This window comes from Anopheles maculipalpis, chromosome 2RL (genome assembly GCF_943734695.1).
Source record: "Anopheles maculipalpis chromosome 2RL, idAnoMacuDA_375_x, whole genome shotgun sequence".
NCBI lineage: Eukaryota > Metazoa > Arthropoda > Insecta > Diptera > Culicidae > Anopheles > Anopheles maculipalpis.
Genome location: NC_064871.1, coordinates 16,268,021 through 16,742,500, shown reverse-complemented (window position 1 = coordinate 16,742,500; position 474,480 = coordinate 16,268,021). Strand labels below are relative to the sequence as shown.

The 474,480-nt window shown below is 45.3% G+C and overlaps 20 protein-coding genes across 21 annotated transcripts; 11 read left to right on the top strand and 9 right to left on the bottom strand.

The window, feature by feature from the left end:
* Window positions 1-6,118: 6,118 nt before the first annotated feature.
* On the top strand, window positions 6,119-8,092 carry LOC126557409 (uncharacterized). Its single transcript, XM_050213179.1, has 2 exons — window positions 6,119-6,465; window positions 6,547-8,092. The coding sequence occupies exons 1-2, from the start codon at window positions 6,119-6,121 to the stop codon at window positions 8,090-8,092; spliced, it is 1,893 nt and encodes a 630-aa protein (XP_050069136.1).
* Window positions 8,093-16,714: 8,622 nt separating this feature from the next.
* LOC126564835 (uncharacterized) lies at window positions 16,715-18,203 on the top strand. Its single transcript, XM_050221956.1, has 2 exons — window positions 16,715-16,765; window positions 16,887-18,203. The coding sequence occupies exons 1-2, from the start codon at window positions 16,715-16,717 to the stop codon at window positions 18,201-18,203; spliced, it is 1,368 nt and encodes a 455-aa protein (XP_050077913.1).
* Window positions 18,204-18,546: 343 nt separating this feature from the next.
* LOC126559357 (protein BUD31 homolog) lies at window positions 18,547-19,081 on the bottom strand. Its single transcript, XM_050215504.1, has 2 exons — window positions 18,983-19,081; window positions 18,547-18,891 (listed from the first exon to the last, which is right to left on the bottom strand). The coding sequence occupies exons 1-2, from the start codon at window positions 19,074-19,076 to the stop codon at window positions 18,551-18,553; spliced, it is 435 nt and encodes a 144-aa protein (XP_050071461.1). The 5' UTR covers window positions 19,077-19,081; the 3' UTR covers window positions 18,547-18,550.
* A 433-nt stretch (window positions 19,082-19,514) lies between these two features.
* Window positions 19,515-22,845, top strand: LOC126559742 (exosome component 10). The gene is made up of 5 exons (XM_050215915.1): window positions 19,515-19,698; window positions 19,811-19,992; window positions 20,061-21,669; window positions 21,738-21,833; window positions 21,929-22,845. Exons 1-5 carry the CDS (start codon window positions 19,540-19,542, stop codon window positions 22,838-22,840), a joined length of 2,958 nt encoding a protein of 985 aa, XP_050071872.1. The 5' UTR covers window positions 19,515-19,539; the 3' UTR covers window positions 22,841-22,845.
* A 65-nt stretch (window positions 22,846-22,910) lies between these two features.
* LOC126558608 (crossover junction endonuclease EME1) lies at window positions 22,911-23,860 on the bottom strand. The gene has a single exon (XM_050214652.1). The coding sequence runs from the start codon at window positions 23,844-23,846 to the stop codon at window positions 22,911-22,913; it is 936 nt and encodes a 311-aa protein (XP_050070609.1). The 5' UTR covers window positions 23,847-23,860.
* Window positions 23,861-25,779: 1,919 nt separating this feature from the next.
* LOC126559730 (longitudinals lacking protein, isoforms A/B/D/L-like) lies at window positions 25,780-31,064 on the top strand. The gene is made up of 6 exons (XM_050215903.1): window positions 25,780-25,872; window positions 27,749-28,208; window positions 28,287-28,463; window positions 28,534-28,608; window positions 29,154-30,729; window positions 30,799-31,064. The coding sequence occupies exons 1-6, from the start codon at window positions 25,789-25,791 to the stop codon at window positions 30,947-30,949; spliced, it is 2,523 nt and encodes an 840-aa protein (XP_050071860.1). The 5' UTR covers window positions 25,780-25,788; the 3' UTR covers window positions 30,950-31,064.
* Window positions 31,065-34,333: 3,269 nt separating this feature from the next.
* LOC126559032 (pre-mRNA-splicing factor SPF27) lies at window positions 34,334-35,074 on the bottom strand. The gene is made up of 2 exons (XM_050215134.1): window positions 34,989-35,074; window positions 34,334-34,912 (listed from the first exon to the last, which is right to left on the bottom strand). The coding sequence occupies exons 1-2, from the start codon at window positions 35,061-35,063 to the stop codon at window positions 34,334-34,336; spliced, it is 654 nt and encodes a 217-aa protein (XP_050071091.1). The 5' UTR covers window positions 35,064-35,074.
* A 347-nt stretch (window positions 35,075-35,421) lies between these two features.
* Window positions 35,422-37,527, top strand: LOC126557970 (60S ribosomal protein L4). Its single transcript, XM_050213897.1, has 3 exons — window positions 35,422-35,564; window positions 36,091-36,517; window positions 36,589-37,527. The coding sequence occupies exons 1-3, from the start codon at window positions 35,562-35,564 to the stop codon at window positions 37,521-37,523; spliced, it is 1,365 nt and encodes a 454-aa protein (XP_050069854.1). The 5' UTR covers window positions 35,422-35,561; the 3' UTR covers window positions 37,524-37,527.
* Window positions 37,528-39,527: 2,000 nt separating this feature from the next.
* On the top strand, window positions 39,528-40,683 carry LOC126558446 (pre-mRNA-splicing factor 18). The gene is made up of 2 exons (XM_050214467.1): window positions 39,528-39,618; window positions 39,694-40,683. The coding sequence occupies exons 1-2, from the start codon at window positions 39,556-39,558 to the stop codon at window positions 40,681-40,683; spliced, it is 1,053 nt and encodes a 350-aa protein (XP_050070424.1). The 5' UTR covers window positions 39,528-39,555.
* A 276-nt stretch (window positions 40,684-40,959) lies between these two features.
* On the bottom strand, window positions 40,960-41,893 carry LOC126558744 (uncharacterized). Its single transcript, XM_050214803.1, has 2 exons — window positions 41,800-41,893; window positions 40,960-41,711 (listed from the first exon to the last, which is right to left on the bottom strand). Exons 1-2 carry the CDS (start codon window positions 41,891-41,893, stop codon window positions 40,960-40,962), a joined length of 846 nt encoding a protein of 281 aa, XP_050070760.1.
* Window positions 41,894-42,450: 557 nt separating this feature from the next.
* LOC126564825 (WD repeat-containing protein on Y chromosome) lies at window positions 42,451-45,864 on the top strand. Its single transcript, XM_050221945.1, has 3 exons — window positions 42,451-42,834; window positions 43,003-45,020; window positions 45,123-45,864. Exons 1-3 carry the CDS (start codon window positions 42,451-42,453, stop codon window positions 45,862-45,864), a joined length of 3,144 nt encoding a protein of 1,047 aa, XP_050077902.1.
* Window positions 45,865-47,027: 1,163 nt separating this feature from the next.
* On the bottom strand, window positions 47,028-103,058 carry LOC126556643 (cadherin-99C). Its single transcript, XM_050212031.1, has 11 exons — window positions 102,706-103,058; window positions 101,686-101,864; window positions 101,457-101,579; window positions 84,562-84,747; window positions 81,871-81,936; window positions 49,545-52,840; window positions 49,175-49,471; window positions 48,812-49,065; window positions 48,460-48,706; window positions 48,099-48,374; window positions 47,028-47,181 (listed from the first exon to the last, which is right to left on the bottom strand). Exons 1-11 carry the CDS (start codon window positions 103,016-103,018, stop codon window positions 47,028-47,030), a joined length of 5,391 nt encoding a protein of 1,796 aa, XP_050067988.1. The 5' UTR covers window positions 103,019-103,058.
* Window positions 103,059-183,437: 80,379 nt separating this feature from the next.
* LOC126564816 (uncharacterized) lies at window positions 183,438-185,504 on the bottom strand. Its single transcript, XM_050221933.1, has 4 exons — window positions 184,704-185,504; window positions 184,252-184,628; window positions 183,953-184,159; window positions 183,438-183,462 (listed from the first exon to the last, which is right to left on the bottom strand). Exons 1-4 carry the CDS (start codon window positions 185,502-185,504, stop codon window positions 183,438-183,440), a joined length of 1,410 nt encoding a protein of 469 aa, XP_050077890.1.
* A 514-nt stretch (window positions 185,505-186,018) lies between these two features.
* On the top strand, window positions 186,019-187,563 carry LOC126564805 (uncharacterized). Its single transcript, XM_050221921.1, has 3 exons — window positions 186,019-186,891; window positions 186,953-187,323; window positions 187,383-187,563. Exons 1-3 carry the CDS (start codon window positions 186,019-186,021, stop codon window positions 187,561-187,563), a joined length of 1,425 nt encoding a protein of 474 aa, XP_050077878.1.
* A 60-nt stretch (window positions 187,564-187,623) lies between these two features.
* On the bottom strand, window positions 187,624-188,376 carry LOC126564796 (uncharacterized). Its single transcript, XM_050221910.1, has one exon. It carries the CDS (start codon window positions 188,374-188,376, stop codon window positions 187,624-187,626), a length of 753 nt encoding a protein of 250 aa, XP_050077867.1.
* Window positions 188,377-189,393: 1,017 nt separating this feature from the next.
* LOC126557622 (autophagy-related protein 16-1) lies at window positions 189,394-428,379 on the top strand. Of its 2 annotated transcripts, none has more exons than XM_050213466.1 (7): window positions 189,394-189,493; window positions 189,765-190,532; window positions 190,606-190,748; window positions 427,312-427,429; window positions 427,517-427,778; window positions 427,846-427,989; window positions 428,270-428,379. In XM_050213466.1, the coding sequence occupies exons 1-7, from the start codon at window positions 189,394-189,396 to the stop codon at window positions 428,370-428,372; spliced, it is 1,638 nt and encodes a 545-aa protein (XP_050069423.1). In that variant the 3' UTR covers window positions 428,373-428,379. The 2 variants fall into 2 exon arrangements, with proteins under 2 accessions (XP_050069423.1, XP_050069422.1); XM_050213465.1 differs by having other exon boundaries at window positions 428,240-428,372.
* LOC126557175 (uncharacterized) lies at window positions 193,255-223,434 on the bottom strand. Its single transcript, XM_050212857.1, has 5 exons — window positions 223,039-223,434; window positions 222,710-222,870; window positions 214,710-214,911; window positions 193,612-194,999; window positions 193,255-193,527 (listed from the first exon to the last, which is right to left on the bottom strand). The coding sequence occupies exons 1-5, from the start codon at window positions 223,392-223,394 to the stop codon at window positions 193,319-193,321; spliced, it is 2,316 nt and encodes a 771-aa protein (XP_050068814.1). The 5' UTR covers window positions 223,395-223,434; the 3' UTR covers window positions 193,255-193,318.
* LOC126557845 (alpha-amylase 1-like) lies at window positions 394,274-395,767 on the top strand. The gene has a single exon (XM_050213749.1). The coding sequence runs from the start codon at window positions 394,277-394,279 to the stop codon at window positions 395,765-395,767; it is 1,491 nt and encodes a 496-aa protein (XP_050069706.1). The 5' UTR covers window positions 394,274-394,276.
* A 548-nt stretch (window positions 428,380-428,927) lies between the features above and the next one.
* On the bottom strand, window positions 428,928-429,639 carry LOC126559112 (isochorismatase domain-containing protein 1). The gene is made up of 2 exons (XM_050215223.1): window positions 429,465-429,639; window positions 428,928-429,401 (listed from the first exon to the last, which is right to left on the bottom strand). The coding sequence occupies exons 1-2, from the start codon at window positions 429,594-429,596 to the stop codon at window positions 428,928-428,930; spliced, it is 606 nt and encodes a 201-aa protein (XP_050071180.1). The 5' UTR covers window positions 429,597-429,639.
* A 1,181-nt stretch (window positions 429,640-430,820) lies between these two features.
* On the top strand, window positions 430,821-472,548 carry LOC126556547 (uncharacterized). Its single transcript, XM_050211830.1, has 7 exons — window positions 430,821-430,985; window positions 459,178-459,338; window positions 459,425-459,655; window positions 459,754-460,152; window positions 460,232-468,261; window positions 468,430-468,667; window positions 468,815-472,548. The coding sequence occupies exons 1-7, from the start codon at window positions 430,943-430,945 to the stop codon at window positions 472,520-472,522; spliced, it is 12,810 nt and encodes a 4,269-aa protein (XP_050067787.1). The 5' UTR covers window positions 430,821-430,942; the 3' UTR covers window positions 472,523-472,548.
* The last annotated feature ends 1,932 nt before the right edge of the window (window positions 472,549-474,480 follow it).

Below are 474,480 nucleotides of genomic sequence, written 5' to 3'. Positions count from 1 at the left end.
TCAATAACACGAGCCACGAACACACACACACACACAGCCAAAGCCGAATCCCAAAAAATGTGTAGAAAATTATTTTCCTTCTCCACCAAATCTCTCTCCTATTCATTACGCCCTGCGGCGGGTTGGTCGCACAATATTTGTCCGGAAATGGTCACTTTTGTGGGGGAGGGAAAGGCCTTAAATCGAACACCAGCTTCGTTTTTCGGCTGTTCGAAACGCTTAAACTGAAACCCAACCATCCGCGCGAGCCTGGAATCTGGTCATTGCCCGAGGGATGGCGGACCGACGTAAGTGGGATTTAAACATCGTTAGCGTTTTGCCGGGGCTGGCTTATTGGGGATTTTTTATTTCCTCTCAGCATCGATAGGAAGCTGGTGGTGGTGAAACAGGGAGATGCCCCAGTTTGATGGGTGCCGAAGGTTGATGGGCTTTACAGTTAGTTGGGTTTGAAGATTTGGGGCAAAAAGTGCTGAATAAACAGCAAAATTCGATTATGACCGCTGGTGATTTGATGAGACGGCTACGGCTAAAGACCAGATCGGGCTACGGTTTGCTGCTTCCCTGTTCCCGAATGCGGCATACCGTCAACATGGTACCACACGGCCATGCAGCCACCATGGCTGTATTATCCAACCACTATATTTTGGCCTTATCCATCCATCCATCCATCCATCCACGACCTGGCGGGAGCTTCGGAGCAGCCGAAGAACGTCAGTATTAAACTCCCCACTATACGGCCGTAATCCCGGACACACATACACAAAAACACACACGCATACACTAACAGCAGCTAAAATACGCATAAAAATGCCACTTTCGCCACAACGCCAAACCGGAGATCGAGAACTCATGAACCAGAAGCCCATCAATTCGAGTGCGATTTATTGAACCCATGTTCTGGTTTATGGCCTGTAAACACTATTAAACATCTTTCCATTTTGGTGGCCTTTTTTTTCGGCCACCCACTCCACTTGGCTGCAGTTTAGCCGGGAAAAGAAAAAGAGGAAATACAATAAAAACAACGAAAACACAAGCATATAGTGTTTTATTCTGTTATCCCCGGAAGTGGGTGACTTTCGTGCCGTCTTTTCTTGCAGTGCTCGATCGATCGTGCTGAGGCTGTGGCTAGGAAAAATAGTAAAACCACTCGACACTTAATACTATGGACACAATAATCCGGCGATGCTGATAAATGGGCAGAAGAGTACGGCAATTGAAGCACAATTACTGATCTATTTCGCAAGAAAACAACCATCACGACGCAGAAAGGTTTGCTCACGTATATCGATGGTCCCACCCCGTATGTGCAAGCATCATTCAAATTATTCAATTTCTATGCAACCGCCAACCACCCTCGGGCTAGAGCAAACAATCATCCCCGCCGCAGGTCCTTGCCCGGAACTACGATATAATCGGTGCCATCACTTGTCCATAAAAATGTTAATCAATGTTCGCCGCGTGGACCTTTCGCGGCAGGTTCGCGTTGCAGTTCCATTGTGTGTAACTTTCGACTTTGTCTTTGGCTAACGACAACACATAAAATAAATCCATCCAGCAGTAGTGGCACGAAACCGAGCCGGCGAACCGGGACGGACGGACGTTTGCAGTGACATCCGGCAGGAAATAAGATTTTTTATTAGTTTATCCATCGGTGATGGGAAAACACATTAGCCCGTGTTCGGCTGCATTGTGCTGGATCCCCGTCCAAACGTAATAACTACCCTCCGTGATGGGCATGCTTCTTCTACTTCTTCTTCTGCTTCGGTTCCGAGTTTCATCGATAATCTCCCCTGCCCAGAATCATCGCAACAATACGGTTGCGGGACAGTTTTCGCTTTCGAAAAACCCTGTTGCCCTTGCCAGCAGAGGACGCTTTGTGTGGCTGGACATCGAAGTGAAGAGGCTTACCGGGATTGTAGCTTCCGAAGGCGGCGTAGCACCGTTATTGGCAAACAGTGGACAGGAGGAGGGAAAGAAAAACACCGAACACCTCGCTCAGAAAAATGTTTCCCCCCCATATTGCCTGCGAAGCAATACAAAACGCATGACACGAAAGTGGCTTATAAATTTAATGGCCAAAGCGATTCGCCAAAATCCCGCATTCACTGTCAAATTTATGTGATCCTTGGAAGCGATTTACGAGTATGGCTTGGCAGTGCCACTCGGAATAAAATGCGAACCACCATCTGGGTGGCCAACGTTCGAGTTCGAGTTGGGCTGCTGGAATGCAGCAGTACAAATCGCCGTGAGAAGCACGAATTGCGAATGCCGTAATTCCTGAGCGTATTGTGGATGGCAAAAGGCGGATGAAATCACACGACACAATCCTGTCCGATTTTGACTGAGCACATCAGTAACAAACTCTACCCAGTTTGCCACCCCTGCCCCCCCCCCCCCCTTTCGAAACCGGATGGTCAGCGATTTGAATCCCAGAATCGAAGGTGTGTGGGTGCCAATTTGCGTAACCGAATTTGCAGAACCAATCTGGAGCGTGATACGGGGGCATTTACAAGAGCAGCATGGAAAAGCAGACAACAGGGAAACGTCATTTTTGCCAACCCGAGTGTACTCACACGTGTGTGTGAGCACACAACTGTTGCTGCCACTTTTGGCGCAAATCCCAGAAACGGGTCTGCGGCTGTAAGTCCTGGGAGTACACAATTCAGCCTGCCCTGTCTCTTTTTTTGTCGTACAGGCATTGCGAGAACTCGAGTAGGTTTTGTCATATATGGCAGCAGCGAACGGCTAATGCCAAATGTCGAATTTCCCCGTACCACGTACCACGAGGGACGAGAATCGAGCATCCCAATCGACGAGTAATTAAATGAAAATGGAAACTGCCATTCGAAGCCGAAGTACGACCGAACGCCTAACCCTAGAGCGGTGAGGGACAAAAACAACTCCGGCCTGCCGTACTGGGGAGTCGTGTACCGGGTTTGGGCATGCGAAGCCCAACTAAATTAAATTCCATTTGATTGTGCTTTATGTTGATTGCCGGAAGCTATTCAACAGCTGCATCGTTTGTTGCATTGCTGCAAATGGTCGGTGGCCGACGGGGGTTGTAGTAAAGCCCGAGCGTATAGGGGATTAAAATGTACATTGATTGGGTATTGATTTAAATAGCTTATGAAACAGTGTAAAATGAAAATCGCCCCAAACCGGTCAAGACTTGCGAACCAGGTCAGATGAACACACGGGTACAGTGAAGCAATGTCCGGTAAAAGTTGATGGTGAAAAGTTATTACGATTATGACTTTCCACAAGACTGCGTGGATCGATTTTTTATTCGATCGTTTTCATTGTTATTGCACGTTTTCAAAGTAGTGAGAGGAAATTGAAACGTTTGCTTTATAATCTTTTTATTGTTTGGCAAGGTTTGGATGATCAGTTTGGTGCGGACGATTAATTTCGAAACATGGTAAAGGGGCCAACAGTTCGATAAAATATTTCGATTCGTCATGGTTCAAGCAATTTACTTAGCGCTTAAACCAAGATTTTTGAATATATTGCCCTTTCATAATTCATTCCTTATGTGTTCAGTCATAGTCAAGCCTGCAGCAGAGTCCGAAACCGCTCACGGTCCCGCGCCGTCGTCCTCCAATCCGTTATCACGGCCTTGATGGCGGATGATTCCACGCCATCCTCCCACCTCAATCTGGGCCTACCACGCCTCCTCTGTCCGTGAGGACGGCCTCAAAGGATTTTCCGAGCTGGGTCGTCCACTCAGAACAGTCCAGCTCGTCCTTGTAGCGGCTCCTCCATTGTCCACACATCTTCCTCTCAACGCGGCCAACGATCCTTCTGAGCATCTTCCTCTCGAGCACGGCTAAGAGGGCTTCGTCTGTTTTGGACAGGTTCCATGTCTCAGAGGCGTATGTCAGTATTGGGACTATAAAGGTACGATATAGTCCAAGCTTCGACCGTCGTGACAAGTTTTTTTAGGTGAGATTTTTCCTCAGGCTGTAGAATGACCGGTTGGCCGTCAGAATCCTAGCGCGCAACTCCGTCTCTATGCTGTTTTCGGTGCTGATTTTTGACCCGAGATAGGTGAAGTTTTGGACGACTTCAAATTTGCGATCACCTATCCGTACATCACCCCCACTTAGTTCCGGATTTCTTAGTAGGGCCGCTGATGTTGCCACCATCAATTTGGTGGTCTTTGACACATTAAGCTGCAACTCGAGGTTTTCTGCCACCTGCTTGATCCTTTGGTAGGCCTCTACTGCCTGGGAGAGCCGCAGACCAACGATATCTATATCATCAGCGTATTCCAGGATCTTGGTTGACTTATAGATGATGGATTCCCGATATCTCCACCTCCGAGTCATGGATGGCCCTCTCTAGCGCTAAGTTGAATAGGAGACAGGCGAGCCCATCTCCCTGACGCAGGCCTTTGGTGGTAGCAAAGGACCCTAAGAGTTTTCCATCCACCTTCACCTGGCATGTTACGTTGGTCATGGTCATTATAACAAGCCTGATCAGTTTGGCCAGGATTCCAAAAGAGCTCATGGCCTCGTAGAGTTTTACCCTGGCTATGCTATCATATGCGGGATTGAAATCTGTAAAGGGATGGTACGTGTTCAACTGCTGTTCAGCCATCTTCTCCAATATTTGCCGCATGGTGAAGTGTCCTAGTCTACTTTTTCTTAAATCTAAAAGGCCAAATTCCCATTTTATTATATGCTTAAATGCTTATATTACGATTCTACATCACATTGTCACCGCAGTTACGAGTCATTTAGGAGAGGTAGCGCCCGTTGCCGCCAGGTAGACTCTTTCTGCGTTCCAATCGCGCTGAAGGACGACCAATATCCGCTCAGTAAGTTAATTGAAATCGCTCCAAGTGGCCTGGTCCCGGAGGAGGAGCGACGCAAGGTTATCCGGAGTAAACTAACCAGGCCCACCGAGCAACTTCCGTCGAATACTCGCAAATCGGGATCTGTGTCGTCGTCAACTGTTTGTTGTCGTTTTCAAAATTAGCTTAGATGATGCCTTCTCCGTTTGTTGTGGTTCAAATAGATTGTCAAAAATCTCCACTGACATCCATAGAAGTGCAATTGTCTTTAATCGTGCTAGCAATAAGATCCTTTGTAGATAAATCAATATTTAGTATCGACATTAATTGGGTATTTTCCATGTATCATTGATCGGGTTTCTATCTGGAATGTTTGGCGTGTGTGTTCTCCGATCATTTAGATGTTTTTCCCAGAAAAGCTAACTCGTATGTTGGATCTCCTTTCTCGTCTAATTTACGTGAACCTTTACATTGCAATGTTTTGATGGATACGATCGATCCTCGAATATGCTCGAATAATTTGGTCACCGGCTGGAGCGACGGCAATAGCTAGGCTAGAGCAGGGGTCAGCTGAGGGGTCAATATAATAAGGACCCCAAACTTCCATTCCCTTTACGGTATCCGAGGGTCTAAATGCGCAATCACACGATTTTTTTCGGGATAATTGATGATCCTTTCCTGCCTTGTCTCGTTTTCACTATGTCGTGCCCGTCTACGAGCTTTCACCTTCTTATTTTTCTCTTCATATTAGCTTTAAGATGCATTGTTTTTATATTTTAAAATAAACGTTTGTAAGTAATATTAAATGAAGTAATAAAATACAGTGCATTTTGAATTTTTCGTTTAAAATTATTTTCTGTAGCTTCACAATTTTTACTTCTTTGTTTTATGTCTAATCAATTCAACCTCATGGTGAAATGTTGCCTCATTGAATTATTTGAGTAATATTGTGTATCAAAGATTTAATTAATATAATTTCAAATACAATACAAAACATGGCGTAAGTCGCTCATTCCCAGTGCCACTCATGTACGATTTTAATACAAGCAACACATCAATACATCTGCATCGAACCTGTTTCCGTGCAATGTATCGTAAACGTTATCGCGACGCGATGTTCTGCTCTGTATCTCCACCCAAAACCAAGCTTATCGCTCACCTGAGTTGCAGGAAACTACCCACAGGCCAACAACGAGTTGAGTCAGCCAACGAGGTGCGAAAACATTTTTAACGATAACGCAACACACAGTGATAACGTTAGTTGGCTCTTGCCTGCGTTCGTTGACAGACGGCACCGAAACAAGGGCCATCCACACGTACACGATGGACGTTCTAGACGGTGTTCCACGATCGGTGCTCGGCTATCCGGTGAAAACGCGTACCCAAATCGTGATGACGTTCCTGGTGCCGGTGATCTTTGAGCTGCTGGTATACATCGTGCTGACAACGGCGGATATTCTGGTGACCATCGAGCACTTCCGCAACGGTAACCCGTCGTGGGGATGGTTCACACTCACCCTTATCTGGCTGCCCTCGTTGGTGTGTTTTTGCTCCATTATATCTACCCCGGACCGGTGGCCCGTACAGATTGGGTGTGACAAACGGACGGGCGTGTTTTTATTTAACAACATTGCCATCCTGGTGTTTTTCCCACTGGCTGCTCTCTATCGGTAGGCTGCACGGCTGTTGCAAACGGTGTGCGCAAGAATATTTGAGCACTTCCACTCATTTCCTTTACCGGCTCATTGCAGATTTAATAGACGAATTTTCTGGAGCGTGGAGGCACTCTTTCACGACAAAAACACCTACGGACGGGCACAGTCGGTGGCAAAAATAATGGAAACGTCACCGTGCGAGTTGTACCATTTTCTTCAAGCTTTTCTGCAAGCGGCACCCCAGATGATGTTGCAGCTCTACATTCTGCTGCGCGATGGCACATTTCGCAACTATGACACGGTTACGGCGCAGGTTATCAGTGTCGTTTTTTCCTTCCTTACCATGGCCACAATCATCACCAGCTTTCAACGATTCGAAAGCCAAAAGATCGTTGGTCGATGCTATCCGTGGAGCACTCCGGAGCAAGCCACGACGCGCCGTAAAGAGCTTGTCCGGTCAACAAGCACAGCCGACAGTACGCTGGCCACCCAGACGCCTTCCATCGCGCCGGAAGCGGATCCAATCGTGCCGAGCATTATGCGCAATTTTTACTCCCGCTACGGTAGCGATGAGGAGCGAGAATCGGCACGCCACGCATACTCCGCCATCCCGAGCAGTCCACGCAAAACATTAAACGTCGCTGCGGTCAACTTCGATCGACAGGTATCGAAAGCGCATCACGATCCATTCGTCAACTTCACCGATGACGATAAGCTGCACGAGATCAACGTATTCGACACCGTGGACAGAACCGATGCGAAACCGAAACAAAGTGGACGCAGTGTTAGCTTCAAGCTACGGGACACCGTCGAGGAATTGCAAGAAATCGACCATTATCTACGCAGCACGGAAGATGTGCGGAACATTACCGATGACAGTGACGATGAGTACCTGAAGCCGGACGAGTTCGATGCGGTTCCAAAGAAGCTGGCCCCACCAACGCCGGAAGCATCGCCCGGTGTCTTCCATCGGGTGTCCGTGTTCCGGAACATGTTGCTTTTCAATGCGGAAGCGTTCATTAAGGAAAAGGTGCCTAGATTACCGGAAGGAATGTTTGATCATGCGGACGCTAGCGAACCTGTGCCTCGTAAGGTGGCAACGTCCGATCAGACCGACGGTGATGCGATATCGTTACCATCGCGCCGACAGACGATAGTGGGCCTGGAGCAGGACGATATGGTGGGCAAAACGGTGCTGTTCATCGGATGGGTTATGTTTTTGCTGATGCGTATGTTATCGCTGTCGACGTTCTACGTGTTCTTTCCGCTCTACTTCTGGATGCTGGTCGCTAACCACTACATGCTTATGATCGCTTGCATCATTTACGAGGTTCGATTGCATGAAAAGTTGGAACGCTACTTCTTCTATCTCTTCCTTGCCTATATGTACATATTTTCATTGCTGGAGTTTAAAATTCGCTTCATTCATGTGCGCTGGTGGTACGTGGGGTACATCGGTATTGTGCTGCTGGAAAACGTGGCGATGTTGGTGGTGTGGTTCAATCTGGGCGTGTTTGAGTCGTGGTGGTTTTACTTTCTGCACCACACGATCATTGCCAGTGGTGCGTTAAGCATGATGTGTTTCCTGTTCTATTACGCATTTCTTCGTCCGAAGGATAAGGTTTTGTTTGTGAATGAGTGACTTTAGTTTACCCCGGAAGATATCATATGATGGATGCTCTCTAAGCATGAAGCATGAAGCTTTCCATAGGCGGCTAGGCAATGCATGGATGAAACGAATATGAGAAATTTATTTAATTAATTATTTTACTAAACAGAACTGACCACATGGTGCGATTACGTCCAAATCAGAGAATACAGTTAAAGCAGCTAACCATAGCTAACATTAAGGCAATTAAGATACCGCACACAGTATGTATGACACTCTTTATATAATTTTAAGTACAGTTATTAAATAAAATTTAATTCAAATAGAACAGCCTGGCCGTATTGCTTAACACTAATTTACAAACTAGTTACAATTCACATGGGTTTGGAGATATTCCCTGACCGTATTTATAAGAACTATTTTCCGAGTGTGTTCGGACGTTTTGCTGATAGTTGTTCCGTCATCCTAGTATTCAGTCCTGTTTTTAGCGGAGGTCTGAATCATTTCACCAGAAATGATTTGTTTTTCCTGAGTCATTCTTCCCCCGTCGATCTAACAGATCAGAGAACAGTTGTAACAGATTCTCAGACCCGCAGGATAGAAGGAGATAAGGATGTCTTGGTATCCGAGGTCGCAGCCACGTGCTTTGGAGTCCTTTACGATGGTTTTCCAATGCGGAGTAATTAGACCTAAGCCTCATTCGTCTGTCCGGAGCTCATCGTTGTTGCACAAACGACCCTTTGTCTCTTTGTGACTTTGAGGCAGGATAAGCCGTTCGACAAGGGTCCCTTCAGAACCACAGCTTTTGGTCAATCGATTTGCCTTTTCATTGTCGGCAACACTGCAATCGGCCGACAAACATACAAGAGAAATTCGGAAGGATTTCTCAAATAATGAGCTTTAATTTACCTTTAATATTTCTGTCACGAAGTAGTTGGGGCTCTTAATAACCTTCAAAGATTTTAATGCCTCGATCGCACTTAAAACTGTTAAACAATATAAAATATTCACCTGGAAGACAGGCACTTGAAAGAACAGGAAGTAAAAAAAAATGCCTCAGATACAATGTTATAAACGCTAAAATCAATGTCGTGCTCTGCTGAGGATCAGTCAGAATAGTATAAACTTCTAATTAAGTGATCATACAATTCTACAAAAATTCTAGAAGCGGTCATCCTGCGAAGACTATAGGAGATAGACTTAGTTTTCTTTCTCAACTGTAAATTTAAAAAATATTGTAACATTAATAAAATAGTTTTATGTAGCAGAACGCCCAGGCCTTTTCTTTTCAATGGCAATAAAAATAGTTTTACATCTAACGCATTGTTTTCCTTTTTTTTATTCATTAAGGACGGCCAGGCCGTATTGCTGAATGCATTTTTTCATTAAATTCTATCAGTTGGTAATATGACAATACCATTCAGTAAGAATAAATTTGAGACTCCCTGCAAAACTATTTACCAATCTCTTAAACCACGGAACGATGCCAATCAAAAGATTAACTGAAAATCAATTACACCTTGCAGCAAAAGTAAGACATTACCGTTTTCAATGACGAAGACAACCCAAAAATCGAATCCTCAACAAACAGCCACTATTTAAACCGGTCGGGCAAGATTTGCTCCTCTACAAAAAAAAAAAAAAACCCACACTCGTGGCGCATAATCTCGAAAGCCATAATCCCTCGCCCTCGTGACTGGAATTTGATGCGTTTTGTTTCCTTTTCCGGGCCGGGAATATCGCGCAATATACCCACTAAAAATTAACAACTTTCAAGATAATGGCACCGAGAACCGATGGAACTCCTTTCGTTTCTTCTCTGGTCGACATTCTACCGTTGTTTCTTACCACTACACCAGTAACGGCAACGATCCGAGCCAACCGTTTGACGAAAAAACGACAGACTATTAATGTGATTTACTGTTACGGCGGATCGTGCCCGACAGTGTGCTTGCTTATTGGGGCAAGAGGGACTTATATTAGCTGAACTCGTAATGTTTTAATCTATTAAATTGATTAGAGATAAATATTTTATGAACGTCTTGAATCAACTTCACCAATCATCTTCAACGCTCGCTGTTTAGCCTGTGTGCTTCACAAATCTGCACCCACCTCCTAAATGGTGCCTAATAGCAGCAGTTCACACATTCTCCATTACCGGGGTAAACGGAATTTAGGAACGAGTTTTGCACGGAACAGGACTCAGGAAGCGGCTCCCGGAACATGATGAATAAGACGTGAAGAAGTGCCGATATGAATGTATCCTTTTATTACAATCAGCAGCGGCTTTGGTGCAAGAGAGCTTTAATGAAGAGCTTGAACATCCAATAAAGATCTGAAGAAACTGATCGGCTAAGAACGTGTTTAAAAAAGAAAACGATAAAGATGCAGAATTTGGACAAGAATTACGCCATCTACAGGATAAAGTCAACAAGGACTTTGGTCAAGGAAAAATTTTCCACTAATGAACGGCAATTAAATTGCTGAAAAATGTAAAGTTTAATGTATATTGTTAGTCGAAAGGCTGGCTTAACTTGAATATCACATTTCAGTAGTTTCAACTGTGTCAATTTGCTAAACTTTCTTTTCAGAAGATCATCGCTGTAGGGTGGAAATACATATTTTTTAATCGTTACTTTTGTCCTTCCGTTTCTCATTTCGAAAAAACGATTTTGGTATTCTGTGTTAATGTAAGTAACAAAATATACCAAACTATACGTAAAAGCATTAATGCTGGTCCGCCAATGGTGCGAAATATACTTCTAATCCCTTTCCTTTCCTTTCTGCAACCCTGAAATCCCTCTCCAAATGTCCATTATTAATGAGGTTATGAAATCAATAAGAATTCCAAACAAAATAATCAATTCCATAATCACACTTCCCCAGCTATAACTGCGATTCTCCTTCATGTTTCAACGCGCGCTGCAAACATCAGCATTTCTTCCGCAATAATACGATTGCCAACTTTTCTCCCCCTATGTGAACGAACGGACGTCTGATAGGGTGGCACAATCCTTGGGCATTCATTCACGCACACACAATCACTGTACCGTAATCGAAAGGACGTTCGATTCCTCTACCCGCAACGGGGCCGAACAGGAGGAAGCAAAGGAAAACAGCAGAAGAAAGAACAACATTACAGTTAAACATTCGATAATCCTTTTGCCCATTGACAATAGCTAATATCATTGCGGTAGCGTCACCATTGCCTTGCAACGGCCAAAACCACCCCAAACGTCCCCTTCTTCTCACATGTATTGCGCAATGTATTAAGCTATCACCCCCTTCGAAAGCCTTTCCGATGCCGAATCCTCCTGGTAAACACCATGTAAAGATGGCCACTTCTAGCAAAACCTTCCCATCGGCGATAGGTAATCCAGCTGGCCAAACAACAACAACAACAACAAATGGCAAAAAGGAAGCCGATCTCCCGTTGACTCTGGTCACTCACGCCACATTCGGCTAGAGATTTGCAAAGAAAAATGCTATTCAACGCTGGTCGAACAACCAGGCGCCTCCATCAGAAGCGCGGGAAGAAAAATTCGATACCCAGCATGGAATCTTTTTACTCGCTCATATTGCAACCGTTCCATATGATCGTTCCGAAGGGAAGGAAGCCTGCATACCGTACTGTACATATTTACAATAAATCCACGGATACCGAGCAACGGATAGATGTGACACTCGAAATGGTGCTCGAGAAAAAATCAAAGCCTTAACTGGCGTGGACAGATGCCGTCAGTGGCATCCGCATCGCCTCCCCCTCCTGGTTAAAGATTTCAGCAATAACACATTGATCCAACTTTTTCAATAACTAATGGATTATGACTTTCTTCGCTCTACTATCACCGCTACAAACACCCACCGGTGTCGGTAAATCACACCAACTAAAGGTACTTATCAGTGCTACGGAGGAAATTCAAGTAGAAAAACAATAATGTTCTAACTTGTTTCCTTTTCCTTTTTGCTTTGTCTTTGTCATACAGATATACGGCATAAAAGTATGTGTTTGGGTAGTTTTTGTTTTGTGCAAAATGACCATGAAAAATGTAAACAAATAAAATGGGAAATATGTTAACTACTGTGCTATAAATCATTACAAGCTCAAGGTTAATGATGGAAAAACTAAGAATATACTTTTGTGCTGCTTGTGCTTGCAATGCTAGTAAAGTCCCACATCTCTCATTTAGTGTGAAGGCTTAGGTTTAAGCAAAAAACTAACACTCCAAAAATAAATAGAATCAAAAATAGTTAGTGGCACGTAACAAATTACTCATTTACAAAGCATTCATAAGGCCAGCACTACTGTATCCTTCGCCAATCTGGGTGTGATAGTGCTGTACCGCAGATCTAAAGATACTGTTGTTCCAAAACAAACTACTAAATTGAATAATAAACCTTCCTCAATCAAGTTTTAAGCAAAGTTTGAATGTTTCCAAGATGCAAAATGTCTTACTTTTCTATAAAAATATATTATATTTTTATATTTTTTTCGCGTGATGCACCCGAACCAACCCTGAATCGAATTTCGTCATCGTCATTGTCGTAGCTTAGCAACAGCAAGCATACGAGCGAAGAAAAGAAGGAGAGAAAGTCGAGAGTACCTCCCTCCAACGAGTACTAGATTGTTAGACTACAAGATTTTCAAAATTATATCCAAATACTCTTACCGGAAGAATGCGCTACTCTATCGCTACAAGTTTTATGAATTGTTTTACGTTAATTATAAATGTGTTGTAATGAAAAAATAGAAAAAATCTGGACTGTAGCATTATTAGAACAAATTACAAAAAATAAATTGGACCAGGGAAATGGGTCAGTGAGAGGAGCCAGAAAGAGAGGACGTGCACGAAGACGAGCTCGGAAGGAAGATATAGAAATGGAGAAATCAAACGGAACGATATAAGAACTAAATCATCTTGTTGCTTGCAAAATCGGATCATTCGCAAAAACAGAAGATATCCTTGATGCAATCACAAGGACGAGAACGAAGACGGTGCATGGGTACATATGAGATGGATGAGAGTGAGGAAAGAGCATCAATGGCTTTAAGGGGAAGGGAGGCAATTCGGTACGCTTGACCAAGTGTGCGACGAGATTCGAAGGGCTCCAGACACAGCAAGTGACAGCGACAGCAAGAGTACGATGGCAACGCTGAGCCAGTAGTGTCACATACATTGCGCATGACAAAGCGTTTGAAAGTCCTCTGAATCCGCTCCACCATTGCTGTAGCTCCCACGCTAGAGGAGTCCAAATTACTGAGGCATGCTGACTAGGGAAATGAACAGAGACTTCAAGCACTTGATGTCCTCCGAACAGGCAGATCGCCCCTTATAGGAAGATCCGGCTCTGAGATAGATGAGGGAAAAGGACCATTAGGACCAAGCGAAAAAGAGAGCTTGAGATTGAGCAGCGCCGTGTGAACAATCGGTATGCTCAGAGGGATGCAATGACTGTCAAATGTATTGAACTACGTGAGAGCAGGACCACTTGCTTGAAATTCAGAAGTAAATGCAGGAGCCGCAAACAAACTGGCTTAATGTTCAGCAAAAAAGTGACATATTATTCAGCGAATCAATAACCACTTCAAGGAACCTGTAGGAGGGAATGTTATGTGAATTTCTGCAATTTGATTACGAAATTTGATTACAAAACGCTACAAAGAGGAGGGATTGGAGCGCAAACGTGATTGCTTCAAGGATACATAAGTATTGAATTGACGATGAACAAATAAAAAATTATAAAAATTTAGCACAAGCACATAAAGAACAAATTGCACAACAATTTATTACCACGAACTGGGAATCCTTTTTTGAAAATCTACAGGGCAGATACTACCGGGTCTTCACTACGTATTGGCACGTTCCAGACCATTCACTAATTTCTGTTAAGATTAGTGCAATTATGATTGCATCATCGGGACGATTTACATATTTTCATTTCTTTTCATTCGAAACACTGTAACAAATGTCTTCTTCGTTTTCGTGGCTTACAAATCTTCTAGGTCACGCCGGGTTTACTAAACTTGCTTGCATGTGGAATAAAAATTCTGGTCCTGCCGTGTGAAGATCGGAACCGCTGTGAACTAGTGCTGGTTAATGCTGACAAAAAGCCTCCGACGTTCGAACTATAATTCTGAATCTGAATCCGTTCAGAATTAATCGACCTTCTCGCTATCGATTCCCGAACGACTGTTGCCTTAAAAAACCAATTTCTCTTCCTTTTTTTGAGCTTTCCTAAAAAACTTAAATTGTCTGCCAAGGTTTCCATTCTCAGTGACCAAAGTCTCAGCATTGCTCCATAAACTAATCCGTTTCGTATAATAGCTTGCTTGTCAGATTTCGTTAAAACCATCAATTGAACGCATCATATTACTAGTCCCCCTATCATCCTACACACCGGAAACTTCGAATTTATGGGCAAACGATCCTTTAAATCGACAGCAGAACCGAAGCCAACGTTGTTCGCCTGCACGCGGACGCCTAGGACGACACGATAAAAAGCTAACATTTTCCATTGCGAAGCGCATTCACAGCAACAAAACTAGAAAAACAATACACTCTGGCCAACAACAAAACACAACACCAACACACCGAGCTAGCAACGGCAAAACAACTACACGGGAAACGGCATCTTTGTGGCGACCAAAGTCACCAAGCAGTGTGCATCGGTTGTGCGGGATGTGCTGCTGATGGTCCACAACCCGGGGCAGCTGGGAAGAATGGCCGAGAACAGAGCGAAAGCGCACGGGCAACACATTGTACCGTGGTATGACCTAAATTTTACTGCCGTTTCATATTGTTTGAGGAACTAGTTAGCTTTATGGATCATGATAAAATGTTTGGTTTCGGATACGTTTCGTCCCCAGGGCTCAGGATTACCCTCCGCTCGGATCATTGGAAGAATGCATCTGAAGGCACAATTACACGATAGCTCGGTACGGTCCGGCCAATGCGGTATGGAACCATGTCCGCTACTACTCGGTAATCGTTACCCATCATCGTTGATATCCTGAGAATTCCTACCAATACACACGCATACATATATATCGATTGCGCATGTTGTATCTTTCCCGCCTTTCACCACCATTAGGACATATCATGTTTTCGTTAATGATAAGCTTCGTTGTGCGGCTTCTGGGTCTTTTTGTTCCTTCCTCCCTTTCGCGCACCAGACAAACGAGAATGCCGGAAAAAATCACTTCCATTACAATCTGCCGGTCCTACCGGTGTGTACATGCGCTGGTACGCAAACCCAACGGCACCATTTTAGCATCCATGCTGTGATCGTGTGATAGGATCCGAAACCGGTACCCGAGCTGCGTTGCAACCTTTCCAGGGCGCTTAATTTATCTCACTCGTGTGGCACACACTTTCCGCCCGCAAAACTTGTCGCTCATTACCTTCTGCTTTTGTCGTCAGAAAATGGCTCACTAGTAGCTAGAAAATCCGCCAGTAATGGGTAGGATTTCTTTTAATACCGACTTTTCCCCCAATCCCTCTACTCTTCCCGTCTACAACGCTAATAGCTCGGGCATTGGTACACACGCCCGTCTTAATGAAGTTTGTCCAAATATTGACCATCGCTCCCTTTATCGCCTTCTCCTCCTACGCAGTGTCTCCGTGCAGCTTTAAGACTAATGTTACTTATGTGTCGGCCAAACCAAACAAGCCACAATTGTCCACACACTCGTTATGATGTCACCAATCGCAAGATTTGCGCTGTCGTTCAATATTACCTCGACACCATCCACCATCCAAGCAGCCTGTAGGGAGCAAATGGGGCACCTCCGGCCATTCACACTACGAGTGACCCCCACAGTGAGAAGATCGCGCCCACGTGCGATAAGAAGCACAACCGTGCGGAAATAAGTAGTAATGGTAGTAGCCCTTTTAGGGCGAAATTATTGGCATCGGTCGGCGAGGGAGAGAGGACAATAAGTCGTTAAATTGTCCAATTGAGTGACAATAATGATGAGCCTATCATGAAAACACAAACTGTTTTACCATCGTCAGCAGCGTTTCTTCAACGTTTGCTAAGAAGAGCGTAAAATTTTGTTAATTTACTTTTTAACGAAGAAAACGATTTTTTTTCCGGACGGTCAGGAATCGGATGCGATAGCCGTTCCAGTTTTTCACACGGCAAAACCTGGTATCGGATCCCATTTGAATTCTCGCCTGTAAAACGAAGTCAAGTCAAGGAAGCCAGAAAAAGCGCAAGAATTGTCTAACCTTACTCACCAGGATAGCACTACGGACAGTTGCTAGGGACACGTACGCACAAAATTGAAGTCTACGGCTGCTTAGATCCATTACATCTGGGGTCGTATTTCGTCACCGAACAATGTGTCGGTTTCTAGTTTCTAGTTCTGTACATCGAAACATCTTGCATTGGCTGTAATTACATATTTTTATGATCGGTACATAACAAATTACTTATACATACTCCATTCAGGTGTCCACTTGGGTCTGTTTATTCATTGTACGGAGTAAAATTAAATGCGTCAACAGTAGGCTATGGTTTTCAACGTCAGGCATACGTCACCTCTCATGGACACGTCATGAAACTGAGCCATTCGGCACTAAACCGCGTTAGTCTGTACATCGCAAATCGTCAAACATCTCGGTCGTGCAAAACTACGGTACAAGCAACGCCATGGAGAAGGCCGAAGAGAATCATTGTCCGATTCAGCAACTTCCGTACGAGGCAAGTCTTTAAAAAAAAGCATCCATACTTCAACTCAGTGCGGGATTAATTGCCCGCCATCTTGGCAACAGCAACAGTGAACCAGCAAAAGGTACATCATACGTTATTCTTGCCATTTTAGATGCTCTGTGAAATATTTAACTATCTCGACATAGGAAGCGTGAAGCAGTGTTCTCTTACATGCCGGCGTTGGCAGGAAATCATTTTTTCCGATAGCTACATCAAACGGTTCAAGTTATGTGTAAAGCTTCCTCTACCGTTACCCGAACAGAACGCGTTGAAAATATCGGACCGCCTGTATAGGAACGTAAATCTGCAGCTCCAACGTTCGACAACTCAAACTGACAAAAGAGAACTTTTTAACGGGATATATGCAATCTTTTGCTATCCAAAGTTGGAACAGCTCGTTACGTTGAAATTGAGCATCCCAAAAGAAGAGACTAATTCTATCCTTATGCTAATGAATTCCATCAAGAAGATGAATGTACTTCGGGAGCTGCACATAGTGGGTTCATACGGCTGGATCTTCACAAGCAATCAGACGATTTCATTCAAAATTTCGAACCAGTCGATCCGGTCGCTTTTTGCCGAAAATATAATGCCGATCATTATAAAAGCACCGAATTTATCGTCATTGCGCATAGTGCTAAACAGTTATGAAACCGTGCACGTTCTGAACGAAAAATTTCTACATTCAAACCAGCTGCCAAACCTGAAACATCTGGAGCTTGTTGCAGGTAGAAATTTAAAAGGTTCGAAGATTGCTAGCAGGAGCAACGTGAAACATTTACTACAATTCTTCAGCAAACTCAAAACGCTGGAAACGCTGAAACTGCAAAATGTACTCACGTTTGGCTACTTGCTGAAAGCAATCTGCGAGCACTGCACCAATCTAACGGTATTAGTCATCGAATCACTCCACCTCCTGGAAACGTCCACATTGCATCATCTTTCGAAACTCACCAAACTACGGCACCTTACTTTCGGGAACATCAGATGCCTTGACCCGGTGTCATTCCGAGGCGTCCATCTACCTAACCTAGAATCGGTTGCACTAGGCTCCTTCCCGATACTTGACGAAACGCTGCGGGCATTCAAAGTTGCCACGAAAATTACTCTTCTGGGGCATGATAGTACGATAAATTTGATTCCTGCTATAGCTACCACAATGCCTAATCTAAAACATGTTGAACTCGAACACTTTTCTGCAACTAATTTGCAGTCGTTGAATCTTCTCGCTAGTGTAGAAGAGCTTACTATAAGATTTCCTATTGACGTTATAGTAGTGGCCTTTCGGTGCATTGTAGATAACATCAAAGCCATCCATAGCTTAGTTTCAACAATCCCAAGCGATTCAACTATTGAACAGTTGCTTATAATATTTCCAAAATTAGTATTGCTCAAGGTAGGAGAACATTTTAATCAGACCTTTATCTGATTCAATGTTTTGAAAAAAAAGATTATGCATTAGTACGCATGAAACAAACTCTTCCAATTGTCGAACGAATTTCAGAAAGAATTGTAATTTTCCTTAATTGTTTAAATAAAAACTACTTACCTGTTTGCATCTCTTCTTTCTTTATACAACCGTGAAGCCGGTCTAATTTAGCTAATTCTAAATATTTCGCTTATACAAATGTTATGCTGAAATGCGACAATTATCCCGCTTAGGTGAAAACCACGGCGTCAGATGCTTATACACGATCATTTTAATAGAAAAAAATATAAAAAGTTTCAGCTACAGTCGGACAATTACTTGCTGCTTCTAAAAAAGCAAGTACCGATTCATCCCGAGCATCCTCGGCACCCACAGTGCACGCATTCGACGACACGTCCTTCCTCTAGCTTCGATTTCGGCACGCGACAAATACAGTTCGTACCGAAGTTTGTGTCTCTGGTTTGGATGCAGCGTAGACAGCAAAGATTTTCATAGCCCGACTTTTTCCATTTCGCAATCAAATTTGAGTCGGCAATTTTTTCCTTCAGACAGTAGTCATAAAGCTCTCTGCTGATTGCTTTCCGGCGGTAAAACAGATCGTAGATGTAGCGTGACTTCTGGTGATGTATTTTGAAGATCGGCCACAATGACTCCGTAATTCGTTTGCCTTCATGGGGCTCCGTTTCGGCTACATTAGGACGATGTGAGATGAGAAACGTGAGTTTGTTTGGTGGTGTTCGGCAAAATGTGTTACCTTAGTTTTGCCCGCATACACTTACCTTCTCGCATCTTTTGCTCTAACTCTTCGAGGGTAGGTTCAATCAACTCCCATCCTTCGGGAGGCTGTTTCCGGCTTCTACGCACCTTCGGCATCGTATTACGGGTACAAGATCTCACAGATTTTCAACTTACAATTACGATAGCACGGGGACGCTTTGCATTTCTTTTCAACAACACAGCATTGTTTTGACGATAGATAAAATAAAACAGACTCGAACAAAAAAGATATTTTGACAGTTGGGTGTGCTTTGACAGCAGCATGCAGGAGTATCCTTTCTTTTCTTTTATAACTAAGCGGTAATATTTTTTTATTTTGCTAAAGGAACGTTTTTTTTTATGTATTATGTACAAGAATTTAAAGATGGCTTTGAAATTTAAAAATACAATTTGTTTCTGAATTTAGAATGTGCTATAATTTTATTTTATAGGAAACCTTTTCCGCTGTCATTGATGTCAAACACAAAAACACGTTTATTTTGTTATGAGAAAACCTCTTTCTTGCCATTTCTGGGCCAACGGATCAAACACCAGTGCTTTGTACGATAAATTCAATGTCATGGCGCCTACAATGACCGATAATAAAAAACAAAAGAAGCTTAACAAAAGCAACACACTTGCGACGGACGGCAGTAACAGCATGGAATTGGGGTCACCATCGATGAAGAACAACGGAGGCGAAACCACCGCTGGAGATAACGTACGGAACCTTTGCGAGGTATGTAAACGTTTTTACTCATTTACCCACTCCCTTTTGTGTCCAATATGTAGCCGTTTACAAAAAGACAACACTGCGAAAGTCTGCTGATTGGTTGCTTAATTTTTTGCAGCAAGGACAAAACGCTATCGTTGCTGGTATGAAAGCGGCAAACGCGATGCCATCGGGACGGTCGCGCGATCTTTATGCAGCTCATCCAGAGTTCATAAAAATCATGGACACGCGGGCAAACCAGGTGCTGAATATAATATCGAACATTTTGCAGATGCAGGGAGTACAGGGCAACATTCTACAGTGAGTACAACGCGCACACTTTCCGTAAATGTGGTGCAACGTTTCTATTCTCTTTTCCCATGCCGCAGACGCGATCCGGATGAGCGGTTAGAGATGGTTCACGATTTTAACGACAACATTCTCGAGCGGATACACTCCAACTTGGACGAAATGGCAGGCATCCGGAAGACGGCACCGACGGTGCTGGTACAATCGGAGGTGCAGGTTCCAGTGGTGCCTCGCTATCGACTGAGTGGCGCGTGGAACGAAAAGCAGACAAGGGAACCAGTGAAGGCCACACTGATCACCGGTATCAACATTGCTCGGCCGCAGGCAAAATTTAAAGTGCCGATCGATAATTCACGCATCAACCCGTTCGTGCCGATAATACGCGATAAACCAAACTCGCTGAAACCGTTGGCCGTGTTGCCGGAGTATGACAGCGAAGGAAACATTGTTAGCTATCTGCATCCGTACGAATTCGAGCTGGACCGATTTCAGCCTTCAAGGAATGTATTCCAGCGGGTGACACCACAGGAACCGCCGCTGCTGGAGAAAACCCCACTAACGTTTATCGACAAAGTGTCGCAGCTGGCGGAGCTGATGCGAGATTTAAAATCAGCTAACGAAATTGCGATCGATTTGGAGCACCATTCGTACCGTAGCTATCAGGGTTTCACCTGTCTGATGCAGCTATCGACACGCAGCAAGGATTACATCGTGGACGCGTTGGCTCTGCGCGATGAGCTACACGTACTGAACGAAGTGTTTACCGATCCGAAGAAGCTGAAAGTGTTGCACGGTTCGATCAATGATATCGAATGGTTGCAACGAGATTTGGGCCTGTATCTCGTAAACATGTTCGATACCGGGGAAGCGGCTCGTGTTTTACAATTGTCTCGCATTGGGCTGCAATTTCTGCTCAAGCACTACTGCAACATCGACACGGATAAAGCGTTCCAGCTGGCCGATTGGCGTATCCGCCCAATCCCTGACAACTTCATCGAGTACGCCCGGAAGGATACACACTATCTGCTGTATATTTACGATCGAATGAAGAACGAGTTGCTGGATAAGGGTGAAGGTATGCTGCAGACGGTCTTCGATAAGTCGACCTTTATCTGCAAGCAACGCTATCAGAAACCCGTCCTAAACGAGGACACCGTGATGAACATCTATCGCCGCTCGAGATACGTTTTCGACCACCGTCAGATGTACGCGTTCCGGGAAATATTGTATTGGCGTGATCAAATGGCCCGTTTGGAAGACGAATCTGCGGGATATGTTTTGCCGCAGCATATGGCATTCGATATTGCTTCGAAGTTGCCGCGCGAAATGCAGGGTATTATAGCGTGCTGTACACCGGTCCCGTCGCTTGTGCGGCAACATTTACACACACTGCACCAGATCATCCTGAAGGCACGAGATCTGCCCTCGATAGTGGCCGAACAATCAACGCACACGAAAGAGCAGCATGCAGACACGAGGTACAAAATGCAGACAGCGTTCGATTTCGACAATCCATTGGTGTGTCCGCATGACAGTGCGGGACATACGGAAGCAGCCGGTGGCACCAATCATCCGACACTGTTGGGCGATTTGACAAACACGCTGAATGCGGTAACACTAATGCCACAGTTTGATTCCAATCTGCTCAAGGATGCACCTGATTTGGGCATTTTTGCACTATCGAAAATTGTAAGTACCGCAAACCCACCTCGGGGCCACAAAATACGATTAGTTAATATTGATCCTTTTTGTTACAGCAAACGATTGATAGCCGCGGACGTGTTGGGTTGAATGAAAATGAAGTGAGTAAGGAGAAATATGCGAAGCTATTAGCATTGCATACCAACGATCCGGTACGTTTTGGATAAAACTTCATTCAAAAAGTGAAATTAGTTTGATGATGTGTATTAATAGAATTATTTGCTTTATCTATCCTTCTCTTCAACAGCAAACCCAAACAGGAATCGTAAGCAAATACGAACGGAATAAATTCAACACTCCCTTTGAACGGTATCAGGAGACGTGCCGTTTACGTCAGCTAAAGGAACGTAAAGATGAAAATCTCCAGAAAGGGCAACAACAATCTGCTGTTAAGCAAAACCCAGATGAATCAAATCAATCGGAACTGCAAAGTAGTTTCTCCAGCTCTGGAGCTATTCAACCATCCCCGGCCACTGTTGTGGTGGTAAAGGAGGAGAGTGCAACGCCACAGCAAATCCAACCCCATTTAATGACTCAAAATCAGCTCAAACGTCTCGAAGAGAAGAACACACGTAAAGCGATAGCCACAGGTGAAAAGCTACGTTTTGATGGAACGACCGTTATGGAGCGGCCTTCAACTGTCACCAATCAATCACCACACGGTAAGCGGAAATCTTTCCCAATGGAAATTAATGTCAGCGGCAGCGGGGAAACCATCGAGCAGAACCTTGTGGCGGAAGCAACGAAGAAAGAGAAACCTAACATGGCGCCGTATAAGGACGAATCAAAATCGGACGCTCACAATGAAAGCGCCAATTGGAACGAAAAGCGAGCGAAAACGAGGAAAGCTAAACAACGTCATCGGAATCTTATGAAATCGTCCATCGGGCAGGGATCGCATCAATCGTCCAACAAACCGATCGTACCGTTCGATTACAACAGCGTAGACTTTAGCCGATTCCAGGGAGGCTCTAAACCGCTCGCTGCTCCACGCAAAGGAAAGCGTGGCGGTGCTGTTGGCCATCTTACGCTGGCAAGCGATGCCGGCGAAAGTTCTGGCATTATGAAGAAACTACATCCGAACAGTCGGATAGCGAAAAACATCAAGCAAACGCAGAAACTGTTCAACCTCAGCAGTAGCAGTATGAAGCGAAAATAACATGTCGTTGTGTAAAAGAATTTAAATTTAAAGCAAAAGAAATTAAATAAAGAATAAAAAATACGTTTTATCATAGCTCTTGTTTGGGATTCATCGAAACATACATCAAGTAAATTTTGCGGCTCAACTCGGGACCGATACGTCGGTTGGATGTTGTAATCGGTCCACCGGCTCTGCGGATCGAAATGTTTGACAGCAGGGTGGGTGCTTCCTGGTCGGCTTTTCGGAACGCTTGCAGCAGTGAGTTAAGCGTTGGGTAAACGCTCATGATAGCTTCCGCTATTTCCAGCGTAACCGAAGGAATTTTGATGAGTTGCGCTTGGTAGAGTTGCTGGAGTCCAGCCGTACCTTCTACGCGTACGCATCCTTTCTTCTCATTGCCAAGGTACACCTGTTCGGAGCTGTATTTGTCCATCTGTTGCTGCTTGTAAGGTCGTTCCGCGATACTGCGTGACAGTTGGGCCACGAAGTTTGCCACCTGTTCGTCCGTTTCCAGCAGCTGGTGGGATGTGTCCTCGAACAGTTGCACCTCCGTGAGCGCTTGTTCCGTCTCTCGTCGTCCAACGCAACCACGATGTACCCGGCAGTAGCTGACCAGTCCGAAAACTACCAAACTCAGTCGACGGTTCGGAAGCTGTTCCTTCACACTTCGTACCGTGGCCAGTAGCTGACGGTTGCGCACGGATGTAACGAATGTGCCGCCGTCGAGCAGATGAACGGCAAACGGTTCATCAAACTTCGTGTCCGACAGGGCACCATCGGCGGTCAGTTTAGCCGCCATGGTACGGTAAAAGGTTATCGTGCAGGGTACAGGTTGAGGCGTCAGTTCGTACCGGCATCCGAGTTCGGTAAGCTTCGAAAGTACCTGAGCCCCGTGTGGCGCCTCCAGAAAGTCCGGATCGATTACAACGTGCAGGAATTTGTTACATTGTCCCGGTTTTAGATTACGCTGTTCCTCGGTGTGATGCAGCAGCTTAAGCCGGTCGGGATTGTTTACGGTGAACATGGTGGACGATATTTGCTTGGTGATTTACATGACACGATTGGAACTTTTTTTTTTATTCCTACAGGAACACACTTTTTATCAATCTGCTACTCCAACCGGACACGTACGTCCCACACGCATGACAAGGTCGTATAGAATGAAGGTAATCAAAACAAACTCACGCATCGCACGCCGTTTGGCATGGTGTGCGTACCTTCATGGGGGAAGCGCACACGCACACATCTTCACTAGCGGAGCAAAACAATCGCGCTGACGGCGAATCCTTTTTTCCCAAATGCGCGCGTGAGCGAACGGAACGGAAGCGACCGGAACTGTGTCCGCGCGCGTGTGTGTGTGTGCTCCGGGGGAGGATTAGCTGGCAGAAGCGAGAAGGCCAAATCAATGCACTTTTCTAATGCTAAAATGGCGTCTCCGGTACGGTGAGTCGGTGGTGCGTGTGTGCGGCACAAAGCATGTTTTCATTGCGCGCTGAGGCGGTGTTCAGTGCGGACGGAACGGTACGGTGTTGTGCAATAGAGCAAACGCGGAGACACGGAACACACAAAACGTCATTTGCATACAAACGCGGACACAAGTGTGTGATGCATCGTTTCGTGCTGCTGGTCGTGCTGGCGAAGATGTCATGGTGATAGGTGAACAAGAAGTGTTTTCTTTAATTTACAGTGTCTGTGGCTACTTTTGTAATTTTATTTACTAAGCAAAATTGAGAATTGTCTGGTGGCCTGCATGATGTAGAACGGAAGCATTCGTGTTCGGGATAATAGTAGTAGTAGTAGTAGCCAGTGTATCGGACAGGGACAATTTTCCTCCCCAAAACGGGGTCTGCTCGCCACAGGAAAGCCGAAGCAGGCTGTGAAAGTTACTGTGTGTGTGTGTATATATACAAGGCCTTGTCCTCTCTCCTGGGGAGCACCTTAAATTGGGGTCGAAAAGTTTCATGATCGATAAAACGAAATTGTGTGCGAGCAGCAGCAGGCAGGCAGGCGAGTGTGACATTTCGTAATCGTAGTGTAGAGTCTGTGAGCCCGATATAGAGGGTCGTGCCTGTGATGTGTGCTGTTGAGTTTAGATGTCTGAGGAGTAGCGAAAGGGGCGTAGGGCACTACGCCGCACCCCACCCAGCGTGCGGCGGCGGCGGCGGCGACGACCATAGGTTCCTATGATTCTTCGCAACCATAGAGTCTATAATAGCACCCCCGTGTGAGCGTGTGTTGCCAGAGCGAGATAGCTGTAGCAGATTAAAAGATTCACCCCGAACGAATACACCCCACCAGAAGACACAGGAGCCTGTGTGTTTGTTGGGAGCGCCGCTAGTGTGCGTACGATGTGAAGAGGATGAGTTGGGTTTCATTCTAAGGGATCTTTGAACCTTTGACCTCAGGGAGACTACATCCCTGCGTCGGAGTGATATCAGTGTGTGGGTTTCGGAAGGTGTAAGTGTGTATGTGGTGCTGTTTTTATCATCATCAAGCTTAGAATGGGGTTGCACGCTTTGTGCAAAATACACACAGCTCTTCCTTGGGCGAGGGTTCGCCTTTGTGACTCCTAGTGTCCCCCAGTTAGTTTACATCTCGCGCGCCCTTCGTGAACACCGCACGATGGTGACTCCTCGCGGATGAGTGCTGTTTACCTGTGTAAGAACACCCATCCGTATCTATGAACACGGTTATTGATTTTCCGAGAAGGCCTCGGTAGATTGCAGAGGTCCACCTTCAACCGTAGATCGTGCGTGTTAATTTGCTTGAAGACGCGTCGCGGACGCTCTCGTAGTAGTGTGTGGTCTCAAAAGTGTGCCTCTCGTCATCTTTGTTTGCTTTTGCGGGTTTTTTTCCCATACAGCTACTACGACGGAGTGTAGTATCTAAGTGTCGCCATACTGATGTCTGCCGTTCCTCAAATATCTAGTCACATGAACTAAGAAGCAGTGGTACACGCAAACATCATGAGTGCCACCGCCGGATTATCGCAGCAATTCTGCGTTCGTTGGAACAGCCATCTGGGCAGCCTGGGAGCAGCCTTTCCACAGGTATGTACTATCGATAACAAGTGTCTTGTGAAATGAAGTTTTTTTTTCCTATACATTTCTACAAATTTTGCTTACTTGAAGCTTATTGGCAGTGTGAACGACAAACCTACGCTCGATTTCAAACCGAGGGTCTTGAATCCCTGTCCCTGTGTGTAACCCTCGTGCCAAGTTAATCCTCCTACTACGTGCGATATCTTTCTTGTCCATCTCGTTTCGTTATCCTACACTACTACTAATACTACTGCAACTACACCCCTCCTGTACATACGACACTACGCCGAGAAAAGCAGACGATATAGAGGGTTGTCATTGGTAACCAACAGCCTACACGCGCTGTAGTGTGCGTCGTCGTCATCAGAGCGCGCGTGGGGTTGTGTTTTTGAAAGATGCGAAGATGAAACCATCGAAACGAAAGGGCATCACACACACACACACACACAATCCGTGCTACCTATTCCATTTTTGTGAGACAATACTGCTGATGCTGCCTCCAGAGCAAGGTTTGGCAGTCCTTCCTGGCTTGCGACAAGGGTAGCGGTTACGACGGCCCAATTTGCGCTGGTGTAATAATAAGTACGTCAAACAAATGATGCAAAGGAGAGAGGGAGGCGGATTGCGGATAACGGTGGCCTGCCCTCAAGCATCGAGCATGGACCGCAAGCTTCATCTTGAACAGTTCCTAGGGGTAGCATTTAGCGCAAAGTGCATTTCCAATATGAAGGGTTCCCACTTTTTAAAGGGCTTTGTACTCTGCTCAAGCAAATACGTCTCTTTTCAGTTTTCAGAGTGTGTCTCTTTTTGGCGCACTCGTCGCTAGCGCAAGGTCTGCTGCGTCCGACAGCATCATCGTACGGAAGAAGCACCCCTTGGTTTGTCTTAGCCCAGGGTTTCCAGTGTGGTCCATTTGTGCGACACGCGTTTTGATAATACGCCCTGGGGTTCCGTGAAACGTGATCATGCGCCTCGCTTCTCTTCGTAATGCCCCCTTCTAGTTACGTCTATTCCCGTTTTTTTTTTTTTTTTGTTGCTGTTTCGCACTCGCTCTATCTTGTTGGGCCTTGCTGCGATGTGCTATGTAATCTGGACCTGAGTTTTAGGGTCGTCCAGTGAACGGTTTATCATAAAAGTTGTGCAAACCATAGTGGGCTTTACGGATGAAAAATATGCCGACATTGAACCAAACTCTGTCCCCTGTAACTACTGAGTACGGAATATTGGAAAGGTTTAAATTCTTTGTCCGAGGGTCAGACATTCACAAGAACAAGTTTTCTAGACTAGAATAAAAAAAAACTAACACGACCACGGAATCCTCCCCGGGTCTTCCAGTTTAAGTTGTTGGTTCGTATGTCCTTTTAATTTCGTTTCAAAAAACGGACCACGATTACTGTTGAGGAACCCCGTCAGCACCATGCAATTGGACAGAGTGCTATCGGGATGTAGGGGTAATCGGAAATTTGAACATTTTTTGTCGTTGTCTTGTTACTGCTACTGCTGCTGCTGCTTCCCGTGATGATACTTCACTCTAGTGTAAAGGGCATTCATTCTTTGAGTCTGCGCTCAGTAAACGGTCTTTCTATCGGAACTATTCCCCTGTAACGTTGCCCTATCTATGGGGTCATCGTACGTTCTAGGAATGATAATTATCATCCATTTAAGAGGGTCCCTTAACGATGAAAAGAAGCCATAAAAGAGTCCGTGGAGATTGTGTTTGGCTATTTTTTGAAAGTTTTTAATGAAATATTCCATTTTTTGAATGCTTTTCACTTTTTGCCTTTAATATATTACTAATAAATTTTATTATTTATGTTGCATATCCGCTTTATGTTTAGGAAAATAAAATAATTTATTAAATCTCCTTACTGTCATTGTTTTGAAGCTATTAGCCGGCCAAAGGTTCGTCGATGTTACGCTCGCGTGCGAAGGTCACCAGGTGCATTGTCACCGGCTGGTGCTGGCCGCCTGCTCTACGTACTTTGAAAATTTGCTCGGCGAAAATCCATGCAAGCATCCAATCATCATCCTACCGCGCGACATTAAGCTATGGGCAATACAAGCGCTGGTGGACTTTATGTACAAAGGAGAAGTGAATGTATCTCAGGCCGGACTACCAGATCTGATGAAATGTGCCGAAATTTTAAAAATACGCGGTCTGTGTGGTTCGGATGCAGCGTTAAATCTGAACCAACTGCATAGCCCAACGGGTGGCGGCAACTACGCACAGCAGCGACATCACAGTGCCAGTAGTGATGCAGGTGATCACCCGGCGGACAATACAAATCGTACAGCGGATGGGTCTTCGTTTCCGACAAGACATGGCGGCGGTAACCAATTCCAAAGTATGTATTAAACCGTCCACACATTGTTGTTGTCGGTATGTGAGTGAAATTTACTGACCTTCGTGTTAATTTATCTAGATTCAAGATCACAGAATAGCAGCGCACCTAGTGGACCAAAGAGACAGCTTTTGAACAGCCTGAACCTGCAGCCTATTGATGCGGGAAGTCACCAACATCAGACTGATGATGGAAGTCATAGTGATAATGGGGAAAGTGGCAATGAAATGTGTATCAAAACGGAAGATCTAATCATTGGTAAGTCATATTTTGCGTAAGAGGTCCTTTACGTACATTAAATTAAATTTAATTTCATTTCTACTTACAGACGACGATGACACAAGCAGTAGACAGTGTGGAGATGATGACTTGGGAATGGATAGTACTGACAAAGCTGCCTCGGGTAAGTTTGATCTTAAAGATGTGGAAAATTAAAAAGCTTTTGTAAAAAAAATTTCGATAGAACATTTAATAAAAATAAATCCCTGGCAAACCTATGCTCTTAGCGCCATGTGCTTTACAAGCTAAAGACAATTTAATTGCTGTATGGAAAAACACCCCTTCTTATGAAACTCTTTGCGGCTGAGATAGATAAAGAGCCACAATAATATTTTTTGAACCGTTCAAAATCAAATTTCTTAAATCATGACATAAAATGGAGGTGCCTGGTTGTTGTACCGGTTGTACCGCAGGTACCTAGTGCGAGTGATGTATCTTTAAGAAATTTATATAAAAAAAACTAGTTTCTAACGTTCACTTTCCCTTTCTGGTCATTGTTTCTTTCTCGTACTCTTCTTCCATTTTAACATTGTATGGCATCATCGTCTTCATCTAATATAATCCCTCTCTTTCTCTTTTTCTCTATCACTATGCTCAATGTTATATCCCAACATGCATTCTTATTTTAATGTTTATCATTATTACCTTTGTGTGTGTGTCTACTTGCAGACGCGATTCGCTGCGAGCGATTCCTCGGCGTTCATGCAATGGATGCAGAGGATCGAGTGAACGATCATCGGGTTGCCAGTGATTCGAGGCGGGACCGAATGGAGGAAGAGATGGAGGAGGGAGAAACAATGATCGGTGATCGAAAAATGACAATGATGATGATGATGATGGAAAAGTCAGACCAATCCGGAAATCATACCGATCGCCAAGGTTTCGTTCAGGACGATTGTGACAATTTCGCCCACGAAAACGAAGGCCAAGACAATGATGATGATGATGAGGATGATGATGTTGACAATGAGCTGATGGAGTTGGGAGAAGAGACAGAAGACATGCTGGTCAAAGAGAAAGATGCGAAGGGACAGGAAATGCGAAGAAAGGCAAAGAAAGTTAGATCCACCGTGCATCATTCCACTAAAAGCAACGATCTAGTAGCAACCCACGAGAAAAGTTCCTCCATTCGCACCCTTTCTGCAACCTCCGTTACTGCATTGTCCTGCAGCAATAGTGCCAATAAAACTGCAGAATCGAATACAGTGACCGTTGAAATGGGCGAAGAAGGTACACTGCGAGCGAATGGAACGACACGCTCGGTCGGTACCGTACCCTCACTTTCTTCCATAAGCACCATGCGGCCCACCGGTGGTGGTTCTTCACGAGGTTCAATACGCGTAAAATCGATTGAGAATCTGTTTGAAAATTATCAAACGAAACACCAAACATCACCAAAGTCTTCCCGTGACGCGAAGCGCAAAAACGTACCGCAGTCGTCGGTGCTTGTGCTTGGCTGTAGCGGCGGTGCCAGTGTCAGTGAGAACGATAGTGCCAGTGATCATGCTTCCTCGCTGCTGTACAATCGCAACGAGATGGATATTTACGTGAAACAGCAGCAACAGCAAAAGATTTCAAAAGCGACTGAACGCCATTCGTCTAATGTAGAATGCGGTGGTGCCGGTGATGAAACGACGAATGCTTCCGCAACGAGCGACGGTGACGGGTATGAAAATATAATCTGTTCTCCCAACTTTCCTCAGCTGAGCGAAGTTGTCGGAGGGTATAAGGCGGAAGAGGACGATGAAGAGGAAGAGTATGGAGACGAGTACGCCATACAGCTGCTGGCAGAAGAGATCGACAGTAGTATGCTGGCGAATGGAGGCGAAAGTGAAGGTGACGAATTTCTGTACAAACCACCGCCCCTAATGGCGATCGCCGGTGGTGCCAAAGGATCCCACTCCGGTAACAGTTGTGCCAATAGTAAATCTTCCACCCTGCGTACGTACGGTAGAATGGGAACGATGGGCGGTGCGGCTGGAACTACCTCGACATTAACGATCCGCAAACTAGAGCGGGACTCTCGGACGAATCTGAACGTGTCGCAGGCCCGCAACGTGAATCGCCGTTCCAAGCTGACGGGCCGTTCGAAGGAAGCTTTGCATCAGCTGCTAAACACGAACGGTGCTCCACCACCAATCGCTTTTACGTTGCGTAATCCGCGAGGGAATCAACCGCGCACCTACAATACCGAAGCACTGTGGGCAGCACTTATGGACGTGAAGGCAGGAGAAAGTATCTACCGGTAAGTAGTGACCGAAAAATGAGTTTTTTTTTTCGGGATTAAAGTGCAAGTTTTCATATGTCCACGTAGCGCATCACAAATGCACAAAGTTCCTCGAAAGACGCTACGGAATTGGATGAAGCGCTGGGACATAAAGTCCGCCTACCCGATGCCCAGACAGCTTAAAGAAGCGGCCGAAAAGAAGCGCATCATCAAAGAACTGACCAGCCAAATACAATAGCAGGAGCAGCAACGGATGCAGCAGCTGCAACTAGGGATTCCACCCCAGCTGCAACCAATGCAACGACCACTGTTATGCCAAACGGACGTTAACGGGTTGACACAGTCCGGCTTCCACTATGGGAGACCTACCACTACTACCACTACTACTACTACTGCTGCAGTTGCCTTTCCACAGCAGGCTGCATCAGTTGATACAGCCGTTGCCAACAGTACTTTACCAAAAGTTTGGGAGTGAAACCACCCTAAGAAGGGGTAATAGAAAGGGATTTTTTTAATCTGCCAAAAACGACAACAACCATACAAAAAAAAAAAAAGTAATCGGCGTGTAGTGGAACAAAAAGAAAAGAAAACATTAAGAATATATAAATATTAAGAAGATACACATGTACGTACGAATTAAAGTAGAAAAGGAACAAAAAAAAGCCAAATTGTTGCACTGCGATGCACTGAAAAGACATTGCGCAGCGAGAAGGAAATAGATGCCAAGATAAAGATAGACACCCAGGGAATCGAATAGCAAGAGTATAGGTATATATAATATATACATATATATACATACAATATATATTATTTTAATTTTACAGTTATATATTACCGTCGGTGGACAGTGTATAGAATTGTCCATCTTTTACTGTTTCAGTAAACAAAAAAGAAAAGAAAACAGGAATGTAGGAAAATTAACTTTCGTGAGTTTCCAATCCAACACTCCAATGTACCAAAATTTGGTGAAGACAGGATAGAACAGAATCGTAGTCTATTGATATGCCCACCAGCACACACACACTACTCTTACCGATTATACCCTTCCCTTTACGGATTTTTGTTTTACATCCTGATTTGTTCCCATACAAGGTATGTGGAAGAGGAAAACTACCAAATACAAGAAAAGAAACCGTCGCAGCGAGTGCAAAAAGATAAGGTTTTGTATTTTGTGAAAGTTAAAGAACTAGTGGCCAAAGCAGTGTTGAAGCACGTTGAAGGTGTGAAGAAATTCGTTTACGCTAATTTCGAAAGTCGTGCACCGGGCATCCTTGCAAAATCCACGTTTTGATTCGAAAGCCAAATTGGGATGCGCAGGTGTTACGGTTTTTCTAGTCATCGCCTGTTTTTTTTTTTCAAAAGCAGATAATTTTAAATTTGTTTTGTTTTATATTTTTACCCGACGAGGGATTAGTTTAACAACCCTTTTTTGGGTGTGCTTAAAGTTTTAGTATTTTGTGCGTTTTTTTTTTTTAGTTTCTATTGGATGCAATCAGTGGCAATATTTAAATTATAGTGCGGGTAGAAAAGTATGCGGCGCATGCTAACGCATACATATAAGTATTTTAGTTTTTGATGTGATGGTCGACTTTATGGAAATGTGGAGAGGGGCAGCTCGGCGAATCAATTCAGTTAGTTTATTTTTACTTTTAAACACACCGCAACTGTTTTGTATTCCTTAACAATCTCTCAATTGTTCCTTTTTGGAATTGGATTTCTATATTTATCAGACAACCGAACCGAGAATAATCCAACCCAAATCATGCCAAATCTCAATGCAATTTGAAACCGAAATTAAATCGAATGTGCTAGTAAAATAGGGCGTGTGATTGCCGTCGTACTTACATTAGAATTAATATATAGTTGTGCCGATAAATTAGTTCTATGCTCTAGTGTGTGCGTGTATACCACCAATGCGATTTTTCTTAGTCATCAAAAACGAGTAGAGTCGATTGTTGCTCTCAGTTTTTCCTTTATAACCGGGTGATTATTTCTTGTCCATGTCGCAGTGTACGGATGCGTGTAGCGAATGCAGGAAAACAGGGGGCGATAACGAAATGAAACTCTACCGGGTGAATAATGTTGAGTCAATCCTCTGATATATTTTTTTACAAGAGGATCTTTAAGAAATCGTCTGGCGATAAACCAGATGGAACTTATGACAAGATATACCGAAAATATATTGTGCATAAACACACGCAATCCAGACAAAGAAAATGCCAGTAAACAATATTTATAAGAATCATAAAGTACAACGTGTTTTAGTTCGAATACAGATGACATTCAAGCCCTGTATCCTACGTGATTCTAACATATTTTTTTTAAATTTACCATCAGAATTTGCACTGGCCAATGTAACCTGCGAGTATGAGATGAACACGCAGCAGATTCCACAGGACAGCAGTACCGTGGGCCGTCGTGTTCGTCGCTCGGAAGAACTACTGCAACAGGCGGCCGAATACGTGTCGCGTGGAGAAACATTCCAAAACGTTAGCCTCAAGTTTGATATACCGATTTCTACGATACGGTACGTATGTTCTGTTGGTAAAACTTCCTTTCCCGTTATTACATTTATTGCTTTTGATTCATTTAAATTTGTTTTACGTTTAGCTTCTACATGGCTCGTAAAGGAATACTCCCACGAAGAAAGCGAGGCCGAACAGCCATGTTTCCCTACGGTGTAACGAATCGCTCGCAAGCAGTGGACGTTACGGCTGCACCTACAACCATCCAACAGACAAATCAAATCGATTTACACCACCACCACCATGCACAATTGAGCAAAAATTTGATCATGGCTGATAGGCAACCACCACCACCACCACCGACACAATCTCTTCAACCTGGCAGTAGTAGATCGGTGGGTGTGGAAAAACCACCACGAAACGATGGAAGTCGTTCACCTTCACCGTCTGGTCCACCGTTTCACTTTGCGAACTATAAGCTTCCCAATCTACGGCCCGATCTGCTGTAGAATGGTGCCTCACAACCGCAGACCTCTCTGTATAAATTGACGATCTCAAATCACTCAGTATGAATAATATTTCGAAATATGTTTCTAATGTATAGTAAACGGATGTATATTTACTGTTTGTCGCATGTCTATTAAATTAGTGTACGCTGAAGTAAAGTGCGCAGTAAAGTTTTGTCCAAAGAGCGATGCTACTTAACTGCTAGATGAACTATTTTCAAATATAAATATTCATTGTTGCTGTAGAACGAAACGCAACCATCACAGCTAATTTGGATTTCGAAAAAAGTAATAAATGAACTTGCTCAGTGATCCTACTGCGTAATAACGAATTATTTCTGGCATTGCATTTACAGCAGTGACGGGAACTCCGGAATAAATTCATGAATCCATTGCGACTCCGACGTATAAAAACAAGAAAACGGACGGATTCGACTCCGAGGAAAAATCAGAAGTTAACTCTGAAGTAATCCGATATTCTCCGATATTATTAAAGGTGGAGGTTACTCCGGATTTACTGAGGATTTACCTCTCTCCCCACGATTGTTAAAAGGTTCGGAGTTACTTCGGAATGTCTCGGAATAATCGCATCACAAATTTACAGTACAGTATTTTATTACGTTTAAAGCAAATCACTCAGTCCCATACAGCCTATTGTTCCTTTGCGGTCGTCTCAAATGCGCTTAACTGCATCTTTTTGTGGTATATTTGCTCCTCCAGTTTCGCGCAAGCCTGCTCAATTTCATAGTTTTTCGACACCAACATTACCCACTGTGCTTCGAACGAGCGCAGCTTCTCACCGCCCTGCGTTTGCTTCGTTTTACGAGCCCAATTTACATCCTGAATTGCTTTCTTCACCTCCGCTAACCGGGCCTGACACTTGGCCTGCATCGTCACCAACGTTTCCAGGTACGATTTCCACATTTCGCACCCATACTCAGCCATCAGCTCAAGGTTCATGGCGCGCACCGCCTGATGCTCTAGCTGTGCCATCGAGTTGTCCACACTTTCACCCCAAGCCGACACCTCGTTCATCTTGCCGGCTGGCGGCGGTGGTAGCTCGTACCGTTTCATGCTGAGCGGTTCCATCGGGAGCCGGTTTTGGATGCGTTCGAACTCGGCTGCCATCAGTTCTGTCTCGAACGCAGTTGTGTTGAGGGTCGGCAAGTGTTCGAGATAATTTTTCGTTGGTCGATAGCGGCGACATTCTTCCTCCACCATTGCGATAGCCTGTGAAATACGGGAAGAACATAGCAAGATGGTAGTGGGAGAGTTTTCCAGATGCGATATTATTTGCGTATCGTACCGCTTCTCGTACGCCGGGATCATCGTAGCCAAGATCGATGTATGGTAATGCATCTACTAGCACCTCACCGGCCATTCTGTTGCGCTTGTTTGCTTTATATATGGAACGCTAACCCAGCAGAAACTGTACAATGTTTTGGTTGGGTTTAATTTTATTGTTTAACAACAAATCGTTTGGCAGTTGGTGTGACATTTGACGAAAAGGCTTTCTTCTGCGGGAAACAAGAAAAAGGCTTTTTATGAAATTACAACACACGATAGAAAAGCTACCATTGAGCGTGAGCGCTAATATGAACAAGCATATTCGTCTACAGAACCATATTCCTGGAAATACTTAGCAAAGAAACAACTTTGCCTTCCCGTGCATAACCAAATGACCAAAATAGGCGATTTTGTGACAATGCAGCTCGCCACTGAACTGGAAGAACGTAATGTTGACAGCTGTCATGGAAAAGCCGGATAGGAGTGCTTCCGCTTTGAATAGTTCTTTTTCTGTCCCCCGTGGCATGGTGGACGTGCTTTATTTAAGCAGCCAACAAAAATCGTGAATAATCGGGAGTAAACCTGTGCGAAAATGGTAAGTTCACGCGTTCAAAGACGCCCGTCAGTTGTGGCTGACAAAGAATGCATGTATTGTTTCGAAACGATGCATAGAAAAGATCGATAAATTGTTGTGTGTTTGTGTGTGATGAGCCGAATGGTTCCCCGGAATGGAAGCGGTGTGGTGGTTTTTAGCATCGTATCGGAAATATCTATGGGCCGTAGCGCATGCTGCATTCGTCCTATTGGTTTCGATTTCTGTGTGATGGAAAGCAAGTTTCGTAAATTGTGCAATGGCGAAATTGGTCCTGTGGTTAATGTGGTTGGAGCTACTCGGAACGTGCCTGTCATCGCGCCGCAGGCAAAGATGCCGGAAACGTGTGTAGCTGCTCATGCTGTTGTTTACCGGAAAGACTGAAACACACCGTATAGTTGTGAAATCGTTTTCCAAAACCGTAGTGTTTTCATTCGATGCTTTTAATTTGTTTGTGTGTGCGTGTATGTGCTTCATGCTGAATTGCGTTCTAACGTTTTGGGTGGTATGTGTATGTTTATCTTTGCAGAGTTTGACGGCAGCGCGCCCCTTGGTCAGTGTGTACACTGACAAAAATGAGGCGGCAAAGGATAAGGGAATCGCTTTGCCAGCCATCTTCAAGGCACCGATCCGCCCGGATGTCGTGAGCGAGGTGTCGCAACTGATGCGCCGCAACCGTCGCCAGCCGTACGCCGTTAGCGAGGCTGCCGGTCACCAGACGTCGGCCGAATCGTGGGGTACCGGTCGTGCCGTGGCCCGTATTCCGCGTGTTCGCGGTGGTGGTACTCACCGTTCCGGTCAGGGTGCCTACGGTAACATGTGCCGTGGTGGACGTATGTTCGCCCCAACCAAGACCTGGCGCCGTTGGCATCGTAAGATCAATGTCAACCTGAAGCGCTACGCTTTGGTGTCGGCACTGGCCGCTAGCGGTGTACCTGCGCTGGTACAGTCGCGAGGTATGTGTCTTAAGCGTGCTCCGTCCAATAATGTTGTGTCCTTTGTAATTACACCAATCCATCTATTGTAGGTCACATCATCGATGGGCTGTCTGAGCTGCCGCTGGTTGTTTCGGATGAAATCCAGAAGTACCAGAAGACCAAGCAGGCCGTAACCTTCCTGCGCCGTTCCAAGGTTTGGGCCGACGTGCAGAAGGTTTACAAGTCGCAGCGCCTGCGTGCCGGTCGCGGTAAGATGCGCAACCGTCGCCGCATTCAGCGTCGTGGACCGTTGGTCATTTACGATAAGGATGAAGGTCTACGCAAGGCTTTCCGTAACATTCCTGGCGTAGATACCATGAAGGTGAACAAGCTGAATCTGCTGAAGCTGGCCCCCGGTGGTCATGTTGGTCGGCTGTGCATCTGGACGGAGTCCGCGTTCGCCAAGCTGGATGCCCTGTACGGCACCTGGGAGAGGCGGTCCCGCATGAAGAAGGGCTACAATCTGCCAACCCCGATCATGGCCAACACCGATCTGGCCCGTCTGCTGAAGTCGGAGGAAATTCGTCGCGTGCTGAAGGCACCGAAGAAGATCGTCCACCGTCACATCCGCCGTCTGAACCCGCTGACCAACAAGGCTCAAATGTTGAAGCTGAACCCGTACTCCGCAGTGACGACGCGCCGAGCCCAGCTGATGACGAAGCTGCGCCGATGCGAGCGTATTGTGGCTAAGGCTCAGGCCAAGAAGAAGCCACTGGATGCCAAGCACGAGGCCGTCGCGTTCATCGAGAAGGAACAGCGACGAGTGCAGCGGCTGCAGAAGCGAGTGGACGCACGGGTGGCGCGACTCGTGAAGAAGAAGGCTGACTGTGACGCCAAGAAGAAGGATGGAGCGCCGGCGAAGAAGCTCCAGAAGCGTGCAAAGAACGAGAAGAAGGTGGTGGCGAAGGATGCTGCGAAGCCAGTGGAAAAGAAGGCCGTGAAGAAGGTTGTAAAGAAGGCCGTGAAGAAGGTTGAAAAGAAGTAAATGTGTGTGTGTGTAATGCTAGGGTGCTACTTCCCGGTATCACATGCTTACTTCATTGGTAATATGTTCTAATTTCCATCGGCATAAATAAAAACGCTAAAGCCCATCAGTCCTAACAGCTGTGGTGGAAAGAATATTGCTTTATTTTATTTCCGTGGAGCGAAAATGCTGTAATCCGCAACTTTGGAGGGTGAAAGAAAAATCATCATAGATGATTGTAAAAGGAATAATTGAAATGTATTCTCGTACTCATTGCCCTCACTATAAAATTTTTATATTACCAAGCATCCGGTGCCGTTAAATAGGTGGACGTTAAAAAAATATTCATTCGGTAGATGGTATAAGGTCATTTTAAGAATTTTTAAGTTTTCTATGGTCCTTTCGGCTGGCACACCATTCGGCTGACCAAACTTCAGGTGCTTGGATTCCCGGAGCTGCAATCGAAAGTATTGCGTGAAAATGGGACCCCACACTTCGCGCAGCATTGACAAAACATCAGGAGTGCCACAAGGTAGTAATCTCGGTGCTCTCCGTGGTTTACTTAAACGGCATCACACGGGTACTTCCGACCAAAAGTCACGCTGATGACGCGAAAATTTATTTCTCGATCCGTAATCGAGCTGATCAATTATTGCTTCAGACCGTTTTAGACAAAATTCCAGTCCAGGTGCGTTTCGAATGGGCTAAAGTTATGCGTCGAAGTGTATTGCATTATGCCTGCCTGCAATCTGAACCCTTCAAGCATTGTGTCCGGGACCTTCGAGTGCTCCTTGATGATAAGTTGAGCTTCTATAACCAACTGGAGAGCATAGTCACCAGGGGCAATCAGCTTATTGGCCTGCTGAAGCGTCCAACGAAAATTCCCAAAATTCGCTCTAAGTGCCTAGTCGTCAGGCTAGACAACTTGGGGCATCGTGCCTGTAACATGCAGATATCCTTTCTAGCCTTTTGGCCTTTTGGACAATCGGATCGACTCGTCGGCTCTATTCTCTGCGATTAGCCTCTACGTCCCAATGATAACTCTCAGAGCTGGTAGAAAACTAGACGATGAGGAATGCCGTCCTCGTTTTGGTTTCTCAGACCCTTTCCTGGTAATGTATCGTGTATTTAATTTTGTGTCTGACCGCTATGAGTCCAATTTGACACGTGCTGCATTTATCAATAATATCCGTTTCATGAGTCCTTGTACTCTTTGGCGTTCTAGTCTTGGTTTGTCTGTTGGGTTTCTAAAATAAGATAGCATTAAGTATCTTTAACAGGGTCTCAAGGTCCTTTGAATTAATGAATAAATTATCAAATTTCTGCAAAAATGTGGGCTAGACTTCGATAGAGATGAGGGCTAGACTTTGATAGACTTGGCTAGAGATGTACGTGTGTCCCGCTCCACAATCGGGCCAATGTTTCTAGATCCTGACTATTGTCGAGATCACCATCCATTTATTAGTTGAGAGTTTGATGAGCCTGGATGAAAGTAGCTTGTGAGCGGAGCCATTGTTGAGACCATGTTATGTGGATAGTCTTTTGCTGAAGGCTATGAAATCGTATTTGGAAATTAGTGTGTAAGGGATTAGGGATAACAGGTTCATCTAGTGCAGTTTTAGTTAGTTTGTCGGCTATTTCATTTCACTGAATTCCAAACAAAAAGAGACTTTGGAAAATGTTGATAAATCTTCCAACCTTTGTATATGCGTATGGTTCAACTTTACAGCTTGCATGTCCTTTACCACACTTTATCTCCGTGCACTTATATCTCCGTGTCAATAATAGTTGGTTTATTATAATTAACTTCTTCATCGACGGTACCATTCTTCCAGCATGGTTCTAAAACCGCTTGTTTAATTTTTTTTCCGGTTTGTCATGCGCCGCCGTTTTGGCGTTTTTAGTACCTATCCTGACATGTAGAGGTCGTGTTGTTATGCCGCTTTTGTTGTCAAACGTTGTTTGTTTACAAATGCTGCAGTTTCGAAAAAGAAAGAAAAATTTTGTGGTATCGTATTGTGAGTTTTGATAAAAAAGACCATTTTTACAAACGATGGATATACTAAAGGCAGAAATAGCTCGGAAAAGAAAGTTACTAGAAGAGAAAAAGTTGGTGGTAAGTTGCACCATTGAAGGGCTTTCCTGAACAGTCGTCAAGATGCACTATTTATGTGTGTTGTGCTCTTTCCAGGACGAAAAAAAGAAATACTTCAAGCGAGGTGAACTGTTGGCACAGGAGGAGATTGAGTATCTGGAGAAAAGTGGTTTAAACAAATTCGATGGTGTTGCCAGCAATGGTTCCACCGAAACGGATGGTACATCTACACTGGGGGCTGATCCAAAGTATGACTTCAAGAAGCTACCACGGTCGGAAGTGATCCGGAAGCTGCGTGAACGTGGTGAACCGATCCTACTGTTTGGCGAAACGGAGAAGGAATCGTGCCACCGGTTGCACCAGTTGGAAATATCTACGCCGGAAATAAATCGCGGCTTCCGCAACGACTTCCAGGAAGCGATGGAACAGGTAGACGAAGAGTATCTGAACGAAATCCTTACTTCTAACGGACAGGCACCCGGCATGGGCAAGGCGAAAAATTCCAACGAAGATTATGCGATCGAGGACAGCGTTACGTACGAATCGATACAGGAAATGGCGGTACGGTTAGGGCGCAGCGGAAAGGATCACGATTGTCACGTGATAATGACGCTGATACAGTTTCTGCTCAAAATGTGGAACGATCAGCTAAGTTCGGCAACGGCCGCCGAACGGATGGCTACGAAAGGCAAAATTGCACGTGCCACATTCGAGCAGACGCGGCTGTATCTGAAACCGCTGCTGCGCAAGCTAAAGAACAAAACGATCCCGGAAGACATTCTCGACAGTCTTACGGACATTACGAAAAGTTTGCTAAAGCGCGACTATATCCATGCGAGCGATGCGTACCTGACCATGGCTATCGGCAATGCACCGTGGCCGATCGGTGTCACGATGGTTGGCATCCATGCGCGTACCGGGCGTGAAAAGATTTTCTCAAAAAACGTAGCACATGTGATGAACGATGAAACGCAGCGAAAGTACATTCAAGGCTTGAAGCGGCTGATGACGAAAATGCAGGAATACTTTCCAACCGATCCTTCGCGGTGCGTGGAGTATGTTAGCAAGAAAGATAGGCAAGATTAAATGTTGGTTCCCCAAGCACAGCATTCGATCCGACTGGTTTAAGTTGTAAAATAACATTAATGATTTGTTTTAAGCGTTCATCCATAAATTATGTCGCTACAAAATTGGGTCTTATAACCCCTTATTTTCTTTACAGCTGAATGAAACGAACTGGGACAAGCAATTATATGGAGGGTACATGTTTTATTTAAATTTTACCGAATTATAAATTGGACACGTACACATACATTAATTCAATACACAAACAAACACACACAAAACGAAAGAAAGCTGCTACTAAGAAAGCTGATCGGCCCGCATTGTAGCTCGCTCCACCGCATTCATAACGGTGCCACGCATCGATCCTTGCTCCAACGCGTGCACACCATGGATCGTTGCTCCACCGGGCGAACATACTTCGTCCTTCAGCACCGCTGGATGCTTGCCCGTATCGAGCACGGTTTTGGCCGCACCCATCACCGTCTGTGCGGCAAACCGTAATGCTATGTCACGGGGGATACCCTGCTTCACTCCTCCATCTGCCAGTGCTTCAATGAACTCGTACACGTACGCCGGCCCGCAACCGGCCAACCCCGTGACGGCATTCATTTGACTTTCCTTCACTTCGTAAGCCAGTCCAAGGGCTCCAAACATGAGCTTCAACGATTCGTACAGTGCTTCGGTTAATGGGAAGCGGCCCAAACGACAAAACACCGTACAGCCGGCGCAAACCTGCATCGCTGTGTTGGGCATGGCGCGGACCAAATTTATCGTTGGCAGAGCTTTCCCCAAGCTGTCGAGCGTTACACCAGCCATTATAGAGACGATCAGTTTGCGATCAGCATTCTCACACTCCTCAATAACCCTTTGAAGTTGGTCAACTATTTGGGGGAAAATTTGTGGTTTTACACAGATAAAAATAATGTCCGCTTTCGAAACAATCTCGTTGTTGTTGATGGTAACGTTCGTTACTCCCAGTGGACACCAACGTTTCTGCAGATTCGCAAGGTTTGTGGCCGACACACAGATTTGTTCCGCTTTGAGGACACCTAGAGTAAGCGGAATTAGGTTACAATTAGCAAAACGGCGAAGAACACACGCACGCACGCACAACAGTGCCACGTGGAGAAAACATACCTTTATTCAGTAGTCCGGATGCAATAGCATAGGCCATATTACCACCACCAATAAAACCGACCGTTTCGAGCAGTGGATTATATTTTTCCGACATTATTGAAACGTGTGCAGGATCCGATGAGAAAGGATATTTCTGCTTCCGGTACAATACACACCGTGCTGCACCCGCTGCTGAAGTAAGTTTTCGATCAACCCACACAGTAACGCACCCCACAGATACGATTTCAAGGGCAACTTTGTTGAGAATAAACAATCAACGATAGCGTTTGTATCTTGCGATGTTATCTAATCAACGCGTATTGGTTGCAAGCTCTTCTTTTGGCTTTTGTTGTTGTTGGTCTGGATCATGACAGTTCGCGCGATTTGTTAACATACATGGCTTTTTGTTTTTTTTTGTGCTGTCAACACTGCATAGTGGGTTATCCTATTGGTCATTATGAAAACAAATGAAAACGGGGCATGTTTTTGAGGATGAACCCGCATCCGCAATTCGCTACGGAAAGCGATTTCCTTTTTTTTAAATCAACAAAACAACAAAAAGTTAGTAGTATAGTAAGTGTTGCAACCCATAAGGTTTGCAAACAAACGATCCGTGTACATTATAATCAAAGTACACACAGGGGGAATGTTGCGTTGAATTTGATTACGAATATGGCCGGTCGATTATCCTCCGCCAAATCCGAGCAAGAAATACATCGGTTTGTGACGCGCGAACAGATCGATTATCTACACGGCTACTTCCGGTTGCACAGTGACCGTCTCACTCGACTGGAGTTGCGTGAACTGTTGAGCGGCATCGGGCTACAGTATACTGGCGAGGAGTATCGAACACTATGGCTCCAGATAAACACCGATCACGATGACTTCTGCCAGTGGGATGAATTTCTGAGCTATCTTATCCTTGGCTTTCAGGACGATGATCCGTTGGCGGTAAAGCAATCGCTTGACCCACCCATTTCGGGCGATCTATGTCTGAAGCTGCGCCGTCAGGTTTATAACATCATCAAGATCGATTTCTGTCCAATGGTGTACTACGTAAGTTTATTGCTGCGCTGTCGTGTAGACCGTTCCGGTTCGAAAATAGCAAAATAATTCGGTTCCTTAATTTTTTCGTTCCGTTCCGATGCTGTTTTCAAAATCGTTCCGTTCCGTTTTTCTAACTTACGTTCCATTCTTTTTTTTATATTCATCCCGTTTTGGAAGGATGGAAGCATCAGCTGGTCGCAAGGACACTGGATCACAACGTCTCGCGAGGGTGCGATACAGTTTTGGACGGAAGACTGGAAACCGGCGATGACGGCAAGATCCGCACCATCGAACTTGAAACGTTCGAAAACGTGGTTGCTCGCAACGGTCCCTCTACCAGATATGAGCATGTTCTGCGTGGCCGGATTGGAAACGGAGCTTCGATTTTATGACGTTGTTGCGTCTTCCTTCACGCTGAAGCTGGTAATCGAAAGACTTCCGCATCCGATCAGCGCGATGGCGTACCGTTTTAACCAATGCGAACCGGCCAAACTAATAACCGGTGACTACGATGGCCATATTCGTCTGTTTGTATTTTATCCCGAACGAAAGGCAACGTCAGCGAGTGAAACATACTCGACAGTTACGCGCGTTACACTGCTGGATGTACTACACGGAAAGTATCCACCACTGGAATGTACGGATTATGGGATGCTTCTATCGGACATGGTGCGATCCGCACAGTTCGTCGACAGTTTGGGAAGTTTTATCGTGTGTGCGGAAGAGAATCCGCTAGCTTCCAGCCGGGGACGCGCTTCGCGATCGGAACAATCGCCCAGTATGGTAATTCATCCTCTAGAACTTCCCTCTACATCGGTGACGAAGTTTTACGTTCCGCGGGGTGTGACTTGTTTCGCGTTTGAACCTACCAACGAGCTGCTCGTTTCCGGTGGACCAGACTGTGATCTCCGTTTGTGGGACATCCATCGTCCGGATAAGCCATCCGTTGTGCTGGTAGGGCACACGTCGAGCATTACGTTTGTTTTCCTGCAAGATGGCGCCAACAAGATTTACAGTCTCGATCAGAAGAAGATCATTAAGGTGTGGGACGTTCGGAATCGTGTCCTGCTGCAGACGTTTAGTCAGTTTTCGACCGTTCTTGTGAAAGGTGTACCGGCCTGTGCATACTACAATGCGCGCGAGCGGGAACTAGTAGTTGCCAGCAACAAGCTGTTTGTAACGGCCTGCTGCCCAGAGATCGCACTCGATCGTACCGATGGGGATAGCCATACGAAGCCCGTATCGGTGCTGTTGTACAACGAGCTATACCAGCTGGTAGTAAGCTGCGGATTCGACAGTTTTATCATCGTGTGGGACCACCGGGTGAATCGGAAGATGACCATCATCACGGAAGCGCACACGCAGGTTCGTAATGGGGTGCTTGAACCGGTAGAAATTACGGCTGGGTGCTTCGATGGCAAGCAGCAGCTCTTGCTAACCGGTGCCCGTAACGGGTCGTTGAAAATCTGGAACCTTAGTGGCCGAACGTGCATGCGCGCAATACAGATGGACGAGGATTGTGAGGTGACGGCCGTCTTTTGGCAGGAAAATCGAATACTGGCAATGGGCTGGAACCATCGGGTCGTAGAGTATGCCGCATTCTCCGAAAACGACGAATATCCAAGGGGTTTGCAATGGCGCAAGCTGCACTCGCACGACATTCTTTGTGCGGCAGTTAGCGGTACAACGCCCGGCGTAATGGCTACCTCCAGCTATGCGGGAGAGCTTGTTCTTTGGATGTTGGAGACGGGACAACCGTACCGCCGGTACGATGCAACCAATCCCCGATCGCGCATACCGATCCTGTTCCGCGAAGGTCCCGAATCAAAACCACGCAAATTGACACCGAGACGATCGATGTTTCTGGCGACGTCTGGTAACGTGCGGCAGCGACGTCTATCACGGATTGTGATGCCCTCCGGGTTGGAGCAGATGAGACGACTTTCGATACAGTCGTTGCTATTTCTTGCTAGTCGTCCAATGGTGGCCGAGTACGGCACGTTGCTCGGCTCGCTCGATGATGGAACCGTTCAGGTGTGGTCACATCACGTGAACGGAGGATTTAAGGGACAGTTCAACGGTATCCATATGGCAGGAGATAGGGTAATTACGATGGCAACCGATAAAGCGAACCGGTTCCTATTTACCGGGACAGCACTAGGATATGTGAAAACGTGGTACATCGAAAATTGTTGGTGAGAGTACACATTGGTTTTGCAAAACTTGCAAACTTGTCCCAATTTCCGCTAAGAACAAAAATAAATATATTTTTGGTGTTTCTTTCTGATTGGCCCTAGGATACCTGACGAAGACAAATTTCACGTGAACAAACCGGCCCTAAGAATTATGTTTCCATTCCTGTTAAATGATGTAGTGCCGGGTCGTGCAAAACGATCAGCCCGTGCTCAGCCCAAACCATGGCTGCTTAACTCATACCAAGCACATCGGACCTGCGTCACCGGGCTGGTATATCTCGATGCTACTGGTTTGCTGTTGAGCTGCAGCAGTGATCGCACTGTACGGCTTTGGAGTCTCGGAGGATGCTACATCGGGCTGCTGGGTAGTCCGGTCAGCTGGGAACCGTTAGAAACAGATCTACCACTTCCAGAGGGATATCGTTTCCGGATACCTCCGGACCTACAGCGCGAGGTAAGTTTTACTACAGCGAAAGTGTTGCGAGGTGGCAAGGATTTCCCACGAATACGAACAAAGAGCGGCGGTGGTGGTGGTAGTGGTGGTCTAGCAGGAAGTGTAATTGTTTCCGCTGATCATCAGAAGCAAACGCCGCTGATAGATACGTATGGAAGCGCTCTAGTCGAACCAATACTGAACACAACCGTGTTGAAGTTACCATCCAAAGAACCTCAACTGCGGACGATAAAATTGGAACAAACTTATCCCTCGTTGCCGTTGTACGGACACATGGTACAGTTTCCGATAAAATCGCTTCCAAACACGACGGATGTTGAAATGTTGCTGGAGCGAACAAAAGCGTTGCAATTTAAGGAAGAACCTTATGATCACGATGCTATGGATTAGCCCAGAACGCATAAACGAAATGGAGGAAGCACGCGCTTTTAAATTTGAAAGTAATCTCAAATTGAGTAGGTTTTTATTGATATATTTGGACGCCTCATCGATGTTGCGTTGCCTCATCGCAACGGTACGATTAAAACTTGCTGCGCTAATAGAACCCTATCTATAGCAATACGGCCTGGCCGTCCTTCATGAATAAAAAAAAAAGAACCCTATCTATGCTCGTTGCATGCATTGTATGATTACAGTCTAACAGAGTACTATTATGAACGTCCTGTTCTCCTAGAACGTAATAGTATTTGCCTAATGTGTAACTTTCGGTGCTGGTGTAAGACAGAGGAGACTGTACGATTCCACTAGCTTGGGGCAGTTGTCTTCGATCAGTTCTGCTGCTTTCGCATGCCTTCCCTATCTGCCACGTTTTGAGCCTGTTCCACTGTACGCTGAATACACTGCTCCATCCCTTCATGCCTTGTTGGGTACCATGGAGTTGTTTCAATTCAAAACGTTCCTAAGTACGATGATGATGTCTTATTAATTAAATGACTGTAAATATTTACACACCTATACCAGCCCTTATTTGTGTTGCAGTTTAAGTTTTCGTCCGGCTTTACGCAACTTACTTGCGCAGTTGGTTACACGTTGTCACGAGTAACACCTACTTGCATATACTGGAGAGTGAGTGTTTGCAATGCGGTGGTATACTCTCCAGCGACAGCTTTCCGCACTATTAACTCAGTGAATAAATATAACATTGCTTAATCGTTCCCTATCATCTATGCATCTAGGCAATGTTTCGCTAATATCGCTTTTTCGTTCGATTTCTAACTACTGCTACTATACTGTACACGCTTTTATTGATATTGTCTAATTAAATGTAAAAATTGCATCATTATTTTACTCGCAATGGAATCTAATTGGTCGATAAAAGGGATGGTGGTTTGGATTAGACTATCTATTGACATAAAACATAGAGTCGGGGGGAAATTAAAACAATAGTAGATAAAATGCCACATATGTCACAATATTTTACAGCGGGTAGCTAGCGTTACTCGAAGATAAGATAACACTACACATGGTTCATACGGAACTACCGGGTCTCGTATGTATCTTGCATCGTAGGACATCCTTTGCGATAACTAATCTCCCAGAGACCGTGTCCATATTTACAGTTCCGTGGTAGTTTCCGCATCGGATCGATCCAGATCGTTTAGGTAGGAGAAGGAAAGCTGATTGTAGTCCCGCTTGCCAAAGCTAACGTTTTCGTTCGTTGCGCTGATATGGTTCAGCTGTGGTTGTGATTGTAAATCTCCGTTTTGTCTGTAATGTAAGAGAATTAGGATTCAATCAGTTTGTTTCGGTGTAGGAATTTCATTTCATTTTTTGTTCCTGTTTATTTTACTTCTAATCTGATTTGAATTAAAAGGTCTAATCTGGATTAAAGGGTTTGGGAAAGCATGGGAGCCAAATCGAACGCGACATGCAGCAAGGGAGGAATTGAAGTCAAACAGATTGGTCACATCGTTGAAGAGGTTAAAGCATTGGTGGAGTGGATCAATGTTGCCAAACTGGGTACGACGTTTAGCAATAGATATGGGAGAATTGTAGCGTAGAGACAGGATATACAGGATAATAGATGAAAGAAGTCGATGGACGTCAACTTTATTTAACAGGACCGGGGTAATGAATGCAGCATGAGCCAGAATTCGGCAAGACTTCAGTGGGACAAGCACAAACATAGTTATCCATAGTACATAGTTATCCCAGAGCTGTAGGCAGTTGGGATAACTATGTAGACGTCCGAAATAAGTAGAACCTACGGCTACAGAAATAAGTAGAACCGGTCCGCATCCGAACTAGGGTTGGCAGATTCGATGCTTCAATTCATAGAAAAAATCGCATTCGATGTGGATTCGGATTCAATTGTATCGGATTCGATTGGGATTCGGATTCGATTGAGACTCGATCCGATTGGTATGCTATCCGATTCGAACCAATCGCGATTCTTTCTGATCCGGATGATAAAGTCGTGGGCTCGGAGCCGTGCGTTGCCAACCGGCTCCGGGTTCAAATCAGCGCCAACTCCGGTACCGTTGGTCGGAGCCGGCTCTGGAGCTATGGATGCACTTCGATGCAGCGCACATCAGATATACGGTTACAAACATGGGATAGGCGCTGGGAATTGATTACAGATTCGAAAATTTTGGAGGCAGGTTAGCCTTCCTACCCTGACTTACCGAATGTGAAACAGAGGATTCGTTATTGGCACATCATTGTAGCGATTGTTGCGACCGAGCGTGTTGGTCACGATTTCCGTCCCCACGTAACCGCCACCGTTGTGCATCGGATGATGATGATGATGGCCCTGGTTCAGGTTAATGTTGTTCGACGCATGGTTAGAGTTGTTATGTTGCTGTGGCGCGTGGTTGATGTTTCTCTGGTTGCGACCGAGGGTGTTGAACGTGTTGTTTTGAGCCATAGTTAAATTATTCCGGTTCAGCGTATCACCGTACCTGTTGGGGATAAATCAGGATATATAAAATGAATACAGTGTTCTTGCACTGACACATCTTGTCTTAGTAATTCAATCGATCGTACCCATTGATGTAATTGTTCCGTTCGGATTTTATGCGTCCAAGCGTTAGCGTTCCGGGTACCGCACCATTTCCACCGGAACCTAGCGGATTGAGATAGTTGTTGCGGTTCATTTCAAGCGTTCGGTTGAGCGTGTTTTGGCGATTATTGATATTGAGATTGTTGTTGTTCTTAGTGTTATTATTGTTGTTACGCTGCAGTGTGCCAACAACAGCGGTCGTTGCGTCGGAGTTGGTAGGACTGTGCTGACCTGTTGAGTGAAAGGTAAAAAAGGTAATCAGGCGTTTAGCGCAAATAAGTCGTGTAATTTTGGTTTCGGATAACGATAATATTTTAAGAACTACTTAAAACTAACCATTTTCTTTGTGCGTAATGTAGCTAACGTTGTCAAGACTGAAGGCATGATTTTTGGCACTAAAGTCGAGCTGCAAATCGTCACCCTCGTCGGCAAGCGGCACAGCCATGGCAAGGACCTGTGTTTCGTACTCTTTCAAGCTGGTCGGATTTTCGGACGGTGCTTGCTGTTGGGAATTGATCATGACCGGATCATAGCGTACGGGGCTAGCAGGAGCAGTGTACTGGCGCATTCTTTGCTTAAAGTTTTTGTATCTACCGAAACGAAAAAGGGTTGGACAAAAGGGACATCAAAGTGTTAACACGTTAGGGTCAAGCTAGCAGGCAGGATGGGGTTGGAACAGCTGGGAATGGCGTTACTTACTTCGACCACGATATACAAATGTATACGATTCCGATAGAACCCAAAATAAGAATTACAATCGCCACGGCAATGAGCGCAAACGGAAACACGTCATCATTTCCCACGATGGTAGCTTTAATTTTCTGTATCGGAAGCTTCGGTTCGATCGGTCCAAAAATGCCTTGCGCGGTAGCACGTGCAATGCTGGACGCTTCGAAGTTGATCTGCGATAAGATGGCTGGTGCAAAGACGCGCTTTGCGATCGTGCTTGAGTTGCGCTCCAGTATGCGCTCCGTTTGCGGATCGACGGCGTAGAACCTAGCGGGAGAAGAAAATGTTATCAATACGTGTGGAATTGGAAAATAATATTTCCTCAATCTCCGATACGTACCACACATCGGTTGCACCGTTCACCTCCTCCGCAGTACCGTTCTCGTTCAGTATCTTACGTACGCTGACCCGCTCGATGCCCGTTATCAAACCATCCGTCTTTTCGTGCAACAGTTCCTCGAGATTGCGCGCATGGCGACGCATATCCTTTGGATTCGAGTCCAGAAACACGAGCGTCATTCGATTAATGTCCGCAATCAGATTAACCACAATTCGTGCCCGTGCCTTATGTACCGTACCGCTGGAAGTGTTACCATTATTGTCGCGTGCCTCCACCAAAAATACGAGCGGCATTTGACGAACGCTCTGGAAGGATTTGGCCGTTTTTAGCATTCCGGTGTCTTCGCTGATCGTAAAGTACGAGCTGGGTGCATCGTCGTGCGGGATTTCGTTCAACTGTTCATCAACATCCAGCAACGTGTACTTGATCTGTCCGAACGGGCCGATGTCACGATCGGTTGCCTTCACCTGCATCAATGGTGTTTCGATGTCCGCATCGGCATTAATCACGGCGTAGTATGTATCGTTACGTGTGCTTTGTTGGTACGTCTTGGGGAACACAAACTGTGGCACATTGTCATTCTCGTCCTGCACAATCACCTTAACCGTGGCAGTGTTTTTGTGCTGGTTAACAAAATACTTGTTAGATGCTAGCCGAACCTCAAGCGTGTGGCTGGCGGCTGTCTCGTAGTCTAATGGTGCGATCAGTATCAGTGCACAGGCATGGTCCTCAATGGTGACACGGAACAATTTTTGTCCCTCATCATTACCGAACAGTTCGCAGCTGAAGCCACCGTTGTGTTTGGTTGCTTTCTTTGAGTTGATAATTTGGATAAGCTTTACGGTCGCGTTAACTCCCGTTGACTCCGGTACGCTTGTAGTGTAACTATCGTCACTAAATGCAAGTCCCTGAACCTCCAGATTTACGATGCCACCGTTCTCGAGCCTTGATTCAGCCGAATCGCCATTCGGATTGGCAGGGATGTGGCCAACATAAACGGGCAGTGTCGAAACACTGCTCAGCTGCGGTTCGCCCATATCAAACGCACGTACATCGATCAGATACTCGCTGTCCTCCTTCTTGCCCAGATCGTCGCGTATCCGTACGACACCCGAGTCAGCATCGACCTGGAAGTATTTCAGTGCTTTACCGCGACCGACCAACTCGTACCGCACGACGTTGCCCGGCGAGGATCCATCACCGTCGACCGCCGGCATCGAGCCAACGATTGCACCGATCGGAAGATTGTCGTTGATGGTGACGGGTTCGGGAATCGAAACAAACACCGGTGGAATATCGTTCCGGTCCTCCACCTCTACCATGATCCGTATGTAGTCGCCCGGATTCGTACCATTGTTTTCCAGCGTACCAACGATCAGCTCGTGCATTTTGTCCTTCTCGTAGTCCAGCCCGCGTATCGTCTTTATCTGACCCGTGCGAGCGTCCACCTTGAACAGATCGCCCGGACCGCGCTTCAAGGCGTACGTAATCTCGGGTTTCGTGTCCGGATCGAAGGCCCGCACCGTGGTAACCGTCATGTCAGGCACGTTTTCCGGTATTTTCACCTCCAAAGTGGATTCCATAAAGCGGGGCACTTCGTCCGGTATGTCCCGCACCTTCACCGTCACGCTGGCCGTACCGAGACGCGGTTCCGGTGCACCGTCCTTTGCCGTCACGACAAACCGGTACTCCTTTTGCTTCTCGTAGTCAAGCGCTAGCTTTGTGCGCACCTCGCCGGACTTTGAATCAATCTTGAACGGAATGTCCGACGGGATCGTGTATGTAATTTCTGCGTTCATACCTTCATCGGCATCGGTCGCGTGCACTGTTCCGATCACAACGTTCTCTTTACCCTCGTCCACCGCAAACACGTACGGCAGCTTACGTTCATCAAACTCGGGATTTTTGTCATTAATATCCGTAACCTTAATGTTAACGGTGGCACTGCTGGCTAGCCCTCCGTTGTCTTCCGCTCTTACAATCAGCTGATAGCGGGTAAGATCCTCACGATCAAGCTTCCGGATCACGCTGATTACGCCACTATCCTTGCCGATCGAAAACTGTCTCAGATCGTTACCGGTCGTAATGGCATAGCTTACCGGATCATTTTCAGGATCTTCCGCCTTGAGCACGATTACGGTAGAGTTGATTTCGGCTCCCTCGCTCACTTGAACTTCATAAACTGGTTTGGCGAATCGTGGTGGCTTCGTGTTTGGTCCCGGTGTGATCGTAACCTCTACGATGGCTTGCGACGACAGTCCACCAATGTCCGACGCCTGTACCGTGATGCTATACTGCTCACCAGCATTTAAACGTGTCCTGGTTTCAATCTCACCCGTGGCTGGATCGATGGCAAACTTGCTTGCACCGTTATTCGACACGTGGAAGATCGAGTACGTAATGACGGCATTATCAGCGGCATCATTATCGGTAGCTTGTACCTTTGTCACCAACCGTCGTCCATCTCCAGCCATCAGGGTAACCGGTGCAACCATTGCCAGCTTCGGTGCATTGTCGTTAATGTCGCGCAAGTTCACGATAAGGCTCATGGGCGCACTGGCCGCATTGCCACTCGCTTCTCGTGCCACCACCTGGAAAAGGTATTTGCCCGGACTGGGAGGATCACGGTCCAATCCTTCCTCGTTAACGCGCAATATTCCCTCCTTCGATACGGTAAACGAAGGCGTTGTTACCTCGTAGATATACTCCATACCTTCCCCTTCCGTGCCGAGATCCTGATCGGTGGTGGACAGCTTAATCGGGCTACCGTGCGCATCCATCACCACCGTACCGATGGGAGAATTTTCATCCACAAAACCCTCCGTGGCGGTAATACTTATCATCGGTGGATACGCATCGACAGGCTTAACATTGATCGACAGTTTGGCGGTGGTGTATCGCTTCATATCGGACACTTCCTCCGCTTTCACGATGATGTCAAACTTTTTGGCCGTCACCGAAGCATCCACCAGCTTGGTCTGCTTCAGCACACCCGTCTGCGGATCGATCTCGAAATAATCGCCATAGTTGCCGGGTATACCGCTCAGGAACGAATACCGGATGGGTGCACTGATCGTGTCGAGATCAACGGCTTGAATACGTTCCGGTGTAACGGTCAGCACACCCTGTAACGTACCGGCCGGTACAGAGGCACTATACTCCGGGTTAAGGCATGCTCCGTCCAGCAAAACACACCCGCGATAAATAAAGGACGGGTCCTGATCGTCCGAGTCAGCAATGTCGATGGTTAAAGTTGTTGTAGCGGATAGGCGCTCGGTAGCATTTCGAGCACGGTCCTAAAAGTGGAAAGATACAAGGTAGAATATTATTAGTGAAACTGTTCAATAATGATGTTAAGAAGAAACTTGTGAGGCAGCTCGCCAATCTAAATGCACGCGTCGCAATGGGTCTTGGGACGCTTAAGGCTTCCCAACATTGGGCTTACATTCGCTCTGCTTCGTTGAAGGTGTGTCATCTTCTGTAGAGCAATCCTGGCACACTTTTGTACAGTAGTTAAGGGCTGTTTTGGGATGCTCATTACTATTCCATTGAAAGTAAACTCGTAACACACCAACAACAGCGGCACCCCCCAGGGAGTCAATATTCGGAGCTGGTTCGGTTCCTTTCACCCGTTCGGCAAATGGATCGGGTAATTGGAGTCGTTTTTAATTGGTAGCTTTTATTTAAAGCGGTCGATGTGGTCCCAGGAGCGATCGGCAAAAAAATGGATAAAAGCCGTAAATAAAGTAGAGCAATAAAGTTAGTGTTAATTTAAACTTTATTGATACCATGCCGTGCTGCAATTGGCGACAACTCTCGAAGATAGGAGCGTCGACAGATAAAATTGCTCTTACGATTTTAAGTCTATTTCGTATGTGTCACTGTTAGTGTATTCGGAGACAAGCCTATAGTATACAGCAAATAGATCTGCTTAGTGTTAGCCTTGGTGCATTTTGTTGAGACTCTCTTAGTTTGGCGACTAAATCAGCAGTTCCTGACGGTGCCGTAGAAATTGCATTATCACTCTGTCTGGTGTAGTGATGTGCAGACTATCTCGAGGTACTATAAAATTAGCTACAAAAACATGCCACAACGAACGAGATACACAATCCATTAACTCAAGATCAAACATTGAACTTTACACAGCTCACTTCTCGCCATTCCACAGATATGATGCGCGCCATGTCGGCTCGCGGTCCACTCCGCGGATCGTGTTGCCATTGTGCCAATCATCTTGTTGCGTGGATCACTTGGATCAATAACAACAGCCTTCCAACGAGGGACCGGACCGCGGCTATAACAATCAATGGCATCTTTTGTGCCAAAGGATTTTAACTTCTTCCACTACAAGCTCAAATTCTTCTCTCGAGTGGAAATGCTGCAAACGGTAATCCCTCCAGACATTTCCCGTTTAATATGTGGCGGCAAGAAGCATTACTTGATTTTCCTTTGCCCTTTGGGAATCTGGCGCATCAGCATGCTCGTCGTGCGCCATCATTCTGACGCATGGTGCAGATTTTCTGTCCGATCTGACATGTTCTTTTTTGCGGTGAATCTAGTCCAATCATCATCATCGTCGTGAGCATCGTTATTGGTGTCTAGTTGGTTCGCTAGCTTTTGTTCGCATTCCTGATGGAATGGAATCGGCGGAGAGTGAAGATTCTTTACCGATCTGACTAGAAGTTGATCGTGTTGCAGCTGAAACGTTCGCCTCCAGCATTGGAGGAAGGGAGAAAATCATTTAAAATTCTCATTACACATACACCCATACGCCTCCCGTGCCACTCATCTGCTTCGTTGCATTTCCTCTTTGCTGCTGTTGTAACAAACGAATATCCCTTGGAAGAGATGCAAATTGCTGTGTGACGCGATACATCATTGCCCTTAGCCCTTTCTTGCTATCTGTTTGCCGGTCAATCGGTTCGTTGGCACCCTGTTAGTGGTAACACATCAGCGATCGGCAATCCCGCGGCCCAATCCTACCTCGTGGTCATTTGTCAAGCATCGGTAAATTGAATGTAATTGCCATCTGATGGAGCTGACGGGTGTTGGGCTCATTAATCATCTGCCCTTTCGGGACGAGTGCCGCAGGACGCTCAGCCAAGGCTCTTGAAGGGTGCCCCATTCTAACACCGTTCTGCCATTCTTCAGCGTTCGCGTGACGTTTGTGTAGGACAGATTGTTTTTAATTAAAAAACCTTTTAAAAACGAAACATAATGCAACGCCATTGATTCAATACGGCCGATTTTGGGTTGCTTTTTTGTGAAATTATAAACAATGGCCGGTGGCGCGCGGTTTCGATGACGATTACAAGACACGTGAGCAGTGATTTCAATGCACTCGAAAGAAAGACAAGCGAAACCCTTCCCATAACGCAAACGATTTTCTGTCAACGCTATTTCAACCGGCTTCGGGCCATGCCACCCAACAGGACGAACTGGGGACAGCCTCAAGACCAGCGGTGTTTCTCTGCTCTCTCTTGTCTCTCACGTTGGTCAGAGTTGAAGGTTTAACCTTGTTTTTTCGAATCGAATTAGCGCAGCCCGACTATTATTAATTATCACTATCGGTGTGTTCTCGTTTGCTCCGGTTGTCGCTGGTTGTCCACCGCAAAACAAAAGTGGTCAAACAAGCAGCAACAGCATGTTTGGTTGTTTTGTTTTTTGGTTGATGAAAATGGGAACACGGTGGGAATTGGGTGTTAAATTAACCGCCCATGGACACAGAGGTGGTTTGGAAGCTTGCCGGTCGGTTCCTGCTGTGAGTGACTACGGGTATAGTGCTAGTTTGCCATTAACTGCTGCTGATCGTAACATGTGATCGATTCAAACAATTGTTTCTCTCGTTTGTGACAAATATTTACAGCAATTTCGCTAGTGGAAAATTCGTCGCTGTTGCGAAGCGTTGAAGTAATCTAATCGATCGATTACCTTTGGCATCGATTTATTAACTTCATCCCCTAGCGCTGAAACGTGCTGCACCAAATTGGTCCAACCGCACGGAAGGTATGCATTTTCCAATTAAATCTCGCTCCCCGCAAGGAATGCGTGTGCCTTACCCGGTTAGGTAAGCTGTATCGAAACGAGAACAACCGACAGTAAGCCAGGAAGCCCTAGCATTAGCAGGGTAGTCCAACCCGCGATGCCTCTACCGAAGTACAATGCAGAGAAATAACTATCTTTAGTGCAGCGCCAACGGGCGCGTTCCAAGAGAGAGTACTTCCATCGAGGGGCAGAACACTTGAGGGACGCAATCGACGCCATCGGGGCGGACCCACACTCGGTACATAGCATGGCGCCTTCAGCAGCAAAGATAAAGTTGTTGTGTGTGGAGCGGGTTTGAAAATTATAATAAATTGATCACGACTTTGGGGCCAAAGGAAATGGATGTACTTTGGTTTGCCGGACCAGTGCACTCTGTCGTATGATTTCGGTGCGAGTCGTCTATTCTTCGTGCCCTTAGTGCCCTGTTCGATTCCCCCCCTGTAACGACGACTAATATTGCGAGGATCCATCCACCTGAATGGCCGATCGAAAGGGAAACGTCGTCAATCGAAACCAACCGGGTTTATCACTCTCGCTGGCACGACCTCACACTGACCGCTGTGGGGAGTGAGATCGCATAATTGCACACGCCGCGCCTGCGTCTGTCGATTGTGCACGTCATCACAAGTCCCGTCCATCACAAACACTGCTCCCGGAACCCGGAAACTTATGGTTCCGTGTGTGATTGCAACAAAAACAAAACGGGCAGCCATGTGTCCTCCAACTCCACTATTGCACTGATCATGGGGCCGTCGATAATGGGTTTGTTACCGTAAATGGCATCCATCCAGTGGACGCGTCCTCCTTGGATGCCTGCGAAACGCAATCCTAACCCGAGAACCAAAAGGACAAAACACTCCCGACCAGCGCCGTAATGACGCAACGCGGCACTGATCGTTGGCTGAAGTTGGTGAATTGTTGGCAACAACATAGTGTGCGCGAGGAAACAAAAAACTTGCACCACGAATTAAGATCACAATCTTTATTATCTCTCGCCGTAATTTAGGTCTCCACATTTGGCACCTTTGGTGGTGGCACCCGCAGTGGCCTGGTGCTGGTCTATTAACGTGACTTGTTAATTCTTTTCACCTGCTTCTTCCTGATGCTGAGGGTTTTTTGGTTTCCGTTGGTACCGCGAGCCGCGAGCCATGTTTGTCCAGTTAGTTTTGAAAAGTGTGTAGTACACCAGCTACAAAAAAAAAAAAATGGCTCCCGATAATGGCGTCTGCGAGTCGTTCAATGTTACGCAAGTAGAACTTTCAATGCCAAATCTAAGCTGGGATGGAATCTTTCTAGCAGAATGGGTTTGGGCTTCGCTTACAACACACCTTCGCTGACAGCAATTAATAACGCTATTAGGCGTGCAGAACCGAGCTGGAACAGAGTTAATGGAGTATTCGTTTTTATTCGGCTTTTTTGTGGTGAAGATAATGGTTTACCACGTTTTTGATCGTTTTATTAATACGTGGTTTATTATCGTTTGCCATTTCGTCCAAGTTCTGTTATTTACGATTCTGTTAGGTTCGGTTGGAAGAGCCAAACCATCTATGCATGTGCACCAAATCAGGCACGGTATGCAGGTTGAGATGGATGTTTGTTTTTGCGTTAGCAAACGTTCAGGTTGGGCCCAAGCCTTCTGATGCAAACTGTGTCGTATGCTCTGATTTTTGTTACAGAACCGGTGCAGACGAAGGATCCATGCATCGCGCGTATCAAGTGGATCCAGGGTGTGCGGGTCCCGTCCGTTGCAGTTCGAACAATCGAGGTCGTGGAATGCAGGTCGAACATATCACCGTCCCCTCAAACACGTACACGTGCACTCGTGCAGGCGCATTAGGCAAAAAAAAACAAACTTCCCAACAAACAAGCCCAAACGGAGGTTCATTATGCACCGCACTGCAGCTTTCTTCTCGCCTCGAAGATGCCACCATTTACATAGGCTCTCCGGCAAGATGCGAATGGAGAGGCAAATGTTCACCACCACTGGCGAGACGCCGGGTTGGGACGAGTGTATCAAAAAAAGGGCAAAAACAATTTACCCATTTCGTAGGCTAATTCCCAGGCACAGTTAATCTGTTTCACCTTATACGCCAGTTGCGGTGGAGACCAAGTTTTGCACAATCGTCTACGAGTCGACTGGTCCTGGACAAGATAGGTTTTGATAGGGTGTAGGGTTTCGGTTTGTGTGGCCTGTTGCTCGACACTTGTGGTCATACGGCTACTGTATCTGTGTGTGTGTGTGTTTTGGGTTTGCTTCTGGTGTGCGCATTCCAACGACTGGTGGCTGCAGTTGTTCGATATATTTATGCAAATATGCGACGGCTAGGCTGAGGCTGAAACAAATATCGCCCCAAACCAAGTACCGTGGTGTGCCAAACCGGGTGTTGGATAAGGCACACCGCAGCTCAGCGAGTTGCCATCGATTCGTCCACCAATGGGGGAGAATCGGTTCCAATTACTGTCCGCAGCACACGCTACACCTGGTGCGAATCAGGGAGCAAGAGCGTAAGTTTGTGAATGGTCCATCCTTGTCTCGGGACACGTGGGTTACCGAGACCATACACGTAAAGCGTAGACCCTTTTCTGGACTGTTTTGCCAATGGTTGTGGTATTTAGGTTAGAGGCTCTTTTTACTTCCATCGCTGGTTCGCAGATGCATATGGAAATAGCAATTATTACATGAATGCTGCTGCTGCTGCCGCTGCCGCGAAAACGCATCATGCTTTGAGGGTCTGGCACGCGTATCAAACAAGAGTGTGAGGGGTGGAACGCGAGGTGAAAGTATTCACTCACCCGAGTACACAAACACAGGATGATAATTAAATTGTCAAGCAGCTCAGCCTCCTTTTGCTGGATCTATTTGCGACCAGTATCCAACGGCCAGGGGTTGAACCACGGCCACGGGACAGTGATCGGTTGCTGTCGGTTGCGATTAAGAAGCTTAATATCAGTGACCCACCGCCGTCTGTTGTGCCTTTGCGCGCCACACGACACATCGTCAGTTCATAAATCACGGACGTCGCTGCGGGCGGAGAGAATGGCAGGATTCCGTTCCGGTAGTGATTAGATGTCGTTAGACTTTCACGCCTATATGCTTACCTGAACTACTGGATTGCCACCCAGCGGCGGGAACCTAGCGCACCAACTATCGGAGCGTGCAAGGGAAGCGAATTTATTGGCCATGTTTCGGGCACACTTTTTCACACGGGCAAATTTTTGCGATCCTGATCGACGTTGCTGTCGGTGATCACGTTGCAGGTTTTGGGCGTTGGAAATTCACACTTGCCAGAATGTATATAATTATGGTGGCGCTGTGTCGCCTCAAAACCTCCACAATAAGGGTTGATTTTTTCCTTCAATTTCTTCCTCGTTTTATATTTCTTTTGCTGTTGCCTTCTGCAATGCTGTAGTTTGGGCGTGTTTTGCACCGCAGGGTATGCTTTTTGCAGTGGTGCAAAATGTGTGCAAATGTATGCGGTTGATAGTGCGCTTTATAAAATGTGTGTTTGTGTGTTGCTATTAACCGGGCCCAAAGCTTTTACCGGCTGATGGCATGCAGTATGCATGTTACCGGATCGAATTTAATAACTTATAATTATTCTTTTCGTGTGTTGAATGTTACTACAACAGTGCCCTGGGCAATTGGTGGATTAAGAATCCAAGTTCCAGGAAGCTGGCGTTGGTGAAATTATTGGTGGAAGTGTTAATCGACCGGTAAAAAGTAACCGTGTCAAATGAAAGGTGTGTTTACTGCAAGGCCATACCGTATCCTTGCTAAGAAAGGCATTAGAGACGTAAAGAGATTTATCAACATGCAACGGTGATTACAGCCACCGGCTATGACTAGAAAATGAAGATATCGGGCTAGTTTAAAGCAAGCCCACTGTGAGTGCACTTGACAAATCGGTGAAAGTGTTCAGCATTTAGCTTAATTCGCAATCTAGCTACTTGATGCTTTGCCGCGCTAGATAAAACGAAAATGCTACTGAAGGATTTATTAGTATTGTCATACCGAACACGCTAATAACGAGCAATAGCTATTGCCTGGGAGCTAAGGGACGGAAATTGGCTTCAGAAGCTTGATTAAATAGAGTGCAATTGCTCCAGGATCCAATGAATGTGGCGGTTAAGATCCCACGCAGATAAGAAAGCGACAATTACAATATCATAGACCATCTGGCTAAATTGTGCACACAAGTGGCTGAATTGTGCACACATTTCAAACAGATTTTTAACTATAGAACATGAGAAATCATTGCAGTTGACTTATGTGAATGTACCGAATCGCCTACTCACGGGAGCATACTGTGGCACTGTAATGATGACGCAGCTCTTACAGCAACATCTTTAATAGCAGTCAGAATTCATATAGATGAGATCAATAAGTAGAATGGTTGCCACAAGTAACACCTTGCTGCAGAGGAGATCAACAGAAGCAGATACTAATTGGAAGACGCATTAATCCACCTACTGGCCAGGTTGCGTTCGCGCGTACATCAGATGGAAATCAATGGCACTGATTTATGATGCAAGTAATTGGCCTTTAGCCGCAGGGCCATACACACAGGTGTCGGTAATTATTGTCACGACGATCGTTAATCATTAGTTAGTCTTGTCTTTATTCTTCCTGAAGTGTAAAGTTTCTTTAGAATATTATATTTTTGCTGATTCTATTTCTCCAAAAGTCCTTAAATTTACATTCACCTCGAAGCAAACACTGCACACCAACTCCCAATGTTCCAGAGCTGCAAAGAATGTAGCCAGATTCCAGGGGATCTATCGTTCCAATGTACCAAGCCCAACATGGCCAATCCCTTCCCTTGATTGGCGAGTCGCCATGCTCTACATTTGAAGGGGCCTTAAACTGCGGTGTACTTTAATTGCTTTGGCAATGGCAGGGCCCAACTCGGACGAAGGGCGAGCGCGGGTGTGCATGACCTAGCGGTTGATTCCCCGTTGCCGAGTCAGGAAAACATCTCGACCCCAAAACTAGGGAGCGTCCATGCGTTCGGTTTTGTTCTTGATACAGTTTCGTTGCACGGTACACATAAAAATGGCACGAGCCGAGGCCTATTTTGTTGTTGTTGGCTTAAGAAGTTGTGCAACACAGATCGATTGATCGTTTATCGGTGTGGCTCTGCGGGAGAACTTGCATCTGCGGGAGGTACTTGCACGTTGGTTTGATGATTGAACCGACCTAAAAACCGATGCGGTCAGCAACAATCAGGGGTTGCTGACTAAACCCCCGCGGGAAGTGAACTAGATTAAGCACTTGAGGTGAGCTGGATGGAAGGCAGCGGCATGAAGGAGATGGAAGCTGCACGCTGGTAGATTCTAATCTCCGATAAGCACCAATGGCAATGGCGCGCAGGCCGGGAAGATTGAACAAATGCGGATGCGATGTGGATAAAGGAAAGCAAAAAGGTTTTGAACCCTATTTGACGGGGTAACGTTACATGCTGAAGAGTTCAAACGTGTTCCTATCTTACGGTTAGGCCGGTTTTTTTGTTTTTCCCCATTTTCTCTGCTAAGTACCCATGCGCACATTCAGTGCAGAGAAGAATATCGATAGAACCGGCTGGAAATGAAGTAAATTAGATCACTTCCGATTGGAGCGTAGGGTTAATTGGAGTACATCGACTACGTTAGAGGTTTCTGGCGAGTTGTTTAGACGCACCGTGCGTCGGTTTGGGTTTGGTAGATGAAAAGATAAAATGCACCATAAGCGCCTTTATTAAGATTCCCTCCCGGAAAGAATAGTGTGAACACCAAATCCGGGCGCACTGGCTTACATCGAGCTGGAATCGCGTGCTCATCGGGCAAAAGAATTCAGATTAGCGGTGTGTGTGTGCATTAGCGGATTACGGTTTTGTATGGTCAGTTTCGCACTTTCTTCGGGGTCGGTCGGGATCAAAGGAGAAGCGCGAATGACGAGACGATGATCGGCGATCAGTGCCGTTTCCGGGCAATGAATCAAATCCCGCTGGCCCGGATCATGCGCCGACATGCACGCATAAGAAAAAATGATGAATTACCTATTATTAGGTGATTAAATAATGCGATCGAATAGCGGTCTTAGCGGTGTTTGATGCTGACCGCTCGGTGCAGGTGATTGCGATTCGCTTTCATCCTTTTTCGCACTCGCAGTCTAAGGGTCCTTTGGGAGAAGGGGGTTCGTCGCTTGCTAGTGTGTGGACGTGCGAAAAAAGAAAAACTTTCACTAATCTCGCCAAGTCACGTCGCGTGAGTGCAAATTATTTACGCGCCGTTTCGACACGAGATGACATCGAGAGTGTTTGCCCTTTTGTCAGACATACGGTTTATACCGCATCCACTACGCCTTGTGCACTCCCTGCCCCAAGGTACTCTTCTGAGCGGATAGCGCTCGGGTGCGTTTTATGTTTCATTTGAAGTTTAGCACCATTTGGGTGTTGGTTACAAAAAAAAAAAAAAAAATGACCGCAGAAGGACACCACCACGCGGTGTAGAGTCTATTGTGCCTGCAGCGGGAATCATCCAGCTGCCACCACATGCAAGGCCTGCCAGTCGGTTTGCTAGCGTTGCAAGCTCAAGAATTAAGCTGATGTCGTAAATCTTTCCCATAAATCAGTTCCGTGTGCTTTTATCGCATGTCATGCTGGTCCAAACCTTGCGGACGGTTGCGAATCATCACCGTGCCCGTGATTTTATCTGTTGCGCTTGAGTGTAAGTGCAGGCTATGGATTCCGTCCGTTCTCAAGCGTTGATAAGTTTAGTCCGATAAGGATATCTTCATTGTGCAATCGACGATGCACGGTGGTGACCATGGGCAATAGCGTTCATATCGTGTATGTGTCGCCGATCTCTGACGGAGGGCAACTTGCGTGCCACTGCAGATATGCGAAAGTGATGGCATGTATGAGGATCACTTCTTAGTCTTCACCCGGGTGCCGCGCGGCTGGTGATGATGACTACGTGCAAATATGAGCAGCTAATGGAAAACGCTCCTTGAATTAAGAGATGAAATGTTCTCTCGCCTTGCGAGAGGTGGTGGTGGTGGTAGAGAACATAAAGAATAACTTCGCTCGGAGGTCCTCAGCGGACGACAGCTGAACTGAATGCTAATGTGGTGATTGAAATGATGGCAGCTTGAAGCGGTGCAAAGTTTGTTACGAGGACGTTCAACTTTTTCCTACGTCTTCGCCAGTGTCAACAGCCGGCGAAGGAGTCAAGGGAAGGTGATTTAAATGACGTTCTTGGTGGCGATAAAGCAAAAAAAAAAAAACATTGTTCCATCGCTAATGAGAACCTTTGCGTGTGGTGATGTAATAGTTAAGACGGTTAGACACGATTGCAATTCGGGGACATAAAACGAGATAACATTTCAGTGGCTTGTAGAATCACAACACACACACACACACACACACACACACACACACACACACACACACACACACACACAAAAGCAGCAAGTTCACACCAATTAGAAGTTTTTATCCGTTGGATCATTTTATCATCGGTTGGCGGCAAACGACCATCTTAAACATTTCCTTGTCGTTTCCCTCGGTACAGCGAACGATCGGCGAATGTATCATCTTCAGCAATGGCAATCTAATGTTACCAAATCCCATGCTAAATGTGATCGTGAAATGTTAAAATTGTTGTACTGCGATTGTGTTTCCCCATCCGTTTCGTCGCTTCTGTGCTTGTACTGCGGTTGTCGTTCGCTGCTGCTGCCGTCGCCAACAGCCAGTCGGCGGATTGTCGCAACTGCAGAAGGGGTTCGGTATAATGGTCATGTGAATTTATGCTGTTATTGATTTGCTCGGGGAATCGTCTCCGGGTGGCTTAGCAGGTTGTGTAGCTCTAGCAAGGGTAGGGATGCTATCGTATGGCGTTGGTGATGATGTGGCTGTGGTGCTTATTGCTGTGTTTGAGCGCGAGCGATGCAATGATGTGCATCGAATGCACATCGTCTGCAAAGCCGTGCAAGTTGGTGCTCAGAAATCATTGGCAACGCTGGTGTCCCGCTTTGCCGTTGTCACGGGACTTTTTCATGAAGCCAAATAAAGGAGGTTTCCAACGTTTTTAGGTTCTCTCGCTTGCGCGCGGTATAGTAATGATTTCATAAAAAATCGTGTAAAATCCCACCAAACCAAGAGTGCTGCCAACAGTGCCATGGGAATGTATTCCCATTGCATGATGCTGACAGTGCCGCAGGTTGCTAGTGGCAGGTACATTCGAGCTGTATCAATCCTCGAATTGATACGCATCATTAAAGCACCAATCCTCACCTATCAGTTCTCATGAAGCTTGCCTTGAACAGGATTCGTAATATTTGATAAACCCACCGTAAGAAGCTTTTGTTGGCAAACAAAATTAGGCCAGTACAACAGCGCGCTACGGTTTAATGACAATTAAGCACATCGTAGGCACAACAGTAATCGCATTTGGAAGGGGAACCACAGTCGCGAATGCAGTTGAGAAGCGATTGTACCTTTGGTGGTGCGGTGGCACAAAGCTGGTGACACCTACGAGACACGCGATTGCAATGCAGCCCTTGTGGCATGTGTGTCGTGCAAATAGATTCATTCCGTTTGTTATGGGTAGGGTATTTAAATTTGCTTTACCAGTTCCTCATGACCGCACAGGGAACAACGAGCAGACAAAATACACTGATTCCATGGCCGAAAGGCAGCACCATGGTCTTTTGCGTAAGGCGGGGTGACTTAAATGGAGCAAAACAAATCATGTTGCTGTACACGGCTGGACAGTGTGGGATAAAGGAGCAACGGTGCCATAAAGATACAGGACTGATCCGTATCAGGTGCCGAGCGCTCATGAGCGGAAAGTTAACATCCTGTCAGGAAGGTATTTACACTACCACAGTGGCTGTGACATTTAGAGCCTTCCACTTTTCCCCATTGCTCTGGCACTTTGCGCGTGTGACTTGGTTGGTAGGTGCTGCAGTGAAACTATTTAACGCCTCGAAGAATTACGAACGCGTACTTGTTGGTAGGCTCTCGGTTCAACGATATCAAAGCTTTAGACCGCTCGATTTTTTTTATTTCCATCACAAGCTCCGAGCTGCAGGTTGCCGATGCCAATGGTGTGGGACTTGGCTCGGGGTTTTTTTTTTGTAGGATGTTGTACGAAGCATTGCCATCATGGACGCAGTAAAAACTTAAATGTCTCATTGCCCGAAGCGGAATAAAAAAAAAACATATCTTACCCCAGGACCGCACACAACTGAGCCGCAGCCATTTAAATTATACCCTAATCTGAGCCTCCGTGTAATCGTACGTACTGCCTAGTGCACTGGGTGGAAATATAATTATGAAAGGCAAAGGCAAATGGTTGCGGCACGTGCTCGACCGCGTTTCCTATGTGCGTTTGGAACCATTTAATGCCCATAAAGCTTACCACTATGCAGTATTTGGTACGTTTGGTGGTACCGTAAAGTGCACATCATATACACCAGCATTAGGCCGTAAAGCCCACGGTCTGTTTGGTTGTAATCTGGCAAAACTCGGCCTCATTCATTCACGTGGTTCGATAGAATCGGAGATCCGCACGATCGATTAGGAGGCTCTCGATCGAACTCGCGTAAACTCGCGGGCGTTAGGAAGGTTTAACGTGTGGTGCAGGTGACGGCGACAATGACGACGAACGTTGTCGAATATTGCCACCAGCGCTGGCAGACAAGGTGTCGAGTGGCTTCATTGATCTGGCAGCGCGATCGAATCGAAAAAGAATAACTGCTATTAGTGTGCTTGTGTGCGTGTTGAAGCAGACGTTGGGGGAGGGACTGAACGATCGCAGCGCAACCCCGCATCACAGTGGAAGCAATAGAAGTGCAAGAAACCAATCAGAAAACGATAAAATCATGCTCCATTTTTTTAAAGTGAAGCCTCATTTGCATATAAATTTCCTCCCTGACTGCGTTCAAAGCTGCCACACATTGAGTTCTCGAAGCGGTTTTCTTTGCGACCTGCCTCTAAGACGCAGTAGTAGTGGTAGTAGGTTCCAGGCCTCAACGGTTTCAACCAAACCAACCGGCCAAGCGTCGTCGTTGTTGAAGGTTAACTACCCCTACACACCGGACGCCCAAAATTGGAAGTGGTACAAGTCTGGTCGTTTCGAACCGCTGGTTGAGAACGCCTATGCCCTTTCGTGCTGGGTAGTAGCGACAAGAACTTGTCGCGACACGTTGTCAGAACATAGCACCTTTGAATCGGGTGGTGTATTTTTTTTGCTATGCTCTCGTTTGATAGAAGGTCCGCCGAGACATTGGCGTTTGGAGAAGGGATGAGGAGCACTGTCGGTGCTAGAGATAGGCGATTTTACGCACGAGGATAACTATGGAGAACCTGAAGCTTTTGGTCCTGTAGGCACGCAATCACGGACAGCATGAGCCAAGTTATTTGTTCTTGCTAAACTACTTCCCATGGTTGGGAACGCTAGCGGTTATAATAATGTCTTTCGGTACCTTGACATGGTTGTGGAGTGTTACTAAGCTTAAAGTGACCCTACTGATTGGCTACGTGGCTGCTTCTAGACAGAGCACAAACCTATCAATCCGCACTGCAATAGTTATGGCTACCTTAGTACATAAGAAGAACATAGTTCTATTTATTTATCCTCCTTACTGAAACTGAAAACTGACAAACGAACAGCAATGTTTACAACAATGGATCATTTTATGATGCTGCTATAATTTTATTATAAAAGTCACTCGCTCAAAAAACCTGTTTAACTGCGAAAGATTGTTGCTTGAGAGTGCTTGTATATTTCTTGTAATACTTCTGACATTCCGCCACTAGAAAGGTCTTGGTTTGCCATTTCTGGCTTCTTTGATTTGTTGATATCCATAGCTTAGGAGTCCTGCGTACGGAAATAAGGTCCGGTGCGGTTAGCGTCGGGGTCGGAATGGGTATTGCTTCAACCACTGGACCACCTTTGATGTTAAGTACTGCTAAGTTAAAAAACCTCTAATTAAGCTGAGTCCTTGTTATGATGCTTCGTATCTGAACCCTTGCCAATTATGAAACTCTTCATCAAATAGTCCATAATTATTCACAGCGTTGTCAAGCTGCATTGGAAGTCGTCAACCTGTAGTCGGATGTGTTCCTGATGGATGTACACAACACATGGTTGACAGACAAAAGCGATGCCATTTGGAAGAATTTTCCGCTCCGAACTACGATCAATCACATCCATAAGGTTCAGGCTTCGCAAAAACTTGCGATCGTGCTTTGATGGATGACTGGTGGCAGCAGACGGTATCAGCAGCACCCTATAGAAGGGGGATAGTGACCGTGTGCCAAACGTCACTAACTGTGAATTACCGTCAATGTGCATCGATGCCAGTTGTTGCGCAAGCGCGTAAGGTGCATTTGATTGATGCCGGGAATTAACCCGACCGGTCGTCCGTCCGTCCTGCCTGTGTATCGATCTGTCTCTCAGGCACAGGCTGTTGGCCGCTATGCACGAGGGAAGCATGTGGCTTTTCTTGTGACGCGTCGCGGGTTTTGTAATATGTCAGCCCACCTCGGGCGCAGAGTGCCCACCTAGAGAGGTCGAGCGTGATGATGAGCCACTCATCGATGAAGATGTCCGCCTGGTAGTGGTTCGCAGCGTTGCACGGTTATGAAGAACGACTAGCTTCGGCTCGTGTGTGCGCACCCTACAGGGTTGACTTTTGGCGCCGTTTATATTTGATTGCAGATGATGATCCTCGAGGGATGATGATGACCGTTCACACGTGCACGGTACGGGTTGAACGGGGCGAACCAGCATTAAGTGTTATGAAAATCTCATCAGCTTACGCAAGATTCGCTGGTCAAGTGTGGAAAACGGGTGTTTTATTATTTTTTTGAAACTAATCAAGTACTAATATTTGAACAGATTGTCTTTTTTTCTCCGATACAGTGTTTCTTGAAATGTGTAGTGAGAACACATATACGCGGAAGTGGCACGTATGCAAATGACCTGCGAGCCGAATCCTTTACCAAGCGACTCCTGTCGGTTTGATTTTGAAATCCACCCAACCCATTGGAGGAATCCGAACGTGACTACCTGCTCGGTGCGGGTTCGCAGGTGCGTTAAGGAGAAATGTAAACAAGTGAACCAATATAAACAACCGTAAAACAAGCCCCGGTGGCTAGCTACGTGGCTGATAGCGACGCCACAGACGCACAGACGGCGGAGGTTAAACAAGCAAACCCATCGGCGTCTCACAGTTTGTGCAGGGGGTGTACCCGAGGGAAGGAAGCACGCGACAGGAGGCAAAATCGAACTGTGCAAATAGTGTCATTTACACTCCACTCACGCACGTTTCCCCGCCGCGTGGGGTCACTTGAATTGAAAGCTTTTCTAACGGTTTGTCGCGAAACGATTTATCGATGCTTGTGGCTTTTGAACAGCACCTGCCACTGGTGCTCTGATGGGCTAGGGTGCACGGTGTGTGCCACCGCTTCTTCCACTGGACGTCTAAACGTGTTGGCGAGCGAGAGAGATTATGTCAGTTTTTTTTTTATTATTATTTTATTTTGCTCAATGACCTGCCGGTGCTGATTGAGGGAGCGAGCGTGCATCGGCGGTGGGGGCGCACAAACACCGTTGGCGTTAGTGCGTAAAAGTATGAATGAAGCTTGACTTTGCCGTCCAGCGAGCCCACCGAATGAGCGTGGTTGCGCAATCCGATAGCGTCCGATTGCTTTCGATTGGGATCTGTGTTTCTCCGACGTGTGTTGTGAGCTCGCGCGTGAGCACTTTGCAACTTCGCAATGCGTAGAAACTGGAGCCGAAAAAAAGTGTACAGTAACAATACTACCCCATGACCAGGCACAGGTTGTTGCGACCCAATTTAGGATAGAGGTTGCCGTGTGTCTGTGTGACGCGCGGACGATGCAGTGTGCTTCCAACGTGCGATCAATCCGCCGCGTCTGATGCAATGTAAAGCGACGCATAATTCGCGTGATATAGAAGGGAGAGGGTTCGAACACCGGTTTGCCCTTATTGAACGCTTTCGGTCGAAGTCGGTCGTTTCGATTTTGAACTATCCATTTTAATTGCCACCGGGGCAGAATTGTTTGCGATGCTTTTAATTACTACCCGGTCCCACCCGACCAGTGGTTGGTGGTGGGTTTCGATTGATCGGGACCAATATTAGGCAACCGAGAAAAAAAATGCGCCCAACCGAAAATTGATGGTTTATCATCGGCCAGAAGGTGGATTGATGATTGGTGCTATTGTTACTTTTTTTCCCCTTTCAATCGATGGACTCTCTTTTTCAACCTGTCACCTGGGATGAGGCGTCCACCGTCGAACGTTTCATGCGGGTGATGATCATACAGCCGACGATATTGATAACGGAACACTGGCGGGTGCGCTTTCTCTTCGGTGCGCGAGTGAGAGCAACCCGTCCCCGCACAGCAACGCCTTCCGATATCCGGAAACGATCAATGAAAAGTTAAATAACGGGTGGGTATAATTATGTGGAGGATGGCTGTGCCTTTTTGAACTGGCGGAACATTAAGCAGGGAAGGTTAAAGTTTTTTTTTTCCTCTACCCATCCTGCATCTTCCCTGCAATGTTTGCGGTCAGTCACAGGTTGCGCAACATAGTGCTGTGTAAAGTGGCCTCACATAATTACGCGCGCCCGCGGAGCGCCCATAAGTGTGTGGTTCCGGTTTTTCGCCCAGGTTTTTGCAACGGCTTGTAGCCGAAAAAAAAATCACCATTAATTAGCAGCGCGAATCTTCGACATTTAGCCGGACATTGGTTTGGAAAGTTGTTGCGTGTGGATGCTGCAAGGGTCTTATTTTGGATAGATGAGTGTTTTCGGGACAGTTTGCTTGGAGGAGTGCTAGCAGCCAAGATAAGCTATGTAAAAGAGGTTCGCAAATAGCCAATGCATTAATGTTTCCAAGCAAAAGCAGTAGCAATTTATCGCATTCATATAAGTTGTGAAATTTATGTTCGACATAGCAAAAATATGTCCAATAAAATCTGATGTACTAGAATGATTCGAAAAACAGTAGGAAGCACTGTATTGCACCGGTTGTACTGCTTTTAACGCTCCCCTCCCAAGTACACTCCATCGTGGGCTTAGCATAGACGAGAAACAGAAATGGGAGAAAGGATCGTTGCAAGAAATATGACGCCTGTCTGAGAGCTTTGTCGAGCATTAAGCCCAATCCCGTTCGTTTGGAAACGTTACGAAAATTGAAACAAATTGGCACTTTTTGCTGAAGGTACGAGCAAACCGTAACTGACCGTTGAAGCTGTTGAAGTACAACAGTAAAACAATTTTCATCCAACACAGTGTGCATGCAAATCCTAGAAATGGAGTAAAGCTACCTGCTTGTCCAAAAGCCATTTCCATGCGACAGTTTTATCCCTCATCTTGTGACAGGCGTCCAATATCTTGTTGCCAGTTCGACGATAGCGAAAGGAGCACTTGGTGCGGATATACGGTATGGCAAGTAAGAAAAAAAACGATACAAAGCAATTATTGGTGAAATGGGAAATGTAAACATAAGAGCTTTGCGGGAAAGATTTTTCCCCTTTCGGGTTTGAATTCGTACTTTAATTGCAGTCTAGCGTGCGCTCGCGCGCACAACATTGTGATCGGACGGAGGCTAAGGATGAAGAGAAAGTGGTGTGTGCGGCTGTACGGCCACTTGTACTCGCTCAACTCACCGTTTGGTGACAAGAAGGAAGGATAGTGTTACCCTCACAGTTGTGCATTTCCGCGTTACTGCAGCGTCCATCCGGTACAAGGAGATGCACGACGCGATCTGGGCGACCAATCAGGTCCATCGCCAGTTTCAATCTATGTTCCGGTTGTTGCGGTTTTGCGCTGGCCTGTGCAGGTGAGGATAGCGCAAAAGCTAATTAAGTTGTTGGCCCCCACGACCAACCCGACCATGATTCACCGTGACCACCGTGAGTAGATGGGCCGAGTTTGTCGAAGCGATCGTGCGCTCCGTTGCACTAGGGACGGGTTAGGTGACGATGATGATGCCGATGCTCTTTCCCATGCACCAATGGAGGGGTGCCGCATGAGCGGGTGAATCTTAATTGCGAAAAGCGTTTATGCTTGGTACGGCTTTCTTCAACCTTCCCTAACCCGATCAACAGCAACACCCGTTGGCGATGCGAGCATGATCATGCATGCCCGATTCCCTGGCGAAGAATGGCGAAGGCGAAACGGTTATGCAACCGGCAGTGGATCACGCCGATGCCGACGACGGCGATGGCAAGCAAGGAAGATGATTTGAATGTGCAGCCTCGCGCAGTACATACACCGCTCGTTATCGGAGCACCTAGATCGTTTCGACCTCGATTCTAGCGATATTCTTTCACCGCCAACACACATTTCGCCCCATAATTACTCTACGCCCCGAGCGCGCTCTTTGGTGTTTTATTTGCAGCATTTTTTGTTCACACCAAATAGCCGTGCGCGTTCCGGTTGCATGTGAACTTCCACCTTTGGTAGCATTCTCCGGTGGCGAGGATAATAGTGTCGAATCGAACGGATGTTCCGTTATGCACGACGCCCGAACTTCGGTGCAAACTAGACAAACACGAAACGGAGCATCAATCGGCCATGCGATTTTTCGAACCAGTTCGATCACATCGTGCCCACAGAAGATGCCGCGGCGGGCGTGATACGGCACCCCACTCTAATGGTCGAATTTTAAATGCTTTCCAATTGAATGAAGCAAGGTACCGGGTGGGGCAAGATCCCATCGGAAAGATTGCGGTTCGGTTGGTTCCACCGTGTGTACCGTTCTCGAGTGTCACAAATCTCATCCCGAGGGGAACCATTCTTTCCTATGGGCAGATGCAAGAACTAACAATCAAGCCACGATTTCCAACACTCGAAAGGTGTTAACCGGAGCGGCAACTGGACGGGTAAGATACAATGGGACGAATGAAGATGACCTAATGCTGAAGGTGGCAAGGTGAGGGGGCTGTGGGGTGTAAAAAATTGAATAGATCATGTCTGCTAACACGACTCGGGGTGTACGAAATCACGAAAGATGATGTACGTTCGATGCTGAATCGAATCAGAATTCGTTGCCACTTTCCCACCTTCCAGGTTAGTTTGTTCTAGCAATCTTCTGCACAAAACAATTTGCCGGGTTGTGCTACATTCGCCGTATGTGTGTTGTGTGTGTTTGATGGAAAAAGGATGACCGGGAGAAATTTAACGGTACCGTAAAAGCTCACCCACTACATCCCTTGTGGGCTTTCTTTTATTACCTAAACTGTTTCAAACTTTCCGCTTTTGGTGGTTTGTGTGTCCCAGTAGCCTAGTTCTTTTCAACCGATAAACGATAATTTACTGGCCGGGTCTACCTTTATTCAAGCGTGCACATGAGATGGCCCAATTTTGTTCGGAACGAATTCTTTCCGGAGCGAGAAGAGAACAAAAGCCCCACGATGACAGCCATCAGTGCCGAAAGGCACCTTAGATGGACAGATCGATCGAGCTCCCAAAAAAAAAAAAAAAAAATGATGTGATAAAGTGTAACATTACGAAGCCGCTTTAGGCATTGGATGTAGGACGTTAAAGTAGTTATTTTAAAATGCGTGTTTGTGATAAGGAAGGAAGGTCTCGTAGAAGCAAGAGTAAAACACCATTTAAGGAGCGCAAATTATTTGCAACCAACACTTCCAACACACGCCCATAGAACGCGCGAATAGTGCGGCGCAAACGCGCCTCGATCATTATGCTAATGCGGTGGGCAATTCAGGTTCGTACCTTCGCGCATGGGTTTGGGTGTTTATCTTTTTAGCACCCCCTTTTTTTCTGCCCGTGCGGCCGTACGAATGGTACGAATCCTTGGGGCCAATCAGCGCGGCTCATTGCGATTACACCCGGGGCCCCAAACGGTGACCATCTTCAGCCCCAACGCTCATGAATAATTCATGGCGCATCACTGTACCGATTGAATTACGGAAAGAAAACAACACGAAAGAGCAGCAACACGAAAAGAGGGGGGGAAATACGAAACTAAAGATATAACACAATCAATAGAAACAGAATCCAGCCAGGAAAGAGAAACTGTTCGTCTCGTGCTGTGTTATTTGTTTGCTGGTGAGGTTTGGAAAGTTTGCTAGCGGTTGATCGTCCTCAACGCGGTGCACCGAGCTGCAGGAGGACGATACTATAAAAAACTAAAACTGAGCAAACTTTGCCTAACCATGGCTAACGGGGACGGGGCGGTTTAGAGAGGAGGATACGGCGTTGGTGAACAAAACAACTAAATATAGCAGTATTTACATTTATAGTCCTTCGGCTAGCGAACGAGATGCTGTGACTGCGATACAGGGAAAAGCAGATGCATACCGTAATGAATGAGGCTGCCGTGGGGTCAACCAGAAACCTTTCGGGACCTTCGAAGCAGAAAAACAAATTTAAATTTTTGATCATTCTATTGTTTTCGATTTTGTTCGCTCGTCGGTGTGCGGCGGTGGTTAGAAATTCCAATTCCGCTTTCACTGTTATTTGGTTAACGAGTCGTGAGGATAAGGTTCAGGTCTTTTTTTAGATAAAATACAGCATTTTCCATTGACACTGTTAAAGCTGTTGGTTGAAAGTGAAAAAACAAAATCGGGAACAAAAATGTAAACCATGGCAGCCGAAGTAATCGTTGCTCATTAATAAACACAAATCAAATAAATCTCTTCGGTCGCGCACGGGGTGACATGTTAGGTCATGGAAGTACAAGAATCGAAATTAATTAATCATTGCAAAATCGTATACATTCCAATTGTTGCACCAGAAGGGATGCAAGCCGGCAGCCGTAATGTGAGAAGCAGCTGGAATGCCGCCGAATGTGATCCTGCACGGACGCGGACAGGTTGCTGGCGTAGTTTGCTTTCGAAGCAAATGATTAAATAACCCATTAATTGAGAGCGTACCTGAAGTCGTTGTATTGAATTTAGGGCCCTAATCTTCGATCTGCGATCGCAATGGAGCGGTCGTCAGGGCAAACTGTCGTTTTCGCGATCCACAGCACCCGTGGATCCTGGTGCTCAGCCATGGCTAGTCACTTGTCGTGTATGAGTTGTGTGGGGCTTTTTTTTAAGTTCAGTTTCTTTCCATCTCGGACACACACACACACACACACACACACACACACACACACACACACACACACTGATGGATGTGACGTTGGGCATACATTTGCCAAAGACTCAGACAACCAATGAAGTGCAACTCCCGACTAGACAGAACTAGCTCACAGGTTCGAAAAAAACGAAGACAACCTACATCGACGCCCCGGTAGCGACGAATGGGTTTTCACAGCATACCGGCCAGGCAGAGAGAAAAAGAAGCAAATGATGAACGACACTGATCGCTGCCAGTATGATAAGTAAAGCGATCCAAAACTATAAATTGCATCGATTTAACGTGGAACTGTACGTGGACTTCGTCGGTACTGGTGAGTGAGGAGTGGGTTTGGGATCGTTGCGGGAAAGGGTGTTGAGTTGCAACCGAGTGTCTGCAGGCGTATTTTTTTGTGGTATCGCAATACCGGCGATACACTTTTCCGAATGGGCACCTTTTGCGACAGGTTTGACAGTATCAATTACATTAATTGGATTCCGGTTTCTCTTTCATTAGATTTTGACTCTACTGATCGTACCCCCTCTTGAGCTACCCGTCCGGGCAGTAAATTGCGAAAACTACAACCTGTTCCCCTAACAGACAGGCCAACAAAAGAAGCTTCCAAAATTTATGTTGATTTTTGTTCCGCGGAAGCTGTGCGGATCGCGCATCTCTGTCAAGGTATGTGAAATATTGTCCAGTCTCATCTCCGGACCTTGAACTTCTCGCTAACGTGGGGGGAAGCTGTATCGCGATCCACACTGCACACCGATTGCCCTTTTGCGGCACGGGTTTCGTGCACGGAGTTTTCTCACATCGGACGACGGTAGAGACAACAATACTACCGATGTTCACATGCTGAAGCAGTTCGGTTGGGAAATACGAACTAACGATCGGAGCTAGCAAAAAAGTACGTCCCCACACTAACACACACACACACACACATGCATGCAGTGTTCTTCAGTATTATGCAACTAGGTTATCGAGCGGTGCACGGTCTATGTGACACAGTACATCTTCTCTACGCTGCACACGTCATCATCACCGTCTGCACATCGCACCCGATGAGCGCTAGAGAACCTTACCTTTCTTCGATTCTCCTTCCATAGGCAGCGAAGAAGAAGGATGCCTTTTATTTGGGCTGGTTCTCGTTTTTCGCCCCGTATCGTTAAGGGCACAGGGCACGGTCGCGTTCGGTCGTTTTAAATCGAAATTAATTAGTTGTTTAACATTAGCAAACTACACGTCGTTGCCTTTTGGCCTCCGTGTTAGAGCATCGTGCACCGCGATCTTCAAGGGGGGTGCTGGCTGGTTTCAAGGCGTATGCACACACACAAACACCGCAAGACAGATGAACATTTTCGCTTTTTAGTTGGGGGTCTGGCTGTTTTTTTTTGTTAACTATTTCCACCGGGTAAAGTCACCCGCAGCGGCACGTCGGGATAGAAGCCGCTTGGTAGAGAGCAGAGAGGGGAGAAAAAAGAACCCGTTGGTGAAGACGGTACAACGATGAACTTTAACTTTTGTATGCATTGTGGCCATTTCGGTGAGGGGTTAGTTTTGTTGTGTGGTTGCTGCGGGTCGATGGATACCACACCGCATTCTACTGGTGTGGTGTGGAATTGCAACATTTGGTCGGTTTGTTTAGTTTCATTGCATTTCCATCTTTCGTTGCCTGCGCGACTACAGGCCAATGGTGATGATGTTGTGGAACCGTGGGGAAGAAACCATAAGAAGGTCGCCCTAATCTGGCGAATGAATCGAGTGTCTGGGGACTTTGATTATCACATTTTCTCATACTGCTTTTGTGGTACAAAAAGCGATGGAATACGTTGCTTGGCATTAATGGGAGTTTCTGCGATATTCCCCACGGTACACGCACATTGTTACCCGGTATCTTTGAACACCGGTTACCGTATGTGTGTCTCGCGCGGTTCCATGCTAGAGGTACGGATGTAAATGGCGCCAACGTGCCACACTAGAGACACACTTTCCGGTGTTCCTATCACGTGCGGAAAAAACAATTTTTTCTATCGTCAAAGGTGGGTGGGTGGGTGAGAAAATTTTAATGGCCACAACAACATGACTTCTGGCAAAGCATCGATAGGGGAATGGAGGTGCTAGCATTCGTGCACCGTCTCACGGGATTCAGCTGTTGCTTGCATAATTAACTTGTACTTCCGCGACACCGACAAACCTACCCGAATGGTTGGCCGATAAAGGCGAATGTTTTTCCTTCTAACCACCTCGATTGACCCACAAACTTTCTTCTACCGTACTTCTTCGTACCCTCTCTTAGCTTGCTTAGCTGCCTTCTCACGTGATTTGGCACGCTAAGCGTGGTGTTAACAGCTCATACATATTCCAAAAACATGATAACAAAATTTTGTGCCGACCGATATTTTGTCTGTGGTAGCACCCGTTCCCGTGCCTTGGTCCGTGGTCGTGCGATGAGTAAAATATGCTAATCACATCCATAACGACGACATCTGAACGCGCTATAAATTCGTCATTGATTTATAGTTTCTCTTACGGTGGAGAATGATTGTGGTAAAAGCGAAAAAAGACATGCAAAAGAGAAAAAAAAACTTGTGGAACTTTTTATCGACACACGGACCTACTACCGTTCGGCCTGTAACAAGTTTTGCTTCGTGATAACATAAAAAGCAACGCCACTTTGGCTACAATCTCGGTGACCTGTCGATGATACATCCTGAAACCTGTCTCCGGTTAGAGGTGCGGCAAACGGCCGCGATCGAGTGACGCACAGACGTCGGGAGGAAATGAATATAAAATGCTAATTAATATCTCATTTGTGACTGGAGCCCGAAATAAAAGCGGCGGCTAGAAGCTGTTGATGAAGTTTTAAAACAATAGCCGAAACGCAGTGCTGCGAAACGCAAAGTGTTCACGATCCGTTCGATGATTAATTCGTAAATATTCGGCCACGGTATCAATCATTTGCGGCTGGACACGGGCGCAAATGAGGAATTTGGATGCTAATGATTTTTAAATTTGGTTTTGCTACCGATAAGGCAACGAATTTTGTCCTTGCAGCAAATGGCAATCCATTTTGGCGATTGATATTAAGCGATGACTGGAATAGGAATTGTTTTATGCAGCTGCAGCTAATGGATTATTCAGTAGGTTTTGGGATATGCAAGAGCTTATCCGGTGATCAGGATGCATTTTTTTTATTTTGATGCTTCTTTTTATTTCGAACACTAGTGCATTTTGTGTTGTCAAAGAATACAAAAAAAAAAACTAAGAAATCAAAACACAACTCACTCCTGTAAGCTCGCTTTAATTTGCATTTGTAAACGAAAGACTTCAACACACTAAAAAAGCGACGAACCCTTCGATTGTTCGATTTGATTTTTCGCTTTAATTTGTACATGCAAACAAAAGACTTCAACACTCTAAAAAAGTGACGAACCCTTCGATTCTTCATCCGGGGAAGAAAACAAATTTTCAAATACCAACCAGCGGCCAATCGGCAACGGATGATTCATCTGCCCGCATCAGAGAAAGATTAACTGCATCGGCGTATGCCACCCTGCGTGTCTGCCGTGACACCGAGCGAGTCAGAAACCTGCGGTGTCCGATTTGGTGTAGGGGCCACCAAATTGACCCACCACCACCAATCGATTAGCAATCGTGTCAACAGCAACACAGAAAGGAAGGAAAGGAACGTCAAACGAACACCCACACGGGTTGATCGTGGTCGACGGGTCGGGGTTGTGCTGGTCGGTGCAATGTAGTGCAAACATCAACCTACCATTTTTGGTACCTTCCGATCCGGACAGCGGTTGCAGCAGTTCCTTCTGGGCACCCCCCCTCCCCCCCCTCCTCGACCTCACCGTAAACCGGCGTCGATTTTGCGATCTCTCGCAGCAAGGCGCACCCCTGCGGCGATCGATACCGATACCCGGGTTTGGACGCTCACGGTCACGCTAAGCAAATCTGTACCGTCCATCGAATGTGACCATCATCAGCAAGCGCATGTTTGCTTTAATTTTAAACCCTCCGCCTTCCCGAAATGTAGCTGTTTCGGTTGGCATTTGCCTTTCTCTTTCGGATGTCGGATCGCGGTACCTTCGGAAAGGGAAGCCTCATCGGCAGGTTTCGAGCGATGCAATAAATCCCGCAAACCGTAGGACTTGGCACATTTCCTGCTTCGCGTCTACTCGCTCCCCTGCCTAAAGCATTTCAGCAGGCAGCGTTTCCGCTCTCGATTTATCCACAGGAAAAAAAAGGAAAACAAACAGGCAAACGGAGAAGGAATGAGAATTGTAGGGGTAAAAAAAAATCCCCCAAAACGGATTGCTGCAGCTAATGGCGATTTAAAAACGAAGCTTCGGAACAGAATTATTTCGATCCGGTATCAATTAATAATTTTTAATCGGTCATCAATTTGATCGGTTTTTCCCCGGGGCTCGGAAGAAAGGATGATGCGATCGAGATTTTAATGCAAACGAAGCGTGAAGGGATTTAAGAACGAAGAAAAGAAGAAAAAACTATCAAACCAACGTAACCGAAAACTTCATTGCCGGTTCTGGACCGTCCATCTCGCAGCACGAAACAACCGTCGTCTGTCAGGTGGATGGAAAGTTCTCCCCCAAAACTGAAGGATTTACGGTGTACGGAAGGAACGTTGCTTTGGAAGTTGTTGGCGAATGTTGTTCAGCGCGGTGCGTTGTTGGTTGCCAGCAGCGCGAGGAGGGAAAGAATTCAGAAGAATGTTTAAATACAATTCTGCAACCTGAAACGATTCCCCCGGGAGGAATCTTCCCGTGGATAAGTGAGTTATCTTTGCCGGGTGTTAAATGCCAGCATTTATTTCTTGCCGGGATAAATTTATGGCTACGATCACTGTTTCGGATCCGGTAAGGTTGTACCGAATGTTTGAGTGCAAATGAGGGAACGCAACATGATCGTTACGTTTTACGTGTTTCTTTTTTTTTTGTTTCGCTCTTGTTGATGTTAAGTTGCACATAAAATTGAAGTGAGCGTAGCATTGGCATCATACGTATGCACCTTCCAACGTGCGCTTCGTTAGTAAAGGTGGAATATTGAAACGAAGTATTTTTAATTGGCATCTAATGCTCGTTCTCGCTAGGATATTGCAGGCGGGACAGACTGTCCTACACGTGAAACAGTTGCACACCAGCCACAAGTAACAGGCTGGCACAGTGGCAAACCTGTAGCGAGAATGTTTGGCAAACTCATGAGTTTGTATATGATTTTTTGTTCAAATACTTCTGCTGCTCATGCTGAATGCCAAATTAAATTTATTAATCAAGGAACTAATTCCATTCTAAACGTGTCGTGTGTGTGTAGGTTTTTTTTTCCTTCTTCGACAAGTGTACGCAATCTATCGAACGGACGAACTCCCCGATACAGGAGGAAATCTGGGCATTAATTTATGGATACCATTTAGCGTAAACAACACCATTAATCTCCTCCCTGCAACCAACATCTCGTCCGTCCCCGTCCCAGAACATCAAGAGGTTCGTTCGTACGCGGCTTGAAATGAATTCCAATTTTCTATGATTTTTTTTTCCTGCTCTTAATTTTTAATTCACACCCTCACCACATAAAACTACTGCTTGTGAAATCATTTCGCGCATATGTTACAAGCTGGCAAATGCTCCAATTCTTGTGGCCGATTGCCTGAGTGTTTATGTGTGTGAGCATATGACATTTATTAAACATCCTTTCGGGCCACCACGCTGCGACAGGATGGTAAAACGCCCCAATGCCCCGTAAATTATGTTGCGAACAAATTGTATACGAATTTTCCATGCTTCAAATCTACAGAGCGAATGTCGTTTGTCTTGTGGACGGGTTAATACAGCAGGCAGGGGGAGTTCTTTTGGTTTGTCTATGTCACTTCCTTCTCTAGCGATGTGTTACAGCTGGTATGCGGGAATGTTCGCTAGCCCGGTTGTGGTCGTTAGCAGTGACGCGAAGGAACATACGCCGATAAGAAACATTCCTGCTAGTTTGAGGTTAAATGTCAACGAGATGGAGCACATTCTCGGAGCGCGCGTGTGTATGCCCCCGACGAGAGGGAAGTATGCAAACAACGTTAATGTTGTACCGGGTTTTGTTGGGGTTTGGACGACGTTTGTGGATAAGGTAGAACAGTATCTCGCTGTAGCATGTAGGATCCATTAATAAATCAAAACCTACGGACGCCAATAAGAAACAAAGCGAAATGGAACGAAACCGAGGTTCTTTCGTGTTTAGGAATGTGCTGAAGTTTTAGAGAATTACTCTTCCTTCCCCGTCTAGAGCGAATAGGTCTGAATGTTGAGTTATTTCATCAACAATTTCAAGAAGATCTATACTAGACACAACACGGAGACTCACTTAAACTATAATGCGAAACAGACACACACCATACACGTACTCGTTTTCGGTTGTGATTTTCATACATGAGTCCGAATCGGATAACACTCCCAAGCCTTGAAACCCGTTTTGCTGTGGCGTAGGGCGTCAAAAATCCCTTCACTCCACTACTGTACGCCACAGTAACACGGGTATAGATTTTTCTCCCTAAAAGGCCATTTGAATGGCCTACCAGTGCCAGGTATTTGGTAGCGCGGCATTTATTCTCTCGTTCGACGCCCGCTGATTGAGCCACAGCCAACCCTCCAGCAACAGCCACCGCACGGAGGAAAACATTTTCGATTTGATTTATTAAGGAGCAACATTTGCCGACATTTTGCGAACGTGAAGTGCGGTTTCGGCAGTGCGATGATGTATGAACTGAGATCAAGAATTTAAAAGGGGGTTTGAGAAAGAACCGCAAATTTGTTATACATTCCTGTGGAAAAATTGTTGGCGAGTAGGATCAATTGTATAAAAAGAGTTCAGTAATATTGAATACACTTTGATTATCGCTTTGATGGTTCTTTGAAACTAGGCTTAGAGGTTTTTACCGTTTCCAAAACACCAGCATCCAAGAATTAGCTTTTGTGTATTTTCATCAATCCAAAACAAAGTGGAGGATTATCATAAACTAACCATGGAAGTGAAGCGAAAGCAATAAATTGAATGTTTTTGCTACACTTCGTTTGTTAGCTTCGTTTCGGCACCATCAAAAATCGAAATCGAAAATTCACCCAAAAGCAAAAACTGTGCGGCAAAAACCGTGCTTAAAATGTTAGCCAAAAAAAAAAAAAAAAAAAACGAGGGGAGGAAAAAAAAAACACACCTAATTGCTGGTACACCGGAGGAGAGCAAAGGTAAAGCCGAGTGAGAAATGTAATCGAGAAAGAAGCGAAATTCCTTTGCCAACTCATCTTCACTGCTTCCTAGCCATAGTGTGGCAACGGAATGGAATCGCATGGGAAAGATTGTTGCGTATGCTAAAAGGTGAGATGTAAGGTAAGGAAAAAAAATGTTACGAGGGTGGCCAATGTGCGCGCTAGAAAGCGAAAGTTCAAATCCGGCTTCAAAAAGATTACCGAACTTGTAAAATGAATCGGTGGGGTAATGAATGAATTTTAGCTTAACAAAGAAAGATGCCTCTTAGTATCCCGAAAACAATTACTTCTCAACATTAAGGTGCAGGAAGTTTAGTTGTTAGCGTTTGCATTTTAATGCCTGATGCAAATTAAGAGTAGAAATCATCTTACTAATTGCAACAAAACACTGACTTACTGGAACCCACGTTGGTAAAACAGCGCACGCAGACTGTTTTTAAGCAAGAGCCACACACAAACCCTGAAAGTGATCAACTTAAGGTGCTCCCAAACAGTGAACCCACACGATGAACGTCGTGAAGGTTCACCACCATCAAGCTGCTGCAATAAAAGTCTTCATCACAGACGGATGGCATTGAGCCTGATTGCCTGTGGCGTAGAATTCGTCGTAGCTCATCACACAAACGGGTGCAGTGCGGTGTAAAAAGACATACAGAAATATCAACATTTATGTAATTTGGCTCACCTCCCCCACCCGCCTTTATATTCCTTTTCCCACAATGGCTCACACCTTATATTATCTGCTTATATACGTCGAATCCCTTTCTTCCACTGCGGTTCAGTTCCGTTCATTCTTGGACAGACGACGTTTTGAAGCACAAAAAAAATGGTACCGTTGGAAGCTGTGCTGTATGTCTTGCACGTGATGCAAGATTAAGCACATAAATTTCGTACTTACCGATGCAACGACGGTCAGGTAGTACCGCTGCGTTCGTTCGTAATCCAGCGTCTTGACCACGGTGACCTAAATGGGACAGTGTGTAGCCGAATGGGCGGGAAAAAACGGTTAAAAATGAGGAGAAATATAAGTAAAAGGAAAACAATAAGAATATGAAAATTGTTGAACGCGTAAAACAAAGTGCAAGATACGATCTCGCTGATGGGATTTGTTCCTTGATCCACACTGACGTCGGGAAAGGGCAGGATGAGATGCATACAACACATAAGTTTCTCTTTGTTGCAGTGTGTGAGAACAGTATGCTTGTGGGGGTGATTAACGCGAATGTCCTGGATTTTTCGTTTACTTGCTTTTCAGTTTTTCTCTGCTTTTTGTTACCTCATGCAACTGTAACTATTAAACTATTTTAATTTGAATTTATAACTTGTAAACTGTTTTAAGCAGATGATTAACCGTTGATGATCGATAATTTTTCCACGAATAATTTATCATCAAGTGATCAAGCTCTCATACAACATATCCATTTTCTTCGCAGAAGCTTTAGTTTTTCTAGTAGCAGCAAAAGACTAGCTAAGTCCCGACACACCTAACGTCATCCTTCCGACATCGCAAGTATCCTTAGCGCTCTCGACAAAAAATTCTGCAAAAATCCACATCCAACATTTCAAAGGCCTGATCTTATTTTTACTGCAGGGTTCCAATACACGTATAAATTCAAGGAAACGAAGCTAAAGGTCTTCTTGCCTATCAAGACAGAAGAAAACCGACTATCGAGAGCATCACACTCCACAAACACCAGTATAACAAGGACCAGTTAAAATGCCGAAATTCTACGGCTCTTAAAACTCTCCTCTGAACTCAGGACAGATACTGATTCTACCCGAGATTAAAGAGAGTCCTATCATGCCTTCGGAAAGGACGCAAAAACCTAACCTCCAAAAGTCCAAAAGGATTCAGGATTCAACGTCTAAGTATCTTCTATTATTACGTAGTTGGATAGACAGTCTTCTCTACGGTGGAACAGTTCGTATAGGATTGGAACCTCTGCCTTGCTGTAGGGCGACCTGTGTCGTTGTCGTCTCTACCCCAAGGCTACTCCTGAATCATAATCGCTTTAAAAGAAATAACCAACTAGCCATACTTTCTAGCACTTTCTTCAACAAAGTGTACGTAGGCAGTTTCGATCCTGCCAAGAGCCACCTTCTAGTTACAATCTATCATCTAGTCTCCTTCGTAGCTGCAATCTATCGATTGAAATTGAAACTGGAGCTCTTTCCGCATTTTTGTACCCGTTCCCAAACTCCCTGTACACTGGCGTCCCAGCTGCATCACGAGGAACAATGTAAGGTGCGAGGGCAGGCAAGAGTTTATCTTAATCTTTCCTCCGGATGGAAATTAGCGATAAAATATGGCAAAGTAATGGAGCACCATGAGCGTCGTGTGTGCAACGGTGTTGAGGACTAGTGCAGCGTGGTTTCGAATTGTTCTTTTTGATATTATTGTTATGCAAACAGTCGTGGTCCTGAACCCCGTTAGTGGCTGTAGACTGCTGGTCGCGACCGCGATTCGCACTCTTCGTGCGGGAACAACGCAACAGGCCAGCTCGAATGGTTGCGGGCTCATACTCCTACACATCAGGGTTGGCTGGTGGGGGAGGAGGTTTGTTCCAAAACGAGATTAGTTCCTCCTTCCTTCCTACCAGAATACCAATGCCAACGCTCACCTGTCGCTATTTGGTTCGTCCTATCGGGTTTGTGTGTTTCGTTGGAGCCGTTCTCTCCCGTGACCCGGTTTTCTTTCGAATCAGTGGACGCGATCCAAAGCGGGCGACCTGAGCATGAAACACGGCATCACAGAAACAGTGTCGATAGTGCGGGAGGTAGTACCACCGCTCGCACTGGCATTGGTGGCACCCTATAAATTTGTTGGTGTGTATGTGTGTATGAGCACCGAGCACCATGATGTTGTGCAACGAACATTCCTGGCTGACTGGTAAATGCTCACATCCCGCGCGACACCCGCTTACTGTACGGTTTGTCCCGTTTTGTACGCTGAAAGCCTCTCACGTTTCGTTGGCAAGTTAAATTGAACATTTGGAGGGAGGATTTTTATATTTTTTCATCATTTCCATTTCATGGGTGCTTCACAGCAAACATTGCGCATTTTTCGTTCGCCTGTGTGTTTGTGTGTGTTTGCAGTGGAACACTGCACTTTGCAAGGCCTTTGCGAACGCTTTCGGTGGTATTTTAACACCTTTACTGGTGCGCAAGGGGAATTCTTTCCCCTTTATATAAAGCCGTCGTAAAAACGAAATATGAAGAAAATGAATGTGATTGTAGTGTGACAGGAATTCACGAGCAGCATGCAGCAGCATGCACGGTGCGACAGTGGTGGCCACCGTCTAGATTGGCCATCCACCCCGAACGCCCCGATGCTGGAGCGCATGTCCTCATATCATAAACAACGACGCTGTCGTCATTGTCATCGGTCGGCGTCAGTTGGCCAGTCATGCAGTCGGAACATGATCAAGACATACTGACTTGATCAAGTGACAGTCAGTTATCTTGTTTTCTTCCATTAATTTTGCCTTTAATACGCGAACACCTATCGTTGGCCTTCCCGGTGCTGTCCGTATCTTGCATTTGCAGTGCGTCACTCTACCCCTCCCCAAATTTACCCCTGCGAACTCACCTGTCCCTGGTGGGGATAGGCAATAGCGAACACCCCAAAACCATCCGCTGCCGTTAGGGTGTTTGGCGAAATGTCCGAAATATTCGGCGATCCCTCGACGATGAAGTACTCGACCAGCCCGTTCACGCCGGCATCCTTATCCGTGGCCTGTATACCGCGGAAAATCGTCGTCCCGACGGGTGTTGACTAGAAGAAGGAAAATAGTGAAAAGAAATTAAAATCATAAATCATGGTCGAGTTTGGCTAATGCTTGTGACTTATGTGCTATGTTGAAGGAATGGCACAGAACGCACGACAGCGCACTAAACGCCGCCCAACATGACGGAGCATTCGTGTATGGTGCGGTAGGATGAAGGATCGGGATATAGAACTCGAACTTTTGATGCTCCAATGTGACGGGGTTGAAAGGTGGCAGAAATAAATTGCATGTCGCCGGGCCACGTACTGCAAGTTCGTGCGGTTCGCAACAAGACTTCAGTTGCGGGAGTGTTTGTAGGCACTCGTCATCTGCTCATCATCATCTACGTACGTTGTTATTGAGGCATTGCGGAGCAGTGGGAAGTCCTGTCTGCACGATCGACCTCCGAATGTGGTATGTGTTCTTTCACTTGTACAATTAATCATGTACCATAATTTCTTCGCGCGGACATTATGCAAACATTTTGCCCCGTACATTCGTTCGGTTGGAATATTTTGTAGCGAAACAAGAACCACTCGTTCGATGGGAGTTCTAAAGCGAAAAGCACCGTTTAATTCTTTGTGCAGAAAAGTCTTGCTCTCGTGTCGATGGATCCCGTAAAATGATCAGTCATTATAGAAGGGTTTTTTCCTTCCAGCAGGCAAGAAAAATGATTGTGTAACGAACCACTGGATGTGCATGAAAGCGATTGCGATAAACAATTTTCTCCGTGTGGCTTGTAACCCTCTACGGAAAGGATGCGACACTACTCGACTTGGCGGGAGGGAATAATCTCTTGCTGGCTGCAGGATCGACCTCTTATTGAGCTGACAGCGATGGAAAAGATTCCGGATGAGTTCCGAACCGTACGGTCCTCGAAGTCAGGTAACGAAAAAATACAGGATGCAAAATTCTATCGCGCTTTAATTGCGTAGAAAGCGAATCGTCACGCTTTCCTATTTGACACACTGCAAAGCCGCTCTAGAATTCATCGTCACTTCTCGGCAAGAGTATGCAGAAGGGATACAGTTTCTGATCGTGCCGTGAGAATGCGCTTTGAGACACGGCACGCGAAATGGAAAACTGACACTTTGCAATCACCGTTTCAGGGCAAAAGTGCTCCACGAGCGTTCGCTCCGTGTCGTGAACGTTTAGAACCACGCTGACAGTCAACCGTGTTGAAGCTGGTGGTTTTGCACATCTCCGACAAAGATTAATGGGGAAGAGGCTGATGTGAACCTTTCTTTTTCCCTTGTGTGTCTTATATACAAGCTCAAAGGGTAGCGTTGGGAGTAACTGAATCAGCCCGGATAGGTTAATTGCTCTTGAAAGCGCTTTTTGCGGTTGACACTCTAACGAATTGCAAGGCAACAGTGACGAAGTTCGCCTACTGTTTGTTGGATGTTGGTGCGAACAAACGGGGTGTGTCTGTGGTCGGGATGGGAGGGATGTGTGTGTTGATGAGACCACCGACAGCGATGACCGTGCGCAAAGTGTTGTTTTGCGGTCGCGTGTGCTCTTATCGAATTTAGACAACATCAGATCTGTTCTGTGAGGATGCTTTTAACCCCAACACTACAATGTACTGACCGCTCGTACGTATATGACTTTGAAGATGATAGCATCAAAGAAGAGAAACGACTTATCCTTACTTTATCACTGCTTCCATTATCGTAAATTGTCATAAATGGGATTAAAGGTAAGTTGATAAGCGATTCCCGCCCAGCACATTCAATCGCGATCGGTCGATCGTGATACGCGCGTTACTTTCTCTTGCATAACGGCACCACAAAGCTTGGGCACTTAGCCATGGGTGCATATTCCACTGCATGCAGAGCTTGCAAACTTTCGCAGCGAGCGCCCTGCTAACACAAGCGATACGATGTTCCATTTTGATGCTCGGTTTTAGGTTCCATATACGCGCACCGGTTCCGGCGTGACAGGATATGTGGCCTGTGTTAATGTAATTTATGCTCCCTGCCATCGGGCTAAAAGGTCAGGTCAGTGAGTGGTACCGACCCCCGAACCGGACCGCGCAGTAATTGAAAAATCGCATTTTACCGGCATGTAATTCTCGCGCATTTGTATCGATGCACACACTTGCGGAAGTGTAAGGCGAAAGAGAGGAGACTGCAGCAGACTTGGGCCGTTTTGGGCAGCTGGAGTACGGAGTACCGTGAGGAGTGTACGAACGCAAAACACAAACCTTGTCTCCTCGTACGCTTTGCTCCGAATGTTGGCAACTTTTTGTTCCGGAAAGCGTTAAAGTACACACCGTCCTAAAGAGTGTGAGTGCGTGAATTGTGCCACCCCCCCTGGGAAGACGGGTTTGTAGGGTAGAGATTGTTAGCAGGGGGTGGTGGTACGGTTTATCTTAAGCAGTCAGTTTGCAACAGATCCTGGAATGACGGCGGCGGCACGCACATATGTCCCGGGGTCGGCACGCAACCGTTGTTGCAGTGTGGGACGGTGGGACGGTGTTCGAATTGTTCGTTGGATCTCGTGGCACTTAAGTGCGGGTAATAAATAAACTTGAAATTAGCACTATCGCTCTTCGTGTCTGCCGTGCTGCCTCGCATTGTTCGCTTCCTGCAGGTGGATAAAGAGCAGAACGGTTCTACGGGGGTTCCGGAGCGAACACAGTAACTTGCCGGCGGCATTCTTTGGCTGTCGTCACCTTTACTGTGCTTTTGCTCGAGGGCAATACAGGCGGATAACTAGGGATAATGTTGTTTATTGCTTTATTAATACCCACCAAAACCAAAGACTTCATGCGGCAGCCCAAGGTGAATGGAAGGTTATTGAGCGGGTGCTTATCACGCTCGAAACAGAACACAAGCACAAATGAATGAATCGAACCTGTGGCTCCGTTGGCAGGCCATTTCTAATGAAAGCGTTTTTTCTCTAAACTGTGCCCCTTCTGCGGCCAGCCCCAGGTCATTGAGTGATGAACGGCTGAGGTTGGAAAATCTTGCAGAATGGGAGGAATTGCCATGCCTGCCTCAACCACAGCGCATCGTCTTGAAGGAGGGAAACTACACGATACGGTAAGTTCACTTGTTACCGAAAGGTATTTGCCTAAAAATAAGAACATCCTCTGCACGAACGGGACCATAGTCGTGGCTTGTCGGCGTTACTTCAGCAACCAGCACCACAGCCTCAACACGGCGCGTGTTGCCTCTTGAACTGCAAGCGGAACGGATGTCGTGTCTGCATGCACTTTGCCGTTGCCGAACAGCGCGGGACAGCTTGTAGCCATTAGAGAGGCCAACATAAGATGTGTATGACAACGGGCAAATGGGAACGACACCGACAGAATCTTTCAGCGAGCGAGTAGAAAATTTATCTCCCTCCGTAAGAAAAAAAAAAAAAAAGCGAAGCCCTACACCTATCGCGCTTCACCGTTTTACACGAACTGAACTGGTGATAGTTAGCTGGATCGGTGGTTTCATAAGTCACCGCCTGCCGCTGTGGGCCGCTATGGGCCGCGGTGTCGATGAACGAGATGCCAACTGGGATGGGAACTCTCTGCAAGGAGTGGCTCCCTCATCAGGACATTGCGGTACACTCGGCGGCGCACGGATTTACGCGGGCACACGGTCACAAAACGGGGTTGGTTGTAAAAGTGATGATGGGGAGAAAAACTCGAAGATATACACACACACGAGAGTAGATAGAATTTAGGTAAGAGAGTAATAGCTAAGAAGAATTGACTGTTGCGACCCTCTTCCAGCCGTTGGAAACAATTTTGAGTTGGTTTGTTTTATTGCAAACGCCACCACGCCACAGAAGGGGTGGTGGGCGTGGCGAGAGGCGACGAGTGGAGGAAAATGAATTATTTATGATCGCTCAACCTTCTGATCGATTCCGTGCAGGTTTAAAGTTTTCGTTTGGTGGGCGCAAATTGCAAAACTAACGGACACGGAGCGTACCCGGTGTGACCTATAAACGTTGCCATGCTAAACCAGGAAGATGGAACCAACGATGAATCGGCAAGTGTATGCGTCCTGACGATGACGACCGCAAGGTGTTGTCTGGCTTTCTTGATCGCACGATTCGTGCGGTGGATAAGTGGCGACTCAGATATACTCTCTATCCGGTAGTTGTGTCAGCTGTGTGAGCGGGAGTTTTTTTTTGGACGGAGTAATGCGACAGGTTAGCAGCCAGAGCAGCTAATGAGAAGAGCATGCCTTTGGGAATTGGCAGTGAGCTGGCAAGCAGGACTAGACGATCAATCAAATGTTCACACCCAACGTGTCCCGCTAATGGCGAACGAAAAGTAAACTGGAACACGGCACTGGACGGCTTGATTAACATTCTTCACGAACATCTTCGCGTGGAGAACGCGCGTGGCAGTGTTTCTTCACGTTGCTCCAGCTGGTGCATACGTTTTCCCTTTTGGTTATTCATTGTTTCTCAAGGAAACCGAGCATATCAGTCGATCGCCAATCGGATACATTTGGATCAGCGGAATGGAGAAACCCAGCATGTGTCCAATTATGGTCAACATCGGATCGGTTGGAGGGCTACGGCGCAATAGCTCTCTGTTCGGTTCTTTGCTTATCGTTCGATCTGCTTTTTGGAGCACCATTCGCCGGGTCTCTCTAGAACCGTGGAGGAGATGCGGAGAAGGTTTATGAAGTCAGCATCAGCATCTGTTGCAATGTTGATCCCGTTCGGTAATTTGTCAGCACACCAGTGTGACAAAAGCGCCCAACGCTTGTGTGGATCAATTATAACTTTCTAATAAGGCTATACTACAGCATTGTTTGGACAAACCCTACGGATCGTTAGAAAACGGGTCAACAAATTCATCCCATTTACGTTACCTTGGCCTGAAGTATCTCAGCGAGCAGTAGAGTGCGATTATGGAGCAATGAGTGTTATAGAGGTAGAAAAAGAAGTTACTCAGCGGTTCATTGCATGCTGCGAAATGTCGGTGCACTCAGCTCGCACTTGGCTATCTTTAAGTTTATTTCCCCACCCAGTGTAGATCATGACCGGACAGCGACGTCGAGCGCTCGATCGCCCTCGACGTTGGAAATTAGTCACTATCAAACGGGTCATTAAATATATCGCATCGGTTGGGGATACTAATTTTGCCTCTGTAAATCGTTCGATCATAATGCGCAGCTTGCGCTGCGGCTGGTGGACCCGCATTGATATTTGTGCAAAGTGTTAAATTACACGGGCTTAAACGAGCTTAAGTTTGCGCGCCAATCTAAATCCACTCGCCCAACCAGCAAGTCATCAAATGTGCGCGCTCGTTTGCAAAGTGTGTCGATTTCCGACTGTTAATCCGACATTTTATCTACTGCGATCGATGAGTGCCAAAGGATCCCAACACACTCGTCAGGGCTGAGCTTCTAGTGGTTTGTTTGTGTAGGTGGGGTAAGAAATATCTTAATGCTCGAGTTTACGGCACGAACTGTGGCGAGGCCTGGTGTGCTTCAATGCCATATAATTGCAACAATGTTGATAATGTTTTACACCCTCCCTTGATGCGGCTCGATGTGGGAATGGGTGCAACAAGGAAGAGAATTTTTCCTGACCTCATTCTCTACTCCACCATAGCTTTCTTTGTCGGGTGCTGATGCATGTGGAGTGTGCATTTTTTGAGCAGTGGTTTTTATGCAAAGATTGATCACCTTCCAAGATGGTGGACCGCTGGCATGAAGACGGATTGATCTCTGGTCGAGCAATGATACCGAGCACGACACGGTGTAATTTGTTTGACATGACTTTGACTTTTACTTTTAATTCTTCCTCGTTACAAGACGGTTGTAAAAGTGGGCTCCAGCCCAGGCTTCTCTCCTACCAGATGTTGAAATAATGTTGCCAAGGCTCGCTAAGATTAGCATCATGCCTCATCGATTCTCTAAAACGCACGACCTTCAGCGAGGTTTGCTTAGCTAAATTGCGGTTTTATGGCTTAGTGGAAAAAATCTGCAAGATAAGCGTATGCATGTAGCAAGACTTCAGATGGTATTTGTTTTTCCGCAAGGAATGATTTAAAGCTCAGTACACCGTATGTAACGCATAAATCACTGTAGTTTATGAAGCATACAATCCACCACAGATGTTCAGGATAGTATTTATAATAAAAAAAACACAGATCACTATGGTTAGGGGCTTAGCCATTCTTGTCTTTAACGAAGTTGAGCAGTTTAATGTTGCACGGTTTGTACGTTTTAATTGATTTAGACTTCAACCTCCGACGCTCGCCAGCATGGGTCATCTAATGTGGAAACGGTTCGGTTTAAGTATCACCTGCTATTTAACTTCAAAACTTCCCAGCCCACCGCTCTTTCCAACGATTGCCACAAAGCTACCAGTTAATCTGTTGTGACATTTCATGGACGTTTTCGCTTTTTGCGCTAGCTTTTTTCTAACACCCAACCAGCGGCAAACGAAAAGAAAAAGAACAACTTTGCACACACGATTTGCATTGTTCGCCGTGTGGGGTTACTGCCTCCAAAATACTGCGGCTCGAACTAGCAAGCAAAACCCAGTGTGATGAATTGGCCAAGAATAGTTAGATGGATAATGGTTGAGGTTGCAGATTTGCTGAACCGCAGGAACTCATATGTCAAGCTACAACCGCGGAATCGTTTTGCGTAATTGCTAATCTTTCGCATTGGAAGCGGCATGTTATTTTTTTTTTGCCGGCCCTCTCCGGTTGACCGCAACGGACGGGCGAGCGTTTGTCGCAGTTAATTTAAGCTTTAACTGTCGGCAAAAGGTAAGCCGAAAAGAATTGTGTGTCGTAGATGAATGGACGGTTGGATGGAAGCGTCTTGTAGATTGATCATGCTCTTGCTGACCGTTGCTGTCGCTTTCGAGGCTATGGTTAGTTAGTCGTCATTATTATTGACCGTGGAATAGTAAAGATTTTGGCAAATCACGTCGAGCCCGTTCGTTTGTTCACCTGATCTTGGTCACGCATGTGAGATACTGGTTGGTGTTTGCAAGCACTGCTCAAGATTTATTGTGCTCCGAATGTTGAGTGGGCAAAAGGGAAGCATGGCAAAGCAGTACAAGAACATGGGCCAATCCATACCCTTGATGGGTGTGGCAGCGGGGTTGAGCGGCTAGATTTGACAATGACTTGGAGGACTGTGCGCTAGTTTCGTGGTTCTCAGCTCAGAAGGTGTGTTTTCTTAGATTTTGTGGTAGCAAACACGGAAGTTTCGATTCCACTAGGCCATTCTACAGCACCGTACGATGGTACAAACACATCCGCTGCAAATCTGGCCCAAACTTTTAAGGGCAACATTTTGCAAGGTGCGGTCTACAAGCGGGAATAAGAAAATTATTAAGCTCACCCTAGAACGTAACCACAAGCGTGGAAGCGTGCGCTAACGAATCACAAAACGCGACATCACAATTGGCGGTCAGATGAAATTGTTATGTTGTCGGTGTCAGTGTAACTTCCGCGTGTACCGGCACCGGGATTTGATAGTGTTTTTACCCCGTCTTCACTGGTTGTGCTTTCCGTGGCTTAAGAGTTCGCGTTGCAAAAACCAGCCGATGGAGGAAATGTTTTCGACTTTACCGGTATCTTCTTTCAACCCACGTCCCCCGACACCCGGATCCCGACAAACCGGTCATGATGCAGTGTGGAAGGTTCGTGGTCACGCGGATCGGGATTAGCGATTCTCGAGCATACAGCGATTTTCCAACCGATCGTTCGCAATCGGTGATGGCCGGTTTGGTCGTGTTAAGCCACGCGAGGATTATGTCGGACAGGATGAGGGTAGGGAAAAGCGTGGTGGATCCGGTGCTTCTTGGTGGATCCCCCTTATCGGGTGAGTGTTTGCGCGAATCCACACTGCGCGTCCTTCTTGCTCTGGTTTTGCGATGCCGCTAGGGCAAACGATGTGTGTTTCGTGAGCGCTGTATTTTCGAGTGCTCGATCGGGATCGTTGGATGGATATGCGCGATTGGGAGGTTTGAGGTTCTGTGTTTTTTTTGTTATTCGAATCCTTGTAAATTTTTTTTGTAAGGAACCTAACGGCGATTTTGAAACACACGTCCATCTTGGGGACTGACCGAGCGAATTGAATCGGTACCACCTTTCCGTTGGTCGGGCCTATGCTACTGGTATTAGCAGCATCGTACAACGCCTACAAACAAGCAAAAGCAACAAACAAAAAAAAAACATCGATCCAGACAACAACAATCCATTAGAGCCAAACCCAAAAGGGGGACGAGAATCGTGATTTAGAACCTGAGTCCGCTCGGTCCTGTGCGATTGTGCTATGCTGTTTCTTCTCGCATTTCATGTAACGGGATCGATGTCCGTGTTTTCCGACATGCACTTTCGGATGTACAGACATGGTTGCGAATGGTGTATTTTTTTTTCCTTCTTCCTACTATTCTTAGCTAAATGTCTCACCCAAAACGTGCCAGCTGTCAGTCAGTTCAGTTTGCAGGGCTTCAAAAAACCTGATTCACGCCGACCGATGTGACTCAATTTCGGATCGGCTTCTGGCCTGGCCTTTTGCAAAATTCGTTTTCACTGGCCGCAGAATGCGGCTGAAACATATACCCAATTTGGCGTTGATCAGGTTAATTGCGGTGGTCCACCTTACTGCGATTCCCTTTAGTGGATTTCATTAACCTTTTTTTCATGTGAGTGGGTTATTTTTTTACTTCTGTTTAATTTTTTCTTTCGCTTCACTTACTATCCCAGTTTGATGAGATTTTGTTTTAATTTTAATGTCCGCCGTGTTATGCGTTGCTGCTCTACCATCGACCTCGTTTATGAGGGAACCAAGTCGCGAAGCTAAATGTCACGTTGCGTGTAATGCGTTTTGTCTGCTGCCTGGTTGAAGGAGTGCACTGTTCGTTACAGCAATGGTCACAGCCAATTTTGTATCCTTTGAGAGTGAAAATTGTTCCATGCGGAAGGTTTGTCGCTGTTCTGGCGCACAAGTCTATCGTTTTTTTTTGTGAGCCATGATGCGGAGGTTGACTGGACGGGTTTTATGGCTTCATTATGGTTGTGGGGTCTGGCTGAAAATTGTCGTTGTGAGCTGTGTTTATATACCACGGTGATGCCGTTGATAGTATTCAAGGTGTGCTATTACCGTCGCTTTAGATCATATGTATACAGTCAATTAGGCGAAGGCGGGCTGATCAAAAAGCAAATCCTCACCCTGTTAATGCGTGGCAGATTGTGTGTCGAGGACAGTGCTGATTGCATGACAGATTAGAATGCATTTTTGTAGAGCTTTGTGAACACTTATCATTTTCGTACGAGTCTGATATAAAATTGGGAATCAGACGATAGGCGTGCAAAAAACAATCGATGCGATTGTGACTCCAACGCCAAGAAAGGGAGAAGATATTTTCTGTCAAAACAAAATGATGCATGATGCATCAAAGCCAATGCAGTTAATTCATGGAATTGAAATTTGATTTGCGGACTCCTTCTCTCCAGAAACTGATTTCACGCACGACTGATATTCAAATTTGATTCCGAGCTTCGTAAACCTGTTGCTCTGAACCCGAATAATATCACGGAGATCAAGAATCTCATTAAATGTGACGCTTGCGGCATGGAAACAATTCCCTAAAAACCGCACTTTAGAGCAATTCGCTTTGAATACGATCTACCTGTTCGACTGTTTCACTGTGTCCTGCTTCTTCTGCTGCCTATGCTTCTTTTGAAGTCTTTTAGCAAAAAAGCAAACTGCGACACACATCAACGTCGATTTCTTCATCGGTGGCAAGTACGAATTAAGATGGCAAAAAATGATTACGATTCATAATTGCGGTTTTGCACCCGGGAACCGATGAGAACTGTTCAATATGCGCGCTAATTTACACACAGTCCCAACCGGCCAGCTCACTTTTGCAACACAGTCCAAACCATTTTGGTGTATAGAGCTTCCAAGACCTTGAATTGAGGCCCGCGTGTTGAACGTTTCGCGCTCCTTCATCGAGACGCTGCGCTTATGGTGCGCTGCCTCAAGTACTGCGGTTACCGTTTGTCAACAGCGTTTGCCATTTTCGATAGTAGCTTGCATAAGAGCATCAGCGCCGTCTTCATCCGTACGATCAATTAGGAGCAGATAATTTGAATTAATAATATTAGCTTACACGAGGCTCGGACGATTCCTGTACCAAAACCCGATCGAGAGGCAAACGAATCGATTCCCAGCGGCAGACCTGCGACCGGCAGACCGTTTAATGGCAAAGTCGTGAGAAAATCACCGCTTCGCGGTACGAAAAGCATCATCGACTTGGTACACACTGTGTGCCGGGACTCTTTTCAACAGATCCAACGATACATCGCCGGTATGACAAAATTTCTTGATTGAACCTTGCGCCGAATTTGCGCTCACTGAAGGCGACGGTGAACGCTGAAGGTTAAACTGTCAATCGTACTGCAGATCGGCTGATCGATTGGTAAACGATCATCGACATTCCATCGGAATGCATGCATGATCGGGGATCGGGCTCTTGTGTTTCGCTTCGCTTCAACGGTCAGTTGAAGTGGTTCGGTACGTATTTTGGGCTGCTGGGTGGGCTTACTCTCTTCAGCGAAGTAATAATCGAAATCTGACGTACACACACCAAAAAAAAAAGCTCAGTCGATCAGTTAAGTAGTCGTCACTAATTTGTTTGTACAAAACGATCGGGGAAGCCAAAAAATGAGAACCAACGCACACATTACCTGTTGGAGTGGAAATTAAACTACACTGCTTTACCGATCGTGCCGTGATCAGTGTTTCGATTGTTTGTGTTGCGTTGGAGTTGGAAGCGTTCCGTCGCTTGTACGCGCCGGCACATACAGTCCTCCCCGTTTGACGCGTGAACCGTGTGAGCCCGCGGGACGGGGTTGTTTCGATGTGTCACGAAACCGTTTATGATTTTGACAGGTTTGTTTGTGAGGTTTTTGCTGCGGCTGCTTAAGTGCACCGACGGCTTCATTTTCGAATGGGCGTAAAGTGACCGTAATGGTATGCGCATTCCGATCTTGGTGGCTGCCGGGTCGGGAAATACGAATCGAATTGCAGTTGTTACAATTCTAGCTGTTTGTTGCCTCCCCCAAGGGAAAGATTTCGTTCTGCTCAAGAACGAACTATTTTGACCCTGAGCCCCACGACATGACAAATGATCGTTGCCTCTGACAGTATCGATCGGATGTTTTGCGTGGTGGTGAGTTTGTTCTTCTTTTCCAACGCTTCAAGATGACCTTGGTGGCATGCTAAATGGAAATAGGAAATTAATATCACACGTCGTTAAACGGCCGTTTTTAATTTTCCCACCCCATACGAATTACGATCAACATCGGCGCTATTTGGATGATGGAAGTGATTTTTATATTGAACTACAGCTTCACGGTGTGTATGTGCAGCTGCGATACAAAATGGATTATGTTTCTCATATCTTTGCGCTGTCCGGGAACGCAAGATACCCATCTGGATGTCGTATGATACCGACGAGCAAGGGCAGAAATTAATACAGCCACAGTGATTTTCGATTTCAACAATATAATTAACGAGTATTCTCATCAAATTTTATGAACATGATTATCATCATCAACATTCGCTCAACGATCGACGTAATAATCTTTTGCACATTTTGTGTTATTTTCCTCGACATCTTAGTGCGGACAATTTACAGTCTTGCGTGTTTTCATGCACACATACGCGCGTGGCCTTAGTGATGGAGTAAGACAACTGGCTTGAAGAAAAAAAAGGAGCTTCCTCTTGCCTTTTGCCATGCCAACCGGACAAAATAAACACCGTCGTTAAATGACGCTATGATAAACGAAGGTTCTGCTCAGGTTTACTCACGTTCCGATCATACTGGACGGGATGGTTAAACGACAAACTTTCAATCAGCAGCCGAAAGATGAGGAAGTAAAGAGCGGCGAGTATTTGGAACAAAAGCAAGGCACAAAAATTGGAATCTAATCAGTGGTGATCCTCGCCCACAGTTAACCGAACTGTTGCGGTGGTCCTGTTTCCTGTTTTTTGGTGGAAATAATTGGGTTGTAAGAAAAAATAAATACAATCTTCGACACCACTTTTCGAATGGTTTCGTTCGATCCCCGGAACACACAATGCGGCGTTAGATAGCCATGCCTCGCGGTGATGGGATGTGTTTTGCCGAAGGGAGCGAAATAATAAACACCCTTTTAATAGAACTTTTGGCCATGTTTCGAACGAGCGAAACGATCGCTATGCTAATTTTCGTACCACTTTTCAGCTGCAGCTACGGAGGCGAACCCGGTGAGTCGTGTGAGGTTTTTTCGTCCGGTCACGTCTTAAGTAAGGGAGAAAATTGTTGTTTCGCATCTGTGCTGCATGTTTAACCGTTAGAAAAGGTATGTGCTGCAGCAGAACACAAGCGGCGGGATTCCTGCGCCAACATGGTTTGGGCGGTATTACATTAGCTCGCACGGGGATGCACTGTTTTATCACATTCCGTCGATCGAAGAATGCTTGAACGATAGGTTTTCAAGCAACAAAAAAAAATCGATCTTGTTACGTTGCGATCAAGCGATCCGTCGACGTGCCCATGGCTGGTAAAATGAGCATGTAGGGCATCACATTTGCACAAATATGGTTATCGGTTAATCCAGTTCTAGGTTGACGACCAACGTCAGACGACCATACAGCGGGACGCACTGCTAAAGTGCGGTGTACGGCAGGGTTACAGTGAAGGCAAAAAACACAAAAGTAATGAAATTCACAAGAAAATTTCTCCCTCATTAGAAGCTAATTCCTGTAGACGTGTTTTTTCTTTCTTTCTCTAGTTTGTTTGACGTTTCCCCGTAGCCCAAAGGGTTTACTAACCAGTTCGAACATGTGTATGTGTGCTGATGTGTGGTATATCGCGTGCAACAGTTCGTCCTTCCCGGTTGCTTCCTCATTCCTTATGCTGGACTTTGCCTGCACTCGTGAGGAGCTTATTTCACGTTAATTATATCATTCCGATCACCAACGAGAGTGTAGAACAGGTTCGTCTCTTACCCGCAACGCAAGTCACTCGCCAAAGCTGCACGCCGGTATCTTCGGGGTGGCTTTTGCTACGTTCGCTTCTCCCATTTTAACGGCTGTGGCAAAAGGGTTGAAGTGAACTCTTTCCGGTACGCGACCCACTATGATTCGCGTAATATTATTGAATTTTAATCGGAGTTCGTTTGACAGTTTGCTGCAATTAATTAACCACCCATAAATCAGTGAGTTTGGTAGACAGTAATCGATACGCTGGTTCAATCGGGGCGTTGGTCCAAGCGGGAGGTAAAAAAGTGGCTTTGACGTGGTTCGGTCGCGTGCAGTGAGCTCGGTAGACGGATCCCGTTTCCTGTGATATGACCCATTTGATGTGTTTTGTAAAAACAGCAAAACGAGACGGTGCACAGGGCCGTACCGCCGATGCATTCGTCGCACAACAAATGCGTCTGCAGTTCGATCTAGCGGAAAAAGGCACTGCTGCAGTCGAGTTCAATCAAACATACGTTCTGTTGATTCAAATCGCCCGGTTAAAACGGTCCTTCAAACGACTCCGGTTTGATCAAATTGAAACCACCAGGTGTATGATAAACTGGTATGATAATCTAAACAATCATTTAATAAGGAACACTAATTGCGTAATTACCAGCATCGTACCAACAACATGCCCGTAAATATGTGAACAGACCGAAGCGCGTTCATTTAAATGCTGGCACATTATTCATCGGCAAGATCGAAGGCTTTATTAAAATGTCGCCGATTTCCGCCGTCAGTGCAAGGGCTTGTAGGGTTTGGATTTTGATGATTCATTCGTTTCTCACAACCGTCTTGGGAACGATGAAAGCTTTCCGGCCGTTTGATTCCCTTGCGCCCTGGAGGCATCTTTAACCTTAATATCACCAAGCATCACCCTACGGTGCGGAATGGGACTTTCTAATTATCCTCTGCACAGATCCCACACCAGCACCGATCGGCACCGGGGGCTTTAGTCTTTCGAATTAAATTGTGCCGGCAGGCGGCAGACGTAGTACGTGCACGCATGTGCAGGCGTACAAGTGGACTCGGAGAAAATATGACCATGATGGTGGTAGGAGGACAGCAGAGCCGGCAAACGAGGCTGAGGTCAAATTGAGTTGACCCGCGCGAATGGTGCGCGTGAGAGTGTCAGTTCCTGGATCTCACTTTCTTCGGTGCGTTTATGGAGCGCGATTAGACGATTTGAAAATAAGACGCGGCCTGGGACGGGTAAGGTTGTGATCTAAGTCACATAAATTAATCGCCGAACATGGTGAACATTACCTACAAGGTGATAAATTGTATCCTTTGCTACATACCTTTTTACTAGCTAAATTATTAATGGCATGAGTGTATTTTCTTCATTGAACAGCTTTCTTCCAAAGAAGAGGAAGGCAATTAATTCGCACCCAATAGTGCGCCGCATTCTAGTACTTTTCGCCTCCCGCTCCAAGGGCAAGAATGTTTGGGAAGTGTTAAATGTATCGCCCACATTCTCTCTGAATCCGACTCCCCAAATGGGGTCATCTAAACGACAGGGTGAAAAGAAATAAATCAAGCACAAGAAAAGCAGTCCAGCGAACGTTTCGAGACACGTCCGAAACGAGACAGTGCTAATAATTTCGCTAAAAGCTTTCGAGCTTAAGTTATTTGCTTTATACCGGACGGTTAGGTGTGAGCTGATCCGTCGCACGATGACCTCTCGGATGGGACCGGTTTAAGGCTTAGATCGCGCAAAACGGGCAAAGCAAAACATGACTGCCGTAATACTGCTGCCTTCGTTCTTTCTGCATGTAAAGCAACACGGGGTTTGCTTAAGCGGTTGGATAGTTGGAAAAAGAATCACGGAGAAAGTCGTTCGCGTTTTGTGGGTGCTGGTGCCTTAAGTTGCTGTATTTCGAAAAACAAAGTTGTTAGTACGCCCACGAAAGAGTGCAGTTTTGCAACGGGCAAATCCTCGCGAGTAGGAAATCTACAACGGGCAAACGCATAATTTTCGAATGGAATTAATTAAAAATCTAATTATAGTCTCTTTAACTCGCTCGGTCAAACTAAATCGATCGCGGGAGGTTTATCTTTCAAAGCAAAACAAAAAGCAAATCAAGGATCGAAAACAAAACGTCACGCGCTTTAATTACAGCATTGCATCCGACCGATCATAACTACAGAAGGCGCTACCGAACTGGCAGCCTGTAGAGGATGTAGCTAGTTATGTTTCCACCGTGCATCAATTTTCAATCATGACGCTCAATCAATGGATTCATCCTACAGAACGCAGAAGCGAAAATAGACCAGGGCATGTGGAAACGGAGGTAATAAATAAGTCACGAACTGTGTTCAGCTCCATTTCTGTTGCACAAACAAAGAATTAAGTATCGATAAGATCAATAAAATACCACCTTCCGATTCCGGCCAGTGGAGGAGAAAGCATGGCCGATCCAGCAGGATCGGTGGGAGCCTCACAAGCCGCGTAGGAACTAGTTAGTAGGTGCAAGATTATTCCGGATAGAAAGGAAAAAAACAGGCGAAATGGGAACGGAAAGATAGTAAGGAAAACTGAGCCAGCCGCGCGCACGATTACAGCAGAACCGTGCACCGAAAGAGACATTTTGTAGAATTAATAAACCCGGTTACAGAGCGAAGATCATGCAATGCGCGCACACTTGGCACTGACGAGAACGATGATAATGATGATATGGATGATCTAACACCGTACAATTACACTGCACTGATTGCTCGCAAGGATTGTGTTATGCAATTGCAGAAGTGGGTTAACCCGATAGACGATAGTTCTCATAAGGAAGGCTCATCTAGTTGCGGTAGATGATTTTTTTTTCTTCTTTGTAACGCATTCCAGGTGAGTTCCCGGGGTTTCATAAATCTAGTTAGCCTTACTGGAGCGCAAAACAAAACCATCGGGGTAGGGATCACGCTTTTAATTTTCCCTTTATTCCCAGGGCTTTAAAGCACCGATCTAGTGACAAGTTCTCTTGCCTTATTCCTGCGAAAGGAGGTGCATTGAATACCGACATTTCCAACATTTGTATGGATAGGATAATGACACACCGCACGCTACGAAACCTTCCCTTACCGATTGCAGGGTGAGAGGACTTTTGTAAAAATGGAATGATATCATCGCTACATCGCCCTTGCGTTTGACTGTAATATAATGGAAAAGTCGAGTAGCTCCAGCGTCCAGGGCGTGTGGGCAAACGAAGCCAAACCACTTCAGCACCGCACAATGCAATGTGCAATTATTATGCGTAACGAATTACGGGATGAATACGGGCGGGTCTCGTGTTTGGAATCCGTGCCGAGGGTTACCTCTGCTGTACCTTTGCTGCAAACAAAAAAATATAGCTCAGCGCACTGTCCGTTGATCGGATCGGACACATCATGGTTTCATCGATAGCGTGGTGCTGCTGCTGCAATGCACCGTGCGACCCTGCAAAAGGACCGAGGTCGAACGGTACGTTCCAAAGAAGGCCACGTACGGTGCCACCCTCTCGCGGTTGATGCACCATAAATAATGCAGCAGTTGCTGTGCCGAGTGATGCCGTTTAAGCGCCCTCTTTCACAGCTCCAGGGTGGGTGCGATGGTTTTTCCCCCCGTTTTCTTATGATTCATCGAACCGGTGCCACCGCCAAACTCGAGCAAATGCTGCCAAGGTGCGAGCTTAATGTTTAATCGTGGCGTCTGCCCGGACAAATCTAGTGTGCTACCTTACCTCTGGGACAGTTGTTTCGTACGGTGTGTTGATAAACATCGGTGGATTATCGTTGACATCCGACACTCGGACGATTATTGGTATGTTGCGCTTGCGGCGCGTTGACCGCACCATACAGGTTATCTAGATTATGTGAAGAAAAACATGCAAACCGAAAGAACGAATCAGTGATGAGACAGTTTTCGGAGTAATTGTGGCACAGGCAGATGAAGCAACCTGGCAACCTTACCTGGAACACGATGTGGCTCAGATTTTCCTCGTCGCGATCTAGTGGATGGATCAGTCGCAATGATTTGCCATCCAGCAGGAAGGTTGGTTTGCCCTTTGGGAAGACTAGCTCGAGGGTGATGTCATCGTTCGGGTCACCAGAGATCGGTAGCTCCGGTGGGTTTGTGTGTTGCGCCACGGCTGCAATTTGGAATTGTGAAACAGGAAAACCGGAGATGATATTGGATCAGAACAGCAAAATGAGAAGGGGATTCAAGACTTAAGTTTCCACTGAATAACATCAAGTGATAAGCTATTGTGGCACACTTCTTGAAGGTCTGATTTGTTAAAAATTGTTGTTTTTTGTACATTACATGGAGGACAACATAAACAAGTCTAAAATATAAAATTTCTAACTTCATAATGGGCCATGAGCAAAATCTTGATTGGTTCTACAGACGCTCCAAAGGGCTGACTTTAATCTCTCGAATACTTTATAAGCCCTACCCAATCGTTTTAAGTTCAGCTATGCGTTTCCTACACCCGTAGGATGCTTTAATTCTGATTAGTGCCTGCGGGGACCAATAAGCCTCCAAAGGGTTGCCGAACTGTCACGAAGCACTGCTGCAAACAACAAGTGTACCATTACATTACCCGCCTACAGGGCAAATTTTAATTGATTGTTTTTCACATTTTTTGTCTTGCTTTCGCCACTAAAAGCACCACGGAGGAAGGCAAATGGAAACGGGTTTTTTTTTTCATTGCAGGAATGTTTGACTTCATGTTTGACCGGAAAGGGATAATACATGTGTGCCAATGCCCCTCAACCACCTGCAGCTTTTAACGGCGTGTGCCTGTAGGGGTAGATACTAAAGTTGTAACGCCGCCGACGACTTTGCCGTCTGTTAGGACGATATTAAGCGTCCTTCAGCAACCGGGTACCGCGCCCGAGGATGCGTTTGCCAAGACGTAAATATGTTTATTTGTGGTTGAAAAATAAGCCCCGAACGGGTTAGCTTTTTTTTTTTGTCTCTATACTTACAACTACCGCGGCTTTCCTCGATGTCCAGAATGATGCTGGACTGGCCCGTTTCCACCTCGCACAGCTGCAGCTTCCCTTGGACGGTGGGCATGGCGCAGGAGGTCACGAGCAGTATCGCTAGTAGCAGTGCGCTGTGCGCCATTGCGCCCGGTAGGATGGGTTTGGACAGAAAGCTAGTCACCATCATTGCTGGATGCTGCGTTCTCGGCCGTCGCAACCGATCGTGTCCACTGTTGAGCTGTGGTGGTTGCTGCTGGTCCCGTTTCGTGACGATCGACTCCGCCGATCGAGTGGTCGTGGTGCTGATAGTCATTTCCGCTGGTGTCGCCGCGTCCGGTCGCAATGTCGCGCCGGCTGGTACTGTCGATGCTGCCGTTCGAGCGCTGCTGCCAGCGTGTCTAGAAGGGTACGGAGAACGTAACAACGAATTAATTAAAGACGCATGCAATGCCGAGATCAGTGCAGGATTAAAATGGTAGGCTTAGGAGCTACCGGTGAGTAGCGAATGTTTGGCCGCTTTTAAATTATATATTCATATGCTATGGTGAACCGATAATAGCAGCTAGAAATCTAGCAGCGCGGACCACACCACGCCTACGTCAGACATCGGGGCCCATGTACTTCGTGGGAAACGGGCCAACGTTCCACCTGCATGACAATGCGACGTACGGGTACAGGTACGCGTACCACCAACAATTAGTGATACTTTTAATCAATTAACATACTAACTAGAACTAACAAAGCATTGGTTTGGTTCTGCTTGTTGCGTTTGTCTTCGTTCCGTTGGGCCGAAGGGATCAAGTCGTGAGGTTTGCTTACGATTAGCATAAAACCTCACAACAAGGGATAAGGAAAGAAAGCCACGAGAGCACGAGCCACCGGGAAGTGGTTTTGTCCGTATCGGAACGATTAGAAGATTAATAGCGTGGAGCGAAAATGGTAATTTCCATTTCCGCTAGCGACAAACACTACGCAGAGATTAGTCATTCGTGGGGAACCTGTTTATTTGTAACGCTTGTAAAAACGTCATCTAATCTTTCTTAGATTGTAACCGTTATGGTTCGTTTTGCGTGGATCGGATGACTGTTTTGTTGATGTAGGGTAGGCAAACACAGGTTTAAGAAATGAATAATTTCGATTAAATAAATTTAAAAAAATGTTGCAAAATCTCAGACTCTATAAATGGCAGCATCACGCTACAGTTTCCTTGACATATTTGCACTTTGCAATCGTCCTCGAATTTGTTATGTTAAGCATTTTCAAATCCGCTTGCAGTCACCCATTCAATTCGAAAGGGAGCCATGAAAAATGGGATTACATTTTTTAACACGATCGCACACATCGCTCACCATTTTAAAATCATTCAATATCGATCGTTAGAAGCAATGTGTCGCTGAGGTTATCGATCACCCTCAGGTCGAACGATGTTGAGCGCGTTGATCAATTGGGTAGTTCGGGTTTTTGTTTTGTTTTTGGTTCCCTATGCCATCCATTCACCAGTGGTTACCTTGCACATTCACGAGTGCACGATTTTTCCTAAATGAAGCAGAGCAGATAGGACTCCAAGATTAATGATCCTGTTCCTTGGCTCGCCTTCAAAGCACGGTTCTCTTTGGTTAAAATTGAAAATTTATACGTATACACACACACACACAAAACGATTCGACAAAAACCGCAACCGATCGTACCTCGATCGAAGTAATTAAATATTCAAATGTAAAGTGCGGTGCACCTTGCAATGGTTAGATAAAATTACACCTGTCCGTAGACGTGGGCACGAAAGCGTTCGGCCACGGGTTCTACGTGAAGCATTTCGTGGTGTGATTTGGAGCAATTTTGAAAAATAGGCTCGTCCGTTTGTATCGCACCCCCTTTGGGCCGTTCGATCGGTCCAATCGGGGAGAGTACGCTAAAACGCACCGCTGCACTAACCAACGGACCCATGATTGCAGTACGACTTTCAGTCAAAGATGCTTGGTGATAGATTGCGGGCGCTACGTGTTTGCTTCCATACTGGGCACAAAGATAAAGCACACTCCCGACGTTCGTCCCGACGCGTTCGGCGGTTATATGTTCCTCTGGTCAGAGAAAATCGAACATAAATTTTGCATTTGCGGCTAAACGGGAGACCCCCCCCCTAAAACCTTACGCAACTTGCGAACGAACTCTCGATCTCTCGGACCCGATTCGAGGTACTGTTCGGGGGGAAATGTTCGTTAGCGTGCGGTGCGGGTTGCCACGAAAGATTTTCCCTGATACTGTACACTTCCCTGGCACTGGGCTGGTGCAACAACAAGTGCAGTAGGGTTTTCCATGTTCGGTTCTGTTTTTAGCAGCGGCAGCAGCAACCACCATTCCCCCAGGAATGTGGCATGCATCGCAATAATAAAAAAGAGAGTAACGACGAAAACTGATTTGCCCGAAGCGTTTGTGGTGTTTGGAGGCGGCAGCAATGTTGGGCGATGTGACTTGGGCGAAAGTGTACCCACATCGCGTATCCGTAATCTATCCGGACACATTTAACGAGCGTCCCCATTTGGACGCCATTTTACCATCCGCCAACGATCGAGCTTGGCTTCTCGTGGAACGTTTTTTATTTTTTCGCTGGTAAGTTTGGGGCTCATTATGCCGGGTCCGGTGGGATGTGGTGGAAATCAACCGTTCTTCACGCACGCAAAAAAAAAAAAAAAACGGCGGTCTAACGGCGGCTGACAAAACCCGGTGTAGAAGTGCTTAACCTTTTCTCCGATAGCTTTTTGGCCCGAAGGGTCCCTTTTTCGTGGCATTATTTATGGCCCAATTTACCCAATCGTCGTTAATAATAATACCTCGTAAATTATTTCCCTCCGTGAATGTTGCACCAGTTTCATTTTGCTGCCAGGATCTTGTTGTTATTTGCGGCATAGCGGCGTTCCGAAAGTTGGTTCTGGTTTGCAGCACCATTCTGAACGTTCGCACTCCAGGCGATCCAGGCTGAGAATTAGCAAGCTTTTTTTTGACGACTTCATTAGGATCCTTCGTGGTTGAGAGGATGTCTTTAAAATTGTTGTTTTGTCATTTCTGTTTCTTTGCCTTCGCTTGCATAGAGTATCGCAGTATGTCCGTGGAAGGTTACTTTGGAGCACACTTTAGCTGCTGTTAGTGATCAGATTTGTAGCAAATAAGGCCACACAACTTGTAACGACATACAGAAAGGATGCAAGAGCGAGAGCGATTCATCTTCCGAAATTATCTTCACTTCAACCAAAACACTTGCTGTGAGCACGTGTATCTTCCCAAATTCGGTAGAAAAATGTTATAATGCGTGTAATAATGATTACGATGTTGATTAATGGTGCAAATATTCTTCATCCTCAACTACATCCGTCGTGCTATCGGAGAATGTATTATCATGGCGGGAAAGCGACATGAAGACATGAAGCAAGAAATAATCGGAAGATGAAAGACAGATAGCCAAAACCTCCGAAAACAACGGTTCGCCGACATGCGATGAAGATGCAGCGGGCCTGCATTGTTAATGCAACATGAGCGCGCGGTATTCGTTTGCCAAGATCGATCATCCATTTATCATGCGGCTAGTGGACACGAGGTGTGCAAGCGCGCGAGAAGATGCGCGTACATTTTCACCTTCCGGGTGTACCGGCATGCACCGGCAAGCAACGGTTGATAGGTGTTTGTGAACCGGTTATGAGTGCATTTGGCGATTTTTTCTGATTCTACCTGTTGCGGATGGGAATTCCGCAGTCTACTCCGCAGCAGGGGAAAGGTATGTCTCGATCCATTGCTCACCCATACCAACGGGTATAGGCAGAGTGCAATGTGTCATTCGGTGCGAATGGACATAAGCTGTGACATTTATTTATTGGTCCTGTCCGGGTGGGATTGTAGCGTTGTAGTACAGTTTTTTGATTTAGTGGACAAAGTTTTGCGGTGTGTGTGTGTTGATAAGCGAACCGTGCCGGGACGAAGGGTAAGAAGTCGTTTGAGCAAAAAATGTTGTACGAAGTTTGTTAGATGAAAAGCTGATTGTGATTTTTGTTGATGCATTGCAGCTGATGCTGTGAGAAATACATAATCCTGCAGGTATGATTGCAACGGTCGATCATCAGCAATTGCTAGTCATGAAGAATTATACACGACAGCACCAAGCACTAATAGCACATGTTTCGAAAGGCATGTCATTAATTATTTGAGAGCTTTTCAAAGTTGTGGTCACGCATAGAAAATCATGTAAAGTTAAAAGTTCGGATTCGATTGCTCAAATTAGGCTGTTTTAAGCGATTGTCTATGATTATTCAACATAAAATAGATGGTCCTCATATCAATAAAACACATGATTTGCCAATAATTTATTGATACACCTGTTTTTGATTATGAAATGTGAATGTAAATTTAAACACTAAATTCGAAAGCTGCCAGAAAACTTGTTTTGGCACAGAAAAAGTTGCCACAATAATCCCAGCATCTCATCAACTCGACCATTAAAACTTAAAACCCGAAATTTTTGCCTGCTATAATTTGCATGCAATTTTTTTATTATACTATTTTATTTTCCGTCTCATATAATCTTTATCAATCGTGCATTAACGTACAGATTGGGCTGACTAGCACTTTGATGTGTGTGTGTGTGTTAAGCTAGGCATGCATGCTTGCCATGTGCCTTATTCACCTGCCACGATGAACTGTGATGATCATGGCACACAGTGGTGAGGGTGTTATAAAATAGATTCGTGCCAGCGATTCGTGCGCATTTCCTTATATCCTCAACCATTACGACCCATAAATTATGCATAGAAAACCCCCGAATGACAACAACTTGTTAAATCAATTAAAACTCGTTTTCACTTCGTTCATTCAGCGTAAAACACCCCCCACCTCGAAGGTTATTTCTCGATGGGGGGGAAACGGATTGATACAGTCCTGCCATGAGGGCTTTGCAAAGATACTGTTGAGAGCAGACAGAGCCCGGACAGCCAAAATCCTGTGGGTTGACGGTCGTCCGGGTTTGCGTGTACTGATCACCTTGTTTCCCATCGATTGCAAAATGGACGTGTGCGTTTTCTGCTGCGTTCAGGCATCTTCGCTACGGGTAGGCGAGTGCGATGCAGCCAATGGCCAAGGAAACGCGTACACAGATAAGATCCAAGATCTTTCACTTTGGTTCGCATGTGCGTGTTGGATCTATTCGCTTTGGGGCATTTTTTGCTGTTGTTGCAACCTCGCCAACCTCAGCCAGCAGTGTCTGGCAGTACGAGTTTAGTTGGTGGCAGTTGGATAGATAAAATGTTGACTTGTTTGGCAGTTCCAGCCGAACATAAGCCGGGCGTAGTACGTAGCGGGTTGTCCGAGTGCGGGGAGCCAGCGAGGGGCGGGTGGAACTTGTCAATTTCGGGATACGGTGCCACCGGTTGTGGTACCGAGAAGTGCCCGCAGTGAAGACCTCCAGGAGGTACACAAATTAAACAATCCACCACAATCCTCGGATCCCGGCAGTCTCGGCAGCAGTCAAATGTGTCTCCTCCCGCGGTGTGCACTTTTCATTTCATTTTATGACCCGGCCCGGGCTTCTTTCCGGGACCATTCCGGGGACGCAAAGCAGTGCTTCTTGCTGTGTGATTCCCGATCACGGTTAGACCCATAGCTACAGGGACGTCCTAGTCGTTTGGGCACACTTGTTTTCTCCTTGTATGGCAGCAGCGGCAACAACATTTAGAGCGGCAGCACTTCCTGACCTGATGGTTTGCTATTTGTGTTCGCTTGTCCAGCGTACGAGCTACGGCCCAAAGCCGTGCGGTCGTGTGGTGTGCTTGTCGAATGGATTATTTATTTTATTTTTCCATTTAATTAGATGCACTTGGACATTGTTTGAATATGCGTTTTTTTGTTGTTGCTTTGCTGCCCCCATGCAGTAATGGGTTGAGCGACAGATTTCAACCCGTGTGCAGCATGAGTGGCACACTGAAGAAAGTGTAGAGTATTTGGGAAAATAGCGAATCAACACACCAATTTCTTACTCTCTGCTTTTGATCTCGTTTTAATTGATTTTGCTTGTACACGGTTAACGGTTTGGCGATGGCTGATGCCAGCCCATGGGCCAGCAAACTTTTCCGCCTACTGCACACCGGGTGGTAAATGTTTTGACATGCTGGCAAATGCAACTTTCAGGACTGGTTTCAATTACAAGGGAGCGTGCCTGCTAATTATTGATCACAAACGATCCAAACGGGCATCGGGATCGGCTGTTTCGCAAGGGTTTTTTGGTTTTGCTCTCTGCACACTCTAGCGCGCAAACTTGGGGCTGTTGGATGATGTTACCTTATGCAAGAAAATTAGTTAAAACAGGAACTTCGCAAAAGAGAGTGGTGCTGATCCGAACCCTGGATCGAAACGCCGCTGGATATCGCCGATAATGAACCACAAGCTGCTTAAGACTCGTCAGTCTATCATCAATCCTTCGATCCCTTTCACCGTTACGGTCGCAAATTATTAGTTCCTGGAGCAAGGGTTTACCTTTAACACCCGTTTCTCTGATGGTGGTGACAGGAAATTTATTTTCACATCGTTTCCCGTACGGGTAGAACCAGCAAACATTCGCCACTCGTTTCACACGAAGCTACCGAAGACGATCATCTGTCGTTCGATATCCATTTCTCTGCCATCGGATCTTCACCGACGGGGGTTCACCAGGTTTAAATGTGTTAATTTGTCTTCACTCATTTAGCAACCGCTCACTCGTTGTGCTTTGTGCGGAATTGATTGCATACGTTAAAAAAGAATAAAAAAATTTAAAAGACGCGAACGTTTACTAATTTACGCCGCATCGCCGAGCGTTCAGGTTTCCTGTCGCTGGTTGCGTTGAAGTCACTTGTTTTAGTTGTGCAACGTGCGGGAGATTTTTCGCTAGTTTGAACACTGAACATCATCAGCCTCTTTTGGGGTTGCGAGATAAAGAGCATCGAAAAGTGCAACAACAACCATTTTACTCCCCCCCCTCCCCCCCCGGGTGATCGATGACGACTACTTGTCCATCGGCAGCTGACACACATTGCGCTCAGGTGAAACTTTCCAGACTACAAGCCGGCGTCGTCGCTGTCGTCACTATCCTCCGTTCGTTATGTAAATCGCTTCGCCATCGTCAATGAACAGTCATCAATTCTAGACTTTCCCCCAAGGTTTAAGGGTTTGAACCATCCGGAGCGATACCGGTAAATAAATCACTCTCACTTCGTGGACTGTAGCAAGGAGTCCTTCCGCGTGCTATCACTGTCAATCACCTTGCCTGTAGAGTCCCACGTTGGTGTAGTGTCTTTGATAAATTCTGTTTTCTTCCCTGTCTAGTTCGTCGTTAGACAGCTTGACATTTATTTCCCTTCCGAGACATCGGTTGGCACGAACGAGGAAGGCACTCTCTCACAGTTAGGTGGTAACTTTAAGGCACAAAACCTCCTGCAATTGCATTGATCGTGCTGCACGCTGACTCATTGTTGCAGGCGGAGACCCTCATTAAAGTAGCTTCTAAACCTCGACGATCGTAGACTGTGGGTGACGCGAGAAAACGCGAGAAGTGGAGACTGTACTGTCGGTAGCGGAGGTGTTGGAAAGCAACGAAAGAAGGAAACAATGGACAATTCTTTTTCGCTCGATAATAGCACCACGACTGACTCATCATTTCGCAGCATCATCGGGCGCATCATCGCACCGGAACACCATTCAAGTTCAATCGCTCGCATTTTCATTCAACCATCAGCGACGATTTGCTTCCCTCGTGTCCTTCGTCTTTTGGCTCTTCCATGGTCAACGATGCGTTCGATATCACGACGATCGCATTAAATAAAATTAGCCTTTGCTACACATAAACCAACCCAACCAATGCTCGCTGGCAATGTAAGAGCGAAGTCGCTTGATTTGCAGGGCCGACGTTTTATGCTCGGTAGCCTGTGTTTAGCTTCTTACTCTTTTTTTCTCTCAACCGGGCCACCAAGGGCCACGCCAGACGTTAAAAAAGGGGCGCGTTCGAAGAATAGTGAGCTTTCGGCGCCAGCTTCGCCCCGGCACAATCGATCGCTAAAGGAACAACAAACCAGTCGCGTTCGTTGAAGTCCAAATAATAATACTTACGCCGAAATTGAAAGTGATTTATGATGACGTAGCGAGTGTCTTGGTACAGCAACCAACCAAATCCCCAAACTGCCCTTCAATCGGTTTCATACTTAACCCGCTTAAATAATACTTGCTTATTTTTCCCTGTGTGAGTATTACTTTTTCGTTGTGGTTGTCTACCTTACAAACTTACCTTCGAGATACTCTTGTCGATTTATTCTAATTGTTGAACACAACAAAGGTTAACCCTTGCATCGCTTGACTCGCCTTATGGTGCTCGCCGGGGTGAAAGGGCAGCGCGAAACGGGCGAAAATGGTGTCCAATTTTCGAGTCGGCGTTAGTTCGATTTCAGACCCTTGCATGCGCCTTATGGAACCCTTGTGCTTTACCAGGGTAGGAGCGCCGAAATGTCAGAACTTTAACGATAACGATCGTTAGCTGTGCAGCACCACATTACCGTGTGTACGATGGAGAAATAAAAATTATATCTCAGTTCTGTTGTCTGTCTCGCCTCATCGCAGAGTTCAAAGATTAACGGTCTGCGAACTGTTGCGCAAAACTGCTGACGCAAAGGTGTATGTGAAGAAGCACAACACCAAACTCCAACGGTGATATTTTCATTTCCATCAAAACACTTCTCCCGACAGCTGATTGTCGTCGTCGGCGGTCTCTTGGAGGAGCTCTTCGGGTTTGAAGATTGGCACTGTTGATTTAAAAGCTCAAGCATTCCGGTAGCATCAGACGGGCAGCAACCAGTGCCAACGATCGGAATTCGTTCCTAGGGGCAAACGTCTTCTCCTTGGTATCTCGGTAGAAGGACCACTTTCGATGGCCACGAATGCCACGAAAACCATGATCGCATGCAGAAACCGATAAACTTTCACTCAACCCCGATACTTCGATAGGCACAGACGAACAAACATAAAACCATCATCTGACCCAGCTGTAACGATCGCCGGTGTTTGCCTTGTAGAGGAAGCATTTCGCTTTCTGCAGTAGCCCATAAAACAAACAGCGAACGAACCTCAAGCCACCAAGCACGCTGGACAATCATCTTAGGAATGTTTTCTCCTATCTACCACAATCTCTTCCTGCTACGAGCATTACCACCGGGTCGTACGGTGATCGTCCGAAGCAAAAAGTAAGCGAAATTTCAAAAGCCTAGCGACAGCCAGACGACAGTGATAATAGATTAAACATTTTTCAATAAATACACAAAAAGATGTCCGCTGTCACGCTCGCCCATTTGCTTCGAGGGTGCATCGAATGGCGCTTTCGGGCCACGTTTTTTTGTTGTTGCTTTTTTTGGTTGATGATGTCGGGATTGCTTTAATGACACGCATCATTGGGGTGAGTTTTTACTTTTACGCATAAAAGAGAAGAAAAAATCGTCTTACGGGAATATGGAAGAGAGAAAAAAAGCTCCACTCCCGGAGGTTCATTTTAACCATCGAAAATGCCACCAAAACATGACCCCAATTCGAAACTGGTTGGGGCGTTCTTATTATTGGCTTTCTCGAAGCAATTTAGCTTGCGAATGAAAAGAAGAACTGAAAGTATTATAAGAAACATAATGTGTGTGGGGAAAAGCATACACCAAAAAAATCACTTGGTAGGATGCAGGAAAAAGAAATGAAGTGTCCAACCCACCTCCCGAGGGATGAAAATCGGACATCTTCCATGGAATGGGGCTGTGTTGGGATATGTTTTTTTTTCGCTCCATCTCAACGTAGGGAGAACACTTGGCAATGTGTGTGTTGGCCTACTTTCGCTTTCCGTGTGGATATGTGTTGTTAATGTGTCGTACAGGGAATGGATTAACAGAGAAGCTGACCTATCGTCCGCAGATGATAACATTTTCATACACACGATTAATCCGTTGTGTACTTTTGTGTACGTGTGGAAGGATATTTTTTCGAAGGTAATTTGTTATCTGCTTTTCCTTCAATCACGCGATCGTAACAACAAATTCTGTTGATTGTCTCACAGCTACCGAGATATGTGCAGCAAAATCCGGTTTCAATGCTTATTTTTGTCACAACAAAGAAGGGGTGAAGAATGTTTTCACCCCTTTCCGAGAAGAAAGTTGATGGAAGCGCAAAATAACGCTCGAAAAGGTCCATAAACCCCAAAATCAATCCGATGATTTACAGCCCGTTCGAAACCGGGCGCATACAATCAATGCACAACTGTTGCCGTTGACCACACCGGGCTTTTAAGTGGTACGTGACCCACGGTCACCTTACCCTGATGGTTTGGTTGAACTTTGAACGGCAGCAGCGCGCACGCCTCCCCCCAAAATGTGGTGCTGATTTATGATTGTTTACATGTGTTCGTACATAGCGGGCAGATTTATCTTAAACGAAGCAAAGAAAGAAAAAAAACCGCATTTTATAACACACGCGAACCGCGCGAGGTGAGAAACTCGAATTTATGGGACGCGTTTGACGGGCGCACAATAATTTGCCAAAAATGAAACGCCGATCGTTTTGATTTGCCATCTGTGTGAAGTGAAGCTACCTGGCTACGTGACACCCATCCATCCCAGTGTGCAAAATGTAAATATTTGAGCCGGATTGGGTGATTGTGTCAACCCGAAGGTAGGTGTGGAACAATTTAAATTTTCCCTCTCATCGCAGTCACGTGGTTATCCCATGCGGTCCGATGAGTGTGTAAAATCGAAGCGTGATTTATCGCATCATAAATCATCCCATCTACCATGGCATGGACAGGATTTCTCAAGTCCGAATTTTTATGCATTAATGTTTGGGAGGGTGATTCTTTTTATTTTCGCTTCTTTCTTTTCTGCCTGACAGTCCTTCACACTCACCACAGGTCTTCGCATCGGGAATGGGTTAGGTTGCAATTATAGGCGACGATAGGTTTTCACTGTTTTTTTTTTGCCTTTGTACAAGATTGTCAACCAACATTTTTGGCAGCTTTTATTGCTTGCTCTCTAGGCGAGAGCCCGCTTATATGGTACATCATCATCCTCACCGCACCGTGCACAATCCCAGTAGTGGAACCGTGACACAGTATGCAATAAAACTTATCAAGATATTGCTTGATGCTGGCCACCAAACATGCACAGATGAATAAACAACATTCACACCCGTTCGCGGGACAGCGCGAGCGTAAAGATATTTGGACGGATGGTCCGGCAGGTCCGTGTTAATCGTGACATGCTTACTGATCGTGATTACAGTGGGTGATTTCATCGGGCTCGTTCGTTTTACGCTATTTTTCCCGAGCAGTACAGCATTCTGGTCTTAACCTTCCTTTCACAACATCTCTTCACGCAGCGGCAGGCATGTGGCAGTTAAATACTTTAAACTACATCTGTTCTCTCACCTTCGAATGCATTCGGTTCCGATGGAAATCAAAGCCCCTTTTCGTAGCGAAACATCTACGGATACGCAAAAGTAGGTGCCAGTCGGGGTTTTGTTGTGTGAATTTGCATGCAAGTATTCCGGGCGGATTCCGTTAGCCGCCGATAGGGTCGGTAATCCGGTGGGAAAAGGGCAGGACAGTACGAACAATTTAAGCTCAACGCCGGGTGCAGTCATGGAAATGGGTTCACCTGCATTTCCCGTACGAAAAGTGTGGCGGTCGCTAGCTCAAGAATGCTCGCGCTCCCCACTCACACAATGGACGGTGGCATGGGTGGCACACGCTGGGTGGCATTTTCTCTTTACCCCATAGTGAAGCATTTAGGACAGTTGCAGGGCTACAGACAAACGCAGGGATAGCCTAATGATCCCCTTTTCGATTCTGTTTCTTTTTCTTTTCCTTGCGTTCCGCGCTGCTAACGGTGGATTGGTACCATTCATCCACGACCACTACGGGGTTACAAGTGGCCATTTTCCCACTATTGTGCTGACATTAAGTCACCGGGTTATATGTGCACGCCTTACACCTGAACACATTTTTTCCCTTGCCGAAAGGGGTTTGAATAGCATTCGTAGAATGTTTTCTTATGTACCACCTCACTGTACTCATTGTAGGGGTGGTATATCGGATTGCAGAACATTCAAGACACACACAGGCAAACGTGCATGTGTCATTTACACTGTTCTGTGCACGTAAATATCGCAGTGCAACATTTAACACTTTGAACGTGTTTCCGCTCTTTTCGCTACGCTCTTACGCAAGACGTTTGCCACCCAGTTTGTTGATGCATCCCACGTGTTGTATTGATCGTTTGCTGGATCGTACAAGGTAGAAACACCTGTTAGCTGTCAAAGTGCAGCAGTGTTTGCTTTCTCTTTCAGTCGCGAACGAAATCGTTAAGCGATAGAAGAGCGAAACAGCGCACTACGGTTTCGTGAAAATGTCACTCATCGATTGAAGGTGGGCGCACGCTTGCGCCCATCAATTCAGCCCATTCGGTGCATCATCATGCTGCGTGTTGCGTCTGCTCAGGTGCATCGCTCGCAGCGACAATGTCTTGCAAACCATTTATGGGCGAAGTAATCAATCAGTGTGCATCATGTACGGATCATCTCGTGCTGTCGATAGATGCGATCGAGCGATATGCCATTACGGTCGGTGGCACGATGCCGTATGAATAAGTACGTTACAAAATTGTAAACTTTGGCCTCCCCGAAGCCTCAAGTCCAAATGCACCCGTGGCGCACTAGGTAACTGTGAATGAATTTCTGCTCGACGTCTAGAGCTCGACGCAGTTGTGGAGAGCGTGCTAATCAGTGTGATGATCGCGTTTGGAAGTCCCGCGAAGGCACACCACGATTGCATTGCATGTTGCGATAGCCATCGAAGCTGGTGCCGATGAATGTCACCGGTGTTGCACTCGGTGCATCATTTAGAAAGTCTAGTGACACGATCTGGTCTGGTTGGGGGATGCAACATTGTATCACACTGAGCGCTCGGGTTGTCATGTTCTTCACGATAATCATGATCCGAGTACAAAGAAGAGTACAGCCGGGTTGACTATTCAAATTTTCCCATGACCGCTGCCTTCAGACGCTTCCTAATTGATGTTAGTCAATACAATGTAACGTGTTACAGTGGACTTTTACTGTTCTTATTTTGAAGTTTATGAAGAAATTATTTGCTTCACATCATTTAATATTTTAACAAAGTTGAAGAGACATCGCCCAAGCATTTAGACCATCAAACATACTTCAGGATGCTTTTTTTTTTCTTCCTTCACACATGTGTTACCTTATCGAGCGATCGTACCATACTGGAATGTTTCGAACGGACAGGATCAAATTTCCTCCCATCCGCACACACCAAAGGGAAAGAGAGGAGGTGTGCAAATGTAATTAGAAATCCATTTATCACTGTCACGAGCCGGTTGTACCTACATCGGCAAGAGACAAAATACTAAACAAGTTCCCTTCCGTATCCCATCCTTCACCGGAGGCAAAGGATCAGTACGAAACTGACCACAGCAAACGATGACGCCATTTAACAGACCTGCCTCAAAGTAAGCAGACTGGGAAGAAGGAAACAAGAAGAGGGAGAAGTAAAAGAAAAGCACAGAAACTGCTTCACTTTCCACCAAAAAAAAAAAAAAACGGCACACTCGTAGATCTTGCTCATGCTCGATCATGTCTGCAGTTTGAACCACGATGCCGCTGTTCGGTGTAAGCACGAAGGGGTAGTTTTATTAATATTAATTTCTTCGTCCGATAATTGCTGTCTTTTTCCGCCTCGTTGCTTCGATCGTGGTGGTAGCTTTGTTTTTTTTTTGTTGTTTTAGCTGGTTTCTTGTCAGTTTTTGTTTTGATCGTTATGGGTACGATGCGTTGCTTTTTTTGCGGCCACCGTACATGCTAGACGAACGCTGGAACCAAGAGCTGGAACAGATATGATCAAAGAGCTGAAAAACTATCCTCTGTCCGGTGATCATAAATAATATTCCTGCGAATGCTGTGTGTGTGATCACCACCATCGTACTGTGCCAGAAATCGAAAGGAACTCACGCTCATTCGGTGCGGAGACACATGGAAACATGGCATTCCGGAGAAATTGAAAAGCAAAATGACAGACAAAAAAATGGACGAATTAAGAAGCATTTAAAATAGATAAACATCCCAATAAACAGATGCATATTTACTAAAACTATAATAATAAAACTGTAGTTCACAGTTTTCGCTACAGGAAGTTGCTGCAGTTAGCACCATAATGTGTGTTGGTTCACGCTAATTACACGGACCGCATGAAAGGCAGGTTATGGGAATCAGTGACCAGAAAAAGATTACTCTTTCTAGCTAAAAACACACGCACACACATGCCAATCAGTTCGATCCACCTGCAGTGGGATGGCGCGGTGTAGCGAGCTTTCCATAGATAATAAAATCGAGCAGGAAATGACAAATCTTTTCCTACTCGCTGATGTTTTCGGTTGACTGTTGTCCACTTCGTATCAACCACACTTTCGTAAGCCCCAAAATGCATCTTAACCACTCTAGTAAGTCAAGCAAACAGGGACGTGGAAAAAAAACCCCCACCGAAATACAATACAGAAGGAAACAACAAACGTATTCGATTCCTCCGCACGGTGATTGCTTGTCCCAAGGAGGGTTTTCGGTGGACCGATTTCCGGACCCGTTCCGTTCGGATTGGGTACGAATTAATTCGTATCCCTTCGAGCGGTTTCACGTCGCTATAAAGCCGACGCATTTAGGTATGAAATATCGGGAGAGCTTAGCGTTTCGCTTCGAAAGCGGGTTATGGTTGCGTTTGCGGGTTCGAACAGCCGGCCGTATCCGGTCGAATGCGATGAGAATCGGGCCAGTTGCACGAACCGAACATTGCTTGCTGGTGGCGCTGATGATGTCGCGATGGGGCGAAGATGGTAGTTCGATGATAAAGGGAACCAACCCAAGCAATGCTGGAAGAATACCGCCATAAACTGGTGCACCGCGTGTTCATATTTTCCATTCGTGTGTTTTCATCAGCCATCGTTTATTTTCCATTTTGTGTTTTACTACTACCCGCCAGCCACCATCCCGGTTTAGCGGATGCAACTGACAGCGTAGAACGATGGCTGGATGATTCTGCTGCTGGTGCCATTTTATGCTACGTGTGGGAAAATTCCTTTCCCACCCTTGAGGTGCACAACCCATGATGGTGCGCTGCTGGTTGCCGGTTGCTGATGGCTAGTAGTGGCAAGAAAATATGTTATCCTGCCCCGAACGTGTGATAAATTCAAGCATAAGCAGATGAAAAGTCGAGCGCAAACACCTTCCCTACCGACGCCGATAGTCTGGCCGAAGATGAAGGTCGCATGAATATTGCCATAATAGAACGTAAAAGCCCTTCCGTTGCCGTATCTGTACCCTACGGCCTAGGGATCAAGTGCGTCGATTTCTGCACCGTGGCAACATTGTGCAATTGTAGTCAATGTCCCTTGGTACCTCGCGTCAATGGCACAAGCGATCAAAATCGGGAAGGACAGAACCGCTCCAGGGTGTTTTGTATGCCGACTCCCGCGTCTAGAAGCGATAAATAATCAACCGATGGTTTTTGCTTTCAACGAGAGCTACCTCAACTCGGCATCTTGTGTTGGGCAAGTGAGTATTTTCTTTCCCTTTTTCCAAGCACATTGTGATTGTATACAAATAAAGAGAGCAAAAAGGGCTCGCAATGATTAAATTTACCTCGCAGTCTCTCGTGGGACACACTTCGTCTGAGGTAGATTGAATAATGTGAGACCTGTAAAAGACTGCGTCTGCCAGACGTGAGACATGTTAAAAGCCAGATCCCCGCGAAAAAAAATAATCGGGTGTGGATTTTGAATTCCTTCTGTCGGTCACTTTGGCAGTTGTTTTTCTTCTGAAGCGTGTCCTTCTGGAAGCGAGTGCCACCGTACTTGACACTACACTCATAAATTGATCAGAAATTGCATACGATCACTCGTGGCCGCGTTGAAGCCAAAACTGTCCTTCGTTAATGTAAACCCCCATCAACAATGGTGCATAAGCAATTGCACCAATTCGGGCTGCTCTTGTACCGATCAACCACCGATCCGTCTGCCAATGGGACAAAACGAGCACTCATCAAACTGTACTGCTGCGGCGTAGGACGCTGGTTTGGTTAATGTTTTGATTTATGTTGGATGTCTGACCTCCGTGCGTAAGTTTACTCGGATTCCCGATCGAAGGGACGATCGAAGGGACGGCATAAAGAAGGAGAAAGTTAATCAATTCGGTTGCACACGTTTTCGGTTGTCGTTTATTTGTCTTTTCTTCATTGCCCTCTGTGTGCTGCCCGTGTTATGTCGATGCCTGATGCGACTGCGACCCGCTGAAAAGGTCAATCGTTCGGGAGTCAGGAGTCAATGTTACGACGCTATGCTTGCGCGCGCTGGTCGATCAATTACGATTTAAATTACTTTTATCACCGAATTTAATGATGAATTTGTGCCGGCATAGTAAAACTTCAAGGTAACAGATGCAAAATGTGTGCTCTGCTCGTTGCGATGCTTGATTTGCAACCGGATTGACTGGAGATGGATCGGTTGGTTACGGGCGTTACCGGGTATGTTGCGTAACCTTTATTAATCGACCATTGAGCTTGATGAAACAGTAAAAGTCTTTTTTTTGCTTGGTTTGAGCTTGAATTTTTTTTTTTGGGGAGGTAAATTTCACATATTATATGAAAAATATTGCTAATTTATGTAGATGAGATGAGTGAAAAATTTGACGTACACAAGGTGTTGGACGTACATGATTGTTTTGTTGTTATTTAATTTTTTTGTCTTTTCATATCAGGTTCTTGGACAACAGGTTTTTTGTAGGTTTACTCAATTCACGGGTTGGTGTATGTGAATAACCTTGTTTAGTTCATCTTTGTACCTTGAGTCCCCTTTAATCCATTCAGTTTAAATTATAGAAATTAGAAACTCGATTCCGAAATCGACTATGAAAAGCTTACCAGTGGAAGCAAGTAAAGAAACTATTTTGTGCAGAAAAACACGGGAAATTATTATAATTTTAAAAATCCATTTTTTTATTTTAAATTTATTGTTTATGATCTGTGATTGTTTGAAACACTTGTTAAAGTAATTTTTGTCGTATTAACCCTCTCTCTAGTAGGCCCGTAAAAAGATCTTTTCTTCATTATATCATACAAAAAGGTTCTCTACATCCCACCGCGAACGGAAAAGGACGTAAAAGCCTTGTAGTCGCCACTAAAAGGTCTAGCAAATTATTGCTACCATTTTAATCCACTTGCATAGTAATTTTTCTCATCCGGCCAAAAAGCAAAGTGCACGCTCCGAGTATCAATGCCCGCGCGCCTTTCGTACGCTTTTGTGCAATGGGCTCGAAATAAACGTTACCCCAGTGCAATCGTAATAAATTTATCCACTTTGTCATGTTTTAAACATTGTTGCATCAACAGCGCCGCCGCAAATGTCACCATTGTTACTACAGAGTCACCCGAGACGATCGGTAGCCGAACACTGTCAACCCTTCGGGAGCCCTGGCTTCCCTTTCTATGCGATCTGTAACGGTGGAGGATGATAGCAAGAAGGCATATCACCCGGTTTGCTCTGCCTTGGCTGCGCAATCTTGACTGTGAGTGACTTGTGCGCAGTTGGTTGGCGACGAACCTTTTTGCACGGTGGGACGGAAGAACCGGGAGAAAGAAAAAAGCTTTTTATTACGCCTGCTACCAGACTTTATTTCTTGCCGGTGCCATTTGTGACCCTTGCTCCTCTTTCCACAAGGAAGTGAAACGTGAATGCGGTACTAGCCACCTCGGTTCATACCTATAATAGCTACAATTGTATGGCTTCTGCAATTGAAGAAGGGTTCGAAGAAATTGAGGAAACAGTCAAGTGAACATTGTAACCGTAAATGTATCGTCAGACAGTCGGTGGTGTTGCTGATCCAAGGCGAGCCAAGAGTAAGTGGCATCAGGTGGACGGTAAAATACATTAATTTTAGTTCCGAGGTGGCATTTTATGCTGGTGAGAATAAACCTCCCGGTACACATTTCCCGCCAGCTCGCTAGCTGTTAATGGTTACGCCTACTATCAAACAGGCTCGCCAGTGGTATGTTGCTTAAAGTCCCTAGTGCTCCTGATCTACTTTATTGTCGGCTTGGCGGTTTACGAAACCGGTGCACTCCGTCGGTTTCATAAACTGTAGGATTAATGAGAAAAAATGTCCGCCAACAGCAACAAACGCTCGGTTGAAACGAAAAGTAAAGCCTTAAAAAAGCATAGTTTCACCAAAAAACTATGAGACACTTAAACTGGCACGGCGTGGCGAAGCTGGACAGATGCCTATTGTTTTACGATTTTATTCAATCCAACGATGGCCTGTGTTCTGCTTTGGTTTTGTTTTAGGTCTCTTCTACGTGGTGTTGAAAAGTTTCACATTTTTTGGATGTTGCTTTACAACTCCCGCTTGAAGTTTTGGCTAGTCGCATTGGTCCGTTACATCACGCGATTTGAATTGGGCGTTTTTTTTTTGTTTTTGCTTCATACGTTCATCTGTTCATTTCACGCAATGAAGCTACAGTACTGTAGGCATCGTTGGTGGCCGGTGACCTAATAACCGGTTAAACTCCGTTGTAATGGTGCATTTAACAAACAATTTGTAATGGCTCTATCCGTGCCGTTCGTATCACCTCTCGGATGTTGAGCGGACCGCGACACGGCGGTTGCGGAAGCAAAATTCGTTTCACATTTACCACACTCACATTAACAAAAACTCTAGCACTTCTTCACAGCAAAAAAGGGCTTCGAAAACAGTCCAGAATTAGGACTCTTCTTTAGACGCTTTCTTTGCCGCAGCTGACCCACATTGAGTGACATGAGTCTTTGGGTAACAGTTTTCTTTTTCCCTTTTCCATCTAGCCGCTTTCGATCAACCTGCTGGCATCCCTCGAGGGACCGGAACACACACACACACACCTCCGTTGGGGTAGGGGTTCCGTAAGAGAAGATGTTATAAATCGAAGCATTCGAAGAATTTCATCTCCATTAAACGTCCCATTTCGGTCACAGCCAAATTGACAGCCCCGAGAGAGCTTTGTTTTTATATCTGTCCCGGCATTGAAAAGTTCCCGCCCGGTAGGTTTTGCCTACGGGGTGTGTGTGCGTTTTTTTTCGTATACATTCCCATGCCACCCTCAGGCAAATGGTACGAGTGAAACCTACGGAGACCCACGAATCCCGTGCATATAAATTGAAAATTAACTTCATTTATAACTCGAAGCGATTAACTGAAAATGATAGCAAAGCCGATGATCGGAGGCAAACGGTCTTGTAAGATATTTTGGCGTTCCTTTTCGGTTACAAAGAACCACCTCCCCCCCGAATCGAACTTATCGAGCTCCTGCCAATCGGGCAAAATGCGTCCTCCCTCTTTTATCTGTCCACAGCACAGCGTCGGTTTGTTTTAGCGTTTTGAAAGCGTTGCAAGATTAATTGATTGATATTAATTATTTTTTACGCACGCACGTATAATGCTACTATCCGCTCGGCTTTTCTCCCGCAGGGTGACCGCACGGGACATTCCTTCCTTGCTAGACGATCGATAAAATTTCTACTATCTATTAGCAATCCTGTTTTGTGTGGTTCGACGCGCACTAATCCATTCGGATTGAGGTTAAACTGCGCTTAAAGTCACCTGCAAAGAGCAAAAGCATTTTTGTATCAATTTGTATGATTTTAGTATGCAGTCGAGTCATTTTCAATAAGAACCGAGAGCACATCAGTTGGTTTTATTGGCTGCATTTTATTTGCCCACCCGACATCCGCCCACTGCTCTTTGCGTAAATGCGTGGCGTAGTGGCAAGCACTTAAACGATGTTTAATATTAACTCGCACGCAGGGAAGTTGCTAATAAAAATAAACCTGCCTACCTGCCTAGACATGCAACGCGACATATAGTTAAGTTTTACGATGCGACGACGCACTCGATTTATGGGTTATTTATTGAATCTTTAAGTAGCACTCGTCACTTTGCGACTGCTTACAAAGACAAATTCTAATCTGCAGCCTTGGAATATCTTCATTCGTCAGCCTGCGCAATCGGGCCATCGTTGGCAATGAGAAAAAGACATAAAGTACAATCTTAACGAGCTGTGTGCACGAGACGCAATCGATCTGTGCAAGAGCTCGCAAGATTGTTACAGAATCTTCCAACCCTGGTTGCCAGTTGCCCATGCCCATCGAGATAAACGCCTGTAAGACGAAACATATTACGCCACCCAGTGTGCGAATGGCAACAGTGTTGCGTGTAGCATAATTTATCCCCGTAGAAAGAGACATTCGTCTATAAATTTGTCAAATTAATTTTAATTAATTTGTGGCCCATTTGCTGAGCGAGCGTACGAAAAACCTGACCCTGGAGCGGATCGATATCGATGGCTGGCAGGGCGCCGCTATCAAAACTATTCCCGTCCCGAACACACGGAACGACCTTTTCGGGACAGATCTTCCACCGATCGATCGATCAACTGTACGTTTCGATTGAAGTTCCGTATAATTTAATGAGACCCCCGGATGGGATGGGTATAATTTTCACATGATTATTACAGTCTGCCAAAGGCCGGGTTGCCGTATGGGGAGGGTTTTTTTTTCGGTCGGGCACAAGTTCGCCCGGGTCGTCTGTGGCTAGCGATATGATCTCGATTTCTTCGTCCGCTTCGTTCGACGGTAAAATGTCTCACTCGACGCTACTCAGCGAGCGGTTCGGTACGCAAATTCGTCGATCAATGTTCGCTCGGGGGCGTCTATCGATCAATCGATCCGCATAGCGTTGTTTGGTGCGCGGTCAACTCAATCAATCGTGCTCTGGCTTACTTTGATTTCAACCATCGCTAGTCTTTTGCAGGTCCTATCGGGTCCGAGCGTACCGCTTGTGTTCTTCTGTGCGGAAGTAGACATTTTGCTTTGCTTCCAACCAAGCCCGATGCATTCCAATGTTGGAGGTCTTAGGTTGTTGCTCATCTCATCCCACAATTCTTCTGCTTCTTCTTTGTGCGCCAGCCGTTAATTCAAACTTTTTGTTGCTTCTCTCTCTCTGTCAGTCTGCGTGACCGTACTGAGCAACATTGTTACCGGTGCACAATAGTCCATCATTAAATCAATTATTTCCCCTTGAGGAGAGACATCGTTTGACTATCCGCGCAGAACAACAGCCTCATATTTCTCCTTTTCTGTCCGAACGGGATGAAAGTTGTAGGTGGTGCTGAACAATCGTTTGAGTGGAAATTCCACCCTCAACGCGACGGTTAAGCTGAAAGAAACATTCTTTTTTGTTTCCTTTAAAAACGGATGCTCAACTACAATCGCATGCAGTGCTAGCAATACCAACGAAAGCTTACACACAATACTGTCTAGCGTAAGGGTGCTCTTGCATTTCTTTTTTCACATAAAACATGCTAAACAAGAAAACCCACATTCAAAAGTAGCAGCACTACGACTAAACGAGCGAAAATCGTTTGGCATTTGGGACACAATCATGCCATTATGCAAATAGTTATAGAAAACATGTCGTCCGTACGGTCCGTACCACACGCGAGAGCCGCAAGGAACGAACCCATTAGGCCAGGTCGTAGGAAGCTGCAGATTGGATCAACCCGGTTCGGTTGTGATGTTTTGTGGCTGATAAAATTGCAGCTTCCATGTCTTCCATGTACACATTGGTAACTTACTTTACAACATTTTTTGGTGTTGTTTATTTGGAGGGGAAATCGCTAGGCACTAATTAGTTAGCGACTTTTTTTTCCAAAATATTTCAAAATTTGTTTCAATAAATCACTGTGACATTAGACTCCAACAACTTCGAACATCCGTACATTTTACTAAGACTTTCCAAGACTAATTAGAATGTTCAAAGATTATTTTTAATTTACTGCTGTTTTTATATATTCTTTGAAATCTTATCTACAAGATGAATGATGTGTTATTATTGTGTCGTCAAGAATAATAATTAAAACCATCAAATATTGTTGCAAAAAGTAGAACACAACCAAGCGTTGAAAGGAATCCATCTACAGATCATGATAATCACTCCAATTCTGGATGATATGACGGCACCTACTCAAAATCATTTGCCTCACACGAAGCTGGATGAATGCCGTTTCAAAAGCAGTATGCTAATTTTGTATCTCAAAGCTTCTACACACTCGTAACAAAGAATAATAGTAGCTCTTTCTCCATCCGGCCGGGAGTGTTTGCTTTGTTAGTATATCTTGGATCATAAAAATTGACTTTTACCAAACAAAAACCCCAATCCAACTTTTGCATACTATCTTCATCAGGCAACAAAAACAGACCAAGTGATTTATAACATCACCATACAACACACACACACACACACCATAAAATCTGCTAGTCTGTTCTCTTTGTAGTTTTGCCTTGGGGAAGTATGGGAACCACCTACGCAAAGCATTTCATCTTCGCGATACACAGTAATCTTTTGAATTGAACCTTGCTACTTTTACTGCTGCACCAGGTGCGTGGCACTGTTGCGAGAATGTCATAATCCAGCGAAGCAGTGGCTAAGGGGAAAAAATAATCAAATAATACCGGTGACGATTGAATGGTCGCTTGTAGTATGATGTTGGTTGGCAATGGGTGGACAAAAAACAAGCATGAAAGTTATTCATTACAATCAACCCAACCCAAAACCCGTCTCCCGCCCTATCGAACAACCAAAGCGTGTATACACACGCAACGGAATCAGGTGGTTTATCATTATTAGCGATTATTTATTGCACATTATTGAAATTATAATTTGTTCGTAAATAAGATTAAGGTCCCTCGCAAACCTCTCCACCAGTCGTTGCGTGTTGCGGCCGAGGCAAACGGACATGCTAACGGCATGACAACGGCGGCCCTACGATCGCGCAGCTTGTGTAGGTTTGAACAAATGCGCCGCTAAGCCGACCGGCAAGGTTTTATGATTACACCCGTTCGCTGCGTTTGTTGTTGTTAATGATGATGATGAAGGTGGATAAAAGTGGATCTACCGGCCAAATATGTACGTACCAGTCTTAGCTAATTAAAAGAAAAGGGGTTCGTTTACGATGATGAAGTTATCCACACCGGACCTTCCCAACGGTGGCTTCGAAAAGGAGGGAAAGAAATCTCTTACCACCCCACAAGGTGGAGCAAACTCCCCTTTGGTAAAATGCATTTGCAGCGGTGATAATGTCGATATACCATTGATCGATGCAGCACGCGGTGCACAGCCCGAAGCCTGAAGAACGCACCGCAGAGATGAGAGAATGAAGCAAATATCGATTTAATTCAATACCATAAAGTTCTAGGAAATATTTCCCTACCACACGTTACTGCCACGCTGCGGAGGGTAGAAAACGGGGGAGGGGGGTGGGTGAATGGGGCAATAAAGGGTGGGGTGGTTCAATTTGTGGCGGCGGCTGAAGAAAAGTTCTGCTCGCTTTATCGTCCTACACGCGCGCCGTGCAGTTTCGCATAAATCCAGTGTCCTCGAGGAATTCACTGGCCATTCGTTCCATAACCGTTCCGCTATCTGGCTTCCCAGATGCGCAGAGAAGATCGAGCGCTGCCACCTCTTAAAACCGGGAAGGTGATTCGCAGTGCACGGTACCATACCGGTACCGTATCGGTTAAACGGTATCGAGGACCCGCATCATCAAGCAAACGGACCCCCTTAATAGGCAAGAGAGAGAGAGAGAGCTCGTCGGCAAAATCGTTCTCCAGAGACGCTGCCAACGCTGGATGGACGAGGAAGAAAAGTGTGTGGATTGATTGGATACGGGGCGGGTGGCTCGGATGATGACGGACGGATTGAGACCACCGCAAACTTCGATCGAAATTGCCTCCGATGCATCCCCAAGAACCAACGGACAGCTTACTGATCGAGCGTCTTCCCAAACGGGGTGGTTTTCCAAGTGCCCTGTCACTCCACTGCGACTCCGGGCACATCACGTAGGTCAGTTCGGTTGTGGCAAATCTAATCGAAGAAAACAGTATACCCGTATCACAATCATTATAAATTAAGCCACATCGGTTGTTGCCTGTGTCCTTTACGGTGCGTTCGCTCGGCTGCTCTCGGCCGTGCAGCTGCACCGAAGAGATGCAACCAAAGCCGAGAACGATTTGCCTAATCGTTAAGATCAATCGATCAATCGACCGTTGATGTGGTTTCGTATCGGTGATATTTGATCAGTGCTAAGGAAATAATTCCCCCATTCCTGTCAGGCCAGGAGACAGTTGTTGACAAAGATTGCGGGATGAAAACTCCATTTGCCGTTTAGCACACTTTGCTGTACAGCTTATCTAGCACTTTGCTGTACAGCTATCTAGTTTATGAAGCAATTTTTCGCACACTTAATGATGATTAAACGAGTGATTAGTTGAGAAATAGTAAAGATGGAAAATGTTCAATGAAGTAACTTCAGGAAAAGAAGCTTTTTAATGTCATTTATTTTAAATCTTAATAAACTACAACAAAAAAGGAACTCCGATGCTGACTTTACGAATGCCGCAATAAAATTTTAAAACAAATCTCCTCTCTGAGCACCACTCATTGGTTGCTCATACGAAAAGAAGATTGAAATGGCAAAACAAAAATCAAAAACTTCCACCAAGCACCAGCACACCACCGGCCGTCGAAAGAATAGGGAAGGAAAAAATGGAATGATGCAATAATCCTTCTTATCGAATGGCAAATTTGCACTAGGATTAATCAGCAATCGGAAACTGATACACAACACATGCCTTGACATTTAAAATTGCATTTGGCAAGCTGATGACAGTTTTAGACTTGACAGAATGTCACCAAAAAAAACCTTAGAAACGGATTACCTGCGGCAAAGCTTTGTGTTGAATGTTCTAAAGGAGAACGTACGTTAGATTAGCTCACCGCCGACAAGCGATAGAATTAACGAATGGATGTTAAAATAAACAAATAATCATGCATGCTTTCAAACACCTGCAAATGTGTTTCGTTTGACCATGAATATGCTTAGTGGGTTTGGCTTGGATAAAAGCATCCAGTTGGTCAGTTTAATTTTTCTTATTTTTAAATGGTTTGTAGATTCGCATGAGAATATACATTTAAACTTTTCATAAAACCAAATAATAACTAAGAACTGGTAAGCAAAAAATGACTGCTTTAAAGCATCTCAACAGCAGCTCTCTCGCTTCTTATTTGCCTGTCAGCTCTTTAGCCAGCTCTTTAGCCATGCAAACCACCTAGAATAATTAATGGCAGTTTACCGTATGCATTGAGATCGGATCGGTGTGCCATCATTTGTATAAAAATGAAACGGTAGCGGCTTTACAGGCGCGTTCACAATGCGCATTGTTTTTGGGGTCCTAAGATTAAGAATCGGCTCAGCCCCATTCTCCAGTTTGCCACCAGTGCGCCCCGGTAGCCAATGCGAACTGTAGCGTCGGGGATTGACAGCGGGTACCGCGATTGCATATATTGACAGCCCGTTACGCTGGCTAGACGATTCGGCTTAGAATCAAAGCGAAAAGGGCAATAGAAACGAGCGACAAAATGCAAAACAGAACATGGTGTGCCTCTTAGAACGCGATCAACCGTTGTTACGAGCGAGAAGCAGGCAAGACACGCGATGTAGACAAGAGCAAAAAGGTTGACAAATGAAACACGGAACTTCACGTACCGAAGTGATCGGTCCTAGGCTGTGCTGATCGGGCTAGAACCGTCCGCGAATCAGCGTGTGCTGCGATTTGTTGACGATTCGCGGCAAAGAAATTGCCAGCGACGGTCTTTGCTTTGGACGGAGACTACGCACGATAAGCCAGGCAAGACCGCGAGCGATGGTTGGGCCTTCGGCGTCCGATCAGTCGCTGTCGTGCGACAGGATGTACGGTTTAACGTTCATTATTTATTTTTCAATAATTTAACATAAATTTCAGTTGATGGACACATAAATTATGTTGTATTTTAATGACGACTGCGGGATCGGTCAGGGCTCGATCGTTCTTCGCTGGATCGGCCCGAAGACTGGTTGGCTTAGAATCGAGCTCAATCAGACGACGAAGATCAGTGATGCTGCACCGTGAAGCGAACCGTAAGCAGACAAAATGACGCTCTATTGACAGTTGAGAAGCTCCTAGGATCGTGGTGAACGATACTCCTCTAGAGCAACTGTGGCAAGTCACGGGTAGATGAAAGAGAGAGAGAGAGAGAGAGAGAGAGAGAGAGAGAGAGAAGAAAAAAAAATGCGATGGATTGTTTTTCCGCATCCGGCAACGAAATGATTCTATCTGCGGAAACATTTACGCGCACAATACCGTGGAGGTGAGATGAGAAACAGAAAATAACGCGGACGAAGTGTATATCGGCCGCAATGACAGACGGGAGTGTTACTAGATAATGAAAGAGCGATAAAATTAGCGAGGGAAATATGTTGTAAAATAAATGTAATTGGATTTACGGGTTCGAACTGCTCGTAAATATTGGGACAAAGTGACCGTTGCTCCATTGCTTACACCACCATTTGGTGCCCGTTCAAGTGTGCAGGAGCGAACACGTAAGGACATGGAGTGTGTCCCAAAGTAGTGGTGGTTCCATCGGGGAGAAGGTGGAAAACATTCCAAGTATGTTGACAAGAAGGAATGTTTACCGCACGGAAGGACCTCTCCCTTCGTTTGATTGTCGCTTGTGAGAGAGGGATTGGAATTCGTAATTGCGACGGGTGAAGATGAATTTAATTGACACTCGTCGCGGGCAATGAATGTCTGACCCGTCGTTGCCGTACTGGGACGGCTGTGGTGATGAGATAGTAAGTTTGCGGCTCATGCTGCCGGTTGATCTTACAGTTTGTCAGCTACAGGAGGTATCATTAGTGAGCGAAGCTGATGATGACCATAAGGTCGATAATGATGATGATTTGTCCCAAAGTTGTCGACTTTGGAGGATTTTGTGTGGTGAACAGTTTCCCGTTCCACTTTTGCAGACCGAGATGGATGAAGAGATGGACATTAAGAAAATCTTGCCGTGTCCTAAATGATTTCCACTTGATGCTAGTCACACCGAAAAGTCCATCCACGGAGTGGCCAATCCCGTGACCACAGGGCGGGAAATTGTTGTAGCAGGTTTATCGACGGCAGACCCGTTAGTTGCAAGCAGTCGGTTGACCTGATTAGAGTTTACCGTGAGTCGCAAAAAAAGCACGTCCATAATTGATTTCTCTGCTTGAGAGATCGAAGAAAATCGCGACGGGTTCCGTTTGCTGGAAACCGACAATCGACCACCGATTGAGTTATTACGGTCGGTTTGCATTGATCGCATGCCCATCATCGATCATATTTATCCCTCGGCGGTCATATCATTCGGCATAGATGTGTACGTGTGTGTGTCTGACGCCGACACAGATGTCGTAATGATGTTAATTGTACTGTAATCAAAGCTCTTTCTCCTAGCAGAAGATTTTTTCTTCTCTTGGGTGTTCAAACGGAACACAATTCTAGGTTATGATTGATGCAACTCAATGTGGAGCTGCTGTTCCGATGCAACTATTTGTATCCGACTAGAAGACGAGATGTCGGAAAGATGGGGGAAATACCTTAAGACTTCGATCAATGGCCACACACTGACTGTATCATCATGGCTGTTCATTCCTACTAATCTCCTAATAGCAAAACGATCACTTCTCTATCAATCCCCTAGGGTAGATCGTCAGGGCTCGCCAGGGACGTCCTGAGCAATCGAGTCTCGGCCGCAACGAGACATTCCAGGACAAGAAATCAATTAACAAATGGCGTTCCCGAAGCCACAATCTCCACGGAAAGGGCTGCCGAACCTTCAATGTCAACCGCTGATTGCTACCACATCTCCCGGCGCAGAGCACGGTTGGGCAGTCAACCTGAAGCGGAATGGTTCTTAATCGCGACGCACTAGACTGATCGCGATAGTGCGATGGAGAGGGGGCTGGAAGCTGAACCGTATCACGATTTTGATCCATATTTTCATAACCCCATTTTCGAGGTGAGTAGATCTGTGTCTGTGCGTGTGTTTTATGTCGTGAATTGGCTCACCAGGGCCTGATATCCTTTATTTAGCGGAGAGGTGTTTGCTGCCATTTCGGGCAGTTTGCTTTGCGAAACCGTCCCAACACATTCACTTCCAGCGGACTTCCAGGGCTAAGCAGCAATCTTGCGTAGCGTGGTACGGCATGGGTACGGCTGTGGATAATGTCCAGTGTGAGCGGGCAGCCACGCGATTTGTGGTGATTTTGCAGACGAATACGCAAAGCGTATGTAAGGAGCGGTGTGGTAGCAGTGTGTTGGCGATGTTGTGCCTGCTCACGGTTTTCTCGCCAACCGTTCTAGAGTGCTCTTGTACAAAACGAGCACCTCAAACGGAAATGTACGGTGAAGTTTAAAAACTTGAGACGAGTGACTCTAAGTGTACGCTTCATTTACTATGCGTGTGGATTTGCCGCATGTTTGGTATGGTCTGTAACATAATGCAGAACGATTGAGGTAAGTATTTTATATTTATTTAATGTGTGAACTTTTACTTTAACTTTGTTATCTATTGAAGAAATTAACTGGTTTTGGATGAAAATCTTAATTTAAGTATAAAGTTACATGTTGTCTAAAATTTCATAAACGTACAACGGACTCTCCTTTGCTGCTTATGTTTCGACACGATCTTACGTTGTTCCGTTTATTTCTACCCCAAATCATTAGATCAGCACAAAATTTGCACATAGAAAAAAGCGCACGCTTTCTCCCTCGCTTCGGGGCGATTAAGCGTGCAACGCCTTTTTGTCGTCTTTTGTTTTCTGTGTTTTCCTACCGACCGCACCAACATCAGAAGTTTCGCCACCCCAGTACCGAGCGTCAAAGCGAAAAGATCTACACCCGCTACGGTGTTGCGCAGGGAGCTTGCGAGGCGCGAAGGGTTTGCAAAGCTTGCGGGATTGTGCACCGGTGACCAAATGAGAATAAAAATGAGGTCATTATTATTTTCATAGCCGTTTGCTTCATGTTTTTGTCCGGCTGCTGCGCTCACACGCGCCTCGTTTCCAGTGAAGGGAAGTTTGAAGGCGTTTTTAAGCGTTGCACCGAACGCTAGCGACACTTGTTATGCTGAGGCAGGCGAAAACCTGATGGCCATTTGCGAACCAAACACTGACTAACGAGTGCAAGGGACAACGGGGGGGTTGCTCTTGCTACCATTGCTCATTAGTACGTGGTGCCGGACAACACGCCAATAAGCAAAGGGAAGCATGTTTTTGGCGATTCTTCACAACATCTACCAAACTCCGGTCGGCTCCGAAGCTGTGGCCGAGTGTTGGTGTGTTTGTTACAGTCCGCCTGCTGTACTTCCGGCTTTCAAGTGAACAGCAACATCATCAAGTTCCCTGCTACCATTTGAGACCACCGTTACCAAGTCTCGTATAGCAAAAACATTAAAATCCCCTGCTGCAACACCTCGTGCGAACGCGAACGGGAAGAAAAGGTTAGGCCAGTGAGAAAATGATTCATCATTCAACGAGCTTCGGTTCGGTGCTTGTTCGCGAACGCACTTGTTGAACACTTGAGCTTTTCCAACAAGTTTTGCCCTCTTGAACGGCTACCTGACTGTCGTCTCTTGACGGGCAGATCCAGCGTGAACTTGCACGGTCGATCAGCCGCGCCGGGTTTCCATCGGCAGTAGGGATTATCGTGCTGCCATTGGTTCGCAAAGTTCGCATTAATAATTTATAAATGCACCGCCCGAAATGGATGGGATGCCTGGCAGCAAGCAGTTGGGGCGGCTTATTGTTGACTGAGCGGCATGCTTTTAAGTTCTTAACGCTGCAAGGATGCCGTTGTCTGACAATCGAACAATTCGAATACCTCTCGACGTCTCGGTCTTCCATCACGATCGACACGGTGACGGAGAATGGACAAAATCTCGATCACGGTACCTTATCAGGATTTTCGGTGAGGCACTGCACGCCCGAACTGGGGCCTCGCAGTTACGTATCGCAGAATGGCGACGAGGTTGATTAGCTCGCCGTACCTAAACGCACGACCGTCCTATGATTTACAATTTCAATTATTCATAGCAACACAGATCAGGCAACGCGACAAGGAATATGGTATTAATGTTTTCCGTTTGTTCTTATACACTTGGTTGGTTGACCATTGTGAAACATTAAACCACAGATCATGTGCTAAAAACAATTGAATCCTCAAGCCGTCCAACGCTACCACGGACTGGTTCCGTCACTAATGAACACCAACATCGCCGGCAGGGCACCTATCGAGACCAGGCGGAGCCGATCAGCGATTCTACCATTTAACCTTCCTGAGCGAATGACAGGATTGACCCTGAAACATGTAAAATCTGCAACAGGGCGTAGAATTTAACAACGATCGTATCTGTTGCCACCCCTTCCCTGCTCCAATCGCCTGCTGTACACTTCCTTTCCGTGACCTCGCCAGAAAAGACATTAAACCATCCCGTCACCGGGCATCAGAGAAGAACCGAAACCTGAATGTCAAGTTGACACCTTTCACTGCTCTCGCACCATTGTTGACGATTTTATGCTGTCCGTGAGCGGCTCGGCGATCTGGACCCCGAGCTCCCTCCCCAAAACCGCAGCAATATTGGCACCTCGCGTCAATAGTTAATACCTTCCCTTGGAGCATTGCGGTCGTAAAGTTTCGACAATCACCTTTTACGGCATCGGGCGTCTTTTGATGTTGTGTTTCATCGATTTTTGGATGAATAACAATCGCAACCATACACACCGATGATGTGTGTTCGCCGAGTGGATCGTCATAAATGTTTTGTCGGGTTTTCGGTAAGGAACGATTGTTTTGGTCTTGGTACGCATATTTTGCCCCCCATTTCAACTGTATTTCGCATGTGCACCACCTCACCAACGTTCTCCGTGAGCGTAGCGATTGATTAAAATAGTCAGCGGTCCGGCAAACGGAACTGTCGACCAGATTTCTAAAAACTCCGTTGTACCGTCACGAGTTTCCCATATTGCACCCATCGGAGCCCACCCCGGAGGGTAGGTGCATCGATGCCATATAAGTGAAATGCAACCGTTCAGCGGCAGGGTTTCAAGGATCGCCGATCAAGAACGCAAGTCCCTCAAGTGGAGGAATGCAATAGTTGCGTTTCTGCCCGTGGGTACCTTTCTCTTTTGCATTCGTAAAAGGAATCAATATAAATATCTTCTTACTAGTTGGTGTGCTGCGAGCGTTTCTGCACACCTCCCCCCCCCCTCCCCATTATCCTATCCAAAGCTCCTGCCCGATGGAATGCAGCAAAAGAGGTACCTTCAAATTCGCAACAATCGCGCCGATCGCAATCGATCGCGGAAAGCCGGCTCAAGATGGATTGATTATTTTTATGTAATAGACATAAGTTTTTCGATCATCTGCTAATGAATGCTTGCCGGGCATGTATAGGCAAACCATTGCACAGTCAGTCAGACCAGCTACACGAAGTCAAATGCGTTGCGATCGAGAAAGCAAAAAAAAAAAAGTGGTCCTTGTTTTAAAGCGCACAACGCAATTGCACACCGCACAGTGAGCAGTTTGTCTGAAAATGAGAGTGATTTTCTGCTTCATAAATCATTCATCACATAACAAGAGCATACCGGTCGGTCGGAGCGCTGTTGTTGCGCTCACCCATTTGAGATTCTTCTTGCAGAAACAAAGCCAAAAAGAAAAGCTACCAAGAGAAGCAAAAACCGTACCAATACGAGTCCTTATGCGGTGAAGGACCTACCGACAGTGTAAGAACTTGATTGTGATCAATATATTTGTAATTACCGTACTCGGACCGGTGGGCCCTTAACCGGTAACGGGGACATAAAAAAAGTGAACTTCCAATCAAGCGTCATTTTGGGGGAGATTCGGAAAAGCTTCCCAGGTTTGAATTTGAAAGTACACGGATCACAGTATGGTGTAGCCCGCTTATTGCTTTCTCGCGTCCCTAATTCAACTTCAGTTACCTGTTCCAAGGAGCTTACGCAAAAAAAACAGCGGGACTTTTCACTTGTCGCACGATTTGCGAGGGCTTGACATCACTTACCAGGGGAAACATGCATCCTCCGAAACAACTTTCAGTTTTTGGCGACCGATCTAGTTCTACCCGCCGTTCGCATACGATGGTGCAGTTGCGAAAGTAAGAGTACTCCAACACCCGGTGCGGATCTAGCAACCATCAGGTGTAATTTACAGATCACATTTTGGAGGTTGCTCCGTATGATAAATGGTTTACCCGGCCACTCCTTGCCGTTTTCTGCCCGAAGATCGATCGATTGCACAACCTTCTATTGCAATAATAATAACAACAAAACACCACCGACCCAATCCGATTGTGCACAACAACTGTATGAATAAAAATTAACTCAATGCATGCACAAAACAAAACGGCCCAGACGGGAGAGAACCTTAAGCCCTGAACGAGTGTGCAAGAATTGTCCGCGTGCTTCGTGCCACTGCAGCGAGATCGTGTAGAGATCGTTGTTTGCTTCACGTGTGACGACTTCCCATTTCGGTGCCGGGTGGATGAGAAGTGGGTGATGATAAATGGCTGCTGCCATGGGCAGTATGATTGTGGTCGTGTTCGGTGCGCACGCACGCACCAATCATGTGTCAATTCGTCAGGTGAACTACTCGGTGCACCGGCGCTGCAATTACTAAGTGGAATGGTTGGTAGCGTAGTTGGGAAAAGAATTGATATTCGACCCAGTGATGCATACGCCGCGAAAGTGGGATGATGAAAGAAATAACAAAGTCTTATAAGATTTTAGCGTAAAAAACGAAACATAACACGGTGGTAAAGAGAATCGATCTCATATTCATGGATCGCGTGAAGGTACAAGCAACGTAAGGGCATCGGCTATCGAATGGGCGTGCTATCTGTGGTTAAGTAAATAAGGAAGCACGGTATGGTACATGCGGGCCTGATCGGTGATAGTTTTAATTCAATTTTCTCCTCAAGCTTAAGCAATTAGGTGTCAGCTTGGGCGGACAGCCAGGCCTTGTCCCCGATGGGCAAAGTCAAAGGTTAAAGCCACGATTTCACCAAAGAGCACGCAAGCGCTCTCGTAAAGAAAAAAAAAAAACATCACCACCGGGCAAAAACGATCGAACGGTTTTCGGATTGGCGCACGGGATGCATTTAGCATTTTTTGATCCCAAACACAAACGGTGTCCAAATAGACGATCTAGATCATTTCTCAACTTAATCGCAGATCTGTCCCACCGGTTTCGAGCGGATGGCGAACGTAACGTTCCACCGTAACCGTGCCGTGGCTTGTAATGATCCACGTATTAGTCATGTCAATCTTGCTCACCGAGGGATCTACATCGACCGCCACTGCTCCACAACGGCAGCACTTCCTTTCACGACTCCCGGTCGGAACCTGCGAACGCTGCAGCCACAGTAGAAGGTTTCCACACAGTGCGCGGAGGTTCCTCTCACTACCCAAAAAACGTCACTGTCACAAGCGCTTCGTGGCGGTGCTTTATTCAGATACATGAAATTTGTGATCATGCTTACGAGCATGAACAGCCCGGGCTGGCGGTGTAGGGTGCTGATTCGTCGAAAAACGGTATAGCATGGGAAACCCGATGGTAGTCACCGAATATCGGCAAGACTCGGCAGGCTTCCCTGAGTGTTGGTTTTGTGTGTTCGAAGTTTGTAACCTTTGCCGTGCTTGACGGTACACCAGATGGAGCCGGGCACAGCAACGATACCGACTAGCTGACGATCAGACAGGGAACTTACCGGGCAACCCACTCATTTGACTGACTTCGGCCCCGACGACTGACTGACTGACTGACTGACTGGTTGACTGATTCGCTGATGACGCTTACTTTCACCGTATTAACAGCAAGTTCGGTCCGACTCCTGAGGTGCGCGAAAGAGTTGTTCCATTCGGTGGACAGCGGACTACGATCGCTAGGACGCGTATACGGCTTTATTCGGCGTTTTCTCTGCATCGTTTTTTTTTATCTAAACATCCTGCATCCGGGGCGCAAGTCGCAAAGCGAAACCAAAAAAAAAAAATCAACGCTAAACAACGGGAAAGATGATGGATGAGGTGTTCCCTTTGATTAAACCTTGTAAGGCAATGCAATTAGAGTTTGGCGGATCGTGATGATCACGGCACGGGACTATGCCAGAAAGGGTGACCCGGTCCATTTGCTTGAGAACGCGACGAAAGGTCATAAACAAGGAAACGCGATTTAACAGAGGCAGAGCAGCGAAGAACTTGCGGAAAAGAAAGTCCACTACTGGACAACCCGGGCTGTGCTGTGGCGGCACAACCTGCACGAGATTGAGATATCCGTCGTTTTCTAAAGCCGTTCCCGCCGGGATACGTTGTGTTCGTTAGGATCTTGGGAAAGAATCAAGCCAATTTGGCTTGAGTCTATGGCTTCAGCATAGTACACACCGAAACACTCGTAATCCCTTGTCATCCATTCCAACTTTTTGGCCTCCAACCAGGCGGCCTGCCATGTGAGGAAGCTGTAGAAGCAAATGAGTTTTATCGCCGATTTAGATCTGCTCATTTTAATCTGATCTTGCACTGCAATCTCGGCTCGATCTAACGCCGTCACCATACTGCCTCCATCTATGTGGTACCAGCGTGTCATGTGTGTCATGCGAATTATCGCCCAGCGAGAGACATTTTACAGCCATAAAATGAACCATCTATCATGTGACCCGCAGCCCGGCGACCGGTTCTCCGCAACCACCGGACGAGAGCAGATCGCGCTCGATCGGTCGTCCGCCTGCCAGTGCGTTATAATTTATGGGCTTCTCTATTGCGTTCGCGATCGCCATCAGTCTTGGTGCTGTAGTGGAGTTTTCGCGACACCGGGACCTGTGCAGGTAAGCATGTGCCTTTTTTTTTCTTTCTTTTCCGCCGCCACTCCCTGCTCTTGCTAATATGCACACAAATTTTGCATAATTAACACCTGTTACTTCTGGATCAAGTGGTTCATGTTCAAAGTTCTTGAACTGTGTGCATGTGTATCGACATGATACCGTTCTATTCCGTTAAAAGCAGCAAATATGTAAAGCTGTTGATCGTTACAATCGAGCGTGCTGTAACGGGTAGACAACTCGAGACATAAGTCGATCGCGTTTAGTTCGACTTTTACAAGTAATTTATTTTCCGTTGTCATTGTTTTGTAGTACTAGAATTCTAATGAAGCTGTCAGGGAACATAGTCTGACAGTTGTTTTTTTTTTGTTTTGACCTCGCGACTACTGTCAGTGAGCTTTACAGCAATGGCTGCAAAAAAGGCCAACAATAAAACGGTAGTTATTTGTCAGAAAGTAGTCAGCCAATCTAATTAAGATACGACTTATACGAAGCTACCCCTATCACGATAGAACATTACTGACAAATGATGAACGACATCACTGGTTTGAGTTACCGCTTGGAAGAGGCACCCGGATGGGTCGTAAATCAATCGGCACAACATCAAGTTTTGCACGGTGCGAAGACCAGAACCAGAAGTAGACAAAAAAAAGGCCAGTAACTGTGGTAGGTGTAGATGCGATCAGTATTGCTCACAAGCCACCGATTGTTTACGTGGGTGGCAGAAGAAAAAAAACCATCTGTCAGACTGGTTCAGGGGAGAGTGGGAAGCATCCACGGGTTGCGGATTTATTTTGCGCTTTGGTTGCATTCAATCATTCATAAACTACGCGTCGTGACACTGCGATGGTCTTGTGTGACCTGTGACCAACCTGCCGATAGCAGGTGGGCGCAAGCAGATTGGTCTTCCCTGCCGGTGGGAAGACTTCCAAGACAATTATGTCACGCGTCCGGCAGAGCCAGAGTGCGTCATTCAACGCTCCACACGATGTGTTCTTCCTCCGAGCGCTACTCGGCAGACGGAAGTCCTCGACGGAAATTGCTTCACTGCCAAAAGTCTGAGGTTAGACCCATTCTGGTCGGTAATGAAAACGAGTTCTCACCGAACCTGTTCTGATAAATTTGTTCAACTTTATAATACCTCTTCAGCTCGGAGCTCGTGGTGATTCGCCATTTTAGACTCGCAATTCATTTCGATCCCACTCGCTGTTTAATAGCAAGCTCGAGCAGCGAATGGTACGAGATAATGTGACCACTTCCTAAAAGCCTTCCATCTTCCAACTGCCATCGCAACAGGCGGCTAGCCACTTGTGATTTGCTCTCGATCAGTCTCAAGATCTTGGCGGTGATGTTTCATTCTCCCGGCGGCACTGGTCAGTTGTGGAGTTCGGGGGTTTTTTTTTTGGTAAAATGTTTTATTTTATTTGCTCTCGATCAACAGACACTCTTCCGGTGTTCGTTCGTACACTTCGATTTGCTCGCTGCTTGCGTTGAACTTTTCTGAGGCTTACGTCATCGCAACAAGTTGTGCCGGAGCAAATGTAAATCCTGTTTCGTTTGATTGTTAGTGAGCCTTATCTGTTCGCTTTTGCCGATGTTGATTCTGTCTTTTTTTTTGTTGTTGCCAAGAGTGATTTTTTCGGGGAGAGGTTTTTTAACACTGTTTCGCTAGTGTCAAATGGAACCGGGTTCATGTCGCGCGTGGACCAGTTTTTATCATCGTTCGCTCTTCTCATCACCGACGGATTAACTGGGTCGGGCTTTCAGAATTCGATGCCAATTGTACGTGGACTGCAGAAGGCTTACAAAGATGAGGTTTAAATCCCAAAGTGCTGTAGCATGGTAAAAGGAAAAGAAACAACGCCAGATCGAATCGTTTCACTTTGCACACGGGCAGCAAGATCAAGTCAAATGAAGTCGGGGGGAGAAAAACAACAAAGATCGCTTAGCATTGATCGAGTAACGCTGTGTACACATTAAGGTGGGCTGGTTTGGAGCAAATCTTTAACGCTGAACGTTTCCTGCACAGGTCTGGTTTTTTTGGGATCTTGCCACGTTGCTGACAACAGCATCGACGACAAGCGCTAACCACGATGGACACATGCGATGCATCTCGTACCAATTACCGTGACCGGTTCGTGGAGTTTGCAACTGACAGTCGATTTCACTTTCGCCCGGGTGCGATAGCGCTGGCAAACGAACGAGCAGTACTTTAAGGTGCACACCAGCATAGACGGCTGAAGATCGTTTCCAGCGAAACCTCATATACTATCATTTTCCAGCACACTTTCAGCAGTTTCCACTCTCACTCGTCTGGTGGTGAAAAGAGGCGCGCGATGCACCCGCGTGTGTCTCTACGCGGCCGGGTCGGGTGAAACTTTTGTTGATGGAAGAATGGCGTGTTTCAAAACCATTCAGTCAGAATGTTGGTCTGGCGGACCTAAATCTAGCGCCAGGTGATTTGTAAGAGCTGTTTTTCTTTTCCCTTTCTGCATTGAACTGCTGATGCTGAGACACCGGGAAGTTGCAAAACTGGGGAGATGGCATGAGGCAGTCAAGAGCAAAAACCCTAACAGCTAGATAGCTTGACCAAGTTTAGCTCGAGTCTCCCACGCGCGAAACAAAAATTCGTTGTACCAAAAACACTGTTCTCGGCCGGGTGGAGGGCGTTGCACGACTTGCTTCCACAATCGTCGTCATACGCCGGCTAATTCATCCAGCGGCCGCGTACCATGGAACCGACAATGAGCCATTTATCTGCGAAACGCTGGTCCGCGGGCAATATTTTCCGCTGCGCGTCCAGTTCTTCATAGCAAACTTCCACCGTCAGCCGTGGCGGTCGTCGCCTTCGGGTGAGCTCTCCGTCCGGTGCACACACACACACACTCTCTCTTTTTTCGATCTAGTTCGGCAGGGAATATTGCTTAATCGAGATTTTCGTGTGCTTTTACGGCGTCTGGTAGACGGGGTCTGGTAACGATCAAGTTCGCACCCAATCCACTCCACCCAATTTTTTTGTTTTCGTAAACATGGCGCAGGATTGCGTCAGTGCATCAATAATGGTACATTGTTGTGAAGTTCCGAGAGTAACCGGGCGAAGGTTTCCTGCCTCGCCAAGGCAAGTCACTGGTGAACCAAATGCCATCATAGAAGGCAAACAAAGAAATCCAACTAATGGGCATTGGCGTGCGTGGGGAAAATGCAAGAACTGTGTTCATGCCATAAGGAATATTTTCAGTTTTCATAAGTTCAATGCGCTAGAATCATATCTCCCCGAAGGCTTCACCCTTGATGACAGCTTCCATCGAACCGGGGCGAACAAGGCTTTGGTAAATTCAGAACGGATCAATACGTTAATTGCCAAAGGCAAACTGAAGCGCGCTTAATACACCACTGGTTGGATAGATGACGAATGGATGCAAAGCGGACGCCTTTCATTCAAGGACACTCCGTGATACGTGTACTGCTGACGCGATACTGATGGTAAAGGTCCTTGATTTTTACTGCCGCCAGGTACCACGCTCATCACGGTTCAACGGCACCAACCGTAATCCTCCCTAGATTTATTGTATTTTAATGTCTGCATAATTATGTGTTTCACTTTTAACACACCTGCCCGGGGCATCGAAACAAACAGCTTTAATGCCGTACTGGATGCCGCTGCATGCACAAACACGAGTGGAGTGGAGAACGCATCCTTACTTGCTCCTGGTGTAATCTTCGCAAAATCCCATCGGCTCACTATCGACAGCTGCCATTGGTCAGGCGGTTCGTGGAATTCCGTGCTGCATATCTGCGGCGCCGCGTACATTTGGTTAGGCGGATGCTGCGAATCTCCTTGAAAACGGTCAAAGGAGTCGTGTGGCGACTGCTTAATTGGGGGAAATATCTGGACGTGTCTTCCTTCGTCCGGTGCTATAGAACTGCCTAAGAACCTTTGGCAGGGTTCTTCCTATTTTCCATGCTCATCGCTCATCGCGTGTCGGTAAGCTGTTGGGCTCATAAATTGAACCTTTTCAGTACAGCTGAAGAAGATGTTAAGTTGTCGGCTGCAGGTTGGAAACATTTCTATAAACCTTAAATGCATTCGAAGATGGGCAAAGTTCTTTCGCAACACAAAGGAACTGTGTTCACAGCTCATTTATCATCGGCTGCATCGCTCGGCAACATTGTGCCAATCAATTTCGTTTGTAAGGGATTGCAAAAAGATGGCTGCATTTGTATGCACGTTCTTTATTCGTGAGAATAGCTGCAACAATTAGAAAATCAACAACTTTTAACCCATTACATGCGTATAAACACATTTAAATTGAGAAGAAACACAAGCACGACGGCTAAAGGCACAGTTCCCACGCCTTTCGTAAACGTAATCATACTCTCACTTTCCGGATCAAGTTTGCGCTGGCTTCGCTTTGGTGAGCAACGGAGCACGTGCCGGGTTGTGATCGTTGTTGACCTGCCGCGCCGGCACAAATAAACAACATTCAGGCGGGAAACAACAAAACCGAAGTGTTGAAATAAGCCACCGATATCGCTGTCAGGCAGATGCAGATTGTATAAAATGTTCCCCATGTTACTGTTTCACGCTACCGGGACTGAAGGAAAGTTCTACTGCTACTGACCATCACAACAGATTTTGTGAAATCCATCCCAGACAATGGGAGTAAAAATAAGTTAAAAATAGTGTCCATCTACCACGCCGCGATGGCGTAATCAACTGACACCATTTTGTGCACACATATACCGATGAAGCTCTCAAACATACCTGCTTTGTGAGTGTCGGGTAGTAGGGTAGTACGATAATGGGCAGAGAGGGGTTGAAAAAGGGCACGATCTTCACCTTTTCCAGCTTGCGAACCATTTCACACCTACCACAATCATTCGCTCTCGCTAGACAAAGTTTTTTTGTTCGGGGTGGGGGGGTCGGTTTTGTTTTACTCCCGTAATCGCGAACCGTGGTGAAAATTGGGCGAATTTTGCTCACTCAAAAGCGCCAAAAAAAATGCAACACTGGTTCGTCGACTGGTATACAATATCATTAACATTAGTCGATTAGCGGCAACGGGCAGCAGCAACAAAGGTAGAGAAAAAAAGCCACTGTTTATCATAACAATAGGGCGAAAGTGTTACGTGATGTGAAATATGTGCAAATGAACAAAATTCACTGACCACAAGCTGAGGTTACGGGGCCAAAAGGACGCAGTGAGTGTTTGTGAAAGGTGCGAGTGTGAGGTGCAGACAGACAGACAGAACGTTACGAAATTGTGTCAAATCAGCAGAAACAAACAAAACTAGTCTTAGGTTAAAACTTTCAATTTAGTTCTAAAATATTGTGCGTTTACTAAAGTGTGTACGCAGAAAGACCTTGCACAGAGAGGCACGCTCTAGAACGTAGTTCTAAGAATACAACCATATTTGCACGTTCTCCCAAGGTGACTGCTCTGTGAAGGATCTTTTCTTGCTCGTTTTAACTTAATGCAGTGTGAAACACTATTTTAAAGCTTCATCAAGTGCAGCAACAATGTTAAGCAGTTATCTTATTTGGTGTAAGTTAATCAAGCGCTATAATGCAGCTAACACTCTCGAACAAAATGAGCTGTAGTAATAGCACATTTGCGGAAGGTTCGTCTTGTCTTCATTAGCGTTCCTAATCAAGCAAGTGCCTCCAGTAAGTTCCGTGAGCTACTTCTTGCACTCGCGCGACATGGATGGATCGTACATAATGCACTCGATCGATCGAATCGTGATACAGCGACGAAGACGAAATCACACCGGGCGCCCCCGATCCTCTCGTCTCCTGTCTTAAGCTTTTGTTGCATCGTTCACCAGCGATAGGGCGCACCAGCGGGCGCTTATCGGATGGGCGATCGTGCAAAGCGCCCAACAAACGATTGCGCGCGCGCTAGTAACTGGCCGGAACAAAGGCGCATTCGTCTATCGGGGGCAATTTATCTAACGATTTATTGATTATAAATATTAAATTAACTACCGGCGAAGTGTGTAGAAGCGTTTAAACCGTTTCATGCTGCATGTGCTTCTCTCGCCCTCGTGTGCACTGCTTTTTTCCCTCTAAATGGCAAAAAAAAGCCAAGATGCGAGTCTTTCAATGGACCTTTCTACGGGTGTGTGTATGTGTGTGCGCGGGTGGTTTAGTCAGTTTCCAAACAATCATTGCACAAATCCTTTAAACCACTACTCTCGCTGTGCACCTCGTTACAAACCTTCTCGTTTCTCCAATCGTAGGCGTGATCTTTCGTATGATTGATCGATGAAATGGGAGGTCGTTTGGGTTTGGGTTGGGGGGAGGGGGGGTGAGGGTTTAGCTTTCCGTTCGCATTTCACCCTTTCCTATCCAATCGCTACCAATCGTCCAGATCGACAGTGCACCGAGTTATGTTGGCTGTGTTTATTTCTCCGCTACAAGGGATCTGATTACGATAAAGAGAAATGGCCACAGTTGCAGCTTTGCGGCTCAACTGCACAAGATATTCGTTTTAATGTGACCGATCAAATCAAGTGCCACGACTAGTGGCTGCTGGTTTACAATGTAATTTTACTTACGCCCCGAACCGTCGGCCCTGGATCGCACCAGAATGTCACTTTTGAAACGTAACAAATGGAAGATAATCGAGCCCCGGGTGCTTGGGGTGCCTATCGAAGCGAAGGGTTTGGTAAGCTGTTTGAAACAATAAACTTTGAAACTTTAGCAAATAAAAGGGCCCTCTTTTTGCTATGTCCTGATTACGGACAAAACTGTGATACGCCCCACGCTCAATGCGGCAGAACATTTTCCATGCCCAGCTAGGAAGAAATGAAATGCCATTGCTTAATTCGTTTAACCACAATCCCAGATTTAGCCAAGATCAGGTTGTGTGTGTGTGTGTGTGCTTGCGTTTTTCTCACCGTGTTTCCCGTGCCATGTTTTACATTTCCAACATGCACCCATCGGGATGCCCGCGTACGGGAAGGGAACGATGTGAATAAGAAAATCTAACCCTCATGCAACGGCCGTCCGCCGGAGCACGCTCGCAACACGAATAAATGCTGAGCGTGCTGAAAGTGCGATGAAATTTATTATTTCTATTAAAACGGCTCTTGAAGAGTCGTGGCACTGGGACGACACATCGAACGGGGAACGGGTCGTTTGCCGTTTGCCGGAAAAAAAAGGCTAATCGTAGCCGGTTATAGTTTGCAGCCCAGCTCATAACCTCGGCACGAAACACAATCACGCATGTCGGTCGATGTTCGCCGTGTGGTCATGTGAAATTCGGTACCACAGAACCATCCACACACTTTCTTTCGCGGCCGTCACCATTTCCCGCTGGCCGTCTGTGGCGGAAGTGGAAAGTGAATTACGTTCGCGTCGCAAAATGTCTTCACATCCGCACAATGATGACGGGGACAGATTCCGTTCTCAAATCTCCGGACCCCGCACGATGGCTGTGTGAAGTTCAAAGGGGACACACAGTGCTGGGTGTAGCGATGTGAAGCAAAGTCGAAAAGAAAGCAACAAGACACGCTTCGTAGATCTGAGCGTGCAGATAGCGAGTTCGCAAAATGGATGGTTCATGCGCGGTCTTGAGTTGTTTATATTTGCTTGACAGTTGCGGAAAAGTCCGACAGCCGGCCTGGGGTCTTATCTAGGGTTTCAACACAATGAAATGTGTTCATTCGTACGACCAAACAATCGTTGCTATGCGCAAAGAAATGGTGGCTGTTTGTTTCCTTGTTTGACAAACTTATTTAACAAAAAGAAAAAAAACCCTGAGAAAAATAAGGTGAAACAGTAGCATCCGCCAGTAAAAATTCGCTCTTAATGATCGTATGTATTGAAGAGTAGATTTTTGTTGTTTAAAATCTGCATCTTTCACTTTATTTTTGTCTTGAGTTTAAGTGCATAAAGTATAAAACAAATCTTCTTTTTATGTTAATTACTAAAAGGTAAATTTAGATGCTTTTCAGTAGTCTTCTGCTGCTGCTGTTGAAAACCAAATTTTATAGAAACGAGATGAATTTGTTTCACCAAGTTCAACTCCCAATTCCATGCTACTCCATTCGAACACGTGTGCATCTCCCATCATGGTGAACGGAAATGCAACGCTGGTGCATTCTGCTTTTCTTCCCCCCTATCGAACCGGTAGAAGAAAGGAAGAAGTATGCATTTACTACACAAACTTCACTGGAAACTAGGTCGACCTGTTGGTAATCCACTTTCAATTCTGTCCCTTTCTATCTCGACCAAGCACCGGTGGCATCGCGGGATTCCAGTAGCATCTTGACGACCGTAGGGACGGTGCGTGTTTAGCTTTTCCTGGGTGTGGCACGCAAATAGGGCCGCCCGAGTGCATGGTGGCACGAGATTAACCGCACACTCATTTCCATCAACTGGGTCATTCACTGGTGCAGAGAAAAGGGGAAATGTTCTCCCGGTATCCAACAGCTTCCCAGGCCCAACAGGAAATCAAAACAGCGGACAAAAATGTGTGATAAAATTTAATTGAAACATCTTTTCCAACTATTTCCGAAAGATTAAGGTTTCTCCAGTGCGGATTTGGCGTTTTTTTTTCGTTTTTCCTTTTGAACCATTCGCCGTCTCTACCGTTAATGGTAATTTTGTACTTCAATCTACCGGCATGTACAAACTAAAATTATTATGCAGAATGAGTTTCACCAGTTCAGAAGTAATAAAACCAATTCCAGTGCTTCAACCTTATCCAAATAGACACAGAAAAAAAGGTATATTTTCCTGGAATTGGCAATACTTTGGACTCATCTTAAAAAAACAAGCACGATCAACATGCTCCGAAGCGCTTATGTTACAGGAAACAGGGAAAATTAACCGTAAAGATAATCACACAGATATACACACACACAGACGAACGAACATTCGCACCCAAAACCCATACAACAAGTGAGATTAAGACAATGAAAAATACGATACGAATAATAATCGTAAAATAAAGTACCAAAGAGTTTCCCGAAATCCAAAAAAAAACCTTCCACCGCCAAAAATTCGGCACACGCGTGTTCCACGCTCTCCCGTGCACGATTCGATTTGCCCAATACACGGGACAGAGAAGGTCGGAATAACAAAAAAGGGTATTAAACCTCTTCTCGCCTCGGGTTGTACTGCGCAACGCAAAACAAAAATAAAAACGGCACCGTTTCGAAAGGATTCCGATTAAATGTGATGAAAACGTTAAATGGGCAAAAACTTTTTTAATAGAGGAGAAAATTGAACCACCCAGCAGTGCGCGTATGTTCGCGATACGTTCGGTACGACCAACAGCGCCGCAATGCGTTACATTCAATCGATCGATTAATGTGTTCTGTTTCCCGATGGTGTTACTGGTGGTTCAGCACGGTTCGTGCTAATGTTACCGCATCGCACCTTTTTGGTGTTGACCGTGCTTATCCCTCCCCTGACTCACTTAGCCTGTAGGGGCCACTGGTGGGAATTGAATTTGGTTAGTATTCCACATAATTGATGTATTTTTACAACATTGTTGCATCCAGTGTGGGACCGGTGAAAAAATAAAAAAGCAGCACATCGACTCGCTATGACGAAATGGAAACTCATAGATGAGCCTGTGTTTAAGTGTATTCATTTGAAGTTCCCTGTCTGCACAAGAGTTAGGCACTTTGCTGCTAATTAAGATGGATTTCGACATATTATTTTGCTTGATGGGCACAAGTGCAAGACGTTTAGTTACACTATGTTGCTAGAAAATGCACTTTTAAATGGATTTTTTTAATGTTCACTACATTTAAAGTTTATTTAAAGGACATCATCTTTTGAAGATTTAAATAATTTTTCATCAAGTACTTATACCACAGGTTGGCTTAACGATCTTCTACTAGGTCACGTCGGTCATCTAACAATGACTTACTAGGCTTGCTGATACCACGAATGGGAATTGTGTGAAGAAGTGCGCCATTGACACCTCTACCACCATCGTAAAACTTCGTCAAACTTAGTTAAAAATCTACATTGATTGATGTTACGATTAGGCACACTTGAAGGCTTAACTATTCTGCTGAGCTTTCAGTAAGAATGTGCAAATGTTGTTGCATTAACAGGACCGCTCAGTAACCAGAAGGTTGCCACCATGTACAGCCATTAGCGGACAGCAGCCCACCGTTTGTTACCGTACCTGCCAGATAGAGGAATTCTAATATTAAAAGCCTCGCCATGAAACTCCGCTTGGACCAATTAGATGATTCGCATCCAACATAAGTGCACTCGCGCCAAAGATACAGTTAGTGCAACACTCCATCCCTACCAATCTGTCTTTCCTCACCTCACCCGCCTCTGTGTGATATGTTTCGTTTCGTCTGCTCAAGGAAAAAAAAAGTGCTTAGCAGTCGCACGCGTTTAGCACGATCTCCCGCGAGCTTGTTGGTGTGGCCGAGCGCACCAGCGAGGCAGGCAGTGCATTTTTTGTACATGCGCGCTACGCATGCGATCCATATTTTATTCAATAGGTACGTACCCCAGCCTAGCAGCTCGTAATTCATAATTTATGGACTTTTACCTCCCCTGTGAGACGACTTTTTCCGTCATCAGCAACCACAGCTACGATCCGTGTGAAGGCGTCCAGGATAATCTCTGCTCACCTTTTTTTTTGTTTGCCTTTCTATCCAGTTTTCTATGCCCTGCTACCCAAACGGTGCTATCACACGTTTCCGACCAGCAGAATGAACCAGGTTTGGTGAGCTAACATTCAACAGTCAACAGGATCGTTCTACTTGTCGTCATCGAGCGTAGGCACTCCTTGGGTTTTTAATCAATAAAATCAACCGTACAGCTTGCACCATTTTTACCGTTTGCATGTTCGGTTGTTATAAATTAGCATAACCAAAGGATCGTTCCTCGGAGGTCTGCAGCGAAAGGAGCGAAACCATGGAACTGATTATACTAATTGAAAGATGCTCACTATGAATTGGTCATGTTTTGATGGAGAACTGGTATTTGTGCGGTGCACCCATTTGCTCGCTTTGCTGGGTTGGGAAAAAATATTCTTCAGTAACAAGTATTCGGCGCGTATTGATTCGTTGAACGGCTCTTCACATGATTGGCTTGCCAAACTTCAAACGTACCGCCAACGCGATGACGATCACACATCAGCGAGCCTTGAATTTTCCTACAGTGCCTACAGCATTGCGTTGACCACAAGGCAACCACCGCTGCATTCGACCTCTTAATTAAATTGCTCATTGTCAAAATATTTAGATTCAATTCAATGGTAATAGAAAAAGAAACCTCACGGCACCTCCATCCATCGGTCCTGGATATCCTCCAGGCTGGTGTGGACAGGGATTACAGCATATTCAATGTTCACTCAATGAGTTCACCGGCCCGTTGTAATGGCATCGATTGACAGCAAAGAGCACCATTTGATTGGGCTTTTCAATCGAGGATGAGAAATTCCTGCCCTGACCTTTCGATACCATCATCATCCGCTTGCCGAGCACATGTTGACGAGAACGGCTTTGATCTGTCGCATGACGGTGCTGTTTTTTTTCCTGCGTCTGTGTATCGCTTTGAAATTCCTTTCCAACACTACCGGCTTCAAGATGTGGCAACAGGTCAAAAGAAGACGAGCTAGAGAAGCAAAATAAATATATGAAACACACTCATACACGCATGTACGAAGATAAAATTTACGAGATCCTTATACGAAAAGGAGTGAGAAATTAAAAAAAAAGGTTCACATCTCCGCGGGATGATCATTTCACTGACGAACCCAAAATGGGACAAATAGAGCCCAATCGAACGCACGCTGTGCCCAAACCTCACTGGACAATACAATGTGGAGCGCTTTGGTTCGTTTATCCCCAGCTGCGGCAAAACCCTAGCAGCAAAACATTTAATCCCCAGCAGCCGCGTCCGAAAGCATGTTAGTACATTAATTTATTGACTTTACCGCTTGAGCGCTGGAGGTGCATGCCAGTGCTTCGAGGTTTGGGGAGTCGAAAAATAAGTCCGCATACTTCGACCCAATGAAGCTGCGGTCCAGAAGGATGCATTTGGTACGGCTAAAAAGCCTATCCGGGAGAACGGCCGGTCAGATGGATGAGGGTGTGAGATTCAAGCGCCAGAGATTTATAGACGATCTGATAAAGAATTTCAGTTTCGTTGCTTTATTTCGTGTTGTTGAGCGGTTGGAAAATTTATTGTTGGCAATCCACCCGCCTCCCAAAAAAAAAAAAATGCCACATGCTGAAGAGGGCGTAACATGAAACCCCATGGCAGCAGCGTGAAATGGAACAAAGCATTTGTTTTAAGCTTCCAGCGCAAAACACTGAGACAGTGAGACTCGAAACAAAACGGGTGGCGTTATCATGAACGATCTTGCCGGATGACCGGTGGTTTCGTGAACTGTGTAGATGTATTAATTGAAGTAGAATCATGCAAGTATTATTAATGCGTCGGGGCAGCGTGCTTGGCTACATGTGCTGCATTTGAATATAGAATGGATGTAGTCAGTTTCTGATTCCAGAATATAGCGTTAAGATCTTCGGCACAATGTTACTTCAAATTTTCTCCTATATTCGTGCACTCAATAGCCCATGTTCGGCATCCTGCTGGAGTGCAAGATTAACGGCAGTCCCTCCCATAAAATCCCACCGTATCTACAGGGCGATTGAGTGATTTGTAGAATATTGGATGCGAGAAAAAGATCTCACTAGCGCTCTCTGGCTTTTAAGGTAAGCAAGTCTTACAAAAATAGGAATTAATCGATAAAATTTTCATTATAACACATATTCGATACACTTACCTTGCTTCTCAAAGACGACTGGTGATGATTGAATTTGGCACGGTAGCGGATAAGAAAATTCGCAATCGATTGAACCACTTAACCGCCACACAGTACCGCACTTCCCGTAACAATGTAACGTGTCCTGCCTGCAGCTTAGCACCAGCAAACAACCACAGCACCGTATTCCGAAGATAGTGGAATACGAAGAGTATACGCCACGCCACTAATCAATGTTCAACCAGGCAGCCGTTGTATGAGCACCGATTGATCGCGTTTGATGCTGTTTGATCACCCCAAACAACGGCACCAAGAACTCGAATGCGCGGCAAAGTACACGCGCGGGTGTGATGATAATGATTTAAAAGCAACCCTCTAGAGATCGGTTACGCGAGATTAAAGTGCCCGTCAATGCCGCAGTGCCCGGGGGAACGGCTGTAAGCTTTCGCTGCTTTCCCACTTACACCGCCGGAGAGTAGGTGTTTCCGTTCTGACGTCCGTTTTTTTTTTTCGCTAAGCCCCACTCCACTCTCCTTGTCTTTCTTGGTGATATTTCCGTTTCTCACGCTACAAACACTAACGGCATGCCTTTACGAGGCATTTGCAACCGCTGCACTCACAATAATGACAGCCGGTGATGCTTCTGAATGCATCGCTGATGACGATAACGATGTGGCTCCATTTAAATGATCAAGATCGGGAACGGGGTTTCTCCTGTCACACAAAAAAAAAGCGGGGCCACCAAACAAACTCAGTGCCGCCGGCACTGGGATTCAAGTGTGCGCACTGCAGAAGGTAAAATTCGATAGGGTTATAAAATGAAGGAAAAGAAAGCCAAAAAAAAAAGGAGCGTTGGCAAACAGAAGAAGAAGAAAAAAATAACAATCTGAAACACAATGTATTACAGCACTGATTAGTCACCTATTATCACTTTGCAGTGAGCAAAAAGAGAACCGAAACGGATCGAACTAACGAACGAGTAAATTGGCCAAATGGTACGAAATCAAAATTATACTTTATCGTTAACACTTTATCATGCGACAGCCGGGACGGTAATTATCATTAATCTTGTACAAACATTCCGATGCCTCGCTCGTTAGCGTTGGCGTGAAACTAATAGGCACCCACTGTATGTGTAACTTTTGGAATAGAATGGTTCCATTCTGCACAGGACGATTGCAGCATTTTCCCTTCTAGAGTGAATAATTCTTTGCATCTTATTTGTAGCATTCCAATGCGCCTGCTGAAAACACTTGTTATCGAGCGAATTGCGCTACAATGTCTGCACCGTAGTGAGTCCGCATCCAAATTGGATGATGCTGATCTAGCTCGCCAAATCGGACAGATCTGAAACGAAAGCGCAGAAAGAGAGAGAGAGAAAAAAACGATATTAATCAGCCAGTCAACATGCCGCCACACTTCAATGTACTAAGATGGAATGTGCGAATGACGCTACGATAGGAGAGATACCTCTGCCGGTGTAATAATACAACCATCACGTTAGGCGTTGTGCATAGGGCACCGGTACCGGTTACAAGTAAGTAGGTCTTTAACAGTGAACTTCCTGCAGTATACACCGACTCCTGCCTGACGGCGAAGACGAGTGTAACGTGAAGTCGAAAGCTAAAAATATCCCATAAAATGAGCACCACTTTTCATGCGGTTCCGGGCGAATCAGGTTCAGACGGACCGTGCTACCTTTACATCTGGCAATGTTTCACTGTCGCCACCATCATCAACCATCATCACGCAGTTGCAAAGCGTGTGTGTAGCGAATGCGAATAAAATGGTACCATTTTTATTGGACCCACTACCGGCCCCTCTAGTGAGGATCCGATCCGCCGATGAGGGTCACTGCTTTGCTGCGAAACTTCTGCTCCGGGCAGATAAGACCAATAATTAAGTCATATGTTAGGCCCAACTCACCGGGGCCCACAATCTTCTGATGCAAAATCGCACCGAAACATGTGGCTTAAGGCTTTAACGCCGTACTTTACGAGCCGACTCGGCTCGAGTCTGGCGTATCAAGATGACCAAACGACAACGTAGCGATATCGTTGTCCGCCCAACGCCCCAACGACGCTATCAATCAAGCACAGTTTCCAACCACCAGTGGACAGACGGAGCTAGACGGTAAATTTAACACACAGGTGCACTTTGACTCTCGCACGCCGAATACGCCACTGCAAGGCGATGATCCCCCGTCGGTGGACCAACGATGAGGAAGGTGAAACATTCTTCGCACCGTCTTTGGCGAACTAAATTGGCTATTTAGAGCACGGCCGTTTGGGCCCGTGCACACATGGCGGAAGGGGAACTTGTCGGGCTCGGGCGGCAATGCTCTCGAGTGGAATTTTTGCTGCTGCCATTGGGGTTTGTGCAGGGCTGTGCTGCCACCGTGCTACGGATGCAGGTTTTTTTTTTTAGGATCGAACGGAATAAACTGGAATGAATGGCCACTCCTAATGGGATCGGGTGCTGTGTGTTGGGTTGAGCCAGCCCGTGCATATTTGCTAGATTCTAGAGCAGCACGAGCATTGGCATAACAAGACACCACCAAGATGCCAAACCGCTGTCGTCGTAAATGCTAACAAGTGGCGTTAAGGTTCGCGTCGAATAGGATAATCGCTGCTCCTGCAAAATGGTGGCAATGCGGAATGGAAGAATGCAGCATCGTAAAATGGACTTTATAGCACCAAATAAAAATGAGCCCAGCAACTAAACATGAAGTTAATTAAGGTATGAAAAGCTTCATCTCGTTGGATGCACATTTTATGTGAGAAATCAATTTATGATTTTAAACCAATTTTATATCATTTATATGGCAAACCATATTATGCTTTTTTGTTGCTTTCCTATCACACCCCCAGTGCTACGGGCTAGTTTAACTGGTTGGGTAAAGCAAATACTACGAGCAAAGCTGTTTAAAACGAGCATGTTCTATGCTCGTGCCCAAGACATTGGGCACGGTAGGCTTAACCCGTGGCACTTCAAGAACACGACTCACGGTTACAAGCCAGCAGCAGCGCCAGCGCGACGACAACGCGAAACCATGGCAGATCGGGTGGAAGTGATCAGAATGTTTGCTGTTGGCCAACCCACGCTCACCTGTCCAACAGCTGCAACCGACAAGTGCAGCACCTCGGATCCGGTGTGCACGAAAAGCTCAATCCGAGGTGAATGTTGCCGTTGGCATCAGCGGAAAAAAGAAACCGTCATTCCTGTATAGTTTGTTCGTTCCCGGCGGTTTGCATTGATCATCCGAAATCTTCAAAGCTTAACGAAGCGTTTAGCACTGTGGTGCACCCCATGACAGTTGGACACAATCGTAAAGCGATTGAATTCTTCCACAGTTCATTGCCAATCGGAAACCTGCAACCAGTGGGGAGGATAGTTTTTGAGAAGAAGAAATTATTTCATTTATTTCTATCCATGCATAAAGGCATCTGTTTAACGAAATGGCCAACTGCTTACCATTTAACGACCATTTTCTTTTATACATTGAGCATTGAGCGTGCACTTATCAAGCTATCGCACTGTGGGATATTGGTTGGAGCGGTTTTGAGGCCAGGGGAAATAAATATCCACCGGACGACACAACAAGACCTTTTCAACCGGAAAGCCCTTCAAGCAGAGCAAGCACAAGGCTGCTGTGGTCGATATTCGACCTATTGACATTCAACAAATCGAGCTGTGGACCGTGGTACGGCCGGTTTCGACAAATCAAACTACTTTCCTTCCTATACGGTTGTTTGCGAGGGAAGCAAAAATGCCACTTCCCGTACCGTTGATAATTTGCACCGACGGCTTGGAAATGTGACACCATCGTTCATTTGTCCGCTTGTCATCCAATAAGTGTGTAAAGTGTTAATCCAATTTTCCCCTTTTGCCGAGGGAGTCAAGTTTGATGTGTCTTTTCCCTTGTGCCTCGACTGAAGCGCACACACAGGGATGAAAGGCAACCAGCGGATGTGCTTTGCGATGGTTCCTATTAGTAGCCTGAATGAATCCTTTGGACGTTAATTCGTTAGAGTTTGTGGAGAGCCCTGAGCGTATGAAACTAGATCCTGTTGTGGTTTCGGCTGCCGATCGGTTAGCTGTAATGTCCTCTTGTTAGCAAACTTGAGTTACCTTTTTTAATACTTTATTTTTTCTAGCCACGAGTCGCAACCAATCGACGCAGTTTCCGTCAGCAGTGTGCTCCGATCGATCCGGGATAGATACGGCGCGCCAGAAGAAAGGGAAGGAAACGCAACAGCAGCAATTCAGCCTTCCTAAAAGCGTCCACTGTTGCCTGAAGTCATAGAAGTGATCGTTTGCAAGAGCACTTGAATTTCCTTTCCCAACCACAAGTGGTTCATTCCGCTTCGTTTCGTTCCCGGACAGTGAGACGCGTAACGACCGACCGGGTCAAATTTTTGCCGTACTTTAAAACTGCTGTTTGGCCGCTGTCGAGACGGAAAGATGAAGGATTTTGTCTACACAGAAACGTACGTGGCAGGAAACTGTTGTTGAATAATTGCAAATGTTGCCTGTGTAAGCTCCTCCGCCAAGCAATGCGCTAATTATGTTCTACCATTTATCATACTTAATTTCCCCGCTAAACAGAATCCAGGCTTACGTGCACCATACATCCCGTTCGCGAATGTGAACGCGGCAAGGAAAGGTCACGTAGATTGGTGATCGAAACGATCGTGTGGTGCATCGAAGCGTAAGGCTTGGTCGAGAGTATTCACACGAAAAATGTTAGAAAAATGCATTCCAACTGAAACGTTTTCGTTTGGTTTCTTTCCCTTGCTGCAGCATAGATACCAACGATCGACACAAAAAAAAGCACACGTTGGGACTTCTTTTCCACCCACTAGGAAAACCTGCCCGAAGCCCAAACACCGCCAATCGGTCGGTAAAAGGTTGGTGAAATTGATTTCAGTCGGCAATTTTCCTACATAAATTACACTCATAAATCATGCACCTTAAACGCCGGCAGTTGGAGCAGTTGTTGAAGTCGCGCATACGCCCCATCCTGAGCTGCCGTTTTGCAGTGTACAGCGCAGTTGTGTTGCGGAGCTTTACGCTGATTCCCCAGCAACAGCATGCTGCCCAGAACCTAGGAAGGATGGGTTCGTCGGGGCTGGTAGAATTTTTCCAGCAATAAAAATTACCATTACCATAGATCACTTCAGGACCAGCCCCCAAGATCACCCCCCCGAAGAAGTTTCTTCACTTTCCGACACATACACGACCCACACACACTCACACACACACACACACACACACACACACGAGGATCGACGAAACCGGGAAGACACATTAGTGGCTTGTTCTGAAATCAAGCCCGCTCCGGGTTTTGTCACACACTGCTGCTTGGGTTCGCCGTTTGTGCTCACGTTTCAGTCAGGCTGGTAGCGACTGCCTTCCATCTTCGACAGATCGAGTTCCACGACCTCACGAGATCCGGTTGCATCTACACGCCAACCATGACGACAACGACGACGTCTGGGCGAAAAATCCTGATGCTGAATCTGGTGATAGCGTAATGAACGCCTACACATGATCAGGTTCGCTCGGTGGCATTCGCTGTACGGGCCGATGGATCCGTTTCAGCGCAATAGAATAGAAAGAACGCAAGAAAAAAGCGGACAGCAACCTACCAGCAACAAGCACTTGCCCATTCTAGTACCGCGCCCTGCAAATTACACTTTCAATTCGTGTTCTCGCCAAACGCAAGATTTATAATACCACAAACAGGGGGGTCGTCTACCGCATTGCCAACCTAAGCGAACTGATTCACCGGTTCACCGATTTTACCGGGGGGAAGAAAGCCTGCCTCTGCAGAAGATCGCGCGCGTTGCGCGAGAATGTCCCGAAGAAACCCACCGAAGTAGATTATCATTCTTTACTTTATTATGTACCTTTCGCTCCCTTTTGCTCCGGAAATCTTGAGGATGGTTTGGTTTTGCATACTCTCTTGGTCTTATTCCACGTCGCAGAATCAGTAAATCGAATATCCATACGAACACATACATACGAGTCGAGTCGGACGGACGGAGTGTTTCTTAATCCCGTGGGTCAATCCATGACACGCACACGCTAGACCAAGCGAAGCGAGTGGGTGTCGAGGGAACTGTAGAGCCTTTCAAAAAGCCGTTGAGTCGCAAATCGCATTTCTGCCGTGGTGCCCCCATCGGTCTCACTTTACCCGTCCCGTTACACCACCCCGCAAGGGCTCCATCGATACATAAACTAGATCTTCTCGGGGGCTCATTTCGTATTCACACATACGGTCGGTTGATTAATCTTTCTGTGGAGATTTTTGTTTTCACCGGTTTTCGTTCTGAGATGTGGATTCCGTTTTTCGTACGGGGCACCTGCTTCCGTGGGGGTCGCCACCCGCTCCCACCCGTGGGGGTCGCCACTGCCACAGTTTGTCTTTGCCGACCCATGCTACCATTTGTTTTAACGTCAGCTTATATATTTACTCATTTCCTAGAATTACCCCGAGCACCTCCGGGGGCGTTGGCAAGAAAGATCTGTAGATTTGGATGAATCTGTATGTTGCTTTTTTTTTTTTTTGGTTGTTGGTTTGTCTTACCCGTGTGGCATGGGTGTGCAACTTCCTCCCAAAGCTTGTGTCCCGTGTCGTCTTGCCCGTTTGAAATGAAACGAAAATCTTAAGAAAGATTGCACGTTCGCTTCTCCAATTCCAATGGGTATCCCAACTATTCCCCTGTTCCCATGACATTGGCATGGCCAAAATCACGAACCAAACATGGTGCTGAAGCTGCGATCCTCACAGCCTCCAGTTTTTCCGTCGTCAGAGGAGGGGTGTATCGCCTCATGACTCGAATGTAATTTGGTGTGTCGATCACTGCCGATACTGCCGTACCGAATGGTTGAACGAGCTTCCAAGAACTCCGATCCATAACCAAACGCGACGAGAAAACAATTGGTGATCCTATGTTTAAAGAAATTAAATGTGAAAAGAATAGTTTGCGAGCACCGGGAGAACCGAACTGATGGGTTCGATACGATATATAATTTCTGGTTCGGAAGTTCGGCACACCGGATTCTGTTCGACTGTTGCTTCTCTTCTTCACATTCGTTACGCGCATTACGCGCGAACCTTTTTGGCGGATGCTGGATCATCGATTGGATGCAGACGAGCACTAGCGTCATCGAATTTGATTTATGGTCATCGATCCTTTTAATTCAATTGATTATTGTATGCCGTGTGTTTTGTTCTAGTTTAGTCGAAAAGGGAACGAAAAAGAAATGGCGGGTATGTACGGTGAGCGAAGAAAAACAGTACTGTGGCTGTCGATGTTGGTTAATTAATCTTGCAAACGGATCAATTAACATGATCGCCCGATCATGCAGTTTGCTTGACACACAGACACTCTTTTTTCGGGCAATTGCAAAACGAGCTTCAAATGTGCTTTGTGTAAAATAATACTCCAAAAATGTGCAAAGACGTATGACTGCTGACACGTTAGAACTACGCCTGTAAGTCTTGTGAAAAACAAATATGTGAAGCGGCACTGACGCGTGACTTTAGAGCTCTGGTTTCAATTGTCACGAAACTGGGTGTCATTTTTGATGGTGACGTGTTAAGTGGAAATAAATGCGCTAGCGTTATGTGATGCTAAGGGTTTGTTCAAACAATACCGTCACGTAACAAGCGTAATCGTTAGAATTGTTTATAAAGCTTAAGTAATATGCATACTGTAATCCAAACCGTTTTCACACATTATTCGTTTCAGAAATGCCTATTGCTGTTACTACATACTTTTGAAGTTGTCTAAACAGTGAATTCTTATCATCCGAAGCGCCCGGAGATATGCAAAGAAAGACAAAATGTACCTACAAAGCAATAGAAACCTGTTCCTTCTCACAAAACCGATTCAAAGGTATTAAATCCTTCCCCCAAAAGTGGCTGTGCGTGGCCAACAGCATGTGTTTCCGCCAGCAAAATAGAGAGAAGCGAAGAAAAGACAAACTTCTCCTAGTCCTGTGCAGTGATTTCCTTGACATGTTGATAAATCGCTTCATTGTCACGCCTTTCCGCAACTTTCGGTCAGGCGTGCGCAAACAAACATACGGTCGCTATCGTAAAGAAAGGAAGGAAAAAACGCCACAACCCGGTCGGATGCTGTCAAACAGTCAAACCTACAGGAGTTTTTCCGACCGGGCGATGCATTGGTGAAAGTTTCGCCTACCACACGGCAACGCGTCCCATCTCAGACGACACGCTCGCTTGAAGGCTCCCCACCAAATCGATGAACCGGGGCTCACGTTTCAGCTTGGTCGTTTTATTCGCTACCCCGTCTTGCATCCCGCTGATTTTCGATGCGATGCGGTTGCGATCGCACATTCCACACTCGCCCGGATGCGGCCACGATCGAGCGGGGCAGTATAATAATAATTGACACAACATTAATAATATTATTTTCTAATTTAATCGTCCGTTTCGTGTTACGTTAGCTTTGTGGGCAGAAAGAAAAGTTGGCAGGGGTAAAATGACCTGTGCCGGTGGTATGCCGCCTTCGGTGGCTGACACGTTTCCGGAATTCTTCCGCTTTGCGATTGCCGTTTGCAAAACTGCACTTTTGACTGGTGCGAGTTCGCATGCAAAAGTTTGCATTTATATCCGGCAACTCGAGCGCGAGCGCTTGCGTCCTCGAACAACCTGGCCGTGGCACACAAATCCCGGTTTAAAATATTAAACACTGGAACGGGTTTGGTTTGGCTTTCGATTAGCGGGCGTAAACAGTTCACCACTGTCATCATTTTTCGATTTCCAGCGAAAAAAAAAATGCAACATCTCCGTTGATTACATAGAAAATGGCTATGAAGATGAAAATTTATAGCTTTCATCGCCGTGAAATGTAAACTTACACTCGTGGTTTTGCTAAACCACGGCAAGACAGACAAAAAGGAAAAGGGGCACAATATGATATGGGGCGTAGTGAAGCAACTTTCTGTGCCCGTTTGTAGGACCATTCGGTCGTAGATTGCGTAGGATGATCGATCGTGTCGGGGACAAGCGATGCCCTCGAGCAGCTAGCGACAAATCTAGGTGGGCTGTGTTGACGGGATCCTCGTTTGGACCCCGGTTTATCGTCACCTTTTTTTCCACAGTGTCAGCATGAAGCATCAACCCGGCGGATCCGGGTGGGAATGTGGCTGCTCATTAGCTTTCGGCGCAATCAGACCGAATGAACTATCAGCTCTCAGACACATTAGATGCGTTAGTGGCGGGTTTTATCAGCACACTAAGGGTGTACGAGGTATAAGGGTGACGGTTGAAGCTAGAAATCTGAAAACCTTTAAACCAACGACCACCCGTTGGATAGAGATGATCGTTAAACGAGCTTAATATCTGTCGGCATTTCAAAGCCCACACCTGAGTCTATAATGTGTGTGTGTGTGTGTGTGTGTGTGTGTGTGTGTGTGTGTGTGTGTAGACAGCACGAAATAACAATACCATTACCATTAGATTTTAAGAGCATCGTGGCCATCATCCTCTACCGCATAAAATCCAATGCCTCACATCTACACAAATACACAGCGCATCGTTAAAAGGGTGTGCAATTTCCCACCATCGTCGGCAGAACGGATCCCTATCATCAGCGAATGTACACACTACAGCAGAGCATCCGAATGATGAATATCCGTGCAGAATGCATTGCGGGAAATGGTTCGAAAGGTAGTCGCAAATTATTTGCGGAACTGGTGGTACCCTTGCTCTGCCCGGGTAATTCTTTCCATCCTTGTGCCACAACGGTACTGGTTGCTTTTGATGATATAGCTTTTCCACACCTGTTTCCAACGGAGGAAAAGATAATTATAAACCATAAGCTTGCGCTTGGATTTAAGCATTATGTAATGTTCTAAATTGGAATACAATCCGTGCTCGAGCAATGCAGCGCGCATTAAAAAGCGATCATAAAAGCCGAACCTTTTCTACTGTAAGAGCCATGATTAATGCTGCACCATTCTATCCGTTTGCCATTATCCTGCCTGTTCAATGATGCGAACTTATCAGCCCTCGTTCATTCCGTATCGAATGAGTGAACTTTTGACCTGCTTATGGGTGCCAGCGTTACCATTTGCGCTCTTTCTGCATACGGTAGCCAAACACAGCAACAGCAGCTCGTTACAGGTCCCTCTGGAGATGCTGTGCGGAAAAGTCCCAGAAGTGACGCTCAAGAAAAATCGCGTTTTGCCGCCAGTCCAGCCAGTACACGGTGTTAAGAGATTTCCTTCATCGACTTCAAAACCCTTCCGATTCCCATCCGTCCCCACCCCGTCGGTACTGTCTAATGCCGGAGTGCACGCGGTCTCGCACTTTCAAGTTCACCGAGCGCGGTCACTTTCGCGCGTAATGCTGCACCGTGAAAATTGCCGCCGTGTCTCGCGACACACCAGCAGCCCGGTAAGGAATAGGAATTGCACACGGCAAGCTAAACACGCGGCGCTGTGTGTTCGCGTATTTGCATATATGCAAACATCGGGTGGCCACTGCCACATTCGATTCGTACGCAAAATCCATGGGTAGCGGAGTAGAATTAAATGGTTTACTGTATGCGCTTTTAGGCGGGACGGGTTCGTTCGCTGGCTGAGCGCAGTGTTTGTGTACATGTTACATTTTATGTCGCATTTGTGGCTAAAAATAATGGGACCTTCGACCGGCGTGGATATGCGTGTCCGTACGAAGGGGTTGCATTTGAACCATTTTGTTTCACTCTCTAACCACCCATTTTCCCATTTCCCGGGGACTATTCTCGATCTGGCCGAATGCTCTGCCGGTTGCAGTTATGCTTACTTCCGGGACGGAACACGACCGCTGCACGTGCGCACGACAAACGCATACAGGGTTTTTTCCATTCCTCTTGGGTCCCTCGGAAAAAAAGGGTGTCGAGGTAGGTTTGTGGATGTCAGAAAAATTAGTAAACTTTCTCGCAAAGCGGACCGAATAAAACAAAACAAAAAAAAAAGTTTAAACCGTGCCTCAACGCGCGCTATCATTTAAAACTGTGGCATGGTTGCAGTGGCGTACAAAAAAAACAACAACAAAAAGCACACTGTCAACACTGCAACCGTTTGCAGCCCACGACCGAAACAAAGCTAAACATGGATGTAAATAATTATTCCATCACAAAGAGATCCGCTGCCGCGCTAGAACCAAGCTTTCTCCCGTTCGGGTGTTGGGTGGCTTTAGAACGGTTCGCCAAACAAGTTTGTGTGTGTGTGTGTGTGTGTGTACGAGCGGTTGATATAAAGTGCAATCGCGGTGGTGCCGTTGGACGTATTTGAATTGAATGGGCTGGGAAGATAATTTATAATGTCCACAGACGTAGGTCGCGGCGACGCCTAAATAGGTCACGCTTACCCGTGCATACACATACACTTAATGCAGGGTCGGCTGTCGCCTGACCACGAAAAGCCTGACTGCAGAATGGGTGTCTCGCTCGGTAGAACGAAACTGACCACCGATAGCTATCGACGCACACGCACAGCCAATGGAAGAAATTACGTTGGGAATGCTGGAGTGCAACCCAGACACCTGCAAGCGTTCTAATGACGTTCGAATGGTGATTTGCAAAAACCACTTCGTTAGAAACACATTTACAAACAATCAGCAAAAATCACATCAGCAAAAAGGTACAACGTAACGCACTCTAACCACAGCTTAAGTTCGGTCTGTCCATGTGTGTTTAGCATAGGGATTAACCGACAAATTCAATCAGCATCAGTGCACCTGCATACGCAAGACATCCCGTAAATATGAGAACAAGAAATTCAAACACAACAAACAGAAGGAAAACTGGAAATTGATACGAATCGAGAAGCAGCATTTAAAGCAGCAGCATCAAATTGACCGTGGCGAAGTCAACGAAACGCTCTCACACACAAAACCTGCCCCAAATTAAATATCAGAAAGCTCCACAATGTCTGGTTTTGTGATTTGACACGTCAAAAGAGGCGATGAAGCACTCCAAATAATCAGCACAACTCGTGACCGGTTGATGACTCATCGATGGGCTTTAAATTTGATTGTTATTTTAATTTAGGCTTCACAACTTTGATATCCATCTATTTGCACATTTGAATTTCCTGTAGAACCTTAGAATTCTACTTGCAAAAGGAATAAAATGGCGCGGCCCTAATAAATCCAGTTTGTCGTGGTAGAAAACATAAAACATTTCTCTTCCTTAACGTCCTGCTTCGGAACGGTTCTTACCAAGCCACGAAACGAGCTCACCCATTCGTACGTACCGGTGACCGGTGATCTAATAACACCTGTACGGAAATTTAATCCACCACAGCCTGGGAACGATGGCAGCACTGAACAGAAAAGGCAGAGCATTGTCGCTTTAGCGAATATTCTCTCCTTCGGTAACCTGATTTTTGTTAATTTTAATATGTATAATTCCCTTCCATCCTCACGTTCGGTCGTATGGCGCGTTGCTTGGATCACGGGCTGTCAGCCATGACCGTACGGCAGAACGTCGCGGCCGCAACGGTACGACTCTACGGCTGATATTTGATACGATTGTCTTAGATGCTGATTGGCTGTGTGGGCCGTCTTTTGCGTTATTCTTGCGCACATATGATCGCAAAATGTCATCTCTGTGGCCGGACCGAACTGCGCATTTGAGTTATTAGCAAACGGACCGCCAGGCTGTCTGCGAGCCGTTGAGAAGTGAAACGAATGGAGTGCGTGTTGTGGGTTGATGTCAAAAGAAGAATATTGTGATGACTGGTTTTCAACAGTTATTTGAAAACATTTCTTAATTTTTTTTTGTTATGTGTAATTTGAATCGCAACTGTGCGAACCAAATGTTCCACTAGATTAGAAATCTTGAAAACATAATTATTCAAAACACATCAATTACGGTGCTGTGCCTGGTGAAGGTGCCTTCTTGCGGGACCGTGCACCGTGTCCATTATCGAGAATGCGCCAACGGGATTATGACCTCAATTTTGTAACCAGACCCCCTCCCCCCCCATCCCTTCCCGCGTATCTGTTTGGCTCAAATCACTAAACGATTGCACTGCTACGATCGCATCAAAATGGCGCCCTTTGAGCGATACCAGACGGCAATTGGCAGGCTGGGGGTTTGGCAAAGCAGGAACTAAATCATCGCAGAATTTATTACCATTTGCCGAGATAAGGAAGGCTCATCCAGCACACACACACACACACCCCCAACTCAGCTGCCACAGAAGCATACAACACACCGGAAAAGTGTGTGATCATTATTGCGCAAACCACCATCCAGGTATCGACCGGTATTCGGTCCGGTTGGCACGATCGCGAGGCGATGAAAGGAACGCGCGCTCGCGAGCACATTGTGGTCACGATTTGTGTAGCGGGTGCAACTGCAGCAGCAGGTCTCGGCATAAATCGCCCCGCATCCCGTATGTCTCAAAAACCGTGTCCGGGTAAGGCTCATCTCCATCCGAACGGTCTTGGCAGGACGCCATGTTGTTTTGCTGTTCTACTCCCAAGTAGCGTTGGAATTCTGCATGCCCCCCTGCCCACAAGAACCGCAACAAAGCGTAAGAAAAAGGATCGCTCGCCTAAGAAGGGTGGTCGTATAGGTGGTAAAAATAATGAAAATCAATTTCCCCGTAATAATCGGCTTCGCGCAGAATCCAATCGGTTACACCTTTGAAGAATGTGTATGTGTGTTAAAAGAAAACTGCGCTCAAAATAAGTCATGTTGTACCGAGCTCAAAGAACTAGTGGTGGTGCTGTGTGTTTGGATTCACAATCGATGTTGATCGATGGTTGATCGAGTCGGAGAGTGGATCGAGGGGGTGGTTGTGTTGTTTTAAAATAAATAAATCCCATCCATATCTTGATTCAGAACACTTTGGCAGCTGTTCGTAATTTGCTGCCAAGTATCCTTGCTTAACGCCAGTCCCCCGAATGCGAATGATCAATTGTGTGTGCGTGTGTGTGTGTAGATGGAGAAGATCTGAACGGCAGATGGCAATAAATTGAAAATATTATAAAAACAGACGTTCTGTGTTCGGTGTGCTATCGCGATTTCGATTCCCTTGCTTGGCTTGTGTCTCGGTCTCTTCCCAGACCATTTACAGAAGTGGCCCGTTTTGTCTTAAGTAATTCTGTTTCGCACGTACTCCGAACGGTACGATCGTGATTCGCGGTTCACTGGAATTCACCCGATCGCGGATTGATAACGAATCCGGTGTGTGTGTGTGTGTTTGGTAATAAATTTTGCTGCCATTAAGAAGTTACATTACCATTTCTACCAACCTTTCCACGAGTGTCCGACATGGAAATGTGCGTGTCTGTCTAAGTGGCCGTTTTGAAGGTGTAAAAAAACTATACGATTACTCCTGTTTTTTTTTTCACTCAGCTTTATATTTCCCCATCCACACCTCCCCCCCCCCCATTCTTCCATTATTACCACCCATGGGGTGTAAAATGATCGCAAGAAAACACGCACATTTAGTCGGGGACTTTGGGTTTGTTTTCCAATTATGGAAAATTGGATCAATTATTGATATTGGCAAGCAGAAGTTAGCACTCTGCTTGCCACCTAGAAGTTGAGTTTTGTACATCCTGGAATTTTCTACCCTCTTCTGGACTTTGCCTTTTCCCAACACGCTCCTGCCGTACGTCGATAAATCATCTAAGGAAACGATCGTTAAAACTTAGACATCCTGATTAGCGATTGGTTACGTTACTGCTCTCTCTCTCTCTCTCTCTCTCTCTCTCTCTCTCTCTCTCTCTCTCTCTCTCTCTCTCTCTCTCTCTCCCTCTCTCTCTCTCTCTCTCTCTCTCTCTCTCTCTCTCTCTCTCTCGTTCTTGTACTGATGTACTGGCACCACTGCAGACGGCCAGAATATCTCGCCCATGCTACCGCATCCAATCGTTTTCCCATCGAAGGCCACACTTAGACCCACTGGCTGGTGGGGGTTTGGTACATCCCGCCAGGTAGAAAAGGCCGGGGAAAACGCGAAATACTTCGAACCGTGATAACGATCTGCGTAATTTGCAGCGAACGAGACAACAAAATGGACAACAAATGAAAACGAAACGGTTCGGCCGAGAAGACGCTGCAAACGGGCGCGGGCCAGCCGATAGTTGTTTAAATCCAAGTAAACAACATTCATTACTGTCACGAAGATATAGCCACGGGACGGGTACGGGTGGTAGGAATGCATTCTTTACGCAGGTAGCACGCAATCTTCGATTCTTGTTTGTTCTGCAAATGGGTCGGGCCTGTGTGTAGTGAGAAAAGATGTCTTAACGTAGCTCTAGACAACACTCGTTAGCCGTGTGTGCCGGAGAACACTTTGTATATAATTTATGCGATAAAGCCAGGCACTGTGCGGTGGCCAAGCGTTTCCCGAAGTACGAAACCGAACAGTTGCTGACAAGATCGAACAGAGGTGTAGTACGATCGATATGTTAACTCGGAATGTCACGAACGGATGTCTAAGTTTGGCGTAAAGAGTTGCAAACACGAGGTATAAAATTTCCTGCTTTCATTCCAAAAGTCGTTCGCATTTATCATAAAAATTGCGCATAGCATCGGGTCAAAGGTATCATAAAACTCTCTCGATCGAATGTATCGAATATCGTTTTATTGCACGGTCGTAAAAAGCAGAGCTGCAAATTAAATTCCAAAATCGTCAACATTTCAAAGCCTTCCAAAACAACTTAATTTGCGGTGTACATCATCTGTCCCGAACATAGCTCCGAGATGAACATCATTTACATGCGGTGCTCCCTCTGTAGCACCGCTCGTGGCTATAAAATATGAAATTTTATCCATTTTACCGAAAATGGTTTCAATTCATCTTTCTGTTTATGAGAGCTTCTTACGGCCTGGCCTTTAGCAAAAATGGCTCGAACCGTAAGCTGCACGAAACGATGAAGAAATAGATGGTTCACCTGAAAATTGAACCATCAACGGATGACGAAGTGGACAGAATTATCAATCGTAAAAGATTGTGACTCGGTTTTGTGTTTTTGTTTTGCATTTTCAAGGAGCCATTCCGAGCCAGCCGGTGAGTGTTTGCTGTGCGATCTTGGTCCGTTTCGCAGACAGTTGCTGCGTTCTGTGGACGTGGTCACGATCGGTTAATAATGTCATAATGCGTAACCATTAATCTGCATGACTAACGACCCGATGGCCTAGCGCCATCGGGTCGCTAGAAGCGGTTGAAGTAGAAAACTCATACCCCAGGTTCCAAACAAAACCATTTGTTTGCGAATTTGAGGTTAGATTTTACATATTCTGCCCACGATGGGAAGCTCTATGTGAATTGGGACAGTAAGAGGACGCTAACGGTTAGCGGCAGTATCTTGCGAGAATGACTAATGTCTGATAGTGTGTACCACAGCAATATACGAAAAGAGAGTTTATTTCAGCAATATGTTCCGTACAGTTGTTGCGTTAAAGAAAGGAGAGTAAAAACATATAATGGTAAACAATCCTTGATTGATTTGCAATGGTTTCGCATCCAGATGAGCGATTGGAATAAGCAAACGTTTCATTTTCTGCAATAAAATTGAATTGGATCGAATCAATCCAACGATCAAGATGGCCAAACCGATTACGATCGTACAATTTCCACCCGTAACGCGTCCAAAAACGACATCCAATCGACAGTTATTTGTGTTCATTTTTGAGCTCTTCCTTTTGGACCCAAAATCGGCCGATCGGAATCAATCAGAGCACCGAATGCGAACCGCTTGCCAGCACGCGAATTGTGGTGGATTTCTTTCCACATTTCAATTTCAACCCTTTGCCTCAAGGCCAAACTCTGTTCGACCCGGTTTGAAAGCGGTTCGCATTGCAGTTTTCCATTGCGGAACAATCTCGTCTGGTATACCAATGTGGATCGAGACTGATGACCCAAGCGACAAGCGAAACGTTCGCCAAAAGTGCCAGCATGAATGGCCATCAGGCTTGACTCTTGAAGGTTTCGCGGTGAAACAGATTGAATTGAGAAAAGATGGAACACCGCATCAGGCGCAACAGCAGCAATTGAATAGTATTTGATTCAATTAAAATTCTTCACTTCAATCCCCGCTGGTTGGGCATTCAGTGTTTGCCGAACCCGGCACACAAAAAGCTTCTTGAGTGACATTTAGCTGTCATCCTAGCAGAGACGTACGATGCTGACATATCACCACAGCATGGGCACTGCTCGAGCATCTCGCTCGTGAGGCCTGCAAATGTTGGTTTATGTTTCAGCCCTTGTGGCACCAGCTGACACTACCGCTTGCTAACCATCGCTGACGTCAAACTGTACAAAAACCGATCCCTAACGACCACCACACAACTCTCTCGGCTTGGGGGCTCTAGCTTTATTTCAGTTCTCATGATTTGCGTCGTCTTCGTGCCATTTCATGCCTCATCACAGAAGTGGATTACAATCGTACAATCCTCACACCTCGTATGCTATGAATGTGAAGTTCGTGGGGGGGGGGGGGGGGAGGGAACACCAAAGGTGAAGTGCACCATTTTTCTTTCGATTTTATCGTCACCCGTAAATCTCATCTTAGAGTTCTCGTCTTTGCGTTCGCCTTAATGTTCTTGGGTTCGACCGTTATGACACCTGTTGGTCTTGTCTATTTCATGGCTGTTGGGCTGTGATGCGAGTTGACCACCCCGCGAACGAAGCCGGAGCGTGCGAAAGGAATTCGAAGCGCTGTCCAATCGCGCCGTTTGCTAGTTTCAAAACTTCCAAGTACAATTTGTCACCAGTTAAACAAAAGCTATCACCAGCAGGATAGGTTTAGAAATCTCGACTTTACGACAAGACATAAATGTGTACCACGAAGGGGGAACACCGAAAAAGAAACTGCTGTGAGCGAACCGAAAGAACATGCGGAGCATAATTAAGAATCGAACAGCCTTAGACGGAACGCGTCCAAGAAAACAACCCAACCCCTCCCAACTGATATGTGAAGAGGGGTTTGAAAATGTTTCACCAAGCGCACAAAACTGCTGGCCGCCGACACCGCTAGCGAGCGAAACTAGATGGAGGTTAAAATCGGAAAATTAGCATAATTAATTGCTGGCTTCATATCGTTGCCGCGCCACAAAATACTGGCAGCTTCACTGAGTAAACGACCAATTGAGAATGGATGGTCCATTGGTAGAGATTGTCCGCCTGTTGTTATTAACCGAATTTGTGGCCGAGAACAGCATATAGATTGTCGTAGAAGAAAAGAAAAAAAAAACACCTCCCGGGGTGGTGTTCTTTTGAGCAATAGATTCTAGAAACTGGTTCCTAATCGTTCGCCAAGCAGAAGAAGAAAAGCTTGCAACAGTTAACCACCCTAAGAAGGGTTTAAGAAGTGGAGGCAATTAATCGATAAGAAAATCCTGTTCTATCAGTATGCGATCACTATCGTGAATCAGCAAACGCTGTCCGGAGCCAGTTTGCTGAAGGTTGATTGGCAACGAGTTGGCAACGAGACCCTGGCCGCCCGAATGCACCAACAACAGTGCTAGCCATGTCGGCGACAAGAGCGTCCGCCCTGCCAGAGCACTAAAATGTGTGGTTATGATTAAACTCATTTGCTTGACTGATGTGAGCTTTGTTGAGGTTCCTAATGTTAATCTAATTAATCCATCGAAAGGCAAACAAAATGGACAGCGAATACAAGGGTGTATTTGAATTGCAAATTCGTTATCCTCCGGGCCGTGGCCACCGGACGGCTGATGGTGAATATCTTTTGTCCCCGCGATGGTTTCGTATCTTCCGTCCACTGATCCACATCTTGTAAATTAAGACGTATGCCGATTGGTTCATGCTGCTGCAGGCAAAACGAACCGATCGGACCCGCGTAAGGGTTTCTCGTTAGGGGATTTAGCTGAAGTTTTTTTTATGTTTTTAATGATCGTGGGTCTTTTTTTATTGGCTTTGGTTCTCCTCCTTAGCATCTGTTTTAAAAAGCCAGCATATCCAGATCCGCTCGAGACTGTTGATTAATTGGAAAAATAACCTATAAGCCAACACACAAGAGCCGATCGGTTGAAACCTACAACCGATATTAATGAGTCGATTTTTGGTTTGCTTTTATTTTCATGCATTGCCGAAATCCCACCGGGATTAAGGTAAACTTTATTATAATAAACACAATTTGCTTTCTCCCTTTGTCAGCCAGACAGACGTGCGTTTGGTGAATCTTTCCGCTGACCTTTTCTTCCTACCAGTTGTTACACGGTGGTTGCGCCACGCAGCTAACGGAACGGCATTTCACGAAATCGATTAATAGACTGTTTCGCTATATTTCATCTCGTGCCTGTCTTCCGCTGACGGCTAACCTGCTGAGTGGTAGTGCAAATCGAATCGAACGTATGAAAGAATTTCACACCTCGTGCGTTTCGAACAGCACCGCACCACCTATCGGATTCGGTCGTACAGAACAAAAGACTTCAACGGGCGTGGAAAAGCAACGAACCCAATGGCACCATGATAGAATGGTGCCATTTCTCGACCATCGCACTCGCTTCCTTGCTCCCAATTCTGGTACGATTTGCTCGCCCATCGTTAAGGACAAATATACATTAGCCGGTAATGGGTTTCGAATGTTTTCGACAAAACCACCGAGAGTGCGGTCACATAAAGCAGCCCCCCCTTAGAATGGGAATTGAGAACGCAACGCAACTGTCAGGTGCGTGTGAGCTGTCCGGTTACACTATAACGGCCCGGAGGAATATGTGTATTTCCGTCGCTTTCCGCAGAACGGTCGAGGGGGGTCCAATGATCATTAGCACAATGCGCCTTCAAGACCATTAATATTACAGTTAGACCAAATCAACACGAGACAGTTGGCTTTCGTTTTGTGTGAGCATTCTACTTCTGCCACGGAAAGTTTCAATTTCATCGTTTCATAACTCCATTACGGTGGACACCATTATTTTGCTGCCTTTTTGTTGGTGTTGGTCCATCCACTAGCCATTTCTCGCTCGAAGATGTTTACAGCAAACTCTACGAAAAGCGTTCCCCTCAATGAAGCGAGAAGTGATGCGCGGTGTTGGTCAACCGGCGAAGTTAATGGAGCAATGGCAAAACAACGACAAACACTGCCTAGTGTGATAATAATTTATGAGTGAGATAAATCATTTTTACCGACGAATTTTTCGGTCCACGAACCGGAATAGCCCGGGCGTGCGCATGATAAAATATCCGTGAGAAACTCATCATGTACGCGCACCTGTCCGACGGTGATGAAGATATATAAATAAAGAAAGCCAATCAGTTTCGCCCCGCACCATTTCCGCAAAAAAAAACCATTCGTAAAGGGAATGCGCTTTTATAAACGATAGCAGGAAAGAGACCCGGCAAACGTCGAACCACGCGTGTACATTATGCATTGCGAATAGTTCGACAGGCGATAGAGGGTCAGCTGACTGTGAAGACAGAGGTCAAATGTTGGTTCCTTTCCGCCCAGCATGTGTTCGAACGGGGCGCGCTAATGGTGGTGCGTCAATCGCAGAAACTCGTCTTGGAAAATTAGAGAGAAAGTGCACAACCGCACTGCAACCGACCGAAGATCGACTTTCTCTATGGTGCTGGTTTGCGTGCCGGTGTTTTGTGGCAGAAAAACAAAGTAACTTCATCGTTTTACCCTTCAGGGCGTGGGTATCGTGTGTGCAAGCACTGCACTGCTCCAGATTGTAGGAATAATTTTTCTAACTGTACCCTACGCGTCCCTTGTGCCGTTCAGGAAGGAAGAAAGGGATGCTAGTTCAACGTCTGCACGCAAATCATTTACCCATACCGCTAATAAAATCCTTTTCCCGGTGGTAATTTCGCAAGCCAGGCCTTCTTGTATTGGGGGCACGATCGTCCATTATTAGACGGCTGGTTAAAATATGCATAAAGCTGCTTATCATTTGCTCAGCTTGAAAACGATTAGATGATGGCTTCGCGAGCTGTTGTGCGGTCGGCACTGATGCTGGGCACTCAATAAATTGTCGCCCCATAAATTAGTGCGAGCGTGTTCAACCAATTTTACGGACAGTAAAAAGCAACGTGAAGGCACGTTTATTGAAAACACAGAAACACCACTGCCAACCGTGTAACATAAGCGCGCCTCTGTTGCACCGTACTGGCCGTGAAGCGTTTGATGTGAAAATTTAATTTTCCATACTGATTTCTTATAATTCGCTCGATTGATCAGTTTGTTAACAACGGTTCTGGCACCTGGTGGACCAGTCCCGCCCGGGACGAATAAAATAATCGTACACCAAGCCAAACGTGTGCGATAAATGTGACATATTTACTGGCCTGTGAAGGTAAATTTATGAAACAAAATATGTAAATGAATCGATCGTGCCAAGCTTCGGACAAGGTTCGATGGCTTGCGAGAGTTGTTCGTGATCGTTTCCCTGCAAGTGTACCCTTCTTTCAATACTTTGCATTTGTGAGGCTTCGTCTTCGTTCCTTGCGAAGGTACGATGGTTGCACACATGGTGCGAATGGTTAGATTTGCCGGCTGTCATTAGCATCTTCCTCGCACACACTTCGCACGCGCTCTTGGCGTAGGATTAAAATTAGAAAACGATTCACCTGCCATCACGGGCACAGTGAGTACACAAAAATCGAAAGCTTTCACCATCCGGCGTCTGGGTGCGGGTGAAAGAACATTACCGGATTTTAGCACCCTCCCGCAATCCTGACGAACGGCTCTCGCAAAGAGAAGTGTGTTGCAAATATTTTTTTTAAAGTTTACCCCCTTTTACACTGGACTGAGTTTCATCGTTCCAAAACACCAAGTTATGTTTGGCGACCTAAGCAATACACGATGCAAAAGGTTCAGCAGAGTTCAACCTGCTTGTGGCCTGATCGTGCCATCCGACGTTCGAGCAGGCAGCCTGCATGCTGTGATCGGTGTCTTACGGTGATGTGCGGTTTGCGTTCACTGTCGAGCTTCGTGTGTGTACATCTTTCCACCCGTATTGAGGTCATGCGTGTGTGACTGGAGCGCGTAGGTTGAAGCCATCTATCTATTGCCGGCCCGATTTGGCGTTTCGGAGTTTCGTAAATCGTACGTTTATTTGAGTTCTTCAGCGCTGTTTTTGTTTTGTTTCACCCTCTTACCCAAGACTGTCAAGACTTTCTTCGCGACATCGCCCATTCGTGGATGATGGTTGCCGGCAGTCGTCCTGTAATGCCTAATTTATATCCATCGATCGTTGCTGCCTACGGGCAGCTGGCATCATCTTCATTGTGAAGGACGCGTAGCGTGACATTTCCGATAATCGATGGCTTTGTCATGACCAATTATCGCTTTTGGGGCGTTCAGACATTTACCAGGCATTTTTTTTTTATGCTTATTAGATTGCCATATTTTGTTGTCGTTTGGTTTAAATTTGAATTTGATTGCTATCAAACGAAAGATATGCTGAAGCTTTCTAAAGTTTTATCATAAAAATAAGAAATTGAAGCATTGCAGAAACAGCTATCCCAATCAACCACTTAAAATTACATCCAGAAACAAGTTAATTATCTTCGCAAGCAAACAGTTAATGAGACCTTCTTTTCTACCGTATATGAGAGCAACACAATCAAATACCACTAACTGTGAGGCTCAATTTCGAACCCCTCCTACCAAAAAAATAAAAATCAGAAATCATTAGAACGAACTAAATCGATCGTCAAACAATGAAGATCAAGATCGCATCAAAAGTTGATCAAAAGCTGCTGCTGCTGGGGCTGCCTTTCAGAATACCGTTAACAGCAAAGTGATTCTATCGTCACACTCCTGCAACGACGTTGAGCAAACAGCACCGTCCAGCCACAAAACACAAAAGCCCGTTACATAATAGCCGAGGGAAATGATGATGGGTACGAAGAAAGCGTACCCAGCGCAATGGTTTTTCGCTAAACCTTTTCCACCGTCCGGTCGTAATGCGTCAGGTTCTCCGTGATAAACGCTTCACTGGACACGGACCGAAAGTGATTGTGTCTCGTGCGGTTCCTCTCGCGAAACTTACCACTTTTGCACAGGAAAAGTAGCGTCGCGATGCTGTAGTAACGGGGTGTAGTAAAAGGGATGTACCGTTCTCGGCACACTCGAATCGAAACGCGTTCCCGTACGATAGAATAATAAAACGGAAAGCCATTCCAGACATTCTACCGCTTTTCGCCCGGTCCGGCGTTTAGATATTGATCGGATTAGAAGAAGACATGGCTTTATTTAATTCGTTCGTAATAAAAAAAATGGAGGCAGCACTCGATCACCGATCCAAACCGTAGAATTTTCAACCGGCTCTGCAACGATTATGAGCTACACGGCGGCCCTAATGGAACTTCAATCTTGATCTTAATCTTGTTCCGAGTTCGGCGCTTCCCATCCACGTTGCCCCATCTCGGCCAACGCCAATCCGATCCGTGAGGTAAACAATATGAAAATAAAACGGTAATTTGTGAAAGGCATCTTCTGAAGATGTTAGATTTTGGTTTTCCTTTCCCAAACCCTACCACCAGCGCGCTGCCTTAGTGGCGTTCTGTTCCAATCGACTGACGAATCGCGATTGTCGAGACAAAAGCACTCCGGAACATTGATTCCGGTGGTCGGGATAGAGGAAGCAGAAGGAACCGCAGCTGCACACTTACCAGAAATAATCCAATTTCCGCGGTATTGTATGCGAGATCGAAGCACCAAAATCGGCCCGCAATGATCCATAATCCCTGCGTGCAGCGAGCTTTTCCCATTTCTGCTCTGTGTGTTCGGTGTGCCACAAATGTTTTGGCCTTTTGGAAGAAATGTGCGCATCGAATCATGATCGATTTGAATGAACAAAAAAGAGGTTTATTGCATAATAAGAATCGGAACAGACGCGCCAGCATGTGCATCCACGAGCGAAACGTAGCTGAATGAGGAGCGAAACGAGTCTCGGAAAACAAAAATACGAAAATTGATTTGCTCTTCAACGCACTCAATTGCCTGAGCAGTACAGTTTTCCATTCAGTGAATGACTCGTGGAAATTAAATTAAGCATTTCTGAATGTTTTTTTCTGCTGTTTTATGCTACCGCCTGGGACCTTGATCGATTCCGGCGATCATCAAGATTCAAACATTGACAATAATGTTAATTAAATCATTAAATGGTCTGCCTTCAGCTGATCCACAATGCTCTACCGCCCCGAACAAAGGCGGAGATCATTCCTCATCACCCGTTGCTGGTCCACACTTCCTGGCGACACAAGCTGTGCGTCACAGAGCGCCGTACATCGTCAACCTCGTCGGCCAACAGCGACGCATGTTAAACACACATTTAGAATCTCCCACGATTGTCTGCGCCAGCGTTGTTCTTCAAGAACATCATCAACCGAAGACACAAGAAAACACACACCGGACGATCATTCTCGATCGCTTTCGTTGGCTTTTCCGTCCCCCAAACAGACACAACCCCCCTCACTGGCCGCCGGATCTCTTTCGTCTGCTAGCCTTTTCATTATTCCGCCCTTTTTGGCGGCTACCGTTCGGGTTGTATCATCATTATTGCTCCTTTTAGCTCATTATTCTTCCGTCCGCCGGGTGAGGTTGGGTCCCGAATCAAAACGCCATCGCTTTTCCGGTCGACATCCCCTCCCCAACCCGGGTTTTACATATATCGAAGATCTGAAAAGCACACAAGAATAAGGGTAAGTACGTGTGCTGGGTAGATGACAGTGGCCAGCGCCAACCGGGTCGGAAGCGACAGGGAGCGCGATCCCACACACATGATTCACCCTCTCGGTCACAGTGTGTATTTGTGGTTGCAAGTTTTGCGATGAATCGGACTGAAAATCGGACCCTTTTAGTGTGTTCGCGGACCCTTCGCGATACAGTGCATGCGCGTGAAGAAGCATCAAAACGAGAGGTTCTATAAGGAAGAGTCTTCGGTACGAAGGTGAAACTGAATTGTGAAACATACAAAGAACTGCCATGTTGGGATCCTCATCGGACACAATTGTATGTCGCTATAAAACAAACTCTAATTAATGAACGGAAAACAAAAAAAAAAAACCCTAACCGACGGAATAGATAAATCAAATGAGACATACGGAATGCTCTTGTAATGCAGCATTCTACCGAAAGGTAGCTGATGTCGCCCATGATCCATCCGGAAGATGAGCATCGATGTGTAAAAATCGAGAAGAACACAACAGTATCAAACAGACCTTCTGTCCACTTAGAATGAAGTGAGAACAAACAAAAAAACGGGAAGAAGAATTGCTGCGCTGAGTGATTTAGTGGCAGTTTTGGGTGGGTTCTTCGGTAAAGCGTTCTCCTTATTTGGGCGACCGCACCATCATGCTTCGGCCACGGCAAGGCGGCAAAGCGCCACAAAAACTTTCGTCCAAGCATTGGTAATCATCATTTAACCACTCACAGGGTAACACATTATTTAATTTTATTAACATTTGCCCTGGTTCAAGCTCGAACCGTGCTTAGAACTTGCTGGCAGCGGATGGATTGAAGATTATTACGATTATCAATCATAGCACGGGAGATGATGATGATGATGATGGTCGTACAACGGGCGTCTCAAGAAGTAGCATTCTCGCATCTTTCGGCCCAAGGAGCTTCATTCTTCACATTTCGTAGGAAGCATCTCCGGCCCAAACACTTGTGCGATTGACTACTTCTTGAGAAACGGAGCACAGGAGGTAAGTTTTGAGAAAGGAAAAAAAAAACTAACAAAACGAACCATATGCTTCTGTGCTTCTATTTTTCTATGCGAGGTGTAAAACACAAACAATTCGAAGCGAAGAAAAAAACCAACACTACTTTTGCGCAATTAAGCGTTTATTCACATATCGGAAAGCAAACGATCGGCAGGTGCACAGGTACAAACGGGCAGGATGCCCATCGGAAAATCGTTCAAGCTCTATTCTTCCCCCCCCCCCCCCCCCCCTTCAGCTTCTTAATGGTTGCGATTAGCAGCACAGCTCGGGCAAACGTTTGCAGACTGCCACTACTAATGATTCATATCGATGAGTGGTTAATCTTTTACACACGGAGGCAAACGTCCACTCGATCACTGGCCGGCAGCACAATGCCGTACAAATGCCGAGATACTTTAGCTCGCTCAAACCTGTACAGTTATTACCAAACACCCTAAAGCTTTACTGTTCGAGTAAACTTATCAGTTCGTTAAAATATTTCATCCTGCCGATGGGCTAAATGAAGAAGGAGGAGAACACAACAACGACAAATGGCGAATGTTGATGGTAAACATTAGCTAGAACCGAGCATAAATGTGAATGTGGGATGCTCATCGCTTGATCGACTTGAAGTTGATGATCCAAAGTGTCTGCTTTTCCGCCCGGACGGTTCCTGCTGCCCTTTTTGTAAGGTTCGTCACTTGTTTCGATTCAAAAGACTTCAACTGTTCGATAGGCAACAAAGTGTCGTTAGAAGCCGGCAGGGCGGCTCTAATAGGGTGAACGTTTCGTTCACCCCAACGCCAATAAATAGGTAAATAAACTCTTAATTACCACTCGAAAATTGAGAACCATCATTTTGCAAAGGCAAAAAGGCGAACAGTAAAGCATAAAGAAAACGTTCAAGACTTTTCGAAATGGAAAAATAAAAAGAAAAAAACATCATTTATGTTTGCGGGACCGCTGTTTAGAAGATTCCCCCCGCCGTTCTAGCGCTGTGTTCTGTCCTGTTTGGCTGTAACATGCGAAAAGAAAGATCGATCGATCGATTGATCGACGGCTCGCACAATCGTCAGATCGTGCGATTGTGTGCCTGTCAAATGCCTGCTAGTGGGAAACACAAATGAGCAGTTTTAAGTGTTCTATGGAGCGCCTCAGTTAGGGTAACGGGGCAGAGTGTGTGTGTGTGTGCGCCAAGTTTGGGGGTTTTTTTTTTGGCATGAAAGGTGCGAAATTATGTATTACCTTTCATTCTAGGAATCGATGACCCTAAACATACGAGAAATACAGTTGAATGATAGAGAAACTAATGCCCAATATTTGCGAGGGTTTAGCTTAATATATGATTTAGCTCAAGAGACATCCAAATAAATAACACAGCTTTTATTGAATTTTAATTTAAGGTAAATAAAAAGGCAACCAAGACTCCCAAAGACATTTGAAACGTACCAAAGCGCTTTAAACGCTGATAGCGCTTCACCAAAGTGTTGGTTTTTCGTGACTTTCCACACCTTTTCGTTCACCGCAATTTGACGAGTGATTTTAACCTGTCAGAATTCTACACACAAAAGTTGATTGCAATCAAAAAAACTAGCAACACAAATGCACTCTTGTGTACACGTATCATTCATCGAATTCTGTACAATTTCTACCGATGTTTAGAACTCGTCCAGCAAACGATTCCTTTTGATAGAATTTCTCGTGCCAAGACGCACCCCACCCGAAAGGACATCGACCTACACACACAGACACAACAATTCATGTAACCGTGGTTGGTACAAGGGGGGGGGGGGGGGGGGGGGTTGGAAAATCGATGACTCATTCTGTGTGATTTTCCATCACTCCAACGCGTCACAGCGATGACGCGCAGCGGTTGTGTTAATGTTTCAATTTCAATCACAGCATGAAGGAAAGGAAATGCCAACGGCTTGGGGCAGTATACAGCATTGAAAAGAAGAGAGAGAAGAAAAAAAAAACTTACAAAATGAACACAAGAAATCCCGTACCAGAAATCCAGAAAAAGGCGTTCTTGCGCACGCGGATCGAACGAACACCGAACGAAAATGCCCGGTTGAAAAGCGAAGCGAGAAAGAAATCGTTTTCAGTATCAGCAGCGTCTAATCTAAACCAAAAACCAAAATTCTGGCCCCTCATTTCAACGGGAATGGAACGTTCTGGTTACGGTGGAAGAAAAAAGTCAACCACTCCGTTTACGTTACGTTAATGTTGCAACCCCTGCCGGTGCCTCAAGCTTCATTCCGACGTTCTTTTTGCCTGCGTTCTTCTGCATTCTGACGCTTCCTTAGCCAGCATTGGAACCCTTCGTTTGGTGGTCATTTTCCAAAGGGGTTCCACATTTCCCTTGCTCCCCCATCCATAAGATACACATTTCGGTCAAATAATACAAGTAGTTAGATGTTGCTGGTCACGTGAATTTGCTTTTAACAGCAACGGTGCGTTCCAGTGCGGCGAACATTCCGTATGGCCGGCATTCGGTTGTTCCCGGGTTGTATCCCGGCTTCCAGATCTTATTTCACCCGGCCCTGTAAATGCCCTGTACGTGTGTGACTACATTCTTGACCAGCCAGCACTTTGCCGGCAAGGCGAACGTCGGAAAAATGGTTGGTATTTGCTTTATTTGTGTTGTTTTTGTCTTGTCGTAATGTTAACATAAAATTTTATGAGTTTATTGTGTTTGCCCGTACTCACCGCACCATCGCTTGGTTCATACGAAACGGTATGAATCCTGAAACCTGAACCCCGGGAACCCCTTTGTAGGTTCGATACAGCCATAACCAGAAGTGTATTTGAACAATACCAATAACACCATTCGAGCTTTCCAACGGCATCCCGACCCGACTATCTCGTACGATCGAAACGCGAAAGCGGAGGCTAGAGTTACTTGTTTCAATTAACATTCTTAACAGCCATCCCGGTGCAGCTTCGTTACCAGCTTCATTAGTCATTATACACACACACACACACATTCAGCTGCGCAAGGATCGAATCGAGATCGGTTAATTCTGGCCAAAAAGGATTGCGAAGCGTACAAACTTAGCGGCAAAAATCAGAATCAGCTGATTGTAAAATAATTGGATGGGAAGCTTAACTCGAGAGCAAGGATCTTCCACGCAGGTAAATTGTGGATAACGGCACGAACCTTTTGCAGCCATGTAAAGGTCCTGCTAGTGGTGGCGATGATGATGATGATGATGATAGTGCAAGCAACTCCCGGAGATAATGCTACAGCTTCCAGTATGCTGAGTGTGCATCGTTTCTTGGATTTCTGGCCCAGCCGACCGAAAAAAAACAAAAGGAAAATCTATGTTTGGGTTAGCGTGTTGCTTCACACACCGTAATGATCAAGTCCGGACTGGCTCCAGAGAGAAAGAAAAGGTGAAATAAAGATGGTTTGTGTATGTAAACAAACGCTTTATCCATTTGAATAGATTTCGGTTCTAGTGGAATTTGAGGCTTGCTCTTGTCTTTCAACAACTCCCTTAATTGCTGCTGTTTGAATAAGGCAATCTTTTAACGGAATATCTTCTCATCTTGTTGTTTTTAATAAGAAATGTTTTTCTAACTGTTTCGTAAGTCCTTTTTTTAAATTATTTATTAATTAGAAAAACAATACTTCTTTTTAAACGTTAAAATTGTCATTTGATAACTTAAGCATAAAAAAAAGCATCACAAAAACCGCAGCCATAGTTCTTCATCCCTCAGAAAGTACCATCAAAAGGGCATCGGCACTTGAAACCAACCATGTCAACAATGGTTGCACCCTGCACAAACGTTCCGTTTTGGGGTGGGAAATTTATGTAGATGAAATTCAAACACTAGCCGCGTGTGTCCGCCGCAACCACCCGTAAACCGTTGCTCGCTCGTGAGACGGGTGTGTGCTTTGCGACGTAAGACGCGGCCAAGACGACGGATCGGTTACGGTAGGACCAGATGGAGAACGATTCCCAAACGACAAAGCGCGTGTATCGATTTCAGATCACGTTGAAGCGCTACTTTAGCGCTTATTCTTCTCACTGTTTTCATTGCTTCTTATCGGTTTCTTCCTATCGGTTCGAAGAAATGCTCAAACTAAGATGTAGACTATCAAGTTCTACACGTTGCCAGTGTGTGTGTGTGTGTGTTTGAAGATTGAGGTCCCTTCCTTTAGCTCTATTTATGCGCGGCAAGCTCCTGTGTTTGAATTTCCCATTTTCTTACCCTGGGGTACCACCACCATTCGGCTGTCATTTGATTGATGAGAACCATTTCGGTTCTGCGCGGATGGGCAGATGGGCTGTCGAAAGATGCCAACACACGCAACAATCTTTGCCGGCCATAAAATCAGAAAAGCAGAAGCGACGCCCTGTATGCCGCGCACCACACGGAGCCACCGTTTCGATATGGGTGGTCAGATGGGCGGTGGAGTGGGATGTTTCGTGCTGTAGGTATGGAACGATTGGGAGATCGAAGCGACGAAACATCCCTCCAGAGCTGTTTGATGATTTTTAAAGATTGACTTTCAAACGCCTCCGAGTGTTCGATTTTCGTTTTGACCGATCCGGAACAAATGTCCCATCGAAAGCATGGAACGAGGTCACATAAAAAAAAGACATTTTTTTGATAGAAGACGATTTAAATAAATTTTCTACTACAATTCCCCAAACCGGACCGTGTTGGTAGTGTTGCTTTCCTTTGCGCGATCAAACAACCGATCGTAACCGGTAACTGTCCGGTCTTTGGACATGTCAAACATTCCCCAAAACACTGCAGCAGGGATTAGAAATTGGACACGAAAGATAAACTGTGGAACTGGATAAAACACTTTGCAGTACAAGAATGTTTTGTGGCCTTACGGATTATAGGTTTTACCCGCGTGGGAGAAAGAATGAGCCGCCGATCGATAGCTTTATACAATTTAGAAACAATCTATTAATTACCTCCTGAAAATGGCTGGCTTAATCCGCATTAGTGTAACTGCAGCGTTTGCAAGTGGTTTTGAGGGGTGGTAATCCAATTTTAGACGAGGACCTCGCTAGAGGGCTGAACGATTCGGACGCAAGGTATATTGACCGCGGGAATGACATGCAATTGCACTTAATCCAATTTGTCACCGACATATGTGAGCACGGTCGGTACCCGATTCTGCCAATTGGACACTTGTGTGTTTCCCCTCCTCGTGTTGGAAATGCGCCATAAATACCACAAACACACACACTGATACAATGCACTGCAATTCCTGTGTGTGATTGCTTAGTGTCGCACTTGTAGGGTGAATATTTTGCCACAAAATACCAACTCACACATGTTTTCACCATCGAAGAATGCTTTTAGCAGAAATATTCTACCACAGCCGACTGGTTTTCCCTTTTAGTTGTGGCCAGAGAATGTATGGTTAGCACTGTAATGACACTTGATTAAAATTCTTGCCCACAAACCGAAACAATGCGTTGTCGATTCACTTTGATGCACTTTTAATTACCGGTTGTCGGTTCCTTTTTTTTTTCGATTACCAATAAAAGAAACTCTTGGCAAACACACACCGAAAATAGAAACTTATTATTTTTCAACATAATTTGCTTAAGATGAGCTCGTTTGCGAGGATAGGAACCTGTTTTACGCGCGCATTGAAGTTACTATCAGCGAGAGAGCGAGAAAAAACTGTGTCACTTCCATCAGGGACGTCACCAATACTGGCTGGCACACTTTACGCTAAAGATCACGCTAGCAAAGGGTGCTTTCTTCTCGAAATTATGCTCTGACTCATCACTGCAAACACACATAAGCTTTGGCATAGATTTGTACAACATATTGCCATTAACACAGTGCAGCCAGTTTCACAAACACTTCCTTAAAGCTTATGGTCATATTCTACCCATCCAAGCACCACGTGCGTCTCACACTGAACCAATTTACAGCAACAGCTGTACAACCGGGGACGGGATGTTAAGATCTCGTCGATACTTTTTGCACCTGTTGCCCATGAAACCGATTGAACCGAACCGACGAAGGATACAAATAGAGACACGCAGAGCCCTTTGCTTAAAGCACACCGACCCGCGACCATGTATGTTTTATGCCGAAGCATTCGTACCCGTGCTTCTAAACCGCTGCGAAAACCGTCGTAGTGACGATGCACATCGTACCGTGGTCTACGCTCGACTGCCGCATACAGCGCCTCCATTCCGGCGAAACCGGCGGATCGTGGTCGCATGCTTGGCCCAAACGGCAAACTGCTGGTGAACCACAAACACAAACAAAAGTTCACCCCCCTACGAAACCCCGCGTGAATGTGTGTGCAACGCAACCCGACCCAGCATAACCACGCTCTTCATATGCTCAGGTGAACCGACCGACTTCCCTCTAGAACCGGTTATCCGGAGCTATTGCAAGACTTTCTTTCCACTGCGCTCGTCGGACCCGATATACGTTCGGATCTCTTTCTTTCATGGTGGTCGCCTGCTTCGCGTTCGCTATTCTGGCCACTATTCTCACATGGGGTTTGTTTACGGTGCTGTTGGGGTAGTTTGCGTGAGACTGTGCGAGTTACGGCGGTCGAAGAAATAATTTATGTTGATGCAAAGCAAACGCACACATAGCCATCGTCGCGGACTGCATGCTGGGTCGGATAATGCCACCCGCGAGAGAACCATAAACCGGTCCGCGGAACGTGAGTGGAGAGTTGTGGCCAAGAAGCAGACCCGTCTTCGGTAAGTAGCAGTGCAACAGGTTGCTCTAGTATCGTTGTCTCTCATGCTGGGGTGAGAGAGCTTTTTCCGACTAGTTAGGAAACTTTTTCTTTTAACGCGTGCTGTAAGGGATCGTCGGAAAGCATAAACTAAGGCGCGCGTTAAGCGCGGATAGTTCTATCATACGTTTAAAAAAAAAGCTGTTTTAGTTAAAGTAAATATTCCAAAGCTGGTTTTTGTGTGCATAATTTTTATTCAGTATTCAAAATAGTAATATCATTGTTTAATTCCTGATAACACAACTAGAGCTCAACTAACCGCTAGCGGTTCGTAACAAGATTTCCCTCTAAGGTTAACTAAAAATGTAACGAATTCTAAACTAAAACGTACTGTTTTCATACTTAGTTCTTTAGTTCGAAACGCTCTGAAGCTAATAATATTCAGTGTATGCCTTTTTCTCCAAGCAGCCTATCCAATGTTCTTGCCTAGCTGTTTGTTCCAGGGCCCGACGCATCACATTGCATTGAATGCTTGCATCTATTGCTTTAAATTATCGAAATAAATGTTTATTACATTCGTTGCACATTGTTTTGCTATTATTTTATTATAAAAATAGACTTTCAGATAGTTTTAACATTTTCTTTTCAAAATGTGTTCATACTGTTACCTAAAATTTGAAATAAAAGTTTTGCAAACTACTTTTCTAATGATCAATCCAATGATAGTATCTACCAAGGAAATATAATTGGATCACAATTAGTTTAATATTTAAAAAAGAGATAATATCAATTGGGCTAATTACGAGCGTATAGTAAAAATATCTTAGAGATATGAAAGGAAGCTAAAAACAAAATGCGTTATAGAGGATATGTTTGGTAAATTGTTTGTAGAAGTTGATAAAAAGTAATTAGAAAAAAGTAACAAAAAAGAGAGTAAATAATAGTAAACAAAAAACAAATGATTTTTAGTTGAAAATTTAACGATGGATGAGAGTAAGATGATCACGAATGATGATTATTTCAGGTCCTGTAAACTGAAAACATCCTATAACAAAGTACCTTAATTAAATATGTGTCCATTATCATCAAAACAATTTTATCAATCATGAAGCAGAGATTTAAAGCTTTTCCTATCAATTAAAATTATGCACCAAAATATTCTAATACGATAGCTTACCCTGAATAGATCAAGGGGCTTAACATTTAATTCTGCACTTACCGTATAAAACCAATGCACCTGTGTAGGGTCGACTGGAACATCCTGGGTGGCTTAACTTCATAGTACTTCGACACGAGCGGATGATTTTCTACCAGCACCTGCGTAAGGACGACATGCGGTGGTAAAGGATAGCGTTTGACCACAAACTGAGTTTGTCCAGTTTCGCTGATTCGTGTTTCACATCGAAGCCTTCGCTGCACTGCTAACCTGTGTACGGATAGATGTTAATAAAGGACGTTTGCTTAACTCATAGCAAGATAGTCAATTCTGACCGGCATCCAGACCATCTCATTACTTACCTGGTTAAAAGTATACGTTCGCTCTCGGTAAAGTCCGGTGAAAAGATGAGATCATAGTACGGTTGCCGCCTAAGGATCGCATCCATGAGTTCATGATAAAACTGTACATCAATAGGGCAATAGTCTTCGGCCATGTCCGTCCCATACATTTTCGTGCGCTTTTTTGATCCGAGCCCTCGGCGATCGTGCTTGAAGCACACTTCGATCGGATGCAATATGCCCGTCTGCTTTGACCCTAATCCTCCACCCGACCAGCCTAGCTTTTGAAGCAATCGGTAACCGATATTGTGCTGTTCGATGCAGGACACGGGTTGATGGCTGGCTTCATTCGGAAGCCTTTCTACATTGTAATTCAGGTAGGGAAACCGCTGTGTGTACTGCAAAATAGAACATAGACGGAAGGACGATTTAAATGCGTGCGTCATTAACCGGTGCACCACCTTTATACGTACATTCACCTGATAACAGTAGTATTTCAGGATTTCCAACAAATCAGCCACACATTGTGCATAAGCCTTACGGTGTGTGCCGGATGTTTTGTTGATGAAAAAGTTGGCAGCATAGGCTTTCACCTCGAATATCCCTTGCGATATTGAGCTGATAGCAATCGAAATCGTTCCGCTGCCTAAACGTTCGAACCATTCCGTTGTTTCTTTGAGTGAATTGTTTACCACAACGATGTTTCGGAGTACATCGTCCAGCGTGAGAGATGGATGGACAGGATATAGCCTCCAGTCTAGTAGCTCTTCCGTTTTTGCTTCCACGCTTTCCTGTGACGTATGGTTTTCGTCCTGCACCCTGCTTTGGACGCAGGAAGTTCTTTTACTTTTCAATTCATAATAAACTTTAGCCACAGGCTTGCCAAGTTCGGTCACTCGCTCCATAAGCTCGGGTTCATATTTGCATCCGTATGCTATCATGCTTGCGAATACTTGTGCCAGGGTTACTAGCTCATCTTCCGGAATCCAGTCCTTGTGCAATTGCATGAACCATTTCTTCAAGTTCCATAGAGAGTTTGTATCGTGCGGGGTACGGTATCCATCGATGACCCAATCAGTATTAACAGCTGCATCAGACGATTCATGACTACTAGTGTGATCTTCTGTTGTATCCTTATCATCGCGTACTGGCAAAACATTAAATATTTTGCTACGACGAGCTGAAGGATTAAGCCATCTGCGCCGTAGTCTTTTGCTTATGTATGACCGCCGAGCCGCGAGTCTTTTCTGACGTTCACAAACCTTAAATTTCATGATGCCAACAATACGAGGTTGTTTGTTAAGTCGATTTTTTTATGCAATCGGTATTAATTACTAAAATCGTTTAGTAAACAAATATGTTCAACTCCGCTAGTGTATTGCTGGCACGTCGTATCGATTGGCGAAATGAGCCAAAGGAGCTCAAGGTGATTATATAGTTGAACTACACTATGATGCACAGCAAAAAGGAAGTCGTAGGCAGAACTTCAATGAACATAATGTAAATACTACATTTTATTAATATTCGTTATGAAGGTCTTACGTTATATTTTGCAATTATTGTATGTATTATTTTAAATTGCACTAAAAAGAAATAAAAAAAAAAAACATTGAAATAACCGTTTCGCCATGACGCATCTGGATCTGAATCGGTAATCTCTTCGTGACATATATTTACCTTGGTCGTTTACAGTTTGACGGATTCGGGCAATGTCATAACAAAAACAATCTTGCAAGCAAAATAATAAAAAAACGTGTGTATCAATAAATGTATTCAATGCAACGTAAAATGGTTAAAAAACGTAAGCCAAACACAATCACAAAACAGTCAGCTATTCCCGATCCCGTATCGACTACATCGAATATACAGCCGCCAACGGAAAGCGATAAACCAAATGAAAAAGTGACTCCTTGCGGCATGGAATCTCGTTCCACAGCGAATGCTAAGAAAAAAGCGAAACAAAAAATGAAAAGCAAAACCAACGCTAATACTGGATGGGTGGAGGAAACTGTCGAAGAAACTACATTCAACATTGAGCAATGCAGAAACGCGCTCGAACAAGATGAGCATTGGGAGCTGCGGCGTGCATTTTTGGAGAAAAACCAACATATTTTGCCACCGGACGAACTCACGTGTCTCGCACAGGTATACATGAACGTGCAACTGTTGGGCTGTCGCTATCCTCCGGAAACAATGGAAATGGTTGAAAAGCTTGCCGAAGGTATTGGGCGCGATTATCACCGGAGTCGTGCATTTATGCTGAAACGTACCTTCGTCTCGGCTTCGGATGCGGCCGCCTCCAAAGTACGCAGGGAAGACCCTATGATTGCTGCAAACGTTGATGCGACGTCGTCGGCTGGAAAGGCGACCGACGATGCACAGAGCCCTGCTATTCCCACATTCTTGTTGAACTGTCTTCGGAACGACTTGATTATTTTGAACAACAATTTCCGGCACACTATGGCCACATTTAACGCACTAAACAATGGCGTAAAGATCGAAGCAAACTTTCGTCCGAATGGTCAGGGAATGTACGAAGGTTTTGTGGAAGCCTCAGGCACTACATTAGCGAAAGTGCTTGCCAGTGATGGAAAGCGCGCACTGAGAATGGCAATGGAAAATGCAATGCAAGTGTTGTCACAGCATTGCTATTCGTTAACGGTAAGCAGAAGGATTTTTTCTAGCTTCATACCAATTTTCACTACATTTTGTTTGCTTGTAGCGCACGAAACGAGCCACCGAACTGGATGGTATAGAGGTGATACAGAAAGAGGGCACTGATGAGCAAGACGATGCTGAAACTGACAAACTCGATACGGGCAACGTTGGATTTAAACTGCTGGCCAAACTGGGTTGGAGTGGTGGATGTTTGGGTGTTCGCGGCGATGGCATAGTGAATCCCGTTACCGTAAATCAACAGTTCGGTCGTAAAGGGCTTGGGTTAAAGGCGACCCCGGCAAACCCAACCCAAGGCAAAATGGATCGTTCTATGATAAAGCAAAAGCTGATGGATTTACGCGATGGAAAAATCGAAGATCATCACATTGTTTTCAGCAATCAATACTCTAAGGAGGACCGAAAACACATCCACATGTGAGTAAAGTGACGCTGGTTTGACAAAATTGTTACTTTAATTTTATTTATCTTCGTAGGCTTGCGATGAACATGAGATTGAAATCACAAAGCTATGGGAAGGATACCAACGGAACCCGGCAACTTGTGGTGAGCAGAAGGCAATTGCGACCACGCGAACTGATGCGAAAAATTATGCTTGAGAAGGATCCAACTTTCTGCGAAATGTACGAAGTTAAACCCCCGGCCGAGCAGGCATAATTTTATTACCAATAATTTGAATGTGTCATATTATAGCTTAAAAAGAAGCTAACGGGTTTGCTAGCGACTTGGACGATTTTTTGTGTGTGGTTTTGTTCGATACTGTTTCTTAACTAAGTGCATTACCTCTTCTATAAGGTCAGTCTTGCTTCGCCTCCTTTTGAGGTTTACTTTCGAGCAAATGTACTCGTCTACATCGATAACTTCGCACTGTGTTTGTTCATTATTTCTTCCCGCAACATTGATGGCACTATGTTCAACGGTTGAACGGTCTGCTTCCGAAGCCTTCTCACAGCTAGTTGCACGTACCTCAGTTGATGTGGTAACGTTTTTAGCAATCTGATAGTCGGTGGTTTGTGTGCTAGCATCGTGCAGGTCTGCAGGCTTCGCAAGCACTTTGCTTTCGTGTGCTTTCGGTATGTTATTGTTCATTTGCCATACTTCACGTATCGCGGTATATTCCTCTATCTTCAACAAGCAGTATGAACACACAACCGATGCATGATCCTTTTCGTAGGTAATGGCGATATCCGAAAGTCTGTAAATAGTTTCTAAGTGTGCTTCCGACAGTTCGGTTCCACCTCGTAGATTAAACAAAGGCAAGCAGAGATGGTCCGCGCAATGGCATAAACGGCATTGAGAGGTAGGCAGGGTGTCATCGGATGAAATAATGATCTCTGATTTTACTAAAATTTCATCCGACCAACTAAGGTTGGCCTCGGTCGGATCATTTACGGCAGGATCCTGATCGAGCTCCTTCGGTATTGACGAAGTTTCACTATTCACTCCTCTATCAGTCGTATCCCTTGTCATGTTTGATGTATGCTAATACTTGATGGTATTGTGCCAAAAGAAGAGAGAAAGTTTTATTCAATAAACTTCACTTTATCTTGTAGTGTTTGTTGGTACTTACTGTAAACTAGTTACAATACTACATTGAATAAATTGTGTTGGGATTTTGTGATGCAGGCATCGTAGTGAAATTGTAGGGAACAATGCTTGACAGATTAACGATGAAAGTCTGTCAAATCGAATACAAAAACATGCTTGACAGATGTGCATATTGCCCAAGGTTTATGCAACATTTTCACCAATTTCAATGTGTTTGAACTTATCACAATTTTCGAAAAATACAGACTAGTTGGGTTTGTTTCTATAGTTTACGTATTTCCAAATTCCAGAATACCGTAATTACGGCCATTATTTATTGTTAACAAAGTAGGTTACTACCAACAGTAACATTAAAGTAGAACATTAGTTCGAACGTCTCGTATCGCGTGTATAAAGTATTTTTCAATCGTTTGTCGCGAACGGTTCAGGTTACATTATATTAAACTTCTGGAAGTCATCTTCAAGGAATAAATAGCCCAACCGATAAAAAAAATAATTTATTTATTTAAACAATTGCAAGAAAGTGGTTATTTGCGAAAAGCTCTCAAGATATTTGTTTACATCCTGCGGCTGTCAGCCGCTCGATCCCTGGACGGTGGTGCAAAGTGCTAATCAAAACACAAACACACGGTGAGGGTCTCTACGCGGTGTAATCGGGCTATGAAATCGAAAATTCATACGTTGAACGGTCTGAAAAATGAAGTGAATATTCCTCAACCAGTAAACCTCGTCCTCTAAATGTGTCGCGTTGTTCTGTGTTTAATGTGGTGTCAAGTTTGCGATCAGATTTTGGGTTGAATTTAGTGAATTTCCAGCGGGACAAGTGTTCGTAGGTTCAAAAGTTCGTCCAAAATTTTGCAATCGCAAAAGTGCAGTTTCGAAAGAAAGTGTCATCATTTATCAACCAATTTGTGCAGCCAACAGCGTGCAGGAAGCGTTATGGCAAAGGTGCAGGAAAATTGGCGCGACGTTATTGCCGATAGGCTGCGGGAGCGGAATAAAAACGAATCGGCACGCTTTGCTGATATTATACATTATAGTAAGTGTCCTTGCAAAACCCGGTTCACTGACATGCAGGGCAATAAATTAGATTTTGCGCTACGTAGTAATACATCCTGCTCGAGTGCAATATGGGCGTACGCCTTACATGCTTTCTGCCGCCGTACTGGGACGCGAAAGTGAAAAGAGAAAGTGGTGTGCGTAATACAGTGCCGAAGAAATTTTGCGTCACTACTGTATCCATATGGTGTTGGAAGGCTTTTAATTTTGTTCATTTTTCACTAAATTCCCGTTCGTTTCTTTTCTTTCAGACAACCGCCTGTTCGATACGGCCGCCAAACTGCGACAGGAAAATTTGGATTTGAAAATTGATCGAAAAATACGGGACAGTGTAAATGTGGCGGGAACGGCCGGTGGCAGTGGCACCGGTTTCGGGACGGACGTTGCCTCCATAACAAACGCACAAATACAATCGCTCGAAAAGAAGGTGCTTGCCCAGCAGGAAGAGCTGACCGAACTGCACAAACGAAAGGGCGAACACTCGCAAATGGTGATCACCCTGAACCAGAAGCTGTCCGATTTGCAGCGGCTGCTGGCTGAGAAAGAGCGAACACTGGCCGAAAAAGCGGCCCTGTGCGTCGCGTTGAAAGAAGAGCTGGACGAGCTGAAAGCATCACACGTAACGATAAAAGATGAATCGCTAGCATCGCAATTGCGCGCCAATACGGCCGAAGACAAGTTGCGCACAGTGCAGGACGAAAACACCAAGCTGCTTAACCTGCTCATGGAATACAAATCACGCGATGCCGAGATTATGAACAAGGAAAACGATAAGTTTGTAAAGGAGAAAAAGGCACGCATCGAAAGTGAGCTCGAGCGGGCAATACGGGACATTCCGGGCCCGTCCTCGCTCGGACCCGATCTCGATCGGTTCGATGTGGACGATCTGCCGGAAGGGGTGGAGTTTAAGTTTGACGCTCACGATGGTGAGGTAAATGCGGTACGCTGGAGTCCGATTGACCGTATCGTGGCTACTGGTGGTGCGGACCGGAAAGTGAAGCTGTGGGACGTGGGAAAAGGTAACACAACTGCGCTCGTCCGTATGGTTTTACGCGGAAAGGAAATAATCACACATTTTATTCCTTTTTTCAGGTGTCTGTGAACAGCGTGGTGTGCTAGTGGGCAGCAATCAAGGGATTAATTCAGTTGAATTTGATACGACTGGTTCCATGATTTTGGCTGCTTCCAACGATTCTGCCAGCCGGATGTGGTCCGTCGTTGATCATCGATTAAGGGTGAGTGTAATTTGCGATTAAACTTTCCACATTATACGTTTTTTGGGGTTTAAACATAAGAAAATTGACACAGGGATTTTATTTTTAATTTTATTCACTTTATTAAAATAATGTTTCACATTACAGTAACGTTTTCCTATTGATCGCTGTAAACCGATGTTCCGTTGGTTAAGCCACTGATGCGAATCGCTGCTCTTCTGCGATGTTAGTGTCTAGCGAATACATAGAAAACATATGCATATGTATTGTATGTAGTACTCTATTGCGTTATGACACGCGTTTGCAATTCTTTCGAATACGATTGCTTCGCGTGGCCGTTCGGTTGGAATTTGTGTTTTCGTAAACGTTTTCCTATTTCTTTTCTTCACCTTCACTTACGGTTTCATCTACTAGCCTAAGGTTGTTTTATTTCTGCGCAATTAAGTTAATGTTAATTTGATTTCATTACATTTAAATTAAGTTAAATTATCATTTACTTTTTTGACTTTTATGCGGTGTAGGTGTGTGAGTGTGTGATGCATTTTGCTGTTGTAATTTTTATCATTTCTCTCCTCCATTATCGATTTTTATAACTTTGTTCTGTATGTTGTAGTTATGAATTGTTGTTGATTTGAGTTTGAATTGTTATATCAAGAACGATACTAAAATGCATTTTAAAATATTGCAAGAAATACTTGACGGAGAAAAGATGCTTGCTACAGACCCTTTACGGTCGTCTAGAAATAGATTTCGCCGACGATTTGCTATTGACTACTAACTATTGTTATGTATCTCTCTTACTGTGGCTAAGGTTAGTTGCGAATGTGTATTCGTTGAAATGCCATCACATTTAGTGGCAGTTCCGTACGTAAGGTAATGCAGAAGATTATGCGCTGGGTATTGTTTCTGATTTTGATTTTTTTTTCTTCTCTCGTATTCAGTGGGAGCTGTGAGTGAGTTGAGTGTAAAATGGGGATATTCTACCGCCATGCGTACTGAGTATGATTTGTGTTTCGGTTTTACATTACAAAGCGAAAACAAAACCATTTCAAGATGCCCCTCAGACGCCAAAGATCCGCGCGTTCAAAGAACTAATAAAAGTTAGAGATAATTGAGTAAAAATAAATTATGATAAATGCTTAAAATTAAGGCCGCACATTTCCACTGGCTGGCAAAGTTGCATGAGACGAAGCCGTAGGCAAATAGTGGACCTGCCTATCGGGTTGCTACTTGTTTCCCGATGAGTGAGGTCCACATTTTCTGTCCGATCGATCGCACAATGCAAAACTCAAATAAAAGCGTTCGTTCGGTTTCATTTGAGTTGTTCATTGCCGGTGAATCATCTCGGTCTCGGTCCCAAACTACTCGCCACACGTTAGCAAGAATAAAAAAAAACTAAAACGTTCGCCGGCCTGAGTGTGGCCTTAAAGTCCGGAGAAAAGGACAAATGGATATACAATGCTACAGATTGGTCAATGTTTCCCTATTTCCCTGTTCACACCGCGACCGCCACTGTCGGTTGGTGGGGGTTTGCATGGGGGATAGGGGGAGGGGGGATTGTTCCTATCGGTATTACCTACTACCACCCTAATTCTTCGCCCTTTTGCTAGGTTGAATTTTGTCTTTTTTTTCTCGTTTCTCTCTTTTTCACTATTTAGTCGAAACAGTTGCTACTAATACTAACACACGCACACACTCTTCATTGGCCGCGCAAATTTGGGATCAAACCCACAAGTCGCATGGCAATGCACTCATTCACGCTATCGTTCAGTCATGCAGATCAGTCTCACAAACGGAAGAAGCTTTTGTTTTGCGTTTAATTCGTAATGCCTATCACAATTACGCGTTCACCCCTCGCACACACACGCACACACAATTCCTACCAACCCCGTCCCTTATAATGTTTCGATGTTCCCTTTTGTTTTGCTGCTAAAGCGATGTCACCTTTGTTTTCCTAATTCACTTTAGCACTCATTTGTCCCTCTGTTTTATATTCTAGTCGTCCTTTTCTCCAATATGATTTAATTCATCGATTGTATGATCTTTTCATGAAAATGGTGTGATAAAATGATATTTGATTGTGGGTGTATGATTGTTTTTTTTTTCTTCTTCTAAATGTGATTATGAGTTATTTGTTCGCTTTAAAAAAAGACTCGCTCACTAGAGGCACTTTCTTCGTTTTGTAGTAGTTCTAAAGGATAATAATTGCGCACATCCAAAAAATAAAGGAATTTTTTTGCGTATATCCACCACGTGTTTGTTGAATTGAATACAAGCGGTCGTAAGGCAACAGGGCAGAATGTTCCTCCTCAGGACAAAGATTCCCCCAGTGCTTACGATCATAAAGATGTCGTCGATTGCTATGTGTATTCCGAAAGTAGTAGATTTGCATTATGTACAAATAGTGCTAATTCTACTTTCACCTTCAACAGGCAATGCAATCGACTTGAACGCTTTCGAACAATATTTTGTGTTTTACGGCGTTCATAATACTTTTGCAAACTTTTGTTGTGGGAAGCCTTTTTGTAATCTAAATCTGTTCCGGTGCAAGAATTTTGGTGGGGATGTGGTCAGCATTGGCGTGGTGCGATTTAAAAGTGCCTGCCGGCGTAACCACTGTCATACAGCTTGCACATAGAATCTGCTCGGCTTCCGGTCAGCGTTGGGGTCGGCACGACCGACGAACCCATGGAGGCATTCTCGAACTGACGCTGCTTTCGGCGGCGCTGCCACAGATAAGTCCAGATGGCAATCACTGCCAACTGACCGAGCAGGAAGACGGCTCCGGCAACGATAAGACCTGGTGGAGAGGGGGGCAAGCGGAAAATGACGATGAGCTTTTTATGGCCAAACAATCCGTCGGTGTGGATGAACGTATACTTACCTAGTCCATTGACACAGATTCCCTGTCCATCGCCGGCGACGAACACGGTTTCACTGCTGCTAAGCTTCGGTTTGGCGCCCTGCTGCTTTTCGAATCCGAACTTGTCCGTAATTTGGATCGACTGTACCAGCAGCATATCGTCCTGCGGTGCCTGACGTGTAGTTTCTCGGCGATGGCGCACGGCCGCATCCATCAGTGCACTCGTCGTAGCGTTAACCGATCGTCGCTTGCGTCCGTACGACACCATCGAGCGCAGCTCACCGCCAAAGTCATCCTGGTCGCACTGTACCGGTTCACAGGTCGGCATGCACGGTGTGACGAGCGCTCGGAACTGTACCATCTCCGACGAGGGGAACTTGAATGCATCGAAGTGCGAGAGCAGAATCTTGCCAGAGTTGGCGCTCTTGTAGATTGGTCCCATGATGAAATGATCCGTCGGGCAACCGCGGGCATCGATAAGCGTAATTTCGCTGCTGTCCACACCGTCCATTGCGACCAGCTCGCGGACAAAGATCTCGTACGGTGACTGTGGGTCGAGGATTTCGAAGCGCAGTGCCAGGGGATCGCCAACCTCGGCCGTACGCATCATTTCGCTGCCGTCGCGCGTAGTAATCTTCATCACAACGTTCGGTGAATCGACAACAACCTCTTCCGACAGGGCCGGTTCAATGTCGCCCGTAACATCCAGATCGACGTCGTTCGAGACGGTCTTGTTGGTTAGATCGTACTGGCAAGTAACGGCCAAACCAAGATCGGACGACGTTACGATCGTATCGTGATGCTGGATGACCACATCGTTCAGATAGCGTCCAAGCCCGTTCTGGCGCACATTGCAGTCGATATCCTGGTAGCCCATGCGCAGTTCGAACTCGAGCGAACTCTTCACATCGACCGAGCACGAGTTTGGTGAACCCTTGGCGTAAACCTTACCGTCGAACAGCTTGGAGGTACGAATCTTGGCAATCATATCGCCGGCACGGCATTCGATCGAAACGTTGTAGCACGAGGATAGCTCATAGGTGGCTGCTTCCGGTACGTCCAGATAGGGATCCTGAATGTCGGACAGCGTGGCACGGCTGTGATGGGACAGGCGGCACACCATATCGCCGGTATCTCCGTAGTCGTACGAGTGGCAACGGTACGGCGAGCTAAGGCACAGCTCACGGCACTCGTCCACGCTGGCAACGTCCTGGTAGACTGAGTCGACCGTTTTCAAGATACGGCCGGACAGGCGCTTGAATTCACACAGCTTGGTTGGTTCTTCGGCGCAGTTGTTCTCCAGATAGTCGGCACCGTCATTCGTCTGGAATGCGGATGATCCAGCTAGCGTGATACGGTCCATGTCGGACAGCTCGCAAGTCATTGTGGTCTGGTAAAAGTTGGCCGAACTAGAGTGGGACGATACAAGAACAAGCAAGAGAAACCATTATTATACATGAGAATGAACGTTTGAATTATTGATTTGTACTGTTCGGGAAAATTTTAACATAACGAGACAACATTCTTTGTTGGTTAGTTTTCGACACAATATTTGGAATGACCTTAACCCGGACGCAGGATCGCGTTACAGTTTTTGAAATAGTTATCTCGCCCCAGTAAGCCTCGGTACGGGTAACGGTTGCACTATGAGCGCTGTTGATAGCGATCTCTGACTCTGGGTTGTGTTCATAAAGCAGCAGTCTTGACACCTCGTGTGCTCGTGGCATTCCACCGCACCAACTGCGTTAACCGTTACATGAGTTTGTCATATTCAAATCAGTAAAATTTAATCTCGACACCAATTGCGCCATCCGTTTGCATACAGTAGTGCCCTATATTGTATGCAGAAACAACGGACGGGACAAGCAGAACGCTTCTGCAAAAGGGAACCGAGAAACTGAGCTTAACGATCCTAACGGGGAATGAATTCTAGTACAACTCAGTACAGGCTGAGCAAAGGACCCCTAGACACGTTAAGCGGGACCCGGTCTCTTACGTTGCAAAGACCCAGGGTCTCATCTGCGCGGTGTCCGCCGATGTGTGGTAGTAATTATAATAATTGATCAATTTTCATCGATAGCGGATGCAGCCAGAGCCTGCCTGCCTACAACTGGACTTCGAGCCGTGGTCGTCTATGTTGTTTTGAAGGGCAGCGAATATGTTTCCGGGTACGATCGCTCGCCGCAGATTGCGTCCTGGCGCTGGAAAAACGCCAAACAACATCATGCAAAGATTGCATTAGCAAATAGTGTCTGCTCCGTTCGACAGGCTGATGAGCTGGACTAAGAGTAAGAGTTTGACCCATAACCGGAAGGCGTTCGGACAAATTGGAGCAAAGCAAATTGAACGCTGAGTGCCCCGTATACAAGTATGTCGCTCACCCTCACTATCTATTGTGTGGTCCCGAACGCAAAGCAAACAGTCGACCTAGACCCTGGTGTCTGCGGTTTTTGGGGTGCTTTCCATTTCACGGTGGTGGCGGGGACCATTTCTCCGCTGCGGCGGATTTCTTTTCCAGCTAATTCGTACAGATAATCTTTCTTTGTCTACCCTCATTCAGCCAGCAATCAGGTGCCGCTGTGGTTGATGTGATAGGATTTTTAAACTGCCCAAGGTATTTTAGTATCATGATTCTTACGGACGAGTTCAGTTCGTCTAATGGAGTCATTCCCCTTTTTGATAAGAATAAAAAACGAACAGAAACAAAATCAGGCAAAAAACGATACTTTACGTGAAGTTGTAATATTTCTTCTTCGATAAAGCTTATTGTTAATTTATTCCTGATGGCAGAAATGACATCTCCTATCGGGGATGAGATGTAAAGTAAAGTATTTTATGCGCAATCAAAACGGCGGCACCGAACAGTTACGCCGACCGTTGCCACGGAGCGGGAAGGTTATGTAAAATGATTGTAAAACCAAAAATTCCTTTGCCGTTCGGTGAAATTAGTTTTGAGAATTTCGTGATAAAATTGACCCGAAAAACGAGTTTGCTTCGTCCGCAGTTTTTGTTGCCTGATTTTTATCCGACCACAGTCCGGAACGTTTCACATGGAGTTCAGAATCTTAATTGAAAACAAGGGAGAAAACAAACGTAAATTGGCAAGAACCATTTTTGAAAACCACAATCCTTGTTGGTCAGTGGTGAAGGGAAGCAGCGAAGCTGGCCTCCCCACCGAAAGGTCATTGATCAAACTCGCGACTCACCGAACATTGATCTAGTGGCGTGCGATCGCGCGCGCGCACACACGGCGAGCCCAAGCGATACACCTGATCGGCCAGAACCCTATGGTGCCATTTAGTGTTTTTGTTTCGCGTTTGCCCATTTCCGTTGCCACACGTTCCCAAATGTTCATGATAAGCGCTTTTGATTTGCTTAATTTCCTATCCATTTTTCAGACTAAAAAGATAGGAGCAGGTTCATCTATCTTGCCTGGTAGTTATATCGGCGTAAAAGCGTTACCGTCCAATCGTGTTACGTTGCGCCAAGCGACAGTGCAAAAGGGATTGTGTGAAAAGAAATGGAAAACACATAAAATTCGCGTTCGCACCGTCGATCCGTGGGTTCCCCGGGAGGCGATGTATAGGGGAACTGGGACGCAAAACCATGCACACGCAATTCGTGGTTTCGTCTTGATTGGTTTGGGTGCTTGATCGGCCATCCGAGACGCGGTGGACAGAGAGAAAGAAGGATAGGTCATCGAACCGGAACGTCCTTGAGGGAAAGGGAGAGAGAGGTTGCACACGAACAGCAAATAATAGTAATGATAGTTAGGCCGCGAGAAGCGAATAATAATGACACTTATGCGTCTCGATCACCGACCGAACCAGAGACTGTGTAAATTGAGCTGTTTCGGCGGTGCCGGTAGCACGACTTGGCCGCAAAGGCTGATGACATTGTGCCCGCCGCAATAGATTCTCCGTGCCGTTCCGGTGGTTTGCGTTTGATGATTGATTACGCAGCGACAAACCCGGGGCCGCACGGATGGGAGATTGAACTGCAAAACCGAACGCTAACTGATGGACTTCTATCGACAACTGGACAGGACAGGGCACTCTCAAAGAACGCGCGAAAACGTTGGGAAAAGATGGATCGATTGAGGGACCCGTTCTGACGCAGGGTTGTTGCTATTCATCCGTCGGAAGGATCGGTTACGCTAAACCCTCCACCGATTCGCGCGTGTGTGGTGAGTGAGAGCATTCAGCAAACGATTTGTTCGCTGTCATGTGTACACAAGGATTACCGATTCGGGAGGCATCGCTCTGTTTGCTGATCGCAATAATTGGCGATCATTAGAGCCGTCGCCACAGTTGTCGCATGGGTTTTTGTCACGAGTCTAATCCACCCCTTATTCTTGGATCTCTTAGGTCGGCCAATCCAGTTTGCTAGCCACCACTACCTCAAGTCAGGATCAAGTGACTGCCACGGTGTACACACGCTTTCTGCACCGCCTGCAATGTAAAGTGTGGTCAACGGCGATTCGCTCTGTTGTGCCTGTGTTCGGTGCATGCTAAAGCAGCAGCGTGGAATGCTTGTTCTGCAATAGTTTTAACAAGCGCATGGTGCTTTATTAAATCAAAAAAAGGCTTTGAATGGGCGTTGAATGTCTGAGGTCGGCTACACGAAACGAAGGGAAACCCACCCGCAGATTCTCCACCCCAATGGTCGGGCCTTCTTCTACAACCCCGTGGAAGGTAGCGATGGGCTTGCAGATAGGCAATAATAATAGGTTCGCAGTACATCCGGGGATAGATATTTTTGTACTTGTTATTACTTTTATCCGACTTCCATTATTTGCCTTCATGTGAGCGCGAACGCGCCCGCGGTACCAAATCGAGCATAGTACAAACACACCCACATGCACGTACGCTTTCCTTCACCCCACGTTGGTGGAGCGCGGTTTCATAAGCGCATTGACAAGCAGCAGAAGAAGGGTTTGTGTTAAAAAGCGCGGGGCTTCAGCCCAAAGAGTCGCATTTCCACAATGGAGCTGAGGCACACTCCAAATTGGAAAAAGCTAACCAACCACCCGGTGAGATTCTTATCAGTGAAAGAAGTTGAGCGAGTTTGGAGCGCGAGATGATGCTCTGGAGTGCAACGTTTGCCAGGTATCTGGGTGGAAGAAGTTTGACCGGTGCAATAGCGCAGGAAGAAATATAAAATATGTACAGTTTGGTTTTGGTACAAAGTGCGCTTAATGGTGTATCCCCTGTTTGCTAACAATTGCGCCTGAAAAGATGTCCACCTATCGGGCCAGTTTTGGTTCGCCTTCTTAACGCAAACTCCACCGAGAGTTAGTCGTTTCCGGCCCGGGCATCCGCATGCCGCATTCGATTCGTTCGCCCGTTCTGCACCGAGCACCTTAGAGGTCGTGGTTCAACTAGTAATTGTTTCTCCATGCTGCTATCGTCTAACAATAATGATATAGTACGGGCTTCCAGCTGCTTCTAAGCCACCTTTAGCCGGCCACACGGCCACATTCAAAAGCCACCCATTACTGTTTTTGCTGAAAGCGGAAGGTGATGGACCTGTGTGTGCATATCCATGGTTAAGAACGGTAAGAGCGTTCTAAAAAAGGGCGTTGCGCAAGCGTTCGTTCGCGATCGAATTCGAGCACGACTCGATTTTGCGCAAGGTGTGTGCGCGAACCTAGACAAAGCGGTCCGCAACAGCGCGGACCGAAAAGCCAAGGGAAGAATATAATTAACAGGTTGTTATGGATTCCTTTTGAAGATGCTTTAATGCTCAGACAGGAACTGTTAAGCTGGGCCGCACATTTCGGTGCAGAATCGTATCGGCGTACAATTACGATACACGGCGCTCGCGCTTTTGTCCGTGCACTAGGGTCCCTGTGGGTGGATAGGGCGGACAGAGGTATGCGTGGCCTGCTGGTTCCTTTTGTATGTGATCCATTTTGTGCTAATAAGACAAGCTTCATCACCCTTCGAGTGGATGAAGAATGAGTCCGGTACAGGTTGTTGTACCTTTGGGCCTTTCTCTTCCTCTCTCTCTCTCTAGCTCTCGCTCAGGAAAACACTTTGGAAGCACGTACTGGTGGACAGGGGTGGAACATTAAGAACGTCCTACCCGTAACTTCTGCTTGCGCGTGCCGTGTACGATCTCGTCGAATGATTGGGGAGTAATTGGAATGTCAGCGGAATCGCGCACAGGGCGCACATGCCACGACACGACAGGCCATCCTTTCTTGGTCGGATGTTCGGGACCCGTGGTTAGGAGCGGAGGGATCAGGCGGGTTAGACAAGATCTACTAACTGCTTGATGGTTATCACAGCACCGAAGTCATGTCGCCGCCGATAGTCGCACACTGTGTTCCCTTGGTACACGATCTAACAATGGTGTAACGGAAAGGATGGCGGCCGGGATGGAGGCTTCGCTGCAGAAGTCATCATGCCGGTGACCTTAGCGAATCCTCGTCACATACAGGCAGTGAAGTGCGGCCGTGGTTCTAATCTGCCGGAATCGATCTTGACGAAGCCTTACTACGTGTGCGCTGGCGAAGATCCACAAACAAGTGTGTTTGTGTGTACTTGCCATGCTTTGATCCGTGTACCATAATTTACCACCGTGCTTAGCTGATGGTTGCTGGAAGTTAATTGAGCTTGAGCCTGTTTCTACTGAAACGGCGCACGAGCATGTGTACAGCGATTTATGGAAAATGTCACTCCTGGCTTGAAGTTATGGGCTGAGATTTTGGCACTTTCTGCTGGCACTGTTCGTCGAGCAGCCTGTGGAGCGCATGATCTTAGTCTGTAAAAGTGTAACGGTACATCAGATAAACTACCCCAAGCTTTTGGTGTTTTGCCTTTGTTAGAGCACCGGTTTACATAATGTTTCCATTAGCGCTGGGAGACGTAATTAATTCATACGTCAGAACCAAAAATGATGTGCAGAAAGAGAGTGTGTGGGCCGTGGGCCCAAGGGTCAAAATTCACATTACTCGAATTGTTATGTTATCGTGCGTTCATGGAATTTGTTTTTGCTTGCAAACATATCGAATGAAAACAATTTAGATAAGATCGTCCCAAGCGCGCTCGTTGCAAAACTCCACCGATCCCTCATGTAACGAAAAAGGGCTAAGCGAGGGGGGGGAAGGGACTAGTAAGGCTTAACAAACGCTGTTGACAAGGCATAAACAACGTACCGAAAGCCTGAGGGTAAAGGGATGTGGCAACGGTTTATCGCCGTTGCGCGTTGAAAACCGAAACCGTTTCTTGCAATTTAATGTCAGTTGTTGGTCGGAAATGTAAGCCGAACACACACATTTGGGAGAAGCTATAAATCACTCAGCTCGACGGGTGGAAAACGGTGCAAAACTTCGTGCCTGTTGTAGCGCAGGTGTAATCTACGGCTCTTCTATTCTCGGCCGGCTAAGACCGACGACAGAGGGAATGTTAATTATCTTTTCAACGTGCAAAAAAAAAAAAAAAAAGGCGGCACCTTCACTTGGATGGCAAGTCTCGTGATATCGGGTCAGCTACGCTGTTCGCGTACTCTATTTTTGCTAAGGATTACAGCCTACATCTGGTTCCCTAACCAGCTCTAGCCGTATGGTGCTCTTGTTTCTTGAAGCAATTGCAAACACTTCTCTGGCCTGATGCTGTTGGTGCGATCAGTTTAGTGAGGAGTAATTAATTGGTCACTATCTCAAGTACCTGGATCATTAGCATTAGTGTGCGTTTATTTATTTTCCTTAACAGTGTGCGGTCGGCTCGTGCCAACTGCTAGCTTCACCGCACTGACATTAATATTGAAGGAATTTGTTTGTGTAGAGCTTTTTGTTTTGGGCAGTAAAATGTACAACAGCTGGAAGCTGTGATGTGTGTTTAAGTAGCAACCGGTAGGCTTCAGTTCAAAGCCCATAAAAAAGTACCCGCTTATCTAGCGCGAGCAGGAAACCGCCTCGAAGTTAATCTCTTCGTGTGGGACACACTTTGCTAAACAACGCCTCCCGGCCATATACTACTGTGCGGTAGCATAAAGAAAAACAGTAACACAGCATAAATAATGAATAATCGTAATTGAGTAATCAAAAGCTTTTCCGTGCCGCGCCTGGTCAAGCGATCCGGGTCCATGTTGGGGTAAACATGCGCACCCCGTTTCACAGCGTTTGCGCGCGGAGTCTAACGAATGTGGGATGCCTTTTGCCTGTAATTGGGTCAATCGAAAATGATGTTGAGTTTTCTACGCCGGCGCAGCAGAAATGTGCTAACGGGGTACCATCTCTCTATGATGTGTTTCTCGCTTGCTTCAACTCATCCCGCGTGCCGATCGTGTGGTGATGGTGCGGTTGCGCTACCACGATCCAGCTGTGGGGAGCCAATTTCATTAACACCTTCTCTTTCCGCGCGAAACGTCTACACGGTTTGTGGTGGTGTGTGGCTGGGATTGGGTTTTTATTTTCCCGTTGGCACACCGGGACGTAGCAGTACCGGTACACCCTTTGCTTTGGGCTCTCCTTACGGCACGAACGTCGTCCTAAGACAAACGCGTGCAGCAGTAAGCAGGTACGGTGTGTGGTAGTGTACTGGATTCGGAGGCTGGGCCCGGCGTTTTCCTCCCTTCAACACGATCCCCGACGTACTGTTACAGCGGTGAGCGGATTCTGGAGAAGTAGTGCGTATGCGATGGAACCAGTTACAAGGTCGTAACGCGGGCGCACATCTGGGCCTGGGCGGATAAGAAGGAATTTGTTGTTGGCCGCACATCTTCGTAACAGTTACTACAGTGTGTTTCTTAACAGTTAGAGAAGGCTTTTGACGAATATTTGCCACTCGAGCAGATGCTGCAAAGATGTCTTTGCAGCTAGCTAGCTTTGCTTTATTTCTAGCCATGCACGAATCCTTCTCGTGTTCAGCATTGCTTTGTTTCTTCGCTTCGTTGTCGATTGTCGCTAGTCGTTCTGTCCATTGACAGAATGAATATAATTTAACGTACGTCAGTGGTAAATTTAGAACCACCATCGCAGACAGCACTGCGGGAATGTTGACAGTTACGCTACCTTTGGTAGGACAGCTGTGTGGCCAAAGCACTCATCGATCCAACGTTCCCGGCTGACCGGTAATATCTCAACCGGCAAGACGAAGTGCTATCACATTTCCCCTATGCTAATGAGATCGTTCCGCAAAACGATCGGAATAAATCCTTCAATTTTCAACGGCAAAGCACACAATCGTCTGCGTTGCCTGCAGATGGTGGTGCATATCTGCACACGCTTAACCCTCCCCACATCACTTCGATCGATTCACGCGCACGACATGGCGTTGATTGTATCGTCGACGAAAAAAAAAAAGAAGCAACAACCGGCGTCCGCTCAACAATAGATTGATGGAAGCTGGCTGGTGGGGGACATATTAAAAGCTCTAACGCCAGCTCTGCCTGGGCGGCAAAACCCTTTAAGACCTACGTCTACGGTTTCTACGTCTATCCAATGTCCTGCCATCTGCCTTCCCCTTGCCATCGTACAACATGTGTGGTGGGCACACGCGGGGATCGATCAATCGCGATATCACATGACGTGTGGGACATGATTTATGTTTGGCCAAAGCATTTCGTTTCTTTTCGCTGACGTGCATCGGCTTCCTTTCGATGCTCCGGGTTCTGCGCTCGGGTGCTACCAGCTTGACGGCTGTGTGCTCCGGATCATTAAGGAACAATTTTCGCGAAAGAGGTAAATCGGAACCAAATGTAACCGGTTGGCGCATGATAGGAATCTGGGTAGGAGGGCCGGCGAGCAGAATCAATACGTGACCAGAGAGCGATCGCCACAGCGGTCACGCAATTTGGCGCCAACCGCACAAGAACGATCGCCGTAGGTGGTAAAAAGATACTCCTGTTTTTGCAGATCGTTTTCTAGCCTCTGATGGTGGATGCTCTTTGGGGAGGATTGTTGGGTGGTAGAGACGTGGAATAAAAAAAGAAGCATCTCAAACGTCCTTTTACCGTTGTTGACAACCGTTTGACTAGCGTTGAAAACGGACAAAACAAAACACACACACAAACCTCCCCCTTGGGACTGCAGGGTTCGGTACGATCCAAACAATGTGTAGCATGCTCTGTACCAGGGATTGACAGTTTATCTTTTGCCGCCCGGAAAGAGTTTTGCAGCAAAACAACAGCGGTTGTGGCAAATAATATGACAGCTCGGTATGATAGCAGCCGACACTCGTGCAGTTCCGTCAGAGCATTGCATGCGGTCCGTAGATCAGAGAACATCAGCCGCTCGGATTCCCTGCAGAGGGATGCTGGGAACGTATTGTGTGGGGAGTGTGGACCATTTCCAGTGTTTCTATCGCCAAGCCGAGAGAGAGAGAGAGAGAGAGAGAGAGAGAGAGAGAGAGAGAGAGAGAGAGAGAGAGAGAGAGAGCTCCTTATCGATACCTGCAACGTGCTAACACGCGAAACGACTAGATGGTGGATTTTTTTGTTGGTTTGCCTCCCAGTTGCACCACACCAACAACTCCAAAGGCTCCAGGAAAATTCTCGGCCAATTTTCTCCCATGTGATGAATTCCAGCTTGGCGATTGTGCGATCATTTTTAATTGGACTTTCTACGCTGAGCTCCCTTCGGGAGAGACGCCGTGGACATTGCTGGTGGAGGGTTCTAAACCTTCGAAAGCAACACCAAGGATCGCAACCGCGGGAGTGGCCGCGACAGATCGGGCATCCGATGAAGATCCGTCCCATGATCGCGTGTGCACGATGCGGTAAATTAATTAGACTTTCTCCTTTCCTTATCCCGTGCTGTACTCGAGAGCGCGCCGGTATCCAGCTTTTCGTTTCGTCATCAGTCGTATGGGCGGGAGCTTTTTCTTTAAGCCATTGCGCCGCGTGAACTCGGACAATCGGGAGGTTTACTCTACCAAGATGAGATTTAAAATTGGTGTGATGCGCACAAAATAGGCACACATATTAAAGCTCCAGAAAGGGATGACCCCGAAAAACAAAAAGAAGCAGTATGATGATGGTGTACTGGGCCGGTAGGAATGGAGGAACCGCTAGAATTTTTCGCACAATTTTCTTCATCCTCAGTCGCTAGTTGTAACACGACTGCAGAGGGAAGATAGGCAAAACGCACACGCTGGCGCGAATAGAGGCCGATCTGTAGAGCCACACAATGATTCTGGGGTTCTGGCACTCTTGTAGCCCTATTTTTTATTTTTTTGGTGTGCATTCGTTGTTTTATTCCTGCCCATTGGATAGTAATTAGAACCGTGATGCGGCGGCGACCAAGGCGACCAAACGAACGGTACATTTTACGGAACACAGGCGCGTCCCCCGGTGCTCGGTCTGAGACACAAGTAGATAGGATAATTAATTTTCTGCCAATTAATAAACACACACTAATTTCATATTATTTAGCGCCCGCGCGCGCACACGCTCTCGTTCCCATTTATCCCTCGGGTGCTCGAGAATGGGACGCCCATGGCGAGTGTCGTCCGAGCATTGCTTGCGGCGGTCTCGCGATATCTCGTGGGAGACTTTCATTGGGCGGGTTGGTGTGTGTCGGTGCGCATAGGGTGTACTAGAATTAATTACGGAACGTCGTTGTAGAATGAAGCATCTATTGTCCGTGGGCAGTGAAGATGCTTGAGAAAATGGTGGAAGACCGGACGCATGGTGGAATGGTCCGGCTTGCGGGGGAAGATAGTCCTCTTAAGTGGCCTACTATACTATCACTACGAATGGAAGGCGAATTCATCGCTTTTTTCCCATCCCACAAGAAGAAAGTAGCGGAATATAGGAAGATAAAGTACACATGCTACCATCACCGAACTGCAGAAAGTGTCTGTAGCGGACGATAATGATAGCAGCAGGTATCCGTAACTTGGCTGCGTTAGTGCACTATTGGAGCTGTAACTTTTAATTTGAACCGCCCCGAGGGCAAGTGGTGGCCTGCAGAGCGCCACCATTTCCTTTCGGAGCTGGTTGAGAAGATGCATTTCTTCTGCCCCGTCTAACGATTCACAAATTTAAGCATCGCCGTTATACGGTGTAGCGTGTAACCTCTTAAAACATGTTGGATTGTTAGAAGCGGACAATGGTATGTTCTCTCACGCACCCGGTGGTTCGGTCTGCCCGGTCTCACGACGCGATCCCTTAACGTGAATTCGTGACCAACCGCGAAAAGGCGATAGGGTTTTTCGGAGCGTTGACAAAAGGTAGGCGAGAGAAAAACAATAATCAAAATCACACTCAACCACAACAAACCTCCTGAAACTTGACCCTTAGCACAACTGGGTTTCTGGCAATGGTGCAGATTCGGTGCATCATGGTTCTGGGAGAGGTCTGAATTGCTTGCAAGCACAACTCCGTATTCTTTGCAATTAACAAACATGTCGGTCCAATTAGGGTGGGATCTGGGTTAACCAGGGGGATTGGATCGTAATCAGGGCATTGCGGTGTTTTTTTTTTCGTTGTTGCTGTTGCCCAGAAAATTATGCTTATCGGATTTATGTAATACCGATTAACAGTGGGGTTTTGGCGCGCATAGAAAATCCGTACCTGACCGTTAAATCAAATAGCTTGCGGGGCAGGTGCGTTGTTTGGACAATCGATAATCGATCTCGTTTTCCTCCGATCAATACAATTCGGTTTAACGGTAGGTATGAGGATGTTAAAGCGGAATGGAGAGAGGCTTTGCAGGTTGACCATGTTTGCTGATCGAGCCTTCGAAGATCGTACGCTCGTTTGTTGGTGTGCGCACCGGAGCAGCGATTTCCAGCGATTGAGCTAATTTTCTAGATTAGTTGCAATCAAGGCACATCGCCGGGTGCACTGGGTCTTCTCCCGGTGCCTCGGTCCCAGGACGGTCCCGCAAGATGATGTACCGCTAGGAAATAGTCGGCCTTTTTTTCCCCCGCGCACGGAATTGGTCACTGTGAGTGTGCAGCTACGAGGTGGTTAGCTTTGGCTTTGGTTCCGGGGTTTCGATTAAATCCCGGCGTCCAGGAAAGATACAGATAACGTGCCTCAAATGATGGCAACAAGCTCACAAGTTCCAGTACAAATCAGGAAACTGTGCTACGTTGCATTCAGCGCCATTTTCTTCCCACTGATCGTAACGTCGCTAAATGGGTTAACTATAATTTGGTGCACAAAATCAGTGACGTTCGATCGATGGTGGTTTGCCGACGTTTTATAGACATCCAGAAAACACTGATGAAGCCTCTCGGTGTGTACATTTTGAGCGCTATAATTATAAGAATTTGACTGTTTTCACTTTATAGTACAAATTTCGATTTCGTCTTGGATCAATTATGATCGAAGCCGAACATAAATCTGATTTCTTGCTATTCCAGACTATGCGGGATCACATCAGTCCGCTCCGCTAACTCTAAGCTCTAAAGTCTAAAGGCTCTGTAACAGATTCCTTCGCTAACAAGCACCAGGTTTCCGTTCTCTATGCACCAAACGGGGGAAAAGAAAAGCATGTTGATCCGCTAGTGCATGATCCGTTTGTACCACATTTGCTCCACATGCCAATTGTCGACCGTACGATCGCGCCAGCCCAATACACTTGTTTTAATATTTATTTAAGCAATCAATTTAAATGACCCCGTCCAACGGCGATCGGCAGTTTTGTTGATAGCGTCATCGTCCTCGTAGCGCTGGTGGTTTGTTATTTTTTTTACCCCGTGCTTATCCCTTTCGTGGCATGCTTTCTTTCGGCGGAAGAAAACCCCGCTCGGAGCAGCGTTGGGTACACTCGGAAATCAGCGGCTTTCATCACACTTCGCTTTCGTGTTGCGCATTGGCACGGTCCAACGGGAACACGGGAGAGCGCTGAAGGATAATCTAATTTATATTTCAACGTCGCGATTCATTCGCTTTATAGTACTGTAGGGTGGCTTTCGGCTGTGCGCAGGCATCGAGTTGGTTTGGGTTGTGTTTTTGGTGTTTCTTTCGAGCTTATCGATCCTCCCATTTTTCTCCTTGTTAGTGTAGGACCACAATCTACCGTTCTTGCTGGGGGAGGTTTCTGCTGGTTAGCAACGTCACTTCGGGGTATAACATCAACGTACCCAGTTTCCAGTTTTGGGGCGCCGAGCAGCATTTGTATAGCAGCGAAAACGCTTGATTTCCGAACTTGTTTTCCACCACCCTCCCCCCCTCGCTATTGATCGAATGAAAATTTAAATCATGCCTTAATTTGTCAGCCAAACGCCGCCTTAGATAAACGCGTGCTCATGGTAGCCGCAACGAAACGAGCGAAGATTTGCATACAATGTTAATGCTATGATAATTTTTGCTTTTCCGTACGATCCAATTTGGGTTTTATTTTCTATGTGCGTTGTTTTGCATAGAGTTGGTGCATCTGGTGAGGTTTTTGGAACGATAAAGCATACAGCATCGGCCACCCTTTGTTGGAAACTTTGTATGAGTGGCGCGCTGTTTGCGATGGTTTTGTGCCCTCGGTGCACCTGTCTTTGTAAGCTGTTGTGAAAATATGAACTCCTATCCGAAGTGGCGAAGCTTATTCTCTAAACAAGATAGTTTTTGCTGGTGGGCGTGTGTGGCTCGTTTGAAGTATTTTGAAAACATTCCTACCCAAGCTTGTAATCATGAAAGTGCGGTAAAAACAGGAACAAACACCATGCGATAGACATCAATGAACCAAAGGAAGAAGGACAACAGCAAAGCAAGCTGACCGCTGCTGCTGGCAACTATTCCCCGACCCAATGAGGGGAACGAGGGAGAACGAGTTATTAGAGAAATTATGAAATTTATGACTGTTGGTGCTTTCTTTCGTGTTTTGTTTTTCCACGTTCAAATCTCGGACTCTTAGACGCGTAATCTTTCCCGTCTGACATGTCTGGGGCAGATTCTTACCCCGTCGGGGCGGGAGATAGAGAACGAACGCTCACACTTCTTACCGGCAAACGGAGACGGTTTGAAAGGAGCGTTCGGACGCTTGAAAATTGAAGTGAAACATTTTGTCAGGTCTAACGATCGTTTAAGTCTCGCGCCTGTTGCGATTTCCCATACCAGTGCACCGGTAGCTCGCAAGCAGTGCGTGTGGCGTTAATTGCACTTCAGCTCGATTGTTTCGCTCGATTACACACGCGAACCGGGCGTCAAGTCTTCGTACGAGTCATGCTGGTGACGCGTTGCGTTACAGCGCCCCCTGCCTGAGACACAGAGCTGGTGGACTGGCCTGGCTTTACCCAATGCCGCGGTACTGTGCAAGAAGCGGATCGTTAAGAGCACCATCCTTTTTACACGGTCTGCTTTTACTGGTGAATGAATATAATGAGGCCGGTTGTACGCAAAGCGTCACTTCGACCGAGGCCAAAGCACATAATCCGCACGGTAAAAGACTAAACAAGATGCCATGGGTTCGGAACGCTTCCCTTTTGCGATATGGTTGGCGAGGAAAGGGGAAGATGGGGAGGTACACTTAATGCGACAATCTTACTCTATGCTCGTTCATAACTTTTCTACTATCGGGCAGATCGGGCTGCTCACGGCGTTGACTGGGGTTGTTCTGGTTTTTCTCTTGGGCCGGCCAGTACGAGTGGTTTAGCACTTTGGGCTGCTTAGCACCGATTGCTGGCTGCCACAGTTCCTCTCCGATCGCGCGGTGTAGTTTATTTGCATAAAAAGTGATCAAGTTGACAGAAATTACATAAAAGGGCAACTGTTGCAATTGTTTCGCTTCCGTACCCGTCGGCCAATGGGTGCGCGCGCGCTCGCTGATGGTTGAAAGAGCTGCCTCCTTGTTGGAGTGACCAAATCGCACTTCTTTAATAATGTTCTGAATTGGTCCTGGGAGGGGGTGCGGGGTGAAACGCACAAAAAAAAGACCATTCGAACGTCACATGGTACATGCTCTATTACCGCACCCGAACCGGGAAGTTTGCCATTGGACATCGAATGGCAAAGATGTAGAATTTCAGTGACCGGAATTCTTCGACGGGATTTTTGCTGTAACGTGGTCGTCTTCCGCATTGGTCGCAAGCGAAAAGCACGGGCGTGTTTGCGGTGAGGCAAAATGATACTGGAACCATGTTCGAAGGTATGTCGACCACATTTTTCTAACCACTGCCTAGAACCCCTGATCTCGTACGGCAAGTGATAGGATGGGTAAATCGTGTGGTAAAGTGTTGTTCACTGTTTGTTAGCTGAAAAATACCGGTTGTGTACTCGAATGGACTTTGCAACAGAAAAAAAAGAGGGACATTAAAGGCATCTCACACTAACGGTAGCTAAGCCGTGTGGTAGCCGCCGTTTCACCAGCCAACTCAATATCTGGTTGTGCTTTTGCAAAGATCAAGTTGCCTTGCCGTACGGTTTTGAGAAAAAGTTTGAATGGGGGAATTTCTTTCTTTTTCGCTCTAGAACAAAATGATTTTCTCTAAAGCTATGTGTGTGTGTGTGTGTGTGTGTGTGTGTGTGTGTGTGTGTGTGTGTGTGTGTGTGTGTGTGTGTGTGTGTGTGTGTGTGTGGTGATCATAGACGAAGGTATGGGATAAAACTATTCGCGGTTGCTTCCCGTTGATTGGTTTGGAAAGTGATTCACAAACGGATGCAATCCTGTGAACAAGATGCGCGTCCAAGTTCGAAACGTGTGATGAAGCTTGAGAAAGGTTAATAGAATAGAACACGATTGTGGCAAACAAAAACAACAAAAAAAAAGTAAAACTAGAAGCACGTTTATACCACCATCTCACATGCCCGGTCAATGAGGGCCCTAAAGGAAGAGGACAACTAGGCGAGCAAAAGATGCTGCTTTAATAGTAGCAATATCCGATGTTGTTAGTGTAAACGGTTGAGTTGTTTAGGTTGTAATCATAACAATAAATTCACCGCCATGTTCAACTCGTACGAGCGAGGCGCGTGATCATCTCATGCCCCATTCCGGAACGAGCTTCTTCAGCTTTCGATCACATTTTTTTTAAATGCTCCTCTGCTAAAGCAAGCACTAGCTCCAGAACGAAGAACTTTGACCATCGCGATAGTGACGGAACGGATGCTGGGGCGTAAATCGTTCCTAGAATGGCTCTCTCGTGTCATGTTCACTTCCGTCGAATGGTCGTTTATAGACCACGGCATTAAAAGTGGAATGCAAAAAAAAAAAAGCGACGATCGGGAAAACTACCAAAGGGACTATCGAAAGTTCATTTCTACTGCCAAAAGCATGGAACGAACAGATGGACTGGAAACTGAACAAATAGAGATGGAAGATTTACTCTTATTTTCCTCGAGAGATTGACCAGCCGTTATTGAGCTCGAAAAGAAGAAGCATGTTTTGACTAGGAGAAGCCAAAAAAAGGGAATTTGGCGTTCCGTGATCATGTCGTCTCTCAGTCCAACGCGTTGCGATTCGTACGGAAAGGTAACACAATTAGCGAAACCCCGTAATCCGGAGCTAAATGGTTCTGTTATCCGAGGCAAGTGATACGGAATCATATAAAAATTATAAGTTTTATGATTGCGCCTGCAAAAAGTATGCAGAGTTTGGCGAGAACCGTTGGACCGGATGTTGACCGGTGAACAAGAAGGAATATTGGGTTTTTTTTTGTCTTTTAGTTCAGAAAAAATAATAAATAGTAGAAGATTTGGACTATTGAGAACAAAGTTACGACAGGAAACGAGGTACAAATCGATAGAAAATTCTACAAACGAACGGGAAAGTTATAAAGTAGACTCAAATCAAACGGGGTCATTAACACATTCAAGGAAAACGTTAAACCGTTGATCGATCGAAACAAAAACAATAACAGATCTTGGTGGCAACGGTTAACCACGTATTCCCACACTTAACACCGGTGCCGGACGTACGTAAAGTCCCACTGCCGGTGCACAGAATCGTGCAAAGTTCACACAGGAACAGTACGTTAAGACACGCACAAAAACACCCCGTTGCCAATTAACGGTAGCGTTCCCGTTGACAATTGGCCAGGGATGATTTAGCTGTCGGATGTCATCAAAAGAGATGCGCCAGCAAAGACCAGCTTCGTATGTCAGAAGCGTTCAGCGTAAGCTCGCTTGTTAATGGGGCTCATTAAGAACGTTCACGACGTTCCACTGCTCGATTTGGGAATGCCGCGGTCGTTGTTTTGCGAACGTTCTAGGAGAAGCCAGTGAATCCGTGTGTACAGTTTTTTTTTTCGGAGTCGGAAGCTTTGCTTGCCGACTGATTTCTTACCCAAACTGAACTGTGTCACTAGCATCACACGATCCAGTTTTGGTACGCCAAGGGATCACGAAAAATCCCCATCTCCGTCCAGCGCGCGAGTTGAATTCGTGCAGTTGAAGTTCAAAGCTTATCGGAGGGGGTTTTTTTTTTCGGAGCACAGTGCGAATTGCGCGGCGGGTCTCATCAGCATAAAAACGGGCACGATCCTGCTGGGTACCGATCGGGCACCGCGAAAGGACGATGAATAATTCATTGGATTGGCGCGTGAACGAACCCGGCACCATCACCACACCGTGATCAGCTCGATCGAGAGATCGATCGAAAGGGCAGGTATAAAGGGCTGCCTGTCTGTTGTGAAGCGTTTCTGGCTATCTCGGGCGATGGTAGGCTTCGAGGATAATTACCATCGAACGGGACTCTCTTCAAACAAGCGCTGGTAGCGCTGGTGATTGCACCAACCCGTTGAGGGAAAATGTAATTTTCTCGTTTTATCTGTGCAAGCGCATCAATTCATATATACACATAGTGCCATTTGATGAGCACCGCAACGCCGATTAGATGTATATAAATTTTTTTTTTGTTCATCTTGGTTCCGTGGCGCGCGGGCCTAAGCGCACCCTGGCAGTGCAATTAGATTGAGCTGAAGGAAATCGATTGGATTATTATGAATTCCATTGAGAAAGAATTGAAGGCTCATTTCGGTGCACTGCGCTCATCCGCCGGTGCTAAGGGTAGCAGAATTATAGTGAACAATTGCGCTCGTACTTGTGTTCCGCCTTATGTTTGTCTTTTTACGCCGATGATGTCGACACTTGTTACTTTGTCTACAAATCGCATCATGTAACTCTCGTTTGTTCTTGTTCACTTTGGACACACATCAGAGTGCGCAGTTGACGGGTTGTTTAAGCTGACTGGATGATGAGTTATTAAGCCACCGCGGGAGGGTGTGGGCATGCCTCTGCTGCTGGGCAGATGTCGTCCCTTTCTGCGAAAATGTAAACGGCGTCCACGGCACGGGTGTGAAGAAAATGCATCCCTTGCCGAACAACAGGAAAATGTGACGAGAAAAAAGGGTCTGCTCAGGGGGGGTACATCATATTCTAATAATTATAGTACCAATAGTTTGTGCCTGCACCCATTATACCATTTTCTGCTGAAGTATGGGTTTTTAATGAGCCATTCTGATGATCGCAGAATCGTTACCTCTGATGCGTCGCGTTTGCTAATTCTGCACCGCGCGGGCGCACTTCGACCCATCTTACCCAAGCATTAGCAAGTTTTGTTCTGGACTGGTGAGTGATGGCTGCCATTGCCAATCGGTGGGGATTAAGAGGATGATCGCTGTTGTAGAAGAGCTGTGTGTTGTGGGTAATAAACCTGACATGGGTGATCTAGTACAAAATTGCTCCAGACGGAGCTGCCAATCGGATTTTCTCTATTTGATCATCATCAGCAACAACCAAGCAGAGAGAGAGATAGAAAGAAAGAAGGTTTCTTAATGTAGGGTTTTACGCTCAAGAAAAGCTCAGAACGTTGTTTCGATCAGTTGAAAACATTTTAGTTTGACAGAGTGCTAAAATAATGTACCATAAGAGGTAAATAAATGAATTTCGTTTCTCATGCGGTTGATATGCATTCAAAAGCATCAATACTGAAAGTCATTGAATCTATTTGGTCCAATATCCGTTCGCTCCACCTTCCGTCTTTGAAGTGAAGCAACAAGCAAAAGCGCTCGTAGACGGAAGGCAGTCATATACATAATCCCGAACTGTCCGTTTATAATCCAACGTGATCGTTTTGCTATTTGACTAACCGGTTCTACAAATTGAGTTGCTGTGGGGCGTCTGTTTACCACTATTTAGAAAAACTCACTTAGGTGCAGGCAGCGGCAGTCGAACAACCTGTAATGATCGAAAAATTGACTTTTCCTAGACTTTAGCAGAAACAATCGGACGATCGGGCCCCGAAGACGGAAGATGGGTCTAACTATAGGCACGGGTTCTAGTCGTAGCCCACAGCAGCATGTACCAATTCTAACAAGATGACTCAACGTTAAATGGTGAGATGGTTAGCTCTAAATGGAATGTTTAGATTTTGATGAGCAGAATACCTTGCTGTCTCTAGCGCAGAAGCAAGGAAACCCACAGACGGGAAAGTTTATATTAAATAGAAAATCATGAAAAATCAACAACCGCACACGGCCTTGAAAAACAATTGTCTGGCGTAGTTTCGAACCAGTTTAGTCACCTGGTCTGCCCCATCTTGATCTTGTTTAGACCGATCGTTAGAAGGTCACAGTATGTTTCTCATCTTTCCCGCCAGTCCGACACGGGACAAGGGATGAATAATTGTTAAGTAAAAAGGTACACGCCCCCTTTCCACTGACAGAACCTCCCGCGTCGTTAGGCGTTCTACGTACGATATGAGGGTGATTTTATTCTTGGAATGCGCATCCAATAACAGAAAAAAGTTGATAAATAATCGGCGTAACTCGGCATGCAACACTTTGAAGCGAACGAGCAAGAAGCCGCAATTCGTTCAAGCCACTGAATAAATCGCTAAAATTGATTTCTTTGTCATTCTATCAGCTAGTGTGATTGTTGTATAAAACCCACCGCCGTGCACTCCGGGAAGGGAATATGTTTTAAAAGTTCATGTCCGTTACGATTATCATTCATCATTAAAATGCCGAGCTTATTAATCTCCTGAGTAATGGACCATGCGCACCGCAAGTATCGTCCTCAAGGGAGAGCGCGCGTCTGGCGGATGCTCACCATCTCCGGGGACTCCGTTACGTTGTTTACTCGGTCGGTATAGATTCGCTACGGACACAGGGCACGATGGGTAACTACGCAACGGTTTTGCTGTCATTGAATTTAATGTTCCGTAGTACGTACGAGGCTGCAGGCTGCACCGTTCTGCGAACGTTACGAAAGGACCGCAAGAGGTGTCTACTTACCGGCAGGTGAATTCGTTCTCTCCAAGGCACATCTCGATACAGTCGCGACGCGAAACGACCTGGGCGGTGCGCTTGACGTGTCCGTTCAGCTTGTAACCTTGCACTCTGTCGATGCACCAGGCTCGTTCGCACGGGCGTAGCTTCAGGCAGGACTTCTGTGCGTAGATCGTGAACACCGGGAACTGCGACTTTGTAAGGGCACCTTTTGCGGGGTGGGTGGGTTTTGAAAAGAAAAAAAAAAAAAAAACGACAATTGATCATAGTGAAAAGGATAAAATTGTGCACCCGTAAATCTATCTATTAATACTTGTGGCTGTGTTTAGTTAACGCTTTGCGCCATTGCAGAAACGTGCCTTCCTGGGCAGCAACGTATCGCGCAGTGAAGATTTCACTTTTATTTCACCATAATTCTCTGCCACATTAGCAAGCAGTGCAGCAGAATGACGTTTAATTTTACTTTCCTTCAGCGTTACGATCCGTCATCCGTGATCGGTTTTAATCGAGTCGCTTGAAAAAAACGATTATTTACGGTTTCAGCACAATCAACGGTTAGAAGAAAAAAGCAATTATTAAGTGCAGAAGGAATACTGTCCACGGTCGGTACCTACCCACTTTCTAATGCAACGATCGGGAAGTGGAACGTGCTGAGCTCACCTACTTCTGACCGGGATACCAAGGGATGCTTTTCATGTTTGATGGAACGAAAGCAAAATGATTGAAACGATCAAATTCTTCCAACCAAACGACGAGAAATGACGCGCACACTGTCGAATGCGTGCGTGAAAAGCCTGCCGGATAGCACGACGAGCACAAGCGCCCACAGTCCAGGGGGGGGGGGGGGGGGGGGGTTTAAGATCTTTCAGAAAGCGATACGATCGTGATGGACCGTTCTGGAGCGATATTTTGCGTCTTGGCCTATTCGAAATAGCGCATTCGTCACGTGTTGTGGAGGGAAAATCGGTGGCAGCTAGCAAAAGTGTTAGCCAACCTTTCTTCGGTTCTGCAAAGAAAAAGTCAGATGCGCGGTGAGCCAAACAGCATTGACGGTGAAACAGGTTTGATAACACCATTCTGCCAAGGGGATGGTGTACGTAATGCCACCGGGCGTTCGTTTGTTAGGCAGCGGGGCATCTATTGCGTTTGTAGCCGGTCGCGTTTGCAGCGAACGGCCGCAGCTGCACAGCGGCGGTGCTGGTAAGTATAGCCGCATGCATAAGATATTGTATTTAATAATGGATCAACCATTATTACTGATACTTCATGTATGCAATTTTATGTTCTTTTGCTTCGGAAGCGCGCCCCTCGATCGAACGCTAAAAAGGCAGCCTTTAATCAGTCGTTTCATTATCGTTCTCTTTCGTGTTTATGAAACAATATCTAAAGGCCGCATTTTCCTGGATGTCCTGAATAGAACCCGTGGGGGAGTGCAAGCACATTGAATGCTGTTTTTTTTTGTTCCTTACCCAACAGGGATGAGAGTACTGTACTGTGTAGCAACTGGCAGTCAGATCCTCAACCAGATCTTCCACAACATCGATCATTTGATCGATCGATACTTTATGCATAGAAAGAAGTAAAGCGAAGCAAAGAGAGCCCGAAAGACAGAGCGAAGGGCAGGGAAAGATCATGGAGCAGTGCAAAAAGTGCGGTATTATTAGCGGTAATTTGATAGTTGTTAGGTTCTAGTTGTCTACGTGGGCTGAGTCAGGGCTTAAGTTAAGCCGTTGGGTTGGTGTAAAGACTACTAGCATTGGAATAGCTTCTTGACCGATGCCCTCGTCCCGAACTGTGCGCTCTAGCGAGCGAATGGTCGGATGGAGATGGATGGAACGAGCGTGTAAATTAGTGTTCCACCAACGACGTGTTCGTGCGGCAGCATAAGCTTCCATGAAATGATTTTTCAATTTTATGAATGGGTTCAACATGGTGGTGCTTTTAGCGGATGGACTAGATTCGTGCATACGCTTAACGCATGCAATACACATGGCACATTAGGCTTGTTTAGAATAGTTTAATTACAATCACCTCTCCCTACCTAGTTCCATTTAATATACACGCAACGAACCGTGCTCCATGCCCGTCAGATTTGCTTAACGCAAGTGAGAGTGCACATGTCCGGCCCAGCTGTACGCGACCGTGATCCCGACACCGCCTCAAGGTACGAAAGCTGGTCGTGCAACCGGAAACGACGAGCAAACGATAGCGCATCGTCGTTAGAGCGGCCCATTTCTATTACTGTTGTTTGATTTAGTGCACCCATCAGCGGCGACCGAGTGCGCACCATCCCTGCAGCTAAATGTGTGGCTTGTGGTTCGTCGTGACGCCGATCAGTTTGCGTTTAAAGCATCAACCGCGGAGAAGCTAGATGAGCCACACAAAAAAAAAAAAAAACGACAACAAATCGGCCTCAAGGTGTCCACGATTTCTCCAGTTTTGCAAATAAATTATGAATTCATGTTCTTCCGTTTTTGCACCAGCAACGTACAACCGATTATATATCCACTGTGTGGATCTTGCACACAAAAGTGGAAAAAGAGGCACAAATCGTGTAATAGTTGAGCTTTTCTTCTGGTATGGAGAGCCGGCTGCTTCCTATCTGTTGTATCTACGGGTTTTTTTTTGCTTTCTAGTGCTTGTTGTACTCCAGTGCTTGACACCAGTGATTCAGTGTCAGTGGGAAAATTAGATGAAATTGTGAGGTAAAAAAAAAACAGAGCAGCAAGGCGTAAGAATCGAGTTTCAAGTTCCTAAGTGTGGCTAAATTTACCGCCACAGCTGAGAGGGAGACATTAAGGCGCCTCCTTTTCTCAAAAGGTTTGCGGTTTAGTCCTTTCACTTCTATATCGGTGTCAGAGGAAGAAAATCATTCCTCTGACTCGGTGCCGTACTAGGTTTGGGGGGAAATTTTTGATACTCGATGGGATGATCCATCGAGCAGAAATAGAACATCTCTGGCACTGGACTGCATTAAAAAAATACCGCCACGAAACGGATGCGATGTGTTTAGTGTATGCACCACCACGGTTAGGTCGGTCAGGAACAGAAAGCAAGCAGACAAATTCCGGTACAAAAATCACGACTGGCAATGGACATCGTCAGGACCGCGCGAACTGTGTGGAGGTCGCAGCGTTCGTAACCGGGAACGTGGAGCAGTTTGAATGTTGATTCTCTTAAATTGCCGTGCTTCCCATCATTCACTGGTAACCGGTGCGACCAACTGTCCACGGTCAGAACCATTTGCAGCAAACCCAACCCTGGGAATGCACTATATATGCACAATCACGAGCTATCGAAATTCTTGCCGTTCCTTTTGGGAGGAAAAATCGATCCCAGCAACCGAAACTTCTTGCGGTGCGGCATCAATTTAACCGCCGTGTTGGTGCTGCCGTGGGGCGGTCCAATTTTTATTTATGTACTCGCCTGTCCCGATCACGAATTGCATGGATTGTTTTTATTTTTTGCAGCATCGCATCGTGGAGCTTGTAAAGGGCCAATGTCGCAGACCGCTGTGCAGAAAGGAAGTAATGATTTTTTAGTAGAGCCTGAGCGTTTTCAGGGAACTCTGGGCGGGTGACAGTAAAATGGAGATGACATTTCAATTTTTATTTTCTGCAGGAAGATCTCCTTAACCGTTTCCGTGTGTAAGGCACTCCGGCGAGTGGGCCTGCTTGTTTAGCAAATTTATATGTGTGCTTCAGGCGGGTGGACATGATGGGCATCGGCACACACACCGACCCATCTGGAGGTGAAGATCAACATAATATAGAAATCGTGTTTCACATCGAAGCCTGAACCTAGCAATAGGATAGTTTTGACAGCTTAGTGAAGCGTTCCGTAACCAAAAACCAAGCGCAGGAACCGGATTCGAGTCTTCGTCCGCACTAACGATGTGCACGATGCGCACCGCAAAGCGTACACGGAACCCGCCGTGGCGGGAAAGATAAATTACAAATTATTAATTATCGTTGGCGGTCGACGGCGCGGTTGACGCTGCTGTAGAGCGAGCCTGCGTGCCGCTAGCAAATTATGATCAAAAGGAAGCTACATTTCCTGCTGCGACGTCCGATTGTGTGTTGTGAGAACATTTTGCCTCCCCCGGTTTGTTTAGTGTAAGGTTTCAATCCTGTCTCGCTCTACCCGTTCGCTAGCTGGCGGGTGGCCTAATATTTAAATCGGCATGCTTGTGATGAAAATCGAGCGGAACATATACAGGTTTTGCGTAAAAAAAAAGGAAGATCGTTCTTCAGCGGTTTCACCTGCCCGTGTGAAGAAAATGATACTCGTTTTTGATTTAGTGGCGAATCAATCGAACGCCACTTGCAACGGTTTAAAAATTGATTTGGTTTTATAGCAACGAATGGCGTTTGGGGCCTGGCATGTTGTGGTGATTGTCTTTCACCGAGCGTTACAGTTAGCTTGCTGTACTTGGTACTGCTTGGAAAAATGAAATGCATGCTGACATGAGAACACCGCAGGACCAGAATGAGACCACGCAGCGAGAAACGTGATGATGTTTGGTGTATTGTTTTTCTACGATAAGCTTCAGAAACAGGCGTGCCTTTTTTTTTAGAGACGCTTATATAACCGTCTTACATGCTTACTTGTACTGACATCAAACGTAATACCGCATGGATTAATCCGTGCGTGTATACATTCCCCACGCTATGCTCGTGCGGCGATACGTTGCGGCTTCGATCGATCAATGCAATTGCATGTTGTCGAGAACTTTAACGACAGGACTATCTGCAAATGAGACTTCCCGCTATGCGTGGGCTTTCTCGCACCCGGACATGCGTATCCCTGCCATTGCCATATCAGATAGCATGGGAACAATGTTGTGCCGTAGGGATTTGATTGTCGAGAATGCGATTTTTCTCGGCGATCTCCCAACGCCTGGTGGTATAAATCGTTAGCGGTGGGAGCACCGCACGGTGGGAGATATAATGCACTGATTTATGCTGTATCTCTTAATTAGAATCGTAAAACGCGAAGAACGGTTTGCTTGCAATTCATTCCCATGTTTTGATTGGTGCCATGGTGCCAAGATCGGTAGCGTGACATTGCAACTGATCGATGTAGCCTTTGGCGCGCTCTCAGTGGGATACTTCGCGAGCGTAACAAAGAGATCCCACTGTAAACGGGTAGAAAAAAACAAGGAACCTTACGGTTCAAAGATATCACCGCATAAATCACTGAACTACTGAACACAGCGCGTAACGGCGGTCCGATGCCCTAGCAGCCTAGCGAGAAATCATCCTACCAGCGTCGAATCGACAGTGAAACCCATGCACGGGGCATATAAGCTCCATAATTTATGGTCCACGTTTATGGAAGCTTTGCTTTGCGATTTGCTGTTGTGAGCGCTGTTGTCTTTTAACATGGCTAGCCCCATTTTGATGGCGATGAGAATCGAAAGGAGATGCTTTCGCTTGTTGTCTCCGGCTCCAGGTTGTCAAACGGTTGCTGTCTTCTGCCAATTCCGACCGGTGGATGGTGAACCCCCGTGGAGATATCATCGAAAAGATACAATTTTATTATGGTTGTTTGTTTTTTTGCGATCGTTGCCCCCTGGCTACGATGGCAGCCTGGTGCGGAAACTTGCGCACGGCGTTTTATCTGTGATAATACCACGGACTGCCACGGGAGTGCCTCTTCTGTTCGTCGGCTCGGCTAGGCTACTCGAAAGGTCACCGAAAACCGGCAGCCCGTAGGCGCTGCAGAATCGTGTAGCTATGTCGCTTCCGCTTCGAGGTCGATGATCACCGAGTAGCTGAACCGATGTTCACATGCGCCCAAATCGCGCCAAACGAAACGCTACGGTTACGACCGATTCTACCGATTTTCTGCAGGTTCGTCGGACGGTTCGGTGTATGATGCCGTAAAATATCGGGTGGATGATGACAGCGAGAAAGCACGATCGGGGCCGGTTCATTGCGCACCGATACACAATGGCTAATTTATGTGCTCGCGAGAAAAGCGAAATCGTAACCGCGTTCCCTTCTTACACGAACGCGGTTCCTGGTTTGCAGACCGGTCAAATATTAGGAGGATCTAATAACTTTCGGAACACTATTATTGTCCGCATTGGGAGGTTTTTTTCTTCTTCTGTCGATTCATCGCTGTTTGCTTTGCATGTGGAAGGAGCTTCCTCTCGATAGCGCTCTGTACCAAGAATCGATGCCGCTCAAAGGTACTGCAAAATGAATGAAACGACTTTCCCTTTGCGGTACGGACATTACTGCTACGCGAACCACAAGCAGAGCAGACAGCCCCCTTTTCCAACTTTGCATTGTGGGATAAACAATAAACAACATCTCTGGTCGAGAATTTAAACGCCATCATCGCACACACACACACACTGGCCCGAACCCACTTTAGTGGTGAGTGATGTGAATTCTTTGCCCCCATGACTTACGGAACCATCTGCTTTGTCGAACAAATCACGCGACCAAGCGAAAGCGAACGCTCCATGTGTTCGGCGAGCCCATCATCGCAGCCCGTTATGGCTGCGGGCGCGAGAGAAAAAGGAAGCACACGAAAAACCGAAATAAAAAAAAAAATACAACCTAATGTCGAAACTGTGTCACGTGGAAATCATCACGATTTTTCTGTCGGAATCTGGCGAGAAAATCTCTCGATCTTTCATCGGTTTTCGAAATATTGCAGACGGTTCGCTGGGAACAGCGAAAAGTCCCGCAAAGGGACGTAGTGGACAAAGTGTTGAAGGCATCAGCTAATGACCACACACACACCGTTCACAGGGATCACCAAGCGATCGCGATTTGAGAAGCTTTTCCAACCCTTTATTAGTGAGCGCCCCCGGGTTTGCTTTCTCTCCGCCGGCTTCGGTTAGGATGCGTCGCGGGTACTGTCGATTATATTTTCACAGTTAATGGCTATAAATTTTAATTTGCCTTTTTCGACACGTTGTCTGGCGTTGTGATGCTTTGTTGTGACTTTTGCGCCGAGTACGAGACTCGCTTCTAGCGATTGAGAAAGTTAAGCTTGATTGTTCCTAGTGCCAAGATTATTCTTATCGGTTGCGTGTTGGTTTATCTGTTACTAGTCCTCGATTGAGTAGACGGGTTTTGTTGTAAAGACTTTTGTTTTCGCCCTTCTAACTACTTATTCAAAATGTTTGTGCAGGTCTCCCTGTACAGTACCGCCCTCCCCCGGAGGGGTTAACTGGGGTCTCATCGCGACTATGGTTATGGGAACGGTCAATTATGGGTGGTCGATTCTGTGGCCGCACCAACCCATCATTGTTAATTTGATCAAGTTAATTGCTTTTCGATTAGCCATTTTTCTCTGCCGCCGCCATAGTGGGAAGAGTGGAAGCTGCAGAGTTTTTATTACATCTGTGCGGTGGAAAATGCAATTTGTGGCAAGTGAGCTGGCCGGTTCAGATTGAGGTTCAACTGGCCGGGACCATATCTTTAACCTTTCCTGACATCATTTATCCATATTACGGGTTCAGTTTTGAAAATCGAATCAGATCAAAATCAAGGTTCCGTTCTGTTTGTTGTACAGCGTCACCAGCATCTGTAGGAGGAGGATCAAAACGGTTGGAGATCTTACAAAACGTGATCGATAGAGACCTCCCAACGCACGAACAGAACGCGGGACTCTAACGGGATGCATCATCAGTACCATCCGTAATAGGATGCCCTTCGCTCTGTCCGCTCGGGGAGAACAATGTTTCGTGCATTGGCGGGAAAGAAAGTGATCTATCTCGTTTTTTTTTCTTTTTGAAATCAATCAATCGATCATATTGTAGCTGCTCGCGATCGGACCCAAGATTGAAGCCGGTCTCCGGGGAGATGTTCGGTGAAGTGCCTTTATTAGTAAAGAATTACAGAAAAATCCACCTGTCGGGGCGCAAGAGGTTGTCTATAGAGGATGTACCTAATGTATTGACTAGACTACCAACTAGCGCTTAAGGGAAGACATTTTGTATGTGTGTGCTTTTCCCCCCTGCTTTGACAGCAACGACAACTTACCTGGTAATTTGTCAGAGTTTGACGAGAACAGGACACACAGGCCGGTTTCGTAGTTGACGGATGCGCATGAATCATTGTTCTGACAAGCTTCCAAGCAGTCGGTCAGCATCAGCGTACCGGGCATGGAATCGAGCAGTTTGTTCGGTGCCGAGAAGACATACCTGTCATAAAAAGCGTAGAACATTCAAACGGTTTAAAATCGTATCCCTCGCCATGTATACGTCTTGTTGTTCGCCATGTTATACGTCTTGTTGTTTCGCTTTCTTAACAAGAAAGCAAACAAACAGAAACTGATAAATGGTGCGCATCTACTAGAGTTCACAACTTACCCGGTGACCAGCTCGAAAGCTATAAAGTCCGGATCGCATTCCTCGTCCGAGTACTCGTCAATCATTTGGCTGCTGTTTTCAGAGCTTCCGCTTCCGCTGGCGTTGGCGGACGATTCCGTCTCGGCGGAAGTGCCTGCACTGGTAGCGGCGGCCGGTGTAATCGCTGCCGGTGCCTCTACGCGCTCGTACGCCGGTTCCGAGCCGGACGCGGTAGCCAGATTGTCCTCAAGCGGCGCATCGGCAGGCTTTGAAATTGGTAGATCGAGTCGGGATCGCCGCTTTGCAGCGTCTATGCTCGGGGAGGAAGCTAACAGCAGGCACGCCAGCAGCAGGGAACGCAACGATCTTGGCAGCATGTTGACAGATGAGCGTTGGCCGTTCTGAAAAGATTACACGATAGAAGGAGCAAAACAAGAGAATCTTTAATGAACCTGTTCGTATGTATGGATGGTTATATGATCGGGTGAAAATGTATAGCCGGGGTCATGAGCGGTTGATGTGATAAAATTTGTCCTCATATAGAAGGCAATTTCCCCCCTGAGATCCTAACAGTTTGTAAAGATAGTGGAGGACATGTTGAGTGAAATATAATATTTCCTGGGAACGTGATGAAGGAGTCGTTCGTCTTGTGATGTTTAACAGTCTGTCTTGTAAGATACGGCAAGCAAAAATCGTACAGGATTGCGAGTATTCTATTAGTATTCTAAAACATAAATCAGAATTCGTACAAGGAATTACGTCATTTGAGCAAAAGCTTCCAAATCAGCAATTGCTTCAAGCGAGAACCAAACAAATCTCACAAAATGAGGAAGTATCTGCAAGTGTACTGTGAGAAGGAAAGGAATGCATGTTACATTCGATTCAAGTCGATATAAAACATATGCTCACGACACTACGCTAGCACCAGCAATTGAAGCAGCACCGAGCAGGCAAAAGTGCTCCAGCGTAAAGCAAACTTCTCGATCAAACCTTTTTAAGACGATCGTCTCTTTCTCCACTGGACGGACGCTGGTACAGTGTTTCCATGTCAGACCTGCTCGTTATGCCAAGTTGTTGTTTCCACTGTCCACTTCCCAACTTGCCCAGGTCGACCTTCACTTCACTAGTGTTCTGTTTGAGCCCCGTACCAACGCTTTCTGGCGGTCGGTAAAAAGTTGTTATTTTTCAATTTATCTTTTTCTCGTTCAGAAAAGTGTAACCGCCGGGTTGCGAAGTGCGCATCATGTGTGTTTGCATTATTCGTTTATACTGTCGCGTCCTCTAGCAATGCGGAAGTGAGTACGCCCGTGCACAAACAAGTTCTTATCCAATGTCTGAACCAATCAGAAATCCATAACCAATAGTATGAATATGAATTCGAATTAGATTGGAAAGACTAACATCCAACAACAAAAATTCCCTTTGGGAGGATCTGTTTTGACCGTTGGTTTGCCCGCTTTCCTGTGGTATTCTGCTCGTGGACGGCTTGATATGATTTGGAGCTAAAAAACACACATAGGAGCGAACAAGATATACCGAAATAGGATTCCTTGTACGCGAGAAATGGCATCTTAGTTTAAATGGAGCGTTGTCAGGCTCTCGCAGAAGGTGCGATAGTGGATCGTGCGCAAATACCACATCCGACGTGATGCTATCAATGCCTCTGAGGAGCGTCCACGATGTCATTTTTTTCAGTTCCTTCCATAAGATAGGAAATGTTTTCCACTCCATAGAAAAAGAACCCAGGGAAAAATCGAAGCGCACAGGTCGTTCCTTTTAATAACTCTCTCAAACCGAATCTGGTGCGCATGGGCTCCTTAAAAGTGCACAACGCGTAATAGAATGGTTTTGCGATTTGTTTTGTATTTCCGGTTTTGGATGCATTGCGTAAATGATGGTGTCCCGCGACGTTGGATTGCTTCGCAAGCAAAACGATGACAGCATCGTTATTCATTTGATAGCTTGTTCTTGCCCCTTTTTCGCGGTGTGTGATTTCATTAAATATCAACATATTGTTGCGTTTGAGTGTATGCATCATACATTTTGTTTCATTTATTCCTTCGCGTCTTTGTGTCGTTGGTCCATTCATTGTAGTTTCGTCTTGTAGGAAGATATGGGTGTTAATTGAATGCTCATTTTTGACATCAAATTTCCCGCAAGCATTAACTGGCATGTTGGATTGAGTTTTTACGCACAGCGCAACAAAGTGTTGCACAGCTAACTGAAGCCTTGGGAGCAGAAAATCTTCACAAACGGAACGTACCAACTAACGACACATCGGATGGACACATCTTGTGTGATTCTCTGCAGCGTTAGTTGGAATGCATTAGTTGAAAAGCAAATAGCCCTAAGATGTTATTTACTGCACGGTGGAAGTGAACGTTGAGCCGGTAATTGACGTAATATCCACCATCCAACAACGGTCCATAACATGTTCAAGAAGTATATTTATTAATAAAAAACCTACAGAAAAAGAAGCAGACAACACTGTTCAGGAAAATGAGAATCTATAGCTAGTAGCTAGCTAGGAAGGATTCGCAGCAAAGAGGTTGGACGCGGGAAGAAAAGATGAATATTGTATATTCTTTACCCTTTGGCCCAGGAAAAGTCTTGTCGATTTGTACGAGCACATATATTCTGCACGTTCTACATAATGCTATCGTTCTGCAATGAAAAACAAATGGCTGAAGCCAACCAGCCAAGGCGAAGGGAGCGATTATGAATGCAAATAATAATTTTAACAGCTCAAGGCAAAAGGAGCCAGATTAGCGACGCTGGATGCTAAGGTATTCCGCCTTCAACATCGCGAGTTTTGTACTGGGAAGGATTTTCCTGTCGGGTGTTTTATTTTTCTCGAGAATGTTCCTTTTTGCTGGTGCAAGAAAGTCACGCTACTGCCGATTAGACCCCCGGGATGAGGTTAGGAATGCAGTGCGATATCTGTTTTGCTGTTGAGGTGAGATTTTTGTTTGTGTTGCCTTCTGCTGCTCGTGCCTAAACTTTGCGCCTGGCGGGCACCTGCGACCTAGATTTCTGTGCTGAAATACACTGTAAAGCACGGCCGTGTCCTGCTGTGCGATTGCATGCTATTGTCGCTGAACAGCGCGCTGTGCAACATTGTAAATGATAGAGTGTTGCGCATAAGTATGAGAAACGCTAAACGGAAGCGATTCCAAACGACAGGCGTTCGAGGATGAATCACAGCGGTTGCTGCGCACCATGGTTGCCGGTGCATGGAGAGTAACTTTCATAGTTACCATTGTTTAGGTAAATGCGGTGTGATAAGCGCTTGATATGCTAATGAATTTGTTTTGGGGTACGAAACTCACGAAACGTTTATGGTTAGGGTTTCGAATGCTTGCACCACCTCGGGTAAATGCGGAAAGAGCAATTTAAAATTGTAACTAAGACTATTGCAGCCGTGATGTTCATAGACACATTTTCTCTAAAGTTCGTTGGAGTTTAACGGCTTGACTAATCGGTTTGACCTGAGCGCGAGGTTATTGTGCTTGCTTCCGGCCAGTTATGGGCGTTCGCTACTTTTGACCCAGTTGATGCATATTCTGCACGAAGCACCTCGAGGTTATTCGATCTTTGGAGAGCTTTATGACCTAACGACAATATTGATTTTATTAAAAGTAATCAGTGCAATATTGTAGGGTTTGGCTTTAACTGCCATTATAACTGTCCATTTAAATGTTCTTTTGGGAAGAATTTTTAATCTTGTAGCTAATGCGTTCCTTTGCATAATGCTTCTTTACTCAAGACTGTGCCCATTATATGGTTGAACAAATTTACACTGAAAATGTGCAAGAGAATACTAAGATTTATGACGACGGCTCTATATGCGTTGGACAACACAATTCGTCTTCCGTTCCGAGCAAAACAGAACGAACTAAGAATGTCATTTAAAGTGCTAATGTGTTGCATTATGCTTTATAGCCCGATGCTCACCGGATGAACAGTCTGCATTGGTTAACTTCCGCGCTGTGCAAAGTGTCCTTTGATCTGCAACGGTCGAAGAGTTTTGACCATTTTGCGTCGACACTGTTGCATGTAATTAACATAAGCGCTTTCAGGAAACGACCATCTTTAGCCATTGCGTTGCCAGTTTAACGGCTTCGTAAACTTGGCTGTACGAAGCAGCAGCGAAAGTTCATTATTCTTTTCCGTTGTAGCGATTGTTGTCTTGTCGCGCCCGAGAGCGAGAGAACTGAACTGCTTGAAGCAGCGCATAAAGAACTTCCTGTCAAGTGTGCACGATATGTCGCTTTACAGATTGAAGCGGGCGAGAAAAACGAGCTAGTGAGGAAAAAATTAAATCACTGGTCAAGAAACGAAGGAATGAACCTATTAGCGGCCACATTCCAGTGCGCTTCTGGACTTTTGCTTTTAGTTTCTTGTTTTTTTGTTGTTTTGTTTGATGTGGTAGAATTCGCAGCACACCATATGATAGTGATGTTGGTGGCTCGCTACTGCTCTCAGCAGTGCCGGGAGTCTGTCGCACGTAGCACCCCTTCGTGAAGGCTAATGACCTTCGCGCAGCCAAGCGTCATCTTCAGGTTCGGCAGGTTCGTAACACGTGAAACGGCAGCATGTGTTTGCACGGTTAGATTTTTAGTGATTATTATTTTTAGATTTTATTTGCCTCCATTTTATGCTACCTTTGACCACCCTGCCAAATAGATTTTACACTCTCTGGCAGTGCGGCTTGAAAGAAGCTTGAGATCACCAGCTCATCTTCATGGGGTTTGATTGCGTAGTTCGAGACACAAGTACGTCCGGAACAATAACGAGATCATTCTTCAACCGGCTTAAGCACACCAATGGCTCGAACGAGTTAGCAAGGTTATGTGGCGTCTTTGCACGCCGACGGGTTAGTGCAGAAAGAAAAAGAATAAAATCATAAAATACCACCTCGAGTTACTCGAGAGAAATCATAACAAACTGGTTTATTGAACTCGACCTCCGTTGTTTGGCTGGGTGCGTGCCAATTCGGTGGCGCAGGAAGGTCGATCCAGAAGTAACGATATTTAATGAGTTATTATATAATCGTTAGACCGCGCGAATGACGCTCCATCGTTACCCACATGACGGGTTTACGGCGGAAAATCGTTCGACCAGTGTGCGATGTTGTGTGTGTGTGTGTGAAGTGAAGCGAGACGAGCTAATGAGATAGCATCATGCGCTAAACAACAGCCACTGCCAAAACATGGCAATAAAATGCTGCCCAAAACGAGAACTGTGCTTGGCGATGGGAAATAAAAGAAACCACCCGAGTCAAGTGATCTCGACTGTGAAAGGATCTTGAAAGCATGATACCTCTCTTTTCACTAGCGAGGTTAAAGATGCTCGCACCTCACACCGTAAGTGATGCCACTCCGTTTGAAGAGGTTGCGAATTCTAAAGAAACCTTTTTCGGGCGGGCTCATTTGCTGCGGAGCCAAGATATTTTCGTCGATGACGGGCTTGATGGACGATGAACAAATTTGATAAGAAAATAATAGCAAATCGACCTTGACGCGGTAAATCGATGATGCCCACTGTGTTTGGAAGTGGGAATGGAAAAGGAATTGACCTCCCACCGTTGAAAATAAAAGTAAAGAGGTGCTAGAGCGTGTTGGAGTCCATTGTTCGACATAGCCGAAGATATGTTGCCCGCGAACTAGCTAAGCGTTTCTCTGCGCTGATTTGCTGGTGGAGCGAAGTTCAATGTCCTCATAAGCGCGTGTGGAAGCGATGTGTGAAACTCTTTTGCCGAATGTTCCTTGTGTGCCGAAAAATGCGTCATGCGCGTGTTTGTTTTTGCGCCCAGAAGATCCTGGCCAATCATCCTGGCGCTAGGCAGCGGTGCGCCTTCGAAGACTGATCAATCTAATGATGACCCCGATTGGCGCGAAGAAGGAAACAAAGCGTACGGCGGTTCCGCCACTTTTATGATAACCTTTTTTCAACACCCGGACACTCCTCAAATGCCACTCCTCCGCCATGTTGCGCTGTGTGCTTTTCCCGCAGAGCGTTGGAACATGCGCGAAAGAATCTCGCTTTGTGTTTTGTCTGTGTGTTCCGGCATGGAGGCCGAAGGGCGCTGTAGGACGAAAAATATGTTACCCTTCACGTCCCGTTATAGCCGGCTATAGCGTACGTGGCCACCCGCACCCACACTTCAGGATGCCTCGAACCCAAACATGCCGATAACTTTGTTGCGGGAGGAATCGGCAGCAGTAAGATTGACTGCACGATAAACACTAATTCCCGTTGTGATACTGGGAGTGCGCGCGCGCGCGAGCGATCGCACTCACGCGCTTGCTCAACCTGCTTATTGAAACATTCTCGATAGTAATCATGCATGTGTAACGTATCCTTCGCCAGCTAATGGCAACTAAACTCCACTACCCGCTACCGATACTGATAGCAGCAAGCATGCACAGGGTCGGCTTCGGCTGGGTTTGTGTTTCCACCTTAATGCTTGCTCATGAGCCTCTCTGCAAGCCCCCTATCTGTGCTACCGTAAAAAAATACGTTGTACACAGTGCTCCGTTCACAGCGTGCCCCGGCTTGACCGTAAACTGGCGCAAACAAGCCATCCGACCCGGTCAGAACAACGGCTTAAACGGGTGCTAATGAATGCCATGTTCTAATTATTCTTCCACTTGGTATGCTGTGATACGTCCGCCACTTCGAGAAAGGGCAGAGAGATTCCTGCTTTCAAAGAGCATTGCACGTGTGGTGGCGTCAGCCAGAAGACCAGGTGTCGGCAAACTATTTCGAGAGTAATTTGGTCCCTAAGCACAAGCGGCATAATGTTTCAACAACAAATTTGCGATGGTAGAGAGCCGCTTGATTGACGCATTTTATGCTTCTACTTGCTGTACTCTTAATTATGGTTGTTGGGGGTTTATAGCACGTGAAAAATAGATTTTGTACATGCCACTACGTGTAGTAGGATTAGGCAAGTTAAACATTTGAACGCATTTGTCTGTACGTTGGTTTATTTAGCATCCTTACGAATGTTCAGAGTTGAAATGTGTAATCAAAGGCAGTAGGATGGCAGCGGGGAATAATTAAACGACATCAGCGATTGAGAATCCTCACTTAAATGATGTTTTCTGGCGAAACGATTCGCAGATCACGAAGAGGTCCTACAAGTCAGAGTGTCTTAAGGAACCACCGTCTGTGTCGCACGTTTCGCCAGCAGTTGATGAAGTTAGCAAAAAGTAAAGTAGGTAAGATTTCGAATGCAAGATAAGCCGGAACTCGACACGTAAAACGTTTAGCGTAGTAGATGTGATGCTTTTCCGTCTGTACTCTTGCTCTCGCTGCTAAGTCCAATCAATAGATGGAAACGGTGCTTCCAGTAGCTTAAACTATCCACAAGCAAGTCCGACGGAAGATTTTCACCAACCGATAGCCCGATTTGAATGGGTACGGGATCGGGCTGTTGTGTTTGCTGCATGTTTTCCACCTTGTGATTGTGAATGATATGGCGCGGTTGGATGGCATATGGCCTTGCAACCGACTGCAGTTAGGTGGGACTACAGTTTCTCCGTACGATGAATGAGTGGGCCATGGGAATTAGAACACGTTCGAACACTGTGCGCGATCGCTCAGATTCGCAGTTCGCTGTGATGAGCGTGAACAAGGGATCCAGGAAAAACAAGGGTGCAAATACTTTCATTAAATTTTTGCACTGCCACAACGCGCTTGCCGCAAAAGAAAGTATCAACAGTGGAAATAGATGTAGTACGGAGACGGGCTTCACACCTATCGGGAGCGGGCGTGCGATGGATGGAAGCAGTTTGAAAAGAAAAGGTAATTTATTTTCCCATCCACAGTTGTTGCCGTGGCTGATGTTTGGATTGCATTCAGTGGGGGCGACACTAGCTTTGCAGTTGTTTGTTCTTTCGGTGGGAGAGAAAAACTTCCAATGACGTGCGTAGCGGTAATGGCGGCAAATGTGCTTTAGTGAGCCTTTCCCTTTTCATGTATCGGGTTGGACGGTAAATAAAAAAGATTAACTATCAGAAGAAGTCCCCCTAAAGGGGTGAAAAGATTGATACCGTCGACTATTATTGGCGAGTGGCGTGTAGACAAGGTTTATAAAGACAGTTTCGATGAAAGCAACATTGCTGGCGACGGCAGCTCTGGAACAAAAAGGATACATCCACTGCCTGTCATAACTGCGTGCGAAGGCTTCGTTCGTGTTTGACCACTATAAACCTATTTTGCTGCACGTGAAATAAAATGGCAGAAAGTAGGTTTCGGTGCGGTACATGATTGATAAGATATGAGTGTATTGTTCGGTTCGATGCATCCATACATCCATACGGTTCTGCAATGCACCTCAAACCGTACGACAATGTACCTATATTTTTGAGTTGAAAATGTACCGTACAGAACGTGAAACAAATAGTGCTTTACTTTGTATTGACACAAACCTAACTGCACACTGCGCTCGGTCAATCATTTATAACATCCATCATTAGACCTTCACCGTCACCGTCGCGGATTGCTGTGTGTATGGGGCATTGTCCCATTCCGCTTGTGGCCACGGTTCTCCGAATGGCCACGTTTTGATTGCAGGAAGATTGGCGATTTTGAATGCGCAGTAACGAGATCTCGTTTGCTTAAAGACGGTGCAGTTTAAAGGTGGTTGAGGACCGTTTTGTTGTCCTATTGCGCTATTAAGTCAGCGACGTACGACGACACCCTGAAGTGCTGCTCGTATGAGACGTAACAATATTCGCATACTATTCTGCGGTGTTCTGCGCAGGGCGGCGACGGTCCCCCCTCCCCAGGACGGATGGACACAGGTTGAGCTAATTTATCACGAAATTGCTCACTCTAAATGAGTGTAACTGTTTGGAATCGAGCCGCCTAATGGGATGCAATATGCCAGAAGTGGGTTAAGTGTGGTTGGAACCGTTAAAATTGTGATCTGTCATCGTCCGTCGGTTAGAAGTGCGCGTGAGAAGCATCAAGCAAGCGCCCGAAAATGGTACTTCCTCTTTTGGAGCTTGTTGTTTGCCTGCGTTTGGTTCCTTCTTGTATTTCGGGAACAATTGGTACTGTGTCGGCACGGTTTGCGTCTGGCTTTGAAGTGCTCAGAATTGTAACGAACCGTTTTTTTTTTTTATTGTTTTGTGTGCTGCAGTACCCACTCTACGATTGTTAAAGAAGATGTTGAAAGTTAATTAGGCATTCGGAGCGAGGTGAGTGTTTTTGTTGCCGCCTTGTACGAGCTGCAAGTGAGAATGGTTGGAGGAATGGTTTGCATTCGTTGCCGTTCTAGATGTACCACCGCAACTCTGATGGTGTTAGAGGTACTCCGTGCAGCACTTACCAAGGCGAAAAAAAGGGCGAAACAAAATCAAATCCCCAAAAGATTCACGCTTGCAGATCAAGTGCAATCGTGGTGGCTCTGGTTATAATCGCATTTCTCAAGCTATTGGGCTTTCCCGTGCGCTGTGCGGGAATCAATTTCCCAACCGAAACCCATACATGGCGCATCCGAAACCCGCTCTTGGATGATGATTTCGTATTCGTGTCTCCGAGTGCTTTGCGCGCACTGCAAAACCCTTTTCTTTGCCATGTATTTGCCTCACCTTTCAGCTCTAATCCTGCTGTGCCTGTGCCCCGGTAAGCGCACCGTGGCGGGTTCAAGAGTTTCATCGGCGTGGAATGCAAATTCCTGCCAACACAGATACTTTAAAACCAGGACGGATGGGTTGAAAATAGTCGTGATTTTCCGCCGTCGCACAGTTGGAAACGGTCGGTCCTTCGGTAATGAATCCCCGTGCCACCCGAGACCGTTCCGAAACCCGGGCAGGCGTTTGTGACGGTCAACACTTGATAAGGCGTTGCGAGCGCGACCCGACCCGACATCGTTCACCAGCATTTACCGGCAGGGCCGTTTAAATGGTCTCCAAGACCTCGGAGACCGGTGTGTATACCTTTAATTAAGACCCTTGACTTGAGATTTCAGCGGAAAACATCGGAAGAAATTCATCACGTTTCTGTCCAGTTTGTCGAAATGGCGGAGGGGGGAACGAACGGTTCACCATACATCTGACCTCCTGCGGTATGCTTGTTTTTCCTGTGCTAGAGGAAAGGAAGGTTTGCATTGAAATGCTTCTCACATGATCACACGGCTTGGGCGGAGGGTTGGGGGTGACGATGTTTGGCGTGCCGCAGCAATTTTCGCTGACACCAAGGGGTACAAACATTTGGTGGAATTTATTGTTGCTGTCGTGCCTGCTACCCTATCGGTGGTGAGGGATCTTTTAATTTGGTGCAAGTGAATGAGGGGGAAAAAAAAGGAAGCCCACTACACACGGATCGCTTCGCTTTTCCAAGGGCTCTGGCGAGTTAGATGGAGCCATCACTGATAGGAGTTTGCAGCACACGGGCCTTAGCTAACTGTTGGCACCGATCGGTTGAAAATTGCATTGAATGCGAGAGTTAGAATTTCGAACCGTACACTGATATGGTCATTCCGAAGCAACATCCTCACGGTACAATACGCTGGACGGCATATGCAGAAATAGAATTGCAAGCCAAAGACTGTGCCGAACGCATTATCCGATGCACTATCAGCTGCGAATAATTACCTTTATTCGTAAGTACAAAAAAAAAAAAAAAACAAAATAAATGCGGTTAGAAAATGGGGACCCCGTGTGTTTAAGAGATAATTTGAATATTTTTCCTCCCCTCCGCGTGTTGTGCGGCGTGCCGATCCCAAACGCATCGCAAACGATCGTTCGTGCAAGGTGAGCGGCGATAATACGTTTTGCCGGAATGGTTTTGGTGCAATTTACGGCACACCGGTCGGTCGGCAGCCGGGACCGGGAAAACGGCCATTAGAATATTTCAATAATCGAATCATTCCAATCTCGTGGTAATCATCCTAATGCGCCACCAGCCGTCTAACGGGGCTGTTGACTTGTGGCGATTGCGTACGACCGTGTAACAGACGCGCCGCTACCGGTGATGGGCTGGTGTGCGCTATTAAATCTCCACCTTCACGTGCTTGCTGATGTGCCAGCGAAACGCATCCTTTCGATCCGTGATCGTTCCATTAGTAGTTGGCATGTCCGCCGCCAACTAGCCAACACGATGGGGACGTGTATTTACTCAATCTACTGCCCAGGATCGGTAGATGTGAGCGGGCAAAGGCTTCCCAGTCGGCTGCGAATTATCACCGGGCGGAGAACGGCGGCAGTGTGTGCAGCCGGGGTTCAAGATATTTTTCCATTATAATTTCAAATTACATTTACGGTATATCTGAACGGCAGCTAAGGAATGGTGGCCGATCGACCACGATCTTTTCCGGGACCATCTTGCCGGACAAGTCAACAAACAACAAAGTTCTGCCTGTCGTTGATGGTTGGCAGAACCTGGTAAGGGGGCGTTCGCTATCTTGCGGTCAGTAGGTTGTGTTTTGGTTGGAATGGCTTCACCGACGCCCGTCCAGAGTGCACAGAGTGCTACCGAGCCAAACAAGTAGGGAAAAGACGCTTTGTGGAGACGGAAACAACGGAACCGTTTGAAGGTGTGAACTGTTGGCCCAGAAAACGAAATCTTTCCCATGACCGCGTCGTGAAGATGATTATGCAGATCAAATTGACAGCAACCGAAAAACGTGGCATCCGTAATGAAGAAATTGCTTCGAACTCTAATGCACATACACACACGTAAGACCATCGCGTGCATGAGCCGCACGAGAGTGGTGCAGTATTGGGGGTTTATACCTTCGTCAGGATTATGAGAGTACCGAACCTCCCGAGTACTGGCTGATCCAAATTTGGTGATAGAAGTTTTCCTTCCTCAAAACACCACCACCACCTCTGTGTGTTGGTTGTGCTGTATTTTTTCGTTTCCCGCGAACCATCAACGAATGAATTATTCATAATTTGCTGCTAGTCCTGTTCAGCCATCATTTTAGCCATTGGCTGGATGCGGTTACCATGATCTTGCAGATGGTAAAATGCATCGTGCCGTTGTTCACCTCATTAGAATGTTCTTGTGCCGTGGGCGCATCCGCCAGCATAACACAAGCGGCACTGTGCGATCTCGTTCGGGTGAACAAATTATGAAACTTAGCACCTTAACCTTTGGTACGGCGAACGTTACATTTACTGCCGTAAATACGAGCGTGAACGGCTGCACTGAAGAATGTATGTCTGACTTCGTTTCATTCTTTTTTTTTCGCCAAGTACCAAACAACAAATAACTGTAGTTTTGGGTGGTATTCGATGCCCTTTTCTCCACACGCTGGCCCGATCGGTGTTGCGCGGGAGCGCCGAAAGATTCATGCTGCCAGTGCTCCTGCACGCCGCTGTCCATGTGCTGCGAAGGGAGCGTAAAACATTGCACTCGATGGATGCGTTACGGTTCTGGCCTGAAAGGCCCTTTTTTCCCGCTGGTGTATGCTGCGTTCTCTCACCTTTACCATGTACGGTTCATTAAAAAAAAAGCATGTGGATCGAAAGTGTGAGTTCACAATTACGGGTTCTGATTCATTCGCCGCTCCCGGTTGCGAGCACGCGTTGATGGGGGTTTGATGGGCTGATCGTAAGCCGCCGCCACGATGGGAAATGGAATCGGTGGTCCGAGCGCGGGAACAGCTTGTAATTTGAATCGAAACCGAAAAATATTATTAAGCTTTCGGCAGAATCTCTGGTCCCCCCCCCCCCGGGTGGAGAGAAGGGTGCCTCATCAACGGACACGTCAGCACCCTTCCGAAGATGGGTGACCGATGGGCAGAACAGAATTGTGGTCGGGTTCGATCGGGAGAAATGAAGCGTAACGAACGCTAGCGATGATCCATCCGTTGCGCTACGTTACACGCCAACGACTTGCTGTGGCCGTACACCAAGCTCGCTTACGGATCGTGCCTCAAGAGTGTTGTGTCGTTTCTTCTGGCCTCTCATTGCATCACACCAACGCGACAAGAATATTGCAGGATAAGAATGTTTCTCTTTAGTTCATGTGAAATTTGACCAAAATTCTTAAGGGTTAAAAAAAGCATGGCCGATGGGGAGAAGGCCGCTAATGAGCGCACTCGCGAAGTACGCGGATCGGTCGGGTCGCTCATGTTTGGGCTACTGGCGATCGATGAACTCGGCGTGGCTTGGTATGCGCGGTAAATCGTTACACAGTTCAGACCTCGGGAGAAAGGTGAGAAATTACGCTATCGAACGTGGCGTTATGTGCGTAAAATGTGTTTTTTTTGTTGTTGCGTTTTTATTCCTTAATTTGAACGAATTGCAATGAACGGGGTCGCTTCCTGTTCGAATGGTTGCAAATGATTCGTTGGGGGTTTGTGTTCTTTGTCCGCTCAGGGCTTGCATTTTTTGATCCGGGAACCTGACGTCAGCGTTTAAATGTTTCCAACTTCGAAAGGAAGCAATTCATACCGAAGGTAGTTGCTGCAGAACTCCAACGCTTACACATAAAATGGATAGGGATTTGTTATTCTAGTTCTTCTGGTAGTATTGAAAAATGAAGTTATGTTTCATTAAATCAACTTTTTTTTTGTGTCTCTGCCATCGGGTTCTGCTTAAGCTCTATTATAGCGCTTGAGAGGGTGAGCTAATGCTCAGGTATGCTCCTCGGTGCATTAAGTTTGTAGTAGTCTCCTTAGTTATTGGGTTTTTATTACAAAACATGATCAAAGGGTGCGGATGTCGACAATTACTTCATACTGCTCTAACTGCTCACGCTGGATGCTTGCGCAAACTTCTCATTAAATGTGGTGTAATTGAATGGCGAGCCAATCATGATGGTGGCTTCCTCTTCAACCGTGAGATGTAATCGATTGTTGCTCCATAATGGTTGATAATAATGACAACTGTAACAAAAACTACTTTCATTTTTCTACCCGACCGGAAGTCACAACTAGACGCATCTCGCGATCGCTTCTGCTTTTTTTTTTTGCCCTGGACGCGGAGTGCCAATCACATTTCAAGATCAATTTTAAACGGATAAATATAATGAAGGTGAGGTTGAGTGAAGCCGGTGCCTGGATGTGCTACCGTTATGCTCCGAGCTTGAAAATAGTAATTTAAAGCATAAGACTCGATCAAAATCTGTGGACAAATTACCGCAACATGACAAGTGCAAAGAGTCCTCATTTACCAGGCCGTTTGATGCCGGTATGGCAAATAACTGTGGTAAGCTTTTCGTTTTCATTGGCAATAAATGAAAATGAATTAGCTGCGTCATGAATCTCACGGCTAAATATGGGATGGATTGTGAAAGAGCACTGACCCCGTTGGTATTGAGGTACACGTTCAAGTATTGAAACGTTTTGAAATTATTATTAAGACAACGATTTACATTAATTAGTAGTATCTTACCTTTCTTTGAACGATTTTATCTGCAAAAAGAAGAAAAGAAGAGAATAGTTAGTTTATCAAGTTTTTATAACAAGAGCTCAATAAACACAAATTGATAAATGAATAAAAAATTTGGAAAAACATCCCATCAACACAGCAGTATTAATTTGTTGTTGTGCCAATCGCAAAATAAGGGGCATCAATGTAGAACACAAAAAAAAAACACGAAGAAACCAGATAGAAGCTATAAAAACATGTTTGATAATGGATTTGTAGGATAATGGATAAATTTAGAACCTCAAAGTGATGCTTCCTTTGCAATCGGCAATTCGCAAGTGCGTAAACGTTCCGAATAGTTTAGCAAGTGTATGCATATCGGTACGCCTATTAAAGTTAGCTTTAAATGTAGAACGTTTCCCCCACCCCGTCCTACTTGTTTCCATTTCATTGACCTTCTAATGGTGCCAGCCTCTGGTGTACATCTATTTGCCAAATTTCATCATCACGAAGAAGGGAAATGATGGAAACGAGGCATCAAGAACCAAATGTACCCTCTCCTTTATTTTTTGGGCATGTTTCTTTGAACCTTCCATTCCGAAAACGCTCGTCAAATGTTCTGCGAGTGCACTTTTCATCTTTAATTGTTCCCATTCCGGCCATTACTTTGCGTACCGATCGGAAGAATGAACGCGCGCGCAGGTTGAATGATGTTGCTGAAAAGTGCGCTTGTTTATTGCGCGCCTGCCTGCTTGCCACCAACGGAAGGAACGCAAAAGCATGGTCGGTTTTGCGGTGTATGCAAGTCGGTCAACCTGGTTCAAACAACTGCTAACATGTAATTAACAAACGAATCGTGCAAATGAGAGAGCGATCCTGACGTGGTGGTATCGTTGATGCATTATACGTTTACCGGCTGTAGAGGTCAAGACATACGCGCAGCCCCAGAAGCTACTCCGTTCTAGGCCGGCTATCGTACCTCATTCATCTTACAATCTCGGATCATAGCATCGATCTGGCTCGCGCGAACCAACGCAACCGCACGCAGGGGAAATCAGTGACAGAAAACATAAATAAAGGATTAATTAAATTGTTCCAAAGGTTCGTTTTGCTCTGTGCGCTGATGAAAAGATGCGGCCTGTGCCTTGACCGGTCATCAGGCAGAAGATGCGTTCTTTTTCCCCTGTAACGCTGCACCAGCTGGTCGCGCCTGGTTGGAACGAGTACGATTTCATTTGACTTATGTTTCCTTTTGCCGGGTAGCTTCTGTACTGCGCTATTATTAGCTGCTTTTTTATCATACTTCTTCTCTCTAAGGGTTTAAAAGATTCCAGCATCCGATCGGGAAGGAAGAGGAAACAAAAAAACGAGTGAACACAGATTAGTGGGCCTGCAAAATGGTATCGCTTTTCGGATCATCCCTTACGAGATCCACTACTAGCCACACAAGAAACGATCGGTTGCGGGCAGAATTTATGAGCTCCCGTTTCTGGAGCAGCACCTGAAGGGAGGCACTTGCCAAGCATTATACTGTGCCAACGCGTGGTGGGTGACGATGTATCATAATAAATCTGTCATGTAACGTGGTATTAGGGAAAAGGAAGGGAGCGTGCAGAACTCCTTCACCACTTCGTCTTCTGTCCGAGCGTTTGATTATGATGTCTTTCTTAACGATGGCTCGCATTTCCAGGTGCGTCTGTGTTTTTGATTAATTCAGTAGATAATTTAATTAGTCAAAGTCTGGCGGCTCGTCCTAGCCCGGGTCGGCGAGTAAATTCCCGTTGGCTTCCGTCGGTTGTAATGAAACATTGCAGTCATAATGCCGTATGAAATATGTGTCGGGGTACGATTAACTCGATCCTTGCGTGAAAATTTGTGTGGTAATAAAGTGGGCGAATCGATGTATCGGATCGCTTTGTTTCGATGCGTATCGTACAAGAATGCTTTGCTGTACGATCGTGGCATCATGCGATAAATGCAAGCGATCGAACACCCACCGCGTAATGTTGCAAACTTTCACCAATGCTGCAAAAACCATAAACCTTAGCTTGGTGCGGTTTTATTTCTGTTGACAGTGAAAATAATGTGAAAATGTGGTACTCTTGGCTGCGTTGGACAGAGTTTTCCCCGATAGTGGTCAAAAACTGCAAGTGGACAAACCATGGTGTGTGTGTGTGTGTGGTGCGGAAAGCGGGTCAATCGTGTGCATGTGCAGAATTTGCATTGTGCAAACAAATCGTCTAACCACAATCAGTACCCCGTCCCCGTGTGTCGTTGCGCGATAAAAACGACTGTTTTTCAACACTTTCGCAAAAGCTCATCAGTGTTTTTTCTCAAACCGCCCCACCACCCTCTGCAACCGAAGACGTCCTGTCGTCGGCAGGAACCAGATAGTGAGTGCGTGATCACGGCACAGCACTATTACTTTCTCACGCCATCGACTTCCAATGGATTTCGTCCCTTAGTTACCGAAATTGGTCAGTCACGAGCTTTCACTGCCTGTGAAGTGTCCCTTTTGGCTCGGTGGACAGCGATGCAGCCTGGCAGGGATTATCGCGATTGCATTGCGAACAGTTGCACTACACGCGCCCGGGTTCTTCGTTTCGTACGATATCAGTTGGGATCGTCATTATTGAAGCAACCAACTACCGGTCAGACCCACGGTAGCGGCAGTCGGATCGATGCCGAATGGGAACTGGTGTTTCATTTATGGTAATCGACTACCGGCATCAGGTTCAAGGGGGATAAAAAGGTAAAACTGCACTTGGCGGAGGCTTTCTCATTGATGAAAATGTCATCCGGTCAAACAAGCGCGCCGTGGACGCTGGTATCGGAGGTTGAAGACTGCCAAAGACACGACTATGCTAAAATTTCGAAGCCATCCTCCCCGAGAAAAGCGGTGCGCCAATGCAATTGTGTTCACATAGTAGAGAAATTAAAGATCGCATTGCCAAGTGGAAAACGGGAAACCCGTCCCTGCGAAAAAAAAAACGTCCCATTCCGATTGTTAGCCGAGCGGATAAGCGCTAGCATATAAACGAATGCATTTATATGCTGCCCAGGGGAGGTAGGTTTGCCCTTTACTTAATGGGGATGCCGTACCATGCCCGCCGGGAGGTTGACTATTACCAGCATATACAACAGCAGCAGCAGCAGCAGCTTCCTGACTTAGCAAAGACAATCTCGACATGTTTATGATAGTCCAAACAGCACGGTTCTGTTCGAGGGAAACAAACCCCGCACCTATTGACGATACCACAACAATGTTTGCGTTGATTGGTTGTGAAAGATTGCGAACGATTCCGCCCGGTGCAGTGTGCATAGGGGTTGAAACAATGTTTCATGCACGGAATTAGACCAACCAACTTTGCGTTGCGTTGTGGGGGGCAATTAAAAGCAATTCTTAACATTCCACTAGCAGCATAAGAGGGTATGTAAAACATTACTGTATCATGTGCAACAGGCTCATTGGCAAGGGGCAACGTGAAGACGAGCAACGAAGCCAAATGGCGAGAGAAAGAAATATTTAATTTGTCATATTTACCATAATCAAGATGTAGACGATATGTTTTGCTGCCCTCATCTCAATATGATTAGCTTTATTTGGTTTGAAATGCCGTTAGCTGGCTTGCAGAAAGAAGGGGAAAAGAATTTTAATTGCTTGCCCATGTTTCTAGTTGTGATACAAGATACGAAGCAATGGGATAAATAGACACATGCTTAGAGTAACAAACGTTCAATCAATGCCGGACTCTTTCGCGATTTAGTGGCATCTACCCTGTGCGGAATTAGAGCTGGTCTGAAAACATTGTAATCAAGACAAATGTAATGCCATTGTTACGCTTGTGTGTTTGTAGAATGCACCAGGATTATCCGTTTTGATTGGATGTTGAAGGTTTGTCCTACAGACCGTTAAATCGCCGTGATATAAAGCTTTACGACGACAGAAAGAAAGCCTCCACAGTTGGTACATTTGTAATTATGATTTTTGATCGATTATGCAAGCGTAACCAAGTAAAGAAATTTATCTTGCTCACATTCTTATTACCGCTGAGCTGTGAGGGGTTCATTGTTTCGTCACTCATTCAAATCACTCCACTTTCGGTCAGTTCTTTTCAGCCCAATCAGGGCCAATTCAAGCGAATGAGTAGTGACGGATAGGCTTTTCTCCATTTCCGCGTGCAGATTGGTCATACAGGAGGGTTAAAGGATAGAATTAGCTAATGACAGGTTTGCCAAAGTGTGTTAGCTTTGCTTTGGCAGGCTTAACTGATAGAGCCGTAACGTTCTGCCATTTTCTCAAGTGTATCAGTGCCCCAGTGCTTAATGAACCGATGGCAAACGCGATTGCATACATCTTTTCCTCTCGCTGAAAGTCTCGATTAAAAACAAAAGAACGCATTGAAACGCTACAGCATTCCTAGCCGTACTCGGGCCTTTGAGTGCTTAAGCACGTCACTTTAGCCTAACGGTGCAAATCATGCCTCGTTACAGTGTGTGTCCACAGCCGTTGCTTCGTAACTAATTTACCGTTCCCGCAATTCGCGATTCAATTGGCAGGGTAATGCGAAGAATGGTGAATTGGTATAATTATTCAATGATTGAATTAAAATTAAGCATCCATCTTCTTGTGATGCCAGGATGGGTTGCAACAGTAGTTTGCTACTTCTCTAGAACGTTTATGCTTTCTCTGCCGCTGTATAATTTTCTTCTCTGATTGTCTGGAATTCGTTACTTCGTACATTGTATTCAAAATCCAAAATTATATTTACTGTTTTCGGTTAGTTAGTAAGGCGTTCGTATTTTTATAATTATTAAAAATCTACCTTCAGCGTGCGATTCATAAAACTTTCAAAACCAATCGTTATTATGTTTAATTACACCATAAAACGAAACATGATGCAACTCAACACACAGCATTCGATTTGGTAGCACATTTCCACGACCTAACTGCTGGTGATTAATTTATGTAATTAGTTGTGTAAAGGTACTCCCATGCCAGTGCAATCAATTGCTATTTCTCCTCCTCCTTGATGTAAAATAAACCATTTTTCTCAGGTGAAATTTCTACGCCTGAAAGTTTTCTAATGGGATGCCGTTAGCAAAGTGGGTCAGCGGAAGTAATTGTCGGTTGGGGAAAAGTACACCGAGACCGGCTATTGGGTTTGTGTACTCCTAACGTCGCCAAGGACACATTAAAAGATCATTAAACGGAAACAGATCCGTTAGTGCGGTGTGCAAGGGCAAAACTGTCTACACAAACAACGTATAATTGTGCGCAGATGGAGCTCGCGAGAAATCGAGAGCTGTACGTCAAAATCCTCCGGTGCAACAATCATGCAGAATAGTTTTCGATGGAACGAGTGTAGACATCAGGGTTGATGCACATAGTAATGCATCTTCTTGGTTCAAGGTTAAGCACTGCTGGTGCTAATTAAATCTCTTATGGAGTACATTTCCTGCTGATACGATGGCGGTGCATTCGCTTGAAGGCAGCGACCACCAACCGTGACATCGTGCTAATTGTTTTATGGCAAATAACTGCACGAACTTTGACTGACTGTCGTACCCGTGGGGCTGTTGATGCACCACTCGGCGGTTCATTGTGCCGTATTAAGCGTTTATAACTCAAATAATTAACATTCTTGCTCTAGCATCGGGCACGCTGCGCCATCTCGCCACTTGGACGCGACTGATCTGTTTGTGTTAATTTTATTTATTCTTATTTTGCACTGATGTTAATCATTGTCGACGGATTTTACCATTCGCGATTCAAATGTTGTATTTATTTGTTTACTTAACTGATAATAATAATTATACAACATCTGTCATTGGAACGATTGAGGAACGCCATTCTTCAGCTTTACTCATTACTTTAACACACCTGTCTATACAGTCTGCAAGCGTGCTGACCACAGAGCGTTAAGAATTTGATCGTACTCGTGAGGGATAGGCTGGAAAGATCCATCTTCATCAAAAGCATGGTCGCAAATGTACGCTAGCAGGTTGTGGGTGATGGACGAGAATGATTCGTTTTATGGTAGCGTCCATCCAGGACGGTTCAGGCAACGATTGAAAAAAGTAAACAAACGAGAAACGAAGAAAACAATAAACCGGATTGAAAATTGTAAGTGATTCGCACAACGTTTAATGTCGTCTGTCATTTGGCATCAGGTGCAGCGAACGGTGGTGGTGCTGCCTTGACGGGAAATAAACGCAAGAAACGCATTTCGTCGCATCACATTCAACCTGCTCTTGACAGATGACAAATATAACTGAGGACTGTTGACGGCAGCGTAGATGGTTCTATATTTAGATCTTACACTGCTTGGGTCTACATTTTTCCTGCACTGCTTCAGAACGAGTTGCAACCCTCCTTTCCTTGCTTGCAGTTGTCTGTGAATCACCGGCCTACGTCGTCGCTGTTAATGCACACGGGTACAGCTGTGGCGCACGCGCGCGCGTGGAACAATTTCCAAGAAAAATCGTAAAACGTAATAATTAAATTGAAAAAAAAAATCATTTCTTTTCCTAGCGAAAGCTTCCAATCCTGGGTACAGTGGCATGTCGAGATCGTAACACCCTGCCGCAATGTTGTCAGAGGTTTGTGTGCAGTCAAGTTTAAGTTCACGCACACGACAGATCTTAGACATTGCTTAGAGACTAGTTCGCTGGGAGGAGCGGTGGTATGAAGTGGCCAAAGACATGCGTGACATGCATGCGATATGGAGGTAGACGTTTGCACCCAGGCGCGCACCGTTGATCAGGTTGTGGGAATGCATTCTATTCCTGGTCTAGCTGTCGCTGACCTTTCGCTGTCTGGTGTCATGCCAACCGGCGGAAAGTGCATGGCCCGGAGCGCATCGAGATCGGCACGAATAATTATAGCACGCACGCACGCGGTGGTGCGTTTATATTCCCTGATTTCACACTTGCCGTTTCGGTTCCGCTTGGTACCGATCGTAAGCTGAAGCGTTGGCATCGGTCAATCAAATCCTTCATGCAGCATATTCATTCCATGCGCATAGGTGTCCGTATTGCAGTGCACTATAAGCTTCCGTACGGATTGCGCCGATGGTAACTGTAGCTGTAGGAAGAAAAAGCATGCCGAGCACCTGGCAGGCGTTTAATTAAATGCAAATAAATCTCAAATCTTACGCCTCACGCGATATGATGGTGCGGCCTTCCTGTTCCTAGGGCACATCAAACAGTGTAGCGTGATACGTTAAACGATTACACAGAGAATAGCAAGAGATGCGCGATCATTCTAACCTTTGGGTTCAATTTAAGAGTGACGGTAGGGTTCGTCGCTTGGTGTAAAAGTCCCCGAGCTGGGGCAGTTTGATTGACGCACAAATTTTACGTCAAAATATGGTGTTTTTTCCCCCCTATCTGCTATGATGCGTTGGACGATATAAGGCGTGAATGGCTGACACATAATTTAATGTGCGATAGTGACCAGGCAATTTAAGCCTTCTAGCAAAGTAGTAGTTTTGAGCACGTTAAATGACACATGACAGAAGATGTTCCGACTGATACGAATGAAAATTAACTGAACTGATGTTACTCATTCAGCGATAACCAGTCCTAGTATGTGTGTGAAGACATGCATTATAAACTTTTATTTCCAAATCAAAAGCAATTGAAAGTCCTGATTGAAAGCGTTTAAAGCTTTCACATTTTGTTCCGTTCCCCAATCGCGAGATAGACGTGCCATGCCTATTTAATACCTCTACATGCTCGATCAATTCAGTGCTCGTAGAGACTAACGTGGCGTGTCACTAGACTATTTTTAAACTGGCCTCTATATCATCGGTTATTTGTGAGCTGAGTACAGGTGAAGCAATAACCATGACGTTGACATGCTGGAACGCGGAAAGTCTTTTTGACGATCGTACCACGGCTGTGGTCAATCAGCAGCTGAAGCTACAGCCATGTGCCATCTGATGATGCACAACCCGCACTGAGTATCGTACCGAATAGCCAGAGCCGAGTCCGTGTGTGGGTGGTTAGAGTAATGGCAAATGGACGCGAAACAAAATCAGGTTAATTGGAGCAGGGCAACAAAAAAAAAAAAACGGCCGTCGTGGAAAAAAGACATTATCTGCAAAGGTGGGATCGAAGAATTAGATTACAATCTTTCAACGCAAAGGTTTTATCACCACCACGAAGAAGCAGCCTCTCTAGGGATCGATACGGCAGAAACGGCCGGTGCAGCAATTGGTGAGATTTATATAGATCTGATTTAATTCTTTTCCCGCCCTCGAGTGTTGTCGGGGTTTTTTTTTCGTTGTTGTTACTGTTCTTTTTGCTTGCCAACTTTCCCGTCCATCTCGACCGAATGTGACAATGTGTACGCATCGTACGTGACGTGACTATCTGCTGCCCGTAACGATGCGAAGATGAGCGGCCAAGTTTTTATGGTGTTGAACTGATTATTTTTTGTTTGGCGCTTTCCGTTGCCGTCCGTTGCAGTCACATCGATTCGCATGACCGCGTGAGATCGTTAGCGGAAACGGGTCAATGGGCGATACGGGAATCGAGCCGTTTTTTTCGCACCTTCCCTTAGGTTTGTTCGGGCTATGCAGCAGGAGATATTTGTGTCATGAGCGGCATGTTGGCCGGCTAGGGGGTGTAGAGGTCAACGTGTTGATGCATTGATTTATTTCCTTTTTGCTTTCTTTTGGACAATTCCCTTCAAACGAAGGGCGTTTGGCTGGATGAAAGGTGCCAAATATTGGGCTGTGCGAAGGTTTTGAAACACAATTCTGCCAGCGCCAGACAACATACCGCGTTGGATGCTACATTCACCCGGTCTTTAATCAATGAAACGGTTGTTTCCAGTTTTAATTCGGCTTATTCGTTTCTCGTCCTGTCATTCAGGAATGAAAGGTTGATGCATTGCTAAATTTCGCACATTCACATTTTCATCCCTATAAACGCTGCACCAGCGCGAGAAAACTTCGAAATATGCTTCTTCTATTTGCTTCTGCTGCTGCTGTCTTTCGGGTGTGCTCTGGTGAACTTTTTTCCGTACGTCTGGCATGCTAAAATCATCCTGTTTGATTCAGTTCACTGTCGGTGTTGGTCTTTCTCGGATTGCGTTTTCACGTAGCCTGCTATCGGTACGAAGTTTATTCGCCCCCCGAAAGCATATATGTTCGTGCTGTAACGCGCGTACCAGGGGTTTGGAACATGTGAGCGTTTACAGTTATGTTGCGAGAGCTCTCGTTTGGTCTTTTAAAATTCGTACGCCAACAGTCAATCGGTCGTTCGATTGGGCGCTGGGGCCTTTTTTTTTTGCTGCTCCTTAACGTGCGTGTTGCTCGCTTGCTTGTGTTAAGTTAAGATAGTACGGTTAGGCTACATTTTTGTGCTTAAACTCTTTCGGCCCCATCTTTCGAATTAAATGCGCGCATCGAGATCGTCCCCATGAGTAGCCTTAAATATCCTGTAAAGATGGCGTTGATTTATCTGTGCGTGTCGCAAAAATGCTAGTAAAATCATGCACACAGGTACCTTTTTTCTGATCTTTTATCTACGGGTCACCAAAACGCTACACCCACTGGTTGGTTGTGGGACAGCGATGTACTATAAGCACGTATTCTCCACGCAAAAGTCATCCACTGCCAAACTATGCTTCGCAAAAGGGAATGAAAATAGATTGCAAAACAAGGAAAATAAAAACAAAACCGAAACAAACGACTTCAATGCCTAGTGAGTGCACGAACCTCGCCGGTAACACCCACACGTGTTCCAGGTCGGTTAACCTAGTTCCAGTGGGCTCTCGGACAAGTTCTGTTACACCAAAAACCAGAATCAACGCCCGCCGGTCGTTGATTATCGCCCATCGGGATACGCGCGGCTTATCCACATCAGCCAACATCATCATCATCATCATCAACAGCAGCAGCAACCGGGTGAAGTAGATCGCGCTTCGGGTGCAGTCTGTGCGAAAATAACTAGGCAAACAACTTGTTCACATGCCGCTCGATCGTACCGACACCCCCTTTCAAACCTTCTACCCTCCCTTCCCCTCCACAAAAAAAAACGCGTCCACGCATACACACCTTCGGAATCGGAAGGTAGTTGGTTGCAAATTAATAACAATCAATCTAGAGCACAATTTATGCATGCACCAACACGGATAGTGTGTGTGTGTATGCGCACAAGGAAAATGAGCATAGTTTTGGACCAAATTACCATTACCCCGTCCTCAGGAAATAGATCAACTCACAGCGTACGGGCAGGCAGGCTCTTATCAGCTACGATCATGTCTAAACCCCGGCGATCACAATGGCCGTTGCTGGTTAGGGCGATTTTCGAAAAGTAAATGGGTGTTTCCCTCCGAAAGGTTTTTCCCCCTTCCCGAAAGCTACCAATTTGTAGCGGAATTTTCTGGCATTGGCCCTTTGGCGGAATGCATCTCGTTTTGAAGTCGAACAATAAATTATGTATGTGTGTCTGTATGCAGCGCACTGGGCGGGGAGGAGGGGGGGAGGGGGAGTTATCGTGAGTTTTTATTTCACTTCCTTTTTTGTTTCGAATAAGTAATGCCAACGCGCGGGCTACGATCGGGCAATCCAGTTCGGTACGCAAACGATTCGCTGCCCTCGGGTGGCTCGGAATGGGCAGCGTGTGGTGTAAATTAAATTACCCACGGGGTGAAACGGGGTCAAACAAGCTCTCGAGCCGTTCCTGCCGGTGTTGCTGCACGGTCAATGCAGCATCGATTGTAGACAGATGTTGCTACTTCCTCGCAACACACTCGCTCGCCTCCACCAACCATATAGATAACGGGAGCTCTTGGGGTCAGGTGTGTGTGTGTGTATGTATGGTATGGAAGAGAACAGTGCAGAATTCGTAGCTCCAGATGCGAGCGCACAGCTTTTGTTCCAATACGTTGAAGTTTTGGGTGATCTGTTCTGCGAGCTGCCAGCAGCGCGTCCCGATCGACGACGCCGTACCATCCCCACAACCGCGTTTGCTGCCCAGGCGCAAGAACCGATCGCGGTGCAATTATGATTGAATTATGGTAAGTCAGTGAAATTGAATGTAGCAGCGATGGAAGGGAAAAGTTTGCAACACGAAATAGAAGCGTGCGGTTTATGCCGAGCAGCGGTATTTGCGCACCCTACGAGCCGCGGATTTGCTCCTTCCTGGAAGAGCAAAATTAAAACATCTATCGCAGGGTCGAGACCGTGGCGCGTGAATAAACAAATCCAATTTGCCTTTCTGGCGGGATGATGATGAGCTGTGGTGGTGGGCTTTTTTTTCCTCTTCTATTCATCACTCGTCATCATCCCCTTTCTCTAGGTTGTGGCAAAACGCGAGCGAAAGAAAGTTGCCTTCCCATCGCTTCTTTGCTCACTTTCTTGCACACCTTTTCCCACGCACAGCTTCACGTTAAAAATCGTGTGCACGGTCAGGCAAGAATTGTGCACACGCAGATGAGCGAAGAATGTAAATACTCTCGCACCTTGGGGGCGTACTTCTGGTTGAGGAGGATTGTGGGATTGTACAACATTTTCCGCACAGTATACAATGAGGGGGTAAGCGGTAGAAGGATTTCGATTTTTACTGTAATTAGTTTTGCTTATCTTTTGCACCCAAACCCGCGCGTCGTACTTGAACGTTGGGTGAGATTTTGATCCCAGAATTAACTTCACACAATTAAGGTTCAATTTCGGAAGATTACTAGCTGCGATGCTGAAGCACATGATCAGTGCAATGAGCGTAGCCACCTAGTTCGTCTGTATCTACCTGAAACAGTAGAACGGATTGGTGTATCGCTTTCTAATGCAAGGCACCCCTCTCGGCAACAGGAATCTAAACGGCTGTGGATGCTTTCAACCAAATCGGCTTAAAGCCCCGTTCTCAACTGTTCTTTCGGTTCGTTCTCAGCGCTATCGGCTGAGCTAATCATCGATAATCTTGATGTGACTTAACCAGCTCGGATCAAGATCAAGATAGTCTGGGACGCTGGGTAGCTCTAACACTCTGAAGGGCATATTTTACGAAACGCATTCAATTCTGTCACAGCCGAATGCCGGCTACTGGACGTTTGTCTCATTTTCGTGCTTACCAAAAACGACGTTTGATTTTCTGATTGCTTTTCCTCTTGCTTATGTTCGAAAAGGAAAGTTCGTAGAACTTTTGCTCTCTGCTTCACGTTTCTCTCGGTGTCCCACCGGTGGTCGCCTAGCCGGTACGCAATATCGAACGATCGATCCCGGCACAGCAAGGCTGACGGAACCACGGCGACGTGTAGCGGTACATTTTTACATTTCATGCTACATGTTGTGACTATTTGGTTTGCCTTCTTCGCCGGCTAATACTAGCACGAACGGGGGGAAAAAAACGGGGCGAAATTAAAATTAGAACGATCCTATGCACCGTGAAGATGAACGCCCAGCTTCCTGCTCGGTTGAGCAAGGAACTGAGTGTGATCGACCCATGTAGAGGGCGAAAGAAAGAGCGAGGGAGACATAAATGAAAGATTGAACGGAAAAAAAACCGGGCAAAAAAGGCACGCATGACCGAACCGTTTAATTAGTGAGTCTGTGGAATGTCACTATTCTAAAACGTTTCTAATGCAACGGGTCCCGATGTCACCGGAACCGGCCATTTGGCAGATGGTTGGAGCAGTGGCAAGACGACCAAAGCTTTCGATTGAATAGGGTCAGCGCGTTTGCTGCGCTTGACGATGCATTTTAAGCCTGGTAGCAATTAAAATGCGGAACATTGAGCTTTTTTCTTTCACCCAGCCCGATCTATAACGGTGCTTTGGCAAAACTATGAAAACCCCGGGAAGATCGAAACGAACCAGATCACTCTCGGTGCCTCTCGCACATCTCCACCCTTGAGACCCGGGTGTGTCTGGTCATGCGTAATCGATTAGTTATTGTTAAACTGCATGTTTTTCCCTCACATTACGTCGAATCGTTCGGTGTGTTGTAATTTGGTGCACGGTTCGCCCTTGTCCCGGTGTGACCCCTCCCCCGGTTGACTTTGTCGTGTCTTGCAAATCTTCATGACCAACTGACACGCAGACCAAGCAGCCTCGTTCCGCGAATGCGTGTGGTCAAACGATGAACGGTCGTAGAGCGGTGGTGGCGTTTGGCCGGGTGTTTGGATGTGGTGAAAATTAGCTTCAGGCACGCAGACCTTTCCTGCTTTTGCTACCGATGTGTTGCTGTAGATTATTGGCAAAATGTTCGTGAAAGATGGAACGTTTCGATGGCGTACGCTAACGAAAATGTTGCCTTTTATGCCGAACGTCATTATCACATTGTTACCGTTAGCGCGGATGCCCTCGTGACATATCAAAATGCAACCAATGAAGAACAAGTGCTTCGAACGGTGTGCCCTACACGAACGGTTTAAAGGTTCTTGATGGTCAACAGGTTTTGTTTGTTATTATTTTTTTTTTTTTTTGGTTTCGGTTCCCTTCCTTACAGGTACTACTTGCTTGAACGTTTATTTTCTTCGTTCAGTTTAAATTCTTCCCCGGCAAGCACATTACCCCAAATCGGTCAAGATCGGAAAGTGGTGTACACGAAAGACAAACGAATGTATAGAGGTAGAACCCGGTACGTAAACACCTGAAAACCGATGCTCTTCCATCGTCGTGTAATGTTTGCCCAGTTTTTGTGGCGTATTACACAACCATTTTTTGTGGTTAGCTTTCCCCGTCCGATCGGATGGATCTGTCTGGGACTCTTTTGTTGTGAAGGTTTGATCTGTCTGTTTTTTCCCCTCGTTTTTTTTTCCGTTCCCATTCGTCGATGTGCAATCGTGGTTCGCCACCTTCCACCAGCAATGCGCCCACCAGCAAGCTCTCCCGGTCTGACCTTGCACTTCACCCGTCAGTGGTCGGTGCACTCCCGTAGCTTGGCTAGAAGCACCAGAGTTGATATCGGTGCGGTTACCAGGACCGAAACGCGCTTTTCTTCACACTTAATGCAGCCGAAAAAGTTTGTATTTGGAAAGGGCGATGGTAAAATTGTACAAAACCGTTGGTTCGTGATTTTTTCTCCACCATCTCATTTCGGGCTGGCGTACCAAAAAGGTTCACGCTCATCGAGATCGAAGGGAGCAAAGGCCCGACTGAGAAGTGTGTGGTGTTTTGTTTGGTGTTATGTTTTATTTGCTTTTAACTTCGATTTTAACACTTATTTCGTGGCAATTTGGGCAAACACTTTAGGCGAAGGTAAGCTGTATGGAGCGTGTAGTTTTTGGTGTTATTTCCTGTGCAGCATGCAACCCTGCCAAGGGTGTGTTGAAACATTATGGGCAAGGGTGCGTAAGTGCATTTTTGATTTCGTTTTGAAGTAGTGTTACGTTAAGCTTCGATGAACTAGGCTGACCTTACTGGGAAGTGAATTAACCGTATCGTTCAGCGCACTCCGGAACGCTCCGGAATCCGGTGCCCGGATGTACTGAATGATTGTGGAGATCATAAAAATGTACTCCCTCCAGGGAAATCTGTTGGAATGTTGGAAGGAATGTTGATTTTGTCTGTACCATGCGTAGTTGTCCACATATTTCACGTTATCTTGACGTTCGCTACACGATGCGAACTGCAGCGCGACCGCACACCAAGAGAAGATCGCTTTTAATTGTTGAAAATTACCAATGATTTTAATGATCCATCCCTCAAGGCTCTCTCTTTCTCTCGCTAGCTGAGGATAACAATCTTGATAAATCGTTGCCACACACAGCTGCTGGGAATCGTTTTATTGTCTTACGTACGTACAAACCGATCGTGGCACTTGCTGCATCTATGACGTTGGTGTAGGAAATCCTCCCAAAATAACGGTTTTTGTGGGCCACCCTGTGTACAGCTTGTGAAATTGAGAAGATTAGACATAAACCTACGCATTCGCACGGTTGCTCGGTTGTGTTTCTTGCAGGAATTACACATAAAAAAGCAGACAAACCAACAACAAACGCTCTTCGTTTAGCATAACTCGGCTGGGATTTAAAAAAAAAAAGCTACCCTTCCACGTCCGCCTCCGCTAGTACCGGTTACAAGGGAAGAGAAATAGCCAATGTCATCGCCGTGCGATCAATGCTGGCGGTGCGATTAAAACTGTACGTCGCTGTGGAGAAAGATGAGCAAAAGGTAATGTTTCGTTTTTCACCCGGAGCCACGATCACACTCGTTCCACGGTACCTAATTCTCGATCCCGTTGCAGAACATTTGAATGTGTACGTTTGTTGCCAAATTTATGCCACTTTCTCAATGATGATTAAAGTCTCCCCACTGTGCGTGGAGAACGCATGAATGAATTTTCTGCGGCTTAAAGCTGCGGCTCGAAGCGTAACAACCCAGCAAGCGGCGGGGGAAACCATTCCAGCAAGATTCCACCGATCGCGGGAGAAGACCTACTTTTTTGCGCCTGCCTTCAAATCACCTGGAGAGCCAGCCAGAACATGCTGGCTGCCAGTGCCAGTGGAGCATTTTGGGTTCTGTCTGGGGTAAGGTGAAGCGAAATGACTTCAATCGTTGCGCTTGCTGTGAGTAAATAAGCTCAAATTACAGTGATTTCGGGGTGCCTCTGGTATGTTTCCTGTGTTCGGCAGCCTACTACGCCCGCTGGCGCCAACATGCAAACCCTCATGGGGTGGTACAACGCCACGCAACCTTCATGTTCGATAACGCAGCTAAGAAGATTTAAGAACTGTGGGTTCGGTTTGCTGTTGCTGGGTGAATTATATCGGTTTAGCATGTATGTGTGCTAGTAATGGTCTTTTTTTTGGAGGGATTTGCATAATTTACCTTTTATTTTATCGAAACTCGATTGCTTCAAAGTAGGTGGTACTGTAAAACAAAGATAAATAAAAGAGACACATTAGTAAAATGAATAATTAGGAGCATTTTATAGTAAAAATCGTTATTTATTGGTATGCCTGTTCGGAGGAAATTCTCACAGCGAATATAAATTTTTATCCTTGACCTTTTAAACGATACTAACCGTTTCTTAAAGAAAATTTATTTTTATAATTCTAAATTTAATGTTCCTGCTTTCTTCTTCTCGTTTTAGGTATGTACCAAATGTTATAAATAGTGCCTGGAATATTGCCACGAAAAGTATGTTCTAATCATCGTTCATTACATAACTGATCATTTGCACCAATCTGTGACAGTCCTGGTGTCAATGCTTGTAACTTCTGGTTCAGAAAAGGTTGCCTTGTAAGGGAAACGCATCGCATCTCTTTTATTTATATTCCTTCCAAAAGTGCCGGCAAAATCGTACATGACTTATCCATCAATCTCACAACGCCGAAGGAAGCCAGCACTCTTTCGATGCATTTGCCATCAATCATAAACATCGAGTCATGTCCGCAGTTACAGGATGATCGTGCTCCACGGATTTCGACGGCACATCTACGGCGCCAAAAAGGAACCATTTCTGCTATATTTGTAACTGAATTCTCTTCTCAATGATGGATCGATGATGGTCGGTCGTGAAAGAAAAAAAAAACCGTGAATTGAAGCGCAGGCGAGATGATGGAATGTTCGATCCTTTCCTGGTGTAGTATTGTGGTGCTATTTTTAGCTAGACGACACTGTGACCCAAAAAGAATGGTTCACCGGTGAAAGAAGCGAAAAGAAATGTCTAACACCATCATAGACGAAAGCACCAAACAAAAAAAAAACCTCCGAAAAAGGAAATTTGAGGCTTTGTTTTGATGTTGGCATTACTGACCATTGGCCAGTTGTTTTGCTTGCGGGCATTCGGCAGGAATGAGCCGAACGGAGCGCAACCACCGCCTAAAGAGGGTGTTAGCTGGTGATGGTTGTTTTGCCCCGGTCAAAAAGGCATAATTACATAATTAGATGAAATCTTTTCACCGCTCGTGTGTGCGCCGTGTTTGAAGTGAATCACTTTTCCTTTGAATTTGGGGCCCCCATGCATTTCCGTGAGGAGTCGCGCGCCCGATCGGTGATATGTAATGATGATTAACATCGCGCACTATTTCAAGTATCGTTTAAGCGTTTCATCAATCAACAGAAATGATCTATGTCTGCACGATCGCACGACTGCATTAGAGTGTGTCGCAGGCCATTGGGAACGAGGGGGTTGCGGGAAAACATGGACAAAATTGACCCACACTGAGCGTGTGAGCGAGAGGAACCATTAGCATGGAAAGTTCGGCACTCGGCGAATGATAAACTGTTTTTAGTTTTTCGTAGAGTGAGCCGTGAACCCCAGTGCACAGCACAACGCGCGATTTGAAACATTCGTTTGCTAGAGGAACCACCTGATGGGATGCGTTTTGTTTTTTTCGTTCCTGGTATCGTATTTTCGTCAAAGAATGCACGCGCTGTGTGATTAGTATTCCACGGAGACACAGTGGCAGTGATTTTTCGGTATGTGCCTCCTGTTGCAGGGTGAACTCGTGTTGGGGTTTTCAAACCGAAAAAAACACGTACCACGGCCGACAACATACAAACGCTTGATCGTTAATCACTGTCTGTCTCGCTCTTGCAATCCTCCTATGCGCCTAGTGTGCGCTGTAACGGGAAATCGTCTTTTAATATGACAAAAATGTTCTGCTGTTACAAGTGGCCTCCTTAGTACGCCTCATGTAAGAAGCCTCTCTTTAGCCTGTCGATCTGTCTTCTGTCCCGGCTGTGCTTCCCCACAACCTTTCCACGGTTGTTTCGTTTCGACCTAATCTAATTGCCCTTTTTATTTCTTGAAGCAACAGGGAACACCTAAGCAATGGGAAAAGGGTTTCGCAGCAATGTTTCGATTTGAAGAGCCCGTCGAAAGGAGTCGGTACGGCAACGGTTGATGAATGCACACCCGTCGCTGGAGCATTTGAATATCAATGGATGACAGCTCGAGGAAAGGAAAAGTGGATGGGAAACGGCCGTACGTATGTTTGTAGATGGATCGTTAAGGACCTGGGACGGTGAATGTTTGCAGCGATTAAATCTTTGCAGGTGCCGTTAGGGCGCGCTGGGTACTGTGTTGTTCTATTGCGCTATCAAACTCAACAATTCCTATGCACAGGAGGCTCTAGGGTATTAGAATCCAACGAAATGTAAAGGCTAAATTAGGCGCTCAAGATTTGTTTCTTGCATCCTTACGAACGCTTTCCCACATCGAGCTGTGAACACTTGAACATTTGTACCCACCAAGCGGCTTGTTGGCGCGTGTAGTGTAAGATGATAATTTCATAATTATTGTACGATAGCTCACCGGCCACAAGCCGGTCTAATTATGCACCGAAAATGTATGCACAGCTGAGCAAAACGAAATCAGGCGTTGAAAGTTTGGTTGATTCGGCCTAGATGAGGTTGTGCCTAACCGAAAGCAATATAGTAATCGATTGAAACATTTGTGTGTGTACCTTTTGGGGTTTGTGGATTACGGTGCATCGGAAACCAAAAAAACGCACGTGTTGTGGAAAGTTGTGGACGAGTTTGTAGTTTTAAGCCACCCAGTGCTTCTTGGGAGGGATGCTAACTGCGGTCGATTTCACATCGTTGTTTTTTTTTATTGCATTTTCTCCGAGCGCATTATTTCATTGCTTGTAATTTTTTTTATAAAGCCTTGAAAAAATGGCGGCTCCCAGTGTTGCCTGACGCAACCTCTCCACCAGTTCTCGATGATGGTGCGAATTGGAACGGTTGAGTAAAAAGAACCGGTCGTTACGCATTCTCTCTGACCACAGTGGAAAGCTTTTTGGACGGTATGCAATTGGTAGGCAGGGTGCCGAGCACGGTACAGTCCGATGTTCCAATCCAATAATACACACCGTGTAATCTGGTGGTGCTATGTCGGTCGGTCGTTTTATTGAGTGTCCGCCGAAAGATAGGCTTGCTTTAGGGTTTGGGACGGATCCGTTAGCCTCGCTAGAAGTAGCAGTAATTTTGGGAATGTTCCACATTTTTTACCCATACCATGCACCCGTTTGCGATGGGAAGTATCGGTGGAAATGCGTTTTAGCGTAGCAGAAGAAGCAGTCGTGACATCGTGCGTGATTGTCGGAATGTAGTGGGGCTCACGATTTTTTTTCGGATTCGAGTGAAAATATTCAACACTACGTGGTAACATGTTTGTAGTCTGGATGATGGAGCGTCAACTTACCACAATTAGTCCAAATTCTACGTGGATTGTTTGCGGACATTGCTTGCTACCTATATGGATTCAATACCATTTTAAAAGTTTACAGTCGAAATGATTAAGAAATTGTTCTCAAATGATTAAGAAAAATTCTCAAGTACGTTGGCATTTTTTGACGTGCTCCAGTACCGGTCCCGGTTTCGTGTTTCCACATGTATAATACCTTCTCCCTTTTGTACGCAGTTGCCCAATTACTGTGTTAATATAGTAATTTTCTCACATAAATTAAACGTAGAACAGCCTGTACAGAATGATTTAAGAGTAAAAGTTTTCTGAACTGATGAACAAAGGGTAATCAAAGTCCGTCTAGGGGCTTTTTACCATGTGTCTGTGCGTACTAAAGGGTGCTTACACTGCTTGCTTAAGATGAAATTGATACTCATTTTCTGTTAAATTAGATGTATTATGTCCTCTCGGTATCGTGCAACCACGCGTACCATGTAAAGTTCAGCTGCGTACCCCGAAAAAGCAGTGTTGGTTGAGGAACACGGGTCTCAAAATAAAGAATCACAATTGGTGGTGAGAAAAGAAACAAAACGGCACACGCACAAAATAGCATTATTTCAGGACGTGATCCCGTTTTGTTTTCTTAAGTTTCTCGCTGCTGACGCGCTTGGCGTGCTAATGTTTCAATGAGAAAGTGGTGGACTCACCCCCCAGACAACAAGTCCGTCAAGTTTTCTCGTTGGTGTTTGGTCTTTTTTCCCCCTACTGCCTTGAGCTGGGTTTGTATTGTGCGATGATTTGTGTATGCCTTGGTGTACATCGGAGGATCGTCATTCTGAAGGAAAATAGCGCACGAGCAGCAGATGGTGGCAACGGTACCGAAAACGAGGTGGCGCTTGTCGCCGAACGCACTCTGCTGTCCGGCTTTTCACACTGTTGGTCGTCTTTGATCCGATTGGTGTGTCCGGTCCGTTCTTGTTGGCCAGCAACACTGTTGCAGCTGTTTTTGTGTTACAGTTTACTGTTGAACTAGATCTTGGCAGCAACCAAGGGTGGTTGGAAGCGTCGCAATAAAAAAAAACCATGTCGCTCGAAAACAATGAACCCTTTCGCACCTTCGACAACAATGGTACGCATTCGTAGAACACGATTCGTTGCAGATTTGACGCTTCATTTTTAGTGTACAAGTGGAAGTAGCAAGCATCGATCGTATGTAAAAGTATCTAAAAGGAAAAACTTCAACGAAAAGCAGTGCACCAGAAAACTCCTCCCGAGAGGCCAGCTTTAATTTGCTCCAAAATAAAGAAAGAATTGAATTTTTCTTACCGGAAGTACACAAACAAAAAAAAAACGGTTAAAACGAAAAAGCATTTATCCGTGAAGAATTAGCATGGTAAAGCTAATTTGTCTGTGTTTTATTCTCATGCAGCCCTTTCGAACGAAAAAAGCGCAGAAAAAGCGAATCGCTACGAATCGGCGTTGAGGAAGTGTCCAAAATCAAGCAATCAGACAAGCGTTTTAGCCTAGTTTTAGCACCTTTGATATTGTTCCCCTACATCCCATTAAAACGATGCCGTAAGAAGGGAATGAAAATAAAAAAAAAACCCGCTAGATTGCTGTAACTATCCCCGAAGCATTGTGGCGGCATTGTGCCGGTTTGTTAATACGTTCTGACCGAATTATTTCGATGTTCGAATGTTTTGCTCGATCTACTTCCGCTCGGTCGGCCATGTGGGAAGGAAGTTATGAAATCATTACCACAACCAGCCGTGCATTCATCGATTTATCCATTTCCCGCCGTAAGACGAACGAAATCGATTACGTAGCCTTAATGGGGAGGTAATATTGCTCTGGAGGTGATCAAAACTGAACCTCTAGAGCTTAGCATTAGAGCTTATGTTCGGTATCCACTGTCGATTGTTGTGATTTCTTTTGTAGTTTCGTGTGACTTCAAGACGACACTCCAGAGATTGTGGTAAGCTACGGATAGTATCGCTCATCCGTGCTCTAGGCCAAACTTTCTCAACGCCCCGAGGAAAGATGAGTTTTGAAAGCAAGAGCCCAGAAAAAAGAAACAAATTTTCGACCCTCTGATAGATGTCTCTGAAGGCGCCCTGTTAAGGTGCAACGCGGTACAATGTAAGCGACCGTGGCAGAGCATGCGGGTGCCGTTCGGTGGCCATTGACGAGGATCATAACTGTACTTTTATGGTGCTGTAACCAGTGATTATCTTTTCGGGTCGAACCGGGCAGCATGAGGTGGATCCTTTGGCTGGCACGGAAAGCTGCGTGGATTGCGTGGATCTTTCACTCCTATCAGGGTGAACGCGATCGTACACACGTGCATGCGGCTAATGCCGAGTGGTAGAGCCGGCTGCAGTATCATTTGCGACCGTTTAGCTGCTTCGGTCTCGGATGTACGTGCCAACGAAACATATTTTCTAGTCTGATGATCTGTTAATCGTCCCATCCCTGCGCTGACACAATGCGCTTATGATCGATATGCAAAGTGGTGCTTCCTTTCGGGTTAATGGTTGGAAAGGAAAAGACGCAAACGAGAGTTTGCGTCGTAGGAAGGGTAGAAAGAATCGCGTTCTATTTTTAAAACACACGGATCTCCGGATGATTTGTGGCGTTCCGACGCAACCGGTAACAAGCGTACTTCGACCGTTGCTGCATTTAATTGCCATTACATCCTTGTGGTCCTTTGCGCACCTCATCATCGGTAGGGCAGCAGCAATCTACAGGACGGCAGAAGCGTGTGCTGAAAGGTAAGAAACGATCGATTGCAGTACGCTTTCAGACATTATTTATATGTAGTACCCGGCTGCGTGCCACATTGCAGGCCTGTAACGCGCACCTTATCGCACCGAGGCACGCTGGCGACAAGATGACAGCACACGGTCAAGGATGAGTCCATCATCTTGCCAACGCTTCCGTTTATCTGGTTGCGTGCGTCTCGTACACTTGCCACAGACGGGGCAAAGTGGACGAGTTTTAATTTATGCCGCTGGTGATTCGGAGCTGGATAACTAGGATGGGCTCAAGGTTGTTGCATGTGAAATGGAACGCAGCGAATGCTAGGCTAGGCGGATAGCAGGTTTGTGTTTTGTTGTTTGTAAAATGGCATCCACATTCATCCTGGCTTGTGTGGCGTTTCGCATACATGTTTGTTAATGATAAATATTTCAATAATGATTATTTGTTTTAATAGCAACGTCATTTCTACATTAATTTTCATATTTGTTTAAATTATGCTCTGTTGGTTGGATTCTTCTCTATTAATTGCTGATGGAAATATTTTATAATAATAATTTTTATCGACCCGAAATGACTGTAAAATATGACTAAAGATAGACATCAAAATCTTGTCTTAGCATGTTGATACACCAATTGCTCATTGGCCCAATTTTTCCTCCCAGAAATGAATAAACCAACTCCTTTTACACGACTTCAAATCATCGTGAGAGCTTAGTAGAATATTCTCATCGTTACGAGCCAGTTATTGAGAACCGCTTTCACGCTGGGAAATGGAAACAGTCCGATGGAAGTGTCCATTGAATGTTCTCCCTTATCCAGCAGCATGATTGCTAACAATGTGCGTCCAACATTGTTCGAGTGTGCCCGCTGGACAAATTGTGTATCGTAGAGTGATGGCAATCAATAATAATGATCATGCGAGGGACGAATAATCGTACAGGGTGACGTATGCAAAGCTGTCTGCGTGACCTGCTAAATCTGCATCGTCTTCCCTTTTGGCATGCATTCCACTAGCCTTTGTTTTGTATACCAAACGGATGGGAAGGGAGGCTTCGCTGTTCTGTTTCCCGACGAGTCTTTTAGCACAAATTATCCTCCAGATTTATGTGCCCGTTGGTTTGTAACAGTGCATTCTTCGGCTCGCTTTAGACCACTAACTGGACACTTGCCAGCCGTTTAGCCAAACAATGGTGCTGGAGGGGGGTGGTTTAGCAAGGGGAAGAGTGCGTTTTTTTTTTCAAATATAAACGCAACAACCGCACATGTTTCGCCCGGGAAGAATCGGAAGCGGGAATGGACACGATTCGCCATGATCCCCCACCGGTGCAATGTTAGAGGTCTCCGGTCATCATGGGGTATGGGGCATTGTATGGGCGCAGGTTAACTGTAGTTTCCTCACATCTAAAACCCCAATGGAATGAAGATGATTGGTGCACGAGATCATCGTCATCATCATCATCGTCTGCTCGCACCGCCTCGTTGTTGCACCGAGTGTGCTCACAATGCACCGGCTGCCATTGACGACGTTGCGACCGGGGCAAAGCAGGCCGGAGAAATTGTTCCAATAAAGCATGTGAATAAGGTCTATTAATAATGTTTACAGTCGCATTATATGGGTATATAAAATTATGACGATAGACGATAAGACATTATGATGTAGGTTTACCGCAGCTCAGCCTATCGTTTCGGGCGCTCGGTTCACCCTCGTTTTTCCCCCCTTCGTTCGTAAGATGCTGTGAAACGAACTGTACCAGAAAAACACATACTTTTTATCATGTATGTGTGTGTGTGTGTGTGTTTTCTTCCTTCTTGCATAGAACGGAAGAATTGGAGAGAGTGGTGCAAGTGCGATGCAGTCCGAGTCCACACGGTTCAGGTTGATTTACTTCGTACACGGTCGGTGTGGTTGGCAAATGCGGAACTTGCTGGCCTATATTCCTGTGCCGGATATTCTGGTTTTCGCCCCCATCTCGTGAGCATGTATCGCTATCATAGGTCCGCTGCACATCCCGCATTCATAGCGTAACAAAAAAAAAAGGTATACAGGCCAAAGCACGAGATGCTTCTCTTCAGTTTTAATGGTTGAAAATGTGCTAGTGTGTGCATAGTGCAGTTGGAACTGGTTCTTGAGGGAATATACAACTGTAGTTTTTCCATCATTTGTACTTTCCCTGGAGATGCACAAAAAAAAAAACGCACAATCGGAGCAGGTTTTCGATTTAATACTGCCGGGAAAACAGTCGACAAAGTTGACATGTGGCGCAAAAGAGAGAGAAAGAGTCCTTGTGAAGAATGTTATCCCGTGCAGCTTATTCATTTTCATTGTCCTTATAAACCCCAACTCTACTAAAACCTTCTTCCCCAGTTCAATAGCCGTTCCCAAACCTTCTGATGATGCGATGTCGTGACTCTTGGTGACACTAATTACTTCATTTTCAGGAAAAGAAACTCGGTCGGTAGCAATAAAATGTCATTTCTTCAGTCTGGTCCGACGTGCGTGTGATGATGATCGCTGATCATGCGTACCTCGATGTGTTTACGTTTGGTAGAGGAAGCCGACGGACCAGAAAGAATGGAAAGGGAAAAAACCCCCCCCTCCATATCCAGCACAAAGCCCGCCCAGGAGAAAGTAATGCACGGTCCGCGCACTGTGCGACAGCGTGTGGGACCCCCGGTGCTGGTGCGTGACTGGAATCGGGGAACCCGTTTAGAATACGCTTCTGCTCGAAATGATACTTTCCACCTTTGGATGTTTCTTTGGCTTCTGGTGACGTCGAGCCTGATGATGATGCGGCGTGTGATGTGTTTATAAAACCACCCCTCGTGTCGAGCGTATAGCCGATGGAAACGACCGGACCGTACATTACCAACCGGTAATGTCCCGTCGCTGCATTCGTGGATGTAGGTGAGTGTGTCGCGCTGTGCCGACGCAGTTTACAGCAACGTTAAACCATCTTCCGCTGCTAATGCTAATGACATTCGCACGTGATGTGATCGCTGTTGCGATCGAGAAGAAGCGATTTTGTTTGCCACCGGATAGATCGGAAACTTTCACGATGGTGCTGAAAACAGTGTTTGTTTTTCGATTGTTTTTGATGTAAAGCTACAGCAAACCCGTGTGAGAGATCGAAACCCGGCGAGGGTTTTTTTTTTTTTGGGGGGATGAAAGACGAAGCATTTGAAGCAGGATCTGAATGCCGCTTCCGCTACGAATATTCGCACGGGTAGCAGGGTGTGCAAACTAACGGCATTATGCAATTATTCTGTCGGCTTTCGCTCTTCTGCTCTCAGTTTGCTGTTTGCGGTGGAATGGGGTCAACCAGTCAATCGGGTTGTCAAATCGCGATCGCAGTAGAACGATATCGAGCGAGCGTTTGTGCTGCCTGGAAACAATCGACTCGCTGTATCAATATCTAATGCGCACCCAGAGATCAAGTGCGGATTGATCTCGTTAGAGTGCATCGTTATTAGGTGGTAAAGCCGCCCTCAAATGTAGCATGCCAAGCGATAGACGGTGCGAGCTGGAAGTAAACAAGTTGCAGTGAAAGTTGCTGCAGCTCGCTGGTGTAATGGATTTATTATTCACGATACGCAACGTATCGAGCTAGGCTTCAGCTAGCCACATACATTTTTATAGCCACTTGTTGACGCAAGGAAATGGGGGTTGTTTTTTCCGGTTCTGTTCGGATCGCCAAATGAGGGCAAACAGAAGGATACGGATGAGTTTAAATAGACCAACGTGGCAGCTGGTTACCGCTATCAGCAAGATTTGCTTGATACAATTCACTTATAGAGCGTAATTGATTTGAAGTTTCCACAAAACTTAGCTCCAAAAAAATCCAGATAAGCTGAATGCATTATTGCAGGGTTTTCGGGCTGTTTTTTAAATGTCAACCACGTTTAAAAATTCTGTAATGGATTGTTTTGCGTTAACTGTTTCGTTACTATGGAGATAATTTGTTAGGTTGTCAAGTCATCTAAAAGACTGTAAAATGGAGGAGATGATATGTTGACCACTAAAAACGTGAGAAAATTACTTACATCTTTAAAAGATTTTCTATAACTTCCAGAGCATCAACTATATGTTAAGCTCCGTAAGCTTAATAGCATGATTATTGTGTTTCCAAACGATTTGATAAACATGCGTAATTACGCATTACACGGAATGGATGTAAAAGAATCTAATGCATGCAACTGTCAGTGGCTGCCTTGTCAATAATTCATATCCTTAGTGGCGCTCCAGCGTATCCAAATTTGGTCAAGCACTAAGATACAGTTAGCCGCATTCTTACAGCGAACCTGTTTCACATTCACGAATAATTCATTCACCTCATGCAGGGGAAGAATCTTGCGTTCCAGCATCGGTGCCAGTGCTTGTGTATGACACGATCACATGTAGCAGTAATAAATATGAAACGCAGCATACCATTAACTGCGTACGTGATTGGTGTCTACTGGTATCTTCCAGCAACTCCTGTCAGTGAAGATAGGCTAGCAGAGCTAAACTAGAACGCACCAGTCGACCCCGGCTGAGACCACTGCACCTGTCCCATTGTTTTTTTTTCGTACCATAGTCCATCTACGTATCTGCTTCGTTGGTGCATACAAAATGTTTGGTGCGAATTGTGCGTCATCCCGAATCTGTTACAAACCATGTTGTGTGTACGGTTGTGGAGCAGTCAACACTGCACACAGTCAACTCTGGCTCGCGCTGTTGCCACTCACTTCCAGCTCCTTTTACAGGCATGATTTCCATCGGTGAGGTTGCGTCCCTGCTGGGCCTATGTCTACTTAGCTTTAAATTATGTAAATAACTTAGACAAACTCCCGGCGGGCAGCTGGGTTCCAAGGGAGTGGTACAGCTGAACAGAAATGGTAGCGGCATGGAAATGCATTATCTCGCCTAGCGGCCGAGCGCCGTGCGTGTCAGCTAAGCGACAGTTCCAGGCGTCTGATCATCCTGACCGAGCGCAGATGCGTGCGCATCTTCCGGTCGCCACAAGGTTTGCGGGCATATTGGAAGTGGTTGGAATGCATACACATACGGACACACACACACACACACAGCAGCTATGGCAACTGTCGTCTATTGGCAGGGTGGCGTTCAAGCTGAGTCTGGGCGGATAACTACTTCCCCTACACATAACTGCACTTTTCTCCTGCGAGGAGTAAAACGTACGCAAGAGGAAGAAAGTAAGTAGCGAAGGTAAGGGTAGTTGATTATTTTCCCTTTTTCGTGCAGTTTGTGGTAGGATGCAAAAATGACGGGTTCCCCACGTTTATTGGGGCCACCAGTTTAGAATGTAAAATGCGTGTAGGTGTATCGGCGATAAGGATTGTTTCTCCAGTGTTACCTCGTGTTGTTTTGGAATCTTTGCAATTGTAAGGCTAATGATCCGTCTTTTCTAGCACACATGGATTTGCATACCTGTAGGGAAGAAAAAGAAAATACAAACATTGATTAAAATAGGCAAATAGTTGGCGAGTCGAGAGAGTGAGAGATAATTGAATAAAGTTAGCTATTTTGCAAAGTGACAGAGCTTAGGTAGCAAAACAGTAAAGCAGCAAACGAGCCCATTTTCATCAATGCCCAGCTGCACATCGGAACAAGATTTCAATCAAAGCTGAACCAGTTCGCTCCGATGCATAACGACCGTTTGCGGATCGGCTGCAGCGTTGATGCTGATGAACAGGTTCTTCCACCTTGGCTTCCACTGGCTCCAACGGTGGAGCACGGTGCACACCGGCTATTATCAATCGAGCACCTACCGGGTGCATGCCAGCGATGAGGATCGCATTAGATCGCGTTCCGCAGTTTCTCGCGGGGCTTGAAACGACAAATGAATGGAGTGTGTGCAGTTCCGGGGGCTCGAGATCGAGAGAGCGCGCAGAGGATGATGGCAAACACACGCCCGAGCACGGGATGGTAGGAAAATAAAAACAGGTTGGAATGTCTAAATCCCGCTCGTTGTTCTCAATTATCGGTATCGAGTTTTCCGGTTTCTTTTGCCGACAGCGCATCGGCGACTATCCCTTTTTCCCATGGTGCAGGTCGACGATTTTGCGGTCTATATTCTGTTGGTCATTGTACACTGCACCTGGTGCGTGGTGCGTTGGTAAAACAGGCGCCACAGTCTTCGGTTGAAATCTGTCTTTATTTGGCTTCGGAGCAAATTGTTGCGCACTAACCGGATTATACAGTGGAGATTTTGCATATTCTCCGACACTTTGAGTGCTGTGTGAAACATAGCGGTAGCAAGTTCGCTGCAGCGCAAAGGCTTCGGTAAAGTGTGCAGAAATCGGGCCCCTTCATGCACCTTTTTCGGAAGAAGTTTGCTTTTTTTTAACATAACTGTGAATGTATGACAATGAGTCAAATAATAAATGCAAATACGCAATTGTTGATTGGCAAAACGAGCTGGAACTCTTGAAGACGAATAGTTTCCTGACCTGGTTCGCAAACGGGGGGGAAAAAATCCCGCGTCATTACCGTTGTTACATACGGCTTAACTTGCGCTGTTGAGTAACGATGCATGATGGCACAGGATGTTTCATCCTCAGGCACACACATGCAGACATAGATACATACATTACGGGAACACACACACACACACGCCTGGATGCACTGAGATGGATGCTTGTTGGTTCACCAACCGAAGTGCAGTCGCTTGTTGGCGTTGACTTTGTGCGTTCTTGGTCTTAACTAATTGACCGGATGTACCCATGTGTTCAGCGCAGGGCGATGATACTTTTTTATATTTTATTTATAGCTCATAATAAGAGAGGTACAGTGTCAATGAACTACTGAGATTCCTTACGAAGTACCTTAAAGTTCAAAGTAGGGTATAAGCAACGGCTGCGTCAAGATGGCGACACAACGCCACCGTTTGCAAACAATGCACAGGCACTGAAGCTTTTTTGTTATTAAAACAGCTGGCCTCAATGACATTCTGTTCGTGCGATGATACATCAGAATACAAACAAGAAACTGAGCTCTGCGTCCACTCTTCTACAACAATTCCCATCCAAAATGAGTGTGCATTTCACACGAATTGAGAAGGTTTCTGTTTTATTGTAAAATTAGTTCACACTTTCTCGCTTTTCTAATGCCAAATAGTTTTCCTTCATCATCAGTAAATTGGGTTGAATTTTTAAAAGATATTGTTCAAATTCCTCCATCAGGAATGTGGAAGAAAAAATGCGCATCACGATAAATCACACGTGCCCTTACCACAGACGGCACACTACAGTGGTGGAAAGTGAAACTCACGGATACATTACTGCTAAAGATCTGCCATCCCATCGTGACCATGAAACCTTTTACCCCTTTTTGGCAAGCTACGGTGTGGTAAATACATCGGCGTTTAATGATGGTTTTTAGCTGCTCGTACATACACACACACACGTACGGCTAGTTTCCCAATTTTCCACACGCCTCTTTGGACAATTAGCCGGTCGGCTGGTTATGGGAAATAATTTTTCACTTTCGACAGGCTGGCCGTCGACCTACATAGGGCAGGGCAGAAGAGTTCCCGCAGTCTTTTCCATGCTAAGGTTACTTCCTACTCGAATCAATCGTACCGGCACTTTTAATTAGTGTGAATCGAAGCACAATTTCCATTCGCACAACTCTTTCTTTGCTAAATCGTTTCACCAAATCTATTTTCCACGGTTATCCCGAAGAGAGCAAGAATGAAGCGTACGATCTAGGTTTTGCCAGTTAGCGCTTGTTAATCAATCAGCCATGTCAAGTGTCAAACGGAGCAATGGGTTGGAAATTTAGTGTGAATAGTGGAATAGGTGGTTCATTCTTTTCGTCTGCCCGTAGGCCCCCAAGTGAACGGTGCTGACAAATTGCAAACTACCGATGAAGGCGCTCATGAATAATTTATTACCCCTATCAAGGGGGTACAGTTTTGCAGCACAGTTCTTCAGAATCTTTCCGAGGCCCCGGTATCAGCGATGCAAAAGCTATGTGTATCGCTTACGAACGCCAAGAAACGATCCATTATCTAAGTATGCTCTACCGCTTTGCACCGACGGTGCGAAGATGTGTCGCCAGCACTGCGAACCAACAACAGCACAGCAGTCAACTGTGTTGATTTGAATGTCAAGCACGGATGGGGGGGGGGGGGGGGGGGGGGGGCGAGAAAAAAAGGTTGCTGAACAATAAGAGCATAAATAAGCCCACACGCAGCCCGTCGAGGATGCTCGGGACAAACGAACCATCTCGTGCCCGTTGTTCTGGAAGGTTGTGAGATGATTTTTTGTTTATGTATATAAGCTTAATGTCTGATCTGTCCCGTTCTCGATTGCAAATCAAAGTTCCCGCAAGGTGGGATGGATCGAGTGGTGTTGGGTGGCAAATTAAAAAGTGATCCATTTCGCAATCTACTCCATGCTGATCCCACAATGGTCGGGGAGGTCCGTGGTGGTGTCATTGCGGTGCGACCGTTCGTGAATCCTTTGACGAATGAATGAGGCTTTTTGTATCAGGTGTAGCAGCCGGCGGTCGGAATGGAAACGAACCGGGGATCACGTTGAAGCTCTTGAAGCCCTACCAATGTATCATTTTGATTGCCGGTTTGTGGTAAGACGCTCGCCGAAGGATGCGCAATATTTATGTAGCATTAAAGTTTGCTTTTCAATGCGAGGTTACACCACACAAGCGGAGACTGTAAAACGCTACTTAGTTTGCAATAAACTCGTCAAACCATGGTTGGGGCGCTGATTTACAGCAACCTAGCGCATCGTTTCGCATATAAACCGGTTCAAACAGAAAATACAAATCAATCCAGATCAAATTTCTCGGCCCCCAAACATCCTGGTTCTGCCGAACGGTCAACTCAATACAATTTGGCCGTAAGACGCCCAACAGAGCGAACCTGGTGACAGGATGAAATTTGCATAAATATTTCTCCAATTTATGACTCATGGTCACAAGGCGCAAATCAACGATCTTCGCGACGTGCAAAACACACAATGCTAACTGGCTTGTTTTGACACGGGTCCGAGTAAAAATAGGTCTTGCGAGGGAAAGGGTGCCCACCGTACTAATGGGGTTCGGCTCCACCATCCGTCAACGAAAAAATAAAAAAGATGACAACAGGCAAAGCAAACTACACCTTTTTATGTGCGGTGTGAGCGAAATGTACCGTTATATAATCTTCTTAAGCATCCCTGGCACAACCTGTACGGTTTGGTCCTTGTGTTTCGCCCGGGATAAGCTTATGTGACCGACATAAATCAATATTTGCTAGGGTTTGCTTTTTGCGCCTACTTTTCGGTGCCTCAACTTTCTGCTAGCTCTCTCGCGCCTTTGGGGCCATAAATTCTCGTTCTCTGTTCGCAAACGTCATCGTGTGTGTGTGTCGAGTTTGCAGTTTCTTCTGCGTTTGAGTGTCAAATTAGCCGTGCGTCACGTAAATCTTTGGCACCGATAATTCACCCATTCGGCATAAGTGCGGCTCACCGTCTAACCTGTTCTTCTTGGCCCATCGGTTAGTCTTTAGCAGGGGAAAAAGCCGAGGATACAAATCTCCACCACGATACGGTCAATAATTTGTCATTGTGGGAATTGCGCAAATTAGTGCCGCTCGATATGATATTTACACCTTGCGGGATTGTCTGAAGGAGATTGACTTTTGACATTGACACCGAACTGCCACACTCATCCCGGCTCATCTCGTTATGGTGTGTCTTGCATTCAGACTGGCTTTTTTGTTGTTAGTTTGATTTGGCGAGGAGAAAAACGAAAACCTTGACTGCTTCTCTGTCTGCTTGACTTCTATGCAACCGCGTCCTCAAATAGTCATCATCGTCATACGAATATCTCTTCACCGTGCCTATTTCGGTCATCTTTCGAGAACGTCGATTAACATCAGAATACATTTCGGTTCGGTTTGGCATTTTTGCATTCGAAAGTTGGCGTCATCTGTGTACCCGGTCGGCTGACTCTCTTCGGTCATCGGCCGCAAATGGAGGACACTTGTGAGATTGTTCAACATGTCAAGATGGTTGGGGGGAAAACAATGATTCATACCAACGCTTTACCAACGAAATATTACTCTCGTCGCCCCTTATGATCGTGCCGTGTTTGTTCTGCAGCGTACGCGACAAATAAGACAAACCAGAAACGCTCTTTCAGCGAGTCACAACCGATTGGATGTTTTGGGTTGTTCGCTAGTGGGAGTACCATTTCGCGCTTGACCTTAATTTTCGAATCGAATGTTTGTCTGGTTCGATCACCGGTTCTCTCGAGGCCACGAGTTGAGTCACGGTCACGAGAACGGATTCGAGCAAAAGTGAAACAAGTTTCACCGGTTCTTTCACCACCAGATTATTCGTTCGATTTCGCTTAACGGCTTCACCCGCTGGTAGTGTCAGCGCTTGGCGAAACGCGCCGAACGTGCAGACAAAGCTGGCGTTCCAAAGGGATGTTCTATGCTTTCGCTTAACCCTATTTGGAATTCGATGTGTATGGTGTTTTTATTTTTACTCTATTATTATTTTGAAACACAAAAACCAAATTAAACGGGGCAGCACCCGCATGCAGTGTGCAGAAAAATGGCATATTTGTTCGCAGGGCGGAAAACAGTACTTACGATAGTTTTCTCGCACATGAGGGAGAAAACAATTAACATGCCCTGGCGCTCACGCGCTCTTGTCGCGTGTGCTCACGAAAACGATGCTTCACAGCCATACCTCGTCGTACTTGTTACTTCCACCCTTTTTTAGAAGGAAGGGGATTTGGCGTCCGCTTGTTGGTGGAAGGAAACCTAGAGACCTAGTTATTTGGCGTATGCAAATGTCTAGAACCAGCAGACCCTAAAAACGTTGTGTTTTGTCCAAGTTTGTCTTCCCGTTTTTCAGCACATCACGCCTTTGTACGTGGTATTGCTAGGAAACGTTTGTGTGAGGGTATGTTGCTTTTGCATGTCTTTATCCCCACACCAGCACGAGTAACGAGTGTTTTCTAGAGGCGTAACATCACTTAGCGCCGTGTGGAATGGAATCCCTCACCGAGACAATTGGTAAATAAATGTTTCTATTTGATGAAAAATAAATTGAAACCGTTTTCGATATTCTCGATGTACAGAGAAAGCGTTACAGTCATCTCATGCCCAAGGTATTGATAAAAATTAGTCGATTGTTTAATGCTTATAATCTCTTTTTATTGATAAAAGCTCCACGCGTATGATTGGTCCATTGAAATTGGTGGAAAACTGAAACGAGTTAAAATTCTATAGCATCCAACATGATTGACGGAGAGAAAGGGGCCCCCAATAAGCATAAGCAGGCGACCCCGAATCGTGTCGTCTAGTTGTGTGGATGAGGCATGTGAAAAATTATACGTCCCGTAAGCTTCCGACCAACGAAAAAAAAAAAAGCAAGAAACTGGTTGGAAAACTGGTTGTGCAAAATGGTGTGGAAAAAAAAAAACATCTTCCTAACTGGACCGGGTGGAACGTACCTCGATGCATGGTGGATATGGTGCTGCAGGAATAGTTTTCGAACTGCTGCACCCGGAGTTGTTGGCGATCCTAACTTTTGCACGGCGAGAAAATGCTCATCCGTTAGGGACGGGGTGGCCTTGCACGGGTAGAGTAGGCCGAAGGGTGAAAACATGCGGAAAAGACACTTTCCCCATTTCCGTTGGCATGATCGAAGCTGTTCGTGTTGCCACTGCAGGGGGAGGGGGGGGGGAACGAGTAGAACCGCGTACACACACAAACACGTACACAATGCGCGCTTCAAACGGTTGTTTTCTCTTCTATTCCCTTTCCGTTTTGATGCTGTTAACATATTTTCAAGACGACAAGTCGACCAGGCGACACACCGACCGTGGCTATTGGGCATAGGGAAGTGGGATCTCCTTTGTATCGCGATTGATGAACGAACGGGAACGTCCACAGGTCCGCTGCCGATGGAAAAAAGGGACTGTGCCATGGAATGCTTGCGCATTGCGCAGTCAGCCGCAAGGGAGGATTCGCCAAACGCTCCTGGCAGTGGCTGCCAGCCAAGTATGAAACACCGTATGCTTTGTGCACAGCGAGGATTGCTGCACCGTCGTCGCCACGCGTTGCCGTTTGTCCCCCGAAGGTCTTTTGCGCGCGCCCCCTTTCAACGCTCGGTGTCGTACCTGTGCCAGAGACCGGTGGCGCAGCGCAACACGTTTGGCGTACACAAATGGCAAATTGCAAATATGGGTCAGAGGCAGCAAACAACAACCCCGAACAACCGGGCGGTTCTTGACTGCGGGGTGCATGGAACAGTTTTTTTTTTTCTGTTTTACGAGCTGCGTTTATTCAAAATAGAGACATTTACCACGGAAGATATATGCGATCGGGTGGAAGTTGAAATACGTTCGGCTTTGTTGACCATGTGCTTTGGTGGCTTTTCAAAACCCGTCGATGAAATCGTAATTCACTCCACAGAGGGTGTCATTTCAGCGTACTTGGAAAGAGGGCGGGAAAATTGTCTCGGGCTGAGAATGGGGCGATCGAAAAATCGATCGTATCTAATCACAAATCACAATCCAAACGGCATTTGCGTGTCGCTATTGCGAATAATGTGCTCGCGTTGCTCGTAATGATCGTGCGTGAAAGTTTTATTATGACCCTAGGATACGTTTCAGTGCAATAATTCAAGAATTATTAACTGCTCGCTGAGTGTGGCAAAGCGTATATTATTTAGCGAATTGCTAACATCTGTGCAGATTTGACCCAGATTGTTCGATACAGCTGATTTGGTAATTGTCTAACCAACTGCAGGGTAGGGCTCGCTTAATTTATTTGCCTTGTTTTTCCTTTCCTTTGTTTATAAAGCTCTTTTTATGCTAGGCAACAAACAAAAAAAAATCATAAGAAAAGGCCGAAAACAAAATAACTGCACTTTATCGCTTGTACCGGCACGCATTTCCTACAAGTTGTCTGAAAAAGCGGCAAAATGGCTTAATTGAGTGGATTGTTTGTTCTGGGGCATTCGTTCTTGTTCGAGGCCTTATACCCTTTTGGCCCGGTATTCGAACATTTCACCGAGAACAACTTCCTGTGGCCCACTCACTGGCCAAGCCGAGCAGCGAACCGTTTTGGTGTGGAATAAAAACAACCACATTTGCCAAGTTCCGCTCACAATAGCAGTTTTGACCAAATAGGTTTTGAGAGGCAAAAGAAAAAAAAACCAACAACATACAGTCGAACATTGGACCCAATTGCGTGTGTGGCTTTCTTTTACATGCGCCCTCGTGCGTACATCGTGTAATAGATCCCGTAAATGAGGATTTCTTTCCGGTGAGAAGGCATTGGAGTGGAGATCGGTTCCCTCCAAGCTAGAATTCACACCGCTTCACCGTACCGTATGGATGTGGCGTTCTTTCCAACCAACCGAACCATCCATCCATCGGAAAAGCTGAAAATCAGCGGACCGACACGCCAGAGCGTTCCTGAGCACCGTGTCTAGTCGGACGAGGCAGTAAACGGTGCATTTCGCTTCGGTTTTTCCGATTACCGTTTGGAAACGCTGCGTGAAGTGAGATAGTAATCACCTAATTAAGAAGTTTTTCCCCGATTTCGTTGACCTCATGGTAGCTGGTTGGTTTTTTTTAATTCTATAGCCTCCAATTTTGGGGTTGTTTGCTGATAAAAGCGCCTGAGAAGGAGAATAGTTGAAATACTAACATTTTTCCTTCCTATTTTTCTGTGCGCGCTGGTTTTTCTCTTGCCGGTAGATTTAATGTTAGTGTTTTTCCTCTCATATTTTATGTGACGGTTGCAGTGCTAATGCGGGGGTATTCCAGCTATTGGAACGTGTGAATGCAGTTGTAACTGTAACACTGTGGAAAGGATAATTGGCACCTCGAGCAGTACATCCCCGGTTTGAAACGCATAGCAGTGGCAGAATGGACTCGGTCCATGCGTTTCGCACTCATTGCGTTGATTCATGCAGAATGCAAATCATCTGTGAATTATAATTCATTCTACATTAGCCATCCTACCATGCGTCTTGTGTCTTGTGCGATGCAGATGCAGAGAAAGAAAGCTAGGAAGGCAAGATTGTGGAGTAGAATTTTAATTTAAAATCAGTGCTTTCGCACTGCACACCCGTTTACGATGTGTTTGTGTAAGCCCTAGCATTGCGGTAGGGTGATTGGAAAAATTGATTAGCTGTGTAGAGCAAGCTTATCATTAATCCTTGCCCGGGATGATTTGTGTCAATTTGTATCTTCTGGTAGCGATGCCGTACGGGGTGTATAATTCAACCGTGTAAGACGTCGTCCAGCTCGTTTTGCCTTTGTAACGGTGGAAAAAAAAAACGTTGGAAAATGCTCCTGCATTTCAATGTGATCGCGTTAGATAATTATTTAACTGTTTATCACCAACAGAACGTGAGCCAAACATGAATCGTATCGAACATGAAGTCCGGGTGTGCATGTATGGATGTGCAATGGGCAACGAGAGATGACGATCGAGCTGCTTCCCTCAGAAGCGCACCACGATCATTCCCGCGTGCGTGATCTACATTTGGAGCAGTGCACGGATCCTTCGGTCCGCCTCGAACGGTATCGACTATTATTAGTAGGTTCTGAGAGACGAGGCCCCGATGCGCTGATGATTATGGCACATTCCATCGCCAGTGCCTTCCCATTGCCGCCACCATTATCATCTTCATCATCATCAGCGATTCTCCTTCCGGTTGGTATTCGGTTTGTGCTTCTGGTACGATCGCTACCGGAATAAATCCCCTACTTGACGCCCAGCTCTGGTGGCGGTGGCTTAGTTATGGTTGATTCATGCCTACGGCCAATGGCTGTTCTTTTCGTTTCACGCCCTTTAAGATGGTGAACAGCAAAAAAAAACCCCTCAATTGTGTTCCAGACTCGACAATCGACACGCATGCATACAAGAAGCATTCTTCCTGACCCAGTGACTTGGGACTAATCGAAGCGTTGGAACGGAAAGCAGAGGAAATCGAACATTTTAGTTACATCACTCCGATGGGAACGCTATGTAGCGCGTCACAAGTAGAACAGCTCAGAATCACACGAAACACACGTGAAAAAATGTCCCATCAGTAGGAAGGGAGAAAAGTCCGCTACAAGCTGGCAGCATGAAAACGCTCAGCCAGGCCCGGATTGCTACCGTTTTCCTTTCGCTGTCCGTAATCAGTTCTCATATGACCGAAAGAGTATTGTATTGCGTACAACGAACTTTCGGATCGGCGCGGTTAAATCGGCCTCTCCTCAGAACGGCCAGCGGCAACTGGCAATCGTGTGTAGCGAGCCTTTTTCATTTGCTCTTTTCTCGTCTGCTTCAATCGCTCATGCGAGTGTTCCGTATGTACGTTGATGCACTTAGCGTGTTTCAGCTACAATGACCGTACGCCAGGGTGGGAAGAAAGATGGGGAGGGGAGAAAAAAACACAACACATAAACGATCTCGCAACTCAGCCGCAGCAAACAGCAAATGAAGCTGTATGCATTCTGAGCGTTTATTGTTTCATTTGCTGTCTAAATGCTTTGACTGTGAGTGGTGGCTGCGGTATGAGAGTAGTCGGCCGGATCCGGCCAGCTCAAAAGAAAACGGAAGCAGGAAGATCACTTCTTCGTGTACACGGGTACACGGGGATGCTTCAGTGGGTGCTAGACGCAAGAATATATCACTCACACCGGCTGGTGGAAGTATCTGCCAACGGTCGGATATAAAATTTCCATTGCGCGAAACTCGGCAGTAAAACACGCTTCCTGTGTTTTGTGAGCTGTGTATCTTTAAAATTGATTACATTCTTCATCCGAGCGTGGTATTTTTACTATTCGTTAACATTTTTATCATTTTCTTACTTTTCATCACCACCTGACGTTACAGCGTCCGTTCGCACTAACGTTGGGGGTTCGTCGCTTGTTCGTTCAAGTCTTTTGTACGTACGTCAAGGTGATACTTTTCACTGCTCGTTTTTTTTTTTCGTCTTTATACAACGACACACGTTTATTCTAATCTCACCATTACTGTTTAATAAGGTTGGAAAATTTACCGGACCACTTATCACACTAAACCATTCCGCCTCCTTTCCGCCATCCACTTGCTGTGTAAAGCGACGCCTAATATAGTTTCAACCGAAGATAAATCACTGCACCGTTCGCACCACCAAACTGGAGGGCGAGCAAACAAAACCTAAAAATCTTCACGCACGCCAGAACGTTGGATGTTGGTGGAAGGTAAAACAGGTGAACTCAATTTGTGTTTAATTTTGAACCTCCGCTACACATATCATTCCCCACACCTATTCCCCAGGCGCGAGTCGAACAAAATGGCAAGCGAGCGGATTGAACGAGCGCACACAGTTGGCGTTGAAGGTGAGAATTTGAATTTGTTATTTCTAAAGGTGAATACACAGATCGGTTGTGTGGGTTTTCTGTGTCTTTACCGTGCGTTAGCATTTGTCTGGTTTGTTTTTTCTTCGTGCTGCCCGCAAAGGTTTCTTCATTATCATTCCACTGTTTAGAGCGAGTCCTACCGATTGCTCGGCTAGAGTTTTGTTTGATTTGTTTCATTTCTAATATTTTTCGTCGGGTAGAATGTTTGTTCGCGATCACAAGGTTCGATGTTTGTGGAGCAACGGGGTTGCAAAGGTATTTTCTGGCTCGAGTCCTTTGTGATTGGCCACGGTGCAAAGAATGCTTCTTGGTAACATTCTTTCAGTTCTACCTCGCTTCGTGTTACCGTTCGTTAAACTTTTAATAGTTGTTCATTCACCGCGAAACTAGTTACGCACTTCTCAGCCACTTGATACGCTTGTTGTTGACACTATCGATGGCTTTGGTGCGTGGTTGCTACTACGGTTGCAGTATAGTTCTTGTTGCTGGTCTTATCACACAACTATCACATCCACGTATAACCGAACTGATGAAGATGGATACATGGGCTGGATGGATTGATGTATCGAGAACCCTGCGAACCGGTCCGTGTACAAAATATGCACGCAGTAAACCAGCCATGCGGGATAGAAACCTGTTGTGGTCGCTGATGTTTTATTCTTCCTCGGTGGATGCGTTCTTGGGCGGACAAGAAAACATCTTTTACTGTTATTTTGTCAGTAGAACTAGATCTCGTTTTATGCTGCCTGTTGCTTGAGAACGTAATCGCAATCAAACTTATATGTCAATGGTTGTTTCAAGCGAATTGCACAAACACCACCCATCTGCTTGTCATTTCAGAATTGTTGAAATGAATAAGGAATATTGTACAATTGCAGCGTAAAATTTATAAATCAAGATATGTTTAAACTGCCTATTATTTGGATCAATTTCAATTGAATTTACACAACATCACATGAACGCAATATCATGTGTGACATTAAATGAGTTTGCAATTTAAAAAAAATAGCTAAAGAAAAATTGATCCATCTGGTGAAGGATTTCGATTCGTTTTCAATCAGCCAGTTAAAATTTCACGCTTATGTCTAATGTGAAGTTTGATTTTCGAATTCAAATGTTAAAACGTTCAACTCGTAGCCTGTGAAAATTTTCTGCTACTCACTTCAATTGTTATTTTATCCTATAAATGATCGTTTTGAGTAATTTTTCTTTTCAGTATAGAAAACTTTAAATAATTGAAAAGTAGTTACAGTTAGCTCAGCTAGTGTAATATTTCAAATTTTCCTAGATTTGACATCTTCGATTCGCACCACACTTTTCGCAATCGAACTGCTCGATTACAATCGATGGGTCCTACATTATCCGATGGATCTTAATTACACAAATAGCGCCTGGTGGTGTAAGGGTATGCCATAGCGATCGTCTTCCCAAGGAACGCCACTTCAGGTGGTATAAATTTCCGAAACAGCATGCTTGAGAAGCACACGTCCGAAAAAAAAGCGAGTGAGCACGGTGAAGCATGTGCAGCTAAAGGTTTCGCTCCTATCCTTATCCGCACGCTAATGAACCTTCGCTTCGTTCACGCAGCAATCGATACTGCCAACCACCATTATCCAGCAGCAATCGAAAGCGATCGTACAGCTTCAATCGATACGATCGTTGTGCGAAATCATTCCGTTTCCCGTTTTTCTCCAAAACGGTATGCATGTGTGTATGTATTTGCTGCGAGGTCAAAAATCTTTTCCAAAACTTACCTTTTTTTTCTGTTTGCTTCTGCTGCGTATGTTTCGCTCGAGTATCGGTAGTCGATTCACTTTGCACGTGCACACACCACAGTATCAAGTACGCACACACATACACACAGTTCGGAAATTGCCTTAACTCGGGAAAATTTGTTGTGGGCAAATTTTTCCGTAAATATTTTCACTTCTCACCACACACGATCATGCAGTAGCGATCACACTCAGACACTTGTTCTGGGAATGGTGAATTCTTTTCGTTTTTCGGCTATGTTTGTGTGTGCGTGTTTGCTGACGCAGTAGTAGCAAATTGCTTGCAGATGCAGATGGATCGACCTTTTTTTTATCTTTTCTATCCAGCAGCGCAGAAACGATGCAGGAAATCGAGATGGGGAGTGCGAGTAATTTTCACTAACAGTATTCTGAGTCGATTGGTTCGGCTTTCCACGGTCAAATCACTTGGCCAATTTTCATTCACTAAACGAGCCCGAAAACCGTGCGCGGAATGGTGATTATACTTGAGTGCGGGATGCTGGGATCCGCTAAACAAACTCAAACTACACTTTGCACCACCAGGAAAACGGAAGAAAAATGTCTGGCCAGTGTTGGGCTGCGAGAGAACGCGTCTGCACACCACAAACCCACACCGAGCGAAGGCGACAAGTCAATAGCAAAAGGATTGCTATTGCAAAAGTCCAAGTCCGACACTTGGAGCTGGATTGACGAACGGGTTTTTCCTCTGTGCGTCCACGGGCCGACTTGCAGGAAGACTTTTCCAAATGATCTTGACCGTACGAAGGTCGTCACTTAACTAAAGAGCATTGGTTTGGTCGTGGGTTGTTATATAAGTTTTTTTCCTCCCGGTTAGCGACCGCAGAAGAGCGATCTTCTTCGGGACGCGCTGGGCCCGTTCGGGTACGCCGAACGCACGCGATCTTCGTTTTCCCAGCCCCATTGTTCGGATGGGTTTCTCGCGGTCCTCTTCGCGATCGCACTGTTTCTCTCCCGGGAGCGGGCCTGCTCGATGCTGCAGCAGCATTGCATAATGAAGATCAGCCGCCTGATCTTGGCATAGACACATAGACCCTGGCAGAGAGCGCGATCGAGACCTCGGAAGAAACAACCTTGATCGTGAAAAGCGCGCACTGCGCTCGCGGGAGCGTACGAGTTCGCGGGCCGAAGCTCGTGCACGCGCGCATCGCTGCTTCGGCTTTGGCCCAGTTCAGGTAGGAAGTTCAACGAACGATGCGGAAGCGAAAGAAAGCTCCAAAGCGAATCGGGGGAAAAGAAGGCTACCGAGATGCTTTTGCGTGTGCGCAGGCTTGGTGTTTGAGCGCCCCAAACCAGGTGGGTCTTTCTCCCGCGAAAGCTTCCTCATTCTCTGAGCGCGAAAGCACACAGCATAAATTCTCCTGCTCGCGGTTCGCATTCATTTCACCAAGACAGTACGCCATTCTCGCTCATGCATCGTGGATTCTGTTTTGTGTACACACATGTTTCTGCTCGACTGCTTTCACTGAGTGACCGGGAATAAGAGACCTGGAGAAGTTCGATGAGAGTGTGTGGCGCTTTTTGGGGGAACAATGTGAAGCTTGAATGAGTAGTTACCACGATTGAGAAACGGTAAAGGAGTTGCTGTAAAAGTTGTTTGATGTGGAAAGCGCAAATCAGAACAAAAAAAAAAGCTTTGGAAAATGTTTTACGATGCACCACCACTGGCATGCGATTGGGGGGTGGGTTGATGCGAACTATTTTAACCCCGATGTCATTGGAACGTTGCACCATATGGATGCAACCTCCCGCACTGGACGCAGCCCTGGAAAACGTGGCCAGCTGTACCGAACCACACCGGACAATGTTCGACCTTTTGATGGCCTGTTGCCACTTGTTATCGTGTGGCACGGATCAATTTTCGGAACAAAAATGACCTAAAATTCTGACACATTCCATTCCAGCTGACCTAACACTGTTGAACTGCAGCCTCATTGTATTATTTGCACTCCGGGGCAGCATCTTTTGTTCGGTGACTGTGCATGCGACGGTATGCTGCAATTTGACACCGGCTAGCCATGTGAATGGGCTAGCGTAAATGTGAAAAGAATCTCGAAAAGAAAAACCTTTAAAAAAAGATTCACCAGTACCGCTACGTTTTGTGTTCTTTATTTGCGAACCGGCACTTTATTATTCGTTCTTATCAGAAAAGCGACATTTCATGGCACGATGCACAAAGCTGGTCATTTTTTGTTGGTATTTTAAGCAACGTTTCGCATTTTTTTCCGTACCGATCAAGGGCTCATTCGCATACGGGCTTTCTTTGTCAGTGGAAAACATTAAACACGCCGACTAAATTGCATGCATAAGCTTGTAGCTTTACTCTTGGGCACTGGAACTACCTTTAAACAGTACAGTGGTTCATAAATCAGAGCAAATTTCCCAACAAAGAAAAGCAAAAATAAATAAAGCAAACACTCTTCTTGTGGTGTGATCCATTGTTGGCAACTAACTTTGGGGTTCTGTGTCTAGGGTGTACATCTCCCCGTGCTTTACAAAGATAATAATGGAGCAGTGTGACAGTCAAATGCTAATTGCTGGTTTGCTCGGAATGGAAATAGTGCCTTTGCATTAAATCAGGCCAGTTCTTCTGATAAGCCATTTTATTTAAGTTGAGTGGAATTTCAGCTACAGAACGATAAAACATTCCAACTATGCGGAACATGTTTGCTTCAGTAAGCTAAAAAACAAAATTTAGAAATTCCTAGTTTTATGTCTTTACGATCCACTAGGTCACGCCGGCTTGCTAGAGTTGTTAAGGCAACATGTGAGTCGTAAAAAAGTCGGCATTTGTCTAACAGTCGAGCAGACATAAGCATTTGAATCGAGACATTCGAACACATCCCGAAGTGTTTGACATTCAATGTAGCGATATGACCGATAAGTTGTAGAGTAGAAGATTTCAAGTGTGTGTTTAAATAAGACACTGTAACTGTATGGAATGCATGTCAGAGTAATCAAAACTTTGGGTAGTTTTATAAATCATATACATAGGTCAGGCTTTATTCTTTAAGCAGTCACAATTAATAAAAAAAAACACGTTTTTTTTTCATTTCAAATACATCGTTGACATAAGCTGATCATGCTTTGAAAGGAAGCTAAAGCTCTAAAATAATTAAAACAAATTATCTGTCGGACGTCTGCTAGAATCCAATTTTTAAGTTTTTGCCCGATAAAAATATAAAGTCTATGGCACATGTTAGATTTTACTGTATTTGCATTTTACTGCAAACAGCTTTTTAACCGCGAAACGTCAAAAGACCTTCAAAATCGGCCTAGGTCATCTTAAATATCCCATAGAGTTGAGAAAGTCTTGGGATTTGAAACAATGTTCTGCTGTGTGAAGATCGGTGCCATTATCGCTCTTAATACCTTTAACGCCCCGGGTCCGAATGCAAAATTTATGTCAAGAAATGTTGAAACTTGTTTAACAGCTTCTCCCCACAACAAAATCAAGCTTCAAAGCTGGTCCATACGGGAGCTTATTGTAGCATATTTTGATATTTTGATACCTGTTCGAGGTGCCAATATTAAATGATTTTGCAAAACTCTGCTAGAAAACTACTTTCTTCTTGTTTTAAACCAAGCATTTCACAATAAAATTGTTGATCTGACGAAACTCTCTCTCTCTTCTTGGCATAACGACCTCTAAGGACATGCCGGCCATCGAAATGGCTAACGAGACTCTCCGATACCACGTAGTTGGTTTGTCCATTCGGGGGACTCATGACTTATATGGTGTTTGCAACATTTTTGAGCATAAAAACTGCTCGATTTCAATTTTCAACTCTTTTATTCACAAAATAAGGCATTGAGTTTGGAGATTCGTTTTCCATATATTCCATATATTTCGTAAACTACGACAGGTTACACATAATTCATGGATACGCTCGATTAACTACGCGCATTTAAACTCTACTGCAGAAAACTTAACAACGCGCTGCTACGCGAAAGGAAAAGCTCTCGTAAGGAAGCGCCCTAAAAATTACATCCCCAAGCCATTTGTAATGAGTTCATTAAACTAACAAAGTATACAACACGAAGCAGGCTAACCTCCTCGGAAGGATACCCTTATCGATTACCGATGCCGGTGTACGTTCGATCGCCCGAAAGCATTTCGATCGACCCCATCGATAGCGATCGATTTGATTCCGATCAGGTTGAGGTTCTCGTGCAACGTGATGTGTATACCGCCTGCCAACTATATCAGTTTCATGATTTCATTTGCTCTGAACCGCACCGAATGCACTCTCCGTAATGCCATTAATGAAAAGTACGATGCATCACAGTGCAGTTCCACCGCAGAAGCAGGTATCGGACGCGCATCAAAAGACCTACCACTGCGGCAAACGCCGGTGCGTGCTGAATCTCGATCACTTCCCTTACGGTTGCCTAGACTGTGGCTCGGTTGTGTGATCGCAGCGCCTGCGATCAATCATTCTCGATCGCATGTTACCGGTAATGGCACGATCTACAACAGTGTGCTGGGGTTTTTTTTGTATCTCGTGCCATTCGCTCTTTTTTCTCCATACCGCGCCGCAGAGCCACTGCAGAGAGGGCTACGCGAGAAATGGTTTGTTTTGGGTTGGAGAATTTAATGAAGTTGCCTCGCTACGGGATTGATTTTTACGTATGCCGCTATGTTTACGTTGCGTCAGTGTTGAACAAACTACCGAACGCCACCGACAGTGCTGCACAAGGATTTGTGGAGTTGCAAAAGAGTGGATCTATATGCGCGTCACGGGCTAGGAATTGCGGGTAATATGCTGGAGAAGGGTCTGATAGGGAAACACTGTGGAAACTACGACTTCTAAGATAGCTCGTGCTACCTATCCGCATATCGGCAGCTGATTTCTGATGCGGATTGTTACACCCAGAGAGCACACGCGGGGGTTTCACGATCGATGGAAGACGGTGTTGAGGATGAGTTTATTATTAGAACAATTTCGCTTCCGTCGGTGTTGATGGTTCGCTAGATTGGCGGGTACACCCGGTGTTAGTGATAGAAAGTTAGCGAAATTGACCAATCCGTCAGAAGGACGAAGCAAACCAAAGGCCGTGCCAGTAGTGTTAGGTTGTTGGAAGGTTTGATCATCACGCCCTGTTTGCTACCTACCCATGCTCTATGCTCGGTACAATAGAAAAGGAATCTATTTCATCCATGGGGGAGGGGAGTTCAATAACATTACTTTTGTGGTAAAAATAAGCCTTGGTGTCTTGGCGCACCCTGTTAGCGATACGAAACGGTCAGCAATATCGGGGTCCGCAAACAGTAAAGACAACAGTGGGTGAGCTTTCAGGCGGTTCGTCTAGAATGGTCATTAAGTCATGCACGAAATCGTTCCAAGGTACGCGAGCTAACATCAGTAGCAAGTGGACGGCTGAGAGCCGTGCCATAACCGACGGGCTCATGTTACGATGAAGCGGTAGTGTGTTCCGGTAGTGTTTGTTTACGATCATTTCGCGATAGGCTAATAACAGGCGGGTCGGCGGCTTATCCACGGAAGATGGATAGGCACACATACACACACGGATCTATTGGTGATCGTGCCCCGCAGACATCGGTGGAAATCGATCAGATTCTACCGTGCGTCAGGGGCTCGACCGGATATGACCGGAAAGTTAGTTAGCGAATCTAATTGCCATCGATAGGGAACCGCTGGGAGGAAAGTGTTCCAATGGGTAGGGGTTGTAATGCTTTTTCGTGCACATAAACCATAAACGGTTGCGCTTGGGCTTAGGGAGGGGGGATGAAGCTGGCGTGTTCCTCCTGCATTACATCGCCTTTGATGCAATCAACACTCATTCCGATCCATCTTGGCGCTGAAATGCTTTCGTTCATGGACAGCGATCGAGCTCCGCAATAGCTTGAAAAGGTAGCCAACCCGATTGGTCATCCGGACCTTATTTATTGATATTCGGAAGAGATGGTCGAAACCGTTGGTTTTCCGATAATGATAGGGTTCTAATGCTCCAATCTAGTCTACCACACAGAGAACTACACTCGCTTCCTCGTTCCATAAGCGTTGCTTATCGCTGCTGTGTTGGTGCTCTTTCTTGGTGAGCGTGTCGCTGTCTGCTTTGCAATCGTCCATTTACATCGGATCACCTTTCCGCCGGTTCGTGTGACGATGCTATGCATCGATCAGCGACAGAAGCACTATGGCGAAACTCTAACGGTGGTTAGCATCGCAGCCTTACTGCTCCTTGAGGGCCCAATCTCCCTCCTCTCTTTCTTTCCACTTTTCTCCCAGCGCAATGTGTGTGTGCGCGCAATAAATCAAATCCTCGGAAAAATACTAATTTATTATTTTATAGCAACTAAATCATACCGGGACCCTCGCTCGCCCAGAAGTTCTCCCTACCGAACTGCCCCTTCTGCTTTTCTATCTTGCTCAACCGAACACCGCAGTTAACCATCTCATAGCAATCCAGCGATCCGAGTATGCTACGGACATGCTTCATGATACCGGCGGATGGATCCCATCCAACGAGACCATAAATCCTGTTGCGCCGCTCCCCCAGTCAGGCCGGCCATTGTGCGTTGAGGGTGCTAAAGTGGTCACCCTTTCGCCCGGCTGGGTTCGATCAATCCTCGCACACCTGAAGACAGCTCTTTTCGGACCGTGATTGAGACGTAATTCAATACCGGGGGTACGCGAGCTTGATTGTTGGCACGCTTTTGCTTCACGCGAGCAGCGACACGTCCACGTGAAGGGTGTTATGATAATTAGACCTAGTACCCCAGTACTACAAGACGCTAACGCTTACACCTCGAGAGCCTCTGACGGTTTGGCATCATCGCGGTTACGCGTGATTTGAAATGTTTTGCTGCGGGAAGCAGCCGGAGCGTTAAGTGAAAAGTTGCAAATTCTCAAGCTTCGACACTCGAGAGCACTCGGCCAGTGGCATCTTCCTTTTACGACGCGCAACTAGGGTCGCACACCTTGTAAAAAGCAATCGGCAATGTTTTGCTACTTTGTACTGCGGGTGTCTGCATAACTGTTCCACGCAGGCAGGCACGCTGTCGAACCGTTCGCTCAAATGGATGCTCGCGGACGGGTGGTACCGGCATGGCAGCATTTTGATAGGTTTGTGTTTTAGTAGGGCAAAGTTGATGGGCTGTGCAGGCTGTGCAGCCAGTCTGTTCAGGCGTGCTGGCATATTTCTACACTGAAATATCTCGACGTCGGGTGCGGCGACCAAGGCATGCAGAAGGTACAGTGTAGTTAAGTGTTTCTGTGTGTGCTTGTTTTTTTAAGCACTGTTTCCATTGGATACGAGCAATGGTCGGGTATTTAGTTAAACCACATTTTCGCTCTCCGTTAGAGCGCCCTCCCGTGCAAAAGCTCATAAATCATCACGAGTCGTACAGCAAGGTTATCGGGAGCGTAACAATGACAAGGATGCATTGTGTTGTGTTGATTTTATGTTATGTTTGTTTTACACTGACGCACCTACCTTTGGTATGATAGTGCATTACCGATTATGGCTCTCGACTTAATGAAGATTATTTATGGCATCGCCAATCCGTGCTTGTAGTTCGATACCATCCAAGCAATAATAGAAATAATTGTTTTTTTTTGTTTTTTTTTTTTTTGAATATTGTGTTGCGCAATTTTTACTTCAAATTTGTACCTCTTTTTGGTATAATATTAAAAAAAAATATCGCCATGTGTTGTAAAGAAAATGTTGTTATTGAAATTGATCAACTAAAACCACAACCATTTTTGTCTACTTTGTGTTGGTTTGATGAAATTTCTTGTTATTTGTTTTTGCGTCCGTTTTGCAAATATTTTCTTCATTCATATAGACAATGTGCATCTCAGTTTCAAACTCGGACGAGCCGATGTGTGAAAGCGTTAATGCGTCGTTTGAAACTTTTCCACCACTTATGCCAAGCGCTCATCAGATCGATCGCTTTTTTTCCTTGTGTATTTCCGCAAACAAAACCCTTTTTCCTGCCATCGATGTGCATATCAATTGCAAAACTCCTGAATTGGTGCGAAAGTTCCTTTCTCCGCCACATTCCGGTCTCTCCTGCTTTCAGCAGTGTGTGGAGTTCACCGTGCCCTGTCCATTAATCCGATTTCCATCAAATCATATTAAACTAATCGGCCTAACAATTCCTGAAAAAAAGTGAACCAACGTCGCTGCCAACTGGCATCTCCCGGCATGGCGCTCTCCTGAAAAAACCAATTGCGTTCGATTGCGCGAGTATTCGCGTATTCGAAAGCTGCCAGCAGTGCGCACACATTCGATAACGAGAAAGACGCGCGTCGGCACCACGATAAAGATTCGTTTCGCGCGGGTATGCTTGGAAAGAAAATGCTTTGCGAGAATGCGTTTCTCCCCCCAGTGTCAGGAAAAGTGTACACACAGTGGAGTTTGTGTTTGTGTTCCGAAAATATCTTCCCACAGCAGCAGCAGCAGCAGCAGTGAAACGATGGATCTAACCTATCGATCGGTCGATCTGCTTTCCTCCACGGCAAGACTCCCTGCGTAGCGGGAACCCGTGCAGAGTGGGAGAAAAACTGCGTTGATTGTTACTATCAATCAATCGATCGTCGATGTCGTCGGTCGCGTTACTACCGGGGCAGCAGTTAAGAGTTGGGAGGTAACTGCGGGTCGATTGGATGGAGGGAGCAGTCACGTTGGGATCCAAGTAGGTGGGGGGGGGGGGAGTGATTTTCCGCGGGCTCCCGGTGGGAGTTTTGTGATGCCGAAGTAGGAAATTCAGTTCATCGCAGCCGATTGCGGGTTCGTCGCTTGTTTCTCATCGAAATTGATCGTTTCGAAATGGAAACTAGGCTGGGCCGGTTGGTTCCTGTTGATCTCGCATCCGATGCACGGGCTTCACAATGTGCCGTTTGATACGCGGGCCCAAGGTAAACGGTGGTGGGTGACATTACCAACCGTCAGCGGGCTAACTGGCTTTCCTTCTTTCGACTCACCGGCGCACAATCGGAACGGTTTCCAATTGATCAAAACGATGGGAAACGGGCAGCAGCAATCGATGATGCTTTGCTTGGTCACAGATCAACCGTTAAAAACCACAACAAGCCAAAATTAGTTGATTTCGTGCCGTTTGCTAGTCTGCGCGGAGGAAAGATTAGAAATGTTTTTCTCCCCCAATTGCTTGAAAATGTTCAGGTGTTGGTTTCCAAATGTTAGTTAAAAAGGGGTTTCATATGTGTTTATGTCCAAATTAACTTGAACATAAGCTTGATTATTAGGGGTGGTTGTTAAGCTGCATTTAAAATATTCATTCACTACTAAAGTCCTTATCCAAAGACTGTCAATGTATCTTTTACTTCCTAGTCGGCTTTGCCCACAACATGTTCAAATATGTGTCCTTTACAACACCCAACGTCGTTCATCATGCACGCTTCCTATGCTATTATAATACGCTAAAATCCTCACCCAGCCACCATCGCTGTCGCTGTGAAATGAGTTGTCTTGGCGGCGGGTAAATCCAGACCCACAAGGGCGAAGGGCTCATTAAGGTTGACCCACTTCTGTTACTGTCTTTCGTGCGCTGATCACCCATAATACCGCCGTTGGAGGATGTTTAGTGATGTTTGTTAGCTTTTTTATTTTGGTTTCAGCCTAAGCAGAAACATTTAACTAATAACAACATGAGCACATAACATCGTAATTGTAATTATGGCAGAACATAGATATGATAGTGTAGATCATTTTCATATTCAACCGCAAGGTTGGAAGAGAAAATAACTTTGAATACAAATTTGATCTGTAAAATTTTATACTCCATTCCACTCCACTCTCTCTTCAGATTCAAGATTTTTCCCACAACTTTGTTTCCGTAGTGCTCGATAAAACGAATATTGCAGCAGTCGCGGCACTTGAGTTATCAATTTGTGATAGCTTCATCCTCAATTTATTACATGTCCAAGTGCCAACTGACGGTTCTTAGTAACGGTATGGTGAACTTCCATCCCATGATCAGTAGGAAAACTGCATGTGACACCGTTAGAAGAAATATGCACTACCGGTAGCTATTTGAATATCCATTCTAACTCCTCACTGCGCGGAACTCAACCGAAGCAGCCACAAAAAAAGTAATGCAATAGTTGCAGTTTTGGTCTAATCATAATCCTTTCGGCGCGATATGCACAATCGGTTATGCATTCTTTCTTGCGCACCGGTCATCCATTGCGCTGTTGCCGGTGCCAGTCCAGTATGAAGCGAATGATCATCTCGTACAGCCACTTAACGTCGAATGGCAATAATTTGACTAATACTCATCATTGTGCAAAGGATGGCAAGATTGCAAGAGCTTTCCCGCAAGGCGGCAGATCACCGGTGGAAGCCACTCGGAAGATGTTCCCCAGTCTCGGGTGTAGCTTAAAGCATTTGCCACCCGGTTTGTGTACGATTACCGGCACACGGCGGTACAAGGCGGTACAGCAGCGACACTTTTCCTAGCATTTCTTCCGCGTTCGGTGCATCCTACACCCGTAACAGTTCCTTTGCATTTGCGTCCGCCGACAGCCATCCAATAGTGATGACCTCGGCTGTATGTATCAGGCAGGTACCGTTTTTTTTCTCTCCTAGCATCAACATACGGCCGCGGAAAAAACGATCATAAATAAAATGACAATCTTGTCCCCCGCCCTTTCGCAGCATCATCTCCCTATTGCCGTCCTAAATCCTTCGATTGGGACCAAGTGGATGAGCCGTGCGCAAAGGCGCACCGTTCGGGAGGGAGTTTGGTAGTTGTGAACCGTCCACCGGACTGTGCTATCGCTGTAAGCATATGCTGCCGTTGTCGCCGACGTTGCATTGCATTTTCAAACCGTATGCAACCCGATTGTGGCTGTATCCTGGTATCCGAATCGCAGGAAAACTTCGCACAATGTGTACCAACGGAACGGAGCGGCATCGTTGGTGTCTGGTCTGGTCGCGCGCGCCAGCTTATGCGCTTATGATTGAGCTTTTGTGCACCGTTTCCAATTCGGGGTGTTGTCCATCAGAGGGAGAGGATACTGCGAAAACAAAGCTCACACAGCTGTGTCGTGGTGTTGCGCGCCTCCGGTGGACGCTTCTATCGTGTACCAAATCCAACCATCCTACGGTACGGTGCACACGAAGCAGATAAAATGAATAATGTACACCTTTCGCTGTGCGCGCGCGCGCCCGATGTGCAACAGCGGCAGCATCACTTCCGGAAGGAGCACAAAACCCACCACCCATCGGGAGGGTCGGCAAAAAAGTGGCTCCTAGATACGATTACAATTCGGGTTCTCCATCGAACATTATTTATCATACGCCAGCATTGGTCCCTCCTTCCTCACTCAGTCAAACAAGCTTCTTCTTCTACCCTGTCGCTGGGATTGCTCGCGAGGCACAGATATCTCGTATTCCATGCCTTTCAATTCCTTTCAGGGAGCGTAAAGTGGGTGCTAAACAAAAAAAAAGAAGCACAAGGAACACACATTTCTCTCTATTTTGTGTGTGTGTGTGTGTGTGTGTGTGTGATACGGTAGAATTACCGCATCCTAGTCGGTCACTGATGCTAATGATGAGATATAAACGCCAGGCGCAAGGCGGTTACTGTTTGCTTATCGTCTTGAACGACCCCCAGTCGCCCCTGTTAAATCGTCTCGCAAAATATGATCTGTTCAAGGCGGCAGAGTATTATTATGGTAGTTATAATGAATCCATTAGGAGCGTTGGGACCGTGCAAGATCGTGCAGCGGCGAGAGACAGCAACCTTTCTGTTAGCACACCCCGATAGCCGTAAATTCCATGTCATTTTTTGGCCAACGGAAAACACACTCAGATCAGTCCCGCAACTAGGTCAGTCACTGGGCCGCGCTTAGGGTTGAGGCTTTGGTTTCGTTGCGAGAACGTTGCCGGCTGACCATCGGTGGTGGCGTAAATTTCTCTCGCTGAAAATTAATCCTTCTTCGTCGAGGAGGTGTTTAGTGTCAGCGCGCTTTAGGGATGCCATTCCGGATGCTATCTAATCGAAACTTTCATCACCGCATAGCTGCGAATCGGTTGTGTGTTTGCCACGGTCGTCTGTGATAGGGAGAAGGAAGCAAATTATAAGGAACGATTTAAATTCGATACACCCCTTTCCTGGCTAGTTTGCTTTAGGAGCTCTCAAACGAACGCAATTTTTGCATTTATGGATTTATCGCTCTGCCAAAAGCAACAACCGGTGGCACCGTTCACCTATTATCCTTTCCACACGCTAACACACGTTTCGTGTCGTATTTAACACACTTCCCGCATTACTTTCGGTTTTATTTTCCTAGTTCTAGTTTTCCCATTGGAAGGCTTAACAGCTGCTAAGTAGCAGAACTACTCGTGAAATCCGCATAGCAAGCTCCTGCCAGTTCGACTCGAGCAGCAGCCAACAAAAGAGGGACAAGAATTCGGGGATCAAAAGCAGGTCTTCGCCTGTTTCCCAAATCAGGTTGCCCGCCACGCGGTCAATAGTGCAGTGGATCGACGGCAGACGCGCACCGCACGGTTACACACATACATTGTGATGTTGATTAATGCCATTAAAACGGGTGGACACAGAAACCGTCGTGGGTAGAAAAGTGAGTCGCTAAAGTGTGTCGATTTAGCGAGCACTTAGTACGAGCACAGACGTGCGTCTCCGGTATCGACGGGTCAAGGGAAATGCGTGCACGGTCCGGATTCGTTCCTCGGGTTAATCGCCGTGTGAGATTAGTCCGACACTGGTCACATGTACGTTTGATATTGTCGTTTCCAGTGGGCATCACCTAGTTTGATAATTTCGCGCCACGAACCGCTTGGAAGGTATGAAATTATGGTTGCCCATTTGCAGCAAAGCATTCGCTTATGATGAGTCATTGAAGAGCGTTTTCTCTCGCGACGTTTCACCGTTTGCTGCTGCATTATTTGACGGTTGAACTTTCCACTGCTTAACCCCACAACCGCACATTCTGTAGGGAGGATTTATTTTCTCATGGGGAAAACGTGTACCATTGAAAACGAAATTTTGAAAACGAAATTGTCACGTAAAAATGTACCCTCATTGAGATGAGGGAAAATTATACTTTGAGACCTTTATTTGACTCCGATTGAGATGATCGTAGCTACCGGATGCGCAAGACTGTAAATATTTGGTTAATTTTCGTTGGGGATATTTGTGCTTTCAGCACACATTAGACAAAGATGCAACAAATGGTGGATGCCTTCGAAATGGACGAAAAGTTGTCGTGTTGTATGGTATCACGTTGTTTAAAGCAGATTAAGACTTGATGAAGGCTCAAATAATTGAACCTAAAATTGTTGAAAGAAATGACGTTGCTGTTCGACTCATTATATGTTTATTTGTAAACTCTTTCCACATTTCTCTTTCATCGCTGTTGTGCCCGTGCAGTTGGATAGTATAATTGCTAATGACTTTTCCGCCCGGCCATGTTTTGATAGTACCAAATTCTTTCCGGAACTTAATACGCTTCAACCGAGGTCGCACGTAGCGATGCTCTTCGCATTAGGGCCGGGCTGGCTGTCCACGCCGTAGGTTTACATTTGTGCCAATTTGCAACGGTTGTTACTGTTGGCGAAAAAAGCGAAAATTAAGTGACCAGGTCAGTGTGTCTATTAGGGCTCATTACGCAGCATAAAAAGGCCCGATTGTTTCCATGCATTCGTATGTGTGTGTGTTGATACGTACGATGTACGCTGTGCATGGTGGCGGCGGTACAAATAGCCGGATCGTGTGGGCTGCTGGCGCCGAATTGAACATTTCTGCCACACAGGAAATTCATTGCGAAATGAGGGGAGCATACGAAAATTGGCACCGAAATCGAAATAACTAAGAAATCAAGTTTGCAAACGCACCACCACCATCACCATGTGGCGGGAGTTCGGTCGGTGAAGAAACATTATAATCACGGTGCAATTGTTGGCCGTTGGTCGATGGGGTCATCCAGCCATCAAATGTCTTCGGCGATGAACTCGCGCACTTTCGTGCGTACGGCGGGTATATGAACTCACGCTCAGTTTGCGGGGGGCATGCACGCGAGCAATGGGAAAATCCTAATTTTTCCCCGAAGGAGAAAGTAACACATGAACTTGCAGCCGCAGCTTAAGTGCGCTGCGGGAGTATTTTGACATTGCGTGTATTAGTGGTGGTGGTGACCGATGGTCGGTGACGGGTCAATGGAAATTCATTGTTTCGGCGATGGTCTTGTTCATTGGTTTTTAATGATGTACTCCATCAGCAAAGCAAGCTAGCAAAACGAGACAAAACAGAACAGCAGCAGCATACCTACATGTTTTCGAGGCTAAACGCGAAGGGCTTATGCTGCTCCCCATGTTTTCCGGTGAAAACTAATGCCGTATGCGAAAGCCACTCCTTTGTTTGTTTTGACATTTTTTTTCCTCTCTTCACTTACATTGGATGTGGTTAATGCTTGCGACATAAATTGGTGTCGCGAAAATCTTGACCAACTATCGCTAATTTGCTTTTAATTTCTTCTTTCTTCTGGCACCGGAAACGTGCGCTTGTTAGCTGGCCCAATGTTAGATGGCTGAAGAAGACACAAAGCTTTTGATTCGGTCTTACTTTCTGGATTGAGTACGATCGTTACCCAATTGTTCAATGCTCAATCTTAAACCTCTCAGGCTAAGCATACAAAGACTTTTATCTTTTTGTACGAAACTCGTGTGCAGAATAAAATTAAGTTTGACGTAAAATGTCCTCCACGGAATGAAAAGTATGCTGAATGATGCAGATAAAGACTCTAAGACAATATTTTCCTCTGTACTGTCTACAAAGAGAGGTTTACATTAAAGTGTCATCCATTTAGAATTCAGTCACTCATCACAGGCGGTAGAACGTAAAAATTTTAACGTAGAAATATAATTTCTACATCAAAGAAAGGTTTTTTTTATTCTTTTATCACAAAATGCAAGAAAAATATATTTGTTCATGTACGGATGAATTTAAGCAGCTTTCTTTTGATACCACTCATAAGCTGCCGCACAACTGGTTTATCCACTTCATTTGCTTTTTTTCCAACAGCATTCTTGTTGGGCAGTTGATAAATCTGGCCAGAGCTCCATTGGGCCTGTATGAGCTTTAGTAAAAAGCAAAAAAAAACTTTTCCAGGCACTGTTCTTCATAAACTGACTCGAGGTCATAGATTGATTTATTATTTAAAAAAAACCCGTGATTTGTGCCCACAGCTGCAGAAAGCTTGCAATAACATGAGTTTGCGGGAAAATTTGTCAGCAAAAATTAACTTATATTTGTTGTTAACATCGCCCCATGCTGTGGCAACATAAATTTTTGTGGCCTGAATCCTGCTTCAAATCTAATTTTATGCGCGTTTCGTCATCCATAAGAACGCAACCCGCGTACCTCGTTCGATCCAGGTCGTACAATTTTTGGAGCACGTTGTTCGGCGATGTAATTATGCTTCAGAGTTCTGTTTGGTTGCTTTGAGGCACGAAAAGTGCGGTAGTCTGCACTCAATCCGATTCTTCTGACGTTACTTACATCTTTCATCTTCACCTTCTGGTTCAGCTGACATTGTTCCTGTACGACGATTTTGTTCAACCATTCTATCCAAGCTTTTACGTTTCCGAAACCGTTTCAAAACGTATTCAAATGTCAAAGAAAAACGCGTTTTTAAGAAATTTTCCTATATTTCTCCCATTTTAAGCTAAATTTTCAAAGTGGGTGTGCACAATTAATTGTCTACGTTGCAGCTCCACCGTTAATAATAATTGAAACAAGCACGATTATGCCAAAACCACACCATAAGATAGAAGAGTCCAATACCTACTCACAGGTGTCAAAAATTTACATATAGTACCGCTGGGGACTCTGCTATACATTCTTATGTATTCTAATGTAGAGTGACTAAATTCTAAATGAACAGTACTTTGGTACAAAATTATGTTGGATATGGTCTAAATATTGTTGAAAAAAGTTGACGCTGGTATGCTGGTTAAAATTCCAAATTTTTTCTTACAAATTGCTGATGCGTAAAAGTCTAATCTGGTAGTCCTCATGCAGTTTTTTGGGCTAAAGGATTGTAGCAAAAATTGTGTCTAGTTGACAGATGACTGCAACTGCATGGCTGCAGATGGGTGAGGATCTGGCGGACGACGATCAACGCCACAGAAGCTGTAAAGCGTAGAACTTGATTTGTCGTGGATATGGAAGTGAGTCAGGCGTGTGTTCCCTTTTCGAAGGCGGAATAAGATTTGTTGATTATGACCGGAATCGGGATCTCCCATGGTGCGAAGTTTGACGGTAAGGTCTAGGTTATATCAATTGGTGATCTAGTTTTCGCCCACTATTGTGTTGATGAAGCGGATGACATCGTTTCGGGAAAGGATGTTGTGTGTTTCGGCAGGACGTAGTCTACCTCTTTTGGTTGATTATCTAAATCATTTTTCTCGTTTCCGATGATTCTCAGCAAAAATTGTTGAGCAGATAGTTAGGGATTGATGGATGTGTGGGAGTCTTCGGAAAGGTCTTTTGATGACGTTCGGCCGGTCGGTTTGTAGTTTTTCGTCGGTTGCTAGTTAGATAGCTACTGCTTCGGTTTAATGGGCATATTAGAAGAAAACTAGACTAATTTTTTTGAATTTTTATAACTGGATTGCGTTGCATGAAGTTGAAAGTTATGTTTCCTCATGAAACATTTCTTTCTATACTTGTAGTGGACTAGAAAAGACTGTAAATGTGTGTCTCACAGTCTGAGCAAAGCTTTACGCCACCACTCACATCGACAGATGCGTGCCAATTTTACGACGTGTTATCAGTGGAGTGAGAAATAATTACTAGCTCATTGACACGTAGGTGGTTACTCGTCGCGGCACGTTATTTACGATACGACAACCAGGACTGGTCAGGAAATGAAGTCTCGTTCCATGCACGGCAGTCTTCCCAAACTCACATCTCCGTGCGTACGTGTCACGCTCGTATCAGTTATAGCAGTGATTAGACTTTAATTGCCGTTTAAGGATGGGACAAAACGAGTGAAAGAGGGGAGAATCTCCTCATCGAAACAGGACTGGTTTTGCTTCGCAACCAAATCTCCCCACCAAACAGTACTCAGGCAGACGATCGGCCTGTGGCAGATGTTCCACCCCCCGGGTAGCAGAGCGGAGATACAACGTGCGTATGTGCAACGTAAGCATGCCTGTAACTAGGGCCTTATACAGCTTTTCTGATATGTCTCATGCCTGTTTCAAGCGGGCACGAGTTGCATCGAAGCGCACCCAGCAATGATTTTCCGCTATGGACAGATAACATGTTTATGCACGCTCGCGCACATTCAATTTGTGGCCAACTTTGGAGGTTCAAGAATTTGCGCAGCCTTTTCGCCTGATGACCTCTGTCGATATGTGAACAGCTTCAAATCCACGTCGTCCATAACAGGATAGCATTATCGGTGTATGTGTTGCAAGGTTGATAAGTGAAAGCATTGCCGGAATTATAACTCTATCGATGTGACCCACTTAAGCGTGTGATCAAGTAGATGACTATCCAAGTTGCGTATGCGTAATTCCGGTATTATTGACCGGACGGTTTAACGGACGATTCTGCTGATCTTGGCAATAAACATTCCATTCAACGTTACATTTTACACTGAACAAAACCCAAAAAAGCAGAAAAAAAGCTTACCAAAGCCCCAAAATCCTTCCGGGGTCGATGTGAATGAGATGCTTCCGTCACGCGCCAGTTGCCTGCGGGCAAGAGGGTATCGAAATATTGGCTATGCACTTTTCTGTGCTGGTTTCATTCCATCCGTCAAACACATTGGGCAGCAAAAATGGCACAGGTCAGTCGGAAGTCAGCACTTTCGGCACGCATCTCTCGCCGTTCGCTTATCGCATCGGGAAAGAGAAATATTGGTGCAAAAGTTAAACCCCAGATAAACCGGGTGAATATTGGGGTTTAACCACAGTCGGTCACTTCCACACAAACACGCAAAATCAAACATTAAAGCGCCGATCACTCGGTGGTAAGATGTCCAAGAGTTTTAGGTGAGGCACGAAAAAGGTTAAGATGGCCGAACTCATCTCGCAAACCCATTTCCACCGCTTTAGCTATGGGAGATAAGCTTGTGCTTGAGTTTCTCGCGATCAGTACTCTGTACGAAGATGAGTGCGGTGTGTGGTGCTTTTGTTTTAGTTTTCGGTAATTTGTCACACTTTTACCACGGTTTGCTGGATGTGATCGCTATTTGCGCTTTTGGTGGTGAAACGCGTAACGTTCACATGCTGCCTTATCCGAGTTCGTCAGCATTTAAGCCGAACTACATAAAGGGGTACGTGAGATGATGCGCCCGGTGTATGATCACTTTTCGTTATCGCGCAAAAAGGTAAGAGGCGGTAGCAAATGAAAGTGAATGTTTTTCATGAGTTTTATGAATGATCATCTTGATTCATGCGCACGTTGGTTTGGAGGAAGAAAGTGAAGACGCACACTACCTGTGCCTAAACGTCTGCCAGTAGTCATATCAACCCCCTCCCAGAAGGGGGGGGGGGGGGGGCATTCGTGACTAAAACGGCAACCTAAAGGTGGTGTGGAACTGAATGCTGAAAAGTGGAAAACTTCCCGAAAACAATTTTCTCCATTTTCTTGCCGTTCCCCGTGGCACCAGCCCGCTCTTGCGGTGTAATTCAATCTGAATCATCCCGCCCTCGCTTTGCGCACCATTTTGCAACGGAAGGGAACGACGAAATTTTCAATCTACCTCCTCCTGACCTTGATACAATTTTCACTTTTCCGCCGCGTGTATCGGTGCGCGTTTTCACCGCCAAAAGCTCCCGATGAATTGCCTTAAATGATTTTTCCCAGTGTATGGATGAGAATCAAACTCATCAAACTCTCACAGTTCCTGGTAAAGCCCAACCGCCGGATTCGCTGGCAAGCGTGAGCGGGGCATGTGCATGTTTATGCACGCTGCTGGCTGATGAATGGAATAGATATGGAGCTGAAAGTGAAAATGCATTGTCGGCTTTCGGCAGGAGTGGTTTATATTTCGGGGATGTACCTTTTTTTTTCCACACGCCATCCAACCACGAACGGGGAACTATAACTACTAGAATCCGTCGCCATTTAGCTTGGGGTGTGTTTTTGATTGCTCCACCACCAATACCTAGCGTCACTGCTGCCCCTCGGGGGCTCCGGAGCTCCCGGGCGCTGGAAGGAGGAAGTCGAATTAGGGTTAATTATAATACGAATCGTTTGTCTCACGCTCTTCGCGGGAATATTTTCGGCCTATCTGAAGTGCCGGAAGGAGCAGTTTAATTGATTATTGTTGACCGAAAATACGGGCTCGGTGACAGCAAATGGTTGAGCGAATCCGGCTATCTTTGGAACGGTTGGATGCAGATTGGAAAAACGAAATTGAATCACGGTCCGATGAGATGCTATCGATCGACCCTGGTGGGAATCGGGATATGTTTTGGGGCAGTTTTGCAAAAAAAAAAAAACTAATTCAGGTTAATGGCGTTGACGGTGCGTTTAGCAGCAGGCGCTAAGCCATCAAGTTTATAAGTTGAAAACAACCAAATATTAATTGGATTAGTGCAATTTTTATGCGAAAGTTAACAGCCTTTCGATTGCGCTGGCATCAACTTTAAACATATGTTATATAAAATTATAGAACAGTTTGTTGTTTTTTTTGCCATTCGTAAGAAGCTAATTATAGTGTTTTCAAAATGACACATGTTGCCATGCTGTTGTCAGTAAAAGTTCTATAAATTCTACGACCTGCTGCTACGGGTTCATCATTTGCAGGGAATGAACAGTTCAAATTGGACAATTTACATATTTTATGGCTACGTTTATGGCTCTGTTTAGTTTGTCTGTGCGAGGTGTGAGGTATGTGTTCTTCACCTATAGAAACAGAGTATCACAACGTTTTAGGGTGAGGATGGGGTAAAGTTCAAGCACCCCATCCTCCCCCTCTTACATTCGTATACATAGTACCGTTTCAGCGTGTCGTAAATCAATTGTCGATATATGTATTTATAGCATATGATTTAGTTTGTATCTAGCATTTAACAGCGGGAGTGCTTTAAATTGTTGGTTCACCTCCGGAGGTGGATATCATTCCATGCAGCGAGAAAACGTCAAGCAAGAAGAACAAAAATAGCAAATACTTCAATTTTAGAACCCCTTTTGATAGAGATGGTATTTATGGTCCTTTTTTTCTTTTCCTTCTCATCCACAGGTAAGCAACAATTCTCGAAGAAACAAAGAAAGATGTGCAACTTCGATTCGAGTAGCGCAAGCTACTAGCCTGCACGATACGGACCATACGGTTGCTGCCATGTGACTGAACATGCTCGCAAAAAGCATGATTGGCACATGTTACCCCTTGCTTTGGAGGGTTAAAACTTTTTTGATTCCCCCTGAACGCTCACTCTCGCGCTAAAGCTTTTGCACTTTGCAACTGTGATGGTATAGGTGAGTTCCAGAAAAATGGTGGGGATGGAGTACGATTTTTTATTCGACTAATGTGGCCAAGAAATCGCACATATCTTCGTACCGTAGACTTTTTCTCCTTCATGCTTCAAGAAAGCTTTTTTGCTCTCCGGCGTCACGGTACCAACAACCGTCCTTGTCGTTTTTTTTGCTTCTCAACACTGTGTGAATATAAACTCCGCAAAAAGGTTTCCTTCACCCTAAGTAAACGGGTACGGGCAAATGACCGGCAACGACAGCGAAGTTCTCAAGTTCTCTCTACCGAGGCGAAGGAGAAAAAAGCACACCCGGCGTGTACTGGTATATGGAGGGGAATTCTTACTGCACTCGCCTTGGCCGTGACTTTGGCCGCATCGAATGCTCACCAGTCGGGCCTCCTTTTTAACGGTTTGCCTTTCTGACTTTCTGCGTTCGAAGACTGGTCGCGCGAGGACGGTCACGTTATTGCATAACGTTGGTTCAACGGCTGTTGCTGCACATATCGCGTTCGGGGTGTTTTTTTTTCGACATTCGGTCGATCATTTTGCTGTCTTTATCGCACAAACAGGCATCAAGTTTTTTTTAAATTAAATTGTAAAAAGAAAAATTATTAAAATTATTAAAATTATAATTTTAGTAGTTTTGCGAAATACGGACAAAAGACTTCTTTGAGTGAACAAACGAGAAACCCTTTTTCATGTTATGATTTTAATACGAAAATTGTTTGTTCAATTCAATTTTTCCATGTTGAGTGAAAAAATCATTTCTGACACTATTTTCGACGCTCGCTTATCTATAATGCGTATGTAAGTACACCTGCAAATCAGCAACGAAACGCCAAACATCGGCGTTTGACGAAGATTAATTATTATCCGATCATTCGGTAGCATTTTCCGGCTGTTTCGCATGCATGGCAAAATTCTTCTCGTCCCTGTGGATGGTCGTTGCCAATTAATTTCAATTTGCCTTATTTGGTTCGCACGCCTCGCGTTCCGTCACTGAGCACGCCAAGCAAGTGTGCCTGGACGTTTGACCGAGGGTAGACAGTTTTGCCACACCACGTTTGTACCACGGTGTTGGTTGTTTTCGGTTTACTTTTGCTACCCATTTTCTAATCGCTTCCTCCCTGGCGGTCGCAACGGACAAGACACCAGTTTACTGCATCGATTGACTCGAAACGGGAGTTCTGACGGTTTCCCCATGTTTGTTTTGAAGGTCGTTGACAAGAGTATCATCGACGCATCCACATTATGCTACCCTTCGCACGTCCGTTCGCATACGAGAGCACGAGCCACTCTCTAACCTTTTAGCTATGACTTGCGATTCCCGAAGTTCGGGGGGGGCTTTTTTGTTAAACTCAATTTCATAATCGTTCCTTTCCAAGCATCATATGGTCGTAAGATGCTCGCGTTTTGCTCGCGTGCAGGTTCTTCCTCTTTCGCGCATCTCGTACCCTGCGCTTGCCGGACAGCAAATGTGCGGCTAACAAATATGCGTCCATAAAAATTAATCGACCGGAAAGGGCTTGCGCACCATCGTAGGTCCAGGCGCGCACCCGCATGTTCAGGTCAGTTTGAGTAGCGCGCACCACGTGCGCTTGAAGTTTAGGGTGCGCGTCCAGAAGCGCACCGGAATGATTTGGTTTCGGTATCATAAACCGATCATGGATCCCTGGTTGGCGGTGTTGTTTTTTGTGCTTTTTTTTGTTGGTACGTGCTGTTACGATTCCTAATCTTTAGCATGAATTTCATTAAATCTCGGCGGGGCTGCCATCGTGTTTTTTATATATAGTTCAAATTAGTTCTGAAACCCTTGCCCGAATGTACTGTTATATTGTTGCAAGTAAAATGGACGAGCACACGTACACCCATTCGAAGCAACAGGAAAGAGCCGATTTTAACACAAGAAAAGGCAAAAATAAGCTATCGTTATCGCCACCACACCCTTGGAAGTCCCTTTGCACACCTCGCAAACAACGGTGTGGTCAAGCACCTTTTCGCTCCCGGTTTCTCATGCTTTTAATATCATCATCATCATACTCATCGTCAATGACCTTGGCTAACCGGGGCTGCCCTTGCCTGCTAGCAGCCAAGTTCCATTCGCCTGACCAACTTCAAATCTCAGCACACAGAACGAACCAGCCTGTGCTGGACACACAAAAAAAAGGTAAACATTAACTCTCGAAAGGTGCGATCGTCTGACAGCTTCAGGAACCGTAGAAGAGCCCCTAGGGATGGATAGCCGATGGCGATGGTGTTGATGGTTATCCTCCGGCAGCACGCGAATTTGTGTGGCAGGTTAAAGTTTCTGTCGTTCTTGTTATGCAGGAGGCCGATTCCCCCCGCTTTTCGTTCGGTGAAAGAAAGTGTAATTTCATTTTCGCACCAATTCTTCTTCCATGTGGATGAGACTTGACTTCTAGTGGCAAGTGTGCAGACATTTGTATTTGCTGATTTTTCCCCCGCAGGCAGCACTGGCAGGATAAACACATTTGGAGTGCAGCGCACGCGACGAACGATGTAAATATCATCATCAAGTGCATTATTTCATATTTTTTTGCGCCTCGTTCAAATGTGAAGCATGGGCGCGTCTTCATACCTCGGCAATCCATGTGTTTACCACCGATTGCATCCAAATGCCTGGGTGCGACAGAAGGAAGAGCGCATTTTCTCACCAACCATCGCCGGGCGGCCACTGACCGGTGATGCATCCGATGCACTAGCGTGCACATTGGCCACCGGTGACTCACAACACGCCGTTGTCAGCAATTTGACGCTTTAGTGGTAAATTAAAGCGAACCGAAATAGGTTCATTAACATTTTTATTTATGTTCTCGTGTACAGCAGTTTCGTTTGCGCAGATCGTGTGCAGGTCATGGGATCGGACTTCTGGACGAAGATGATCATATATAGTGGGCACTGTCAAAGGCTACTGCCCGTGACTGGTGCGGTGCAGGGATGATACGGTACCGGGGGAGGGGGAGGGGGGGGGAGAGATTCGCCACATTCGCTCATTGCATAATGTACGGTGTGAAACCTGTGCAGGGGTTTTCATTTCAATTATCTGATATAGAATATCCACCGACCACGACAATGAACCGCTTTCGGTGTGCAGGTTTTTTGCATAGGAAATAATTATGAACGTGTTTTTGTGTGTTTGTTTCCGTTGTTGCTGGTGGAACATTCCGAGTGAGTAGCATGCGAAAAGTCTGGTTAATATTCGAAGCTGCACAACTCTCGAGTCACTCTAGCTCTAGAAAATATAGTTTGACAGGTTAGGTATGTGCATGTGGGAATGTCGGTGGCAAGGGTGAGCGGCGTACTTGAGGTGCTCGAGTGCAACTTCAGCAGAGTAATGAAGTGGTCACAATCTTTCACAGCGACGTTGTGGGACAGGTGAGAAAACAAAAAAGAACACTACATCGTTGGCTAACGAAAGTGCAGCGTAATAATAATGTGTTTAATGGCGTAAACAATGAACTCTGTTATGACTTATAGTGCAAAAAACAATTTGCTGAAGTGGTTAAGGGTAAATATTTTATGTTTGATATTCTTGTAAGGTAACCGAGTATGCCCGTGATGTGGTAAACAATAAGGTGAAAAAGCCTGATTAACAATGTTCATTGTTTCAGCTAGCACAAGCGGTGGTGACAAAACGGTATCGAACCTTAAAAATTAATTATAAATAAATTAATAAAATAAGTTCAGGTCATTTTTCAACAAGTGGTTTGTTTGGTTAATTACAGTTATTTAGTTCACTAATTCATTTTCAAACAAAAGGTTTTCTTTCCACTTTTGGTGATGTTAGACTAGATGCTAAACAGAATAATTTTCTCATCTTCAAAAATTGTTATCAAGTATTAGAAATATCCACTCAGAGTATTTTGCGGTGTGATATTGCGGTGTGATCAAGCTTGACAGCTACGGTTCTGTTTATAATTCGTAGTTAACTTGGCATCTAAACACAAGCAATACGTCATTCAAAATCTAATAGTAAGTACTGCAAGCTACAAAAAAAAAATTGGCTGTGAAAAATATTGCTCTAGGTTCCGAATCCAGATCAAGGCCAATATCTTTCGATGCCTAAGGTTTTCAAACGATTCGAATAATTAGTATTGTGAGCTATGGCCTTTCTAAAAGAAGTTTATTTAAAACAATTTAATTTTTCAAAAAAAAAAATTATTAGAGAACTGTCAAATTTGGCTTGACCATCTTAAAAATTCTCAAGGAAATCTTCAATGTCAGTTAAAGAACATGTTCTTTAACAAGAACAAGAACAGTTCAAGAACATCTCAATGAAAAACTAATACTTCATAAGAAAAAACACTTTATTAACCATAACAGCATCCGCTAGGTTGTTACGAAACGCAAATGATACACGGCACTTCGTCGAGGAACTGTGTAGTCTCCATTCCGTACGCTATGTCTCGCGACATGTCAGAAAAGCACCATTAGCGGTAAACCTTTTATTAAAACAACCACCCCTGGTGACACGGACGATCAAGTTCTGCTGGCACTGCCGTACGCAAACTGCTCGAAGTCACCGGTGGCAGCAGTGGCGTTGGGTTCCATGTGTCAAAACCATAATAATAAATTAAGCTTAAAGATTCGCGCTAACAAAGAACCGGGCGTCGACAGCTTCCGCATCTTTGCGCGCCTGTTTTGACGTGGAGTGTACAATCGTGATTTAAGATCGACCTCCTTGGTAGGCACGAGCAGGTAAGACCGTGACCGCCAAAGGGACAGAATTGAAAGGCCAGATAGCTTGGAATTTGCTGATTACTCCGTGTGTCATGAGCTACCGCATGAGCGAGAACGGATGAGTTAGTGCCAGCCACTAGTCGGCACGAACCAAATGGAAAGTGTCGTTTAGGATGGTATCTCAATTTGCACGTGGATTGAAGCAGCTGCTAATTTGTCCATTTGGCCTGCTGCTTAAGATGTGCTCACCGGGTTTGTGTCATGGGTGGTAATTGGTGTGTGGCAGTCAAGAGATGTCCTCTTGCTCGAAAGAGTTGCTATTACGCTTGGCTTTCGACTTATACATTTAGCCAACTCTAACTTCATTTAGCTAACTCTAAATTCTTAAAACTAGAGTATCAACAATAAACAAAAATCATTTACTTCAACCCTACTGTCGTACGCAAAACAGTTTGAGGCTTTCTCTATTTATCTGTCGCCAAGCGGACATTCAACCTTTTCCCAATTTATACGGATTAGAACAGCGGTTCGCCTTCGCACTCATGCATCGCTGCACACTTAAAAAGAAAAGAAAAAAAAAAACATTTGCGGTTAACTTTCAAAATCCGAACACAGCAAACGCACCAGTACCGGATTGTAATCCGTTAGTACGTTAGCTAGAACTTCTCTTGCCCCTTAAAAGAAACAAAAACACTATGAAAACGTATCACTCACCGAAGAAAGCGTAAACCGTATACCCTTTTTCACCCAGTACAGTACACTTCCCGGGAGGAAGATACCAAAAAAGAAAAACGGTCTCAAAAACCAATCTTACAACTCAGCACTGTTTTAAATCGCTCATCAATTGGGCGAGAGCGGCGGAAAAAGGCTATGACATTCGATACGATTCTGAGCCACCACCGAGAAGGTGGCAAAAGTGCTCAAAGGGTGGTGTGGTGTAGTACAAAAAATTAAACAATATAATGAAAAGACCCAACGCTCGCAACGTGGTAGACGCCAGTCGCGTATCGGATAGCGTGGCGTTAAATTTGATTCATTCAGTTCCATTCTGAAAGACCGAACGGTGATGGTGTTGAATGGTTTGAGGGTAAGTATCAGTTCCGTGGCTAATTTACACACACCCGGTCTCCCCGAATCGTCATGCGCAAGTCATCTCTGACGGCGCACATTGCACTGGTGCGGGTGGGTGCGATTATTCTTGTCAGGGTTCTGGTCTAAATTGAATGAAAGTGCCGGTTGATGGTGGTGACGTATTTTAGCTGCCGCTTTTCTTGAGGGCACAGGAACGAGTTGCGATTCCTATGAAAAAGTGTTGCTCGGGCAACATTTGCATTCGCCTAGCTTAATAGGATTAGTACTGGTGAATGTTCTGTTCGTTTGAACCATTTAATTGGCTAACTCGTCCAAGCCATATGCGCAGTACAGGGGCGGGTGTATAACCTGAAGCGCAACAAGCTTCATGATAGCACCATATTTAGCGGAAGACGTAACTTGCAATGCAAAAAGATTATAGTAACGGCAAGAATCTTGCGTAATGTGTGGTTCTCTAACTCTCAAACAAACCTTGTCTTATCGAAAATCGAGAAAATCGCTATTTGTGGCTTCGAGTTAGAGAAGTCAAACTTTCGCCCAACTTTGGCTTTAGCTGAGGCTTGTGGCACAGCTCCATTATTACGAACAACTTATTTTTGTTTCTTTCTTCCCATAAAATCGGAAGCTTTTGACGTCTGTCAAATCTCATATAAAATATTGACAGGCCCATGCGAAAAATTCGGAACGATGGACCCATGCCACCAGTCTGAGCCGCGACTGGCCTTTCTGTGATAGCGAAAAAAGTTAAGTGAAAAGCAATTTTAGTCATAACCGATATCATGTAACTCATGGCAAAAAAAAATCATGTTTAAAGATAGTTACATAAGAACTGTCAACAGAATAAATAATGTTATTGTACATCTCAAGAAAATTTGATATATTTGTAGTAACGCTGAACCACTTCAACTAATTATTTTCCTTTTTTTGATAGAGTGTTAAGAAAAATGACAATTTCAATATTATTGGAAAAAACAATCCTTACAGGGTTTCGATCCGTATTATGAACTTTTGAATAATTCAGTGGAATTTTTCAAATCATTATTAGATTATTCCAAGCTCCGTATGAAACTATGCAATTTTTTAGCGGGTTGCGTACAATCAGGGAAAATCTGCAACTCGACTGTAGAACTTTGGAATTAGTTGTGGATTTCCTAGCATTTTGTTTTTTGCCCTTGAACCGGCAAAAGGAAGAAAGGTGATTCTATAGTTTGTTTACAAGAGCACGCGGTTTAATTCATTTCAAAAATTTGTTGGGGAAGTTTGTTCAATCACTGCTTCTTTCAGCCAAAGTTGATTGCAAAATATCTTAGTTCCCATGCAAATTTCCTCTTAGTTAATGCAACATTCCATTATATGATTGCAAAGTTCCGCAACGGGCGTGCTATGTTCCACTATCTATTTGAATTGTTTCAGTTCCCTTTTGACTTTACAATTATTTTATATCAATCGGAATCTTCGGAATCGGAAAGATGTACCCAAATTCTAGTTATGATTACGATGTTGATGATCATAACGCTGATAATGATGAAATTATGTATCGGAGTACCCCAGTATGGCCACCATAATACCAAAGTCTCGATTTAGAGAGCTTTTGTCTCGTTAGACAAAAGAACGTTAGAGCATGGCAAATGAGACTGTAAGCAGAAAGATCTTCGAAATTTGAACAACTTCTAAAACTAAAAACGGGCGCTGGATTATTTTCAATCCAATATCCAATATAATGCCTCCTTTTCGTGGTATGCTGCAGTGGATTTTTCGTATCAAGCGTTGAAAAATATCATACAATTCTCCGCATACCACCGCCTTTCGCGCAGCCAACGATCAGCGGGATATCTGGACGTAATTTTCCTGTCCATTTCCCAAACACGTCTAGCGGTTAGGTACGGGATGGAATTGGATGTGATTTAAAATAGAATCCACACGCTGTTTGTATACCAGCAGGAACGAGGCATACTATCTGAACGAATCGCAAACCGTACCAAGCTTGCGGCACTCTAATCCGCTGAGATCATCATAGAACGGACCTCCCCATGTACACGTGTCGCTTCAAAATGACTGATTATCGCATGAACAAGTGCAGCATAAGTACGAACGTTAGAGAAAGAAAAAAAAAACATCACATCCCACAAATACGATGAGTTTAAGCTTTGAGCCCTGCTGCTTCCGTTACTTACGTCAGTACCGGTAGTGCAATTTTTCTTCTTGTCGCTTGTACCTGTTACGCGTAGGAAAAGGTGAAGTAGTGGCGAACTTAATGGTGATTAAAAATATGCTAATGTTCTTCCTTTGCGTCTAAAAATCGTTGACGAAATGAAATACGCTCAAGCGTTGGGTATGCAATGTGCGGTGGTACATGCTAGTGCTAAATCGAAGGAACAGTTGCACGTAACGCCAGGTTTTGCTTGCTTGAGGCTTCCGTCTCGGTTTGATGGGACGGCGCGTATGTTGGGTGGAGCAGAATTCAACTGCATGTAACTGATGTTACCAGCACTGCTGAAGAGATGTTAATTCGTTGAAAGATGACGGGAAGTTCTTGGTGGCGGATTAGTGAAAAAGCTATGCATGTGTCAGGCTAACGAGTCCACGGCACAGAAAGATGCTGGTGAAATTCCCGTAAAATACCGCGAGGTATGAGGGAATCATTCAAGAATTCCTACCGGTTATTCGCTGTACAGGATTTATTTTTAAGACATCTCATCAAATGATCCAGGCTTATACGTTCTATGCAAGTGATTAGTTGGCCAGTATTCAGCAACAATTTACAACACTGCGAGTGAAAGTGTAGAACAGTGCGACGCCGGTCTGTTTTAATGCAGCAAAAGCCATAAACCATCGCAAAAATGGTGCAAACGTGCTGCCCTAGGGTAGGACGTCTCGTTATTTGTCGTAATTTTTGTTTCGGCACTTCTTTTTACGGCTTACTGTCGTGATACTGTTCACTTTCCGGGCCGGGTCATTGTTTCCGTTGCCGTTTTCTCCATCGGGATCATTGCGCCATTGCTTGACGGCGCATAGTGTGCCAACTGCTAAGGCTACTGAAACTGAGCCTGATTTGCTAGCATTTTGTCGAAAAAAAAAAACGAAGGTTTCATCCTCGTCGTGTATGGTGCCCTCGAAGTTTCGCGCACGAACGGAGGATGAACGGTGGCGGTGCACTGGTACTTTGGCACTCGTAAAGATACTTTCTTTTTAGTATGCATTTTTAATGTCACATTGTTGTGCGGCGTCACCGTCGCATACCTGTCCGCGATCGTGCTCGCATCAACATTACCCACTTGAACCGTCTACTGTTGGTGTTGATTTTCGTTTTTCAACGCTGTTTCCGTTTCGGTGATCCAATTTCGTTCTGCATCTCAATTTATGGCGAGTGGGGATTTGTTTTTTTTTTTTTGTTGTTGTTTTGCTAGACCGACCATATCCCACCTTGACCCGGGCAGGAAGCTGTCTTTAGCATACGGTAGTGTAAGCTGCCGTTTGCACAAGAAAATTATACATTGCTGCGCCATGTCTTTTGGACATGGCCTGCTGTATTTTGTACTCTACCATTACCTACTTACGTTTCATTTGCAAACGAGCGCACTTAAATCGACACGCCCCGAAGTGTGGCACTTTATTAGTTGCACGTAGTGCCAAGGGAAAGTTTTTTTTTTTTGCAAATCGAACCAACGACGGGACCATGAAAACGTTAGCGACCATAATCGAGTCGGTAAGGTAGGTACGAGTTCAAGTATATTTAATAGAGCTGAGAACTTCCAGTGGATGAAGCTGATGCTGATACAATTTGCCTAACATCAATCGGTTTCTGACACTGATGGGTGTCCCGAGTCCCAGCGAAAACACACTGCCGGCGAAACAAGTCCCAAATGACAGAGCAACCGGTACGTGGATGACAATGGTTGCACTTTTAATAATCGCGTGATTCACCGAAATGATCCGCATCCGAACTGTGTGCACGAAAATGCAATAACAGAGCGGCACTTGGGCTGGTAGTACCGATTACCGATTGCTCTTCTTTTCAAGTTTTTGCCCTTTTCTATGCTTGTACCATGTGATCTATTAGCAAACAAATGAGCATGTCTAATAAGCAGTTCGCGCTCAAGGGTATGTAGCGTTTATTTTTTTATTTAATTTAATGATCACATTGAAAGTGACATTTCGTATTCATTATTCGATGCATCACCGTGTTCCCAGGTCTCCCTTAATGGCTAACCATCGGTTGGATATATTTTTTCTCCACCATCCAGAGCAAACAATATGATCATGATCTACGCTTTCCTTTCGCTTGACGGCTCACACTCATGACATGGGTCAAATGAGGCAACGGCACACGGTTGTTGGACAAAAATTTTACGGACATTTGCTTTAGGGAGGACAATACTCTTTTCCTATAGGCAAATCACTGATATTGGTACAAGCCCTAAAGACAAAATTCCCTCAGAGAAGCATTAACCTTCTGCAAATAAGATTTTATGGCATTTTTACTTTCTTTTGTTGTGCGATTTGTTTCAGTTTCATGTAGCGTTTTCCATTTTATTTGGTCGTAAACATGCTACTTAACCGTTTTGTGATCTACTTTTAGACTGTCTACTGTTGCTGCGCTTTTTGCCGTCTGACTTTGCTGAGATCTTCAGCTTGATTTGGGTTACAAATTTAGAATTATATTAAAGAAGTCTGTTGGTGTAATAAATCCTTTTCAAATTTTAAAAAGAACGTTCCGTTGCCACGCTGTATTGTTCAAAACCTATTGTATTGAAGCAAACAATTGAATAAGTATCCAATCGGATTGAAAATAATTCTGACAAACATATTACTTAATTACGACGGGCTTGCCGAATTAAATTATGCCGAGGGTAATGATTTTTAAACTAATCATATAATTAGCTTTTTAAATACTATCCGTTCCAGTTTTCATGAAACAGTTACGTGATGGCCATATTGGTGACCGTTTTAAAAGATTACGCAGTACGGACCCTTGGTAAAGTGTTCGTCGCCGGCAAATGATTGTTTTAATTGCCCCTTTTATTCTTATATTTTAGCAACGTGCCTCCGCAGTACCCATCCGTTCTGCGCCGTACTTGGGTGGAAGCTCCCGTTCAAACGGGTGTTGCGATACATTTTGTTTTGTTTTTTTGCTTTGCGCATAGCAAAAACGATCATTAGAGGAACAAATGGTTTGCCGTTTAAGAACCGACCAAGCTGACCGATTCCTTTCGCCGTGCACAACAGAGTTACGGCAAATTAAAGTCGCTCCGGTCGCATGATGACGCTAACGGGGCTGGCACTAGCGCATGTAGTATCGGGCAGGAGGGTTTGCAAAAAATAAAAGAAGCTCAACTGCTCAAAACCTCGAAAGATTAATTAAAAGGTGTCCTAATGGAAACGTATCAGACGGTTTGCTAGCCGGCGCGCATCAACCACACCGTGCTGAAGCTACCGGCAGCACATTCTATCTTACCTCCGATGACGTTGACGGGCCGGTACAACTCTATCAACTAATAACCTTTCCTAGTGGTTTCATCCCGACCGTTACATTTGGGCGTAACTAATTCCCGATGGAACTTGCAAGCATTACGGTGAGGTGAATTTCTCGCATTAGATAGCACACCGTTTGCGTTGGATGGTGGTTGCTATTAAAAATTACGCTTAAGAAAAGAATGCATCCCACCCGTGTTTGGGGGAAAAATAGAACACTCAAATCATGATAGTGCAATTTATGACACAAACTATGTTGGTCTGCGTGGTGAAGGCGTTATTACGATGGTGCAAGTTTTGCCGTTAATGGAGTTTGTGTTCAGTAACAGTTTATAAATTGGTGCAAAAAAATTGACATAGTTTGAAAAAGTGGAATAAAAGAGCAAATGAAGCAGTTGTTGCTTTACTTGAGTTTCATGAATTGCTTTTATTTCTTTTTTTCTATTTTAGTTTATTAAAATTCATTTAAAAAATAGTATTAAAATAAAGAAAAACAAATGCTGTTTTATTTGTTTAATTTACCGATAGCAATATTTGTAACATAAATCCGATCCATCCGCATAATGCTTTGATTAGCTATAATCGCTTCCTTCAAACATTACGCTGATTGGACCTTGTTCTTTTTATTGGCGTAACGAACTGGTGTTAGGTCACGCCGGTCATTTACTTACATACTCACTGTATAGATCACGTAGTTGAGTAGTCAATCTTCACTACGGGGATATGGCTCGGAAGAGATTTGAAGCCAGGTTCTTCCATGTGAAGAACGATGTCGCTGTCCCTTTTTCAACCGCTTTGAAATTATTAATTATTTAATACGCTATTTTTTTTCTTTTAAAGCCTTTGTTTTGTATGAATCGGTTCACTTGACATCAGTATAATCGTATTGCGTTGATCATTCCAATCTAGTAGCTTTCGTGATGTCCAGGTGTTAAAAATTGTGAGAGTAACATCATCAGCTTAGCGTGTTTTTTTCTAAACTCTATTCGTAGCTGCACTTTAATCGCTCATCTAACATTTCCCTGTTTTCCCTGGTGAAAACCGATACTGTCGTCGTGTTGAGGCCTTAAGTGATGCGAGAACGTTGATGAAAACAACGTTCCAGCTCCACCCTGATCCGCCGACTGGAAGCAAAAGAAAATGGTCCTCACGACGTGGCTGTGAAACGACCAAAAAATCACTTACTACTGCGCTCTGGTGTGACAGTTTTCGGCTTCCCATTTTTTTTTTGATTTTTTTTTTCTTTCCACCAACCTCCCAGCAGGGGGTTTCATTGTTTTCGGTCACATTTCTAAAATGGCCAACAATGGGTCGCTTCCTTTTTTACATTTAAAGAATGCAGCTAAGAAATCGTGGAAACCCGCTTTTCTGCTACCATGCGCATAGATGTGATCACACTGAGTGTGTGTGTGTGTGTGTGTGTGTGTGTGTGTGTGTGAGGAAAAGCGGGTGCGGCTTTTAAAGCTAGCGCGCTGTCCATCGGGCAGTAGGGAATTTGGTTTTTCACCCCTTGCACTGACACCCTTGCTGGTGCGTTGGGCGAAAGTTTCGACACACATTCTCACGCGGTGTTTGTTGCGTTTTTTACAGTTATCATCGCAATTGTTTTAATGTTTTCATCAACGTATACTACAGGTGAAAAATAGTTGTTGAAATCAGTTTGAAATTATTTATGAAACACTTACATCTTTGGTGTAAAGAAAATTAAAATATTGTTGAATGTTGTTGCACAGTATGTGGATGTTGTGGATATTGTTGCACGGTAAGTGCATTAAAAAAGGTGAGTTTTCGCCAGATGTATGGTAAAATGTAACGGAAAAAGATATTACAAATCAAATTGCATTTTGTTTGCATAAGAGTTATATTTATAATTTCACAAAAATATCTGTTGTCACGTCATTTTTCCAACAGTTGGTCATTACTTTAACCATGGTTGACAAACAGAAGTTCATTTGGTAATTTTTTTAAAAGGTCGCCTATTTCTGCAATTCAGCTTTGATTGAAACCGGTTAAAAAGCTCTTAGAAATATTTAAAATCGGACTGCTAATACGCGATCGAGCGCGATTGGCATTGAGATCCACCAGAATGCTGTAATTGGCATTGAAGCCAAGTGCTGTAATTTTTAATTCTTGTTTTTTTCTTCTAGAGCTCGCAGTTCTTGCTCATTTTGGTAATTTTTAATGCAGATGGTAACTTTTGGGAGGCTTCTTGTACTGTAAATAACACTGTGTACCACAGTTGTTAATGAATGCTCTGGTCGCTTAAAGCAGTCGATCGGCCAGATCATGGCTTCAATTAAGAAAAAAAAAACTAGTCCTTAGCCAGAATAATCAGCATCTTAGAGACATTAAGGACCTCTAGATAAGGTCAGAGCGGGCTTCATATTTGACGACATCTTGGCCCAATATGCAGACTTTACATCACTCGTAGGCACGAGTTTTTGACAAAGCATTCGCTCTATTTTTAGCATATTCTTTGATTTTGATCTTCAAAACCGTTCAAAACAATAAAAGTTTGATGTTGTTGTTCAGAGAATAGCAAAAGTTGACGAGTACCAGATGAATTCTTTTTTTTTAATATTCGATATGATAATCGCCAAAAAGAAACAGATAATAGCAGAGGACACAATTGCCTGTCAAAGTTATACTTATTCATCTTAAACGTCAGAAACTTGCAAAACAATAAATGACATTTGTGACAATATAAGCATGTTAACCTTGAAAAACACTAAAATACGTGTGGGATTTGGTTTTTCAATGAATAATTCTTGTATATTTTTGAGACAGAATGTATAGCGCAATGGGCTTTCACTGTCTTACCAGTAGCTACCGCAAAAAAAACTAATGAAGCTCCCCAATTTTGACAGTTAGTGGCCTACTAGTTTACTTTAACCACTGACCGGTGTAATCGCACGAAACATCGGAACATGTTGCCACTTTTTTGAATGCATACCCTATAACTCCAAAATTAAATAATTTTTCTTTACTAATGGTCCACGACAAGAACTAATTTTTAATGAGTCAATGTACCATTTATATTCAACTGTATGCAGAAATTTTTTTTTGTCAAATTTTCTAAATAATTTTCTTTGTTTTAACTGATAGCCAACTTGTTCATTAACCAAACACATTAATGATGCGTTCAACTGCCCAGTAATACTGTAATAGTTCCTGCATAACCCCTACCCGTTATGAAATTAATTATGTTCGATCTAGCTGCTTCTACAATTTATCCCACGCCTCATTTTCCGCTTTAACATCCAGTAGTTTGATTATGTTATCGTACATTACGAACACAATGGTAAATTTTCCTAGCTATTCTCACTGTTGAATTTTCACTCGCTCGTTTTCGGCACAGATTTTCACGGTTTTCTCCCAGTGGAACTCTCGCCATGGTCTTTTCCTTGTCGCTCAATATCGGATCGATCAATCAGGTGCATCAAGTTTGTGGGTGGCTTGCGTTGCACGCGCTCTTATCAATGATCATGCGTAGAGATTTGTTTTGTACAAGTCATTAAGCCGAATAAGAAAAGAAGTGGATTTTTTGTTGTTGTTGTATTTTCGACATTTCACGGCCGACTCCCTTTGTCGGTCACTGAGACAAACAGCAGCCTTGTGAGGGGGTGTATACCATCACCATCGGTTTCTTTCGATTGCTTCCCCCGTCCGGTTTCCCTCAGTCATGTCCCACAAAATGTCCGAAATTGAAGGAAGCTGAACGCATCGCGCTATACTGTTGTCGGATATGCCCGTGTGGCTTTGCCCATTTCACGGCCACTTTGCATAACACCCGTACCGCAACAGGCTAGCCAGATTACCAACGTGTACCTATTGTTAGTATTTGGATACACGAAACAACGTCCACTTTACGCATCGTTTCCGAGGCATCTTTTGCCGCACGAGAAAGTGGAAGCGAGTGCGATAAATGTGCTGAAAATTGAGTAAGAAAATGACCATTTCGACGTAACGCACCAATTTCGTTTGGAACTCGATCGATTACGTGTTTCCATTTTGGAAGTAGCACCGCGCATCTGGACACCACCGGCCACCGAGGCATTATGCACACTATGCTTACAGTACGAGGCTGCATGTTTTATTCTCTCTTTTCGCTTTAACCAAAAAAAAAAAAACAAAAATGCACAGCATTTCGCGGCACGTAAATCAATTTCCGGGGCCGTTTCGTTGGTAGCGGGCGTTGATTGCGTTTTGTTTTCAACTTTCTCTGCACCCAAAGACACGGAGAACTCATTTTTCTTGATAACGATCGGTGTATGATTTGACAATCGGTCCGATATCTCGCCACTCACGACCCAATGTAGGTAAGCAGGTGTGTGCTTGTGTGGAACCGTTTATTCTTCCCCGGTCCACATAATCTTCGGCCGAGGGTCGAATGTGTCGTTAGCTTCTCATTATCGTGAGGCAATCGTTGCTTTTGTTAGAGTATTCGCGTGAACTGGGTAGCAGCGAGTGGGTAGGCTGAAGCTTGTTTGCTAGCAGATGAAGGCAATCCATCCAATCACAGGATCGAATCCGATCGGTCACACTGTGTCCTCTATTTTGAGTACAGGAAATCTTTTGGAAAGTGTAGGTCGCACAACAAAGTTATGCTCCAGTTGCCCCGTATTGGACGGCTGGCTCGTCCACGGTAACGAAATTCGGTGAATGGGTTCTGAGGTTCGTGTTTTCTGGTCCCCCTTAAAAGTTTTGGGGTTTAGAACCGTAATTGTTTTCAGTATCAGCTTTGGAAGTATGGAAGTGTTTTTTGAGTACTTTTGTTGAAAATCGTTCAATTATGTGTAAGAGAACTAATAATACATCAAGAACGATTAGATTTCAAACAGGCTCATGCTTAATAACAACAAGTTTAACAAGACAGCTTTACACCGTAAACTCATGCTGCCTCACTTTCCAGAAGATGAATTGTTTTAAATTAGCTCGCATACAACTTACAGGTGTCGACCTGCCACATTTTCCACCATATGCGCTAAATAACATTGAAGAAGTTGATAAGATTTTTTGCTGCATTACATGCTTCACCACGCTCCATCCTCGAAAGCGTTGCTCCATCCCCATGCACCGGTAAGATTAAGACGTTAAATCACAATGTGATAATCGATCGCAACCTAAGAAAACAGTGCTCAACGATCGTGTGGTGCCAGTCACACACACACACACACAGTGCCCAGATTATGCGGGCAAGTGAGTGTGAGTATTTATTTGTATCTTCAATAACTTGAATGCTTGATTGCAACAGATTGCGCCCAGAAAATTGCTGACTCAGGATGTTTGATGGATTCCTAGTGGCGGACACGGTGTTGCTCTGGCTATAGAAAGTCAAACATCCATGACCAGTTGCACGGAATAGTCCGCTAGCAACACAACCCGAAGGGTGGTACGACGGGGAACCGGGGGACCCCTAGCAAAGTGGTAGCAGCCCCGTGTAGTGACTAATTTTTCCTTTCACACATTAACCGACACTCTGGGCCAAGCAAAGGCTCAACGCGAGCAAAGCGAACAAGCTCTGGTTTGCGTGTGCGCGAGGTGTCGATTGAGTGTAGTTTGTTTTTCCTATGCGTCCTCTCTTCTTTCCTGCAGCACGAAACCTTAACACCAACCGGGCTGACCTATATTTTATTGCAGCGAGAATTAAATCCTAAGCAATCAGACACACCACGAACAGCTGACTAAAGCGGTGGTGATCACACTCGCAATCTACTAGTCATTCTTGGTTGGTCTGCGTGTTGGTCAAGTGTTTTGTTACCGGAACGGAACGAACCCACACCGAATCGAAGCTCAGAAGTGTCACAGATGCGTGTGGTTTGACTTCATTTAGCTAGGAGCAATCCAAACATTCCTGCAATACTTGCCACCCACACTCCCGCAAGGCCACGTTCGATTCGGGACTGTGAAACTCTTTCTCCCTCTATGTCACGCTTGTTGGCTCACATGGATTTTGTGATGCAGTATTTAAACATTTCTTCTCGCTAGCATTTGTGTGAATTAATCTTGTCCAACACCCGAAATAGAGAGAGAGAGGAAAGGTTCGTCGCTTTGAGTCTTTTTATTGCGGTGCTCGAATCTTCACTTGCGTTGCGCTAACCTCAATAATAGAATGACCTGATAAAGATTAATCCATAGGATTTCCTGCTTACTTCTTTATGCTTGTACAACTGTACGGACTGCTTGAGAGAAGAGGAAACCAAATTTGGTATGTCTGTGGCTGTGCCCGAGGGTGTGTCCTAATACTATCAATTTTCTCCAACAAACGAACGAATCGAATATGTTTATGTATGCATCAATACTGTGACATGTGGTCAGAGAAATTCATCTAAAAATTGCTAAAATTGTTCGTTTGACACATTTGAAGTGTTTTATAATCGTGACTGGGTGTGCATGAGTTTTCGTGCATCATCTTGAATGCAACGATGTAACTGGGACAAAAACCGGTGATATTCAAACGATATAATAGAGGTTCAATCTTTGCTAGCCCTCACACTTTCTCTTCGTATGCACGCAACCGCAAAACGTGCGGAAAGTGATTTATGATGCCGTTGATGGAGGATAAACACATTATTCATATTTGGCCTATCCTCAGGCGTGAGTTCTCACGGGTAGTAAAATGTTCTTTGGTTCATCTGCTGCTGCCAAAGCAACGTGTACGCATGATTCTACCGTTAAGTTCTGCAACCGTTTCTGCTGCTGCTGCTGCTGCTGTGTTGACGTGTGGTGATCACCGCACGTACCTTTTCGGTTTATTAATTAGCTTAACTTTATCTACCACACTCACCAATTTAATATCAATTAGCCAATGGAGATTAACCGTATCTTGGCCACCCAGCGCTGGCCGCTAGTTGCGGTGAGGTGCGAAAAATGCGTTCACACAAAGAACCCGAGCTTGTAGCGTTCACACAAGGCCGCATTTACATTTGTTTGCTGACAGATTGCTGTTAGCTTTGAATCATTCATCATACACCGTAGACATTCCGTTTCATGTTGGATCAAACAGGATAAGTTTCATTAGCATTAGTGGGAGAAAGTAGTCGCGCAACATGTGACCCTTTCTCGAGAGTAAACTGACACCGTCAGGCCAGCCCACTAATTACGATCGACTGGAAAACAGTCGTGAATATAGTCGTGAAGGTCGAAACGCACCGGCCCCAGTATCGGGCAAGCCGCTGCCGCTTATGCTAGCCCTTAGAATGACCCTTAATGCGTGTGAGCTGGTCCCGCAGCAGGAGGAGCGAAAGGTGACGCTGAAAAGCGCACTAATCGAATTAATTGATTTAAATCTTTCGTCCGCAAGCAGCGATCTACTCTACCGTAGTCCTGCAGCCCGCACACTTGTGTTCGACTCACTGTCCGAATACTTTACGTGAAAGCTGTTTACCCATAGTGGTCATTGAGAAAACAACTCTCAGATGGTCAATTTTCTCACACGTTAGCTCAAACGTGGCCGCCAGCCCAAGAATACGAACTGCTACTAATGATTAGCTCTGATTAATGAGCTTATAATTGCCTTCGCGCTTTAGATGGATGGATTAATTACAAATGGCGAGGAACCGAACACTTCCTGACAGCGCTCCTGGAATGTTGCCGCGCCTGCGGTACGAATGTGGTCATCCCTTTTCTCCGGTGGTTCATCATGTAAAGGGAAACGTTTTCCGGTATCCGGCATTATTGTATGAATGCGTAAGCAGTCTGATCATCGCGCTCACAGGCCCGAGCGAGAGCACTTGCTAGAGAACACCGGGCGTTCATCTAATTAAAACTGCCAACCTTATGATAGAAATCAATTTCAAATTCACCGCATGATAGTGCGGCGAGCGAAGGATAGGAAAGAATCCAATGGAATGCGATTGCTCAGCGGGAAAGATAGGAAGGATTTGTTGAACGTGACACCTGTGGTAAACTGCTTAACCGGTGATTATATAGTTTTGAGAAGCCGCAGGATGTTGGGGTCATATTTTGCACCTATCCATTATTCCGGTGGGGCAAATAAATTCACCGAGGAATGTGTTTTGCTCGCGGACAAACGCGTTGTGGGGAGTGGGGAGAAAAAGGAAGGCAATGAATCCGATCACTGATACAGAGAGAAGGGGTGTCCTCTAGATAGAGCTGCTTATCGTCTCCATCGTTTTGATGGTGGACGAGTGCGTTTCTCGGAAGAAAAACCCATAAGTTTGCGCAAGCATGATCATCAGCTACTTATCTTGGGCTGGACGGGCTGCACGCGCACGTGTAAAATATGTTGTGCGCTCTGCATTGCAGTTGCAGTACCTTTGTTCCTGTGTGTACAGTACTTCTGAGTTCAAGCGGTTCGAATCGCTGACATGAGCGCTTGAAAATATGCCCGTTCGAATGTGCACCCTCCGTGAACATAAACACTTCAGGGGCGGGAATGCTAGCGGTCAAGCGCACGGTTAGCAGCCGAAGAAGATGTTGAAGGCAGCGCAGGGACTTCGAAAAGCAGGCATCCAGGGTTCTTGAGTTCTAAGACATCGAAGGTCGAGTGGTTTGGTGGCTGACAAGCGCAAGGGGCCTATTCTAGCTGCTCGAGGAAAAGGCTTATAATTCGTTGGTAACTTACTACTGTTTCAACGCTTTAAAAAAGCTGGACATGTGTCTAGCATGCGGAGCCGTGAAGCACGCGATACATCGGCACTCGACGCTCGGCACTTGTTGGAGGATATTAATTAAAAGGATATTTTGTACTAGCACGAACATCAGCCGGCTGGTGAGTTTGCCGGCTTACGTCAATGTGGTTTTGTTTGCCTTTTCGATCGTTGCCCTTTGACAAGTTTTTTTTTATTATTTCGAGGAAAACCAATCCGTTATACGTGACGGTGCATTTTGTGTATCGACTTTGGTAGACTTCGTCAATCAAATTGTTTGTTTACGTTGAGGATACGTTTTTTTCCTGCGTTCAAGTGTGTTTACACCGGTTGCCCACATGAATTGGGCGTTCCACTCAATTCAAACCACTGGACAGGTGCAGTACCGGTAGAATCTTGTTACGCAATCAATTAGACCTTTTTTCATCACTTGACTTTGCTTGACTTGCTTTTATTTTATTGTATGACTTGCGTTGCTCAAATTTTTGTTGGATGTTTTACTATATAATGTTTCTTTTTTCCATGCTTTATTATTATTAAGCTAATACTAATAACACTAATACTAATAACAAAATTGAGTGCAAATAAATATTATTTATTTTTATTTATTCATAAAGGACGGCCAGGCCGTATTGCTGAATGCAAATTATTATTAAATTATAAATACTAAAGGGTTGTGTTGGCCATATTTTTTTCTCTTTTGTTTATTTAAAGAGGTTTAAGTGTGTGAGACTACTTTCTCCTCTCTACCAAGTTATATTTAAATGTTCTTAAATAAATTCTTAAATTTGCCTGTATATTCAATACAAGCGATGTTGACAATACGGCACTGGACCGTCATAATAAATCATAAATAAATAAATAAATTCTTAATTAAAAATTCTTAAAATAAATCTTAATTTACTATAAAGAATTTTCTCACCATCTTATGCATATTTCGTGTCCATAGTCGTTATTTTCTATATTGTCAAGACATTTTTAAAACATTTTCAAACGGAGAGGGTGGTTTACACTCAACTCAGTGTTTCTAAAAGCACATAAAGAATATGAAATATTTATTTCTAAGCAATTATAGATTGCGGTATTAAAATCAAAACAATTTACAGACCTTTTTTATCAGCTCTTGTTCTCGGCTTAACAGCCCAATAGATCAAACCAGCCATTGAATGGCTTACTAAACTAATAAATACTAGAAAGCTGAGTAACCAGTCTTCGCTATGTGCGAGCATTCATTCTAATATTTTTGTTAAAATATTGAAATGTATAACAATTTAAAGAATTTTTTCGGCATACTTATCAATTATCTCATAGAATTCATGCGGCTTGAAAAACACTGACAAACCTGTTCCATTTTTCGGCGTCTAAAAATTCCTTTACAGCACAGAAAATGCCGAAACATTCTTTGCACAACGAAGAATGTGGATTACATTAAAAAAAGCATGTCAAACGCTCTATATTTCCGCCCTTATGTTGAAGATATTAAGCTGCTAAATCTGGTTTAAACATAAACCACTAACCCACATAAGTTATCATGATTGCTCCTCCTGGTTGGAATATGATGTACACCGTAACGATAAATCATTGTGCAACGCTGTTGAATGCATCAATCGTATGGTTCACAATGAAACGACATTTTGCTCGCCCCTTCTTCATGGCAAAATCCAAGCAAAGAAAGTCCACGGTGGTATTGGCCCTCATTTGTGCTGCCTAGTAATCCACTGAACGGTAGAGACAGTGACACAGCAACCGACTGACTGACCGTGGCAAGAGATGAACTGATTCAGTTCGGTGTATGGCGACCGCATATCGGCACGCGGTTGGCTGTTGTCGAAAAAAAAAAACATCCAGCAGGGAATGTCATGCAATACAGCAAGAATATTACTAACAGTGCAAATGTCACATAAAGCTTTCTAGTGTGATTTATCAACGCCGATGTCATAAAGACATTGAGACGAAATCTCGCACGCGTAGTCTTTCAAACCTCGATAGCAATCGGGTCGGTTCAATCTTGGTAGGTCACTCAGATGAATTGTTCGCATAAAATAATATAAAAGAAAGCAAAAGATGTTTCGATACTAACGGCCCAACCAAACTGGATGTTGTAGCTTTTTAAGATTCCCTGTAAATTACACAGACGAAACAGTCGACGCATAGATGACAACACATCTTGTCCCTGCACGTTCCGTGTTTAGTCCGTGGGCCTGGTTTGGTAAGTGCTAGTCGCACTTAAATCTCTAATGGAACGCATTCACTGTGTGCCGTATGGTTCTTGCCAATTCAATGCGATGTTTCACGATCCACAACAAACCACAACGGTAATGTTCGCTTGAATCAACTGCATGTCCAGCGAACTAGTTATAGTGCCGGGCTTCTGTTTCATTCATCTTCACACAATGCAAATCTTCCTAAAGTAGATCAATTTTTGCCCGGACCGCCCTTCTCGCTTGCATTTTTCCCAAAACCCATGGCAGTGTTATGTTTTGCGCCCGGGATGTTACGGTTGCATTACCGTTTCGTTCGGAGGAGTAAGAGATTCCGACTCATTCCTCATCGTTTTTAGATGGCATCGGGGGTTGATCATGAGACGCCAAAATGAATCTGGACAAAAGGAACCGGTCAAATCGGGAGGGGGTACAAGAAACGAATGGGCGAGTGTGGCGCGATGGAACGATAGCATCATAGAGAACGGGAGAGAAAGCGTTGATTAAATACACCGATAAGTGCACTACGAAAAATTCATCATATTTATTGTTACAAGTTTCTTTTCATGCGCATGAAAATGACTGCATGGGTTGCAGGGCACGAAAGCCAAGGTGTACGAGACAAAAGAACGAAAAGGGGAGCCAAACAGCGCAATCTTTTCCTTCTCTCCAGAGCGCCGTAAGGTACCCGAAACTAAATTTCTCGTGTTTAAAAAAAGCTCCATGCACAACGGTGTACGTTCTTGTGCATTTTCCGTCCGAAGAGATTGTGCGTAGGCAGCGGGAAAGTACCGCCGAAAGTGGTGACTGATAGGGGCACAAACTTCCTGCATTCACAAGAGCCAAAAGCCAAAGGCCCCTTTACACTTGACTTGTCCGATCCATTGACTGATCGTTGGATGCGTCGGAAGAATCGTGAAAGGTAAGGAAGGAAGATGGTTCAAAAATTCAATTTAACAGTTATTATTACGTTGCCATCATTATCCGTTTGCTTGCATGTTGCAGGGTGAATCGATGCGTGCGTCAGGCGCATACATATTTTCGTTGATTGAGATCAGTGCCATTTCGTCTTCACCCTACACCCGTTGACTGCATGACAGAGCAACACGAGCCGCCGGACGAATCTTCACGCGCCTTTTTTTAATGTCCCTTTCTTAGCATATGATCGATTTGAAGTATCCATACTGGGAATACGACATTGGTTACGCCACTTTTCACCGGCCCTTTTGACGCGTTCCCAACGGAAATCAGGTCACCGGACGAAAATGATAAATCGGTGTAGTACAACGGGGCCACAGCTTGAGCTTAAAATCTTAGCCCACGATGGTACCGTATGGGCACTGCATACTCGCTAGCCGTAAAGCCTTCCTTCAAGCATTATCCTAACGGTGCATATTTAAAATTCCTAACCATCACGTTAGGTCGAAAAGCGTCGCGGTCAAATCAAGCGCGGGTGGGTTGAATGGACAGTGTCGTGAAGAGCGAATAGCAACACTGTAGGGTCAAGTGCTGTGAGTAAGCGACAGTTTCAACACACGTGTGCGATTCCGTAGATTGTGCGAACGTATGATCAAACCAATGCAAACATAGAACGATCGCTCTCGTTGTTTATCTGTCGCATACCATTTGCGTGTGACAACATCGTGCTGCGGTTTGTTCTCTGTGTGCTGCCCATTTCTCTTCACTTTTGACACCTTTCCATTAGGTGCGAAGTTTATCTTTCTGATGCGTGTGGAATAGTATGTGCCCGACAAATTCTAGTTGTTTTATGTCAGATGTGACTGTGATGATTTCTTGCTCTACATACAACTGTTGTGAAATTTGACGTGAATCTAGTATTAGGCATTTTCTTTTATTGGGGTATGTGTTTTATTGGGGACGCCGTAGCAGGATAGTTGTGGAAACGGTGAGGATGGGATTTAAACCCCTGTCCTGTCGTGTGAAGGCTAGCGCCGCTGTCGTCCTATCACCGGTCCGGTGGATCCTGTTAAACTTTTAAGAATATGTTTCGATTCAACTTCTTATGACTGCTTGACTGTTTGCCAGAAGTTGACTAGGCCTCATTAATACGAAAAAGCCCTCGAGAACCCGTGCTTAAGGAAACACACGATCGTTTTTCGTTAAGTCGATATCCCGTCAGGGTTGTGCTCGAACAGAAGCCTAAGAACGACTGTAATTGAATAAAGTAATTTTGATTTAATTGTTTTTTTCCATAATTAAAGATTAAATTTAAATAAACAAAATACATTCTACTTGCAAATATGTTACTTCTTCGTCTAAATAAGAGAGAATTCGTACGAGGCGTACTTCTTAAAATTATAAAATAAAACTTCATCTAGTAGGGTAACTGAAGGATTGAACTACATTTTGCTTGAACTACGTTTTTCGAAAGTTTGATGTGCTTTTCATAGTTCTTGAGTCATTTTATCATCAAAAAGTTTTTTTCTCTTTTACACTCATAACATTTCTCTACTATTTTTCATTTATTTCTAGAGGCTTTGAGCCTCCGAAACGATAATCGCCTCTTCACCGATCCTTTGCTCACATTGCATAATCAGATGAAGTAACCGTACTGCAATTGTTTCCTCTTTGCACACTGCCACTCTACCAATGGCAGATGAACTTACTGCCCGATATATTGTAGGAGAACTTCCCGATTCAGAGCAAACCCGTTGTACGTACGTGCCAAACCACACGCGCCTAACAAATTCCTTTTTTTCTGTTTCACCCGACCCCACCCGGCTTAACCTAACCGCTGTAGAAGTGCACAGGCCAAGAAGAACAATCTTAATTGAAAATTAATATTCCGCACACCGTTCTAACCGTTGCCCCATTATTCACGCTGGCACCATCTACTGGCACGGTGCCCAATGCGAACTGCTAGTGTGAGTGTTGACACCGAAGTCGTAGAATTTCATTCTTGTGCTTGCCAGCTCCTTATTCCTGCACCGTCACTAAGCTCGAACGGCAGCAGTCGCGGTCCCGTTGCATACAATGCCAGCAACTCCCACTCAACAACACACCGGCGTTGATGCTGGGATCTTTGGAATGGTACGGCCGAACGGCTCGGTTGGTCTGTGGGTTCGTTCTCGTTACTTTTGGCGAAGGCGAATGTAGCTACTTCCTTCCTGTCAAACGCTTTTGGATACAACCGGGCAAGTAGTTAGTGGCTTTGTTCGCCAGTCAGGGCACGACGAACTTCTCGCATTCGACAGAGTGCATAGTTATATAGCGGGAGCTGTGACCCAAGCTCCAACATGATCCTAATCCGCAAGCATTCGCGTATTATTCCTCCTCCAAGGTCCTCCCCCTCCCCTCCCCTGTCCCATCCGTCGCTGCGTTTGCAAACGAAATGGTCGACTCAAGAACATGGCAAAACTATTTCAATTGCCTCTATTTATGCTTATCACCAACGATTCATCTGCCGTGCGCAGAACTCGCAGAAAATTCGTACCCGCCGTTGCTTCGAAACGTCCGAGCGTCGTGTGCCGCGTCATCCCTTTGCTGCGTGAAGGTGTGTGTGTTTTGGAGGAGGGGCTGTGGTAAGAATGTACGTGTATTTTGGGGTCCTCTGCTCGCGAAACGAACATTCCTTATTATTGCGAAGAAGAGCATTTGCATGCCCAGTGGCAGTGTGAGAAGTCTCGCAGAGCAGCGGTATTTTCCGCTGTTGACCTCCGGACCGCCGGACTACTCGCTAGGCAGCAGTAGCAGTTGTCCGTTTTCCATTTACATATCCCGGGCCAATATAGACGTGCAGCGAGGCGGGAGAGTTAAATGGGAGAGCGCTTTCAATGCCACCATTCAATTGTTACTATTACTGATTAATTAAAATCGATAGCACATTTAATGCTCGAGAACTTTCGTGCTCTCGCCGGTCCAAAGCTGTATTTGTTTCGTCGTCGTTTGGGTTTGCGGAATGCCCTTCCCCTGGTGTCGATCGGCAAGTAGGGATGCTACACGAGTGGATCAGAATGTATGCAAAAAAACCGGAGTTCTGCTTCAAACTTCGACGAACAGAGCAAAACTTGGGATGACATTTCCATTGCGCATTTTGCATGGTATCGTGCCAGGCCACTTTCCAGTGTCCTATTGCACCGAAAAGGAAAAGCAGGATACGTGGAGGTTGAAAAAGATGAAAGAATTGCCACCAATTTCTGCGCCATGTGATGAAAGCGCTTGGTGAACTAGTCTGTAAGGATGTGACAGTTTGGAGTTTTTATACAAATCTACACAATTTCCTTCCTTTTTGATGTGCTAGCTATCCTACTGGACTTGTGAATCCTCTTCTTCAGAGATGAAAACAAACGGACTTCACTATTTTGTAATGATAAAACTAGCATTGGGGTCTATGATGATCCATTAATCCATAAGCCATTTATCTTTGTGATTTTTTTCGACATTTCGAGGCTTAAATGCTGCCTGCTCTACGTACAAACTGACAATATCAAAAGCATTAGGTTTCTGTTGAGTAAAGCACCAAAAATTATTTCAAGCAGATGTCCGAGCTTCTTTCGTCAAGTCATCTCATGTCGACGAGTCTTTAGAAATCGAAACAAATTTAAAAAAGGAATAATGCGTAACAAAATTTGACCAAACGTGGTTTGCATTTTATACAGCTATGGAGCCTTATGAAGGCACGCAATTAAATGATGAACCAGTCATTCTTTTACAACGTTTAAAGTTTATGATGCAAACATTCTATGAAACTGGCATTTTGAATGCCAAACGATTTAGAATGAGTTCATCTGTTTCGGTTCAACTGGTTGTGCCTGCTTGACTGTTTGCTAGAAGCTGCCTAAAGTCTTTCATATTTTCAGTCTTAAGTCATCATACTACTGTGCCCGAAAAATAAAGTAATTTTGCGTTTTTTGTTAAATAGTTTTTGGTGAGAGTTCGGTGAGAAATCTGGCGAATACGGCGGTTGCGGAACAATATGGAAGCCAGTTGTTGTGAAAAACTCCCTCATAATGATGGCCGTATGGGAGGGCGCACTATCGTGGTGCAAAAACCAGCTGTTGTTTTTCCACAAATCCAGCCGCTTTCGCCGGATAGAGGCTCCGAAAGGTCTCATTTCGTCAACCGACGATTGTTGACCACCAAATCCTTGATTTGGACGACGCGGGCGTCGTCGGTCGTGGTGGATGGTCTCCCCGGACGGTGCTCGTCTTCGACCCGCTCACGGTCATTCTTGAAATCACTGTACCATTTGTACACATTTTTCTTCGACATGGATTCTTCCCCCGATGGCTTTTTGTAACATTCGCAATGTTTCCGCAGCGTTGATTTCATTGCGCAAATAAAATTTGATACATGCGCTCTGATGCACAAATAATATCAATATGGTCAATATGGACAAAAACACTTGGCGCAGCTCTTAAAACAACTTGTCACTCCTAGCCGGGTTGATGTTGTGACTTGAAAGGTAGCAGAACTATCAAAGACATGCATAATGACAAACGAAAAATAAAAACAAGGGGCTGCTTTTGGCGCGCGAAATTTGGCATGCAATGTCACCCTACTTTTCGTACACAGTAGTTAACCCTAATAATTGCTTCAAGGGTCGGCCCGATAGTGTAGGCGACAGCGGCGCCGGTCTTCAAACGGCAGGACCGGGGTTCAAATCCAATCCGGGCCGTCCCCCCATAGTGAGGACTGACTATCCAACTGCGTGATATCGCCGAGTCTAGTAAGCCATTCGATGGCCGGCATGACCTTACGGTCGTTAAGCCAAGAAGAAGAAGATTTGTTTGATATTACTTCAAATATTTAACGGTATTCTTTTGTACGAATGTGTTTCTCACCTACTAAACGTAAAATTTTAGGGCTACGTTGGCATTTGTCCTGTTTCTAATCGTTCTCTTTGCAAGTTGCTTGTGGTATGATGTCATGAAAAGCGCATACCTATTGTTACAGCATGAGCATCAATGTTTATGCAACTTAACAATGTGGTACGGTCATGCTTTTTCTCACATAAACTAAATCCCTATTAAAACCGAGTTTTTGTCCAGCATATGAAACTTCATATTTTTACGCACTTTTTATAGCCCGCACTAATAGAACCTAACTATCGTTAATCTTGCTGTGTACTAGAAGTTTGAATGAGCTAGAAACTAAAAAAGAAAACCATATCACAATTTACTGCTTCTCACCAACTTCTCAAATGGCGCTTAGGGGATGGGAGACGTAGATCAGCTTTAAAAGGTTAATATTCAATTTATTTATTCATGCCAAACACTAAAGCAATTCAGTCGGCGGCTATATAGTAAGATGCTGTCTCCCGAGGGTAATGTTTCTGCGCATTCTTTCGGAAACTTTACTTCCGGAGCTAAGAGCAGCTACATTAGCAACACCTACCAAAAATTGGCACCGTTGCAAAGAAGTGGAAGACCGAAACAGATTCGCCATTTGCACTATTTCCTCTTGGCAGTAATGCCGACTGTAGCCACGACTGAAATGCCTTTCGAACGAGCGGTAACGGAAAAGCACTTCTCGGAGCACATCCGCGCAGGATCCGCGCAAATTTCGGAAGTCACAACGAAGCGTCAAAATTAAGAGATGAAAAGAGGCAAAGAAACAAAAACTGTTTGCTCCCAAACAGTTAGCGCTAAAAGCTGTCATTCGACGCTCAGAGCTCTCTCATCCCCGAGGCCCACGTTTAATGTGACTGCATCTCGCCCGAAATATTTCTGCTAATGTCCGAAATGGTTTCGACCGGCGAGTGGGAAAGCGGAAGCGAGGAAAGAGAAAAGAATTTCGTCTTGCCGTCAAATTCATCTCCTATTGCGCGCTCGGATGAATAAAACCGCTCGCTCTCGGAAGGGTTTGCTTTCGCCGGGTGGAATGTGTATGAATTAAACATTGGAAAAATTAATAAATGACGCGCTAACCCGCTGAGAGATGTGGCCGCACACCACGCGCATCCGCACTGCCGCTTGAAACTGCCGAGCAGTAATGAATGAGTGGCGATCTAATAGCATCTCGCACTGCCTTACCGCCCCGTGACGTTCTGGCACTCTCTGTGAGGTTATTACAGCTTCCCAGCGAATAACAAGAGCCATCCTAACCTCTGTTATCGTTTCTCTTTCCGTCTTGTAACGATGGGGAATGATCTTGTCTCGCAAAAGCCCATCTGTCTTTGCAACCTTCCACGATTATCCACTGCCCATCGGTGATCTTGATTCCTCCGGTTGCAAACAGTAGTAGTACCCGTTGCATCAGACCCAGCGCCATGACACTCACTCATAACGAGTTCAACGTAGCGCAACCTCGTACAGGTTCACAAGTGCAGAGCTAAAGTGCGCACCATTTCGTGTTGATGGATGGAATCCAAACGCTGCATTATGTCATATAAATTACAATAATTATCAGTGTCGGATTTCTGCGCTGCAGGAGACATTAAGCAAAGCGAATGTAGCGAAACTTGCACAAAAGCGTCTGCGTCGGTAGCTCATCTTTCATCACCATCGATGCTCGTTCTCCAGGCACAAGCTGGTATTGAAAAATGGAAAATTTTACTACAAGTAGTCATATAAGACACCGGAGAACAGACATACCGTTCTAGAGGTGTTGCAGTACTCGTAACGTAACTCCGTTCTGTAAAACCGCGGGGAAGCAATTATGCATTGCCTGTGAGCGAACGGTTAGAACGGCCGAATTTTGCTCTCTCCCCGCCGCGTGTGATTCGATTTGTCGGCGATCACAAGCAGCAAGTTGCAAGGAAGGAACCTTTTACAGCACCCGCTGTACCTACCACATATTGCTTGTTATTTTCGGGCAACCTTTCAATCAAATGCGTCCAGTTTGTTTCAAGCGTTGTGTTTATGGTTTTTCTCCCCGTTGGCGAGACACGGAACCATGGCCGCTTCAGGTGCTGATACTTAGTTCAATGGTACACAGCGTACACATTAGAGTATCATTTCGTTGCGTTTTATTGCGGTGCTTGACTAGTTTCGGCACCCTTAAGCATGGCCGAAAAAGCAATCCCCATTCCGTCCCTCCCTTTCCTGAGTTATCTCCCACAACTGCCACGGCATGATCGAAGCGACTTTGATGATGTATAATTTTCCGGCTGATTTGTTTTTCACACCTGCTTCGGTTACGGTTGGGCGCGTCGCCTCCAGTACTGGCACTTGGACGCCGGGCACTGGAATGGAAGGGTTGCGAGCAGCGCATGAGAACGTGCCCTTCTTCTGATCGATGCGCCGATCCACTGCTCTTCACATGATGTGCGGTCGCCGTACGATGGTTTCGTGTAATAAAAAGAAACCCAACAACAGTTACACATTTACGCGTTGCAGCTCATATTTCTGTACGTAGCAAATTTTGGCTGCCAGGCTAGCCGGCTGTTTGTGTGTGGGTTGCGCACAGCCCCTGGACAGTGGATGATCCAGCCGAATTACGGCTAGAGGGACAGCCAGACACACATTCGCATCTTCTGCCCACTGCGTTGGATTGATCGCGAGACCAGGCAAGCTTTTAATAGGTCTATGGTTTTTCTTCGTTAATGGTTTGTCGTTGTACCGTTGCCGGCGTTGTACACGTAGGTTTTCGCGTCAGGCCCGCGGTCTGGCATTCTATTTCCCGGTTGCCAGACGCGCTCGTCGGCTTAGTGCTGCCGTCGGCCAGCCTCATTTCGCTACGGCGCGTTGCAATCGTGTGGATGGCATTTTATGCGGCCTTCCGGCTAAACGGAACGCAAAGCTTCACATTCAATACTTTTTCCGCCCACCGGCCGTGTGACCGAATTCCGATGGTGACGTAGTGGCGCGCGCGATACGCGGGGAACAAAAATAGAACCCGAAAAAACACCACCGCTCGCTTAAGCGGCTTGCCGTGGAGCAAAATAGATCCGGCAAATCGGCTGCGCCCCTTCAGCGTATGCGCTCGCCGATCGAAGCAAATCAATTCGTGGAACCCGAAAGGAAGTGCTTAAAAGCGGGGCAAGCGCAGCATTAACACATATTTCATCGCTCGCAAAGATGAACGCTGTGCAACCCTTAAGGTGAAGGCGGTTAATGCGTGTCCGTCCGTGGCCGAGACATGAAGATCGCAAGCGGAAATAACAATTAGGACCAACCAGAAACACCGCACACGTTTGACAGATACGTCAATCGGATTTGTGCGGCTAAACTGTGCCCACGGCAGCGTACCGTTATGATGCTTCGTACGATGCGCACAGCCCCGATGCCGATGCACTCTATCATCATCACGAAAATCTATTTTGAGTTGACAAATAACAGCGGAAAATCGAGCGAAGGAGAATACTTCCGGACGATGGTGCATCTTACACCTCGCCGAGACACTCGTCTAGTGAGTTGGCGGACACTATCGATAGGGTAAAATGTTTGCATAAATGCGACCGAACGATCGATAACCGTATGGAGGTGGATGAAAATAAACACACTCTTACACGTACACTTAAATCTAAACTGAGAAAAATAAACCAACATGCCCCAGTGACAATCAGATGCCGTTTGGTCGATGCGTATGTGCCTTTTTTTCGAAGTTTGAAGAGCAAAACAAACGTCGTGACCCATGGCAGGCAGGTATCCGTCGTTCCGCGTGATTTGATATGATCGATTATCGTTGTGTACTCTCATTCACTCCGACACAACTGCATGCCTGCGTTGAGGAGATGATTTCCGAGTCTTTGCGATGACACCGATCGGACATCCTGCTGGGAAGGAGGCAACTCGTACCTCGTTCCGATTCGATTAATAGTGAGATTTGAAGCCATCGATAGTGTTGCTTTCATTGATGCTTTCTGCTGGGAAGGAAATATCGAATGAAGCGAAAGGATTCTTCATCCCGGGTTCCGTAAACCATCCATTTCCATGCAACACTTCCAACCCATGAATGAACAAATGCATGTGTTCAGCCTTGTTTGGAAGCGATTTGAATCGTCTGCTAACATCGGGTTGATTGTGCGTTAGGTCCATTGATAAAACGGTATGCCCACCTATCGCGATCACTAAAGACTTGCATGTTTACAGTTTTTTTTTTCTGAAAATAATATGCCATAAAGTCGAACATTGGGGTCTTCGATGAGCCTGAAAAGCGGAATGATTTTAGCCAGCTTCTATAGCGATTTTGTTTACATTTCAAATGTATCGTTGCTATAAGCTTACATTGCCTTAGATTTCCGATACAAGTGTGTGTTACCTTCGTCAAGTTATCCGATGGTAAAGGCGAAAGCTGCGCCGGTCTTCACACGGCAGAACCGGAGTTCAAATCCCTTCCGGACCGTCCTCCGGTAGTGAAGACTGGCTATCCAAATACGTAGTTTCGGCAAGTAGGTCTTAGTCTTAGTTAAGCCAAGTAGAATAAGAAAAAGAAGAAACATGTCTTGACCAGATCGATCAGATTACCGTACTTCGTCTAATGTATATTTTGTTGGTATCAAACATTGCATAGTTTTAGGTGCAATTCACGACAAGCACAAGGGCTATCAGCTAATAAAGAAGTTATCAACATGCATGTAAACCCTTTCCATTATAATCTGTACTCTGTCATAAAACCTATAATCTGCCATCCCCACTTGGTGGTGCATTTTGACGGGAAACATCATAATCATCAAATGCAAGAAACCCCCGAAAAGCATTTTATAATCTGTAAATAGGTGCATTACACCGCGTAATGTTTGACAAGCATCATGACTTTCGTTCATGATCGTCTTACTAACCGGTACCAATACGGTACCGTTCATCAATAATGGTTTTACTACCTAGACTAGACACTCCCACTCATTTCTGGCAGTATTTTTTTACTGCAACATGCGACCCTTATCCGTCAGTCGCGATCGAAATCGCTGCAAAGTGCTGGTCTTTTAAGTTGCTACAACAACACAAGTAGAAGATCCAATTTGGAAGCTTCTGTCGTGCTGTAGAATGATTCGGATGATTTACGAGATCACGAGACCGTGGTGCGATAACACCTTATCAAGATCAAGTTTTTGCTGCCATCATGCCAACCCATGATGGGTGATTTCTGCCTTCTCCACCAGGTTCCAGGAGGTAGAGAAAATTTGAGGAACAAAGAATGAATCGTGGAATAAAATACACCACACCACACGTTGTTGGAAGTTGATAATGGGGCAATACGAAATCGGGAAAGCTTAAAATCGCATCATCCTCTTGGTCGTGTGGTACTTCCATCTTATCTAGTTTCGATTTCATCTACCTCTTCAATGGCGCCGGCGTACTACTGCCGGCAACTTCATTCCTCATCGATCGTTGACCAGAGCGTTTGTGGTCGGGCTTAGACACTGAAATCGATATTTAATTCATACCGATGCAGATTGGGTTCCAATCCGCTCAGCTGAATAAAGGCACCCTCAAAACGGTGTGTGCACACCATGACATCCGAGGAACCGTTTGCCTGTAGCGTGAATCAACCGTGGTGATTTATGATGTGGGAAGAACAAATCAACAACAGCGTCCGTCATCGTTGCGCTTGCGTGTTCTTTCGCTCACTCGTAAAAACGGTGTTCCACCCTCAATCGCCCCAAGGGTGATGGACGATATTTGAAAGCGCATATCGTTCCGCCCGTTCGTGCGGCTTGTCTCCGAACCGCGCAGCGACTACGATGCGCGAAGAATAAATCGTGCGCAGGACCCAACATCGCAACGGACGTCGATGTTTGCTAGACCGCAGAATCAGTTCAGAGGGTCGGGTTGATCTAGTCGCTTGATCCAGTGCGATCAAGGGGGAGGTGATGCTTAAAAAATAATAAAATATTGAAATGTGTGTTTTGCCGCGGCACCGTGCGCAACCCACAATGTGCAATGGTTGGCGCAATCGTATGTGTATATGACGACCGCAACTCATCACCCTGGGAGAATCCGTTAGCTCGCGTGAGGATTCGATCGTGGAATGAAGGCGTTGCACCGGAGGACAACGGAGCGTGAAATCATGAATTCTATTACCGAAAGCGTGGTTCTACCGTGCAAAGAATGTTTGAAGGTACGAAGGGGGATTTTTTTTTCCTTTCTGCTTTTGGAACGCCTTTCGTTTACAATTATAATAAAATAAATTATCGTGAAAATATGCGGTACAAATCATGCTTGTTTGATCATGTTGCATGTGGCAGGCAAATGGAATTATGATCGTGTTATGTAAATAAACGAATAAATCAACCTTTATGATGCACCCGTCGCGTCGGGGTGGTAGGAAAAGGTGGTAAATAAGTTAGTTAGTTCCTAGGAAATATGTTACGTAACGAAATTTTAATTTTTAGTTTTTAAGACAGTAAGAAAGTCGGTTTATGAACAATAAGCCACTTTTGACAGTATGTTTGACAGTAGTATCCTTCCGACTGTGACTACCGTCGATGATCTGCACCGCCGAAAAGCTCTGCTAGCTTGCGGTTCATTCTTCGTAAGAATGAGAGTGAACAGCTTGACGCAGCTGAGAGGGCATCCGAAATGAAACAGCTTCCCGGAGTGCACGATCCCAGTCGTCATTGTCTTGCAATAATCCGGCTGCAGTGACTACCTGTTGAAAGGAATCATAAATGGTACCTTTTACTGTCCGTAGATCCATTAATGACCCTTTCGATACCACAACATCAACCGAAGGCTTCCATCTGCGACATCTGCGACGTTCCATCTGCGACATAGAACAGTAAACCATGTAGCCGACCACGATATCCACGTAATCCACTGTTTCCTAGGACCGTTTTACCTCAGCATTCGTCGAGAGGTCTTGCAAAACGATAACTGGCTGGAACTTCTTCTTGATACATTAATGTGCACGCGACTACAACATTGACATCAGCTCAAAAAGTCGTGTCAGCATAGTGTGATGCATTGGTGGATTAACCTATGGGAGGAGGTGGTGATTGCCATGGGCCTCGCTGAGCAGGGGGGCCTCACCGACTAGGGATGCCTCGCTGATCAGGGAACCTCGTCGACCAGGAAGGGCCTCGACGGACAGAGGAGCTTCATCGATCAGGGAGCCCAACGGCTTGGGAACCTCCTATCCATCCTTATATCCCATAGGATGTGTGATTTCGGAGAAACATTGCAGATATCATGAATATGGATGGTGAAACTGCACATCCAAGTAGGGATAAAGTCTAATCTAGTTTACGGCGTCATGCTTTCTCATACAATTTGTATGGCGAAAAATTTAACATCCAAGTAGGGCCAAAAACTACGCTTTGCCCATTGCAAAATTTGTATAGCGATTTTGTAAATTCCTACCAACATTGGGATATGGCTGGGTACGTATTTTGAGGCTGCGTATTCCATATTTTTTGACGCTTACTTAGGCTTATTTTTAACTATTTTGCCTGTGTTTTATTGATGTTTATTAAAATTTTAGTCTTATTTATTTATATTATATTATTACGGCTTACCGCCGTATTGTCAACATTGTTAACCTACTTATTTATATTTGAGTATAACGACTCTACTTTCTATGGTATCTTATGCTAACTTCCAGTCAAGAATGTTTGGGACAGGATCTGACAGGTAGCATTAGAGCTGTCGGACTCGGAAGTTATCACAGTCCAGCCTATCGCCTTTTTATTTATTTTTATTTCTATTATATTATTAAGGCTCACCGCCGTATTGTACCCTCCGCTTGTGGTGACTATATGCAATGTACAAAATATTGACAAGGCATGTCCTCCCTGTTATTTGCTTTATCCCGGGCAAACAGCCTATCACCTCTTTTGTACGAACGATTGTTTCCATTCGTCCGGTAGTTCGTTCTGGTCTCAAATCCCTACGATCAGCCGATGCATAACAGCGGCAAGTGTCCGGACCTCTGCTGACTTCTAACATTTTATTTGATGGCAATGATGAATTTGTTCAGGGACGGTGGAGTCATTTCGTCATCATCGTGCGGGCGGTCGAAGTAGTGGTTCCCCTGCTTTCTGCATACTGGTTCGGTATCTCCCTGCGCCCTGCTCCGTTTCGTAGTAGCATTTAGTAGCATTTTTTTTCCGTTTCGTAGTAGTCGGAAAAATAATTTTACGCCAATGTCCCCTTTAATCACAGCAACCGGGCAATTGAATGCATTGTAGACATTTTTCCCTGCAGATGCATTAATTCCTACGCGTTTTTCCAAATTGAGCATTTTGTTTCTTGTAGCTGAGCGTGGTCCACGGCCATTTTTTCCTTTGTTTAATGATGCTTCGTACATGCAGTAAGAAGTATGCGTGTGTGTGTTTTCTTTTTTCGTTAAACACCCTGGAACTTTTACAACTAAATTTGTTCAGAATCCCAACACGTTGTTTTTCCTGCTTCTTCTCAAGCGTGTGGTGGGTGTACACTTATGACCGGATGACCAAATACACCCTTCTGTCAAAGCACTCTTTTATGTTGACTGTTTCTTATGAGGTGGATGACACGTACACAAACGAATCTGTGTACGCGTCAATCGCCCTTAAAGATCCCTATCGCTGGTCCAGTTTCATCAGGTTTATTGTGAACATTGTGCATCCGTTGTCATTCATCATAATTAAACGACATAAAATTAATAACGACTGCCGTTTGATCGCCACTCATTGATTGGTGGCTGAGTTGGGCCTGATTGTGGGGATGTAATGAAGGGACGAATGCTGTTAAACATGCATCGCAAAGGATCGTTGCCTGTTGTGACTTTTTTTCTTAGAGATTGTAGGTCAGAATCGTTGGAGGGCTATGGAGCGAAGAGTTTCACTTATCTGCATACGATCTTCTTGATTGGTGTTGGTTTTTACTGTGAAAGCGCCATGTGGTAAAAAAGCTGCAATCACGCTGAAACGAGAACCATTTATTATCGAATTTCATCTTACCCTTTTGATGCTGGACGTACATACAAACACCGGTATTTGCGGAATGTTGTCAATGGTAAAAACCGTGGTTAAAACTACAGTAATTAGTGGTTTGTTGCACATTTGCTACAGTAAACATAATTTGGTAGATAAAAAATCTGTTTTATGATCGAAAATCGTCGTTCATTTGTTTATTGTGCACTGAAGCTGTAAATTAAATTATAAACAATATAATCTTCTAAGGACATTAACAGTGATGAAGAATACTATTACTTCTCCTGTTCTTAAGTTACTAGACTTATTCATTTCATTCATTCATTTGAACTCAAGTTATTCAACGTATTTTGCTGCTTTCTTCATAAATCTGAGCTGCTGATCTTAAATTAATTCATCAAACCTTTTAAACATAAAAAACCGTGTGTCCACGGTGCACTTCAACAATATATTTACCTTTTTTCCATCCTTTCTCTTTTCCTTCCAGGTGAGTGCTGTCAAACTATTAGTAAAACATATCACGGCCCACTGAAGCAGCAGATACCGTGTCAGTGCTACTTATTTGGAGATGCGTGCGCTGATTATACTGTTTTTGGTGGAAATTCAATCCGTTTTACCTTTTTGCGCTGACCAACAAAATGACCGAATTTATGGTAAGCCATCAACAACCGCGACGGCTGAAATGAAACAAAACCAGGGCAACACTCTAAAAACACAAAAAAAAAACTGAAGAAAAAAAAACTGGCAAGCGAAATCTCTCGCCAAAGGTTCAAGTCGTTTGAGCGTAGTTTCGCACCGCACCGAATGCAAAAGTGTAAAGCGCAATGCAAAGTGCAACCGAAGAAGGGTTTCGGACTTTCAATCTGATATTCCGTGGTTTATTTCTGTGTGTGCGTGGTAACATTTCTGCGGGTCGTCCGAGTCCAGTGACCTTTTAATGAGCATCATCAGTATGACCGTGTGATGAGTCAAGACGACACTCGGACAAACGGCGCAAGACATTCACGTAGACAGGCTTTGTTTACATTGGCCCCTTCTGATCTGCTTGCAAAAGGCCGAGACGAATTTTGCTCGGCTGTCGAGGGCGCTACGGGGTGGTAGCGCCCTAGCGTTCTGGTAGCAATAATTAGACGCCCCACACTACTGTTGTTCTTGCTGAGTTCTTGTTGGGACTCGTTCGCAAAAATTAGCTCGAGGCGTAGTTACGCTTCGAGTAGCTTTTAATTAATAGATCAATCCAACAAATGCCGCTAAACACTGCGCTCCCCCCTGCGCTTCCCAGGCAACGCTGCGATGGACATTTGGCTCCTTACCGTGTAGTTGAGTGTGGATCGAAAGCATTAGGTATTAGATCACTGTTCGGGGCACTCACAGCCACGGTTGATTTTTTGCCTGCTGTGCCGATAAGACGCTAAGGCGCGTAAAATGGGACGGGCATGGTGAGCAAAAAGCCGAGACCTCCTAATGTAATCACGCAACTGGTCTGAACCGCCGCCGGCCTCGGCTATTGGTAGTTAATTACAGAGCGTACCTGAGAACGCTTCTTGCCGGGCAGGGTATTCTCTCACACGCAAGGACGCTTGGAAACCTTGCGAAAAGGAGTTGCAGCACAAGAAACTGAAATGCAGACACACGTGTTGGGATTTATTTTATGTTGTTTTTGCTCGGTGTCCATCACTCACCAGGCGAAACAAAATCTTTCACGCGCACACGTACACACTGCAGGAAGGAACAGCACATGCAACACTTTCGTCGACCGGGTTGGCTAGCGCACGTTCGTTCTTGGGTCGAAATCTGTTGCGATTCCGATGCGCGATGAAATGTGGCTAATTGATGCGCACGCACGGCACCACCAAAGCGATGGTGGCGTTTCTGGGTGCCGGCTTGGTAATTCGCCGCCCTGTCGATGCTCGGGACAAACACAGTGCAGTAATGCGTGGGATTAGGTTTTGCCGGCGTTGTTTGGCTCGAAAGGTACGAATTAACCGTAAGCCCCAGAACCCCAGGACCGCAGGGAATCCCGCTAACGCCTTCGGTAGCTTTTGCGTGAGTGCAACGATTAGCAAATTTTATGGCGCTACATGAGTGCTTCGATGGATGAATTTGCCGGGCTTTTGGTGTGGTTCTCGCAGCAGGGGGATGGTAAGCCAAGAGAAGGAAAAAGAAAACGCACACTTCAGTGTAGTAGCAATGCCAACCGATGAACGGTTCTTGGAGAGATATATTTTTCACCAAGCGGTTTCTGGTGCGGTGTGCTAGACGATAGGTGATCGTAGCACAATGAACTAAGGAACAGGCGGTCCGTAGAACGTAGAACATCCGGAACGCGATCACTATCAAGTACGCTGAAGAAGGAACAAATCGCATCCGTTGTTTATCAACGGATCAAGATCAAGCTTTGAATTCTTTCCCTCGGTTCCTCGCTTTGCGCATTGGCCAATCGGCAACATTGCGCACCCTCTGACCAATGTTGGCCGGCCCGTGGTAATTATGATGATGATGATGATCTTCGTCAGATGGAAGGTGCGATCTCACGATCACTTTCTCTAATAGTGTACGATTTCGTAACGATTCTATCCCCCCGGCCTTCTCCCATTTCACTACACTTACGTCCTTCCGGCTGCTCCCCGAAGACTGTAAAGCAACGCGCCGATCAACATCGGCGATGAGAAATTAGATCGTTATCATATGAACGAGCTTTTCCTTCATTTTATGTTCCGTTTTGTACTACTTGTATGTGTCTGTTTGTGTGTAAAGTTTTTTGTTTTGTTTCACGAGCATTGATTTTCCGACAGGTAGGAAAAGAGGGGGGGGGAACACTTGTTTACAGAAGTAGAGGATTATGCTCCCTGGCCTGAGTTTTAACCGTGTGTTCGATCGTATATTCCTTCCCTATGCACTGGTTAGCGTACCTGTGGTCCGTTTTTAGATTTATGGTGAGAAACTGGGGACTTGGAAAAAGGGAAATACAAAACTCTTTCAACCTTTACCTTCTGGAGCACCCATACACACACATTCAGATCGCGTATGAGCTGCCATAAATTGATTAGAGCAGTTTCATTAGCTTTTTCTCCCTTTCGCTTGATGCGTGTTATCTAGATTCCTGGGTAAAAGTAAAAGCTTTAATTGTTTCCCATTTTCTCCTTCCCTGTGCATGGGTTGTAAACACTGGCCGTAAGTATTGGGGCAACAGTGTACGTATGTGTTGCCGCCCGGGTGTATTGCACACTTCCTCTTAGCCGGGCCGGGTCGCAGAAGAGTGATGAACTGGCATTAATTTCATAAATTAGAAGAATTGGCTGGCGCTTGGCGTTGTTCATGCGTGCTTTCCGTTGGTGTGCTACCTGCCCTTCCTTATACCCCACCACTACCGAAACACCCGCCCGTAATCGGAAAACTAATTCTACCGTTTTCGGCCGAGGTCAGAATGGAGAATGTGTTCTGGTTTTTCATCACCTAACGGGTAAAGCCATCCACCCGTTCTGGTGTCTGTCATTGAACTGGCCGGGCCGGTCGGAAAGCAACACCTTTCTACAGGAACACACGGAACGGGTGACGTGTCGATTTACGACCCTCGAATCTACCAGCGCGCTCGGTACCGTTTTAACGAAATCTTTTTTCTTAGTTTTCCACCGAAGATAAGAGGACGTGCACTGATGAAAATTGCACGCGCCATGTGATTCATCAAGGTACACCGTTCCTGAATGAATGCTCCCGGCAATAGAGCAGGATAATATATACGAACAAAACTACTGCTTTTGATATGCGTTTGCTGAATAGTATAGCGAGAGGTTCAATTATTCCCTATCCGGTTGGTGACCATTTTTGGGGGGTAAAAATTCTGCCAACCAACCGTGGCAGTAGCGGCGGCTGTTTTCTAGATAAACCAACTAGCTAATTGGTCAGCTACCCGTTCCGCCGAGCGGCAGTTTTCGATAAGCATCGCGAAACAATTCTGCGGAAATGTGAGTCAGTGTGCAAAAACGTAAGATAACCTTACCGGCGTGGAGGTAATCATATTGTTAGTTTGATGTGCTGCACATTTAATATACCACACAAGTTGAAAGTCTTCAAGACTTTTTTTTCTTCTAGTTGGTTCGGTTTAGTTGAATAGCTAAAAGATAGATACACTAGAAAACCTTACACAGCAGGAAAACCATCAACAGAATGTGCTGTGCGTTATACGCTATACGCTTCTTCTTTTGTCGACTCTCTACTTGTCGCCCTTTAGCCCTCAGGAAATGTATAAATGCATGCAACTTTTAGGGAAATAAAAATCCCCCCAAAAAGCCTCGGTCAGCGTCCACCGTCGAAGACTATCAATTCGCGACGGCCTCTCGCGGTGCCTTAGACCTCAGCAAACATTTTCGAGGTCAGTAAGTAATTTCTTTCCACGGTTCGAAACCGTGCATCAGTGAACTCCCGATGGCCTTTTGCGCTGCGCTGCTTGGAATAGCAGCTAGGGCGAAAGGATCATCGGTGGTCAACAACCGATCGGTTGGCACGATCTTAGAGGAGAATTGTTTTATTTATCGTGGCTGAATGTGCCGGCTTGCACCTGCTTGGAGAGATTTCGGCAAATCGGTATGCTAAACGTGGTTGCTAAACATCTTGTCCGATATGGTTGACCGCATTCCCGAGGTCAGCTGTGTCATCTGGCCGGAATGCTCTGCCCCCGTTACCGGTAATGGCTGTGGAAACCTCTGGCTGTATTTATCGTTTATTATGTTTAAATAATTTATTAAGGATACGACTTATTTTAATGCACGAAGAACAAAGAGAATGAATCGCAAAATTATTAGCCTCCGATTCTCATGGGGCTGATTGTTTACAAAGCAGCTGATTTGCAGAATTTTTAAGCAGGTATGGTTTGTATTCTTTTTGACCGGTATGCTGAAAATAATTACATTATTCTTTTTAGGGTTTTCCGCAACTTTGTTAACTGCACACGACAGGCTTAATGAGGAAGCAAATCATCAGGAAACGAACAGCTTCGACAGCGCTAAGCAGGTTTTGACCAATGTTTTGAATATTTTACCCATCGAAGGTTTTGAAGATCCTCTTGATGATGATTAATGCCAGCACGAGAGGTGTCGTAACATGCACATCTTCCTAACCAGCCGGCACAGATGGAAGTAGTTGCCTAACAATATGCCAAATATATTCAACCAAACGCGGAAACTACTCCACCCGAATAAGTGCTGTATGTGAAGCCATAATTAATGGAGTATTGTTCTCAATTCCAAAAAATGAAAAACGCAATACCATACCATGTTAGGGAAGAGTGGCCGTGTAGCCCTTCTCTATCTGCTGCAATGTTTTTTTTTTCCTCCGATGTGTACGTTTTCGGTTCCATTTGTTTGGCCCAAAACAACGAGCCCGAACTGAACGGGGAGCCCAACACATCGACCTCGGAATGGGTACAGTTTCTTTCTCAAAGTTCTGTAATGAAATTCCCGCGCAAGGTGTGTGTGTTCGGTTTGCTGGTTCGATCTTTTCACCGTTGGACGTAACTGAATCGTAGGCTAACGGTATCGAAGGTTAGAACACACCGGTCAATTAGAGTTATTTATTAGAACCGATTTCGTCGCTGGTCGTCGGCAGTAGATACATGGTGATGATGAGCTTTAGGGTTAAATTAAGGTTGCATTTCAGGCGACTGGCTGCTCTCGTGGGATGATGGTCTTTTCGGATCGTCTGCTTCAGCCTTCCGTTTGTGCTTTTTTTCGTATGAAAGTTTTCGTTTTCCTTTGGCTGGATATTGGACAACAAACACATCCCCCAAACAGAAGTGGAACTAACTCTCCGAAACAAGTAATAAATCGGTTTTAATTGAGAGCTTATGTGTTACCATTTGGCGCCCAAGGAATGTGCGCATGCTTTTCCATTCTATTGACGCGCTACTTTACGCCCGTAAACCTTTTTTTTTTTTTGTTAACGCATCCCGCACTTTTTATTTTAAGAGCCCGCAAGGAAGGGAGTTAATCTTTTTATTGCTATATATTCGTCATCATTTTCCAGTACGGACGTTTTGGGTTGATTTTTCCTGTTTGCCTATTTCCTGCCGGGAGAGGTCGTGTAAAGAAGTACATTAGGTACGCAGCGATGATAATTCTAAATTTATAAACATACCTGCCCATAAAAGCATTCCATGTTGGGGTGGGTCGGTTGGTTGTTAGCGAGGTTCTAAAAGCCCTCAAAAGAGGCCATCATCGTGTTTGGACACGGGTGGGTAATAAACTTTTCAGATAATTTGTAAATCTTTCACCTGCTCTCACTCTCTTTCTCGCACACTCTCTTGCTCTTTCAGTTGTGCATAAACTGAAGAAGTGTTGCTTTCCCCGAAGGAAGAAAAAGTGCTAATGCTTTTAGTTGCATTTGCATGCTTTTAGTGTACATGTTTAGTGTTTGGTTGTCAGCTTCACTCCAATTTCTCACCTGGGCCTTACACTGAACGCACAACACGTAGTCTCCCCATGCTGTAAACGCAACAATTTTTGGGACCCCCAATTTATTGCACACCGAAATTGTGGGGTCACCGGACAAAATATTATTCGTGCAAATATGTCCATCATGTCTACAACGGTACTGGGCCAGTTGTGCAACTTGCTTGGGCAAACGATGATGCTAATGTATTCTAAACCTGGCTGGAGCCGGTGATGAGATTGTCTGGGCCTGGCACACTTTGCGCTCGGTGTGTTTTCCAAACCTTCCCCCTTTCGATCACTTTCCAGCGGAAACAACAATCTTATTCAGTGTCTTTTTCCCACCGGCGCACCATTTGCAATCTGCGGCATCCCATCAGAACGCGCCAGAAGACCCAAATCTTTCGGTGCGATTGTGCAACAGAGATCCCTCCCTCCCTGGGTCCCGGGCGGTTATTGTCAGAAATAGGTTAATCGTTAATAGAAACACCATCCCGCGGGGATCACCGATTGTTTGTCAAAGAAAAGTAGCTTTCGCAGTTCCGTCCACCTGCCTCTGCCAGTCCTCCTCTCCCCCACCGGGGGTTTTAGCAGTGCCCCGAAGGTGGACGGTGGAAATATCAAACATTTCCCACATAAAACCTACCCCGAGTCAGAGCGCACGGGAAAAGCGATTTTCCCGTCTTCCGGCGTATCTGGTCCGGGTTCCACCGAATCCTTTGTCTTTGTCGACGGAAGTGGCGACGAAAGGAACGCACAAAACAAAGATTTGTTCTTTGCACCCTCGCTCACCCTTGTGCCTCCTTTCCCTTCCCTTCCCCACTGATACAGGTAAGGTATACACCCACGTGGTACGCCTGATGAGTGGGAAGCAGACGTAACACGCCCCAAAACAACTCCCACTTGTTTGCTTCCTAGTCGATGGGGCGATGGCTTTCCGGCCTATCGAACAATTGCCGGTCGCAAACCGTATTAGTAGCCCCCACCACCAGACGGAAGGAGATTCCATTAATGACATCGCTTTGATTTGGCGAACCCGGAGGGCGAACTGTTTAGCAGGGTGGATAAATTTATTTCGCGGCAGCTGCCATTTTTTCGCCTTCCGGCTATGAAATGCGACAACCTTTTCTCATCGCTAGAGATCGTACATAGATTTGCTGTGCTTGCGATCACCCGGAGCGTTCACAGACGGTGCGATGTGAATCAAATTTTTGGGTGGACTGTAAAGTTTTTTTCTAGGGATGGTTCGATCGTCAGTACAATAAGCGCGCTAATAACAATCATCAGCGACAGCCAGCAACTGTGAAAAGTCCCCGATCGAATCGCTGTCCGGGGTCGGAAATAACAGGGCCAAATATCAATAGAGGAAGCGCAGACTTTGGCTGTGCGAGGGTGCGCACCGTCAACGCATACGGGCGCGCACGGTGGCGCAATCGCACGCTGCAATGCTGGACGTGGCAAAATATCACCAGTAGCCACAGTCAGTGTCCGTTGGCTAACGCCCTGAGAACTCGCCTCTGCTGATGATGTGGTGTAAAAGTAGGATAAGCATTAATTTTTATATTTTATCTGCTTTATACACTAATTATAGTACGTTTCGAAGGGAGGAGCTTCGGTTCACCTTTTGCGTTGAACACGCCACCGGCCCCGCAATGTCGTCGTGACGGTGAAAAGGTGCCGTCAATTAGGGCCCCGCAAGGAGTGCAAAAATTGTAAACCATCTATCGAACCATTAGCTGATGAAGTTTGTGATAATGAAAGGATGCTCTTCGGTCGTTTTGTGGGTATTTTCCTAACCTCTTCCTAAACTCTTCCTAATGAAGGCGGGAGATGTTTCGGGTATAGGAGTCTTTACTAAAGCGCTTAAAGGCTAGTATTCCTCGGGCGTAGATGAAGCGTAGAGAGGGCCTCCACCAATATTATGCTGCAAATCATTTTTATCGATGGAAATTATTTCACTTAAAGCATAAACAGTATCAATCATTTCACTTTGCATAGGAATGTTTCAACAAGTATCATCCTTGCTGCTGCTAACTCTACGTTGTGAAATTCTTTGCATCTTTCATCATCTGCTACACTCCCTTTCTACCATCCGTACTGGACTACGATTAGCGTCCGGACAGCGTTATTGGCGTGCCTTAATGATAATTTAATCGGTGTACAGTTAATTAATTGACTTTTAAATTTGTCTTAATGAGTTGTTTGTACATTAATCTGCGTAGTGCGTCAGCCACGCCGTACCGTACTTAGTGTGTGCTTCCATTCCGATCGTTCCGTCTACAGCGTCCTCAGTCCGGGTGATCTGGTTTTATTTCCCGCATCCCGCTTACAAGTTTCCATTGCCATGGTCCAGCCCTGGTGACTGTTTCCCATGCCAGCCTACCAAACAACCGCTACTGCACCGGCATTGGTATCGGTAGTGGCAACTTTGTCGTTGGTGTGGTGCGTTGCACAGTTGTACGAAGAGGAAATCATCAGTTTGTTTCTCATACTGTGCTGTTACGTTAGCATCACACTTGGGGTTCGCTTTTCCGGGCAGTGGTTTGAGAGCTTGCCACAGCATGACGGCTCGGGTGGTTCATAGTGAGCTTGTGAGCTGTGAGTTGGATGGTAACCAGGGTGCACTATTTACTATTTAGTACTCACAAGCAATGCATTTGAACTAAACGAAAAAAAGGCAGATTCAGACACACATTCTCTTTTCTCAAGCGATGATTTCTCGTCTTCCCCATTTCTTCTACGCTTAACTATGTTCGACACTAATCATTATGTGGTTGTACGGCATCGAAGTGCATACTACTTGTAAACGAACAGGTCTATTTGCTTGCAGCTGTCGCAATGTGGATGATGATGATGATGATAATACTCTGCTGCCTGTAGAAACTCGTTTGGAAGACTAGAAGAAAAAAAACACACCGTGGAAATGATACCAATTGCATGCGAGCTAGATCAAACGATCGCCATTCATGCTCGCGACATTTATTACCACTCTCATGGGCTAATCAATACTCGCACACGCACCAGACAAAATATAAATAAATAATATTTTCCTGATTTAACATTAAAGAGAAATTATCCTTTTGTGCATAGAGTAACCCTGTCGCATTGCAGTTTTATCTCCGTGTAGATCTCGTTTATAAAAATAGTAAAACCAGATTTGAAAGCTGTTAGCCTTCTAAGTTTGGTGGAACCAAATCCTAAGTTCTTAACATAATTTCACTCTTCATTAGGGCACCTTTCTCTTTTGCCTCCCATTAAGGTGCATCTTCCGTCCCTTCTATCCAGATTCCGTTAATTATTTTTAATGACACACGACGGCTCTTCGCGTGGATGTATGCGATGGTTTTCATCGACTGCAGCACTCCTATTTCACGGTGCAAAGTGCAACGCGTCTCTTTCAGTTTTGGTCAAACGTTCCGTGCCGAGTCTACCTACGCCGGAAAGTAGGATCTCGCCAGCCACGGTCGCTCGCTTCACGACAGCTTCCATGCTGTCCTAATCTAACTCAATCAATATCTGAATGCCGGGACCGGCATTGGCGAAAGGCTAGCAGATAAGATGATATAGCAGGGTAGAAGCCGTCAAAACGGATCGTGATGTAGCGGTCGTTTTCTACCACCTGCTGTCAGCTGAGCATCAGCTCTTTTACCACCAGATTCGCATTACCCTTCAATCAGGACACACCACATTTCACACACGGGGTAAAACTAAACTAACATTCTGCACCCTTACCAGTGCGCCGGTCGCTGACAGTTTAGCTCAAGCAGATCGTTCCCGTTTAGCTTTCCTTACGCCACCACCATGTACAGCTGCCCTTTCAATGGGTCAATAAATTAATGTTAAATCCAGCTCCCAAACCCCACGGGATCATGGTTAGGACAGGAGAAATGAAGCATTACGCTTGATTATGATTGAAGCGCACGAGACATCGATAAACTTGCCGCGATGTACAGCGATACTAATCTTCTACTTGTCTGCTGGTTGCCATTCGAATGTGTGTGTGTATTTGCGTTGAAACTCTGCGTCGTTTTCTGCACGCGTGCTACGAACCTCATGCCCCACCGTGCACAATGTCACATATCGCAATATTAAAGGATATGAAATGTTGATGTGAAATCCAGCGGACGCTAACGAGGAAACGTCAGGCATGAAAAAGATCTCACTTGGCACATATCGGTCGCAACCGAGTGCTGCCGGTAGAGCTTGAGGTTCCTCGCAACATCGACGCCCATATTAGCAGCAGGTACTTCTCAATTGACCTAGTATTTGGAACTTCCTTCCTTTCGATGGAACTCCTCAAGGGTTCCACAACGTGGGGTTTTTTCCCCCTTTCTCATTGCTTGGTGATCTACGACGAAGCTCGGTACAATTGGCTAGACTGTATGTTGAAACACCATCATCGTTATTATCACAATCATCATCATCATGATCATTACCATCTAACTGGGAAGTCCGTGTCTCATCTCAGCATCATAAGCAACCGTGTGTGACGGTATCGATCGACGGGTGCCCTGATCGCAAAGTCTGCATTCTTAAAACATTCCAACTGAATGGACCCAAGTGCATTCCGATCAGCATTTTTTTGCTTTCGCTCCTCTTCCGGCTGCATTGTGCGATTCCGTTTCGGAAGGGTTGTCCATCGTCGGAAATGCGGGTTGGGTGGTATGACGCACAGAAGGGAGCAAAAGTGTGGCGCCCATCTGGTCATTAAGAAAAATCGTCGGCACGGAGAGCGAAAGGAGTTTTTCACCCGGCAATTTTCGCGAAAGTGTTAACAAGCGGCAAGTGGTTTCGCTTCGGTCCGATCCGCATCTTTCCTAATGCTCTCCCGTATGCGCTCCGTATGTATGAGAGGGGTCGGTTCGAACAGTCATAGGTGTAAAAACTTGACATCTACATCACCACAATGAGCGACGACTTAACACGAATGGGTTGTTCAGTTGGGGCAGGTGGCTCATGCTGTGGTGTACTCCAATAAGTGAAATCATTTATAATTGATCTAATTTCGCCTCGCCTTGGCGGTAATGCTATTTGGTGTGTAGTTTAATTTCGTTTAATTTTTTAACAATTAGAAATCGTTTGGAGTAATAAACATCGAACAAGATCTTTGCGCGGAGTAAACGTAATTGCTTATGCCATTTATAAACCAAATTAATGGCCATAACACAGCTGTCTGGCTCAGAGTCAGGTGAACAATTTGTTTACCTTATCGATAATTAATTTTTACCGCGGAGAAAAGAAATTCTGCAAACATAAAAATGGTGTTGAATGCTAATAAAAATAAGTTCAAAGCTTTTCGATGTTTTTAAATTTTTATCGATTGTGCATACACCGCACATTCATGATTATGACCCAAGAGCACACATGCAAACAGATAGCAGATGGTAGATACAACATTGAATCTACCATCCACCAGATTTTTTAGAAATTACTACTACACAAAGTTTATATCACCTTCATATGCATTTTGCTCAGTTATGGAGCCTTATGAAGACACGCAGTAAAGTTTTAGTTCAGTAATTCTTCTACAAAGTTTCAAGTTTATGATGCTTTTAACAACCATTTTTATAAACAAGTGCAAACCATGCTTGTGCTTGCTCTACTGTATCCTGGCAGCTGGCTAAAATCCTTCTTATTTTCATTCATAAGGCATCAAAGACCCTAATTTTAAGTTGTTTTATGGATAGAACACGGCTGTTCATTCCATAAAACCATTAGTTCTTGAATGGAAATTGTGGATTTCAGGCGATCAGGATGATTACAATAATGTTGATCTTTGATGAGTGATTGCTGAACCTTCTCTTCTTCTACGGGGGGACGGTTCGGACAGGATTTAAATCCTGGCCCTTCCGTTTGAAGAATGGCGCCGTTGTTCCCTAAGCCACCGGATCAACCTGCTAAAGATATATTACAAACCTGTTCAATATTTTACAATTAGCAGCGTAAGTAGCGCGATTCTTCAGACATTACTTTTTTGTAGAATGCTTCAAAAGTTGAGTCCAAAAGAAAATATTGGAGGCTACGTTTCTATTGTTTACGTCTTTCTGTCTTTGCTAATTTACCCCTTACTTCCGGCTCGACCTTATTCCAACTGCTGACAAGCGGCCCAATCGATGCGATCGCCAGCAACGTCAAAATTTTAATAATTGGCACTAATCGCGCATCGATCGGTTGGCAATTCTAGTCTTTTTTTTTTCTTTCTTCAACCGGCGGCATCAGTTTGAGTGGCTTGTTGACACAGTTTTGCGAGTCATCGTGCGGGCAGACGAACGGACGATGATTTTAGCAGTTTAGGGAATCACATTCAAACGTAAAGGCACAAAAAAAAAGAACTCTTCCACACCTCCCCCTGAGAAGCCGAAGAACGCCACAATGGCAGCTTGAGAAAAGCACTTGATAAGTACACTTGTCATCCACCTGACGACGCGAGTGAATATAATAGTGGTTTGACGAAAACACCCGTTAGGCGGGACCCAATTTGAGGGTTGCAGCGGTTTACCTTGAGATATAGGATTCGCTAAAAACGGCACACCGAAAGCCGTACCACTCTTCAGGAGCTGCCCCCACCCGCCGGTAAGGTTGGGTGGTTTTCACGTGGGGAAGATTCTGGCACAACCGTCCACCCGGGCACGATTTCATACACCCCCACCAGCCGTCTATCAACACAATCATCAAACATCCAACTCGTGCTCATCACACTCACCCTGGTGCGGCGCATCCGAGCTCAGCTACCACCATCGGTAAACAATGGCACAGTTTTTCCAACTAATTGTAGTTCAATTTGCATAACCATGACGCGCTCGTCTCTTGCTCCCGAAGGCATTATCTCATCGCAGCTGTCTGTAGTACGTGATAGAGTACGCTGCCCGCCTGGCTGGTTTAGCTCACAACCCTTAAGGCATTCGTCATCTGCCTAATCTTGCCTGCAAGTGAGATTTTCTCCTGCTTCTGCTTGCTGCTATTTAATTTTTGCATTGCAAAATTCACACCGATCACCCAGTCGTTGAAATTTGGTTGACAATTGACAGTTCCGTGCTCTTCCTGTACCACATTCCGCGTATGTCTGGCGTCGCTTGTCTTGAAGGTGATAGAATTGTCATCGGTCCTAACGGAACACAGAACGGATTCTTTCCATAAGCATGGGTCAACGAATGGGGGACGGCAAACGTCAATGGATCCGGGACGAGCAGCGTCACCACCGAATAATGTGGGTTTTTGTGTTCAAGAATAGAGGGGTGAAGAAAATGATGGTGGCGTTCCAGATACGCAACCATAGGAAGGGCAACCAACGCACCGAGAAGGTACCGAAACACACACACAAATCAACGACTTTTTGGTTCCTGTTACCCAACAGGGCGAATGCCGCTTCATCGTGCCACCCCAGAAGAAAAAATCAACAATTCTAATTCAATTAATCTGCTTCATCAGTATTTAATTACTCTCAATTAATAAAGGAACAAACGTGTCTGGCTGGCTTTGGACGCTTCTTTTGGTGGGGGGCAAATGTAGGCTCCCCCGTTTTAGGAGCAAAACAAAAATCCCACAACCCTTAGCTGGAATGTATGGAACATTATTTTTGCCAATTATTCTGTGTACACCAACACGAAACAGAAATCTAGCATTTGGGCCTACGCGATAAACCTCCGGCATCGGAGCTAGCCCACCGCACTCAGAACCGACGGGCACCGCGGCCGGTGATGAGCGCGCTCGGGGAGCATCTTCTCATATTTAGAATGCAAAAAATGTTGAACCCGTTAGTGATGAAATCGACCTGGAGTGTGGAGCCAGCTGGAGTGTTCGAAGGTGTTCGCGAAGGGACCGCGAATGGTGGTGGGTTTGCGCCTGCGGAAGGTCGAACGCCGAATGGGGCTGGGTTGAGCCGAATAGCCGCAAGCGCCCAAGCCATTAAAGTGTAACATCTTTATGATGAAGTTCTGCTTACGCTTCGTCTCTTGGTTCGGTGCTTCGTTTGCCTTCAAGCTGGACGCGTTTATTTTTTAGTTGGAACGTGGCATGATTTCGGAACAGAGGGGGACGGTGGATGGCGGGTCGTGAGAAGAACGATTGCCCCGAACAAACAGTACAGTGGAGGGCACACGGCCCTTCCAGAGCCGAGGCGCAAAAAGGAACAAAAAATGTGGAAAAATCTCACGAGGGCTCGGGCAATAGAGGACACTCTAAGGAAGCCCCTCGAGCGCGTCGTTTTTCATAAGTCTGCGTTTACAGTGCAATCTCTATTTCGTACTGGCTGTACGAAAACACCCGCACCAGCGTTTGGCACGAAATCGTACCACATTTGACCACACGGAACCGAAAGACAATAATATATTTGTGATAATTCTTCTGCCCGCAACGAAGCAACGCTTTCGTCCTTGCCCGAGCCGTGTTTTTTGTGTTGTTGTTGCCGTAACCTTTCGCCGTGATTGCTGCTTTGGCAGGGTGAGTGCAAACAAGACTGCTTTCCGTGATCGTGTGGCAGCACCTACACGTGAAACCACCCCGAAGAGCCTCCCGAAGGGCGGATGCTTTTCCACACGTTCTGCACGCTGCATAGAAATTCGCTCTAATCTTGGCCGGGCTGCTGACAGGACGGGAGAAATAAATAAACCGAACATTTCGACGTCGTCGCCGTTCGCCCCGATATACTTAATTTATCGATAATCAAATGCAAAATCGTGTACAATCAATATTTGTACAGATTATTTATATGCGAACCGCGCCCGATGAAGTTATCTGCAAAGCTTCGATTGCAAAATAAATGACTCCTTTAATAGCGATTGGCCACGGTCTGAGGTTTAGCATTTCAATTTTTTTTTTTTTTGCGGCACGAGCAGAGAAGAAAGCGGGTTAAAAAATAAGGATATTTTCATCGGTAGTGCCCCGGACCGACTGCCGGCGGACACGGCGCTTCTTTTGGGTGCCTCGCCTGGCTGTGGACACGCTGCACACCACATTACGGCCCGTGATATTCGGTGGTGAGTTATGTCTGCATCACGGTTAGATAGACCGCACTGTCGGCTACAAACGTCCGGTATGCGAACGCTGTTTTCTACCACCGTCAAAACAAATGCTCACGTTTTAGTGCTTCCTGGGTGCTGCTCTGGTGTGTATGTCAAAATGTGCGGTCGATCTAATTTTTTTTCCGTACGCGGTCGCAAATTCATGCACCGATGGAAGATCACGACTGTCGTCGCTATTCGAGTTTCGATTCGGTTGAGTACAAATGCATCATGGTGCAGAAACACACTGGCAATCGCTTGGTAGTCGCACTAGGTTCAATCGTGCCGTAAATCGGTGTACACCAAGTGACAGATACTGCCGCTGCTTGCAGGCTTGCACACAAATTATATACAAGACCATGCGTGTCTATGCGGTTGGGAGCGGGGGGCCGATTGGTGCATGTCGTGTCAGCACGATTCATAGATATTTAGGAGGCCAGCTGAAGGTCCTCCGATGGATACGTTGGTAAAGACGTTCAAACAAAAAAAAGTATGGTGCAGCATTTTCTTTAAACCTGTCAGAGCAAGGCATTTCACCAGAGGCAGCGTTTACACTATGTGGCGTGAAGAATAAAATCAGAACGAGAGTCACTTTTCACGCAACCGTCGACATGCGTGCCCCGCGATCATGATTCTTGTCGAACAATGTAGCTTTTTGCTCGTTATTTAATGTTAAAACTACCAAGATTTTGACGCGTGCGTTTCTACTGCGACCAGTAAAAATTCGGAATGATCGGGAAGTATATTGATTTGGGGCAGTCCATAAATTTCGTAACGCTTAAATTGGGATTTTTGTACCTCATCCCCCTCTATCGTAACATAACGCAACGCTGAAAGGGACCCGCTCTACGCCGTGTTGTCATGTCAAATTTATGTTAAACAAGTTTTTAATGCAAATATTACGAAAATAGCTGGTTCAGTAGTGGAAGCGACAGCGACGTCAGTCTAAACACGGCAGGAAGTTGTTAATTTTACACAGTTGTACTACTGTGCCCGAAAAATAAAGTGACTGCGTTTTTTTTCTTAAATGGTTTTTTTTACTAGGCCAATTGAAGGTCATCATCTTGGCAGTAATCCCCTTCCGGTGCAATTCACCTCTTTCACCTCTTCTCCCACTCCTCGAAGCAGGTGGAAAACGCGGATGCTGAAATGTACTTTAGCTCCGCCGCCGCTGCGGCTTCTATCTCCTCGATAGTGTCAAAACGGTGTCCCCGAAGTGGCCGTTTTAGTTTGTTGAACAGCCAGAAGTGGGCTGGTGAAAAATCTGGCGAATACGGCGATTGCGGAACAATATAGAAGCCAGTGGTTGCGAAAAACTTCCTCAAAATGATGGCCGTATGGAAGGGCGCATTATTGTGGAGCAAAAACCAGCTGTTGTTTTTCCACAAATCCGGTTCCTTTCGTCGGGTGGAGGTTCCGAAAGGTCTCGTTTCGTCAACCGACGATTGTCGACCACCAAATCCTTGATCAGGACGTCGTCGTCGGTCTCCCCGGTGGATGGTCTCGAAATTTGATACATCAGCTTGGACATGGTCAATATGGACAAAAATACTTGGCGCAGCTCCGAAAACAAATTTTCGAAATTTTACATCTAATGTCACTTTACTTTTCGGACACAACCATAGGATACAAAAAACGATCTGACATTGGACAAAAGCTAATAAAATTGATTGTTATGGAGTAATATTCAAATTATCGACTTAAATAAAATTAACGTGTTCCGAATTTTAGTTGCATATTACTTTCTGTTACATAGTACAAAGTGGAACTCATGTTACAAATCGTAACGCTAGATGGTACCCTCTCTCTATCCTTTGAGTGTTACGTTATTTACGGACGCTCCATTTTCACTGTGGTAAGAAAAAATAACAATAAAAAAAACTATTTTATTTCAAAAATTAAGTAAATCGTTTTGTCCCGATACGCAGCGCAACAAAGGCAACGAAACAATTCAATTAAATCCCGTTGGCACACTATCCCTTAATGGTGCGATTGACTAATTTCTGCCCAGTAGCACAACCTATCGCGATCAAAACGCTCTGCGGCCGTTTTATCTGCCCGTGATGATATCTATATTAATTCATATTTCACACTTAATTGAGCCTACCATAAATTGCATGCGGCAGCGGCACGCGGAAACCGACCAACGAACAGAGTACAAAATTAAATAAATAAGCGTTCCGCACTATTATGCATCGCGCAATAGAACCACAAGCAATCGAAAGTGCTTCTTAGCTCGGAGCTCCACCGAAAGTGGCGGCGTTGTGAATCAACCTGCGGAAGGTGTGCAAAACTAGTGTGATGGTGGTGATGTTTCGTGCAAAAACAATCATCATTATCATCTGCAACAGCTGTGCAGAAAATAAAACGAAACCGAAAAAGAAGTCGGTGAAGCGAATGGTTGGTTGCGCTTTGCTTTACCGATAGCAACAAAACCCTTTTTTACACCTCGCGCGAGTTTCTGTGCACAGCGATCAGCAGCAATGATCGTATTACGGTTTCGGGCAAACCATTTCCTGAGGTTAGCAAACATTTTCCGCTAGAATAGGTACAAGGTTCCGGTGTGGTGCGAATACCGCAATTCATTAGTCGGCCTAACGATTAAGATAGGTTTCACAAATCATTACCACCATTGGACCCAAAATCGGGGAAACGTAATCCGCAACCAGTAATGGTTCTGCCAGTAATATATCAGTGTGTGTGTGCAGCTACCAATCGATCGAGCAATGCGTCCCCTCCCCAAAAACATCCAGGAAGTGCAGTAAAACATAAACCCAACACGAGCACGGTTCCGTGTTTGTTTTGTGCGGCAGTTTGATTAAAACTCGCACCTTGAAGATTCTGGCCGGCAGGGCGGTGTGCCCAGGGTGCCCGCGTACAATGGCTTACCCGTGCTGCACAATGATAAACCCTGGAATCGCGTTAGATGGACGGGTAAAACGAAAGGTTCCCGGTTGTGTCCCTATTGCCAGCGTCCAGGCTACGACCGGGAGGTCTCAGCACAACAAATGGGTGGATTAAAATCCCATCCCACGGACCGTTTTGGAGCCTTCGGTGCAGAAGCGTACCTAAACAGCCACAGCCACATTATGCAAAAACTGTACACTGTATATCGCACATAAAGATGCAAATTAAGATAAATTGTTCGACATACGGCTGCTGCCGTGCGGTACGGGGTTCACTCGTTGTGGCACCCGCTCTTCCGGTGTGCTTGCATCCGTCCAGTGGGATCATGAGCATCAGAACCTTCCATTCTCGTGGCCGGCGCGTTAAGATCGTTCGGACCATGAAATGGAGTTTATTGTCTTTCTCCGGCCGGATCAGATGATGGTGGCAGAAACGACATGCTGCTGCTGCTGCTGCTGCTGCTTTTTTGCCATCTAGAACTCGTCGCCCAGCCCTCGCCCATCGACCGATTCACCCGGGTCAGACCGAAAAAAACTCCATAAGCTCACGGCCATAACCATCGTGTGGAGCACCACCGAGAGGGCACACCATTTACTAACAGAGCAGATGTGAGCAGACGTTTCGCTGGCTCCCAGAATGAAGAAAAAGCCAAACTTTAATGGCCGAAGTATAAAATTCCTGGTAAAAATTCCGTTGCGCATGCGCATGAGAGATCGCTTTGCTGAGATTTAAAATTGAAACAAATAGGCAATCAATTGTTCTTCGTGTGTCCCAGGTACCAGGCGGCAGCAGTCTCGCCAAGTTTCGGAAGATGTTCTAATGCGAACGTTAAAGGGAAAAGGGTTTGTTTTTTTTTTGTTAGGCGCACGGTTCGTTCGGGTGCTCTCTGGTACGGGGTTTTCCAGTCAGCTGGTGTTTGCTTTCCGTTCTGCTGGCCAGCGTTTTCCGAGCCCCGGCGTTTTCCGTGGGTGGGATTGAAGGCTTCGCTTCGCCGAAGGGGTTTACAATAATTTGCGTGCCGTTTTGCATAAACTGAATGCATAAATGGAATTTATTTTGTAAAGGAGCGTGAAATCGCGAAGCATGCGATTAGAGGAAATCGTAACGTAAGCAGGAAGGGGAGCTGGGGCGAGGGGATGGTTAAAGGTGGTTGGTGTAGGAAAAAATGGATTAATAAAAAATAAATAAAGTACGAATAAGAGAGTGAGATGTGATGTAGCGGTACCGATTTGTCCGATAGATACAGCATAAATCTAACCAGAAAAAGGCACTGTGATGCTGATGGCGTGCTCCAGGGGCAAGAATAAAACATTCTCGTAAATATTTAAATTACCCACTAAACGGTGGGTATACCTTTATTGAATTACCCTCCATTGCCTTTTAATAGCAAGCCACTGACTGCTCATTTCATCGCTTGCCTTTTGCCCTGGGTAGCACGGAGTTGGCGGAGATTAGTTTTGATTTTGGAGGGAGAAGACCTCAAAAAATGGCAGCTGACTCTTCTGCTTATTAGATTTGTTTTGTACGAAAAACAATTCCCATTTTCGTATCTTTAATTTGGAATGTTTTGATTTGCTGGCACATGAGAAATAAAAATCACCCTGTAGTTGAGTTTCCTGAAACATTCAATCTCCGCCTTTGAAGGGTGGACGCCTTTGTGACAATTGTGGCGGACAGTGGCTTGGCAGGTAGATGCGAGTCAAAGCGCAGCACCAAGGGACACTGTCACTTCACGGTATGACCTCGCACGATACGGGGGCAACTCACGATGTTAATTCGATCCGGCCATCAGTAGTACGTCGCTGGCTTAACAAGGTTCGTAGCGTTCAATTCTTTCCAGACCGGTGCCAATCGTCGTAGGGCGGTCAACTTGTGAGAAATCAATCAGCTGACGGACCCGTTGACACTGACAATTCGCATGCGGGTCTGATGATTGACCGGCGAATGCATCACCGGGCCTGAATGACATCTGCGATCGCACGTGAAAGGTCGTGGCAGCGGCAGGTTCGCTAATTTTCCGCTCATCAGCCATCAGCAGTGCGATTGTTGCGGGAGATGTTCGCCCGGCTTCACGGTGGTCAGTGGTCAGAACGTTGCCTCGCTCGTGTCACTGTCATCTGGGTGATTCGTTCAATGGGTTGAACCGTGCTCCTCCCTGTGTGCTTGCTGTGGCTTTATTTTCTTCTTCTGTTATTCCTATCGTTCCAGCCATCTGATTTATTGATATGTCATTCTAAGGCACTGTAAAAACGATTTCAATTTACGCTGGTTTGATTATGCAGTCGTAGGGCACATGAATTTCAGAACAAAACTCGGCCACACACAAATGACTTTGTTGTGAGTGAGTTGAGCTTTGAGCTTTGAATTGGTAGTGGAGATCTACTAAATCCTGTAGAAAATTTGGTCATTTTGAATGTTATTGAGCCCTAAAAAAGATGTTTTGCTTCATATCAAGAAGAACTTCGCCGCTACCACATGTCAAAGACTTTTTCTTCTTGACATAAGAACCTAAGGCTAGATCATGTCGGCTAGCAAATGCCTTTCTAGACTTTTTGATAGCGCCTAGTTGGATAGCCAGTTCTCACTAAGGCGGGACGGTCGAAATGGGATTTGATGACATGGTCCTGCCTTGTCGAGACTGGCATCTCTATCACCTCTGCCACAACACCACCTTCTTGTTCTATCGCTGATGATTTTACATCAGTCCACGGTCAACGTCAATTTTCAATTAGTCAACGTCTGGTTCATACGCGCCTGAGCATCATCAACATGCGGTTGTTTAACAGGAACACAGGTAGCACCTTCCGGCGTTTTCAGCGTCATATATTTCTACGCTAATTGAAAATTTGAAGGGCCATTCGGAAAAATTTACAACACAAACACCTCCCCTACGGTGATTCGGGCACTGCGCTAGCCTACTGCATCAGCTCACGCTGCTAAAGCTACGTCACCAGACCCCGTCATCGAACGTCATGGGAGGTACGGCGTTCGCGCTATGGCCAATCTGCCGGTATCTCTGACCGTAAGCAACAGACACTTTCGCGTAAGTGTGTCGTTTGAATTTGATTGCAATTTTCCACTTCCACATGCCAATTGAGGTATTGAGGCAACCTTAAAATGTGGTCCACTGCGCAGCTTCCATTCTTTCTTTTGTGGCCTAGGTAGCAGTGCCCGCGCACAGCATCCCACATGGCATACTACCAGCTGGGAGGGGGTTGTAAAAGAGGGAGAAGGGAACTCTCTGTCGGATACGAATGCAAATATATGACCTGGAATGCCGACCCACGCCATCTTGAACGTCATTATCATTCGACATCGCGAATGTCGATCGTCTACCGGTCGCGTGCGTTACCCCCCTCGGAGCACTCATTCTCGGGCGCCATGATTTCGCGTTCCGCAGCAGTGACGCTCGGGAAGAATCACTCGCCGATGATTTCACACACAGTAGTGCACAGTTAATTTTTCTTACCACGCTTATTAGGTCTTTCCGCGGGTGCAACATCGTACTGAAGGGTGGAAGAAGGGACAGAAGAAGGTGGGTGTAAATGGGTCACAAGAATCTTTGCTGTTACCATTTTCTGTACTTTTATCGTGCTCTAGATATGCTCAGGACATTGAAAATACATGATAAATTGTTAAAACCCAAATGAAAAGGAAAATCAACATTAATTTACTACCCAAAAAACCGAGTATTGTGAAATGTGTGTGAATTCAATGTATCGCAACAAGATGCAAAGCAATTTTTTGTGCTGTCCTAATGGAGCTCCAATAAAAGAACTAATCACTAAGTAGATTCGGAAACGTGTCTACCGCTCTTTATTTGAACTCACTTTTTCGCCGATGCTTTATAATTAGCCCCGTAAGCAGGGTGCAAACAAGGTCATGAATGTAGATGTTCGTAGCCCTCGCCTACCGTAAAACGAGTGCAAACGAAAGATATTCCTATTTTTGCTGTGCCTAGGCGTCAGAACATGGTGGATTCCTTGTTGTTTCGCTTTTCTTTTAGCAACTCTTTACCAGCAATCGACATTCCAGCGGCAGTGAAAGGTGAAAGGTAATCGCTATGTGGATTGATTTTTTGGCAAATTTTTGGCATTAATGCACGTTAACCGGGTACGGGTGGATTTTATTGCCGGTCCATTGCGGTAGCAATCCGCTTCGCTTTGCATTCACCTGGCTTAACAATCACCGGTTAACGAGGGTACGCGGGTGTACGGTTGATGAAATTAGAGTTCGCTAACTATCCGTTTCCTGGACATTTCTCTTTTATTTACTCGATAAGTGCAAAAACAAACATACGTGGACGGTGTTGTCGACAGCGGGAAGTACTTGTAACTGAAGTATCCGTCGGCGATGTTACCTTCCTGCTCCGTGTGGGCAAATTGTTCCTGCCAAAAGGGTAAAAATTTGCGGCAGGATTAAAGATAATGGACCGTACCTAGCTAGCTAAGTGATGTAGGATCTTGTCAATCATCTCGCTAACTTATCCAAAAGTCGCGGATTATACAGTCGATCCATATTTCACCGCTATCTGGCGAAGATAACGTATTGGGTGTAGCTGGCCAACACTATTGCTGTCCGATACACTTTACGTAAAACATATCGCTTCCACCCGGTGCTAGGGATGTTTACCTCACTGCATTATCCCTGCTATAGTGGGTTGAATCTCTTGTGCACGTCTCGCGCATCGTTATTGTCTTGTTTGCATCGTTCTAAGCTCTATAACATCCTCCCAATGCCCCAAACCCTCAGCAGATTTTGATCTACAGCCCAGCATCGTACGAAGGCGGGGCCGAATCGGGCTGCTGTGGGAAAAACTGCAGCAACGGGGTTTGTACTTTATTGATTCTGCATTCCCTGAAGCAACTGATATGTCTGTGCCTGTGCGTGATCAAATCGGGCAAGTGTATCTGGCAAGCTTGAACCGAAACCCAACCAGACGCTCGCTTAAAGGAAGGGGAACAAATTTCGCGAAACGCTAAGGAGATGCGATTACGAGACGTATGCCTAGTGCATGCTAGTTTACTTCCAGCAGGAACTCTGCGCAAGCATCGCTCACCTCGATTAACTGTTTTGTGTGGTTGAATTTCTTTAAATTGATTACTGATGCCTTTACCTTGCGATCTTTTGCCTATTGACGCGAGAGGGCAACCGGCGACGCATGTCGCCATACCTCTCCCAACTCTCCCTCAACCCTTTTTGGACGATGGTAGACCGAACCACCAATGCTGTATGTGGTTAGCAGAGCGAGCAAAATGGTGGCTCCGATGATAAGGTACGGCGGGAGGACAAGTTATTTATGCGCGTTGTATGTACCCTTCCTGCGTTGAATTACGCCCGAATGAATCATGTAAACTATCGATGGGTTTAGAAACGAAACATACGCGGTCGAGCCCAGAGGTGTGTGAGGCGATAGAACTTAGAATCGCAAAGGAGCAAAGGAGGGAAAAACAAAAAAAAAACAACGATTGCTACACAAATCGAACTTGCGCGGCTTTTGGTTAATCAACCGGAGCAACTTGGCGCACTAGGATTGGGACAACATTGGGCACACGCGAGTGGAGAATGTGTTGCATTTGTGGGTGATTCTCGCGTGATGCTGTTTCATGCCTCGGTTCTAGGTTCTGAGTAGGTTGGTTGGCTGAAACGATGCGCGAGAATGAGTTATAAACATACTGCAGACATATGGACTGCTTTGCACCGGACAACGGTATGCTGGCGGGTGTGGAATTGATTACGAGAAACATCGTCAAAGCAACACGCTTGGACATTGGCAACCTTTCCGGTGCAGCTGATGTCCCGCCGGCGATGCATATGTTAAAGCGGAAATCCTATAATTCGTCACTTAATCTCTTGATCGTTGTTCTTTGGGCTGGCGGAAACCGGTGCGGAATATGTTGCTATTTTTGTCTTCTTTACTAAGGTTGCGTTTTGTTGAACTCGATTACTTTACATTGGGTGACTTTGTTGGAAATCTTTTCATCAGCATTGCTTTGTTTGTGGTATCGATACCTTCGAGGATGAATTGCAAATGTCAACGAAAAATATTATATAACAACATGTGTCTACAAGGATTTTTTCTAATAAAGGATAAAATATTTCATTAAGTATTGCAATAGATTCTTCCGATATTTAATGATCAACTTGCATGGTGTTCGATCATGAACGTGCACAATTTATTTTAACCATGTCCAAGTGTCTGTCGTTAGCAGAACGATCTGTACGATGATTGTAGCTGCTAAACGTGAGAACGCATTCATCGCAATGCGCGGATCGGTGTACATACATTCAAGGTGCAAAAAATGGATCAGCCAAGCCTGTGCCTGTGTACATACAGGCGCAACAGGAAAGAACGAAAAAAAAAACCTTCATCGATCGAAACTCCTCTGGTTCTTCACGTCTCGGACAAGGCAGGCAGAATTTATGGTTTAGTAGATAAGCACAGCGCTCTAAAATTCATGTTAGATGATGAGAGGGCAGCAGCCACTAAGAAGCATAACTAGCATAGGAAAGCAAACAGTTGCATGAGCGGAGCGGGGAGGGGGAGAGGCAAAAAATTGTGAAAAAATTGAATAGAACAAAAGCCTGGCCTTCCAACAACCCGATTGGCGTCATATCGTTCTGGCTGTCCCCGAGATATTTCACCCTCTCCCACCTCTCAATGCCCATAACTATTGGAGCAGGGGATATTATGTGTGTGTGTGTTTGGTGGCGCGTATGTTCAAATCCTTTCCGTCGACCCCTAGCCCCTAGACATCTGGTGAGACCTGATCAAACCCGGTCGAAACCGTCGACCGGTACGGTACGCTTCACTAATCTTATCAATGAAAGCGATCGAAACAAATCCCGGCACACACGGTGCACATACGCCAAGGTTTCGCCTATAGGATAAACGCGCCGTCCCGCAAATATGTTCACCGGCCCCTTGGGGTCTTCCCCTCCCCGCCGCTAATATCACCCTCGCATTATTCCACCGGCAGGACAGTAACCCGGCATGTGGCAGATGCTGGCATCGTGTGGCTGCCCGCTCGCTGCACGTGGTCGCGTACTCGCGTTTGCTACAAGTACATGGAAACATGAAATATTCATATATGTAATGGAGAGTAAATTTTGCGCTCACGCTTCTTTACCTTTTTATCGAATTAAGCAAACACCGATCCGCACCTCGCGCTTACCATAATGCACCACCCCCTTCTTAACCTGAGCCTAACGATCAATAAAAGAGCGATCGAGCGGATCGTTCTTTCCGGTTTAGCTAGAAGATTCTTTTCAGCAAAAAAAAAAATCAACAGAAAACAGTATCGGGAAAAAAAAACAAACAAAACATACGACACATCCTTGCCTGCCTGCCTGATTCAACCGTGTGCTCTCTGACCGGCTACGGACAGATCGAATTTTTCCGATTGCACCCAAAGCGTACATCACCCACCACAGACGGTTTCAGCGGGTATGTTGCGATGTCTTTCTTGCTCTTTCTGATCTCACTCGGCCAGGATCCAAATGTTGTCCGGTTGAGATGGTTGTGGTCAATGACTTCCAGTACGAGGGATGTACGGCTCATCATCTTCCACTAATCGGTGATCCATTTCGCGCGCACGTTGTTCGAAATCTTGTATTCTAATCTTTTATGCTTCCTTCGAACTACATCATCACTCAGAATCCCTTACTGTCCTTGTTTCGATACATCTCTTGCTTCCTCGTTCTCTCTCATGCGAACTATGTTTCTTCCCCACGTGAAAGGAAAGTTGCAATAGGTCATTGCTCTAGGTCGCCTGGAAGTTTATTTGTACGCTTTGGCCGTCACTATTTTGACCTTTTCGTTGCCGCCTTGCTACCGCTCTGTCCTTCCCGTACAATGTGTCATTCGTCGTACCAAGCTGTCACAAGCCATCGTTATGTTGTGGGCTCATGTCACGACGAATCGACTTACCATCTTTGCCGCGCTAGTCAAATTACATAATTAGCCAAACGGACAGTACAGCAGTTGCCGGTAACACGACCAATTCCATCCTTTTAAGATTGGCCGCCTCCTACGTGGATATTTGCACACACACGCGCGCGCGCGATCGAACTCCATAATACAGGTGGACATCGTCGACAAGGACCATAGGATCTCTCGAAACGATTGTTTGTAGGAAAAAATACTGTCTCAGATGACTTTGGCGCTACTGACGCACTAAAGCAATTGAAAGTCAATCGTCGTAAGCACTACCGGGCATGGCAGGTCCGGGAGAAGGAGAAGCTGCCGACCATCGGTTTTCGTGAGCCGCTGCAACATGACAAGGTGCAGACGAAGACTGCACGCCACAGAAAATGCCGGTGAACACATTCGCCAGTTACGCAGAGAATCTTGTCGATCCATCGCGAACGTACGGAAAAGGCGCGTGATATCAATAAGCTGCACCGGTTCTTCCGATCGACTCGCCTTGTGGTTAAAATGCATGCTGTATTTGGTGTGTGTGTGTGTGTGTGTGTGTGTGTTTCGCTTGAGCTCGTTCCCGTGCCGATGTCATCCATCGGGACACTCCTACGATCTTCATTGGCAAAAATTGTTTCTGCCACCGTGTGCAGCCCGTGGATCCGTGAGAGATGATGAAGGGAGCGCAACATGCCCACTGTGCCATTGAAATTCGATATTTTGACAGTTTGATATGTAAAACAGAAGCAAGAACAAATTAATGAAAGCAGAATGGGGTGCAATGGGGGGGAGGGGGGGGGCTGGGGGCTGGCCCTGGCACAATGATGCACATGCAATCAGAAATTCTTGCGCACACACACAAACGGGACATGGGTTAGTGCGCATGGCAGGATGGGAGGGTTAGAGGCTGTGCTGCGAGCGTACAATCGAACGGTTATGTTGGCTCGGTTTGAATGGCTGAATGATGTGCCCCAAGGAGGACGGGTGCGGGTAACAAAACGGGATCGTTTGGTAAACTGCACTCGGTTTGTTTTTGTGGTTCTCCGCCAGTCCAAATCGGGCTCTTGTAAGGATGCAAAAATTCTTTCCCTTTTCCGGCACTGCACTTAACCGGAGGGACTATCGCGCAGTACCCCGCCTGCCTTCTTTCCACCCTTTGTTTGGCATAGATCAATGATTACGAAGTTTTCCGGGTGTTTCTCACTGACAGAAAACGAGAGACAGAAAGAGAGCTAGAGCGGGAGAGGCTCATTTGCTAAACCTCCGCAAATGTTCCCAGTTCCCAGTTGTGCGCCAACATGTTCGGAGGGTTTCTGGTCCTGAACTTCGGGGCGACAGAAAATGGCATCACAGTGGAACAGTGCAATAATAATGAAGAGTTTATTGAATTATGCTATCTTCGGCTGCATGCGTTTGCGTTTGTAATGCGGAACACATGCATTCCAGCGCTGCGGCTGCACGCATTTGCTCAGCTACACGTTAATAAGGATCCGTTTTAGTTTATCGTGATCTTTTGGGCGAACTTTGCGAACGCACAGGCAGAGGCAGTAGCCGACCAGTGGGCTGGATCAACGGGGTACGGCGCAACTGACGAGTTTTGTGGCATAACGAGATCAATCCAAATGATGGGTTCCTCTGTGCCGTAGCGTTCGTTCGTACGGCAAACCGGGAACAAACGCATAGTTTGATAACAAATAGAATACTACCGTGCCAAGAAGAAGCAAAGAAAAAAAAAAGGACGTGGCGACAGGATAGCAGCAACAAATGAGAGAATAATCACGTTTTTCCCTTTCCGTGCCGTTGTCAAGCAATCATACATTTATAAATTGCAATCAACTCGTGCAATACGCCACATTTTTCTTGGGACAGCCGTTCTTTTGGGAAATATGCACCGCTCAAATGCAACGGATGCACACTCGCCGCATACTCTAGAGCGCTATACAAGGAGAATAAAGCGGATAGCACAGACTTACGCTTGCGTGCTAAGCAACAATGACACTTGACTGCCACGATCGACATGAAACGTCAAATACAACGACTACGGTAGTCACGTAATGGTGCTCGAATGGTACTTCGTTTGCATGCAGGCCTCCACGAACATCCCATTAAAACCGCTTAATTAGTTTCATTAAAAGAAAAGTACAACAACAGCAACACCATTCATCCCTGGCTGGCTCAGCCCATATACATTCTGGAATCCTCACGCGCATGGGAGTGCTTGCGTCTACCGTCTCGTGACGTCAAGGTGTGTGTGTGTGCGTGGATCAGATGGATAATCCAGTACAGAACTGGCACGCTGCTAACCATCCGTCTAATTGTACCCCTGTATGAAACATTGCATTCTCGTACAGAAACTGCTCGCCAGCCCTCGTCTGCGATTGCTTACGAAGTGCAACCATCGAATGCGACATAATGACTTGCAAAACTAGACTCTACCAGGGTTAAAACACAAATGAGGATTGACCGTTGAAAGATATGCACATCTTGATGAGATATGCAAGGCCTGTGCAGCGGCTTTGGCACGATTGTTTTCCAGCTGACCAAGAACCACCAACTGCACCGGTAAATGGATTCCCCCACAGAACTGACAGATTTTCAGCAGATAACTAAAATTGGATGCAACTTGCGCAGTGCGCGCTACGGAAAGCGAGAATATAATGAAGCTGGACAAGCGGGATGCAGGAAGTACGCAACGGCAAATAAAAGAAAGGAAAGGCTTCACAGCGCTGGTTAAGGGTGCAAGCTTTATGTGAAAAGTTTTAAACAATTTCTAAGAATTTCAGCGCCTCAAATGGCTTCCCCATCTGGTGCGCAAGGGGTGCCAAACACAGGTGCACAACGGCAACGTTGGTCTATTTCGTGGAAGTGGCTGCACACGAGAATAATGTGAGAAAATTTGCACCACATAACACGACCCACCGGGGTTGAGATTATGCTTAAGGTGCCACTAATCGCCAACACTAACGGTGGTTGCAAAACTGTTCGGCGTACCCTTTGAGATTCAAAAGCTTGCTGGTTTATAATCATTTGTAAATGACTTGTTTATTCGTTTTTACGTGCAGCTCATGTTGGGGCATTGGTTTTATGGTGTATGTTGATTGTTGGAGTGTCGTGTTGCGTTTGCTACATAAATCTAAACAAGTTTATTGCTCGAAATTAGCCATTGCTTGAAAATAGCCGGAGGAGAATTTATTTTAAAAGCGATGACAGAGTCATCGCTTTCAAGACGTAGTCGGTCATTTAACACGTTCAGTTCAATAATCGTAGCATACTGTTAGTTAAATTATTTGAATATCCACGATAAGCTCTTACTCTGTAATCAATGTTTTAAAATACTATTGTTTGTTGGAGGGTTTCGTTTTTTTCTTCTTGATTGTGTGCTTGATTGTGTAAATAACAGCACAAAGTTTTAGTTGGGGTTAAATCTGTAGAATGAGATAGGCATTCTTCTTCTTCTTCTTCTCCTCCTGAATGAGCCTAATGTCACGCTGGCCGAAATCGAATGGCTATGTTCGAATAGCTCAGGTGGTTCAGCAGGGGTACGTCCAGATAGCTTGGTTTCTAGTTGGTTTATGTATTACAAATTGTCTCTTGCGCTATCCCTAACACTAATACTAATATCACTAAAGTGCATTCTAATAGATCTAGAGAAATGTCCGTCCACGAATACATACATTTAGGCGCAAACAGTCTTACTAGACTTGACGATACCACGTATTTGGATAGTCAGTCCTCGCTGCGAGGGGACGGTCAGGATGGGATTTGAGCTTCGGTTCTACCGCGTGAAGACCGGCGCAGTTGTGAAACGAACCCCCCCCCCCCCCCGCCCTCCGGCCATTCTAATAACTTAAGGTCAGTTAGCTCCGAACTGAATCTTCCAATTTTTCATTCATTTAGTCAATATCTGCGATCGTTATTCCCTTGATTTGTACCAAGCTCCCAACAGTCCGCACTAGCGACCCACTTGCCACATTGTCTTCTGTATGTATGATTACTTTAGTTAATTACCGGACCTACTCCATATCCTGTATCGACGATTCTTTCCTAACAACTCATACTTGCTTCCATCACTCCACAAAACTATTTTCCAACTACAAGTCTACGAACTATCGACGATCTTTTATGACGGTTTCCAATATGTTTTGCGTACTTTGACACGCTGATGAAAGAAAGTTTTGATGCCAAACTGCTCTTTAAACCATTCTCGTTGAGTCGTCAGCGTCAATTTACATTTATATACATCAATTCCTTCAATTTTTTTGAACAACAATTTGGATTTTGCTTAGCCATCCGAACGATTCTCACATCATCGCGACGATCATCTGCTTCATAAGTTCACGAGTTCTAGCAGATGAAAAAAATGCTTCAAATATGAACAGCAAACAAACTATGATCCACACGCTTCCCAAGACTAGAACTGCCCATGAAAAATACATAAAATATTTTTTAAGGAGATCGCTTTATTACGGTAAAATAATATTAAATTTGAAAGATACTATAATTAGTTTTGTTTATCCATAAAAATCAAATGTTTCATAAAATTATCTCTAGAACAAATATTGTAATATATTAATCATTTTTCTCTTCATTGACATAAGTATAATGGAAAATGCTTTTTTGTACAACAAACTTTTACATGATATTAAAATTGAGAAAATGGAAATCAAAAAGCATTTTTAACATTCTTTTGCCCTTTTTTTCAGTTCTATTAGAACATGAATTTTTTATTTATTTATTTTAGTATGACGGGTCTACGCCGTATTGTTAACACCGTTTGTGATGACTAAGTTATAAACAAAACAAAATTTACAAATATATTACAAGGCATTTCCTCCCTGTCATTTGCCTTATCCCGTGCATGCTCGGTTGAAGTGCATGATTAATTGCATGAATAATTTGCTTTCATCGGTATGTTTAATATTGCAAATACAAGTTTTTAATAAACATAAGAACCCCAATGTACAGACGTCACGAATAAGGTACCCTAAAAATGGTCCATCCTGAAGAATGATTTATGTGCCATTAGCAGTAGCAGTTCAACGGTCGCTGCTCGGAACTCGTGTTCTACGGATTGTTCTTATCGGTTTGCGAACCACATCAGTATAGTCAAAGAACATACAATATACGGTACCAATGGTGTCACAAGCGATGGTGGTCGATGGCTTGCTTCTTCATTTTTTTTTCTGCACCCCATACCGAAACGAAAGAGTTGGCTGCGATCGGAAGTAAACGGGTCGGCACTATGCAACGAACATGCCATTTTTTTGTCTGTTCCATTTCATATTGCCTTATCTTATCATATCGGTCACATATTGTATTTGCGCGTTGAAACGGTTAAGTCACGGATCGGGTGCATCGCCCTCCCCCGACCGTTTTTTGTTTTTTAGCTGAAGAGTGTGTTGTAGCTGGTCGTTAGCCAAACCGTCCAGAGTTGCGGTCCTCTACCCCTGCGGCAACATGATCATTCCTGGAAAGTGCTGCTTTACAAGTCGTTATAGGTTGTACACAATCTGACATGCTACCCATGGCTTGCGTTATGAGAAAACGGTCCACCCCTCGGGCACTCGGGCGCGAGGATGGCATTAAATGCGCATGAAAATAGTCACCGGGCCGAGCGAGAGCGCAGCCATAGCATCCCTCACGAAAAAGGGATGTAGCGGTGCTGTGTACAGCTTTTGTTGTCCATTTGGCTGTGCACTTTCTGTCCACATGCTTTCCCTACTGCTGGCCGGGCGCGGAAAAGCGGAAAACGCAGTTATTGAGCTTAATTTCCCATTTGTTTAGCCATCGTTCTGGTGCTTTTCTGTTTTGTGTCCCTTTCGCTGCCTTCTGCTGGCCGGTTTAATGACAACAAAAGTTGGCTAGTCCGCAAAACAATACTGGGCCGAAGTTTGAGGTGGACTATTTTGACATCGTGTCAAACGATGGTTGCATTCTAAGGTCCATTCTAATAACTCTTGATGATTGCTTTCTTTGATCTGCTAATTGCATGCAAATACAAGGCATCACACTTTGTGCCGCTCGTCGCCTTGTTGCTGAAGTGGCGTACAAGTTTGCGTGTGTTTATGTATATTTATCTAAGAAACCGTTACATTCCTAAAGCTACATTAAAAAAAACGATTGCACAGAGCTACAGTATCGCGACCGCGTTCCTTACCGACCCGTTCACGTGATATTGGGACGTAGCACAAGCACCATAACAAACAATCCGACTATGTTTCTTCCCTTCTGCTGCGCGTCATGTAAAGGTATACTGATCTAATTACGGTGCTAATTAACTAGCTCTCTTCCACCATCCTGCCCAACCAAGCTGCTCCACTATTTCTAACCAAGTTTCGAAGCTTAAACATGCGGGCGCGCGCGCCAGCCCGATATCGGACGGTGAAAAATAATTAATTGCAATCAATGTTCTGATTTTTGCCAATTTATAATCACCCAACCTAAAATAGAAGATTTGTACCGTAAGCTTCCTTTCCTTTTTTCGCTGAAAAGACTCCTGGACAGCTTTAGCCTTCACGTGGAAGCAACTCAACCATCCCCAATGGGCGCTCAAAGACCCGGGAGACTGTAAACAAATGAATGAAAATTTCAAAACACGCTCGCACACACAACACTGTTTGTTTTTCCCCCTCGGCCAGGAAGTGTGGATGGATACCCGGCAAAAAGGGTAGAAATATTGCTCATCGGAAAAGTACATTGCCTCGCAACACGGCGAATGAAAACCGAGAGTTCGAATGCCAGAAAATCGCCCGTTTGTAAATGGGAGCAAAATGTGGCCAAATGGAGACCCAGCGGGAAATAACAGCTGCCTGTTGTTTGTTGCAACTGAAGGGCACGCCAGTTTAGGAGGGTGTACTATTGGAAGGGATGAAGTGTAAAATTACGATCACATAAACATGGTACCATTGCTTTGGGTACGTTCCTGGTGTCTAAGGGCCGGTATTGACCGGTGAAATCACTTCCCATTTGAATACGAAAACCAACCGGAGAAGGTCCAGGGCGATGTTTTTGCCCTTGCTGCTGCACATGCACGGTCGTTGTGGGTTATGCATGCGACCGGGGAACGGTTCGGAAGCTGCGATCGGCGGGATGGGTAATTATTGGGCAATGGGCGCTCGTTGCCGTACCGGTTCGTTAGCACGGATGGACAATGGGAAATCCACGAGAGACCCCTAGACTCCCAGAACGGCCAGCAGCCCTTTAAAACCGTTTCCCCCCTTCCGAAGGCGGCCAGCGGCGGAATTGGGTGAGCATTTCCGTACGTGTGCGCGCGCTCCGGTTGGGAAGAGCTTTTTCCGCGTTTTGATTAACTTCGGATTAATTGGAACCGGGGAGGGTGATGTATGTGTGGTTGTACGTGCGCGGGAGTGCTGGCCGTTGCTGCTTAGGAACCATTTATCAGCCAGCAAATGGGCCTAATCGTCGCGATGATCATCGCTCGCTGCACACACTAACGAAGGTGTGCAACACGTTTCCGTTTTGCTATTTGCCCGCACCGTTGTTTCCTACCCGGCCATGGTTTTGGTTTCGAACGCCAATAAACACCGACACCGACAGTCTACAATCGGATGCCATGCAAACAAGCAGAACAACAGGGCAGAACGAGACCAATGGGCAAACGAATTAATGAATGTTGGATTGGCCCGAGTGTCGAAGGGTCCCCCGGGACGATAACCACAGCGTCTCAGCAGTGCCCCGGCAATAAGGCTTGTTTGATTTGCATGAAAGTGCCATTCCGCCAGCTCTGGTGGATTGTTGGCCGGCTGGGGAGTAGTGTTGTTGTGGACTATTTTCTTTCCGTCCGTAGTAAGGGGGTGTGTGAAGTCTTTGGTCAAATCCGTTGGCTAGGACATTTGGTTTGCACAGACAGTTTTCGGGAAAGAAAGTTTCACCGCAGCTTAGAAACTAATGGAGTTGGACAGGTAGTAGGTAAATTGCATTAGACGGTTGAGAATTGACCCCTGAAGAAAATGGAAGCGTATAGGTGGCAGGATCTTCTGAGTCTCTTTGACCAGTTCAGCGATTACTGCTTGTTAGACTTATTTTTTTAATTTGTTTAACTATGACGGCTTGCGGCTTATTCTCAGCTATTTTGTCGCCTTCAAAATAGTCGGCATTAGAAGCAATATATGTGTCCCTGTCATCGAACTTTTATTTGAAAGCGTTTGAAGGGATTGAGGGATTGACTGAGGGAAGGGCTGTCATACTCTCAACTTGCAAATAATATTCCTTATTTACTGTAGAATCATTTAAAAAGAAGTCCCAGTGTACAAACTCACAATAATCGATAATGAAGTTCTCTTGAGACGAGTCGATGAGCTAAACGATTTCGGCCTAATTGGTCTTCTAGAATCCTGCCAATTGTTTTGTGAGATACATTTAAGTCATCAGCAATGTCTCTCAAACTAATATGATCGTTTTCAATCTCCATCTTCTTAATTTTCTGGACTTTTTATCGGTTGACGACGATGATGGCCAGAGCGGGACGGGTCGTAGATGACGTATCTACCCACTGCGAATGCTTTAAATCCTTCGTAAGCTCAAGGGTGGTTTGGTGTTGAGGCGACAGGCGGCATCACACGACAGGATCGCTTCGAGTAGATGACTTCGTTCCTCTTTGTTATACTTACATACAGTCCTCAAGAAAAAACAAACGGGACGTGAAATCCTTTTCACTGGTTGTGTTCCACAGTCCTTGTTGAATGCTCTGGTCGCTTAAAACAGTCGAACGGCCAGAAAAGCTGTAGACTGTCTATAGACTCTGTAGACCACTTGTCACGTAAGAAACGGTTTACATCATCTGAAAGAGGATCGGGACGGATTAGTCGGAACCAACAGCAGTGAAATAAGGACGAAAACGATGTAAACCGAAGGATACGCTGTCGAACGAGATTGTGCGAGGATTTTGAAGGGTTACTGACCACGGAGTTAGCGGATAACAAAAAGACGCGCGCGATGGTTTTGCCTTTCTTCATCACGCATCGGATAACGGCAGTGAGTTTTGAATACAGGATACAAAAGTGTTACACCAGTTACCAACGACTTACATTCTTGTATTGACAAAAAACTGTGATATCCGAAACGCGAACCAGGAGAGGCTCTGTTGCTGGTCGCAACACCACTCTATAGACTTTTTCCTTATTCAGGGCAGACATAGTGTGGACGGACTTTCCACCTACTTAGTGTCAATAAGTCTTGTAAACCAATAAAAATAAGAAGTAAATTTTCGTGAGCGTACTCCTTCCTTAGGCTAAGTGAGAAGGTTACATAAACAAGCACCAGTCATGGTCCTCATTTTGCTACTCTATTTTCCATGGCAAGTGCTAGTTTTATTTTACTTTTTCACAGAACCTATCGCAAGAGCCTGCAGAAATGGGCCAAAATCTTTGTGTTGCGAGTAACTTCCCCACGAGCAGCAACCTACCATTAGCTCATTCTTTTTTTTTACCGTGGCACGCACCTCCCAAATGCCTTACCACCTTCACCCGATTACGTTCCTGTCTGCCAGGATTGCCCCACCCCTTTGGAATTTGCTTGGCGTGCAAACAAAAAGACAAACAAGATGTTGAGCAGAGAGAGAGAGCGAGGGGAGTTGGTAAAGGTAAACATTAGCATTCGCGATGGAGGCTGGTAAAGCTGGTATGTGTACGAGCTCGCTTGCTACTCGTTACGTGTGTGCAACAAAGTAGCTCGGATGAGAACACAAGATTATGTGGCTACGCTTCGCCCGGGAAATCCGATGTGCGAAAGATAACACCTTGGGTGTGCGTAAAACGTAATACTATCACTCGATGCAAGTGTCACGATAATGTGCGATCGTGTCTAGAGGGTGTTGAGTTTGCTAAGCACAGCTGTTCCTTTTAACATCATTTTGATTGTTCGTTGTCGGTGAAGATGCTCTTACCACTGTTCTCGACAAATTCCAGCTCCACTTTACAACCCGGGTGGGCGGGTGGTTAAAGTTGGCCAGATTCTTCGGTGGCAATGAACTAGTCGGGAGGGGTCGGCACATACTGCTGGATGGATAAATATGTCAGCGGTATGAATTCTCGCCAGTTTTGCAGGGTGTGTGTAGAAGAAGAGAAAAAAGAAAACGGTAACACGGATGAAGATAACGCACCGAACAGCACCGTGCATAAAATCAACACGCTCTGTGCCAAAACAAAAGGCATCGGCGTACTATTGTTTCTAACGATCAAAAGGGTATCATGCTGACAAAACGCGTTACCGCGCCAAATGGACGCCTGATGGTAACGAAGAGGGGTTTTTTTTACATTCGCAAACCACCCTATTCCCTCTAGACGCGGCATCAGGTCGGTCTCGTGGCTTCTTTCTATTGTTTTACAACACTCGACGACATCCCATACTTCTTTGATGTCAGTTACTGCGGGAGGAAAACGGAAGAAAAACTAAAACACTCGAGCATGCGTACACAGTCGACACCGGAATTTGCCGTTTGATAAATGAAGATAGTTCGCGTCGTGCCTCGTATAGCTGTAACTCGATTTGTAGCTGAATGATGATCTCGATGATGTTGTTGTTTTTAATCCAATCACTCATGGCTCGTGTGTGTGTGTTTGTTTTTTTTTTTTCGTCCACCCTTTTGCTCTGCTAGTCTCGATTGTCAAGTCATTGTTGAGGGACGGAAACGCGTGCCGTTGCTAAAGTAGAGCAAAACAAATAGGTTGCTTTAGCCCAACCATAGGGTAGGGTGGTTTTATTAGAGTGTGACCTTTTCTTTATGCTGCAACAGCGCTAGATGAGATATGTAGCTGTGTACGTGGAGGCACAAGGTCAACAGGTGCTCTAGAAGGGTGTGTATATCAGCATCATAATGGTGTTTGTTTTTGTTCGCTTGCAAGATGAGCAGGTGTATCTTGTGATGAGAGTAACGCAATTGCTTGATTGTAATGTTAGTTATAAAAATGTATAACAGCCTTTCGAAAAAAAGAAGCCTTTTTCTTGAATAACTTCATGCTACAGACCACATGCATGAGCAAAGCTGAACTGAACATGCGATAAATATACAAAAAACTCCCTAACGTTTGTCCGATTTCCTTCTTTGTTCCGATTTTCATTCATCCCTTTTGCATCAATGAAGAAAAACCGTCAGTTACGCCCAGCGTATTAAACACAAAGCCCCGAACCAAATGCACACCCTTTTTAATAACTAAATTCATTCAGCCAAAAACTTAGCGGTGTCTGGTTGCGCTTTATTTTAAGTTTTATCGTCTACTGCGCGTCTGAAGCGCTAAACTCCCATTCATTCCCGGCAAGCATCCGGTAGCGATCCACTCCGGCAATGCTAAAGAACGGGAAGCCAAACAACAACAAAAAGCGAGGTGAGGGTATCGAGCTCTAGTACAAACATCCATCGTGTTCGATTGAAGCACAAAATTATATATTTTCAAGGGATCTTTCGCATCTCGCTGGTAGTGGGATGGCTCACGGCGCGGTGGCCCAGTTTTTGGCGTTCGTTACAGTTAACTTTCGCTCCCATTCGAAGCACCTGGGCGGTTGTGTTTAGCAGCAGCCCCATGGGTTTAGCTGTAGTGCAAGCGCATCAATCAACAAATTTATTAAAGTGTTAATAACACACAGGGCTGGATGGAGTGATCGGCCCTTCAACTGCATACCGGGCTAAAGGATTTTTCATTCCCACCCCGTGCAAACGAGTATTTGGATGCTTGGCCCGGTGAGTGCGTTGGTTCCCGATGGAGTCGAGTTCCCGATCGAAGGTGCCTGGCGTCCTGTTTCTGTTTGCTCTTAATTGCAGCCAGGAAAAACCTCTCATTTTTCTCAACATTGTTGCGAAGGGGCTGGAAAAACAGGAAAAATGGTGGACCGGCGTGCCGAAGGGCTACCCCGCCGAGGCATGGTTTTACTGTGCGCACTTCAAACAGATCTCAACCATATGTGGCTGTCATTCGCAGTCCCACCAACCAATCCAATGCAGTCCATCTGCTCGTACTGACAGCCTTGATGGGCTAACGAAGGAGCTTTCTCACTTCCCCCGACTTTAGCGGAAACGGTTCAAAAGCTCCAGCGGTGGTAAATGTTGCACTCGCTCGTTACCCATCCGCTCGCTCGAAACTTCAGCAAAACTAGCTACAAATGAGTGTTCCCACAGATGTTGCACGAAGCGTCTTTTAAGTGTTGACCACCACCGTTGATTGGGTGCTGCTGGTGTAGCGTTTGATTAATGGTGCAAACAGTTTCGCCCTCTGCCGCCTTGGAAGCACACCACCAGACACATGCAAACGATGTAATACAAGCGCTGCACGCATGCGACACGTGCGGTGGTCCCGGTCGTGCCTCGTTAGTCCCACTTTTCGGTACCGATACCGACAAAGGCTTTCCCTTTTTTGTACGACAAACCGATCAGCCGGACAAAAGCGTCCACTTGTCCAGTGTAATTAGGCGAAATTATTTCAATCAATGTGCGCTAAGCTTGCCAAAGCGAGTGACACTAGCACACCGAGACATCAATTGCTTTTCCAACGCCCGTTGAAATCTTTCGTAAGTGACGAACCCTGTGCCGGGGTCGGATGTGGGTCGTACGAGAGCGAAACACCAAACAACAAATCAGCGAAAATTGTTTACACCCCCCTCTCCCCTTGGTAGATGAATCACTTTCCGAAAGAATTCTTTTAATGAATGTCCTAGGCTTGTCACAGGTGGGCTAGCTGGAGGGACCCGGTAGCAGTTGTTAATTTTCTAAACGAACATGGCACTAAGTGAGCGATTGGATTGGGTAAATTAGTTAGTTGCCGGCTTGGAAAGTGAAATTGTCACCTGCTGATTAGTAGTTGCGTGCAACGATGGTAAAATAAGTATAGCGCGAACTGATTACTTTTATTTAATTGCCAAAGAAATTTAGTTGAGAAGTAATGACTTTTTCAAAAAAAAAAATTATTTAGTATGGCCTCTCGTCCACATTGTTATTAATTGAATGATTTTTTATCTGTATGGATACCCTTGCTGTATCGTTATTGAACTATTATTTGTGAAAGCTTGCACTGATACTAACTCACAATTTTATTGCTTGAAATAAAGCTTCTTTTAAGCCCTTTCTCATATTAAGGATACATCAAGGTATTTGCCTAGATCTAGATCTGTTTCGACTTAACTTTGGTGCCTGTAGAGGCCACTATAGAAAGTTTTCTAATTTGATAAAATACGAACCTCGACAATACGGCACTGGACCGTCATAATCAATTGCAAATAAAATACGAACCTCGTCAGTATTCTTTTAGCATTTCTCCAAGCTGTCCCTTTAGTTATCATTTTCTAAAAGAAAATTATGTGTTTGCTCGTTTATGTCCAAGCCCACCCAAAGCTTCCGAAAATTCCTTGCAATCCATTACCATTTGTTTCCCGTTCACATTGCTATGCAAATCGAATGCATTCGGTTCTGTTTCAGTGTTCGAAACGCTCAGTGGACACTCATCGTGTGCTCTGTCTTGTGACACGAACACGATCGAGGCAGTGGGAGAGTAGTGCGACTTTGGCATCGGCATACACATTATGTCAGGTGTAATAAATTTCCCTCTTTCGCACCACCCGCAGAATGTTTGGAACATTTTTATCTACAGCTACGCTTTGATTGTTTCCATTGCAACGTAGATCGGTAGAGCTGGATCGTCGGTCTCTTTGAGAGTGAGGAATTTTCATTTTACGACCTACTGACCAGAAGAGACCAAGCTAAGCTCGTCGATTGCTAGGCCAATGCGGTGTCAGGCAGTCTTAGGGTTCTGGTACAGTGTGCAGTGGTATATATTTTCACGATACAAGAACTGGATCAACAGCCGACAAATGGCGTTTTTCTTGTTTCCGATCGAAGATAGACGCTCAAACAATTCGATCAAATCACGTTCATGGTGTTCTTAAAATGCCATAATCTACACTTGATTACACGGCCAGTGTGTGAATTTCGCTCATAAAATGTTACGTTACATGTTCTTGTAACATGCATTGCGCGTGTTTGTTGAGTGAAGTAGTATGTCTGCCACAAAAATATGTTCCAGAACAATTCCTCGTTGATGGTTTTGGTTTGTTTTAATCATTTACCTTAACAAATGCTTTTTGAAGAATCTACAAATGTGTCTTTCAATGTGTGGACGTAAAAAGGAGTCCAACTGTTTGGAGATATTTGTCCAAAATTCTTAATCCTTATTCTTATTCCTTATCAGAATAGTTCATCTAATCATGTTCATCAGATCCTTTCCTGATCGGGAAAATGAATGCGGACAGCCTAACTGTTAGGCGCAAAATTCTCGTTTGATAATCGTTTACTTTCTCGATGCAAATTTAATAACGAGATTAATTTAAACAGTCTTGTTTTAAACTTTCAACGAACTCATATTTAAGGGCCTTTTTTCCTAATTCATCGGCAGTGAAACCTATTTCATTTCACTAATTCGAACCCTCGAACGAAAAATGAAAAAACGTTCCTTCTTAACTTTCACATGCAGATCTGTTCGGTTCTCTTATGATCAATGCAACAGGTTGTTGTAGTCTAATAGCAATGGCTGTACCACCCTCCGAGCATTCGCTGAACCATAATTTAGTTTTCAACTTCAGCTCAACACTCGCCGCAACCATGGTGGGTCCTCGATTGCTCGAAACAGCGTCAATGCGCATGATGCATTCGGCACCGAACGGTACTCTTACATTGGCACGAAATGGGGGATGATGCACTTGACCGTGCAAATACTCACGGAAATACGGTTTGCTGGCAACTTTTGCACGTGATATGTGTGCAATCGCGTCCTGCTTGTATATACCTCACGTTTCCTTCCGTTATGTTACCTGCGCGTGTGTGTGTGTGTGTATTCGAAGGGGCACAGTTTAAACACCGTTTATCATTGCCATTATCTGGGCCCACTAGGCTGGCAGGCACACATTTGCCGTAATACACGCTTTATAAACTCCGTGCTGCCGTTTTATCGGAAGCATCAAACCAAACCCACCCACCAACCCTTCATCGTTCGTGGAGAATGGGCCAACGTGTTGCTTTCTTACCAAGGCGGTCCAGCGAGTGTTGGCTGCTGATTGCCATTTATTTTCATTTATCTACGGTATAAATTACCGCCAATATGCAGGCATTGGAATGGCATCTGCAACACCACCGGTCGAGCGTACGATACATCGATACACGCCTCCTCCACGATACCGGTGTATTATTTTGCCTATATCCCGTGCGTTCCCGAGCCTACGACGTCCCGGTCGCCGTCGTGTTGTCTCACACCTTTAACAGCATCCGCTATCCGAAGTTAGGCCATCGCTGTTGTCCTCGTCCGCTGCTGGCCGCGTTGAACGAACGCCTCGCGAAACTGCATGCATCAAGCATGCACACACAAACTCACGCACGCACACAAATAAAACAACGCATCTGTCTCGCGTCTGCGCACGTATGTGTGTATGTGTGTGTGTGTGTGTGTGTGTGTGTGTGTGTGGTATCTGGCTTGATGCGTAGGCCGTGGTGCACATGCAGTGTCAAAAATAGGCATATTATTACCGGTAATAATAGCCATCAATGTGCGCTTCCGGACATGGTCTGCGGCTTGGCCGTGGGGGTAAGGATGCAGAAACATAATCACTCGGTAAATTGAATGTCAAATTTCATTCAACCAACGCCAACCCCAACCAACGGTAGCCGTGGTTACGCCGTGCGGTTAGCGTCAATCTAGGACAGGTTGCTGGCACAACCGTTCGAACCGTTTTTCTACCGAAGGCCAAGTGCAAGGGCAAGGTTGACCCGCGATCTGATGAAGGCAAGTGACTTACATTCGAACCAACCGCGTGCGTCGTTAATGCGCATGCATTCGTCATCGACGGTTTACTACGGGCGCTCCCTCCCCATTGTTGACCGTTGGTTCCGATTGCAACCGTAAGGCGAGCGGATCGGCTGTGTCCGGCTGGCAGCGAACGATGATGGTGATTTGTGCGCAAAAATAGACCAGAAACCCAACAATCATGATCGTCCGAATGATATGGTTAGCGAGCGGGGCAACCCTATTCACCCATTGTTGTGATTGTTGTGTGACGTTGTGATGCGACGTTAAATGATGATTAATGAAGCAATCATCGCTGCACGGTAGCGACTGCTACACATTTTATCGTCATATTTATTATGAAATTAACAGCTATTACCCAACGATCAAGGCTAGAACGGTTGGGTCAACGTGAATCAAGTAGTAATTAGGAGGAATTAAGCACAAACACAAGAGACAAAGCATGATTAGTAGCTTGAAGTGCACGGAAGGCACTTTTATTTAACTTGACTGCTATCAAAGAGGCCGTTATAAGTTTTGTTTTAACTAGTAAAGTATTGCTTTAACCTTTTTTATTTTGATATAGAATTGTCGCTTTTACTTGATTCGTAAAAGAAAAATTAAAAAAAATTGCATAAACTGGATGCTTCTTCCAGTTGGCTTAACGCCTCTCTAAAGCCTTGGCCTCTTTAAAGATACGCCGACCATCGAATCGACACTTCCCGATGGGATGGGATTTGAACTCCGGTCCTGTCGTTTAAGACGGCTGCTGCGGTCGTCTGTACGACCGGGCCGTTCCTGGAAACCCTGAAAGCTACACAGAGCGAAATAAATATTTTTGAAAATTAGTGGCCGATTTTTCTTTTTTTCCATTTATAACATGAATATAATTTTTATTCGAGGCGGCCCGGTGTTGGAGGCGACTTCGGCGCCGGTCTTCAAACGGCAGTTCAAATCCCATCCGGACCGTCCCCCCGTAGTGAGGACTGTTACTATCCAACTTCGTGGTATCGGCAAGTCTAGTAAACCATTTCGATGGCCAGCATGATCTTAGTGGTCGTTAAGCCAACAAGAAGAAGAAGATAATTTTTACCCAGCAATTGTAAGCAAGGCTCTCTATATTTAACGAAATTATAAAAAGGGTACTTAATAAAAATAATACCAATTTTAAAAACCAAAGTTTATTCAGTTCTCAGTATTAACGAGTACGACATTATGAAAAATGGGTAAACTGTTTGCTATATTCATAAATGCGACGAGGAAGGATGAATCAAACATTATCTATTAGATGCAGATTCGTACAACAATGTCAAAGAAGAATTGGTAAAAATATTCTGAAGATACTGTCAAAAGACACTGTAATTTTATTTTTATTTTGCTCAGTGAAAACTATAAAAAAAATTGCTACAACTTATCTTTCATTATACTGCCATATATTCTGTTATAGAATCTCGCCTTGCGCTGGCATTACAGTTAAACTAACGTTCCATGTCTCAACCGAACCGTTTCTCGGTGACGTAGCAACCGCTTACTCAGTACTTCAGCATAATTCCTGTAAATACCTCGCGTTCAGACCAGTACCGATGCTTCTTCCAAACGCAGAAACACAGTTTCCCGATCTTGCCAGCTTACCTGATTTACGCACGATCGCGATTGATAGCGCACGATGTAGGTCAAAGTCAGCGAGATTAGCAAAACGCACACGTGTGTGGTATCGAACAGGTGTGTTTGTGTGTGTGTGTGTGTGTGTGTGTGTGTCTAGCGATGCGATAAAGCATCGCGGAAGCTGCCTCGCAGGAACGCGGTCACGATGTCTGAACGGCTGCCCCATTCACTGCAGACTAGTGTAGGAATTTATTCTAAATTTTGATGCTTTGTTAGCGCTTTCCCTGCTGCCCACATGCCTGACCACCGAAAGGGTGGCGTACTATTAGCCTTGCAATCATTATGCAATCAAGATGAAAATTTCGCGCTCTCTCACGTACGTACCTGCATGATCGACGTCTATTTTAATGTACTAGCCGTTGTAGCTGATGCTGTCCGAGGTTTGAATAGCCGAGCGAAGGAAGGATGAAAAAAACGAACAGAACTACACCTAATGCACCGTAGCGGTCTGGAAAAAAAAAGTTGCTGGAAACGATCGGTGATCCATAAACTTCACCGACTTGCGCACCGGGGCTGGTTTGGAATGTAGCGACTCCCTCACTAACACGGTGCAAAATATGCAAACTTAATTTGTTTACCTTATTCGGTGCTTATTTGTATTTTATTATTGCTCGTTGCTCTAGATTGCTACACAGGCTCGCCCAGTCCACCACAAAGGGCACTGCAACTACCCTAATTCTGCTGCTGCAGATGATCTCGCAAGCAATCGCAATGGAAATGTTGGCTGCTGCTGTAACACGTTGCGGGTTTGTGCTCTAATTTCTGCCCGCTACCATTCTCTCGAAGCAGTAAAAAGGGACGAGCGCGCGCGCGCGCCCGCTGCTACAAGCAATAGGGAATGATGGTGCGCTTTGCGCTTGCCAATGGCTAATGTGAATGACAGTGTAGGAAAATTCTTGCAAATTGCATCTGTCCTTTTTCTTGCTCGCTTTCCATCCTGGCACACACTGCTTCACCATGCACACTGCAAGTAATTGGCAGTGAAAACATTGCGAACCGAAAATTAAAAGTGTAAATAAACAAACATTGGCATAAATACTGCATCGCCTAGTGGCATTCGTTGTCCCCGGAGGGAGGGAGAAGGGAGTTTCTATCCGCACGTGTCCATTGGCTCGGATGGTTACAATGTTTCGTACGTCAGGTAGGCGCTCCGGCGGTGCTGAGCTTGAAGAGCCGTTCATTGCTTGAGCAACAATTCTTCGGGGAATGTTTGAAAAAAATCTGAACGGAGGATGCTCTTATTTTGCGAATGTTTGCATGTCATCAACTAATGCTAATCAGCCTCCGGTCGGTGGTAGAGGTAGTGATAAATTGAAATCGGGATTAATGGAACGCAAAGAAAGGCGAGTAATCTTGACGCCTAAGTGATAGGTATCGCCGACGGTTGTGCATGAATCTGCTATTGAAGCGCGTAGGAATATTTAGGTTAAAAACATTCGATTGTACTATGACAGTGGTTTTCTAGACATCTCTGTTTGCTTTCAAATGATTGCTTTCTCCAGAATTTTGTGTGCAAGCAATCCAATAACGGAACATAGATTTCGTAATTTATTAGTGCTGGTGTTATTTTTAATGTACCTTATTTTAGCTGAAGTTTTTAAAAGTATAAAACACAAAAGTTGTTTCAACACGTGATTTTAGGTAGTTAGTAAATCCATGCAAAAGCAGGTTGTTTACGCATAAAATTTACGATAAGATTATGCAAATGTTGGCACACTTTCGTACCGGTGCCGTTCAAAGAATGGAAAGATGGAGGGCACCAACACTAACTCCCACCAGCTTATCAGCTTTGATTCAGCGCATCTTGTAGGACATGTTACGGTTCGCATTGCATTACAATTCCGCTGTAATCGTGACCAGCCGCTGCAGCCTGTGGGATGATTTGAGGAAGATTAATTACCACTTGAACCGTTGGAGTTTTTATTTTCGCTCGTTTGCCCATCCTGGCCGGTCGGATCCGGAAAAGGAGTGTTCTACCGATTGCTTCGCACACCACCAAACTCCACTATTGTGGGCGGCCATTCCATTCCGAATGGCGAAAGTTGATAGCGGATGGTAAAAGGGCAATAAAAAAACAACCCCCCCAACGCCAGCAAGTTGGAAATTTACTGCCCCGATGCGAGCGTGGAAAAACAAATAACTACAACGGCCGACCAACCGATCCTTATCCATGGGTATTGCAGCATTAGATAGGAAAATATATTTCAGTATAAAAGTAGTACCCTTCTTAACAATTTCCTTTGGTTCGTCCATGTGCAGAGCGTCCCTGGGAATGTTTAGCACTGTTTGGTGGCTCAACTCAGATGGCTAGTGGTTGCAACATTTCTCGGGGTACCGCTGTTTGCAACAGCAAATCAAACAAAACGAAGCAGCGCAAACCGGCCGCAAAAGCCCACCCCTTTCGCATATGCTCTCATTGATAACCTAATAAAACGCGCAGCTGGAGCACACAGCTAGATTTTCCTTTGGCCCAAAGCCCTGGCCACAACACCAATGCGAACACACACACGTTTTGCCTTCGTTTGCATGAGATCATCGCTTTTCCCCCCGGAAGATGAAATTAAGAATGCTTTATATTCCCTCGGGCGGTGCTTTGCCTTTTGCTCCTCTACCGCCCTTCCCTCCCTTCAATCGCCGGTGGAAATCCGGTACCGGCAACAGGTTACTCAAGTTGGTAGCCAGCGTACGTGCTGGCCGCAACCCTGTTCTTAGTGCCCATGAGCAATGGGGCATTTGCAACACCCTTAAACACATAAACGCATGCCTACGCGCGCGCACACACACACACGCGGTGTACCGGGTGTAAAGTGAGATGAAATGTGCGGCATTTATGATAAGAAACGATTTATCGGAAGAATTATGGGATTTAAGCCCCACCATCAGGCGCTTTCTGTCTCGCCAGGCGCTGTTGCTTTCCCAGCGGGCAGGTTGAGCGAAGAATTTTAAATTTCCTCCCGGTTTGCTGCTGCGCGTTGCCATTGCGCGATTGATTACTTGTTGGGAAGTCTGCGGGAGAATTTGTGGGAGGTGGAACCGTACCGAATACCGGTTGCACGTAGCTGATGATAAACGCTAGATTATTAAACCCCTGCTGGAGGGTGGATAACAAAAGGTAAGGATGGTATGCAGAATCATGATGATGAGATCGCTGTACGTTCGAATGTAATTAAACATTTTAGCGAGCTCCTTAACTTTTTACTACTATAAACAATCTAAAGAACATAAAATTCAAGTCAAATTTGACGGTTGAATGTTTGGGATGGTAGAGCCTCCAATTTCAATAATAGTTGCACTTGGCCTAACGACCTGCTGGGCCATGCCGGCCATCCAATGGCTTAGGAGACTTACTGATACCACGTAGTTGGATAGTCAGCTCCCAATACGAGAATTTGAACCCTGGTTCTACCGTGTGAAGACAGTTATTGGGTTCTAACATAACTTCAGCTCGAAAGTAAACACAACAAATAATTCTCTCGGGTCTAATTTTTCGGTTTTGCTCGATAAAAGTTTGTTATTTGGAAACAAAGTAATTGTGCATGTCAATTTGTATGACAAACAAGCAGCATTTTTGCTTTGAAATGGCACACATATTTTTAATAAACCTGATTTAGGTCATCATTTATAATGTGGTCATCATCATCGCTCTATCGCCTTTATTAATAAAGTTGTTAACTTTATTAGTAATTTGCAAAAAGTGCAAATAAGTGTGAAAATATTAAATAAAAAATAGTAACAAAAGTTCGCTGGCGTCCACAAGCCGATTGATTTAATGCAAAACGTACCCCGCCCACGTGTTCAGAATCATATTACCGGACGTTTGCACAAGGGCGTGTGGAAAATAACGAACCGAGGACAAGCGGTTTGATCTTACCTCTTTACCATCGACGCAAAGCAATTCCAGCTATCGGTGTTAATATCAAAGGATTTATAAATTACTCTTGTTATTAATATTATTAGTATCGCATCAATGCCATCGTCGTGTTTCAATTCATTTTTCTACCGACTCAATACGACATACAAGTTAAGCGATCACTTATACTTCATTCAACCCGGCTCCAACGCATCTGCAACACGATCGCACCTCAGCACAAAACGAAAGATCATGTCTTTGGTGTGAGAGAGAAGGAGCGAGAGCCAGTCGATGAAACGACATCCTTTAGCGATTGCTCGAGAATAAATTGAAATTAGCACTTGGCTATTCGCCAACCCTATGCTGCAAGCCAATTTTCCAGGCCGGGTGTTGTCAGGCGCCATCGTTACTGGTGACATCTTGAATACCAGCCGGGTGCCGCCTGCCTTTTCCCGCCGACCGATGCACAAGACGCAGCGAATGGTGCTGTCAGGAAGCGGAAAGCACTGAAGCACCACACTTGATACTTTTCGAGCGCCTTAAAGTGAAGCGCCGATCGGTGTCTTCATCAACACTGGTCAAGGCGCGTTGTTCTCAGCTGTAGGTGCTTTGTCACTGCCCCATGGCGCGTACAGTTTGATAAGATAAGTCAAGCTTTCAGCACCCGATCGCAAGTGCCGATATTAGGAACGGAGCAACGAGCAGAGAGAGAGAGAGAGAGAGGCTAACACCAAGTTTGTAATACAATCTTGATCGCCCAACCGGCTGTTTGTCGTGTTCGTGCGATTTTGTGATGCTGTCGAACGTTCGGATTTGTTCGATTGCTTTACATGACACACGGTTAAGAGATTTCTGTCTGCTACATCTTAAAAGTGATCACCAAAGCTTGCCATTTAACAGGGAAGTAACATGCATGAAGCAAATCGATTTGAGTGATATTAGCTGTTAGCGTTAGCCGGTGTTGCTTTCGCTTTAACGTCTCTTTAGAATTTGTTTAGAAAGGTATACGTGGGTAAGGCTTGCATTTATTAGCTGCAAATTTAATTCAATCCATGCTCTCTTGCTCCATAGTTAGCATACAGCTTCAGTTATTTATGATAGTTCACAAGTAGTCGTAAAGTGAAATTATCCTTAATAAAACTTAAGATTACACAGTGACCCACATCTGTCGCGAGGAACTCCCGGTGTTCCATAGCTTACCAATTCACCGAAGTAATAAAACCGTGGCGCTCTCATTAGTTGAAACTTGCACAAGGGCTAGGTAAAAACCTAACGATAAAAACTCAACCAAAGCCTACGGATCGATTGCAGAAAATACGACCATTTACAATGGGTGATGATCCCACCGTCAGCGAAAGCTATTCCACACTGATTAAACCAGCAGGAACCTACCGTACATCGGTCGCCAAGGAACTTAATCGACACTGGCACATTTTCTCTAATCCTTGTCTCGCCGATCCAAATTGGAAAAGCTGTACGATTACTTTTCCTTCTTTTATGTTGCTCTTTTTTTTGTGTGTACAATTTTCTCGCCAGCACTGTTTCTTTTGCCCTCAAGTTCAACCGTACGAATGCAACCGATGGTCCACTAAATCACTTGCACTTCGTTTCGATCAAATCGTTCACTCCAGGTGCAAACTCGCTGGGCGCTTTTGGTAGTAAAAGATGGTAAATGTGAAAAGAAAAAATCCCTATCCAGATGCTACAATGCGCAGATTTCTTGCTGCTGAAACTTGCTGCAGCAACCCACAAATGACGGTGACGTCTTCAAGGGAACGTTTGCCGTTCGGGTGGAAACGATAAATCACGGACATGCCTCGCCTGTGCCTCCGATACCACGGCAGTTGGAGAACCGAACCGGTGCAGTGGCCTACCAGTCTGACTCATCGCGAACAGATCGTGGCTGGAATCTGCCGCCCGTCCCCGAGGAGCCGCGTTGGGTCGCCTGAGTATTTGCGGCGGTGGAAGCCTTGGGAACAATCGGTAAAATTGAAAGAAGAAATAAATTATACGCTTTCAATTGGACCCATACGTCAGATGCGCAGCAACGGTTGGAAGAGGAGTGAAAATATTTAAACGGTTTCTTCATTGCAATTATATTAGTGGACACAGGTTGGTGCACTGTTGGGGGAGCTACTTTACTACAGTTACTTCCACCAACTAATCATGCTTGCAAGCTAAATATTGCAAAATGCTAGCAAATTTTTTGAAGCATTTAAACGTTGATTTTGTGTTTCAATTCGAAAATTTATTCTGAATTTTGAAGCAGAAGTTTTGTCCAATCGAAAATCTAATTTTCCTTTGTGCGAAAATCTCAACCCAGACCACCTTTTCTGCTCATCCACCTTTTCAGCTGTGGGAATCGGAAAATGAAAGACATTCCTGCAATGAATCAACTTTCACTGCTGCGTCCGTCACGAGAATCCTTAAGATATTGAGCGGCACAATAGCTTCCTAGCGCCTTATGATCAATGCTAGAAATCGAGCTTTGGTTTTGTATTGAACGCGAACCCCCGGTAGCTTTTGTGATGAACACAATTAATAACCATTTTATTGCTTCATTTACTAACCTGGAGAACGAGCGATCATATGCGAACGTTCGGAATGCAATCCAGGAAGCCATCGATGGCACACTTTCATCAGTGACTGCGTCGTCCCTGTTTCACAGTTGATCCCACAGTAACAGTAGCGGCCATTGTTCCGGCTACTATTTTGAATCAATCACAATGCTGCGGCCCATAATTGCACACGGGGCGGGAAGTTATGGATGTATTCCCCACTTTACACACGGCTCAACCAAGCGCAATTGCGCTAAAGCAGCGAGCAACGGTAAGCAACGGTAGGTTAAAAAGAGTCAAACAATTGAAAATTAAAATAATTAGAACACTGGGCAGGCATCGGCATACGCCCCGAGGGCACTATTATTAATCCAATTAGGGGACGAGCCCCACGCAGAACCTTAACTGGATTGGCTGGCTAACTTACTGACTGACTGACTGACTAACTGACTGACTGGCTGGCTTACTGTGCAACTGATTATGTTTCTACCAAGCCCTTGGCACCTCCCAACGCATCTATCGATGACCAATGTCCGATGATGATGCTACACTTCTTGCGCATGCGGTCTAAAGATTCAGCTGCTGCTGTAGTTCCTTCTTAATGATGGTTCGCTAAAGCCTAATCCTCTCCTACTGGCCCGATGCGTCTTGTAACATTGAACGTGTACCAGGCTCTAGTTCTTCCACAAAAATTAATAACGAATGAAAAACTCATTTCTTTTCCGCGTGTCCACCCACTCGAGGGGGTGTGGAATGTTTTTTTTTTTTCATGGTCCGATCGATCGACCGATGTTTGACGTCGTCCGAAGCTGTTTCCACTACAACGGTTTGGTGAGCTGTGACTTACCTACTGTGGTTGGTTACTAGTTGCAAGCAACCATACTGCTGTTAGACTGCAACAAATGCATAGTCTTGCTTGCATCAGATGCGCTTAATCGAGATCCTGCGTAGTGCACACAGTGGAGGCACGCGAAAGGTATAATTTAGTAACTAATTAATTTAATTATTATTTGTTAAACAATAATCTGCATCGGCATCGGTGCATCTTTTACGCGTACGAACCCGTGTACTCTCGCGCTAATGAAGAACGGTGCATTTACTTGCCGATGCGTACCCGAGCTCTATGGATTTCTGGTGGGCTACCTAGCAAGGCGTTTAGTTGCATCTGCACGTGCAAGATTTTTGTTCATCAACAGGAATCGCGCCATGCTTTGGTGGCCGTTTCAAGCTACAGGTGGTCACAGGTTTACCTCACGCATACTTGCACTGATCGAACGATTGGTGAAACCGAACGCGCAGGTCAATTTGTAGAGTCATCGGAAATTAAGAATCCTCCATTAGCTCTGGTTTGCTGGTGGGATCGCATTCTTGCGCATCGATCGTGTTTGTGTGCGAGTTGGTAAAAAAAAAAACAAAGCAACATACAATTAATTGCATTTTGCATGGCGGAAAATAAGAAAGCGTCCTTACCTTTGCGATACAGCACGTTGGCCCATCAACGCATGCGCTCACCATTAGTTGACGCACCAAATGGTCATCAGCAGTAGGCAAAGCTCGCCAATGATTGAGCCCTTTCTCAATTGTCGATAGGCTACGCAGAAGAAGAAGGGCAGAATATGTGATTCCGGTCGTCACGATCTGTGTGCCAGTGCGCGAGACGGGTCTCCGCCTACGAAAAAGGTTAGGTAAAAGAAGTTGACTGTACATCTTCCCGTTAGGTTAGGTTCGTGGAACCGAGCGGGAAATCCACTCAACCAAAAACCATCACTGGGGAAGAGCCCCGACACGCCACAGTATGCAGCCACAGCTTTTTGTTTGCTTTGGCGCAGCTCCGCCACAGACCGACAGTGAAATGCAACTGCAGTGGCCGCCCGCCGTCCTGTGTTGGAAGAAAAAACCCACCGCGACCTGTGGCGGGGTGCTCACGCGGGCTTCCCGTGTGACGCCGAGTGCACTCTTTAATTTCTTCCTTTTTTGTCGCTAATTGAAACGATTATCGAAAGTTTATCGGCGACCCATCCGTCCACACTACCCGATATGGGTCTGGATCGTTCGATTTCGAATGTACCCCCCAGCGTGTACCGCAATCGACGATTGGTTTTCTTTGTACTGCAGGCTTTGCGCTTTTATTTCTGCCAACGTGCTCAATTGTCGGCAGAATAGCTTATCACTCACGAAGCGAGTGTGCGATTCATCTATATGGATGATAACCCTTCATTTCCGCACAAATGTAGTAATGCTTCTGTACACATATTCACGATTCTTGCGGTAGCTGCATTTCAGTTGAGATCGATTTCGATTCACTGTATTCTCACCTCCAATCGATTAACTATTTCCGATTGCCACGAGAGCAGACGCGTTTTCTTAAAGGGTCATATATCAAGCTGTGCATCAGCAAGGTTATGAGAAAAATTTACCGGCAATATGGCAGTTTGTTAAAATGATTTTTTGTGACTTTTATGATTATTTCTTAGTATCCACCAATCTCATATTAATGTCGAAAAAACGATATTTCTGGTGAGTGGCATTCGAGACCGGAAAAGAGACATAACTTTTAACCTCTAGACGGCTCGGTATTTAAATGATTCACGTGTGGTCGTTGAAGTTGAAACCGTTATCTGTTTCACATTAGATTTAGTATTTTAAAAGTTAAAATACAGGACTACTTAGTCCTTGGAGAAATCCTGTAATATACAGTTCTTGTAGTAAGTGTCGATCAAAAATATATTTTTTGGTATCCATACAGAGATAGTTTGGAATACATGAAGAGCAAACATGAAGCTCGAACCTAATTGCTGTCCGAATATGTGTTGAATTTTTGGTGCTTCATTTAGTCGTAGTACATTTGCACTTGGTTTTCTGCTATCTATGGATGTATTTCGGTTTCTCTGCGTTCATGTCATAATGACAGTATGAGTTGTTGTTTTTATTGACGACTGAAATAGTTGTCAATGTTTCAAATAAGCGATAGAGGAAGATATTCTACAAGTGGCTGCTACAAGAATTTTTTTCTTCTTGTATATTTTCCTTTTATTTTCCTTACCAATCGAGCAAATTATCGTCCAGTTGAAAGCACATACAATTACTGATAAGGAAATTCGGACATATTCAATTAGAACAGTTAGTCTTTTTTAAAGGGTAATTTTCTTAGATTAGGGGAATCTTGATACTTTTTCACTTATTTTTAATAGATTTTTCTAAATTAAATATAGGAACAGATTTTCAAACAGGTAAATTTTTGATAATTTTAATGAAAAATCCTATTCGTCGGTTAGCGTTGTGGAGTACTTGACTAGCGAAAATTTAACTTACTGCACGCTTTTGTCCATTTCAGCCATTTTATTTATTTTATTTATTTTAAGTATGACGGCTTGCGCCGTTTTGTCAACACCGCATGTGATGACTATGTGTATGAACAAGATTATTAGGGCATTTCCTCCCTTTTTTACCTTATCCCGGGCATGCTCGGTTGATTACAGCCATTTATTAACTGTGAAAAAAAATCCTAGTCCAAATAAATCACCCTAAAGTCAAGCAATTCTTCAAATCTCGGAGTCCGGATTTCCATTTCAGTAATATCTGTAAATTATCACAGTATATTTTACATAACGAATATACATTCAAATCTAGAAAATATCCCCAAACTAAGACATTGTCCTCTGCTACAAATAACATTATTACATCGTCTTTCTATTTCGCAAATTTTAAAAGAAATGTCCAAAATTTTATTTTATTTTTTCATGCAACTCTAACAAACTCGTTCCGTAATTTTGTTTTACTCGTAGGGAACGTCCTGGCCGTATTGCTGCTTATTCTGTCATTTAAATAACGAAAAAACAATGCATGGATTTATTACTATCATACGTTCTAACTAATCTTGTACTCATTGGGTTTTCGAATTCTAATCGCTGAGAGTTTTTAACAAAAAACTCAACAAGAAGGAGGTGACGCTAACCAAATCATTTCATGATTTTTTTTTCATTTCAACAAAACATTATTGCCTATTTTTATGAACAATCAAACTGCATAACTTGTTAGTATAAATGCGCTGCTGCAATTGCACAACAATCGTAATTCATCATTCGCAATTATCTTGCAACCAATCGCAGTTTCAAAATGGGGCAACGTTCTAGAAGTTCATTTGCCCTTTGCGAATTGAGTCACAATGACCTAAACCACCCGCGAACATTCTTTGCCCGGATCAAATGTGGTTCACATTTTACGATACATACCACGGATCATCCAAGAATGATAACGTAATCACTTGCGGAGAACGTGATCGATCATTCCTGAATGGCGTGCTTAATACAGACGAAAATTTTGCCTAATCTCCGATAACAAGCAGGGAGCAGTCGTAGTATGCCCCCAACTGTTACCCCCTGTTGGGATTGGCACGGGACGGGGACCAACGCGACGCACTTCCATTTGTGGTATTATGCTGCTTTTTATCGCTTCGCGTATCAAGATCGTTGTAAAACAAACCAGCGATAACTAGGTTCGGAATTTTGGGGCTACTAACCTGATTACCGAAACCAGTGTCACGGTAGGGTACGGTAGCAATTAACAGCGCCTATTTTATCTTATCGAAACATAGCATCTATCGTAAAGGACGAATGAACTGGGAAGGGTTTGCACCACACCTCTGTGAAGTATCTGTAATCGTGCAAAGGTTATTTGGCACGTCGGTCGCTTCTTCCTACGGCGGCCATTAAATCCAATCACGATCAGTTAAGGGCCGAGATTCCAACGACAACGCCTTACCCGCTCGCCTTACCCGATGTTCTAGAATTCCTTGCTTAATGAGAGAGCAGTTGATAAGACGCATATATTGATATGATTGTCAATATTACCGGATGAATCGTGTGCAATACGTGCAATACGTTGCAAGGAGGGATGGCTGGTGTGGGAAAAGGCAAGGCCAAAGCGGCTGTTACGCTGGAACTTACGCTTCGACACACTGAAACGGGCACCGTTTTACATCGCGTAGATGAGTTGATTGATATTATGTTTTGCGGTGATAAGAAACCACCGGAACGCAATCGGCACTGCTCTCGGGCGCTCAATACAGGAGGTATCGTTATCAGTGAGCTGGTTCTAGCCGTTGTATAAAAGCTGTCCCGTTTGCCAGCAAACGTTACAGTTTGGACTTGGGTTCCAACCAGCTTATACCTTTCGCAAAACAAACAGTGACAACAACTCCTCCAGAAATGCGCGCCTTCGTGTGCATGCTATTGGCGGCCTTGGCCGTGGCAGTGAGTGGCCAGTTCGATACGCACCAGTGGGGCGATCGTAGCGGCATCGTACATCTGTTCGAATGGAAGTGGAACGATATTGCCCGGGAGTGCGAAACTTTCCTCGCACCGAAAGGATACGCCGGTGTGCAGGTGTCGCCACCAACGGAGAACGCGGTCGTCTGGAGTCCGCGCCGTCCCTGGTGGGAACGTTACCAGCCAATCTCCTACAACCTGAACACCCGCTCGGGCAGTGAGGCTGAGTTCGCGAGCATGGTTCGCCGCTGTAACGCGGTGGGTGTGCGCATCTACGTCGATCTGGTCATCAACCACATGGCAGCCATCAGTACCAACGGTGGTACCGGTGGATCCTCCGCTAACTCCGGCGCCATGCAGTTCCCGGCTGTGCCGTACGGCCCGAATGACTTCAACCCGGTGTGCGCCATCACCAACTACAACGATCCGATCCAGGTCCGTAACTGTCAGCTGGTCGGACTGCCCGATCTGAACCAGGGTAACAGCTGGGTGCGTGACAAGATTGTGGACCTGATGAACAAGATGATCAACTACGGTGTTGCTGGTTTCCGTGTGGACGCCGTCAAGCACATGTGGCCCGGAGATCTGCAGGCTATCTATGGACGCATGAACAACTTGCCGACCGACCAAGGATTCCCACCGAACGCTCGTCCCTTCATCACGCAGGAGGTCATTGATCTGGGCGGTGAGGCCATCAGCAAGAACGAATACACCCACCTGGGTACGGTTACCGAGTTCCGCTTCTCGGCTGAGATTGGACGTGCTTTCCGTGGCCGCAACCAGCTCCGTTGGCTTTCAAACTGGGGTCCCGAGTGGGGCTTCCTGCCTTCCCATCTGGCACTCGTCTTCGTCGACAATCACGATAATCAGCGCGGCCATGGTGCCGGCGGTTCCGATGTACTCACGCACAAGGTGCCGAAGAACTACAAGATGGCAAACGCCTTCATGTTGGCCCATCCGTTCGGTATCGTGCGCATCATGAGCTCGTTCTTCTTCGACGACGGTGACCAGGGACCGCCGCAGGACGGTGATGGCAACCTGAACTCGCCAATCATCAACGCCGACGACTCGTGCGGTGGTGGCTGGGCCTGTGAGCACCGGTGGCGCCAAATCTACAACATGGTTGGCTTCCGCAACACCGTTGCCGGTACCTCGTTGAACGACTGGTGGGACAACGCTGGCAACCAGATCGCTTTCTGCCGTGGTGGACGCGGTTTCGTCGCCTTCAACCTGGAGGGCTATGATCTGAACCAAACCCTGCAGACCTGCCTGCCGGCGGGCACGTACTGCGACGTGATCTCGGGTAGCAAGTCTGGAAGCAGCTGCACCGGCGCTAGCGTCACTGTTGGTGGCGATGGCCGTGCAAACATTTTCATTTCTGCCAACTCCGATGATGGTGTTTTGGCCATTCACGCTAATGTAAGTATTGTTGTTTCACCTTTTTTTAGCTAGTTAAACATTGTTTCCTCCTGTACGGTTTATTAAATTTATTTCCCTTTTACTTTTTTCAGTCCCGACTGTAAGGATTGACTGCAGGATTGATGTGTTTACACTCCACTTAAGAACTGGAAGGAATGAAAGTACAAATTTTAATAAAACTAATGCAAAAATACTTCTTTGTATTAGTGTGCTTCTTTCAACATCTGCGTTCCAAATCAGGTCAAAGAATCGATTTGAAATGCGTATCTTCCTCCATTGACCTAATTCTTGTATCGTTCGTTTCCTAACCCAAAACCATCGTTCGTCTCGAAAAGCGAAAGTAATCGTCAGTTTGGTTGTTTGGCGAATGATACCGTTTTACAATTAATGCCAACAGTTCTCTTTCCGTCTAGCGTGTAACATCTGTCTTACAATGTGTTTCGGATCTTTAACCCGAAGAAATCAGAAGGAGAAAAAACGGTTCCAACATACAAACCCTACAAAGCCGCAAAGGCCAAACGGGAGATATCATGGACGAGCTTGGAAATGTATCGACCAACAATCCAAAGGCGAATCCAAACTCGGGAAAGGGGTCGGAATTTTTGACCGATTCCTCTTCCACCTAGCTAGCTCGAGAACGGGAGGGTTTGGGTATAATTTAAATGTCAAATGCAAATCACGGCGCTTCTGTGAAGTGTGCACCATCCTTTGGCAAATCTCCTACGGTACCTGCTCCCGGCGAACGATGTTTTATCCCAAAGCAAATAGAAAGGATGGCCTATTAAAGATGGTATTTTTTTTTATTCCTACCTCACCACAGTCCCCAAGTCTTTGCTGAGCTGGCTTGAAGGCGTTGGTGAATCTTATAATATCGGTAAAACAGATCGGTATCGATCAAGAGCAACACTCAAACCATCAGTGGATGAATGAAAAGTTGTTGGCTCATTGTCTCGACAGTACTCGTGCGGCTCCAGGAGACTTGTTCGTGCGTAGTAAACTTGCTACTGTGCAAGCGTGACGTCAAATCGATCTTGGCAACTAATACTCCCCCCTCCACCAGCAGTGGGAACCGTTTGCCCGGGATGCGAAAATTGAGCAGCCAATTGACTGTGCCGGGTGCCGTTTTCGAGGAAGTGAGAAATTGAAGGAAGGCTCACTTTTACGTCCCTTCTTGCCGAAAGGGTTCGAAAAAGATTTAATCAACCGGCAGGCTATTAATCGTGTGAATTGGGTTAAAACTGACCTCACTGTTGCTCGACTGCAGCCGCACCGAACAGTACACGATGCAGAAGACATACAAGGGCGCAACATCAACCATTAGCGGTGTGGACGGTTCGACCTGGACGCCCAACGCTGTGCGTTCAACGTATCGCGCGAAGATCGTACCCTTAATTGTTCATCGAGCGTTCCCACCCGTCGGACATGAGGTGCCATGCCTTCAAATGAGCGAGGAGGTGGTTGGTGTGACTGAAACACCCCAAAAAAGAAAAGAAAAAAAAAACATAAAAAAGATCCTCTCTCTCTCTCTCTCTCTCTCTCTCTCTCTCTCTCTGAATGCTCTTTTGCACAATGCGCGAGTGGGTTTGAAAGCGATTCGGAAAATGCAACAACAATACCATAATTGGTAGGGGAAAGTTTCGCCCCCTCTTGACATCCGTACCCCATGCTGACCGATGAAGAACCTTTTTTTTACTTAGGGTTTTTTTTTTCGTTGGCTTCTCTTTTTGCCAGCCGAAGTGTCAATCATCTAAAAATGCCCCTGCTCTGCCAATCTTTTGCGCGACGTGTAATTATTGCTTCTCCAGTTGGTGATAAACATCAACCACTTACTCTCTCGGTTCGATGTTTGGTGTGAATGTATGCTCCATACCAGAAGCAGGAAGGCAATTTCGATGTGGTGCATACAAAAAATCGTTATTTATGATTATGTTTCCATGCAGCAGCATAACGCTTTTATCTTTGTAACTTAAAACGATAAAAGATAATTTTGCTTGTGAGAATCGCATTGAGTTGTCTGGATTTTGTGATCGCTTTTCTTTGTGTATCTTTCCTTTTGAGTTTTTATTCCATTGTGGAAATTTATTCTTGATATAAAGAATGGCGTTGCGTCAAGAAATTGCTGCATGTAATTGGTCTTATTGTTAACACGCGAAATCATGCTCTCAGGATGCATTCGGAGCTGTTCGGTGGTAGACGTGATAGCGACGCCGATCTTCACACGACAGGATCGGGGGAAAAAATCCATCCGGACCGTTCCCCTGTAGTGAAGACTGACTGTCCAGCTGCTTGGTATCGGCAAGTCTAATAAGCCATTCGATGGTCGGTGTGACCTAGTAGGTCTTAAAGTCAAAAAGATAAGGATGCATCCTAAACACTTATTTATAGTGTTTAAATGGAAATTATTTTCCTCACCGCTTTCTGAATGTTTTCACTGTTAAAATAATGCTTTTAAACGACATTTTAGAGTTTGAGTTATTCTGCCAGTGGCAGTTTGTTTATCGAAGCGAGGAAAGCATGTACTATTTGCTTATCGTTTCTGGTGTTATCTTTCATTGATGAATGAGTTTTTGTGCATTTGAAGCTATCCGCCAAACCCATTGTTATCGCAGTATTACAATCCATCCATTGATTTACCGAAATTGTGCTAGAAGATTCGGAACATTACCTCGAACAGGTAATCGGATTTTAATCCGTTGCAATATCTTATCAGGAAAGATATGCCCTCGTGGGAATTCCTTTGGCAAATGTGTCAGGAGTATTTATATGGCCAGCACTAGTCGCCCAATGTAAACAAAACTGAGCCGTCCAAGTGTTGGGTAGTTAGAAGGAAAAAGTTATAGCAATGCGTGCTGCCGTAGCGCTGCTAGCCGCGTGTGCCACCCTAGCAACGGCCCAGTTCAACACCCACCAATGGGCTGACCGTAGCGGAATTGTGCATCTGTTCGAGTGGAAGTGGGACGATATAGCTGCCGAATGTGAGAACTTCCTAGCGCCGCGTGGATATGCCGGAGTGCAAGTATCGCCACCAACGGAGAACGCAGTGATTGGGGGAAACTTCCGCCGCCCGTGGTGGGAACGGTACCAACCGATGTCCTACAATCTGGTGACACGGTCCGGAACGGAGGCTCAGTTCGCGAGCATGGTGCGTCGTTGCAATGATGTCGGTGTGCGCATCTACGTCGATCTCGTTATCAACCACATGGCTGATCTGGTCGGCGGCGGTGGTACGGGGGGCAGCACAGCCAACCGACCAAACTTCTCCTTCCCCGGTGTGCCATTCAGCGTGACGGACTTTAATCCGCCCTGTATCATAACAAACTACAACGATCCGATCATGGTTCGCAACTGCCAGCTGGTTAGCTTGCCCGATCTGAACCAGGGTATCCCGTGGGTGCGCGATAAGATTGTCGAGCTGATGAATCATCTGATCGGGCTTGGTGTGGCTGGCTTCCGGGTGGACGCCGTTAAGCACATGTGGCCCGGTGATCTGCAGATCATCTATAACCGCATGAACAATCTACCAACATCGCACGGTTTCCCCCCGAACGCTCGTCCCTTCCTCACCCAGGAGGTCATTGATCTGGGCGGTGAAGCGGTGACACGGGACGAGTATACGCATCTGGGTACGATTACCGAGTTCCGCCATTCGGCCGAGATCGGGCGCGTCTTCCGGGGTCGCAATCCTTTCCGCCACCTGACAAACTGGGGCACCGGCTGGGGCTTCCTGCCGTCGCATCTGGCACTCGTCTTCATTGACAACCATGACAACCAGCGCGGCCACGGCGGTGGTGGCTCGGACGTTCTCACCTACAAGGTACCGCGCAACTACAAGATGGCCACCGCCTTCATGTTGGCCCACCCGTTCGGTATAGTGCGCGTGATGAGCTCGTTCTCGTTCAGCGACTCCGAGCAGGGTCCACCGCAGGACGGCAATGGTAATTTGCTGTCGCCGACGTTCAACCCGGACAACTCGTGCGGTACGGGCTGGGTGTGCGAACACCGGTGGCGTCAGATTTACAATATGATCGGTTTCCGTAACGCTGTCGCTGGCACGCAGATTAACGACTGGTGGGACAATGGCAACTATCAGATGGCGTTCTGCCGTGGCTCTCGTGGTTTCATCGCCTTCAATCTAGAGTCGTTTGATCTGAACCAAAGCCTGCAGACGTGTCTGCCGGCGGGTACGTACTGTGATGTGATTTCTGGCGATCTGGTTAATGGTGCTTGTACCGGTAATTCTATCACTGTCGGTGGTGATGGACGCGCCCAGATCGTTCTGCCAGCCAATGCGTACGATGGTGTGTTGGCCATTCATGTTAATTCCCGAGTTTAAAGCGGGCATTTGAAGATACAATGTTATGATACAAATAAATTTAGTTTATATCTTAAAAATATGCCACTGTCCAGTTCAGTTTATTCTTTGTGCATCATATATTTGTAAGTTTACGTTCCTACTCCTAACCATTCTTCTGGAAGGCATGCATTCACATAGCATGCTCAAACAAATTAAATACAAACCAATTTCAAATGAAAGTTGCCCTTTGTCATGCATCTTATTACCGACTTCGACCATCAATATTTGTGTCATGATCGTGACATCTTTATCATCAGCCCGAAATTATATTTCGAGAGTTTTTTCTCCCCACAACATGCCCAAACTGTTTGAAATTGTCCAGTCCTGTTAGATCAACACCTTAATAATAGAGACATCATCGATGGAAATAAGAACCCTTCAAGTTTGACGCAAAACAAACCGATCTATCGTTCGCGTGGAAATGCGATGACAGCTAGTAACACTTTCTACGGCAAACGGCACAAAAGCCGTTTGTCTGGTTCGAGTCTAAACTGTACGGTGAGTCCTCGGGCTGCGTGAGGATAGTGCATCGTGCGTTCAATGCGTTTGTTGCTCCTTTTCGAACAAAGTTTGCCGACATCGGGTCAGTCGCCGGGATGGGAAAGCAAAGTCACGCACACACCATTTGTTGCGGCTCAAATTTCGGATAGCTTATCATCAGCGCGCTACCGATAGGTTATAATCTAACGATGATTGTCCGTGCACACCCGTGCACCCGTGAGCGAATGACAGTGAAGCTATGAATTTATTGGATCACAATTTAGCCCCTAACTTCCATATCAATCACTCTTGCGCTGAGCTGATTACATGGTGAATGTCGATTGTAGTCAAAAACGGATTTGAATTGAAGAAACAACTAATACCATGCCACAAGCCAGCACTAGAGGCCCCAAACACGCCAACCAGTACAGCACTTTCACCCGCAGCGCGTCCTTAAACACGGTGTTGATTTAATCTTCTTCCAATACCCAGGCTGACCCAGTCCTCCCGCGAGTTCAAACGCCACGGTGGTTGCACTATTTGTGTGTCTGCTTTACTTTGCCCTGCCCTAAACAGTCACGATTGTAACCACTTCCGATATTTCGATGGTTGGCGGTCGGCTACAGAGGGTGGTGGTTCCAGCAAGAATTTGAAACTGTAGCGAGAAGCCATCGGGCGGAGTGGCTGGCTTTCCCTAGCGTTTCGGTTCCGGTACCGGCACAGTTTCACCACGATCGGGCACTTGATAAATATCATTATCGAATTAAATAAAATCATTTTCGGATCGCTTGAATCGCCAACACGCACACTCACACCCCCGCAACCTTTTCCAACCCGATCGGCATTCAATTGCGTCCCATGCGCTGTCGGGAATGTGGCGTGCGATCTTTCGCGCGCGCTCCGCTCGATTCGGTGTGCGATAAAATGGATCTTTCGCGGTCATCTTCAAGGCAGGCGAGAACCGCCACATTCGCCCATCATCACGATCATCATTCATACTGCCAATCAACGGTGAAAAGTGAAATGCGTGCACCGCCACCGGCAAACAACAAACAATAAGCAGAACTTCACAGCAAGCCAACTAGCGCCAGCTGAGGAAGGTGAAACAAAAAATTTAACCTACCTCGAAACAACTAACAGACGAAAAAAAAAGGAAATAATAGCACAACCCTATCCAAAATGCTCCCGCACATAAGATCATTCATTCATTGTTTCCTGCCCCTGACGCACGATCCGATGCTGTAAGGGGTGAGGGAGGGTGAGTGCAGCGGTCAGTTGAATCCGGAAGAGCGTTGGATAGCTTTTTGTCCGACACCCGACACCATACTACCACTCCTTCGCCTTTACCCAACAAAGCGCATCGTTGTTTGATGGTAATTGTGGTCCATTGTGCATGTGTACACTGGCTGATTGATGCGCCATTTTTTGTACTATCTCACCAAAGTTTTATGCGAGACTTGGTATTAAAAAAAATCAGAACAACAATCTTTTCCTCTCCCCCAAAAAAAAAAAAAAAACTTGCGCCCCGCACTCTTCCCTGCGTCCAATTATTTGCCCTCCTAACGGTCTGCAATAGACCTGACTTTCGCTTTCGGAGAGTTTAGCTAACGCGCACCAAAAGCCGTTTGGGATGATGAGTTGAAGCAAAAAGCGCAAACAACTGCACAACTTTCCTCTACCGTAACAGTATAAGTGTTGTTTATTTGTAACCGCTTCCCGCAAACCGGTAACTTACTCGCAACAGCGCTCGAGAAGTGTTGGTTAAGAAGTATTAAATTACACGCTACTTCGCAAGTTGTCGCCGGACTGTTGGATGAAATTTACGACAATGCCCAACTACTGTTAATTTTCTATCGACAGATAGTCGCGACTAGAACAATTCGATACGCCCCACAAATTTGAATGTTGTTCCGCGCCCGGGGGAGTCACTGCCCAGCCCAGTGTGCTGCTGTGTGTAATTGGAGCACCCTGCCAAAGGACCACAGTTAGCCACCAAAGCCAAAGGAATGCGAATGTTAGGATTCGGTTTATTAGGCGAACGGGTGCTGCTGGTCCACCCCGAACTCTGGCACGTTGTGTGGATCTGATTGGAATTTATGCTACTTAACAGTACCCTGGTTTTAATCGATCGATCGTTACCGTGCCGTATGCGAACGTTGTCCTACGCCTCGAAACGCTGCTTTCTGCACATTCGGAAAAGCAGGTTTTTCGGTGTGGTACGGATTACTTCGCACCTCGCACTCCCACTCCATCCGGGCCGTTCGTTTTGGTTGTAGCACCGGGTGAGTGGAACGTTTTTCCGGTTTGATTGTGCCTATTTGTTGTACTAGCCGTTTGTACGAACGCATTTTTATTAGGCGGCAGTTGCGAACGTTAGCAGCAGATGCCTTCTGGGGGTTGGTTGGTGCGGATTTTATGTTGTTGTTTGTTCCGCAGTTTCGGACACCCGCTGCCAACAAAAGGCCCATGTTTGGTCTGATCAGGAAAGGATCACCCCATTTTCCAAACCGGCCAAACCTACTTAGAGCGAAAACAGGGAGGCATCTCCAAACGCTCGTTCGATCGTGCGATTTATGACGTTGCTATTTCGTGCGCTTTTGTACGACGCCGCACGGATACTCGTTTCTCGGTGAAGTGGTTTGTAAATTAGTAGGTTTATTAAGTGGTTTGATGATTTTCTTACCGAGCAGTGGGTCGCGTTAAGGGATTACTGTATCAAGTGGAGTGGTTGTGTGGAGTGCCTGTGTGTGTTTGTTTCCCGGTTGATGAAGGATCCATAACGATCGTTTGAATCCAAATGAACAATATGGATATGACACATGAGGGAAAACGATTGCCGCGATGTGCTATTGCAGGGGTCGGCAAAGTACGGCCCGTGAAAATATGCGTTTGAAACTCATGTCGAACATAAAATCGTTTTATCACGACATCACATTTTTGAACCCTTGAAAAAAGCTCTCTAAATCGAGAATTCGATATTACGCGTGACGAATTGTGATGGCAGAAAGACAAAATATTTTACTCTAACGTTTGATCACGGTTGCCAAGTAATAACTCAATATTAACAAACATTCTGCAGTCAGTCTGTTAATTATAATTTATAGCTGCGACGGGTACGGCGTAGAGCTGTTATACTAAAATGAATGTAAGAAACGAGGTGCGGCTTCTTTTGTTTTTTTCTATATTCTTTAGTTTATTAGTAAACCCGTGGTAGAAGAAACAGAAAATCCACTCTTAGCACCCGCTCGTTTTCGTTTCTAATCGATGTACTTTGTTGCTCTTTGATTCGCGACTGATCGATCGCTCCCTAACTGAACCCAGGGCAGGCTCGTCCTGCCCTTTTCTAATGCTTCTTTCTTGTTCTTTTCTCACCTGTTGACCTATTTGCCTTCTAATTGATAGTTCGTTGGGAATCTTATAAAAAATCCAACAATAAATAAATAAATACAATATTTCGTTTCCTGGCAAGAATTGTTTCTGGCGTTTTGTTTGTTAACCTCAGGTGTAAGACATAACCTAATTTATTCCTACTTTTCGAAAGTAGTTTGAAGTATATGACTCGCAGTTTCACGCCAATTTTTACTTTCTGACCTTGTGTGCGTAAAGAGTGCCGACCCCTGTCCTGTTGAAATGCGTCTTATCCGAACCCCGAACGCCACTCCATTAGCAACGGCACAGCTCGAAACCATTTCAATCGGTAGTTGATTATTTATCCCTCTAGCTCGCTCGCGAGTTTTGCGCAGTTGCACCGGTTTTATGAAAAGTTAATCACTCAGGCAGGCGGTTATGTGGAGGTTTTCACTTTTTTTTCTTCATATCTTCTTAAAATCAGGTTCGGATGTCACGGCAAATGACAAGGGACATTGTTGCGTTGCATCATCTCCATCCAGCCGTCTTCTGTTTGATGTTTACCGAGTTCTAACGCAACCGTTATATTCGTTCTGGCCATGTAGAGCAGCACAGGTGATAGATCACGGAAATGAGATCCATAAATTAAAAAGAAAAATCAAAAAATAATAATCATCTCCCAAGCAATCCTCTGTAGCACAACGTGCACCTTCAGTAGCTCTTGAAAATGCAGCGAAACGAAGGTCCCCGAGTCCAATCAGGGCACAGTGTTACGAAACATTGGAGAGTGTAACTAATGTTACGTAAACTATAGGCGCTACCCAAATGAGTCGCGCTGGGTCTTGCTCGAGGGGCATTAGATTACCGTTAATTAGAAGCTATAAGTTGCTAGGGACGGATGTCACAGCGTTGTAAGCCTGAATGACATAAGAACGTTCTGGAATGTGTTCTGCTTATCCCGGGTCCGCTTTTCAATCAGTTCAGCCGTGGATCCGCTTACAGTCGCTGTTGGTACCAATCCCTTTTAAGGGATTCAGCTTGCTTGCTTCCATTTTTCAATAAAATTCTTCTTCGTGCACAAGTGTGTGTGTGTACGTGTGTTAGTTTATCCATTTATCTTCTCAACTGCTAAGTTTGTGCAGCATCGTCCGATAGTGTTGCGCGAAAGTGCACTAATTATATACGTTTATTAGCCATTGTTTCCCTAATTGCAATTGCGCGAACCCTAAATATTCCGTCCGAGGCTGATTCTATCGCCCTTTTCGTGGGTGGGTTTAGAGTTTTCGCTTCACCCATTTTCCTTTTACCCACCAACCAATTGGCCAACGGCAAAGGGCGAAACAGCAAAAAAGGTACTGACCACTTCCCACGCTGTTTAACCTGCGTTCTGCCATACCATCGTGAACTATTTTTTCCCTTATACGTACCGCTCGGATAGGATAATTTCGTTTAATTAATTGCTTATAGATTGCTTGCGGATGCGCGCGACGTCTTTTGCCTCGTGTAATGCGCCTCGACTGCAGCTCTAAATTCACCATCTGATGCTAGTTATCTGCCGTTCGATTTGTTCCGTTTTGTCTTTCGAGTTCACATTCAAATTGTGCTGCCGGCTTGGGAAACCTTTACCGAAAAAGGGCAACCCTCGTTCCGGAACCCCCTTTCGCAGTCGGCGACCGTGAGCGGCTGTGCGGTGTGTCACCGTGCATTATTTCGACCACTGTTGGAACCATCAGCAACGAGAAGATTGTGTCTTCCTTCCTCTTTCTACTTTTCCCTTTACCCTTCTTCAAGCACAGTTATGTGTGCGTCCATAAATAGTCTGGTCGCGCAATTCTGAGCGACATAAAATTGTTGACCAATTATCGATCACATGATTTCCGTTGTTTTATTTTCGTTCTGAGTTGGCTTTATTTTCCCAGCCTGCATCTTACCGGCCAACGTTCGTTCTTTGCCGCTTGTATGTTGTCTTCCTTTCTTTGATTTCCCTTTTCACCTATACGCCACGATTTCGGAGCCAAAGCATTCCGAGTTCCCGAGAACGGACGTTTTTTTGCCTTGATTAGGGTCTCTATGAAAAGGGCTTATAATTGGATAGTTCAGCATCAGCAGTATCATCGTCATCTTCGTCATTCCATTCGAATTCATGATCATCATCATCATCATCATCATCATCAGCAGCAGTGTTCGATCGTGCCTAAATTACGGCGCCTTGAGTTTCAAGAGCACCCACCATCACCGTCGAACGTTCCGGCAAACGTTCAGACAATCACAGACGGCCGCGTGTCTTACTTACCTGTACCCACCACTCAAGGCCCTCATTTCCGACTGGCGCTATTCTTATCACCGTAAATTCATCAGCATCGGAAGAATTCTTCCACCTCTAATTACGCTCTTTGGCTTTCCTCTGGTATGCAAAACCGTTCGACTCGGTACACGAATTCATCTTCAACACTCACAGCGCCTACCGCAGATCCTGCGTCAGAGGCGCGCATACAGTCACACCCCGCTTCGTCTACCGTGTAGGAGAAGGAATTTTGCAACAGGTCGAAGCTTCAATTGGTTAAGATCTTCCCTTTCGAAGAGTACGGGAACCTACGGATAAAAACCGTGAAACGAAACATTGGAAGGTACGAGGGTGGCAAAATAGAAGGTGTTTGAAACACGAAACACACTAATCGCCACCCCATTTCCTTACCCTATCCACGGATAGCATTCAACTAGAAGCTACTGCTTCTATCGACCACGCGATCAAGTGTGAGTGTCTTCACGCGAACGAATTCTCCAAACGACAGATCGAGGCCGAAGATCGCTATCGCTTAATCATATACATCCGAGCGAGGTTGGCCCATTTAGGCAACAACTTGGTAGGCGCATCGCCGTACCTGAACCATAGGACGTAACCTCGGCGATATAAACTTTGCCTCGCGTAGCAAAGACGGCGGGGAATATTGGAGGTGAGATATTATTGCAGGTTACAATTGTCCGAAAAAAAAATACCACAAATTATACGTAACTCCCCGAAAATGGCAGAATCCACGCCAGGGTCCGTGAGCGCTATTTGTAGAGGGCTTGCACACCAAGCGATGTGGTTCGGTGAGGGGAAAATAGAATCGAGTACATGCAGATATCCCATACGGTTGGTCTCCGGTCCAAAGCGTTTGCCTGTAGTTGCCAACGCCGGAGGTCGCAGTTCCATCGCGAAAGACTCCCGTAATGACGACCAACCGTCACGGGTTCGTAAGTGGAGCAGCCGATCCGGTAGACACTGGCGTCGCTTCCAGGTCGTCGCATTAGCAAACACACACATAGCAATCGCTCATTGTCGGGTCATCGAAGGTCCCGGTGCGACATGGCGCAGATGATTCCATCGTGCCCACGCAGCAGCAAAAAAAGATACCGTATGCACAGGGAAAACATGAGCATCTCCAGCGATCCCATGCAGATGAAACTTGTGCCCGTCGATGTCGTCCCACACAATGCACGATCGAAACACTGTGTAGATAAACCGTACAACGGAAAGCTTACAAAGTAACCTAAATACGCTTGCCCTCCCCGAAACCAGGTTTCGTGATTTAAAACGATGAATAAAAATTCACCTGTCGCGGGAATGGATTAAGGGAAATGTTTAGGGGCCCTCAATTTCACCCAGGTTTGGGAACTGTTTACAAGTTGCAAGGCGAAAAATTATGGTGACGATGATTAATGTCCCGTCCAGCCGTGCCGTGAAGGTCGCTTGTATCGCGCAAAGGGTGTCCAATTTGACGAGCTCTCTTCGTTTTCCGCAAATCTTGATAAACGTTCCGAGTGGCCGTACCGAAGTGACAGTCAAGGCAGTGAAAACTTGAACGAAATTGTACCCTTCGGTCGTTTTGGCGACGAAAAGCGCACAAAGTATAAACGAAATGATTTACGGGTGATCTTGATTGGTCGAGTACTCTCAGCCGTCCTAATGGAGTAGCTCATCCTCAGGACGATAACGGAAAACGTTGCGAAGATTTCCCTTTTTGAGCAAGTCCACGCCTAGAACTGGCCGATATTCAGCGTCCCGGTTGGAGACCCACCAGGCAAAGCCAAGGTTTCGGACCACATCAGTCGCCTTTGATCTTCGCTCTGGTATGAACAAACGGTACAGCACGACGATTTTATTGACGAGCAGATCGGTTTGTGCCAGGTGTAATGAAGCGGCTTTTTTTTCAGGTCACCTTCTCGACGGTTGACCGACATTAGTGTCGTCGGTGTATGGTGAAAGAAAACCGATCAGCAGCAACACGATGTTGATTTCTTTCGTAGATGTGTGTGACCTGCGGGTGGTAGTACCTCTGTTCACCCTGGTTTATGTCCGTTGCTGATACACAGACAAAAATAGAACCGTAAAGCTTTGATGCTCATTTCAAGCTTCTTGTTCGTCGATTGAAAAACTCTCAAGTTCAATTCGATCATAAAATCCTTATGGATCGACCAGACCAAATTCCTACGTGACCTCTCCATCAAGTATTCAAGGTCCGTGAGTGGCTGCTTACAAGAAATATGCTAGTAGCAGTGAGGTTGTGGCTTTATCCCAGGAATTACTGGAACCCTGAGATTTCATACCCATTTTCGGGACCTTTTCACTACGGGTGTTTGAGGTCGGAAGATTTATTGAGCATAGGTTGTGAGTCCCATTAGGTAAATCTTAGCACATTGCATCGAGGAATGTGATCTAATAACAGACTCTGCTGCACGGAACGGAACGATCATGTGGTGGATAGAAAGGCATACTCAATCGACGTGTTTTGTGATAATTACTAAAAATGGAGCACTGCAAAAAACACACACCTCTACCAGACACCCCAATGCTCACAGTTTGAAGGTCGAAAAGAAGAAGTATTACCATAACCGCCACCCACTCGTGCCTCCTTGGAAGTGGTTGTGCTCTGGAATGCTAGTTTGCAAATTATGACTAAAACATATTCCACTGCTGCAAAGTGTAAGGTTTGGTCTTCACATGCGTGCTCTACAAACGCTCCGCAAACCGGAAACTGTTCAAGTGGCACTACATGGTAGACCTAACAAATGGGGAATGAATATCTAATTGACGTTGTGTAACTTATGTTGGTTCTCGGTTTCGGAGCATCTCGTTCCGAACGCTTTGAAAGGGGACCATACCCAAGGCCCAACAATTGGAACGCTAACACTAAGCAGCAGCATCCGGCTCCATCATCCCGGTGCCAATGTTAATAACAATCCCCTGAATCCGTTGCCCGTACATTGGCAGTGTGGAGGCGTTGCTCGATATACCATTAAAGTTCCAATTCACACGCGATTATGAGCGTGCATTACATCGTTGTACCTTCTGGCAAACAGTTTGTGCTGGTTTGGAGTGTTTGTTAGACAGCCGTTTGAGGCTGACTGCGTATGTTTCAATTAGCAGTGTTGCATCTTAGCGGCATTCAAACACTTTTGTTGCTGTGAATCTTGACAAGCGGCTTGCTCGATTTGGCCTAGTTAAAAATGAAATGTAACAGAGACCCAACTTCTAACCACTTGGTGAAGTAGTACTTGCCTTTAAAGGTGCGTTTTAGAGACCCAGCATTTGGATGCTAAACTATCAACTAGATGCAAGGTTTTTAAGCATTGAAATCAGTACAATTCCCGAGCGATTCATCATAGCTATCTGATATCCTGAGGTCTTGAAAGTGGTGAGTGTTAAGAATGACATCTATCAACATTCGCTTTAGTTAGCGAGCTAGCGTTTTCATCCGGGAAACAGGTAACGATTTTAATCTGACGTTGAAAAACTGACGAAAATCGATGCCAGGAAGCTCAAGGTAACGTGAAAGGAAAGTAACCGTTTAATGTCCATAATGCAAGTACATAACCAGAGTGATCCAAGTGGCAGCTGTACTTTCTACGTGTGCCATCGTGTACTTTCTTCGCATGTTTGGCTAGTTTGATGTATCGATTGACTTTTCCCAGGAGTCCCCCGGGGAGAATGCAGTCAGCAGTTAGCTTGCATCTGACGGTAGGGCGAAGAGCGGCCAGCGAACTTGTTCGTGCATCGTCAACACACTGTGTGCAGATGCTGTCGCCTGTCGTTTCAGAATGACCACATTCCAATCAGTGCTATCTTCATCCCGGCATCTTTGCCCAACAACAACAGCTCCCATCGATCGTGGCCCTATCGCGTGGCCGCCTGGCCACGACTTCCCGCCGCAGCCAAAGCGTCATCCATCAACGTATTGCTTCGTAAGCTTGGTGGACAGTCAAAAGTTTCGTTGCACTGGGCACCCTCACGCATTCTTTCCCCTCGGGAAGCATAATCAATTGTTCATATTCCTTCACTCGACAGACGATTATTCCATGAGAAATGTCGCCATTTTCCACCATTGACACAGAATAACCGGGCACCTTCGCCACTTCACTCCGGCAGCTTCGCCATCGAGCGGCTTGCATTGTCGAGGGACTGTGGAAGCGTTGGCAGCGTCTGACCCTTTTTCAATGGCGATGAACAACGAACCTAAACGTAAAGAAACGATGAAAACCTCAAGGAAGGCCTCCTGTTTTTTTTCCAATCTAAGCGCATCTTCAGTGCGTTGGCTCTTTTTTTTCGCTTTTCACACACAATCCTCGATTTTCCAATGGCTTCCAAATCTAAACCGAAGTGAAAGAGAGAGAAAATGCAAGTCAATGAAGACAAGTGCATCAGAGAAGGAACTGCTGAATCTCAAGGCAATCCTAAGGGCAAGGCAAAAAAAAACACGTACCGTTGACAGGTGACTTTATGTTAATTTTGACCTCCTCTCATGAACAATTTCTTTCTTGCGTTTTGGATATGCTTCTTTCTCAGTCTTACTCTATCATTTCGCGTCGTGGTTTTTTTTTTGCAATCGCTTGCGTCTGGATTCTGTTAAAGCGGATGAAAACCGAAAACAAACCGAAAAGAAGTATGCAGGGTACACCAATCGAACCACCGAGTACATTTCCCTTTTAGGGTATATTTGGATTGAGCAGTGCGGGATGAAAATCATACGGAGAAAAGAAGATGCCCTATCAGTTGAAGGAAAATGCATATTAATTCACTGTACAAACAGTTCCCTAACAACCTGCTCTGTGACCGCGAAAATCTGGAATTACATATCGCTGGGATGGAAAATAAGCAGCCAATTTTCTGGTTACGATTCGCTATGGGAATGAAAGTCTGTTGAAGAGGTATACTTTAAAAGTCAAACGGTTCCAATATATTCACTTATACCATCAGTGATGACGACCCCATCATTTCAATGACGAATGTCTGGAATGGTCCTCGGAACAAACGCGCAAAGATTTGGTCGAAAGCTATCGGAAGGAAGTAGCAAAGATGTTATCGGCTTACTACCAACTCACGTCGACCATCTGCATCTACTCAGAGCACTAAGCGCAACGGGAATGTGCTGCCTTGGAATGGTAAATAAATATTCAATTTGATATTATTGACTTACTTCGATTGGAATCTTGGTCAGAAGGTTTGCCAACATCCGCCGTCCTTTGGGCTGCCGTACGTCCCATTGCACCTAACACTAGCGCCATTTTGACCGACTCATCGCCGACGCAGAGAGGGGACATACTACACGTCGTCCTAAGTAAAGCGACCAACGCTACGCTCTTGGTGAATTGCAGTTTTGTGACCAATATGGGTAATCGTAAAATCATTGTCGATCATCGAGATCATCTCCTGTCCCTCATGGCACAATCCATCCACCCGACGTATTCTACACTTCAACCAAGCCGATTGAGTTCAACCAGTTCAATCAGGCCAATCGGAAGTGAGTTTGTACTTTTTTTTCGGGCCCTTCGATGCTTTTCTACGTTTGCAATCCTAACCTACCAGTAACTCTTGGTAGGGATGATTGTCCCTAGTTGTTGCCCGCTCCGGGAACCCACCTTCCGGGGGTTCCCGCTCTGTGGCATCAATATGAACTGGAAAAGGCGAAAATTGTAGGAGAAGACTATAAAAATGCCCAACACTAGTCCCGTCCCGGTACCGGCCACCACACGTCGACCAAATTAGAGCAATCGTTCACATGTCTGATGGAAGGAATTTACTTGCAGCGGGAAAAATGGGTCATCCAGCAGATATGCATCAATGGCACGGGAGCCCCATTGGAATCGGGATGGTTTTGTGTATACCCAAGAGCAATGGAAAATGGGGAATGAAGTAGCTAGACGCGCGCTGGATGCTCATACGGTACCGCGAGCAGTTGGGACGCATTGTCATTTCGAGATTGAAAGCAGGCAGGTTTTTCCGTGCTGGAATTTTATTTCCCAACAGCGTGTGGGGGAACGTTATGAGCACCTTCTTTCATCTTATGGCATGCGTTGGTGGTGTTCAATCTGTTTCATATTCCTCACTTGTATCTGTTATCGGTTATGATGTATGTTTTGCTTTGCTGAAGGGCTTCTGTATGCCAACTTGAAAGAGCTTTTTGAAACTGTCTGGAATGGTGTTCTGGGTTCTGGGCAGTGTTGCTGGACGAAGTGTTGTGTAGTGATTGCTGCAAGCGAGTACTTACGTGAAATGATTTATAAGTTTTAAATTCCCTCGAATAACTGCATTTGCGTAGTAACATTTAACTCCAGAAGGGATGCTGCTTCGCCATAAAAGTTGAGCTTAGTTGAGCTTGATCATCGAAATGACGAACCAAGACTCGTTAACTAGAACTAATGTTAGTGACTGTCACGATCCAGTTTCTTGTATCACCAGAGTACAGACTCAGTCACCCACACTGTATGAACTGGACTAACAAATCCTAAATTTAACTACCTCATTAAAGCCACCATGCACCAGATGCTTCCGGACTGGAATCGCAAATATAGCTTCATCCCTACAATCAGCCCTTCCGGGCAATAATCATCCAGTCTCGGGTGGTATATGTCTCTCGAGCACGTCCAATAATAACTACAGGAGCAATGGTTGTGCCGTTTTGTCCTGCAAGCATCCAATTTTGTGAAAGCCCTCCCGGGTAGGATGCCGCTTAAGGCAAACATCTCCAGAGCCAATTAGCCAAACACAAAAGAGGCCACCACAGTACTTCACGTACGCAAAAAAAGTGTCTCCAAGTGGGCGGCAGAGCTTGGTGGACGAACAGCGGCTTCGGATTTTAGCTTTAGTGACAAAGTCGGGGAAACACTTTTCCATGGGCATGGGCACCCGTTGGACAGAAGTAATATGAAGGAACGGGAGGAAAGTTTCCACTGACAGCGAACGTGTATGCCAATGTCAGAGTTGTGCAGAGGAACTGCTACTGCGCTGATGACTTAATGCCAGCCAGCGAATGACGTTCACCAAATGGCTACAACGATGGATGGCTGTCAAGGTTTGGGAAGCTACCTTCTCGGAGCAAATCGAATGCACAGATCGACAGAAGTGATGCTAGTGTTTCCTTTTACAGCAGTGTGTAGAACAAGCAACGCGATCGATTGTCGACGAAGACCTGCGCACTGTCTTATGCGCGTCGCTGCCGCGTTGTCGTGCGCCGAACATTTGGAAACGGATGAGAGGGAAAGCCTAGAAGGGAAAATGGATAGTTTCCAACGGCATTGTGCAGCGATCGATTAGCACTGATCGGAACGTACCGAATCCGTCTAGGTTGTGGATTATTTAGCTAAGCCCGGGCTGTTCTAACTGTAAAAGTCAAGTACTCTCGCACAGACTTTCTTCGAGCGCTCCTTAGAATGATGGCTGTGGCCTACAGCGCTGGCGAATTAATTTCGTCCGGGGAATGTGAGGAATAGTTTTAGCTCCAAACGAATGGTACACCACCATCGATCAAACTGTTTGACAGCAACGTGACAGCTCCTGTAAGCAAACGATCCTCGCCGGTACATCCCAATCCTCCTCGGCTGCCCAAATCGTATCCGCAAGCAGTCGCGCTTAGAAAATGTCGCCCGATGTCTGCCCTCTCCGACAGGTGCTCCAATTCAATAGAATTGATCGACCCATTCGACCGTTTCGATATCGCTCGCCGGCACCCTCCCCCTTCCCCAGTGTTTCCCGGTTTGCGGAACCGCGAAACAACCGCAAAAATGTGTCGCTTTCTTTCGGGACCCAATCGCTTTGTCGCGTTCGGTGTGCGGGGTTATGTTTATTAAAATGAAAAACTATTTTAATGAGCTTCCTTTTTGCTCATTCTCGGGTCCTCGCGCGGCGTTTCGCAAGGGAAACTCCCGGGCTCTAGCTCTCTACGCGATTGAAAAACGTTAGCCAGCTGAACTGCCTAACGGCGGCTCCAACTGAAATTGGCAGACATCGCGACGAATAGTGTGTATCGGTATGTTTGAATCGGGTTAGTTGAATTTGCCGCTGCAACCGCTACCGCCGGCCGTGCTGTGCGCCAGAGATGACAGCTTTGATCCCGGTGTCACCCTGGTGGCAGGTTGTCATGCAGATGCAGTGGCGTGTGGTTCGCGCAAAGCCACCCAGTGGCTACAACATTGTTACGTTTGAAGCAAATGGTTGAAGGTCTTGGGCGAGCCGCGGGTACTCGATTCGGCCGTGGAAATCACCTATAGGTGGGTCCCATTGAATAATCGTCTTGCAAGCAAATTCGCAAGCATTGGCTAAGCGTTCCATTCAGTCGAGTCCGCTCCTTTGCTTTGTTCGCTTATTTAAGGAAGAAGGTTCCAAGCATACAGCTTCACATATAAGGTTGTCCAAATAGTAGAATCGATACAATTTGTACGGAAATCGAAGAAGAATCGTTTAAGGCACAACTCGCCAGTGTGTCTTCATTCGGGAGGTAAGAGAAGAACAGGTTATTTTAGGACTTCTTTTTCAACATTACATTCACAATTTCTCTTTATTTTGCTACAACAAATGTGTCAACCTTAAACCAACTGCTAGCAACACACTCTCACATGTTGTGTTAGCTGTTTGGTAGCGGTAACGCAATGTGACGTTTAATTATTTTCTATGCAAATTTTGCAGATCTTTGCCTTGTCGATAGTCTTCTACCCTTGTGGGGAAGATTATTCGTCGCATGTGTGTGCGCGTGTGTGCACACGATATAAGAGGATACGATCTAATGCGATCTGCTTCTAGCCTCCTGTTGCAGTAGGTGCCTCATCTATGAACTTCGCGTGGCGTCTTAACTGTTCAGCAGCACGCACAACGCAGATACCTATCGAACGGAAGGTTAGGCTTTGTGTATTTTATTTGCCAGTTCGTGTGCGTGTGTTTTTTCCCTTTTTGCATCTGCCCCACTAATTCAACAAAACGCAAACGATTGACCGCTGAACCGCGAAGCCGCATACCATTTAGTTCGCACTGGTCAAGCCCAATCGATGATGGTCCTAATGGAAGATTGCTGTTCGAGTTTGGTTCCGATCACAGCCGCTAACTGAACTCACTCACCGTTCACTGCACCAACGCCAACGTACTGCGCTGCAATTAAGTAAGTTGCAATAAAAATTCAAATTGCCACAAAAGGATCTTTGATGTGCTTGTATTTTTTGCGCACCCTTGCACCGTTCGCTGTGCAATCCAGAAGCAGCTACAGTATCGAGCAGAGTGTCGATAAGTTAAAAGCATTCAACAGTTTTATCGCCTCACACACGGGGCTTCGATAGGCTTCGCTCGAACATTACCGCGACTGTAAACTGTTTATCCCTCCCCCGTCTGCAACCGGGCGTGTCGTCCCTATTGGTTTGTCGTGGGTGGCTATCGTTCGGCAGTACCGAAGGGTCTGCCAGTTCATAAGCCGCTTTCACGGTGTGCCCATATTTTAGCGATAAACAGCCGGGCGACAAAACGGCCATATCTAAGCCGTTTCCTTGTCGGGTAGCGGTCAGTGTTCTGGGACGATTTCTAGGTGGCCCACGGTACGTTCGCAAATAAGTCGCATACGGACACTGCCGCTTCATTTGTCATTTGATGGTCGATTGGCTGAACACCCATTTTCAAGATAATTTTCTTGTGCGCTACTGGTTGTGAGGTTGCTTTGTGCCTTCGGGAAAACCTATCCAGTGTGGCTCGATTTGGTAGCGGATCATTTGCTTTCATTAAGCACCCTACCATTAGCGTGCTTAAGTATCGGGGGTTTTCTGAAGTGCAAATGTAGTAATCTTGGCAAAAGGAAGCGCGAGAGAACAATCGTTAACACCATAGGAAATTGCTTGTATCACTCCTTACTTATGGTCATGTACGATACGCTTTTAAACATACGTTCCTGCCATACAAATCAAGATGTGTGTGAGATTTATTGTACGATCAAACCATGTTACGTTAATCGTTTATGGACATGTGTTTTTAATATTGATTATTTTTATTTCTATGAGAAATTTAAATAGAAATTTAAAACTCTTCAAACGGAACGGAGCCCTGCGTACGGAACATCAGCTCGGACCAGAATTTATACCCATTTCTGCCGAGTGAATATAATCATCTTCCGCCTCAACTAACTGTCTACACCGATAAAATGATTTGAAATGAAATCTGGAAACCTTAAAAAAATGCCCGACTTTGAGGACCGAATCATGAGGAAATGAATTTGTGTGTCTTTTTCTCTAGATCATTCGTTGAATTGAATCGAGCTGAAAACTGATTTAAAATCGTTGTCATGATAACCGAAATGGATGAAAGAGTGTAGAAAATCAGATTTTCGGAAGTCCAATGGAAAAAATGGGTGACGGCGGGTTTTACCATAACATCGGCTCAATTCCCTGTCAATACCTATTAAAAATCGACCAATAGCGATACTACGCCGTCGGACAGCGTCCGATTCACTTTATTTACACTTTATTTCGCAGTGTCCCCGAAGCGGTTAGCTTGTTGAACAGCCAGAAGTGGGTTGGTGCCAAATCTGGCAAATACGGCGGTTGCGGAACTATATGGGTGCCAGTTGTTGCGAAAAACTCCCTCAAAATGATGGCCGTACGGGAGAGCACATTATCGTGGTGAAAAAACCAGCTGTTGTTGTTCCATAAAATCCGGCCGCCGGATGGAGGTCCGCTTACTCCGCATTACGCTTAGATACTCTTTGTTCACCGTTTGGAAGAAATTCCTTGTGAACAACCCCACGGTAATCAAAGAATACTGTCAGCATCACCTTAATTTTCGATCGGCTTTGGCGCGACTTCTTGGGCCTCGGCTCGTTCGGGGAACGATACTCGCTGGACTGTTCCGTAAATCCACGTTTCGACGCCAGTTATAATCGATTTCAGCTTTCCAGCGTAGTCTGCCAGCATCGTTTTGCAGACTTCGACGCGATTCCGCTTTTGGAGCAGGTTCAGCCATTTCGACACTAGGCGAGACTTCACCTGTTTCAACCCCAAAACATCTTTCAGGATGGTTTTGTCCAAGGCTTTGGAAATCCCAACACTTTCCGAAAGGTCTCGTATCGTCAACCGACGATTGTTGACCACCTAATCCTTGATTTGGACGCCTCATCCAATGTTTGAATTGGAAATTTGACGTCCAATGTCACCTTACTTTTCGGACTCATTATTAGTGTCTAATAATTAAAAATAATTAAAATAATAGAACAAATATACACCTACCGACGTATATCCATAAGACTAGTTCATTTTATTTGATTAATTGTGAAACCCATTATAAATTATACATGCCTGGAAAATAGCTCTAGCGATTCCTAGTCAGTTCCTCCAGTTAAACTTTTCTTTCTTGGGGTTTTTACAAAATTATTGCTGATTGGTACGATATCTTACATTTATAGTGATAGTTAACACACTGCTAGCATTGGTAGCAGAGTATAAAATTCCTCATAGCCATTCTTGACGGCGTTCATCAGCACCAACCCTAGCGGGTGGCAAATGAGCTTCAGTCCATCACCAATCATGCGCACAAGGATTAGCCTTCCCCGATAGAGGTTAGGTGTATCTAGACTTTAGCATTACCTCATCCCTTCCGTGAGTTTTAAATGTTCTACGGCTTCATAACGCATCATGCAGCAGGAACAGCACGTTCACCTTACCGCATCGGAACATTCGGACACACACACACGGACTGTGCCTGCCAGAGCTAAACGTGCGAATGCTTCCGTAAATGTGAATGAGTTGGCGGGAAAATTAATAATGCGAACAGCGCCACCGCACAAACGCGGTACGATCCAACGAGACAGGCGTAGAAAAGTGGATTCGCGTGCGCGTGCTTAAGATCATGAACCTCCAGTCAAGGGGGAGGAATACAACCGATGAACCGCCATATCCTACTCCTGCCAAAAGGCAGCAGAATGGGAGGGAGGAGGATGCGGAAGAAGGGCACGGTACAAGGAAAATATGAGTGATGGAAATTATCATGACCTCGGCAAGCTCCTGACATCCCTTTCGGCGTTGGGGCCTGGGCAGAACGTGATTGGAAATGGTAAACTCCTGTGTGCTGGAAGCTCTTCAGCTCTAGTTCTGACACATTAGCATGTGAACGAATGGCATGTGTGTGTCTGTATGTCCGGAAGTATTGCAGCGGATAAAACGAATTAGTTTTCCGCTAGCGTCCGTGGCAGTTGATAGGCTTAGAATTACGGGACTTTAGAGCGGTAACGATCAAATGTGTTGTGCTGTTTGCGTTCAAAGGATGCTATTATCCGCTACCGTGTGGTTTTACTCGACCGTTTTACACAATCTTCAAGCTAATGCGTCTTTTTTTTTTGCTAACTTGAAAAAGTATTTTCTATTTAATTGTAGAAAATTTGCTTACAGATTTGCTTCAATATTTTATTGTATTTTAAAAACTTTATGAAACAAATTTGAAAAAATCATTTACCGTTGAGCACAAAATACTGAGCTACACTCCAACATGTTTACTGTTATGCAACACGAGTTTAATGCTCATTTACTTATCGGTTTTACGACACACAACTATAGCGTGCTTGACTAGCATTTGAGCGAGATACACAAGAAACCTACTGAAGAAACCTTAAGAACTGCCGTCGTACTGTAGATCTTGTACGTCATCAATTATACGTAGGCCAAGCAAAAAGGCAATCGATACCGTGCTTCGAAGCAAAGGGAAGTTAGCATCCGCCAAAGGATCACAGCTACATCCCGAACCGCACCAGTAAATGTGAACTCTTGTGGTAGCGCCAACTTGTTTGGCCGATCAATTTATGATGGTAAAGTAATTTTTCAATTACACCATAACCTCACCGCGAATACCCGATACGACGACCGGGGTAGAGTGCCTTCTTGTTATCATTCTTGCTAGTTATACTGCCTGCTTCTCTAGCTGCACCGCCCAGTAACGTCCGATATACGGCGGTCTACCCTTTATGATTGTGTTTTAAATAATGCGTACGCGCCCTAACGGCGCACACAGGTTAAGTCTATTGGCAATAAAATAATTCACCATTAACGCCCCTCTCCCCCCAGTTACGTGTTACGTGTGCCGCTAGTACAGGGCGATGATCGCGACGATCGTCCCCCAACGTACCCAAGTGTGTGCGATCGATTGGTGAACGCATTGCAGATGCACTGTGCTGCAAGTGACGCGATATGGCGGTGGCGGTGGTTCGTCAAAATTTATTAGATGCACTTACATCACAACCTCCGAGGGTTTGCTTACCAACAACACCCTCGTAACGGTGTGATCATCGTTCATCTGTGGCCTTCCTGTTGCGCTTCCTAGCCCAGGGATGGCCCGAGGCAATAAAACACAAGACACAAAAATCGCATGGGCAGCATAAAAATTATCTCCCTCGGGTGATACCAGCGCGCTCCCCTTTAAGAATGCAACCTTTCCCCCCCCCCCCCCCCCCCCCAGCGTAAACCGGCCTAGAACATGCAGCGCGTAGACTAATCGTTGCAAATATTACACGCTGTACATGGCATCATCCACAACCACAAACCCCCACTTGGGGGCTGTGGTTTGAAATTATATTTTTGTTTTAATTAATTAATTATCTATCTACGCCTGTTGTGTGTGCTTCGCCGTCATTTCTGTCTCTGCCTTTTTGCCCACACGCACACACCCGCTCGCGGGAAAACCTTTAGCTTCAACCCAAAAGGGCATCGCGAAAGGGCAAAGTTAAGAATCTGAAGTGTAGTGAAGCCGCTAGGTTGAACTTACCACCGGCTGGCTGCATCAACTACCACGCCAGCAACAACATGGGGCCAGCAAATATCAGCCCCCCACAAACATGATGCTAATAAAATAAAAAGATTGGAACTAAAAGGGGCACAAAAATATGCTGCAAAAAAAAAAGGGTAAGTGCGCAATTAATTGTGCTCAATAAATAGTTTTCAATTTAATTTCGCCTTTGGCGACGGTCCGCCCGGTCCAGAGTAGTGGCTCATGAGCTGACTTTCAATCTTTTCAACGGCAAAACTGTATCAAATGGAATGCGTGTTGTTGTGTATGTGAGTGGGATAAAAAATCACGTCATACACGACCTCTGGTGATGTGCAGTTTTCCTTACCTGTGTACGAAACCTCACCATTAATTAGAGTATCGCAAGGCTAGGTGTTTGTCTTGATGCAATTATGTCACATAAATGTCACCGGGCGCGGCTCGCACCATGCCATTCTGAAACTTCACAAAAAAGGAGGGGGGGGGGGGGGGGGTGGTATGCAATCGCACTTGATCTGATTTAGTTTTTGTTCCGGCCTTTAGTTGTTTCCCCCAGCGATCCTTGCCAAGCGCCGGCGGGCAGAACTATATAATTAGTGTCAATAAAACTCTCGATCGGCTAACCGATTGCTGACAGGCGTTGCAAGACTGATGCGAACTGCAAACATGATCGTCATCATATCATCGCGAAGGAACCACAATCGGCCGGATAACCGTGTAGAACATGATCGCATACAGTCAGTCCAGGAACGTTGGCGGGTTCGTACGCTTGGTGATGGTGGCGGACAGGATAAACCCAATGACGATCGTTAACCGTTTTCCTCAGTTTCGCCTATGGAAGCCGTTGACTATTTAATTAGATTGTTTTATTCTGCCGATCGGTTTCAAGCGATCAAATTGTTTCTTTTTGTTTTGTTTGTTGCCGCAGGACAGTTGTTGAACAGGTCCTGTTGTTGACACCTAGCAAACGGGTGTTGTGAACATCTTCCTCCTTCGTCGAGGTGCGAATTAGCGAGACGTTACTTGACGTGGACCACTGCATTCACACCGATTAACGACGTCCGGTGTTACAAAGCGCGATAATTGACGGATTGATGCGATAAGCCACAACAGAAAGTGAATGGAATTTCCTCAGTGATGCACCGTGTTCTTGCTGTTTGGTTCGTATTTTCGCATTTTTACACGCTGACGCGCTTCATCGTTTGAAAAACTAAAATAATAAAAATTGGCCTCTTGTTTTATAATTGTGATTACGATTGTTATTAACCGTAATAATGACAAACAAGTTGTAGCGATAGACATCGTAATGGGCGTATCATCGTTTTAGCATAATGATGCTAAAACCCGATTGGTAGAGCAGATCGGTTGACCACCTAGAACAAAGAAAAATTCTCCCTTTCTGGGAAAAGATGCGGACGACGTTAGTGCCTAGAGAAAACAAGAAGGACACATACAGTATTGGACAAAACTTGTGCAACTCAAATAGCGCAATCATAAATCAGCATCAGCAAATTTCAATTTGCTTTGACGGTTAAGGAGTGTAGATGTTTCCTACATGTTTATTGCAGCTCTCAGCCGTCAAATTGACGCGAGAGTTTTGTGCTGGTCAAAACAACTGCAAGTGTTCGCTGCTTTGAACTATTCTCTTTACCAGCATCATTTAATGATGAGGTATGAGGTGACTGTGACTAGACTGTGCTCGAAAGGTCGTGCAACCGGAAAGATCGCCTAGGAAAATAGAGGTGAAAGACCACGGTCCACCAGGTCAAGCGAGGACTCTATGATCGTACGAAGCATGAAAAAAGGATCATTTCAAATCTTCGTTCAAGGTGCGAATGGATTTGCAGTATATCTGTTTCTGACCGGACAATAAGACGACGCGTGTCGTTGATCTCTCGATGTCCTGTGACGAAACCTCTGGCCTTCTATTAGGAATCGGAAGAAAAGTCTTTCATTTGATCAATCTCATATTGACTCTGGGATGGGCGAAAATGACGGACGGTTCTATTCAACGATAAGTCGAAGTTCAACATCTTTGGAAGCGACGGGATTTGCCGTCGTACGTCGATCAACTGGAAAACACTTAGATTCACGTTACTGTCAAGAGCCGGTGTGAAGCATGGTGGAGGCAATGTTATGGTCTGGGGTTGTTTTTTTCTGCTTAACGGTCTTGGTCCAAAACCATCAAATCGATCAAATCATATCAAATTGAATAATGGACCGTTTCTTGTACAGTAACATCCTGAAAATGTTATGTTGCCTTATGCTGAATGGAAGATACCATTAAAATGGATATTTCAACAAGACAACGACCCCACAGCCAAAGTGGTCAAACAGTGGTTTAAGAATAACGAAATCATGGTGATGATAGAGAACCCGTGGGAGATCGCGATTCAGCGTATTGATCGTGAAGGTGTTCGATGTACAAGGATCAGTTGTTGTCACGAATCAAAAAGGGCATGGGCAGCATTTTCACAAAACTTCACTCATCACATGATCGCGTCTCGCAGATGCAAGGCTGTCATTGAAATTAAAGGATTTGCAATGAAATAGTGAAAGTCAATTTAAATTTGGTAAACAACAAAATGCACTTGTTTTGTCCAGGAAGAAAACGTATTTTTTTTTATAATTTTTTTTTTATGAATTGTTATGTATGTAATGTTATTTTTGTTATAACAAATACAAGTAAATGCTGTTGGGTGGGATTGATTGGTTGCACATGTTTTGTCCAATACTGTACGTAAACAAATGCAAAGATAGTCGCATACACGGTGTGCTTTCTTTCCGCTTAATGATGCTAAAGCGCGCTTCAAAAGCAAAGAAAAAGGAAATTACTTTGAGCTTATGAAGCGAAAGCGTTTCAAAGGAACGCGGTACAATAAATGCAGTAAAATTGGTACGATTCTAGTTAGAATTTTTATTGCGGCGCATTATGCGGCTATGCTTATGATCGTTCTGTTCTGCTGTTCTGCATGATCTCTTCTGCGCTTGGCTGTATGCGGTGCGCGGTAGGTATCTCATTTTTATGCCTACCGTACTTCGTTCGATGGCTTTCGTGAAACGGTCAACCTCAACGGGGTAGGGTTAATGGTAGGGCAGATCGGCTTATAAACAACGCTCTGTACAGATGGTTTGCAGCAAGCCTCCTACTTTGGCTCATTTACCACAACAGGAGCAGGATTTCTCCGGGGGTAAAAAGGACTAGAGGAAACGGTTCAACACACAATCATCTTAGGCTATCAGTAAAAGCTAGTTTTGAAGAGAGTTTACGCTACTGTCGATCATAATTTGCATTAATTCGAGCACGCTTTAATGTTCAATGTGTTCGGTACATTGCACGAGCAGCAACAAACAAGCCGACTGTTGGGGATTGTACTGTTGGGGAGAATTGTTCTCTTTGGCGGGTGGATTCTGCTTACCACCGTAGGGTTGGAGAACCAATGAAACGCGAAGGCGGGCAAAAAAAAAAACACACACACACACACACATCGAATATAATTATTATGGTTGTATTTATTGCGATGGTTATTGCTATATTTATAAGCACATTTAGCTGTGTTCAATCGCAAACACTTGTGATGTCTGCTAACCACTTAGTTAGCCATCTTTCGGAGGCTGTGCAATAAAATGCATTTATTATTTGCTGGTAAAGCGTTCCGATTTTATCCCGTAGCTCCGCTTTGTTGAGACGTTCGGCTGGCGGGATTATTTGTATCCTTGTGGTAGGTTCTTTGCATTAATCGTACTGTCTACGACCAAAAAAATCACATGTTGTTCTATGACCACCTACCCGGGTACGTCAAACATTTTATATGAGAGCTTTCATTTTCCCGGCTAAGAAAGCCAACAACTTTTGATCTGCTCATCATATTAGTATGAAAGATTTCAAGAAAGATGAGGCTATTTGTTGTCCAACTAATAAAATTTATTGGAGTATTTTTAAAAATTCTTCTTAAATTTATTTTCCGCTTCCGAATCGGTAAACGCCTTACATTTACGGAGGCGTATCAAGCGCAAAACATGCTTTTTGTATAGGATTTAGCATTTTCCATTTTATAGAACCTCCAGTTGGACTTATCTCAAAGCAAATAATTCAGCTGACATAAATTATCAAACTCATTTTACTTTTCGCAACTATTATTAATGCCCAATAAAAATGTAAATTATTAGTGTAATTATTAAAACAGTTTTTGTGGTTCGAACTAATTCTAATGAAAGGCTTATTACCCAGTTATGTATAATTAAATTAATTGCTTGAGCACTTTTAAGTGAAGAATGGCAAAATTTGTGTTTGCTCGGATCAGTATGCCGATCGTGCATCGAATCTATTCTCAAACGGGCTCCCGTTACAAGAAAAATGACTATTCAAGTGCAGAGTAACGCTGATTGGTTAGCAAGGAAGTATTAAAGCCAATTTGTAAGGCTTAAGTATAAGCCAAAAAAATGGAAAGTTTATAGAAACATTTAATATAATTTTCTAAGTCTTAAGTATAAGCCAAAAAATGGAAAGTTTATTGAAACATTTAATATAATTTTTCTGTGAATATCAGATATATGAAGTCATATGCTAATTTCAGTATACGGTTAATTTAAGCTAAATAAATAAGTTTAACAGCACAAAGCTGTCCAATTTTCAAATAAAAACTCTGGATTGTGATCAATTGGTTATCTTGAAAATAAGAAATTTTCGGTTATGGAAGCGAAAAATAAAAAGAAGAAGAATTTTCAAAATAATCAATTAAATGTGGCTTGTTAGAAAACAAATAACCTTTCTTGAAAATTTCAAGTAAATACGACGAGTAGATCAAACACGTGAAAATCAAATTGGTCTAGACATTCTATAAATTTCACGTGTGTACACCTTTTCTATCGAAAGATATTCGGGAATTAAAGTACAAAACTCATCTAGGTAGTCGGTCATTGACAATACGGTTAAAAGTCATGGCATGATCGATGCTTCGAACCCAATCGGATGCATTTATGTGCACGAATGTTCTTCTGCTTGACGATGCAAATATGTTGGATGCTTTGTGCTAAACAAATTAGCGAAAAGATTTTGCTCAGAGGATAAATTTTTTTTTGTATGTTTTTTTTCCATGAAATCTTTGTCCGGAAACTTTTGCAAAAAATATAATTCTGCTTTCCGTTTCAGCTCTCCGGAACAGTCCAAAACTATCCGGCATTGGCTTGAACGATTAGGAACTGTCTGCGACTATCTGCAACTGTCAGGAGATTATTTGAGCCAGTTTCCAGTTTTAGAAACAGTTTCAGCACGCCAAAAAACCCACAGGCGCATATAAATTAGCAGCTCGCTTCTTAGCCCATTACTCTCAAATTGGGTTCATGATCTCCTGCAGGACACACTAAACGTGTCACACTTAACACCTTTTCCACAGCATGAAATGTTATTGCTTCGCTATCAAAACTGCACTTAAGAAGCTCCTCCAAAGCTTTTTATAACCAAAGCTGTGGACGAAGTGTTTTTGTCCTCCAGCAAGAGGTAGGACTCTGCCTACAGTGTTTGGTAACCTTTAATGCACACCGTGCCAGACGAACTTTCCCGGTTCATAAGACACAGTGGCATCCGCGACATACTACTGTGTCCGAAAAGTAAGGAGATATTGGTGCAGCGCGCATGTATCAAATTTTGTTTGCGCAATTAAATCAACGCTGCGGAAACATTGTGGATGTTAGAAAAAGCCTTCGGGGAAGAATCTATGTTGAAGAAAAAGTGGTACAGTGATTTCAAGAATGGTCGTGAGAAGCTCGAAGACGAGGACCGTCCGGGGAGACCATTCATCTCGACCGACGACGCCCACGTCGTCCAAATCAAGGATTTGGTGGTCAACAATCGTTGGTACGAGACCTTTCGGAGCCTCCATCCGGCGAAAGCGGCCGGATTTGTGGAAAAACAACAGCTGGTTTTTGCACCACGATAATGCGTCCTCCCATACGGCCATCATTTTGAGGGAGTTTTTCGCAACCACTGGCACTCATATTGTTCCGAAACCGCCGTATTCGACGGATTTGGCACCAGCTGGTTTCTGGCTGTTCAACAAGCTAACTTTCCACTTGCTTCGAGGACTGGGAAAAGAGGTGGAAGAGGTGCATTGCATCGGAGACAGATTACTTCGAAGGGGATGAACTTCATTTGGCCTAATAAAAAAAAAATTAAGAAAAAAACGCAGTCACTTTATTGTTCAGAGTAGGAGTACTTATGGTTAAGCTGCGTAGTTAATTTAGGCTGCATAGTTTGAAGTTTTAGGCTGCGTACTGTGATTTTTTTTATTTAAAGCGCCTATCCGAGGCTTTCCGAACTTGAATCGAAATCCGAATCTATTCGAGGCTCTCGTTCCTTGCTTCCCGGCTTATAGTAAACAGTGGCATCTGCGACATGAATGGGTATGAATAGATGCTCCATACTAATTTTAAACTGTTCCCTTGTGTTTTAATATGACTGTGTCGTTGTCATCACCAGCGGGTTGATCAGGAGCAGGAATTCATCATATCCATTGGTGACACATTTGCCAAAATCACTATCGAGGAAAAGGATGTTGGGTAAAAATACGTATAGAAATGTTACAATTTTACCACAGATGGAAGACGTGATGGCACACACTTTGCGAAGACTGGGTAAAAATTCCAATCATCGAAATGGAAACAAATTTACTGTCCATGATGCTTGCAGTACAAAACATAAAATAGTTCCTTTTGATTAGCAACAGGCAATCGTAATCGTAAAACAACGCTCTTACTAGGTTTACTGTCGAACGTTTTCATCCGTTCATGCGGGAAAAAAGGCAACAAATTGAATATCCCTCAATAACTGCCTTTTAAACCGGGACGTCTTCATTCCCGGCTCGATAAAAACCTTCTAAAACACCCTCACCAAGTTCACCCACCGGGGGCGCCCTAATAAAAAGAAAGTGATCCTGCCGCATTCCCGCAATTGTAGGCGCATTTTCCTCGCCACGCGTACACATTAACCACTGTGACCTGTTCGCTCTGTTCGTCGTCGTAGCTGATGCACTCGGTTCGGTGTGCCGAAGGGGCCATATAAAAGAAGGAACATGGCAGCAACGCGAGACTCCCCCTGGGCAAACACACAACCGGGGACCAGGATGACGGAAAATGTGTGCACACCCGATTGGAAAAACGGGCTCTATACCAAATGTTGGCCATCAAGTTTTCGGAACGGTAAAATCCACTTTTAACATTCATAAAACCGCTCGCGCCTCGGTGTGTTTTTTGCGTTGGCCACCGCCGCACGACTGGGAGCCGTTCTGTGTTGCTGCCTTCCTTCTTTGCGGATGCATTTGATAATCGGCGCGCACCAGCAGCACCTACGCGTCGACCTGTTGCCAGGCCTAATGCTAATGCCTGTGCGTGAATCTCTTACATTTTGGCCTTGCGGATGTCGCCGTGCAATTTCTGGTCCTATCGGCTTGCAGTGAGACTGAGTGACTGATATTTTTGACCCACCCCGACGAGTGGATGTTTCAAGGACGGAGGTACGGGGGCCCACGACCGACCGTTTTGTTGCGATGCGGCTGGGAATCGCTTTCGATTGTGGATGCATTCGAATGTTATTTTTAAACAATTCACCCTTCATCGGCAGGGAGAAAAAGTGCATCATGCAAAACATGCGTCGTGCAGGTTCAGTTGGAATCTGTGCCGATTTTGCCTGTGCGCTTGGAAGCATAGATAGGTGCCTTGCAGGTGCTGGATGGGTGGATGTACGGAAAAACAGAAAGGAAAAGATCCACTTGTGCTCGATAAACCGGGTGAGGGTGGATGGTGAATGTAATCGTGATTTCTTACCGTTTTTATTTACCCGATTCCCTCGATCGATAGGGATCATCGTGGGCAAAGGTTTCGTATACAGCGAGGTGCAGCAAGTCTGGGAGTTCCGTTCAGGCAAATAATTTCACTTATTGATGATACAACTTGGCCTCGATATTAGGCCCGCAAGTGTCCCCGTTTGTAATGCGAGGCTTCGGTTGCCTTGTCTTTGCAGTTTGCAGTGGTATGAGCGGACTAATATGAACAATATTAATTAATTGAACTGTTTGGACCGTTTTCACTTGCGTTTAGCAGTTACTCGAGAAGATATGGTTCGTAATTTCAGTCCAACAACTTGTCAACTTGGCCATAGCAGTTCCATTTGAATTGGTAGTTAACATCGTGCTCGATGCGACTGCAAAGGATTAACACAATCCGTAACAGTTTTGTTTTACGTTCATCTTCATCCTATCGATACGAGTGTGGACCTGTTTTCTCCTAATTGTATAGATTATCAAAGGCTTAACCTACTCCTCTTTAGTCTTCGGCGTCTCTGAGCTTTCTTGATTTTTTTAACGTTTTAACAGCCAAACGGAATAATTTGATCTTCTTCTTCTGCTTGGCCTGCTCAGGATTCAGTACGGCTTGATGACATGGTCAGGTCAACACATCCGTTCCCAGGAAACTTCGACAGGTTCGGCTTCAACTGATCAAGCCAACGAGCTCGCCACATAGCGAACAGGTCGAGCTTCCTGTTGGGCCATAAGTCCAGGATATTCATGCTCGTACACATCGCCAAAGAAATCCTTAATATCTGCCGTTCGAAAATGGCGTGTATATTGGCATCCTTCGTCAGGATATGACAGGTCTCGAACTCGTACATGAATACCGGATGTATCAGTGTGTGATATATAGGCTGTGTGCCACGAGGAATTCTAGAATGAGAATATGAGAATTTCAGGTTCTCATGAGTGTTTTTGCAATTGGGAATCTGGCCCATACACAAGCTACCTACACGAGACAACGGAGAAGAAACTGAGATCTGAGTTTTGATTGAGATTTCTTAGATAAGACCCCGTGGCACGGTGTCTTATCGTGCATTTCGTATGGTACTGGAGTCTTCTGGATGGTCGGATCAGTAGGCTGAGTAGTTCATTGTGATCTGAACTTACAATCATAACTTTCCGGTACCAAGGTAGCAGAGCTCGTAGTCGTTAACTGGTTCTCTACTTCCGAATCTCGCTCAAATACGGAAGTCAGTGGCTTCGGCAACCAGGTAGTTAGTCTTGGCCGCATTGTACCTCAATCGAATACTATCGAAATCGCGTTTAAGTAGGGTAAATCTTATCCGCGAAACCAAGTACCTCCAAATTCTCCAAGTTCCCCGGATGGTTCCGGATAATTTTCCCGGAACAACGTGATCAAATGATTAAGTTGTTAACTCTTTTTGCTTGTTTTGCTGTACTAGCTGTGAATCGATAGACATTAAACTGTTTTTTCTTCTCCTTTGAATGACAAACATGTACATAAATAAGTCCAGTGTTTGGGTCGATGTAGACGATACGAGCACCTCGTAGCACATTACCCAATAAATTCTGTCCATTTTTCATCTTAATTGCTAACCGTTACACTGTACACGTGCTGTGCAAATGATCGCTTGACTACTAGTAGTGCAACCCCCTTGCTATCACCCCGAATGCACTCTGCATGTAACCAAACGCACTATCGAAATAATCAATTCACTTGGAAAAGCTGAAGTGCAACATCTCTTGCCAGCGCGGCTAAACCATTTGTTTTATGGACGCCCACTAAAATCAGGCTGGGGTAATTATGCCGTTTTCCGTGCCGAGTACTAGGTACGGTTTGGTGATAAGGCATAAATCTAGGGCAAAATACCACAACGAAACAGTTCTGCAGCCGTCGCACCGCAAACATTGGCGTGCAGCGGTGCGGTTTGAGTGTGGTGGGAAGCGAAGACTTTGAACAGGAAAGTGTTGCTAAAATTTATGACATCACACACTATGTGTATCGGGTCGTCCCGTTTGAGCAAGGCAGTGCAAAGCGTGGAGGCTGGCAAAAAAGCTGGGTAGGAAAAACATATGCTCTACAAAAATCTTTCTCCCTTTTGCCATTCTGCCGATCGTTTTGCAAAACGTGTGGCTCGTGTGTGGTAGTCAGATGCATCGGTGGTAATTATGGATCCACAACTGGAACAAACAAGGGGAACGAAATCAGTGGAGACAACATGCCTTTGATTGGAGCACTGGAACAGCTTGAAATCGAGGGTATTTCTAGTGGGTGCATTTGGGGGATGAGAAATTGTGTGAACATAAGCTTTTTGGTGAGAGATTACGGCAATTGAAGATGAGTGTTGTGTTGTGTTATGCATCAAGCATATGTGTTTTTTTTGATGATTTTTTTCTGATTTTGAAAGTGACTTAGAATTCCGAGCCCAGACATCAGTTAAAAAAATAAGTTTAAAAAATCTATCGTCATTATATAAAAAATATTAACTTCAAAAGAAAATCATCCCATAATTTTAGTCAACTCGTTTCTAACTTCTAACGTTTGTGACTTTATTGGGTGGAATAAGAAAATATACTGATTTTATTTGTAGAGTATACGATGCAAAAAAGGATAAAATGTTTGGAAAATGCATTTCCCTTTTTGCCACTCAAACAAAAGTTTCGTGCATTCATTTTTCGATACGGCTATACCAGGGCTATACCAATAAAACAGACCAACTTCTTGCTACGGCCTAGGTTGTTGGTAGTGTGGTGGAGTAAAAAATTTGAGTCATACGAAGGAGCAGCAGGATGAAACGAATTTGAACTCAAAAAAAAACCAAAGGTATAAGTGCACCTTTTATTTGGGTAAATACTATCAAACTTCTTTTAAACTCTAAGTACAAATTCATTTTAAGCTGACCGTTTGAATACCTTTTGTATAATATATATATATTTTATTATACAATATACTACTATCCAACTACGTGGTATCAGTAAGTCTAGTAAGCCATTAGATGGCCTGCGTAACCTAGAAGGGTCATTAAACCAAGTGGAAGATCGCTTTAGGCTTACAAAATTTAGTTTCTTTTTTTGTCATTATCAATGCCTCGATTCACTAATTCTATAAGTGGCATTCGTATGGCGGATTTCAAAAGGCTTGGTACGGATTTCCTTTTTTTTAATTGAGACTTCTGTACCAGCCCCTCTGATATGACAAAAAAAAACCTAAGATAATAAAACTTTAAAGAACACATGCTAATCGCATTTAAAATATATCCTTCTTCACATTAATTCAAATAACTCTGTGAATTTTGCTGAGTGTTGACGTTTTTCGTTTTTTGCACGTGAAGAAAATAAATTTAAATCTTCACCGTGAATGTTAAACCCCTCAAAGTATGCAATCCGCTAGCCCCCTGGCGGGAATGCAAATCCTCGGGAATGCAAGCTCAACGGATCGGTGTTTGCTAGCCCACCCGGACCAGACTCTACTCCGGTAGGGAAAACGCATCGAAAATATTGATCTTGAATGGGCGATTAATTGTAAATAAATGATAACACCACAGTGGAGCACTGGAGTCACATTCAGGTTTCCAGTTGATCTTGTTGGCAATCAAGCGTTGGTGCATCGCACTTAAAACCAGATGGTTCGATTTGCCAACATTCCCATCTGCCGCCTCTCATGGTCCGATATTGATTGCATGTTTTATTGGGATCTAATTAATGTTATTTAAATAACCAGACACGGTTTAATTCATTTACAATCGTCTCGTTTACTGTTTAGTGTAAATAAATAGTTAAACATCAACTTTACATAACTTGTTAATTTTATCTGATTTATTTATTATCATTTCTCTTCTTTTTCTTCACAGCATACCTTAACGGGACACAGCGGAAAGGTACTAGCAGCCAAGTTTCTTGGTTCCGCTTTCCTCGTCACAGGAAGCCACGATCGAACGCTCAAAATATGGGACCTCAAAAATCGTTCATGTACGTTTGCCGTGTTAAACTTTTCTTTATTTATAATTGAATTCGAAGATTACTTATCACCTCTCCTCCCTCTCGCTCTCTCCGTAGGTACCGAAACCAAGTTTGCCGGTTCGAGCTGCAACGATCTAGTCACGACGGATAGTTTCTCCTACATTAGCGGACACGTGGACAAGAAGATACGCTTCTGGGATGTGCGGACGGCAGAGTGTACCGCGAACGACATACCACTGCAGGGAAAAATTACCTCGCTCGATCTGTCCAAGGATGGGAAGTTTTTGCTAAGCTGCGTACGGGACGATACGATCAACCTGCTAGATTTACGCCAGAACCGCATCGTGCGCACATTTCGGTAAGAGATGGTGGCAAATTGAATGGCTGGGTGAATGGTTTCAGTGATTCCGAGGTTTTGCTTTCAGTAACGATAACTTTAAGGTTGGATGCGATTGGTCGAGGGTAGCGTTCAGTCCATCCTGCTCTCGGATAGCGGCCGGATCGGCTGATGGATCCGTTTATATTTGGAACATTAATGGACCACTGGAGACGGTACTGAAGGATCCCAAGTGAGTAAACCCGGTCAAGTATTTCATCACAAGGTGGTGGGTGTAGCATTGTTCGTCATTTCGGTTTGCCTGTCCTAGTTGCTGTTATTCGGCCAAATGTTGCTTTAATCATATTTATATCCTTTCGGTTTTTGTCCTTTTTTCCTTCCTTTGCTTATTGGCACATTTATGAACCAATCCATTCATCCCCATGCATATCACCCATTCGCTTTAAACTACGCATCGCCGTATTACAACATCCCACCACAAGGACTACTGATCGGAATTGGTTTTTTCACAGTGGAAACGGTGCGGCAGTCACGGCCGTCAGCTGGCATCCGTTCAGCTCCACCCTGGCGTCGGTCGATCGGGCCAAAAAGTGTACGATCTGGTCGAATGCCTAACCCGACACCCGGGAGGTACGCAACAGCATACACTTTTTACTGTCAACGGCAGGCTGCGGGACACTCACACCGGTTGTTGGCGGTTGCTGTTAATGTTTTCCTTACTATCGTCGTTCTTCGTGATCACAGTCTCCGGTTCAATAGCAGCTTCGCGTTGTAGATTGGACAGGATGCTTCGTTTTTATGCAGTGGTTGCGGGCAGAGCGTGGTTGCTACTACATATTACCGGTTTTCTTTCTGTTTCTTACTCATTAACATAATAGGTAAGCACAAAAGGGCCTTTTTGCCGGAACGGGATGATACGTGAGCTGCTACCATTTCGTTCATTCGTGCAGGATCTTTTGCATTAATAAAAAAATAAAAATAAAATGGCGACAGTGTGCATTTTAATACCGTTTACTTATAGCTTTCAGGTATACAGCCACGTGGGGTAACCACATTTTAAATGCATCCGTTTACAAAATCCCCAACCAAGTAAATTGAATTCAAAATTCCGTGCAATATTCAATCTTAAAACACACGTGTTGAACTGTCTTTTTAACGGCGATTTTCAAATTACAGTTTTGCCAGTTCAGTATCAACCGACGGTTCGCGTACCAAATGGCGCACCTTATCGAAGGCGGGATGTTGCTTGTCACGCATTAGCTTGAAGATAACGTTCTCACTCGTCGTCACAAAGCACCCGTACTGCTGCAGACGTTCGAGCGCAAACTTACGGTCCTCCTGGGTGCGCGAAACGGAACAATCGGCGGCTACATGTACCGTGTAGCCCTTGTTCAGCAGATCCATTGCTGTCTGCTCGAGACAGATGTGCGATTCCAAACCGAACAGCACAACCGTTTCGGGTCCCTGAGGACCATACAGTTCTTCAATTTTGCGCTGCACATCCGGTATCATCATGCTGAAGAGCGTTTTCGGATACACACCCTTGGCGTGTGAAATGTCCAAGTCTTGCACGATACGACCGAGTTTTTCCGGATAGTGCTCGGTTACGATCAGCGGTACGTCCAGTATCTTGCCCGCTTGCAGCTGAAACCACAAAGGTCAAAGGTGTTGTAGTGAAATGCGTAAAGTTCAGAAAGGTGACCTTACCAGTTTAGAGGTATTTTTAATCACTGGATCGAACATTTTCATACCCGGGCGAAACTTATCTTGCAGGTCACATAGCATGAATAACGTTTTCTTCACATCCAAATAGCCGAGTTTTGTTAATTGGCGAGCCATTTTGCCGGAGATTATGAAACAAAATAGAAGCGGCCTGTCGAACGTAAACAATGCAAATGAAGCGTTTGGACCGTCTTGCTTAGCAAACGCTTGAGAAACGCTTCAGTTATCAGCGACAGCAGCATGGGACGGTGGTCTATACACGGAATGTTCGATTGTTAACGAGAAAGCGGTTTAATTTTTTTTTATTTTAAATTTACAAACATTTTGTTTTAAACATCCTTATTCCTGCATGCATTCAACGTGATCAACGTTGTTCCATGTATTCGAGATACAAAATGTGGGTTGGCTGTGAGCATTCTGCTAATAAGACAAAGAGAATCGAAGACAGTAAGCAGAATGATTGCATTTTACAAGCTATCCGAAGTGTATTGTTTATTGAATAAGTTTCACCAAAAATAGGGAAATGCATTTTAAAAACTTTTGATATAATTTAAAATATCTTATTATGATGAAACTGCGATTCTGTGCGGGTGAAAAAAACGCGACCTGTCAAACGCGCCGCTGACAGTTGGTCAAAGTTCGAAACGGCCTTTTTTTCGCATCGTTCCTCATGTTCGAAACCGCATCTTTCCCTTCGGTTAACTTCGTCAAGCAGTAAGTGGCGCTGCGCTGGTATTGGTGAAATCGTGCGACGAAGGCAGCCATTTATTTACCTCGTCCGTCGCGAGCAATAAATAAATACGAAATTTACTGCGTTTTCTGCGTTCTCGCGTAGGAAAATTGTGTCCCGCGTGTGGCCACCGGTGCAGGGCATGTGGTGCAAGTGGAGTAGGCCGGTTCCGTGCGTGCGAAGTGCGTAAAAAGTGGTGTGGAAATGTGCGGAAAATGTGTGCCCTAGAAGCGCGACGTGCAGCATCGTGTCGATAAGCGGAGGGCGAGCGGGGTAGAGTGGTGCTACCTGGCACAGGAGGTTTTTTTTTTGTAGTCGTCACTAGCAACAACCACCGCGAATTTGTACGCGGATCGTGAAAATCGAAACCTGTTCTGTTTCTGTGTTTTGTGTCACCGTGGAAAAGCCACCGTCTTGCCGTATCCGGCCCTCGTCCCATTCCGTCGTCCTCTGCAGCAAACGGCGGCAAAACTATTTCCCCTTTCGGCAAAAAGAGTGCAGTGGCCGCCGCGTAAGGGCAGAAGCAACAGCAGCCAGGCAAAATTTCGGTTCCCGCGCGTGTGTGTGTATTTGGAGGAGGAAGAAGTGAGGTATCCCGTGGTTGTGCCGAAATGGTTGTGAATCGTGTACGTGTGCAGTGATTACGTTCGTGGCCGTGTTTTGTCCCGGAGTGTAGGGCAGAACATCGCGGTCACTGCGCCTTTCGCGTCCACGCTCCGACATCCGTTTGCCAATGAATCGTCGGCAGTCATTGGACAAGCCAGGTGAGCAGCAAGGTGAAAATCAGTTCTTTTATTTTTTCTTTGCTTACCTTCTCCCTACTTCCCGTATCTTCCCGACCTTTTTACCCCCATACTAATAATCAGCCGGGTGAGTTTGGTGCGGTTTTTCGGTATGGGAAAGGAATTGGGAAAATCTGTGCGTGTGCGCCCAAAATTCGTCCCAACAAATCAGTGATGTGCGTGCGTACGTGTGTTGGTGAGCTCTTTGTGTTGCTGTGTGCGGTAGTGTGCGTGCATTGTTGAGAATTACAGTGAGCAGCGACACGGGAAACTCTCTCACTTTTGTCTCACTATTCGCTCTATCTCTCTCTCTCTCTCACTCACTCTCATTAGTTGCTCCTTTCTTTGTCGCACACAAGTTTGTAAAGATCAGCTTATTCAAAAAAGTTTATTTAAACAAAACATATTTTGGTACAAATAATTTTGTGTGGTGTCGTGTTACGGTGCTGTCAACAGTATTGTAACTAGAAAGGACAGTTTCAAAAATAATTGTTTTGTTGTTGTTATTTGCCAAATGTTTTTGTAACCAGTTACCATAATAAAAAAATTACGTTCATTAATTTTGTTAAATTTAAACATGAACATTACATGATTAAATAAAACTTTGTGTTTTGTGTCTTTATTCATCCAATCATCGGAGTTTTCTTAGTAAACAAACCAAACGGAAATTTCCTTTCGTGGTATAAAAAACAGAAATAATAATCAGCAATTTTATTCAGCTTTACTTTTATACGGATTCGTTACGATAATTTGTGAGGTGCCTTCCGTTTTTGCGTTAATTTCTGTGCTGGAGGATTGGCGGTTTGTTTACATGTAAATCGATGGACAAATATTTATTTCTCAATAAAAGGTCGTTTCAAATTCATTTTAATTGATCTCTTTATGCGAATGTGATTTCCTAAGTTAATAATGTGTTTTTTTATATAATTTTTATATTAATTAGTTATATTAAATGCTTATGCTATCGCTATTCAGGTGTAAAAATCAATTGTTATTGTTGTCTCATACAGTAATGTAAACGGAATCAATTTCGGGCTGGATATTTGCCTTTATATTTTATATTTGTTTGGCTAGTAATAAAACAGACTGGAATTAAAATCGATTTTTACTGTGCTTTGGAGTGTAATATTTGCTCATATAAGAAATTAGAAACAGTGTTAATGTTGCACGGATTGCGTCGATGAAACGGTAAGGTATTATGAATAATATTTATATTTGTTTAGCAGAATTATAATGCTCTTTTAGTCAGGATCAACATACTCAAATACACAATTATGTATGCCAAAAAAATATTAAGCAGCTGTGAATCTAGAAAACGGAGTATATAATTGCACTTATTTCGATACAAAAATTTGAAATCTAATTAATGATATGAATCAATCTTCTCCACGTTTGATCCACAACATAGTCCAAAAACGGACACAAAACAAAAGACTTGATGCTCAATGTTGTGCTCGTCAATGTGTGTTTTTCATGTGGTAAGTGGAAAGAGGAAACTCAATCCATTCGCGCGCTCTCCTCACGCTCGTCGTTAAGACGATCGTGGGAAACCGCTCTGCTCCAGTCTTGTTGTTTGCTGTGTTACGAGCTTTATCCGTTCACTAGCTTTGCTTTGCTCTTCCTGCTGTGTCCAACAGAGCGATTGCTTCCTGGTGGTTGTTGAAAACAGCCCTCTCGACCTCTAAGCAACAATATTTTAATGGGTTAAAGGGTGTAACGGCCAAACGGCGTAAATGTCAAAAACAATTCCATCTTGCGTGTACGCCACCATCTCGACAGAGATTCGCGCGTTGCTGGTGTACGCTTTATCGAAATGCAGTAGCAAGCGAATGAGTGGTCCTCCGTCACGGGTGCATTAGATGTATTAGTGCCATCACATCAACACCCGCCAGTAGTGCAGTCGGTTAAATTAATGGTATGCACACGCGGAAAGGTGAGTCCATGCACACGCACACCCGTACGCTGATTGCTCGGGCGCTCGGGCTGAGGAAGCGGATACACCTCCCCAGGCAAGGATACGTTTGTTGCGTGGTGGCGCCCAGGCGGTTCCACCTGCACACGGTTGTTTCACGTGAGTCAAGCTTTTCAGCATCAGCAAAATAACTATCGATAGTCAACGATGGATTAAAAACGGGCTCGATCGAGCGAGAGTGTAAGCCCCAGGGGTCGGCAAACTTTGGGCCGTGGATCAAATTTGACCCGCGAAAAAAATATCACGAGACAAGATTATTTCCTCGACGCATATTTTCAACACTTGCAACTCGGTTGTCCAAATCCTGTAACCATACATTGCATCATTCATCACCAGGGTTTTCGAGCTTAAATTTATTGGCTTAAACCCAATTTAATTATTTTTTGTGACTTTGATTATATCGATGTTACCATGTAACTTCTCTACCATGGCTTAATACAATAGAAGTTCAATATTGATTTTTTAAATTTTAAATCGAGCTATAAAATTCCCAATTCAAATGAAGTCATTTGCTAAGAAAACCATTTGCAAACCAAACCAAAATGAAGTTTGTAACCAATTTCGTAGGTGATTTTAAAAGGTTTTGTTTGCAGATGTGTAACAATTAAATCTCCGAAATGTATTCCTTGCTCAAATCATACCGGTAAAAGCTAGCATTGCTCAATTTGTCGGACGCCTAGTTTCAACTGCTGCCATACGTCAAAAAGTAAACGCTAGATTTTTGCAAATACCTTCTAGAAGCGGATTACATAAGCCTGAAATCATTTGAGAGAGGAGAATTTATTTCATTATGTGGCAGTTTTTATGGGTTTTTTCCCAATTTTTTGTTATTTCGTTTCTTTACAGAAGCTCTGAGTCTCTGAGTGAGGCTACATTAGCCTCCCTATACATTTTTTTTTTTTCTAAAATGAAATATGTATAATAAGAATACAGGTCGTGTCCAACCTACGACCCTTTACAATAGATTTTAGTTGCTTGATAAATAAAAATAGGACCGCTTCCAATATGAACTACATAATTTCAGAGCAGAAACAAAGAATTACATGTTAATAAATATTCCTTATTGAACTATTTTTCAGAAATTTCTATCTGTCGCCTGAAATTGTATAAGCAAGATTTAATTATGGCGTTTTCAAATCACCCCTTATTAATATATTTCAAATTTTTTTCACTTGTATGGCCCTCAACTTAATGTTTATTTTTACTCCTCTGGCCCTTTTTTTTGCGAAAAGAGTGCCGACCCCTGGTGTAAACGGTGGACAGCTTTCACTGTTAGCATGCGTGCGAGTGTGTTTCTCTCTTCACACCAGCTCGTGTGTAAAATTCCGACGAAGACGTTATAAAATTGACCTAAATGTTGTACTCGATTTTGCGAACACTTTGCGTAAAATAGAGTCCCACAGTCACGCACACCCGCACCTGCAGCAGCCAAACACGTTCACGGCAAGCTAACGTGTAGAGCGCCGCGCGCGGCAGGCAAAAGTGTCGCAAAATTGTCTCGCCTCGGGCTCGCTCATCCGATGCGTGACATTCCGTTACATCGAACGTCTGGGTGAAGAAAGCAGCAGCAGCAGCAGCAGCAGTGTGTACACACAGGTTCCTGGTGACGTCAATGTTGACGCTTAATCCCTGGCCGGTCGGTTTTTCCCTTTTTAGTGTCCCACGCACGGAATGCAACTTGCCGATGCGCGCACCCCATCGGGAGGGTGGCCCGCGATGCGAAAAGATTGAGCAAATAAATGCGAAAGAAGCGGTGTGGCAGAAAATAAAAATCGCCACCAAGCGGCTGGTTCGATGTGCCAGCGAGAGGAGAAGAAGAAGAGCTAGCAGAGAGAATGAGCCTGCAAGTGGCCGAGTAAACACGCATAAAATTAGAATTTGTCTCTTTTTTCAGCTCCGGCGATAAAATGTTCGGTCGTTTGTCGGTTGGTGGTTGTCGGTTGTTTAAAGATGTGAAGTTTAAGTCCGTGCGTGTATCACTTGTAGCTTGCCTATGTAACAATGTAACTTTCATTGGGTTGTAAAATTATGTAGCGAGCATACTTTGCGACAAAACTGATTAGATGAAGTGCCTCTTACTCGACGATTGACGGCCCGAAAAATCGCAGAAAAATCTGTGTGGAATAAATTTTTTGAAAATGCTAAAAATATGCTTCTTGTCGGTGATCAGCAGATCAGGATGCACGCACACTACTCGTGTGCAGCAGCAGCAGCAGTATGGGGTCAGATACAGTTGCGGTTGTTCTGGTCATCTTTTCCCCTAGACCTAGCTGAGTACAATGTGAGATCTTCGCCATGCAAAGTGGTTATAGATACACGCACATAGCAATAATATATCGGGCCATCGGCTCAAGTTCAATGGCTTGCTGTGGGATTACAGGAAAAGAAGCGCAATTCGAGTCGATGTTATAAATAAAATCAGTTTAATCAAAGAATGTAATAGCTCCATTGAACAGGGGTTTTCTGTTGATAATGTAAAATCATAAAACCTTTTGATAAACACTTCATATGGAATTGTAGATTTCTTCTTCTTCTTCTCCTGTCAATTCTTCTTCTTCTTCTTGGCTGAACGACCCTCTAAGGTCATGCCTGTCATCTATCTAATGGCATACTGGACTTGCTGATAGGGCGGCCCGGTGGTACAGGCGACAACGGCGCCGATCTTCAAACGGCAGGACCGGGGTTCTAATCCCATCCGGGATTAGGACCCGTAGTGAGGACTGTGACTATCCAACTACGTGGTATCTGCAAGTCTAACAAGCCATTCGATGGCCGGCGTTGACCCTAGAGGTCGTTAAGGCAAGAAGAAGAAGAAGAAGACTTGCTGATACCAAGTAGTTGGATAGTCAGTCTTCACTAAGGGAGAAAGATTTGAATGGGATTTCAACCCTGGTCTTTCGTGTGAAGGTCGGGCGCCGCTGTTGCATCTACGACCGGGCAGCTACCGGTCACTAGATTAATCTAGATGATATTTGTTGCGCCCTGCAACAAGTGCTGCGTCCTGCAGCCATTTTTCTTTCGATCACTTTTGTACATTAAATTTATACAAATAAGTTAATAATCCTTTTTTGTGTTTTTATGTGTAAAAAAAACTTCTATCTTCTCTCCCATTTTGTGATCGAATCTGCCCGATATACCTATCTCTATCCCTCTCGCTTGATGTATTTTGCCCGATCGCCGAATTCAGCTTCGGGCTTTGAGCCATACAGAGTTATCCTTGACTTGAACCGTTGTTAACAATATTGTAAGGGCTGCTCAGATGACATTGTAAACAATATTCTTATATTGTAAAGCTATCAGATGATATTGTGTTCCGTCCGACCGTCCGAGTCATTTCTTCTTCCCACCACAGTAGCTGACGATAATGTAAACGGTCTCTTGGCGGATGGGTAAGTATAAACACGGCAGGGTGCTTCACGCTTGTTAGAATTTCATTGTTCCATTACCCTATTGACAAAATCTTCGAAAATCGCGCGAAAAAAAGGCACTACTAAGGCAATTTTTATCAAAAAAAACCCTTAGTAGTAGGGTAGGGTAACAAAAATTGCTCATTAAATTAATGAGTATAAAAAAACTTCCTTCCTGAAAACATCAAATTACTGCTAAGTTTTTTTATTTATTTATTTTGATAAAGTTCCCTGCCTGGTTTTATACCTGTGCTCTATATAAATAGAGGTGCTATAGTCGAAAGTAGACCCTAAAAAGATGTCGAAAATTTCTTTTAAAAACTTTCAAAAGCAAACCTTTCCGTGCGCTACTAGGCCTTTTACGATATCGTCAGCTACGAACACCATATCATCTGACTGCTTTACAATATGAGAAAATGGTTATCCCTGTCATATAAGGCTCTTACAATCAATGTGTTTTTCAAAAGGGTTGATACTGAAAACCCCTGCATCCATGTTAAAAGAGGAGTAAACAATTTCAACAAATAACTACATGAATTGTTTGATACTTTTGCCCATATTTGATTTGAAAAAAATCAGTTGCTCTATACAGTCTGGCGACCGTCAACAGTCGTACTTCAATTGACTGTAAACAATACACCCGGAAAAAAGTGGTCAATTTTTATTTTTGTTATGTTTTGGAGGCACCCGTTATATCGCTGTTCAGTATTCCCCATCGTTTGCATGTGCTACGTTGCATGAGCAAATCAAGCGAGCATGCCCAGCTCCAAATAGCCAGTTTTTCGCGTGTCAGTAACGCGTCTCCTGCAAAAAAAGGTATTGTGTGTGCGTTGTTGTAGGTAACCGGGGTACGTGCGTGTTGTTAGAAGTCGTAATGGTATGCTGGCAACGGCGTATTCCGCTCGTAAAGAGGCATAAGTGTGAGAAGGAAGCGGTAGGTGGAACCGTTTTACGAGTCTTTTCTTCCGGTTGACCTATCCCAACTCCGGATACTCCGGATATCTGTCGCCGCACTGGCAATAGGGACTGCCCTTGACATTGAAGCCTTAGCACGGGTTTTTTTAACAGTTGAGATCAGGGATTTATCTCTCAGCAATCTTATATCCACTTTAAACGGGATCAGCCCCTTTGCTGTGGTACGTGGAGATAAACCTTGGGACGAAGACTTGCTTGGGAAGTTCACCCTAAATCAGCTGTTCTAGAGAAACATAGACAAAACAAACCATAATTTTGGATTTGCTTTATGTAATAGCAAATGTTGTGGAAAGTTCTTGCGAACAACCAACTCCAATAATTGAGCTGAAATCCTTCCGTTGTGTTAGCAATATTTCACCAAGCAAGAAGAATTCACAACTACGTTGTGCCTTGATAATGAAATATAACCTCGAACGCGCTATGTACCGGCGATTTCTCCCTTTATCGTCCATTTTCCATCCCCAGCTCGGCAGGTCCTTGAAGTGACAGCAGCCAGCCAGAAGAAAAGTTGCAAAAGTGATAAAAATCTCTGACCCATATACCTTCCATTAAACCCGGGAACACGGTTTGGAACGCTTCCGGAATCTCTTGAAGCATTTTTACCCCCCGAGGGTTCTCAGGATCCAAGGAAAAGCGGGAAGCTTGTCATCGTCAGTAGAGGCTCCCAAGTAGTGGGGAAGGCCAACCAGCGTGAGCAGCAGCGTACTACTTTTTTTTCCACTCCCCCCGTGTTACATTGACGGCGGCGTGCAGCAGCAGCAGCTGAGCGCTGTGTGCCTGCTGCCTGCTGTGAGCGTGTGTGTTACGAAGGCACGGCAGCAATATTGGAGGTTGGTTCATTCATGGTTTCGTTTTCACTTCCTCCGCTGCTACCCTTCCACCGTCCGGGCGTCTCATCGCGTCACTTTCCTCCTTTGGGCACGTGGCACGCTGCCCTCAAGGCCGGAAAAGAAAATCAAGTCACGAGACTCTGGTTTTGCTTGTGAGGCGATGGCACGCTCTGCTGGTGTTGGCGTGGAACGTGTTTGTGGGCTTACTTTATCTTGTTATTGCCTCTTCACGCCGGGCTGGTAGAGGCGTCCGCTTTACCTCCAGTTTTGGCAGATCTTTTGTTGGTTTGGCAGTACATTTTTCTGCAAAGTTTGGGTATCAAGTTTAGGTTAGTTTAATGTTTGTTTATCGGTTTTTTATAATAAAATATTTCCTTCTTTTTAAAATGCGATGTGTAAATTGAAAAATATTCTTTACTTTAAACAAATAAAATGCACATATTCACATAAATATTTCATATTTTCCAAAGACAGAATTACAGTTTGTTCCACGATGTATTTATTATGCAACGGAAAACTATCACTTATTTCAGGGAAACCACTTGTTGTTTGAATGCTGTTTTTTGCTGCTTGTCGTGTTGCTGTTTTTTTTTTCGAACGTTTTTATGCTTCCGAGTTTGTGCGTATGTGTTTTTGTTTTAGTCTTCCTCTTTTATGCATCCGGAACCGCTATCGCGCGTTGGTGCGTCTCACCAACACATACGTGTGCGTAGTTCGCGTCTGTTTCGGTAGTTACTTTCACTCGGGCATCAAGAGACATAATTTTTGTTTTATCATGTCATAGCTTTCGGTCACTTCTCCACCAGCAACAGAAGATTGGGGATTGGAGACATTACCAGTTTCCGTAGGTATCGTGAAAAAGAAAGTTTACTATATTTGATAGCCAAACTAGTCGAGCTAAGAAAAGTTTGGTTAAATAATCATGGCAAACAGACAATTCTTCACTTATCATAGTTTCGTATTTTTTCGCATTTTACAGTAACAGTATTAGAATATCAAAATCAGTCGTTTGGGTCTATTATGATCTAAGCCAGTTTTTAAAAATGGGTTTGACGTTTCGTGGCTTAGACACTCTTCATGCAAACTGACAATTAAAACTAGCCTGCGTCAAAAGCTTTCTAAAAATCATTTGTCTTTATTATTTTCGAGCTTCTTTGGCAAAATTGACAATGTTGGAGAATATTTTCGAAATTATGGCTATAAAAATTGAAATAAAATTGATTTTCCATCAACATTTATTCTGCTGTGCTGTTTCAAAGACCATTCCAAGCTTTGTGTGTAATCGCGTCCATGAAAAAAAACGGTGTACTTTATTAGCGAACGAGCTGCAAATTTTTGCGTAATTTTTTAGCTGTACATAGACATGCATTACAATTTTAGGCAATTGATTCTTCCAAAAATGTCACGGTTCAACTACTAATCGGACCGGTCCGCGGTAATCCCTCTAGAGGCGGCCCTTTAGCAGAGGGAAAAGCAGCTCCGATTTTCACATGACAGGACCGGACTGTCCAAATATGTGGTAACAGCAAGTCTATTAAGAAATTCGATGACTGGCGTGACCCAAAACGTCGTTGGGACAATAGCAGGCCAGGCGGAAGCAGTTGAAAAAAGCAAAAATGTTAATTTTTCCTTTTTTCAGACTTAAGTCATCATCATGAAAGCTGCGTTTGAAAATGTTTTGTGATTTCATTATGGTTTTTGCAATTAATTGAACAAACTTAATAACTGATTCTAAGCCAATCGCAATAATGCAATCTAAACGCTTGCAAATTCAAATAAACAGAAGTAGAAAATCGCGCACCCCATCAAAACACAAAGCTCCGGCTTTGGAACTCATCAGCCAAACCTAAAATGAGCGAAAAATAGTCTAATGCTACGATCACGGCTCATTAACGAGCGAACACCTGAATCGGAGTGTGTCTGCACGCTGGTACAAATACAAAACAACCCTCCGCTAGCAGGGCGGCGGTGGAGAATGCGTGACTATTTAATTAAGCGTGTGATTTTGCAACCGAACGTGGTCATAGTGCTTGCTAATATGGTTGTTAATAGGGAGCAGCTATCAATGATACTGTTTATAAATGAACATCAATCTAATACGAGTCCAACATGGTCTCTAATTTAGTCCCAGAAGGGTATAACTTTCACTGCGGATTATAATCCGAGTTATCGATCAAAGATGTGCGATTTATGCTGCCATGTGCTTACAAAATTAGTTGAAAGAATGAGCTGTAATTTTAGTTATTTTTTGCGTTACGTTTGGTAGAGGCTGCAGCAATCTTCTCCACTCATTCTATGCCCGGCGTGTCCTTGTAGGTGTCCTTAGGCCAAGAATAAGATAAAGATTAAAGATTCGGATGTGTGCTTTATATTTACCAGACCTTATTTTACATTCCATTTGGCGTGAAGCTACTCCCTGTGGGAAGAAACCTGTTGCCTGTGGTTGCATTGTTGGGATTTCTTAAAGTTTTCTCAAATATTCAGCTTATCAATACGTTAATAATTAAATAAAATAAATTAAATTTCCATCATTCCGTTCGGCAGATGGGGATAGCATATGTATGCGTGCCCTAGGTGCCACATTATCAATTGATCGGAGTGTGAACCTTTTAATCGCCAAGATGTGGGCAGCTTAAGCGATAAGAACATGACATGCCGCTTCCCATACGACCTGGCAGAGCGTAGAGATGGAAAGTACATTCAGTTCTTTTGCTAGACCTTATCCTTATACCGTACCGACGGGCAGATTATGACGTTAGAGTGTGGCACAATGTCTTGAGTTTAAATAGTACGTGCCGATTGTACGACGTTAGGCATGACGTTCTTACACACAATGGTCAGGTTGTATCCACCGTGGTAGATACGATAAGAAAATGTAAATCTGTGCGAAGCAGATGATTTTATATCGCGCAGTAGCAAAATGCAATCAGTAATGCAAGACAAAAGACAGCACGAGCTTGGCGTCGTGTCCATCACCATCGTAGGGTTCTTGCGATGCACACCTTACCGTAACTAGAAGGTAGGAGCATAAATTTATGCGTGATCAATGTATCAGAATCGCATCTACAACGTTGCTGCTTCTGGTTGCCAACAGAATATATATGACTTGACACGACCCATGGTAGGGAGCGTTGCCGCTTGCACACGGAGTATTGGAAAATTAGATTTAAATTGATTGCTACCATCATACCGGTATAGCAGCTCTTCTCCATTTCCTAGCTCATTCGCTTTTTCGAAGGCAATACATTCAAAAGCTTTTCCGCCGAAAGCACAACAGTTTCGAGCGTTACAGCGCTAAACTAATCTTCCTGATGACTGTTTGGTGGCAGTCCCAGGTTTCGGGGGTTTTTTTGCCGGTTTGTTCGCAATAAGCAAATTTAATGTAGCTTACAAACGATGATGATTTTTCAACGGTATGCCTAGAATGATTTTCCCAGTTGGTTGGTTTTTGGGATGGGGTGCTTATCCATAGTAAGTTCGTTTGTGCGTCGAAGAAATTGAATTATTAGTCTGATATGATTGAATTTGGTGTTGCCAGTATGCTGATTAAAAGCTCAGTAACGGCGAGCAATACATTTTCAGAAGAAGCACTCCTGGCTGCATGCATGCTATCCTTTTGCGCTCATTTTAGTATCGCATCAATTGGGCCGGTCCTGTGGTTTCGATTCGACGAATGAAATCATTCCAAAGCAATAACCGCATCCTTACGCTGCAGCAAATGTTTTGGATGGATAGATTGTACGCTAAACATGACGACGACGGCGCTTGGTAAGTTCTTATAGTTGGACAGATTTCTCGCACCAGACAGACAGGACTCGAACCTGAGCGGTGTCATTCCGTGCTCGCCTGCCTACGGAAGCAGCAAAAGGAGAAGAACATGGATGCAGCGCGATGAAAGATTGGAAAGTTTTAATTGCGCATGTATGCCGTGTTTCCCCGTGGATTGTATCGGTGTGATGTCTAGCCATTTACTGGTGTACAGCTGTCCACTGAGAGATGGGCTCCGGACGCTACAAGTCGTGTGTACGTCTGCAATATGTCATGGAAAATAGGTTGGAATTAGAGTTGGGAAGCTTCATAAAAAATATCAAATAAGGAAATGAACAAAATGGATGTGCTACTCAGCACTGTACATTATGAAACTTTATGAGCATGTTTTTGTGTGTAAAAAAGTCCTTGTTTTTGTATCTTGAGGTTCCGTATTGACACATTGTGCAAATGTGACTCTGCATGCATAATTCGCAGTAATTATCAATTATAGTGCTGCCGAGCGAATTGAATGAATATGTATATAAATTACGGTTCGGTTAAACATGATTTATTATTACCACCTTTCAACCTCATAACGCCAACCCCTTTTTGACCCCGATCGTCCAGATCGGAAGGTTAAAAAGTATGCTTTTTGCAATTTATTAACCAAAAATGTTTGCATGGCAAAATGTCACCCTGCGCTGGTGCTACGGTGGACAAAGGGTGATGACTAAAAGTTGAACTCATATCGCAAGGAAGAGGATGGATTTTGGTTGGTTGTGATCGATAAATGCATAATGTTTGGATTGTGCTGTTACGTACTTCTGTAGCAGCGATCAGAGGAAGAAAAAAAAATTGATGATACTTTTTTTAGCATAATGCAAAGTTATGTCGTGTTTTTGGTTGTTATTTAAATACATTCTTTTACGTATGTGAGTGCGTGTTGTTTCGCTGTCTTGTGTAACATGATGGTCAAATTAATAAACGACGGTAAACCCTAAATTATGAAATAATAACTAAAGGTAACGCCGGGTGAAATGTTACGACCGTGGAGTTGTATGAAGTGCGTATAAAGTGCATCTCGAAGTGTGATGGACAGAAAATAATTACCAAAAGAATAAATAAATAATATCATGGATTTTGTAGCCAAAGAAAATAAAGCTCTACTTTACTAGCATTTTTTTAAGTTAATTTATTTATAATTAATTATGACGGTACAATCCGTACTGTCAACACCGTTTGTGATGACTAAATTGTATAAACATAATGATAAGGAATTTCCTCCTTATTCTTTACCTTATTCCGGGCATTTTATTAGCAATCTTGTAGACGATAATAAGTACTAGAAATATCAACTTCAAACCAAACCCACTAAACTACAGACAGATATTGTGTTGTTTGCAACGATTATTTCATTCTCTTTCGCTTTACCTTTCTGACGGTCTTAAATTATTGACCCTCTTGCACGATTCAAATGTTGATGCAGGAGAATCGTGTTTGTGGTAAAATCCATACCACAGTGTGATGCCGAAGGATTAGTCGCGGTGCTACGGCACACACACGCACAAATCTCCTCTCGCAACAAGCAGCGGCACGTTCAACAATGCCTCTAAACAACTATTATTCGTCATCATCACGGACGGGATTTGTCATCCTTTCGCACGCAGCGCTCACAAATGAAGGAAAAGAGTAGACCGGTGACAATAATCTGTCATGCAAAATTGTACATATGTCAAATGTGTTGAACGCAAAGGAACGTGACCGAGAATGGTGCCGGTCATCCGTAATTGCTTCATGTTGCCGTTGTGCATCAAATAGTGTTTCTTGGTTTTTATTTTTGATATGAGTAAAGATCAATCAGTCTTGATTTAACGAGCCGTTGGTTATGGCGATCATATAATGGTTTACTTGACTAATTCAGCTCTAGCAACACACGAAATCGGACGATACTTCCCGCTACTGATATGTCCGGTGTTCGGTCCTGGACTGTGGAAGGCGTTCACCAGTGAGGAGGACCTACAGTGAGATCGTTGGCTGGATCAGGTGGAGTTGAACTTGACGGAAGTCGACTGAAACTCTGAGCAAACCAAGAAGAAGAAGACTAATTAATTCCACCTTAGTTGGAAGGGGCGATCCGGTGGTGTAGGCGACAGTGGCGCCTGACTTCAAACGGCAGGTCCGGGGTTCAAATCTCATCCGGACTTTCCCTCCGTAGTGAGGACTGATTATCCAACTATGTGATATCGGCAAGTCTAGTAAGCCATTCGATGGTCGGGGTGACCTATAGAAGGTCGTTAATCTAAGAAGAAGAAGAAATTGGATAGTCAGGTCCGGATGGGATTCAAGCTACAGTCCTTCCGTGTTTTAGTACTTCTTGGCCTGCTCAGGATTGAGCACGTCGCGTCGACATGGCCAGGTCTTCAATCGGTTTCCAGGAAATTCGGTCTAGGATTGTAGTCCTCCATCCACGGCTGCATCCGATCTGCGACAGGTGGTGCGACTCAAACTGATGCGGCCAGCGAATTCGCTGTGCTCTTCTACGACTAGTGGTTCATGGTGGGGGATGACTGTTGATCACTCATTGCCCCAACCATCGTATCCTTCCGGTGTTGACTACCGTCAGGATATCAGCACCGCCAACCAGCTCAGCTAGCTCGTGGTTCATTTTCCTTCGTCACACGCCCTGCTCGCACACACCGCCAAAGATAGTCCTTAGCACCCGCCGTTCGAAAGTGGCGAGTGCATTGGCGTCCTCCGCCAGCATAGTCCAAGCCTCGTACCCGTAGAGGACTAACGGACGAATTAAAGTACGATAAATCGTACATTTCGTGTGTTGATGGAGTCTTCTGGATCGCAGGAGTTTGTAGAGTCCGTAGTAGGCACGATTCCCCTGAACAATGAGCCTTCTAATTTCGCTGCTTACGTTTTTGTCCGAAGTTGTGATCGTACCAAGGTAGAAAAACTCCTCTACCACCTCGAGATCGTCGCCGATAGAGCCCGACTCGGAACTGATACTCTGCTTCCGAGTCGGGCTCTATCATGGTCAGAGCCTCCGGCAAGCATTGTATTCGTCGTCGTCGCATTGATGCTCAATCCAATTCTATTGGTCTCGCGTTTCAGTCGGGTGTACGCCGCGCAAACCGCCGCAGTTGTCCGTCCGATGATGTCGATGTTTATTCTAACCATTATTCTTAACTGAAGAAAAGGAAGAGAGAGTAATCATAAATTTATCTTAAATACCTTTTAAAAATCATATACTGTACTGTAAGAATTTCCCAAACAATGGTTTCTTCAACTTCCACATTTATTCTATCCGTGCTGTGAATATTTGTAAAACAATTTTTCTCCAGATCCCTTAGTGTCCCTTAGAAAATGGCGATACACAGCACCAAACAAACAGGAGAATTAACAAACTCAAATACCCACTGCGTCAATGATTTACGGTCGCTAAAAACGGTGAAGCGACCTACGTAGCGTCTACACACATAATAAATCCCTGGTGGCTACATCTATCTTTCATCAAGAGCTGCCCATCCTCGCGACATCATACCAGGCCCAGTCTATCAAGCGCAAAACACACGAAACGCGGAGATTCGTCCTTTGTTATTGCTAGCCAGTCGTGTAGTCGTCCTTTCCGGATAGTGTAAGCACCAGCGGCCAAAACATCCCAACAACATCTCTTCCTTGGCTGCTTGTTGCTGCTTTGAATATCTCTCAGTACCGATCGCTCCGGCTCAGACAATTTCTTTTTTGTCTTTCGCTGCGGGGTTTACATTAGGTGCGTTGGCATTGGGAGGAGTGTCGAGCGCATATCTTGACAGAACCATCGGGGTATAATGCTGCTGCTGATGGTGAAATAACTGAATGGGTGGTGCAAATCCTATTACCACCATCACAACTACTAGCAAACTAACGAAAAGCGAGAGAAAACCTGCCCTGGCGCTGGCCAGCCGATAGATGGAGCCCGGAATGGCGGTTGCTAGTGATTTTCAGAATCCGACAGCAATTTACACCGCTGACAGAAAATTAAATGAACGCAGAAGCTTCGGAGAACAAAAAAAGGTTGTACATGTTAAAATGGGCAATAGGATTTGCAACTTGAGGGACACATAAAAAAGCCCCACAGACGGTAAAAAAACCTTTCCATTTGTTTATGTGTCTGCATTCCATCAGTGGCGTCGATATGTACGCTCAAACTCAAATGTAGGCTGTTGCTTCTACCCACGACGTAGTACTACAAGCATGTCGTGCCTAGAGAGCTTCCTTCAGTCCTTCAGATAAAGTTTCGTTCATGTGTTCGAACCTTTTTTTCCAATGCCCCAAAATGATAACGTAGCGACGTAATGTTACGCACGGCCAGGCGTCTCCATCGAGCTACCGAACCGAAATTTTGCTTTGAACTGCGGCAAAAGAATGGACAAAACCTTTCTTTCTGTGTTCTCACTCTTCACCCAGAGACAATACACATACACGCACGGTGCTTTTTTTTTATTATGTTGTGTCTGAAGAATGGTTTGTGACGTACAGGCAAGTTCAAAGGCCAGAAAAGTAGACGTGCTGCTGCTGCTCTGCTGGGAAAACAACCGTACATCATCTCGACTTTCGGTCATCGGTCATCAGTGACAGTTTGGTAGATGGAATGTCCGTTAGGAGTATGTTCACGAACACACAAAAAAAAAACGTAACCTTACGAATAATGGAGTCATAGGTCTCTCTTATGCCTTAGAAAGGAAGTATCAAGACTGTATTGTAGGTTGTAGGAAAACGGATATTTCCTCCGGCGTTTGGCTCACGGTCTATGTAAAGGCTTTACGAAAAGGTGTTTTTGTTGGTATTTTGGTCGATTTTTCGGCTTGCCTTCCTTGGAGAAATTCAATTCTTTTGAGACAGCACCATCAGTAGTAGATAGCATTCGAATATAACAGCCAAAGGTTTGTTTGGTTTTCCAAAGGTGGTTGAAAATCGCATTGCAAAGTACGTTCGTTAGGAGGTGGTGCTGGAATGTTGTTTAAGCTGCTCCCATCACCGCTTCTCCGACACATATGTGCGTTGTTTTGGCTCATCGAGTGATGTTGGTAGCTTCATCCCACCTGAGCGTAAAACTTTTGCCCCGTACCGGTGTTTTGTTGTTGCTCGGTGAACTTTCTTTTTGAAGCATAGGTAACAGCATTCGGCTGGAAGGAAAGGTCAGTTGCTACCCCATAAGGTTTGTGTGTGCAGTGAAGTCATTGGCTTTACCGACATCTAACCACACCACATCAGTGAGGGATCAACTTCCGCTTTTGGATGTTTACAGGAGTGAGTTCGTTGATGATGCCCTTTTCATACATCGATGCTGTTGCGAGACACATCCATCGGGAAGAAGCTTCTTGCATTAGACCATGGAAGGAACGTACATAATAAGGGCGCATGAGAGACATCGATCGACGTTCTACCCTCAGCCGGTAGATATTTTATAAAATATTTTTTACAAAGAGCACAGAAAACAATTCAGACTTGCGAGCTGTACCCCTACAGGCTAGCAGTCAACATCCTTTTTTGTGTTAAAGTTGCGTTCCGAAGAAAAATACTCTACAGAATGCTGTAGTGAGTTGAGGTCGCGCTCGTCGACACCATCTCAAAAGTGGTTTGAAATTGATGATGAAACAGGCTTAGGGAAAGGTATTGGCATGTATGTCTAGCACTAGAAAATTCGATTTTCCCATCCAAACCCCCTCACGAAGACGGAATACACATGATCAGATGGTATTGCAGATAACATCATCGTACCAGCCGTATTTTATCAAACATGGCAATTCCTATGCCGTATCGCGAGGGTTTTGTGTCGCTTTTTTGGTTCATGTACACGTTGCATGAATGTTCGTTCGAACGAAAAAGCAGCGAACGATTGGTTTGACAGTAATGGACTGACAATACCCATCAATCGGATGTTTAACCGTCGTGGTTTTTAGGCGCGCAGTTACGTACCAGCCTTTTGTTCTGGTGCATTGTTAGTTATTTGCTGTTTTTTTTTTACTATGGAACAACTGCAGAATGCATTTTTTCGAACACATCGTTTGTGGTGAAGGTTAGTATGGACCAGAGAAAGTGTTGGTCCAGTTCGTGTCCGTTCGTGTCGGTGCTTGTTGGCGGTGTATGGTTTTTTTGTGCACTGCTACTGCCCTACACCCACCCTCTGAAAAACATCGCACAGAAATAAAACCCTGGTAAAAGGTTGAAAACGCGTTGTAGCATAAAATGTTGATTGATTTTTGCACCAAATTGCCAGATTTGTATGCTTCCTTTGGGGTGTAGAATTCATCACATATCTGTTGTGTGCTGTGGTGATGAGTGGTCATAATTTTTAATAGCTTTTCGTAGCAAAATCCTTTCTTTTAAATGATGAGGTGATGGGGATTTTAATACCAATTTTAGTCATGTTTTCTTTTAATTAATCTAACCCTTTTTGACAACACTGAAAACACAATAATCTGGAATCCGGCTACATGTGTTGCACTTTGCATACTTTTAGGAGCTTTTCGCATAGTGAACAATAAATTCGCCTACGAAGTATGGAGGAGGCTGGGAGAGCTTGTGGAATTTTAATGGTCATTTCTTATGATGCGATTCATTTAAATTTATTTTCTTTTTTTAATTTGCTTTAATAAACCAGTGAATTGACTTGTGTTACCTGACTGTCTGGCACAAATAAAATGTTTTAGTGATTTAGTACAAAGTACAACAGCGAAACGCAATTCAAGTAAAAGTATTCTACCACACCATTCTTATACACATGCATATGCAGCATCGACCTTGAACTTTGAAGTCGACTTAATTGAATGATGATATACAACAAGGGCGGCTTCACGAGTTTCCCCAATAAGCGTCGAGGAAACAGATTTGTGCAACGAATTATATTTATGAGGCCTATGAGGCACGCACACACACACAGACCGTCTGCACATCATCGTAAATATGTTCAACCCAATGGCAATGATATGCAAACCGAAACAAACCAGAGCCTAGCGGACTATTAAACGGTAATTAGGGGGGGACCAGAACGCGATAAGCAAACCAAATTACCGAAGCCGAAATAAATCGCGCGCTGCAGGCGAAGGGGAAGAGGTTAGCCAGGGCAGCGACAGCAACAGTGCGTAACTGGTTACCTGGCAGACATACATATGTTCGCTGGTCAGTGCCAACAATGTCGAACGGCGCATAAATTCTACGTGCCTGTTCGTTACACCTGACACCGGTGAAGTTGAAACGATACAAAACGGAAGGAGCGGAGACACATATTCCATCAGGCGTGTCCGTAGTTACAACGTCGGGGTTAGCCTCATCATCGTTATTAAATGTCGGTAGGAATGGTGCTGTCGTAGAATTGCGGTTTGGAAGGGTTGATTTGAAGCGTTGATTTATAAGTGTTTGCATACGCTTCACCATGGACATGGCGCTGTTGTTGCTGTTGGGTGCATAGAATGGTCTTTCTAACAAAGAATGGAGTTGAAGAAAAATTTGGCACTCAATAAATGTTTAAAAGATAAAATGCTTATTTACACTTAAAGTCAATAAAATAAATATTTCGCATCAAAATACATTTTTTATCGGATTTTTTGTCAATACTTTATGCTTCTAAGTACAAGCAATAGTAAATGTTGCAATGATCACTTCCACTACCTAACAATCCACCAACACCAAACAGTATCAACTTTGAAACTCTGCGCTTGAACCACCTCCAACAAAGTGAATTGATTGCACTGGTGGCGCGATTAAAATAACAATTACTCTCGTCTAGCCACCGGCCACACTACTGGCCGGTCGTATGCTGTCGGATCTGTCACAATGCGCTGGCATTAGCTTCCGTGCACCCGATCCAGACATTTCGGACGGTGACAAGGCGGCAAACAGGTCAAGCAGACCATTGTTTATGGAGAGTTAATTTCGTTTACTTTCGCTTGGGTTTGCGGGTGCCATTTCCTGGCGCCTCTTCCCGGGGCTCCACAGTGAAACTCCTCTCAGCTAAAGCGTATAATTGATTGAACAAATGTTCCGAAAACAATTCGACAGAGTGACAAAGCGCGCGACTAAAGGCAGTACTGGTGTCACAGTCGCAACAAGCGACAATCATTGAGCGAAACACACCTGTTCCGTGTGCGATTTGTTTGCGATAACAACGATTTAATTATGTTTTCTTGTACACTCGCATGTCCTTTCTTGCACCATTGGCATGTTAATATGGTGCGAGTGAAGCCATTAGGATAGTGTATTTTCGTGAGTGTTGTTATGAAATGTTCGCTATTGCTTATTTATTTGGCTTTTTGGGAACGCAAATTAGCCCCAGCTTCTTACGACGCTCTATTTACATTTTTGTATCTTGTTTTATTTGTTTATTAGCATTCCAGTTCCATTTATTTGTGCACTCATATCCGAGTTCTGGTCTCTAATAAACTAAATCGTAACGCTTCGTTAACAAGCGAGCACTTGCCTATAGCGCATGGTCAACATAAATGGCAACGCTTTTGCACATAGAGCAGCATGAGCATGTTATTGTTTTTTTTTTCATTTGAATTTTTCCTACACCTGTTCGGTAGTACAACATTTAATTGATTCCGATTCTACAATTCCTTCAATATGTCTATTGTTGCGTGTTATATGTCTTTTTTTACACCAGCAAATAAGCAAACTCCATTGAAACTTGCTGCATATTTCTATTATGACCTGCTCCTATTGATTCGTCCATTGGCTTAGTGTTTCACAGCCCAGTGCGAAGCTATTAATTTACAACAAATCAAACAATTTCCATTTTGCCCATTATCACTTACTTCCGATGCGAAATGGAACTTTTTTTAATTCAATATTTTAATTTATTTGTAACAAAACTGCGAACCTTACCATGAAACGGTGAAGCAAAAGACACAACACAGACACACACACAAAGAAACATAATTAAAATATTTCAAAACATAGCAGCGTATGGGCGACGGTGAGCACGACACAAGAGCTCTGGCGACATTCCTGCGCGTGTTTTCCGCTCCGTGTAGCAACAAATCACACTGCGTATCAACGGTTGCCATGGCTGGATAAAATGATGATGGACGGTGATGGGGTGGGTGGGTGATAGCTTATCGATTTTGTCAATTTCATGCACTTTGTGCATCGGGCAAAGTTACCAACAACCCCCACGTAGGTGGGTGGGCATCAATGCTGACCGTTGCTTTCGACGGTGGTTGTTGGACTCTTCACATGGCTGTTCGGCTCTCTGTCGTCACTCAAACCTGTCCGTAGTGTAATTCGAACCAGAGCCTAGAGTAAACCAATGTTGGTTGTCGTGTTTTGCTTCGGCGTATGCTATATTAGCCGTGTTTGCTGTTGGTAAGGTTTGATTGGATGTTACGGAGCTGTTGTAAGCGACTTACAGCGTTTTGATCCATAGAATGGAACTTTTGAATCACACGGTTTATTCCCAATGGATAGTGGAATATTGAAAGCTTCCTGTAGGAGCATTGCAATCATTTAGGGGAATCTTTTATTTGGAGTGTTTGGAGTGCTCCCATTTCAACTCGATAAAATAAAGTATTTGGGAAATAGCAAAACTCGATAGAGTTTATCAAATTTTGTAAAATAATAGTCGATTTTTCTCATTTTTATCATATTTTTTGTTGATCAACTTCCTTGTGCAGCATATTACGAGCATAATAGGCCGTCCTTAAAGCAGTTTGGACATACGAAATACAATAAAACCACTGTACGGGGTAATTGTGTCCCATGTAGTTGAGCTACACAAACGCTTAAACATTGTTGATGTAAGCTCGAGATCTCAATTCTGGATTGGGATTCCCTAATCGACTAGGGACCGAATGATCGACAGATAATGATCCCCATTTTTTTGATTGTTTTTCAAGCGGATCTGGACCTAAAAAATAGTAGCCAGTGACAAAAACGAAATCGACAGTGAGATCCGTAACTGAAACAGGCGCTTCGGTGACACAAACCGCTCAGGAACTCTCTGCTTCACCGATAACAAACATCAAATACTTAAAGCCCAACGAGTCAATTCCTAAGCCCAGTTTAAATCAAAGATCTGAAGATCGTCATGAAACTATTTTCAATGCAAAACAAGAGGAGTTATTGATGAAGCTAATTTGGAAACATCTTATCTGAACTTCCCTAAATGCATGACTTTTTATGATTTTAATAGGTGCGCAAATAAATAACGGCTGTTTTTTTCATAAGTTTATTTTTACTCGTGGCATTTTTATTTGTAGATATTGGGTCAATCAAAGTATTGGCCATTTTTATTTATTACTTTCTTCCATCTTGCGGGTAAATCGCGGATTCCTTTTCGGAAAAATGATACGTTTTTCGACGCAATCTAGGTATCCAACCATTTCTGAATCTGTTCATAGGAGGAGAATTGCTGGTCAACCAATCCATGTGCCATGGATCGGAACAGATGGAAATTCGATGGTGCCAGATCCGGTGAACACGGTGCGGTAAAACATCCCATTTGAGGGTATTAAGGTAGTTTTTCACAGGTTGCGCAACATGTGGCCGAGCATTGTCATGCAGCAGAATACCAGTGATTGTTTCTCCCGTTTTCAGAAGTTCGTAGTAGATGACGCCGAGCTGGTCCCACCAAACGCCCGAGCTGATGATGTTAGGGTACCGAGGGATACCCATGATTTTTCGCGCTTAGGATTGCTAAACAAAATTCACTTCTCATCTCCCGTCACGATTCTGTGCAGGAACCACTTTTTGTTGTGCCGCTGGACCAGCAATTCGCACATGAAGAGTCTGCGTTCAATGTCCCGCGGCTTCAACTCGTGTGGTATCTATTTGCCCTCCTTCTGTATCATGCCCAACGCGTTCAGCCGTGATGATATGGCCTGAGGAGTAACACCAAGCACGGCTGCAAGCTCTTCTTGCGTTTGGCAGTGATTTTCCTTCAGTAAAGCCGTTAATTCTTCGTCGGCGAACGTTTTGGGCCTTCCTTCACGTTGAGCATCCTTCACGACGAAATCACCGCTTCGAGAGCGTCGAAACCAATCCCGATACCTTGTTTCGCTTAGAGCAGCATCGCCGTAAACACTCTCGAAAGCTTTCGATGCGCTTCGGCTGCCGTTTTCTTCGCACGAAACAAAAACAGCAACATCTCCCGCATATGGCGCTTATCCGGTTCAAAATCAAACATTTTCAAGAACTAGGAACTTTTACTCGCACGAAATAATCACTAATCTGTTTACACAGTTTGATTATGTCATTCTAGATTTATGACGTTTGTCGTTAAAATTACGCCACAGACCACAGTGGCCCCATCGATTTCAAAACGGCCGTTATTTATTTGCGGACTTAATATCCATTGCTCCAATAAACAAAAAAATACCAAAGTTACAGCAGATAATGGCTTAATGTGGCACAATTGCCCCAATTTCCGTCACAGCAGCACGCCGTACCAATCACATTTGAATGGTTTTTAAGCAAAAATTGGATGCAAAAGTGGTTCTAATTACTGCTTCTTTTAACTAAAGCTGATTGCTAAAATACACAGCCGCGTTACAAATTTCCTCTCCATGAATGCAAAGTTCTGTCTACGTGAAATGAAACAGTGATTCTACAATTCCTTAGTATGGTTCGTAACCTTGTCTTTGCTAGAATAGATTCATAGCTGTGAGACGGAATAATTTAGTGAGAGATAAAACTAATGTCTCAGAGGCTCAAAGCCTCAATAATTAAGCGAAAAAAGAGTTAACTTAGTGGAAAAAAATAAGCAAACATTATTTATTATTATTTGTATGAAACTTCAATACGTAATTATTCTGCTTCAGTAACTAATCATAGTGTTAAAATAGATAAGTAATAAGTAAAATAGAGCAGTAAACTTTTCCAAAACTGTTTGCTCTTCAATAAACTCCCCAAAAAAAAAACAAAACAACAACGACAAGTCTATAACATGGTATCCATATTGTTGGTCAAAAAAATCTCTTTTTGCATCCAACTTTCTTTCTTTTTTGTGGTGAACGAACTAATAGTTAGGCATGACTGGCTCATCTCTCTTTCTCTCCCGCTCGCTTGATATCACTTGTATCGCGTGTGTTTTTTTGTAGGTGATGTATTCGATTTTCACAGCATCCTTTCACGCTAAAGCGCAATTCTCTCAGATAGCGGGGTCCTTCAAGAATGGTCGTCCTTAGCATGGTCCCATAAACCCACACATTAAGAAGGGCGCGTAAATGAGAGCATTATTGAGCGTGCTTAGCAAGCGTGCGAGAGAGCCAGCATGGGCACCGAACCTGGTGCAAGAGAAAGCACTGGTCCTGGATCGTGTCCTGCCTGTGAATGATTTACAGACAAACCTATCAAAAGCAAACCAAACTTTCAATAGCTCGCGTGTTTGCGTTTGTGTGTGTGTGTATGTGCGCGCGCTAGTGGCGGAAATCGATTCCTACCTCGAAAACTCCACAAGGAAGTCCCTGTTTACCTCCCCCTCTCCCCAAGAAGTCATCCAACCTCCAATAGATGATGTTGGTGATGATTCTGCTGTTGCTGCTGCTTATCACCACTAGGGGGACGCGCGCGCGCACGCACACGCCATGTGTATATGTGTGCGGCTGTAGGAAGGATTAATTCAGGGTATCCTTTTTTTTGTGGTTGCTTTCCTCAACTGTGTGTCAAGTGCTTTATTTTCACGCGACGCACAAAAAGGAACTCAAGACACAAATAGCTGCATTTAAAAAAAGAGTTATTAAAAACAAACTTTGCTTTGCTTGTGTGTGTAAGTGAGGTTGGCAAACGATGAAGAGCACATGCCGGGAAAAACGGACAACCAAAAAAAAAAAATAAATAAATAAAACGGATGGAATAATGCCCGAGTCCTGCCGTGAACGCTGTGGCGCGCACATGTTACAACAGGATGTTGTGTATTTGCTATTGTAATCGTTGCCGGCGCGCACTGTTGGGATGTTGATGACGATGATGATGGTGACGATGGCTCGTGTAGTGGTAGTGGTAGTGCCTAGTAGCGTAATAGTGTAGTGGTGTGGCACAACACATTGTTCAACTAAACGGCGGTCACGTAGCGCACGGCTGCACAATGCTGTGTAAGTGTGTAAACGGCTCAAAAGGACACCCGGATGCCGTTGTGTGCGTAATCCGAAAACACCCCATACATGTGCACACACGTACCGGGAAGCTGTCCTGTCCTGTTGTGCGTTGTAACGGGGTTCGGGCAATGATGTAGTGGTGAGAGAGAGAGAGAGAGAGGTGAGGGCCCTTACTTTTCGCTAGCCGATGCAGCGCCATAAAGCCCTACAGGATGTGTGTTTTTCTTCGCTTCGCCGAGCAGAAGGACGAGCAGAAAAGAAATGTGAGCGTAAGATGAGAGCAAAAAAGGACACTTTATCTCGCGCGTATCTCGCGGCTTTGTGTGTGGGTATTTTTTTAAGGGATTCTGTGAGCACATTCACCACAGAACTTTGCCGCGGAAGGAGCAAGTTTGGAATGGCATTAATTAAAAGGCGTAGGGGCGAGTGTGGTGTTGTTGTGTGCCGAGCATTGATCTACTGGGTGTATGCAGGAGCTGTCGAAATTGTGGTGTAGTGAAAATAAAATTTGCATCATAAACCGGGGGGATTCCACAGTTCGCCGTGTGTTTTTGTGTCGATATTCGGAGTGTACGCAGACAAGGATCTGCCTTAAACAAAGTGTGTAACGATCTGAAGCTTTTCTTTTCCCACAATTTGTGATGTGTGTGTGTATATATTTGTGTGTGTGTGTGTGTCGTTTTTTAAGTCTGAAATTGTTCTACACTCAAAGAGGATTTTCCACGTTTTTTGTTTTAAACAGAACAATTTGTAACACGTGCTTTGCAGAAGCGGCCGTAGCAAAACGTAACAAAGCGTATAAATGCATGATGATGGCCTTTTAAATAATTCATCCGTCTGCATTGGCGTCCGCTAATCAAAACAAACAATTGCAGTTTTATTGCATTGCGTTTTCACTGTTTGAATAAAAAAGGGGCGTCCGTCCCTTCCGTGTTTTTTGGTTTTCTTGAATGACCACTTTTGCATAATCATATGTAAGAATGTAATCGACCAGTTGCACATCTATCAAGTTTGTTACAGTTTGCTTCGATTGAAAAAAATAACATTTAAATATTTGGGTGGACCAAAAAAAAAAACATAGAAAACAATGATTTCCTTCTTTCTGGGGAGGGGGGGACGGCCTTTTTTCCATCATTCCATTGTTTGACGCCGACGATGACGGGGTCGACGTAATTTCGTAATTCCCTCTTTCTCTATGACGTAGTAGCCGTTTTGCTTTTACAAACCCCCCCCCCCAACACACAATCGTACTTTCTCTCACGCGGGGCGAACTCATGTTTTTATGAGTACACCCACATCTCAGTGATATCAGTTGGGTAAATCGTCCTTTTGCTCTAGGGCTGCCCCAGAGTGGAGCAGTGCACCGAAGAAGAAGAAGAAGAAGAAAAAAACGGACGCAACGCGCTTGTTGATGTAAATATTTCTCCAAGAGAAAGAGAGTCGCTCTTGTTTGGCTGTGGTTTGCTCAAATTCTCGTGCCCCTTTTTCGTGGGTGAGCCCCATGATACGAGCCAACAACAAACCACACAAACCCGTCACCCAACAACACGCCTGTGTGTGTGTGTGTATGTGTGCGTCTCGAACACTTCTTCCTTCCTTTTCATACATCATCTTTGTTGTGTTGTGGAGTTGCCGGAAGGAAACCAAAAGGGACGCAGACACACATACACATTCGAGGAGGCAGAGGAGGGGGGAGGGGGGGGGATGATTCTTCGCGTCCGGAAGTTGTGTGTGGAGAAAGCCATGGGAGAGTTTTGGACTGCGAATGAGCTGATGAGCAGAGATATCTAAATGTGAATTCGGGCAAAGCAGAGAACAATTTCACAACCCCAATCATCCTTGCTGCTGCCAGGCGCAAGAATGTGTGCTGGGGTTTTGACCGATGATTCGGTGCGGAATCTGGAATTTTTGGTATAGCCCCGGTGGCAGATATTCTCAGTGTTTAAAGGAGAAGGGCTCTCGTTTGTTTGGTGCGGTTGATAGATCTAGTAATCAATCGCGTTTGCCGAATGTGGTTGCTGTAGCCGCCAGGATATATGCGCCTAGAATTGGTTCAGTGATTACGCTCGCGTTGCTGAGCGAGTGAAGACACGCACATGCATCCGCATCCGTCATTATCGCAGCAGTAGTGGATATAAGCTTACTTTAAGCCGTGTGTTAAATTATTTAGGATATAATCGTTATTTAATTTCAAGTTTAGTGCATTCAACTGTTGCTGTAAAGTGTGTGGAAGCGAGACTTAAAAATAAATCCTGTGGAATAGGGAGATGGTGCCTCCTCATCCCGAAGAGGAGCCACAGCTGTGGCAGGGATTGTTAAAATTCTGCAACTACAAAAGAAGCTGGTGTGTGTGGATGTATTTTCAGTGCAAAAGTTTCTGCTCCTTCACGGATGTAATGTACACGTGATGCAATTTTCCTGCACCTCCTGCGCTACAAGTGATAATCCAATGCTAATGTCCACCTCGTACGAATGCGGATTTCGTGGGTGAAAAAGCTGCCGATTTTACACCCATTACCACACCAATTATCACACCCCATGAAGAAGGCCTGAGGTGGCCAGCTTCAGACGATTCTCTTTGCGTGACAAACAAAGGAATTTTTGTTGTTGTTGGCCGCACCAACTCGCACGGGAAATGAGATGCTCGGATGTTCGGATTTTTCTCTGCACCCAGCAGCACTTGTGTGCGTTATCCTGTTGTAGCGCCGCTCTCCGTGTGTGTGTTGCTGCTGCTCTCGTATGCTTTGGAACGGTGTGGTCGGTCAAACCCACCCACTTGGGTGAAAAACGCGACCCGCGACGCGCGCGTGCTGCTCTCGATCTCAACCAAGACGACGAAGATGTACAGGGGGAAGGATGTCACGCGCGCGATACACAAACGCGCTTAGTGTCGCTTAGTGAGAAAAAGAGCAGCTCCAGAACCAGCCAACAAAACGAGGATATGTGTGTTGTAGGCGACCAACAGTGTTTTGTGCCAAGGAGCAAGGATATCCGCCACGACATATTTTATTACTGTTTTGTATTCTATATCGGCTGCTGCTCTCTGCGCGTTCCTCTCCGGGAGAGCATCGATGAGAGCGTTTTTAATCAAGTGTTTCAATCTCTTTCGATTATGTGTAATACAACGCGAACAACGCGTAGTTTTGTTTCGCCCTTTTCTTTCTGTAAATTGCTCTCTGCTGTTGGGGGGTGCTTTTCGTCGTAGAAAAATAGGACTCACGATTGTGCCAGTCTCTACTACAAATGGTGTGAATATGATTCATGGATTCCTTTCTTTTTTTGATGTTAGTTTGCCAAATCAATTCCTTTATCCAAGAAGCGCCGAGAGTCAAGTGTTTGTGTGTGTGTAATTTTGCAAAGCTTTTCCAACTGTGTTGTTTTCTCTCAGGTGTAGCAGTGTTTGTTGTTGTTTCGGGGGGCAAAGAAAAAAAAGGAATGCTTACCATGTCACACAGCAGCATGGAGCGAAGCAAAAAGAATCCACCACCAATCGATAAATGTGTTGTTCCTTTCACATGAGTATGGTAATGTGTTATCGATATTATTTTCTCCTCCTTACTTCCAGTGAAAGTTATGGTTTTAGTAAATGTTTGTTAACTCTATGCGTTACTTGCACGGGAAAACAATCTACCAAAAATATATATAAAAGTGTGTGATTAAATTAAGAATAATATTAAAATACCTGTGTATGATGGTTTGGCATGCCAATAGAAACGACAATAAGAAAGGGAAATGATGCTAAATATCATTACATGATGTGTGTGTGTGTGCGTGCGTATTTTAAGTGTAAATGTGAAAGTATATTAGAAGAAATAATGTAGCGAAAGTATGGCAATAATTAAATACGTAAATTTATAACACTTAGGCTGGTGCAAAGTGATGATGTGGTAAAGCAAAGTGTGACATCTTCAGTCATTTCATTTTCGAACGGGAGGCGTCTCTTCCGACTGCGATGAAAAGATGATATTCGGTAAAACAAGCGATCTTCGAACCCATGACGAGACCTGTCCTAACATTATTTTTGACTCCTCTGTAGAGACTGTATGATTTTGCTCCAAACTTCCCGGCTTCCTTGTTGCTTTTCCTTTATAGAATAAGAAAAAAATCCCAGAATGTTTATTGATTTCAATTTAATTAATCTAAACATTGCTTTCTGTTTGCACCATTAAGGTATTTTGTCTCCTCCGGGTCCATTTCTAACACCGAGCCCGTCGCCATCGATACCAGCAAGCCCGCGGTTGCAGCCATCACCTTCACAGTCACCGTTTTCGCAGCAACAGGACATACTGCTGGTGACAAACAGCACTATTGGTAATGTGACTCAGGAGCAAGTAAGTATTATCTGTTTTTTTTTTTCATATGTCATCATGTAAGTGGATCTTTTGTACTAAAACGGAGCAATTGCCATTTTTTTTAGGATCGCAAAACAGGTGTAGCAGGACGGCGTCAATCGTTTAGTCAGCAATCTTCTCTCGTTCAGCAACAGCAAGTACTGAGCAATAGTACCAGCCCTAATGCCGGAACAGTGGTGTACCGTCCTAGTCCTACGCAGTCTCCTGCGGGTGCTACGACCTACAGTATTTCGACGACACCTGGCAATGAGTTCAATACGACTCTAGTCGGTTCGAACAACATTTCACTGAATAAGGTATGTACAAAAAAAAAGTTATTGGTATAAAAACATGGAGTTGATAATTCTAATCTTATGTGTGTGTGTGTTTTTTTCTCCACCGTACCCCATTACAGAAGGGTCGCAAATCGTCCTCTGTCGGTGCTATTCAACAGCAGCAGCAGCAGCAGCAACAACAACAACAACACCACCATCACCACCTCCTCCAACAGTCACATGCAGGCCATGGACATGGAACATTGCCCCCCGCCAGTAGCCCGAAAGCGGCGAAAAAAGCATTGCAACAAAACCAGCAGCAACAGCAGAACGCCTACCAACAGCACCACGCCGCGGTATCTTTCGTTGGAAGTCCGATTGCAAGCCCCAGTCCGATTGCAAGTCCAAACGGTGGTTCGATACTGCTTACTACCGGAAACGGCTCGGGAGGGAACGTGGCCGCCGGTACATCCAATGCGACCAACCTGGGTGGTTCGACACAACTGAGGCCGCCGACACCGCAACCTATCATTCAACAGGTAAAAAAGCATCAGCAGATACGATCCCACAGCGAGTTTTCTTTACTCTAAACGTACTCCTTCACTTTTTTCCTTGCAGTATCCTGTTGTGGGCACCGGAAATCAAATAGTGCAAATTTTCCAAGGTTCCCAGTTTGCAATAACCCAGTCGCAACCTGCCACAGCGGCTACAATAACACAGCAGCAACATCATCATCAGCTACAGCAGCAAAGCGGCCGCCATACAACAACAATCGTATCCCAGCCAAGTCCCCAGCAGCAACAGCAGCCGCAGCAGCAACAGCAGCATCAGCTAAACCAAACCAACGTGCAACAGCATATACCGTTGCAGGCGATACAAGCTCAGCAACTGCATACCATTCAGCAATCACCATCGCACCAGCAACAGTTTGTGCAGCAGCACATCATCGCTACGTCCGTTGCATCGAGCGTGATACCGTCGTCGGTCGCTTCTACCGCATGTGTTACTTCTACCGGAGGCTTAGTTATAACAGGCACCGGTTTACAGAGTTCCCCACCAGCTGGAACTGGAAGTGGTGTCAATGTTACGAATGTGAAACATCACAGCAAAGGACCACAACAAATACTTCCAAAGCCAGCCACTGTGACGCCCTCAGTGTCCCCGACCTCGTCGACCTCTTCGTCGTCATCTTCCGCTCCTTCAACGCCCATGTCAGTGCATCATCATCATCAGCAAAGCTCTCATCAAGCGACGGCATACGTATCCAGTTACGGTTCTACCCCGGTAGTGCACGGCACGAAGACGATCGTGACGCAACCGAAAACGGTCACTTCCGTGTCTCTGCCAACTGTAGTATCGCACCTGCCGGCACAGATACAAGTCTCTCAAGCGGGCACTGTTGTGAGTGGTGGTGGCGCTACTCAAGTACATTTCACGACGACCGCCACTCCTCAATCGCAAGGTTCCGCGCTCAACACGGCGCAAGTTCACGGACAAATGGTTACCACGACCGGCACACAACCGGCAGGGACACAGCAGCCAGGAGCGCCAACGCCACAAAATGCCACAGCAACGGCACAAAATGGGTCGATCATACTGCCCACGGGAAACATCAACGCGCAGCCATTGCTGCTGAACCAGATGCCGGTACTGGTGCAGCAGAACACACCGCAGGGAGTACAGCTAATACTGCGCCCTCCAACACCGCAGCTAGCTGCCCCGAGCTTGGTGATACACAATACGAGGCCTCAGTTGCAACAACCTCAGCCACAGCAGGTACTTCGAATACTGAACGCCAATGGGACGATGCAGTTGGCAACCACGCCAACGTTTATCGTTTCGTCCCAGGGTAATCTGGTGCAGCAGAACATATCCGGACTGAAGACGAACCAAGGTGTGCCGTTAACGCAGCTTCAGGGATTACAGGGACAGAGGCAACCGCAGCAAATAACAGCCGCCATTAACCAACATCTGCTGAGTCAAGGGGTTGCACAAATACAGAACCTTCAGTTGAATGGAAATTTAGCTCAGATCCAAATGCCAAACGGTCTTAATGGGCAGCTGCTGACGACATCTCTTCCGGCACAGTTTCAACAGGCGAGCGTCGGTGGTTTTGGAATTCAAAACCAAAACATCAACCTAAACCAGCTGGGTAGTGTGAACTTGCAACTTGCCACGACGCCCGCCGGTGCCACCTTTGTGTCCCCTTCTTCCACGCCAGGTGCTGCACCTGGATCGGCACCGACCGGGGAAATCGTCGTCAACGCTCAAAACATCCAATTTACCACGACCCCGGGAACAGCACCCAATACAATTACTGTGAATGCTCAGGGTACTCCACAGCAAGCGCAACAAACACAACAACAGCAGCATCAGGCCGGTGGTCAGCAAACCATGCTGGCCACCGCAACGATCGATGGGCAAATTCAAACAGCTCAGCTTAACCACCACCACCATGCCGGAACGCCAATTTTAACGACTGCTTCCGGTCAGCAGGTGATCGTTACGGACGGTATAAAGGCTCAAATACATGCACAAGCCATCTCAGCACAGCAGCAGCAGCAGCACCAGCACCAGCACCAGCAACAGCAAATATTTAATCATCAGAATGCAACGCTACAGCAACCTAACACTTCGGTGACTATTCAGCAATCGAATCCGGGTCCTCCACCGGCGGCACCATTGCCATCCTTGTCGACTACACGAATTGAGGTAGAAAAACCAAAAAAGGAACGACGCAATAAGAAGAAAGTGAAACCGATACAACCACCGGTCGCTACAGCGGCACCGATGATTGTTCAACCAAGTACGCCAACCGTTAGTCAAGTGCCAATTTCTACCAGCACTCCGACGACAACGACCGCTAGCGAGCGGCTAACGTCGCCCAACTCGCCTTCGTCCTACAGTAACACGCACACACCTACGGGGAAGCTGGATTTAGCGAATCTGATGAAAATCTCCGGTATCGGCATCGACGACGATGATTTGATGGACACGGACGAACCACCGCCCTTGCTGGCCACCACTAGTAGTAACCATCCCACGGCCGGTGTCGAATATCCTTCCAACATTGTGATACAACATAATGAGTCGCAAAATACTACTACCAGCAATTCTGTCGGAGGGCCGTCAACAACAGGAGGACAGCCACATTCTGGCAAGGATATCATGTCGTCCACCTCGATGGTTTCCTCTGGTGTACAGCCAATCGCTGGTCAGGTGCTCGTACAATCTCAGCAACAACAACAACAGCACCAACAGACTGGTCTTGCCACAAATCAAGCTGGTGCCGGAACCGGAAGTGACATCATGATCACAATACCCTCAACCGTTGGCTCGGAGAACGTGGAATTTCCTTACACAATCTCAATACCGACCGCTGGTATGGATAGATCACAGGAGAAAAAAGGATCATCCGATCCCGCTCAGCCTGTTCAAGCGACTGCAGGTATCGCTACCATGCCGGGACAGCAACAGCAACAGGATGCACCATCTTTCATGATCACGATCGATCCAGCAAGTGACACCAGCTCGGGCCAAGCGTCCTACACCGTTTCATTACCAAGATTCGGTAGTGGGCCAAGCGATGATTCGAAAGTGGTTAACATTGCAACCGTCGCGCCTACGGCTAGCGTGCAGACCATCAGCACCACAACGACGTCTTCGATGGCCACCTCCAATGCCGGCAGCATGCAACAGAGCAATACGATATGTGTGAACAGTTTGATGAACAATGTGCTAAACAATACGCAGGTAACGCCGACACTGCAAAGCCAAATCAACGAAATACAGAACCAGCTGATAGCTGAAGCGCAGCCACATCTTGTTGCTCCAACTTCGAAACCGTCAAACAGTGTCTTCTCGTCGGTAGCGCCAACATCTCACCATCAACAAATGCTGACGACATTGGCACCGCTCGGCGGTGGGACAACTGCAGCATCAGCATCATCCGTCGGAACATCGACGACAACATCCATTGTGATATCTACAAACAGTAGTAAACTTTTGTCGGTCCCGTCACCCTCTCCCAAGAAAAAATCCGTCACAATGACCAGCAGCAGTAGCAGCAACCAGGGCAATACTACGATGAGCAAGAAAAATGGGAAAAAGTTGGAAAAATCGTTCGACACAATCGGTACGACCAGTGCGGTACCAACGCAGATAGGGAATATACAAATTTCACAAGTGGACGGTACAACAGCGAACCAGAACAAAGCCGTCAAGGGTGGCACCATCAACAACCAAATACAAATAACTCCGATCATTGACAGCAAGGTGGTGAATGCGGCGGGCACTCAGTATCAGAGTTTGGCTCAAATGCAGACATCGGTTAGTCAGCCGCAATCGACCGTCACGATCCAGAGCCAAGTACAACCACCGCAACAGCAGCAACAACAACAACAACAACAACAGAGTCATACCATTCTTTCATCAATAGGAGGAACTACAGTTTCGCAGCATCAACAACTACAGCCGCAACCATCGCCTGCAGTCCATTCGATACCGACTTCGATACAATCGAATGTCATTGCGGGAGGTGGTGGAGTCGTGTTCACCACACAGCAGCAACAGCCCACCGTTGTAGCAACACCTACAGTACAGCTTAATCAAACGTCCATCACGCCAACAACGTTAATACAGCCGCAGGCAGCTCCACCGCCGCCAGTAGCAACGGCCCAAGGAATTCTTGCTCAACTGACGGGTAGCTTAAGCTTATCGTTGGCAGAAAATGGTCAGCTCATTCTGAAGCACGACGTAAATCAACCCCAAACACCTGAATCGCAAACGATCCTGCAGGCCATTCTGTCTGGTGCCTTGGGTAACATCACGCTGGTAAACGAACCATCAAAACCGCAACCGGCGCTAGTGAATAGTAACAGTGCCATATCGGCCAACATTACTCCTATACAACAACAGTCGCAGCAGCAACAACAACCCGGGCATCATCAGATTGTGGTATCTGCACAACCGTCACCACAACAACATAAAAATGTTGCCACTGTTAGTGGGCAGGTACAGCAGAAAGCGCAGGGCACAACAACAGTAACTATTCAAACTGGTCAGCAACAGCTTCAACTTCAACAACAACAGCAGCTGCAACAACAACAACTACAACAACAGCAACAGTTACAACAGCAACATCAGCTACAACATCAACAACAATTGCAGCAACATCAGCAGCAAATACAACAACAGCAACAACAGTTTGTGCAGCAACAGACGGTTTCGCCAGCATATACGTCGCAATCATCAAACATAGCTCCAAACATGCAACAACAACAACAACACATGCAAACCGCTGGCAACACCAACAACCAGACTCACTTAGTTCACACGCAACAACAGTCACAGATGCAAAATCTGAAGCACGTACGTAAACCGGAAACGAGCATCGAGCCGGTATTGAATCATCAGCAGTCATTGCCGACCCAGCCCCAACAACAGCACACGGTTTTAGTCAATCCGAATGCACCAAAGCTTGTGGAGCTGCCGAAAGTTGGACCCAATCAGCAGCTGTTCTCCTTAAACACACTAACCAATCAGATTACGCAGTTAAGCCCAGGACAAACGACGGCCGCCCTCGGACCAATGGAGCGTGTGCTGATCGTACCTACGGGAATCAATGCACAGCAGCTAGCACAATGCTTGATGCAGGGCCAAATACATTTCAACAACGTTGGCCAAGTGACCCAATCGAGCGAAACGAGACCTACGCCCACATTGACACAATCGCAACAACCCGCTCTCTCTTCCACACCATCCACCACAACAACTCCGAAGGGTGTTGTTAGCTCACAAATGACTGTAGAGCAACAGCAGACGAAAAATCAGTCATTGAAAGGACAGCAAAGCGTTATCACTCCGGGAGGAGGTAACACTGGCAATTCGAAGGTAATAAACAACAGTGCTAATGTTATAAATTCGAACAATGTCACCACTGCCACCAGTGCTGGACCGATTGTAAAGGAAAAACCCAAACGCAATCGTTCGAAAAAACAGGATAAAGCACAACCAGCCGCCAGCCCTTCGAAGCCGGCGATAATTAAGGTGAACACCACGGCCAGTGGGTTCCCGCCGAGCGTGGTTCTTCAGCCGGGTCAGCATGCACAGCCAATACTGGCCGAAGATGGTACCAAAATAGGTACAAAAATAGTAGGTACAGTGAATCCCAACAATTTTGTAACGAGCAGTGTGCAACAACAGCAGCAGCAGCAGCAACAACAGCAGCAACAACAACAACAGCAGCAACAACAGCAGCAACAGCAGCAACAGCAACAACAGCAACAACAACAGCAGCAGCAGCAGCAGCAGCAGCAGCAGCAGCAACAGCAGCAGCAGCAGCAACAGCAGCAGCAGCAGCAGCAGCAGCAGCAACAACAACAGCAACTTCAACATCAACAACATCAGCAACAGCAGCATCAGCAAATATCTGTACAGCCACCATTGGTAGCTCAAGTTCATCCGCAACAGCATCAAGCGCTAAAAAATCCTACCACGATGGCTATGGTTGTGAAAGGTACTATTGGATCAACTACAGTGACGGCAACAACTGCATCCAACAATAACATAACCGTTACAGCGACTGCAGTCAAAAAGGGCAACAGAACGAATGTCGCACAACAACCACAACAACAACTTCAAAATCAAGTACCACAACAGCAGATGCCTCCGTTGGTTAGTGTAAATTCAATGGTTCCTGCGTCGGCTTCCCTTAGCAGTAGTTCTCCAATAGCTGTCGGCACTCCGACTGTAGTACCACGGGTGCAAACAATTCAGCTGACGCCACAGAAGCAGCAACATCTAAAAAGTGTACAGCAACAGATCCAGCAACTATCGACTAAACTACACAACAAGAACCTTTTGTCCTCACTCTTAATTCCCGCCGAATTTGATCCATCGAATCCGATCCACAACAAACCGCTGCCATCGATCAAGAATTTGCAGTCGATGTCCGACAAAGAAATTTGCAACATACTGCAGCGATTGTTTATGGAGCAGCAAAAAATACTTTCGACTGGCAAGATTATTCCAACCATCCAACCTACCGGACATACGTTTACCAGCTCCGCCACACAACAGACCCTTCCACCGCCACCTACACCGATCGTACAGTCTCATAGTGATGCAAGTGCAAATTCCGGTGCCAACAGTGAGCAGAAGTCGCAACAGGCAATAATAACACCGATCACTGTTACGCCTAGCAGTGGTACGGCAATCTTTCAAGGAGGTGTCGGGAGTGGAACTTCAGTTGCATCTCCTCAGATTATTGGCAAACATGAGCTGCTGGTTCCTCTGTCTTCAACAACAAATCCCAACATGAGTGTCCTAACGTCATCTGCCACTTCAAGCGTTGCACCATCAGTAGCGCATTCGTCGATGTCCATCACCATCACCAGCAGTACCCTACCGATGCAAAGCGCCGGCAGTGTACAAAAGTTCGGCAATGCGAATGTTGCCTTAAATAAGCAGACTACAACGATCATTCCAATAACCTCAACCTTGCAGCAGCCTCCGTCATCTGCAGGCTCTAGCTCAGGAGGACAACAAGTTGGGAAATCGATTAACTCGCTGACGACGCCTTCGACGGTGGCATCAGTTGTTAATAATGCTAAGAACATCACCGTAACAGCAGGAACAATAGTTCCGAAGCACATTATGCTGTCCACGACCGGTGCTCAATCACAGACCAACACTGCTGTGATGCCTCCGTTACATACACTTGTACCGACGTCACAGCAACAAGTGAATGCGTCCGGATCTCTGATCAACAAACTGGACATGAGCGGTAGTAGCGCAATCGTAAACCATCAGCAATCGATTACAATGAATCAGATGCCGACAGTGGCCGCGCTAACTAGTACGAATCGTTCCAACACTCCCGTTCCACCGCCACTTGTTGCAACGGCACTTCCCGGTGGTAGTCAACTGAAAACGTTGTCCGGAGCTGCTGGTCATGGTAACTCTTCGATTGTAATCGTTGGTGGATCACATGCGATTCTGAGCGGTTCACCTCAGATGATTGCACAAACTGCAGCAAGAATTCAACAGCAACAACAGCAACAACAACAACAGCAGCAGCAGCAGCAGCAGCAGCAACTGCATCAACAGCAACAACAACAACAACAACAAATGCAAGTTCAAGGAGGCAGCATGCTCATAACGAGTGGTAGTATGACTTCAACTCCGGTATCAGGAACCACAACATCCATCTCCTCACCTGCAATGGCGGCAATTGCACCGTTGCGTCCGTCTGTGCCACCAGCAGTATCTGCCATAACGTCTACATTACCACCTCCGTTGGTTCCGTCCAGCAGTAGCGGCACAATACCATTTAGTCCTGGTGGTATTAGCGGTAGCGTCTCTTCACTGGCCATCAACAACGGTACCAGCAGTGCATCAGTGGCGGCAACAAACACATCATCGCCCCCGATAACATCAATGGCAACAGTTGCGGCTTTTACTACCACAACAACCACGGCCAGTGCTCTCTCGTCGGCCGTAGTAGCTGCTTCGACAATGAACAATAATTCCACCAATCCAGCCGTAATCATTGCAGCTCCTGCGGGTACTTCTCCATCTACCCCGATGACGTACATTACGACAAACGTACCAAACAGTCCTGCCGTTAAAGTACCCCGTGCAAGTTTGTGAGTGTGATATTGCTTTTTCATTATTCTATTTGTAATAGTAACTGATCGTTGAGTGTTGGAATGTAGTGAAAAGTAATTTATTTGAAGAAACAAAGTCTAACATTCAAATATTTTTCCCTTTCTTGTCTGCTTATCTATTTGCTGTTTTTTTTTACCACAAAAAAGGTTTGAGATCCAGATACAGAAAGATCAGGATGCTTGCACTAAACCGGACACTAACACGCCGTTCGGTAGCAAACAGGATGCCATTAAACGATTGATACGCTACCACTGTATGTACGAGGAGAAGTGTGAGGAAAATGAGGAGGAAGAATTACAGTTTGAAACGACGGCTGAATGGTTCCCTGAAGCGTTCCGGACGATGCTCAGTCGATATCAACGGTTGATGATAAATGAATCGATGGTAAGTAGGGTTGAGTTACCAGGTTCCTCATCAAGCCAGCTGAACAGCGTAACATGCTGAGCAACTGTGTAATATTTTCCTTCGGTTTTATTTTCGTTTATTAATGGCTATTTTAAAAAATTTATTCATCCCTTAAAAATCCATCAGCGCGAAGTACGCACCTCGGAATTGATGCTGGTGAACAAGTTATTCAAGGCAGACATAACACAAGAGATCGAAGAAATGCAAGAACATCTCCGAGAAACTGAAAGTCTTGCCGTAACGTCAAAGGACGGTGTGGAGGACGTGATATGTGTTTCATCATCCGACGAAGATAAACCCAAATGCAAAGAGGTGTCCTCTGCGCAACAAGAAAGACAATCGCCAATGCTACCACTTACGTTACCAGAAGCTTCCGCTAACAGTATGTGTGGCGGGTCAAGCAAAACCGACCCGTCGAGCGGTGGTGCGATCATTACATCGGATTCTTCAATTTCCGTTAATGGACCACCAAATGCGAACGACGCTAGCTTGGCGGACACGGTACGATCAAGTGCATTAGCGAGTGGTGAAACATCGCTCCAGAGCACATTCTCGAAGAGCAATATTAACATGCAGAATTGTTCCATGCAGCCTACACTTGTAAAACAAGAAACAGTGAATCGAAACAATACCAGTGTTCGGACGCCTTGGTGTGATGCGTTCAAAAAGAATACACGGCCATTGACAAATAGTTACGATGATATCGAAAGCGAAATCACACCAAGCTTCATTATGAAGAAGTCTGAAGCGGGTGTGAATGAAGAAAAGAAGCGTGACAATGCAAGTTTACCTTATCACGGTTCCTCGTCGTCGTCAGCAATGGTAACATCTACGGCGCCACCAACGTTGCGTTATTTCAATCAAGTACACTTACCAACGGAGCAGAAGAATTGTGTAATGGAGAGTTCGAGAATCGATAACAATGCTCAACCATTGTCGTGTGAGTCTGGCTCATCCATTGTAACATCCCAACTCACCTCTGCAAAGCAGCAGCAGCAGCAGCAGCAGTCGGTGGATCAGAATGAAACGGCATATGATGAGTGGATGTGCTTCCAAAAAGATCTTAGCTACTTTACCGGAAGCAGCGATGGCAATGGCACGAACGAAGCTGAGAGTGGAGGCGTGCGAATCGGAGGCACTAACGTAATTTCCAATCTTAGCATCGATACCACAGGTCGAAGGAAAATAACAGAAGAAGAGATCCACGAAATGTTCAATTCGAACGATTCCAAAAGCGTCGATAAGCAGTTGGAACAACTGTTTAACTCGACAACTGACGAGAAACCATCGTCAGCAGTTTCTCGTGTCGATTCTCCACTGACTGAATTTTTCAACCATCAGCGCAGCGCTGTAGTAACGGGCAGTGCGGAAGTTTGCGGAGGAGGTCCAACAACGAAAAGTGTCGAAACGCGACTAGATGCACTATTTGGAGGTTGTGAGACTCTTTCACGCCATGGCAGCGGTGCATCCGCTACCGAAACGAGGACGTCCGTAATGAACGAGAAAGCGGACGATCTGATGACTGGTCGTCATTGGTCGTCTGCCGTGTTTCAGCCGTCGCAAGAGGAGGAGGAATCAACTTCCGATTCGTTCCTGCACAAAACATCGTCCACCAACTTTGAAGTTCTTCATCAGCAGCAGCAGCAGCATCAGCATTCCTCCAGCAGTGGGACACAGAAACGCCATTGGACGGGTGCAGTATCGGGTGGAGGTAACTCTGTTGGGATGTTGTATTCTTCGGAAACGTCGGAAAATGAATCGATAACTCCGAGTAAGCGACAGTGTATGTCGCTCGGTAGCAACGAAAAACAGCTCGACGATAGTAACCGTGGCAATGTGAAGAGTGACGATCATCGTTGGTTGATGGAGTGCACCGGAAACAGTGATCCTCCCAGTACGACAACATCAAATCCAATGCAGTCCTTGGGTGCAGTCGGCTCGAACGGTACGATTCAGAAGTCCGCTCAAGGTAACGATCACATTCTTGTAAACAATGGTAGTAACAACAGCATTGGTAGTACCGATATTAATATTGGCTGTGGCGCAATAGTAACTAGTGGTGGTGGTGGTGGTGGTGCTGGTGGCAATTGTAGAGCAATTAGTTCTGGTGGGGTTATTATTGGTAACTGTAGAAATGGTTCCAACGGCAATCCGCTGGTCGGCCAGGTTGATAGTGAAGACGATGGGCTGTCAACAGCAACTAACATTATCATGATGGGTAGAACGACCAACAATAACAACCACAACAATAACAATAACAATATCAATCATCATCCTCATCATCATCATCAACATCACGGCGTGTCGAAACGCACGTCGTGGAACGGTGACATCCTACTGGCATCAGCCACGGCAGAAGACGTCGACCATCATCATGGGAGCGTGCTAGATATGCTTGAAACTAATCTTAGTCTAAGCCTAAACAATCTTAACAGCATCTGTAGCTCGGGCATACTGGATAATGGTGATCCGAGTGAAACGGATTCAATTCCCCATCACCATGCGCATCATGGACAGCAGCAAGAGGAACAGCTTCATCATCATCAGCAACAGTCGCAGCACCAACAGTCGCACCTTTTGCATCATAATCACATATCGCACAATCACATTTCCCATAATCTGCATCATCACAACAACCACAACCATCATCCACACCATCACATGCATCCGGTAGTAGTGGACGAGGGGACACCCAGTGTCCCCAATGCAGTGATCGGTGATGGACGGAAAGGGGATAAGAATTGCTTCAGCGAAGCCAACGACATGGAGCACGGTCCAAATGCAGGCTCCATTCCCGGAGATGATGGAACTAGTCTTATCCTATGTGGTGATGATGGAGTTGGTGGTAGTAGTAGCACCCGTCTTAACAGTAACAATGATCACAATAAAATCAACTATCTCGATCGCGATCTTCTAGGCTTGGACCCGTCGGAACATCATGCTTCCCATCATCAGCACGCTATTGATGAGAGCAGTAGAACGCCGGTGATCAATTCGGTGCACACACACCATCCGCATAATCCTGGGTCGGGAAGCGTTATGAATGGGCCAATAGCGCTTGGAGGTAAAGATTCACTTCACATACCATCGAGCATGATGGGAGATGAAGAAACATCGTTCCATGAGCATCACCATCAACAGCAAGATCAGCAACAGCAACAACAACAGCATCATCACCACCAACATCATCATCAGCACCATCAGCAAGCAATTCACGATCTTCACCAGTTCAATCATATCTCGTTTGACACGATGGGTGTGCCGAACTTTGAGGAAGACATTAGCCGGCAGGTGCAGAATGCGATCGACAGTATCTTGAACCTACAGGCAAACGAAACGGACGGTTCCTTGCACTACTCGCTCGATCATTCCTTCCTTCCCGATAGTCCGCTAGGAAGCTCGGTGAATCCATCGCCATTGGGTTCGATGCACCATCAGCAACCGGATGCATCGCTCTCGAACCATCATCCAACGACCCATCTACAGTCACATTCACAGCATCAGCCGCAACACCATCGTCAATCGTCGTCAATATCAGCCGTCCAGCAACAGCAGCAGCAGCAGCAGCAGCACGTTGGCATGAAACGGAAATATCCCACTGACTGTCCATCGCCCATGGTTGGTGTATCACCCGACGACGGCAGTCCGATGGGTCCGGGCAGCAGTGGCAGCAGCAACAGTAATAACAGTACCATCAGCAGCCTGAGCAGCAGTAACACCACCGGTAGTACGGTAAGCTCTGGCAGTAGTGGTAGTTTGCTCGGTGTGACGAATCATCACTTTGGGGTGAACGCTTCCGATGGTGATCCGTTGAAGACGATCATAAAATCTTGACAATTTTCCATCGTCGGCTAAGCGATTTAAGATACGCGTGATAGCTGCTGAAAGTTCCATGTGTTAGGAGAGTTTGAAAGCATATGGTCGGTTTTAATTAACTTAAATCTAACTCCTTTGCTTTTTTTTGTATGTCCTTTACTGTTGTCTACTTTCATTGTGTAAAAGCTTTAGATACATTTTTTTAAGATTCGTTTTTTGCCTTTAACTCCAGAAGTTTACTCGTATGCATTATTTTATTTGCATCCCGTACCTGATTTGCTTCTGACGGAATCGCGCGCAACCGACTTTAACCGACTAAGAGGATCTCACATGATAAAGAGATAGAGAGAGGGAATTATGAAACGAACTTGCAACTGCCAAGCATTAACCAAAACGGAATGGTTCACGGGCATGGGAAATTGCAACAGGACAAGGCATACGGTTACATGATTAAGATGCAATCGATCCTAAGCAGAAGCGGAAGTGAATTAACAATAAAGTAAAAATTTAAAAATAATTGTTTGGGAGAGGTACCGTATAATTGCACGGCCGAAGAAGCGATGATCGTGGGAAGAAGTTTTGCGAGAACTGATCCACAGTTTACTATTTAAACACGAGCAAAGCAACAAATAAAGTGCAGCGCTAAACGACGTAAACGACAGCGCACTTGGAGGACGTTAGCGATAATATTGACTTAAGGTGTAATTTAGCTAAGATGAAATGATTGATCGTATAAACTAGTACTTCTTAGGATACGCATAACAAACATGTACATAAGCTCCCGGCCCATCGTGCGACAAGGAGCAAAAATGGCGGACATATAGAACACCCTATTCTTGTAGTATGATGTTTAAGTAGCTTGAACATTAATGAACATATGATTGAGTGTGTCGCTGATGCGACGATTGCAAAACGTGAGTGAGACTCATGCTTTGAATGGGCGCGCAACAATTTTAATTTAATGACAAAGGCACGAAAAACTGTTTACGTTTGTGTATTGGGCAACTAACCGTTATAACCGTTGTATCCCAAAGCATGAGACCAGCGTCAGTGAAGAAGCCGTTCTTGAACTGAATCGAAAAGGATGTTTTCTTTTTTTTAAATCCAAGACATATGTGGATCTCTTTTTAAATCGAGTGGATGATATATCTTGAATTTTAAACAAATCTTAGGCAACAAAATACGCAAATAATGACGCTTCGGTTTTTAATACACACATACCACATATTTTCGTTTGTTTTTAAATGCAAAAAATAAAAAAGAAAATGCGGGAGAATGATACACTAGACACAGTAATCAAAATCAATAATATAACGGACCATCCGCTCTCGATAATACTAGCTCGCCAATCAAGAAGGGTTCCGGAATAATAAAGAATTTACAGATCGTATGAACATGATGATAAAAGAAAGAGATACAAACGATAGACAAAACTAACCGGAGAGAGAGAGAGAGAGAGAGAGGGAGAGAGAAAAGAAAGCTAGTTGTACACAACTATATATCTACATATATACAAACACACACACCCAAACATAACTATATATTGGAAGAGAATATCCTTTAACGGGTGCTTTTCATTCTCGAAAAGTCTTGACAAATTGGGTGCTTACGAACGACAAACAAAAAAAGGTTACCGAAGGGCACTACTTTCGAACGCGTTGTAAGCCGAAGAAACCAAAAGACAAAACAATAAACCCCCGCACCTCTCCTTCCTCCTCCCGTTCAGATTGCACTAAACACGTCCGGCGAGGATGCGGCCTGCGCGCACGCTGCTTGTGTTAATCGCGGTGTAGATTCAGGTTTGCTCCCGTGAAACCACACGAACCACCACCATTACGAAACACGAATGTGTTCTTCGTGTCGATAGGAATTTGACCCCTTTTGTTGGGTAGTTTTGTTCGAAATTATGGCACCCGAAATATCGATTTGTTCTTGTGTTTTTGCCTTACGATTTTTTTTTTACGTTTCAAAGTGGA

Excerpts from the sequence above, each read along its gene's own strand:
- LOC126557409 (XM_050213179.1), top strand. The coding sequence starts at position 6,119 with ATGGACGTTCTAGACGGTGTTCCACGATCGGTGCTCGGCTATCCGGTG. Across the intron at positions 6,466-6,546 it reads CCACTGGCTGCTCTCTATCG|ATTTAATAGACGAATTTTCT; the intron begins GTAGGCTGCACG and ends GGCTCATTGCAG.
- LOC126564835 (XM_050221956.1), top strand. The coding sequence starts at position 16,715 with ATGGAGAAGGCCGAAGAGAATCATTGTCCGATTCAGCAACTTCCGTAC. Across the intron at positions 16,766-16,886 it reads TTCAGCAACTTCCGTACGAG|ATGCTCTGTGAAATATTTAA; the intron begins GCAAGTCTTTAA and ends TTGCCATTTTAG.
- LOC126559357 (XM_050215504.1), bottom strand. The coding sequence starts at position 19,076 with ATGCCGAAGGTGCGTAGAAGCCGGAAACAGCCTCCCGAAGGATGGGAG. Across the intron at positions 18,892-18,982 it reads AGAGCAAAAGATGCGAGAAG|CCGAAACGGAGCCCCATGAA; the intron begins GTAAGTGTATGC and ends GTCCTAATGTAG.
- LOC126559742 (XM_050215915.1), top strand. The coding sequence starts at position 19,540 with ATGGCGCCTACAATGACCGATAATAAAAAACAAAAGAAGCTTAACAAA. Across the intron at positions 21,670-21,737 it reads TTTTTGCACTATCGAAAATT|CAAACGATTGATAGCCGCGG; the intron begins GTAAGTACCGCA and ends TTTTTGTTACAG. Across the intron at positions 21,834-21,928 it reads CATTGCATACCAACGATCCG|CAAACCCAAACAGGAATCGT; the intron begins GTACGTTTTGGA and ends TCTCTTCAACAG.
- LOC126558608 (XM_050214652.1), bottom strand. The coding sequence starts at position 23,846 with ATGTTCACCGTAAACAATCCCGACCGGCTTAAGCTGCTGCATCACACC.
- LOC126559730 (XM_050215903.1), top strand. The coding sequence starts at position 25,789 with ATGAGTGCCACCGCCGGATTATCGCAGCAATTCTGCGTTCGTTGGAAC. Across the intron at positions 28,464-28,533 it reads AACGGAAGATCTAATCATTG|ACGACGATGACACAAGCAGT; the intron begins GTAAGTCATATT and ends TTCTACTTACAG. Across the intron at positions 28,609-29,153 it reads TACTGACAAAGCTGCCTCGG|ACGCGATTCGCTGCGAGCGA; the intron begins GTAAGTTTGATC and ends GTCTACTTGCAG.
- LOC126559032 (XM_050215134.1), bottom strand. The coding sequence starts at position 35,063 with ATGGCCGGTGAGGTGCTAGTAGATGCATTACCATACATCGATCTTGGC. Across the intron at positions 34,913-34,988 it reads ATCCCGGCGTACGAGAAGCG|GCTATCGCAATGGTGGAGGA; the intron begins GTACGATACGCA and ends CGTATTTCACAG.
- LOC126557970 (XM_050213897.1), top strand. Across the intron at positions 36,518-36,588 it reads TGCGCTGGTACAGTCGCGAG|GTCACATCATCGATGGGCTG; the intron begins GTATGTGTCTTA and ends CATCTATTGTAG.
- LOC126558446 (XM_050214467.1), top strand. The coding sequence starts at position 39,556 with ATGGATATACTAAAGGCAGAAATAGCTCGGAAAAGAAAGTTACTAGAA. Across the intron at positions 39,619-39,693 it reads TAGAAGAGAAAAAGTTGGTG|GACGAAAAAAAGAAATACTT; the intron begins GTAAGTTGCACC and ends TGCTCTTTCCAG.
- LOC126558744 (XM_050214803.1), bottom strand. The coding sequence starts at position 41,893 with ATGTCGGAAAAATATAATCCACTGCTCGAAACGGTCGGTTTTATTGGT. Across the intron at positions 41,712-41,799 it reads ATCCGGACTACTGAATAAAG|GTGTCCTCAAAGCGGAACAA; the intron begins GTATGTTTTCTC and ends CGCTTACTCTAG.
- LOC126564825 (XM_050221945.1), top strand. The coding sequence starts at position 42,451 with ATGGCCGGTCGATTATCCTCCGCCAAATCCGAGCAAGAAATACATCGG. Across the intron at positions 42,835-43,002 it reads TCTGTCCAATGGTGTACTAC|GATGGAAGCATCAGCTGGTC; the intron begins GTAAGTTTATTG and ends CCGTTTTGGAAG. Across the intron at positions 45,021-45,122 it reads TGGTACATCGAAAATTGTTG|GATACCTGACGAAGACAAAT; the intron begins GTGAGAGTACAC and ends GATTGGCCCTAG.
- LOC126556643 (XM_050212031.1), bottom strand. The coding sequence starts at position 103,018 with ATGACTATCAGCACCACGACCACTCGATCGGCGGAGTCGATCGTCACG. Across the intron at positions 48,707-48,811 it reads CATTACGCACAAAGAAAATG|GTCAGCACAGTCCTACCAAC; the intron begins GTTAGTTTTAAG and ends TTCACTCAACAG. Across the intron at positions 47,182-48,098 it reads AATCCTCTGTTTCACATTCG|ACAAAACGGAGATTTACAAT; the intron begins GTAAGTCAGGGT and ends CTTACATTACAG.
- LOC126564816 (XM_050221933.1), bottom strand. The coding sequence starts at position 185,504 with ATGAAATTTAAGGTTTGTGAACGTCAGAAAAGACTCGCGGCTCGGCGG. Across the intron at positions 184,629-184,703 it reads ACTACTGTTATCAGGTGAAT|TACACACAGCGGTTTCCCTA; the intron begins GTACGTATAAAG and ends TCTATTTTGCAG. Across the intron at positions 184,160-184,251 it reads GAACGTATACTTTTAACCAG|GTTAGCAGTGCAGCGAAGGC; the intron begins GTAAGTAATGAG and ends ATCCGTACACAG.
- LOC126564805 (XM_050221921.1), top strand. The coding sequence starts at position 186,019 with ATGGTTAAAAAACGTAAGCCAAACACAATCACAAAACAGTCAGCTATT. Across the intron at positions 186,892-186,952 it reads AGCATTGCTATTCGTTAACG|CGCACGAAACGAGCCACCGA; the intron begins GTAAGCAGAAGG and ends GTTTGCTTGTAG. Across the intron at positions 187,324-187,382 it reads GACCGAAAACACATCCACAT|GCTTGCGATGAACATGAGAT; the intron begins GTGAGTAAAGTG and ends TTATCTTCGTAG.
- LOC126564796 (XM_050221910.1), bottom strand. The coding sequence starts at position 188,376 with ATGACAAGGGATACGACTGATAGAGGAGTGAATAGTGAAACTTCGTCA.
- LOC126557622 (XM_050213465.1), top strand. The coding sequence starts at position 189,394 with ATGGCAAAGGTGCAGGAAAATTGGCGCGACGTTATTGCCGATAGGCTG. Across the intron at positions 190,533-190,605 it reads GCTGTGGGACGTGGGAAAAG|GTGTCTGTGAACAGCGTGGT; the intron begins GTAACACAACTG and ends TCCTTTTTTCAG. Across the intron at positions 427,430-427,516 it reads GGACCTCAAAAATCGTTCAT|GTACCGAAACCAAGTTTGCC; the intron begins GTACGTTTGCCG and ends CTCTCTCCGTAG.
- LOC126557175 (XM_050212857.1), bottom strand. The coding sequence starts at position 223,394 with ATGCTGCCAAGATCGTTGCGTTCCCTGCTGCTGGCGTGCCTGCTGTTA. Across the intron at positions 222,871-223,038 it reads GCTTTCGAGCTGGTCACCGG|GTATGTCTTCTCGGCACCGA; the intron begins GTAAGTTGTGAA and ends TTTTTATGACAG. Across the intron at positions 195,000-214,709 it reads GAGAACGAATTCACCTGCCG|TTCGGCCAACTTTTACCAGA; the intron begins GTAAGTAGACAC and ends GTCCCACTCTAG.
- LOC126557845 (XM_050213749.1), top strand. The coding sequence starts at position 394,277 with ATGCGTGCTGCCGTAGCGCTGCTAGCCGCGTGTGCCACCCTAGCAACG.
- LOC126559112 (XM_050215223.1), bottom strand. The coding sequence starts at position 429,596 with ATGGCTCGCCAATTAACAAAACTCGGCTATTTGGATGTGAAGAAAACG. Across the intron at positions 429,402-429,464 it reads TTAAAAATACCTCTAAACTG|CTGCAAGCGGGCAAGATACT; the intron begins GTAAGGTCACCT and ends TTGTGGTTTCAG.
- LOC126556547 (XM_050211830.1), top strand. The coding sequence starts at position 430,943 with ATGAATCGTCGGCAGTCATTGGACAAGCCAGGTGAGCAGCAAG. Across the intron at positions 459,339-459,424 it reads GTAATGTGACTCAGGAGCAA|GATCGCAAAACAGGTGTAGC; the intron begins GTAAGTATTATC and ends CATTTTTTTTAG. Across the intron at positions 468,262-468,429 it reads AAAGTACCCCGTGCAAGTTT|GTTTGAGATCCAGATACAGA; the intron begins GTGAGTGTGATA and ends ACCACAAAAAAG.